At 38.6% G+C, this 481,930-nt stretch overlaps 6 protein-coding genes across 7 annotated transcripts; 2 read left to right on the top strand and 4 right to left on the bottom strand.

Moving 5' to 3' along the window:
- Window positions 1-11,004: 11,004 nt before the first annotated feature.
- On the bottom strand, window positions 11,005-20,962 carry MSANTD3 (Myb/SANT DNA binding domain containing 3; the record flags this gene model as incomplete). The annotated part of the gene is made up of 2 exons (XM_079706892.1): window positions 11,005-11,666; window positions 20,545-20,962. 2 exons carry the CDS (start codon window positions 20,960-20,962, stop codon window positions 11,257-11,259), a joined length of 828 nt encoding a protein of 275 aa, XP_079563018.1. The 3' UTR covers window positions 11,005-11,256.
- Window positions 20,963-88,575: 67,613 nt separating this feature from the next.
- TEX10 (testis expressed 10) lies at window positions 88,576-146,208 on the top strand. Its single transcript, XM_079707125.1, has 15 exons — window positions 88,576-88,695; window positions 92,028-92,216; window positions 93,664-94,376; window positions 94,769-95,012; window positions 101,898-102,010; window positions 110,764-111,002; window positions 111,736-111,871; window positions 113,379-113,554; window positions 115,218-115,395; window positions 119,685-119,773; window positions 121,311-121,444; window positions 136,964-137,044; window positions 138,685-138,866; window positions 143,745-143,955; window positions 145,222-146,208. The coding sequence occupies exons 2-15, from the start codon at window positions 92,037-92,039 to the stop codon at window positions 145,333-145,335; spliced, it is 2,790 nt and encodes a 929-aa protein (XP_079563251.1). The 5' UTR covers window positions 88,576-88,695; window positions 92,028-92,036; the 3' UTR covers window positions 145,336-146,208.
- Window positions 99,016-99,647, bottom strand: LOC307054482 (ADP-ribosylation factor 1-like; the record flags this gene model as incomplete). Its single annotated transcript, XM_079706208.1, has 1 exon — window positions 99,016-99,647. Exon 1 carries the CDS (start codon window positions 99,559-99,561, stop codon window positions 99,016-99,018), a length of 546 nt encoding a protein of 181 aa, XP_079562334.1. The 5' UTR covers window positions 99,562-99,647.
- Window positions 146,209-146,274: 66 nt separating the features above from the next.
- Window positions 146,275-289,955, bottom strand: INVS (inversin; the record flags this gene model as incomplete). The annotated part of the gene is given in 17 exon segments (XM_079707124.1): window positions 146,275-147,049; window positions 147,052-147,132; window positions 150,119-150,190; window positions 150,959-151,188; window positions 163,776-164,493; window positions 177,363-177,649; window positions 189,230-189,442; window positions 197,846-197,952; window positions 201,769-201,998; window positions 202,770-202,925; window positions 207,930-208,101; window positions 211,438-211,547; window positions 213,848-214,028; window positions 217,753-217,920; window positions 221,753-221,926; window positions 275,515-275,681; window positions 289,850-289,955. Coding segments are annotated over 17 exon segments (3,318 nt in total). The 3' UTR covers window positions 146,275-146,903.
- A 3,541-nt stretch (window positions 289,956-293,496) lies between these two features.
- ERP44 (endoplasmic reticulum protein 44) lies at window positions 293,497-381,423 on the top strand. 2 transcript variants are annotated; one of them, XM_079705719.1, is made up of 12 exons: window positions 293,530-293,601; window positions 325,864-325,936; window positions 327,723-327,762; window positions 332,618-332,733; window positions 352,543-352,727; window positions 353,457-353,572; window positions 356,398-356,455; window positions 358,840-358,956; window positions 362,654-362,765; window positions 363,815-363,956; window positions 379,180-379,282; window positions 381,188-381,423. In XM_079705719.1, exons 1-12 carry the CDS (start codon window positions 293,545-293,547, stop codon window positions 381,287-381,289), a joined length of 1,221 nt encoding a protein of 406 aa, XP_079561845.1. In that variant the 5' UTR covers window positions 293,530-293,544; the 3' UTR covers window positions 381,290-381,423. The 2 variants fall into 2 exon arrangements, with proteins under 2 accessions (XP_079561844.1, XP_079561845.1); XM_079705718.1 differs by lacking the exons at window positions 325,864-325,936; window positions 327,723-327,762; window positions 332,618-332,733 and having other exon boundaries at window positions 293,497-293,601.
- Window positions 381,424-395,174: 13,751 nt separating this feature from the next.
- STX17 (syntaxin 17) lies at window positions 395,175-477,075 on the bottom strand (the record flags this gene model as incomplete). Its single annotated transcript, XM_079705720.1, has 8 exons — window positions 476,977-477,075; window positions 468,380-468,562; window positions 455,986-456,051; window positions 421,743-421,968; window positions 413,848-413,963; window positions 413,720-413,770; window positions 396,150-396,236; window positions 395,175-395,414 (listed from the first exon to the last, which is right to left on the bottom strand). The coding sequence occupies exons 2-8, from the start codon at window positions 468,500-468,502 to the stop codon at window positions 395,175-395,177; spliced, it is 909 nt and encodes a 302-aa protein (XP_079561846.1). The 5' UTR covers window positions 468,503-468,562; window positions 476,977-477,075.
- Between the last annotated feature and the right edge of the window lie 4,855 nt (window positions 477,076-481,930).

The raw sequence follows: 481,930 nt of genomic DNA, 5'->3' as shown, positions 1-481,930 counted from the left end.
CTTTCTCCGTAGAGCAAGGGGGGCAGGGTGGAGTGGGGATAGTGGGTGGGGGAGTGGCTGCATCAAAAGGTAGCTGAAGGCAGCTTTGGCCCCCTGTAATCTCCATCAACTCCCTCTTAGCCTTTCCACCCCAATCTTCATTACCATCTTTGCTGTGAGCAGTTGCAGTCTCTCAACCTTATGTAAAAAGTTACTTTCTCTTTAAACTGACTTCTGACATGCAATATATACAACAGATACCACTTCAGATCAAGTACCCTGACCCCTCCCTTTCAGGTGGGTTACTGCCCCAAGTCCCTACTACACAGCAATTTGGGGTCAGATTTGAGAAGGAAGGGAATATTGCGAAGTGGTCATTGATGATAAAGGAAGAGAAAGCACATGATTTTCCCCAGTAGCGCTCAGGAGAGATCGACAGCACCAGAGGCAGACATGAGAGAGACCCTGGAGTAGGCGTGCTTAGAAGGAAATCAGGAGCCTTTCCTTTCAGGTGGGCATTTATTAGCACTGGAAAAAGAAAACAACACCTCCTACTACTGACCTCTGGCTCGGGAGTTCTAAGGGAGATGGCCTCTTATGAAAGTTGGAGCAAAATGGACCCTATGCTTTGTGAGTAGCCAGGCGTGACTTAAGGTGACCTAAATTCAGATTTTCTCCAATCTGGCATACCTTCTTTCTGTATAAATGCTGGCAAATGGTCAAGATTGGTTTAATCACCATTGAAATCCCCATGAAATAATTGATTTGAGTAATGATCATTGATGGATGCTAAAACCATGGGGTGAAAGGTGGCTGGGGACAGGATATTCAGAGAGACTTAAACTATCACCCCACATATAACTAATTAACTATGAATGAAAGGAAGTAACTTTATAATGGAGAGATCTAGCAGATGCTGCCTTCTCCAGGTGATCAAATTTAGCCTCACCAATGGTGGGGCAGCTTTTGACCATGTGGCTCCTGAAACTATGTAAACAGAGGTACATGAAGTTATCTATAAGATAGCCTTGCCAAAGAAGTTTAACCTGAATCTAATCACGAGGAAGTAATCAAATGAAACCAGAATGTGGGGCACATTGACGAGGCCTGGACTTTAAAAGAAATTTAATGTCATGAAAAACAACAAAGGAGAGAGATTTCTTCTAGATTAAATTAGACTAAAGACACAAAACAACCAAACGCAATAAACCTTGATCGGATCTGAGAAAATAAACAGCAATAAAAGACATTCTTAAGACAACTGGATAAATTTGAATGTAGACTACATATAGAAGATATTACTGAGTTAATATTGATTTCCTCCAGTGTGATAATGGGATTGTGGATGTAGGAAAATGTTCTTATTCTTAGTATATGCATGCTGAAGAATTTAGGGGTGAAGTGTCAAAGTCTGCAACTTTCAAGTGGTTCAAAGAGAGAGAAAAGCAAACTGTTAACAATTGGTGAATCTAGGTGAGGGGTAAAAAAAGGATTTTTTAAAAATTCCATGCAAACTATTTCATTACTTCAAACATTTTTTTTGCCATGACCTTGGATAGCTTCATGCTTCTAAGCATAAACTGTGCTTCTTAATATGCTAAATTAGATTGAAATCTTTAAAAGCATCATAGAAAGAAAATTGCTCTGCAAAGCTTTTTAGACATAAAAGAACTTCTAATTTGTGTAGGACTATAAGTGAAGATATGGTAAAGTGGGAGAGAGAGCCATGAAATAATAAAAAGAAAACTTTCTGGGAGTTGAAGACCTTTGGGTCTAGCACTTAACCACTGGAGGTGTCCGTTTCCTCATCAGCAAAGTGGGGCTAATTGTATCGCCTTCATTATCCTGCTGTACAGGCACAGGAGAAACAGGATATAAAAAGACTTCATAAACTGGAAATGGGAATGGAAATAAAGTGATTTTTGTTATCATACTATGGTGATGTCCTATTAGCAGTGGTTCTTCAACTTTATTACACCTAACAAGCAACAGGGAAGCTTGTTAGAAGTTTAGATTCCCAGTCTTGCCCTCAGAGATTCTGATTTCAGTAGGTCTGGGCAGGGGTGCAGAACTTGCTTTGGGAAAGCACCCCAGATTCTCTGACGCAAGGGATCTGAAACACTTAGAGAGCTGCCCTGGAAGTTCCTGTGATGTAAAATCCTTGCTACTCAATGTTTGGTCCATGGATCATCAATATCACTGGTACCTGGAAGCTTGTTAGGAATGTAAAATTTGGCCCTAGCCCAGACTTACTGAATCAGAATCTGCATTTTTAACAAGATGCCCAGGTGATTCTTTTTTTTTTTTTTTTTTTTTTGCGGTACACGGGCCTCTCACTGTTGTGGCCTCTCCCGTTACAGAGCACAGGCTCCAGACGCACAGGCCCAGCGGCCATGGCTCACTGGCCCAGCCACTCCGCAGCATGTGGGATCTTCCCGGACCAGGGCACGAACCCGTGTCCCCTGCGTCGGCAGGCGGACTCTCAACCACTGCACCACCAGGGAAGCCCGGCCCAGGTGATTCTTATCCACGTTAACGTTTGAGAAGCACTAAATGGCAAGACTGATGGGTGACCTCTCTTTTTTGCCTTGGTCACTGATTCTCAGCTTGCTGTCAGACAGAATTGGGTACCACCTTTGCCATTGCTGATACCTTTAACCTCACTTAGCTCTTCTCTCTGCTTCTCTTTGTTTCTGGCTCATCAGTCCTAGCAGATGTTGATAATCATAACCAGCCATAAGCAGACTAATCAAAGCATACTAACTTGGGATCTAAATCTAGTTAAGCTAGGTATGTGATTTTTTTCTTACTGTGGTGAAACAACATAAAATTTACCCTTCTGTTTTTAAGTGTAAAGTTCAGTGACATTAAGTTTATCCACATTGTTGTACAACCATCTCCAAAACTTTGGGTATGTGATTTAACATCTCCAAGCTTCATTTCATTATCTTTAAAATATGGATAATATTACCTACTCCTACAGAGTATTTTAAGAATAAAATGAAATAATATATGAATGTTCTTAGCACCCATAGAAAATATTCAGTAAATGCTAACTTCCTTCCATTTGAAGTAGGTTTTCAGGCAGCCCTGGATGTTTACAACAGATACCATCTACTGAAATCAACAGATAAAGTTTTAAAAACAAATACAAAAATCTACATATTCTGGGCACATTATTGCCTTAGAACAGGGCAATCTGTAAAATAGAAGTATTCTATAATCTATAGAAATGGGCAATTTAAAAGAGCTAAAGTAAATAGCAGCCAGTTACAACTTGTTGGGAAAATTACATTTTGGGAAGCAACAACCTTTCTGTGCCCATTATATAGAAATTCTTGTGTTGCCTATATTTAGATTGTTTTAGAAACAGTTTAAGTAAAATCATTATGCTAATATCAATAACTTTCACAAATAGCACTTTCAACCTTGGGGCTGATCCACTTGGATGCATGATTAGAATTCCGTTTATGTACACATTATCTTTTAAGGAGAATGCTACATTGAAAACTTGTGTTACATGCAGTAAATTGAAAATATTAGTTTAACTTCAGAATTAGACTAATTAGAACAGGGGAAGGAAATGTAGACATCCTCTCCTCCAACACCCTTAATTTACAAACAAGGAAATTATATTAATCCAGAGAGTGATGAGTTACCAGCAAAGCTGGGACCAGAGCTCAGGTTACAGGAGTGTGTCCTGGTGTCACTTGACCTTGAAGGGTGGGTGACACTTCAGCAGCACAGGTGATGGGAAGGGGTTGTAGAGAGGCTGAGAGCACTCCAGTTAGAGGGATCAACAGAAGTAATTTCACAGAGCCTGGTTCTGAAACCAAGATGATAAGGGAGTTCAGGGATTGTCACAGAGTGGGGAGGCTGGAGGAAGAGATTAAGGTGAAGTTTTGTAATGGGAGAAGAGCGTCTTGGACTGTCCTGTAACACAAAATATCAGAAGAAAGGTTTAGGGATTTGGGGGGGGCGTTGATTTTATAGTTTATGTGGCCCTTTCATATGTATATTCTCATGTAATCATTATAGCAATCTTGGAAAGTATTTTACAGATGATGATCTAATATTCAGGAGGCCACATTCTTTGCAAAGCAAAGATGTGAACTCAAGCTCCGAATAGAAACACTGTGCATTCTGATTCTTAAAAGCACGAGCTCCAGAGCCAGGCCACTTGGGTTCAAATATCCCCGGCCCATTTAGAAGCCATATGACCTTAAGAGAAAAAAATAATGGCTAAAACTTACAGTGTTTGTGTGCCAGGCTCTGTTCTAAATACGTATAACTAAATACATATTGCTCATTTAATCCCTATGACATATATTCTATTATTATCACTATTTTAAAGCCTCCCCCTCCAAAAAACGAAAGAGAGGAAGGAACAGGGATGCAGTTCCCCCCTAGATTCTCTGTTCCTCAATGAATAATATAATCTCAACTCCTTGGTGTTCCACTCGTTGCCTCCCCACTCGTGACACTGTGGTAAATGAGATTATTGTTCAAATGTTTCACACCCTCCCCTCACCCTCGTAAGAGGAGTCTACTTCCCTCCCCTTGACCTTTGGCTCAGCCACATGACTTGCCTTGGCCAAGGAGATATTAGCAGATATGACACTGAAACTTGAAATGTGCTTCCACAGGTGGGCTTGCCCTCTTGTACTTCTGCCGTCACCATGAGAAGGGGTTCCCCTGGGCAACTCCTGCCCCTGCAGCCTTGGGCTCAGAGTGACCACATGAGAGCAGATGGGCCCCAGCAGCCCCCCAGATTTCCCAAAGGCCGAGTGACTAGAGTGACCACCTTCCATTCCTGCAGAAAGTGTAACACCAGCCCATCCAAAAACCCTTTGAGACTCAAGGATAAAAATGTAGAACCACATGCACCTCACGAGCGGAGCACCAGTGTGAGTTTCCTTCTTGGTTATTCTGGAAGCTAAACCAGATGATGAGACAAAAAGGAACCGGGGGCTTCCCTGGTGGCGCAGTGGTTGAGAGTCCGCCTGCCGATGCAGGGGAAACGGCTTCGTGCCCAGGTCCGGGAAGATCCCGCATGCCGCGGAGCGGCTGGGCCCGTGAGCCATGCCGCGTACCGCAAAAAAAAAAAAAAAAAAAAAAGGAACCGGAACCTTAACTTCTGCTACTGTTTACAGTAGTTCCACTGTAACAGGTGTCCTTTTCATTAAGAATAACCAATTTCTTAAATAACAGAGTTTGGGATTTTTCCCCCCAACAAACCCACAAAAGAGAAAATTCAGACCAGAACCTAATTAAATCTCTTAGCAGTTATCGGGAGTTAAGAAAGGGAGCCCAAGTTTATGGCTAGAGAACCCCCTACTCTGATGAACACACATGGTGAGTCTTTTCCCCCCACACTAGAGGTGCTGTGAGAATATTTTGCAAGTGGAACTGGAGCTGCGATCCCCTCACTCAGAAGTAGCAGGATCCCCATTCTGTCCACTCTAATCAGTGTCAACAGTGAAAAAACCTTCACGCACAATCTGGGCATCTGGGTAATGTAGAAATGGAAGTTTTCCACCTAATGTTGACAAACTGCACTGTTAGGTTAATAATCAGCTTGCAAACCCTATTATACTGGGTAATAGAAGTTCAATAGATATGTTCTTTAAAAATCTTACATAAATCACTCTTCTATAATCAAATCTCATTCTAAATGAACCAAAGGGCTGTTTAAGGAAATACTATGTTGAAAACTTTCACACACACCAAGAAATCACTCTTGTATCTGGTATGGAAATTTTCTGTACTGGGTGTTCCTAAACCATGGTATCCGTGGGGCACTTCCCCTACAGAACAGCATCTCTACAGGGGGGCATCCATATCACAATGACAACAATAATATTAAAATGCTTTACATCACTCTTTATTTCAAAAGTGCTTTACTAACATAGACTAATCTTTACAACATTCAAGGGAGGTAGATAAGTATTACACCACTTTCACAGATGGAAAAACTGAGGCAGAGATTAATAAGTTGTATTGAAGGGCATAATATACGGCACAATTAGAAAAGAATTTGTTGCAGACATGGATCACTGGTGACCTTTTCCATGACTTCTGAGTCCCACCAACACAAAAGTAGCAGATGCAGCAAGGAAGCAGATGGTCAATATTTTGTCTAGTCCAAGGCTACACTTCACCTTGTTGATACCACATGTTGAATATGCTGGTTTTGGGCAAGTATCTCCCTTACACACATTCTCACATGACTCCAACTGTAAAAGGGGGGACAGTGGAAACTGCTGTGGGTGCACAAGGAGGGGTTGGAGAAACAGGGCTGGGAAGGCAGAAGATAGAAAAGGGCAAGGAAGAACAAAAGGACCAGCTGGGAAGCAGCCCAACAGAAATGAAAGCCACAGCAGAAAAGAAGTGTCATTCCATTTGAACAGCTCAGACATCCAGAGATACTATTAAAAGGGTAATTCTTAGCAATGACATTATAGAGCCACTCTTCTTGGCTTTGCCAAATATAATTATCAGGTCCTTCTGACATTCCCAGGAGGCAGAACCATTCCTTTCCCCTGGTCCAGACCAAGTGTTGATGTAATTGACCTGACACTGCAGAAGCTGTTGACAACTCAAATGCACTGCCCCACCATACCTCTCTTCTTCTGTTCTCTTTCTACTTAAAAAAAAAAAAAAAAAGCCAATGCATTTTAAGATTCTCCCTGAAAAGTTCCTAAAATATTTGCTAATTTTTAATGCATAATAAGGTAAGATTCTATGTTTGATTTTTAGAAACAGGCTGTAATAGGGATACATGGGAATTAACATCCCCTCTCAGCCAGTGTACCTTTACACAACATGGGACACTTAAAAAAATACCCTGAAATTTGTGGATGCCAGCTAGAAAAGAATTGAAGCTCAAGATAAAGAAATCCAGTTGAGGGACTTTCCTGGTGGTCCACTGGGTAAGATTCCACGCTCCCAATGCAGGGGGCCTGGGTTCGATCCCTGGTCGGGGAACTAGACCCCACATGCATGCTGCAACTAAGAAGCCCACGTGCCACAAGTAAAAACAAATAAAAATAAAAAATAAGATCCCTCATGTTGCAATTTGCAATTAAGACCTGGCACAGCACAGCCAAAATAAATTAAATAAATAAATATTTTAAAAAATAAAAAAAGAAATCCAGTTGACCCTTGAACAACATTGGTTTCAACTGTGCTGGTCCACCTATACTCAGATTTTTTTTTTCAATAAATGGGTACTACAGCACACCATCCGCAGTTGATTGAATCCCCAGATGCAGAACTGCAGATACAGAGGGCTGACTGTAAAGTTATAAGCGGATTTTCCACAGCTGGGGGTGGTGGGCACCCCTAGCCCCCCGGTTGTTAAGCGTCAACTATAGTCTTTCCTGCTTTTTCAAGTGTGAAGCCATTATAAGAGATGGTGACTGATGCACCACCAGCTGCAATGGAGGTACTGATGGCAGAGGGAGCACCAAATTGAGTCGGGGGACAAGGACCCAGCAGGGAGGGGTTAAAACGTCAGATGAACAGGTGCAAGAGGCAGCACAGGAGGCTGAAGAGGCAGAAGTCAGAGCAAAGAGGTGACAGCCGAAGAGGAGATGGGAGGAGGTGCTGGTGTTTGAGGCTGAGCGGGTGGGAGCAACTGCACTAGTTCATGTCTAGGCCTCTCCTAGGACACGTCAGCGAGAAATGCATCCGTTCTTTATTTCAATCAGCATCATTCTTTCCGGCATCTAGCTTTAAAACTTTACCCATCCCCTCCAACAAAAGCAATGTGCTGCCAAGCCTGACTGATTCCACTTCGGCAACGCCCTTCACGTTGGTCTCCCTCGTTTTTTACTAGGTGCTCCTATCATCTCATCCTAACCAAACCCTCCTACCTCATCTCCTGGACTCCAGTCTTCTCTAAACTCAATTCCATCTTCTAATCTTCCTCCTGGAGCACAGTTTTGATCATGTTACTGCCAAATTTGGAAATTCCCCCATGTCCTCCCAATTATGTGTCTCACCATCTTGAATCTTCAACAGGACCTTGCATCTAGTGAAGTTCCTCTCCTTTCTGAATCTGCACCTACCAAAATACCAACTCTAAAGATTTAGCTCAAATGCCACCTCCTCCAGGCTTTCCTTCAAGCTTCTTCACTCTCTGCTGAGCTTCAAATTCTCTAGAAGACGTGCCTGATCAAGTACGTGATAGCTGTATATAAGCCTTACGTCCCCTCCTGGGCTGTGTCCATGATTTGGCAGGTCAGGGGATGGTAAACTGTGTCTTAGTATGTATCGGTCAATTCTCTACAGCACCTACCAAGAAATGATTATTGCATTTCCACCTCAGGTAAGGAACTACTCAAAAGTGGAATGAATTGGGATGTACCTGTTCATGAGTGGAGGCATTACAAGTATCCTGTATATGTGATCTGGCTCTCGGGAGAAAGCAAATCCACGATATAGCTTTGAGGGATGGGGTGGGGGAAGGCAGGTGGGCCTATTTGTTTTCGAGTCGAGAGGCCTAGGACTGAGGTTCTGCTTTGCTGTTCACTAGCTTTCAGCCTGGTGCAGGTGGTTCTTCTCTGAGCAACATTTCCTCACTTCTGCAGGACTTCACAGGACTAAGGACCAAATGAGACACATTTGTGAACTCTACACCAGTGGTTCTCAATCCCAATTGGGCATCATCACCCCCTGTAAAGCTTCCAAAAAATACAGAGGACCAGGCCTCAACCCAGGTAAACTGAATGAGAATACCCTGGGAGTGGGACCCAGCGGGACTAATTTTTTATAAAATACTGTTTTTAATGCATACTCAAGGTTGAAAACTGTTATAAACTCATAAATACCATTAACAGTAGAACAAGGTGCTTTAGCCTGCTGGTTTAATTATCCTTTATTTGTTCAGTTAGGAATTAGTTTGATGCTTTTTTTTTGTGCTGTTCTACATTGTTATTTGTGTGATTAGGTGGTAAATTCTGAGAGAGGAATAATATCTGGCACAATGCTGTACACAAAAATGTACCTAGGGCTTCCCTGGTGGCACAGTGGTTGAGAGTCCGCCTGCCGATGCAGGGGACGTGGGTTCGTGCCCCGGTCCAGGAGGATCCCACATGTCGCGGAGCGGCTGGGCCTGTGAGCCATGGCCGCTGAGCCTGCACATCTGGAGCCTGTGCTCCGCAACAGGAGAGGCCACAGCAGTGAGAGGCCCGTGTACCACAAAAAAAAAAAAAATGTACCTAACACAATGGGTTTTTTTTTTTTTTTGAGAATAGGTAAAAGCTTCACAGGGTCCTCTAAAACCTTGCCACACACAATTGTGGTGACCAGACAAGCAGAACTGGCATAACCTGGGAGCTTGTGAGAAATGCACAATCTCAGGCCCCCCCCACCAGAATCTGCATATTAAGGAGATTTCCAGATGGCTCAATAGGTGAAGCAAAGGCAAACTTTTCTCAGTCCACATCATCTGTGTTGAGGACTTGCCACTCTCTGCCCTAATGTCTCCCATAAATCGGTTAAGCTTGGGACTTTTTCCAGATGCTGCTTCTCTTAAGGGTCCATTTGGTAAAAACTAAATTAAGAACACAAATCCTTACAAAAGCATCCTTCCTTTGAAAGAAGACTGGTCTTCACAGGGTTCCTTCAAATAACCAGTTCCTCTAAGATATTTAAAATATGATCAGTGTATAAAATAAATGGATATCCGCTTAAGTTTTATGCAGTGCATATATTAGTATATTAGTATATACAGACCCCACGACCCAAATTCCAAAATTATGAAAGGAAGGAAGCTTAGCCACTGCAGTAAACTCTCCCTGTGGACCCACATCCTCTGGACAATTATGATGTTAGCTGTACTCATCCAAGACTGTGCAGATCACGTCACAGGCAAGGAGCTGTAGCAGATTCTAACCATCATCTAGACCAACTCTCCTGTTCTATAGACAGGAAACACCAGGGCCAAAGACTAAATGGAGTAACTTAAGGTCACACAGCACTTGAGACAGAGCCGAGCTCAGAATTCAAGCCCTGACTCCTCGTCCTACACTCCCTATATAGCCTCTGTCGCACACACTCCTCCTTCCCCACCCCATGGCCTTGAACTTTCATTCTCAGAAACTGCTGACCTGCCTTGGCACTTAACTGTCACTTTGCTTCTTCCAGCTACTGTTATGCCCAACTCCCAAGGCTGTTTTTCACACTAGGCTACAGGAGAAGTTACCTCACAGCTCAGTCAAAATATCCATTTATCAATCCACATTTCCAAATATATTGGTAATGGATTCTGAAAAAGCTCAATACTAACTGCATACTATGCAGACTATGTAGCATCACTATTAGCTAGCACCAGGAGCATGGCGAGGGAAGGGCCTTGCCTTAGGTGGCTAAAGATTAAAAACAAGGGCAACCATTTACTCAGTAGTACAAAGTCGGGAGGAAACTACAGCAGGAAGGCAAAAACTGTAGCACAGTGGGGGCGGGCAGCACCTTTAAAAAACATACACAGTGTGACTATAAAATCACAAGTCTTGTCTTTTAATAAAACAAGCATGACAGAATGCAGAGCTCTAAACGAACGTTTCTCCCTCAAAGTAGTCACATCCTTCGTTCCAACAAAGCTACACCTGCTGGAGACATTATCTGGAACTCCTCTTTGGGGAAAGGAAGGCCTTAAAAAAGGCAGCCTATGAGCCACATTAGAAAACAGCCTTGCATTATGTTAGGCTGTTTAAAAACAGAAAATCCACACTCCAAAGATGACACTGAAAAAATGAAAAGTGTGCTGGAGCTCTTGTGGAGGCTCCGAAAGACCTCTAGCAAATTCTGAGCAACAGCATCACCACTGGAGAAACGTGTGTCCTCCCAGGACAGCCACTTTCAATGGGAGGGCATTCATTTGGATAGACAAGGTCTGACGTCTATTTAAAAAAAAAAAAAAAAAAACCCCACAAAACCCAGCCACACTCCTTTATAGTCACACTTGCATCTGATTAAAAAAATACAACAACAACACTCACACATGGTTCTTGTATGAATTCTAATTAAGAGACATTACATTCAGAATGATAGCACTCATAGTGATAATTTTCAGAAGACTCGAAGAGCTTCTTTGCCACTTCAGGGGTACATAGGGTGCAGCTGTTTACCTGAATGTATTCTTAAATAAGTGACTACTACCACTCTCATCTTCCTAGTTGTAGCCCTGTGACAGGCTACCGACCGCAAGTTCGTGTTCCAGACCTTCTTTGCCAACACAGATTAATTACAAGGGAGCCACACCCCACCGTCTTAGGGTGAATTGGGAAAGGGCCGGTTAAATGAGGAAACAGGCCATTCCTTGGTAAAAGTTTGCAGTTTTCTTTCCCAATACATCTTCTTTTTATTGAGAACTTCCATTTTTATCCTGTGTTCCTCCTCTGCCATCTCACACTCTCGCTCTAGCTGCTGGATTTTGGCCACATGCACCTCATTCATCTGTATCAGCTGCAGTTGTAAGATGGACATTTGTTGATGGTGTTCTTCCTCATGCATCTTTTTTAAAGCACCTTCCTGAGAGGTTTTGCTCCTGTAGTTTTTATTGGCTGTTATTCTGACAGCTGAACACGAGGGTTCAGGTTGAGAGGTCCCCTCACATACTGGGAAATGTATGAACTCTTTCTCATCATCGCACAGTTCTCTATTTGAAACAGCAAATGATTCTGAAAAACAGTAGCAGAAAACATGTTCAAAGATTTTACAGGCAGAGAGTAAATCAATCCTATTTCAAATGACAGGGTCCCCCACGACAGGATGATCTGAAGTAGCATCTGCTCTGGTCTGCATGTTCACAGGTACCCCTGCCCCACCTGACTTCTCAAAAACCCATAAATCGAGAGCAATTTTCCCTGAAGAAGTAATGATAAAGGGTTTCATTATGTCATTTCTGGCACTTCGAACTACGGGAACAGTGGTCAGAGACTGTGCTTATCAAGAACTGGAGACCTGGTTATGTGGATATAAATCCTGACATGACATGTGCACGACTCCCAGTGAGCAGAAGACCACAGTATGAGGCCAGCAGTGGGTTTTCAGATTACGTTCTCCCTCAGTCTATCTCCCTCTCCGATTCTCATTCAGCCACGAACACTGAAGTTCAGTCTCCATAAGGGCACCTTTGCTGTGGGTCCTGGTCACAGGTCTTAACCCTTACCCAGGATAGCCATCTTAACAAAGGTGCTTCCTTGAAAGATGAGCCTACACTCCCTGGCTTAACTTCCTCAGACTTCTCTTCAGTCTCCTACATCTGGCTGTTGCCTCTAGCACTGCCATCTGGGGGTCAATATTCAGATCCCAAAGACACTTTCCAACGTCCCTCGCATGTAACTTCTCCCTAGCACTTGACAATCCTTCTTGACATTTCTTTCCTCTATTAGTTTCTGAACCATTGCTCTCTCCTAAGTTTTCTACAGGCTCCTCTCTGATTGCTCTTTAAGTCTCCTGTCAGGACTCACACTTAAATGCTCCCCTGGGGTTCCTATCTTTGGCTCTGTTTTCAATCCACCCTAAGTAACCCTCATAACCTGGTTCCGACTTCCTTTATCTTCCTTGCCTTACTCTTCAAAATACCGTGTACCCTCCAATCCTACCACAATCTTTATTTTTTCCCATAATTCTGTCTCACTGCTCCTTCAGCTAAAGTTGGGCTCACTATTTGTCCCCACTCCCTTACTCAAACACACACTCTTACTCCAGTTTCCCCTTTCAACCTCCCTCCTAACCCCTACTTCATTCAGGATCAATGCCACTTGCTGTGAAACCTCAGCCCTCTCCTTTCTCTGTACATACTCTTCTGTTACAGCACTTAACACATTCTAGTATTATTTGGGGACCATGCCTTAATCATTTCTTTTATCCTTGGGCACCAATTATTTTGCTTGGTACCTAGTGGATGCCTAGTGAATATTTATGGGCTGAAGCTTTGAACAAAAGGGGAAAAGAGCTTATGGATATAAAAGGATGCCACATTTGGTGGTGCCATGTTTGCACTAGTATTTTTATTGGGCAATGATACAAGTATCAATTAGGAAGTTTCAATAAGGAAACCACTAACCCCACTAACCCATGGAGTCTTCTAGCTGTGACTCCAATGCCTTCTTGGGAAGCTTTATATTTCCAATAATGAGAATCCTCTCCTTGAAGAAAAATAATATCAATTTATTAACAGAGTTGATTACATTATTACATCCACTCCATTATTCCAGAAGATGGGATGCTGGGAATGTTAATGGCTACTGGGGGAAACCTAACTCATAATGGTCTGTTAATAAAAGGGAAATGGCTACTGTTTATTTAGATTATTTCACTCCAAGGGGTTAGGTAACAACCATAACTAGTCCCTAATTAAGATAAAAGAAAAGGTAAAAACCTTACTTTTGAAAGAGAAGGTTAAAAGGACTTCTCTGTCATCCAGAGATAATGAAAATGTCTCCCTAGGAATCCTTCCCAAATCCAGCGGCTACAGCCTCAATTAGATGTCCTTCCTTCACGCTCCCACTGGTTCCTAAGCCTACCTCTGGCAGAGCACTTGTTAAAACTGGCGGCTTAACTAACTCCCCTTCAGGTCTCTGATTACTTTGAAGACAGAGACTGCCTCTAGTTCATCCTCCTGGAGGACCCAGAACAGGGCCTGACACACTGCTAGGCATATAAGAAACGTGCGCAGGATGAATTGGCTGCAGTAGGTCACATCCCTCTCAACACAGCACAACTGTGTAGAAAGAACAGTGTTCTCAGTGGAGAGCTGAGGCACAGGACAAAGGAACAGGAAAGGCTTGGCACGGAGAACAGGATTCCTCAGATGGGATCAGATGCAAAGAGGATTACCTCATCCGTTTCCTTTCTAGTCTCAGATCTGAAACTTCTTCAAAGAAGACTGGACACATTAGACGTTTTTTGGTACCTTTAGCCTCTTTTCTCTCTCTCTCTTTTTTTTTTTTTTTTTTTTGCATTACGCGGGCCTCTCACTGTTGTGGCCTCTCCCGTTGTGGAGCACAGGCTCCGGACGCGCAGGCTCAGCGGCCATGGCTCATGGGCCCAGCCGCTCCGCGGCATGTGGGATCTTCCCAGACCGGGGCACGAACCCGTGTCCCCTGCATCGGCAGGTGGACTCTCAACCACTGCGCCACCAGGGAAGCCCCTCTTTTCTCTTTGATTTCATTCCAGAGGATAGTTCTGAATACTCCTCTGAGCCTTTAAAGTTCATGCCCTGATAATGCTACTCATCTCTCCCAATTTCCAAATGCTCATTTTTATCTCAGTAATTCTTGGCTTTAGGAGCCTTTTTTTTTTTTTTTTTTTGTGGTACGCGGGCCTCTCACTGTTGTGGCCTCTCCCGTTGCGGAGCACAGGCTCCGGATGCGCAGGCTCAGCAGCCATGGCTCACGGGCCCAGCCGCTCCGCGGCATATGGGATCCTCCCAGACCGGGGCACGAACCCGTATCCCCTGCATCGGCAGGCGGACTCTCAACCACTGCGCCACCAGGGAGGCCCTTTAGGAGCCTTTTGATGATGGTGATGGTGATGACGATGAAGACAGCAGCTACCATTTTCTGAGTAGCTAACCAGGCATTAGGCTAGTGCTTTGCAGCATTACCTCATTTAATCCTTACAGTAACCCTCTGAGGGAGGTATTAGTATAGAAAACCAAACACAACATCTAAAGTCATTTGGCTAGTTCAAAGAACCAGGACTCCAGTCCAGGTCTGCACAACTCCAAAATCCAAGCTCAGCTACTACAACACCTGGCCTCTCACTGTGTCACTTGCTCAGCTGATCACTTGTGTGTCTTAAAAGGCAATCTCCAAGTTGTATCAACTACAAAGCCATCTATTATTAAGAATATGGGTGTATATCCTAAATTCTGATCTCCAAATTTCTCTCTAGAGTTGTGAAAATGAAGACAGCATGTTTATGTCCAGGAGCAGAGAAATGACTCTACTTTAAAACTAATTTTTTTAGTTTAAATGTGTGCTAACAAACGCATTTTAAATTTAAAAAGCCAGGCCTCTTAAGGCTCTGGCAGAAGGTGGGGCTTAAAACTAGAGAAGTTCAATGGAGTAATTAACTTTCACACAAATATTAGCTCCAATGAATGGAAGCTAGTGTTCAGATGGGGAGAATCTCCTCTTAATTAGAGAAAGATTATCCTGGGCATGGCAACCTACTGCAAACACATACCATGTAATATCTCTCCCAGGTAAAACAAAGCCACCTGAAGTAGAAAACAATTCAATCTTGTGCAAAATGGACAGGAAGGCCTGAAAGCTTTCCTGGGAGCAGAGAACACAGTCAAGGGGGTATTCTTCCACTTGGGCAATTTGAGTACGTTTAAGCTCATAGGGAAAACCTACTAAGGCAGTAACAGGATGGGAAGGAAACTGTGTACAGGCCAAAGCTCAGCTCTTCTTAGCAGAACAAAGGAAACAGGACGGACTGGGAACACGGATAAATAAGATGTGGGGGATGCATACTACGGAATATTATCCATCAACTAAAAGAAACAAATTAGACTTACACACTGCAATGGGAATAGATATTTAAAACATTCTAAGTGAAAAGCAGCAAAAGGAAAAGGAAGGTATCTACTGCACAATTTTTAATCCATGTAAATTTAAAATATAGGCACACACAACACCAACGCATGCTTTCAAGAACACGTGAGAGAATACACAAGCACCTTAGAATGATTAAGGTGCAGAAGAAAAGAATGAAAGTGGTGAATGGGGATAAAAAAGTAATAAATGTGTAAGTAACACACAAAAAAAGGGCTTTTCCAGACCAATGATGCTAGTGTGCCGTGACTGGAAATATAAGTCAGTCCCCTCTACTGGAGTTCCCACCCCAAAAGAATAGGATTGGTCTAAACAGTGATAATAATGGAAATTATTAAGAAATGTTTGCATTATTTAATATAGCTTTGCATACCTATGTCTGTGTTACTGGATTATAGCTTTATAATAGAGAAATAATAGCATATGAATTAAGTGTAAGTTCTCTCAAGATATTTGAGTACTACTGAAAGCTTAGTTTTCCTAAGTGTATTTGACATTTGGCCATCCTTCCCTCCCGACCACCCCTAGCAAATTTTGTTGGCTACCTTAGTTTGTTCTGCAAACCTCTTCCCCAAAGATAATGGAAGATAAGTGTCAAAGGCAAATTATCACAGATCATAAATCTACAGGGTATAAATTGTTTTAATATATTTAAAGGGAAAAACACTGGTTTTTTACAAATACATTCCTAAGTGTTAAATTTTAAGACTACTGGGCTTCCCTGGTGGCGCAGTGGTTGAGAGTCCGCCTGCCGATGCAGGGGACACGGGTTCGTGCCCCGGTCCGGGAGGATCCCACGTGCCGCGGAGCGGCTGGGCCCGTGAGCCATGGCCGCTGGGCCTGAGCGTCCGGAGCCTGTGCTCCGTGACGGGAGAAGCCGCAACAGTGAGAGGCCCGCGTACAGAAAAAAAAAAAAAAAAAAAATTTTAAGACTACTGTGTTCAACTACAGATGTACATTTCAAGCAAGTCATTGACAAAGCTAAGCATATGCATGCAGGGGATGGTGATCAAGATGACACAGCTGTTTTTGATAATTGGAATTTTGTATTTAGAGGTTACATTTTGTCAGCTTATGAATGGGCAGCTCCTGGAGAGGTCACAGGGTCCCCTTCTGGCCTGTGAGTTTAGTACCACTGGCCTCAGGAGTCCCTGTTTGTCGTTAGCTTGCTTTTGAATTACTTTGGCCACAAGTTCGGAGAAAATGCTGTATAAAACAGGAAGGGGCCATCCTGAAGGGTGTTATTTGTGAAAAGAACTTGCTGAGTGCCATCACCAGAGGCAGTAGAGTCTGCAGTTGAACCACAATAAATGGGGATAATTTTGCATGACACAGACACTACGGTAGTTGTCTTTATGATAGGAACTGATTCCTTGAATGTATAATTGAACTCTAAAATAAACTATGCCTCTATGCAGGTTTAATGAAATTTCTGAGGTTGCTGAAATTTGTATATTTGTTTTCCTTTTCCAATGCAAGATCTGCTGGTGAGGGGAAATATCTGACTGGTTTTATTATGGTTTATACACGAATAAATGGGTTATTTAGTTCTGTACATAAATCTACAGTGAGTACATACACTGGAATGAGAGAATCATATTAGACCAAATCATCAGATCAAAAGACAAAGTCATACTTTTGAGGCTTGAAAGTTCAAAGCTGACATTGACCTCTCGAAGGCCAGTTTTCCAGCCATTTGCTGCCCTGGCTCAACCCTCCACCCCACTCTCACATCCACATTTGCAGCCGGGTTCCCCTCACTTCCTCACTGCTGGGGATTGTGACAGCAAATCTAGTTCACTCATCCGTGGTATGGTCTGCAAAACTAACTCAAACCCAACTCCTTCGTTTTACAGAAGGGGAAACTGAGGCTCAGAGGGCATTTTAAAATAGTGTTTGTTCACTATCTTGAGACTCAGTGTGGAATTTTTAAGCACCTTATTTTAAGTCATTCATTACTGGGAAAATCAAACCCCTGTTACAAACGAGAGACGCCAAATAGGTTCAAATGAGGAAGCACTTGGAATGTCTGGATTTTACTGTGTATTTGGCATACATCATGCAACAGGCCCTCTGTTATCACTGGGACATAACCAGACCCGGACACCTTAAGGTCTAATAGCCTTAAGGGCATAGAACAGTAGATTATTGAAGAATCTGAATTTAAAAAAAAAAAGATGACACAGCTGAAGCCATCTCACACAAGAAACAGTTGGAGGGAGGCCTCTAGTGGAATCTGCGAGGCTCCTTCCTGTTTAACAAGTTCCGACAAATCTTTCAGCACCTAATTCTGTCACAGGCACTCTGTGAGGTGTTTGGACAGAGCTGGCCGATAGAAATATAATATGAGATACATATGTAATTAAAAATTTTTCTCATAGGCACATTAAGGAAGTAAAAAGCGGTAAAATTAATTTTAGTAATATATTTTTGATCCAATATATCTAAAGTATTATCATTTCAACATTTAATCAACATAAACGTTATTACTAAGATATTTTATTGATACATTCTTTTTTGGTACTAAATCTTTGAGATATAGTGTGTACATTTATAGCACATCTCAATTCAGTCTCCCCACATTTCAAGTGCTTACCAGCCCCATGTGGCTTGTGGTTACTGTACTGGACAGCACAGTAGAGACAGAGAGATAGTAGAGACAAAGTTAGTAGAGATAATAACTGAACACACACACACACACACACACACACACACACACAGAGTCCATGTGTCAAAATACACACAGTGGAATGTGAGCCATAACCCTACATATAGCAGGTTTTCAACCTCTTCCCCAGAAAGACCCAGAAGAGATGATTAACAATTCCAGCTTTCTTTTTCTTTCTTAAAACTAAGTTGAAATGCAAAATGAGTGAGGTAACCTCAAAGCTGTTTAAATGTATGGAAAGCGTTCCAGTACTTTAACTACTAGAGTTTACAGATACTTTGGACACATTTCCCAACTGACAAAGCAGCATGTTCTCCACCGCCCTCCAGATTTGACCTGGAAACAGGAACCAGGCAGCATATGGCTGTACTTTAATAATCACCAACAAAGAGAAGTCTCATGTGTCATATATATGTACAAACATCCAATTTAAAATAAATCTCTTTTACAAGTGAGTCTCTAGCAGATGTCACTACAGGAAGGACACTGAGAATCCATATTTATTGCTTTCTTGCTGGAAATTTAGAAATTGTTTTTATGAGTAAATGAACTACATTCTTTCCTCCTAAAAGCAAGAGAAAAAAATCTGTGGAATGGACTTTCTAGATCCTACCCTAGAACTTGAAAATGGGGAAATAAGACTGTACCGTTAAAATAAGTTTATGAAATCAATATACAATCATCCAGATCACAGATTTGCGAAGTAAACTGCATGCAGTCCACACCAGCATCTTCCTCGGCAACATCTCCCAGGGAATATGAGCAATTTGAAAAGCAGCCCTGCTGATTCACCTCCCTCCCTCCCCCAGCACCATTCCTTTCACTGCCTCACAGACACACAATCGCTCCAAGGCCAGCATAATGGAGAGGAACAGGCTGAATCTATAAACATCTCCAAAGCAAGGACACGCAATTAGCAGCGGGCCCCCTCCACCACAGAAGCAGCAACAAGGAGAGAGAGCTGGCAGTGTCCATATCAACACTCTCTTCTGGGAGCTGCCCTGGCTGGGGAGCTCAAGAATCAAAACTCAGACACAGGGTTCCTACCCTGAGAAACAATACATGAGTTTCTTGACATTCACCACTATGGTTGCCCAACTGGCTCCCTAGACTTAACCTTGGCCAAATGATCAGAAGACAAACATTTGATCATAATTTAGCTTCCCAGGATGATCTGCCGACGGGAAAAAAAAAAAGTGCTAATCAAAACCATGTATTCTGTTCACTTGGTTATTATCTTTTCCACTCTATATGGATAACATTCTTGGTTTTAGACAATTTCTTGTGACTTTTACTTAACCAGTCCCTCAGAGCTCAATTTACTCTGGGGATGCTAATAAGTGAATTTCTCATCCTGCAAGCCAAGAATCGGATTTTCCTAGGCAAATGCTTGCTTCCTGGGTCCTTGGAGCACCTTATGAACAGCCCTCTGGCCTTCCCAGAAATCTACCTCTGCTTCAAGTATATTTTCTGCAAACTGCAATCAATCTTTATATAAACTTGTCATTCCTATCTTAAAAGAGGCAGGAATTATTGGCAATTTATCTATATGCATCCTCACCCTGCCTTTGCCTGGAGACATTTCAATAAGCCCCTTAATTCCAACTTTTTAAAGCCATGACACACTATCGCTACAGCCTTGATTATATGACATTCTTTTCCCTCCCCAAGAATTATGTATGACATTTTTCTCTTTTCAGTGGAAGTATATTAAAACTAAAATGATTTTTTTCCATTATTTCTCAAGTTTCCTAGAGTGCACAAACCAAAACTATAGATCACAATATTATAATGGGTAGAAATGCTGGTTTTTAATCTGGGTGACTGCTAAATGGGTGTTTGCTATATTAGTCTCTGTACTTTTCCTAAGTGTGAAATAGTTCACTTTCTTAATGTGGCATTTTGAGTAACTTAATGCAGAGCTTTGCACATAATAGGTCCTCAAAAACTATTTTTTGAAAAAAAATACGATAGTGTGAATGAATATAAATCCTCCAGTTCTCTTTAATATATTTGAGATAGATTGAGATAAGCAACTAAGATACTTCATTAATAACTATATTAATGTAGCCCCTTATTTTTCCTTCTTAAGTAATAACAGAGATAAGTGAGATCTCTCTAAGAGAGACACGAGATAAGAGCCTCTGTTTTTATGTACGACTCGACTGTCCTATCTAATTGGGAAATTTTGTATTGAGAAAGTCAAGTTTGATATGAAAGTTTCTTTTTTCTAAATTCCCTCAAAATGAAGGACTTGAAAATCGCAACGTCAAACAGGTACCCAAGGACAACATGCAAGCGGGTGTCAGGCACCGATACCTTGGGTGGCGGCATCAGCATGGTACTCGGGCTCCTCCTCGGGAGGGCTCTGCAGGAAGTACAGCTGCTCGGGCAGCATGTTGGCGATCTTCTCCTTCCCCAGGACGTGGGTGCTCAGAAGGGGGCTGACGCTCCGTTTCACTTTCTCTCTCCTTTCATGGGCCATAATCTTTTTGGTCCGAGCCTTGATGTTCTCCCAGCACTTCTTCAGCTGTTTGAAATCCCGCAGTGACACGCTGGGCTGCGAGTTGTATTCATGGGCGAGCGCCTGCCAGGTACGCTGCTTGAGGGCAATAGTTCGCGCGTCGCTTTTCTTACACTCCAGCACATACTTGTACTTTTCTACTAAAGCCAGCAGGATGCTCTTTTCCAATTCTGAGAAGTATTTGGCAGGTTTTATGATTTCGTTGTTTTGCATTTTCCACTACGTTTCTCCTGGCTGTTAGCTATCCTGGAACAGGAAGTTTGAAACAATCAGTACCAACTCCAGCAATAAACAAGTCAGCGAATCACTCAAGCTCTATCCCTGACTTGATTCCCTGGTCTGAAATACGGTACTTTCTTTTCCACTCATGTTGAATTGTGGTATTCTCAAGAAAACATTCAGAAGATTACAAGGAATGGGGTTTTTACTTAAAAGTAGATTTTCAGGTAGGACCTTTGCTGTAGGTCTTGACCATTTTGTGATTATCTGGTACAGAACAGCAAAAAAAAAAAAGTTGAACATCTATGTGGAACTCTAATGTGTTCATTTATTTCCGCTTAATATTAAGGAACAGATAATTCCCCAAATTCATAATGTTAGGCAGCTTTTAAACTAAACAGGTCTCTCAAAGTTTTGTCACAGCTGAAGACAAGAGAAGCCACTGTGTGATCTAATACAACAGATAATGTAAATACTACCAAGATTTCAGAATCATCCAGAAATCACCCCAGAAGATCTGACATTTCCATCACTATGTCTGTGACCTTCGTTAGGTCCATGCTTAGAAGAACCTCAGTTTCTTTATCTTTAAAATGAGGGCTTGGAGTCTGTGATCCTTAAGGTCTAAGGGCCACTTTTATTTTATTTTATTTATTTTTCTGTTTTTTAAACATCTTTATTGGAGTATAATTGCTTTACAATGGCGGGCCACTTTTAAAAGTGTACAGTTCTGTGTAAATAATTAATATAATTTCAGAAGTGTAAGGGCCTGGACACTTTAGAGCTTGAGTCCAGTGCCTCTCTTTTCTTTCTTTTTTTTTTTTCCTGGACATTTCATATAAATGGAATAATTCAATATGAGGTCTTTTGTGACTTGTTTCTTTCACTTAGCATGATGTTTTCATTCCTTGTTATTACCAATGGTATTCCATTTTATAGATGTAGCACAGTCTATATCCATTTACCAATTAATGGATTTTAAAAATTGAGATATATCGACATATAACATTACATTAGTTTCAGGTATACAACATAACGATTTTATTTATTTATATATATATACACACATATGGAAATGATCACCACAATAAATCTAGTTAACATCCATCACCACACAGTTACAATTTTTTTCTTTTAAGATCTATTCTCTTAGCAACTTTCAAATATACAATATAATACTATTAACTATAGTCGCCATGCTGTATATTACATCCCAGGACTTACTTACATTATAACTGGAAATTTGTACCTTTTAACCACCTTCACCCAATTTGCCCCCCCAACTCCCCATCTCTTGCAACTACCAATCTGCTCTATATCTATGAGTTCTTTTTCTTTTTCCTCCTTTTTTTTAGATTCCACATACATGTGAGATCATACAGTATTTGTCTTTCTCTGTCTGATTATTTCACTTAGCATAACAGTCCATCCCTGCTGTCATATATAGCAGGCTATCCTTTTTTTGTGTGGTTTAATAATATTCTTTTGTGTACCTATATACCACATTTTCCTTATCCCTCTTTTCAACTGAGGGAACTAAACTAAGGGCCAGTAAGGTGAAATGGATTGTACAAGATCACAAAGATGGTGACTTCAGAAGTCAAGAACCTGGACTGCCCTGATAGTTTGGTAATCTTTTTTTTAAACACACCAAATAATAGCCATTTTTTAATGCATATTCGTTTAAAGTCTTTGTTCACATATTATAGTAAAAGTTACCAATTTTATATTATTTTAAAAATTTGAAATGACATTACATTTTCCCCCTTATCATTATTACAGTCTACATACCTTTTTATATTTTTAATAAAAATTGCATATATTTAACATACATAGTGAAATGATTACTACAAATAAGCTAAATAACATATCTCCTCACATAGTTACCTTTTATATGCGTGACGAGAGCGCCTAAAATCTAGTCTCATCATATTTCCAATATTCAATACAATATTATTAGCTACAGTCATCACTCCTGTACACTAGATCTCTAGACTTATTCATCCTACATAACTGCACTTTGTACCGTTTGACCAACATCTCCCCGTTTCCCTCACCTCCCCATCTCCAGCCCCCAGTAAGCACTGTTCTACTCTCTGCTTCTGTGAGTTTGAATAGCCTGGTATTCTTAGTATCATTTCACAACTATCTCTTGAGCTCTCACCTTGGGTGACTCCAAATTACTCAACCATGACTCCCTAGGTCATCTTGCCATCCTCCCCAGTGCTGAGCCAGCATCCTTCACACAATAAATGCTTAATAAATGTCTTATTCCACTGAACCTATGTGTGTTTTATGACTGCACAGTTTTCCACATCTTTTAATCACAGGAAACTTCCTACAAAATTAATCTCTCAGTTACATTATGGCAAGAATGTTGCTAAGCAACAGAGAATGCAGCAATAAAGCAAGTGTTGCGTGTCCCCTTTGTGGAAAGGGCCGGCAACAGAGAATGCAGCAATAAAGCAAGCGTTGCATGTCCCCTTTGTGGAAAGGACCGACACACCCAGTCCTCCTTACATTCTCTAAGCCTCTGATTTTTCAGAATAACAAGCAAGCATCAAGACTGCTTCCAACGGGGCTTTCCTGGTGGCGCAGTGGTTGGGAATCCGCCTGCCAATGCAGGGGACACAGGTTCGAGCCCTGGTCCGGGAGGATCCCACATACTGCGGAGCAACTGGGCCCATGCGTCACAACTGCTGGGCCCGCACTCTAGAGCCCGCGAGCCACAACTACTGAGCCCCATGTGCCTGGAGCCCGTGCCCTGCAGCGGGAGAAGCCACTGTACCGCAACGAAGAGTAGCCCCCGCTTACCGCAACTGGAGAAGGCCCACACACAGCAACGAAGACCCAACACAGCCAAAAATAAATTAATTAATTAATTAAAACAAAAAAAACCTGACCAACCTGTATTGAAAGAATTAGAAACTAACTTGAAAGAAGTCCCACTGGACATTTGAACAAGGGTGATGGGTATACAAAGATTCATTAAATTATTCTCTTGATCTTTGTGCACGTTTGAAAAGTTCCACAATACAAAGCTGGGGGGTGGGGGGAGGCTGTGACTTTTAAGTTTATGGTATACTGATTTAAAATCACACCATTAGGGCCTCCCTGGTGGCGCAGTGGTTGAGAGTCCGCCTGCCGATGCAGGGGATACGGGTTCGTGCCCCGGTCTGGGAGGATCCCATATGCCGCGGAGCGGCTGGGCCCGTGAGCCATGGCTGCTGAGCCTGCGCATCCGGAGCCTGTGCTCCGCAACGGGAGAGGCCACAACAGTGAGAGGCCCGCGTACCACAAAAAATAAAAAAATAAAAAAAAAAAATAAAATAAAATAAAATAAAATAAAATCACACCATTACAACTCAGCTCTTCACCTACTATGCCCGGGGAGGGGTTACTATAGTTGTAAATAACTGAAATCTGTTAGATCTGAGGCCTGAGGGGACCCAGCCAGATCAGAGAGCCTTGAAATAGAGGCCAAGGAATGTAGGCTTTACACGGGGGCAACAGAGTCTAGTCAGGGTCGCCCACTATGTACCACTTCCTCCCAAAAGTTAAACTTAGTGTGATCAGTGTCTCCAGATACAAGGTACCTCACATTCATCATGGACACATCAGTATCAGAAATCGAGAGATTTAGACAAGTCAAAGGTGGTTTGGCCCTCAGGTCTTGGGCAAAGGGAAATGAGGGGGAATTTATCTTTGGAGATGTGTCCCTGTACCCCTAAATTATCAGGCCTACGCTTCAGTCACGTTGCTGTAATGTTCCTACAATGATCCAATCCAGGCCCCTTCTTCCCCAAAGGTCCAAAGTTAATTTTTGCCTTCATCAATACTCCTATTTCGTATAAATCAGTGTTCACAAACTGAAATTTATTAACACACCCTCCCTATAATATATCTCTTCTATATGATCTCTATCTGCCAAGATGACTATGTTCATCTTTATGTTCTATAGTTTTTATTATGAAATCAATAGGTATACGGAATGTTCTTAAACTACACAGCCCCCAGAGCAGATTCTGATCTGAAGCCCATCCCAATTCTTCTGCCCCCAGAAGATGTCTACCCACTCTTTTTAAGAATCACTGGTGGGGCTTGGGGCTTCCCTCGTGGCGCAGTGGTTGAGAGCCCGCCTACCGATGCAGGGGACACGGGTTCGTGCCCCGGTCTGGGAAGATCCCACATGCCGCGGAGCAGCTAGGCCCGTGAGCCATGGCCGCTGAGCCTGCGTGTCCGAAGCCTGTGCTCCGCAACGGGAGAAGCCACAACAGTGAGAGGCCCGCGTACCGCAAAAAAAAAAAAAAAAAAGAAAAGGTAATGCTATTTTATACATTATATATTAATGCTATTTTATACATTATATATTTTTTTCTTTTTAAATAAATATTTTTTTCTATCCTTGATTATTTCAAGGTAAATTCCCAGAAGAGGAATGGTTGCCACAAAATATAAAAACACTCGAGACTTTTGTTCCATCACCATCTGCCCTCCAGAAATGGGGTACTAATTGACATGCCCACTTCATTGACTTCTGCTGTTAAGATTTTTTAAATCTATGCCAACTGTGGAGGTGAAAAAAATGTCCCTTCATTGTTTAGTGATATATGAATTGCAGCTCTCGGCAAATAAGCCATACTCTGTCTGAACAAAGTCCCTTTGATACTTAGTGGAAATGAAACTACATGGAATTAGTTCCAAGCAATTTAATAATTCTTCCTCACAATATGTGCAGTACCACTAACTGCCACCAGGTGGTGGTGGGCTGGGGGGGAGTCTAAATTCATAAGGATCTTAACCTAAGTGTGGCCAGTTGAGTCTCTAATAAGAGCAATAATTACAATTGCAGATAATTTTTATTGAGCCTCTACTGTGAGTTTGACACAATACTAACTGCTTAATATGCACTATATCATTTAATCTTCCCAAAAATAGCCCCTGAGAGCATCATTCGTTACACTGTTAAAAAAAACAAAAAACAAAAAAAACCCCACGAAACTTTATGAAAGTATCAGAAATACCAGAAGAAATTATACAACTGCTCTCAAAAGCAAATACTCAGAATTACTAACACCTGGGGACCATTAATAGCCTACTAATTAAACTATTACTTAATCACTAGCTAAGTAAATCCAAGTTACCAATTTACTTTGCTTAATTTTGTAGAACAGCAGGCCTCCCTAGGCCATGTGGCTGCATCCTGCCGGGCTATAAAGGGATTCTGGTGTGAGACAGTGTACCCCAAAGGTCCCCTATGGATCCCCAACAGCCTCCTGAAGCAGGCTGTTTATCCCCACTAAACCAATTATTATTCCTATTTCCTGGATAAGAAAAGTGAGGCTCAGTAACTTTCCGGTGATCACACAAATAGTAGCAGCACTAGGATTCAAACCCAGGTCTGACTCCAAGCCCAGGCTGCTCTCTGATCTGCTTAGCCCTCTTCTTTCAGACCTAGTGACAGCATCTAGTGCCCAAGCTCAAATTACATATCAATTAGCAATCTGATTGCCAGCAGGGACAACCTAGGAAGAGCTGTGCCTGCTTCCATCATCTCCATTTGTTGGCTCCTCCCCTCCCATCCCCACTCCCATCACCTCCCCCCTTCTAGGTCTCAAACCTAGGGTCCACAGCTCCCCACCCCAACCCAGGTGCACCCCTCTCACCCTAACTAGGGTTCAGAAATAATTTCCACTGTTGATCTGCTAAGAATGTATGTTTGAAAAGTAACTGTAGCAATAATATGGAGCTTTAAAATGGTCCACACTTCAGGGGAACTGGATGCTGACACTCTGCTTGAGCACCTGACTGACAGTCCTAAGTAAACAAACACTTCCCAGATATAGGAACATATGTATAACTGATTCACTTTGTTATAAAGCAGAAACTAACACACCATTGTAAAGCAATTATACTCCAATAAAGATGTAAAACAAACAAACAAACAAACACTTCCCAAAGAAAGAGATCTCCAAGAGAAGCTTATTAATAGAAACTTCGAGGCTAGAAAGCAGATTAAAACTGCTTAGGAACGTCCATAACTGGTTATAGATGACAACACAACAAGCCTTCTCTGCTACATTAGCCTTTATTAGAAACTGCCCTTCCCTTGTAGGGAACTCCAACTTCCCTCTGTACGGATCATCTTTTTTGTCTGCTGTTCTGCTAGACAGAGTGCTACCCCGCGTGGTCGTAGAACAACAAGCAGCCCAGAGACCCCACAGTGGGGCCTCAGCAAGATTTAATGAATGAATGTATCTTGATATAGTCATAAAACTGTCTACCATGCACAGAATGAGTATCATACATGGTAAAACAATCAGTACACCAAAAAGCTGCATTAAAGTAAAAATGGTCAAATAAAATAGCAAAATCCAAACGCAATGGAAGTTCCTCTTGGGCTAAGCAAAGACCCATATACAAGACTAAATAAAATAGCAGGATTCCAATACCATAAAAAAGAAAGAGGAAATAATCAGCACAATTCCCAAAACACTAACATTGACTAAACCACCAGAAGATTGTAATAAGTACATTTAATATGCACCTTAAAAATCCATCTGTTAGGGGACTGAATGTTTGTATCCTCCCCCCCAAAAAAATTCATTTGCTGCAACCCTAACTCCCAGGGTGACTGTATTTGGAGATTAGGCTTTTAAGGAAGGAAGACTAAATGTGGCCCTAAGGATGGGGCCCTGGTTCAAGAGGATTAGTGCCCTTAGAAGAAAGGACAACAGAGAGCTTGCCCCTACCCCCACTAATCCCAGGGCTTACAAAGAGGCCATGTGAGCACACAGAGAGATGGCAGCCACCTACCAGCCAAGAGAAGAGCCCTCAGAATGAAACCTACCTTGCTGGCACCTTGATCTGGACTTCCTAGCTTCCAGAACTGTGAGAAATAAATTTCTGTTGTTTAAGCCTCCCAGTCTGTGGTCTTTTATTATGGCAGGCCAAGCTGACTAACACACCATCTAATGATATTTTAAGTCCACCAAGGGTCAAACTAAGTCCTAAAATTTGAGCAAAGACCAGAGAAAGTTGGCCAGATTTTACTTCTACTGCTATTTGTAGAAAAGGGAGTTCTTTGAAGTCAATACTCAGGATGGGAACCATGACTAAAAATCTGTGACACTGAGACCTCAGACAGATATTAGGATATTAATGCACTACTGCTCTTAAAGTGAAGTGTAATAACCAAGACAGTGGATGCAGAGAACCTGGGCTCAAATCCCGAATTCAGCACTCACCTAGCTGTGTGACTTTGGGCAAGTCAATTAACCTCTAATGCTTCCTCTGTAAAACAGAGTTAATACTCCCTACTCTGCTTTATTCTCTCTACACAACTGTTCTGCAATGGGAGTAAAGAAGCACAGACTAGATCTTCAATAAATGTTAGTTCTTTGCACCCCTCTCACTCATACTTAACTGCTTCCAAAAGTAGAATAGTGGTCTAAATACAGTATATACTCAAATACTTATTGGCTCTTTTATTCATAGACACACAATTCAACAAATATGTAATGGACTCCTGCCGAAGGCTCAGTACTGTCCTAGAGTATGTGGGAGATACAAAGACAAGCTGAAGGAGCACTGGCAGAAACTGACAACCAAAAGGAGAGGTACAATGAATGGACACACAACAGAGGACAAAGCACCCTGGGTGCTCAGAGGAGAGAAGAGGTTAATTTGCACTCTTCATGAACAAGAGGACATTTGAGCTAGATCTTTAAGAATGTATAGGATATGAACAGAGAGAGCTGAAGGAGATCATTCAGATAAATAATTGATAAGAAAGGACCTGGATTCTGAGTGGTGGTGATGTTAATGGAAAGGAGGCGGTGCATGCCAGGGACTGTTTCAAAGTGAGAAATGACCAGGACGTGTGTGTGTCCGCACTACGGTGGGGGATCAAGAGAAAGTAGAGGCAAAGAGGATACAGGAGGATTAAACAAGCACCTAGAGCACCTACATGCGCAGGTACTGGAGGGAGGGGTATTCCTTAAGATCCAGGAGACCACAGTCTAGTGAAGACATATCACAACACAGTGTACTGTGGATGGGCTGGTGACAAGGCAGTGTGATAAGCACAGTCACAGAGATGTGCCCAGGGATGTTACTCCAGGATTGGGTGGGATTTAGAATAAGGACCTTAATTCCTATCAGAATAGACTGGAAATAGAATTAGCATTAGAACAAAGCAGGGCCACTTTGGAAAGACTGAAAGAAGGAACAAATACAGAATTGGTGAGTAAGCTGCAGGAAATGTGGCAGCCAATCCCTGAAGGGAGGCCTGGCCACAGGCTATGGGTGATCAGTTTGCTCTAAAGAGATGAGAGCCTATTTCCAACAGTCAGGTCTGTTGACTCTGTCTCCTGACTCCACATCCCCCAAACAACTTTTTTTGGAAACAACATAGATCCTAACATGTTATAACTGAAAAAGGACTTCAGTCCAATCCTCTCATTTTACAGATGAGGAAACTTAGGCTTAGAGCAAACTACAGGGGTTCCTGGGGTCCCAGTAACAGAGGAGGGCCTAAAAGCGAAGCTCCATTATTTGTTTTCAACCCCTCCCTCCACATCTCTTCTCTGGAACCCTCCCGTCATCAAGATGCCCTTTTGCTAGGTACCCTCAAGCCTTCCCCACTCTCCCAATGGAAAACTCGAGGGCACTGCTCTCAACTCTGACACTCCCTCTGTGACATCAGGCAAGTCCCCTTTCCTCCCTGACTGTTGATTCCTCATCTCTAAAAAATAAAGCTGCAATGGGTGTTCTCTAAAGCCCCATCCGGTGCTGGCAGTCCATACTAGCACTGCTGCTACAATGGTTTTTCTGCAACCTAATTTCCACAGTTCTCTGCCAAAGACGCATAGATGGTATTTTCTGATTATTTATGAGGCTAGTGTAGCTACTAGCCAAAGAAAGAGAACATTGCCACGGAATAAAGTGATCTCAGCACTTCAGAGGATTTAAGGCCCACGCCCAGGTTTAACTCTAAAGGTTAAGTAGTTCCAAGTGAAACATCTAAAGCAGGTGATGGGATCTCTCTTTCACTACTGTAGCCCCAGCTCCTTGAAGACCACCTGGTACACAGAAGGTATTCCATAAACATTTGTGGAATATATGTTGAAACTAACCTGCTCACCATTCGCATTTTTTACTAATTATATCTAGATGTTCTACTATCTTAAATTTCTTCTTCTATAAAGGATGTCTCATAACACAAGTCATTTCCTGGCTTCTTCTTGTAAATACTGTTGTATGCCAAAATTTTTACAACATGATACAACAAATTTCTACAGCTATGATGCCTTCATGATTTCATTTGACGCAGAGGTAGGAACAGTCAGACATTACTGTCCCCGTGCACACCTGGCCGTGTACCTGCTCTCACGTGTTCAGACCTGTCTACTCAGGATGGCCACTCACCTGTGCCCTCTCCGTCTTCTTTCTTTCCTTTAGGGGAGCTTCCAGTCTAAACCTAGCACTAAATTTGCTTCCTCCAGTGCTCTCCCTCCCCTTTCCCTTCGCCACCCACTCCAGTCAGCCAAGTAACTGGGAAGTGTTTATTTTTACCATCTGTGTCTGAGGGTGACTGTGAGCAGGACCAGCCTTGTGTTTAAGGCAAGAGCTCCCCCCTCCCGTCCCCCCTCCCTCACAGTTCCCTCCGTGAACCAGAGGCAGGTTCCTAAAGGTCCTGACCCCTTCCTTCCCCTCCCCCACCGCTCCTTCCTAAACGATCTCCCCACCCCCATCCCAGTCTCCCTGAATTCCCTTGGAGTCATTATTAAAGTACCCTCCACAGAAAGTGCTTTTACAATACAGAAAGTCCCCTTACGTAGGTGTTCCTGCTCCAGCCTGCTTCTTGTCTGTGAGGACTCGCTCCTCTAGGCCCACCACTTCAGCATCAACGGCTCTCAAATCTCTGGGCCTGGACTTCCCTGGTGGCGCAGTGGTTAAGAATCCTACTGCCAATGCAGGGGACACAAGTTCGAGCCCTGGTCCAGGAAGATCCCACATGCCGCGGAGCAACTAAGCCCGGGAGCCACAACTACTGAGCCCGCACGCCACAAATAAAAAGTAATTTATTAAAAAAAAAAAAAATCTCTGGGCCCAGGGTCTCAAGTATTTACCTCTTCGTGCAGCCCTCAGAATTACTCTGTACTGCAATCTATCCATACCCTCGAGGGGCTCCTGAGGCACGGAACTACATTTTACTTGTATCTTGAGCACACAGTTGACTCTCGGTGTCTGTTCAAAAGAAAGTAGGGGCGTCAGGGAGAACCTCTCTCCAGCCCCATCGTCTCTCCTCAGCACCACACACATTTCCAATTGTCTCCTAGCCACCTCTATCTAGCTGTCCATTATGGGTACCTCAGAAATCTCCAAAAGCAAACGAATTATTCCTCTACCCCCAGACCTCCTGATTTCTGATAATTTCAGCCACATTAACTTGGCTCAAAGCAGAAGCCTCAGCGTGCTCTTCAATCACAGGGAACCACTCATCACATTTACCACTACTACACATTTTACCTCAATATCTCTCCTCTCTGCTCCCATCCTCATTGCCTACGTCCAAGGTCAGCCCTAGTCTCCCAAAATGATCTCCCAAACTTCCAGCTCCTCTTCCACACAGCCACCAGAGGGATCTTCCTTAAACACAGTGATGATGCCACAGTCCTGCGTGTAAACCTCTGACATCTCGCCCACTGTCTAAGCAATAAAGTCCAAACTGCTCACAAGGCATTCAAGGCCTTTCCAGATTTGGCCCCAATTACAGTGCCCCCTCCACCCCATCCCAAACCACCCTTTCCATGTATGTTTCAACCCGGCCAGACCAAACTCACCTTCATGCCCTTGAACCTACTGTGTTCTCATGCCTCTAGACATGGGGCCTCCTCTGGCTGGAATTCTTTACCCCAAGATCCACCAAGGGCTCATCTTTAACCCTCAAGGTCCCACTCTCATGAAATTTTTGTGAAGTCTTCCTCAACTAATACCCAGGCTATTATGTTTATTTTATTTGTAACAGCTTCCTCCTAACATGAGTTTGAGGCAGCTTACAAAGTACGTACACACTGCAACTAGATTTTTTTTTAAGAGAGAGGATATCAGGGCAAAGACAAGACAGAGGTAAAAAAGCAGAAGTTAGGAATTTGTGTAGCATTCAAAACCTCTATGATAACGTCTCATATTGTTAAATCTTGTTAAAGAGGTAGATTAGCCCTGAGTATTCTATCCAGAATGAATGGGTTACTCTTCTCTGAGCTCACTGCCAGTTGTATATGATTGTACTTCCCATATTTTCTGTGATTTGCTCGTTGTGTCCATCTCCCTCACTAGGCTGGGAAATTCCTAAGGGAAACACATAATTTCTGACTCATCTCTCTCCCAGGGATGAAGCACATGACTCAGCATAAGACTGGTGCTCAGCAGACAAGAATTAAACAACTGTCACCATGGACAGGGAAAAAGTTCCTAGTGCTTGTTGAGCTCCCTACCAGGCATTTGAAAAAACATTCTTTAATCCTCACCAAAAAATTACATGGAGGAGAAATAGCAGACCTAGGATTCGAACCTCCCACTGTCTGTCTCTCCAAAGCAACTGCTCTTTTTTACTAGGCACACGGCTCCCTACTTTCACCATCACTATGTGCCCAAACACCCCCTCCTTCAAGTCCTGGTTTTAAAGCAACCCTTCTCTAAGAAGCCTTTCCTGCTCACTCAGGAGAAGAGTCAGCCCGAGTTCAGCCCCAACCTTAAACAACACTCAGGTAAGACACGGTCACAGTCGGGAGAGGAAGGGGTGCCTTCTGGGTAGCCGAGCACCAGCGGGCCGGGTGGGTGTTCTTCAGATGGTGTTGTGGGTCCTCAGCTCTCCTTCTACCCCCTGCCCCTGGGTGCAATGCCTGGCCCTTCCTGCCTTTCTCTTCCTTCTTCAGGGTCCAAAGCCTTCCAGTTCTCCCCATTTCAAACTGAACCCCAAAATAATCTCCTCAGGCCCATTGCTTCTCTAACCAAGGGAACTGTATTCAAACACACTCCTTCATTACATCAGTTCAGTCTTTGTACTGATATTTTAAGCATCTTACCAATCTTCAGGGTTGTTGAGCATCCTAATCGCCTCAAACATAGTAAAAGAATTTCAAGAATCATGAGAAGCGACCATGACATTTAAGGAGGCCCCGTCACCTGGCTCTCAACCCATCTGAACACCTTTGGGGTGTCCTGGGAATAAGAAGAGACAATTCACTGATCTCACCCCAGGATCCCTCCCCCTCTCTCCTCCCAGACAGGATGCCTGGTCTCTAAGGGCAGGATGGAATCCTGGTCCAGAAAACTGCTGGGGTGGTAGACGCTGGTCCCTTCCTCCATATCCTCTTCCAGAGCTTCAGAATCCTCCCTTCTCCTCCCCGTCCACCCCTTGTCTCTCTGGCCCCAAACTCCCCTAGCAGTCCTCAGTCCTAACTCAGGAACTATGTTTTTGAATTAACATTCAACAATTTCCTTGGTAACACAATTGACTTATCTGACATACTAAAATGCACACCCCTGGCCCCGATATTATCCTACCTCCCGGTTTTCAATGTGTAACAAATATATCCTATAAGCACTCTCCTGACACTGCAGGAACATCTGTGATCTTAAATGTTACCATACCTAAGAGTCACCCAATCTCCTGAATCAGAATAGGGAGACTAAATTCTTCTCTATTTCCTACTCCTAAATAAAAATTACTCGTGCAATTTACAGTAGCTACATCACAGCGCCAGTGCGATGACTTAATTAGATAACTCATGCCAACTGTTTGGTACCTAGGGCCTGGTATATAGAAAGTGCTCAATATTTAGCTATGATCATTTACGTACATTATCTCTCACAATAGCACCTGGGGGTAGGCATTTAACCACGCACTCCCCTGCCACCATCCCTCCCCCCATCTCACCCCCATTTACTTCTGTAAAGCCAAGGCTCGGAGCAAAGGAGATTTCCCAAGGTCAGTAGGGCACCGATGTGATGTTCGGCCCTCAGCCTCTGGGTGAGAGACCCCTCCCATTACACCCCTGTAAGGGACACAAGGGGTCTTAAAGGAGACGAGTATGGAAAAGCGCGAGCACAGTGCCCGGCATACAGTGGGGACCCCGGGATGGGGAAACCCCGGCACTGCGAGTCATCTGGATTCCTCCCAAGCGGCTCCTCCACTCCCGGAATCGAGAGTCCCCCGACCCCCGGTGCGACGCTGAATCTCCCCGAGGTCCGCGCCGTGGGGCTTTGTACGCCGCAGGCCGGCCCCACTCACCGAGTCCCATCGCGGCGCGCGGAGGTGGCAGCCGGGCCTGCGGGGCAGGGGTCGTGGCGCCTGGGCCGGAAGCCCGCCCTGCCGGCCGCGCGGCCCCCGCACGTCTGGCCCGAGCCTCCCGCCAGACCCTCGCCCGCGCCCCCGCGTCGCTGAGGCCCGCCCGGCGGGCCAGCCTCCTACCTGCAGCGGCGGCGCAGCGGCCACGGCGATCGGGGGAGGGGCCGGCGGGATGCGAGCACGGGCGGCCTCGGCTCCTCTGGCAGGCTGGGCGGCCGGGAGGGCCGCAGGCTCCGGAGCGCCGGGCGGCGGCGGCGCGCCCCCGGCCGGTCAGGCCCCACCGCGCGCGCAGCGGCCACAAAGCCCGGGAGCCGCCGCCCCCTCGCGGGCCGCCCGCCGCCTGCGGGTCCGCAGGCGCCGAGGAGGGCGGGAGCGCGGCCCCGCGCAGTCCCCACCTCCCCCAGCCCTGGTCGCCAGCCTCCCCCGAGGTTCGGGGCGGGGCGCAGGGGGTCCTCCGCCTACCCACCCCTCTCCCTCCTGGCTGACATTCTTGTGCTGATTGAGTTCCCTCTTCCCACCTTTGCGGACGAGCTCCTGAAGGACTTGAAACAACTGTTTCATTTCCATGAACAACAAAAGAATGTATTTGTCGCAAGGTATTTGGCGGCCATGGACGCGAATTAGCCCAGTCCAAACCCCCTGTCTGAGAAAGGCCCCTTTTCCCTCGGGACACCCTGCTACTTGAGTAGACAACCCTCCTTGGCTGGGTTCATCACGGAGTTGTGTTTTGTTTTGTTTTTTAATTTGCGGGATGTCTCCCCCTAGGCTGCGCACCTCGAGGGCAGAGACTGTACCCTCTGCACCCCAGGGCCTGGTTCAGACACTGTGCGCTGAGTAAGTGGGAATTTGTGCGGGGATGAATGAATGCACGACAGATGCAACTCTAGGGCAAGGCACCTTTTATAGTGCCTCCACAAGGATGGGGGCTAGGTGTTTCTTTTGCCCTGTATCCATTGGGAAGATTCCAAGCTCAGAAGGGCACAGAGGGCTCCTGAAATTTCTCTTGTTCTAATCGAAGTGAAATTCACATAACATAAAAATAACCACTTTAAAGTCAACAACCCAGTGGCGTTTATTACATTCACAGTGTTAAGCAACCACACCATCTCTATCTAGTTCTGAAACATTTGTCACCCCAAAAGGAAACCCCCTACCCATTAAGCAGTCACTCTCTATCCCCCACTCTCCCCAACCAGGGGTAACCACTAATTTATTTTCTGTCTCTCTGGATTTGGCTGTTCTAGACATTTCATATCAATGGAATCATACAATATGTAGTCTTTTGTGTCTGGCTTCTTTCACTTAGCATGGTGTTTTCAAGGTTCATCCAGATAGTAGCATGTATCAGTACCTCATTCCTTTTCATGGCTAAATAATTGTATGTACACCACAGTGCGTTTGTACATGTATCCATTGATGGATATTTGTGTTATTTCCACCCTTTGACTACTGTGAATAGTGCTGCTCTGAACATGCCTGTAAACGTATTTGTCTGTATATCTGTTTTCAGTTCTTTGGGGTATATACCTAGGAGAGGGCTTGCTGGGTCATATGGTAATTCTATGTTTAACTTTTTGAGGAACTGCCAAAAAGATTTTCTATAGTGGCTAAATGAATGATTTTACATTCCCACCAGCAATGTATGAGGGTTCCAAATTCTCCACCACCTCACCAACACTCGCTATTTTTTCATTTTGTAAAAATGTCTTGACTATATGTGAGGCTACTGCCACCCTCCCAGCTCCCATGACTCACAGACCCACTTGGCTCAGAGGCTGAGAGGCTGAGCCAGGTCTTTTGACTACAAAGAAACACCCAAACACTTCTAGGGGTCAGAAGCACCAATAAAAATAAAGACCCTTACTATAACTTAGAGTTATACTGCTCCTTGTTCATTATTTTAACAATAATTTGTCTGGTGTCCAAGAAGCTTTGAAATTGTCCAGAGAACTTGGAAACTAAGACCATCCCAAGAGAGTTACTATTGGCAAACAAACTTTATGACACTCACCTCACTGGAACCCAAGGCAGTACACCATTTCCACTTCAAGTTTTCCACCCTAGTGCCATGTTAGATGTCTATGAAGATTTCCTTCTAAAATGAGGATACAGCCAAGGGAAAACTACTGGGGTGTGAAAATAGTCAATTCAGATTGGAAATTTGATTGACAGGTGGTACAGTAAGGGAAAAGAAAGCAATGAATTTAACAGACAGACAGGAGCCTGAATCCTGACTTTACTGCTTATACTTTGTGAACTAAGTTAACCACTTAGAATCTCAGGTTTTTCATTTCTAAGGTGAGAATAATGATACTTACCTGGCAGGGTGATGAAAGCTTCTAGTCTTGACTTTAATACATGATCAGTATCATTATTATTACTGCATGTTGTCAGTATTGTTATTATTGTTTAAAATAATAATATTTAAAATAATGATGATTGACATGAGCCACATGCAGAAATGCTGCTAAGGAAATAGAAACTCCTATCTAATCATGTGTCTCCTCCTCAAATCAAGAGAGTAAACTAGTGAGAGGCCCGCACACTGTGATGAAGAGTGGCCCCCGCTTGCCGCAACTAGAGAAAGCCCTCGCACAGAAACGAAGACCCAACACAGCCAAAATAAATAAATAAATAAATAAATAAATAAATAAATAAATAAATAAATGAGAGTAAACTATCTCCAAAACTAATGTGACAAGGGCATCTCGTAATGTGTGTAATATGGTCGCTGCCCTCCCAGCTCTCTCCTTGTTCCCTTATTTCCCTCCTTGTTCCCTGCCCTTGGACAAGCTTCTTAACCCTCCTGAGTCTTATCTGTAAAGTGATGTAACAATACCTACTTAACAGGGTTGTTTGAGGATTCAGTAAGGTATTTATAAAAGGCTTAGTACAGTGCAAGTTACATAGAAAACACTCCATAAATGTTATCTATTATTTATTATTAATAATAAAGTTGCGGGCTTCCCTGGTGGCGCAGTGGTTGAGAGTCTGCCTGCCGATGCAGGGGACACGGGTTCGTGCCCCAGTCCGGGAAGACCCCACATGCCGCGGAGCGGCTGGGCCTGTGAGCCATGGCCGCTGAGCCTGTGCGGCCGGAGCCTGTGCTCCGCAACGGGAGAGGCCACAACAGTGAGAGGCCCGTGTACCGCAAATAATAATAATAATAATAATAATAATAATAAAGTTGCTATAACTTCTCTGTAGAAAGAGTCAATAGAAGGGTGGAACCTACACAGAGTCTAATAAAAGGAAGCCTTTCAAGAGAACCCATCTGTGTGACTTGTCCCTTCCTCAAGAGCAGGAGGGCCATTCCAGTGATGAAGGTGAGTGATGCATTGCACTCTGATAGCTTGTTGAGAATAACTCTGAAAACAGTTTCTCCTTTGCCCAGATCCAGTCTCACCAAGCAGACTTGATATAGGAGTTGGTTTCTACATAAGTTTTCTTAAGGGAGGGAAAATGCACTGATCATCCAACCTGAATACTCCACAATTTTGAGAAAGTACAGTTCTCTTAATACATTGAGGTTTAGTTTATCCAACCATTTTTTTTTAATTTATTTATTTTATTTATTTTTGCTGTGTTGGGTCTTCGTTTCTGTGGGAGGGCTTTCTCTAGTTGTGGCAAGCGGGGGCCACTCTTCATCACGGTGTGCGGGCCTCTCACTATCGCGGCCTCTCATTGCGGAGCACACAGGCTCCAGACGCGCAGGCTCAGTAGTTGTGGCTCACGGGCCTAGTTGCTCCGCGGCATGTGGGATCCTCCCAGACCAGGGCTCGAACCCGTGTCCCCTGCATTAGCAGGCAGACTCTCAACCACTGCGCCACCAGGGAGGCCCTATCCAACCATTTTGACTGCTCAGATCCAGTATCCCTAAAATTGAATTAAGTATGGACATTAGAGACAACTTTCATCAGGCTTTCTTAGTGGCAAGGAAGAGATCCATTCAAACTCGCTAAAGGGAAAGGTGTTTACTGAATTTTAGGTGAATTTGAAATACAGGAACAACCCAAGTTATGTAGGACCTCACAGAAACCTAAGAGCCACTAGCAACCAATTTTTCTCTCTCTCATTTGAGGTCAGTGTGTCTTTCTATGTCGCTGCCTCTGAACTTCTTTGTCTGTCTCCCTCTTTGTCCTGTTACACCTTTGTCTCTCTCTGGAAATATGCTCCTTCTTCCCTGCCTCTCAGCGTGCTCCCTCTGCTTACTCACCTGCACTTGGCCATCATGGACTCCCCAGCCTAGGGTAGAAACCTCCTGCTCGCCTCTTGGTTCATATTTACCCACACAAAAAAATGTGATTGGCCCAGCTCATCACTTCAAGATAGGATGCAGGCTGGCAGCCTATGAATTGATTGCTTTTGGACTAGAAGTCCGCTTTAACTCAATCAGCTGTTATGAGATGGAAGGGAGGTATCATCTGGTACAAAAATAACCACCCCACACAGCAGAGACTGGGAGTAGGGGTATTCACCAGAAGCTGGCATGGGTGGGTAGATGCACTGAAATCATTCTATTAATATGACCATACTTCCTGAACCAAATGTCAGAATAAATAGTATAAAAAGTATTTGCAGGGACTTCCCTGGCGGTCCAGTGGTTAAGATTCCACTCTTCCACTACAGCTGGCGTGGGTTCCATCCCTGGTCCAGGAACTAAGATCCCTCATGCCGCGTGTTGTAGCCAAAAAAAAAAAAAGTATTTGCAATCCACTCTCTAATGGTAGAGACAGTCTGAGGTATAGTTCAAATACTGAAATCTCAGAACTTCTGAAGCATTTTGATAGCTAATGACAACAGACCAAGACTTTTGAAATTGAGACTTTCCTGAAAAATCTTAGTCACCGTAAGATGGTGAGTGATCTTATAAAGCAGAATACCTACATCACAGAATTGTTGAGAGGATTAAATGAGTTACATATATAAATCACTTTAGTAGTTCCTATATAAATGTTATTATCACATAATAGAAGACTGGATAGCCCTTAATCTATGGTGACTCCACCAAGATACAGCTATCCTGTTAGGCAATCTCTGGCTGCTAGACAATCTGTCTCTTTGCACATTTCTCTTCAAACATAACATCAAACACCAGACAAGTAGGAGGATAGTTTTTAGGAAGCTTCAGAGGCTGGCAGTGTTGCTTACCACTAAGTACATAGAGTTGATTTTTTATCTGAACATCTCCTTCCCTAAATTGGAGAAGGACAGACTATTCTTCAGATGGCTAGATAGATCCAAATATCTTTTGTAAGACATGGGCATGGAGAAAAACAAAAATGTCTCAATTTACAGGATCCAGCTGTCCAGGGAAGGAATGAGGGGTGAGGACCTGGGAGTGCTGAACAAGAGCGTACAGGTGGAGTCATTAGGAGACCAAAAGCTACTGCTGAGGGAGCAACCTAGAAGAGTGCCAGGTCAGAAAGTGATGGGCTATCAGGGCCAGAATGAAATCCAGGCTGCATGAAAATTCCAGAACTCATGGATTTCAAATGCCTATACTCTACCTTTCCATGGTACCCACCCTGTCTATTTTAAAGTGGCTGGATTTGCAAGCTACTGGCCACTGGTACTGCTGGTGCCACAGCAATTTGATGTTGAGGCGGTTTTGGTGAACACGCTATCAGTATCTAGGTTTATTAGTTACTCGCTGTGGTGTAACCAGTTACCAGAATTGAGAGGCTTAAACCAATGAACATGTATTATCTCACAGTTTCTGTGGGTCAGGAAGCAGCTTATCTAAACAGTTCTGCCTTGGGGTCTCTTACAGGGTCACAGTCACAATGTCAGCTGGGGCAAGAGGCAGGTTCCAGTTTGTCCTCGAGGGTCCCAGTGTTCTCCCAGTGGGCCCAAATTTTCCCTGGAAGGTTCTAGTTTGTCCTTGATCTTGTCCACATCCAGCTTTCCTTCCCAACTGCCAATCTGGCTGACCTACAGCAACTTCAGGCTCAACACTAAACTTGAGGCAACAGCAGCCTACATAGACTGTTCCACCAGCTGCCACAGTTGCATGAGGTCTAACACCTTTTAAATGTCTGAAGACACTGCTACAAGCCTGTGTTACTTTTCATAGAGCTGCTTGAAACTGTTCTACATTTCCTTTTTTTTCCCCAAGATTTATTTATTATTTATTTTTTGGCTGTGTTGGGTCTTAGTTGTGCCATGCGGGCTCTTTTGTGGCAGCGCGCAGGCTTCTCTCTAGTTGTGGCGGGTGGGTTTTCTCTTCTCTAGCTGTGGCGCGCAAGCTCCAGGGTGAGTGAGCTCTGTAGTTGCAGCACGTGGGTTCCAGAGCATGTGGGCTCTGTAGTTTGCGGCATGCAGGCTCTCTAGTTGAGGCACATGGGCTCAGTAGTTGTGGCACACGGGCTTAGTTGCCCCGTAGCATGTGGGATCTTAATTCCCTGACCAGGGATCGAACTTGTGTCCCCTGCATTGAAAGGCGTATTCTTTACCACTGGTCCACGAGGGAAGTCCCTGTTCTATATTTCTAGACCTACTTTGCTACTAATAGGCTGTGAAATCTTGGGGAAGAGGTTTAGTGTCTGAAAAATGAAGAGTTTGGTTTAGATCCCTAATTGTAGCTTCAATATTAGTTGCTACTACTCTCTTTTTTTCACTATCAAATTTCTAACTCCGCAATTCCACTTCTAGGTCCTCTCCTAGAAAAACATTTGCCTGTGATTACAAAGAGGCATGTTCATTGCAGCTTTGATAATGGAAAATAAAGGAAGGTATAGAGAGGAGACGAAGGAAGAGAGATGGAGAGGAAGAGGGAGAGGGAGAGGGAGAGGGGGAGAGAAAGAAAGAAAGAAAGAAGAAAGGAGGGAGGGAGGGGAGGAAGGGAGGGAGGGAGGGAGGGAGGGGAGGAAGGGAGGGAGGGAGGGAGGGGAGGAAGGGAGGGAGGGAGGGGAGGAAGGGAGGGAGGGAGGGAGGGGAGGAAGGGAGGGAGGGAGGGGAGGAAGGGAGGGAGGGAGGGAGGGGAGGAAGGGAGGGAGGGAGGGAGGGGAGGAAGGGAGGGAGGGAGGGAGGGGACTTCCCCAGTGGTCCAGTGGTTAAGACTGTGCTTCCACTGCAGGGCATTGGGGTTCAGGGAACTATGATCCCACATGCCCCACAGTGCGGCCAAAAATCAAAAAAAAAAAAAAAAAAAAGAGGAGGGGCAGGGAGAGAAGGGAAAAATCACTGGAAGCAACCTAAAAGACCATCAATAGGGAATGTTTCAATAAACTATGGTACTTCATAGGACTGACAAAGCAGTGTATGATGTGTTTGTTTGCTTATTTTTCTTTTGTTTTATTTTACGCAGCCATTTTGACTCCACAGTTTTAGACCTGGTCAACATTTTAGTCCTGGGTATATTCTCACCAAGGACATTTTGATCCAACAAAGAGTTAGCTTGCTCTTAACTCTATTGTAAGTATGAGTAGTTAGTATTACTATGGGCAAAGCTAAAAAAGCAATAGGTCAATGAAAGATGACAAGGAAACATTATTCTTCTGGAGTATCTGAAAGGATTTGCTTACAACATTCTCATAAATTAATCAGTAATTAAGTGTAAGATGTCAGTATTTTATCCAATTCATAATAAATATTTCTGGCAGAAATAATTAATACAAAATAAAATTGACAAAGGCTAAAACTGCACGTGGCAAATATCAGATCTGCTAACCTTGACTTGGGAAAACAGGACTTGCTAGAAACACCGTTCACAAACTAGCACTCAAAATGGCAGAAAATCTAATCAATGAAATTTAAAATAGAAAATTTTCATAGAAAAGAATTGACCCTATTAATTCTATTAATTATAATTTCAGTAAAATAGAAATGTAAAAATTTGGAAATCATTTAACTGTGCTCACTGGCCAAGGAATTAAATGAGTGTAATAGAATTGACTCCAGAAAGTATATTCTCAACAAAAATTTGTGAATGATTGTATAATTCCGACTGATATTCTTATGTTCTTAAACTTGTGTTCAAAATGTCCTTGAGTCAAAAATAGCGGAGTCAAAATCCTGGTGTTAAAAAAGTCCTGTTTCTCTCTACAGGCTCTATGCGCTCACATTTCTTCTTAGTTCTTAAAGTTAATTCTTACAGCCAGTGGTTTGAGAACCACTTCTGTAGCCAGATAAGAAAGGAGGGTCCAGTGCATACCAATTAAAATCCCCAAAGCATTTTTCATGGAATTTGACAAGTTGATTCTAAAATTCATCTGCAAGAGAAAATGTTCAAGAATAGTGAAGAAAGTTTTATTTTACTTTTTTGATCAGAGATGGGACTTGTCTTACCAGATAACAAAATATTCTATAAACTCATATAAATTAAACCTGCATGTTGCTATACAGGAATAGGTAACTAAATCCAAGGACTAAAATAAAGCCCAAACATATTCTTGGACATGTGGGAATATCATATGTATAAACTATATGGAAAGGATTGATTAGTCCACAAATGGGGTTGAGATACTTAGCTATCCATTTACAAAGAAATAACATTTCTACTCTACATCATATTTTTAAAATTCCAGATGAATTTTAAAGCTACATGTAAAAGAAAATTGTACAAGTATTAAAATAATATACAGAGGGCTTCCCTGGTGGCGCAGTGGTTAAGAATCTGCCTGCCAATGCAGGGGACACGGGTTCAAGCCCTGGTCCTGGAAGATCCCACATGCCGCGGAACAACTAAGCCTGTGCACAACTACTGAGCCTGTGCTCTAGAGCCCGCATGCTAAGAGCCCATGCTTGGCAACAAGAGAAGCCACTGCAATAAGAAGCCCGCACACCGCAATGAAGAGTAGCCCCCGCTCACTGCAACTAGAGAAAGCCTGCATGCAGCAATGAAGATCCAACGCAGCCAAAAATAAATTTTAAAAAATAATAATATACAGATCTTGTTCATTTTATCAAAAAAGATAATACTTTCCTATATAAGATACAAAAAGCAAAGCTATACAAGGCACGACTGATACATTTAACTAGGTAAAAATTGAATTCTACACTCAGAGTGCCCAGATCTTAGATTCTAATACCATTCTCCAATAAAAGGAACCAGGGTTCCTTGGAGAAATGGTTGGTTCTATTAATAGGGTAGGAAATATACAAGATGAGTCTGGAGAATTTTGTAGTGCTAGAAGATAAAGAAGAGCTAAACTACATACACATACACACACACACACACACACACATTCACACACAGTTATGGGGATGTGTCAAAGAGACATAGGAGCCAATTGAAAAAGCACCATTGGCCATAGTTGTAACAATTTTAGCAATAATATAAATAAAGTAGTATTGAATTAGAACCCAAAGTATAAAATAAATATCATAAGTCCATACATATATGATTGAATAAATAAGTAAATGAGGGAGAATAGATAAATCTGCCATGCCAAAGAATTCCAGCATAACTCCCCATTCCTTAAGTGTGGGCTGTGCATAGTGACTCTTCCAATGAGTACAGTATGTAAAGGGAGAAAAGGAAGAGTAACTTTATAGTGGATAAACCAAACAAACACTACCTCAGCCAGCTGATCAAGATTAATATCAATAGTGATAAGTCATGTTGATAGGCTTGAAATGAGGTGATAAGAAGGGCACTTTACCTCTGTGGTTTTCCTCCCCCAAACCCAAAACTCCAGTCTAATGATGAGAAAAACACCAGGTAAATCCCAACTGGGGGACAGAATACCTAACTAGTACTCCTTAAAATGACAAGGACATCAAAAACAGGGAAAGTCTGGAAACCTTTACAGCCAAGAGGATCATAAGGGGACATGATGAGTAAATATAATAATGTGCTATTGTGGATGGGACCCTGCAATAGAAAAAGGACATTAGGCAAAAACTAAAGAAATTTGAATACAGTATAAGCTTTAGTTAATAATAATATATCAGTATTGGTTCATTAATTGTGACAAAGTTTCCATACTTAAGTGAGATGTTAACAATATGAGAAACAGAGTGTGGAGGTATATAGCAACGCTGTACTATCTTTAGTTCACTGTGACCTTGACAATTTTTTAAAATAAATTTATTTATTTATTTGGCTGTGTTGGGTCTTCATTGCTGCACACGGGCTTTCTCTAGTTGCAGCAAGCAGGGGCTACTCTTCGTTGTGGTGCGCTGGCTTCTCACTACAGTGTCTTCTCTTGTTGCGGAGCACAGGCTCTAGGTGCGTGAGCTTCAGTAGTTGTGGCTCACGGGCTCTAGAGCAGAGGCTCAGTGGTTGTGGTGCACGGGCTTAGCTGTTCCATGGCATGTGGGATCTTCCCGGACCAGGGATCAAACCTGTGTCCCCTGCATTGGCAGGCGGATTCTCAACCACTGCGCCACCAGGGAAGTCCCGACCTTGACAATTTTGAGGAGTATCAGTCAGGTATCTTATAGGATGTTCCTCAGTTTTTCCCAGTATTAGACTGGAGTTATGGATTTGGGGGAGGACAGTAGCTATTAGAATTTTTAAATATGAAATTCTAGGAATTTTGAGAAATACTATTTGCACATATGGAAAAAAGGCATGAAAAGGGGTTTACTGAAGCATTATTGGGGGAAAAAAAGTGAAAACTTAACACCTATTGATAAGAAAATGATTAAACTACAGAATAGCCATAGTGTAGTACATCATATTTCATTGACTTCAGGATGTCATAATTATAGACATCATTATTTTATGTATCATTGAAAAAGAAAAATGCTCCTAATAAAACTATGACACAGGGACTTCCCTGGTGGCACAGTGGTTAAGAATCCACCTGCCAATGCAGGGGACACAGGTTCAAGCCCTGGTCCTGGAAGATCCCACAGGCCGCATAGCAACTAAGCTCATGCGCCACAACTACTGAGCCTGCGCTCTAGAGCCTGCGAGACACAACTACTGAACCCAAATGCCACAACTACTGAAGACCGCACGCCTAGAGCCCGTGCTCCGCAGCAGAGTAGCCACCGTAATGAGAAGCCCGCGCACTGTGATGAAGAGTAGCTCCCGTTCGCTGCAACTAGAGAAAGCCCGCGCGCAGCAACAAAGACCCAATGCAGCCAAAAATAAATTAATTAAATAAATTTAAAAAAAACAAATAAAGCTTTCTTATCATTTATAATTTTTATTTTATACTTATTCAGAGGCCATATGAAACTTAAGACATGGATTTTTAACTCCATATCATCCTCATGCATACATTAAAATGAAAGTATTAATCAAATAAATTGATTAAAGCATATATAAATCTTCTTCTCAGAGTCTGAACCATCTGAACCATGTTTAGACTCAGGATCATCAATATTCCAGGCTGCTAACATCCATTCTGCAAGTTTTGAAGCATCTCCAGCAGGTTATGACAACTATATCACTACTGCTGCCTAGCTGATAGCAATTGTAAGATGCATACTAATTTTAGAGATAATAACATGTGAATGAAAAAGTGTGCCTTAGAATAATGAAACAAGGGTATTATGCAGCAGCTAAAGCAACCAAGGAAGTTTCACACAGACCACCATGGAAAGTTCTAATTCATTCATATCGCCAAGGAAAACTAGCAAGTTGCAAAAAATATATAGTGTGAGTTCATTTATGGAAACTCTATATTTCTGTGGCAGACACTGAAAATTCGGTCACCCAAAAGATATTCACAACTCCCTTTTACTGTGCCATTCTATAGTTTAGATACTTGAAAAGTAAATTACTTCCCTAGACTCCCTTGTTGATAGAGGGGTCATGTGATACAGTATGGCCAGTGACTTGTAGGCAGACGTTCTGGTAGGCTTCCTTTCTTGAATTAAAATATAAAACTTCACAAGATGGTTTTTGTCCTTTCCTGCTAATATGTGGACTCACCTTTAGAGAAGAAGCAATCACCTTGTGACCATGAGGACAAACCTGTGGATGGTGAAACCAAGACAGAAAGAGCCTGCTGGCTCTGCGCTCCTACCCCTGGGCTTCCTTTCGAATGAGACTAATAAACTGCTTCCTTTTGTTGGGTATTCAGTTGGCAGAATAAAGCCCTAACTGCTACAAGTCAGGGTAGGGCTAGATTTTTAAGTATCTGAACAAAATGCACAGTAAACTGATGAGTGGAGTTGGGAATAGAATTGGGGGGGGGGGATGTTGGGGGAATTTCCCTTCATTTTTAGTTTTTTACAACGTAAAGGTATTCACATATTACCTATATAGCTAAAATAATTATTTTTTGTAAGACTTATGTCAGAAATGGAAAGAGACTCGCTGACAAGAAAGGCGCTTACAATGGGGTAGCATCTCAGGCTGAGACCTTTGTTCAAATGACTTAGGTCCAGAAAAGACAAAAAGTTTTTCCACTGAGTTATCAGTTTACTATCCATTCAAAAAGGTTAAGCTGGCTTGCTTTATTTGTTCTTAGAGAGTTTAGACTGCTTCATAGTGCATACTAGTTCCTTTTCTAAAGGCTCTCAAACTACCTTTTTTTGTTTGTTTTTGGCCGCGTGTCTTGCGGGGATCTTATTTCCCCAACCAGGAATCGAACCTGCATCCTCTGCAGTGAAAGCACGGCGCCCTAAGCACTGGACCGCCAGGGAATTCCCCTCATAAACTACCTTTGATATGATCCATCCTGGGTTTGACTGGTGCTCAGTAAAAGTCAAGATTACCAGAGTCCACTTTTCAAGATCTACTTTTTTCTCATTTCTAAAATCAGCACATTTTCCAGTCTTTAATTTCCTGATACTGCTCATGTTCTCTGCCAGCATAACAGTTGCATACAAAAGATCCTGGCACACACAAAAAAATACATTATGATGATTCTTATGCTATTAACGTTCGTGATAGTAATGGCACTTACCACTTATTGGGCATTTCCTTTGTGCCAGGCACTGTGCTAAGCACTTTACACACACTGTCTAATGTCATCTTCACAAAAGTCCCGTGAGTTCCATTTCACAGAGATAGACCCTGAAGCTGGGCGGTAACTTGCCCAAAGCCACACAGAGGCACGCGGTGTCAGAACAGACTGCGACCTGCAAAGCACCAGCTCTTGACCACCAAGCTTAACTGAAAAAAAGGCAAAATCAGTAAAAGTGTAAACTCAGGTCAGTCCCCAACAGGTTCTCTTTGCGTACCCTTCAAACACTCACTAAGCTGCCCCACTTAGCCAGAGTTGACTACCATTCCGATCCTTTCCGTGTTTTCCTTATCACCGCCGCCTGAGCTCCGCCCCTCCACTAGCCCGTAGCACCTTCTGCGCAAGCGCACTGTGGCCCGGAACTTGACTAAGGCCCCGCGTGTCCCCGAGTGCTATGGAGCCGAGCCGAGCCGAGCCGAGGGAGCGCGCCGAGCGGGGCCGCGCCCGGAGGTGGGTGGGGCCTCCGTGGAATGGGCAGAGTGACGCGAGCCTTGGATTTGCGAATGATGGCGGGGATTATACGAGTTATACTTCTCGCCGGGGAGGAGCCACAAGAAGTTTCCATTGCACAAGTATTTCATCTATCCATCCATTTATCCCAGAAATATGTGTGAGTGCGGGTGCCCACTTGGCATGAAGACTGTCCCCCCGGGGCTCCCCCACTTGATAGATACTAGAGAAAGTGCGAGAGCGGGGTTCCTTGAACCTCACCCCCACACTCCAACATCCACACAGGAGAATTCCTAATACTGTAGGAGGAAAAGCCGGCCCAGATCAGGGTTCAGGTCTGCACCTACCTGGGAAATGGCCCCCAGGTTGTCTCTAGGCTTGTCATTCCATGCTCGTCTGTTCTCCCAGACACTTGTACTTACCCCACCCGCCCTTATGTCAAGGTTCTGTCAGCCCTGCTTACACTGTAGCGGGGTTAGAACACTCCACCATAATATAAGATGAGGAAAGGGGGTACTCAAAAGAGGAGCAAGTAGCTAGGGATGGGTCTGTAGAAGGCAGACGATTAATCCTCATGCTCACCCTTAGGATTATCACTGTGGTTCAAAGGAACTAGGTAATGATAGACCCAGTGTTCATAATACTTGGGAAAGTGTGGGCCCTCCCTTAGGAAGCTCACAATGTTTAAAGAAAGAAAAAGTATATGGGGGGGGCGGGGCGGAGCGGAGAGTGGAATAAAAATAAAGATCCCTCCCTCCCAGGTCTTCCTTTCTATGCCTTCCACTTTCCTCTAATAATTAACATGTGATTAATTATTATTAATCATTTTGTAATTTCCCAGTTCCAAAAACGCTTTTCTTCCATTCAGTCTTACAAGTAATCTAGTACATTCCTTGTCACGGCCATCACCTCTACACTGTTATATCCCATATATATGTCTTTTCAGTTTCATGACCCTAAAATTTCTCAAACTTTTCTCTGTCTCACCATGTCCACCCACTACCTTAGTTCAAGCTTTCATATGAATTACTGGTATACCCACCTCCCTTTCATTTTTCCCTTCCTGCTAATCCATTCTCCCCAGAGTAGAGTGATTTGCTTGAGACACAAAATCTAATCTGTCATTGGATTCTGAGCACTGGCTTACCTTTGTTTTAAGGATAAAAACCAAAATCTTGGGCTTCCCTGGTGGTGCAGTGGTTGAGAGTCCGCCTGCCGATGCAGGGGACATGGGTTCGTGCCCCGGTCCGGGAAGATCCCACATGCCGCGGAGTGGCTAGGCCCGTGAGCCATGGCCACTGAGCCTGAGCATCTGGAGCCTGTGCTCCGCAATGAGAGAGGCCACAACAGTAAGAGGCCCGCGTACCGCAAAAAACAAAACAAAACAAAACAAAAACCAAAATCTTTAGTGCGACCTACAATGTGACCCTGTCGAAATCTTTACTCTCTTTGACTCTGTTCTCTCCTTTGTCTTTCTGTTACACCCACTGGCCTTCTTTTAGTTCCTTGAATATGCTTTCACCTCAGGGACTTTGCACATGCTATTCCCTCTGCTTAGAGTGTTCTTTTCCTTACTTATAACATTATTTTTTAGTTAAAAATTTTTCCCAGTATTATCGAGGAATAATTGCCAAATATATTTGTATATACTTACAGTGTACAATGAGGTGATTTGATACATTGTATCAAATGATTGGAATGATTACCAAGATCAAGATAATTAACACATCCATCACCTCACACAATTAACTCTTTTTTTTCTGGTAAGAATGCTTAAGGCGTACTCTCTCAGCAATTTTCGAGTATATAATACCATATTATTAACTATAGTCAACATGCTCCACATTACATTCTCAGAACTTAATCTTCTTATAACCAAAAGTTTGTGCTCTTTGATCTATATCTCCTCATTTCCCCCTCACCCCAACCCCTGGCAACCACCATTCTATTCTCTGTTTCTATGAAATTGGCTTTTTTTTTTTAAAGACTCTACATATAAATGATACCATACAGTATTTGTCTTTCTCTGGCTTATTTCATTTAGCATAATGACCTCCAGGTTCATCCATGTTGTCACAAATGACAAAATTTTCTTCTGTTTCAAAGCTGAATATTATTTCATTGTCTACATAGACCACATTTTCTTTACCCATTCATCCATCAATGACACTCAGGTTGTTTCCATATCTTGGCTCTTGTGAATGACACTGCAATGAACATGGGTATACATATATCTTTCTGAGATACCGATTTTGTTTCCTTCAGATATATACCAAAGGAGTGGGATTGCTGGATCATATGGTACTTCTATTTTTAACTTTTTGAGGAAATTCCATACTGTTTTCCATAATGGCTATACCAGTTTACATTCCCATCAACAGCTTATATTACCTCCACATCCACACCAACATTTGTTATCTCTTGTCTTTTTGATTATAGCCATCCTAACATGTGTGAGGTGATATCTCATTGTGGTTTTGATTTTCATTTTCCTGATGATTAGTGATGTTGAGCACCTTTTCAGATACCTATTAGCCATTTGAATGTCTTCTTTGAACTCATCATATTCTAAACACCTGCACATCCTTTAGATCTCAGATTCAACATCACTTCTCAAGAGAAAATTTCTCTGATTCCCAGACCAGGTCACTACAAGGATAAATTCTGGCAAGTAAGCATGATTAAATCAAGAAAGTGCATGTGTTTGGAATTCCATTTCCTCTTCCAGATGCACTCTTCACTTTTCTTTACCATGCGTTATACCCAAGGGGGCCAACCTGTGTGGGCCACACCAAAGTCTCCCTTGTCCTATGGCTTCTGACTGGGGAGAGCAGTCTGAGTGGGGCGCATAGGCATGAGCTCAGAGCCAGGGGGTGTCTTGGCTTTTATCCCCCTGCCTCCTCCTTTGGGGTCCCTGCAGACTGGCTGCTCCCTCGACCGTGTACTTACTAAGCTTCTGTCAGGCAGGGGTTTCCTCTGAGCTTTCTTGGTTTCTAGATTCCCTTAACTGCCCCTCCTCCCTCCTCTTGCCACTTCAGGCCAATGGGTGCCATCAGCAGTGTGGTCACATACTACATTATTACTTGTGGCTTCTTTAATCCCTGCCCACTCTTTTGTAAACAGATCTTGTGTTAAGCACTCCTCAAATTACTCTCTCAAAGTGTGCCATCTGTTTCCCCCAGGGATCCTGTTAGAGACATTGCCCCTGGGGATTTTTCAAGTAACTAAAATTTACATTATTGGTGTCAAAACTTTTCCTCTGGTCAACAGTAAGGGATTATCTAATCTATTATAGTTACAAAATGGAATGCTATTGGTTATTGAAAAATCATGTTTTAAAAATAGAAGAAAATAGAAGCACGATGCCAAGCATATATTGAATTTGATCTCAGTTTTATAAAACCAAAGAAAACAAACTAAAACAAATGTGTGTGTATAAAAGATTCAACAGATATGTTCCAAAATGGTAATAGTTGCTTTTCAGAGTGACAGGATTTTTTCTTTATGATTTTCTATTTTTTCCCATTGTCTGTAATAATGCTACATTATTATGATGATGAAATATATATATGTTATTTTAAAACATTTTACTTGATCCAATACAAATTATAAAATTACTAATTAATTAAAATGAAAGTTAAATAAGACAGAAAGTATATTGCCTAGGATACGTGCCTATTACTTGGCACAGAGTAGGTATTCAATATGTCAATTATAACTTATTATTACAAATCATGTTTTACGTATTTCTCTGCCTTATGAAACTAAATACAGAGAATAGAAATTAGCCTTTTCTGAATGACTCAGAAATATTAATCATCATATTGTTCTTTAATAGCATGATGCTCTGAGCTCAGTTAGTTCAATTTTATCATTTAGCATATAAGAAAATGTATAAAATGGAATCATCCCCAGAGAGATTAAGTGACTTCCCTGAGGTCATATACAGCTAATTAGTGCTCTCAGCTCACCCTCTCTCTAAAGACTTCCTCCGAGACATCCTCCCTTCCCTCTGGAGAAATACTTCTTTTCCTGTATTTGTCACTACTCACAACTTAGTTAATTCTATTACAGGCTTTGTGTTAAGTAATTAAGTCTACTTCTATCTTTATCATAGTACATCATGTACAATTTTTTCTTCTCTCTCCTTGTCTCAGTTCTATTTTTGTTCTGGAAGTGGAACTAATCGGGTGAAATGAGTCCTAGTGCTAGAACACAGTAAAAGGAAATCAAAAAGTTTCAGAGTAAAATTAAATTTAAAAAAGAATGAATGCTATCAACTTTTAGAGCCCATTAACATGTCTTGTACTCCCCTTCAGAAATCACACAAACATCCATTGTCACCTTTCTCCAACTCTTTATCCTAACAGTGCTTTGGTGAAACATACTTTATATATGAAAAAATGAACAGGTTTAAGTGTAAAGTTTAATGAATTTTGACAAGCATATATACTTGTGCAACTATTGTCTAGATCAAGATAAAGAAATGTCCTATAAACAAAGAAAGACAGCCTTGCTTAGTACCCAGTTCTGCAAAGATTAACCCGCTGCAGTCCCGACAGTGCACTCTGTGCTTCAGACAGAGGAAATTAAAATGATAACAGGATGCTTTATGCTCTGGACAAACAGGCCCTTAGATAGTTAGATGTATCTCAGAAAGAATTTTAGTGAATGAGTCTTCTTGCATCTTCCCATACATAGAAAAGCACCAAAATCATTAACTCGATATATATCTGTTCTGGGTGACTAGCAGTAATCTGTTACCAAGATGTAGAGTAGACTGCATGCATTCCCCAGCCAAAAATCATATATAAAATGACCTGCCAGCTATCTCTTCAGAGCAGTTTTTCAGAGCTACTGAAAGACTGTCTCCCAGGCTAGTGTTTTCAGTAAGAACCTAAATGAAACTTGGCTCACAACTCTTACGTAGTACAATTTTTTTTTTTTGCGGTACGCAGTCCTCTCACTGTTGTGGTCTCTCCCGTTGTGGAGCACAGGCTCCGGACGCGCAGGCTCAGCGGCCATGGCTCACGGGCCCAGCCGCTCCGCGGCATGTGGGATCTTCCCGGACCAGGGCACAAACCCGTGTCCCCTGCACCGGCAGGCGGACTCTCAACCACTGCGCCACCAGGGAAGCCCGCATTGTACAATTTTCTTTCAGTCAATAGCCCTTTACCTCAGATAATTCCCTCATGAGCCTTCCTGTCTTTCTATGCCCTGCAACCTCCCTCCCCTGATCCCCTGCCATGGCACAACACAACCACTCTTCTGATTTCATAGCTTGGTTTTGTCTGTTCTTGAATTTCCCGTAAACGGAATCATATAGTTTGTACTGTTATGTATATCCATTTTTCATTCCTTTATATTGCTGTGTAGTATTCTACTGTATGAATATACCACAATTTCTTTGTCCATTCCTCTGTTGATAGACAGTTGGGTTGTTTCCAGTTTGAGATATTATGAATAAAACTGTTATGAACATTCCTGTACAAGTCCTTTTTTGCACTCATTTCTTTCAGGGATATGCCTAGCAGAGGAAATGCTTTATCATAGGAATTTCTCTATTATGCTGCACATTTCACATTGTAGGAAACTACCAAGCAATTTTTCAAAGTGGTTGTTATATTTTAGGCTCTCTTCCACTACCCCACGTCCTCACAAATACTTAGAATTACCACTCAAATTTTAGCCATTTTGGTGTGTATGGGGTGTTATCTCATTATGATCTCAACTTGTTGAGCATGTTTTTATAAGTTTAGTAGTCATTCAGATACCTTATTTTGTAAAGTCTCTATTCAAATCTTTTGCCCATTTAAAAAATTGTGTTGCATTTTTATAACTGATTTGTGAAAGTTCTTTATGTATTCTACTAACCTGTCCTTTGATGTATTTATTGTGAACATATTCTTCTGGTCTGTAGCTTGCTGTTTCACTTCTTTAAAGTACCATTTAGCATGAAGAAGTTTTTAATTTTTATGAAGTCCAAGTCATCAATTATTTCTTGTCCAGTTAGTTAATTGCATTGTAAGAAATATTTATTTGCCTACCCCAGGGTCATGAAGAGGCATTTCCCTATGTTTTCTCTTAGAAACGTTATAGGCTTATTTTCACATTTATACCCCTATTAAACTTGCCTTTCCTAGAATTCTGTACATGTAATCATAATCTTCAGATAGTATTTAAAGCCTTGGGAATGGATAAAATCACGCAGAGAGAGTGTAGAGAGATAAGAGAGGAGGGATCAATATACACCAGTTGAATTTCCAACAGCATTTTACATGGAATTTGACTAGCTGATTCTAATGTTTGTCTGAAAGGAGACTCACTCGAGAATAGTCCAGAGGCTTTTTGCAAAGAACAGATTGGTGGAGTTTGCTCTACAAGATGTTAAAGATATGTAATTTAAAATGTACATTTCTGTGAAGAAGTGGACAATTTTAACAAAGGAACAAAATAGAGTTCAAGCATAAATAGAAATATTAAGGACCGGGGGAAAGGCTTTTCAAGTCCATAAATGGTATTGAAACAGCTATCTATCCATTTAGAATAGAAATAAAATTCTACCATACACGAAGACAAAAATGAATTCTGTATGGATTATAGAGCTTAACAATAAGGATTTATACAATTACTAAAAGCAAATATAAGAAATTTGTTTATAATCTTGATTTATACTTTATGCAAATGCAAAAGACTGACAATTAACTATGTAAAAATTGTCTTCTGCATGAGATGATAAGCAAAGTTAAAGGACAAACAAATTAAAACAATGAGATACCACTTTTCAGGACCAGATTAGCAAAAATGTATTAATCAAAAACACCCATCGTGTGACAAAATGGATACCTCAGTACATTGTTAGTGCACGTTTATATTGATATAACCTTTTTGGAGACCAGTACCTAAGAGTTAGAATTTTAACTATGCAATCCTTTCAATCTAGAAGTTCCACTCCTATGTATCTATTCTAGAGTAATACTTACACATGTGCACCAAAAGGCACATATGAGGGAATTACTGGAACATTCATGTTGATAAATGGTGTTTAAAAAGCTATAAAGTAACCATACTAAGTAATAATGTATTACATTAAATCTACTGTAACATCAATTGTAAGACCCGGGGGAGAATTCACATGTTTATGATAGTGAGTCTACTAATCCGTGAATATGACATATCTCTCCATTTATTTACATCTTTGGTTTCTTTTATCACATTTTGTAGTTTCAGCATACAGATCCTATATAAGTTTTGTTAGATTTATAGCTAAGTATTTATTTTCTTGGAGCTGTTATAAATGGTATTGTCCTTCTAAAAAAAATTTTTAAGACCATCTTTTTTTAAAATTTATTTTATTGAAGTATACTTGACTTACAATACTGTGTTAATTTCTGCTGTACAGCAGCAACATGATTGAGTTATACATATATATATACATATTCTTTTTCATATTCTTTTCCATTATGGTTTATCATAGGATATTGAATATAGTTCCTTGTTCTATACAGTAGGTCCTTGTCGGTTATCTATTTTACACATAGTAGTGTGTATCAGTTAATCCTGAACTCCTAATTTACCCTTCCCTCCTTTCACCTTTGGTAATCATAAGTTTGTTTTCTAAGTGTATGAGTCTATTTCTGTTTCGTTAATAAGTTCATTAGTATCATTTTTTTAGATTCCACATATAAGTGATATATGATATTTATCTTTCTCAGTCTGACTTACTTCACTTAGTATGATCATCTCTAGGTCCACCCATGTTGCTGCAAATGGCAATATTTCATTTTTTATGGCTGAGTAGTATTCCTTTGTGTGTATATCTATATCCCACATCTTCTTTATCCATTCATCTGTTTATGGACACTTAGTTTGCTTATATCTTGTCTATTATAAATAGTGCTACTATGAACATTGGGATGCACGTATCTTTTCAAATTAGAGTTTTCGACGTTTCCAGATATATGCCCAGGAGTGGGATTGCTGGATCATATGGTAACCCTATTTTTAGTTTTTTAAGAAACTTCCAGACTGTTTTCCATAGTGGCTGCACCAATTTACATTCCCACAAATAATGTAGGAGAGTTCCCTTTTCTCCACACCCTCTCCAGCATTTATTAAATGTAGACTTTTTGACATTGGCCATTCTGACCAATGTGAGGTAATAGCTCATTGTAGTTTTGGTCAGCATTTCTTTAAAAAGTGTTCCTCTAGGGCTTCCCTGGTGGTGCAGTGCTTGAGGGTCCGCCTGCCGATGCAGGGGACACGGGTTCATGCCCCGGTCCGCGAGGATCCCACATGCTGCGGAGCGGCTAGTCCCGTGAGCCATGGCCGCTGAACCTGCGCGTCCAGAGCCTGTGCTCCGCAACGGGAGAGGCCACAACAGGGAAAGGCCCGCGTACCGAAAAAAAAAAAAAAAAAAGATTTGAAAGGTGTGCCCAGGCTGGAGTGCTTGGTTAAAAGTTAGTTGCAGGGCTTCCCTGGTGGTGCAGTGGTTGAGAGTCCGCCTGCTGATGCAGGGGACACGGGTTCGTGCCCCGGTCCAGGAGGATCCCACATGCCACGGAGCGGCTGGGCCTGTGAGCCATGGCCGCTAGGCCTGCGCGTCCGGAGCCTGTGCTCCGCAACGGGAGAGGCCACAACAGTGAGAGGCCCGCGTACCACAAAAAAAAAAAAAAAAAGTTAGTTACAGAACCATTTTTTTTTTAGATTCCATATATACATGTTAGCATACGTTATTTGTTTTTCTCTTTCTGATGAACCTAGGGCCAGGACAGGAATAAAGCCACAGACGTTGAGAATGGACTTGAGGACACGGGGAGGGGGAAGGGTAAGCTGGGACGAAGTGAGAGAGTAGCACTGACATATATACACTACCAAATGTAAAATAGATAGTGGGAAGCAGCTGCATGGCACAGGGAGATTGGCTCAGTGCTTTGCGGCCACCTAGAGAGGTGGGATAAGGAGGGTGGGAGGGAGCCGCAAGAGGGAGGGGATATGGGGATATACGAATGCAAATAGCTGATTCACTTTGCTATACAGCAGAAACTAACACAACACTGTAAAGCAATTATACTTCAATAAAGGTGTTAAAAAAAATTAGCTACAATATAGCTTTGCTAAAGTGGCAAGGAAAGGGGCTATCTGCTGAGAGCTGTTTCCTGCAAAGAGCTGCTTACAGAATGGCATGGTGTAGGTCAGGGTCCAAATATGCACACTTTGGGGAAATGACATTCAGGTCAGCCTCTAAGCTGCCTGTAGTAAACCAGTGATATATTATTGAAGAGGGAAAACATAATAAAAAATAAAAATAAAGAAAAAATAAAGAAATGTCACTACACAGGTGAATGAAATAAAGTTTTATCATATATGTTGGGTTGAAGAAAATTGATTAAAATAATCATTAAAAGAGAAAATAACTTGGAAAAAAGGAATCAATGTAAAATAAGAAAAAAAGGGAATTTAAAATTAAGATTTCTAAAAACAGGGAAGAAAAAGAAAAATTTATGGACTTAAAAAACACGGGCCTCTAAGCCTGTGCTCTGCAACAAGAGAAGCCCCCGCTCACAACTAGAGAAAGCCTGCATGCAGCAAAGAAGACCCAGTGCAGCCAAAAAAAAAGACATTCCAAATATATATTTAATAGTGGGTGAATGATTATGTGTTATGGGAATTATATCTCAGTAAAGCTGCCTAAAAATAAATTCTAAAATAGATATAGATCTAGACAAATAGGCGTTCCAGAAGAGAATAGAAGGGATAGTAGTGAAGTGTTACTGAAGAGACAGCAGCTGATAATTTTCTAGAACTGAATAAAATCTTAAGTTCTCAGAGAGAAAGCCCTAGATACACTCTAGTGAATCTGTAAAATTATAAGGAATAAGAAAAGCTTAAGGGCTTCCCTGGTGGCGCAGTGGTTGGGAGTCCGCCTGCGGATGCAGGGGACAGGGGTTCGTGACCCGGTCCGGGAAGATCCCACATGCCGCGGAGCCGCTGGGCCTGTGAGCCATGGTCACTGAGCCTGCGCGTCCGGAGCCTGCGCTCCGCAACAGGAGAGGCCACAACAGTGAGAGGCCCGCATACCACAAAAAAAAAAAAAGAAAAGAAAAGCTTAAGACTATAGTATGGAAGTATAAAGTGTATGCAGTTGAAGTCCTCCTTCATCTATCCCCTCAATATCACTTCCCTCTCCTCCACCAGTCAGCCCTCTTAACTGCTTGGTGTATGGGTGTACACCTGTATCCATAGCTGTATCAATAGCAATACATCTATATCTATAGCTATCTATCCATATTTGTACAAGTATATTATATAGTTCCGTGTGTGCTGGTTTTTAATTAATAAACGGGATCTTATAATACATTTGCTGTACAACTTTCTCTTTTCATGTAACAATAAACCATAGGGATCAGATTCAGCTTTTTTACTATAAAGCTCTTCTTCTTTTAAATGTTATTTAAAAATAATGTTTGTTATTTTTTTCAAATTCAGAGAAAAATAAAGAGGTGCTCATAATCTCACTGCCCATGTATTGATATTTTTAAAATAATAAAAGTAATAATCATTCATGGCTAGAAAATAGAAACAGCTCAGAAAAGAACAACATGATAGCATGTGACTCTTCCTGGAAAAAATTATATTTATTAACATACATTATCTATGCAAATTTTTCTTTTGTTTAAAAAGTTAACATGGGGGCTTCCCTGGTGGCTCAGTGGTTAAGAATCCACCTGCCAATGCAGAGGACACAGGTTCCAGCCCTGGTCTGGGAAGATCGCACATGCCGCAGAACAACTAACCCCATGCGCCACAACTACTGAGCCTGTGCTCTAGAGCCCGCGAGCCACAACTACTGAGCCTGTGAAGCACAACTACTGAAGCTCGCATGCCTAGAGCCCATGCTCCGTAACAAGAGAAGCCACCGCAATGAGAAGCCCGCACACCGCAACGAAGAGTAGCCCCCACTCACCGCAACTAGAGAAAGCCCATGCTAAGCAACGAAGTTCCAATGCAGCCAAAAATAAATAAAAATAAAATAAATAAATTAAAAGTTAACAGAAAAGGAGTCATTATAACATTGTTCCACACATTGATTTTTTACTTAATAGTATATACCTTGGAGATCTTTACATATTAGTATATGTAAAGCTATAGTATTCTTTTCTTTTTAAAAAAAAAAATATATATATATATTTATTTATTTATTTGGCTGTGCCAGGTCTTAGCTGCGGCGTGCGGGATCTTTTTTTTCAGTTGCGGCATGCAGGCTCTTAGTTGCAGCACACGGGATCTAGCTTCCTGACGAGGGGTCGAACCTGGGCCCCCTGCATTGGGAGCATGGAGTCTTAACTGCTCGACTACCAGGGAAGTCCCAGTATTCTTTTCTTTAATGGATTCATAATATTCCATAAAACGTAATGTATTGTACATAATAAGTACAACCATTTACTCTACATGGAATACCTTGTATATAAAATCACTTACGTCCTCTAACGTTCCATTAATATTCTTCTAATGACAGCTTTTAGGTGGTTTCCAGTGTTTTGCTTCTACAAGCTTTGCCCACACTAAACATCCTTGTTCATATATCTTTGTGCATATGTGCAAATACTTTTCTTGGATAGATTTCTAGATTTTGAATTGAGTTAAGGTATATAGGCACTTAAAATTTTGATGACCACTGTCCAATCTCCCTCCCAAAAAGCTGCACCAATTTACACTTCCTTTAACAAAGAATCTGAGTGCTTTTTTTCTTCACTTCCCATAAATACTGGGTATTATCAATGAAAAAAAAAAAAACTTCACCTGCATGGATAACTAAAAATGAGATCTCATTATTTTAAATGGCATTTTCCTAATTACTAGTAAGAAGGACAATATTTCATAGCTTAATGATCATTTCAGTTTCTTTTTCAAGACTATTTTTTGGTTAGTTTGTGTGTGTGTGTGTATGTGTGTGTGTATAATCTGATAATTGTCTTTTTTTAATCTGTCATGATATCTTTTCACTACACCAAAGCTTGAAATTTTTATAAAATCTAATGATCAATCTTTTTATTATGGATTTAGGGTTTAGTGATTTTCTTAAACATTACATGGCCAAGAAAATATTGTTTTATATTTTCTTTCTAAGGTGTTTTTTAAAAAAATTTAGATGTTAGGTTGGGATATAAATAAAATTTTGATTTTCAAATCCATAGCCAATGATCCCAACATTATGTATTGAATCATCTTTTCCTTCATTGACTTGAAATGTCACATTCATCGTGTACTAAATTCTGATATATACACACACATATTTGTGTATATATACATATATGTGTGTATATATATCTGTGTGTGTGTGTGTGAGTGTAGAGATCTTAGATCTCTTACTGCAGGAGAGTAATTACCAGCAGCTCTGAGGTAGAAGATAGGCCCCAGACTGAGCAGCTACAGCTGGTCTCCTGCTGATGCTTCCAGATGGGATACCAGTGGGAGCATTGGGCCCTGATTGGGTGCATTCTTGTGGGTTTCCAGTCCAACACATGTGCAGAGAAGGCCCTAGGTCTAGGGGAAGGACAAAAGGAGGGAGAAGATGCCAGCTGGAATCCATCTTGGCTGAGAGATGCCCAGTACCAAATATGGAGAAAATTGGCCAGAAAAAAACCTGGAAAACTGCCCCTATATAAGCAACTTAAGCTGCTCCTATTGCAGGCAACTCTGAGCTCATCTGTGTGCTCTTCCACACATACTTTTCTTCTTCTACAAGTATTTTGCTTCTAATAAACACTTTTGCTTTTTTCAGAATCTTAGTCTCTCTGCTGAATTCTTTCTTCAAAAAAGACAAGAACCGAGGTCCTTCTTCCAGCTTCTTACAGCTAGAATCAGCTCCACCTCTTACAATCTGAAATCCATCATCTTTTTTGCTCTGAGGCCTCACTTCCCATGGGTTGCTCCTAGTGACTGAGTATCTACTAAGGTAGGTCTATTTCTGGGAGACAAGATGCCTCTGACAAATCACTTTGGCTGGAAGACTTCTTGTCGGCCCGTCAAAACTTTTTCTTTTTCTTCAGCTTTATAGAGGTATAACTGACAAATAAAATTGTAATATGTTTAAAGTGTACAATAAGATTATTATATAAATAATAATAATTTTATATAAATTATTAATTTATATACTAATTAATAAATAAAATAATTTATGTAATAAATATCTTGTGCATATACTTCCAGCTGAACTTGTTTCATAAAAAATATGTATCATATATATGTATATATGGAAAGAATTCCCACCATTGAGTTAACACATTCATCACCTTACATATTTACTTTTTTTTTTTTTTTGACTGGAACACTTAAGTTCTACTCTTTTAGCAAATTTCAGTTATACAGTACAGTATAATCAACTATAGATACCATTTTCTACATTAGATCCTCAGACCTTATTCATCTTATAACTGAAAGTTTATACTCTTTTATCAACTTCTCCCTATTTCCCCCACCCCAGCAGCCCCTGGTAATCCACAATTCCACTCTCTGAATCTTTCTTAGAACTGCATTGCAGGCTAAGACCTTCCTCCCTTCCTTCTCTCTTTCCCAGGGTGGGGGGATGGGGGTGGTCTGCATTTTTGTCTGACTGCATTCCCAGTCCTCTTCCCTCACTCTTAATTTTTCCTCACAGATATTTCCCACAGTAGATGGGAGACAGCTCATATTTTGGTTTTCAGAGGATCTGGACTAACACAGTATACATGGGTCTCTTTGTTTCATTGATCTATTTGTCTATTCTAGGTCTGTTATCACAGTTTTTTAAAAAAATTTATTATTTATTTTATTTTATTTATTTTTGGCTGCTTTGGGTCTTCGTTGCTGCATGCAGGCTTTCTCTAGTTGCGACAAGGGGGGGCTACTCTTCGTTGCGGTGCGCGGGCTTCTCATTGTGGTGGCTTCTCGTTGCGGAGCAGGGTCTCTAGGCGCGCGGGCTTCAGTAGTTGTGGCACGTGAGCTCAGTAGTTGTGGCTCGCGGGCTCTAGAGCGCAGGCTCAGTAGTTGTGGTGCACGGGCTTAGTTGCTTCGTGGCATGTGGGATCTTCCCAGACCAGGGGTCAAACCCGTGTCCCCTGCATCGGCAGGCAGATTCTTAACCATTGTGCCACCAGGGAAGTCCCTCACAGAGTTTTAATTACAAATATACCGTAAAGCTGTAATTACCATAATTACAGCTTTATGGTATATTTTGAAATTCAGTTGAATAAATCCCCTACATTGTCTTCTTTGTCAGAATATTTTTGTCTATTCTTGTGCATATACTTCCAACTGAACTTGTTTCACAAAGATTATTTTCTTTTTTTTTTGCGGTACACGGGCCTCTCACTGTTGTGGCCTCTCCCATTGCCGAGCACAGGCTCCAGACGCGCAGGCTCAATGGCCATGGCTCACGGGCCCAGCCGCTCCGTGGCATGTGGGATCTTCCTGGACCGGGGCACGAACCCGTGTCCCCTGCATCGGCAGGCGGACTCCCAACCACTGCGCCACCAGGGAAGCCCAAGATTATTTTCTTTTTAATTAAAGCATGCACATGATGACAAAAGGCTATGTAAAAAGTAAGTTTCCCCTCCCATCTCTGACCCTCACTTCCAGAAATTCCCTTCTTAGAGGAAACTACCTTTACTAGATTCTTCTATATCATTCCAGAAACAGCCTAGATATACACAAGCATGTGTGTGTATATGTGTGTGTGTGTGTGTGTATATACATATACATAGGTATCAATTCCTACACACATCCCTTCCTTCTTGGTCCATATTGTAGCATAGTATGCACTCTGTTCTGTACTTTGCATTTTTCATTTAACAATAGATCTTGGAAAGCTTTCAATGTCAATATTTATAGTTCTGCCTCATTCTTTTTAATAACTACTTAGCATTCTATTGTTCCCTCCCAATGCACATTTAAGTAGTTCCCAGTCCCTTGCTATAATGAACAATGCTACAGTGAATCAAAGGAACATTATTTTATTTTATAATAATAATTATTATTATTATTTTGGCTACATTGGGTCTTCATTGCTGCATCTGGGCTTTCTCTAGTTGTGGCGAGCAAGGGCTACTCTTCATTTTAGTTCACGGGCTTCTCATTGCAGTGGCTTCTCTTGTTGTGGAGCATGGGCTCTAGGCACGCAGGCTTCAGTAGTTGCAGCATGTGGGCTCAGTAGTTGCGGCACACGGGCCCTAGAGCACAAGCTCAGTAGTTGTGGCGCATGGGCTTAGTTGGTCTGCGGCATGTGGGATCTTCCCAGACCAGGGGTCGAACCTGTGTCCCCTGCATTGGCAGGTGGATTCTTTTTTTTTTTTTTTTTTAAGAGTTTTTAGAATTTGGCTTTTCTTCTTTTCTTTTAAATTTATTTATTTATTTTTGCTGTGTTGGGTCTTCGTTTCTGTGCGAGGGCTTTCTCTCGTTGTGGCAAGTGGGGGCCACTCTTCATCGCAGTGCGCGGGCCTTTCACTATCGCGGCCTCTCTTGTTGCAGAGCACAGGCTCCAGACGCGCAGGCTCAGTAGCTGTGGCTCACGGGCCCAGTCGCTCCGCGGCATGTGGGACCCTCCCAGACCAGGGCTCGAACCCGTGTCCCCTGCATTAGCAGGCAGACTCTCAACCACTGCACCACCAGGGAAGCCCCGGCAGGTGGATTCTTAACTACTGCGCCACAAAGGAAGTCCCTCAAAGGTACTTTAGAATCATCTTATCAAGTTCTATTTTGTAAAAATCCAACCAGGATTTTAAGGAGAGTTGCCTTGAAATTTATAGATTTAATTTGGGCAAAAGAAACATCACTATATTTGCGTCTTCCAAAGAAGGTCATGTAGAATGTCTTTCTCTCCATTTAGTTAGAAGGAAAAAAATTTACATCCTTTGGCCAACTTTTATAGTTTTTGTAAATATAGGTTCTTGCCCTTTTGTTTAGATTTCTTCCTGAGTTTTTGTTTTGTTTGCTTGTTTTTCTTAATGATTACCACAGTAATTTTAGTGAACATCCATCATATCATACAGATACAAAATAAAAGAAAAAAATGTATTTTCCTTGTGATGAGGACTCTTAGGATTTACTCTTCTTAAAAAAATTTTTTTTCTAAGTTTTTAAATTTTTATTGAGGTACAGTTGATTTACAATATTTTATTAGTTTCAGATGTATACCATAGTGGTTCAAATTTTTTATAGATTATACTCCATTTAAAGTTATAAAATGTTGGCTATATTCCCTGTGCTGTACAATATATTCTTGTAGCTTATTTATTTTATACATAGTAGCTTATAGCTCTTAATACCCTACCCCTAATTTGCCCCTCCCCCTTCCTCCTCCCCGTTGGTAACCACTAGTTTGTTCTCTATATCTGTGAGTCTGTTTTTGTTTTGTTATATTCATTTGTTTGTTTTATTTTTTAGATTCCACAAATAAGTGATAACATACAGTATTTGTCTTTCTCTATTTGACTAGGATTTACTCTTTTAACAACTTTCATGTGTAACACACCTTAGTGTTAATTATATTAACCATGTTGTACATTACCCCCCTGGTATTTGTTTACCTTGTAACTGGAAGTTTGTACCTTTTGACCACCTTTATCCAATTCCCCCTCCCCCTCCCCCTCCCCCTCCCCCTCCCCCTCCCCCTCCCCCTTGCCTCTGGTAACCACAAATCCGATCTCCTTTTCTGTGGATTTGTTTGCTTACTTTTTTTTTTTTTTTTTTTTTTTGCGGTACGCGGGCCTCTCACTGTTGTGGCCTCTCCCGTGGCGGAACACAGGCTCCGGACATGCAGGCTCAGCGGCCATGGCTCACGGGCCCAGCCCCTCCGCAGCATGTGGGATCTTCCCGGACCAGGGCACGAACCCATGTCCCCTGCATCGGCAGGCGGACCCTCAACCACTGCGCCACCAGGGAAGCCCTGTTTGCTTACTTTTTGAAGTATAATTGACCTGCAACACCATGTTATTTCCTGGTGCACAATATAGTGATTTGATATGTCTATACATTTCAAAGTGATCACCCCAATAAGTCTAGTTACCATCTGTCATCATACAAAGATATTACATAATTATTGACTATAATCCCCGTATTGTACATTTCATACCTGTGACTCATATATTTTGTAATTGGAAGTTTGTACCTCTTAATTTCCCTCACTTATTTCACTCATCCCCTCACCTTTCCCCTCTTGCAACCACCTGTCTGTTCTCTGTATCTATGACTCTGTTTCTGTTTTCTTATGTTTGTTCATTTGTTTTGCTCTTTTAGATCCCACATATAAGTGAAATCATACAGTATTTATCTTTCTCTCTCTTACTTATTTCACTTAGCATAATAACCTCAAGGTCCATCCATGTTGTCACAACTTGCAAAATTTCATTCTTTTTTTATGGCTGAGTAAAATTCCATTAAAAAAAAAAATATATATATATATCTCACATCTTCTTTGTCCATTCACCTATCCAATGAGTACTTAGCTGGATTCTGTATCTTGCCTATTGTGAATAATGCTGCAAGGAACATAGGGGTGTATATATCTTTTCTATTAGTGTTTTTGTTTTCTTAGAATAAATACCCAGGATTGGCAATCCTGGATCATATGGTAGTTTTATTTTTAATTTTTTGAGGAACCTCCGTGCTGTTTCCCATAGTGGCTGTACCAATTTACATTCCCATCCACAGTTCATGAGGGTTCCCTTTTCTCCACATCCTTGCCAACACTTGTTATTTGTGTTCTTCTTGATAATAGCCATGCTGGTGAGGTGATATTTCATTATGTTTTTTATTTGCATTTCCCTGATGATTAGTGATATTGAGCATTTCTCATGTGCCCGTTGGCCATTTGTATGTCTTCTTTGGTAAAATGTCTATTCAGATCTGTAAGGTCGGATCTTAACAAACGGCATCGCGAAACAGAGGAAAGCTTCAAGTGAGCTTTATTAGGGGGCGCTCCCGGGTGAGGTTCACTGGTCCGAGAGAAAGGGGCCAGAGAAGTCGCACCCGGGTGAGGGTTGGGCAAGATTTTATAGGGGAAGAAGGGAAAGGGGTGTGGTGAATCTGGGAGGACGCAGGGTATTCCTTATTTGGTGGTCTCTTTGGGTATCGAGGCAATATCTGGTGCCGGTTGCATCAGTCTTGGGGCCGTTAGTCCCACCCCTCGAAAGGCGGGAAGGCTGAGCCGGGTGGAACGTCCCCAGGTCAGTTCCTGGAACTGGGTGGTCCGGAAAGTCTCCAGGTCAGTGTCTGGAACTGGGTGGTCCGGAGAGTTTCGGTCTGATGCAACCTGTGAATCTGATTGCGTTCCCCTGCCTCGGGCCAGTTGGCCTTACAAGATCCTCTGCCCATTTGCATGAGTTCTTTGTATATTTTGGATATTAACCCCTTATCAGATATATCATTTACAAATATCTTCTCCCATTCAGTAGGCAGCCTTTTCATTTTGTTGATCATTTTCTCTGCTGTGCAAAAGCTTTTTAGTTTGATGTAGTTCCATTTGTTTGTTTTGCTTTTGTTTCCCTTGCCTGAGGAGATAGATCCAAAACAATATTGCTGTGACTTATGTCAAAGAGTGTACTGCCTGTGTTTTCTTCTAGGAGTTTTATGGTGTCAGGTCTTATATTTAGGTCTTTAATCATTTTGAGTTTGTTTTTGTATATGGTGTGAGAAAGTAGTCCAGTTTGTTTCTTTTGTATGTAGCTGTCCAGTTTTCCCAACACCATTTACTGAAGAGGCTATCTTTTCCCCCTTGTATATTCTTGCCTCCTTTGTCATAGATGAATTGACCATATAAGTGTGGGTTCATTTCTGGGCTCTCTATTCTATTCCATTGATCTATGTGTCAGTACCAACCCCACCCACCCCTATGTTATACACCTGAAACTTATAAAATATTTGCCTGTTGTTGGGTGGGGTTGGGTCACAAGGCAGCCGGCTGCAAAGCCCTGGGGGGGGGTCCCTGGGCTATTGCTGGTCCACTGGTGGTCAGAGCCAGGTCCCAGGATGGCTGGCTGCAAGATAGGGTGTTTCAGAGCTAGTGTCAGCCTGCTGGTGGGCGAGGCCATGGCCCACAGGTGTCCTGGGGCTGGTGTCGGCCTGCTGGTAGGTGGGGGTGGTTCCTGACACAGCTGGCTGTGGACTCTGAGGTGTCCCCAAACTGGTGTCAGCCCGCTGGTAGGTGGGGCCAGACCCTGAAGCAGTTGGCTGAGGGGCTGAAGGTGTCCTGAGGCTGGCGTTGGCCTGCTGGTGGGTGAGCCTGGTCTTGAGATGGCTGGCTGAGGGGTTGGGATAGTCCCAGGACTGGTGTTTCCCCAGTGGTTGGTGGAACCGGGTCCTGGGGTCTCTTGCTGCAGGGTTCTGGGGTTCCTGGAGTTGGTGTTGGCCCGCTGGTGGGCGGGGCTTCTTCCCTGGGTGGCTGGGGGCTCAGTGGCAGCTTGTCTGCTGGTAGGTGAGGCTATATCCCTGCCTGGCTAGCTGCTTGGCCTGGGGTGTCCCAGGACTGCTGCTAACTGCCCAATGGGCAAGGCCAGGCCGGCACTAATAAACTAGAGGGAGGATTCCAAAATGGCTCTTAATGGCATCAGTATCCTCATGGTGGAACAAGCCCCCAGAATAGCTGCCTCCAGAGTCTATGTGGCCAGGGGAGTCCCAGTTGCCTCTCTCATCTCTGGGAGGCTCTCCAAGAACAGCAGATGGCCCCTTTCAAATTAATGTTTCCGCTCTGGGTATAAGAGTGTGTGAAATTTTGTCCATGTGCATATTAACCTATTTGAACCATCATGTGTTCTATATATTAGCAGCAAACAATCGGAAAAGCCATATAACTATGGCATCTAGCTCCTCTGTATCAAGATGTTAGAAGGAGAAAGGGTATGGAGAATCACTTGTGGAACATTTTTGTGGGCCAGGCCTGAAAGGAGGTGTACATTACTTCTGCTTACGTAAGGGTAAATACAAATCTAACACCTGTGTTGGGTTATCTGTTGCTGAGAGGAGACTAGATCTTCAACAGGGACTATGCACCAAGTTACTCTGTTCCTGAATGCCGTGACTGGATGGAACTTTAGGATTTCTTCATTGGATAAGGGTTGAGAGTGTCCTGTGTTGGGGAACATGTGAATCTCATCTTCAGCAGATGCAGAAGCTAGCTAGTTGTTTATCAAACTAGAGGAATTAACAGCTCACCAAAGTGGTATGAAAATGGTCTGAAAATTATTTTAAACTGGAAACATCTGAACAATCAGCGGCCACAGAAAGAAATATTATCTGAACTTAAGCAGAACCTCTAGAAAATACAGCTGCCATTGACCCTCCTCTGAGAAAGTTTCCTTCTTGGAAAAAGACTGACCCTTAGCATGAGGAAGCATAAACTCAGCTGTCATTAATATCAAAAAATCCAATAGAACCTTCCTGTTAGTGGGAAACATACTTTCTCACTGAAGCCCTAAAACAGCCTCTTTTTTTTTTTTTTTTTTTTTCCCTGTACGCGGGCCTCTCACTGCTGTGGCCTCTCCCATTGCGGAGCACAGGCTCCGGACGTGCAGGCTCAATGGCCATGGCTCATGGGCCCAGCCGCTCCGCGGCATGTGGGATCTTCCCGGACCGGGGCACGAACCCGTGTCCCTTGCATCTGCAGGCGGACTCTCAACCACTGCGCCACCAGGGAAGCCCCAGCCTCCTTTTTAAAGCTGGTATGTAAACCTTTATCTCTGACTATTCAGGGAATTACTCACTGCGGAGTACTCTTGAGGCAAAATAAACTTTTCTTTGTTAATCTGTCTATTGTTAGTTAATTTAATTTGAAGTCCCACCCCAACCAGTAACCAGTCAGACCTAAACTGGTAGAGAAGTTTTCCTCCCCCACAAAACCCAGGCCCTTATTTACCTGGGCAATTTAGCTATATTTAGATTCCTCCTGTAGCTGTGGCCCTGTGACTGTGTACTAGCCAATGGAACATGAGTGTTGAGGAAATAATTAAAATTAATTTTACTGTCAATCCAGGAAACATCTCACAAAGGTACTTCAGGAAGAAAAAAGTTTTATTATTGAATAAGCATTAAACCATGCTTGTCACAGTAAATGGCCAAATTGCAAAATCAAAAAGAATTCTTGCCTTTTTACATATACATGTTAATTATCCTTATCAAAGGGGAAAATAAAACTTCTCAAATCTTTTCAACAAGTGGGAAGTCACATCTTGTAGCCAAGCAGCTGGGCTAGAACAGGCAGCTAGGAAATCATGCTCTTTGAGGTTCACATTTCAAAAAGTTGGCTCCAAGAAAGAGGTTCCTGAGATGCAAAACTGTCAAGAAGCTTATTTAGCTTTTAAAAAGATTTACATACATCTCTAGGAGACAGAGAAAGCATTGACAGCTTCAAGTTTTCTAAAGGAAATTCTAAAATGAAGGAAGATGGGGAAATTTCTTTTTCCTTTTTGGCACCAGCGAAAATTTTAAATTAAATCAATTTTAAAAAATTTTAAGTTTGTATTAACCCTTAGGTTTTCAGAAGTAATGTGTACTTCCTGCAGGCCTGGCCCATAACTATGCTCCACGAGAGATTCTCTACAATATCTAGTCATCAAAAAATATTTTTTAAATGCTTAATATCAGGGACTTCCCTGATGGTCCTGCGGATAAGACTCCATGTTCCCAATGCAGGGGACCTGGGTTTGACCCCTGGTCAAGGAGCTAGATCCTGCGTGCCGCAACCAAGACCCAGTGCAGCCAAATAAATAAATATTTTTTTAAAATGCTTAATATCAGGTATTAGTAAATATACCACATACGATTGCTTTGTAAAAGTCAAAAGCTTAAGATTTAAGATAGATATACTCTGTTCATTTTGTGAGTGTTTGTACAATGTGCAAGGGAGTTGAAATGGGACAACGTAAAAATCCTATAATATAGTTGGGTTAATGGGATTTCTAAGTGAAAAATGCAACTGTGTGATTCCCAAGAGGGCCAAAAAGAACTTGGGAGGCTGCTGTTTTAGACATTCTAATGTGGCCATTATCAGTCTGAGGAGGGAGGTACTAGAAAATTATTGCACAAATAGTTTACATTTAGGAGTTTTTGTTTTCAAGCTACATTTTAAATTCCATTATGGTGAATATTTAATTGTAACAAAAAAATAGGTTGTATTTGCATTAGCATACCCCAGATAACACCTAATTGTCACATAAATTTCATTGATAGGCAATATTCCTACTTCATTATCATACTTGCTACAAGAATTCTGTGATGAAATAATTAAACAAATTTCAAATAAGGGTTAGTAGATGAGTTTATTGTGCTGGGGAGTGTTGTGGGTTCAGCAAACAGTCACAGAAGTCTAGTTCTATAATGTGTTTTAAAGTATTCCTCTTAGGGCTTCCCTTGTGGCACAGTGGTAAAGAGTCCCCCTGCCAATGCAGAGGACACAGTTTCGAGCCCTGGTCTGGGAATATCCTACATGCTGCGGAGGCACTAAGCCCATGTGCCACAACTGCTGACTGCACTTTAGAGCCCACGAGCCACAACTATTTTTTTTTTTTTTTTTTTTTTTGCGGTACGCGGGCCTCTCACTGTCGTGGCCTCTCCCGTTGCGGAGCACAGGATCCAGACGCGCAGGCTCAGCGGCCATGGCTCACGGGCCCAGCCGCTCCACGAGCCACAACTATTGAGCCATGTGCCACAACTACTGAGCCTGCATGCCTAGAGCCCGTGCTCTGCAACAAGAGAAGCGCGCGCACCACAACGAAGAGTAGCCCCCACTCCCTGCAGCTAGAGAAAGCCCACATGCTGCAATGAAGACCCAACACAGCCAAAAATAAACAAAAAATAAATAAATTTAAAAAGAAGAAAAAATATTTCTCTTATAATCATCATTTATTTTTACGTGCACCATCATTTTTTTTTTTTAATTTATTTGGTTACACCGGGTCTTAGTTGAAGGAGGCGGGCTCCTTAGTTGTGGCATGTGAACTCTTAGTTGCAGCATGCATGTGGGATCTAGTTACTTGACCAGGGATCGAACCCTGGGCCCCCCACAATGGGAGTGCAGAGTCCTATACACTGTGCCACCAGGGAAGTCCCTACGTGCACCATAATTGATTTTAAAAGAAATATGGTGCTTTCCTCCTCATAGTCTTTTTTTTTTTTTTTTTTTTTTTTCTTTTTGCGGTACGCGGGCTTCTCACTGCTGTGGCCTCTCCCGTTGCGGAGCACAGGCTCCGGACGCGCAGGCTCAGCGGCCATGGCTCACGGGCCTAGCCGCTCCGCGGCATGTGGGATCTTCCCAGACCGGTGCACGAACCCGTGTCCCCTGCATCGGCAGGTGTACTCTCAACCACTGCGCCACCAGGGAAGCCCCCTCATAGTCTTTTATATTGATTGTGTTAATTATAACCAGGGTCTGTAAAGTCATAGTAGCTAGTTAAATATTTCAAGATTTATGAATAAATTTGTTTGATTTCCCTTAATACATTTAGAATGAATAGAGAAAATTTTCTACACCAAACGAGGAAACAAACATTCTAATCTTAAAGTTAAGAGTTACATGACAATAACTCCATATTAAGGTAGACTCTCAGGATTTTCCTGGTGGTCCAGTGGCTAAGACTCTGCGCTCCCAACGCAGGGGGCTCAGGTTCAATCCCTGGTCAGGGAACAGATCCCACACGCATACCACAACTAAGAGTTCGCATGCCGCAACTAAAGATCCCGCACGTGGCAACGAAGATCCCATGTGCCGCAACTAAGACCCTGCACAGCCAAATAAATAAATAAATATTTAAAAAATAAAGCAGACTCTCATATGGAATTTGGCACAAAGTACACTCTTGGCAAATGTCAATTTCCTTCCTTCCTTCTTCTCTCCTCTATATTATATTGATTTTTTCTTATTATATATGGTATTTTTTGGTTTATTTAAAGAAGTAAAATTTCAGTGAGCATTAAGCACACATATGATTATCACCCAGTCATCCAACCCTCCTGGATGACCCAAGTTGAAAGGAACACAATTTGATGCCTGAGAAAGGAGGGGAAGTGAACTGTAGAGTAAGAGGTGCAGACACTCATTTCAGTCAAGCCTCAGGCAAGTTGCAGGCAAAAGACAAGGGATTTAAACCCTTTCTCCAGATCCATCTTAATGTAATTTCATTATTCACACTAGTTGATTGTGTGAGGGAGAGCTAAGATTTTGTTTGTGAATTATATCTTTTGTGTTGTTTACCATGATCCTGAATAACGGCTGAGAAGACCTTAAAAGAATGCCTTGGGCTAGATAATGTAAATATCTAGAACTTGAGTCAGTGCATCCATTAGTTTTTATTTTTTTAATCATTCTTACTAGTAATTCACAATGAAAACTGAATTTCCAAAATCTGTGTAGTTCTAAAATATACTTAAACATTTATTATTTACGGAGAAGAGAAGAAAAAAGAATGTCTATTCAGAAAGGGCTTATAATCTAAATTTATGCAAAAAAAATGACAAAAATCAGTTACAGTTTGAAGTGACTGCCGACTATTTCCTTATATGAATTTACTATACTCGATTTAGCCAAATCCCTATTGTTGAGCCTTTAGGTTGTTTTTAAATTGGGGACATTATTAATAACCAATAGTTATCGTCTACTAAAGGGGGGGTGGGAAATGATCTTTACAAATATTAACAAATGTCTACTGTCCCCCCCTCAAAAAAAAGGAAGAGCCTTCCACATCTTTCTCCACTTCAAATCATTATATAGACTTTGCATTCTTTTGTCTTTTATCACATCGTGTCAACAATTGAGTCTGTTCTTTGACACTAATGTCTCTCATTTGTTTGAATATTATATTTTCCAAATGCTTCTAGATTTGGATTTTCTACTCTTTTTTTCCTTGCTTAGAAGTTGAATGTGTGTGGTTGTGTCTAATAATTTTTTTTTTTTTTTTTTTTTTTGCGGTATGCGGGTCTCTCACTGTTGTGGCCTCTCCCATTGCCGAGCACAGGCTCCGGACGCACAGGCTCAGCGGCCATGGCTCACGGGCCTAGCCACTCCGCGGCATGTGGGATCTTCCCAGACCAGGGCACGAACCCGTGTCTCCTGCATTGGCAGGCGGACTCTCAACCACTGCGCCACCAGGGAAGCCCTGTGTCTAATAATTTTTGAAAGAAAAGTTTTAGTTAACTGATGGACAAAAAAGTCTCCTTGCAGGAAACCCAGTAGTGAGCTAAGGAAGTGTTGGCATTTTAAGAAATTTGAAATGAAAGCAATCATGTTGAGTGTATTTATATAAATAGCTCCGTATCTTTTCTTCACCTACTCCCCTATCCTATCACAGGTATTCATCATCTCTTACTCGGGTTATTAAAATAGCCATGTTCCCAGTGTTACTCTCTACCTCCTACCCTGTATTAATAAGGATAGCTATGTTGATAGAAAATCAAGACTTACAGAATTTAGTGGCTTAAAGAGCAATAAGTTAATTTCTCATCTCATTCCAGAGTAGGTTTCCAAGTCAGCAGGTGACTCTCCTCCATAAAGTGATTCAGTCCAAACTCTTTCTGTCTTAGGTCTCTGCCACCGGCTAGGACATTTTCCTCATTTGCAAAATTAAGTCTGGGTTCTGATTTTTTACCAGCAAGAGAAAGTAGAAAAAGTCTTAATCTGGTCTGAAGATGCTGGGATGGAAGTAAGTGCACACACTTCCATAACTTCCGTCTCACATTCCTTTGGATAGAACATATTCACATGGCCATACCGAACTCAACAGAGGCTGGGAAATGTAGTCTGGTTGTATGCTCAGGAAGAAAAGGAGACTGGACTTGGACAGACAGCTCTCAGTCTCTGCCACACCCCCTCAGCTTTGCTCAGCCTCCACACTGCTACCAATGTTAGCTAACTGAATCCCAAATCTGATCCTGTCATTTCCACTGCATAAAAGAAATATGCAGTGGTTTTCTATCATTGAACAACAAATATTTTTATTGAGCACCTATTAGGGGTGGAATATTATAGATACAGTGATAAGGAAAACAAAGATTATTTGTCCTCCTGGAGCTTACAGAGGAGCTAAAATCCTGGGAATCGTGCAGTTCTTTCTTCTCCGTCACCCCTACACCCAATCCATAATGAAGACCCATGAATTCTACTTCCATCCAAAGTACTATTCTGCACCCCACTTCCCCATTTTCCCACCAGTGTCACCGCTGTAGATATTTGTTTAAATCCTAAATTACATAGCTCCTACATAACCAGGCTTTATCAAATGAGCCAGGAATGTGCAGAGTGTGCATGGAAATGAAGCATTTAATTTTAACTAATTTGTTGACAGTGACCTATTTTTGTGTTCATCCTGACTCTGCTCTGGCTTGAAGGTGTGAGGGGAACCTTTTCAAGGAATACTATTGGAACCCTTTTCCTTTGCGGAATGACTGGGTTCATTAGCTGTGCTGGTGGTCCATGAGATTTCCTCTCATATTCTTACAACAAACTCCCTTTAATTTGAGTAGTTTGACTAGCTTCCTGCTCCTAGCCACCAAAAGATCCTTCAGTAAAACATTTTTTTTTTATTTTTTGAAAAGTGTACTTAACATCTAATGTGGATATTGCATGGTACTAGATGTTTGAGTGTTAGCATTTCATCATGCTTGGAAAGGGCTTTGGCAGTGGCTGATGCCCAGTCTAAAGAAGAGCAAGACATCTGTATTATTTTTCTATTGCTGCTGTAACAAATCACCGCAAACACACATAGTGGCTTATAAACAATACGCATTTATTATCTCACAGTTCTGTAGGTCAGAAGTCTGCAATTACGTCAAAATTAAAAAAGGAATATTGGGCTTCCCTGGTGGCGCAGTGGTTGAGAGTCCGCCTGCCGATGCAGGGGAACGGGTTCGTGCCCCGGTCCGGGAAGATGCCACATGGCGCGGAGCGGCTGGGCCCGTGGGACATGGCTGCTGAGCCTGCGCGTCCGGAGTCTGTGCTCCGCAGCGGGAGGGGCCACAGCGGTGAGAGGCCCGGGTACCGCAAAAAAAAAAAAACAAAAAAAAAAACACCAGAAAGGAATATTTCCCCAGGTTTCATTGAGAAATAATTGACATACATCACTGTATATGTTTAAGGCATACAGAATGCTGGTTTGATTTACATATGTTGTGCAATGATTACCATGATAGGTTCAGCTGACCTCCATTTTCTCATCCAGATACAATAAAAAAGAAAAGAATAAAGAAAAAGAATTCTTAGGATCTACCATCTTAAGAACTTTCCTACATATCATACAGCAGGGTTAGCTATAGTCATCCTGTTGTATATTACATCCCTAGTACTTATTTATCTTATAATTGGAAGTTTGTACACTTTGACCACCTTCCTCCAATTCCTTCCCCCTCGAACCTCCACCTCTGCTAACCACAAGTCAGATGTCTTTTTCTATGAGTTTGGGGGTTTTTTGTTTTTGTTTTTATTTCTTTTAGATCCCACATATAAGTGAAATCATATAGTATTTGTCTTTATCTGATTTATTTCACTTAGCATAATGTCTTCAAGTTCCATCCATGTTGTCACAAATAGTAGGATTTCCTCATTTTTTATGGCTGAATAATATTCCATTATATATATATAGATATATACCACAACTTCTTTATCCATTCATCCACCAATGGACACTTCGGTTATTTCCATGTCTCAACTATTGTTAAAACAATAATTTTTTCAAATACAGTGAACTAGAGTTAACATGATTTGTTCTAGTTATGGGATTACATCATAAACTCAATCTGAAGTAAGGAGGACAGAATAGCATTGAAAGCAATAAGACTTCTAACTCCAGCAATATCTCTTACTAGTTGTGTGAGCTTGGTTAAGTTATTTAACTTGTTAATAAACAATATATTGCTGTAATAAGTTATGTTTATTATTTTGTTTATTTCTATTATTATTTTATTTATATTATATACTGCTATATAATAGTGATAATAATAATACCTAAACCATAATTATAAATTATATGAGAGTGCTTGTAACAAAGTGTATGTAAGAACTGTTTAGCATAAAGTAAATGATCAATAAATGTTAAATAAATAAATAAATATTTTTTAAAAAACTAGAGGAGGTGAAGTATCTGCTTATTCCATAAAGATATAATTCTTCTTAGCTTTTAAAACAGTGACATGCACACATCTTAAGAATATAGTTTGATGAGCTTTGACAAATGTATGCCTCTGTGTAACCCACATCCCAATCGAAGTATAGACCTTTTCTGTCATCCCAGAAGTTCCCTTGTGTACCTTTCAAGTCATTCCTTCCTACCCTATGAGAGATAACCACTGCTCAGTCTCTAAAAATTAGTTTACAAATCATTGTAGTTTTGTCCATTGTTGAAATCATTGAAATAGAATTTTTCAATATGTACTCTGTAGTATCTAGCTTCTTTCAATCAAAATAATGTCTGTGAGATTTATCTATGTCATTGTGTGTTTCAGCTGTTCCTTCCTTTTTATTGCTGAGTAGTATGAACATATCACAATTTATTTATTCATTCTCCTGTTGACAGACATTTGGGTTACTTCCAGTTATGAATAAAGCTGCTATGAGCATTCTTGAACAAAATTTTTTATGAAGGTAAGTTTTCATTTCTCTTGTGTAAATGCCTAGGAGTGGAATTACTGCATCATACAGTAAGTATACATTAAACTTGATAAAAAACTGAAGAATGGTTTTCAAAAGTGGGCATACCATTTTATAGACCTCCCAGCAAAATATGAGAATTCCTGTTACTCTACTTCCTTGCTACCATTTGATATTGTCATATTACATAACAGTGAAGGAAACCAGAATATGTCACCCCAAAATATGTTGCTTTGGCATGTTGATTAAAGACACTTAGGAAACAGCAGATATAAGAAGGATGCTCTGATCCTCATTTTTCTTTCTGAAAGTAGGAGATAAAACTCCCATGTGAAAGGTTTCCTCCCTGTACCAGGAGGAGAGAAGACATTCTTATCAGCCCAGAGGAAACTGCAAATAAATCTTACTCCATTCGTTTCCTCCCATACCTACTTTCCCACAGTTGGCTGACCTTGGAAGCCTAAACTTCTTTCCTTCATCCTGTCATTTCTCTACAAATTTATTGTTCTTTGTTGAAGATGCTCTGTAAGCAGGAATTCTAAGCTGTCATTTTGTGTCACTTTTTGTTTAGATTTTTACCCCATGATGTGTTATGTGTACTGCAGGTGTTAATAAACTGGTTTTCTCTTGCTAATCTGTCTTTTTGCTAAAGAGTCCCAGTTGAAAACCTAAGATGGGTTAAGTTTTGCCTCTTTACAACAGGGATTATGTCCAATTCTCCTTCTCTCTCTGTCTCTATATACCCGTTCGTCCTCACAATGACCGATAAAATAGGTACTAACATTACCGACATTTTGTAGATGAGGAAACTAAAGTACATAAATATAAAATCACTTGCTTAAGGTCATACAACTTTCAAAATGTGGTGCAGGGAATTTTATCGGGTAGCCTGCTTCCAGTACTGCTCTCACTCACTACATACTGCCTTCTCCACATATAGCTTAAAGAGAGAGAGCTATAATAGATATTGTTACCATATATTATATTTTACACATGTATAATTTATATAATCCAGTTACTTCACTCTCTTTTTTTTGCTGCCACGCACGGGCTTTCTCTAGTTGCGGCGAGTGGGGGCTGCTCTTCACTGCAGTGCGTGGGCTTCTCATTGCAGTGGCTTCTCTTGTTGCGGAGCACGGGATCTAGGCATGCGGGCTTCAGTAGCTGAGGCATGCGGGCTCAGTAGTTGTGGCGCAAGGGCTTAGTTGCTCTGTGGCATGTGGGATCTTCCCGGCCCAGGGCTCGAAGCCGTGTCCCCTGCATTGGCAGGCGGATTCTTAACCACTGCGCCACCAGGGAAGTCCCTACTTCACTCTTATGTACAAATGAAAAGAATAAACCTGAATAGAATTTGGCACTTGTGCCCTTTGCTCTTCCTAAACTTCCTGGTTATTTTTCAAAGTTTTAGATGCTTAGGTATATTTTTCCATCCTGGGTCATGAAAATGATTCCAAAGAAGGAAGGAGGACTGAAGCATAGCTGTTGTGTTAGGACTGAGTGACAATACTCTTAGGTCTTTTCTAACTCCAAACATCTGATTTACTGCTTCACAAAGAAACTAACTCCTGTGTAAATAGGAAATATTTGTGAACTGTTTGCTAATGTGGGAGAAAAATTAAAATGGAGTTGGTATTGCTGAGAGAGCTCACTAAAATGGAGGCAGGAGGCCATTGAGGAAGCATAACTTATGCAAGTCTCAGCCTGGATGGAATTTAACCTTTGACCACTTATTGTCCTAACCAAGTCTTCCAGAACATCTGCCAGCATCTCAAGATACTTATGGAGCCCTTATCCTAAAATAAGTCATGACAGCTTATCTACTTATCTGACCTTTACCCTAAAATGACTGGTGACAGCCACCCCTTAAGGACAAATATTTCATTTTTCATGTCAGAGTACAGCCTCATGCCATTTGCCTTTATAAGCCCCTGACTCTCTTCCCCAGAACACTCTTTTGGTTTTACCTGAATCTCTGTCTCCCAAATTGCAATTCTTAAGACCCCAAATAAACTCTCTGCAGGCTTCTGCATTTTGTTTTGGTTTGGTTTGGTTGATACTAAAGACAAGTTAGCTTTCTTATTTTGTAATTATTAGTCCCTGTAATCACATTTCATACAAAAAGACTAAGTCGTGCAGAAAAGGAAAAACATTAATTTGAAATATTTTTCTGGTTTTATGTTGAAACTGATATAAATGTGCATATATTTGTGAGTATATGAATGTGGGTATGTATTTATTTTCTTAACCTAAAAATCGATATTTTGCTTCAAGATGTTCTTGGTACTTTCCTGTGCTCCGTAAAGACGAATAAGAGCATTTGTGTTTTCTATTATCTGAGTTCCACACTGAAAACAGAATCAAATTTTAGAATTTAGATTTAGTGACAGTAAAATGAAAAATCTATTAAGATTCATAAATTATAAAGATGATATTCTTCCAAGGTCTCAGCATTTATGAGCATATCTTATATCTCACAATAAAATAAATTTGTTTTGCCTGAGTATTCAAAAGGAAACTTCTAAGTTCCTGATTCTGGTTTTGTACAACTGTATAATTAATGGTGATGATCACATTATAAGGGCAGACTTACATGTGTGTGGGAGGTGGTGATAGGGAGGCCCAAATAGAAATTACAAATAAAGGAAATAACATTCCATTTTTTAAAGTACAAAAACCATCTACTGGTTTTGAGTTAGGGATGTGTCACTTAAAAAGAAAGACAGGCTTCTGCATTGCAAGACTGAAGCTAAATTGAATTTATTTTTATAGTTAAAGAAAGAATGTGTCAGTCAGGAGAGGAATTGATGGGTCTTTTATTTTATTTTATTTTTTTGTGGTATGTGGGCCTCTCACTGTTGTGGCCTGTCCCGTTGCGGAGCACAGGCTCCGGATGCTCAAGCTCAGCGGCCAGGCTCACGGGCCCAGCCGCTCCGCGGCATGTGGGATCTTCCCGGACCGGGGCATGAACCCTCGTCCCATGCATTGGCAGGCGGACTCTCAACCACTGTGCCACCAGGGAAGCCCGATGGGTCTTTTAAACAAAAGAAAAAGAAAAGGGAAATTCCTAAAGAAAATTTTGGCTGTACTCATTTAACACGGCTCAGGGGAAGCAACTTATTGGAAAATTTCAGAAACCACTTTCCCAGTGGCAAATCTAACCCAATTTTGAAAGTGGCTATATTAGGTCTCTTACTAGTAATCATTCAAGTTAACTTATTCCTTTTGTTCCATTTCCATGTCCACTATTCAGACCTGTGGTCATAATTTTTCTTTTGTCCCATGGAAGTGTGCCTATTGGAGGCAAATGTGCTAGGCTTATTTCCCTGAGTGTTCTGGTCTCTGTAGCAGGTATATTTTTATTATAAATTCAAACATTGACACTCAGCCTTTGGGCACTAGCTCCTTTGAGCTTGGTTAATGTAAGCTTACTCTAAGCCTGCCTAAGCTAACCTTTAAGCCTTCAGGGGGTAAGAGTCAGACCCTGTAGACACGTTAGTAAAGTTACCAAAGTACTGGCACAAATTACCAGTATTTTTCCCTCCAAAGACCTCTGAATCACAGTTTCCTTTCAAAACATCAATGCAGTTGTTGCTCATCTCATGAATCCATTGAAGTAAAGTGAAATAATATTTATAGAGAGCTTTTCTCTCCTAGAAAAGAAAAAAGGTTGCCAGTTGTAACTTCACAGAATCAAAATAATAGGAATTCAAATAATTTTCTCCTGCTTTTTTAAAATATCTTTCTATCCTGCAGCTGGAATGGCCTCTGATGATGAAAAGAGAAACCATATCTCTAAAATGGTTTTAAAAATTAGCTGAAGATAAAATTGATGAAATATTCAAACTCTTGAAAACTATGAAAAACCCTACAGAGAAATCAATGATTTGAGAGGCAAGTTTTTGAAAATCATTTAAATGTTTTGAAATGAAAAGATGAGAAATAGCAAAATTTATTTTACAATCATTATATAGAAATTTTATTTTAAAAATATATATTATATGTGTATATCCCAAAGGATAATATTAAAATCTGAATCTTTTATAATAAATCATACTCTGTGTAAGAATCATCAGTTTGTTCATTGGAGAAAAATAAATTTGTCAGAAGCTACTTGGAAGTGTAATGGTAATTTTAGGTAAAATGAAAAATGTAATAATAGTGTGAATTAACATTTAAAATTAATGCCCCATTTCTTTTTTGTCTCAGAAATTTGGTCTTTCAAACAGTATTCATTTACACCAAGGACCTGGAGAGGTTAAGTTACCCAGAGTCATAATGCCAAAAAGTTGTGGACTGGGATTCCCACCCAGAGAGCTTAACTCTAGAGCTTGATCTTTCCATTTACTGCGGTATGTCCCAGAGAATTGATGCTTAACATTAACATGCAGATGTTTGAACCTATGTTTCATTCGCTAAGAATTGTTAAGAGAATTCTAGGTAAAGAATTGTTGACTGAGGGACTTCCCTGGTGGTTCAGTGGGTAAGACTCCGAGCTCCCAATGCAGGGGGCCTGGGTTCCATCCCTGGTTGGGGAATGAGATCCCACATGCATGCCACAACTAAGAAGTCCACATTCCATAAATAAGACCCAGTGCAGCCATAATAAATACATAAATATTAAAAAAAGAATTGCTGGGCTTCCCTGGTGGCGCAGTGGTTGAGAGTCCGTCTGCTAATGCAGGGGACACGGGTTCATGCCCTGGTCCGGGAAGATCCCACACGCTGCGGAGCGGCTAGGCCCGTGAGCCATGGCCGCTGAGCCTGCACTTCCGGAGCCTGTGCTCTGCAATGGGAGAGGCCACAACAGTGAGAGGCCTGCGTACTGCAAAAAAAAAAAGAAAAAAAAAAAAAGAATTGCTGACTGAGCTGTCAAATGCAGCTAAAATTTCAAATAGGAACTTGAATACCTTCTGACAATCCTTGATGACTGTTGGTAAATCCATTCAAATTCTTTACATTTAATGGTACAAATAAATATGGTTAAAGTAAGTTTGAAGTCAGAAATGCCAAACTGATTTGCCTACTTATCCTAAAGTTCCCCTTCACAGCTAAGATTTTCACCAGAGCACTTGGAAATTCTGTTCTAAATATGTATTCCATAAAATATTATTCTCATGAAATGTTAAAATCTTTAATCAAATAAGTTTGGGAAATGCTGGACTAAATGAAAATAAAATATATTTCTTTATCCACAATTTCTCAGAGCCTTTAAATTGGTAATATACACTCCCAAGAGGGAAATGAGCTATGCAACATTTCCTAGGTTTATTTAATCATGCAAGTCTTCTTTCTTCAAATGAGCCTCTTGGGGTTTAGTGTTCCCCCAAACACCCTACTAAGAGCTGCCCTAAGCCAATTTTTCAGGCACAGTTATAAGGTCCTTTTTGGTAGATTAGTGAAGTATCTATTAGTTAGAGTGGATGAAGATTAACTATGCCTCCTTAACCTCACTACTAGGTTATAGGAAAGCAAGTCTGGGACATAATTATGGGACATTTACTAAACAGAAATTCATTATTAATAAAGCATAAGACAATACTATCTCAGTAAAATTCAGGTCTCTGTCCTTTTTTTTTTTTTTTTGGCTGTGTTGGGTCTTCGCTGCTGCACACAGGCTTTCTCTAGATGCATCGAGCGGGGGCTGCTCTTCGTTGTGGTGTGCGGGCTTCTCAGTGCAGTGGCTTCTCTTGTTGCGAAGCATGGGCTCTAGGCATGCGGGCTTTAGTATTTGTGGCACGTGCGCTCAGTAGTTGTGGCTCGCAAGCTCTAGAGTGCAGGCTCAGTAGTTGTGGCGCATGGGCTCAGTTGCTCTGCGGCATCTGGGATCTTCCTGGACCGGGGCTCGAGCCCGTGTCCCCTGCATTGGCAGGAGGATTCTCAACCACTGCGCCACCATGAAAACCCCAAAATGCTGTTTTAAAAATAGTATTTTAGGGCTTCCCTGGTGGCACAGTGGTTGGGAGTCCGCCTGCCGATGCAGGGGACGCGGGTTCGTGCCCCGGTCCAGGAGGATCCTGCATGCCGCGGAGCGGCTGGGCCCGTGAGCCGTGGCCGCTGAGCCTGCGCGTCCGGAGCCTGCGCGTCCGGAGCCTGTGCTCCGCAACGGGAGAGGCCACAACAGTGAGAGGCCCAATTAGCTAAAAAAAAAAAAAAAAGATAGTATTTTAGAAATAATGCCCCAGGCTCTGCAATGGCCATTTTCTAATTTTAAAGTTTTCTTTAGTTGGCTATAATAGGAAGACTGTCTTACTTCTTTCCCTGTAAACGTAAGGGTTTTGATATCTGGTTTCAGAGTTTATAGTTTCCTAGACATGTGCCTCCTTGCACCTTAGTTTCCTGAGGGCTGGTGTCCAGCTGGGAGGCACTAAGATGGCTGTGTTGGTATTTTAAAGCTGGCCTCTGTGCTGATTGTTTGGTGCTGAGCTGTATCATTTGTTAAAACTTTTGAGCGATGATTCTATCATCCTTGGGAATAAGGATATCAGCCTGGTAGTTATACATTCTGACTCTCATAGTGGGATCAAGGATGCCTATCTGAATCCCTACAGAGCCCTTTATTCACTCTCTAGCTGTGGAAATTGTCAGTCTTCCTGTTTAGCAGAATTGATGAGAGGGGCAAAGCGACATTGAGATGTGGGAAAATATTTACAGAGACTATGAATATGTGTAGGATCTGCAAGGTGGCAATTTAACCTCTGCGATGATCACATGACTTTTTTTTTTAATCTTTATTGGAGTATAATTGCTTTACAATGGTGTGTTAGTTTCTGCTTTATAACAAAGTGGATCAGTTATACGTATACATATGTTCCCATATCTCTTCCCTCTTGCATCTCCCTCCCTTCCACTCTCCCTATCCCACCCCTCCAGGCGGTCACAAAGCACCGAGCTGATCTCCCTGTGCTATGCGGCTGTTTCCCACTGGCTATCTACCTTACGTTTGGTAGTGTATATATGTCCATGCCTCTCTCTCGCTTTGTCACAGCTTACCCTTCCCCCTCCCCATATCCTCAAGTCCATTCTCTAGTAGGTCTGTGTCTTTATTCCTGTTTTACCCCTAGGTTCTTCATGACATTTTCTTTTTTTCTTAAATTCCATATATATGTGTTAGCATACGGTATTTGTCTTTCTCTTTCTGACTTACTTCACTCTGAATGACAGACTCTAGGTCTATCCACCTCATTACAAATAGCTCAATTTCGTTTCTTTTTATGTCTGAGTAATATTCCATTGTATATATGTGCCACATCTTCTTTATCCATTCATCTGATGATGGACCTTAGGTTGTTTCCATCTCCGGGCTGTTGTAAATAGAGCTGCAATGAACATTTTGGTACCTGACTCTTTTTGAATTATGGTTTTCTCAGGGTATATGCCCAGTAGTGGGATTGCTGGGTCATATGGTAGTTCTATTTGTAGTTTTTTAAGGAACCTCCATACTGTTCTCCATAGAGGCTGTATCAGTTTACATTCCCACCAACAGTGCAGGAGAGTTCCCTTTTCTCCACACCCTCTCCAGCATTTATTGTTTCTAGATTTTTTGATGATGCCCATTCTGACTGGTGTGAGGTGATACCTCATTGTGGTTTTGATTTGCATTTCTCTAATGATTAGTGACGTTGAGCACCTTTTCATGTATTTGTTGGCCATCTGTATGTCTTCTTTGGCGAAATGTCTATTTAGGTCTTCTGCCCATTTTTGGATTGGGTTGTTTGTTTTTGTGATATTGAGCTGCATGAGCTGCTTGTATATTTTGGAGATTACTCCTTTGTCGGTTGCTTCATTTGCAAATATTTTCTCCCATTCTGTGGGTCGTCTTTTCATCTTGTTTATGGTATCCTTTGCTGTGCAAAAGCTTTTAAGTTTCATTAGGTCTTGTTTGTTTATTTTTGTTTTTATTTCCCTTATTCTAGGAGGTGGGTCAAAAAGGATCTTGCTGTGATTTATGTCATAGAGTGTTCTGCCTATGTTTTCCTCTAAAAGAGTTTTATAGTGTCAGCCTTACATTTAGGTCTTTAATCCATTTTGAGTTTATTTTTGTGTATGGTGTTAGGGTTTGTTCTAATTTCATTCTTTTACATGTAGTTGTCCAGTTTTCCCAGCACCACTTATTGAAGAGGATGTCTTTTCTCCATTGTATATTCTTGCCCCCTTCGTCAAAGATAAGGTGACCATATGTGCATGGATTTATCTCTGGGCTTTCTATCCTGTTTCATTGATCTATATTTCTGTTTTTGTGCCAGTTCTATACTGTCTTGATTACTGTAGCTTTGTAGTATAGTCTGAAGTCAGGGAGCCTGATTCCTCCACCTCCATTTTTCTTTCTCAAGATTGCTTTAGCTATTTGGGGTCTTTTGTTTCCATACAAATTATGAAATTTTTTGTTCTAATTCTGTGAATAATGCCATTGGTAATTTGACAGGGATTGCACTGAACCTGTAGATTGCTTTGGGTAGTATAGTCATTTTCACAATATTGATTCTTCCAATCCAGGAGCATGGTATATCTCTTCATCTGTTTCTGTTATCTTTGATTTCTTTCATCAGTGTTTTATAGTTTTCTGAGTACAGGTCTTTTTCCTCCTTAGGTAGGTTTATTCCTAGGGATTTTATTCTTTTTGTTGAGATGGTAAATGGGATTGTTTCCTTAATTTCTCTTCCTGATCTTTCTTTGTTAGTATATAGGAAGAATGCAAGAGATTTCTGAAGAATGCACTTTGAATTCTTGTCCCTGGTTAAAGTACCAAATTTGAACTCATCTTTTTACCTTTCTTCAAAGAGTCTCTGCTTTCCGTGTCAGTAGTAGCTCTGAAATGTAAAAGCCAGTTTAATATGTTTATGCTTTTATTATTTGTCTTGACATTATAAAATCAAGTTTATTAGATTAACAGAGGTTTCAATTTTTTTTTTTTTTTTTAGTAGTGGTATCCTATTTCCAAAGCAAATATTAACTGGAAGCCCAGTATAAAGAACAGAGAAGCTGCAAAGTTTAGGTAGATGGTGTGGTAATAAGTTACTTAAGTTAGAATTTTGTGATGCTTCTCAGCATAGACAAAAAAAGAGAGGATGTTCAAATGGTGAAGTATGGACATTTCAAGACACAAATCTGTTTTTGTTTTGGCCGCCCCACACAGCTTGTGGAATCTTAGTTCCCGGACCAGGGATCAAACCTGTGCCCCCTGCAGTGGAAGTGCAGAATACTAACCACTGGACCACCAGGGAATTCCCGGGACATAGATCTTGGTGACTGTTTGGGTTGAATTGTGTCCTTCTGAAAAGATATGTTGAAGTCCTAACCACTAGTACCTCAGAAGGTGACCTTATTTGGAAATAGGGTCTTTACAGAGGTAGTCAAGTTAAAATGAGATCATTTGGGGGGGCCCTAAATGACTGGTGTCCTTATAAAAAGAGGAAATTTGGACACAGACACACACAAAAGGCAGACAGTGTGAAGACAGAGAGAATGCCATCTACAAGCCAAGGAACATCTAAGGCTACCAGAAGCTTGGACCAGATTTTTCCTCAGAGCTCCCAGAAGGAATCAACCCTGCCAACACCTTGATTTCAGACTTCTGGTCTCCAAAACAGAGAGCCAATAAATTTCTTTTGTTTAAGTCACCTAGTTTGTGATACTTTGTTATAGTAGCCCGAGGAAACTGATAGAGAGGTTTAAGTGGCCAACTGGACAGAGTTTTGGAGGTGGAATATCCTACAGATTCTGGAATGCATGTTTACTGTACATGTTTTTCTGGCATGGGTCAAGGACCCTTGATTAGTTATATGCTTGTTATTTATCAAAGGTCTATCCTGGCTCAGCTAAGCAGACAATACTTGTAATTATTGTGTTCACCCCTTGGAGTTGGAAATCTCTTTTTAGTACATACTGTTCATGATTTAAACCAGAGGTTGTAAACTGGCAACCTGCTTGTAAGTATTTCGTTTGGCCCACCCAGTGTTTTAAAACAAGAAAAAGATGTACTTGCTTACCAGTATTTAAAGATCAGATTTCTTATAAACACTTCTGGATTTCTGATTTTTTCTTGAAAATGAGATATGCATTCCCTCATGGCAACAGTTGGCTATTGCTGAAGACCTGCTTCCTTTAGCCAGGCCACATTTCTGTCAGCTGCATTATCACCAGGCCCAATTTGCCACAGGCAAAGAAGCAAGAGTGGTTGGAGCAGAGCAAAAAAGTAGAGAGTGGTAGGAGGAATGCCCAGAGGTTAAGAGGATGTGTCAGAACATGGCACAGTTTGAGGCCATCAGTGACTCTGGTTTTTACTCCAAAAGAAATGGGGAGCTGTCGGGAGGTTTTGAGAAAAAGATCTGACTTAGATTTTTAAATAATCACACAACTGCCCTGCTAGGATTAGACTGTAGGGGGAAGACACTAGACTGCAGTGGTGGAAGCAGGGAGACCAGTTCAGAGGCTTTTTACAGTGATCACGGGACGGCTTCTAATATCATGGTAGCAAGGGAGGTGTGTTAAGTGGTGAAAGTCAGGATGTGTTTGAAGATAGAGTCAACAGACTCTCCTGATGGCTTAGATGTGAGATGTGAAGGAAGGAAAGAAGCCAGGCCCAAACTCCAAAGGTCTTGGCTTCAGTAACTGGAAGGATGGAGTTGCCATTTGAGATGAAGCTGTAGGAAGATTAGATTTCAGGGGGAAAATCAGGAATTCCATTTTGGACACATTGACCTTGAGATGTAGAGCAGATGTCCAAAGAAAATGTTGAGAAAGCTGTCAGATACGAGTCTGGAGTTCAGAGGACATGTCTGGCTGGCAATAAATCTTCCCTCTTCTGATTTGGTCTCATAACTTTTAATAACATATAATGCCACATAATGCTGATGACTACCAAATACATATGTTCATGCTGGAATCAAGCAGATTGTGGGGCCTTCCCTGATGGCGCAGTGCTTAAGAATCTGCCTGCCAATGCAGGGGTCACAGGTTCGATCCCTGGTCTGGGAACACAGGTTCGATCCCTGGTCTGGGAAGATCCCGCATGCCGCGGAGCAACAAAGCCCGTGCGTCACGACTGATCCTGCGCTCTAGAGCCTGTGCTCCAGAAGAGAAGCCACTGCAACAGAGTAGCCCCCGCAACTAGAGAAAGCCCTCGCGCAGCAACAAAGACCCAACACAGCCAAGTAAATAAATAAATTTAATTAAAAAACAGGCAGGGCTTCCCTGGTGGCGCAGTGGTTGAGAGTCCGCCTGCCGATGCAGGGGACATGGGTTCGTGCCCCGGTCCGGGAAGATCCCACATGCCGCGGAGCGGCTGGGCCCGTGAGCCATGGCCGCTGAGTCTGCGCGTCCGGAGCCTGTGCTCCGCAATGGGAGAGGCCACAACAGTGAGAGGCCCACATACCGCAAAAAACAAACAAAAAACACAAAAAACAGGCAGATTGTGGTAGTATGGCTGTATTGCCAGGGTGTCTGGGACTGGCTCTCTCTGTTCATAGAACATGCATGATCTTAGTCCCAGTGCTTGGGTCTCTCCCCACCTCAGACATCACTGCTCTGAATCCCTACCCAGCAAACTGAGGCTCATTCCTTGTCAGCTTTACTCAGTCTTATAATCTGGTAAACTACAGAAACAAATTTGAATCAAGTTCTAAAATCCATACCAGGGGCTCTTCCCTCCATGCCACCTGCCAGTCTTTGACAAGGCTATCTTCCAGAGACGCATTCTCTTTGCTTTCTCATTCCCTTTCTAGGCATTTAAATTTCTCTCTAGCTTCCCTGGGCCCACTTGATTTCAGTAGCAGGAACCTCAGTGCTGAGAAACTGAAATATTAGGGAAAATCCTCACCTAAGACTTTCTGGCTCCAGCTACTAGGTGTATTTTGCCCTCTGTCGTCAACTAATTCTTAATTGCTCCATCCAGGTTAAAGTTCCCAGGAATTCTAAGGTCCTTGCAGTCCTAAACTTTTCTCTTTCTCAATTCAGTTCAATTTATACTCTTCTTTGAATGTCTCCAGGTCTGAATAACAGTTGTCTAGCGAGGAGAGAAAAGGCATGCTCCCAACTAGCTGTAACCAGGGCGACACCCCCCAGAAACGGATGCCGCCCGGGAAGCTCAGAGCTGGACCTAGATCCAAGCTTTGTCCTTGGACCGGGCGCTCTCCTCTCCTGGCTTCCCGGAGCGCGGGGGGCTTCCGGCGCCAGCCCCCTCCTCCGGGGGCCGGGCCTACCGCTCCCGCTCCCGCCTCCCCGGCTGCGCGCGGCTGCGGGCCGCGGTCACGTGAGCGCGGCGCGGCGGGGGAGGGGCCGTGGTTTCCGGGCGGCGGAAGGAGACGCGGCCGCGTGAAGACGAGGAGATTTGAAAACACGCTCCGGGACCGAGAGCCTGAGGCCGGTGGCGCACGCCGTCGCCCCGTGGGCTCCTCCTCGGACGCTCTCTCCACCTGCCTCCGTGTCCCGGTCCCGGCCGGGCCCTCAGGTGAGCTGCCGCCGCCGGTCTGGCCGGGCCCTCTCCGGGGCACGGGACGGCGAGCGGAACGGCTCGTGGGGCCGTCGCCCCCCGGTCCGCGGCCCAGGCGGGCAGGGCCGGCTGGGGCCAGTCTGCGCCCCTGAAGAGCCGGGCCTCGGTGCGGAGAGGGGCTGTGCGGGTGCGGGGCGCCCCGCGGGCTTTTGAAGCGCCTCAAGTGACTGGGCGGGGCGGGTTCGCGCGGTTTCGGGTCTAGGAGACTTTTAGGCCTGGGTACGTTGATTGGGCCCCGCTTCCCCGACTGTGGCCCTGACCGCCGTCTCCGGAAGGAGCAGGAAAGATAGTTTCTTAAAACCGTGGGGTGTTCACTTCTGGGTTGCGGAACCAAAGTCTGGGGATGGGCATGCGCAGCCGTCTCCTAATCGGCCCTCTCGCCGTCCAGGTGTGGACGGTTAAGCGATCTGTATGAAGCCGGTTCCGTCCGTCGGTCCTCTCGAGTCGCCCCAGCCTGTGGTATTTGTTTTTTGGGAAGTCTGGTGCCTCCGATTGGCCCCCTAGGTAGAGTTTGGAGGAACTCGGTGGGCGTAAAGGGTTGGAGAGGAAATTACCAAAGACAGAGTACAGTGTGCTTTCTTGATTCTTTTTTTGGCAGGGGAAAGAAGTTGGAAATCAGGGGAAGGTAATGAGGTGGCAGACAAACTAGCTGGGATTCGGTTCGGTCGAAATCCTGATAGGCTAGAATCTCCCTTTTGTTGAAATTAGAAGGCCTGCAGCTGGAGTTTATGAGATTCAGGTTTAAAGCTTTTGAGGCACACCTGGTCCAGTGATGTGAGAGCTCAGCCTCTGAGGCTGGACCTCCTAACTTCTTATTCGATACCAGCTACTATAAAAGTGGCTTAGTCGGACTGTTTGATTTGCTGTACTATGAAAAATCTTTATTTTAAGCGAAAAAAACATAAGTTGCTGTAGAACTTTTAGTTCCTAGTATAAAGATGTTCCCTGTGTACCATGAAAATAATCTTACTAGCTTGAAAAGTCACGAAGGGGCGATAAGCCCACTTTTCCTAACGGAGAACGGTAGAGTGATTAATACAAAGTGGTGGGTAATATGGCATAAGCTTGACAGTAGACTGTATGTTGGACACTGATCAGATAGTTAGTGGCTAAAGATAGCACAGAGAATTGGGCGGGGGAGGGTTAATTCATCGATTTTTCTGAATGTCTTGTTCCATTTATTTTCATCTCTGGTACTAGCTAGTAATAAAATTGTAGGGAAAACTCACAAAACGTGCTTGCTTAATAGACACCAGGTGAGTATTAGGGCCTTAGTTTTCACTTACTCATTTTTTAGACTAAAATAACTAGAGGTGTGGGTGGGATGAAAATTTAGCATTGGGATAAATAAGGCAAGCCATTTTGCCACTTTTTTCCAATCCTCACCTGAGTTCCGGTATATATAACATAAAGCTGGTTTTGCAGAGTTCAGTCTTGTTTATGAATCCCTCTTCAACTCCTTAATAAGGGACTGACAAACCTTTCTGAGCTATGTCTTTAAAATGGTTTTAGTACCACCTTCTTCACATGGTCTTGTGAGAATTGAAAGCGATTGGTGCATGTAATATTATGCTTGGTATTTACCGGTCCTGAGACCAAGAAAATATACATGTTTGTGCTTATAGCATATCTGTAAGTGTGCCAGGCACAGTTCGGAGTGTTTTACAGATATGAGCTCATTTGCTCCTCATTCATCCTACCTCATAACAACTGTATGAGGTAAGCATTATTATTATTATTATTATTATTATTTTATTATAGATAAAAACTGAGGCACGGTGGTTAACTATGGCTAGAAGGTGGGAGAGTCTGGATAAGAACCTAGTCACTCTGAGTCTTGAATCTGCTCTTAACCTGTGTAGCCAAACCCTAGATCACGGGGCTCTAATGTAGTAAAACCTTGCAATCATGTGAATTTGGATATAATGTCATAGGTGATTGGCTTCTGGATTCCTAGAATTAGAGCTGTCTGGTCTTGCACCAGCCATTTTATTAATCTCACAATAATGCAAGCCTTCATTTTAGTCAAATTTTTTGGACTCCCATGTGTAGCATTGTAACTTAAAAAAATAGCTAGGGATAGGATAATTATGACAGATCAGGAGAAATTTTATTTATTCCAGAGATACCTACTGCAGTGGGTGTACAGTGCAAGGCAGAATTCAGTATTTTTGTAGTGTGTGGAAAAGGCTTCAAGAAGCGCTGAGCTGGTTCCAGGTATAGGAGGCTCTTTTTTAGATAGAGGTTAGTTTGTGGAAAAATAATGCTGGAGAGGAAGTTAGGAAGGACCGAATATGTCAAGACAAGGTGTGTTTACTGTAAGCGAGTAAAAGGAGCAGCTGAAAGCTCCTGAGCTTTGGTCAGATCTGTGTTTAGAAAGAGCCCCCTGGTGATTCTCTACCAAATGGACCATGGGGTAGACACTAGAGACAAGACAAGAATTCTGGTGGGGGAACTGTTAACAGTCTTGGGTAGAGATAAAGGACTTAAGAAGGCGCCTGGGAATGGGTAGGAGGCACAGATCAAAGATTTTGTGTGTAATTGGGATGATTAGGATGTAAGTTGAAAGAATGTGGTGAAGAGGGGAAAGTGCAGGATGACAGGGTTACACCTGAGTTATTTATTGTAATAGTGGCCTAGCTGGTCTTTGTTCCTCTGTTACACTATATTTCCTTTTATACTGGTTTTTCTCCTGCATTTTTGTTTACTGTTTGTATCTAGTCTGAACTTTTCCTGGTGTTCACAGTGTTGGTACTTTCATTTTTGCCTGTACCAGGCTTATCCCTACTCCTGATCCATACTCTGTTTTCCTTGATCATGAAATGCTCATTAACTGTCCTTGATGCATATCTGAATCTTACCCATTTTCAAGCACCCAGCTTAGGTTCATGAAACTTTTCCTAACTATTACAGGCTGCGTTAAATAATAACATTGGTTTTCAGACTTTGTTTTGCTAGGGTTTCTTGGGGGCTTCTGGGGGCCAGGAGCTTCCCCGCACGTGCAAGGTGTATCTATAGCAACTCTGTGCTGCCTCCCCCTCATCCTATGGGCACAAAAAAATTTTCAGAAGTTTTCTTTTTTTTAAAATTGAAGTATATATATTAATTGAAGTATACAAAAGTTTTCTATTTAGCACATTGCCCAACCAAAGGTCCTGTTTAGAACATTGCTTGACAAAAGGTTCCATGGCCAAAATATCTCTTGACTAAACTGATTTTTTTTTTTACTTCGTAAAGGTAATTTATCTTTGTCTTTACTGATTGTTTTTAAATTAATTATTTTATCATAGCACTCAAGAATGACTAAAAAAAGAAAACGCCAAGATGATTTTCAAAAAGTAAAACTAAAAGTTGGAAAAAAGAAGCCCAGGTTAGAAAATGCTACTGTTACAAACTTTAAAACGAAGACTATACATCTGCCTGACCAACTCAAAGAGGATGGAACACTTCCAACAAACAACAGAAAACTTAACATTAAGGTAAATCGTAAATATTATTTTGATAAAGTAGGATTTTCCTTGAAATCATCTAGAATGTTATATTTTTGTGAAAAGTTGTTTTAACTCAGGGTTTATTAATGGCTAAAGGTTGGAGTTTATCTGTTACCCAGATCTGATGTTGCCACTGCAGCTTTCCCACTTCCTCCAGAAAGACTTGCTCGGCTAAAGTCAAAGTGATTTCTCCCTTGTATATTTATTTGATGATTTAATATGTCATCTGGAAATAATTTCTGTATTTCACTTTTTGATGCATCAAGTTTTTGATGTGACAGTCTTTTAGCTGTTTTTATACCACATTAACATAGGATTAATGTTTTTGAACCCTTATAGTATGTCGTTTATTCCAGATTCATAGTGAATGTGTGAAGTTAATTGAAATTTGAGCAGTGGTTTTGCTTAAAAATTTAACAGTTTTATTGAAATGTAATTTACACATAATAAAATTTATCATTTTAGAGTGGACAGTTCAGTGGTTTTTAATGTATTTACATTGTTATGCTTCTATCACAATAATCTAATTTCAGAACATTTTTGTCACTTCAGAAAGAAACCTTATACCTATTAGAAGTCACTCTCCATTCCTTCCCCCCACTAGACAGACACTGATCTATCTGTAAAGATTTGCTTATTCTAGACAATTCATATAAGTGGAATCATACGAAATGTGGTCTGTTATTACTGGTCTTTCACTTAGCATGTTTTTGAGGTTCATCCATGTTGTAGCATGTATCAGAACAGTACTTCATTCCTTTGTATTGTCAAATAGTATTCCACTGCAGGGCTATGTCATATTTTGTCACTCATCAGTTGATGGGCATTTGGTTGTTCCCACTTTTTGACTCTTACGAATAATGCTGTTATGAACATTTGTGGACAGATCTTTGTGAAGAGACACATTTTCTAGTTTTGCTTTTTAATCTCTGAAGGTTAAATAACGTCAAAAGGTATTTGAAGTTATTGTTTCTTTACAGATTATGTAAATTATTCCACAAATAAAATTGCCAAGTGTTGTACTCTGAATAAAATACACAGACACTCTGAAAGACCACTTAAAATAGGTAGAATATAGGTATAAATACATATTTGGTACATAGTAGGTCTTTAAGTGGTGGTAATGATTGCTGTCATTTTAAATGATAGCGTGCCTAACCCTGCGTAGTTTCAAAAAGAAAATTCTGACTGAAAGTTATGTTATGCTTTTATTCGGTTAAAGCTATGCTAAAGATAAAACTTTCTGATCTTAACAAAAGCTTCATTTTTCTAAAAGTAACATTTAGAAATACTTAACCAAAGCAGTCTCCAATCCCCCACCCCCACTGGAGTGTCAGTTTATTAGCATAGTTTTAGTTAGCATGCTTATTTGAAAATGATACAATATGTATGTATATGTATATACCTAAAGCTTGTGTTTTATTTTTATTTATAGGATTTGCTGTCACAGATGCATCACTACAATTCTGGGGTTAAACAAAGTGCTCTTCTTGGACTTAAAGACCTTTTGTCTCAATACCCATTTATAATTGATGCACACCTTTCAAACATATTAAGTGAAGTGACTGCTGTGTTTACAGATAAAGATGCTAATGTACGATTAGCAGCAGTTCAACTTCTTCAATTCCTGGCCCCCAAAATACGAGCTGAACAAATTTCTCCATTTTTTCCTTTGGTAAGTGCCCATCTCTCTAGTGCCATGACTCACATTACTGAAGGAATTCAGGAGGACTCTTTAAAAGTTTTGGACATTCTGCTGGAACAGTACCCAGCTCTAATTACTGGCCGTAGCAGTATATTGCTTAAGAATTTTGTAGAACTTATTTCTCATCAGCAGCTGTCCAAAGGACTGGTAAATAGAGACAGATCCCAGTCCTGGATACTTTCTGTAAATCCTAATCGGAGACTCACTTCTCAGCAGTGGAGGCTGAAAGTCTTAGTGAGACTCAGTAAATTCCTTCAGGCCTTGGCAGATGGATCCAGTAGGGTGAGAGAAAGTGAAGGACTTCAGGAACAAAAAGAAAATCCCCATGCCACTAGCAACTCCATTTTTATCAACTGGAAGGAACATGCCAACGACCAGCAACACATCCAGGTTTATGAAAATGGGGGTTCACAGCCAAATGTCAGTTCACAGTTCAGGCTACGGTAAGAAGGATTTCAGTTATGTCCACACTCAGTTTTCCTATATTGAATTATAACTGCTGACCGTTGATGGCTAATGGTGGGAAGACATGCAGTTGTCTTCTGTAGTTTCATATAGTTACTCATAATTTGATTTTATTTACTGATGGGAGGAGTCTTTTCAAAGTATATTAATTTACTCATTTGTAGCAAAGCCTACTGAAAAGTAAAAAATTATAGTCTTTTGGCTTTGTCATCTTAGAATTCTATTTTTCTTCCTAGTGTTGATCAATGTAATTATCAATTCATGGTGCTTCATTTTGCTGGTACTTTATATTTTAAGGTTTAAATTAAGCAAGGAATAATATTTTTTAATTAAATTAAAAAAATTTTTTATTCTTACCTTTCCTTGTTAGGTACCTGGTTGGAGGACTAGGCAGTGTGGATGAAGGCCTGTCATCTACTGAAAACCTGAAAGGATTTATTGAGATAATAATTCCATTGCTAATTGAGTGCTGGATTGAAGCTGTGCCTCCACAACTAGCTGCTTCTGTTGGAAATGGTATAGAACGAGAATCTCTGCAGATTATGCAGCAAGTTCTTAACATTATTTCCCTTCTGTGGAAACTCTCTAAACAACAAGATGAGACCCATAAATTGGTGAGAACTAATAGGTTCTTTATTTTCTGAGTAATGCCTTTTATCATGACAAATTAGAAATCAGCATATTACTACTAATTGGTTATGCATTTTCCAAAAAATTTCCAGGGTTTAACTGTAAACTTATTTCTTACATTTGCTCAAAACTACAAATTAAAACAGTTTTGCGAGTTTATTATCTGTATGTTTAAATTTTTAAGCGAAATGCATAACAGTGTGCTTGATTTCATTTGTTTTTATTAGCTATAATTCACAATAGAGTTACAATGTATTGTTTATGGCAGATTAATTATGTAGGAACATTCTAGTTTCTGGAGACCTCTTATAGGATTTAAAAAGTGGCTTATTAAGTAGTCTCTTCCATTTTGTGCCATGTTACCAAGTTTATGGCAAGAAATGGACCAAACTGAAGATCTCATAATCAACCCAGAGAAGTTTTTAAACTACTACATTTTAGGGAAGAAGCTACACACAGATTTGCTTAGTGTATGCTTTTTTGTTTTTTCTTGATAAAGGATGTAAGATCTGAAAACATTTCTTAAAGTTACCTTTACTGTAGGTAAGCTGTAGTTGTAGGTATGGTGTGAGTGAAGTTAACCTAAGTAATTCCAAGTCATAGGACAGTTTCTTGCTAGAAAGCTGATAGCAAAGACATATTTCTTGAGTAAATTTACCTCCTATTTGGGGAGAATTGAGTGTTGGTGGCTTTTTTAAAGTGTTATGTTGTAGTGAATATAATATATAGTGCATGGAGCAAGTAAGGAAGAACAAGCTCTTAAGATTAATTGGTGCTGGATTAATGTGGTTAATCTTAAAAAGGGTAGCTGCAGGAACAATACTAAAGCTTGAAGCATCTGTGGTTTTTTTTTGTTTTTTTTTTTGCGGTTCACGGGCCTCTCACTGCTGTGGCCTCTCCCGTTGCGGAGCACAGGCTCCGGACGCGCAGGCTCAGCAGCCATGGCTCACGGGCCCAGCCGCTCCGCGGCGTGTGGGATCTTCATGGACCGGGGCACGAACCCATGTCCCCTGCATCGGCAGGCAGACTCCCAACCACTGTGCCACCAGGGAAGCCCCGAAGCATCTGTTTTATAGAAGAATTTCTGCAAGGACTTGACAAGGGAGGTGTGAATCCTTGAAGTTGCCTACATACGTCCAAAACTGGCAAGGCAGTTTTTTAGTTTTATTTCGCTCTTTTTATTTCATTCAAGCTCACGAATTAGTAAGACACATAAAATATGACTGGGGTAAATTATAATAGTATTTCATAATCTTGAAAAGCGTTACAGAATCGTACTAAGGTGTGTGTTTCTTTTAATAGCTTACTGTATTGCTATTAACCCATTACCCATCATTCTGTAGGGATGTTTTATGAATTACTTTCTCAAATAGGATGGCATTTTGTTGATTACAATTTTGAGCCTGTTTTATGATTTATTGCATAAATTGGCAAGAAAGTGATCATGGTTAGGGGTATTATATATGATTTTATGAAAGTGAAGCTTGTTCTCCTTTATGGCAATTAATCTGTGATTGTAGGCTAGTCACAGTAATAATGCATGCAGCTTCTTAGAAAATATATATATTATTTGGAGTCTTGAATGGCTATATTTTCATCTGAAAGGCTAAGATAAGAAGTAAAAGTAATGATATTCAGTGTGATCTTAAGTACTAGGCTTTTTTTCATTTTCAGAAAGCTGAAAAATAAAATTCCAGGCATTTTGGTGTTTGTTTTTTCCTGGGCACTGGTTAGTGTTTATTATTGCTTTAGTAATAGTATTTGTAATTAGAATGGTAGGACTAAATGCAAATTCATTAATTGTGCTAGTTTTGGATCATCTACTGTCATTCAGATGATACTGACAAAGGATCTAAACATTGCCTTAATTTTATGGATATTTAAAGTGCTATATTCAGAGCTGTTCTGTGGTATTATGACTGTATTTATTAGCAGTCCATTAACATAGGATACTAAGTTCAGAAGACTGGTTTGCCTAGACTGTTGAAGGTTATATAGAATACTGAATTGGGATACTGTATAAAATTGAAATAAACCGAGGTGGTTAATTCAAATAGGAATAGTATTTAAAAGCATCCACTGGTAGAATTCGCTAATCTACCCTGGCAAATTTGTTATTTTCGAACTATAATAACTAGATAAGGTAAGATCTATTATCTTAGAGACAAAGTATGTATGTTAGTTATATCAGGTGACATTAAAATGCACATTAGTTTATTTTTTGTTACCATTCCCACTGTTAGTTCCTCTCTCTCACTCACCTTCAGTTATAGTTTAGTAGTTAAGGTATTGGGTGACCTGTAACAGCTCAAACTTTAGGAGGAATGAAATGGCATTCCTCAGTCTTAAATTCTAATTATGTACCACAGGCTGAATTGTAGCTCTTTTCTCTCAGAAAATGTGTAGGTTTTCTATTGATAAATTGGCATCTGTATTAGGGTCACTGACCACTTACTTTTAGGTTTTGCTAAATGCATGTAGTGTGTTCGTATTTTGCTGCAAAGTTGAGAAATTTCATTTTTATCCAAGTACTGTTCTTTTAAACCTTTTTAGGAATCTGAAATCTTTCATCTTTGCTTTGAAAACAAATCTCAAGTTACGTTAAATCTTATTTGCAGCGGTTGAGTAATCAGATCCTTACTGAGGTTGCTTATTTCTGATATACTGTGTGTATCCTTAATATATAGCTAGTTTTAAAAATGAAATACAATTTAACATTAACTTTTTAATTAACTTTGGTTTTTGGAGTCCTGTATTAATAGCTTCAGGTCAGTATTATAATTTTACACTAGAAATTTTGTTGTGTCTTAGCTTTGTATTTTTTTTTTAATAGTTAAGAGATTTTATTCTAATAGCTGTAATTACAGTGCTTGTTTGTCATAATGAAAACTGAAAACAAGTATACAAAACAGTTGATTACTAATTGTGTATTGAAAGCAGTAAGAGGTTCCACGACACCAAATAAACCAGTTCTGAGGTTTTCCCCAAGATAAAGTTTAACAGCTCGAGCTTCTTCAGTGTTTATCAAAATACAAAAGAAAAAAGTAGAGGTTATCATTTTTCGATGGCAAATCTGACCCTTGCAGGCTGAGGGAGTGAAAGTACACGTAGACAGGGGCTCCGAGGGGCTGGGGCTCAAGGATGACCACCTGCGCTCCTGCTGGTGAGACCCCAGAGAGCCCGGAGCAGGCAAGCAAGGGGACTGCAGGGCTCCCACTCAGACCAGAGTGTTCCAGCCAAAGTGCCCATGCTGACCCAAGAAAAGGCTGGGGTTCCTCCAAGGGGTCTGAGAGCGGTGGATGCAGCCTCCAGCCCATCTCCTGGGCAGCCATGTAAGCACAGATACAAGCACAAACGCTATGGGGTGTGGGATGACCCAAGACAGAGCAAATCACAGGGACCCTATTGTGACCATGCAGAATGGATCATAGCTGGTTCTGCCCCGTTTCACGTTCCCAACGGGAAACAGACCACTGGTGGACTGGACTCAGGCCATTACTGCAGAACCTACACTAGGCATATTTCTCCCTTCTGTGTGTTCAAGTGTTCTCCTTATCTTGTATTTGTAACTATTTTAAAAAATCACTGAGTTTGGGTTAAAAACCAACCACCAAAATGGATCTCAACACAGATGTAAAGCCCAGAAGAGGAACATCGGGCTTTTCTGACACAGTGACTCCTGGATGACCTGTGTGCCTAAAATCCCTTCTCAGTACTAAACAGTGGGTTGATTTTCTTTTTACAATAAAAAAAGCTGAGTAATATTGCATAGGAGTACCAGAAACTGCCTCATTGGAAACAGAAACTATTTACATTAAATAAAAACCCAGTTGCAGGCTGCGTCTGCACATTTACAGCATGGTGAAGCACACTGTGACCGACCATGGAGACAGCTTCTGGCACTCACACCACAGGGGCACGTTTGCCACATGAGAGTAAAGCGAGGGCAGAAGGAGGGAGTGTGAGGGGAGGAGAGGGGAGTTCAGCTCACTTCTGGTTCCAGAGCTGATTGGACAGCCAGTCCAGTCCCTCATAGAGCCCGTCCCCGCTGGTGGCACAGGTGGCCTGAATGTACCAGTTCCTGTGGCGCAGAGAGTGCAGACCCAGCTTGTCCGTGATCTCAGCTGCATTCGTGGCATTGGGGAGGTCCTGTTTGTTAGCAAACACGAGCAGAACGGCGTCCCTGAGCTCGTCTTCTGCCAGCATCCTCATAAGCTCCTCTCGGGCCTCATTCACACGCTCTCTGTCATTGCTGTCAACCACGAAGATGAGACCTTGTGTGTTCTGGAAGTAGTGGCGCCACAGAGGCCGGATCTTGTCCTGGCCACCCACATCCCACACAGTGAAGCTGATGTTCTTGTATTCCACGGTTTCCACGTTGAAGCCTATAGTGGGAATGGTGGTCACGATTTCACCCAGCTTCAGTTTGTACAGGATGGTGGTCTTTCCCGTAGCATCTAGGCCCACCATGAGAATGTGCATTTCTTTTTTGCCAAAAAGGCCCTTGAAGAGGTTTGCAAAGATATTCCCCATGCTGTAGACTGGTGGGAGCAACACTGGCCAGAGAAACCCTCGGCGACCGTGGCGCAGCTGCTGCTCGGAGGCAGGCGTTGGTTTCGCTCCCACAAGATGGCGGCTCTGACGGATTAGCTTTGTATTTTAATGCTTACTACTTTTTGTCCAAATGTTTCGTTATTGTTGTCTTTTTACCATGAAGATTAGAATTTGTGAAGAAAAGTTAGATGCAATCATGTGTCAAAGATTTATTGAGCATGTATAAATGTGGGTCTTTAAGTTAATTAAAATTCAGTTCCTCAGTAAACACTAGCCACATTTCAGGTGCTCAATAGCTTCAGGTGGCAGTGGCTACTGTACTGGACAGCATAGATATATAACAGCTCCATCATTGCAGAAAGGTCTTTTGAATAGCACTGCTCTGCAGTGTGCCAGGTTCTGTTCTAGGCTCTGGGAATACAGAGATGAACATGACTGACAAGCTGAGTACTTAGCTCTTGGTGGGGTTGATGGATGGTAAACAAATAGATGATGTTGTTATTAGGAATAAAGATGAAAGAAAAGTGGGGTAAAGGGAGAACATATGATGGAACAGTGGGGGGAAGCTATTTTAAATAGGAGATCAGGAAATGCTTTCTTGATATTTAAATGTCACTGAATGAAGTGAAGGACCAAGTCTTGTGAAGACCTGTGGGAAGGACCTTCTAGGCACAGGGAACAGCAAGTGAAAATCCCTGAAGTGAGAACAAATTTGACATATTTGAGGAATGGCAGGAAGTCCTGTGCAAGTGAGGTACTAGGAAAATGGTAGATGATGAGGGAAAAAAAGTGACAGTAGCCAGATCATATGGTACCTTGTGGTAAAGAGTTGGGATTTTAACCTGAGTATGGTGAAAAGACATTGGAGGGTTTGAGCAGAGGAGTGGCATGATCTAAATTATGTTTATTTGTAAATTTGACATATTAAAGTTAAATAAAACACTAATGAACTTCCACGTGCTCACTATCCAGCTCTAGCAAAACTGGAGGCCAAACTCAGACCATTGATCCCATGGATGACTAGTCCTGCCCTACATACACACCTATTTCCTGTATCCTTTCCTATATTATTTTGAAGTGTGATTTTTTTCTTTTATTTATTTATTTTATTATTTTTTTTGCGGTACGCGGGCCTCTCACTGTTGTGGCCTCTCCCGTTGCGGAGCACAGGCTCCGGACGCACAGGCTCAGCAGCCATGGCTCATGGGCCCAGCTGCTCCGTGGCATGTGGGATCTTCCCGGACTGGGGCACGAACCCGTGTCCCCTGCGTCGGCAGAGGGACTCTCAACCACTGCGCCACCAGGGAAGCCCTGAAGTGTGATTTATGTTTTAAAAGATCACCCTGGCTGCTATGTAGATTACTGTGTTTAGGGGGAGCAAGACGAAAAGCAAGGAGACCATTGGGAGGCTGTTACAGTAATCTAGGTAAGAGGTAATGGTGGCTTGGAGTAGAATGGTAGCTAGTGGTTGAAGTGATGAGAAACAGCTGGATTCTGATAAAGCCAACAGGACAGATGGGTGTGCATAGTGAAGAAAAGAGGAGCAAGGGTGATCCCTATGTTATGGTTCAAATGACAGTGTGACTACCTGTGAGGAGAGTTCAGTTTATTCATTTTAAATTTAAGATGCCTGTTAGAAGTCCAAGACAAGTTGTCAAGTACACATTTTTAGGTTCGGGAGAAGAGAAGAATCCAGTGAAGGTAACTAAGGAGATGTAGGGTGACTACCTATTTTAGCACCTCAAATCCCACAAGCCAAGCAGCCCCTCAGTCCCTGGCAAAATGGAATGATTGGTTCTGTGGCTAGCAGGAAATAAGAGTGTTGTAATCTGAAATTAAGACAGTGTTTCAAGTAGGAGAAAATGATACACTAATGAATACTGCTGAGCAATTTTAGAGAAGTGCATTGCTTTGTGAAAGTGTTAAATACGTTTAATGGGCAACAGAATTGCTAGGGAATGGAGTTACAGTTAAGTGGAACACTAGGTTGAAGACTTTCTTGTATGTTTTGTAAATATTGTATTCAGATTCAGAATTTTCTTAAATCTTATTTACTTTCTCCCTTTTTTCTCCTTTTTAAACATAAAATGCAAGTAAAAATAATTAAATAAAAGCACCAAAAAGATGAAAATTGGGTGGCCTAACAGTTTATTCTGACTTTAAGATTTATTTACATATTGTATCATTAGCAGGTGTATTATAATGGTAAATTTATAGTTGAATATTGACAAGTTGTTAGATTTCTGCTTAAAGTCTTATTTGTCATTTTAAGTTATTGTTTCTTATAGATTTCTAATCTTTGCTTATTTTACTAGGAGTCATGGCTTCGAAAGAATTATCTTATTGATTTCAAACACCATTTCATGAGTAATTTCCCATATGCCTTAAAAGAAATAACCAAGCACAGAAGGAAAGAGACAAACAAAAGGTACTGCCATTCTTTTCCACTGGTTAACCTAAAATTATCAGAAAATTTAGCCTTAAACTGGAACTTTCTATACTGTGAGGTTTTTTTATCTAGATTTTGTCAAATAGAGATAAAAGCAGTAGTATGGCTGATCTTGAACAAGTCACTTTAAACCCTGGGACTTCCAATTTTACTCACTTTTATTTTTTTAATCTTTAAAGTGAATGGTTTATGCTAAATGAGTGTCAGGTATCAGATTATGCAGATATGAATTTAATAAAATTTACTGAGGTGGGTGGTTTATTTGTGAGAGGCACTGTGTAATTATTGAATCTTTAGGTGAGAGAGTATCTTAAAGGTCATTAGTTCATTTGTACATGAGGAAACTGGTAATGAAACTAATATCAGTATCCCGAAGGAAGAGGGATAATTGGAGAAGAATAGTTCTCTTTTCTAAAAAAAATTTATGGATTAGAAGATGGAGTTTAAAAAAAAAAAGTAAGCCTGGAAGTTATTTAAAATGTTTACCTCAAGTGAGAGCAGATAAATGTAAAAACAAATTGTCTAATAAAATTTGACAAGCAGGGCTTCCCTGGTGGCGCAGTGGTTAAGAATCTGCATGCCAATGCAGGGGACACGGGTTTGAGCCCTGGTCTGGGAAGGTCCCACATGGCGCAGAGCAACTAAGCCCATGAGCCACAACTACTGAGCCTGTGCTCTAGAGCCTGTGAGCCGCAACTACTGAAGTGCGCGCACCTAGAGCCCATGCTCCACAACTAGAGAAGCCACCGTAATAAAAAGCCCGCGCACCACAATGAAGAGTAGCTCCTGCTCGCTGCATCTAGAGAAAGTCTGCGCACAGCAACGAAGAGCCGACACAGACAAAAATAAATAAGATAAAGAAATTTAAAAAAAAGTCTACAGGTTTCTTAAAAAAAAAAAAATTGACAAACAGATACAAGCTAGAACACGAAAGGTGCAGTTCCCCACCATGAGCAAACACTTGAAGGGATCTTGAAGTCTGTCAGAAGGTTCTTAAATTTATCAAAAGAAAGAAACTATGTGGAGAATCAGGCTCATGGAGCAGAGTTTAGAGGATATGCTCAGAAGTGATAAGTCTAGAGATAAGTCTATTGTAGGCAGATGAACTTTTCATTCATTCACTAATTATTTTGGTTGCAAAGTATTATGACAGATAATTAGATGTCTTAAGGTATACTCCTTGTTCTCTTAAGTGATTTCATAAATTGCTAAAATCAGTACAAAGTCTTAAAATTGATAAAAGAGTGTGTCATGGTCTAGTCAGAAGATGGAAGTCACACCAGTGATTTTAACAGAGAATTTAATACAAACAGTTTTTAACTAGGTATTAAAGAAGTGGAAAGACAAAAGGGAACAGTAAGGTATTGTGGAGGTAGCACCTACAGGAAGCGGCTACTACCTCTAGATTGGGAGAACAAAGAGAAGAGGGGAAGAAGTTTGGAGGAAAGCCTGTCTGGAGCCAAAGCTCAGCCCTCTAGGAAGGGGTTGGTGCTCAGCTGGTGCTAATGTCTTTGAGATCACAAGAGCGGCCCTGTGGGGCAGGGGTCCAGGATTTGGCAACAGGGGTTCTGGCTGGCTGGTGCTGGTGTTTCTAGGGACATGATGATGCTGGTTCTGTGTCAGAAAAACCACAAAGTGGAACCAAATGTGGCTACTAGAATGAACTGCTCCTGGCTTCTAGAAGAGTTGTTGGGTTGCACTGGTGGCAAAGGGAAGCAAAAGTAGGACTAGGAAGCAAACAGAAAGGAAAGTGTCCCATTTTCCTCTATAGCTTTCCAGTGTCTAGTACTCCCTTATTGGCAGAGCCGAACAAGAAGCCAGCTGTAAAGGAAAAAATGTGGCTCAGTTCCAGGATCACAAAGCAGAGTGTAGAAGGGTGGTTTTGAAGCTGAGAAACAATAGCTCAATAACTTGCAGGAGAAAAAGTGAATTTACATATTTAACACAAGACGTATTTAAGTGTCATTAGAACTTTACAATTAAGAAGTGCTGTAGGAATTCATAGGAAGAGACATCCTTGTTAGGATTAACAGACAAAGCTGTGTTAGAGGGTAGTATTTGAGCATGGATATGATTTTAGCAGGCAGAAGTGAAGCAAGGTAGGAGAGATTACACTAACTGGAGGAGATAGCATATGAGAAAGCTGTAGGGTTAGGTAATGGAGAACTTGGGACTGATCTGGGTCAAATCTGGTTTCTGCTGTTGACTAGCCTTGATGCTGAAAGTCATTTCTTGTCTCTGAACTTCCTTTATCTTTCATCCTTGATCCTTTTGGCATTGAAGACTATTGGTTGGATCAAAACCATGTTTTAGGAATATTAGTTTAGAGTTTCTGGAGTTGGAGGGGACAGAGAATCAAATAGGGAGATACTTTCTTGAGCAAGTAGGTTGTTAGAGTTTGTTTCCTCCAGATACAATTTTCTTACTAAAGCAAAAGTTTTTAATCAGGTGTGTGGATAAGCTTTAGAATATCCTTGAACTCTTGAATAGAACTGTGTGTGTGTATATTTTGTCCAGTAAGAGGATTCAGATATAATTTTCATCAAAATGAGATTAAATAATGGTTAGGATGTTTGGAATTTGGTAGACCATTAAATGTAAGTAAATTATTCAAGAGTATATGGGTATACTGTCATTATTCACTTTACTGGACACTTAATATGTTTAAGGCAGTTACTATACCAGGTGCTGAGCATTTAGTGGAAAAGGAGATAGGCCAGTTCTCATGGAGTACAGTCTAGTGAGGGAGACTTTATTTCTATGACTCTTTTCAGTGACTAACTGTGATAAGATCAGTGAAAAAGAATGTAGGGTAATATAAGAGTATATGGTAAGAAGCTGGTCCTGCTCTTTCTTGGGGGGGGTAGAGTCCGAGGGAACGCTGCCCTGATGAAGTGGTTTGTGCCAAGATATAAAAGGTGAAAAAAGGATATGAAGAGGCTGAGGTGGTGAAATTGTGGAATTTTTAACAAAAGTGAATTGGCAGTATAATTTATTCTTCATAAATTTCCCCAGTGATTTGTTTTTAGGGACCACAGGCTGCTATTGTATTGAGTTGGCCAAAATACTTCCATAAGGAAGTGCATTGAATATTTAGCAGATAGCCTGTGGAGGGCAACACGGGTTAAAGTTAGGGGAGCGAACAATGGTCTAGGCCAGTGGTCTTCATACTTACTCACGTACTCCCAGTTAATATTTGACCTGATGTCTAAATTTTTTAAATCTTAGGTTGAAATGCAGAGTTACAAAGGATGTTGTTTATTATTATTGTGGTAAAATATATATAACGTAAAATTTAGCATTTTAACCATTTTTAATTGTATAGTTGAGTGGCATTAAATACATTCCCATTGTTGTGCAGCCATCACCACCATCCATCTCTAGAACTTTTTCACGTTCCCAAACTTTGAAACTCAGTACACGTTAAGCAGTAACTCCCCATGCTCCCCTTCCCCCAGCTCCTGGGAACCACTCTTCTACTTTTTTGCTTCTATTAATTTGACTTTTTTAGGTGCCTCATATCAGTAGAAGCAAACAATATTGTCTTGTGTCTGACTTAATTTCTCTTACCATGGTATCTCAAGGTTTATTCATGTTGTAGCACTACTAGCATTTCATTCCTTGTTTTTTTTTTAAATGGAGTTTATTTTTTAGAGCAGTTTTAGATTCATAGTAAAATTGAACAGAAAGAATAAAGTTCTCATACACTGTACTCCTGCCCCCACAGATGCATAGCCTCCCTCATTGTTGGCGTCCCACCCCACAGTTACATATGTGTTGTAATCTATGAACCTATGTTGACACATCATTAACACTCAAAGTCCATAGTTTATGTTAGGGTTCACTCTTGGTATTGTGCATGCTGTGAGCTTTGACAAATGTGTAATGATATGTACCCACCATTATAGTATCATACATGACATTTTCACTGTCCTAAAGATCCTCTGTGCTTTGCCTATTCATCCTACCTTCCCCCATGTTTTTTTCATGGTTTGATAGCTCATTTCTTTTTAGTGCTAAATAATATTCCATTATATGGATGTGTTTATCCATTCACCTACTGAAGAACCTCTTGGTTGCTTCCATGTTTTCATTACTTTTTAAGGCTAAATTATCTTCCATTGTATGTATATATCATATTTTATCTATTCATCTGTCAGTGGACACGTGGGTGGTTTCTACCTTTTGGCTATTGTGAATTATGCTGCTATGAATATTGGTCTCCACATAGCTGTTCCAATCCCTGCTTTCAATTCTTTTGTGTGTATCAAAGGTTATAACTTTGGCATTACTGAAAATAGTGACATTTTTAAAATTCAGTGTAGTTGAGTGGTCTTTAAGAAAGCTTTCTTCTTGTACTCATCCTTTATTAGTTTATACGGTGATTATTCTAATGAGGTAATTCTAATAAGTGCTGGGAACAGATAACAGCTAAGTCTTGCCTTTGGCTTACAAATGAGCTTGTGAGAGGGTAAAGTTCACTGCTGACTAGAGTAGCCTAATAGTTGGGAAGATTTTCCAGTGTGCTGGGAAAATAAGTTTATTTTTTCAGAGGGATTGGAGAGCTTTGATTGATTTAGCAAGTTGAGGTTAACTAAGTGGTGGTTGGGTGGTTGGGATCTATTGCAAAGTGTATTGGGAGAGGCTGATTTTCTCTTTATGGTAGTGATAGAAAGTTTCTTTTAGAAATACTTGTTTTTTATTATTATTATTATTTTTTAAATAATTAATTTTTGGCTGTGTTGGGTCTTTGTTTCTGTGCGAGGGCTTTCTCTAGTTGCGGCGAGCGGGGGCCATTCTTCATCGCGGTGCGCGGCCTCTCTTGTTGCGGAGCCCAGGCTCCAGACGCGCAGGCTCAGTAGTTGTGGCTCACAGGCCTAGTTGCTCTGCGGCATGTGGGATCTTCCCAGACCAGGGCTCGAACCCGTGTCCCCTGCATTGGCAGGCAGATCCTCAACCACTGCGCCACCAGGGAAGCCCGAAATACTTGTTTTTAAAAAGTGAGCTATATTAAAGAAACATAGCGGGTAAATAATAGTTCAGACAGTATGTGAATGATTACATTTTAGAAAAATGTACTAACAAATAGATTCTTTGTGGGAACCCAAGGATAGAATAAGCCCCAGAGTAAGACAGTGCAGTAGGAATTGAGTACAGTCGACCCTTGAACAGCTCTGGGGTTGGGGTGCTGACCCCTCTGTGCAGTGGAAAATCCACAGAGAACTTTACAGTCAGCCCTTCATATCCTTGGTTCCACATCCTCATATTCAACCAACTGGGGATTGTGTAGTACTGTAGTTCGTATTTATTGAAAAAAATCTGTGTATAGGTGGTCCCACGCAGTTCAGATCCATGTTGTTCAAGGGTTAACTGTACTTAAGCAGAAATCAAAAGGAAATTGACTTGCAGTTTCATCTATAGAAGAAATCTGGGCTTCCTGTAATTGAACAGAAATGTTTTAAGGCTAAAAGGAAAGATCATCTGGGACAGTATAGAAGGTTACTTAGTAAAAAGAAATTTGTTGCATGTATTGTACAAGCCTACCTCGTTTTATTTTGTTTTGCTTCTTTGCCCTTGGCAGATAGTGCATAATTTTTTATAAATTGAAGGTTTGCGGCAACCCTGCATTGAGCAAGTCTGTTGGCGTCATTTTTCTAACAGTATTTGCTCACTTCATTCATGTCTCTCTGTCACATTTTGGTAATTCTTGGAATATTTCGAACTTTTTCATTATTATTATATTTGTTATAGTGATCTGTGATCACTGATCTTTGATGTTACTACTGTGACTCACTGAAGGCTCAGATGGTGGTTAGCATTTTTTACCAATAAAGTATTTTTTAATTAAGTTATGTGCATTTTTTTTAAAGCGTGATGCTATTGCACATTTAATAGACCACAGGTGAGAAATTGCTGTAGTGCCATTTTTCTCCTTTCCTTTAAAGACTCTAATTGAATGTATGTTAGACCTGCTTGCTGAATCTTCTACCTCTTTCTCTTGTCTTTATCTCATATCTTCCAGGTTTTAATTTTTTAGTTTTGTTCAGTTGTATTCAAACATGTATATTTGTTGAATTTGTTTTCTGTTTTTATTTTTCAGTTTTAGACTTTCTGTGCAGTTATTCCAGCATCATTTGTTGAAAAGACTATCCTTTCTCCATTGGGTTGCTTCTGCTCCTTTGTCTAAGATCATCAGTTGACTATACTTTGTAGGCCTATTTTAGAGCTCTTCCATTAACCTATATGTTTATCTGTTCTTTCACCAAAACCATGCTGTCTTGATTACTGTAGTTGTATAGTAAGTCTTGAAATTGAGTAGTATGAGTCCTCCAACTTTGTTGTGCTTCAGTCTTGGGTAGTCTAGGTTTTTGCCTTTCTGTATAAACTTTAGACTCAATTAGTTGATAACTACAAAATAACTTGCTGGGATTTTGATTGGAATTGCATTGACTCTATAGATATAATTGGGAAAAATTGTTACGTTGGTTGCTGAGATGATGCAAAACTGGGATTAAGTTTTATGTAAGAGCTGTTTTTACTTCCAGTTCACCTTTACCCTGGAAGGGAGGCCCTTAAGGGTCCAGCTTGAAGTAGGGATAATATATGAAAGTCCCCATGTTTGGCAGGCCCTGGGCTTTGTTTGACTTTTCCCTGTGAAGCCTCTAAAATGTTACTTTGTTTTTCCAGCCTTTTCTTTGGAATTGGCAGTTGCCCTCATGTCTTGCTTTATTTTAGATTTGGGTACCCAGTAAATGTTCATTATCTTGTTAGCTCTTGAATGCTTTTGAGTTGTTAAAAACTATTTCATCCAGCTTTTAAAAGTTATTTTCAGGAAGGAGATTAGTTCGAATTACCTGCTGTGTCATTGAAAATGAGAGTTTCCCCAGTGGCCTGCCTCCCTTATAGAACTGGTGGTCGGCTTATTTAGACTTCAGAATTTTGTATAAATTATTGGAGGAGCAGGATGAATTCTCCCAAGTTTGCGGTGTCGACTGAGACCTTCCAGACAGTAATAGATTATGTTGCTTGAGGTAAACTTAGGTAGATCTTGGAAAGCTCTACCTTTGTTGAAGAAATGTTGCAATTGAGTTTTTGTGTGGTCTAGTTAGTGTAAAATGTGCCTTGGTTTTGGGTGCTGAGCAGTTTGGCAAAGAGAACCTACTAGTAATTTTGGGTTTGTGGTATAGATTGCTAGTTGTCTGTCTCAGCTTTCATTCATTCATTCTCCCCTCTCTTAGTGATGGAATTTCCAGGTTTTAGCTGGGCATATGACTACACAAAATAAAAACTAGATTTCCTAACTTCTTTTGTAGTTAGGAGTGGTCATGTGGGTAATTTCTATTTAAATAGCTCAGACTCCTCCCTCCAGTGTCAGACTTATACATTGAGTTGTTTGATGGCCATCTCTGCCTGGATTTATACCAGAGACACTTTAAGCTCAGTATGTTAAAAGTAGAATTTATCTTCTGGATATTTGTTTCTCTCTGCTACTTCATCTCCATTTCCCAGTCAGCAGTGCTAGAACCCTCGATTCTTCCAATCCTCATCATCCCAGAACTCACATACATGTATACATTTAAGCAGACTTCAAATCCAGCTAATTTTTATTCTTCCTAAATGTCCCCCTTTCTCCCAGTCTGTACCAACATTGGTTCTTGCACTTGTCGTGTCTTGCCTGAATTGCTCAAATAGACATACAACTGCTTCTTTGTTTAGAGTCTTGTAACTCTGATTTTTTCTTTTCCATCTGCAGAATTATACATCTGAAACAACTTTTCAACCATGTTACTCCTGTGCCTGCAGAGTTGATTTCAGTGTCCTTAGCCTTCAACTCTTTGTTATCTGGTCCCATTTTACTTTTTTAGGCTCACTTGTCATTCCTAGCCCTACATTTGATCCCCTGATAGCACCAAATTTTAAAAATTTTCCTTCCCATGTATTTGTGCTTCCTTACTACTATGTCCTTGCATGCCTAATCCAGGATTAACTTTTTCTTTTAAAATAAGTTAGTTTGAGGTTTTTAAAAATTTTAATCAACTGTAAATATTTCTGAACATGAAAATAGACCCTGCTGTTGAATACATTGTAGCCTGAAATAAGTATTTATATCATAAGTTGCAAATTTTGTTTTTGTTAAGATATTCTATTTAAAGTGTTTTTTTTTTTTGAAATTTCTTTGAAGCTTTGAAAGAAATGTGTTTTATTTGGCTAGAAAAAAGTGATTTTAGTATGTGAGTCATAAAATTAAGTAATTTCAGAATAGTGCTTATCTGGACCAGTCTCCTATTTCACACATAAGGAAATTGTGGCCGGGAGAAATTAGTGTTTCTGTTAAGTCAAACTGAGTTAGAAGCAAAATCAAGGTCTACTGTGACCTCCATCCTAATATAAGTATCTGCTTAAAGAAAATCTTCCAGGTGTGTTGAGGTTTTCAAGTTTTCTTACCTCCAAGTTACATCTAGGATTACCAGGCAATGTTAAAAGAGCCTGTACTTTTTGTGTGAATAGCAACTTGGGTAATGAACTGAACAATATGCATTCTTTATGCCTTAACAAACCTGATTTCATAATGAATGGTTTATTTACAAAACAGTGGCTTTATATTCCCGCCTTCTTGGCAGTTTATCCTAGGAGGAATATTTTTTGACCCACTGATTATTTTAAGTATTCTAAGTTAAGGAGGCATGGTAGATACAACACTTAGAGATGTGTGTGTCTCTGTTTGTTTTTAGCATCAAGCATTGCACGATTCTCTCCAATAATGTAGATCATCTCTTACTGAATTTAACACTGTCTGATATCATGGTCTCCCTGGCAAATGCCTCAACTTTGCAGAAGGATTCCAATTGGATAGAAATGATAAGGAAATTTGTAACAGAGACCCTTGAAGATGGCTTTAGGCTAAATAGTAAGCAGCTGAACAGATTGCTTGGGGTCTCGTGGAGGTTAATGCAGATACAACCAAACAGAGGTAGGTGTTACTGCTTTGTCCTTATTTAAGAGGAGCTCTTATGCATGCTATTTAGAGTCTAGCTTTGAGTTGATGACTTTCAAACATTTCACGTAGTCAAGTTACTTACATTCAAGCCATGAAAGGCAGCTAGCATAATTATAAAGGAATATCTACTTGAACACTGAAATCTTTTATGGCTCAGAGCATCCCTTTCTCAGTGGGTAGGTCCACTCTGAAGTTAATTGGTAGGATTTCTACTAGATTACAGAGTTGGAGTGAAAGGAGGTAGCTGTTATTAAGATGAAATGACAGTGAATCTAATGATGAAGAAATACCCTCTTCTGATGTAATTTGACTAGAAATTGATGAATCCTGCTTATCTTTTTACCTTTCTTGTAGCTTGAATTTATGTCGCATTAAGTCAGTTTTTAGTATGACTTACTAATTCTTTTCATTCAGAAACAGAGCTTTCCTGTTTGGTTTCCAGCTTATCTACCTTTCTAGTCTGGTTTTTGTCTTCCCTGCCTAGGTTTGTTGTCTCTTAGGAAAATTTACTCTGCAGTCTCTGGTTGGCTTGACTTTTGTATTAGTCAGGCTATTACTGTAGGATTTTGACAGTAGTCATCAGTTTGTGTCTAAGGTCTGCTTTGTCATAGGAGCAAAGTAAAGTACTTCCGTGCTTTTTAGAATTAGGGGGCTGCTGAAGAAACATTTTGAATCATATGCAGTTTTTTTCTTTTTTTTTTTTTAGAGGCTACGGAGTCACTTATTAAGGCAGTTTATACATTGTATCAGCAGAGAGGCCTTCTCCTTCCAGTTCGGACTCTGTTGCTGAAGTTTTTCAGTAAAATCTATCAAAAAGAAGAACTGAGATCTTACAGAGTCAGGTAAAGTTTCCTTTGTTATTTTGCCTTTCTTTTTCTCACCAAGTTATTTTGTAGTCTTTTTAAATAATAGACTAGATGGGGTGATTAAATCTTTGGAGAAATTCACTCTTTATATCCTGTTTGGTTGCATTTAAGAAAAGAGAAGAAATTTAATTTTATAAAGAAGCATACGTAATAGTGCCAGTAATCTTTATATGCATAAATGAGCAGATAAAAGTCTCTTTGAGCATATATTTCCACTTGTCCACTTAACAGCTAAAGGGCATTTGGAACAACCTGTAGCAGCCTCAGCCTTTTCTTTTGCCTCCCATAAAAATTATGGAGGTTTAACAGCTGGTCCTTAGTGACATATTTGAGACATATGGTATAAGAATGAGGGCAGTAGAAGAGGAGGTGTGAAATGGGTGAAGGGGATTAAGAGGTACAAACTTAGTTATAAAGTAAATAAGCCACGGGGATGTAATATATAGCATAAGGAATAATAATAATACTGTAATAACTTTGTATGGGGACAAATGGTGACTTATCATGGTGATCATTTGTAATGTATGCATATGTCAAATTATTATGTAGTATATACCTGAAACTAACATATAATACTGTATGTTAAAAATATTTCAGTAGATTTTTTAAAAATGAGGGCAGTAAAAGATGAGAAGGTTTCTGGCTTAGTTTGGTGCTACCAGATGAAATAGACAACACAAAGAATAGAACTAAGGAATCAGGTTTTTGATATGGTGGGTTTGAGGTTTATTTGGGATAGTCGGGAAGAGATGTTTGGGTGGAACATAGAGATTTGGGATACGTAGGTGGTGGTTAGAACGTATTTGAGTCTTTACTGTAAGTCAGGTGCTTTTCTTAATCTCGATACTCATACTTTGAAGTGTAGGTACTATTGGCTTCTGTCTTAACAGAAGGAAATGGATTCTTAGGTTAAATAATCTGGTGAGTGTCACGCAACTAAGGGCAGTGGAACTGAGACTTAAGTTCAGGTCTGTCTGACTACAAAGGTCATGCTTAAGTCACTAAGGGGGACAGCAAAAGTGATTGCTGTTACCTGAGTAAGGAGACATTAGAACATTAGCAAGTATATAAAAGAACTGAAATATGAAATAACACAAGTTTGAAGTCATTTAATGTGGCGGCACCCTACACTGAATGCATCAATGACTTAAAATAGTGTAATAATTAACGCTAATTAGTATAAATAGTTCACGAAGAGTTAAGTAGTGTCTCTGTCCTTTAAGATAAAAATACAGTTTACATACTGCCTGCTGCAAATCACATGAACTTTTAATATAGTGGGTAAAACTTTAGAAACTGCTATAGCTAAATAAATGATGCCGGCCATCTTGTAGGCTCTCACATGTTTAAATAAGTAAATGTGGTGTTATTGGTAGATGATTTGTCACTTTGTGTGGTGTTTTAAGTTTAAAATATTCTGTGTTTAAATTTATTCCCCTTGTCTTTGAAAATTACGCTTTATTTCGTTCTTCCTTGGCCTTAGGTATCGTAGTAAAGTGTTATCCCGTTGGTTGGCTGGTTTACCATTGCAACTTGCTCATCTTGGCTCCCGAAACCCTGAGCTCTCAACACAGCTTATTGACATTATTCATACTGCTGCAGCACGAGCAAATAAAGAATTACTAAAAAGTTTACAAGTTAGTGCTCTCCGAATCTATGGTAAGAGTTTTGTTTAACTATGTAAGTAATAATTGGTCTACCCCAATTTAGGAAAGACGTTTCAAAGGGGAGCTCTTTAGGTTTGCTTTTCCTTTAAATTAATTATACCATGGGAAAATTAACAAAACATCAAACAGTAAATTCATTTTCACTAGTATTATCTATTAGAATAGTTCTAGAAATTAATGGTTATAGATGCTTCTTGCATTCTTTTTTTTAAATGTATGTATTTTTGTCTGCTTTGGGTCTATGTTGCTGTGTGCGGGCTTTCTCTAGTTGCAGCGAGCGGGGGTTACTCTTCGTTGTGGTGCGCAGGCTTCTCATTGTGGTGGCTTCTCGTTGCAGAGCGTGGGCTGTAGGCACGCAGGCTTTAGTAGTTGTGGCACTCGGGTTCAGTAGTTGTGGCTCGTGGGCTCTAGAGCGCAGGCTCAGTAGTTGTGGCGCACGGGCTTAGTTGCTCTGCAGCATGTGGGATGTTCCCAGACCAGGGATTGAACCCGTGTCCCCTGCATTGGCAGGTGGATTCTTAACCACTGTGCCACCAGGGAAGCCGGCTTCTTGCATTCTTAAATTGTCTTTTAAGCCACATGTTATTCACAAATTCAAAACTGATCAGGTATTTTTATAAAATTCCTTTGAGGCTTTGGTGGCAAATTTTACTTACTTAACCATAATGGGTATCTTGTATGACTTTCATCTATTAATAACTTTTTTATTCATCACTGAAACTTTCATTTTTTAAGCAAAAATATCAATAAAGCATACTGGGATATATACACGTATATAATTTATATTTATTATTGGGACGTAATTCATATACCATAAAATTTGCCATTTTACAATGTACAATTCTTTGATTTTTTAACATAGTCCCACGACTGTGCAATAGTGTTCATTATCTAATTCCAGAATATTTTTATCACCCTAAAAAGAAACTGTACCATTAGTAAGTCCCTCCCTACTTTATCCTTCCCCACCTCCTGGCAACCACTAATCTTCTTTTCTGTCTCTGTGTATTTGTCTATTCTGGACATTTTTTATAGATGGAATTATACAATATGGGTCTTTTGAGTCTGGCTTCTTTCACTTAATATACTATTTTTAGGATTCATCTATGTTGTAGCATATATCAGTACTTTATTTCTTTTTAATGTTGAGTAGTATTCCATTGTGTGGATATACCACTTATATTTATCCATTCATTAGGTGATAGACATTGGTTTGTTTCCACCTTTTGTGGGTAATATTTTAAAATCTGTATTTTTCGGTATTGCTCATATGTGGGGTGGTGTGTGTGTACACAGATAGGTCTTTGGCTTTAAGTCGATATTATAATTGTCACCGTTTGGCAAAAGTGCTTGTTTTTTACCGTTTCGCTTTGTGTCCAATCCCGTTAAACCCCATCATAGTTTTTATTTCAAATAACACATTTGAGTGTTATGAAATTAATAGAGTGTTAAACATATCTTTAAATAATGATTGTATTCAGTGTTTTATTCTAGACAATACCTTAAGCCATACATACATGCTTTGTGAAAAAACTTCTCCATGTAATTGATGTATTAGAATTCAACATAACACAGTGAAAATAATCACTTAATCTGCTTTATTAACTCTGGTTTGTATATCTTTTTTAGTTTAACTTATTTTCTTACCCCACTAGATCCACAAGAAGGCACTGTGGTGGTTCTCCCAGCAGAGTCTCAACAGCTTTTGGTCCAGCTTGTATATTTTCTACCCAGTCTGCCTGCTGATTTGCTTTCTCGGTTAAGTCGTTGCTGTATTATGGGAAGACTCAGTTCAAGTTTGGCTGCCATGCTTATCAGGATACTGCACATGAGGTAGCATGCTCAAGTGAGCTGTATTTTAAGCGTATAATCTTCCCCCCACCCTCTGTCCTTTTACTGGCAATTCATGAACTATAGAGGCTTTTAAAAATACTGCTCCTCCCTTCATTTGCTCTTAATGCAACAGTTAAAACTGTGGATACTGTTATTAGATAGAGGAAGTTCACTAGAGTAAGACTGTTTCACATTATTTGTTTAGTGACTTGTGTAGGTGGATTGGAATAAGGGTTAAAATTATCAAAAGTATGCATTAAGGGTTCAGTGGCAGGTGAGAGTACTGTGCTTAAAACCTTTGGTGTTACAAAATGGCAGTACAGATCCTTTCTGGAAGGGAGCTCAGAATTTAATGTAGCTGACGAAATAAATAAGTTTGTATACTCAGACAAGGAATCACTTGAAATATCTTTGTGTGTGTGTGTGTGTGTGTGTGTGTGTGTGGCAAAATATACATAACATAAAACTTACCATTTTAACCAGTTTTAGGTATACAGTTAAAACTGTTCAGTGGCATTAAGTACATTCATATTGTTGTGCAACCAGCACCACTATTCATCTCCAGAACTTTTCATCATCCCAAACTGAAACTCTGTACTAATCATTTCCCCTTCCCCCAGCCCCCATTTACCACTATTTTATCTTCATGATTTTGATTATTCTAGGTAACCTCATATAAATTGAATCATACAATATTTTCCTTTTGTGTTTTGCTTATTTCACTCAGTGTAACTTTTCAGGGTTCATCCATATTGTAGCATGTTTCACGGTTTCCTTTTTTAAGTCTGAATATTCGATATTCCATTGTATTCCATTATACCACATTTTGTTTATTCATCTGTTGATGGACTCTTCGTTGTTTCTACCCTTTGGCTATGGTGAATAATGCTGCTGTGAACACTGGTGTACAGATACCTGTTTGAATCCTTTTAATTCTTTTGGCTATATACCCAGAAGTGGAATTGCCAGATCATTTTAATTTTTCAAGGAACTGCCATACTGTTTTCCATAGTGACTGTACCATTTTACTCAGAAAGGTTTTATAACTAATAGTGTTTCGTATTGCGAGTGTTTAAAATATTCTTAAAAATTTCATGTCTGTATCAGGTATGGTACTTTAGTATTCAGCAATATTTGTTACTGATTGTGGCCTATGGACAGGGTCTGATACGGTTTTAGGCAGAACTGAAAATTTAAAGACTAGCTTCCTTGTGGCTTCTTGTACAGATCCCCTATCCCAGTTCAATAGGAGTAGCTCACATTATTAGTAGATTTTCTTTAGCTTTGTTTGCCAGTCTCTTCATACCAGTATGGGACATACGTTTGAATGTTGTCACCCAGAGTGTGCTTCGTAACTGATGATAACATTTGCTTTTAGCAAAAGAGAGCTGTTTGCAATGTGTTGTTTGTATGTGAAAATTCAAGGTTTATTTCTGTGTTCATGTGCATTAAAGAAAGACTTGGTCTTAATTTGAAGTACTCTAAACATTTATTAGTTTCCCATGTTTTCCTTTCTTAGAAATTAAAAAACAAAACAAAACAAAAAAACCAAAGCCCTGCTCTTTGTCTAGTGCAGCACTTAATGCTAGGCCTTTAAAGAAATATTATTTATTTTCTTATAACTTAAGTGGTTTCAAGTTAATAAAACTTCCAGTGGAGGGCACTGTTCCTTTGATATAACTACTGGAGGTTCTGTTTTAACATTCATTTAAAAGCACCTTTTGAACACTTCTTGAAATTGATTCTCTTTGGAAGCTATATTTAATATCTTTATCAGTTATGATTGACTTACGCTTAATAACTTTTGTCAAGGATTTTTTCAAAAGTTTTTTTTACTTTTTTCTTTTTGTGGATTTGTGGTGAGTATTGAGAAAATCTGTTAATTTACAAATAATGGTCATAGGGGTTTATAATTATTAAGAGCAGAATGTCATTGTAGTTAAAAGTCCACTGAGTTAAATTTTGCTTTTTAGTATTTGCACAGAGTCTGTTACTAGACTTCTCTTTCTGTAGATGTATTGTTCCTATTCAAATTAATCTCTCTTAAAAAATAAAACAAAATTGGGACTTTTCAACTTTCTCAGGCCAGTGGCGTTATTATTGTATGACTTTTCCTAGATTTAGAATTTAAGAATATTTCCTTAGAAATAACCTGGGTTATTTCATATGTTTAGTTTTCTCTTCAAAATATCCCTTTCTGTCCCTGATCATGACTATAAACTAACCAGCTTTTTCATTATCTCCCACCTGTACTATTACAGCAAGTAGTCTTGCTTCTTAGTCCCATCTATTTTGTGCACTGTTGCCAGATTAATTTTCCTGAAATGTTCCTTTAATCATTTCTGATTTTCATCTGTTACATTAATTGGACTGTGAGATCTAGTTCACTTCAGGTACTGTAGTTCTGATATTCTGCTGTCTCTATCTGAGAGACTTGAAGAGCAGGTTACCAGCAAAGAATATCAGTGTGTTCCATGTGTGAAAAACTCATCAGCTAAAATACCGTTGGTGTTCATTTTATCTTTTAAAAAGTGTACTTAGAATTCCTGCTCCTACCTTTTTTACCATCTACTTAGAGCTTTTTTGAGTTTGATTTTTTCCCCCCATCTGTGTTGTTCTACTGGCCTTTACTCATTCCTTATCCTCTCTGCTCCTAGTTTATTTACAGCTGGGTTGGGGAACATAAGACGTAAATGTGGAAAGGTAATCTACACTGTGAGATAAAAATAGCAGAGAAGGGAGAAGTTCTTGGACTAAGAAATTTGGCTTGGTTTTTTTTTTGTGTGTGTGTGTGTGTGTGTTCATGCATGTGGTACGTGGGCCTCTCACTGTTGTGGCCTCTCCCATTGCGGAGCACAGGCTCTGGACGCGCAGGCGGCCATGGCTCACGGGCCCAGCCACTCCGTGGCATGTGGGATCTTCCCAGACCGGGGCACGAACCCGTGTCCCCTGCATCGGCAGGCAGACTCTCAACCACTGCGCCACCAGGGAAGCCCCTGGCTTGGTTTTTAAGTAGAGTGAATATGTGAGCTGGACTGCCAGGAACGGTTCTGGTTTACTTCTTTTGTCCCAGCACGTTTAGTAATAGCATCCCCTTTTACTCTCAGAAGTGTTCTGGCTTGCACAGTATATATATTCATCATCATTTTAAGGACAGTGTGATGTATTGCTTGTCTTTTGTCCAAACTAGACTCTTAAATGGATTTCCTACCCCCTTTAGCCACTGGATGGCACAGTTTTCACTGGGTTCGAGAGGATATTAGTTTGTTTTCTAATCATCATTTTGTACTCCTTTCCATTGAGCATCTCTGATGTTTTATAGACCCCTAGCTTGTGATATTGCCTCCATAGTCCTTTGCTTATTGTGGGAATGATAATCAGAAGAGTGTTTCCATTATTTTGAACTCCCCAACTTTTAAGAATGTTAATGATAAATACAATTATTTCATAGGTAAAAAAATTTTAGTGCTTCTAGTTGAATTAGAAATCCCTAATTTTGTGTGACATTTATTCAGATTTCTGTGATAAAAATTTGTAGTCTCAGCTTGTTGGATCTGATCATTCTCAGCTTTTTTTTTTTTTTTTTGGCTATATCCATGGTTGACATTTGCTCTCTTCCTTCTTAGACTTACCTTGAAGAGAGTTTTTAAAGGAGTCACTAGAAACTGATCTTATAGCAGCAACCAGATAATCCTCATTTAATGAGAAGCTGCTGTACATTCAGCTATTCCCTGGAGTCCCCTACCAGTACTTCAGCCACAATATTGTGAAGTAGACCTAGTTACAACTTTGAAAAGAATAGGAACACATAGTTATCTTAGAGTGGCTTTAAATTGAAGTATTCTTTGCCTAATTAATACACTGTTGCTTAGGTAGGAAGCAGGAACTTGTTTAAACTTAACTCATTTATGTAAGCAAGGTAAGACTTTATAAAAATCAAGCAGTAAATACATAGCAGCTGAACGTACTACTGAAAAGCAAAACTTTATCTTGGCTCCTTGAGTCTGATTTTCAAGTGGTGTGGAAAATTTTTTAAGTTTGTAAGATATTTGTGGACCAATTACGCTTTTCAGTGAAACTTTACATAAATATAAGTAAGTTAGAAGTTACATTTTCCATATTGTGGTACTTGAATCCTTATATATAAAGTTAACACATACTGTGGATTTTGTTTAAGCTATTAAATTAGACTTGTTTTCAGTAAAGAAAAATGGTTATATATACTGTGCTTTATTCTTGAGTCTTCAAGTGGTCACTTCTCGTAATAGTTCTCCCATTGTTCATTATAGATCATCATTTTCTGGATGGAAGTCTTCAGTTAAAGACTGGTTGATGAGTGATGTGGACTATTTCAGCTTCTTATTTTCAACACTCACAGGTAACCACATTGATCTGCCAAGTTAAGGAAAGGAAAAAAGCCTAGTATGAAGATTCTCCTGAGATTTACTCTCATACCTGTTTGGCTCTAAGTTTTGAACCCCATTGCATACTTCAAAAAGTTGATGCACAGAATATCCATTTTAAACATGTTTGAAATGTTTAACATGATAGGAAGAATATCAGATTTCAATTAGCCATTTTTTGCATTCCATTGACCTCAAAGCAAAATTAGTAAAATGAGTCTAGAAATGTTATAAGTTTGATTTCTAAGTATTATTACTATTGTTTTAAATGATGTACTGTCTCAGTATTTTTGTTTTGTACTTGGATGATGAAGATGAGAATCTTTGAAATTTTCTGAAGACTTGAAATTTGGAGAATTAATTAATATGTTAAGTCAGAATCCAAAAAAACTTGACAGGTTCTGATAAGGAGCTGAATCTAGCAAGATAAATATTATATAAACGATAAAAGTAGACTCCTACACGTTTATTTGATCGTTTTGGATGTACACATTTGAGTTGGAGGTGAAGGCTTTATGTTTTAATAGTAGTACTAGTCAAAAAGTTTAGTGGTTTTAGGAAACTCATTAGGAATCAGTAGTGGGGTGTGGCTTCCAAACTAGATGATGACTCTCTAGGGCGTGTTCACGGAAATATAGTGATCTGAAACCATCAAAGCAGGTAGCTAGGGTCAGACCACATTGCAAGTATTCTGATCATTCCAAGAGCTATCTTTCAGGAGGGACTTCGGCAAGTTGTCTGTATAGGTCAGGCCAAGTGTAATAGAGGTGGTAAGAGAATCAGAAATTTTATTATGTAAGGTATGGTTGAAGGAACTGCATTATCGAAAAAAAAGACTTAGGAGGGATGGAGTAGTTTTAAAACATTCGAAGGGCTATTATGTAAGAGAATAATAGAGTTTGGTATATGTATGAATGAGTATATTATTTTACTTGTTCAATAGCTTTATTAAACCTACCATTAATTAGAACGATTATGCCTTTCACAGTTATTTAAGTAAAGGTGGTAATGCCCCCAATATTAGGGGTAAAACCTGTTTCTTGCTGTATTACAGGTTGAGTCAGGTTACATCCTTTGTGAACATAATTATATGAATTTTACTACATTACATTGCTAACATTTCATTTTTAAAAATACTACACATGAAATACAGAAATTCAGAGGATACAGGTAACTTAAAGAAGAATTTAACTTGAAGATACATGTCACCTGTTTTTAAAAAATTAATAAAGAATGTCACGGGCTTCCCTGGTGGCGCAGCGGTTGAGAGTCCACCTGCCGATGCAGGGGACACGGGTTCGTGCCCCGGTCCTGGCAGATCCTACATGCCACGGAGTGGCTGGGCCCTTGAGCCATGGCCGCTGAGCCTGTGCTCCGCGATGGGAGAGGCCACAACAGTGAGAGGCCCACGTACCGCAAAAAAAAAAAAAAAAAAAAAAAAAAGAATGTCACTTGCCTTGTGCTTTATTTATTTATTTATTTATTTATTGGCTTTCTTTATACCCAAATTAGGATTTTCAAAAGAGGAGCTGACTTGGCTTCAGAGCCTTCGAGGAGTTCCTCATGTCATCCAGACGCAGCTTTCCCCTGTGCTGCTTTACCTTACTGACTTGGATCAATTTTTACACCATTGGGACGTAACAGAGGTAATTGTCCATTTTAAAAGAAACTCATAATTATTGGAATTCAGTTAATCAACCACCAACAGTTGCTGTATGTTAGGGTTGCTTTGTGTAAGATGCTTTCAGAGATTCAGAGTAGTATAAAACCCAATCCATGTTCTGAAAGTGCTTGTGATCCTTGCATAGGAGATGTATGTTTCTAAAAGAGTATTTTCATTATAAGTTATACCAATACAATAGAATAAATTAGCAGTTTGAACTATAGAGACAAATTTATTTTATTTTGTCTAGCATAGGGAAGAAAGGATGGATCCATCTATGGAAAAGAGGAAAGGCTTCATAGAAAAGGAAGAATTTGACTTAGGTATTGAAGGATGAATAAGAGTTAGGGTAGGATTTGGTATCCTGAAGGTGGGTTTTTCTAATCAGAAAAGATTATTTAGAATTTCCTTTGGTTTTAAGAATTAGTATGTAGTTTATCAGAGTTAAATTTTAAACCCTAATTTCTCCTTGAATTTTTAAGTTCAACTTACAAATCTTATTTTTTAGATAAATATAGTAAATTTAAGCAATCATTTTAAAGGGAGACTTTGATTATATTTTATTCCTTTTACAAACTATTTAAAACTTTAAAACTGTTTAAATAACTTAATATATTCACTATTAGTCAAGTACAGTTTTTTGACAAATCTTCACAAATGTTACAGTAAATCTTAAATATCTAATAAATTTATATAAGTATGATAAATCTTAATATCTTTAAGTTTCGGTACTGTTTGTAGTGAAATTCAAATTAAAACCACAAGTCTAAATTAATTATTGATATGTTTTAAATTGGAATTACAGGGCTGATCTTTTACCCTAATAGTCAAAATTGTCTTCTGTGTTACAAATATGTAAACTTAAATACGTAAAAACATCCTAACTGTTAATACTAAGGATTTGAGTCTCTAAAAACATGTATCTATTAGTTAATTTCTGTTGTTTATTTCTTCAGTTTCTTTCCTTGCATTGGAAAGGTACTTGCCCGGTAGGAATGCCATTGTGTCATCCCAAATAATTTTGGTTTGAACCTTGCAAGTTCTGAGGTTATGTTCTCTGCTGGCCAGTTTTTTTTTAATGATTCAGAAGGTTTCTGGTTAGGACACTGACTATTCTTTTCTTGTAACTCCTAATTGCTAGGCCATAAGCCTTTTTTATTTTTAAAACCGCTTTGTCAGTGTTCTCAACAAGGTAGTCTCTAGAACCTACATCTGTTTTGTTGCTATACCAATTGATTTTATTAAAATCAACTGATCTATTTACTACTTCTTTCATTCTGTTCCTGAATACTCTTCATGTTCTTCCTGTCCCTTAGGGCTATACCTTTTGTAGATGTTCAACACATTTCTCTCATGGTTTTGTTTGACTCTGATCACAATACTTAAGTCATGCCAATGACACTTTGTTCTTTTTATTACCCTGGTGCCTATATATATGAACATATATAGGCTCTCAAAAAATAGTGGATTTAAAAAAGTGAAAAATAATGAATTGGGTAACCAACCTAATTATTTAATATCTGAAATTTTATATTAATCCATAGTAAGTGAAGAGAGCTAAGAAAGACTGAGATTGAGGCCTTGAATACTAGATTGGGAAGTTTAGGTTTGCCAACAGTAGTATTGGTAGTTGTTTTGTAGGACAGACTGTTTCTAATGTTTTTAAACTGTATCATGCTGTATTGGAAAAACCATTGTATGGGGATAAGTGGGCCCCAGATTCCTGGCATAGATTTGTTAGTGTCTAGTTTGGTAACTTGGACAACTCCATTAATCTTTCTCTGACAATTACATTATCTGTGTAAAGCCAAGACACAGTTGTCATGAAAATGTGATCAGTTGTATTTCTGAGTGTACATTTGGCAAGAACATGTATTAAACTTCAAGGTTGCTGTCTTTGAAATGTTAAGACATATATTAGGAAAAATCTGAAAGTTTTGGGTTTAGTTTTTGAAGTTCTTAAGTGAAGATTTCAGTTTTATTTTGGATAAAATTTGCCATATTTAAGTTGGCCTCTTCATGTGAAATTATTTGAAATATATAGTTTTTGACAGCCTTAGTATAAAAATTTATTTTTCAAATTTTTTGTTTTTGGAGTAGGTATTATCACAAAGTACAATTTAGAAGAATAGAAGGATAATAGTAAAAAGTGTTCCTCCATTCCCTATCTCCCAGCCATCCGTTTTCCCTCCCTAGTTTCTAAATGTAGTCTTTTTTAAAAAAATTTTTATTGGAGTATAGTTGCTTTACAGTGTTGTGTTAGTTTCTGCTGTACAGTAAAGTGAATCAGTTATACGTATACATATAACCCCTCTTTTTTAGATTTCCTTCCCATTTAGGTCACCACAGAGCATTGAGTAGAGTTCCCTGTGCTATACAGTAGGTTCTCATTAGTTATCTAGTTTATACACAGTAGTGTATATATGTCAATCCCAATCTCCCAGTTCATCCCACCCTCCCTCCCCACCTTGATATCCCTAAGTTTGTTCTCTACATCCGTGTCTCTGTTTCTGCTTTGCCAATAAGTTCATCTGTACCATTTTTCTAGATTCCACATAAAGCAATATTATATATTTGTTTTTCTGACTTAGTTCACTCTGTATGACAGTCTCTCGGTCTATCCATGTCTCTGTAAATTTCATTCCTTTTTATGGTTAAGTAATATTCCATTGTATACATGTACCACATCTTCTTTATCCATTCCTCTGTTGATGGACATTTAGGTTGCTTCTGTGTCTTGGCTGTTGTAAATAGTGCTGCAGTGAACATTGGGGTGCATGTATCTTTTTGAATTATGGCTTTCTCCAGCTATGTGCCCAGGAGTGGTATTGCTGGGTCATATGGTAGTTTTGTTTTTAGTTTTTTGAGGAACCCCCATATTGTTCTCCATAGTGGCTGTACCAATTTACGTTCCCACCAACAATGTGTAAGGGTTTCCTTCACATCCTCTCCAGCATTTATCATTTCTAGGTTTTTTGATGATGGCCATTCTGACTGGTGTTAGGTGATACCTCATCTAAATGTATTCTTTTAGGTAACTTCTGTGTCATCACAAATGATTACATGTATTCTTTTAGTTTTCTCCTTTTATAGAAATAACATACTCTGTACACTGATTTGGATCTTGCAGTTTTCACTTAGTATATATATATATTTTTAAAATTTCTTAATATTTAATTAATTAATTTATTTATTTACTTATTTTTGGCTGCATCGGGTCTTTGTTGCTGTGTGTGGGCTTTCTCTAGTTGTGGCGAGCGGGGGCTACTCTTTGCTGCGGTGCACAGGCTTCTCACTGCAGTGGCTTCTCTTGTTGCGGAGCACGGGCTCTAGGCACATGGGCTTCAGTAGTTGTGGCGCATGGGCTTAGTTGCTCCGTGGCATGTGGGATCTTCCTGGACTAGGGCTCGAACCCCTGTCCCCTGCATTGGCAGGCGGATTCTTAACCACCATGCCACCAGGGAAGTTCCACACTTAGTATATTTGCGATCATTTCTTCTGAAAGAATTGTATGACCTTGCCGTTAGTGATGGAAATAGTAATTAACAGGGAAAGATCACAAAGGGAAAAGGAATCTCTAGACAGAGATACTGTTTCCAAATGGAGATATCTATTCCAGAGCCAATGAAAGGTTTTAAGGTTAATTTTATTTGTGATTTATAAAATTTTGAATGGTTTTATAAGTTATTTTTTAACTAAGTTCTGAAGGATAATAATAAAACATTAATCTAGTTTAAGAAATAGAATATTTTTCATTATTTTTGAAACCCCTATGTGCTTTTCCCCTCTCCCTTTAGAGTAACACTGTCTTAAATTTTATCATACTCTTGCTCCTTTATAGTTTTACCGTATTAGCATGTAACTCCAAACCATATTGTTTAGTTTTACATGTTATTGAACTTTTTAAAAGTGAAATATTTTTTAGTAATTTCCTTTTTTTTCATTCAGTATACTAAGATACCCATGTTAATGTGTAAGGAGTTGTTCATTCTTTTTCATTGCTGTGTAGCATTCCATTGTAATCAGATATCGATTGATTGTTTTTCATAGTTTCAGTATTTTTTTCATAGTTTCAGTATTTTTATCATTCCATTTTTATCTCTTTTGTCACGTTAGCTTTGCCTCTTATGTTTTTAACCATTTGATCTTCAAGTTAATACAACCTACCTTCTATACTGTACCGCTTCATGCCATAATGTAGTGTGTAATGATGTGTGAGGTTTTTCTTATTTTTGTTTCTCTGTATGTAATGTGTTTTTTTCTCTGCATGCTTTTTTTTTACAAGTTTTAAAGATTTTTCCTTTTATCACATTTTTTCCAGCAGTTTGATTATATTAATACCTTTTTTTTCAGTGCTTTGAAATGTCAAATAAGTAATTTTGTTCTCTTTTATTTTTAAACTATTTGCAGAGACAACACAAAATTATATAATGTTACATTTATTTTAACCTACACTTCTTCCTTCATAAGGTTACTTGTCTAAACATTTCAGTAACATTGTGCAATTTTAAACTGAGAAAAAGAACAAAGTTACAAGTGTGACAATTTATCAGGAATAGATTAAGTGACAGCTGTAACTAGAATCAGAATTAGATTATTTTAATAATTCCAGGAAGAGTATAATTTACAAAATACATTTGAATGATGTTAGGAAGATAGCAGGAGGAATTATTTGCTTAGTCAAATATTTTTTTTCACTTAGTAATATTTATTTAAGGTTCCTCCATGTGTTTTCATGACTTCATAGCTCATTTCCTTTTAGCACTGAATTATATTCCATTGTCTGGTTATATCAGTTTATCCATTTACCTACTGAAGGACATCTTGATTACTTTCAAATTTTGGCAGTTGTGAATAAAGCTGCTATAAATATCTGTGTGTAGGTTTTTGTGTAGACATAAGGTTTCAACTCCTTTGGTTAAATACTAAGGAGAGCAGTTGCTGGATCATATGGTAAGAGTGTATTTAATATTGTAAAAAACCACCAAACATATTTCCAAAGTGCTGTACCATTTTGTATTTTCACCAAGCAGTAAATGAGAGTTTCTGTTGCCCCACATCCTTGCTAGTATTTGGTATTGTCAGTGTTCCAGATTTTGGTCGTTCTGATAGGTGTGTAGTGGTATCTCATAATTGTTTTAATTTGCATTCCCCTGATAACATATGATGTGGAATGTTTTTTCATATGCTTATTTGCCATGTGTCTTCTTTGGTGAGGTGTTTGTTATGGTCTTTGGCTGATTTTAAAATTAGGTTATTTTCTTATTGTTGGATTTTAAGAGTTCTTTGAATATTTTGGATTTTTTCCTAATCTGTGGTTTATCCTTTCAGACTCTTGACATTGTCTTTCACAAAACAAAAGTTTAAAATTTTAATGACATCCAACTTATTAGTTATTTCATTCATGCATTGTGCCTTTAGTGTTGTATCTAAAAAGTCATCATACTCAGGGTCATCTACATTTTTCCTCCTTTGTTATCTTCTAAGAGTTTTATAGTTTTGTGTTTTACATTTAGGTCTGTTGGGATCCATTTTGAGTTAATTTTTGTGAAGGGTTGAAGGTCTGTGTCTAGATTCATTTTTTTTTTCATATGGATGTCCAGTTACTACAGCACCATTTGTTGAAAAGACAATCTTTGCTCCATTGTCAGAGATCAGTTGACTGTGTGGGTCTCTTTCTGTTCCATGTATTTATTTATCCTTTTGCCAGTAGCACACTGTTTTGATTACTGTAGCTTTATAGTAATTTTTGAAATTGGTTAGTGTCAGTCCTTCAAATTGTTCTTCTCCTTCAATATATATTGGCTATTCTGGGTCTTTTGCCTCTTTGTATAAACTTTAGAATCAGTTCATGGATCTCCACAAGATGACTTGGTAAGATTTTGGTTGGATTTATGTTGAATGTATAGATCATGTTGGGAAGAACTGACATCTTGACAATATTGAGTCTTCCTATCCATGAACTTGGAATATCCTCCATTTATTTAGTTCTTTGATTTTGTTCATCAGAGTTTTTTAGTTTTCTTCATATAGACCATATATATATTTTATTAGATTTATACCTAAATATTTCATTTTTGGGGGTGCTAATGTAAATCATATTATGTTTTTAATTTCAAATTCCGTTTGTTCATTGCTGATATTTAGGGAAGCGGTTTGACTTTTATATATTAATGCTGTATCCTGCAACCTTGCTATAATTGCTTATTAGTTCCAGGATTTTTTTCTGTTGATTGTTTCAGATCTTCTACAAAGATGACCATGTGATCTGTGAACAAAGACTGCCCAATGAATTTTAAATTTTAGATAATGGGTTTTTTTTATTTTAACATATTTATTGAAGTATAATTGCTTTACAATGGTGTGTTAGTTTCTGCTTTATAACAAAGTGAATCAGTTATACATATACATATATCCCCATATCTCTTCCCTCTTGCATCTCCCTCCCTCCCATCCTCCCTACCCCACCCCTCTAGGTGGTCACAGAGCCCCCAGCTGATCTCCCTGTGCTATGCGGCTGCTTCCCACTAGCTATCTGTTTTACATTTGGTAGTGTATATATGTCCATGCTACTCTCTCATTTTGTCCCAACTTACCCTTCCCCCTCTCCATATCCTCAAGTCCATTCTCTAGTAGGTCTGTGTCTGATAATGGGTTTTTTAATCTCAACTTTTTTGGTTCATCTTCTGTTTCTCTTACATTCATTTTTCTTTAACTACTTGAATATATTTGTAATAGTTGTTTTAAAGTTCTTGCCTGCTAATTCCGTCATCTCTTTTGATTGCTTGGTTATGGTTTGATTCCCCTGGTTATGTGGCACATTTTCATGTTTTTACCATGTCTGGTAGTTTTTGAGTATATATTGGACAATGGAAATTTTATATGGTGGATTTTGTTGTTTTTTAAAGAGTGTTTTGCTTTGTTCTGGCAGGTAGTCAAGTTACTTGAGTTATCACCTTTATCCTTTAGTGTCTTGTTTTTAAATTTTGTTGGGGTGGTTTATCAGAGCAAGTAACCTTTACTAAGGCAAGGATCAGCAAACTACAGCCTGTAGGCCAAATCTTGGTGGCCCTATTTTTGTGCCATCCTTGAGCTAAGAGCAGGGTTTACTTTAAATTATTTATTTATTTATTTATTTATTTATTTATTTAGGCTGTGCCGGGTCTTAGTTGTGGCATGCAGGATCTTTTTTAGTTGTGGCAGGCGAACTCTTAGTTGTGGCATGCATGCAGGATCTACTTCCCTGACCAGGGATTGAACCCAGGCCTCTTGCATTAGGAGTGTGGAGTCTTACCCACTGGACCACCAGGGAAGTCCCTGTTTACATTTTTTTGACAGTTGTTAAAACAGAAAAGAAACCAAGAATATGTGGCAGAATCTGTATGTGACCTGCAAAGCCTAAAATATTTATTTACTCTTCAGCCTTTTATAGAAAAAGTTTGCTAACTGCTGCCCTAGTGCTAATTTAGCCCTACTATTAATAGGTTCTCTTTCTGAGTATCATCTGAATGACCTGGTTGTTCTATGGAGCACTCCATGCTGGCTGGTTAGAACTCAAACATCTCTCTTCCCTGTTTGAGCTTTGGGAATTCTTTTGCTCACAACTCTGCTGCTTCTTTGGCCATGTGGAATTTCATCACCTTGTGCATGTACAGCTTTTATTCATCAACATATCTGAGGAGACTGGAGCTGTCTCTCAGGCAAAGAGGATAAGAATTTGGCTTTGTCAAATGGCCTCTCTTGGAGGACAGAGAATCCATTCAACCTTTTGACCATCTTGCTGAGCTGAATTGAGAAAATAGGAGACTCAAGAGGCCTCTGAGGGGCCTGATCCCCTCCAGCATTTCCCAGATTCTTAAGCTGCAAAAGCAGAGGGGCTTAAAAGCTAAGCCAGTAACCTCTGTGACTCATGGTCCTAAGGAAACAATGATTAGTTTAAGTTGCTGGCCTGGAAGTGGGTTGGGTCTTCAGTGTACACATAAGCTCTCATTGCAGACTCTTTTTTTTCTTTTTATTTATTTATTTGTTTTTGGCTGCATTGGGTCTTTGTTGCTGTGTGTGGGCTTTCTCTAGTTGTAGCGAGCGGGGGCTACTCTTTGTTGTGGTGCACGGGCTTCTCATTGCGGTGGCTTCTCTTGTTGTGGAGCACAGGCTCTAGGCACTCGGGCTTCAGTAGTTGTGGCTCTAGAGAGTAGACTAAGTAGTCGTGGCACACGGGCTTAGTTGCTCTGCGGCATATGGGATCTTCCCGGACCAGGGATTGAACCCTTGTCCCCTGCATTGGCAGGCGGATTCTTAACCAGTGTGCCACCAGGGGATCCCCTCATTGCAGGCTCTTAAAGGCTGTACCTTAGTAATGGGGACACACACATACATAACATGAATATAGATTAAAGGAGAATTTCACGAAACAATTGCTGAGGACCTCTGAAAACATTGAAAACCATAAAACATTACTGAGAGATATTAAAGATGACCTAAATACATGCAGGGATATATAATGTTCATGGATTGGGAGACTCCAATATTGTACAAATAATAGCTCTCTCTAAATTAATGTATAATACAGATTCAGTGTAATCCAGATCAAAATCAGAGCAAATGTTTTTGTGGAAATTGAAAAGGTGATCCTAAAATTTATATTGAAATACAGAGGAACAAGAATAACAAGAAAGTGTTGAATAAAAATAAAGCCAGAGGGCTTGTACTATCAAATATCTATTACAAAGCCATGGTAATTAAGCAGTTAGGATAATAGGAAAAAGCAAGTGGGGCACAAAAGGACTCTGAACACAAACATGCTTCCAATACTAGGGAACTCTTGGGTGGTCTTTAGAGGCAGCTTGGTTGAAGTGAGTTTGTTCCCCCCACAAAGCATGTACGTAAAGAAATACTGGGGTAAGGAAAGAGCCCCAGAATAATGGCAGGTTGTCTATCTCTTTCTTACCGTTTTTATTATTCATTGATAATAGTTGAGACATGGCCAACAGGGGAAAGGTAAAATGTAATCTGCCAAAGGTAAATTTGACGCTTTCTTAGAACAGTTGAGCCCTGTTTTGTAGTGTGAGTATATGGAAATTTTCATTCTGTAAATATATTCTGTGATGTAATTTTATTGGGAAGTGAAAGAATCTCTAAATCTGAATTTTAGTATTTTAATAATTATAATTTCTTTCTTTTACTTGCTCTTTTCAACATTTTAATATAGCAATAAAATGATTTTATAGAAAGTGTTAGGTGCATGACATTTCTGTTTATTTCCTGATAAAATTAGGTAGAAAATACTTCAGTGTAGAAATTAAATGTACAGAACCTTCTCAAGAAAAATGAAGTTTTATATTTTTAAAAAACCCTTAATTTCCACATTATACTAAATTAGCATGCCTGTTCTGGAATTATGCAATGTGAGGTCAGGGTTCTGAAGTATGCAAGTTTTTGTTAACACTGTAATTGCAGAAGTGAGGATTGCCTGTATTTGTGTATGTTTATGTGTGTGTATACATCTATGTGTTTATATTTTTACTTACTTTTACTTTGAAACATTTTCAAACTTAGAGAAAAATTATAACTACAGGACAAAGAACTTCTGTTTTCTTAGACTATTTGACAGAATGCCTGTACCTCATACTTCAGCATACAGGCATACTTTGTTTTAAAGCACTTTGCAGATACTCTGTTTTTTACAAACTGAAGATTTGTGGCAACCCTGCATCGAGGATGTCTGTTGGTGTTCATTTTTCCAGCAGCATTTGTACACTTCATGTCTCTGTGTCACATTTTGGTAATTTTTGTAATATTTCAAACTTTTTCATTGTTACTATATTTCTTATGGTGATCTGTGATCAGTGATCTTTGACATTACTATTGTAATTGTTTTGGGGCATCACGAACCATGCCCACATGAGACGGTGAACTTAATAAATGTGTGTGTTCTGACTGTTCCACCAACCAGCCGTCCCTCATCTCTCTCCCTGTTCCCTGAAACACAATACTGCCATTAGGCCAATTAATAACCCTACAGTGGCCTATAGGTGTGTTCGAGTGAAAGGAAGAGTTGCACAACTCTTACTCTAAATCAAAAGCTAGAAATGATTATAAGCTTAGTGAGGAAGGCATGTTTAAAGCCAAGATAGGCTGAAAACTAGACCTCTCTGCCAGTTAGCCAAGTTGTGAATGCAAAAGAAAAGTTCCTGAAATTAAAAGTGCTATTTCAGTGAACACAGGAATGATAAGAAAGTGAAACAGCCTTATTGATGACATGGAGAAAGTTTGAGTGGTCTGGATAGAATATCAGACCACCTACAACATTCCCTTAAGCCAAATCTAGAGCAAAGCCCTAACTCTCTTTGATTCTATGAAGGCTGAGAGAGGTGAGGAAGCTGCAGAAGAAAAGTTTGAAGGTAGCTGAGGTTGGTTCATGAGGTTTAAGGAAAAGAGCTGTCTGCATAACATTAAAAGTGTAAGATGAAGCAGCTGATGGAGAAGTTGCAGCAAATTATCCAGAAGATCTAGCTAAGATATTATTGAAGGTGGCTACACTAAACAAAGGTTTTCAGTGTAGACAAAACAGCTTTATATTGGAAGGAGTTGCCATCTAGGACTTTAATAGATAGAGAGAAGTCAGTGCCTGGTTTCGAAGCTTCAAAGGTCATGCTGACTTGTTAGGGGCTAATGCAGCTGGTAACTTTAAGTTGAAGCCAACACTCATTTACTGTTCTGAAAGTCCTAGCGCCCTTAAGAATTATGGACTTCTCTGGTGGTGCAGTGGTTAAGAATCCGCCTGCCAATGCAGGGGACATGGGTTCGAGCCCTGGTCCGGGAAGATCCCGCATTGCCGCGGAGCAACCAAGCCCATATACCACAACTACTGAGCCTGCGCTCTAGAGCCTGTGCTCTGCCACAAGAGATGCCACCACAATGAGAAGCCCGCACACTGCAGTGAAGAGTAGCCCCTGTTCGCTGCAATTAGAGAAAGCCTGTGCGCAGCAGCGAAGACCCAATGCAGCCAAAAATAAAATATAAATAAATAAATATTTAAAAAAAAGAGAAGTGAGCAGAAAAAAAAAAACAGTTAAAAAAAAGGAATTATGCTAAATCTTCTCTGCTTGTGTTCTGTAAATGAAACAACAAAGCCTGGATGACAGCACTTCTGTTTACAACATGGTTTACTGATTATTTTAAGCCCACTGTTGATATCTTCTGCACAGAAAAAAAGATTACTTTCAAAATATTAACTACTGGGCTTCCCTGGTGGCGCAGTGGTTGGGAGTCCGCCTGCCGATGCAGGGGACACGGGTTCGTGCCCCGGTCCGGGAGGATCCCGCGTGCCGCGGAGCGGCTGGGCCCGTGAGCCATGGCCGCTGGGCCTGCGCGTCCGGAGCCTGTCCTCCGCAACGGGGGAAGCCGCAACAGTGAGAGGCCTGCGTACCGCAAAAAAAAAAAAAAAAAAAAAAATATTAACTACTCATTGACAGTGCACCTGGTCACCCTAGAACTTTCATGGAGATGTACAATGAGATTATTGTTTTTTTCATGCCTGCTCACACACATCCTTTCTGCAGTCCATGGATCAAGGAGTCATTTAGACCTTCAAGTCATATTATATAAGAAACACATTTCGTAAAGCTATAGCTGCCATAGATAGTGATTCCTCTGATGTATCTGAGCGAAGTAAATTGGAAACTTTCTGGAAAGGATTCATCATTCTAGATGCCATTAAGATCATTCGTGATTCATGGCAAGAGGTCAAAATATCAGCATTAAGAGGAGTTTGGAAGAAGTTGATCCCAACCCTCATGATTTTGAGGCGTATTCAAGACTTCAGTGGAGGAAATAACTGCAGATGTGGTGGAAATAGCAAGAGAACTAGAATTAGAAGTAGAACCTGAAGATGTGACTTTTATTGTAGATATGTCATGATAAAACTTTTAATGGATGAGGAGTTGCTTCCAATGGATAAGCAGAGAAAGTAGTTTCTTGAGATGGAATCTACTCCTGGTGAAGATGTGAAGATTGTTGAAATGACAGCAAAGGATTTAGAATATTACATAAACTTAGTTGATAAAGCAGTGACAGGGTTTGAGAAGATTGACTCCAATTTTGAAAGAAGTTCCATTTTGGGTAAAGTGCTGTTGGAAGGAAGAGTCAATCTATGTGGCAACTTTTATTGTTGTCTTATTTTAAAAGAAGTGTCCACAGCCACCTCAGCCTTCAATAGTCACCACCCTGATCAGTCAGCAGCCATCACCATCAAGGCAGGACCCTGCACTATCACAAAGATTATGACTCACTGAAGGCTCAGATGATGGTTAGCATTTTTTAGCAATGGAATATTTTAAAATTAAGATATGTACATTGTTTTTATAGACAATGCTCTTGTACATGAAATGGACTACAGTATAGTATAAACATCTTTTATATGCACTGGGAAACCTAAAAAATTTGTGTGACTTGCTTTATTGTGATATTTGCTTTATTGCTATATTTATGTTATCGCAGTGGTCTGGAACTGAACCCACAATATCTGGGGTATGCCTGTATTTGTCTTAAACAAGACCATTCCATTACGTAAACACAATATAGTCATCAGAATCAGGAAATTAACATTGGTATATTACTGTCATTTAATCCTCAGACTTTACTCATGTTTTGCTAGTTGTCCCAATAATGTACTTTAAAGGATCCATCTGAAATGATTCATTGCATTTAGTTGTAATGTCTGTTTAGTCTTTTTCAAAATCTGGAATAGTTCCTCAGTCTTTCCTTGTCTTTCGTTGACGTTGACACTTTTGAAGAACACAGGATGGTTATTTTGTAAAATTGCTCTCAATTCAGGTTTAATTTATTTTCTCATGGTTAGATCAGGTTATACAAATTTGGCAGGAATATGACATGAGTGATGCTGTGGTTTTCTGATTGCATCCTGTCAGGTGGTGCATGGTTTTGATTTGTCCCATTAGATGTTCACTTTGATCACTTAAGTGGTATCTGTCCACGTTCCCCACTCTTTATTTCTTCCCCTTTGTTATTAATAATATTTTATGAGGAGATACTTTGAAACAATGTAAATATCCCATTCCTTTTTGGTCTTCGAATTCATTCATTTATTTATTTTTGTTAGTATGGTTTCCTGTATCTTCCAGTGGGTTAAAATTCCTTACTATCCTTATTAATTTTGATACTCTCATGTTTGCCATGGTTACCTCCTGAAAGCTGGCTTCTTTGTTCTTTTGATACATCCTCATTTTTCTCTGAGTACAGTTGACCCTTGAACAACATAGGTTTGAACTCTGCAGGCCCACTTATTTGGAGATTTATTTCAGTAGTAAATACTACAGTACTACATGACGCATGGTTGGTTGAATCTGCAGATACGAGGAACCTCAGATATGGAGGGCCGACTATGAAGTGATACACGCAGATTTTCGATTGCATGGAGTGTCGGCACCCCTACCCACTCCCCCCTACATTGTTCAAGGGTCAGCTTACTTCCTTACTTTCTTGTACCACAAATTGTTACAGATTCCTGTTGTATTTTCCCTGTCCCAGCCCTGCAATCAGGTATTTCTTTAAGAAGCCCAGTTTTCCTTTAAGTGGAGAATGGATTTTAGAAACCAACTTCTGGACTCTTAGGTGTGGTCATTGCTATTAGCTGTTGCTGTTCCCATGCCCTATCAGTGAACAGAAATCAGGAATGCAACACCCCTGGGTTCATTCTAGCTGTCTCCTTTTCCTCTTGTACCTGCCTTTTCTGATGGTGAGAAACCTGACTTCCATTTTGCTTAATATATTTACCTACTTCATCAGTTACTTTGCCTGTAATCAGTCTCCTTTTGGCGCCACCCCTTTCCCATGCAGGCATCTTCCTTATCGCATTTGAACTCCAACTATTGGGGACAATGTGCCTCCATTTGTTAATGGGTAGCCTGCTCTGGGCCACTGAAGCTCTCCCACTCTAGTGGTGATGTCTAGCTTCGCCTCATGCAGTGTCTTTAGAACTGAATTGTTCAGGAAGGGGAGGAGAGGCAGAAAGGAAGGGATTGAGTGATCATTTGTTATTGAATGGGCCTTTCAAATATGATTTATCATTTATGAGTGAAAATATTCATTACACTCATTTTGAAGTAGAAAGATGGCATTGGAAGTATGTTGTTTCCGTTGTTACCTATAGGTTTAAAAGATAAGACAATTGTGGGCTCCCCTGGTGGCGCAGTGGTTGAGAGTCCGCCTGCCGGTGCAGGGGACACGGGTTCGTGACCCGGTCCGGGAGGATCCCACATGCCGCGGAGCGGCTGGGCCCGTGAGCCATGGCTGCTGAGCCTGCGCGTCCGGAGCCTGTGCTCCACAACGGGAGAGGCCACAACAGTGAGAGGCCCGCGTACCGCAAAAAAAAAAAAAAAAAAAAAAAAAAGATAAGACAATTGCCATGTGAAAACTCTGGGTGGTCACTCTACAAGAGGTTTTTTTGTTTGTTGTTTTTTTTTGTTTGCGGTATGCGGGCCTCTCACTGTCGCGGCCTCTCCCGTTGTGGAGCACAGGCTCCGGGTGCGCAGGCTCAGCGGCCACGGCTCACGGGCCCAGCCACCCCGCGGCACATGGGATCCTCCCGGACCGGGGCACGAACCCGTATCCCCTGCATCGGCAGGCGGACTCTCAACCACTGCGCCACCAGGGAGGCCCTACAAGAGGTTTTATAGAGACATAATGCATAGAGCTGTTGATTTTTTGAGGACTGACAGTCCTCTTGAATTTATCTTGACTATTCATTCTCTTCCTAGAGTGCTATTCTTTCCACCAGTCTTACCTTTGTCCTTCCATGGGATTTTTCTGCATACTTGATTTTTGGTACTGAATTCCATCAGCTTCTGGAGTTGTGTTGTGATTCTTTGAAGGACTTGATGCTGTCCTTCCCTCTTCTTTTTTTCTTGAGAACTTAGAAAATGAAAAATACTAGAGATTTGATTCCCACCTCATTCATACTTTTCTTCTTTTCCTATAGACTATTTTCCTTTTACCTTTAGGGAATAAGAGGCAGCATTATAATTAATTTGAACGTGGTATTGGTATTTTCTGAATTATAAGTTTTTTTCAGTGTTATATTTTTCCACCAAATGGGAGAAAGGCTTTTGTCTGCCCTTTGTTCATGTCACTGAGATCTCCAATTGTAGCACTTACTTAATAGAAATGTAGTCTCTGCCTTGGTAGATTGTAAGCTCCTTGAGGGCTGTGAGACAAGAGTTTCTCTTTCTTTCATTCCTATGCATAGCACCTAATAGGCCTAGCTCAGTGCTCAATAAATGTTTAATGAACATGTTTAATGAATTATTTGGAAAACTGGACCATTTATATGAGGCTTGATTGTTTGACATTTGCATCTTTAAAGTCACTTTTTGTTAAGTTTCCTTTTAGTATATAGAGCAAGTAGATTTTTTAAAAAAACTATTGAACTTGTTTCTGACTTAAAATGTTCTGATTTGGTATTGGTTTTCTCCTTTTCTGACAGACAGTTTGTCACAATTTATTGGTTATCCCTGCCCGAAGCCAAAGCTTTGACATCCTGCAAAGTGGCATCAGTAAGCATTTGGTAAATATACTTAAAAATTTTTTCTGTTACACAAAAGCATAGAGATTTGGTTAAGATTGAGTTTGCCATAACCAAGGAGAGAGTGAGTGTCCAGAGGTCTAAGCTTAATAATTTCATGATGCTGTGGTGAGAACTGAGAAATCTTGGTGTTTTTCCTGGCTGTTACTAATTAATTCTGTGACCTTGGGAAAATCTCCTCTTTTGCCAGGACCTTACTTTTTACATCTGAGCAATGAAAGACCTCTTATACCTCAGGTCCTTCTGACTTAAAATGCTTTAATTAACATGTGCCAGGTGTCATTGTGTTGGGAATCCAGCATCCATACTGGGGTTCAGTTTCCACCCAGAAGGTTTGGGGTGTAAAGTAGGGATGTCACCTCACAGGCTCAAGGCCTGGTCACTGGAAGCAGTGAGCTTAGCCATGAAACTGACTTGTCTTTTGGCCAGTGGGTGTCTCTCGTTCCCATTGGCATTAAATTCTCATTAGGTATGCCTGGGTTTTGCTTTTAACTTCCTCCAACATTTACACTTTGCCCTTTGGCTTTTTAGTATAATGATGTGTTACAGTGCAAGGGGAGACTCCAAAACTTTATCTTCCAGGGACTCTCACTTGTTTGGATAATTTTATAGGCATATCTACAACACCTTTTCTTTACTTCCCTCGAGTTGGAAGACTACTGCTTTGAATCCTCAGTACTCTCTTTTCTCCCTGCTATCAAACTTCTAATCCTTATACACTGTGTCTCCAAAGATCCCCATCTTTTTTCTTTTTTTTTTTTTTTTTTTACTTCCACTCCAGAAATTTATGCCCTTTGACTACATTCACTATTCTAGTAAAAGATAAACATTCCAGTGTTGATCTGGCCACTCTTTTCAGACAGCCTGGGTAAAGGTTAAGACCTCAGAACCTGCAGAGTTTATGATAACTCAGCAGTAGTTTGCAGGAGATTTAAACCATGTATACATGCAGTTACAAGTTAGAGTCCACCTTAATGACAACTATAGAGTTGTAGAGTAGAGTCCAGGTGAGTTAGCATACCATGATGTCCCTTATATGGGTTTTGGGACAGTGAAGCAGTCAAGTGTAAGTATAGTATTATCTTACTCCAGTATAGGTATTTTCCTTAGTTATGTCTGAGTGACTGGTTAAATCAAAGGGCAGGGGAAGGATAATTGTAAAAGGAACTGGTTTGTACATTTAATTACCTGGGGTGGGGGTGGTGCCAGATATTAGAGTTTTCCAGTCTGAATAATCTGAAGATCATGTAAATGTGATTGCTGGTATCAAGATCTTCTTTGGATGTATGAAATAATCCTTTTAAATAATAGTGTTTCTGTCCATCAGTAGAAATTGTAACATCTAGAAAATTTTAGGAGACTTTGTCATGAAGGGGAGGCAGTGGATTGGGTTAATAGTATTTCTTGAGTTTGCGTATTTTCAAAGTCATTTAACGTAGCAACTAAATTCTCAAAGTAAAACAGGATCTTAAGGTGTGGTTGGTGGCATGGCATGTATTATGTATATACAAGTTTCCACCAGTAGTGATGGAAGGTTAACTCTCCAGATAATGGTGTTTGATTTTATTCTGGGGAGAGGGGCTGTTGTGAAGAGGTCATTAATCTCATTTTTCTCTGCCTAGGTTGGGTTGACTGTAATTCCTGACAGCACGGTGGGCTGTGTTTTGGGTGTTATCTGTAAGCTCCTGGATCATACGTGTGTACTTAGTGAGACGCTGCTGCCATTTCTGGCTTCTTGTTGCTACAGTCTTCTTTATTTTCTGCTCACTTTAGAGAAGGGAGAAGCAGAACATCTAAGAAAGAGGTAACAGTTTTTGTATTCTTAAACTTTAATTTTTTTCCTACTTGTTCACCTCCCCTCAATCAGTCAGGCAGTCGGTCAGTCATTCAATCTGTAAGAGATATTTCCAAAATCTAATTCTCTTTTAGAGTTTGTATAAACCTAGCTAGCTTTTTCTTTGTTCTTTTATGAATCCCCTTTGTGATGGTGAGCAGTCTTAGTTTTTTTTTTTTTTCCTTTAAGCTACAAATTTGAAAAGTTAGATGGCATTAGAAAGTTTCCTGAGAGCTTTCCTTATTAACTTTGCTATAGATCTGGCAAGAAAAAAAATTCTGCTTTTAGAAGGATGGGTTTACTATTAATACAAGCCTTTGTATTTTGTTTTGGGCTTCATTAGAACTAGCCAGCATGGATTTTTAAATTCTTGGGTTTAAGGAAATTGTTCTAAGATGCTAGTGTTTTTAATTAGTACTTTTGCTCCTATATAATTTTTAGACTAAAGCTTCTAGGATAGTATAGAAGATTTCACTTTAATTTTCAAAGAGTGTTCTCATGCTTATGTTCTCATTGGTATGCTGTTAACAATTCATTGCAGAAGGTTTTTTAAAAATCAAACAGATGAGCAAATATAAGAAAATAAAAATCATTCTATCACATTTTGACATTTGCCTTTCTTTTTTGAGCTTTTAAATGTCACCAAAATATACATATGATTGTATAAAACATTTAAATAGTTTAAAGAGTACAAACTGAACACCTGTTTAACCAACCTCCTGGTTCAGAAATAGAACATCGTCAGCACACTTTCTCCATGTACCCTCCACAGTTACATTTCTCTTCTACATCCCCAGAGATCACTTCTGTGTTAGTCACTTCCTTACCTTTTTATTTAAAAATTTTATGTGCCTTTATAAGCAGTTTCATTTTTGTTTTGCATATTTTAAGAATTTGATATAAAAGGAATCATACTATATGTATTTTTTGTGACTTGATTTTCATCATCATTTGTGAGAGTACTCATGTTGAAGATGTATTTCATTCATTTTTGTTTCTCTATACCAGGAGTCAGCAAACTTCTTTCTGTAAGGAGTCAGTGAATATTTTAGGTTTTTCAAACCATAAAGTCTCTTGTCAGAACTACTCAGCACTGCCCTGGTCATGTGAAAGCAGCATTAGATGATACATAAATGAATGGGTGTAGCTGTGTTCCAATAAAATTCTGTTTACAAATACAGGCTGTGAGCTGGATTGGCTGTGGTCTAGTACCCCTGCTCTGTAATATTCTGTTATATGAATGTACTATAACTTATCCATTTTACTGTCAACAGACATTTGGATTTTTTCCATTGAGTGTGTGTATTTAAAACTTTGTACATTTCACTGTTGATATCCTGTAAAATTTACACATAAACAAGCATAGATTTGATGGTACTTTTCTTACCATCATCAAACTTTTGGGCCTGATAGTTCAAGAAAAGGCTTCGTAAATAGCAAGAAACTTCTCAGGGTTCTAAAAATTTTATAATGAGCATCCCTATTTATGAAATATGTATATTGCTGTTTGTCATTTCCTGTCACTTGAAATATAGCCCATTTGTGATATACTCTGATAAGAAGTTTCAAAGATCTTTTTTAGTTTCTTATAGAAAAACATCCTGCTTTGATTTTATATGGTTGGACTGAACAAAATTCACTGTACTTAATACATTTTGCCTCTGTAAAATTCTGTTTTTAAAAGTATTTTATACTGTGTATTGAGTTTGATATGCATCTCTCAGGATGACATTAGTCACAAAGAAGTGTTGGCAGTCAGAGTCTTAGGTACTTAAGTTTCCCTTTTGGGCTGCTCCTACCCTCCTAGAGAAGGTGTTTGTGAGATTACAAATAATGAGAGTGCCAGTCAAACTACTGGGAGCTTTTGATTTCACAAGTGCTGACCAAAAAATCGGGCTTGACCAATTTGAGGTATTCAGACTGTGGCCACTGTACTTTGAAGAAACTATTCTGTTGTCTTCTGGATTCATTGTTAGTAATGAAAGATCTGCTGTTCAACTGAGCCCTTTTGGTTTGTAGGTAGCAATCTATTCTTTTTTTTTTGACATCTTTATTGGAGTATAATTGCTTTACAATGGTGTGTTAGTTTCTGCTTTATAACAAAGTGAATCAGCTATATGTGTACATATATCCCCATGTCTCTTACCTCTTGCGTCTCCCTCCCTCCCACCTTCCCTATCCCACCCCTCTAGGTGGTCACAAAGCACCGAGCTGATCTCCCTGTGCTATGATCTCCCTGCGCTATGATCTCCCTGTGCTATGCGGCGGCTTCCCACTAGCTATCGATTTTACATTTGGTAGTGTATGTATGTCCATGCCACTCTCTCACTTTGTCACAGCTTACCCTTCCCCTCCCCGTGTCCTCAAGTCCATTCTCTAGTAGGTCTGCGTCTTTATTTCCGTCCTGCCCCTAGGTTAGTAATCTATTCTTTTCTGTGGTTTCACTGTTTTCTCTTTGTTGCATTGCAAATCAGGGTGTATCCTAGTGTAGGTTTGTTGTTATTTATCCTGCTTGAGACTTAGTGTACTCCTTTAATCTGAAGACTTAGTGTTTTTTCTTCAGCTGTGTTTTTGTTATCTTCCCCACTGTTTCTGTTCTCTCCTAAAAACCCCTTTTAAACATAGGGAGTTCCTCATTCTGGCCTCTCTTAACATCTTCCGCTTTGCTAATTCTTTTGTTTAATCCTTCTGTTGAGTTTTTATTGTATCAGCTATTGTTTTCTCTTTCATCTGTTTTGAGTTTTTACTTGGCTCTTTGTCATTCTTGCTTTATTGGTGTTAAAGGTCTTGTCCGTTTGTTCTGTTTGCTCTGTTTCTCTCTGGTGTGGGAATTCTCTTATTTTGGGGAGCAGGTGGGGCTCTGGAGGTTGTCGCTAGTGGGGTTGAACAAACAAGCTCATGTTTTGGATTGTATAACTTTCTCTGAATGCATCTTTTGTGTCTGTGGAGGTTGTGGAGACCTCCCTATGGGGCAGGTTCACATTTGCATCTTCCTGGCTTCCAGCTCTATGCAGGGAGCCCAGTTCTAGCTCCCTGCTTTCCATACCTGAGGCTGAAGCCTCAGCTTCCAACATTGTTTGCTGGCTGTTGAATACCCAGCCCCCAAATCCCATATCCAGGTCTGTGCTCCTGTGTATCTTCATGAGTTCTGTCATAGTTTCTGGCACCTAGAGATATCACCCATTCTGGCTTTTGAGCTTGGCTGTATTTTTGTTTTGTTTTTTAAAGTATATTATCTGTATTTTCCTGTGTTTGGGGAGTGTGGGGGGGTGTTGGTTGGTATTATCTGACCAGAATACATCAGAAGTTTGCAGAGTTAGTGGAACTCCTGAAAATTATCTGTGAAATATTGGACTTTCATCAGTTCCTTTAGAGTGGTTTAGAACTATTGCTTTATGTTGACCTAAAATCTCAACTTATAACGATTTATATGGAGTTGGTACCGTTATTTCTGTGCATGACAACTCTTAGAAAACCCTGAGAATGGCTCCTCAAATGGTATTGCTTACATCGTTCCTGGTACCCAGGTCTCTCTTCTTTTTGGCCTGACAGTTTTCTTCAATTGTGGTGTGTGAAGGTGGAATTCTGAACTTTACTCATCCATTCAGTATACTTGTACTTGGTATAATGTAGAATCCATAAGCTCTTTTAGCAGTTTTGGTCCACAGTTATTTGAAATCCACTGAAGTTTAAGTAGAGAGTGAATATATTGGATCAGTACAGTAGTAACTTATTAAAAAGGAATTGTGGAGGTAGGAATTTGAAACCCAGCAGGAACCAAAGCAGCTTCCTCTATTCTTTTCTTTTTCTTCTAAATTTTGTAGTCTTTAATCTCTGTGCCTTTGCCTCATCATTAGCTGTGTCTACAGTCTGGCTTTCTCTTTTCTCCTTGCACATGGCTGTCCTAACCTGGCTGTGCGTGAGTCCACAGGCTGAATAAAGTCTCTTCAAATAAGAGGATCTGTTTGGCTTAATGGATTTGGTATCTTCCTTTGATGCGATTGCTGTATGTGGAGTTGGGCGGGGGGTCAAATGGTGAAAGGTCTGGAGGTGGGCTTTCTTAGGAAGACTTGGGACTGGCAGGATTATGCACTCTTGGTAGAGAAATTGTAACAGGCTAAGGTCAGAGCCTTTAGCAGCCAGTGAACTTTTTCTCCAAAAGGATATTGCTCCATTTAATTGACACACTTCTAGAATGTGGTTAGGCCACTTACCTCTATCATAAAACATTCTGTTCCTGTTCTGTAAAGATACCAAAAGAAAGACGCTCACTGAAATTTGTATTTATTTACCATCTCTGGCCTGTAATAGTTCCCTTACTGGCTGTTTTCTCAAATCCCTTTGGTTCCTTGTGAGCACATCTTTCTCTGGAAAGCTGCCCTGTTCTAACACATAGAAGAGACTCATAATCCAGGTCAGAGGCTTAGAGTTTCATGGAGTTCTTTTCTTCCCTTTTCGCCATTGGGACATTCTTACTCTTTTGACATTTGGTGTTGTGTAATAGACAGTTGAATAATGTCCACTGGTAGAGAATAGTACGCATGTATAGATCATTCTTTGGTGAATTCTGTGTTAAATATGATCACTAGGGCTTCAAGAATGTCTTGTTAAACCCAGGGAAACGCTGGTTGCTAGGCTTCCTGAAACCTGTAAAATAGGGGAAAGCAGCTGATTCTTCACTGCATTTGCTTTTTTAGCTCTGATGAAACCCAGTTCTTATTAGTTTTGGTTTCTGGGGTTTTATCAGAAAACACCGTGTTTCTTAAAAGGTCATTTTCAGTCTTGGGAAGTATGGAAAGGGCACTTTTCCTGTATGCGTTGGTTCACTGACTAATTTTTGTTTTGTAGGGACAAGCTGTGGGGCGTCTGTGTCTCCATCCTGGCACTCCTGCCTCGAGTGCTCAGGTTGATGCTGCAGAGCCTGCGGGTGAGCAGAGCTGGACCTGAGGAGCTGCCTGTTGTGGGCCAGCTGCTTCGCCTGCTGCTGCAGCACGCACCCCTCAGGACTCACATGTTGACCAATGCCATCTTGGTGCAGCAGATCATCAAGAATATCACAGTAAGAAGCATGGAACAAGGGCTTTGTACTGTTCATACTAGATTCATGGGCATGGAGGTGCTCTTGGGAGGCCAGGGTTTCTGTGCGTTGACGGACTCCTGGAATTAAGCCCAGTGTGGTGATTTCTTAGGGCTTCCCCTGCCGTCTAGTAACTGTCACTTAACCAGGGGGGTGACTTTGACTGCAGAATCAGTACTAAAAACCTTAAAATATTCAAACTGAATTAAGGTGGCAGGCAGCTTAGTTGGAAAAAGTACAGGCATAAGAGTCACTGCTACCTGTTTTGTGATACAGATTCTATTGCTTAACTGTGATAATTTGGCAAGTTGTGTGTGTGTTTTTTTTTTTTAAACCTATCTGAGCTTTGTTTTCCTAGCTGTAGAAATGGGAATAATAGCAACATTGTTGGGTTTTGTTGACCATTAAATGAGATCATCCAAGTAAGGTTTATACTGTAACTGATAGTTACTAAGCACCCAACAAATGTTAGCTGTCATTAAGGAAACTTAGCAGGAATAAACTAAGGCCCATTTCTAGTCACTTAGTTCACTGGAGAGGTGGAAGAAGTTGGAAGTTGCAGGCTTCAGCTTTGTCTAATGGTTGGTTCTGTGTGTTCACCTGGGGCGGGCAGTTCTGTTTATTAAGGATTCCTTTGGTGTTTTTGGTTTGGGAGAGTTAAAGTGAGGTTTTTTGTATAGGCCTTTGATTGGAGGGGGTTATTAATTGGTATATGTAATAATACTTCAGAGTAATAGAGCTTATACCTACATACAACACAAGATGTATTCTGGATTTTCTCAGTAATGGAAGAGGATGCAGAATTCAGAAACAGAAGGGAAGAAAAGTTAAGAACTTGGATTATTCCGAGGTTGGAGAATCAGCCAATCTCTACAAGAATGACAAACTGAGACCTGTTGAATCATTATTCTCAGTTAATGTTATGAGATCCTACAATGCGAAGGGGCAGAAGTACAGTGTAGGGGTGGGTAATGGGGAAACTTCATGAGTCCCTAGCAAATGTGGGAGGGAAGGGGCCCAACAGGAAACTGGTAGCACTTAATACTTGAGGATGAAACTAGGAATTTTAACTACCTGTGGTAATAATACCTGATTGATAGGTTCCTTTTTTCAGTGAGATTTCATGTGATAATTTATAGATGAGGATACTATCGCAAGGACTGTTTGAGATCTTGTTTGGGTGTGGGAAAAAAACATCAGGAAGCAGTTTTAGTACAGCTCTCACATTACTCTTGTTTTTCTCTGCAGACATTGAAGAGTGGAGGTGTTCAGGAGCAGTGGCTCACAGACTTACATTATTGCTTCAATGTGTACATTACTGGGCATCCCCAGGGACCCAGCATGTTGAGCACAGTGTATTGAAAAGGCACTGTGGCACCTCTGTTTGAAATTGTTTATTCACATCTAATTTTGAAGAGACTGATGTAACAAATGTTTGTCATTAAAGCTGAACTTTTAAAGAAGTTGTTTATGAACCTTCCTTTGCACTGAAATAGGAAAATAATGCTTGGGAGTTCCCACTGATGCACAGGCTGGCTTCCTGGACTAGCATGTGATATGTGGTTACAGGTATTCTGTATTTCATAGCTAAGTATATATAAAATACAGAGCAATAATATGGTACCTTCTATTGTATAGTAAGAAATAAGCTGAGTCTTTGTGGTCCCATCTAGGCAAACTTCATTCTTTTTGTTCTCAGCTCCAGTTCATTCAGACAGCAACAAACTAAACTAGTTTTTGGTTTGGTTTTGTTTGGGAGTGGTTGCTTCTCACTCTGGAGCTGTGTTTCCAGAGGATTTCTAGCAAGATTTCAGAACAGTGCTCCCATCTGTTGTGGATTTTCCTGTACCTAAATGGTCCTTGGTCTGAGCTGGGTAACTCTTACAAAATGGTTTTCTACTAGTGATCCATTATAAGAGTTCTTAATTTATGTTATAATCATTTTCATAAAAATGAAGTAATTTCGTTAGCCAACTGTAAACAATCCAGGTAATTAAATAACACTTCATTGCTTCCAGTCTCTTACTGTCAGGACAGGGGTGGCAGTAATCTTAAAATGCAAAAAGCAGTTCTAGAAATATCTGTGAGCCTAATATGCCATTGTTTCTGCCTGTCTACATTCCTAGTAGCTTCGCCCTTAAAAAATGTGAAAAAGCCCACAATCACTGGATTTTATTTAAACCATGTGTTCTTAGAAAGCTAGAATGCATAGTTAGCAGTTTCCCATGCCAAAGGAACAGCATTTTGACAAGGTTGCTCACCTCTGCAGGTCAAGCAGAAAATACAAGTGGAAGGTTAAGGCCTGAATTGGCACCCCGTGCATGAATGTCTGGTCTGTAGACCTTCCCGACCGAGGCCTTGGTGCTGTGATACTTCCCTCAGCAGAAGGAACGCCATTCACAGGATGTGGCAGCAGCCTATGGCCTTCAGAGGCTGACACGGGAACTGTAAAATGTAAGCAATCAACAGTATACCTATTACAGTCTTACAGTGTCTAACAGCAAAACACTGGGTCCTGACTCTGGTCTAAAAATTAAAACTGATGATGTTGGAATAACAGGATGTGGTGTCTGTAATGAAGTCCGTTGCATTAGATTTCAGAAAAGTAGTGAACTGAAGGCATCTGCTGTGGGACAGGCTCTTCCCCATCTCATTTAGGTTCTTCACTGGAGCCAACAAACCAGGCTTGCACCAGTTGAGGAGAAATCCCAACCCAGCAGCGTCTTTAGTGCTCACTTCCTTAGTTTTACTTAGACTTAACTGTTATTAGAAATACTCTTTTCCAGTCGTCCTCATGGACGTGTAGGCACACGGGCAGTTTTGCACAGGTATAGTCTACCCTGGTCCTTTCAGCACTGGCTAAGAATTTACAAAACAGTGCTGTGTAAGAGGAGAAAGAAAACACATTTCTTTCGGTTGTTACCACATTTTCAGGCTAATAAGCCTTCAGGCATGGATATTAAAGTTTTCCCAAAGTGTAAAAGCCAATCAGAGAATTCTGCACTAGCTGTTAGAACCGGCCCCTCCGGGCACAGTCTTCCTCCATAGGCAGTCGAAGCTTTGTTTTGTTTCTTGATGGGTTAGCTGATTGCAGGTTATAAGAAAAATTCTTTGATCTTCCACTGTTCTCAAGGAGGTGTATACACTGCAAGTTGCTCACTGTTAAAAACAAATACCAGATATTCAGATTATTATTATTGCTACTATTATTATTATTTTTGGCTGTGCCGTGCAGCATGCAGGATTTAGTTCCCCGACCAGGGATCGAACCTGCGCCCCCTGCATTGGGAGTGTGGAGTCTTAACCACTGGACCGCCAGGGAAGTCCCCGATATTCAGATTATTAATTTTAATGCTGAAGGGCAGAGTTGATTGGTGGGAAGAAGGGTTTAGGTTTGGATTATCCATGGGGCTGAATAAGGTGATGGCTAGTTTATTGTAGAGACAGGAGGACGTCAGCCCTCCATTTTCCATCCTCTCAAAGATACCTGACATCTCTTTAAGGAATAACCTTGACTATGAGGGGGCAGCTGCTTGAGGAGGTAGGACTGGAACTTAGGTCTTCAGTCTGCCTGGAATAACTGGTATGATACTGCTTTCTCTGTGCATCTCTGTAACATAACACAAACATATATCTATCATTTAACTTTCCCCTGTGCCACATACTTGGCTATAGTCCATTCTAGAAAATAGGTTCCTTTGAAAACTATTCAGGTGATAGAATAATAGGCATATCAAACGAAGTGGATTTTTTTTTTTAGGCCTTTTTATGACTTTAAAATCACAGAGTTACAGGATGCTACAGTTGGAAAACTTTAGTGGTGTGCTCAACCCTCTCACTTAACAAATGAGGTTACTGAGCCCCCGACCAGTTAAGAGAACTTGCTGAGGCCGTACTGCTGGATGTTGCTCCTAAGTGGAGCAAAGAAGCAAACGTGAAAGGTGAGTAGTTTTTAAAAAGTTACAAAAATATGTCTTTCTCTCATCTGGTTTTATTACTGTTACTTCAATAAAGTTAAAGTGAACTGTTTCAGAACTCTGGTGTGTTTGTGGCTGCCTTTGTTGTATCAAGTCTTGAGTTGTCATCTGCATACCCCTCTGTAGGTGGGCAGGAATATTCTGCGCTCATACAGGGGGTACCGTTTTTAGTAATCACTTAAGCCATGGTTATTCCATTCGTTGGAATGGAATTTTTTTTAGAGGAAATTCTTTTATTTTTAACAAGAGGGCCCCCAGATTTAGGACACTGATATATATATATGCTCTCTGATCATGAATGACTGTGCTGCTGTTCTCTGTGGGTGTGGGTGGTTTGCAGGTGGGTATAGAAGACTGAGGAGAATGTGATTGTTTGCCTCCTGGATGCAGGTAGAGAAACAGTCCAAGGAGTTTGTTACTTTGCTCTAACCAGCTCACTTTCTGCTCCTTGTTTTAAGAGGTAAAGGCACTGCTAAAGTCTCTCCCTGAATTGAAGGGGTTAGGAGCCACAATCTTCACTCAAATATTTGAGCACCTACAATGTGCCAAACAATGTACTAAAGCTAAGTAGAACAGTGAGCAAAATCCAAAGATCCTTAACCTCATGGAATTCTCAAAGCAAAAATTTCTATTCAAGGTAAAGACTAAAATGAATGGTTTGTCCTTCTTGGTTCCATTTGCCATCTGTGATTCTACATTGCAGAAACTTACTTATGTGTATGTCCAAGTCATGCCCATTTCATGGAAATTTATAGACTGTATTCTGTATAAAACACAGGCTGCAGCTAACTAGCTAGGAGCTCTGGTGACTGTCATCAGCCTTATTCACAGGTTAATGGTTAATGTGGGTAGGTGGGCCTCATAAAACCTTTGTCCCCCAAGCTTAGGTTTAGGAAAAGATTCTCTTTGGTCCTCATCTGTTTTCAAGCCAGTGTAGGACAAACAAGCTGATAGTTTATATGACATCCTAAGAAACCATTATTTCTTTTATTTATTCTGTCCTTTAACTGTGAGTCCTTTAACTAAAAACCTTTATGCCACTAATCACCTTCATTTTTAAAGATTTGATAGTCCTGGACTTTTGAGACAAAGTAAAAAATGCTCTGATTATCTCATTTTAATATCTGATTATCTAAATGCTACTTCTTAGGTAGTTTTATCTGACAGTGTGTTTTTGAAACTATTCTCTAATTCACTGAAGTGTAACTAGAGGTTTTTTTGTTTTGTTTTGTTTTAAACCTAGAACAATGGGCCTGATTCCTTTGAAAGTCTCTAATTGCCCCTGATCAGCCTGTCTGTATTACATGAGTTGCCCAACTCTTATTAAAGCTTTGGCAGTAATTACTGTCCCCCCACCTCTTGGTTTTCCCCCCATCAAAAATAAATGAATGTTAAAGTTCACGCTGACAGTCATTGTTCACCTTCCCAGCTGTGCTCTATGTTCCTGCAGGATGACTGTGGATCAGGGACTGGGGGGGGTGTGTTGCCATAGCCACCCATGAGAAACACTGGACCTGGCATTAACTGCTGACAGCACTGAACTTATCACCCAAATTTAATTCTGGCATGAATGAAGGGGCCCTGAGTAAAACAGTCTTGTCTTGTGGCTAAAAAGAAAGTTCCCTGAGCTGCTCCTGTATGAGTGGAAGTGTGCACAGTTGAGCCTGAGCTAGACATGCTATTAAATATTAAAATAGTAAATGCCACCTTAGGGGGCCCTAAAAGGCAAAAGTCAGAATCTGTGGTCAAGGGACTTCTTTCCATCTTTGGGAAGGAGATGGAGGATCTTAATGTGAAACCAAAACGGAGCAAGAACTCCCAAGGTATTACTTTGAAGAATGACAGTATTTGTGTTTCCCCCTACTGTATGTGAACAAGTATGTAAAAGTGATCAATAATAGGTGCCATTTATTGTTTCTGCTGGAGGTAATGTTATTAAGCTTTTGGTTGCAAAAATAACTTGCCTCTTCTGGAGAAGAGATGTTTATTATAGTGGTAATTCCATGAAAGGGGGATGAAGAGCACATGTAATCCTGAAATCAAATGACTATTGGAACCCCTGGCAGTCTGTTCTAATGTCTTCCACCTTTGAGGATGAAACAAAAAAAGGGAACTGTTTCCCCACATGGTCTCCCCAGTCTGCTTTGCCCATGCAGTGGCTGCCTTACCTGAGTTGAGACCCAGCACAGAATGGGCTTTTGAAGATCTTGTGGGCTGATGTACTTTTCCTTCTTGAGAACCTGAAATCAACCAACAATGATCATCTATTTCTGACCAGTGACAACTGTGGCCTGACCAAGTTCTGAATTCTTTATTGAGGTGAAGGCTTGAGCTTGCAGGTGTCTGCCAAGATAGATTAGGTATGGTGTGGAAAAACTACATAGGCCTGCCCAGGTCAAGTCTGCAGATTTTGCTGCCAGGGCCACAGATCTGTTTGTAAGGGTGCCCTGACAACTTTTTTTCCACTGGGGAGCTAGCCAGTCCTGTTCTCTGAGTTTATTTGGGTGGGCACTTTGCAGAGCTGAAAGTGTTTCAGTATGCAACAGTTCATCTGCTAAACAAGTATGTACTTGTAGGGCTTGGATCTGGGGTATTCCCACAGATAGGCAACTCTGTACTATCTAAGCATAGGGAAGGTCAGTGTGAGGCAGGCCGGGTCTGCCTGGGCCTAGAGTCCTCTAAATGGAGAATTTTAGGGAAAACAGGCAGCAGCCTAGAGCGGTTGCTGTGGTGAGGCTTTCAGTCGTGAAGCCCAGCAGACAATCTCTTGGCTGTAAGGCTTTCTCGGTTGAGATACCAGAATACCTCATGAAACCAATTCTGACCCAGAATTGCTGGAAGGGAGGCACTAATTATGATGAGAATTCTGTTGGTGCCTGTAAGTTTAATAAAGTTCCTTCCTGAATGGAGGTTTGCCCAATGTAATTAAATCCTGTTTTCAAATTCTGATGTGACACACTCTTGGGGGTGCTTGTTGTAAACTACAAAGTACCCAGAAGGACAGTTACCGTAGATCTGCCTGAGCACTGAGTGCCTGGTGGGCTTGGTGCCTGAGCTGCCCTTGGGTGGACTCTTGGTGGTCCTGCTTACTGCCATGGTCTTTGGGGGTTTCAGTTCCAGTTCCTTCCTCCAAACCTGGAGGATCAAAGCCATGTACTCTCGGTTCCATCTGTCCATATCTCTGGTTCCAAGCTGCTTTATGTGCAGAAGGTGGGACAGGTGCTTCCTGAGCTGGTAGCTGGTGGGGTCAGAGGAGGGGAGAGACTTTAAGATCATAATACTGAGAAAACCAATGTTCCTTAAAGTTCCTAGAAGCTATAGGAATAGTAGTTGATGAACTCTTAGGAGATTCAGTCAAGCTCCCATTCCTAATTTCAGTGGCAGTATGTTGAATATTGAATTCTGTCTTTGTCCATCAGTACTTCCTGAACTAGGAATCAGTCAGATGGGTCCTTGCCCTCAAAGTGGGACAGGCCAATGTGTAAACAAATGCAGTATGAGAAGTACTATGTGAGAGCAAAAGCTAGATGGCTGATATTTGTGCTGGGTTTTAAGGGACGAGTAGGAGCTTGCTAGGCAGGGAAGGGCATTTTAAGTAGCAGAACTGGCACGAGCAGAGGTAGATGCATTTGTGCAGGAATGTTAAAGTGAGATGTGTGTGAAGCATTATATATTTGGTAAGGGAAGGATGATGGGAGGCTGGGCTACATTGTGGAAGCTGTGTCAGGGGAGTTGAGTCATAGCCCAGCCCATGGCTGAGTGTAGCTCCTGGCCCCTACCTGATCAGGAAGGCTGGCCAGACCACCTGGAAGCTGCGTAGCCCAGCAGTGCTCAAAAAGGGTGTACAGTAGGCAGAGCCGATCATCCACAGAACAAAGCCAATAGCATTGTTCAGCCAGGGAACTTGGGGAGCAGGCCAGTTTGAATCAAGACCACAAACAAAGAGGCTCGCCACCTTTGGAACCGGTTTCCTCCACTCTGCCTGGGCGGGGAAAGTAATTCATAGCCCCAGCCATTGCTGAATACAGCCTTCAGCCTGTCCAACCAGGGAAGCTCACCAGAACACACAAGAAGCTTTGTAGCCCGTCCATCAACCTTTCTTACCGTAGCACTTGAAGAGAGCACAGCCCGTGGCTCCCCCAGCCCACCTCAGAATAGAGCTAGTGGCTGTGTCTGGCCAGGGAATTCAGTGCACAGTCTTTTACCCAATTTGGGTCCCTGAACAATGAGCTATGCAGGCCCTGGGCCTGTCCTACTGTCCCACCAGAGCAAGGAAACTAAATCATACCCCTGCCCACTGCTGAGTGTAGTGCCCAGTCCCGGCTGTCTAAGTAAGCCTGATCAGAGAGCCTGGGCAACTGCGGAGCCCATCCTGTAGCCTCACTTGAGCAGGGAACCAAACCAACAGTCCTGTCCAACTGTTCGCAGTCAGCAGTGGCAGCACCCTCCTCCTCCCACTCCCTGCTCCACAACCTCAGAGCTTGGGCAGTGGCCCTGCCCCCAGAGAGACAGCAAGCCCCACCTGCCCAAATACATCACCAGCAGACACATCCAGAAACCCAAACTGAGCTGACTGTTGAAGAGTTCAGTATGCTGTCTGCCAAAGCAAACCTGGAAGAGGAGCCTGCTTATTCAAATGCACAGATGCCAACATAAGGAATCAAGGATACAAAAAAATGAAAAAAAACAGGTAAACATGACACCAAAGGAAACTTTAAAAAGCTCTGAAAACTGACCTTACAGAAATGGAGATCTGTGAACTGTCAGACAAAGAATTCAGAATTCTCTTAAGTTTAGTTGTCTGTGTGATCTTATAGTTCACTAAACAAAATTAGGCAAACAATGCATGAACAAAATGAGAAAAAGTTCTAAGAAATAGAAACTATCAAAAAAAAAAAAAGCCAAATCCTAGAGCTGAAAAATACTATGACTGAATTGAAGAAATCAATAGCTTCAAAGGCACACTTAACCATGCAGAAGAAAAATCAGTGACCTAGAAGACAGGACATTTGAAATTACCCAGTCAGAGAAGGGAAAAAGAAAAAAGGAAGTGAAAAAAGCCTATGGGAGATGTATGGGACACAAAAGAAACAGTATCTGCATTATGGGAATTCCAGAAGGAGAAGAGAAAGGGACAGAAAGTATATTTAAAGCAGTAATGGCTGCAAACTTCCCAAACCTGAGAAGAGAAATAGACATCCAGACCCATGAGGCTCAAAGGATGTCAAATAGGTTGAACCAGAGTAGGGCTACACTGAGACACATTATAATTATTAAAAGTCAAAGACAAAAATAATTTTGCAAACAGTAAGAAAAAAGAGAAGTTACATATAAGTAAACTCCCATAAGACTATAAACAGATTTCTTGTCAGGAACTTTTCAGGAAAGAATGGGATGACAGGATCAAAACATTGAAAGAGGGCTTCCCTGGTGGTGCAGTGGTTGAGAGTCCGCCTGCCGATGCAGGGGATGTGGGTTCATACCCCCGTCTGGGAAGATCCCACATGCCACGGAGCAGCTGGGCCCGTGAGCCATGGCCGCTGAGCCTGCGTGTCCGGAGCCTGTGCTCCACAACAGTGAGAGGCCCGCGTACCACAAAAAAAAAAATCCAAAAAAAAAAAAACATTGAAAGAAAAAGACTATTAACCAAGAATACTATACCCGACAAAGTTATCTTTCAGAAGTTAAGGAGAGAGAAATACTTTCCCAAATAAGAGCTGAGGGGGTTCATCACCACCACACCTGCCTTGCAAAAAATGCTAAAGGGAGTAAAGTAACAGGACATTAATCATCTTAAGGCAGTGTAAAACTCACAGGTAATGGTAAACATATAGTCAAAGTTAGATTCTGTAATATGGTAATGATGGTGCATAATTAACATACAACTCTAGTTTAAAAGTTAAAAAAAGTAGTAAACATAACCATAACTACAGTAAGCTTTACTGGATGTGCAATATAAGAAATATTTATGGCAGAGCACAGGGAGATCAGCTCGGTGCTTTGTGACCGCCTGGAGGGGTGGGATGGGGAGGGTGGGAGGGAGGGAGATGCATGAGGGAAGGGATGTGGGAACAGATGTATATGTATAACTGATTCACTTTGTTATAAAGCAGAAACTAGTAATAAAAAAAAAATGGAGTAAAAAGAGAAAAAAAATAAAAAAAAATTAAATAAAAAAAAAGAAATATTTATGTAAACTGTAACATAAATAACCTAAAATGTGAAGAGGGAGAAGTGTAATATTTAGCAGTGCTATTGAAGATAAGTTAACAGTTTAAAATAGGGTGTTATTTTAAGATATTTTATCATATTTTAAGATACTTTATGTAAGCTTCATGGTAACCACAGGGAAAAACCTGTACTAATTACACCAAAGAACATGATAAAGAAGTCAAAGCAGACTGATGCCAAAAGGCATCAAAACACACAGGAAAGATAGCAGGATAAGAAATGAGGAACAATGGATCAACAGAACAGCCAGAAAACAATTAACAAATTGCAATAGTAAGTCCTTACCTACCAATAATTACTTTAAATATAAATAGATTAATTCCTCCAATCAATACAGAATGGCTGAATGGATTAAAAAAAAACAAAAAACAAGATCCAGTGATACATTATCTTCAAGAGACTCATTTTAGCTTTAAACACCCACACACACAGTGAAGAAATGAGGATATTTCAAGCAAATTGTAACCAAAAAACATACCCCAAAACAAAAAAAGAAAGCAGGGGTAACTATAATTATATCAGACAAAACAGACTTTAAAAATGTTCTAAAGAAACAAAGAAGGTCATTACATAATGATAAAGGGGTCAATCCATCCGGAAGATATAACAATTGTAGATATTTATGCACCCAACATCAGAGCACCTAAATATACAAAGCAAAACTACCAGAGCTAACAGAAGAAATAAACAGCAATACAGTAATAGCTAGGGACTTTAATACCCTACACTCAGCAATGGATAAATCACTCAAAGAGTCAAAGAGGAAACAGTGGATTTGAACACTATAGACCAAATGGACATAACAGACATATAGAGAATAGTTATCCAACAATCAGAAAAAACATTCTTCAAGTGCACATGGAACATTTTCTAGGATAAATCATGTGTTAGGCCACAAAATAAGTCTTAGCAAATTCAAGAAGATTGAAATCATACCAAATATCTTCTCTGATTGTAATGGTATGAAATAAGAAATCAATAATAGGAGGGATATTGGAAGACTCATAAATACATGAAATAAGAAATCAATAATAGGAGGGATATTGGAAGACTCATAAATACATGGAAATTAAACTCTCCTGAACAACCAATGGATCAAAGAAGAAACTGAAAGGGAAACTTAAAAGGTATCTTGAGACAAATTGCAAATAGAAACTCTACATACTAAAACTTATGAGATGCAGCAAATGTAATTTTAAGAGGGAAGTTCATGGCAATAAATGCCTACATTAAGAAATAACAAAGATCTCAAATAAACAATCTAACGGTATGCCTTAAGGAACTAGAACAAGAACAAACTGAGCCCAGAGTTAGAAGGAAGGAAATAATAAAGATTAGAGCAGAAATAAATGACATAGAGAACAGGAAAACAATAGAAAGGATTTAAAAAGCTAAGTTGGTTCTTTTTTTTTTTTTGCGGTATGCAGGCCTCTCACTGTGTGGCCTCTCCCGTTGCGGAGCACAGGCTCTGGACGTGCAGGCTCAGCGGCCATGGCTCACGGGCCCAGCCGCTCTGCGGCATGTGGGATCCTCCCAGACCGGGGCATGAACCTGTGTCCCCTGCATCGGCAGGTGGACTCTCAACCACTGCGCCACCAGGGAAGCCCTAAGTTGGTTCTTTGAAAAGGTAAACCAAATTGGTGATTAGCTATACAAAGCAAGAAGGGAAAAAAAGGATTCAAAGCAACAAAATCATAAATGGAAAAGGAAACACTGCAACTGATACCACAGAAATACAAAGGATCATAAGAGGCTACTGTAGACAACTATATACCAACAAACTAGACAACCTAAAAGAAATGGAGAAATTCTTAGAAACAACCAACCTACCATGACTGAATCAGGAAGAAATAAAAAATCTGACAGACTATTATAAAGAGTAAGAAGATTGAATTTGTAATAAAAAATCTCCTAATGAAGAAAAGTCCAGGACCAGATGGCTTCACTGATGAATTTTACTAAACATTTAAAGAAGAATTCCAATCCTTCAAATTCTTCAAAACATTTGAAAAGGAGGGAACACTCCCAAACTCACTTCATGAGCCCACATTACCCTGACACAAAAGCTAGAAAAAAATTCCACTACAAGAAAAGTATAGGCCAATATCCCTGATGAATACAGATGCAAAATTTCTCAATAAAATACTAGCAAACCAAATTCAGCAGCACATTGAAAGGATCATTCCCCATGGTCAAGCAGGATTTATTCCTGGAATGCAAGGATGGTTCAACATATGCACATAAATCGATGTGATACATCATATTAATAGAATGAAAGAAATCATATGATCATCTCAAAAGACACAGAAAAAGCATTTGACAAAATCCAACATCTGTTCATGATAAAAACCCTTAACAAATTCAGTATAGAAGGAACATACCTCAACATAATAAAAGTCATATATGACAAGCCCACAGCTAACATCATACTCAATGGGGTAAGGTTGAAAGTGTTTCCTCTAAGATCAGGAATAAGGCAAGGGTGCCTACACTCACCACTCCTTTTCAACAAAATACTACAAGTCTTAGCCAGAGCAATCAAGAAAGAAAAAAAAGGAATCAGAATGGGAAATGAAGAATTAAAATTGTCTTCATTTGCAGATGACATGATTTTATATATAGAAAATCCTAAAGACTTCACAAAACTGTTAGATTTAATCAACAACTTCAGTACAGGTGCAGGATACAAAATTAATATACAAAATCAGTAGTGTTTCTATACATTGAGAGTGATGTGAAAAATAAATAAATAAAAGAATTCCATTTACAGTAGCATCAAAAACAATAAAATACTTAGGAGTAAGTTTAACCAGGGAGGTGAAAAAATCTCTACCCTGAAAACTACAAGACATTGATGAAAGATACTGAAGAAAATACAAATAAATGGAAGGGTATTCCATGTTCACGGATTGGAAGAATTAATATTGTTAAAATATCTATGCTACCCAAAGCCATTTATAGATTCAATCCCTATCAAGATTCCAATGGCTTTAAAAAAAAAAAAACAGAATTAGAGGGACTTCCCTGGTGTTCCAGTGCTTAAGACTCCACGCTCCTAATGCAGGGGGGCCCGGGTTTGATCCCTGATCAGGGAACTAGATCCTACATGCCGCAACTAAGAGTTTGCATTCCGCAACTAAAAGATACTGCATGCCGCAACTAAAGATCCTGCATGCTGCAACTAAATATCCTGCATGCCGCAACCAAGACCCGGCACAGCCAAATAAATAAATAATAAATATGGAAAAAAAAAACAAGTAGAACAAACAATACCAAAATTTATATAGAAACACAAAAGACCTTGAATAGCCAAAGCAATCCTGAGAAAGAAGGATAAAGCATCACACTTCCTGATTTCAAGCTACACTATAAAACTATAGTAATCAAAACAGTATAAATGGAATAAAAATAGACACATAGACCAACAGAACAGAATTTAGAGCCCAGAAATAAACCCATATATAAATAGTCAACTAATATTTGACAAGGGAACCAAGAATACTCAATGGAGAAAAGACAGTCTCTTCAGTAAATGGTGCTGGGAAAATTAAATATTCACACGTGAAAGAATGAAAGTAGAACCCTATATTACACCACTCACAGAAATTAACTCAAAGTGGATCAAAGACTTAAATAAAAGACCAGAAACTACAAAACTCCTCGAAGAAAACATAGGAAAAAGTTCCTTAATGTGGGTCTTTGCAGTGATTTCCTAGATACAACAGTTAAAGCATAAGCAACAAAATAAAAAATAAGTGGGACTACATCAAACTAAAAAACTTCTGCACAGCAAAAGAAATGATCAACAGAATAAAAAAGGCAACCTACAAATGGAAAAGAAAATATTTGCAAACCATGTATATGATAAGAGGTTAATATCCAAAGAATATAAAGAAGTCATACAACTAGAAAGCAAATAATAATAATCCAATGTGCAAGGAGCCTGAATAGAAATTTCCCCAAGATACACAGATGGCCAACAGGTACATAAAAAGGTGTTCAACATCACTTATCATCAAGGAAATGAAAATCAAAATCACAGTGAGAGGGACTTCCCTGGTGGTGCAGTGGTTAAGAATCTGCTTGCCAATGCAGGGGACACAGGTTTGATCCCTGGTCCAGGAAGATCCCACATGCTGTGGAGCACCTAAGCCCGTGTGCCACAACTGCTGAGCCCACACGCCACAGCTTCTGAAGCCCGTGTGCCTAGAGCCCGGGCTCCACAAGAGAAGCCACAGCACTGAGAAGCCTGCGTACCACAACGAAGAGTAGCCCCTGCTCACTGCAACTAGAGAAAGCCCACGCGTAGCAATGAAGACCCAACGCAGCCAAAAATAAAAATAAATCTATAAAAAAAACCCCACAGGGCTTCCCTGGTGGCGCAGTGGTTGAGAGTCCGCCTGCCGATGCAGGGGACGCTGGTTCGTGCCCTGGTCCGGGAGGATCCCGCATGCCGCGGAGCAGCTGGGCCTGTGAGCCATGGCCGCCGAGCCTGTGCTCCCCAGCGGGAGAGACCACAACAGTGAGAGGCCCGTGTACCGCAAAAACAGAAACAAAAAAACCACAATGAGATATCACCTCACATCCGTTAGAACAGTTGTCATCAAAAAGACAAGAGAAAAGTGCTGGTGAGAATGTGGAGAAAACGGTACCCTCCTGCACTGTTAGTGAGAATGTAAATTAGTGCAGCCACTATGGAGGTTCCTCAAAAAAGTAAAAATAGAACTACCATATGATCCAGCAATCCCACTACAGGGTATATATCTGAAGGAAATGAAGAGACATCTGCACCCCTATGTTCACAGTAGTATTATTTACAATAGCCAGAACATGGAAACAACCTAAGTGTCCACTGATGGATGAATAAAGAAGTTGTGGAATATATATATATATACACACACACACATTAGATTATTATATATATTATATATACACACAGTAGAATATTATTCAGCCTAAAATAAGAAGGAAATCCTGCCATTTGCAACAACATGGATGGACCTTGAGGGCATTATGCTAAGTGAAATAAGAGAAAGAAAACTACTGTATTATTTCACTTACATGTGAAATCTTCAAAAACAAAAACCAAAAAACAAACTCATAGAAAAAGAAATCAGATTTGTGGTTATTAGAGGAGGGTAATTGGATGAAAGTGATCAAAAGGTGCAAATTTCCAGTTGTAAGACAAATAAGTACTGGGGATGTAATGTACAACATGATGACTGTAACTAACACTGCTTTATGGTATATATGAAAGCTGTTAAAGAGTAAATCTTAAGAGTTCTCATCACAAGGAAGAAAACCTTTTTATCTGTGTGAGATGACGGATGTTAACTAAACTTATTGTGGTAATCATTTAACAATATATGTAAATCAAATCATTATGCTGTACACCTTAGATTTATACAGTGCCATATGTCAATTATATCACAGTAAAAATCAGGGGGAAAAGGCAAACAGCTAGAGCTAGGAGAGGCCAACATTCAAAATCAGTGCTGTCTGGTCCAACAGCCAAATACTGCTAAGGACTTGGTGGGGATGATCAGGGGTTTTTAAGAGTAGTGGCATGCACTGCTGGTGGGAATGTGAATTGGTACTGCCACTATGGAGAACAGTATGGAGGTTCCTCAAAAAACTACAAATAGAACTACCATATGACCCAGCAATCCCACTACTGGGCATATATCCTGAGAAAACCATAATTCAAAAAGAGTCATGTACCAAAATGTTCATTGCAGCTCTATTTACAATAGCCCGGAGATGGAAACAACCTAAGTGTCCATCATCCGATGAATGGATAAAGAAGATGTGGCACATATACACAATGGAATATTACTCAGCCATAAAAAGAAACGAAATTGAGCTATTTGTAATGAGCTGGATAGACCTAGAGTCTGTCATACAGAGTGAAGTAAGTCAGAAAGAGAAAGACAAATACTGTATGCTAACACATATATATGGAATTTAAGAAAAAAAATGTCATGAAGAACCTAGGGGTAAAACAGGAATAAAGACACAGACCTACTTGAGAATGGACTTGAGGATATGGGGAGGGGGAAGGGTAAGCTGTGACAAAGCGAGAGAGCGGCATGGACATATATACACTACCAAACGTAAGGTAGATAGATAGTGGGAAGCAGCCGCATAGCACAGGGAGATCAGCTCGGTGCTTTGTGACCGCCTGGAGGGGTGGGATAGGAAGGGAGGGAGGGAGACGCAAGAGGGAGGAGATATGGGGACATATGTGTATGTATAACTGATTCACTTTGTTATAAAGCAGAAACTAACACACCATTGTGAAGCAAGTACACTCCAATAAAGTTGTAAAAAAAAAAAGAATAGTGGCAAATGTAAGAGCTGAATTTTACTAAGATCAATGTGTTGGAGGGCAGAGCCTGGGGCGGGAGAGAGGGGAGGGGCACCAGGATGATGGCTATATTCACCTCTAGTGCTTTTCTGACGGTGTTTATCCCATGTGCACTCCCAAACCTCTTATTGAGCACAGATGTTTCGGAGCCTCCTAAGGAAAGCTGCACCAGTGTTCATGATCCATGGCTGATTGACTACTGGTGAGCCCACAGGGTGCAGAGAGCAGCAGGCCCTGTGCCTGATCTTACGATACACCAACCGGGACATAACCTTCCCAAATGCTCGAAGCTCCTTGCAGTGCTTGGGGCAGCCCCTCCCTCCTGCTCTAAAGGCTGATTTCAGTCGAACTACATAATTCTTCCTTTCCTTTCCTGGAGCGTGACAAACCATGGCACCCCTTTACTAGAACATGTACCACATTTCCAAAAAGCCAAGTGTAGAGAGAAGCGAGAGTTAACAGGACAATACTGCTCTGCAGTCAGTTCTTCCACACCCCCGCTCTGTGGGCAGAGGACTTGTCGGGAAGCCTGGGTGTTGGCTGAAGCTCTAACAGCTCCGGCTTTCGGGGGGCACAGCTGCCACCTCATCGACTCTGGTATGGAGACCGAGGCTGTGTCTCATGGTCCTAGTGGTCAGTCACAGCCTCTGTTCTCCCCTTCTCAGGGAGAACGTGCACACCTGGTTTGCTGAGAATCTGAGCACACCCAATCATCCCTTTCAGCCCGGGGTGCAGGGTGCTTGTTATGGTCTAGCCTAACCTTGTTTATTCACCTCAGAACATGCTGGAGAGGACCCGATGGGAATTGCCTTACACAGCAACTCCTCTTCACCACAGCAACTTTCCAGCCGAGCCTAGCTTGTCCAGTATCCAGTTTCAACCTTTAAAATAGTCAAGTCTTGACTGGTAATAAAACTCAGACGCTTAGACAAAGCTTCATTTTCTCTGGGCCCCAGGTTCAATCTGCTCACCGCATCCTGTGCGTTTTCCAGTCAGCCTGCCTCCCCGCCGCCCCCGGGCACGTCTCCTATGACGGCGGCCTGCATTTATGGGAGGTCGTGTGCCAAGCCCCGTCCCCTACCCCAGCCCTTGGTGCCCCTGAGGTCTGTCGGACACCACACACTGTCCCCGGACAGCACTTAGGGCTCCTGTGCTTCAAATGGAAGACATATGGCCATAGTGGAATCAATAAAAGGATTTTTACTGTCACCAGACACAGGACTTGCCACGGTGTGCAGCTTCCCAGAAGCCCTTTGGGAGTCGACGTCCCGGGACTCGGAATTGCAGTGGTGCAGCCAGAGGGGGCCTGTGTAATTGCCTCCCCAGATATGAGTCCACTGTTCTTGGGGGGAATGACTGAAGGCTCATTTGCTGCTATGGACACTTACTGACAGGACCTGTCAGCTGCTGACTCTTCAAAGGAGTCAAAGGACAGTGTGATGGGGAGGTGCTGCAGCTGGGGAGCAGCTGTGGGGCCTGACGTGGCAAACCTCGTGGGCTTGTTTGGACCCCAGGTGTCAGCTGAAATACTTCACAAAAAGTTCCTCTGGGATGGTAGCCAGTGCACGTCCTGGCAGAACGCCCCAAGGAGGGGGAGCAGGGACCCTTCCCATCCGTGGCTTCAGAGGCCGACGGTCTCAGCTGCAGGCCAGCACTGGCACGCACTGGCTCTGTAGCCTGAGGTTGATGAACCTATCTGTGCTTCAGTTTCCTCACTCGTGGAATGGGGAGAAGAACAGTAATCCCAGTATCCCTCACAGGGTGACTGAGGATTTAAATGAGTTAATACACGTAAAACTGCTTAGAACAGTGTCCGGCCCAAGTGCCTGATGAACGCAACTACCAGTATTAGTAACAGTGCTAACAACAATGTCCCCCATAACAACATTACCTTGATGCATGAGAGACCATCCAGGCAGCCTGTCCTCCAGCCTGTCCTGAGGTGCAGAGTGCGAGGTCGGCCTCCGCCTCCATTATTTTGACCACGGCAGACACTACCTTTACCGAGAATGTAAGGGAAAGGCCCCTGGACTCAAGTCAGAAAGAACTTCGAGTGCTGGGTCTGACCATCAGGACAGGTCTTTTTTCCTGAGACCACTGCTTGTCTGAAAAACAGGGACGCTAATCCCTATCGTGACGGCTTCCTGGCAATGGTTGGGAGAGCAAAGGAGTCAGGCATGAGACGACTTTGTAAACAGCCACGAGCCTGAACAGATGTGAGGGCGCACTATAGCAAAGGCTGTGCAGGTCGCCGGGCTCTGGGTTAGGAGACTTTGGCATGACAGTCCCTGAGGCCTCTCCTTGGACCTCACAAGCCGCTCAGCTCTCCCTCTGCCAACAGCAGGGTTTCTTCGGCCCTTTTATCTCCTGACGGGGGCACACCTGCGCTCGCAGTGATCTGCTTGCTTTGTTCCCCTGTAAAACTCCCTCTCTCCGGAGATGGAGACCATATGACCCCCACCTGGGGCCGACGGTCCGGCCCTCCCCTGGGCGTGGTCATCACTGAAAGGCCTAACCTGGATGGAGGCCCTCGTGGGGCCTGCAGTGTGAAGGAGATTGTGAGATATGTGAAAACTTGCAGCAAAGCACTCTTCCAGTCCTCCCAGAATTACCCCCTGGTTGTGTTCACCTCAGTGTTTCGGTAAGCCTCCTCCACCACTCCCAGCTCCTACCCCACATCTGAGCTTGGTTGAGGCTCACACAGGTTTTTGTGATAAATTTCAGTCACTTAATCCACTGTATCTAATTCCTGTGTAGTAAAGAAGGAAAATAAAATATCTTAAATGTGTAGTGCTTTAGAATTTACAAAGCACACGTTATCTCATTCTAGCAACCTGTCACATGAACAGGACAGGTGCAGCAATTGTTAAATCCCATTTTACAGAGGAGGAAACTGAGGGTCAGGGAGGCTGAGTGATTTGCTCAAGGTCAGATAACCTCTTAGAGCTTCCCCTGAAACTTAGGCTTCATGGTTTTTCATTTACACCAGGCTATCCTGGGTACTTTCCTATCTTTCTGGGTAAAAACACCTTCCAAATAGCTTACCCAATATAAATTACTAAGATCTACACGTGTGTGACTCTCATGGGTAGGCTCAATTAAATTGGCCTTGTCATGCCAGCATATTGAATTCACTAGAAAGTATCACAGAGCACAGGGGGTATCACATCAGGGGGATTAGGACAGCCACAGAGCCAAAAAGATGCTGTGGCATCCCATCTTCCTACCTTCTCCAGGCCCGCTGGATGACCGCTGCTGCCTTGTTCTTTTTGCGAAACAGCTCTTTCCTGCTTCTTTCTCTCTGGATTATCTGCAGCCGCAGCTCTACGGGGAGAAGGTCAATATTCACACTCTGCCCAGAGAGGGGACCAGGTGCTGGATCAGTCTCCTTAGATAGCTGAGTGTCCTCCAACAGGGCGGATGTACCCAACTTCCTGACTCCTGACCTCAACACCTCTTTGCTCGATGGCAAATCTGAGTAGGTCCCTCCTGCGAGCTTGTCCTGCGTCACTGTGTTTCTTGGCGTCCGGTGGTGGAGAGGACTCTGCCCAGCATGGACGGCCTCCCCCTTGGCACTGCCAGGCCGGCTGGACCCAGCCGGGGAGCGCCTCCCTCCTCTGAGCTCCTGGCTGCGCCTTTTCTGGGAGGCACATTTGGCCTTGGGTGCTGCATCCTGCCGCCGGCTGGGCTTCCAGTGGCCGTCCTGCTGTGGAAGGCTTGCAGCTGCCCAACTGGGGTCCTCTCCTTCCTCAGCAGGCCCAGACGCCCTGACACAGGAGGGCTGCTTCAAGGAGCCTTTCCCCTTGTCACACTGCTGCTCGCCAACTGTCTCACCTCTGGACTTCTCGACAGAGGAGGCTCCTGGACGCCTGTTTCCATCACTGCCTTCGCTGGGGCTGAAGTGGACACAGGCAGATCGGCCTTTAGAATGTTCTCTGGATGTTTCTTGGGGAGACAAGGAAGAAGGGGAAGAATCTTTATTGTCCAAAACTTGCATAGTAGGGCAGTTCTGCTCACTGTTCACAAAAAAAAAAAAAAAAAAAAAAAAAAATTCAGACTTGTCCTCTTGTATCACCATGACAGTGCTGATTATGATTAGGAAAAAATTGTTTAACTTCTATTTCTAGCAACAGTAGGTTAGATAACCTGAAAGCCTTCCCCTACAAATACCTAGAAATGGGACTTCCCTGGTGGTCCAGTGGTTAAGACCCTGCGTTCCCAATGCAGGGGGCCCGAGTTCAATCCGTGGTCAGGGAACTAGATCCCACATGCTGCAACTAAAAGATCCCACATGCCGCCACTAAGACCCGGTTCAGCCAAAAAAAAAAAAAAAAAAAAAAAAGACCTATTACCTGGTGGTGGCGCAGCAGTTTAGAATCCACCTGCCAATGCAGGAGACACAGGTTCGATCCCTGGTCCAGGAAGATCCCACATGCCACAGAGCAACTAAGCCCATGTGCCACAACTACTGAGCCTGTGCTCTAGAGCCCGTGCACCACAACTACTGAGTCTTCACGCCTAGAGCCCATGCTCTGCAACGAGAGAAGCCACTGCAATGAGAAGCCCAAGCATTGCAAGTAAGAGTAGCCCCTGCTTGCTGCAACTAGAGAAAGCCCGCACGCAGCAAGGAAGACCCAATGCAGCCAAAAATAAAATAAAATTAAAAAATATATATTATAAAAAATACCTAGAAATGCTGACTAAAATATTTATAATAAACGTTACTTTAAAAGCACCATAGTGCCTTCAAGAAAATAAAGGAAATTCCTGGGGGCCAAAAACAAAGGGAAAACTGAGAACCCAAGTGATAAGCTTGTGAGCTGATCCAGCGACTGTCGGGCAAGTGGTAGCGGTGAAGTGGGGCAACGGCTGGTCTTATTAAATAACTGGCTGTTTTAACATCCAGATAAGAACAGAAAATGAGCCTTGCAGGCAGAAAGTTAACTGGAAACAGGACCCTGCATGAAGCCAGGACTCTTGAGGTGGTAGACCCTTGGGAAATGATGGTCCAGATAAAATATCTTCCCAGCACTGGAAGATGACAAGGAAATTTGTCTCAGCTTGGGTTCGGGATGGGGTAAAGAGTCATGCATGAGAATTTGAAACCAAAGTGCTGTGCCTCACATGGGTTTGGTATTCATTTATTCTCAACCTATAGGAAAAATTAATATAAAAACTAGTCTCAGGATGGTGGTATCACAGGGTGCCTCTTAGAAGCAAACACAATATTGCTTTAGGGTGGCATGACCTCAACTCAGCCTGCACAGAGGGGACCTCCTGAAAATAACTTCACAATCCCAAATTACAAAATACACAAGGAAACAATCTACCATGAGGAATAGTTAATAGAGAAAATAGGAAGATTAGATCAACAAGAATTTTAGCTAATAGAACAGTGTGTATGCACACTCACACATACGCACTCATTAAACACATAAAAGAAATTTAGAATTTGAGAAAAGAATATATATATATATATTTTCAATAACTAAATACAACATATAAAATAAAAATTTTAGTCTCAATGTGAAAAACAGTGAAGAAACTTCTGCTTCCATAATGGCAGAATTGAAGCATACTCACCAAAAAGGACAATAGAAAAGTTAAACAAAATATTACAAACTACCTGTTTGAAGGCATCAAAGAGCTAACAAGGCAGAAAAAAAATATGGGGCCAAGATCCAAGAGAATCAGGCAACCAGGAGATGAGCAAGGCATTTGGGGCCACATATCCCTAGGGAAATGAGGCTCCTTGAGGTTTGGAGGACAAAACTTGGAGTCCAGATCCTGCCAAGAAGCATTGTTTTGGACTGGGACTCTGGAAGGCTATGTCTTAGGAAAAAAGGTCCACTGGCCGTGGAAGCCCAGCTCTGTATCATCTCAGTTTTGGAAACTGGATTAAGGTGACCTTGGATTGTTCTTGCTCCTGAATGCCTGAGAGAAGCCAATGTAAATCCTCCCTGGAGGAATTAATATCATGCTAGGCTTCTAGTTATTTCTCTAATTTTTTTATATTCAGTGATCCAGTCCTTAGTGAAAAATATACAGGGAGATGAGACAAGACAAAATTGAGAGAGGGAGGGAGGGAGAGAGAATAGACAATAAAACAGACACACATTATCTGCTTATCCAGATAATGTGTTTTCAGAAACAGACTTTAAAATAACTATTCTTAAGTGCAAAAGAGTATATAAACTATACTACTCTTCATGTAAGAAACAAGAGGATATAAGAAAATATACTTGTATCTGGGACTTCCCTGGTGGCGCAGTGGTTAAGGCTCTGCGCTCCCAATGCAGGGGGCCTGGGTTCCATCCCTGGTCCAGGAACTATATCCCACATGCATGCCACAACTAAGAAGCCCACATGCCACAACTAAGGAGCCCGCCGGCTGCAACTAAGACCTGACTCAACCAAAAAAAAAAAAAAAAAAAAAATCAAACAAACAAAAAAAACTGGTATGGTTTTAAAAAAAAGAAAGAATATATTTGTATCTGCTCATTTGTACAAAAGAAATATAGAAAGGATAATCTAGCAACTGAAGAGATTGGATCCCTATAGGGATGGAGTGGGAAAGGGATAGAAAGAAGAGGGAAATGGAAACTGAGTAGTAGGATGAGGAGGGAGCAACACTTCTCTGAGTAAACCTTTCTGTATAGCTCTGACTCTTATAATAACCATTATAATGTTTCACACACACCAAAACAAAATAAAAAACCAATTAATTAAAACAACAAGATACCACTACACATCTACTAGAATGGTGAAAATAAAAAACACTGACAACACCAAATGCTGATGTGGGTGACAAGCAACAGGAACCCTCATTCATTGCTGGTGGAATGCAAAATGGTGCAGCCACTTTGGAAGACTGTTTGGCAGTGTCTTATGAAACTGAGCATGTTCTTACCATACAATCCAGCAATCTTGCTCTTTGGTATTTCCCCAAATGAATTAAAACCTTACGTCCACCCAACATCCTGCATATGGATGTTTATACTAGCTTTATTCATAATTGTCCAAACTTGGAGCAACCAAGATGTCCTTCAGTAGGTGAACAGATAAATAAATTGTGGTACATCCAGACAATGGAATTTTATTTTTTTTTGGCTGCATTGTATGGCATGTGGGATCTTAGTTCCCCCACCAAGGATTGAACCCCAGCCCCCTGCAGTGGAAGCACGGAGTCTTAACCACTAGACCACCAGGGAAGTCCCCAGACAATGGAATATTATTCAGCAATAAAAAGAAATAAACTAAAAGAAAATGAGCTATAAGTGAAATGTGTACCAAAAAGAAATAAGCTACCAAGCCATGCAGAATATTATTAAGTGAAATATTACTTTACTTGCATGAATATTACTAATACATATTATTAAGTGAAGGAGGCCACTCTGAAAAGGCCATATACTATATAATTCCAACTATATCACCTTCTGGAAAAAGGCAAAACTATGGAGATCCTAAATGGCTCAGTGGTTACCAGGGGTTTGGGGAGGAGAGTGATGCATAGGCAGAGCACAGCGGATTTTTAGGGCAGTGTGATGGTTAATTTTATGTGTCAACTTGACTAGTATAAGGGATGACCATATAGCTGATAAAACATTATTTCTGGGTGTGTCTGTGAGGGTGTCTCTGGAAGAGATTAGCATTTGAGTTGGCAGTCTGAGTAAAGAGGATCACCCTCACTAAGGCAGGTGGGCACTGTCCAGTCTGTTCAGGGCCTAAATAGAACAAAACCGTGGAGGAAGGGTGATTTTGTGCTCTTTGCTTGAGCTGGGACATCCATTTTCGCCTGCCCTTGGACACAGGTGTTCCTGTTTATCAGGCTTTTAGACTTGGACCAGGATTTATACCCTCAGCCCCTCAATTTCCAAACCTTTGAACTCAGACTCACAGCATCTGCTCTCCTGTTCTTAAGCCTTTGGACTCACTGAATCACACTACCAACTTTCCTGGGTCTCCAGCTTACAGATGGCAGACTGTGGGTCTTCTCAGCCTCCATAATCAAGTGAGCAAATTTCTATACCAAATCTCCCATTATGTCTGTCTGTCTGTCTGTCTGTCTATCTATCTATCTATCTATCTGACTGGTTCTGTTTCTCTGGAGACCCCTAATACGGGCAGTGAAACTATTCTGTATGACACAATGCAGGATACAAGTCATTATACATTTGTGAAAACCCACAGAATGTACAACACCAGATGTGAATCCTGATGTAAATTGGACTTGGGTGATAATGATGTGTCAGTGTAGGTCATCAATTGTAGCAAACGTGCTACGCTGGTATAGGGTGTTGATGTTGGGGAGTATGTACATGTGTGGGAGGAGGAGTATGTGGGAACTCTCTGTACTTTCTGCTCAGTTTTACTGTGAACTTAAAACTGCTCTAAAAAGTAAACTCTATTAAAAAGAAGAGAAAAAAGAAAAATAATAAAGAGACGGCTAGATATCATTAGATACTAATACCTAGTAATGATAAAGATAATGTGATTTAGGTATTAGTAGAGATAGATCAGTGAGAAAGAATAGAATGCTAAAAATATTCCTATATATGAAAATAAACAATAAAGATAGCATTTTGAATTTGTGGACCCAGGAGATGAGGTGCTCACAGGCCCTGGGTATGACCCCAGAGAGTGATGCTATACTCCTTCAGAAGCCATTATTCACAAGCCTACTGCCAGCGCTGCAGCTCCGGATTATTCCATGTTTATGGCTAGAACAACTGTTTATTCTCTAAAAAGAAATCATTCAATTCCAATCTCACTATATAGCGAAATATAGATAGTAAAAATTAGAAAATATATGTGTTTATTAGATCTTAAAGTGGGAAAAACCTTTTCTTGGCATAAAACCACAAAGAAAAAAATCTCAGAAGAAAAAAATGAAACAGAATTAAAAGGTAAACAAAAAAAGTTCATTATATATGACAGAGAAAGGTTACTATCCTTATTATATAAAGAGCTTTTAGAAATACTAAGAAAATGAAAAACCAATATAAAAATTGACAGCGGACATCAGTGAATAATCCAGAAAATAGATACACAAAGCCAATAAAAATATGACAAAATTCCATCTTACTAACTAGGGTTTAGTAAAACCATTATTTGCCTAAGTGTTTGGAGAGAGTTTTCTGGGTTTTGCTTTTGAAAGGGTGAAACAAACGTCTGCAACCTTCCTGGAAAGAAATCTGGCAGCATGTTTCTTTTTGGGTTTTTGTTTTTAAATTTTCTTTTATTTATTTTCTATCTATCTTTTATTTATTGTCTAAATTTTCTATTTATTTATTTATTTGGCTGCTTTGCATCTTCGTTGCTGCACGTGGGCTTTCTCTAGTCGTGGCGACAAGGGGCTACTCTTCATTACGGTGTGCGGGTTTCTCATTGCGGTGGCTTCTCTTGTGGAGCATGGGCTTTAGGCGCGTGGGCTTCAGTAGTTGTGGCACATGGGCTCAGTAGTTGTGGCTCGCAGGCTGTAGAGCGCAGGCTCAGTAGTTGCGGTGCATGGGCTTAGTTGCTCCACGGCATGGGGGATCTTCCTGGACCAGGGCTTGAACCCGTGTCCCCTGCATTGGCAGGCAGATTCTTAACAACAGTGCCACCAGGGAAGTCCCTGGCAGCATGTTTAAAGAGCCATAAAAATTAGAGGTATATACAAAAACTTATATGAAAGGCTGTTTAGTTTATATGTCCAACACAGGCATGATTAAACAAAGCATGCTGTTTTCATAATCTGATATAATGCTAAGCAGCTACTAACATTTTTGTTGAAAACAAAGAAATTATGTAAGAACATCTCAAAACAGGATGCCCACAATTTTCTGAATTAAAAAAAAGTTCTAGGGCTTCCCTGGTGGCGCAGTGGTTGAGAGTCCGCCTGCCGATGCAGGGGACACGAGTTTGTGCCCCGGTCCGGGAGGATCCCACATGCTGCGGAGTGGCTGGGTCTGTGAGCCATGGCCGCTGAGCCTGCGCATCCGGAGCCTGTGCTCCGCAACAGGAGAGGCCACAGCAATGAGAGGCCCGTGTACCGCAAAAAAAAAAAAAAGTTCTAGTAGAAGAGTTTGTATAGTTGTTTATTTTAAGATTAAGGAGGATTTTAATTTTTTCTTCTTTGTTCTTTTCTCTGATTTTAATTTTTTGGTAATGTACATTAAGTAATTTTATAATTAAGAGAAAATGTCATTTTCTGTTTAAATAAAAAGTACCCAACTATCAAAAAAAAAAAAAAAAAAAAAGAACAGCAATTAGAATCAGCTAGGATGTGGGAAAGAAACCAAAATGGAATAAAAACAATAACAAATAAACCTAACAGTATTACAAAATTAGATCAGGTAACCACACTAAAAAGGTGGAGAAGAAGGGAACTCACCCAAGTAACTTTATAAAATCATATTTTGGCTGAGTACTGTAAGACTAAGGACAAAAAGAAATGTATGTAAATACTATGCTCTAGTTAGTAAATTTATTTCTCAAAGGGGTATGGGTTGGCAATTCTGAATCTACTTTACGTGTATATGAGGATTGAACAAATAAGCACATATATCATAGATAATGGGAGCCAGGTCTTTCACTATTGGAGAAAAAAATTTCAAATAAAAAGATAAAAGCTAGAATAACCCTGTGGTGTTGAATGGAATTGGAGGTAACAGTGTGAAATCAGTGTGTGTGTGTGTAATATACATGTACACTTGATAGGTGCACAAATAGATATAAATATTTCTCAGTTCTCTCTGCTGAAAGGGCTTAGGAGCAATGACAGTCCAAGAGTAGTATACACACCTAGCACTCAGATCTTGGATTCTAATACCATCTCCAACAAAAGGAACCAGGTTCCTTGGAGAAGTGGTTGATTCCAGGGCCTTGGGTAGGGGAGGAATATGATGAGATTTCATACTGAAGGGACCGATATGCTCACAGAGAGGAAAATGGATTAGGGGAGTCAGAGTAGATAAGTAAGACCAGTTAGGAAGCTACTGCAACAGTCCAAGTTAGAGATGAAGGTAAGCAAATGTTAGGTAGACTATGTGGTGGTGGTGGATGAGATACAAAGAATGATTTGAAAGCTATTTAGGAAGTAAAGGTGACAAGACCCGGTGACAGATTGGATTTTGAGCGGTAAAGGAAAAGAAGATAATGATCAGATTTTTACTCCTGGGATGGACATACAGATGGATAAGTATTGGATATTAGCCAATATCAGGAGTAGTTTTACATGAAATCATATTAGTTCTGTCTTGGACAGGATGAGTTTGAGATGCCTTTGGGACACCTAAATAAGGACATAGTAAATAGCTGAATATACATAACTGGGGTAAGGAAAAGAGGTCAAGGAGTCTCTGGTATCTAGATGGTAATAGAGTTTGCTGCCTTAGCCACTGCACATGTGCCAAATGTAAGGGCCCCCTGATACTCCCACCAATCATACCCACTAGCCCTGGCAGCCCATATGGTGAGAATAAGAAAACATCAGGGATGGCCTTTAAAACAGTGAGTTTCTCCTCCACTAGACTCTCCTGAAAACCACACTGACTCAAAGACAGCTTTATTCCACCACCTCCCACAAGCAGTCTGCTGCCAAGTCATTGCAATTCTACCTCTCAAGTCCATCCACTTCTCATCACCCTGCTGCTACTGTGCCTTAGTATAGGCCCTATGTGGCCCTCCAAATCCATCCTCCACCCAGTCACAGCGGTCTTTCTAAATAGTGTCTCCTTCCCCTCTTTCCTTCCCCCCTTTGAAATAGTAATGAGGTTAATTATAGTAACAGCTCATACTTATAGAGTAATTTAGGCACTGTGTTTAAATCTTTACATGGGTTATCTCATTAATGGTCGCAATTTTCTAAGACAGGCATTATTATCTCACACTCTTTTTTTTTTTTTTTTTTTAATAAATAAAGAAAAAGAGGCCTGGAGAGGCTACATAACCTGCTCAAGATTGTATAGCTAGTAAGTGGTAGGGTCTAAAGCTTACACACTTAGCCATTATGCTCTATACACATTGTAAACAACAAAAAGGGAAGAATAAGGAAGAAGAAAGCAATCACCTGTTAAGAGACCTTAGGCAAGCCCCTCCCTCAGGGCCTCAGGGTGCTGACCTGTTTTGAGGAGGATGAACTAGATGCTCTCTAACAACCCTCAGGCTCTAATTTATGAAATAGGATAATGGAGAAGAAGAAGGGGTCAACGTTTCCCCTCTCTGGCTTCCTGCTAGGATGCCCATGCTGCAAAGGCTATACTGCCTGATCACTGATCAGCTGAGGCAGCTGTGACCCTTCTTTATGTGGCCAAACATAATGTGGCTTGGGGTGTCCTTTGCCCAATTATGTTGGGTTTCCTGGGAACACTATACTGGAGAAGCCCTGGTCAATGTCCAGTCTTGATTCTTAGAAGTACCTCCCTATTTTCCTTTGTACTCTGGCCTCTTGGGCAGGTCAGCAAGGGCAAAGGCTGCCCGTGAAACTGGAGCTGCCTCTCCTTACACCTGAATCAGGCTCACGGGCCTCCCTTCCTCCAACTCTCCCCAAAGTCTGGATGCTGGGCTTCTCTGAGCCTGTTTGCATATCTGAATCTGGCTTTTCCCAGAGGTCCCTTATTCAGGACACCACTTCCTGCCCTCAAACAAATGAGAGCTCTCCTGCCTCTCAACTGTTCTAGAACAGTAATTTTCAAAAATTTTTGACAATAACCCATACCAAGAAATAAATCTTAAATTGTGGCCCAGTATACTCATCTGCATGTATACACACACACACACACACACACACACACACACACACACACACACACACACCCCTATGTACATAGACATATAACTGCAACAGAACTTACTACCTTTATAATGTGCAATGAACTTTGATAGGTTCTATTGAAGTCTGTTCCATGAAAATTATCCTAGTCCAATCCACTGAATTCATTTCATGAGCCCTACATGGCTTGAAAATCATTATAAAACCATGCACTAGTTCACCTTTAAACCAATAGTGAGGACAGGAAGTCTAACTATCAGTAGTATCAGTAAATTAAGGACAAAAGGATTGGTTATGAAAAAACCAATCTTCATGGACTTCTCAGGATGTGAGGTAACTACCTGAATGTGACCAGGTCCACAGTAGATGTGACTAGCTTTGCAGCATAACTGTCTCAAGGTATTTTATAGTAAGGTGAATACAAGCCACAATTACCCTGTGTAGTCGTAAGTAGTCTGAAATAACTGTGCTCCCCCTTCTCTCTGCTCTGTAGAGCACTGGATTGGGGGAAAACCATTGTCTATTTGAAGTTGCAGGAATTAAGTATAATCCTTGGGGTACAGAGTAAACCCAAAACCAATCAAACTTTCAACAGGTGCTTTCTAAGAGAGGAGTCAGGTCAAGAAATATTTACCTATGTAACTAATACTGTGCTCACTGCTGTAAGAAAATGCTGATGGTATGGTCCTTAGTCTTATTTATAATTCAGTATGGCTGGCACATAGTATGGGCTCAAAAACATATCTGTTGAATAAATGCATGCATAAGTTGATTTGGTGAACTAAGTAGAAGCAAAGCTTTGCCATAAAAATGGGACTCTGTTACAGAAAATGTGTTTACCCAATGAATACTTTTTGTGTCATGTTTAACAATCTCCAAATCTCAAGCACTTAGCTAGTATACATTCAACAAATGTTTATTATATCTCTTATGTGCCAGACACCCTGCTGGGATAAAGAAGTAAGAGACATATTGCTCCTTCTGAGAGATTGTTTAAAGGTCAAAGAGTCTTCCTACCCTAGGATCCACTCACCTTTCAAATGTGATTTTGCAATATGTCTACGTCTCCACTCTCTTGAGCTGGGCTGGCCTTGCGAATTGCTCTGATCAACAGAATCTGGTATAAGTGATGTGACAGTTCTGGAGCCCAGGCCTCAAGAGGACCTGTAGCTTCTACCTTCTCTCCCTGAGAGCACTGCCCTGAGAAAAACATGCAAGGAAGATGGTCTGATTTGCTGGACGATGAAAGGTCATACAGAAGAGAACTGAGACACCTTGGCCAACAGCCAGCACCAATTACCAGACATGTGAAGGAAGCCATTTGGACTTTCTCGCCTGGCCAAACTTCTAGCAGCCACAGGAGTAAGCCCAGCTGATCCAGTAGAGGAGCTGCCTAACCAACCCATAGAATAATGGGTGAAAAATAATAATGTGAAAAAAATAATGTGAAAAATAATAAACCATTGTTTTAAGCCACTTAGTCTGGGGGGTAGTGTGTTATGCCGCTAGAGATAACACAGAAACTGATACCTAAAAAAGAGACATGCTGGCCTAACAAAAAATCAGAGCGTTGACTTTGGAACTGGCTGGTGAGCAGAAGCTAGAAAGGCAATGAAGAAACTATTAGTGAGGTCTGGAGGAGCAGAGAAGAAATTGCTATTGGAGTCTGGAGAAAAGTGAACTGTGTAATTCGGTGGCAGGATAATTGGCAAAATTGTCATCTGCAGTAACTTGGAAGATAGAAAATACACCTAATGAACTTATAGATATGGCTTAGGAGCTTTCTAGGTGGAATGTTGAAGAAAATATCAACTGGTTTTTTAAATTTTTTTTTTTTTTTTGCGGTACGCGGGCCTCTCACTGTTGTGGCCTCTCCCGTTGCGGAGCACAGGCTCTGGATGTGCAGGCTCAGTGGCCATGGCTCACAGGCCTAGCCGCTCCGTGGCATGTGGGATCTTCCCGGACTGGGGCATGAACCCGTGTCCCCTGCATTAGCAGGCGGACTCTCAACCACTGCACCACCAGGGAAGCCCTCAACTGGCTTTTTTTAGCTGCATATGATAAGGTATGGGGAGAAAGAAACAAAGAACTACTCAGCTTGCAAGCAGAATTTAGAGTAAATATAAAGAGCACAGAGTGTGCTGGGTTAGAAAATTGTTTTAAATTTTCATTTTTTCTTGCCAACAGAAGAGTCTCATATAGTAAGATATGACCTAGAGATAAAGATCAAATCAAGAGTATGGCTGTGCAACCCTTTATTAACACCTCAAAAATATTAAAGATGGTACATTGTAGGCCTCTCAGCTAGACAAAAGAACCTCTAAGAATCTCAAAGGCATTTTTCCACAGCAGCCTGAGCCACCCAAAGTAGAGAGAGGCCTATTTGAAAAATAATTATGGATGTGGTTTTGGAACATGGAGTGAACCCAGTCAGATTCATAGAAGACCCATGAAGTGTTTGAGATAATTGTATCACTGAGACTGCCACCAGCTTGAACTACTGAGGTGGTCCCAAATGAAAAGGAGCCTCTGGGGCCCCAATTTCCTATATGCAGGAAACAGGCTAAGAAGTCTACTCAGCTGCAAACATGGGCTGTGTCTCAAGGAAAAGGAAGACTTCTCAGAGAGCAGAACCAAGAACCCAGGTGGCAGAGCCCAGAGCCAAGGAGAACAATGGAGTAGAAAACACACATAGGAGTAAAACCAGACCCTAATCAAGGCACATTTCATACCTCAGAGTAGGGGCCCTGCTAATGTATAACCAGCTGGCTTTCAGAATTGCTATGGACTAGTGACTGCTATGTACCTCCTATTTCTCTCCTTTTGGAAAAGGAATGTCTCCTGTGGTTATTCTGTTCCTGTCTCCCCACTGCTTGCTGGATGTGTGTGTGTGGTTGATGTGTGTTTTGTCCATTGGTCTCTGAATCAGAAAGATTCACACCTGGGGAACCTCAACAACATCTGGACACGACACCGGTCTCAAGATCCCAGACTTCAAACTTGATGTGATAATTGGCATGAGATTTTGGGGTCCTAAGATAAGGGTGAGAATATTTTGCATGTGGGAGAAATGTGAATAACCTGTGACCAGAAGGAACTGTGATAGATTGTTTAATAGCCCCAAATCACTCCCATCCTAGTACGCATAAGGATGGAATCTATTTCTCCATATTATTTAGTTTGGGATGGTCACATAACTTGGCTTTGATCAATAGAATGTAGCGTGCACATTCTAGAGCCTATTCCTCAAGGGTCCTATAGCTTTTCCTGTGCTTTCTTAGAATGATGTCCTGAGACCACTGTGTAAGAAAGCCAGTTTAGCCTATGGGAGGATGAAAGGCCAGGTAAAACAGAGTCGAGGAATCCCAGCTGATAGCCAGCATCAACTGCCAGACATTCAAGTCAGTCCATCTTAGACCATCCAATTCAACTGACCTTGAAGTGAATGTAGCCACATGAGTGAGAGCAGGAGAAGCCTGCAGAGGAACTGCCCAACCAACCCATAAAATCATAAGAAATAATAAACTGTTATTGTAAGCCACTTAGTTTTAGTGTAGTTTGTTACACAGCAGTAGATAACTGAAGCAACCCTGATCTTACAGATCTTATAGTCTAGTGGAAAAAATAGACAAGTAAGCCAGTAATAACAGTGAAAGGTGATGATCCTTATAATAGGGAAGTCCAAGAAAGCTATGGGAGCATACAGCAGGAAAACAAAGCCTTGTTTAGTGGGAAGGCATGGCTGTACAGAGGAAGGAGCATTCACTCTGAGAGCTGAAAAATAAAAGGTACTTTTTGTCCATATAGATAAAAGGATTGTTATATGCAAAGGTCCCAAGCTAAGAAAGAACTTGAGGAAATACAACAGGGCTGTCACATCATGAGAGTCTGGTTAATGAAGGGAAGAAAAGAGAAACAGAGGAAATAAAGAGCAAATAAATAATAAAATGGCCGACTTAAGTGCTGACATAATTACCTTAAATGTAAATGGTCTAAATACATGAATCAAAAGAGCCCACAGTCCATAGGTTAGCACTGAATAACAAGGCAATACACCTACCATTTGGTTTTCTGGGATCTGTTCTCTGCAAGTCTGGGGAGAGATGCTGCTCCTTCTGGGGGGCTCTGCTTGGAGACCCTCTGCCTGGAGACCGTCTACAGGCTTTCCGCTCAGGGCCCTGGGCCTTGTCGCTGCAGGGAGGCTGTTTGCTGGGCGCCCAGTTCTGCCTGCGGGGCTCAGCCTGGGTGCTGGGCAGACAGGGAGGAGCTTGGGGTCTGCAGGAATCTGGGCTCAGCCTTCCCTTCTGCTGTTCTGCCTCTCTTCGCCTATTTTCTTCTTCTCGCTTCCTGGGAGCAAAGCCAAAGGGGAACAGGAAAAAATTAAGAGCGTTCGTTACCTGTTCAAGTGTTCCTGAGTGAGATTTGAACTTTAAAAGGAGCTACCACAACACAGGGGGGATTTGGAAATTCAGGATTTTCACAATTTCACAATTTCCTGTCCTCTATCCAGGTCTTATAGCTCAAAGGATGATGGAGGCAGGAAGAATCTTATAGATCAACCTGTGCGCAGTTGAGACACACATGATATGGAACTTTTTGGTGAGACATAAGAGGATCCCAAGGTGTATGTGCCCCAAGTGTGTGTGATCCCTGGAACTACCTGTAACTACACCCCTTTTCTCCTATTCCAGAAAGCACATCAGAATGCAACTGAGAATGAGGGTCAGAGGGATAACCCTTAATCTTCTCTATTCGTTAAAAAGACCACTGGTAAACCTTAACGATTACATGAAAAAATTACAAAGCACCTCACAACTGATTGTAACACACCTGTGAGGTGTGTTATAATCTCGTAACACTGCCATCGAGAGCTCTTAGCTCATGCGTCAAACCCACTCAACTTACAGATGAGGTCCAGAAGGTACGGTGATTTTCAAGAAATCATACACAAGTAGCTGGTGGCTAAGCTGCAACCTTTGGGTAGCAACAGAATAGAGAGGGGAGGCCAAGACTAGAAATGAGTGGCCGGGTGAGGCAGATGGGCCGAGGTAGCGCAGGTCCAGAAAGGGGCCAGGTGCCTAAGGACGAAGTGGCTGAGTTAAGGACAGGATTTGTTTGACTGATGTCATTAATTTGTAGGGATATCCAAGGGAAAAAAAAGAGGATGAAAACGAACATTTTCTGCGCCTCTCCTGTGCTGGGCACTGATGATACAGTGATGAGGACCACGGAGTTCGGCCCTCCCTTGAAGAACCTTCTACCCAGAGCGGAACAGCTAGGACAACAAAGGCTTAACATATGATGGAAGAAATGTTATAATAACGTGCTTGCACAGAGGAAGTAGTGATTAATTTTGTGGAGGAACCTGGAAGAAGGTCCCAACTGTTGATTCTCAAAGATGTGTAAGAGTTTGCCAGGCAGATAGGTGGGAATGAGGATGTTAGTCTGAGGGAGCTGTCTGGGCAAAGGAGAGGGTATGGAAAAACTGGGTCTGTTTTGCTTCTTCTGACATACATATATTCATTCATTCATTTATTTTTATTTATTTATTTTTTTGTGGTACACAGGCCTCTCACTGTTGTGGCCTCTCCCGTTGCGGAGCACAGGCTCCGGACGCGCAGACCTAGCGGCCGTGGCTCACGGGCCCAGCCGCTCCGCGGCATGTGGGATCTTCCAGGACCGGGGCACGAACCCGTGTCCCCTGCATCGGCAGGCAGACTCTCAACCACTGCGCCACCAGGGAAGCCCTCTTCTGAGCTTTAAACAATGCTTGCTATAAACAGCAGGCACCCAATACATATTTGCTGCTCAGGAAGAGAATTTGGTTGCCATTTAAAGGTGCAGTTTAAAGTAGAATAATTAGAGGTATAGTGAAGAGAACACTGTACTGGGAAGTCTAAGAATTCTTCTGGTCCTGCCTCTGCCAGTAACCACAAAAAGACCTTGGATAAGTCACTTTCCTGCCGAAGACTCAGTTTCCCCAGGTCTAACACTTACATGATGGCTAATAATCCTGAATTGATTTAAGGGTCTGTTTGGAATGTCTTTATAAAATCGGGGCTGTGTTATGTAATGAGATGGAAATATTTCTTTTATCGGAGTAGCTGGTATCAGGGTCTCTCTTAGTGGGGGACCTTGTTTAGACAAATACCTCAGTAAGCTTGGGGACAGGGTTGAGGGCTGGTAGAAGGTGAGACCCTCAGGGCCTAGGTGGTGACTGGCTTTGAGGCTCTAGAAAAGAGGCCTGCTCTGTCAGGACACAAAGAATTTGTTTGTAGCTCCTGACAGAGAGGGAAGAGATGAAAGAACAGGAGAGAAGGGAGGGGGAAGAAAGAGAAGGCGAAAGATTGGGTGCTGCGTGGAGCAAGGGCAGGGCAGAGAATCGTCCAGGGTGAGGGGACAGAAAAGGACTTCAGATCTGTGATCCACACACATTAATGAATGGAATCTCCTGAGATCTTACTAAAACCTAGATTCTGATTTACTGGGGCTGGGGTGGGGCTCAAGAGTCTGCATTTCTTCCAAGCACCCAGGTCCTACAGGTACTTCTGGTCCTCTGGCCACACCCTGAGTAGCAAAGCTTAAGAGAATAGGAAAGTCTCGTGTGGCCTGTTAACTATGCCATTAGAGGATATGCAGTGTGAGTCTCCTCAATGGCACCAGCTTTTCGGAAGGCCTCCCACGCTCATACATGCTTTTTTATAGGCAACCTGACAAGTTGTAGGGCTACGGTCCCAGGAATGGAACCAAGAGCTGAGGCAGAGACCCCAAGCCCCCAAGAAGTCATAGAATTCAGATTTCCACAGACTGTGCAATCTGAAGCAAAGCTTATTTATATCTCAAGGGAGAGGAAAGTCCCAGATGACAGATATCCGAGTCACACTTTAATATAAAGCCTTGTCAACTTAACTCCCCACCACCTTTTTAAAAAAATATATTTATTTATGTATTTATTTTGGCTGTGCCGGGTCTCAGTCGTGGCACACGGGATCTTCACTGCAGCATGTGGGCTTCTTAGTTGTGGCAATGCGGACTTCTCAGCTGCAGCATGCGGGCTCTGAGTTGCGGCGTGCATGCGGGATCTAGTTCCCCAACTAGGGATCGAACCCTGGCCCCCTGCATTGGGAGTACAGAGTCTTAACCACTGGACCACCAGGGAAGTCCCTTAACTCCCCTTCTGAAGGTCTTTCATCCTGTGTGGTGAAGCCCCTGATCTGGGGTCCAAGCTTGCCTCTCTGATAGGTTCCCACTGACTGCAATCCAGAGAAAGTGGTCAGATGGCCCGTGCTGACTCCTGTACAGCTCGAATGTTCTCATTTGACTCTGGCCTTGTTACAGGCTTTGCCAAATGCTGACACTTGTGTGCACTGCATTGCAGTCGACAGGCGAGCTGGACAGCCTGTCATCATCAGTGCCTGGGATTCATATGGATGCTAGCAAGTGCCATTTCAGTGTGATCTGTCTGTGGGAAGGCTGCTTTTCAGAAGAAGGTGGAAGCATCTGGGTGGCTGAGGTGCTGCTAATTGATCTAATAGCCATGCTCCTGGCAGGCAGAGGGAGAGCTGCTCTTTTTACTGGCACTGATGAACAGAAGTGATTTAAGAGAATATATTGGTCCTTCAGACAGACAGGCGTGTGGGGTTGCCTGGCTTGGCATTTGCATGGATATCATTGCCATCAAAAGAAGCTTTGAGGTGATAACCTAGACTTTGTTATTTGAGCAGTCATTTCTCCTGCTTTTAGGACACCAAACCCCTTTCCTTTTCAGTTCCAAGAAGCCACTGTGCAATCAGCCCCTGGGCAAACCTTGTCACTGAAGACCTTTCTGGGCCTCCCACAAAGGCAGTCACAGGACAAACAGGGGATCTAGCCTTTTAGAGTGATCAAGATGGCCAGCAGGTAAGGGAGCTCTGCCTTCTGAAGACTTTTCTGGAGGGGGGAGGTTTGCAGGGGGTTATTTTTTCATTCTCGTGGAACTCAGTAAGCAGATTCGGGAGAAAGAATGTAATCATGAGAATATATAATTACACACTCAGCTGATGAATAGAAGTAAATTAATGTTTTTTAAAAATGGATGCATTTTGCATTAAAAAAATCTTCCAGGTGGCACACAGCCCACAAATGTGCAGATCTCCAGAGCTGTGGTTCTTGAATGTAAAAGTAGTGATCACCGAGGAAAAGGGATTAGAACTGGGAATTATACATAAGCTGCATCCTATTTTATCTGTACTGCTGCCTTGAAACAAAAAGCAACCCCCCCCACACACACACATGATACAGCTCCTCAGAATAGAATATGATCCCGTGTGTGTTTGTGTGTTTCCCTGGGGGAAAAGGACCAGAACCACTGCTCATAATCTAAGAACTTGAAGGAATCTCACTTTAATGAGGGCAATGCACTTATTTGGTAGATAAGGAAACTGAGGCAGAGAGCTTAGTGACTTATCCAATGTTACGTGCTAACAGCTTTCTAAACACAGAGCTGAGCTGGAATTCAGCAGCTTTACTTCTTCCTGTAAAATTCATCTCACAAATCATTTTTAAAAATTTTACTCAGTCTTCTTCCATCATTTAAAAAAGTGAATTGGGTCATATGAAAAAAGTGGTAAGACTACATTAAAGTAACCATTAACAGCATTTCAAGCTAGCTTCTAGCATAGTTTTTAGTCCTGAACCCTTAGACTCAATAACTGTCCTAAAATTTAAGTGTTTTTTCTCCAACTAATTTATTACAGAATGTCAAAGATCTTTAACCTTTATGGTAGGCCATGCTATACACTTGACCTATTTTTGTAAAGTTTAGGAAACAAATACAAGAAAAAGAACCAATGTTATTCTACTTTACATGAAAATTTAAAGAGAAAAAAAATCCTGTCCATGACACAGCAAGTAATATTTTAGCAGGAAATTTATTAAGATAGCAGAATCTTAATGTATAAACTAGTCCCACATTCCCCCCACCACTTTTTTTTTCTATTATCTTAAGGGAAATCAGCCAGACAACAGCTTTTGATGGGCTACCAATTAGTCTGGCTTGTACTGTCCCTTCTAGAGCAATTTTTGCAGCTCCCCAGAGGCTCACAGTATAAAAATGTAAGAAAGCCAACTGGGGATCAGATCTTTGACAACCTCTGCTTTGGGTCCTATGCACCACAGGGTAAAGAGGGTCTCCAAAGGAAGGGCTGGAGGAACGGGGCTGTTTCACCCAGGGAAGAAAAGACCCAAGGCATACATTGCTGGTGCAAATCTCTGAAGGGCTGTTGTGGGTCAGAGATATACCCTGGAGCCCTCCCAAGCCAGATCTAAGACCCAAGAATGGGGACTTCTGCAAATGAGAAGCCTAGATAACCACTGCAAAAAAAAAAAAAAAAAGGCCAGTAAGAAACCAAGTGATCAAAAGATTGCTTGATGTGCAGAGAACCAGATCAAGGGCAGTAACTTCAAAGACTTGAATGTTCCATGGCTTCAGCATCTCAGCACTGAATGCATCTGTTTGCGCAATACGGCACAGACCTGCCTCTGGGCCTGGAAAGTTTAAGTCCTGGCAGTTGAGGGATTTTTTCCCTACCCCACTATGTGGCTTCCACAGAGAGTTTTAGTTGTCAATTTTTAACAAGAAGAAATTAGTTCTGTCAGACACTGCAGAAATAAAGCAGGCTCATTGTCATTCATGAGTATTCAAGTTGCCATTGCCATGAGTACAGGACTGAGAGAGGTTTGAGAGATGTGATTAAAATGGTTTCCACAGAAAAAGGAGGTTAAGTTAGCGTGTCCTGCTGTTGTACCGATTTAACCCAGCTTTGCCCTAGTGCCATTCTTGTTCATCGTCCTGGTGTAGGCTTGGGGCCAACTAATTTTCTTAACTTTCTCAAGGATTTAGAAGGATACTGGTATGCTCTGCTATGTTTAGCTTGGAGAATAACAGGAAGATTTTTACTGAACTATGTTGCAGAACTGATGCTGGTGGCTTGGTACCACTCTCTTAACAATCACTGGAAATGACACGGCACAATGGAAAAAGCACTGAGTTAGGACAAAAGCTGACTTGGGGGCCTGGTGACTTTTGCCACCAACAATTACATGTTGCATATAAGTCAGGAAAAAGAAGCAAGGTTGTTCCATGCTGGCCTATCAGATGGTGCTGGCATCTGGAGAGAGCCTCTTAGCATAAGCATGGCTGGAGGGCTGATTCCCCTGAACCAAGCAATGGTAGGAGCCCTGGCTTTGGGTAAGACTGAGATTCATATGCCAACTCTCCCTTACTAGCTGTGTGATTTCAGGCAAGTTAATCTCTCTGTGTTATTTTCCCCTGCATGAAATGGGTTTAAGGATAGTTGCCCTGTCTACTTCATTGGGTTTTGTACAAATTTAATGTACAAGAATTCTGTAAGCTATAAAGCACTATATTAATATAAGTAATCATTATTACTTTTATTAACAGGTAAAGCTGTTAAGCTGCAACTGCATCTGGTTAGAAGTGAAGAAACCTGGGTGTGGCACGAGTGCCTCGCCATCTAAGAGTTACAGGGCTGGGCCTATCGATATTTTCAGAAAATGCTCATTGTTGAAACCACACAAATCCTTTTTCTGTAGAAGCTATTTTAACCACATCTCTCAAGCCTCTCTTAGGTCTTGTATTCATGGCAAATAGCAACTTGAATGCTCATGGAATGGGAAAGAGCCTGCTTATTACTACAATGTCTGATAGAATTAATTTCTTGGCAAAACTGGGCAAATACACCTCTCTGGGGAAGCCACATAGTGGGTTCTAATGTTCAAGTATATGCAGTGATAAACCTTAGTGCTCTTAGGTTTCTTTTTAAAATCATAAACCTGTCAAATGGTAATTTGCTCATGATAAATATGGAGGGAGCTGGAAAACCAAATGCACAAATACAAGTGCCAGTGCGTGTTATGAGGATAAATGGTACATAAATGTGTTTGCTGCCTGAGTAAGGCAAACAAGTTACAGTGATTGGTCCACTTACAGAGATTGAAGGAGACCTCAGAGAGGACCTGGTCCAACCCTTCCATTTGACAGAGGGGGAAACTAAGGCCCAGAATGACGAACGACTTAGGTAAGGTCTTAGACCCACTGTAGGAGCAGTTACTGAACACATATTATTAAATGCTTGCTATATATCAAGGGCTCTAAGGCACTAGAAGTATGGAGGTACATAATACAATCCCTGCTTTCCAGGAATTGACAATCTAGCAGGGAATCAGACCCATACCTCCTGCAGATAGTGAGTTCTAGATGTGATGCATGCTGAAATAGAGATATCTACCCAGAGCTAAGGGACGATGTGGGAGACTAATTAAACTAGGAGAGGAAAAAAGGCTACATGGAGATAATGTCAAAATGAGAAAGGAGGGAGGTGAGGAAAGGTTATTTCAGGCGAATGGGAGGGCACAGCTCTCATAGAATCTTTGACTCTGAAGAGATCTGAGAGACCAGCTCTTCACATACGTTTTAAAATTCCTTATATATTATCCTGGAGAGATGACAATTCAGTTTCTGCTGGAACATTTCCAGTGAGAGGAAACTGACTACCTCACCAGACAGAAAAGGTTTAGCTCTAACCTTTTCAGGTGGTATTGCATTGTATGTGGGGGTCTGTCAGATTCTATCTCTTCATTGTCGCTGAATAACAGGCTTAGTAATATTTGGTCTTTGACTTCCTCTCGGGGGAATGAGAAAATGTCATGCATTTTAGGACCTTTGACTTACAGAATGTCAGAGCTGGGAGGAACCTCAGATATCATTTAGTGCGATTTAAAAAAAAAATTCTTTCTATGATTCACGAACCCTCTTAGAGAATGTAATAAAAATCCAAAGATCCTCTCCCCCCCCACCAAATGCACATATGCTCATGACACACAAAATACTGCCTACAGTCTCAGGGCACTCATGGAGCCCCAAAGCTTGTCCTGGACTAAGAAATCTTTTCATTTTACTGATGAGAAACTGAGGCTCAGAGAAGTGGAATGGTATGGAGTAGAATCATGGAAGTGATTCCTCATGGATCAGACCACTGGATAAGCAGAAGATTCAGACCTATGGGTCAACCCTGAAGAAAGGCATTGACAAACTGAACATGTCTGGGGAGCTGGCTGCAAGTGGCTCTATTACAAAGTGAGAAGGAGAGCTGGGGTACGCGTGTGAGTATCATGAGCACCTTCTTTAATTATCTGGAAGTTGGTTTATAGAAAAGGATTTAGACTTTTCTCTTTTGCTTCAAGGGGTAGCTCAAGATCCAAAGGTAGAAAAGAACTTCTGCCAGACAGAACTGCCCACTAATGAAATGTGCTGCTTGAGAGGCACAGAACTTGTCACTTGACTTTTTGAGGACACAGCGCAACTTCCCATGCAAGGGACTTTGGCATTACAAGAGTTTGAAGTGGGTGACCCAAACTGGACTCGATTATGTAACTCTAAGAGTCATACTCAGTCTCATACACTAGCCAGAAGGAAGCTCAGGTCTCCCTAGAGCGTGGTGGTAAGTGAGGAAGTGGCGAAAGTTCAGGATGGCTGAGGCCTCGAGTGTGAGGGGTGGGAGGGTGGAACTAATGGAGAGAAATGAGACTTGGAGATATAAGCGGAAGTCAAATGTTGAAGGGTCTGATGTAGTATCACGGATGGTATTCAAGCATGATGGCCTCTATAGAGCAGTGGGACAGAAGAACCGAAGCAAAGACATTTGAGAAAGAGGAATTAGCAGAATCAGTGGCAGCAGCACTAGTAGGGAAATCAGGAGGCCAGGGGAGACAGGTTGTGGTGATGAGTTGTAGGTTTCACCCAGTGAGCCTGAAGTGACAGTGACAACAGGACATGCAAATGGAAATGTCCAAGGATCTGACCTACTGGCAAGTAACAAGTGGAAATGCCCGGTAGGCAACGGATGATTTGGGATTAGAGTTCCAGGAGCTCAAGGTGTGAGAGAGATGAAGGGGTTACCTACAGAGATGAAGTAATTTAAGTTTTCAGAGTAGATATATTTTCAATGAAAAGAGTACAGCATGAATAGAAGTCTGAGGAGTTAGCCTGCAGTGCTGACCTCAGTGTGGAAATGGTATAATTAAGAAGATGTGAGAAGGGGGAGTTCAGGGACTTAGAGGAGATCTGAGACTAGAGAGTGAAATAAAAACCTGGGAAAAAGGAAGCTTCAAGGAATAAGAGTGATCAACATAAACACAGTCTTATTTTCATGTGCATTCAACTCTGTGCTTTGGCAGGTAAACTACAGTAATGTGCATTTTGGCAACCTCATAGGAGGTGCAGTATGAGTTGTTAAGTGCTTTTAAATGGATTATAGGTATTTCCTAAATAGTATTTTCTAAAAAAAAATGACTTAGAAAATATGACTAAAACTTCTCTCTCTCCCAATTTCTCTACCAGTAAAATAGTAATCCCTTTAAGTTTAATCAGTTTCTTCGACATCCTTACTTTAAGGAAGGTGATTTCTGCCATCGTAACGTGAGAAACAGGGAAGGGTACATTGAGGCAACATGATGTGCCTGAGCCAGTGAGGCGGCAGCAGCAAAGACTGAATTTAACATTCTGATTTCTGTTTCTTAAAACCAAAATTAAACACTGACTCAGATTTTCAGAAATAACTTTTGAGAAATAAAATTAATACAACTTAAATCAGTTACTTCTCCATTTAAGTATTTCTCTTGGAGATCTATGCTACAATGTCTGTAGGAGGTGATGGTTAGGAAGTGTAAGAAACTTGTTCACTCCCAATAATGAGGACCAATAAAGGAAAGACTGTGACTGAGAAAAAGTACAGGAGATTTTCAGTTTTGGTAATTTCAATGATTATCACAGTAAGCACAGCTACCATTTAAAAGTGTTTTTAAAAATCAATTTCAGAAACGAAGAATTAAGAACGAAGAGGGCCTATCTTTCACAACACTGAAACTAATCAGGATAACAACTAAAAGGGTAGAAGGTGGGGCTTAGACTACAGAGATGTCTCCTAAATCTATCTCCTTGTCGGTTCAAACCCTCTGGGCCTGGAGTTACAAAAGGCCATGTTAGGGAAAAAATACTACAAACCAGTACTCTTTTTAAGCATGGCATTATTTGAAACCCCTTCCTCCGTACAGCTCTCCTGATAAATGTATTTTCAGTTCCCAGCGTACACTGGCTTGGAACTCTTGGCCCCAGGCATACAGCCTCTGGGCAGCATCACTGGCAAAAGAGAGGAAGAGGAGGATGAGGTCACTAACAATGAAGACAGGGGTTTCCACTGAGCTGGAGGGTGCCTAAAATCAGCTAGTCTAATTTGTCATGTTTTACAGATAGAGAAACTGAGGCCCAGAGAGAGAAATGCTGTGTTCAGTTCATCTTAAGTAAATATCAGATGCTGGATTTGAACCCTGGTCTCCTTTTCACTCAACCACAATCCTTCTATTCCCCTGGAAATGGAGTTTGGGGGGTGGGGAGGAGAACTCTGGGGCCCCTCTCTGCAGTAACAAAGTGGAATGTGTTTGAATCAATACACTCCTTTTTGGGAACATAGAAAGTCAGCTATGGTGGCTTTATAGAGCCCCACCTCATATTCAGGTAGATATGACTTCAAATTCGGAAAGTGGATTCTCACACATTAAACTTGAGTTTATAGAAACATCGGTAGTCGGAAATACAATATTCCTTCCCTTGCAGAGAATGTTTACTTGCAACTCAGGATAATTTGTCACAAGTATTACCCACTTACAGCTGTCACTCACATGCAGAGAACTTTTATGAGAAGGCTGCAAAAGAGGCACGTAGAGGCTTTAGGTTAATACCGGATTCTTTGGTAAAAGTGAAAAGAGCCTTGTTATGAGAAGAGTGCAAAATAATACTTCCCAAGATATCAACTATTTCAGTAGCTTCAGTGTCGCAGAAAATGATGTGTTTCTGTCAATCTTGTCTTGAAGACTGACAAGATGGTTAGCATTCCAGCTCATAGTGGTATTCAACTTCTTACTAACATAGTTTATCTTGCCTTTTATTATTATTTTTAACTGTTATTTATTACACTTATGCTTCCTCCTTGTGGGCAAGATATGGTAGGATTCAAGAATTGGAAGGACTCCAGATTTGGAAACATTCAAGATACAGCCAGGAAGTTATCCCTCAAGAATCTGCCTGTCATCCGTATCTTTCTCATCAGAGGTTTCGGTATTATACCTGCTAACGCAATACTCTCTTGCTATTTAAAATACCCAAAACAAGTATCAAAGAAAAGGCAAACCAAGGCATAATCTAGAATCAATTACTTATGGCAAAATAATCACAATGTATGCGGCAAAAATGACTATTTTGCGTATTATATATCATTATCCAAAAAAGTGTGAGGTCCTCGAAGCAAGTACTATTTTCTCCTTAAGCTCAAGCCAAGAGTTATGTATGTGTAGTAAGAATTCAATCAATATTTCTTGAATAAATTACATTACCTAGTACAGGTTTGTTAAGGAATAGGTGGGGGAAAGCAAGTTATTTATGCAAGTTGGTTGCTTCAATCAAATCAAAACTAGACTTAGTCTAGCGAAAGTAGGCTAGATATTGGCATAAGTTTCTTGTGGAAAGGTAGGAAAGGTGAGAGGACAGTTGTCCCTTCGTAGCTTACTGCAGGTAGCACCCGCATCCTCCAACTCCTTGCCATGGATGGGTGTGATGGTGATTTGTTCCGGAGTTAGAAGGTCAAGGACTAACCTAGAGGAACAGCCACCAAGTAGAGATTAGGCTGTTATCCTTCCTGTTAGCCTCAGTCCTCTGAAGGGCTGGTGAGCAGAAGAGGGAAGGTGACATGGGTACAAGGATCACAGTGATTTCAGATTCCCTCCTGATTCTCTCTCCTGGCCACTCCCACCACCGTGCCCCATTCCACGTTGACTCTGAGTTGTGAGAACACAGTCGCTAGATCTCATACTTACTTGGCAGCAGCATCTTTTCTCAACTGTTCATGCTTCATGAGGAGATTTTTCCGGTCTCGGAAAGCTTTTCTGACCTTGTACCCTTTGTAGACAGCCTGGATTTTGAAGGCAGCGATGTCCTGTATGGCTGCGATGGACAGGGCGCCGTGCTCCAACATGAACTGGATCACTTCATGGCGTTCACCAAGCAAAGCATAATCGAGGGGAGTGTACCTGAAGCAGGGAGATTTTTTTTTTAAGTGTCAGAATGTAGTTCAGGGCACAGTTAAACTGGCAATATTACGCAGCAGAAGGAAAACTCATTCTAAGATGTGGAAATGTTCCTCAGGCAAAGCTATCTTCTGTACTCCAGGACTGTTCCTTACTTCTCTGATGCACACAAAACAAGGGTCAGGTGCTTTGTGCTGCTGACCATGTCTATTCCTCAGTTTTGCTAACTTGCTCACAAATCAGAACACATGATCACTTTTCTTCTTCCCCATGTTCCAAGTAATTCCTTGCTCCTATCTAAAAAAAGCACTGCAAATAATATTCTGTGAGATTCATAAGTTTGAGCCCATGATTACTGATAGTTAATGCTTATGAAATGAAAAATATACCTCCAAATGGAGAGATTTAGTCTATGATAAAGATGGCCCTTTAAATCACCACAGTAAGGATAGATTATTAAATAGAGTTGGGACAACTGGGCAACCATCTGGAAAAAAAAAAGATTCTTACATCACATTTCATTCCAAAATGGATGAAGCAAAGATCTAAATATTAAAAAAAAAAAAGAAACCATGAAAGTACTAGAAGAAATCATGGAATATTTTTTAAAATATTGGAGTGGGGCTTCCCTGGTGGCGCAGTGGTTGAGAGTCCGCCTGCCTATGCAGGGGATGTGGGTTTGTGCCCCGGTCCAGGAAGATCCCACATGCCACGGAGCAGCTGGGCCCGTGAGCCATGGCCGCTGAGCCTGCACATCTGGAGCCTGTGCTCCACAACGGGAGAGGCCACAACAGTGAGAGGCCCGCGTACCGCAAAAATAAATAAAATAAAATAAAATAAAATAAAATATTGGAGTGAAAAGTTTTTTCCAAAAAAAGATACAAAAATTCAGAAACCTTAAGATTCATAAATCCAACTACATAAAAATCACAAATATTTATAAGGCAAAAATACCAAACAAAGATAAAAGTTCTTCAAACAGGAAATACTAGTGGCTCCTAACATATAAAAATATGTTCAACTTCACTCATTTAAGAGAAATACAATTTAAGACTAATATGAGTGAGCACTTGAATCTAATGATCAGCTTAGCAAAGATCAGAAAGTTTAATAACACACTCTGCTGGCGAGGGTGGAGGGAGACAGGCTCTCCGTATGCTACCTAAATCTTTGGGGAGACACTTTGGCACGATATACAGGAATTATTCATGATCTGCCCTTGACATAGCCATTTCACTTACAGGCATTTATCCTATAGATATGCTCCCCTGTGTGAAATGCTGTATGTACGAGGATATTCATAGAAGCACAGAAACAACCTCAATTCCATCAACAGAGGACTGGTTAAATAAAGTACAGGCCATCCATGTAATAAAGTCATCTGCATAATGTGGCCATTATTGTGGTATATGCATATATAAGGAACAATTTCCAGGATGACTTGTTCAATGAAGGAAAAGAGAAAAAAGTAAGAAACAGAGCAGTATTATGGTGTGCTCCACTGATATAAAAAGAACACATCCCTGTGTGCTCATCTATGTAAAATATATCTCTAGAAGTTTCCCAAGAAACTGGTGACAGTGATGCCTCTGGGGAGGAAGCTAGTTGCCTCAGAGATGGGGATAAGTGGGACACTTAGTTTTACTAAATGCCCTTAAATTTTGTACAGTGTGCATACCTTTTTTTTTGCATACCTTTTTGATAAATATATTATTTAGAAAAGATGGGTATTAGTGTCATATAGTTATATATTTGAATCTCAACTGACTACTTTCTAGATGTGTGAGTTTAGGCAGATTCCTTTAAAAAATATATCTTCTCTTGGGACTTCTCTGGTGGTGCAGTGGTTAAGAATCTGCCTGTCAACACAGGGGACATGGATTCGAGTCCTGGTCTGGGAAGGCCCCACATGCTGCGGAGCAACTAAGTCCATGCGCCACAACTACTAAACCTGTGCTCTAGAGCCCACAAGTCACAACTACTGAGCCCGCGTGCCACAACTACTGAAGCCCACGCACCTAGAGCCCATGCTTCGCAACAAGAGAAGCCACTGCAATGAGAAGCCCACTTACTGCAACAAAGAGTAGCCCCTGCTCACTGCAACTAGAGAAAGCCCGCGTGCAGCAATGAAGACCCAATGCATCAAAAAAAGAAAAAAAAAATATCTTCTCTACTTTTGGAAATATAAAACAAATTGGATAAATACACAGAATAAAATAAGTCATCTATACTCCCACACTCAGAATTAACCACTGTTAAATCTTTGCAAGTATGCTTTCCTTTTTTAAAGAAAAATGATTACTTTGTAAAAATGACACATAGTTTAAGAATTCAAACAATGCAGAAAGTACAAAAATTTGAAGTAAACACCCCAAATTCTACCATCCAACAATGGTAATGATGGTTGTCACTTCCTAACCAACTTACTTGGTGCTTCTAAGCCCCGCTTTTCCTAATCACAGACTTGGCATGAAGAGAGAATGAAATAATCAATGTGAGGAAGATAGCAGTGTGCCTGGCAAGAAGGAAGCAGTTCATGAAAGTCAGCTGTGATTGTTGATATTACAGGACATACACTGCAGCACAGTTGGTGATAGCACAGTCACTTATCACGAATATTATTTGCATAGGACTGAAACCAGAACTTATGACTACTGAAAAACCACCTGATTGGATCCCTCTGGGTGACTGTTGCTGAGTTAGTGGGTCAGAGGTGCTGGGAGGAAATAATCAGTTGATTGACGAGGTGGAAAAATGATGATTATGTGGATGCATGATTAGACACAGAAAATCATCCAATGATTATAGAAAAGAAACTTGCTCTTCAAAACTCACCTAACAGTCACAGTAAGATATAAAAGGAAGAGGTTTTCAGTAAAAGCAAAGGGTGATTTGATCAGTTTAGTAAGGAAACTATAAATTCAGAAGGAAGTCCTAAATGCTAAAATTAAGGAACCCCCATTTTAGGACAGCTTGATCTGCCACTACTGTTCAGAAACCAGAAGGCCATAAAGTAGAGGTGCCTATATAAACTTTAAAACATTATTTATACGTAAATAGCATTTTGTAAATTCAGAAGAACTTTTACAAATTTCACTATATATTCTATCAATAAAATACCTTTCAGGGGTTTCCCTGGTGGCGGCGGTGGATAAGAATCTGCCTGCCGATGCAGGGGACACAAGTTCGATCCCTGGTCTGGGAAGATCCCACATGCTGCAGAGCAACTAAGCCTGTGCGCCACAACTAGTGAGCCTGCGCACCACAACTACTGAAGCCCGCGTACCTAGAGCCCATGCTCCGCAACAAGAGAAGCCACCGCAGTGAGAAGCCCACTCACCATAATGAAGAGTAGCCCCCGCTCGCTGCAACTAGAGAAAGCCCGTGTGCGGCAACAAAGACCCAACACAGCCAAAAAAAAAAAAAAAAAAAAAAGCCTTTCATGACTGTACTTTCCCCAATAGGAAAAATCATCAGAGTCATAAAACCACACAAGAGTAGAGCTGAATTGAATTTCAGAGGTTTAGTTTAACACCTTCATTTCATAAATGAATAAACAGACTCAGAAAGATTAAGCAACTTACTGAAGGTCAAGTTACTAGTTACCTGCAAAATCTAGATGAGGACTAAAATCACATGACTCCCTGTCCAGTAATCCTTCCATAATTCATCTATCAATTATTGAATATATATGTCTCCTATAGAATGAAACTGCTTCTAAATCAACATGCAAATAACATATGTATTTTTAGTAAGCTTGATCATTTTTTCTATAATTACTAATATAGTGTCTTTCACATAGTATAGAAACAGTATTATCAAAATATGGCTTACGAAAATGAGGCCCAAATTATGTGTTTACTTACAAATATGACAAAAAGAAATGACATGGGCATAATATACCCTAAAGAATGCTGAACTGGAAGTCAGCAGACCTGTGTGACCCTGGGCATTCTCTTCACTTCCTGAGCCTCTATTTCCTCATCTGTAAAAGGTGAAAGGAAGGGGAGAAGAAGAACTAGATCTCTCAGGCTGCTTGTGAATAGAAAGTTGCATTTCAAATATGTTAAGTATTTTTATTACAAAAAAATTGTATTTCTATTATGAGAAAATTCAAGCATAAACAAGAGAATAGCATAATAATGCTTTATATTCTCATTACCCAAATTTAATAATTAGCAAAACTTTTGCCATATTTGCTTCATCTATCCCCTTCTTTTTTATTTTTGCTCAAGTATTTTAAAGCAAATTCCAGGGGAATTCCCTGGCAGACATGGCGGTTTCACTGCCAGATCCTGCAAGCCGAGCAGCGGCGCGGCAAATAAAAAAATAAACAAACAAACAAATAAATAAAGCAAATCCCAGAGCTCCTATCATTTAATCTCTCTGCATTTTAGATTCATCTATAAATAATGTGAACATAACCACACGTCCTTGTATTAACAAAATTAACAGGAATTCCTTAGTAAGATCTAATGCCCACTCTAAATACATGTTCTCCTGATTTTCTCAAAAAAAATTTTTTTTTTTAACAATTGCTTTATTCAAATTACAATTCTCAGTCAATTTTTGATTCAGGGAGACACAATCCAAATATCTAGCAAGGTTTAAGATTGACATCTATACCTAGTGTTTAAGCAACTGACCATATTGTGATTATTACTATTGAATTTTTCTTCATCCCAAACTCAATTTAGAAACATTCTAGTGCTGTGAATACTCCCATCTATGTCAGAGTATGGCTGCCAGATAGTTATTGACTGAAAATCAGCAGTAGTTGGCAAAAATTATGTCTATACAGTGCACACCAAGTGGTTTGTGTCAATGCACGTGAAGTAAAAATTAGCACTACATTGATGGTAACCAGTCAAGAAACAATGTAGATAAAGACAAGCGACAAGATTCAACTGGACTTGCCATGTGGGAATGGTCTGATGGAATAAGCAGAATGCCTAAACTGGAATGTCAATAAACGTAAAAGGCAGTGCCAAGTCCTGACATTTGTACATCAAGGTGCATGGCTGATGAAACATTAAAGGAGCCTGGGATATTGCCACTGTCTCTTTTTATCTGTAGACTGGCAAGTACCCTTAGGAGGCTCCTTCCTTTGGTCTTTTGGTCTGTAATTAACGTATGTTTACTCCAGCAGGCAGTAAGCACCTTAATTCACATGCTTACTTAGGTCTGAAATTCAAGGGTTAGCATATAAATGGAAATTGAATTACAAAATATTACTTTTTTTATTGTTTCCTAAAAAAATAGCAGTCAGGCAGTAAACACTGTTATAGAATACATTCTTATCTTTCCCTTTTGTTTTTTCAGGGTTTCAAAGGGAGAAACCTTCAGCACCCTCAAATATCTGTTTTAATGTCAAAATCTCAGCCTTGAGGACTTCACTTGGCTTTCCAGTTTCCTTAAATGTTCAAATACCTAAATCTTCAAGTCTTTTTCTGTTTTGCAATTGTCATTTGACTATAATAGAGACAGTGAGTTCTTTATATAATTGTTACCAAGTCCAAGCTTGCTCTGCTCACTGCACGACAGGCCAATGAATCAGAGACGAGGTGTTGAGGCGAGGAATACTTTATTTGGAAAGCCGGCAGACCGAGAAGATGGCAGACTAGTGTCTCTGAAAAACCATCTTATCTGGGCCTGGATGCCAGTTTCTTTTATAGAATCAGAGAGGAAGAGGCAGTGAGGAAGTAAAATAAAAGGGCAACCAGTCTTGCAAAACATCTCCTGGAATGGCCAGCCTCGGTGAGGGGATGTGTTGGTTTCTTTTTTCTTGCAGCCATTCACAGGTGGGCAGCGTTCCCTGAGGCAGGCCATTATGTATGATTATAGTAACAAAAGGAACGAAAAGCAAAGGTTAAAGTCAAAGAAACAGATCCAATGTGGAGTCCGATTTAGCTCTTCCCTGTTATTTATCACTCCCAAAGTGAGGCACACTAATCTGCTTTATCTAAGTCTGCACATGGTCTAAGAATTCCACATAAGTTTCTAAGGCTGGTATGAAGCAGAGTGATGCTACTAGGAGCCTGAAAACACTGATTTGACAACTCAACAGTTATTTACTGAGCACCTACTTCATGAAAGGCACTGTGAGCAATACAGAGATGACCATGATCTTCAGGAGTTCTCCATTAATAGGGAAGACGGATTACATAAAATCATAATATAATGTGAAATGTGCCAAGTGCTGTAAAGATTCACAGTGTAGGGAGAACACAGTTTGGGACACATGACTGTGGGACAGAACAATCTTCTTAGACGAGACTGCATTTGAACAGGGGAATGACATGGTTAACAATTATATTAGCGATATGATTTAGAAAGGCTACTTTGGAAGGTGACGAATTGAAGGAGGGAAAGAGCAAAGGAAGGAAAACAAGTAAGGCATTGTGATAATCCCAGGAAGAGTCAAAGAGGGCAAGATCTAGACAATGGTGCTGGTAATGGAGTGGAGATGACAGTGTGAATCAAGGAGGGGTGTTGAGTCTGAAATAGAGATTGAGGACTCACCAGCACCCAAGTGAGTGTGGAAGCCTCGGTGGTTGGTCAGGTCCCCAAAGGAGATAGGCTGAGAGAAGAGATCCAGTCCTTGAAGACTGTTTATATTTAAAAAATAAAAAATGGAACAGAAGCCAAAGAAATGGAGAAGGCGCATGATTAGAAGAGAACTGGGGGACTTCCCTGGTCGTGCAGTGGTTAAGAATCCACCTGCCAATGCAGGGGATACAGGTTCAAGCCCTGGTCTGGGAAGATCCCACATGTTGTGGAGCAACTAAGCCTGTGTGCCACAACTACTGAGCCTGTGCTCTAGAGCCTGAGAGCCACAACTACTGAGCCCGTGTGCCACAACTACTGAAGCCCCTGTGCTCTGGGGCCCACGTGCCGCAACTACTGAAGCCCACGCGCCTAGAGCCCGTGCTCTGCAACAAGAGAAGCCACCGCAATGAGAAGCCCGTGCACCGCAACGAAGAGTAGCCCCCATTTGCCACAACTAGAGAAAAGCCCGTGCGCAGTAACGAAGACCCAAAGCAGCCAAAATAAATAAATAAATTAATAATAATAATAATAAAAGAAGAGAATTAGGGAAATTCCCGAGCGTTCCAGTGATTAGGACTCTGTGCTTTTACTGCAGGGTTTGATCCCTGGTCGGGGATCCCGCAAACTGCGAGGCACGGCCAAAATAAATAAATAAATAAAATAAAATAGAAGAAAATATACTGTCACAGAAGCTTAGAGAAGACATAGGCTCAATAAGGTAAAGAAGAGGAGGCAATAGAAAGGAGATAAAGGAAGGCCAATGAGGGTGGGCAGAGAAGACATCATGAAGACATCATGTGATTTATCAACTAGGAATTTGTCAGTGACCATTCAGACACAGGTTTCAGTCTAAATGTGATGATAAAGAAATGGAGGCAGGGAAGACAGTGTGAGAGAAGGCAAAGAAGACAAACTTCAGAAGAAAGAGAACTGGAGAATAACAGATGGAGGTATAACTAATGGGGAAAGGTTCTGAAAGAAGTGGGAAAGATGAAGGCCCCATGTTTCCTCCAAGACAGCAGGCCTGGAGAAAGCCTCTTTCCTACAGAGTTTCCCATCTCCTGACAGAAGGAGCTGGTGGTGACCAAGAGTGTGGGGATGGTGTCACTGCAGGGCCATTTTAGTGACAGCATCCATGAACAATGAAAACTAAAGCACAGACCTGGGCTGGGGGGACTCAGGTATGGAAATCTGATTACCATCTTATTCGTTACCTACAAGTTACTAGAATCTTCCTAGATCCAAGACCATCAAGAATCTCTCTTGCTTAGACTTCACACCATGTCTAGTCCTTTTTATTGGACCTGGGTTCTTGGACAACAACTCCAGCCTAAATCTGTGGATCTCGTATTATTCAAGAAATCTGTATTTAAATTAAAATCCCAAACTTTCATCTTAGTTTCTCCTTATTTTTTCATGCTGCATGGTGGCACCTCTGTCCACTAACTGATAATATCCTCTTCATCAAGAGAAACTTCTTGAATATATAACACATTCCACTGGCCTAACTGAATTCGTAGTCCTGGTCAGTCAGGACTCCCCTGACTTGATGCTACTAGCCAAAAGCCAGAGGCCCTAATTTCTTCATCTGGAAAATGTGAGCTTGCCCTAGGTAATATCTAAAGTTCTGAGTAGCTTTAAAATCCCATGATTCTAAATCAACACTGCATAGAACTTTTGTTCTTTTCTTCTGGTTCAGGATTTCTTAGTGTAGTGTTTCCTTATGAATATACTTATTTCTGATTTCTGAATATATATTTCATTATTTCTGAACCAATATCTAAACTTGAGATTTTTAAAATATGGCAGAAAGGATGTGAGATGAACAACAATACATTCCTTTTATCAATGGCTTACCTCTCTTCGTTGTTTTCCATCTGATTAGGGAAAGCAGCAAAGTCTAGTAGTAATTTAATGGCATCAAGGTATCCATTGTTACAGGACCAGTGCAAAGCTGTCCTTCCCTACAAGCATAAAGAAAAATCAAGTACATCTGGTGTCGGTATTTTTGGACACATAGTTATTTATGATGACTCAAATATATAAACACTTCTCTCAAATTGCTTAATTACAAAAAGAGAAAATATTAAGTATACAGTGGAGAAAATGGACTGTATCTTAACCAAATGATCAAAATTAATACTATGTTAAGAGGCATCATATGTCTCCAGAAGTGATACCCTGAGAATTCAATATCACTTATGCAATATTCCAACCCAAAACGTAAAACTTGCATCTAATTATGATGAATCATTAGGCAAACTCAAATTGAGTGAAACTCTATAAAATAAATGGCCTGTATTCTTAAAACATTTCAATGTCATGAAAGATAAAAAAGGCTTGAAGCATTGCTAGAGATAAAAAGGAATACTTCATAGTGTTAAAGGCGTCAAAGAGGAAGCTATCACAATCCTAAATCTGTATGCACATAATAGCATAGCTTCTAAATATACAGGATTAAAATTGACAAAATTGAAAGGGGAGATAGTCATATCCATAATCACAGTGGGAGATTTTTAACCCATCTTTACAATAGTTAATAGAACAAATAGATAAAAAAGCAGTAAAGATATAGAAGGCGTGAACAATACAATGTAAAATTTGAACTAAGTGATATGTATATAAACCATTGCATCAAACAATGACAAAATTAGTACCCTTTTCAAGTATACACAGAACATGTACCAAAATCAACCATGTGTGGGGACGTGAAGCCTCAAAAGCTTTTGAAAGATTAAAATAGTTCAGAGTATGTTATTTAACTACAGTAAAATTTAAGCTACAAATCAGTGCGGTAGGTAGAATAAGGAACTCCCTTGCAAAGATGTCTACATCCTAATCTCTGGAATCTGTAACTATGTCATATTAAATGGAAAGGGGGAATTAAGGTTGTAGATGGAATTAAGGTTACTAATCAGCTCACTCTGAGTTGGGGAGATTATCCTGGATTATCCAGGTGGGCCCAATATAACCACAAGGGTCCTTATAAGTAAGTGACAGAGAGAGGCAGAAGGTGAATATCAGAGTGATGTAGCATGAGCGAAACTCAGCCAGTCACTGCTAGCTGTGAGGAATGCAGCCACAAGCCACAGAATGTGGGCAGCATCTAGAAGTTGGAAAAGTCAAGGAAGAGATTCTCTCCTAGAGCCTCCAAAGAGAATGAAGTCCTGCCAACACCTTGATTTTTAGGACATTTTGGACTTCTGACTTCCAGAACAGTAAGATAATAAATCTGTGTTGTTCTAAGACACTAAGTTTCTGGTAATTTGTTATAGCAGCAATAGGAAACCAATATAATCAATAACAAAAAGATCATGAGAAAATGTCCAACTGCCTGTAAATTAAACAACATACTTCTAAATAATCTATGGGTCAAATAGTAAATCAAAATGGAAATCAGACAGTGTTTGAGTTGAATGATAGTGATCGTACAATTTATCCAAATTTGTAAGATGCAGCTAAAGCATGCTCTAGAATAAGAAACATGCTTAAATACATATATTGAAAAAAATATTGAAAAAAATCAATGACTTAAACTTTCATCAAAAGAATCTTTTAAAAAATATTAAATCAAATCTGATGGAAGCAGATGGCAGGAAATAATAAAGATAAGAGTAAATACCAATGAAATAGTGAAAAACTTAAAATATAGAAAATAAAAAAAGACTGGAGTCCTTTGAAGAGATGAATAAGCAAGACTGAAATTTTTTTAAAAAAGGAAAAGAGACAACATGTATTACCAATGTATGGAATGAATAAGAGGAAATCATTACAGGTCTTACAGACATAAAATAGAAAAGAGAATGTATGATGAACTTTATATGAATACATTTGACATTTTTAATAAAATGGATAAATTTCTCAAAAAAGTGCAACTTACCAAAGCTGAACGGAAAATGATTAGAAAATCTGAATTGTCTTTTAATTATTAATGAAGCTGAATCAGTTATTAACAACCTTTGCACAAAGAAAACCCCTAGACCAGATGACTTCAGCAGGGAATTCTTCCAAACATTTAAAGAAGAATTTAACACAATCTTACACAAATTCTTTAGGAGAATGAGAAAAGAGGGACTACTCCCTAACTCTTTTTATAAGGTCAATGTAACCTTGCTACCAAAACCTGACAATACAAGAAAGGAAAATTATAGGTCAATCTCTCTCATGAACATAAATGCAAAAATCTCATAATATTAGCAAACAAGAATCCATCAATACATATATTTCAAAAATATATCATAAGTAGGCCAATGTAATCAATGTAATTCACCACATTAATAGCAAAGAGTAGAAAAAATAACAATCATGTTGATAGATGCAGATACAGTATCGGATGAAAATTAAACAGCTAATTGTGATTTAGAAGAACTCTTAGCAACCAAAAATATAAGAGAACCTAGAGCAAACATCATACTCAATGGTGAAATATTTAAAGTTTTCCCCTGAGAAGCCAGAATGACTTAAGGATGTCAGCTATCACTAGTTCTATTCAACATTGCATTGGCAGTCCTAGCTAGTTCAATAAGGCAAGATAAAGAAATGAAAGTCATAAGAATTGGAAAGAAAGAAATAAAAATGTTATTGTTCACAGACAGCATGATTGTTTATTTGGATAGTCCAAAACAATACACATGAAAACTAACAGAAGTGGGAAGTAGCTTACATAAGTAATATACTACTTATGTATGAACTTGTAAAAAAAATGTAAAAGGTACAACAAAGTATAAAAGATGCATTTCTAATAACATTGGTATAGGGACCATATGTTACACATTTTTCATTATGCTACTTTCACAGATAGTAACAATCTTGATAAATACTTATTCAATGAATTAATAGGGAATATATTTTCTGACTTGGAAAACATAATATGCTAGTATTTTTAAAGAGTTAAAGTAAGTAAATTAGCAAATTATGTCAATATTGGCTAAATTGAGAGAAATCAATACACTGCTACATAGCTGCGGGAAGCATAGATTAACCTGCGTGTTTTAATAATTGGTGTGACAGTATATATCAGAGCCTAGTCACATTCATATACCATTCATTACTTTGATTCAAAAATCTCATTTACATGAAATTATTCTAAGAGAATAACCCAAAAGGAAAAAGTTAAATGCACAAAGATGATTAATGCAACATGTTCTATAAATAATGAAAAAGTATCCAGCAATAGGAAGTTACTGATTTAATTCTAAAGTCTAGGTTACAGGCATAGCTTGGACCTGGCTCCGCCCCCAATACTCCCACCACTGTTGTCACCTTAGGGTAATTATTTAAGCTCCATGAGCTTCAATTTCCTCCTCTGTAAAACAGGGATGATAATAGTAACTACTTTATAGACTTGCTGTGAGGAGTGAATGAGTTATTTTACAGAAAGCTCTTAGAACTTTGGAATATTAAGCATCCATGATTATGAAAAAAATTATATACCAACTGAAAAAGTACTGGTGATAATTCTGAGAGAGCAAAACAAAATGTGGTTTGTAAAATCATATGATATATATATTTATATACCTATAATCATATGCCATGTATATGTATTTTATAAAAGTTATCAAACCATTCCCGTTCTATATGATGACTTTGTTAAACTATATACGGATATATAGGCAAGGACTAGAAGAGAACATGGACAAATACAAATCACTTTTAATTAACAGATTTGTGAGTGATCTCTTCACTTGGTAAATTGTTGTCTTCCTTAATTTTAGTTAACAAAGAAGCAATGCTCCAAACACTTTGGAGCAGACAATATAAAAAAGACGTAGAATTTCTACCTCTTTGTCTTGAATGTTAGGGTCTGCGTTATTTTCCATGAGCACGGCCATGCAGTTGATATATCCCCCATATGCAGCGCACTGCAGTGGGGTTCTTCCTGCATAATCCTGCACATTTGGGTTGATCTTATTTTCTATCAATATCTGGCAGACATCAGCATTTCCTCCCAGCGCTGCCCAGTGTAGAAGAGAATGTCCATCTTGGTCGACTAGATCTACCCTTGCTCCACCTGAAAAAGCAAAAATATAATGAAAATGTCTAATACAGAGAGCATTTATCAAAAAGAAGTTTAAAAATATAACAACAGTCCTTTAAACGCTTTACTCTTAGCAAAAAGCTTTCATGTATATCATCTACTTCAGATTCTTACAATAAGCCTGTGAGCTGGTCAGTGTAGGACTCCTTCCCCTTATACATAAAGTGAAACTGAGGATCAGGCAGGTGCAGTGACTTTTCGCAAATCGAACAGCTACTAACACGTGGAGCTAGCAGTGAACCTTGAGTTTCCCGATGCCAGGCTCTTCCCTCCATCCTTCTACCCAGGCAGCTCTCTGCCATGTAAAGCTATATTTCAAAAGGCAAATGCAGGGGCTTCCCTGGTGGCACAGCAGTTGAGAGTCCGCCTGCCAATGTAGGGGACTTGGGTTCGAGCCCTGGTCTGGGAAGATCCCACATGCCGTGGAGCAACTAAGCCCGTGCGCCACAACTACTGAGACTGTGCTCTAGAGCCCGTGAGCCACAACTACTGAAGCCCGTGCACCTAGAGCCTGTGCTCCGCAACAAGAGAAGCCACCGCAATGAGAAGCCCGCACACCGCAACGAAGAGTAGCCCTCATTCGCCGCAACTAGAGAAAGCCCGCACGCAGCAATGAAGACCCAACGCAGCCAAAAATTTTAAAAAAATAATAAATGAATAAATAAATAAATAAATCTATTAAAAAAAGGTGAATAAGAAATCCTACCTTTTGAGAGTGACTTGTTAGGAGCACTCTTAACTAACCTTTGATGAGTGTCTGAATCACATCTTTGTGTCCCATCTCACAGGCTCGGAAAAGTGGAGTATGTTTCATGACATCAGTGGCATCTACTTGAGCATTATTTTCCAATAATAACTTCACGGTGCTGACATGGCCAGAAAGGGCAGCAGCATGTAAAGCTAAAAAGGGAGCGAAAGAAAGTGAAGAACTTCCAAATAACAGCTTTACCTTTTTATTATCCTAACTATGTGTCTTCTTCACTTTTGATTTTCTCATCATTTTGGCTACATGCAATTTAATCTTCAGGATTCTCTATTTTTTAACTTTTATAGATTTCTATCTTCCTTTCTATTCATATGTATTACTCACACTTTTCCCCTTTCCTTCTACCTTTCTCATCTCACTGTTTTCTTCCTTTCCATCCTGTTCTGAAATGGTCTCCTCTTCTCAGTTACTAGTTTATTATCTTTTCCTCTTTCTAAGAGAGTAAGAGAACAAAAAAATGACAAAGAAATGATTTAAATGATGCAGGCAATTCTGCCCACAAACCCACTCAATTAGTATATGTCCCTGAGGGGTTGTGTGACGGGACCGTCAATCTACTGTTCCTTCAGTTGGTTACCTGTGCTATTCCTGCAGTTGGTCTGTGTACCCACATGGTACTGAGAGTATGTGTATCTTACTGCACTGAGTGCATTTTCATACAACATGACTCCAAATGCAAGCCAGCTATTTCCTCAGGGCCCAATTTCAAAAACAGCAATTCATTTCAAGATTGGAGAAAAAAGTGAGATGGAATGTAGTCTCTCTGGTAAGGGGTTTGAAAGAGTAATTTTGACTATGTGTGAGTTTCATGTTACGCTGATCCCCGCCTACATTATTCCACTCTAGTGCTTATGTCATCACTCTTTAGATTACTCTGGAAATTCTATTTAATTCATCACTCTCTAAATTCTGAATTTTTCAGGATAACTGTCTAGAGGCCTGGGCCAATTCTTTCTAAGGATTATGGCTCTATACTGTCTAGGATGATGTTTCTTTCATAAAGTGTGATCCATGGACCAAACTTGGGATGCCTATGAAATGCAGATTCCTGGGGATTTGTTGAGAAGCTATTGCGGACTGGGTACTAATATAATGCTGGGAATTCAGCAGGGAACAAGATAGCTAAGGTTATATTCTCATAGAGGAAGCAAAACAAAACAAGACAAAAACACTGAAGTAATAACATTTAAGTATTAGATGGTGATGGATGGTATAATTAAAGAAGTAAAAAGTATTTTGATATATAGAGTGACTGGGGGATTACTTTTGATTGGTGGTTGGGGAAAGCCTTGCTAAGGCGCTGACATTTAAGTTGAGAGTAAATCATAAAAAAGAGACAGCAGAGATCTCAAGGGAGAGTAGTCTGGGCAAAGAGAACAATGAGTACAGGGATAGGAATGAATCTATGTGTTTAAGGAAGGCAAAGAAGTTGCAGCACAATGAGTGAGAATGAGGTAAGTCAGAAAGGTAGAAAAGGCCAGATCATAAATGGCCATACAGGTCAGAGTGATGGAAGACACTGAAGGGCTTTACATAGGTGAGTGATATTTGATTTATGCTTTCAACAGATCACTCTAGCTGTTTTGAGAATGCATTACAGTAAATTAGAGTGTAAGCAGGGAGACCAGTTAACACTAGCGCAGTTGACTGGGTGAAAACTGGTGGCTTAAACTAGGGTGACAGGAATGGAGATGGAGAGAAGCAGAAAGATTTAGATTATATTTTGGAGGTGGAGTCAACAGGACTTGTTGACAGGATTTGATGTAGGATCTCTATATAGTCTGGGAACACCCCTAGTAATTCTCATGCATACTTGAGTTTGAAAAGCCTGACCTAAATGGCTGAATGTTAGTTTGGCCTAGACAAGATTCAGATGGGTGTGAGAGACTTCAAAAATCTTAAGTGTGTCATATGGAAGACAACGCAGAGTGGAACATTCAGTTTGACAAATTTTGGCTCAGTATAAGGAAGCGCACCCTAATAGAGTGAGATTAAGATGGAAGTAATGGGTTCTCTATATTGGAGCTGTTCAACCAGAGGCTGAAAGACACTGGGGAGATGTCGTTGGTGAAAAACACTGGTGAGAATGTTATAAGGCAAGTTAAGGCATGATATATCTGTGAGAGTTCTGTGATTTTCACATTTAAGAGCATAAGAATGCTTTTTTTTTTCTCCCAGATGAAATTTTATACAACATCCAACATATAAAATAGTAGAGAGTTGAGTGGTTCTGGCTAAAGTAGGGGTAGAGGGTTACTCACTTAAGCATTTACCCCTCAGCAACATTTCAGGTACCTCTATAGGAATGTGTTGTTCCGAAGAACATGGTTTGGAAAACCGTGGACTAGATTTAATTTTAAGGTACCTTTTAATTCTGAAATTCTACAATTATGTAATGTGGCTTCAAGTATGCAACAGATACTCTTCAGACAAATATCAATGTCAAATTTTTTAAAAAAACAGACAAAATTTCAATTAAGCATAAGATAGAATTAATGATATTAAAGGAAGTTCCCCATTTCTGACTATTTTCATTTATTTTAAAACATAATCTTAGACTACTATTGCTGCTCCCTCTTTGAAAAAGTACAAGTTTACCTAGGAGCTTTAAAAATTATTTTCAATAACTTTCTGTTATGGAAAATTTCAAACATATTCAAAAGTAAAGGCAATAATAGCCCAGTGAACTCAATATTGTCATCACCCAGATTCAACAATTATGTGTTGGCTAATCTTGTTCCATCTAACTGCTATCCATTCCCCCACTTCTGATTTTTTGAAGAGAATTCTAGAGTCATATGCTTCCATTTGTGAATATTTTAGTATGTCTGAAAGACAAGGATTCTTTTTTTAAACACAACCACTGTATCAGTCAGAGTATCTCTCATATAACTCTAACAGATAGAATTCAATATGAAGAATTGCTACCTTTGTACTGAAGAACTGAAAAAGCAAAAAGGGAACACTAAGGTATCACAGAGGCAGTAAATGCAGAAAATGGCTAGCAATTCTAAGACTGAGGAAACAAAAAGAAGAGGATGGAATTATTACAACTTTAAACGCTCAGAAGAGGCACCCAGCAGAGCTGAAACTCAGACCTCAGAGGAGGGGCTTTGCTTGGCTGTTGCTGGTATCTCTGAGGAGGGTGCTCTTTGGCTGCTACCGTGGGTGCTGGAAAAACTGCAAAGCGAAATTAACTGTTGCCACTGGAACAAGCTCTCAGTGCTCTGTTGTGTGAGACTTACTAGGGTAATGCTGACAGGAACGGGAAACAAAAACAAGAATAGGAAGCAAACAGGAAGATGCACTCCCATGCTCCTCTTCCAGCTTTCCAGTCTCCCTGTACTGCCCCCTATGGACTGACTCCCCGGCTGGCAAAGAGGGAATGTGGTTTGCAGAACCCCAGCCCTAGCCATGCCAAGAAAAGAGAGGCCCATTTTCATACCTAAAACATATTAACAAAAGTTTTGTAATATCAAATATCCAGATAGTGTTCACATTTTCCTGAGAGCTTTATAATTTTTTTGTAATGGATTTATTTGAATCAAGATCCAAATAATACCCATATATTGCTATTGATAAGAACTCATTTTTAATTAAGGCAAAACAACTCTGTAGAGGGATGATGGAAATGAACTCACCTGCATAGAAGAGAAATGTCAGGAAGGTATCTCTGACATATAATAAAATCTCCTTAGGATAAAGAGCCCAGGGGATGAATGAATTTGAGAGAAATTTATGTCTCAACCCCAACCATGATGCACATCAGAAAGGCAACTTTGGTCGATAGAATGCAAGTATCCTAGCCCATACTTTATTAAAATACATGAAAAGTTAAACAAAGAGTGATGCTAGTGATAAAGACTGCATACTAATACAAGTCTGACAAAAAAATTAAATATTCAGATCATTTATAAACTCAATGTCCTATGTGTCTATACAATACTCCTTAAGAAGCTTAAGGTCTACTATGAAGCTTTGGTATAGAAATATTCAATACTTTCAAAAGTTAAAGCCTTTATCAAAATTGATATTACCTAAAAACTCTTTTTAAAAAATTAGAAGGTGCGATGGTCTAGGTATAGGGAGGGAGATACGAGGTGTAGAAACTCCATTCCCCTCTGTCCCCCAAGTGCTATATCAATAGTGTCGGTGGTCAAGAAAGATCTTATCCAGGATAACAGGTAGGTGCAAACAGCTCTAGTATGTTTCTACAAATAAAAAAACATAACATTGAGAAGCTCAGAGCTGAGGTTTTGTTCTGTTCAGTGTTATTGTGCTGTTGTGTGATTTTTCTTTCTCTTTCTGACTTTCAATTTGGATATACAGGTGTCCCTCGATATCTGTGGGGGATTGGTTCCAGGAGCCTCTATAGATACCAAAATCTGAAGATGCTCAAGACCCTTATATAAGATGGTATAGTACAGTGAATACAAGTCAGGCTTCCATATCCGCAGATGCAAAACCCTCAGATACGGAGGGCTGACTGCAGTATATAAGGAAGAGACCTCTAAGGTGACAATGAGTGTTAAAAAACTTATACTTCTCTTACTAATCAACACATGGTTAGAGGGCTCTCTTATTAGGAAAAGAGATTAAAGGAAGCACCTAGTAAGAGCTTTTGAAGCTTTGAAGCTTCTAGAGACATGGGAGGTTAACTCTGAAATGGGAGATTCAGGATGCAGCAATGTTGTTCAAAACTGAGAAAAGAGCATATTAAATGAGACTGGTGAGAACATACTTAGATGTTTGCATTCTCTAAAATGTAATTCTAAATGTTTGAAAATATAGCTAATTATTGCTAGGTATGTATAGTTTTAAAATGCAGGTTCATTCTTTTTTTACACAAAGATATATGATCAGAAGAGTTCCCGCAATCATGTCTAAGGAGCAACAAGGCTTGTAAATCAAATGCCAAGATTCACTTGGTAGAAAGACAGGCTAATTTTAGCCATAATACTTGGAAGAAATAAAGCCGTTGGAGTGATGTCCTGGCAACCTAAACTTAAAAAGTTAAGATGAAAGTCAAACAATATTAGATTAGGAACGATGGTTTCAACTTACAATTTTGCAAAGTAGCACCATCTACACTTTGAAGCCTGAATGAAAGCAAACTGAATATGTCTGCCAGTTCTTACCTGTACCTCCATATTTGTCTGCCATGTTAATGTCAATGTCAGATTTTAAACTCAGCATAGTCCTAAGGACGTCATCACTGCCTTTCCCAGCAGCCCACATAAAGGATGTTCTTCCTTCAAGGTCTGAATCATCTTTTACTGAAGGATGTTTTAGAAACACTTTAACTGTTTCCTGTAAGAAAACTTCATTTAAAAATTTGAGACAAGAGAGTGGCATTTTCTTTGGTAAGAAAGCCAATGTTATATGTGACTTCCACTAAGAAGCAAAGTATTTTTTCCTCTATTTTTTTTTTTTTTTTTTTTTTGCGGTTCGCGGGCCTCTCACTGTTGTGGCCTCTCCCGTTGCGGAGCACAGGCTCCGGACGCACAGGCCCAGCGGCCATGGCTCACAGGCCTAGCCGCTCTGCAGCATGTGGGATCTTCCCGGACCGGGGCACGAACCCGTGTCCCCTGCATCGGCAGGCAGACTCTCAACCACTGTGCCACCAGGGAAGCCCTCCTCTACTTTTGAATCAAATGAAATTATCTTTTTATGAATAATGAAATTACAATTTCCATTGAAAGTAACAATCTCCTGTCCTTATACATTGGTTTTAGTTTTCATAGCACTTCAAAAATGTAACCTAACTCCCTCATTCAACATTCTAATAATTGAGAATGATCATCCTCAATTAATTTAAAAAACTCAACTGCAGAGAAGACTAATACATTCTCTCACTGTATGTTTTGTTGCTATTTTTAAAAATAGTGCATTTATCAAATAATTATGGGTGGTTACTGAGAAATGCAGTGTTCAATTCATCTAAACAAATATTTATTCAGCATTTCCTACATTCAAGGTCCTTCCTCTATAGAATCATACAAAAATTAGGACCCTTAGTAATTCTAAGAGTGTTTAACAATTTTAATGGGGGTTAATATTCATAGCATTTAAAATTGCATCTTTCCTCAAAACTCAGATGCTTACAAGCTTTTAGGAAGATCATAGAAACTTTTGCTTGAATGGAAATAAAATAGTTTCAGAAAAAAACAATTTCTGGAGGCTGTGAGTTGGCCAAAAATGTACAAAATATTGATGATCAATATTTCAGAGCAAGAAAAAATTTTAGGGCTCATCTCGTCCAGCTCCTCATTTTGCAGATGATATTTAGACTCAAGGTCATATAAGCATTGGTAGCAGTTAATAGGAGTAGAATGCAGGGTTAAATCACTGCACTCTTTCCACTGTAACACACACTGCTTTCTAGTCTTAAAACTAGATGTTAAGCTACTGAGGTATTACATCTTAGTGCTCCTTAGGATCTAGTGTATGTCCTTATTAAGTAGATTTGAATAAAGAAATATAATTTTGGGACTTCCCTGTTGGTTAAGAATCCAGTGCAGGGGACACGGGTTCAATCCCTGGTCCAGGAAGATCGCACATGCTGTGGAGCAACTAAGCCCATGTGCCACAACTACTGAGCCTGCACTCTAGAGCTTGCGAGCCAGAACTACTGAGCCCACGTGCCACAACTACTGAAGCCCACGCACTAGAGCCCGTGTCCGCAACAAGCCACCCTGCAATGAGAAGCCCATGCACTGAAACGAAGAGTAGCCCCCGCTCGCCACAACTAGAGAAAGCCCATGTGCAGCAATGAAGACCTGATGCAGCCAAAAATAAATAAATAAATAAATTTATTAAAAAAAAGAAATCAAAATTTAAAATGTTGGTGATTTGGGGGGTTTCTTTTAATAATTTGTAAACATTTCTTTGTTGAGTATGTTTTCTTAATGATGAATGTTTGCAAGGGTTTTATGGGACTGTTGTTGTTGTTGATGATGTTTTTCAAAAAGAGAATTTCAACCTCTTGTGAATTAATAGAGTCCCAGGAGATCAAGGGACTTGAAACTGAGCCTATAAAATTTGCATAATTATTAAAAAACTATTTCTGTCATTGGCAGATTGTCTAAAGCAAGTGTTTCTTTGAATAAACATCTATAATGTTCTAGCATTCTTTCTTACTTGCATTAGCCCAGTTACTTAATTACTGGTTTCTGTACATAGGTTAAATTTGGAGTCTAAGACTTGGGTTCAAGATCTTGAGCAAATCATTTAATCTCTTGGAACCTTGGTTTCTTCATCTGTAAGTAGGGATAACATGTCCTTTCATAGGCCTATGTTGAAATATGGATTGAATTCTGATTTCCATAGGTTGACTAGACTGGGCCAATTGGATTTCTTACCTATGTGTAATCAGAATGAACTCCTCCTCAAAAACTCTGTATTTTTCTGAGATCTTGGGAGATAATAGAAGATAATGGTTTACCAAAACTTTAGGTGATACATAGAATAGATTTTTAGGAATGCCAAGAAGGGGGATGATTGTTATAGTTGCTCTGGGTATCAGAGAGAAAGAAAAGTGGGAAAATAAGAGGTTTTCTCAATCCAAGAATTCAATAGTGCATTTGGGGAGGTCAGGAAGATAGAATTATACTATGCTGATGATAACATTCTCATAATTTAATGAAACCAGGTGTTTCACTATGCACTCTCATGTAGAAGGCAGCAAAATCCACTGTGACTGCATTAATGTGTGCCTCTTTGGATGTGTCTCTAGTTCTTAGTGGCCACTCATACTCAGGAGGCTGAAGCAGCCTAGACATTATCATGTTGCTGGCTGGACTGAGTGACATAATGGATGAGAAAGTACTTTGTAAATTGTAAAGGGTGGCAGGAAGGAACTATTAATAATAGTTAATATCTTTGGATATATCAATAATTCATATTTTTGCTTTCTCAGATGTACAATATACAAAATTATTAGCACAAATAATAATAACAATGAATGCTATTTCTATGCCAGGTATTACACTAGGCACTGGTCATAAACTTTCTCTAATCCTTACAATAATCCTAAAAGAAAAGGTATAATTATTCTCATTTTACATATGAAGAAACTAAGATTCAGAGAGGTTAAGAACTTATGCAAGGTCATACAGCTAGCAAATAGCACAGTCAAGATTCTAGCCTAGGTCTATCTAGTTCTAAAGCCTTGCCCACTGCCTTCAGGACAATTACAGATTGCCAAACACTAGATTGTCTTTAGTGCCTTACAATTAACAAAAAAGATTAAGTACACTTACAGTAAAGCAAAATGTTACACTGAATAGTTAAAATAAAAATTCTTTAAAACTTCCCATGTGACTAACAGCTTTATGAAAATTCAGACTATCACCTGAATCAGAGAGTGAACAGTATGAGCAATTGTTAAAAAATAATTGCTACACAAACACACAAATGAGTACATGTAACAGTGTGAAATCTGAATAAGGTCAGCGTATTATATCAATATCAATTTCCAGTTTATGACATTATATTATACTTTTGCAAGATGTTACCACTGGAGTGAACTGAATGAAGGGTACATGGGATCTTGCTGTTTTATCTCTTACAACTGCATGTGAATTTACAATTATATCAAAATAAAAATTTAATTAAAAAAAAAGAAAATTGTCATGGTTTACTTACAGCAAAGTTACTCTGAGCTGCATAGTGCAAGGGTGTTGCTCCTTGGCTGTCAGATGGGATGGTTCCAGACTTATTTCTTTCTAAAAGGAGATGGACAATCTGTGCGTGGCCTGAAAGCAGACACAAGGTAGTTATCACATAAAAGGACTGATTCATTTATAATCTATTTAAAGGAAAGGGGTAAGAAAAATCATTAGCACATAAACCAGCATTCACAATGCCCAGTGCAGCCTCTTCTAACTTCTCACGAAAATACATGATTATGTAGCACAAAGGCAAAAACTTACAACACTAAAAACTTAATGCTTCAACCAGGAAGGAAATGACTAATTATAATAGCCAGATTGAGAAAAAACTGTATTAAGTATAAGCTCACTGCATCCCCTGGCTTCACCTTATAAAACTGCCCATAAAAACAGAAGAAGGCGTGTTAGAAGCCAGCCCCTCTCAGCCACTAGTGTCCCTCGTCTCCAGGTTCCATTGCACCATCAATCAGAACTGCACGGTTGTTCTCTTCTGCTATTCAGGAGGACAACCTATAATACAAACTCCTGTAACCTCTGAGGCCTTCTATCCATCCCCTCTAACCTCCCTCCCCCAATTTTTTAACATCTAGGCAGTGATTTCAAATCCCAGAAAACAAGTGGGCAGGAATGATGAGGTGGTAGTAGAGAAACATGCTCTGCAGTACACTTTGGAGGATGTGGATGTGGTCTCCACAAGTGAAGAACTGTAGAAAGGATCAAAGAATAAATAAACCTGGTAATAGTATATTTAGGAAACCTGAATTTCATACATGCCATTGCTTCAGTGTATAGGGAATGAGGCAATGAAGAAGATGCCACATTAGCAGAGCAAGAATACACTGCATGAAAGCCAGGCAGCAAAAAAGGAATTGGAGTGGGAGTTGTGCTCGTCTACCTGCTCTCCAGCTATGGTTTGAGATGGAGTTCTCCATAACATGAATGGGCAAAAACAGGATCAAAGGCAATCTATGCACATAGTCAATCTAAATATCTCTCGTTTGAAAGATAAAGAGAAAAATTCAGAAAAGGCTATATGAAAACATACTCTAGGACAGGGAGAAAGGAACACCATCAGAAAGAAGAAGAGCATACCTCAGAAAATGGTCTAGAGAAGGATCCAGAGGAAAATTTCAGGCAACTGTTTGGCATCCTTGACTTTTGCAAAGAGATGGCCTCTATGAAATGAAACAGAATATCCTAAGAAGAAAATAATCTAAAATGAAAAGGTAATGGAAGGAGATAAAAAGGAAAAAAGCTGAGATAAAAAGAAATATGGATGAGAGAAGGAAATCAAAATATAACCTAAAATACAATCTATAAGAGGCAGAAAGAAAGCTGAACTTGTGAAACACAAGTCAATTTAGTGTTGTGGAGACAAATTTGCAAAGTCCTCCTAGGATGCAGAGGAAAAGGGATGAAACTGCACCTTGAAATGAAGTGTAAATAATAATTATAAATCTGACTATAAAACTGAATGCAATCATTTAAAAAAGAGATAATGTGTAATTTAAAAACTAAGTCCATAATAATAATGGTTTATTATAATTATTAATATTAATTAATAATTACTATCAGATTATATTTACAAATACCCAAAGAATGATAAGTGAAAGTGTGCTAAATTCCTCATTTTAAATAGATAGGAATCAGTAGACACAGTTTTGCTCTGGACTCTGACTTAGGCTTAAAAGTTTAAAAGTAACTACTAGTAGAACCTAAAAATCCTCCTAAAACATTAGGCAATTCAAAACCAAACAACAACGAATGTAATCCACACACCACAAGGCAGAAAACAAAGGAATCAGGAAAAAACCCAAAACACTAATAATACTCAAAGAGCAGAATAACAGAAAAAAGATCAAATTATACAATTTATAAAAATGATTATCAGTGGGTAAAACTCCTTCACTAAAAGAGAAAGACTCTCAAATTGTCAAAAATTAGACACATACACATATATACTCTCTCATCTAAAAAAGTGATCCCCAAAAAGGTTAAGTCAAAGGCATATCAAGAAATATGAAAAGGAAATCAAATATCATAGTATTAGCTCACACATAAAATTAAAGCCCTTCTCCAAAAAAGCAAAGGCATTGAATGTGATGATTATTTTATATTTACATTTGTCAACAAATGTGCATTACTTTTATAATAAAAATGAAAAGACACGATGTTGAAATTAATATATAACAGAGAATACATTTTATATTGCTAAAATTTAGGCATACAACAGAGGGATTTAGGTATAAAGTGCCACATATCAATTAAAAACTAAAACAATTAAATAGGAGGTGGGAGCTGACAGGGGGAGAGAAGCCATGGAAAATTTCCTATACTCATGCAGTTCCTCCTGCTGTTGATCCTTGGTTTCACATTCAACTCACCTAGTAAAGCTGCCCAGTGAAGAGGCGTTCGAAATAAGTTATCGTAAGATGTTATATTGCAGCTTTCATATGAGGTCAGGACATCAACCACTGTCACGTTCCCATCAGCAACTGCAAAGTGAAGAGGTGTTCGACCCTCATAGTCTTGCCAGTTCAGTAAAGACTCTGTTGGAGCAGCATCCTATTTTTAAGGAACCAGAGACCTCAGACATACATGGAATCCTTACTAAATCACATTTGACACAGTATTAACTGAGCAATTTTTGAAACCTACATATTCTCTCTCAGCAGAAGTGATAAATTCAGAAAAAAGTATACAGTCTAAATCTTTAAAATTAATTTTCATATTTAACTATAAAAAGTACAGAAAAGATACAATAAACAACATGTACCATCTATCAATAGATTAAATAGGGATCAACATTTTGCCTAACGTGCTTCTTTTTATCTCTTACAGATTCAGCTAGAGGCATATGTTTTGGATTTTTGCTTCATATATATACATCCATAAACAACAGTTGAATTTTGTATGTGTGTTTTCAATATTTATACTTATGTATTATACCATACATATCCCTGAATTTTTTCTTTCAAAATTATACTTTTGAATTTTTAATTTCAACACATTTGGGTATCTATGATGATACTAGTCCATTTGTTAAACCACAATTTAGTTAACCATTCTCCTATTGAGGGATATTTAGGTTATTTACATTTTTTCCCACTATTAACAATAATGCTGCAATGAACACACTTCCTTTACATGTCCCTTTGTGGCACATGTGATTTTTTTCTAGCCCAGACACCTAAATGGGAAATTGCTGGGTTGAAGGATATTTGTATCTTCAGCTAGTATTGTCAAACTGCTCTCTAAATGGTTGTACTAATTAACACATCTATGACAATGTGTAAAAGCTTTTATTTCCCCACATGCTGGTACATATTAACCACTTAACCACAGACTTACAACATTTTTCCCCTTATAGGTATGAAAAGCATTTCACTGATGTTTTAATTTGTATTTCTTTTATGAATGAGGTTGAGTTTTTTTTTTATCATATGTTTATTGGATATTCGGTTTAAATTGACAGTTCACAACATTTATTCATTTTTCTACTGGATCTTTGTAGCAGATATGATGCATTGCTTAGGTCCCCCTTCAAGACTAAAGGACCTACTTCCCCAGATGCTGCAAGTGCTGCCAGCAAATTACTTTCTACTGTCATCCTTTTGGAATTGCTTCAGCTAAAGCAATGACCTGACCTCACCCATGGTCAGGTCCCTTCTCAGATTACATTACATCCAAAGCCAAGCTCTCTTGTCTAAATTTAAGAACTCTCTGAAGGGCCATCCCAGATTTAGAGCTGTCTATACAGTCAGGCTATTTTACAAAAAAGAGTATTAAAGGTATTATAAACACCTCAAAAAAAGAAGTAGAATATTACCACAATGGTATTCTAGGCCCTTGAGTCTCCCAAGGACTTAGATTCATTTATAAGGGAGAAAAAAAAAAGCCAAATCTGTGAGGAAATAAGATATTATGAGTGAGAATCATCCTCCAAAGACTTCAGATCTTGGAATTAACACATAAAGAATATAAAATAACTATCTATGAAACATGTAAGAAAATAAAAAATGAAATAAAAGGTGAGCAAGGAACAAAAACTCTCAAAATGATCAGGCAGATCTGAAAAAGAACCAAGTAGAACTTTTAGAAGTGAAAATATAATCACTAAGATTGAAGACTAAATGAATAGGGTAAACAAGAGATTGGATGCAGCTGAAGAAAGACTTGGCAAACTGGAAGGCAGATCTGATGTAATTACCCAGAATGTAGCAGAAAGAGACAAGATGATAGAAACATAAAAGAGAAGTTAAGAGACATGGAAAGTAAAATGGAAAGGTCTAAAATATGTATTACTGGAGACCCCAAAGGCAGGAGTAGAGAGAATAAAAGAGACACAATATTTAAAGAGATAATGGTTATATATTTTCCAGAAATGAGATGCAATAATCAGAATGTATACCAAACAGGAAAAAAAAAAAAAAAAAAAGGCACACCTAGACAAACCGTAGTAAAACTGTAGTATGCCATATAGAAAAAATTTTAAAAAGCAGCCTGAGAGAAAAGATATCTATAAAGGGATGACATAGACCAATAATAGGCTCTTCAAGAGGAATTAATGAAAGGCAGAAAGCAGCAAAATGACAGCTGAAAGAGTTGAGAAAAGTAACTACTTAGGACTGTGTATACAGGAAAACTATATATTCAAGAGTACAGTAGAAATGTAGACATTCTTAACAAATAAAATCAGGGAGGGCTTCCCTGGTGGTGCAGTGGTTAAGAATCCACCTGCCAATGCAGGGGACACACGTTCAATCCCTGGCCTGGGAAGATCCTACATGCCATGGAGCAACAAAGCCCGTGCACAACTACCGAGCCTGAGCTCTAGAGCCCACATGCCACAACTACTGAAGTCTGTGCGCCTAGAGCCTGTGCTCCACAACAAAAGAAGCCCACACACTGCAATGAAGAGTAGCCCCTACTCACTGCAACTAGAGAAAGCCCATGCACAGCAACAAAGACCCAACACAGCCAAAAAAACAAAACAAAAAACAAACAAATAAATAAATTTATTAAAAAAATCAGGGAGTTTACCACCATAGATTTACACTAAAGGAAGTTCTAAGAATTATACTTCAGGAAGTAAGATAATAATAACTCTAGAAGGAAAATTTGAGACTCAAGAAGAAATGCAGAGAAAAGAAATTAGTTAACACAGAAGTAGAAATAAATTTTCATTGTACAAATAAAACAATAATATCTTTTGCAGTCTAGTTTGTGTGTTATAAGCAAATAGGACTAAATATTAGACTACCATAGCCTGTAAGTTGGAATTTGGGAAGGAGTGATTAGAAAACCTCAAAGAATATACTGATAAATATTCAAAATTAATAAGAAAGTATAGCAAGTTGGTTAAATATATAATTAATGGCCCAAACTATCAATAGCATTTCTATACACCTGCAACAACCAGTTAAATACATACCCTAGATACCCTAGATATGCTTTTAAAAAAGGTTCAGAGCAGCACTGTTGTAAATAGCAACAAACTGGAAACAGTTCCAAATGTCAGTCAATAACAGACTGAATAATGTGTCATTTAATCTTCATAAAATGGAATACTATACAGCAGTAAAAAGTAATATATTACAGCTACACACAGCAACATAGATAAAATCACCAGCTTAACCCTGAGCAAGAGGAAAGTATGTTGCGGAAGAATACATACAGTACGATTCTATGAATATAAAATTAAAAAATGTTAAAAACTAAACAATGTATTTTTTAGGGATACAAACATGTGTCAAAACTGTAATGAAAACCAGTGGAATGATAAGCACAAAACTGAGGATAGTGGCTGACTCTGAGAAAGGAGAGAAAAGAACGGTACTGGGAGGTATCCAGGGAACTTCAATGGTAATGTACTTGGCTCCTCAACTCAGTGATGAGTACATGAGTATTTGTTGTTTCCTTATATATCTTAAATGTATTATATAAATATTCACTTACATCTATTTACTATTTAATAAGAACAAGTATAAAACAAAGACAGGGATGATAAATATAAACTCAGAAAAATAGTTGATGGGGGACAGGAATGAGCATGGCACAGGGAGAGAGAATGTATTTGGAAACTGGCACATAGGAAAGTTCTGTGTGGTCTTAAATAACAGTATTAAAATGTTTTATTTCTTGGTGATGAGCTCACATGTTTGTTATACTCTTTTGCTTCATAACTTGGTTGTGTGTCATATAAATGCTTTTGCATATATTGGATATTTCATTATATATATATATAGTGTGTATATATATATTTGGAAAGGCCATCCCTTATACCCACCAGAATGCACCGCACTGTATGAACAGCACTCGGATCTTTGTGGTTGGCTGCCCAGTGAAGTGGGATCTTGCCTTCGACATCAGGAATTCCAATGTTGGAATCATGCTTGATGAGCAGCTTCACATGCTCAGGGTTATTGTAGTAGGCACTCCAATGCAGAGCTGTTTGCTGCAAAATTGAGAGATTCTCAAAATAACAATAACTACAGTAACAGTGAAAACACAACAAACTCTTCCCAAACTTTCAGTGTGTGACAGGCACTGTCGTAAGAGTTTTATATATTTTATCTCATGTAGTCTATATCATGACAACTCTTGGAAATGAGAACTCTTGAATTTGCATGCGACTGATGAGGAAAGTTAAGTACGAAGAGGGTAAGTAATCTGCTCAAAGGTGTGAAGGTAGCAAGTGACTGAATAGAGGTTTTAAACCCAGGCAGTCTGACTCCAGAATCTGACATCTTAACCATGGCAGGGATTTAGGTCATCAAGTACTAATAACTGATAATACTGAGAAAGAAAAACACAGCGAAATATTTTATGAATAATTATCAACAAAGTAAGTGATCATCTTGATATTGCACTAAGCACCTTAAGAATTTGATAGAAGGTTTTATATTTTAATATCTATCAGAAAAGATCCATGCATAGGAAATCATGGATCTAGGATCCATTTTTTATATCAAAGGATAAATTTAAATTTAACTATAATTTTACAGGATAAATTGTTAAGATATATTTTGAAAATACAGCAACACTTGCTTTATTTTTAGATAAAGTTAAAAATGAACATGCTGAATTTGCCAATGTTGCTTTAAAAATCTCTTCTGCCACTCTCATCAACATACTGGTTTCTCTATTAGGAGAACTATTAATGAAACCACAGAGAAACTGTTTAGATATACTTTATGCCTTGAGAGTAGCATTGTCATGAATCCAATCTAGAATGAGATCATTTAACAGCAGGAACCAAGCTCATTTGTCACATTAAAAACTTTAAATGTTGGCATATGTGGTATTCATTCAAAGTGAACCTACAGGCGTCTAACATGTAGAGTTATTAACTCATTACTTTTTGTTTAGTGATAACTGCAGAACAAAAAAGTCACAAATATCAAAGCAGTTAATCGCCTAAAACCACATTTTCAGTAAACAACATGTACAGTTTCTGTAGTTCTTTTCTTTTCCTATATTTGTTCTTTTTTAAAGAATTAATTAATTAATTTTTGGCTGCGTTGGGTCTTCACTGCTGTGCGTGGGCTTTCTCTAGTTGCGGCGAGCCAGGGTTACTCTTCGTTGTGGTGCGTGGGCTTCTCATTGTGGTGGCTTCTCTTGTTGTGGGGCACGGGCTTTAGACATGTGGGCTTCAGTAGTTGCAGCACGCGGGCTCAGTAGTTGTGGCACACGGGCTTAGTTGCTCCACAGCATGTGGGATCTTTCTGGACCAGGAATTGAACCCGTGTGCCCTGCATTGGCAGGCAGATTCTTAACCACTGCACCACCAGGGAAGTCCCTGTTCTGAATATATTTACTGAAATATATTATGCTGTTGAACCTAACAGTAAAAAGTCTGGGGTTGCATTTTTTTACATCTTTGTTTTTTATTTTTCTAGTAATTTTTTCTTTTTTTTGACTGTGGTAAAATGTACATAAAATAAAATTTACCATTTTAACTGTTTCTAAGTGTCACGTTCAGTGGTATTAAGTACGTTCACATTGTTGTGTAACCATCAGTACTATTTATCTCCAGAATTTTTCATCTTCCCAAACTGAAACTCCAAACCCATTTAACAGTAACTCCCAATTCCCACCTCCTCCCCGTCACCTGGCAACCACCATTCTACTTTCTGTCTCTATGAATACCTCGTAAGTGGAATCTTACAATACTTGTCTTTTTGTGTCTGACTTGTCACTTGGCATAATGTCCTCAAAGTTCATCCACATTGTAGCATGTGTCAGACTTCCATTCCTCTTTAAGGCTGAATAATATTCCACTGTAGGTATATACTGCATTTTTTTAATCCAGCTGTCCATCAAAAGACATTTGGGAGGTTTGTGAGTAACATCTTTGGGCTATTTTGAGTAACGCTGCTATGAACATGGATGTACAAATATCTGTTCGCATTCCTGATTTCAATTCTTTTGGGTATATAACCAGAAGTAGATTTACTGGATCATACAGTAGTTCTATGTTTAATTTTTTGAGGAACTGCCATATTGTTTTCCACAGTGGCTGTACCATTTTACATTCCCACCAACAGTGCACAAGGGTTCAAATCTCTCCACATCCTCACCAACACTTGTTATTTTTGTTTTTTTGTGATAATCGCTATCCTAAAGGGTGTGAAGTGCTATCTCACTGCGGTTTTTGATTTGTGTTTCTTTTGTGATTAGTTATATTAAGCATCTTTTCATGTGCTTATTGGTCATTTGTATATCTTCTTTGGAGAAATGTCTATTCAAGTCCTTTGCCAGTTTTTAAATTGAGTGGTTTGGTTTTTTGTTGCTCATTTTTAATGTATTTTATAATATGATTGGTTTGTGACAGATTAGAAATTTTAAAAAAACCCATCCTTCACCTCAGATGGTTTGAGACTCAGTGCTCTGTGCTTTTGTCCTTCTTTCTTCTCTGTGGCTGCCTGGACTATGCAGATCCATTTTCCATCTCTCTGACTGAATAACCTCCCACCCCTGTTCAATAATAGAAGAACATACAGGGACTGGAAGACAGCAGGAAGTTCACAGAATATATTGGGGAAGACAAGAAGCCCAAAGACAGTTGTAGCTTCTCAAGTGATTCATGGGTCTTGTGCTTTTTTCAGTGAAATATTTATTTATTTATTTATTTAGCCACACCACGTGGCTCGTGGAATCCTAGTTCCCTGACCAGGGATTGAACCCAGGCCCTCAGCAGTGAAAAGACAGAGTTCCAACCACTGGACCACCAGGGAATTCTCAGTGAAATATTAGTACTATAAATGCTGTGACTTAGGAATAATATTAATTTACAAGTTGTAAAATAAAGTTAAAGTTGATTTCAGAACTCTGGGTTATGTGAATGACTACTAAACAAAATCTAAAAATCACATAAAGAACACTATGGGAGTGAAAAGATTATTGAATATAAACCCAGTGAATGACTTATAAGAGTTTTAATTACATGAGAGTGCTGGAGTTAGCAAGACTCTATGATTAAGTGCCTGATGAAAAGGAAGAGGATGATTGCATTTGTCTAAAGACCACATTTTGTTCCTGTAAGGAATGATCAGAGTGTTGATCAAAACAATGACCAATGTGTACACTATGTTAAAACTCAAGGGCAGGGAAAATAATGGATCCTAGTAAGAATGCCAGAGAAGATGTTAGAATCAAAATGAACTAATAATAATAATTTTAAGCTAATATTTATTGAGAGAATACTATGCACTGGGCATTGCGCTAAACACTTCACATATATCATCTCATTTTATCTTCAACAACCCTTTATCCCCTTTTTGCATATGAGAAAATTGAGGAATAGAGGAGTTAAGTAATTCGATGGACATAGAACAAGCGGTGGCTTCTACACTGAAACCCAAGAAGAATGATGCCAAAGCCCAGGCCATTAAAGCACTATGCACTTAGTACATTACCCAGGGCATTTGGCCACCACAAATCTAACTACCTTTAGCAACTATCTTGACTGGCAGTCAAATACTGAGTTGGAGTTAGACAGGCCTGGTTTGAATTCTAGTACTGCCAATTGGATCTTGGGCAGAATTTTAATCTTCTTGAGCTTCAGTTTTCCCATATGTAAAAAGATGATACTACCCACCACACCTGGTTGCTGGGAGGATAAAATGACAGAATTTAAGTGAAATACTTTACTGGGGTGTGTGGAGACTTGGAATTGTTCTACCATGCATGAGTGGTAATTTAGGCCTTCTTCCTTGAGATTTCACATCATAAAATAAAGCATTTGCTTTCTGCTCTATTTGTCTTCGATTTTGACAGTCCATTACCTTGTTTTTATCCTGTGTATCCACTTCTCCTGGTGCCATAAACTTCAGCAGAAGCGCCAAACACTTAGGGCTCTTGTGCCGGGTAGTCAAGTGTAAAGGAGTCATTTCTTCTAGATCTTTCTGCATCCAGTTTGCTCTGCGTGTAAGTAAGAGTTTCATGAAACGATAATTTCCCTAAATAAAAAATAAGAGACAGTAAGAAAAAATTTAGTTTGGAGCCAAAATTTTTTTTAAATTTTAAAATGTTTTAAGCATTTTAATTATTCTGCTAGAATAATAACATTCAGATAAATTAATAAAAGGAAAGTACTTATAATTCTACTACTCTAGCAATTGTTTTATTTTTTCATGTTTCTTTCCAACTGCTTTCTATATGCATTTAGTTTACTCAGTGGCTGGTCAATATTCCATTGTGTTAAGGCAAGACATTTTATTTAATCATTCTATTATTGCATATAATTTTTTAATAGAAAATGCTACAATGTACATGATTTTTCACATATTTTTTTTCCATAGAATAAATGATCAGGAACCAAATAACTGGGTCAAAGGAGTTTGTGCATTTTATGGTTTTTGGTGTATTTTCCAAATGGCTATCTAGTAGCAACAATGTGTGAATGTATTAGTTTCAGCACAATCTAACCAGCACAGCACATATTATTTATATTCAGAGTATAATAACTTTGTGAAATAAGTAGAGATTTTAAACCCCAATTTACAGGTGAGGGAATTGAGATTCAAAGGGGTTAAATATTTTGTTCACAGTCATTTGGTTAATAAGGAAAAGGTGGTTAGCTTTCTTGAAGAGAGTTATTTACAGGTACAACTAAGGTAGAAGCAGCTTCCTCAAAGTTCAGGTCCCAGACTCATCTGGTCACACAAACACCAACCCAGAAATCACTGTAGGCCACCCAGTTGCAGTCAGTGCTCTCCACACCAGTTAAACCCTCCAATCTGGCAGAACCAACCCATCTGATAAAGAAGTTTAGCTATAAGGGTTCGAGTAATACACTGGTGGGGACTCAGGTCGACCATTTTATAGTATGTCTGTGTGAGCTTTGAAATCCTTGAAAAATATTCAGTAGTTCTTTTAAGCTCTTTCCTGAGATCTAGTTCCATATTTCCAATTCTGATTGGAGCCTTCAATATGCTTGGCATCACAGATATTTCCAAGTCAACATGAACAAACTGCATTGCATGATCAAGTTCTCTGCCTACTTCATGTGTATTTTTCTCTTTCCCTATTCAAAGCGTAGTGGCAGGCAGGGCTACCTGTCTTTTTCATCTTCTGAGACCCTCTACATCCTAAACATTGTTGGAAATGTGACCTTTAAGTATTATAATTACAATGCATTAATGTTCTACTATCAGGAGCTATCGGTATTAGTAAGGAAGACATTTATTGATTGAGCAGGTTCCCCACTGTGATGAATGTGAGGCTCTAAGTAAGGCAAAGGGAACTAGCTAGAGCAACAGTGAGGTGCAGAAGGAAGAATGAGACTTGCCTGCTTGCCTACGGGGGCAAAGACAGGGTTCAACTCAGCTCCAGGGCTGGGGCAGAGATAAGGGAGAACAAGGCTAGGAAAAGGGTCATAAGGCTGTCTATACTAGATGGGCAAAATTGGAATGGACTGAAAAACAAATGAATGCAGCTCATTTATTTCCTTTCAGAGAGGCTTTCCTTGACTACCCTAAGCAGAACTTATTTTGTTCTTCTTTATTGCAGTACCCTTTCATTTCCTTCATAGTACTTTCCCCAGTTTGTAGTTACATATGTTTTTATTTCCCTTCACTGAGATTTCCCTCATAAGCAGTAAGCATCATGAAGGCAGAGACTATGTTTTGTTGACTACTGTGCTCGGCATGGTTCCTGGCACATAATAGGTGCTTAACAAATATTACTTGAAGGACTGAGTGAATAAGAGGAAATGAAATATCTTCTAGAGGTTTTTGTTTTTATTTAAAAATTCTTATTTAAAGTTGCTAAATTAGATCATAACAGTTAAGAATATTAACTCTCGGGGCTTTCCTGGTGGCGCAGTGGTTGACAGTCTGCCTGCTGATGCAGGGGACATGGGTTCGAGTCCTGGTCTGGGGGGATCCCGCGTGCCACGGAGCGGCTGGGCCCATGAGCCACAGCTGCTGAGCCACAGCTGCTGAGCCCGCGCGTCTGGAGCCTGTGTTCCGCAACGGGAGAGGCCGCGATAGTGAGAGGCCCGTGCACCGTGAAGAAGGGTGGCCCCCGCTTGACTGGAGAAGGCCCTTGCACAGAAACGAAGACCCAACACAGCAAAAATAAATAAAATAAATTTAAAAACTCCTACCCCCAATATATATATAAAAAAGAATATTAACTGTCAAATATCTGGAATTTTGTTACTATTACTTTTTAATGTTTTATTTATCTGAGCTTCATTCATAGTGGACATCATTTATCTGGATTTCCTGATTTCACCCAATGCCAGTTTTTGAGAAGGTGCTAAAATTTCCTCAAGAGGGCACCCTGCTCTAAATCTCTTGCCATCTTTTCTTTCAAAAAAAGAGAAAAATGCCCAGGAAAAACAAACATATGTGGTACTTCATATCAAAAAAATAAGGTTTGACCTTTCTCAGCATAACATTTCAAATATTACAGAATAATTCATCATGACCTTTTAAAGATATTCAATCAGACAATCATTGTGATTTTGAAATTTAAAGGAAATGGGAAGGAGAAGGAGGAAACTAGAATATGTTAGGGGGTGGTTACTGACTAATAGACATAGTGCTTGGTATATTTACATTTCACATTATTCTGCGGATTCTACCTACACAAAACATCGTACACCTCAGTAATAATCACTCATTCATTCAATAAACATCCATTGAACCTTGTTACAAAGCAGCCAGGAGTAAAATGTTTGTACTTTACTTATTATAAAGCTCTTTGACATAGATTTCATCTTTGCTCCTCACAGAAGTATCATGGAAAATTTTTACATATCAATTAAAGTATCTTCCTGTGACTCTAATTTCCTCATCTGTAAAACAGGAATAATAATAGTACCTGAGATTATCATGCATATGAAATGATAAAGGTAATATCTGTACTTAGAACAGTACACAAAGCAAATGCTCAGTAATGTTTGCTAACTTCATTATGGACAGTTTTCCAATGTGGAGGAGGCAATAAAACATAAATGGTCAAGTGGAACCAAGAATGGCCCATGACAGAGGGCATGTAGATAGAAAGATCTGACTGAACATGGTATACGTAGTTCAGCTACTGATTAAGGAGAGAATCAAGGTTAGGAACAGGTAAAAGTAAAAATAGTTGGAATGTTATAAATAATGGCTTTTCTGATTTTTTTTTTACATTGAGAAAGATGTCTATACTCTACCTATGGATAAAGGTGATATAGTACCAACAAGTACATACCCAATAGGAATTTAGCTGGTACCCTGGGGAGGGGTCAGCTATATGATCAGGCCAGCTTCTTCTATTCCAAAGGACAGAGACACAGCAGATATTACTGACGAATGCTGGGACTAGAAACTATATAATCCATTTGGACCAAGGTCAACCTCCTTGGTCTCATGAACAAGCATTTATTAAATGCCCAGTGTATGCAAACTCAATTCTGAGACTGAACAGAGGGGACAGACAACCTTTGAGCTAAAATCAGGAGAGTATTTGTAATATAAGTGGAAAAGAGGAAAACACTAGCTTGAGGAAGCAAGCTATTTTGATAACCCCCTGAAGACTGTATGACCCTGGGGATACATGTTATAGGCTACTTTGTTTCCTGTTAAGCCTCCTCAATACAAAAGCAAACAAACAAAATGTCTAAACATTTCCTCACTATTGCTTGAAATTAGGACTTCTTAAGTTTTCAGGTTTATTATAACACAAATACTTTGGGGATGATTTGGAAGTTAACAATTTAGTATCATATCTTAGGGCCACACAGAACATGACCCTGAGGCGAAGACTGTTTTGGAATTTGCTTTTATAATTTCTGACTGGGTAGGAAATAGTATAAGAGCAAAAGAGACAATAGATCAAAAGAGTGTATATTCTTAAGAAAATTCCGGTGGTAAGTGAGCAGAAATGAGAGTTAAAGTTACAAAAAAGTCCTGATTTCATCACTAAAAGGACATTAACTCTGATATGATGAGGTCTATTATGCCACTGAAATGTGAAAATATTTCCTAATGTCTCTGAAACATTGAATAAGATGTCATTTCTCAGTTTCTGTTTTTTTGTCGTTGCTGTTGTTGTTAGGTACTAATAATCCTCATCTTAATCTTCCTGTAATTATTAACACCATGAGCTTCTTTTGTCTGTAATGTAAGTGATTATGACATTTGGATTTTCCCCAAATACATGAAAAGGAGTATAATATCTGAAAGGGTAAAAGAGAATGAAAAAGCTCTCTGACCTGGAGAACAGCTCTTGAAATGAATCTAGGAACAAATCAACTCAAAATGCCACTTAAGCTCATATTTTTGTCTGTCCAATTTGCTAAGATGAACTCCTTTTTTTAGGAAAAGTCATTTAATCTTAATAACAATGATATGGAAGTTTTGAGTGAAATACTTTGATATTTTGTTTTAGATTTTTCATTTTTAAGAAATAAAACATAACATATATGGTTAATACTCCCTTTGTGTCCTTCTCCAATTCTATTACCTTTTCTCTCTTTGGAGAACTTGGTGGTTATCATTCCAGTGAATGTTTTTTTTTTTTTTTTTCCAGTGAATGTTTTGATACATTTTATTTCTTACAAATAAATGTATTCATAAACTACATAGCATTATTTTACATGTTTTCAATCTTTATATAAGTAGCCCTACATGAATCACTTGCCACCTTTAATTCAAAGCAGTATTTTTGAGATGTATCCAAATTGCTTTGGTTCATACCTTTTCACTGAAGAAAGCTTTCTGTCATATGAAAATAATGTTATATTTATTTATTCTCTAAGGGAATATTTAGCATGTTTCTCATTTTTCACTATTACAAACAATACTGTAATGAATTTTCTCATACATAGCTCCTGGTACATGTGCCAGAATTTCTGAAGCTGCTGGGCTGAAATTGTTCTCTCAAGTAGTTACTCCAATTTACACTTCCACCAGTAATGTTTGAGAATGCTTGTTTCGCCACATCCTCTCCACACTTAGTTTTGTCAGACTTGCTAACTTTTGCCAATATGATGGGTATACAATTGTATTTTACCATGGATTTAATTTTCATTTCCCTTCTTGAAGTGGAACGTCTTTGTTAGCTATTTGTTTCTTCTTCTGTGAAGAGCTTTTTTGCATTGTTTACTCATTTTGCAACTGAGCTATTTGTCTTTTTCTTACTGATCTATAGAAGTTACTTACATATTCTGGATACTAATTCTTGGCTTGTTTTGCAAATATCTTCTCTCTTGTGTGGCTTTTCTTTTTGCTTTGTTTATGTTCTTCCGCTAGGAATGAATTCATGGTCTGAATGATGATATTGGTAGCTTTCTTAGCATTAGATTTCTTCATATATTTTGTTTGCGGGCTCATTTCAAAGAGAAGATTGCTTGCTGTTATTTTTTGGGTTTTTTTGTTTTTTTGTTTTTTTCTCTTTGCTCACCCTTATAGCTGCTAACATCCAGCTCCTGGTCCATTATAAGAATCTGTACTTATAATGATGCTTCGCAGCCCCATGTCTAAGTGATACTAGGGGTATCACAGTTACTGTCACTGAGCTAGTGGGTAGCTTCCTGGTCCTGAGGCTTATCTTTGTCCTGCTCCTGCCACTTCTCTAAAACAGCTTCCTCTAAAGCTATAGCCTCATATCAAGGCAAAGAATACTCCCAAATTCTAAGTATTTTCTTGGCTTTAGTGTGAATATAGGACTGCCTGTAGCAGTCCTTTTCCCCACTGGGACACTGAAGAGACTAGATATTTTCTCAAAACCTACATGTTTCCTGATGAATCTCTTTGCATTCTTGTTCTGTGTCCTCAGCACTTAATTTACTCTCACAGTAGCTGGGGAGAAAACAATTGTCCACCAAATGTTCATTTATTTTTTTGTTCATTTATAGGTTTGTGTATAATTTTGTCCTGGAAATATTATAATTATATGTATAATAGCACAAATAAATGTAAGGTAGGCATTCTGTCATACTTTATTCTAAATGCTAATCATACTATATACCAAAAGATACATGATTTAAAACTGAAATGGAAATAATAGAAACATGATCTGTTACTATAAAGTCTAATGATATCTATGTAATTATATATTTATAAACTCTCAAGGCATTTACCATGTTAATTTTTAAAAAGAATCACTATCCCTAGGAAGTACATAGGTCACAAATATCAATAACCTCTTTATCTCAATCTTTCCTGTAATGGTTGCAGACACAAATGAGTCTTAGAAATACCGCATGGTGTTGGGAGAGGCAATCTGCCGTGGGCCCTGAGCGTCCCTGCATGTTCTTACTAAGTATGCCAAGAATGCAAAGCCTTGACTCCTCTACCTGGGCCATTTCTCTGAGTTGGGTTTGTATCAAGCAGTCTTAAGGGACATTAATGTCTCCCAGGACATTAGATAAAGAGTCTTGCTTACTACTTACTAAAGTAAGTAGTAAAGTCTGGAGCTACCCCAAATTCAGCATTCCTCAGATGCCATGTGAACCCACTGTGTGCTCAGTGTCCATCTGGGGCCTCTGCATTGCCTCCTGGTTCTTGGGGGTAAGGGATGCAAAAATGCAAGTGCTCCTGCTTTTGCCATCAGTAATAAAGTTTTTTTTTTGTCTCTGATGGTAGTCTTGTGGCTTCTGCCAGTACTCAGAACCAATTTATTACCTTGTAATAAGTTGGCACAAACAAAGAAAAAAGTAGGGTAAATTAAATCCAACACCTGACAGTACAGGAAATGAGGAGGGGATACTGACGGAGACATAGTTTTCTTGAAGAGTAAGGACCAGGGCCCTGCAGGTCAGGTTCAGGGATGAGAAGATTCCATGTGATAATATCCAAGTGGTGGGCAAGGTTGGGGAGATAAAGGAACCCACTGTCCTGTTAATGACTCAATGAGGAAGAGCAGGATTAAAACAAGCCACCCAAATGATGCCTTGGTCTTGGCTCACCTTCCCCTGGGCAAGCAGAGGAAGGGATGAAAGCATGACAATGGGGCAGCAAGCTGAAAGGCAATGTAGTTGTGGCCTCTGAGTCAAGGAATCTCCAAAGTGGAAATCAATGGAGAAAGCAATGAGACCCTGCTACTTGATACAGAATTTTGGGTGGACTGAAAACAGCAGAGGTTCCCTTGGCTGAGACATGAGTGGGCAGCTGCTCAAAAGTGAAAGTGAATGCAAAGCCTTGCCTGATAACACAGAGGCAACTGCGCCACGTACCTGATCCCTGCTATAGTCTGCTTTGTCTGGCAATGCGGACAAAGAACTGGACAGAGACATGGCCACTGTCTGAAGCAAACTGCTGGTTTAATGGTGCCCTTGATGCTCAGAGGTTCCCCTGAATGCCTTGTCCTGGTTTACTCATGATTTGGCTAAGTTAAAACCTGATGGCAACCACTGGGAAGCAGTCCAACGTCCATGACAACTCTGGAAGACCGACTGTGTACAGGGCAGGTCAGCCCTTTACATTCTATGGGCATTCTGCACCCCATGCTGTCCTCAGGAATCTGAAATTATCAAGGGCAGGCATGGCCTCCTTGAAAATAAACTCAGAAAGATTTCTGATTCCACCTCAGTTACCTCTTCCTGATCCACACACCTGAGAGAGGTAGGGTAGTTTGGTTACTGTATGTGGCCACCCACAGAAAGAGTTCATCTCCTCATGGCAGCCTCCTGGGAAGTAATCAGGACAAAAGGAATGGGGGATCATATACACCTATGTTGAAAATTGAGGGTTCCGCCCTGTCCATCCCTGGTTATGATGCTTCTTTCTTTCTTTCCCCTAAGAGTAATCCCAGGCTGGCCTCATTGGTACACCCTCTGGGTGGCAGCCCAACCAAAAGGGAGCTTAGAGATTCAAACTTAACTCTGGTTCAGCCACCTGAATTTGTTTGTTGATTGACACGGTCCTACATCATACACATCCATAATGACCACTTGCTTGAGTACACTACTCACAAAGTCCTCCTAAATGCCCACGTGGGCTAAAGTGAGGGACATAATGGATCTCTGTAAATTTGTCCTATATGCATCTACCCTTCTAGATGAAAGGTATGGGTGCAAGTAGGAGATGATGAGAGAAAAGGTGAGGAGTTCTAGCTATTAGGGTGGGACACACTGATTTTGTGGTTGAGGAGGGAATGCAACAACTTCAGCACCTCGGAAGGGGACACCTTGGGAGGTACATGGAGGGAGAGAACAACTGATGCTCTCTTTGTCCTCTGGATCCAGTATTGTATCCCAGAAAAAAAACAAAATTACTTTTCACTACCTCAATCAAATAGCAGCTGAGACTAGCAATCTGGTCTGCTTTTGTGTTTGTCATCCCCATCCGTGTGCTATGAAACAGAAAAATTCATGTGGACATGGATGGACCTGAACTCTTCTGCCACGCTTGATGCCATCAATGGCAGCATGAGAAGCCTTGGGTTATGCCATGTATGACAATCAAAGCTGTAACTACTTGGTGATACTGCCCATGTGGCTTAGCCAAACAATGAAATGGTGATCCACGTTTAACAACAAATCCTGAACTAAAGTGACTTGTGCCTCTTCAGGTTATATGTTTGTATCTGGGGGAGAGAGGGCCATTAAATAGTTCTCCATTGGGCTTAGGGGTTGCTTTTCAGCCCCTAGTGCCTCATGTAATTATTGGCAATAACACCAAAGATCAGCAGGTCACTCAAACTCCCTTGCATGGGTCATAATAGATAACAGAATAGCCTTAGAGTGTATCTTCACTGTATAAAGTAAGACCTACTGTTTCCCCTGGTACTTATTCACAGTGGACTTAATCCAGGACACTGAAGTCAATTCTGCAGGTTGTTCTCATCCTGCAGCTTGGAGTTTTATTATTTAAATGCTGTATGAGACATAAACAGATTTGTTCCCAGCCTCTGTTGGTCAGATTAATCAGAGTAGCTGATGGAATAGCATGCTCATGTCAAGAACATGTAGGGCTAAGTGATGGGTTGCTGGGAGAAGCAATTTACCATGGGCCCTAATCATCACTGCATGTTCTTATGCCAAAAATGCAGAGACTTGACCACTCTTGGCCTAGGCAACTTCTCTGGGTTGTGTTTGCTGCAATCAATCTGAGGGATGAGGTCATCTCTTCTTCTGGGTTTACTAGCTGCTCACTACAAAAGCGTAGATTCCTGAAGTTCAGTGTTCCTCTGTGCTATGATGGAAACCTGCTATGTGTACAGCATCCGTCTGGGCCTTGTGTGACTCCCCCATGGTTCTTGGGGGAAAGGGAAATCAATACAAACATATAGGTGCTGATGCTTTTTGCTATGCTGTGAATAATAAACTTCTTTGTCCCTGACCCTGGAGGCGTGTGTCTATTGTCAACATCCATGAAGCAGTAACAGACTAACTTCTTATCTTGCAATATATGGTGAGACAAAATCTCAAGCCTTGAAATAGTTCTATACTATTGTAATATGAAATGAAGCATTGAATATAAGAAGCGAAAATTGATTAGAGAGGTGAGTAGGGGCTAGAAAATGGAGAGTCTAATACAGTATGACGAAGAGTCTAAAATTTATCATATAGGTAATGGGGTGCCAGTGAAGAGTTGAAGAAGGAAATGACATGAGTGGATTTATGTGTTTAAGAAATATCCTGGAGGCTGTGTGAAGTACTGATTTGAGGGAAACAAATCTTTGGTAGTGAGACTGGTGAGGGGGTTACTACAGCAATCCAGAATAGAAATGTTGGGAGCTAAGTGGAAATAAGAGGACAGACTGTGAAATATGTAAGAGGCCTCCTGAATGGGTACAAAATGGAGAGTGGTGTCAACAACTGAAAAGACAGAAGGAGAAATAGGATTAAGGATAAAGATTTTGAGTTCTGTTTTCCTAACATGTGGAGTTTGGGGTGTCTGAGGGAAATCTATATAGAGATAGCTAGCAAAAAAAAAAAAAAAAAGAAAGAAAAGAATCTATATGGATCTGAAGATTGGAAGAGACAGCTAGATTCAAGATATAGGGTTATGAATCATCTATATTAATAGCTGTTTCAACTGTTTTATCTAAAGACATAATTTCTGGCATAAATTAAAGTACATGAAACTGGAAAAATGAATCTATACATCTTAGCTGAAATATAAACATGATTTAAATATCCACATAAATAGCTCAGTACAGTGCAATCCATACTGTTCTTTTACCTAGACCATGAGATACTACTACCATATCAAATATAGAGTATAAGTGGATTGGAAAAAGGATGGGCCTTTCCTCATTATTCTTGTCTGCTTGGATCATTCTTTGATCCTGGTTGATTTAGGTGTCTCATTGTACTCTGGTTTCCTGCTTTTTTTTTTTCTTCTTCTTCTTTTTTTAAAATTTAATGTGAATCTTTACAGGAAACAGTTACAAAAACCGTTTTTGAATGACATGAATTACTGAGCTATAGAAATGAAATCAAATCTGTATTGCTTTTCCCAATCACAGACATTCTCTTTCTTTCCTTAAATTTCTGATTTCAAGCCTAAGTACTGTGTTTTACAGCTAAAATTTCTAATTACTCAACAATTATGATGGTAACCACATCACTAACCTGCCATCTTATGCAAATCTGAAAAAAATGTTTTTAAAAAGCTATTTGACAATTCTCTAAGCAAAGGTTAAGAATGGCACTTCAAAGGCAGAATGGAGCTCTATTTGTTGCTTTTCAAGTTTAAGATGTTCATCCATCTGGCAGAGCAGCTAGACAATACATCAGCCAAGAACATCTCTCTGGCTTGAAACAGATTCTGGCTCTCAGAGAGGATTTGACTGAAGGAAAGGCAACATCTTTATTTGCTCTGTGGCTGAACTCTTCTAATATTTCTCCTCAATGCCTCCTCCAAGGCTTGGCTCCATCTACTAACTTGGTTTCCATAGGAATAGACAGAACTATCAAGTGGCACATAGTCAAACAGCACAACAGAACGAGAAAATGTTACTGTCAAAAAAAAGTAGACAGACTTTTCTCTAAGAAAAGAAACTATGAAAATATATCCTTGACTCTGAGGCTTCCTTACCCAGTGCTGGATTTTTCATGTGCTTTTCCTGCCTGACATAGACTAGTTTTTTTAAGATTATGATGAAAATTAGTCCCTTCAGTGGAGAGGATTTCATACAAAAAAATATTAAAAGGTATAAAACGCTGTGATGCTTATTTCCACAAGTACAATTCTCTTGTGCTTGTGAGCTACCCTCATTTATTCAGAGTGGTGCTTTGAGTTGGCAAAACCTTTTGGGCTGATTATAAAATGTATTTTGTTTCTCATAGTTTGACATTTTATTTATAGGAAAACATTTATTTCATCTTAAATCAGTAGTTCTCAAACTCTAGCATGCATCAGGATCTCTGGAGAGCTGGAAAACACAGTCTGCTGAGGACTTCCCTCAGAGTTTTTCATTCACTAACTCTGGTGTGGGGTCCCAGAATCTACATTTCAAACAAGTTTCTGGGAGACACTGGTGCTGCTAGGTCCAGGAGTTCACACTTTGAGAATCATTGTTTAAACAAAGAATCTAATAACAGAGTTCTCAACCCTGAAGAACTTAAAAAAAACTAACAACAAAAACCACCAAAAAAAGAATGCCTGTTTCATCTTAGATCAATGAAGTCAGAATTTCTGAGGCTTTGGCACCAGAAAACTACTAGAGCTAATCAATGAATCTGGTTAAGTTGCAGGATACAAAATTAATGCAGAGAAATCTCTTGTATTCCTATATACTAACAATGAAAGATCAGAAAAAGAAATTAAGGAAACAATCCTATTCACCATTGCAACAAAAAGAATAAAATACCTAGGGATAAACCTACCTAAGGAGGTAAAAGACCTGTACTCAGAAACTATAAGACACTGATGAAAGAAATCAAAGATGATACAAACAGATGGAGACATATACCATCTTCTTGGATTGGAAGAATCAATATTGTGAAAATGACTATACTATCCAAAGCAATCTACAGATTCAATGCAATCCCTGTCAAACTACCAATGGCATTTTTCACAGAACTAGAACAAAAAAATTCACAACTTGTATGGAAACAGAAAAGACCCTGAATAGCCAAAGCAGCCTTGAGGGAAAAAAATGGAGCTGCAGAAGTCAGACTCCCTGACTTCAGACTATACTACAAAGCTACAGTAATCAAGACAATATGGTACTGGCACAAAAACAGAAATATAGATCAATGGAACAGGAGAGAAAGCCCAGAGATAAACCCTTGCACCTATGGTCAACTAATCTATGACAAAGGAGGCAAGGATATACAATGGAGAAAAGACAGCCTCTTCAATAAGTGGTGCTGGGAAAACTGGACAGCTACATGTAAAAAAATGAAATTAGAACACTCCCTAACACCATACACAAAAATAAACTCAAAATGGATTAAAGATCTAAATGTAAGGCCAGACACTATAAAGCTCTTAGAGGAAAACATAGGAAAAACACTATTTGACATAAATTGCAGCAAGATCTTTTTGACTCACCTCCCAGAGTAATGGAAATAAAAACAAAAATAAACAAATGGGGCCTAATGAGACTTAAAATCTTTTGCACAGCAAAGGAAACCATAAACAAGACAAAAAGACAACCCTCAGAATGGGAGAAAATATTTGCAAATGAGGCAACTGACAAAGGATTAATCTCCAAAATATGTAAACAGCTCATGCAGCTCAATATTAAAAAACACAACCCAATCAAAAAATGGGCAGAAGACTTAAATAGATATTTCTCCAAAGAAGACATACAGATGGCCAAGAGGCACATGAAAAGCTGCTCAACATCACTAATTATTAGAGAAATGCAAATCAAAACTACAATGAGGTATCAACTCACAGCAGTTAGAATGGGCATCATCAGAAAATCTATGAACAACAAATGCTGGAGAGGGTGTGGAGAAAAGGGAACCCTCTTGCACTGTTGGTGGGAATGTAACTTGATACAGCCACTAAGGAGAACAGTATGAAGCTTCCTTAAAAAACTAAAAATAGAATTACCATATGACCCAGCAATCCCACTACTGGGCATATATCCAGAGAAAACCATAATTCAAAAAGACACATGCACTCCATTGTTCACTGCAGCACTATTTACAATAGCCAGGTCATGGAAGCAACCTAAATGCCCACTGACAGACAAATGGATAAAGAAGATGTGGTGTGTATATAGATACAATGGAATATTACTAAGCCATAAAAAGGAACGAAATTGAGTCATTGGCATAGACGTGGATGGACCCAGAGACTGTCATACAGAGTGAAGTAAGTCAGAAGGAGAAAAACAAATATCATATATTAACGCATATATGTGGAATCTAGAAAAATGGTACAGATGAACCAGTTTGCAAGGCAGCAATAGAGACACAGATGTAGAGAACAAATGTAAGGACACCAAGGGGGGAAAGCGGGGGTGGGGGGTGGTGCTGGTGGTGGTGTGATGAATTGGGAGATTGGGATTGACATATATACACTAATATGTATAAAACAGATAACTAACGAGAACCTGCTGCATTAAAAAAATAATAATTTGAAAAAAGAAGAATTTCTGAGGATTTGGAATTAATATTTCCTAAATGCTCTGCAGGTGATTTGAAAATGGTATTAAGATTGAGATGCGCTGACCTAATTCAATAATTCATTCCACATTCAACAGTTACTTACTATGTAATTACTCTGAATCAGACACTATGCTAAGGGTTTTGGAAGCTTTAAAAATAATTAAAATAGAGATGTACACTCATTATACACTATGATGTAGTACAAGCAAGGAGGGGCAAGTGCATAAAAAATACAAAATAGACCAGGCAGGTTGGATGAGGATGTACTTTCAGCCCTTTATGGGGAGGGAAATGTTAGATCAGGAAAGACCCCATGAAGGACATGGCAGTTGAGCTGGATCTTGATTTGGGATCACCAATACTTTAGCATCTCTCCATGTCTCCATATTTTCTCCCCTCCCCATTTCTTTGATAGGGACAATAGATATTTTCCGAATTTTATGCAAAGTGCTATACAAAGATAGCTTTGAGTCTTATTCCCACCCCTTCCAATCAATTTGTCCCCATAAGCTCCTCCTATGGAGAAATTCTGAAGCCAACATTAGTTAAGTTGTATATAGCAAGTCTCTCATATTCACTTATTACATGGTGCAGTTAATCCCACACTATCACTCACTTTGGCTGTAACAGATGGTGAAGCCATTTGCAAGTGTTGCTCACTATTGTAATACAATGAATGAGATCAGCCCTATGTAAGGACAGTGGTAAGAACTCTAAAGAGGGGTACCTCACCCAGCCTGAGGGTTCAGTAAAGGCTTCTTGAAGAAAACAGTGCCTGAGCTGTATTTAAAGCCAGCTTAAGTGGGAAGTGAGTGTGCAAGGGCACTGTGCATGGAGAATGAGGGTGAGGAAGAGGTGATTAGAATAAAAGCTTTAAATAGAGTAGAAAGGGAGACACAGGAAGCTGAAGCCAAAAAGGTAAGCAAGGACTAGAGGAGGAAATGTGCCAGACTAAGGAGTTTGCACTTTTTCTTTAGGGTTTCTGAAGCAGTACTGAAGAATTTAAGTAAGGCAGTGACATGAGAGGATCTCAGCCAGCTCAACCTCACATACAAAGGCAAATTACTGATTTTCTCCCAGCCTCAGTTTCTTCCCACATGAAAAAATAAGGAGGTTGGATTATGATCTAAAGGCTTACCCAGCTTAATGTTCTTTGACTTTATGATTCTAAGAAGCAGATGACCCAGTCTTTATAGCTACTTCAAAACTAAATGTTTTTTATTCTAGCTGCCTCAACAATAACCTAAATTTCTAATAATTTTCATTTTTCCTAAGCACAGTGTAATAGTTTTTGAGCCTATTTCCTTTTTTCAGATACAAAAATTCCTTTTCCTAGCATAATGAAGTTCAAGCTTTAGCGGAACCAGAAATGCTACCCATGGGGAGGCAGCATGGTATAATTAAATGAGAATGTATTTTGGAACCAGTCAGATCTGGGTACTTCATTGGCTGTATTAACTGTGAGCATGTTATTTCTCAAAGCCCCAGGTTTCCCACTGGTAAAAAAGAAAAAAAAAAAAAAAAAAACACCCAAAAACCCATAGTGACCAGTTCACAGCAAGGGCTTAATAAATATTGGTTTCTTTCTCTGATACCATTATGGTTCTCCTCTCATCATAAAAGTAGTCCTTGTAAACAAAACATTTTTTATTTGACCATATTTGTTGTTTCAGATACAAAAAAAAAAAGAAAAAGAAAGAAAGAAAGAAAGAAAAGAAAGTATTTGCTCCTAGTGTTCTCATTGTACTTTAAAAAATCATGTTTTAACATTAAGTTCAGAAGCTAAATCCAAACAAATCTTGTTTAACACCCGGTTCCTTTGAAGCACCCCAAGTCTTGCAGTAGGCTTCATCTTTAGTTTTTCAACAATGTACCTTAGTTTTATTGATCCTAACATGCAGTTTAAAAAAAATCAATTCAGCTACTTGGCTTAGATATGTGCCTTTGGGGAAGCTGTTGCAAACAACTGATTGAATCCATCTGTTGCCTTCTCTACTTCAGTTCCACGCTATGGATAGGATTTCTTAGATAGTGAAAAAGACAAATGACAGATAAATGTGTAAATAAATTCAATTAAACTCAGAAATCCTTAGTGAACCTCATTCAGGGTATGCATTAAAGGTTTTCATTAAATGCTGAGCACTAAGTAGTAATCTGACTTGGTAACTGTTACCCATTTTCAAAACGGTAGCCAAAGTCCTCACAATGGATAGTGATGCTTGAATTCAAACATGTATCTTCTAGTCTCAAATCTAGCCATCTTCAAAAAATCATATCACAAACCACCTCCATCTACAAATCCATCCCTGAACTCTGTACTGTTCCTCACCTTTCCTTCACTGTTCTGGGACCCTTTGTCTTTGAAACTAAGAAAGAGGCAACTGAGTCAGTAAAAAATAATGCTAGTAGTGGTTAGAGTGGGGAAGAAAGATTTGCAGATCAAAGGTTATTTTAGTTGTGCCATTTGGTAACTTATCCCAGGGTAGGTAGGTGTCCTGTTTGCCACAGCTATGTTTTAATTCTAGTTTAACAGTTCTTCTAAGTTCAAGCACATCACAACTCTTAAATCAACATTTTAGTGTCTCCCTCAAGCTCTTTGTGGACCAATTAGATATAAACAAACATACATTTTAGAAAGGGATTCAAAAATTATGAATTATATATTTCATATGTATTGAAAAATTTGGAAAATTATTGAAAATTGGGAAAATAAGAAAAAAGATCACCTATAATTCCATTATCCTAAGTCTAACACAAGCTTTTGGTAGCCTTTTGGTACAATCTCTTCCATTCTTTTTTAGCTTTTTTATTTAATGTGAGAGATGATTTTTACAATTTCCATCAGACCATTCATCTAATTTCATATCTAGAATAAGCAGTGATTGATTAAAAATAACTTTTACCATTGGCAGCCATCATAATATTAACTGACTCAGGTGGAGTGGCCGGAGGATGCTAATACTTGTGAGTGAAAGTTTGAGGAATAATAGGAATATTTACATAGTTTCAAATTAGCTCTCCACAAAATAGTTATTAATCACAAAGGAAAAAAAGTAAGGTTGCAGTGGAGCAACCTGGTAGATACCACTTTATCCAAATGATCAAAGTTAACATCACCAATCATGGGACAAATAACATCATGTGCTTTCTGATATGATGCACTAAGAAGAACACAACATCATTCCTGTGGTATTTGTACCAAAAATGCATAACCTAGATTATGAGGAAACATCAGACAAATCCAAAATGAGAGACAATATAATTGGTCTGTACACTTAGAATGTAATGTCATATGTGCACACACACACACACATGCACAAGACTGAGGAACTGTTGCAGATTAATGAAAACTAAAAAGACATAATAATTGAATAAAATGCCTGATCCTGGATTTTCTTTTATGTAGATGACATTATTGGGACAATTGGCAAAATCTAAATAAGATTTGTGGATTAGATAATAGTATTTATGTTAATTGCCTGATTTTGGTAATTGAACTGTGGTTATTTAAGAGAATGTCCTTGTTTATGGGAAATATGCACTAAAGATTTGACAGCAAAGGGGTATCATGTCTACAGCTTACTCCAGATGGTTCAGAAGACAATGTCACACTCACATACACTGAGAGAGAAGGATAAAGCATATCTGGTTAAATGTGCACATCTGGGGAATTTGGGTGAAGGGTATATGAGAATTCTTTGCAGTATTCTCACAACTTTTCTGTAAATCTGAAATTATGCCAAAATATAAAGTCAGAGGAAAAAAATTTTATTATAAAAGTAATAAGATATTCATTAAAGAAATTTCAAGAATAAAGAAAAATATAAAGAAGAAAACAATGAGCAGCCTGCATCTCACAAACCTGAGGAAACCATGGTTTACATTATGATATACTCTCTGTCTCTTATTTATGGGGAATGTTTCTTACCCTCAGATGGGCATTTAAATTTTGAAATGTTCCATAATCATGCCTTCATTAATATTCACAATATCCCTGTTGTGAAAGCCAGAATTATTGTCACTTCATAGATTAAGAAACACAGATTCAAAAAGATTCAATTATGGGTTGACTTTAGAAAGATGATCACTTTATATCATCTAACAGAAAAACAAAATAATGCCACTAAATAGTTGGTTGACCATGATTCACAAACTGGCCGCGATTTAGTTTCCTGAAAAATGACAAGTTTGGAGATGATTCTTGGGATTCCTTCTAACACTAAAATGTTACAATTCTAACCTCTTCTATTATCACCAACATTTTTTTTTGTATGCAGAATCTGCAGTGCCTAGCCTAGTGCCTTATATGTAGTAGGTACTAGATAAATATTTTTGAATGAATAACAAATGCATCACAAATTATAAAGTGGGTATTATGTTATAGAGGTTATGAAGATAAGATCATGTATATAAAAGTGCTTTGTAAAGTATAACGTAATTATAAGTGATTATTATTATTATTGATTTGGAATAGAAAACAATATAGAACAAATTGCTCATTCTGAAATAGAGATTAAAGTTAAGATATGCCACCTCTTAAAATAAAGAGATGTCACCTTTTTGTAGGAATCTAAGAAATTTACTATGAAGTTTATTTCTATATTACTCTTGTTTCAAGTATAATTCACCTTATTCTCATCAATAACCAATTTAACTCACTGTTTACAGACAGATGGAGAGACAAATGACAAATTAGTACTCCCCAGGTTTGTGGCATGGACATAAAAAGTGAATTTATTTTTCAAATACCTTTTATAGTCATAGCCTTGCAAGTAGAAGACATCTTATCTGGTTTACTATTGATCCAAATGACAAGGCTGAGCATCAGATTAAGGATATGTCAGAAACCTGAAAGAAGGCTACCAACGGATGTGGCAGGATGGTAGCTTCTTTCAAAATGATCTATTAAGGCTATGGTGTTTACAAAGGCAGTTGAGAAAACACAGTACAATATACAGGTCTGCATCAAATAACTAGCAGAGCGCCCATAAAAACTTCTGATACTAATGTGAACCCCCATACCATTCATCATACCTATTTATTTCCAGCAATAAAAGCTATTCACAGATTTTTTGATGCTAAAACGAATGATACAGGCGTTTTTCTTCACCCCACATCCCTTTCCTATTGTTACAGTTTCTTTCTCCACAAATGGTAGCATTCCTAAGAGATAATCTGTTTTAAGATGATGGGAGATACTATCTAATTTAAACTGACTGCCAATCAGTAAGGAAGTGCAATTCAAGAATTTAATTCTAAGATATCTTCTTTGGTGATAGTGAGATATGACTTTGCTAAGTATGGTAATGACCAAAAAATATTATGCCAAAATGGAGTCCTGAAAAATAAAAATTCCAAGAGTGTTTCTTATATATTGTACAATATTTTATGAAAAAAGAAACATCTTGGGGATAAACTATCAAGCATGCTAAAAATATACAGCAAAATAAAAGAAGAAACCTGATCAGAGGTGGGAAAATCTATCTTTTGTGATCACCATGGGATTAGCACTTTTTTTAAAAGTTCATTTATTTTTTATACAGCAGGCTCTTATTATCTATTTTATACATATTAGTGTATACATGTCAATCTCAATCTCCCAGTTCATCCCACCGCCACCCCCCACCCCCGCTTTCCCCACTTAGTGTCCGTACGTTTGTTCTCTACATCTGTGTCTCTATTTCTGCTTTGCAAACTGGTTCATCTGTACCATTTATCTAGATTCCACATATATGGGATTAGCACTTCTTTAAGGGAAGATCTACTACTTTCTAGACTAGAATGAATTGGAGAATTTTGTGAGAATCATGGGGATAGAAAATGCTTCAGAAAATTCCCCTTTCAGATGCCTTTAGACAGACTCGAACTGTTTTTTCAAAACCCAGAGTGTTCTAACCAATTTCAAGGGACCAACATTTGACATTGTTATAGACTAAAGAGACAGGAAAACTATTTAAAACATCAGTAAACTACTTCACTCTTTAGTTTGCCTTCTTAGCTAGCATGTCACATTTTACAGCAATGTAAAATCTTTTTTATTTATCATCAGCTTAAATAGTAGCAAATGTAAGTTTAAATGCATTATCATTATTAAATGCTATGAGATATAAGTCAGGACATCTGGGTTTTGGTCCTGGCTCTAACTAGTTACCTAAACATGAGCATATCATTATTTATTATCTACTTTGTGGATGTAAGGCATTGTTTTTAGATGTGATGGGTAAGACAATTTTCTGGGCCCCAGTTTCTTCAACTGTGAAATAAAGATATTCGATTAAGTTATAAACTAGTATTTACCAAAGTGTTTGACCAGTTCCTTAAGATGCTATTAGTTTATGCTTTAAAAAAAAGTGCTGAAATCAAAAGATTATGAAAAAATCCTGGATTAAAAAAAATACACAGGTTTCTTTACTGTATGACTTTTCAGAGCCTTTAAGATGCTAATGTGCATTGTGAATTTCCAAGAAAGAGCATGCAGTATTTCCCAAACTTATTTGACCATGGGGCCCATTTTTCACACAACATTTCATGAGACTACTGTCCTAAGGAAGAAGCTTTGTGAAATGCTGTAGATAATGATTTTCAAGGTCCTTTTAAACTTTTATAATTTTTATTGTTTTTTAAAATAAGAAACATACAGCAGCTTAATAACTACCCTCATTTTTCTTGGATAGAATAAACTTGGGAAATATGCTTGGAGGAAAAAAAACTCTCACAAAGCCAAGGAGAAAGTTACTTGAGACTATAGTTATCAACAATAAAAATTAAGCTGCTGGGTAATGGGTAATATAAAACATTGAGAATAAATGCCAGGAATGTGGCAGGAAACAAAATTCAAAAAAATCACCCCCCAACCCCCAAAATACTTGAAGCAGAGATCATTCCCAATTAAGTCTCCTTTCAACCTACTTTATCAGAAGTAAGGAATATGTCCTTTACAATGGCTCACCAAATGCTACAGATGCTAAACATCAAGTGTATATTGGACTTTATGTTTTTACCTTAGGAGATAGAATTTGCCTAGAGCTATGGTGAAATACCTATCTTATTACCTCCAGCACAACTTGCATTCACCCTCTTCAAGCCCATCACATTACTTTCATGCTCAAACTCCCAATCACATCCTTAACTCTACTCTGCCAATAGCTAAGAGATATTGCTTTGGTTAGAAGAGATGGCAGTAAACAGGGCTGTAAAGCTCAGAGCTTCCAAGGGCAGTCATGCACATCTGAAGAGGATTTCTGGTAGCCCATAATAAATCTAGTTAGTCCAAGGAGACTAAATTTATTAATAAGTCTGCTCAGTAATACAGCCAAGCTCAAGAATGACTCTGCTGACCTAACAGTGGAATATTCAATGGAAAGGACAAACTTTGGACATGCAGCAACTTTAATTCTGAAGGCCACCAAAATAAGTAAGCAATGGCTGTGGACGCTACTGTATGGAACTGAAAAGTTTACGCTATAGACAAGTAAAACAGGGAAGGAAAAGATGGGGAAAAAAGAAAGAAAGTGGAATAGGAAAAGAGAAAGAAAAGAATTAGGATTAGACAGGACAGAAAGAAATTTGTATAATAGAAAACTAATTCATCTCTCATTTTCTTCTACATCCAACTTCCTCAATGTTACCAAAAAAAAAAAAATGCTATGGCCATTTCTGTGGTTCAATCTTTGCTCACTCTATTCCCTCTACCTGAAATTCTATCCCCCGTTCCCAATCCTGGTCTAAGTTTAACCATTTCATTAAGGCCCACCTGAAATTTCAATCCCTTCATGTATTAGGGATATTCAGTACAGGAAACAGCTATTTTTGCCATTTTACGCAGGAAGAATTTTTAATACGGGGATTTTACATGCTTATAAAATAATCAGAAGGATTCTAACTAGGCTTCAAGGACTGACTCCTTGAACAATGCAAAGCTACCATTGTGACTACAGTATTAAGTTCAATGCAAGTCTGTAGCTGCATCAGGAAGTCAGGGGAAAAAAGCTGCTGTAATAACTGCCTCTCAGTACCTAGGAGGAAGAATACCAGAAACCGGAATGCTGAAGAAAAGCTTCCCACCTGAGAAGTCCTTACAGGCTGACTTTCTTATGCGGGACACTTGGTATACTGACATTGTCTTGTAAAAAAAATACCCTCTTCAAGTATAAGCCCATTCTCCTTATCTTGGGTATAAGGCCCTGTAGCTAGAATCATGACATATATCTCTAATTTCTTCCTTCTCCAATCAAAACTAACCCAATTCCTTTGGATAGTTGTTCAAAGTAGTAATAAGTTGCTAATTGTAAACATACTGCCTTTGCAGACCACACCTTTCCAATTTAGTGTAAAAGAGTATAAGTACAAAACGTCCAAGATAATTCTAATTTTCAGCCTTATATCTTGTTGTGGGGTAAAAGATTTAAAATCTATTGTGGAAACTTAAGCCTATAATTAGCATGTGGTTGAGATTTCTTTTTTCCTTTGCAGATGGAAAGGAGAAGGATAAAAGGGCTTAGGGGAACAGACAGACACATTTCTGTTATCTCTGAAATCACTCTCAAAGCTCATCCTAAGGTAAGTTTGGTTTGTTCTTGGTTGGGCAGGTGTGCTCATATTCCTGAGGTAAGACTTCTAAGCTCAAGTCTCCTCAAATGTGACACAGTCCCACTGCCTGTGCAGCATCTACCTGGACTTCCTTCTGCATTACCACTATAGGACTTGAGGGCAAGGAGAATCAATGCTGCCTGCTGTATCATGAATAACAAACTACCTAAATAAATTTGGTCTTATGGTCTCTTCACCTGATGAATCTATGTGGCAAGCCAACCTAACAGCTGCAATAGGGTGACTGCTTAACTATATTGTCTTTTTTTTTTTTTTTTTTTTGCAGTACGCAGGCCTCTCACTGTTGTGGCCCCTCCCATTGCGGAGCACAGGCTCTGGACACGCAGGCTCACAGCGGCCATGGCTCACGGGCCTAGCTGCTCTGCTGCATGTGGGATCTTCCCGGACTGGGGCACGAACCCGTGTCCCCTGCATCGGCAGGCGGACTCTCAACCACTGCGCCACCAGGGAAGCCCTATATTGTCTTTTGAGTGTGTATTCATCAACTATTTGACAAATGAGTAAATGAATGAATAAAAGCTGTCTGCAGCATGGAGAATGGTTTGAAGAGGAAGAATTGAATCAGGAATACTGATAGGCTACTTTAGGTTTTTTAGACATTAAATTATGGTGGACTGGATTAGAATGATGGAATAACAGAGATGGAAAAGAGCCAAAGAGGGGAAACCTCAGATATACATATGGACTCTCTGAAAATCCTTGGCTGACCCCTGAATTGCAAATGCATGTAGAAACTCCAAGAAGTCTGCAGAAACTAAGAAACTAAAGGTTGAAAAAGTTGATCAGAGATTTCAGCTACTATTCAACAGAGAGCAGACAGAATTTGGAGTTTTAGTCTCTCCTAGTTAGAGAGCTTGGTACACATCTCAGGCTTTTCACTGAAATCTCAGAAGAGCCATGCCTTAAAAGCATAGATTATATACCAGGACTATGGGTCAGGTCTAAGAGATTCAACTAAAGACTATGAGAAAAAAGTAAAACACTCAATAAGCTCAGTGTAATTAGCCAGTTTTAACTACCTGATAAAATAAAAAATCCACACTCTTAAGTGGAAGACAACAGAATGAAGAGTCCCCATACTGTACCAACTGAAATTCTGAGTATATGATAAAAAATGACTACAGATGCAAAGAAACAGAAAAAGAGGGGGGGGAAAAAACCAAATATAAATAGGCCTCAAGGTGACCAAGATGTTGGAATTAACACACAAGGACTTTAGAGCAGCTATTGTACAAAACAGTGTGGTAATGGCACAAAAACAGACGTGGATCAATGGAACAGAATAGAGAGCCCAGAAATAAACCCACACACCTACGGTCAATTAATCTTCACAAAGGAGGCAAGAATACACAATGGGAAAAAGACAGTCTCTTCAGCAAGCGGTGTTGGGAAAGTTGGATAGCCGCATGTCAATCAATGAAGTTAGAATACACCCTCTCACCATACACAAAGATAAACTCAAAATGGCTTAAGGACTTGAACATAAGACATGACACCATAAACCTCCTAGAAGAGATCATAGGCAAAACATTCTCTGACATAAACCGTACCAATGTTTTCTTAGATCAGTCTCCCAAGGCAATAGAAATAAAAACAAAAATAAACAAATGGGACCTAATCAAACTTACAAGCATTTGCACAGCAAAGAAAAGCATAAACAAAACAAAAAGACAACCTACAGAATGGGAGAAAATATTTGCAAATGACACGACCAACGAGGGCTTAATTTCCAAAACATACAAACAGCTCATACAACTCCACAACAAAAAACAAACAACTCAATCGAAAAAGACCTAAATAGACATCTCTATTTAGGCAGAAGACCTAAATAGACATTTCTCTAAAGAAGAAATACAAATGGGCAATAGGCACATGAAAAGGTGCTCAACATTTCTAATTATTAGAGAAATGCAAATCAAAACTACAGTGAGGTACACCTCACACTGGTCAGAATGGCCATCTTTAAAAACTACAAATAACAAATGCTGGAGAGGATCTGAAGAAAAGGGAACCCTGTTACACTGTTGGTGGGAATGTAAGTTGGTACAGCCACTATGGAGAACAGTATGGAGGTTCCTCAGAAAACTAAAAATAGAATTACCATATGACCCAGCAGTCCTACTACTGGGCATATACCCAGACAAAACTCTAATTCAAAAAGATACATGCACCCTTATGTTCATAGCAGCACTATTCACAATAGCCAAGACATGGAAACAACGTAAATGTCCATCAGCAGATGAATGGATAAAGAGGATGTGGTAAATATATACAATGGAATACTATTCAGCCATAAAAAAGAACTAAATAATGCCATTTACAGCAACATGGATACAACTAGAGATTATCATACTAAGTGAAGTAAGTCAGAAAGAGAAAGGCAAATACCATATGATATCACTCATATGTGGAATCTAAAATATCACACAAACCTATCTACAAAATAGAAACAGACTCACGGACATAGAGAACAGACTTGTGGTTGCCAAGGGGGAGAGTGTTGGGGGAGAGATGGAGTGGGAGGTTATGGTTAGCAGATGTAAGCTAGTATATACAGAATGGATAAACAAGGTCTTACTGGATAGCACAGAGAACTATGCTCAATATCCTATGATAAACCATAATGGAAAAGAATATAAAAAAACAATGTATATGTATGTAAAACTGAATCACTTTGCTATACAGCAGAAATTAATACAACATTGTAAATCAAATATATATTTCAATAAAAAAATAAGAGAGGCTATTGTAACAGCTTACCAGAAAAAAATGGTCATAATGAACAAAAATATGAGGGAAAGGCATTTGATAATATTCAACACTCACTCTTGGTATACATTCTCAGCAAACTAGAATCAAAATAAATTTCCTCAATCAGTGTAGCAGTTATCAATTATCTGCCTTACAACTCCAAATCAACTCCTTTACCTTGTTTTATGATACTGGAACCAGACCTTATAACCATTTTCTCCTGTGCCAGCTGCCACAAAATTTGGCTTTAACAGTAGATGGTACAGCAGGAATACTGTAAGTTTCCATCTGGTGTCATTTCCTTTCAGCCTGAAGAACCTCCTTTAGTATTTCTTATAATGCAGGTTTGTTTGAGATAAATTCTCTTATTTTTTGTTTGTCCTTATTTTAATTTTAATATGGAAAGACAGTTTTACTACATAAGAATTCTAGGTTGATAGTTTTCTTTCCCCAAGCATTTTAAGGCTATCATTCTACTGTCTTCTTGTGTCTATTGTTTCTGGGAAATATGCTGTCATTGGTATTCATGGTTTACCATATTGGGTTGTGTCTTTTTCTCTGGCTGCTTTCAAGATTTTCTCTTTATCTTTGGTTTTCAGTAGTTTGACTATGGTATTTCTAGGTAAGGTTTTCTGTGTATTTATCTTTTTGGGGTTCACTTGCCTCTTGAATCTTTAAATATATGTTTTTCACCAAGTTTGGGCAAGTTTTGGTCACCGTTTTCTCAATTATTTTTCTGCCCCATTTCTTCTCTCCTCACCTTCTGATAATCTCATTACAAGTATGTTAGATCTTTCAATATTGTCCCACAAGGCAGTGAGACACCATTTTTTTTTTCTTAATACATTCCTCTCATGTTTATGGTTGCACAATTTATATAGATCTATCTTCAAACCCACTGACTCTTGTTATCTCCTATCTACTGATAAGTTCTTCCAATAAAAGATTTATATATGACATTTTTCACTTCTAGAATTTCCATTTAGTTATTTTTTTACAGCTTCTACTTTCTGTGAGGCTTTCTATGTGTTTATTCATTATAAGCCTATTTTTCTTTGCATCCTTGAGCAGAGTTAAAATAGCTGCTTTAAAATCCTCGTCTGCTAATTACAACATCTCGATCATCTTGGGTTGTTTTCCAAAATTTCCTTTTCTCTTGATTATGGCTCACAGTTCCTCATTTGTCCACATATCTAGTAATTTTGGATAATATTTTCAACATTGTAAATGAGACTTTGGATTCTGTATGTTACATTAAAGATTATAGACATAACTCATTTTATTGTGCTTCACTTTATTGTGCTTGGCAGATGTTGCATTTTTTAAAAAATTGAAGGTTTGTGGCAATCCTGTGTTGTCAGATGATGGTTAGCATTTTTCAGCACTAAATTATTTTTTAATTAAGGTATGTACATTTTAAAGATATAATGCTATTGCAAACTTAGACTATGGTATAGTGTAAACATAACTTTTATATGCACTGGAAAACCAAATAATTCATGTGACTTGCTTTATTATGATATTCACTTTATTGCAGTGGTCTGATATTGAACCTGCATTATCTTCAAGGTATGTCTGTACTGATTTTTTTTTTTTTCTTTTTAAGTAGGCAGTTAACTTGACTGAACTCAAACTCCAAACTGTTTCTCCTGCATAGGCAGGCAGCAGCTAAAATCTCTGATGAGTTATTTTAGCCTTAGCTTGGGTGCCTGAAGTTTTCCCCATGTATGTTTTGGTAAGGGGTCAGCCAGAGATTTCGGCAGTTTATATGTAGAACTTGGGGTATTTTTATTCTGTAATATCTTTCTTGACTTGGAGCCATTGCCCCAAATGTTATCCTCTGATTCCTCACAAGTAACAGTGCAGACTTCTATTCAATTTTCCTTCTCCTTGAAGAACTGACTAGGCCCTGTGATAAAAGTGGAAACCCATGCAATGCTATCCTTATCTTCTCTTATTCCAAGAATTTATTCCTCTCCAATTTCTGCCTGCATCTGTTCACTCTTCAGTTGCTCCAGGTAGTTGTTTTTAAATTTTGCCCATAGTTTTAAAATAAAATTTGTGGGAGGGATGATCCAAAATGAGCTACACCATCATTAACAGAAGGTGTTGTAATTTTTCATTTCTTTCAAAAAAATTTTTATTGAAGTATAATTGATTTACAATGTGTTAATTTCTGCTGTATAGTAAAGTGATTCAGTTATACATACATATTCTTTTTCATATTCTTTTCCATTATGGTTTATCACAGGGTATTGAATATAGTTCCTTGTGCTATACAGTAGGACCTTGTTGTTTATCCATCCTATACATAATAGTTTACATCTGCTAATCCCAAACTCCCACTCCATCCCTCCCCCACTCCACCTCCCCCTTGGCAACCACAGGTCTGTTCTCTATATCTGTGAGTCTGTTTCTGTTTTGTAGATATGTTCACTTGTGTCGTATTATAGATTCCATATATAAGTGACATCATATGGTATTTGTCTTTCTCTTTCTGACTTACTTTGCTTAGTAAGATAATCTCTAGGTCCATCATGTTGCTGCAAATGGTAAAGGCATTGTTATGTTTAAAAATCTCACAATAACCTGATGATAGAAGTATTTAGGTACTCAACCATCCTCATAAGTATCACTTAACTATTTTATTTTGGATCTCGTGCTGACAACAGCAATACTTGATTAAAGATAAACTATACTCTTTACACAATTCAACATCCCCTCCTGCTGAACCCCTACAACAAGCTGGGTAACACAACTTCTCTCAGATTTGTCCTTGTCCAAGCAGGTGAGGTCCGTATCACACTTCTGTCCTTTCTCACTATAAGTCAAATGCTATATTTTGTTTAGTATATGTGCTGCCAAAGTGAGCATGCTATATTTTGTTAATAAATCCCAAACTTTGGATAATAATAGAGTAAATGCTATTTTTAACATCTCTACAAAACTGAAAATGAAAGAACAAATAGATTCAAGGATGTTGGATATGAAACTGTATCCAGAATGAATTCTGACAATACTAGCACAATAATTCATTGTTTCATTCCTCCCAACACACAGATATTTATTTAACACCTATTTTGTGCAATGAATTGCAAGGGGATACAAAGATAAATTTGATAGGACTCTGTACTTCATGGGCTTACAGAACACTAGGAGTGGATTTGTTCATGAATAATCATAATACAGGATAAAAAGTGCTAAGGTCCATAAGAGAAGATCTAATAAAATATTCTCAGAACTGTTACTTGATTATCTTTGTTGTTGCTTCTTAATTTTAGCTTCAAAGTGACTCATTTAATCTGCCTGAATACACTTTTTTCCTTACTCAACAGGCTTATCATTTTGGGATCCAAGTCAGGGCTCTTCAGACTATATGTCCCTTAACAGAAACAAAGGGTCCTTTCAAATCCAGGAATTTATTTAACCCCCATTAGAACCTTTTGAGATCAGTATTATCACAAATTTAAAGAACATGAAACAGAAGCCCAGAACATTTATGCTTAAAACTTGTCCCAAATCACTTAGTTAGAAAGAAGCAGAACCTAAGTCATGAATCTAGGTCTCCTGACTTCCAAGTCTAGTTCAATATTTTTGCCACTGTTACCGGTAATATACCTCAGGGAAAAGAAAGAAATTCATGGAGAGGGTTATAAGGAAGGTTAAATGTACCAACGAAGCCAAGGACAACTAGGACTTAGGAAAGGTCTTTGAATTTGGTGATCAGAAAGGTATTGGTGAGTTAGCTACAAATCCCTTTCCTTCAGCCCAATATAATCAATTTTCAAGTTTTAAATATAACCCTTCAATAAAATTTCAAATCCTTTCACTGTTCTCCATGTAGGACCCTTCAAGGTTTGACCCCATTTTACTTGCCCAATATCATCTCTCCATATTGTATACCTCATATTCAATGATCCATACATATTAAACTACATATTCTTTCTCTCCTTGAGGGTACTACAAGAACACTCCAAGGTATTCTTGGAGTGGCCTTCCCACCTCTTTTCCCTCTCCACTTGGCATAGATGCTATTTGTTTAAGGAAGTCATTCCAGACTACAGCACCCCAGGGTGGTTTAGGCGCCCCTCCTACTTTTCTCCATGATATCCCTAAGCTTACTCCTTTTCTAGGATTTAACACAAGAATACTATAGTCTAATTACCATTTGCCTTGTCTGTTTTCCCCATTAAACTATGAAGTCATTGAGGGCAGGATTACGCCCTGTTCATGGTTGTATTTCTGAAATTTAGCATAGTGGCTTTTGCATAAACATTTGTTAAATGTATGAATGAAGAAGATTATGAGGAGCTACAAAGCAACAAAATATTCTAATGTGACTTCAAGAGCAAAGACTCTACTTATAGGTCACAGACAGTATGTTCTGATCAAACACCCTAATGTGAATCTAGCTACCTAAACGTCGAAATTCTTTTGCAAGGACATCAAGTTTGCCTCTACCATTTCCTGTGAGCAATTCTGCTTAAGAAAATGTGGTCACAATTATACTTTCACAGATGTAATTGTAGAAGAAATTATACTTTCACAGATGTAATGGTAGAAGAATTGCATAAAATCTGAGAGATTTCTGCAACCTTGAAGAGTTGTTTTGAAACTTAAATTTTCCTACCTTAGATCAAGCAAAACAAGTACTTTAGATAATAATTCTAATAAATGCTTAGTCAGCAGTATTGAGAATTTTCCTAATCTTCATTATGGACTATAAAGAATAGAATCTTTATGGACTATAATAGAATCTTCAAGCTAGCACTTACATAGAAAGAACTTAATGAAATACTTGTAATGATAATGAATCTCAGAGTTTCAAGGGCCCAATGAGGTCACTGGGTTCATCCATCCAGTGTTTAGTTTGTATATCATTCAGTTCTTTTGGCATTCTTTTCTGAGTCATTTCAAATTAGTTAGCAAAGCTTTGAATGGCTATCGAAAAGAGACCAAGGGGTTATAGAGATTGGCTGAATACATAATCCATAACCTAGGAATGCTTATTCACACACTCTTGACACTACTGTCAATTCACCTTTATTCAAGGCTTTCATCAAGATATACTGCATAAATGATGCTTACAGTACCTAGTGTATTGTAAAAGTATTTAAAACATTATGTATGCTTTTGGATGACAAAAATGCATTGAATTTAATTTGTACATGGAGAGTGTATATATAAGGAAACATAAATTTTGTTTACACATTGTGTTTAGCATTTATCATTAAGTTTGTTCCATAGAATTTACTGAAATTTAAAATCATTCACTTGGTCTTGAAGAGGCAGTATTAAGATTTCTGTACATTAGAGAATAAGTCAACTCATTTTTTCCAAACAACTTCTCCATTCATATTATAAATCCATGATAGCATAAGGATACAGGAGTATAGAGGACTAGCATAAGTATGTAGGGATATAGAAGAGAAGAGATTTTGAGCCTGAATTTATATGATAGCATTGGTATCATTTAAATCCAATCCTGTCACTTGTTCTAATTCTTTAAGAAATAAAGAATTGTGCATCCTTTTGAAGAAACAATTTAGCCAATGCATAATTCTTCATTCTTTGGGTTAGTTCATGTTGGGGTAAAAGAAAGATTTTGTTTTATAAGGAACCCCATTTCTAAATGAGTATGGGAGAAAAATACTGTCAAATATCCATACTTCATTATTAACTCATCTATTCTTTTCATTTAATGTCTCAGTTATTTTCTTTTAATAATAGTTAAAAATGATTATCACTTGTTAGTTCTGACAATGAGATGACAATTCATGCAATTTCTCCCCTATAGTTTCATTCTTAATCTCCATTTAAGTGGTTTACCTTGTAGCATGACCAAAGACAAAAAGAACGAATCTAGATTTGTATTGTGTGTACGTGTGTGTGTTCTGCACATCTAGGCTTGAAGGTATCATTTAAAGTTACATAGATTTATTATCCTAAGGGATGTCTAATTAAATAAAAAAGGGAGCATACAGTTAGCTGAGTCGACTTCAGGATCTGTTCCTTTGTATAAAGGGCTTTAACATGCCTTCCTCCTCAATTCTGAAAGCACACGGTTCCTATTCCCTTCACCATGAATAAGGCCGACATTTGACAGCTTCACAAGGCTGACAGGGTTACCCAACAGCCCACCCTCCCTATTCTCAATCCAATTAGACCTCTAATCCTCCAGATGAAAGGCCCAACTGCTCACGTTCCTCATGACAATGACAGCTATTGATTATTTGTCACTGCAGCTAACACCTTCCCTGTTGAGGCTGCTCTGACAGAGGCAAACCTACCAAATTAGACAGCACTGTATCTGCCCTGGAGGCCAAATGGCACAACAAGTAAAGGCTAATAAATGGTATAAAAATGAACAAATCATAACATTATGACAGGCTGATCGTTGCCAGAGCCTCCCAGCTCAAGCTTGATGTTCTGTTAGGCTTGCTCCTTCTCTTTCCCCTCTGCTCTAGCTCCAACTTTGACTGAATTAAAGGCCAGAACAATTAAGGCATTTGACCAGCAAAGATAAGCCAATTGAAGTATCACCAAGGGACATAAATGCCAATAACTGACTGCCATTTGTCAATACAAACATTCTGGAGATGCAAATGCTCAGGCCTCTGCTCTCCACTAGGCTGCACTGACTCACTTTCCAACGAGAGTCAGCTCAAATAGACAGTCTGTGGCTATTTAACCAGAAGAAAAAAAAAAAGAAAAGAAAAAGAAATATACAGTCCCAAGAGAGGAAGTATTCTGTGAAGAACAAGCAGGAAGCATTGGGGTGGGGGTAAAGGGTTGTATGAGAAAAAGAGAGATAGCTATTCTTCCTTTAAAAAAGTACTCTAATATAAGACAACCAGAATGGCATCATACGTTTTTAGTTGAGAATACATGCACAATGTAGGAAATGCTGGGCCATGTGGGAAAGTTAATGAAGCTGTAACTTTAGAAGTATACTCATTCATTTAACGAACATTTTCTGAGCACGAACCATGTACCAGGCACTGTTCTAGGCAATAGGGAGAAAACAGTGAATAAAACAGACCCAAAAAATCCCTGACTTTATGGAGTTTACATTCCAGTGGAGTATAAGACAATGAACAAGGTAAACAAGTAAAACATACAGTATTTTAGATGGTGTTAAGTGCTAAGGAAAAAAAGAAAGCAAAGTAGGTGGAATAAAATGTGTGAAGTGAGGAGGTATTAGATAGGAGAGCCAGGGGAGGCTTTACTGAAACAGTGATATTTGAGTAAAGAACTGATGAAAGTGAGAGAGTTGAACACAGAGACACTTATTGGGATATCACTCCTAGCAGAGGAATGAGCAAATGCGAAAAACCTGAGGCAAGAGCATTCTTTGCTTCTTAGAGGAACAGCGCTGAAGCCAGAGTGGCTTATGCAGAGAAAACAGAGGAAGATTAAAAATGAGGTCATATAGGTAACAGGGGATTCAAAACATATAAGGATTTATAATCCATAGGAAGTATTTGGGCTTTTACTCTGAAGTGGAAGACGCTTGGAGGGTCTGGAGCAGAAGAGTGACATGATTTTTTCTTGTTTTTTGGCTGTGCTGCATGGCATGTGGGATCTCAGTTCCCCGACCAGGGATCGAACACGCGCCCCCTGCAGTGGAAATGCAGAGTCTTAACCACTGGACCACCAGGGAAGTCCCTGACTTAGGTTTTAAAGGGTCATTCTGGCTGATGTGATGACCATAGACTGTAGGGGCAAGAGCACAAGCCAGGAGGCCAGTTAGGAGGCTGCTACAATAATCCAAGCAAGGCTACTACATCATTAATCCAATCCAAGATGCTGGTGGTTACTATCAGGGTGGCAGCACATGGGGTGTTGAAAAGTGGTTGAATTCTGGAAACATTTTGGAGTGTAGAGTTGACAAGATTTGCTGACTGACACTAGTCTTACACAAGAGAACAGGACTCTGCACGGTAATGGGTGCTCAATACATGTTAGTTGAATTAAATTCTATACCTGGAAGTTCTATTAAAAATGCTCTTCTAGGGCTTCCCTGGTGGCGCAGTGGTTGAGAGTCCGCCTGCCGATGCAGGGGACACGGGTTCGTGCCCCGGTCCGGGAAGATCCCACATGCCGCGGAGCGGCTGGGCCCGCGAGCCATGGCCGCTGAGCCTGCGCGTCTGGAGCCTGTGCTCCGCAACGGGAGAGGCCACAACAGTGAGAGGCCCGCGTACTGCAAAAAAAAAAAAAAAAAAAAAAAAAAATGCTCTTCTAGCGAGACAGTGTAAATGTCTCTACCAAATGTAAAACAGATAGCTAGTGGGAAGCAGCCGCATAGCACAGGGAGATCAGCTCGATGCTTTGTGTCCACCTAGAGGGGTGGGATAGGGAGGGTGGGAGGGAGACGCAAGAGGGAGGAGATATAGGGATATATGTATACATATAGCTGATTCACTCTGTTATAAAGCAGAAACTAACACACCATTGTAAAGCAATTATACTCCAGTAAAGATGTTAAAAAAAAAAAAAGGTCTTCTTTGAAGCAAGGGAAGAGTGTCAAGTCAAATTTTTTTTTTTTTTTTTTTTTTTGCGGTACGCGGGCTTCTCACTGCTGTGGCCTCTCCCGTTGCGGAGCACAGGCTCCGGACGCGCAGGCTCAGCGGCCATGGCTCACGGGCCCAGCCGCTCCGCGGCATGTGGGATCTTCCCAGACCGGGGCACGAACCCGCGTCCCCTGCATCAGCAGGCGGACTCGCAACCACTGCACCACCAGGGAAGCCCCAAGTCAAATTTTTTAAAAGAAGAATTTAAGCAAAGACTGTGGAGTCACATAGATCTATGTTTGAATCCTGGCTCTGCCACTTAGTGAAAAATTACTCAAGCTCTTTGAGTCTCAGTTTCTTCATCTATGCCATGTGATACTCTATCATTCTCAGCCAAGTGAGAAAAAGGAGTAGAGATGTAAGATAAAAGAGGGTGAGTCTAAAAAAGCAAAAAACAACCACAACAGAAAAACAATCTTAGTCCTGAATTAGGATAGGAAGTGATAAAACTGTATTTTTATTAAAAAATATTTCCAAAAAAAAAAAATTTCCAAGCAGTGTCCACTGTAAAGGCTTAGAAACAATCACCAACCCAGTAACAATGGGTTGTTAAGCACCTCTAGACTTTAGATTATAGTCTCCAAATACTTTTTCCTGCTATAAGGAACCGCAGTTCCTTGGAGAAATGGCTGATTCCAGATCTGGAGCAAAAAATATTTGGAAAATTTGGTCGTAGCAGATAGCAAGGGAGCTATCAAATCATAGGATCATGCCAAAAGGGTCTAGGAACCAACATGAAGGACCTCTCTCAACCAAAGATGGAGTAATTCGAATATCAGTTAAGGATAATAACGTCACTGGATTGATATAGCAAATACGTTAAAATGATACTAAAGGGACTTCCCTAGCGGTCCAGTGGTTAAGACTCTGCACTTCTACTGCAGGGGGCGCGGGTTCGATCCCTGGTCGGGGAACTAAGATCCCACATGCCTCGTTGTGAAGCCAAAAAAAATTTTTAATTTAAAAAATAAATAAATAAAATGGAATCAGGAAGGCCTGAAGGAGCGCTCTCATGCCTGTACCAGTGTTACAGCCTGCATAACCAGCAGGAATAAGGAAGATAAAAATTATATTTAAAAAATGATACTATCGAATCCTATGCCTTGTTCATAATGATATTAAAAAGGAAAAAAGAAAAAGATTAATTGGTCATCATGGGGAGACTCAGGAAACCAACTCATTTTGAAAACTAGTAAACAGAAAGAATTAAGGATTTATTCTTCCTTTTCTATATGAACTATATATACCATTGAGTAACTATTAATAGCAGATATGGGTTAGTTTCTCTTTGATGAATTATTCCAGCTAACAACTGCAGAAGGGACGGTAGAATTAGAATATCACCATTTTGCAACACCTAATAAACAACTGGCTTTGGGCACTGAACATCAGTAACTGCTAACATCACAAAAATAGAGACAACGAAACATCATGTGTCTCCTTGATGAGAAATGTTATCATAACCATGAAGTGGTTTAGCCAAAAAAATTGAACCTGAATCAGATGAAGCCTATAGATAAAATAACTAATTTATAGGGAATACAGAAGACAGAGGAACAAGTTAACTATACCCAGGGAGAGAATCAACATAATCTAGACTGAGAGAATCAGTCCTGACCAAGATATCAAGTTAGGGTGGGAGTTAAACCACAATTACAACAAACTGTAAGAAAAAAAAGAAAGAAAGATGGAGGGAGAATCTATAGATTAAAAAAGACTTTAAAAACATAAACAAATCACAGTATATTGCCCTTTTTGGATCTTAATTCAAACAAATGTAAATCAACAAACAAAAACATTTATTAGACAATTCATAATTTGAATATCAATGGGCTATTTTATGATACTATGCTACATAATTCTTGCTAAATTTTAATAAGTATCACAATGATTATATTAAAAATCATTGTTATATAAATAAATATTGAATATAATGATATAATTCCTGGGATTTGCTTCAACATCGGAAGGGGAGAAGTTCTCCCTAATAAAACATTTAAAAAGATATGAGGCTTAAAAAAACCTTAGTGTCTAATTCATTGACTTCTCATCTCATATCTGTAATCCATCAGTAAATTAAAAAAATATTTAAAATTGAACCACTTCTAAAACGGGAATAAAGACACAGACCTACTTGAGAATGGACTTGAGGATATGGGGAAGGGGAAGGGTAAGCTGTGACAAAGGGAAAGAGAGGCATGGACATATATACACTACCAAACGTAAGGTAGATAGATAGTGGGAAGCAGCCGCAGAGCACAGGGAGATCAGCTCGGTGCTTTGTGACCGCCTGGAGGGGTGGGATGGGGAGGGTGGGAGGGAGGGAGATGCATGAGGGAGGGGATGTGGGAACAGATGTATATGTATGACTGATTCACTTTGTTATAAAGCAGAAACTAATAAAAAAAAAAAAAAAAGAAATGAAGACCCAACACAGCCAAAAGTAAATAAATAAATAAATTAATTTAAAAGTAAAAAAAAAAAAAAAAAAAATTGAACCACTTCTTACCATTTTCACCACTTCCACTCTGGTCCAAATCAACATCATCTCTCAGCTTCCTATTAGTTTCCCTTTTTCCGCCCTCATCCTTTTGACAATCTATCCTCAGCACAGCAGTTAGAATGAGAGTTTCAACATACAACCTAGATTATATTTTCTGTGCTCATACCCTTCAATAACCTTCCTCTCTCGTGCAGAGGAAAAGCAGAATTCTTAAATATCCTACTGGCCCTACCTGACCTCTGACCTCCTCCTCACATCACTAGCGCCCACAGTGGCCTTCTTGCTGATGGATCCTGGTAAATACCAAGCATGCTCCCATCTCAGGATCTTTGCACATGGCATTCTCTCTCCCTGAAAGGTTTATTCTCTCATTGCCTTTAGGTCACTTAAATGTCAAACGTTTGCTTAATGTTACTTTTTAAAGTGAGGTTTATCCCCATCGCTCTCTTTATATTTGCAACCCCTAGGCTCCCTATCTCCTTCACCTGCCTTATTTTTTTCCCACAGCATGTATCCCCATCTGACATAACTTATTTTATAATATTTATTAATTTGTCTTCCACCAACAAAATATAAGCCCCTTGAATGCAGGGGTTTTGTTTGGTTTTGTTCACTGCTGTAGCCCAAACATATAAAAGAGTACCTTATGATTAGTAGATGCTTAATAAATATCTGTTCACTAAATGAATCCTTTGATTTTCAGACCAGTGCTCTTTACAACTATACTTCTCAATTAAGCTTGTGGGGTGAAGGGTGGGCTAACACGATAGGTGGTGCCTATATTTGTTACTGACAAAGCTAAGTGATCTGACTATTCCCTTATATGGGAGCATTTGGGAGGAGATATCCATATTTGCTAAAAAACAGGAAGGACATCAAGGTAGGCTAAGTGTTAAACTCAAAATGGATCGAAGACCTAAATGTAAGGCTGGACACCATAAAATTCTTAGAGGAAAACATAGGCAGAACACTCTTTCACATAAATCGCAGCAATATCTTTTTGGATCCACCTCCTAGAATAATGAAAATAAAAACAAAAATAAACAAATGTGACCTAATTAAACTTAAAAGCTTTTGCACAGCAAAGGAAACCATAAACAAAACAAAAAGACAACCCACAGAGTGGGAGAAAATATTTGCAAATGAAGTGACCGACAAGGGATTAATCTCTAAGATATACAAACAGCTCATGTAGCTCTAAGTCAAAAAAAACAAACAACCCAATAAAAAATGGGCAGAAGATCTAAATAGACATTTCTCCAAAGAAGACATACAGATGGTCAAAAAGCACATGAAAAGATGTTCAACATCACTAATTATCCAAGAAATGCAAATCAAAACTACAATGAGGTATCACCTCACACCAGTCAGAATGGGCATCATCAAAAAGTCTACAAACAATAAATGCTGGAGAGGGTGTGGAGAAAAGGGAACCCTCCTACACTGTTGGTGGGAATGTAAATTGGTACAACCATTATGGAGAACAGTATGGAAGTTCCTTAAAAAAACTAAAAATAGAACTACCTTATGATCCAGCAATATGATCCACTCCTGGGCATATATCCAGAGAAAACCATACTTTGAAAAGATACATGCACCCCAACTGTTCATTGCAGCACTATTTACAATAGCCAAGACATGGAAACAACCTCAATGTCCATCGACAGACGAATGGATAAAGAAGATGTGGTACAAATATAAATATACACAATGGAATATTTCTCACCAATAAAAAAGAATAAAATAATGCTTTTGCAGCAACATGGATGGACCTAGAGATTATCATACTAAGTGAAGTAAGTCAGACAGAGAAAGACAAATATCATATGATATCACTCATATGTGGAACATAATTTAAAAAAAGATACAAATGAAGTTATTTATAAAACAGAAACAGACCCACAGACTTCAAAAACAAATTTATGTTTACCAAAGGGGAAATGTAGCAGGGAGGGATAAATTAGGATTTTGGGATTAACATATACACACTACTATATATAAAATAGATAACCAACAAGGACCTACTGTATAGCACAGGGAACTCTACTCAATATTCTGTAATAACCTAAATGGGTAAAGAATCTGAAAAAGAATGAATATATGTATATGTGTAACTGAATCACTTTTCTGTATACCTGAAACTAACACAACATTGTAAATCAACTATACTCCAATAAAATAAAATAAAATAAAAAGATATTCTTTATCATAAAAAAAAGAAAAAAGTAGGGTAAGTGTTAAGCCACTCCTGTCATAAGCAGAATACAACCTAAAGCTGGAGGGCGGTGCCATGGGTTGGAATTCCACAAAGGTGGACTACAGTCATTGCTTTACATAGGAGTTATAGGTCCGCAAAGCTCTGTTAAGTGTCCAAACAACATTGTGGCCAACACTGTAGAGTGCCTGCCTAACATCTACACCCATCTTCTTCCAGGCTAACAGAACCCTGATTTTTGTTGATCCTCCTTTAAGTGGTTTTGTCCTTCAGAGGAGGCTGGGCCCTTACCAAATCCAGACAATGGCTTTGATTGATTTAAACAATCATGGCAATTTTATTCTCCTTGCCTAGAGAGTCAAAGAGATAGAAGGAAAGTCTGCCACAGGGCTTCTGGGAAGGTTTTTCTTGATGTTGAAAAGGTGAAAAAGACAAGAATGTTCAATTTTTCTGATTCTAGATATTGTGGTCCGTGTGTTATCCTTCCCCCAGGAAAAATTTAAGCTTAGCTCATTGGTGAGATCAGTGAGAGTCAAGTCAGCCTGGATGCCTTCATGTTGTGATCCATATAGCATAACTCAGTTTTCTGTCTTGTTGCTGTGATCTAGTCCCATCTGGTACCTCAAGGTCTAGCAAAGGGATACCTATCTATCCATCCATCCATCTATCCACTCAACAGTATTATGGTCTTAGGTATTGGGGCTCTAGTTATGTTCTTTATATACTAACTTACAAACTTGCCTAGTATCCATATTTCTTCAAGCCTTGTCCTTTGTGAGTTCTCCCAGGGGATGGTGTACTATCATGCCTCACCCCCTCTTCCAATTTTGTGGCTGAGGTGTCGCTGACAAATTACCCACTTTCTTGTCTCCACATCTCAGTGTGTTTTTGTACTCTAGGATACCACCCATAATTTCTGGCTAGACTTTCTGTCATTTTCTGCCCATCCCAGTGATGTCCTCAGTCCCAGGTACTCCAAGTCTAGTTTGTCCACTGTCAATTGAATTACAAGTTCCACTTCTGATAGACCACACATAACATTTCACATTTTTTTAACTCCAGGAGATCATTTAAAAATATTATATAAAAATACTTCTCATTATCTGTTACAGCTACATAACATTCCATTGTGTGGACACACATTTGTTCATTCAATCAGTCCTTTAAAAGGACATTTCCCTTCATGCTTTTTCTATTACAAATACTGCTTCAATTGAATAGTCTTGCGCATACACCATTTCTTACTTTTACCAGTGTATGTTTGGGATAGATTTCTAGGAGTGGAAATGCTGGGTCAAAGGTAAATGCATATTCTTGTTAATTTTGCTGGATATTGTTTAGTTTTCCTCCATAGGGATTGTACTTTTTTTCATTCCCTCTAGCAACAGTTTTGCCATCAGAGTATACTGTCAAGCTTTTTGACTTTTGCCACGGTGACATACGAAAAACATGTTATTGTAATTTTAACATGCATTTGTCTTTTGATAAACAATGTTGAGCGCATTTTCCCATATTTAAGGGTCACTTGCATTTCCTTTCCTGTGAACTATCTATTCATATCTCTTGTTCATTTTTTATAGAATCATTGGTCTTTTTCTTCTCCATTTTATACATTAGGGATATTAACCTATTGTTTTTTCTGTTTTTAATTTTATTTATTTATGGCTGCGTTGGGTCTTCGTTGCTGCACGCAGGCTTTCTCTAGTTGCGGCGAGCGGGGGCTACCCTTCGTTGTGGTGCGCGGGCTTCTTATTGCGGTGGTTTCTCTTGTTGCGGAGCATGGACTCTAGGCACACGGGCTTCAGTAGTTGTGGCACACGGGCTCAGCAGTTGTGGCTCACAGGCTGTAGAGTGCAGGCTCAGTAGTTGTGGTGCACGGGCTTAGTTGTGCCATGGCATGTGGGATCTTCCTGGACCAGGGCTCGAACCTGTGTTCCCTGTATTGGCAGGCGGATTCTTAACCACTGTGCCACCAGGGAAGTCCGGGATATTAACCTACTGTTAATGACATAGCTTGCAAATATTATTTCTCAGTTTGTCTTTTTCTTTGCTTATGATGTTTTCTAGAGGGAAAAGTCTTTCTTACTTCTATGTAGTCATATTTATTAATCTTTTTCCTATCACTTCTTTATTTTGATTCAGAGATAGGTTTCCCCTATTCCCAGATTATGCACTGTAAACCTTCATGGTATTGTTAACGTTTTATAATATGTAGACAGATTACCATTCAATTAAGTAACAATTTAAAGCATACATCTGGTGCAAATATTTGCATACTCACAAACACACACAGATTTTACTAGTTTACAATCAGTACAGCATTGAAATGACCAGTTACATACATGGTTAGAAATTTATAGTCATTACTTCAAAGTGTAGTCTGATATTTTAGCCCAAATTCCTAACAAATTGTTTGCAAAGAGTCAGTCGGATGAATGACAAAGAGATAGAAAGGATTTGAATAAAAAATTGAAAGAATACAAACTATATCTTCTGATATCCAAAATTGTTTGAGATAAACTGAGTATACTCAGTAAATTTCCTTAAAATGAGTAGTTTTATTTTAGCTCTATGACGTTAACTTTATGATGATTCAGAATCTGAAATACTTTAAATATTTAGACAGAGGTTGAATTTAAATACTTCAAGATATGTAGCGCAATGCCTCAAACATATTAAATAACAAAAATTTATTTGTTGAACAAAATGAATGAATTATATACTCATCAGAATTGGAATGGCAAACAAGTACACTCTGATAGACTATATAAAAATTTTCAAGAAGCCTGGTTACCACTGATGACATAGTTTAGACAAGTATAAGGAAAGAATAAAATAATCTTTTAAATTGGTGAAGTTAATTTTAGTAGTAGTGTTTCAATGATTAAGCTTTTCTGCAGGCAGGTTCTATTTTGATATTAAAGATTAGGATGAGAATCTGGTGACTCATGTGTGGGAGAGATGACAACTATACTGGATGAGAGACTCAAGAACCAAGAGGACCTTGACAGGTTGCACGATGAACCCAATTCAATTCACCAAGCATTAACTGAGTATATGTTAAGTACTAGGCACTGGAAATAAAAAAGATGACTATGGCCCTCTTCCTGATAGTAAGGTGCTTACTGTCCATGGGGAAATCAAATGGGTAAACAAATAAATATCTTTTGGTGCGATAGGTGATATAACGGTAGTTGAGTACACAGGTACTGGAGGAACAAAGGAGGGAATGGTAAACTCTACCTAAGTCAGTCTGGGAAGTTCAAAGAAATGATTAAATATAGGTATGATAAAATGCTATACTTGAGTCCAAAACCACAACAATATGAATACAGGATGAATTTAAGCAGTAGGAAGTATAAAGTAGACTTTAGAGGTTTTGTTTGAAAACCTTTCACCACGAATCAGCTATATTTGGTTGCCAAAATGCCAAAGATGAACATCATGCTATACTCTGTGCTCATCAAACTGGCACTGTATTCCATTCTAGGTGTCTTATTTTAAGGGGAATTTAGGCAACTGTGTACATATACAGTGAAAGGGATCAGGATGGAACAGAAACTTGAAAACATATTATATGAAGAAGGAATGAAGGAATAGATAATAGTAAAACTGGAGAAAATTTTCTTTACTTGGCCAAAATGATTATTTTTTTTATTAAGACATGTCAGATCATGTCATTCCTTTCCTCAAAAACCCTCCAATGCCTCCTTTATCATTAAGAGTAAAAACATATTCCTGACAATGGCCAAAAGGCCCTACTGAGTCTGGCCCCCATTTCTTCCTTGTCCTCATCACCTGCTGCTCTCCCCTTGCTCACTTATTATAACCACACTAGCCTCCTTGTTACTCCTCAAACATTCCAGGCATGCTCCCACTTGAAGGCCTTTGCTCTGACTGTTCCTCCAGCCTGGAATGAAACAAGGTTCTTCCCTCAGCCATTCACATGGCTAACTTCCTCACCTTCTGCAAGTCTTGCTTCAAATGTCACCATCTCAATGAAGACTATCTTGATTACCTTATTTAAAATTCTAACTTGCCCTCCCCAGGTGCCTTCTCCCTGGCTTTCTTGATCACCCTTACTTTGGCATTTTTGTTGTATTTCTGTTATTATATTAGTAAGTGATCATCTGGGCTTTGTAAAATCTTAACGGTCAAAAGAGGTAGAAAGAGTCCTATGATTGGTCACAGGGAAAATATTGTGCCCAGGGGCTGACAATATTCATCCTATAGGAATAATAAGCCCCTTGATTTCCTCTCATTCAATTCTGAATAGTAAAATATAGGTAGGAAAAAGACAAGAAGAGGAAATTATATGAACAAATACAGTTCTATGACATAAGAAGGTAATTAGCAAATTAATGCTCAAATTTTCTTTGGAATTGATGTTATATACAAAATTAATTTTTAGACGTTTAAATGAAAGTAAATGGATCTGAAGTTCCCTTTTATCAGCTGTAAAAATATTCACTGGTCCTGTGCCCAGAGTTTAAAAGAAATCAGCATGAGTCTAATGAAAAACAAGCTGTAGGTCTCAGGGAAATTCAATATATACTTTTTCTTTTCCTTTTAGTTTTTGATTGGTTTCCATGGGAATCTAGGCTTGTGGGGATCTCTTATCTGTTCATGGAAAGCAGATGCTTGAATTTTCATGACAGTAAAAGTGGGGGTCAGTGTAGAGATAAAGATGATTAGAAAATGAATGTGGTTGTAGGAAACATGATCATGTTCAAAACAAAATGCTGCAAGCCACGTAGATTTAAAAACAATCTGCAAGGCAGTTCTACTGTGTTTGAGAGGTATTATATCATAAAGAAAGAAAACACTGGACTTAAAGGCATTAGCTCTGGGTTCAAATTCTGAATCTGGCCCAGAAGGAAGAAGCCCTTAGGAGAGCAGTTCTCCTGAGTTCCCTTACCCTGCTGCTCTCTGCTTGAGCGCCCCTTTCCAAAAAAGTCTTTTGCTTTGTCAAGAAAGGAGAGGAAGGAAGGAAGGGAGGGAGGGAGAGAGAAAGAAGGAAAGAAAGGAAGGAAGGAAGGAAGGGAGGAAGGGAGGGAGGGAGAGAGGGAGGGAGGGAGGGAGGGAGGGAGGGAGGGAGAAAGGAAAAGAAAGAAAACTTTAGGTATTTTTTTGGGGAGCTGACAGGGAAACTGACTGGATCTGAGAATTACTCTAAGACAGAAGAACCAGAGGCCTGAGAAGGTAAGCTGCAGAAGAGTAACTTCTCTTTCAGTGGAGCATTATCAGGAGCACTGAGCGGGGAATCAAAAAAAAACGAGATAATTCCTGACTCTGCAAATGACGAAGTGGCCTTGAAGAACTCAAACTAGACCTCAGTTTACTTCTATAGAAAATAGTTAATATTCAACTATTCTAACTGCTAAGAAGCTACTATGAAATTAAATAATTTTTTTCTTACTAGAACTATGTTACAACTCAAAGTAGTGATTTCAGTGAAGATTTGCTGACATGCTGTTTCTTGTGACTATAAATTTCATCTATGCAGGTGGAAGTACATTAACTATAATCAAAGTATTAAAGAATGGACAGGTTTTTATTTCAAGTCTCAGATTTGTTTAAAAATAGACCAATCTGGGTTTTGGTTGGAACACTCATTTGAATGTAAGACCCTAATTATTTGAAACCAGGTTCTAAACTGGAAAGCCAGAGGTCAGGTTTAGATATAGTTTCTACTCAGAAGAGGACAAAACTGATGCTAGTTTGGAAACCTCAGAAGTTAGAATGTAATGAAGCAAAGATTCTTCAGACTAAGACTCTGTCTGCCTGGAAAAGGTAGCTTAGCTGAGGTTGAAGTCAAATGGGGTAAACTGCAAGGGTTGTCTAACATAGCCCCTCTCAGTCCAGAGATGTCTTGAGAGATCATTAAAATTCCAGAATATAAGGGTTTCATATGCTCAGACTTTCCTACATTTCTAGGTAATGTGGGCATTGCAAACGTCTTTTGGTGCGTTCTTTTAGAAGCACACCAACATCTAAAACCCCACTTGCTTACTCTTCACATATCCTCTGGCAACACAGTTTGTGGCAGAGTGAGCAGCTATTAAATTGGTTTTAAATAGACTGAGTGAATACAGCCACAGAGAAGCCTGGAAGTGCCCACTAAATACCCCAGGCCATCTTGCTGCTTGCTCAAGTTTAAGAACCACTGGATTAGAGCACAGATACAAGGCTTCCAGATAGCTCCTGAGGTGAAGGCTGGGGAAATGTGACCTGAGTGCTTAAAAGCCTAAGCCAGAAACAAACAACCCAATCAAAAATGGGCAGAACACCTAAATAGACATTTCTCCAAAGAAGACATACAGATGGCCAAGAGGCACATGAAAACATGCTCAACACTGCTAATTACTGGAGAAATGCAAATCAAAACTACAATGAGATATCACCTCATACCAGTCAGAATGGCCATCATAAAAAAGTCTAAAGGGGCTTTGCTTGTGGCACAGTGGTTAAGAATCCGCCTGCCAATGCAGGAGACAAGGGATCGAGCCCTGGTCTGGGAAGATCCCACATGCCATGGAGCAACTAAGCCCGTGTGCCACAACTACTGAGCCGGTGCTCTAGAGCCTGAAAACCACAACTACTGAGCCTGTGTGCCAAAACTACTGAAGCCCGTGTGTCTAGAGCTCGTGCTCTGCAATGAGAAGCCACCTCAGTGAGAAGCCCGCACACCGCAATGAAGAGTAGCCCCTGTTCACCGCAACTAGAGAAAAGCCTGCACGCAGCAACGAAGACCCAATGCAGCCATAAATAAATAAATAAATAAATAAATAAAAAGTCTACAAACAATAAATGCTGGAGAGGATGTGGAGAAAAGGGAACCCTCCTACACTGTTGGTGGGAATGTCAATTGGTACAGCCACTATGGAGAACAGTATGGAGGTTCCTTAAGAAATGAAAAATAGAACTACCATATAATCCAGCAATGTCACTCCTGGGCATATATCCAGAGAAGAACATGGTTGGAAAGGATCCAGGCACTGCAGTGTTCATTGCAGCACTATTTACAATAGCCAAGACATGGAAGCAACCTAAATGTCCATTGACAGGTGGATGGATAAAGAAGATGTGGTACATATATACAATGGAATATTACTCAGCCATTAAAAAGAATGAAATAATGCCATTTGTAGCAACATGGATGGACCTAGAGATTATTCTACTAAGTGAAGTGAGTCAGACAAAGAAAGACAAATATCATATGATATCACTTATATGCAGAATCTAAAAAAAATGATACAAATGAACTTATTTACAAAACAGAAACAGACTCACAGACTTAGAGAACAAACTTATGGTTACTGGAGGGAAGGGTGAGGAGGAGGGATAGATTGGGAGTTTGGGATTGACATGGACACACTGCTATATTTAAAACAGATAACCAACAAGGACCTACTATATAGCACAGGGAACTCTTCTCAGTACACTGTAATAACCTAAATGGGAAAAGAATTTGAAAAAGAACAGGTACATGTATATGTATAAGTGAGTCACTTTGCTGTACACCTGAAACTAACACAACACTGTTAATCAGCTATACTCCAATATAAAATAAAATTGTTTTTAAAGTATAATAATGAATAACAACAACAACAACAACAACAAAAAGGCCTAGGCCAGTAACTATTCTTGCTTCCATTCTCCTTTTGCCTACCTACAAATAATGGTCACCAAGTTCTGGACATTTTATCCTTTTTTATAATAGGCTTTTATTGAGGCATAACCTATATATAATAAACTGCATAAGTCTCAAGTAAACAGTTTGATAAATTTTTATGTAAGTAACACACAGATCAAGACATAGAACATTTCCAGCATCCCTGAAAGATTCCTCATGCCACTCTTCAGTCACTACCTATCTCTTGGGTAACCATAAATCTGATTTGGGTCACCATATCGTTTTGCCTGTTTTTAAAATTCATATAAATAGCATATATATCTGACTTCTCTCATTCGACACGATGTCTATGAAGTTCATTCATGTGGTTGAATGTATCAGTAGTTTGTTATTTTTCATTGTGTGGTATTCCATTGCAGGAATACACCACAATTAATTTACTCATTTGTCTGTTGATAGGCATTTGGGTTGTTTGCGTTATAAGAACATTTGCATGCATGAGGGAAGGGATGTGGGAACAGATGTATATGTATGACTGATTCACTTTGTTATAAAGCAGAAACTAATTAAAAAAAAAAAAAGAACATTTGCTATTTCAAACAAAGCTGTCATGTATGTTCTCATACATGTCTTTTGGTGGAAAAAAGCACTTATCTCTCTTAGATATGACTGGCGTTGGGGTGTGAATTGCAGTGATCATGTGTGTGTGCATGTGTGCACATATATATATATATATATATATGTATATATATATATATATATATATATATATTTTTTTTTTTTTGGCGGTACGCGGGCCTCTCACTGCTGTGGCCTCTCGCATTGCGGAGCACAGGCTCCGGACGTGCAGGCCCAGCAGCCATGGCTCAGGGGCCCAGCCGCTCCGCGGCATGTGGGATCCTCCCAGAATGGGGCATGAACCCACGTCCCCTGCATCGGCAGGCGGACTCTCAACCACTGCGCCACCAGGGAAGCCCCTGCACATATATTTTTAACTTTAGTAGATATATCTGGTTTTTCAGAGTGGATGTTACCAATTTACATTCTTACCAAAAATATTTGAGAGTTCCATTTGTTCCATACCCTCACCATCAGTAGGTACTGTCAGACTTTTTCATTTTAGACATTCAAATGGTTGTGTGGCGGTATCTCATTGTGGCTTTAATTTGCATTTCCCTAATTAATAATGATGTTGAGCACCTTTTCATTTGTCTTTTGGGCATTTGGCTATACCCTTTGTAAACTAGGGTTACATGTTTCAACATGAATAAATCTCACAAACATAATGTTAAGTCAAAAAAAAAGCAAGTTGGAGAGTAACACACAGTATAATACTATTTACATAAAGATTTTAAACGTGCAAAATAATATTATTGTTTCTGGGCATATAAATATATATAAAGTAAAAGTAGAAAAATACACATGGGAATTGAAACCACAAAAATTAAGATAGACTAAAGTGGCAGAAAAAGAGGGGAATGGGATTTAGAAGATAAAAAACTTCAAGTTTTATTTCATTTAAAAAAATCAGAAGTAAAAACTTTAAAAAATTCAGGTTCATCTCTTCTGGATATTAGGTACCTGAGTGTTTTTATATTATTTTCTATTCTTACCTATACGTTTAAAATAATTAATTTAAAAATAAGACAGAGGGCTTCCCTGGTGGCATAGTGGTTGAGAGTCTGCCTGCCAATGCAGGGGACATGGGTTCGTGCCCCGGTCCGGGAGGATCCCACATGCCATGGAGCGGCTAGGCCCGTAAGCCATGGCCGCTGAGCCTGAGCGTCCAGAGCCTGTGCTCCGCAACGGGAGAGGCCACAACAGTGAGAGGCTTGTGTACCACAAAAAAAAAAAAAAAAAAAGACAGAGAACATTAAGGCATATACAAGGTAAAGTGAATGATGAATAAGTTATTAAGAGACGAGAACTGAAAGGGGAATTGACTCCATTTCCTCATCCAATGGCTAACTGGACTAGAAGATCCTAAAGGATCTTTCTGTTTCTGATGTCTACTGATTCCTAAAGACTAATTTGATGTTTACATGTGTATTGCAGCATGACTAACAGCAATAACATTGATAACTTACACTTCTAGAGGGTATATTTCTCCACCAAGCAGAATGCTTTATATCTAAGAACTCATCATTCCTATATGGTGGACAGGGAGAGGTGCTGTCCCATTTTATAATAAAGAAGTTGAGGCATACAAAAATTACATTTGTTGAGAAATTAAGCTCACAGAGTGTTGTAAAATCCTACTTACAAAATTATGTGTTGGGGTGGATAATGAACAGGAATAAATAATATATAATTTAAACTCCAACAGTTTTGAAGACTATACCATTCATGATAAATTTATCTGATGTTCACATTGATTGATTGATTGACTCCTTCATTTATGTATTCATTAAACAAACATTAACTGAGTCTTTATTAAATGGCAGGAACTGTGTTAAGACTGGAACTATAAAATCAAATAAGGGACTTCCCTGGTGGCACAGTGGTTAAGAATCCTCCTGCCAATGCAGGGGACAGGGGTTCAAGCCCTGGTCTGGGAAGATCCCACATGCCACGGAGCAACTAAGCCCATGTGCCACAACTACTGAGCCTGTGTGCCACAACTACTGAAGCCTGTGCACCTAGAGCCCATGCTCCACAACAAGAGAAGCCACCGCAATGAGAAGCCCACGTACCACAATGAAGAGTTGCCCACGCTTACTGCACCTAGAGAAAGCCTGCGCACAGCAATGAAGATGCAATGCAGCCCAAAATAAAAATAAATAAATAAGTTAGTTTAAAAAAAATCAAGTAAGACATGACCTCTGCCTTCAAACAGCATTAGAGGGGATGAAATATAGATAAGTGAAATCCGTAGTTAATTGTTAGGTATACGTACTGAGGAGGAATAATGGAATACAGAGTTGAAGGGGACCGGGTAGGGGTTGTTTGGTGTTTAAGTGTTGAGTACGTGTAAGATAAGGAAACCAAATACTGTTAGGTGGTATTAAGTTTTCCAGAAAAGTTTCGGAGGTATTCTACTCTTCTCCTTTACTTTTTATAAGTCATTAACATGGAAACAACATATTTTTAAAACTGAAAATTAATATTTAATTTTCATAGATGAATGAGAATTCTCTTTGTAAACCAAAATGAAAAAACAACCCAACCACAACCTGAAGCTTCTTTAATTTTTGTGTTTAACATGATATAATTTTTCAAAGTGGGTAGTCAATCTTCTTGAAGCCAAATCAATAACTTTCTGGAAGATTAAAAATGCATAACTATTAAAATTTAGTGTGATTGCTAAAGTTTTTTTTTATCCTTATCAACAAATAAATGTATCTGTGGAAGTCAGAGAAATAGTAGCTTCCCAGGAGCAAAACATTTCTAACAATTAGATATCTTTTGTGAGAAACCCAGAAAAGGTATGACCGATTGCTTTCTTGGATTAAACTGAGGGTACTAAATGAAAAACAAATTAGGTACAGATGTTCAGTATATTGAGATTAATTTGATTCTCATGGGTATCATTTCCTTAGCTGCTTGGACTAACAGCAATTTGTTCCCAGAAAAGTGAATATGTGTCAAAATAACTAAGTCAATCAACACAGTTCAGTAAGTTTCTCCTATATATGTATTTTGAAACTGGATAAATGTTTCTAATAAACAAAATGTCTAGCATTTGTATTCATAATGACTTTCTATATAAGTAACATAAAATGTATTCATTTGTTCAACGAAGACATATCAGACACTGTGTTAGATTCTGGGGGATTCAAAAATAAATAAAACAAGTCTCCTCCTGGAGCTCCAATGTAGTGGGAAAGAGGCAAGTACATACAAGATAGTGGGGCTCTAATAGAAACACAAACAAAATGCTACGCGAACATGAGTTTTTCTTACTAATCAATCTAAGATGCCATAATATAGTTCCCTATCACAAAAAACACAAAACCATAATAAATAGTATATGAGAATGGTTGATCTTTGGGTCATTAATAATAACAGTGCTATTTACATGTTATGGCTGTTGATATTTTATAAAACACTTAGGTATATTAATATCACACATAGGTATACATACCTTACAGTAGATAGGCCAACTTTAATTATCACTTAATATCTTTATCTATGGTCTTTGTAAGCAACTTAAGAGTAGGAATCACGTCTTTCATCTTTGCATTCCAAGACCTAGCACAGTGCCTGTTGCACAGTAACAGTTTTAACATATGTTGAATGAATGCATGCATGCACGTATATATGAATATTGATGTTACATAAATAGCACACTTCTGAGTTCACAGACAACAGAATTAAGTGCGCTAGACAATACTTGACAAGAATATTTGATATCCAAAATATCAGAGAGGTTCACTAAACAAAGGGATGTGAAGTTTAATAGGGATCGGTACTGACAGTACTTATTTATAGCAGACATGTGATTCATTTTTAAATATTCTCTCTAGATGTATAATCATGATACACAATAGACACTTGGCAACTACTTATCGAATGAACAGTTCTACCTCCACAATGTATCTATTGGATCCAACTGTTCCTTTCCATTGGCCTGAACTGTAATAGATTTCTATGTACCTCCATTCTTGTCCTCTTCCAAAGTAGCTTTAGTTGCCATATTTGTCCCCCTAAAATAATTTGATCATGTAACTTCCGTTCTCAAATTTCCTAAGCAGCTCCCTAGAATTCAGGACCCTTCATTTAAAAAATGTAATTAAAAAAAAAAAAAGGCATAGGAAGTGCATAGCACAAAAGTCTGGCACTGGCACACAGCAGATACTAAACAGCTAAACATTAATGAGCTAGGTTGTCCTGGGAAAATTAGTTATTCATATGTTTTAAAATGAGAATGGATCCCTACACAAAAATCAATTTGTTATGTATTAAAAGATTTAAGTAGAAAAGAAAATATAGGATAACGTAAAAACAATCTCTGCTTAGCTCTGTTTAGTCTACCAGCTGTTGTTTACTGCTAGGTTTCTTAGAGCCTCACCCTATACAAGCAGAGTTTAGGCAACTGCTAATGACTTGCGAGGAATTTGTACTCAGGTTTTCGGGTTCCTTCTCTGTGGTCCCCTTCTCTTCAGGAGTTTGCCCTTCAAGTTCCAGCTACTGCTAACACCAAACTACACCTGGGTTTCCCCAGCTGACTAAGAATCCTGCTTCCTGCTAGGGTTGTTATTCTTTTGCTTTCCAATTTGGAAAATGCCTTGAAGGAAAAAGCCAGGATAAATGCGGAGCTAATTTCATGTGCTTCCCTTCTCTGAACCATCCTGCCTATGCTGACTGCTCCCAGTGCCTTCAAACAATCTGTTTTGTTCAGTTTTCAGATGTGTTTGGCAGATGAGCTGTTCTAAAATAGGTGGTCATGGTGAGAACTTATGCCTAGTCATGAAAGTCTCGGGTTGGTTGCTCCTTTTTGTGATTTCTTCTTTTATATCTTTAAATGTTCCATCGATGGTTAATTTATATTGTGTTTCTAATGGTGCCAATATCTGATGTTTTTGATAGAAATCTGTTTATTGTTTCAGCTGACTCTCCTTCACGGTAGATTGATTGCTCATGTGTTTGGTGATCTTTCACTGTGAGATCATGTTTGGTCTGTTTTAATATGGGGGAATCCTGGAAGTTAAAGGTGAAGATATTTTTTCTAAAAGAATTTGTGTTTGTGTCTGCTTAGAGGCAGGGTGGGCTACAGAGCTGGGACATATCATCTCCAACTATTTTTGAAAATTATTTCTAGATCGTCCACCATCTTATCCCTGCCTGAAGTATACTACCTCTGATTTCTTAATCATGGTGCTTTTGCATGAAGCACAAAACCAAACACAATACCCAGGTTTGATCTGGACAGAGCGGAGTATTAAAGAATGATTATCACCCTTGTTCTAGAAATTCTACTGCTAGTATAGCTTAAAGGTATATTACGGCTTTTGGCAAACATGCAAATACAAACAGGAACACAGAGATGGGGAAACGCATAATTATCAGATAGGTGAAAGAACATGAAACTTGTTACTTATGAAATCAGCTATGTAAACTGTGACATGTAAATCATAGTTCTATTTATTTTTTGACACTAAAGAAATATCTGCTTAAAAAAATAAAGGAGAAACAAAAAGCAAACAGAAACAATGCACTGCATCTCACAGAGAGACTTAGCAGCTCACATGTCTGGTTGTGCTCTCCCCTTCTCTCAACCTTTTTCACATACCTCTACAAAAATGTCATACTGTTGGATCATCAACTTAAATTCTTTTTCTTTCCTCACATGATCCACTTGATGTGCAGTTAGTTTCCCCCAACTTACATTTTTAAAGTTGAGTTTTAAACCTAAGTGAATCACAATGAAAAAATCTAAAGTGTGTCAAATTCTTAGTAGTGGGGCTATTCCCAATCTGAAATGTTTACTTTTTTATGATAACAAGTTAAATAGAGTTACACTTCCTTAGTAAATAATTTTAACAGCTGACAAGCCTAGGTGAAAGGTTATAAATACCTGAGCAGTAGTTAAAACTGAGATTGAAAATGAGAGATTTTTTTTAAAAATTACTGTAATGAAAAGCAAATTCAAGAGCAATAACTTTGGAAATAACCTGACAGACCTAACTGATAAGAGCATATAACTAGCATATTCAGAAGTATATCTTAATGTCAGTCTCTTTTTATGCTTTCAACTAATGAAAAGGTATTTTTCTAACCCCTCAATTAATCAGCTATATCTGGTTCACATTTTTTAATGGGAAATAACTCTAATAGTTTCTGCTGGATCTAACTAATTTTCATTGCTTTTTATTCCCAAAATACATAAGTCTAAAATAACAAAGAGAAAAATATCAGGCACTGGAAATATATTTTATAGACCAAAATTTTATGGTGAGAAAAATCATTTTCAGATAAATAAGTCTTCAAATAAATTTAGAAGCTTCCCATTTTATTTTTTTTGATATGTATAATCCTAAAAAACTGAGCTCTTAACAAGCCTTTAAAAACTTGAAATCATTTATACTAGCAATATAGATTTAGATTTTTAAAAATTTGAAAATACATATCAGAAAATAAATTTCTTTTATGCTCCCTAATGCCACATACTTTATGGGCAACTACAACTTTTTATTGTAAAAGTAACACGCGTTAAGGAAAACATTTTAAACAATGAAAAGTACCAAAATTCATATATATTCCCAATATTTAAACTCAACCACTATTGAGATATATATACAGTTCATATATATATATATATATATTGGCCGTACCGCACAGCTTGCAGGACCTTAGTTCCCCAACCAGGGATCAAACCCATGCCCCCTGCAATGGAAGCGTGGAGCCCTAGCCACTGGATGGCCAGCGAATTCCCAAATCCAACCACTATTGACAATTTAGTGTATGGTGGTTTTCTTTTTTTCTTTGCCTTTTCTCATGCATAAATTGATTTGTAATATAGTTTAATCATATTAATACATATAATTTTATTTCCTTTTTCCCAACTTAACTTTAGATCAGAAAATAAATTCCATCACTGGAGGAACTTGGATAAGTGAAAGCAGCCACTGACGGTTATCTGTGCTTACTCTCTGCAGTTTAAAGATTACAGTTTTTAGAGAAAACATATGAAACTAAGAGTTATATACTTGTGATTTCTTTACCATGTGTCCATCTCACAGTTCCACTAATCAATTAACAAATACCACAGAAAAGGTTTACTCTTCACGGTAGTTTTACTTCTCACCTTTTGAGCTGCAAGATGGAGGGCTGTTCTCTGGCTATGGTCGGTTTTATTAACATCTGCTCCTGCCTTCAGGAGAGTATCTGCACAATCCAGTCTGTCAGCCAACACACAATACATAAGTGGTGTTCTCCCAAATTGATCTTCTTTGTCTTTAACGGCAGAATTTCCTATGAGGATAAGAAACAGATAGTGATATTTGATAATTATTGTTTTTATTACTAATATAACTATGAACTATATTTACTAGCTGTTTCTTATCAAGTACTGTGGTAAATGCATTAAATATATTATCTCATTCTTACCCTATGAGATAGATATTACTGTCCCTATAGTATAGGAAACTGAGACTTAGAGAAGTTAGGTAACTTGTACACATTACAATGACAGTAGGTGGTGAAGCTAAAATTCAAACTGATAGTTGACTTTAAAGGGTATGTTCTTAACAACTCTGTCATACTAAATTAACATTTTGAGATGTGAGGTTATTTTTTTCCTCCCTTACTCCTTTTGTGAAAAAATACTTAGTGTAGATCATACACTAGGCATTGTGGCATGTTTTTGAGATCTACAAAAATGAATCATGGTTGGCTTCCTGTTTTAGACAATATGGAGAAAACGCATACTATCATGATCCTCCTGCTACTTAAAACTAAACACCCCAGGCAAAATAAATGAAAGGTGGTGAAAAGAAGGCAAATTGGTTAGGGAACTATGAAACTTCAGGAACAACCTGGTATTGAGTTCCCTGATTTTTTTTTTTTTTTTTTTTTGCCTCCTATATAAAGCCAGCTTGGGTGCTAAAGTAGCTCATCAGAAATACCAGTGGGCACATACACAAAATTCCCCAAGAAGCCTGCTCTCTCCAGTTAAAATATTGGGAAGGGAGTAGCTCTGCAGGAGTGAACTCTTTTGACTATACTTCTGCTACTCAAAGCACATACAACAAAATAGATTGTACCTCTTTTTCTCTCCAATGGATACTGCAGAGACTGTGGGGAGGAGCCCTATGAAGCATTGTGCCCTGAATTAGGCAAAGGATAGCAACAAGGTGGTATCTTACCCCTTCCCAGCTAGAGAGTGGGGAAAGGTTATGGAGAGGAGGAAGCTAGAGAAAGCAATTCTTTAAATCAGTGCATGATGCCATGGATAACTGAGCAGCCCATATGTGAAACTGACCAGAGTCAAAATAGCAAAAGCTTTGAGAATGGAACTCTTGGTAGGATACTTCCTAGGTTCTAAATTGGCCTGGGTAGCACAAAAATAGGGCAGACCAGAAAATAACTCGCAAGAGCTCTCAAAACTAACTTGACATTTGAACCACAGTCTACAAAATTGGAACAAAATGTTCATTCTAAACCTAAACAGATTTTCAGTGTACTAAAATAGGAGATTTAAAGTAGGATCCAGAGTCTCATAACATAATACACAAAATGTCCAAGATATAATCCAAAATTACCAGACAAACCAAACACCAGGAAAATATTAAACAAGAAAACACAATCAGCAGGCACCAAAACTGTGATGATACAGATATTAGAATTATCTGACAAGGATTTTAAAGCAACGGGCATAAAAATGCTCTGACAAGTAACTATGAATGCTCTTGAAACAAATGGAAAAATCCAAAGTCCCAGCAAAGAGAGAAAATATAAAGATAAACCCAGTGAAAAATTTAGAATAATACATGTTTAAAAATAAGTAAAAAACCAGACTTCCCTGGTAGCACAGTGGCTAAGAATCTGCCTGCCAATGCAGGGGACACGGGTTCAAGCCCTGGTCTGGGAAGATCCCACATGACGCGGAGCAACTAAGCCCGTGTGCCACAACTACTGAGTCTGCGCTATAGAGCCCATGAGCCACAACTATGGAGCCTGCACACCGCAACTACTGAGCCTATGCGCCACAACTACTGAAACCCATATGCCCAGAGCCCGTGCTCCACAACAAGAGAAGCCACTGCAATGAGAAGCCCATGCACTGCAATGAAGAGTAGCCCCCACTCGCTGTAATTAAGCCTGCATACAGCAAAAGACTCAATGCAGCCAAAAAAAAAGTAAAAAAAACAAATAAAATAACCAAAATAAAAATCTCACCTAATAGGCACAATAGCATAATGGAAATGACAGAGGAAAGAATCACTGAACTTGATGACAGACCAATAGAAATTATTCAGTCTGAACAACTGATAGAAAAGATTGAAACAAATAGAACCAACAGAGTCTCAGGGCTCTGTGGGATAATAACAAAGTTTCTACCATTTATATCATCAGAGTCCCAGAAAGAGAGGAAAAAGAATGAAGGGCTGAAAACATATTTGAAGGAATAATGGTTAGAAATGTCCCAAATTTGGTGAAAGACACAAACCTACAAATTTAAGAAGTTGAACAAAGCTCAAACAAAATAAGCCCAAAGAAATCCATACTGAGTCAATCAAAATCAAATTTCTGAAAACTAAATTCAAATTACAGTGTATTTCTCATAAGAAACTATGGAGGCCATAAGGCAATAGCACAACATTTTTCAAGTGTTGGGGGAGGGGGAAGAACTGTCAACCCAGAATTTTATATCTAGTGCTTGCATAGGGCCAGGGGTAGGGAGAAAAGAGGAGTGTTTGAGGGGTCATAGCTAAAGGGTACAGGGTTTTTTTGGGGGGTAATGAAATAAAATCAATTATGGTGATGTTTGTACAACACAACTCCGTGAATATACAAAAACTACTAAACTGCACACTTTAAATTGGCGAATTGTATGGTATGTTGGTATGGTGGATCTCAACAAAGCTGTTACAAAACACTCCGCTACATACACATTAAAATGGACTATTAAAAACAGTTAAGAAATGCAGATGAAGACAGGAATGGGGGATTGAAAAACAGAGGAAACAATACGTAATACGTTGGAAATCTTAAATTCTAACATTAATGATTCCATTATTGGCAAATGGTATAAGCACGCCAATAAAAAGATTAAAAAAAAAAAAGGAGGACCCAACTATATGTTGTTTATAAGAAACTCACTTGAAATATAATGGCATAAATAGGTTAAAAGTAAAAGAATGGGCACAAATATACCATGTGAACACTAATCAAAAAAGCTGGAGCGGGCTTCCCTGGTGGCACAGTGGTTGGGAGTCCGCCTGCCGATGCAGGGGACACGGGCTCGTGCCCCGGTCTGGGAAGATCTCACATGCCGCGGAGCAGCTGGGCCCGTGAGCCATGGCTGCTGAGCCTGCGCTTCCGGAGCCTGTGCACCGCAGCGGGAGAGGCCACAACAGTGAGAGGCCCGCGTACCACAAAAAAAAAAAAAAAAAAAAAAGCTGGAGTGTCTATATTAATATCTGATAAAGTAGACTTCAGAGCACAGGCAATTACCAGAGACAAACAGAAATATTATACAATGATAAAAGGTTCAATTCATCAAGAATACATGACAATCCTAAATGTGTATGTACCAAACCACAGAGCTTCAAAATACAAATAGCAAAAACTGGGAGAATTGAAAAAACACTTGAAAAATTCACAATTAGAGCTGGTAACTTCAACACCCCTCCCTTAATAATTGCTTGAATCACTAGAATGAAAATCGCAAGGATAAAGAAGAAGCGAATATTATCATAAAGCAGCAGGTATACTGGTATTTATTGAACATATTATCCATTGACAGCCAGATACACAGTCTTTTAAAACAACCATGGGACATTTACCAAAAGAGACCACAGATTGGTCATAAATGTTAACAGATTAGAAGAAGCGAATTCATATGAAGTATGTCCTCTGACCATAATGTAATTAAACTAGAAATCAATAACAGAAAGATAATTGGAAATCACTGAATATTTGGGAATTTTTCAGTGATTAATTAATTAACTATGATTAATTAACTATGTGTGCAACAAATAGACAGTCCATTGGTTAAAGAGAAAATCTCAAGGGAAATTAAAAAATACAGTTAAATGAATGAAAATAAAAATACTATTGTAAGATTCCTACCCTACACATGAGGGGAGCTTAGAAGGAAATATACAGCATTGAATACTTGTATTAGAATAGAAGAATAGTTTCAAATCAGTGATCTATGCTTCTACTTAGGATCCCCTCCCCCCCCAAAAAAAGAAAAAGAAAAAAAAAAAGAGCAAACTTAACCCAAAACAAGCAGAGGAAGTACATAATAAAGATTAAAAGTAGAGATCAATGAAATTAAAGTCTGAAAAACACTAGAGAAAAATCAGTGAAGCTAAAAGTTGGTTCTTGGAAAACATCAATAAAATTGATAACTCTTCAATCAGATTGATCATTAAAGACAGAGCAGACAAAAATTTCCAATATCAGGAATTGAAGTAGGGATATCACTACAGAGCCCGTAGACATTAAAAGGAAAATAAGGGGATATTATAAATAATAAACAATTTTATGCCCATAAACTCACGATTTAAATAACAAAAAAAATAGACATATAGATCAATAGGATAGAGGTGAAAGTACAGAAATAGACTTATATGTATGATCAATTGATTTTTTTGGAATAACAAGTATTCTTTTATTTATTATAAAATTTTATTGAAATATAGTTTATTTACAATATTGTGTCAGTTTTAGGTTTCGAGCAAAGTGATTCAGTTGTACATACATACATACATACATATATATATATATTTTACATTCTCTTCCATTATAGGTTATTATAAGATACTGAGTATAGTTCCCTGTGCTATATAGTAGGCCCTTGTGGGTTATCTATTTTATATTTAGTAGTATGTATAGTTTAATCCCAAACTCCTAATTTAATCCTTCCCTGATCAATTGATTTTTGACAAAGGTGCAAAGGCAAACCAATAAACAGTTTTTTAAACAAATGGTAAAAATATTGGACATCCATATGCAAAAAGAAAAAACAAACCAAAACCTCTCAACCTATACTTTTCATCATATACAAAAATTATCTCAAAATCAATAATAAATTTTAATGTAAAGTCTCTATAACTACATAAAACTTTTAGAAGCAAACAAAGATGAAAGAAAATCTCCGTGACCTTGAGTTAGGCAAAAATTTCTTAGATATGATACCAAAGAACAATCCATTAAAATATTGATAAATTGAATTTCATCCAAATTTAAAACTCTGTTTGAAAGACACTGTTATGAAAATGAAAACACAAGCCGCAAAAATTAGGAGAAAATATTTGCAAAACACATATCTGATTAAGCCTTCTATCCAGAATAAAGAAAGAACTCTTACAAGTGAATAATAAAAAGACTGATAATGGATTTCCCTGGTGGCGCAGTGGTTAAGAATCTGCCTGCCAATGCAGGGGACACAGGTTTGATCCCTGGCCCAGGAAGATCCCACATGCTGTGGAGCTATTAAGCCCATGCGCCACAACTACTGAGCCTGCGCCCTAGAGCCTGCGAGCCACAACTACTGAGTCCGTGTGCTACAACTACTGAAGCCCCTGTGCTCTGGGGTCCACGTGTTGCAACTACTGAAGCCTGCGTGCCTAGAGCCCATGCTCCACAACAAGAGAAGCCACTGCAATGAGAAGCCCACGCACCGCAACGAAGAGTAGTCCCCGCTCGGCACAACTAGAGAAAGCCCACATGCAGCAACGAAGACGCAACGCAGCCAAAAAATAAAAATAAAAAAAGACTGATAATGACATTGGAAGATGGCCAAAAGGTTTGAATAGACATTTCGCCAATAAAGCATATGAAAAGATGCTCAACATCATTAATACACAGGGAAATACAAATCTAAACCACAACGTGAGGCCAATATGCATCTATTAGAATGGTTAAACCAAAACCAAAATAAACCTGTCAATACCAAATGCTTGGTGAGGATGTAGAACAACTAGAACTCTCAAACTTTGCTGGTAGGATTGGTATCATAGGTGGTACAGCCACTATGGAAAACTGTTCGCCATTCATAGCAAGCTAAATATACACTTACTACATGGCCCAATAATCTCTTCTAGGTGTTTATTACTCAGGAAAAATAAAAGCATGAAGGCTTATGTTCACATAAAAACCTGCATGTGGATGTTTATGAAAGCTTCATTTATTATTGCTAAAAACTAGAAACATCTCATTGTCATTCAACTGGAGAATGACAAAAGAAACTGTAGTACATCCATACAATAGAATACTGCTCAGCAATAAAAAGGAATGAAGTAATGATCTACTCAATAACATGGAAAAATCTCAAATGCATTATGCTAAGTGAAAGAACTCAGTCTCAAAGGGTACATATTGTTATGATTCATTTACATGGCATTCTGGAAAAGGTAAAACCACGGGACAGAAAACAGTGGTATCTAGGGGCTGAGATGTGTGGAGGGATTGATGATAAAGGGACATGGGGGAATTTTGGGGTGTGATGGACCCGTTGTACATCTTGACTGTGGTGGTAATTACATGATCATATGTTTGTTAAAATTAAATAACTGTACACTGCAAAAGCGTAAAAAGCTCCATAAACTTTACTTAAAAACAACACCAAAAAAAAAGATATCATGGCTCCTGCCATGTACTTTAAGTGAAAAAATTTTGTTACTTTCATCACAAACAATGACCAGGTATTTACACACTGGCTAAGGGTAATGATATATGAGTTGAGCATGAGGGAAGCCAGTTACTTTTAAGGTATTTTGGCATGAACTGATAATGGTGGAAGAAAACTGAGCAAATGAAATACTTGCTTTGGCGAAATACAAATGCTAGATGAAGAAAGAGAATGTGCCACACTTCTGTCTGAGTTGTTTTGTGCCTGAAACTAAGCTGTTTTAGCTCTAAATATTTCAATATATATTTAAATCTTGTATATATTGGGACCCAGAAGTACTTCATAGCTTCTCAGATAACTCACTTTGCTAATCCATGTTTCCCTGTATGCTGGTAATAAATCAAGAAAGGTCACTGCTCCTGAAATTTGAAAGAGCTTTACAAAATACTCAGGTTGTGTATAGTAACTCCTGGGAGAGGCATAGTTTTTGTTTTGTTTTGTTTTGTGTTTTTCAGAATCTTGGTTTTGAAGATGAGGCAAGTTTTGCATTTGACTCAACATATCTGATAACAGAAGCTCTTATGCACAAGTCTTCTGAGTGGTCACGCAGAGCTAGGTATTTATTTGTTTATTTTTGAAACATATTTATTGGAGTATAATTGCCTTACAATGGTGTGTTAGTTTCTGCTTTATAACAAAGTGAATCAGCTATACATATACATATATCCCTGTATCTCCTCCCTCTGCATCTCCCTCCCACCCTCCCTATCCCACCCCTCTAGGTGGTCACAAAGCACAGAGCTGATCTCCTTGTGCTATGAGGCTGCTTCCCACTAGCTATCTATTTTATGTTTGGTAGTGTATATAGGTCCATGCCACTCTCTCACTTCGTCCCAGCTTACCCTTCCCCCTCCCCGTGTCCTCAAGTCCATTAGGTACTATTCTCTATACAAAGACCTCCAATATCTAATCCAGAAGATTCCGGAGATTCTATCACTGCATTTATAGATAAGGAATCATTTAAACCCAAACTCATTAACAGAACTAAAATGTATTACAGGTAGAGCATGTTCCTTTTATCACTTGAGCCCTTCTGGAGTGAAAATGATACAGAGAATATGCTGTAGTAAAAGCTAGTCTCCAGTTGTCTTTCATGATTAACAGCTACTCTCTACCAGCATCTTATTTGTTAGCGTTAAGCAAAGACAGTAGTACTTAGTATTAGCAAGATGACAGTAATTCATATTATAATCACCGCCCCCCTCCCCGCCCAGTGAGATTCTTCCTTGGAAGCTTGAGTAAAGGAGAGGATTTAGGACCTGTGGTCACAAGAACAAATGTGATAAATGAAGGCAATCATCACACATTGGGACAATCCTAACTGATCAGGTTTCTCAGGGCCAAAGTGGAGTCAGAACCACAGGGGTAATAGGTCACTCTACCTCCCAGGACACCAGTTGCTCCACTCTTACCAAGTCGGCTGTAAGACACAGGGAAACTTCAAGCCTTCTCTTCAATCCCTGACATACTTTGCTTTTGTGTAACAGGTATTTATACTTCCCAACAGAAGATTTAATTGGGTTATGTCACCACCATCTAATATGTTGTGCCTATAAGGAAAATTTCTGCACCTGAGGTAGCTGAAAGCACGTATCCCCTAGTCATAATTAGAAAAAGCAGCACTTAGTCTCACCTGGGTCCTGTTTTGAGTTGCTTTTAGGGGGATAGTGGTTCTATGGCTAGTTTCTGAGTGGTGAGTGTCCCATTAAGTTCTGAGCTTCCTGAACGAGAGTAACTGAGAAAGGCCTGTTTCTTTATCTAGCTACCCTACTCCCTTCCTTCGTTTCCTCAGTTACAACATTCAGCCAATACCTGTCCAGTCTCTACCATAGCTTATTTTGATGAATGAATTAAATGATTTATCGTTTGTGTCTGGTAACTGCAACATGTTACACAAATGTGGGGCTTATGACGTAAACTAATATTCACTGGATGGCAGTGCATTTAAACTTGCATTCCTATCAGGAACAGCTAATATAGGATGCAGCTGGCTAGTGTGCTGTGTTGTTTTAATTATTCTGGCAACTGTGGAGGTAGCCTCTAATCCATGACCAACAGGGGCCAGCATTCTGCTTGTGCTCAGTCTGAACATAGATCAGAAAGCTGATGTGGAACCATGATTGCTCTACTGCATTCGGTTATTTTAAGGCTAGTTGAAGCAGAAGAGTCTCTGTATGTATGTGTAGAAACCAGAGCTCCAGCTCTAGCAGTTAGAGGAAATGACTGTCACTTGTAGTGACAGTTGTGCCACTCTACACAATAGCTATGGTGCCATACTGTCCAACACAAGTAAATCCAGCATTCTCTACTGATATCTTATGTTTGTTCTAAAATGTTACCTTTGTGTGGCATCAAAGATGCATTTATCTGTTTTCACCTACTTCTTCACACCTTTCATATTGTCACCATCATCTGTGGTCATTTAAAAATATCTGCTTATTGTAATAGAGGCAACATGTGAACAATGGAAAGAAGATAGCATTCATAATCCAATGACTTGGTTTGGGTTTCAACCTTGCAGTTATTAACTATGCAACTAAACTGCTTAACTTCTGAGTCTCAGTGTCCTAATTTAAAATGAGAATAATAATAATAACATGGGACATATTATACTTTGAGGGTACTTGAGATTTTAGAAAATATTTTTACACATCTCATTATCATTGTTGAGGTATCTTAAATATCATTTACACTCATTGCTACTTTGAAATTATCATAGTTGTTAGATCTGCCACTAGATCTTGCTATTTGCTGTGTTTAAAAAAATGACTGCAAGTATATTGCTACATAATAATTTGAAAATACTTTGATAACTGTATTTCAGTACAGCTGATTTTCTTTGGATTCTTATTACATTATATTTAAGCTCTTAAAATATATATTTCTGAGAAGGGGTCCATGAAGTTCACCAGATTGCCAAAAGGGCTCATAGCACAAAAAAAATTCAGAAAAGTTCCAACTAGATAACCATGAATTTCATCTGTCAAGGTTTAGACCTAATCATCTTTCTTGTCTTTCTCATTCTCTATGTACTCATACATACGAATGTGCATGTATATGTAGACATATCCACCCACACATGGAGGCCCCACATGTTAGTAGTTAAAAGCATGGGCTTTACAATGAGTCTTGCAGGCCTCAATCTCAGTTCTGTTACTTATTAGACAAGTTACTTAATCTGTCTGCATCTCAGTTTCCTGACCTATGAAATGAGGGAAATGAGAGTACCCCAAACCCTTTGTGGTGTCTTGCTATTAAATGAGCTCATAAGTTACAAAATGCTTAACACAGTGCTTATATAACATAACTTTATGAATGTTGGCTCATTTTATTGCTATTATTAGTATGGATGCATATGCATGTAAGTATATTTGTAAATACATGTATATAAGCAAGCATTTATAAAACATTCAATGACCCTAACCCTCAGTGACAGGGTTGAAGTAAAGGAAGAAGGAACCTGAAATACTGTCACTGCTCTACCACTTATGAGGCTCCTTGCCACACCCAGCTATTGTGTTGGGAGATGTTATAAACAAAGAGAGACAATGATTCAGAGAGATTTATATTAGTGTAGAACAAGGACAGGCCAACAAAAGTTGTAGTAGAATCAGAAATGGTGCTGCTTGGTCACTTCACCACTGCAAATGCCCCAAACACTGTTAGCAGCAATGCCAGGAACCATCATTACACAGCGAATATTTATAGATTATTTTGTTTGGTTTTCACAAAGAAAGCAGCATCTTTTTTTTCTTAGCATTTAGAGCTTTTTCATTTTGAGACATTTCTGAAACTATGTAAGATTGGATTATTTTACAGGAAATCCAACCTGATATAATAATAGTAATAAGGTTCTATTTATTGTCTACAATGTGTCAGGTGCGATGCTAGATGTTTTACAGTCATTATCTAATTTAACTGTCCCACAGGCAAAGTATTATAATCTATAGTTTACAGATGAGGAAACTGAGGGCTCAAAAAGATTAAGTGGTTCAAGCCAAGGTAATATAACTGATAAATGACAAAGCCAGAATTCAAGACTCAGGTTTACCTGACTCTAAATCTATAACCTTTCTACTACATTACACTGTATAGTATTAAAATGAATCTACTAGAATATATTATCAACGATGTCTCTGGTATTCAATTAAATTACTTGAGATGGATATTACAAGAAAAATCTACTTATGTATAAATGATAGTCATAGCATGTAAGGATTTTACTATGTATGTTTATGTTTTTAGGGCCCAGGACTGAGCCCTAATTCATCTGAATCTAGGATGTAATGAGTTATGTTAAAACATTAATCCATTGTATTACAGTAAACACTAAGAATTGCTACTAAAATGATGTCTCATTCAGGGAAAGCCTCTTCACTCCTCCTCCTAGACAATGGGCAGCACAGAAAGTGTTCGATTTAATTAGTTGTGTATGTAGAAAGAGATGCTCATCTGTTTCCATGGAGTCAAACACATCACGACATACTTCTCCATGGAAACGGAGAAGGGAAAACAGAAAATGCCAAAGTGAATGAATTCACTGAGCAATTGGTGAGCAAAGACTGAAGAAAAAATATAACTCATTTGTAGTACTATGTGACTAGTTTAGAAAAGAGAAATAGCATATATTTAGAGATAGTCACTCTCGTGCTATATAAAAGAAGGTACAAGATGCACTGAAATTTAAGATGTATCTTAATACTAAAAAAAAAAACACATTATTTGATAGGAATATACAAATGTTAGGAAATACCACAGAGCAAAGGTATTATTGTCTTTGCACGGAAGACAAAAATGGCGGAATTCTTAAAAGGTGAACAGTGTTACAGCTCAAAGTCAGTAATGAATAAGGGGTTCCTTAGACAAGATGACGGAAAACATAGGGGACCAATTTATAAATACATTTATCAGCTCTGTACTCGTTTCACATCATGATTGCTTCTTTGTTTCTAAGGAATTTTTTCTTTGGGGATATAGAATTATAGGAATATTTCAAGTTTTATCATGTAACACATTAATTTATATGATTGAGCCTGTATAAGTGTTTTGAATTTACAACATACTGCACACTTTGTTCCCTTTGAAGATTATATTTCATGTTAAAATAATAAAAGATTTATTTTATAAGATATGTTTTCTTGAGGAATTCTGACTTAAATAATTTTTTTTTCCAATGGAATTTAGTCCTAACTTGTCTCTCAATTCAATTCAACTAAATTCAGATTTAATCTCAGCCCTCTAGATGATTACAGACTTCTTGGGAGGAAAGATACTTAAAGAATGATTATAATATTTATTTACTCCTTCAACAAATATTTCTCATATGGCTACTATGTGCCAAGCACTGTGCTGGATTTTGTGTATATAATGATGAACTAAACAGACCTAGTCTATACTTGTGGAGGCTCTTAGCTTACAGAGGAGAGTCATTAAAATAGTCATACATATACACACAGAATTACAATCTGAGATAAATTCTGTGAAGGAAAACTGCAGAGTTCCAAGACAGGACACGATGAACAGAATTCTCTGAGAATGGATGGGCAGAGCAGGCCTCTTTGAATAAGTGACCTTAATGCTGAGATATGAAGAATGAGTAAGGGTCAGTCAGACAGAGAATGGGGAGAATAGTATTTCAGGCAAAAGCCCTGAGACGGAAAAGGGTTTACAGATTTGGGAAATGAAAATAAAGCAGGCTTTTCTAGGAAGAGAGTGGTGAAACGTGAGGTTGGAGAGGGAAAGAGGTACAGGTACACTTTCAAATTTTATTCCAGGTACAATGGGAAGCAATTAAAGAGTTTTGAGCATGAAAGTGACATAACTGAGTACACAATTTTTAGTACAAGTAAACATGGAACATTTAGCCAAAAAAGTCCAGAAAAGGCAAAGCTAAACTATAGTGTTTAAGATATATAACTAGGTGGTAAAACTACAATATAATTATTACCGTAAACGTCAAGACAGCAAATTAGTCCAAGGGGGAGGGAAGGATGCAGTGGGGTTTCTGGGGGAACAATGTTCTGTTCTTTGACCTAGTGATGATTACATCGATGTTTGCTTTATATTTATTTGTTACACTGAACATTTATGTTCTATGGACTACACTATATGTATATTTCAAAATAAGAAAGCATGTTTTATTATTTTCTTTCAGAAAAATATGGATTGAGATAAAGAAGTGGGGATAATGAGTGCAGGTGGCTCAAGAAGCTTGATTTTGGTGACAGGGTGATAATTGTCCCCTTATCCATTCTCTCATTCTTCTTTTTGGGAACTGAACACCCTGAGTTTTAGCTGGGCATGATGCCATCCAGGGAGAGAGATTTTTTTTAAGCCTCTTTTGTCCTAGGTGTGGCTCTAAGTCCACGCATTTCCAGAATGACAAATTGCTATTCTGCACTCTCTCCTTCCCCCTTCCTGTTGGCTGGGCTGTGACTACAGTGGAAGAATCTGCCTGTGACCCAGAGGTGGAAGCCACATGTTGAGAATGGCAAAGCTAAGCCCTAGCAGCATCCCTGGATGATTTTATGAAGCAGAGATGTTTATCCACCCTAGCTGCCCACTTACCTTTGTACTGTTATGAGAATGAAACATATCTCTATCTTATTTAAGTCACTGTTATAGCAGTTTAGCCCATGTACTGATACACTTACACGAAGGAAAGTTGAGAGATATGGTAATACCTAGAGCAGGATGAAGGAACAGAGAAGGGATTTTTTTTTTTTTCCTTTGGTGCAGTGACTCGGATGGGATTTTTAAATAATGGAGACAATAGAGCATGTTTAAATGTTGATAAAAGAATATAGAATAGAAGAAAAGGTTGATATAGTAATCAGAGGTTTAAAAAAAATGGAACAAGATCCCTGAGAAGATAGGAAGGAATATAATACACAGTATGTGTGGAAAAACTGATCTTTGACAGAAAGGGATATTTGCTCTGTTTTAGCAGGGAGAGAGAAGAAGATGGTGTAGCTGTAGGTTGATTTGTAGTTATCGGGCTGAAAGATGAGGGAGTTCCTATTTAGTGTTTTCATTTTTGGTAAGAAGCATAAAGCATTAGCAGAGAAGGGAGGGAGGGAGAAGTGGAAATTTTTATTTTATTTATTTTCTTTGGGACTAATGACTTGTAAACATGTGGATTTGTGGTTTTTACAATTCTGGAATATTCTTACCCACTGTCTTTCTCCTATTCACTTTACTCTCTAGAACTTCTCTAGAAAGTTCTTCTAGAACCTCCATATTGGACCTTTCTCTCACTATAAGATAGGGTGAACACAATCAATTTCAATTAGTTGAATCAATGATAATGAGAACACGGAATCAATTTTAAATCATTAGCAGAAACTAACACACCATTGTAAAGCAATTATACTCCAATAAAGATGTTAAAAAATTTTTTTAATCATTAAAATTTAAACTATTTGTAAACATTAGTACTTTGGGTATATATTAAATGTTATAGCTCACTATCCAATATCTCATTCCAGATCTCTGCTGTTACAAAGATGAATTCTCTTAGCACCTTAAAGTACATATCCAGGTTCAATGCCAAACACACAGATATTTCTCAAGTACTTTTCATCTAATCTTAACCTGTATTTTTAAGTTTCAGGACTTAATTTCTTTCTTGTCCAAGTCCTGAAACCAAATATAAACAATAATGTGTTTCCATTAAAATGTGTAAGTAAATTGCAAATTAAGACTAAGATTAACAAACTTCCTTAGGACAAAGAGTTATTTTTAAAGTTTCTGTACTTAAGGGGAGCTTGGAGCTTACCTATGATAAGCTTGTGAAGAGCACCCTTATCTCCATTAATAGCAGCAGCATGAACTTGGGATGCTAATGAGGAACCAGGAAAGAACAAGTTCTCTGACCTGTTCATAGTCTTCTCAACAACTGGAACAACCTGAAATGATGATGCAACCAATAAGTATCTGTAGGAAATCCATCTCATCAGTTCTAAATGGGTACATTATAAACATGGTTTACATTCATAGTCTTCTCAACAACTGGAACAACCTGAAATGATGATGCAACCAATAAGTATCTGTAGGAAATCCATCTCATCAGTTCTAAATGGGTATGTTATAAAAATGGTTTACTAGAAATATTTCACCAGGATTCAAAAAGTCTACAGTCCTAGTCTTAGAATTGCCATAATGGAGTAAGTTAGGTGACCCTTTGTACAAGATGCTCATCTGTAAAATGAAAGGATTAGATGCTTCAAGACCCTTCTCAGGGGCTGAGAAAAAAAAAAAAAAGGCTGAATATTTAACATTAGATACAGGGTCCAAAAGTCACAGTGACTTGCTAAGTTAATACAGGTGATTTGATTCCACATAATACTAAATACTAGAATTGATATTGGGAATAAAGGTGATGACCAAGATACAAAATAGGTATGATGTGAACTTAATTGTCAGGTTAGAATTACCTGGATTTAAGCACTAAATTAGAAGGTACCTCATTCTTCCTCTCATGCCCACAAAAGGAGGAATTTATATTTGTTCTCCCTTTGTGTCCACCAGGGAAATATACCTAGTTAGAGATCTTGACCTTAGGAACTTAACTTGGAAATCACATCATTAGGATAAACCATGTTTCATTAAGGAAAAATTTTGCTCTGGTAGTCTCATATGGTTTGATAGAACCTTCTAGAAATGTATTAGCTGCATAGGAAAATAGTGAATTCCTTATCATAAGAGTGTTTAAGCAGAGGCTGGATTATGTCAGAAATGCAGCAGGAAGAATTCAAGCATCTGATGGGAAGGAAAGAGGGGTAGTTTCATCAATGATCTTAAACTTCCATCCTAAAGCGAAGATGCTATATCAAAGTTCCAAAGTTGAATGCCTACAAGGATCAGGGAGGTAACAAGGGCAAGAAACACGGGGAGTCATGGAGAACATGGCAAACTGGAGCATACATACCTATCTAAAGGGAGCAGCTGTTAATTAGCTACAGTTAGTATCTGCAATAAGGGTAAGCAAGCCCTCTTCTGATTTTACCAGAAACTGACACTCCAATCTCTGTGACTACCAAGGATCTGAGAGCTTTGTAAAATAAATTTATCACAACTCATGAGCTAGTACTTGGCTGTCATTGATGAAGAGTTTTGGTTCAAGTTCTGCCTTAGAGTGAAAGCATTTTCTTAATTTTGGTAAAGTCAGCTCTTCATGGCTTTATTTTGCTGAGAATTTGAGTTAACGTGTTGGCAGAAATTATGGGCGTTTTGAGAGACTCTGTCATGTCTGAGCATGTCTGTCATGTCAGAAAAACCAGTCATATGCAGGATTATATTAAAGTGACTTGAAAGAAGCTACAAAACAGGGGTGGAGGTGGAAACACGGTAGAGGAGTAACTGCACTTGGGATCAAGATCCAGTTCGTTAATAATATGGAGTGAACACTTAGGCTGCCTCAGCTCTGCTTTTCTGTAAAATATGAAACATGAAATTGGTAGACCAAGTTGATCATTCAACAAGTTGAGTGCTAACTATGTGCTGGGCACTGTACTGAACTCTAATGCCTATCACTTTAGACTCTAGGTAATCAGAGTTTTAGGCACATCAGAATCACAAAAAACTTTTGAAAATAAACTAAAAATTGTCATGTTATATATTGGGTTGGCCAAAAAGTTCGTTCGCTTTTAAGTAAAAATAAAAGACATTTTTCATTTTCACGAAGAACTTTATTGAAAAACGTATTCACTAACCAAATGAAATTTTTGGCCAGTCCAATATATTTATATATACTTCATCTCATAATTCTTAGCATTTAGCACAGTAACAGGTGCTAGTGTTCATTGAATGTTTGTTGAATGAAAAGTCATAGGCTGAGTGCTAAGTCCAGAGGGTGAGCAGGGTCAAAGTTTAGTTTCTTGGAGTAATGAGTTCATACTCATGAGTCTCTGCTCTTTTTTAATTCCTCATTTCTATCTCTCTGTCAGAGAGGTCGCTGAGTGGTATAGAGATAAGAACACTGGACTAGGAGAGAGGAGACTTAAATAAAAATCTTGGCTCCATCACTGTTTAATTTTGTCAGCCTGAGAAATCCATTCTTTAAGGTCCCCCCCTTTTTTTAAGCTCAAACGGATACGTATCTTTTTTTAGCGCTAATGCTATTTGTAAGTTTTTTACAGATGAAAATCAAAACCACTGTTAATTATGAAATGCTATACAATGCAAGGTATAATCATCATTAACTAATTATAGAACAAGCCAGTGTAATAAATGCTCTAATAATTAAAACCATAGAAAACTAGTGGTGCTGTAGTCATAAGCAAAGGAAGAGAAATTTTGATTAGGACCAAATGGTTGGTTGTTTGGTACGTTCTCAGAGATGGCGACATTTGAGATGGCTATCCAGGTAGAGAAGGGGTTAGGGCCATTCCAGGCAGCAGGGAAGCTGAAGCAAAGGCAAGGAGTAGGGAGAACCACAGAAGAGTCAAATGCCTCACGGCTACTCAGTTGTGATTTGTGTGGCTACAATTGGGGGCACGTGGACCTGGCTGGGTGTTGCTAGATGAGGCTGGAGAGCTAACGGGGGCAGCCAGGTTGTTCCTCAACTGCTTGGCTAACGAATTTTTAAATTATCCTGCAGGTGTGATCAACGCATCAGTAGCAATCACTCTCGCGCTGAGCTTTTCAGTTTACAACGTGCTTTCCCAGTCCATCCCACATCTATTCCTTACAGTAGCCCAAAGAGACACTTAGGGGTAAGTCATTGACACATTCCACTGAAACCCAGAGGGGTGGCTCGGGCTTTATAATGCAAGAATTAGAGCAGAGAGAAGAGGCAGCAGGCGAGGAGGCCAGTGATGGGAGGTTCAGGCCACAGCCCAGGACAGGAGGGTCGTGAGTTTGAGGCAAGGGCCAAGCAGTGCAGATCGATAGGAGCCTCCCCAGCCAGGCCCCCTCTTACTCACCCTCGCCTCCTCCAGGACTCACGTCCTGGGGGCGGCTCCAGGAGGCACGAACCCCGCTGGGCCGCCCCTCCTGCCAGGTCCGGCCACTACATCCGGCTGGGACAGAGCCCACCACGCTGAAACTGGCGGAACCCCTCGGAAGGCCGCCCGAGACTCTCGACCGCACAGCCTTCTGGGAATTGTAGTTCCCGCCCTCCGCCCTTTCTATCCCACAGGGCCCCGCGCGCGGCGGGCTCGGTGGACCAGGGCCGAGAGCCTGATGGGAAAAGAGTTCTTGGTGCCCAATGACGTGCTCTTTGAGAATGGGGCAGGACTACATATTCCGATGTGCTCCGAGGTAGGCAGGACCCGGAAGTGAGGGTGTGTAAGGCCTCTCTGGAAGTTGTCCCGGGTGTTCGCCGCTGGAGCTCCGGGTCGAGAGGACGAGGTGCAGCTGCCGGGAGAATCCTGCCGCCGGCTCCCGGAGCCCAGCCCTTTCCTAACCCAACCCAACCCTGTCCAGTCCCAGCCGCCAACGCCAGTCCCTGCCGCGGACCCCGGCGTTACCATGAGTCCTGCCGTCTTCCTATCCTTACCCGACCTCAGATGCTCCCTGCTGCTCCTGGTGAGTGAGTGAAGGAATGACAGACCCTTCGACAGACATTCGGATGGCCTGCTGCCCTCGCCGAGGGGGACACAGTTGCCGCTATCCCTGCTTTCCTGTCTTTTCCCCTGGTGGCGAGGACTGCACCCTCCCCCGCTGCCTTCATTCTCGGCATCTGTCCGTCAGCTTCCCAGGCCCGGGGTTCCCGAGGCCTGAGAAACCGCGGTCGGAGGTGGGACCTATAAACCGGAGATTAGCCCTGGGAGAAGGATCTGTCGGAGGGTCATGGCGAGCAGCGCCCCTTCCCCTGGAGTTCGGAGGTTGTTTCATTCCAGAGGGCTCATGGACTTGGTGGTAACCTAAGTACAGAAGGTCGGGGCATAGACCTACTGTTCCCTCCCACCCCCTCTTTTTGGGAAGAACGTGAGGCCGACAGGTGCTGGGGTCTTGTGCATCTCGCTCTGGAGCCCAGAAACGGTGCCCGGGTCGGTGGAGCCCTCTGTTGTGGCTTGATACGATTGGCTGGGAACCCGGAACTGGAAATTGGTTTGGTGTCCACTGGGGGAGTAAAGGTTTGAAGGGTGGAGGCTGTGATTACCAGAAAGCCTCAGCTCGGAGCCTCCCTCAAATCTGGTTATACCTCCCGAAATTTAAGCAGAGTTGTTCTTCAGTGCTCCTGAGTTGTGAATGACCAGGTTTTCTGCATGCATGTGCACTTATTCCTTAACTTCCTCACCGGCTCAGCACCATCCCATCTTGTAAAGGAATCTTCCTCCAGTCCCTCTTCCTCCAAATACATCTTGAGGGTGCAGCCTAAGTAATCCAGGCTGCAGGTCAAATTGAGACAAAAGTGAAGGACTAACTCCAGGTGGTAAAATGATGTACCTTTAATTGAGCTAGTGTTATAATACGATATTTGAAGTACTGTAATTGTAGTAGGTTTTAAAAAAGCTAAATTTAAGGTGAACACTAAGTCAAAATCACTCTTGACAATGTAAAAAAAATAATTAAATGACTCAGAGGAAGGCGTATAGCTGGTTGCCGGCAGAACTGGGATTTGAAGCACATCTCTTGACTCGCAGTGCTTATTCTGCCATATCACGTTACATTTTTAATATTTGTGTTTGAAATAGTTTCTCTCTCCCTCTCCCTTTTCCCTCTCTCCCCATTTTCCCATCTCTCCCCTCTCCTTCCTCTCTCCCCTCTCTTTTCTTTGTGATTTTCAAGTCATATTCAAAGGCCATACACAGTATTTGGACCTTTTCGGAGGATAAGTGCTATAAAAACTAAGGGCAATGCCAAAGTACTTTTGAGAACTAAAAGTTGCATATAAACATGGTGGTGTTAAATGATGAAGTGTCTTATTGGGACTTCTTATAATTATGTGGTAATGAATGGCTTCTGTATAGAGGAAAATACTCTCTGTAGAGAGCTGTTTCTTGGTAATTGCATTATACTCTGCGGCTCTCTTCCTTCTAGCAGTACTGGAATAATACTCATTGTTATCAGAGACCACTTCTTCTTTAAGGATAATAGATACTAATATTTCCATATCCATAAACATGGCCTGAATTATGAGTTGTTTGCCAGAAATTACTTTTAGGTTACAAAAAATATGAAGGGCAAAAAATCTTAAGAGATTGGAAAAAAAGTTGAAATACTGAATAGGAAAACTACATCAGATGCACTGTTTGGTTGTAGAGCTAAGTTTAAGAAGGAGAAAAGAACTTATTTTGAAATAACTCATGCTTTTTATAGAAAACCTACAAACCGTGTTAAGCACAAAAAAGAGTTTTTTCTAATACTTTTAAAATCTAGTTAACATTTTGTATACTTATCTCTCTGAGTAAATGTAGAGGAATAGAAGACATTTTAGAGAATACCTGTAAAGGTTAGTAGGCTGGAAAATAAAGCCCAAGAAAAGGTTTAGTAAGCCAGAGTTACAAGTCGAGCTAGATTCAGTTTGAACACAGTATTTACCAAAGTAGTTTTAATAGTCATATACCAGTTAGCAAATATTTATAGAACATCTGTCTGATCACAGTTTGAATTACTTATCTAACTGGCAGTTCTGTTCTAGTGATGCAAACTGCTTACTCAGTATCCCACCTGTCTAAAAATATACCCTTTATCTTCTCCAATGGGCTTTCTTCCTCCTCCCTCCAACTTCCCCTCTCAGACTTCAAGTTTATTCCCTCCCACATACAGCCATTGAATATCCAAGTTTCCCCCTAGCTGAGGTCATTTTTTTCCTTAAATGGCCTGCTATGAAAAGCCATATATTCTCTTACCACAATAATTTTTTTTCAGGTAAACTCTACCTCAGCCCTAAAGAACTAGATCTATTGAGATTTAGTGGTGTTCATAAGATAACAGCAGAAACATAAAATCCTAAACTTCTGCAGGCAGGTAGTTTTTTTTTTCCCCCTGATCTCAAAAGCATGTTGGGACATATCATTCTATGCCTAAAAAGCCTTTCTGGGATGGGTAACTAAACACAACTTCAGTGTGATAACTTTTTTCCCCGTGAGCTTTTATGTATAGATATCTTTAAAGTCAGGGTCTTAGAGAATGAGTTCTTTTATTTCAGACTTGCTTTTTGAAACACCCCCATTGCCTTTAAATTATTTTTAAACTCCACTGAATTTGCAGCATGTCTTGGACAAAGTGCGGTAGTATAGGGTGCACTGATTTTGGATAAATCAGAAGAAAAATTTGAGTCACCTGGCAAATGCAAAGAGGCATAATTCTCCTGATACCTTTTCAGTACCTCACGAATATTTATTGTTTCTGTAACGGTTTGAATTGATCCATTAGGTATGTGATTACAACTTTAGTCTCTGAACTGTATAATCTCTGCCTCCATAACTGTTCATCATATTTTGTGGATGATTGGAATACTGGAGACAGCAATGTTTCTCTGCTAAAACCCCATGTATATAATGTCTGGATTGGGAAATTCCTTCCCAGTTGTGTGCTCTTTTAAGGAGAGCTGCCTGAATCAGAGGAAAGCACCTGGCCTGGCCAGATCGGCATTATCTTTTCATTTTGCTTTGTGCCAGTCATTACGTGGCAGCTTATAGGATAATTTAAAGGGACATTTCATTTATCACTAACCAAAGGATTAGTTACTTATTTTTTTTTATTTTTATTTTTTTTGCGGTATGTGGGCCTACTCACTGTTGTGGCCTCTCCCGTTGCGGAGCACAGGCTCCGGGTGCGCAGGCTCAACGGCCATGGCTCACGGGCCCAGCCGCTCCGCGGCATGTGGGATCTTCCCGGACCGGGGCACGAACCCGTGTCCCCTGCATCGGCAGGCGGACTCCCAACCACTGCGCCACCAGGGGAGCCCTGGATCAGTTACTTATTAATTAGCCCTTTTCTGCTTATCTTTCTACCTGAGATGGGTTTATTCAGGATTAAAAGTGATCATTTTCCCCTTAATTATTTCTTAGCAGTTGTTCTTCCTGCATTGGTTGTGTACAAAAGTTTTGAAAAGGTGAGATAAGAGAAATAAGACTAAATTGGAATGAAGTTGTCTGATATAGCCTAAATAACCTTCTGTGGTTCAGAGGTTTGTAACCTGCTCCAGTTGCTTTATTGAGAATGCTTTCTTGTTAATCTCTTAGTGGTTTATGTTTATAGATCATAAGTTGTTACTAGCTCTAATTGCCTTGTGCCTGGACATTAAGGCTTTTACCATTATTGCTCCTGGTTTGTTCAATATGTATAAGAAGCCAAGAAAAGTTTGCTTAGGAAACTAAGTAAATCAGAGAGCTAAGTAAACATTTATTTAACTTTATAAGTACCTTAAAAATAAGTACAGTAGAATTCAAAGATGTCAGTTTTAGCCATTAGTGCCAATGATAAATACTGATTCCTACCTTCAAGAAGAGTACTTTTGGAGACATGTAGTTCCATTCATAACTCAGTGAGTTATTTATCCTATTGATATGACTTGCCCCAGATCAGTGGTTTACAAAACTTGGTGACTCATTAGAACCACCTGGGGCAGTTTTAATACAATGATGTGTAGGCCCTATATCAGGCTAGTTGTATCTGTGGGATCCAAACATTGTTCTTTGTTTGTTTGTTTTTAATTCCCAGGTCATTTGTTTTTTCTTTAGTAAGTCTCTCTAAAAGATAAGAATTAAACAACAAAGCAAAAACCAGAATACCATTATCACATCTAGAAAAAGTAACTGAAATTTCTTTATGTCATCAAATATCTAGTCAATGTTCAGATTTTCATGACTGTTTCAAAGAAAAAAAAATTTTTTTAAACAAATTGAACGTTCAAAGCAGGAGCTATATAAGGTTCATACATCCCAATAGGCTTATATGTCTCTTATAAAACTTTACAAATCTATAGGCTCACTCTCCATCTCATTTGTTTTCCTTGTAATTTATTGTTGGGGAAACTGGGTCCTCTGTCCTGTAGAATTTGCCACATTCTGAATATTGCTGATTGGATCCTCATAGTGTAGTTTCATGTTTCTCTGTTCCTTTTGTTCCCTATAAATTTGTAATTAAATTTACGTGGGCTTAACCATCAACTCAATATATGGTTAGGTTCATTTGTTTCATTTAGCTTTCAATTTTCAGGTTTTAAAAAATATCTTCTAATATATAATTATGTAAAATTGACTGTTTCCAAAGCAAATCTTTAAAGCAAGTTATATTTACAGCAGGCTAACTTCTATCACTGTCTATTCTACTGTCTTAACTTCCTCCTAATATAAGAAACCTTTAAAATTAAAAAATTTTTTTTTAATTCTTCCTTTTAAAAAGAAAATGTAAGCAATCTACTTGTACTTATATATTTGTGTATATTTGTTTCTCCCTTCCCTTGATAAACTCTAGCATATTATTCATACTTTCTCTCCCCACCTCTTTCTCTCCCCTTTTAAACTCTATGAAGTGTATCCTAGAGATCAGGATAGAAATATTCCCTATTTCTTTTAAACTGCTTATTGCTCCTCTGGGTAGATGTGCTACTATTGTTTCCGTCCTTTTGCTTTAACAAATGTGTTAAACTACTTTGCAAAACTACTTTTGCTAGTGTATCTTTGAGATAGATTCCTGTAATTGACGTTACTCAGGCAAATGGTAAATGTATTTGTAACTTTGTAGATGTTGCTAGATAGTGCAAACTCCTCTCCACCTGGAGTTTTGCCGTTTTGAGTTCTCACCAACAGTGTAACAGGCCTTTCTCATATCCTTGCTAATAAGGTTGATGTCAAATGATTGGGTGTTTGTCAATCTGATAGGTGAGAAATGGTATCTCAGTGCATTTTTTTTTTTCCTTAGATGTTGGGGGTAGGAGTTTATTTATTTATTTTTGCTGTGTTGGGTCTTCGTTTCTGTGTGAGGGCTTTCTCTAGTTGTAGCAAGTGGGGCCACTCTTCATTGCGGTGCGCGGGCCTCTCACTATGGCGGCTTCTTTTGTTGCGGAGCACAGGCTCCAGACACACAGGCTCAGTAGTTGTGGCTCACGGGCCTAGTTGCTCCGCGGCATGTGGGATCCTCCCAGATCAGGGCTCGAACCCATGTCCCCTGCATTAGCAGGCAGGTTCTCAACCACTGCGCCACCAGGGAAGCCCTGTCTCAGTGCATTTTAACTTGATTCTCTTTTCATATGAGCTTTTTTATGTGTAAAGGCCATTTGCATTCTTTGACACGGAGTTCTTAACCCTTTATCTCCTTAGTTGATCCAAGGATGCAGCCAGATTGAGAAGCACTGGAATATATTACTCTATTCAGTAATATTTCTGATGGGTTAAAACTTGTAAAAGCCTTGGAAAAGATGTCTGATTGTCAGTTATTGAAAACATTTTCCACACTATAGTAGCTCAACTTTTAGATGCACTATATTTTACTCCATCGTATGTTAAAATACTATTATTTTAATATAAATTATGGTATTTTTAATATAAAATATGGTTATTGGTCATCTCCAGCTTTTCACAATTGTAAAAAAAAATGTACAAATGATACATATACAATGATGTTCACTGCAGATCTCCAGATACATCCTCAGGTTAATTTTCCAGAATTGTATTTCATAGATCCTATGGTATATCTTTTATTTAGGATTTCTGATACATTGTACAAATTTGCCCTACTGAAAAGTTGTACAGACATTTATTTCTGTCAACAATGTATGAGTGGCAGGGCAGGAATACAGACATAGACATAGAGAATGGACTTGAGGACATGGTGGGGAGGGGGAAGCTGGGGCGAAGTGAGAGTAGCATCGACATATATACACACCAAATGTAAAATGGATGGCTAGTGGGAAGCAGCAGCATAACACAGGGAGATCAGCTCCGTGCTTTGTGACCACCTAGAGGGGTGGGATAGGGAGGATGGGAGGGAGGCTCCAGAGGGAGGGGATATGGGGACATGTGTATGCATATGGCTGATTCGCTTTGTTGTGCAACAGAAACTAACACGGTATTGTGAAGCAATTATACTCCAATAAAGATGTATTTTTTTTAAAACGGGAGAAACACTTTGGTATTATGCAAACAAAGCAATTTTTCTGGAAAAAAAACCCCAAAACAAAACAGTGTATGAGTATGCCCACTTCCTTACACTCTAGTTACAGTGGGTGTTTTTGTAGTCTGTGCCAATTTAGTAGACCAAAAATATTATCTGATTTAAATTTACATTTCTGTGATTACAACCAAAGTTGATTTTTTTCATATTTATTAACCATTTATATTCCTGCTTGAGTATGTATTTATGTTAGTTGCCCCCTTTTCAAAAAATTGTTCACTCATTCTTCTTCCAGTAATTCAGAATAGATGTACTCACAAGATACAGTTTAAGAATGATGGAAAGCGTTATTTCTTCATGTAGTGTCCATTCATGAGGTAGCATAGGGCAAGGAATACTGGACTAGCTGTCAGGGCATCTCTGTACAAGTTCCACCTCTTCCATATACTTGTATCCTTGGATAAATCACCTAGCTAAATTTTTTAGTCTATAAGTTAAACATACTGGATTTGATGATTCAGTGATTCTTTGTGTAGTCTATTATGTTTTTTAAAAAGGATATTCCTCTAACTCCTCTAATTAATAAATTTATTATTTGATTGGGTATTTCCTCAAAAAATCTGCTAGCTTTGCAGGTCTGTGCCCCATCGCTCTGCTATCCAGTATAAGGAATAGCATGCTTTGGTCACAGCTTTTCTGATATTACTGCACTCTATTTCATTTAACCAAGTAAATGAAAAACAGTTTGACTTTTCACAGAATTCAGTGCTCTTTAACCTACCTTTGATTCCATAGAGAGGAACTACCTTTGGCCCAGGCTGCAGGAACTTTATTTCTTTGGTATTATCCTTTCCTTTACTCCTGGCGTTTGAATGCCTGTTTGCTGTCCGCTGTGGAAAAGAAAAAGATAATTGAGATTCATATCATGCTTCCAAGGAATTTATAATTCAGTGGGGGAGACAAGATGTATATGTAAATAATTAGAATTCCAAAATGAAAGTGATAGGTGCCTTAAGGTATTTGTAGAAGTGGGCTGTAGATCTTGCTATACAGAAATGTGGTGGTGAGCCTGGGCATCACCTGGGATCTTCTTCCAGTGTCCTCACCCCAGGCCTACTGATTCAGAATCTGCACTTTAACAGTGTACCCAGCTGATTCCTGTATGCCCATTAAAGTATGAGAAGTACAGCTGTAGATGTTTGAAAGGAAGCTAATTTATTCTCATTGGCAGAATCAGAGAAATCTTCTTGAAGGAAGATGAGAGTAGAGCCTTGAAAGGTTAAATTGATGGGTTAATTTTCAGGCTTGGGTGGAATGAATAAGAAGGCTTGTACCCTGCAATAACAGTAAATCGTTAACGTGAATTGGATACCTGCTTTTTTGGTTTCATTTTTTTTTAAGGAGTCTTGCTGTGTGGCTTACTGACATGGCCAGATGTCAGACTTGGCCCTAAAGAAGCTGGCAAACCCTTTGGCCAGTTTCCATTAGAACAGCTCATTATTATCTTAGCCAAAATAAAAATCATGGTCTTTAGTGGATTCTCACCAGCTTTCCGATTACTCCACTCAAGAGGAGAGGGACAAAAAAGGGACTTTGGAGAAGTTTCTTATGTAATGCCATGGATCTTAGGTCTTAGTTCTATTCTTGTAAAGATTGCAGTCAAATTCTAACTGCTTTGATTCCCACGGTAATATTGTGGTCAAGATCTCTGATTCCTCTAGCTCTGTAATTTTCTCATTATGTAGAACCTTGAACATTATATATATATATATATATTTTTTTTTTATTTAAAAAAATGTTTTTTGCGGTACGCGGGCCTCTCACTGTTGTGGCCTCTCCCGTTGCGGAGCACAGGCTCTGGACGCGCAGGCTCAGCGGCCATGGCTCATGGGCCTAGCCACTCCGCGGCATGTGGGATCCTCCCGGACTGGGGCACGAACCCGTGTCCCCTGCATTGGCAGGTGGACTACTCTCAACCACTGCGCCACCAGGGAAGCCCCAACATTATATTTTAATGTATCTAATTTTTAGTCACCTGAGTTTGTAGACATGAACATTACTAAAATAATAGAGAAAAACAATGAAAATGAAGGAAGAAATCATCTCAGAAAAACATTCTAGTATTGGAGCTAAAGAAAACTGCAGGGTGAATAGTAGAGTGCCAATACTTTACCCATTTCTTCCTCAAGATTATAAGGGTCTAGTGGTGGAAGCTTTGGTAACTGGATTTAAGAGATTTTAGAAAAAGGTCTTTAGGAATCAGAAGAATTTTTGACCCTGGAAAAAAGGAATTGGAGGCCTTTTTATTTCTGTGGGACTCTATCGTTAGTGTTTTGCTCAGTTCAGTAGGTGGGAAGGGATATAAGAACCATGACTGGGTCACAGGCAGTATAATGACTGAAGTTATAGTTATCTAGAGTTGTACTGTAAACTTAACTTCATTAAAATGGAATAAAATAAAAAATTCCGTTCCTCAATCACAGTAGCCATATTTCAAGGGCACAGTAGTCACATGCAACTAGTGGCTACTGTATTGAACAATGCAGGTGCTGAAACATTTCCATTGTTGCAGAAAGTGCCATTGGATAGGGCTGGTCTAGAGCTTTGCTCTCGCTGTCTGTCTCAGAAACCAAGACAAAGGTGAGGTAAAGAATGAGGAAAATGCCTCAAATAGTCTTTCATGGCTTGTGAGGAACACATATTTTACCTGTCCAAGGAATAGCAATAACCTGGAAAAAATGTCAATAATCTTATTAGCACAGATTTGGCTTTTGGTTGTTGCCTAATGGCAGATTTAGGGAGGCACCAGAGAATACTAGTTAAAACTTGAAAATAAGAGTTGGAGTGTTAGTATTTTTCTTTTACTAGTTCACAAGGTCATTTAGGGCAAATCTCTTTCCTTCTTGAGGCCTTAGTTTTTCAACTGAAAATTGAGTAGGATTGCATAGACTGTTTGGAGGAGTCTAGCAGACCTTCCAGTGGAATGTGACTGGGATGTTGGGACTTGATGGCCTACGGTTTGTCTCTGTGATAAAGTCCCTTTTGAAGTCTTCATTTTTAGAAATGATATAGAGAAAATTTTATTAAGTACATATCTACATTTTTAAATAGTAAAATTACCTGTAAAAAGATGGCCTGTTGATACATTTTGTTTGCCTCAGGTATCAGAAGGGTACCTTTGCCAGGAACTTAATCTTCTAATTTGATAAACTCAAATTACTGTGCATCTCTCTTCCTGCATACTGTAAAACGGCCAGAAGTTGTATGAGCTCATGAAGACAGGCTAATATTTAATACATATAGCAGTTTTCTAAATTTGAGCCCACTCCAAAATGTGAAGAAAGTATGATTTAGTGATGGAGTAGAGATCATGAATAAGTTTATAAGGTAAAATATTAAATGGAGTTAAAATTTCTTGGCCCTTTGGACAAGATACTCATATTTACATGCCTGCTGTTTAGGTGTTTTGTTGTATTTGAAGTTTTGTAAAATGTAGGGGGAAATGCCAACTCTTAAAATATTACTGACACAACATTAAAGTCTATCTGTGAGTAAAGAACAGTTTCAGTTGTGAATGTGATCTGAGAGAGAAATTTGGATATTTCTCAATTCCTTTCATTTTATTACTATGGTTCTGGCCCAACTGCAGTAGAATCCCAGCTAGCTGGTAAAAGCTCACGTTTCTGTAATGACTTCACATTCTGAAAGAGCTACATTTTTTTTTTTTGTAGTCAAAATAATTCTTTGAAAACAGCTACTCAAATTGACTCATTCCACAGTTTCTAGCACCAGTTTTTACTATAAGAATGGATACTGGGCTTCCCTGGTGGTGCAGTGGCTAAGAATCCTCCTGCCGGAGCTTCCCTGGTGGCGCAGTGGTTGAGAGTCCGCCTGCCTATGCAGGGGACACGGGTTCGTGCCCCGATCCGGGAAGATCCCACATGCCGCGGAGCGGCTGGGGGCCCGTGAGCCATGGCTGCTGAGCCTGCGCGTCCGGAGCCTGTGCTCCGCAACGGGAGAGGCCCCAACAGTGAGAGGCCCGCATACCGCAAAAAAAAAAAAAAAAGAATCCTCCTGCCAGTGCATGGAACACGGGTTTGAGCCCTGGTCTGGGAAGATCCCACATGCCACGGAGCAACTAAGCCCGTGCGCCACAACTACTGAGCCTGCGCTCCTGAGCCCGCGAGCCACAACTCCTGAAGCCCGGGCGCCTGGAGCCTGTGCTCTGCAACAAGAGAAGCCACAGCAACGAGAAACCCATGCACCACAATGAAGAGTAGCCCCCGCTCACCACAACTAGAGAAAGCCCACGCACAGCAACAAAGACCCAACGCAGCCCCCAAAAATTAATTAAATAAATAAATTTAAACAAAAGGTATTTAAAAAAAAGAATGGATACTGATTCTCATAGGAAGTCTTGTGATCTGTTCACAATTAACACAAGTACCAGTGTTGCAAAATACTTGGTTCTTTATTTAATCTTTGAATGAACAGTTTCACATACCCTAATTTTGCTTTAGAACTATAAAAACTGTGCTACATTTTAAAGCATGTTCTACTTATTTGTTTTAGAAATTGTCCAGTTTGTTTATTATTTAATTGTGCCTGTACTCTGGTCTTATAGAGTATCTTCCAGAGGTAAAGTGAAGTATTGGCTGGGCCAAAAAGTGCCTTGGGGTTTTTAAGTAAAAATAAAAGACACATTTTTTCATTTTCACCAAGAACTTTATAGAACAACATGTTCACCCTTTTGTTCCACTACCTTCTGCCATTTTTCAGGCAACTTCATAATTCCATCTTCCCAAAACTTTTTATCTTTTTGAGCAAAGAACTGTTACAGGTGCCTTTTACAGTCTTCCAGGGAATTGAAATTTTTCCCATTAATAGAATTTTGTAAAGACTGAAATAAATGGAAATCTGAAGGTGCAATGTCTGGTGAATACAGTGGATGAATCAGAACTTCCCAGCCAAGTCATAACCGTTTTTGCCTGGTTATCAAAGAAACGTGGTCTTGCTTTATCCTGATGGAAGATTATGTGTTTTCTGTTGAGTCATCCTGGATGCTTTTCGTCGAGTGCTGCGTTCAGTTGGTTTGATTGGGAGCACTACTTGTTAGAATTAATCGTTTGGCTTTCCGGAAGGAGCTCATGATAGAGGACTCCCTTCCAATCCCACCATATACACAACATCACCTTATTTGAGAGAAGACCAGCCTTTGGTGTGGTTGGTGGTGGTTCATTTCATCTGCCCCAAGATCTCTTCCATTCCACATTGTTGTACGATATCCACTTTTCATCACCCGTCACAATTTGTTTTAAAAACGGAACATTTACATGATGTTTCAGTAGAGAATCACATGTGGAAATACAGTCAAGAAGGTTTTTTTCCGCTTAACTTACGTGGAACCCAAACATCAAAGCGCTGAACGTAACCAAGCTGGTGTAAATGATTTTTAACGCTTGATTTGGATATTTTGAGTATGTCGGCTATCTCTTGTGTGGTATAAGAAGATTGTTATCAATTATTGTTTCGATTTGATCGCTATCAACTTCAACTGGTCTACCCAACCATGGAGCATCGTCCAGTGAGAAATCTCCAGCACAAAACTTCGCAAACCACTTTTGACACGTTCAATCAGTCACAGCACCTTCTCCATACATTACACAAATGTTTTTGTGCATTTCAGTTGCGTTTTTACCTTTCTTGAAATAATAAAGCATAATATGCCAAAAATGTTGCTTTTTTTCTTGCATCTTCAATATTAAAAAGGCTACACAAAAACTTACCAATTTTGATGTCTTTTTTAAAATGCACGCTGATATGATAGCTGTCACAATACAATCTAACAAAATTGTTTTGAATGAAGTTGAAGACAACTAAGTGCTACTAGAGCCATCTTATGGAAAAAACCAAATGAACCTTTTGGCCCACCCAATATTTTCCATTAATAATAACTTGAAAATATATCAACTAAAGAGAAGACTTTTAGGAGAATATTTAATTTAGGAGTCAGAGATGTGGGCTCAAATCTTGGATCTGCTGCTTTTCACCTTTGTTATCTTGCCTGTTAACCTCTGAGGAATAATACAGGTTTTGTGTCTGACTTATAGGAGGTGTTGTTTGCATGCTTCTATGATTTTGTGGAACAAAAAGCGTTAAAAAGGTATCACGCGTTCTTATTCTTAGATCTTAGTTTCTAGTACAATACCTTACACGGGTTAAGTGCTTAATAATAATTTATTGCGCGTATGGAAAAAAGAAAAGGTACAGCTAGGGTAAGGAGGATCAGGAATGCCCAGGGGAGTGGGAGTTTGTAAGCATCACCAAGAAGGTGAGCCTTGAACTAGGTGAGGAAGTTAGTCATTTGGATTTCTTGGGGGGAAGAACCTTCCAGGCAAGGGCATTAGCCAGTGCAAAGTTCCTCAGTGTCACAGGCATATTCAAGGAGCAGCAAGGAGGGCAGTATAGCTGTCATGCTGTGAAGAAGGTGCAGCGTATTAGAAGATTAAGTTGAGAATTCCCCGGCGGTCCAGTGGTTAGGACTTCGCACTTCTACTAAGATCCTGCATGCCACGTGGCTGGGCCAAAAAAGACCATGTAGCTAAAACACAATTTCCAAAACTGTACTTACTATGTATGTTGTTTGCTGATGTTTTCTTTTTTCTTGTTTTCTAAAATCGCTGATGTGACCCAGTAAGGTAGAACTCCATAACAGGGTTGCTGGTAATATTGATCTCCTCAGCCCTGGCCCAGTTGGCTCTGCTGGGAGTTGCCTTGGCTGCTTACCCCAGTGTTCCCCCAGTTTGCTATTTTCAAAATATTCCCTATGTGTGACAGGATGGGTCACAACCTGCAGTTGTAATAACTTAAACTGTGAAAACAAAAGATTTCCTGACATATTTTTTGATTCCTGAAAGCAGTATACTTTCATGGTACAGAAAAGCATAATGAAGAAAAAAAGTACATATCCCTACCACTGATAACATTTTAATGAATATCCTTCCAGTTCTTTTGTGTGCATATTGAAAGGACTTTTAACAGTAAAACGTACGTTTTGAACAATGTAGGGTTGGGCTCTCACTCTTGTTTGGTCGTGGTGTAGAGTGGTAGACTGCCAGCTACGTGGGAACAGAAGATGATGCCTGTGTGTATACCTGTGCTTGTACTCATAGAACTTGGAAATGGCACTGAGCTTGACCACTTAACTTTAGAAAGTTATTTAACCCTTCTGAGCTTCCTTTTTCTCACCTTTCAAATGAGGATACAGCCCTCTTTTGAAGAATTCTGGGAAGACAAAATGAGACTGTTTATGAACGTGTCCATGGTACGTTGTAGGCACTTAAACTTTTCCGACTTCTGTCCATCATAGGTGTTCAATAAATGTTGTTTAGATGAAGGAATCAGTGAGTGAATGAATGATTGAATACATTTGCTGTTTTGGGTAACCTTCAAATTGTCCACCCTGTGGTATTAAAATTGTGTGCACTGAAATAATGAGCTGGCGTGACTAGCTTCCAGCCCCCTGTGGTCTTCTGGTGATAATTGCACTGTCAGTATTATACTAACAAAAACAGCTTAAAAATGTGACCATGAAGTGAATAAATTATCTGTCTAGTTCTGTTTATAACTTTACTTAGTTTTGTACTTAAATTCAGTATATAATGATGAAAATAGTTTATGGAAACAGTTGTATTTTGTTGTACAGACCACTGGTTTTAGAATTAAGAGAGACCTGGGTTTGAACCCTGTTCTGCCACTAGTTTGCACAAGTCACTTAGCCTATTTGAGTCTTAATCCTTTAGCAAATATTTGCATATACTATATGTCACATACTGCATACTTTCATTTTCCTCATTTATAAAATAGGGATAATATAATTCCTACTTCAGCTTCAAGAGTTGATGTGATGATGTAAAAGAGATATGTGTTTGTAAATAGTAAATATATATGTTGTTACACTGAAATATTCTTGTGTGCTTCAAACGTATGTTTGTTACTCAGATTTTTTTTTTCCCCCAGAAGCCTAGATATGCAATGTAGTTCATCCCTTTCAGGGAGAGTTGATGCATTATGGAAATAGTTCTAGGGTCTGAATTTCCGGGATAACTGACAATAGTAGAAGTAGAGTGACTTTGAAGCTGGAAAGACCTAGTTCATTCTTGGTTCTACCTCTTTGTAGCTGTGTGATATTAAGCAAATTTCTTTATCTTTCTGACCCTCCAATTTCCTATTTTGCAAGTGGGGATAATTATTTTGCAAGGTTGTAAGATTAAGATATAATATATATTAAGTACTTTGCATCATGTCTGGCGTATAGAAGAGATTTTTGTTTTGTAAGGTAATGAATAGAGAAGGAAAGGTTGCCAAGTGGATAGAGTCGTCATTATAAAATGGAAGAAGTGCCTTGGAGGAGGATTGCGCTTGTTCTGACAATCTCTCTCTGCTTCTAGTGCCTTTTTGACCTTCTGAAATGAGTAAATGGATGAGGCTTTTTATTTTAAAAGTCTGATTCTAAATATTAGTGGTTTCTTAAAGTGCTTATCAACTTGTCTCTTTCCCCTGGTAAGTTATAGCATAGTCTTATCAAAATAGTGACAAATGTAACTGTGATTGATAAAAATAAAAATCTAACTTGATATGCATTTCTACCTTTAATACAAAAGCAAATAAATTCCTGTAAGTGGTATAAATGAAAGTAGGAAACATGCGTTATGCTTTGCTATTTGAAAGGTATCATTTGCTCCACATAGAAAGGCATCATTTCTTTTACTTTGTACATTCAAAAAATACATCCCTGACTGTTGTAGTTGACTAGATATTTGGAAAATGATGACGGTTCTTTAGAAATATATAATCTTTCTCTAGTAGAATTTAGTTAGGGAAGAGAAGATGATTATAGCATATTTTGGTCACTGAAAAGATGCAAACGTAAAAATCCTATTTGTGTAAGTGTGGAAGATTTCAAATTGCTGGTTATATAGTTTCATATGTTCCTATAAGCTTAACTTACATATACCATAGTTATCCCTTAAATATTGCTTCCAGTGAGGTGTGAAGTTATTTACACATAAGCATGTATGATATCTACTACTTTTAGTAAGTTTTGGCCGTTAATCTAAATCTGCTTATAGATTTGATGAAAACTGAGGATATAACAGATCTTCTTGAATTTAGATACTGTGATGAAGGTATTTGGTAAGAACCTATTGGCATATAAGGTAGTTTATAATGAGAATTTCAGCTTGGATCAAGAAAAGCTCATTGTACGGTTTTCCTTTTCTAATCTCATGAATACATCTACAAACCCCTTCCATTGGGAAGATGGGTACTTGGTTAGCTTTTAATTCTGAGAAGTATCCAATATTCTGTAGCAAAATAATCAGATTTTCAGTCTTCTTTTTCTCATTTGGCCCATGAGGCAAGAGAAACCATCACTGAAGTAGTTAATTGTACTCAAAGTATAGTGTTTGATGCCTTAATGTAAGTCTTTCTTAGCTTACACTATTTGGGGAATACTTACATGTACAGTGGTACTAACTTCCCTTGATCATCTTTAGCTGTTATTTCTAATGCAAAATAGATTGTGATATATGAGGAAATTAGCAGAGAGTTTGTCTATATTCCTACATGAGTTGATTTTCCAAGAGTATACTATTTTGGAATATTACTTTGAAGTACTAAGTTAATAAATATCCCTGAATAGTCTAAAGATGGGATAGAAAATATTTTCTTAATGGCTTAAAATGCACTTTTATTCAGGTTGTTTAAATGGTTTTTAGTTTAAGGAACAAGGGTGTCTTCTGGGCACATTTTCTTCTAAGAGAAATACAGGACACTTGTATTACTATCAAAGTTTATTATCCCATTGTTAGGACTGGGGTAATTCCTATCAGTAAGTTGTTTTAGGTAATTAAAGTCAGTATCATTCACACAAGCCAAATAAATGTGAATGTGTCCCTTTTTTTTTTTTTTTGCTGGAAATCATTAAAAAGTATAAAGAAAGATTTCTCTTTCTGCTTAGCTTCTGAAATGATGTTTGTTATACCTAGTTCATAAGTCCAGAGTGACACATCATACAAGGAATGGCTAATTTCATCTGTTGGTGGCAGGCAGGGCCTATGTGATTTTGTTTGATTTGCATCTTGTGAAAACAAATTTTAAATTTGTAGATTGAAAGTGTTTTAAGTAGAGGAGCGGGTGTCTGCCTTACTGGTGGCTACCAGACATGATTTAACTGTTTAAAAATGATGATTGTGATGTGTTCCCTAGGTCAGAGTAGCCTCCTAATTGTGAATTAGACTACCCTTTGGTAAGTCTCTCACTTACACCCTTACAACATTTCACTCTAAGTACCCTGTTTCTTCTTGAAATAGTGTTCCGCCTGCTTCTCTTATGCTCCAGTGGTTCACTCTGTTTCTCTCTTTCTCTGTTCCTCTTTCTGTCCCCCCTCCCCCTCACTGGCTGGAGAAAGGGAAATGGCCTACATTTAAGTGACAGAAGGACAGTAAGGAGGTAAATGTACTAAGAGCTTCTTTTCTCCCTTCCCATCACATCTTGTCATCCAGTCCTTTTAACTCACAGCTTTACCTATTGCCTCCAAAGACTGGAGTAGCTTGGGAGTCTTTTAGTGTTTTGTTAGTGCCTTGGGCGCAGTTGCTTTCTTGGTGTTTTAGTCCTTGGTGTGAAAAGTAGTCAAATACAGTTTCCAGACTCTTTCTGCTAGTTGGTAGAAGGCAATTCATCTTCTGTCAGCTGTCTTCTCATTGACTGGGCAAGGCATATAACTAATGAAATTGAAGTAGATCAATAACTGCATAGTAATTCTTTCTCTAAAATAGTCTTACTCTCCTTTCAGTTCCTCTAGTCACCTAGGTTTATAGCTTTGGCTCATTGACTTTTGCAGCCCTTTAGTTTGTCACCATGACCCATTTGTCTTTCTTTTGAAAGTTTCTCCAAATCTCCCCACCTCAGTCCAGGCCCTTGTTTCCCTTCCTTCCTTGTATTACCATTTCACTCTCTTAGCTGTATAGTCTTACTTCTCCCCAGTAAAGGGAGAAGCACAGTAATTTCAAGACTTAAAGATTAGTGCTCCCCCCTTACTGAGAAGTCTCCCATGGCTTCTTACTTTCTGCTACAGCAGATATCAGTTCTTCTATCTGGCTTTCAAGGGTATTATACTTACTCTGCTAACACCTTGGTTTTTTCCTTAACATTCTGGCCCCAACCTAACCTTCCAGCTTCATCTCCCACTACTGCACTACACGAACTTCCTTAGCCAGGCTTTCTCTTCACTTACTTCATCTATAGAAACTACTCTGCTCATTTAACCGATGCAGCATTCTCTGCCTTTTTTCGGCCCTCTCTCTAAATTTTTCTGTAAGCCTTACAGTACTTGCGTCATACATCTGGTAGGCTAACTTTTCATGCATGGTCATGAATTTCTTGAAGGACAGAATGTGCCTTTTATTCCCTGCAGGTCCTACCTGGTTCAGTGCTTCCATCCCCATAGGCTCTCATCGAAGGACTTCGGTGAGCTTGTGGGAGAGCAGGTGGATATATTCCTGGTGAGCTGTACATGATAGAATTGTGATGAATGTGTAGAAGGTAAAGGTGAACAGATGTTCAGCCCAGTAGGGTAAAACTTCCACTTTAAAGTGTATTGGTTCATCCTGTGAGTTCTCTATAATAGCTAGTGTTCAATTGAAGGCTAAATGGTCATTCTGCCAAGGATGCTGTCAAGGAGAGTCCTGCACGAGGTAGGAGGGGAGGGTATTATTCAATCAGATAAACTAGTGCCCCCTTCACTTTGTAATTCTAAATAAGTACTATTTTGACCTAATAAAATAGAGGCCAGAGAGGCTGATAGGAATTGAGGAATTGACAAAGGTAATGATAAGAAGTTAAAAAATAATACTTATAATTTATAGCTGAGTAATCTTTGTAGTTTATAGACCTGTTTTTCAGTGCTCTCTTTACATCTCGTGATGTTGAAAACAAAATTCAAAATTACGAAATATATTTTTGTGGCCTTCACATTTGGTTATTTCTTTGACTACTGAGAGAGTTCCATTTAGAAGACTATCTAGCCTACATAGATGCTTTATCTGAAAACTTTATTGTTTTGAATTACTGAAAACAAAATGTTCATCGGAACTGCTGCGTTCATTTTACTTATGATAAATAGGAAAATTATACTCCTTCTTGCAAGGATAGAGAATGTGAACTTTGGTTGACTGAAACTTGCCTTTTTCTCTCTTTTTAAATGAATCCAATGGTGACTCATTCTCTTAATTTGATTGTGAATTGATTTGTCACTTTTTTACTTGCTAGTTTGTCCTAAGGCAGGCCAAGTGTTCTTCTCAAGTCTTTTTCGGGGTGGAAGCTCTCTAGAATTATTGCTGTTTGATGAATTATATGTTTTTTCTATTTAAAAGTGATCCTTTTCACTGTCATAATTTGAGTTCTAGTCCCCAAGCAAAGATTTCAGAAAATGCCTTCTAACAGCAAAGTAAATGTCATTCATGTCCTCTCCCAGCTTTAAGTAGTTGGGCTTCTCTTGAGGTCTCAAAGAATTGTAGAATGTCTAAACATGGAAGAATTTTAAAGTTACTTGGTTAATCCCTTTGTTCATTAAACATTGTGCAGTCTCTACCAAGTAAATGAGTAAAACAGTATAAAAACTACACTTCATTGGCAAAATAAAATTTACTTAAAAATAGTAAAGTAGGGGCTTCCCTGGTGGCACAGTGGTTGAAAGTCCGCCTGCCGATGCAGGGGACACGGGTTCGTGCCCCGGTCCGGGAGGATCCCACATGCCGCGGAGCGGCTGGGCCCGTGAGCCATGGCCGCTGAGCCTGCGCGTCTGGAGCCTGTGCTCAGCAACGGGAGAGGCCACAGCAGTGAGAGGCCCGCGCACCGCAAAAAAAAAAAAAAAAAAAAAAAAAAAAGTAAAGTAAAATAAAATTTTTGCAGAGCAGAAAATTTTAATTTTAATGATGTCCAGCTTATCAATTCATTCCTTCATGGATCATGCCTTTGTTGTTGTATCTAAAAAGTCATCTCCAAACCTAAGGTCATCTAGATTTTCTCCTATGTTATCTTCTAGGAGTTTTATAGTTTTGTGTTTTACATTTAGGTTAGTGATCTATTTTGAGTTATTTTTTGTGAAAGGTGTATGGTCTGTGTCTACATTCATTTTTTTGCATGTCCAGTTTGTTACAGCACCATTGTTGAAAAGGCTGTCTTTTCTCCATTGTATTGCCTTTGTTCCTTCATCAAAGACCAGTTGGTTCTATTTATCTGGCTCTGTCTCTGGGCTGTCTATTCTTTTCCATTGATCTATTTGTGTATTTCCATTGATCTTTTGCCAATACCACACTGTCTAGATTACTGTGGCATTATAGTTAGTCTTGAATCTGTGGTGTTAGTCCTCCGATTTTGTTCTTGTCCTTCAATGTTATGTTGGCTATTCTGGATCTTTTGCCTTTGTCTATAAACTTTAGAATTATTTTCTCAATATCCATAAAATAACTTGCCGGGAACTTGATTGGGTTTGCATTAACTCTGTAGGTCAAGTTGGGAAGAATTGACCTCTCGACAATTTTGAGTTTTCCTGTACATGAACATGGAATAACTGTCCATGTATTTGGTTCTTCCTTGATTTTGTTCATCAGAATTTTGAAATTTTCCTCATATAGATCTTGTACATATTTTGTTAGATTTATACTAAGTGTTTCATTATGGGGGGCACGTGCCAATGTGATGCTGTGTCTTGAATTTCATATTTATCTTGTTTATTGATTTAGGAAAGCAACTAACTTTTGTATATCAACATTGTATTCTGCAGCCTTGCTATAATCGTTTATTTGTTCCAGCAGTTTTTTTGTCATTTGTTTTGAATTTCTACATAGATTATCATGTCATCTGCAAACAAAGACAGTTTTATTTTTTCCTTCCCAGTCTGCATGTTTTATTTCCCTTTCTTATCTTATCACATTAGGTAGGATATCCAGTATGATCTTGAAAAACAATGGTGTGAGGAGACATCCTTGCCTTATAACTGATCTCAGTGGGAATGCTTCAAGGTTTTCACCATTAAGTATGATGTTAGCTGTAAGCTTTTTGTATGTTCATTAACAAGTTGTAGAAGTTCCCCTCTATTCCTAGTTTACTGAGAGTTTTTATCATGAGTAGGTATTGGATTTTGTCAAATGCATTTTCTGCATGTATTGATATGATCATATGACTTTTCTTCTTTAGCTCATTGATGTGGTAGATTACATTAAATGATTTTCAAATGTTGAACTGGCCTTGCATACCTGGGGTAAATCCCACTTGGTCATGGTGTATAATTCTTTCTATTCACTGTTAGATTCGATTTACTGATATCTTTTGGAGGATTTTTGCATCTATGCTCATGAGAGATATTGGTTTGTAGTTTTATTTTCTTGCAATGTTTTTGTCTGGTTTTGGTATTAAGGTAATACTGGCTTCATAGAATGTGTTAGGAAATATTCCCTCTGCTTCTGTCTTCTGAAAGAGATTGTAGAGAACAGGTATAATTTCTTCCTTAAATGTTTGGTAAAATTCACCAGTGAACCCATCTGTGCCTGGTGCTTTCTGTTTTGGAAGGTTATTAATTATTGATTCAATTTCTTTAATAGGTATAGATCTATTTAGATAGTCTGTTTCTTCTTGTGTGAGTTTTGGTAGGTTGTGTCATTTGAGGAATTGGTCCATTTCATCTAGGTTATCATATTTGTGGGCATAGAGTTGTTGTTAATATTCCTTGATTATCCTTTTAATGTCCATGAGATCTGTAGTGATGTCCCCTCATTCATTTCTAATGTTTGTAATTCCTAATTATGCCAATGCTTTTTCCTTCTTTCTTTACCTCTATCTCATGGCAGTTAAGAAAAGGGAGACAAAAATGCACAAAGGAGATAGATTCCTAAATTCAGATTTCCTTTTAGCAAACCACGGTCATTTCCTGATTAATATTTTGGTAGACACATACTACATGGTAGTGATGGAGGTCATGAGATAATGACCCTTAATATATATGAAAGCTTTGAGATCATCTCTCGGGGGGGTTTAGACCAAATGAGGGAAAGACAAACCCATTTGCTTTACAAAGTTAATTAAAACAGTATGTGGCATATGAGGCAGCATTAAAGAGTCTCTCTTCTAATGATTATTTAATTAGTTTAGATGTCTCAGCAAGTATATGCCCTTTCAGGGCTTCCCTGGTGGCGCAGTGGTTAAGAATCTGCCTGCCAATGCAGGGGACATGGGTTCAATTCCCTGGTCCAGGAAGATCCCACATGCCATGGAGCAACTAAGCCCGTGCGCCACAACTACTGAGCCTGCACTCTAGAGCCCTCGAGCCCAAACTACCGAGCCCGCGTGCCATGACTACTGAAGCCTGCACGCCTAGAGCCCATGCTCCACAACAAGAGAAGTCACCGCAATGAGAAGACCGCACACTGCAACAAAGAGTAGCCCCCCGCTCGATGCAACTAGAGGAAGCCTGCGCACAGCAATGAAGACCCAATGCAACCAAAAATAAATTAATTAAAAAATTAAAAAAAAAGTATATGGCCTTTCGAGGACTACTTCTGATTGACATTTAGAATTGGTTTGGTTAGAAGTAACAGGACAGTTATTAAGATAACATGTTTTTAAAGTAAGCAGTGGATTAATACATTAGGCCTATATAATAATGGAATCATCCTTGGATTTGGTAATAAAAATATTTTTACCCTAGAACATAGTACTGAAGAATAAGAAACTAGAAAGCCCGAGTTCATTCTAGAACCAAATGAATATAGAAAGTAGGAAACCAGAGGTTTCACTGAAGAACAGTTTTTCACTGAAGACTGTTGACTCACCAAAAAAAAGTCAAGTTCACATGTTTAATAGTGAAATAAAAGCATTCTTTGACATATGTAGGAGATATTTCCTTCATATTCATTTTCTGCATTGTAGAAATGCATATGCTACCAGCAGAATCTGGTAAATAAGAGAGTTAAAGAATTTAAATTACATAAGTGAAAACACTGGTATTTATTTCACTATATTATATTATATATTCGCTGTCTTTCCCATCCTACTTCCTCATTTTTCTATGGGTCCTTCCTTTTTCTCCCAAATAAACTGCTTGTACTTTACCACTTGTCTCAGGGATCCACTTCTGGCGGGAGCCCAAATGAAGATAGGCTGTCATTTTTCCTATAAAATTCCCTTTATTTTGACATAGCTTCTTGCATCCTCATGGTGTCATTTTACATGTTCCTCTGTATTCATTGTTTCCTATACACTAGTTCTTGGGCTTGATTAGATTGTGGTCAGGTTCAGTTTTGGGGGGTTAAGATTACTTAATAAGTGGTACTTTTTATTTCCTATTGCATCCTATCAAGAAGCATTAATATATAATTAACACTGCTGAATGCTATATGAAAGTTGTAATGAAAGTAAATCCTAATCATTCTCATCACAGGAAAATATATTTTTTTCTTTTTCTTTTATTTTGTTTCTACATGAGATGATGGATATTTACTAAACTTACTGTGGTAATAATTTCATGAGTGTATACATCCAATGATTATGCTGTACGCCTAACACTTACACAGTGCTGTATGTCAATCATATCCCAAGAAAACAGGAAGAAAGAAAAAAGAAGTGATAATATGTGGTTGTCCCACTTTCAGAGATGTTAAGATTGTTCAGTGACAGTGTTGATGCAGTTGTTCCACATTAAGATTAACTCAAGGCTTCTTGAAACCTACGCAAAAAGGGAGTATGACATACTGTGTAATTCTCATTGTTCAGTGCCCAGCAGTTATCTTTTGGGAATAGATCATGACTTTGCAGGAATTATGGTGGCTCTTAAATTAAAATACTTGAGAGAGAATCTTCTCTTTCTCTTTTTTAATATGAAAGTGAAATTGTTAAGTTTGATGATATTGCCAGGTGTAATATAAATATCTATATAATGTTATTCACACCCCTTTCCCCAGTGCCTAGGACAGTGCCTAGCATGTAATAGATGACTCAGTGAAAGATTTGTGGAATGACCTAACAAAAGAATGCATGTACCAACATGTTTTTAGACTCTCTTAAGGGAACTTACTTTCATCAGGCACCCTGGGGAAGAATTACAGTGTAGCACAAGGCGGGCAGTCATAATTTTCTCTTGGCATATATGTATGAATGTTTGTTCTGGACTATTACTCAGAAGATCCAGTGCTGGGTACTAATCGGGAGACAGTGATGAATGGAACATTGTCTCACACATCCCCCCCCGACCCCCCCCGCCCCGTAGCCCTGGGTCCCAGAGGGTGTTCAGAAAAAGAAGAAAACAATTCTCATCTTGAATTTTCTCCCAGTTCCTGTGCTTTGTTAGTACTTTCATTGCTAGGTCTGAGTTTTAGTGAGATGGTCGTTTTAACAGAAAAATCCTTTCCACACACTGAGAAGCTCATTCCCAGTTGTGAAGAACTTTTTGTAATAAGAGCATCCTTTCCTGAAGGTTGGAGAAGTGCACTGTCTATTCCAGGTAAATTAATTCATCCCATTTTTAGGATACAGTGAAGAACAAAACACAGACAACATCAATTTTTAATGGAAATCCGTGCATGATTAGTAACTAATATACAAGAAAATGAATTGCAACAATTTTTTTCTTTGTATTTTCTATGGTTGTTTTTACTGGCAGAATTTGATTTTAGGGGTTATATTATTCATTTTTGAATTATTTGTTTTTGCATAGAATTTGTTTTCCCAAACATGTCTGTGCCCACCATATTTTGAGTTATTTAATGAAGAAGGTTGTGACTGTTTTAATGTTTCTTTATAAAAGCAGATTGGTTCTGACTTGTCCAAAATGGGTTGCCCTGATATTATAGGAAGGTTGTATCACTGAGCAATTTAAGGGTTAAAGTGGCTTTCCAGTGCTATTCTATACTTAGTCCTATTTTTCCCCTCTCTTTGAACTTCTGGTTCATTATAATGCTTCTGGGAATACTAACAGTGAGATGTGCCTTGATTGATACTCAGCTTCAATACAGTGCCTGTCAGCCTTTCTCTGGGGACCTTTCATATCTCTTAGCTCCTTGCAGCTAACTGCAGACCTCTGTGCTTCTGCTGCCTGCCAGCTTAATGCAAAACTGAGAGTGAGAGTAGTGGCCCCAGGGAGGAGAAGCTGCCTGGGTCCCATGGCATTGGGACTTCAGGTGGGAGGCTGATTTGTCAATCTGGATTAGAAATAGAAGGGAGCTGTTGCCTGGTACATTACTTATTTCTTGCTATAGAAGAGACATAGTTTGTAAAGGGCTTTGAGAATCTCCCAGCAGAAAGGCAGGTAAATGATAGATTTAGCAAAAATACACTAAGCTGTTACTGCAGAGCTCCTAGCAGATGTAATGGCAGTTGAGAACAGTAATGCCGTAGGGAAGGAAACATCCTCTATTGAAGCTTCTATTTTTTGCCAATAATTTTAGTGTAGAAATATCTATTCAAGCAGAAGGCAGTATACTTTGAAAAATTAACATCAATGTAGATTTCTAATGAGATTTTAGATTCCACGTTTTTCTAAAATCACAGTATTACGCATCTCAATACAGAATTCTCACGAATGAGTATTACTGTATTCATATTTGAGGACCAAAAACATTGTACAAAGTTTAAAATGAATTTACATGCTTGTAGAGTCAAGAGTTTTGTTCTCTAAGGCAGTGGTACTTAATATGCATAGGAATCACTTGGGGATCTTATAAAAATGGAGATTCTGTTTCAGTAGGTCTGGGGTGGGGCCTGCATTTCTCACAGACGCCTAGGTGATGCCAGTGCTGCTGGTTCAGGGACCACCATTTGAATACAAGGTTTTAAGTATTGAGTTTTAAAACAAACAAACTCACCGGAAATACTTTCTGTTTTCTAAACTCATTTATACTAAGATATTCTAATAAAACACTTAAAGTAAGGCCTAGCAAATGCTTTTGTGACTGTAAATCTTGCTATCAGAAATCATATTTAATAACCTCTTCTTCCTGGTACTTTATTAGCTTCTGGTCCTGAAAGTCTGAAATCATTTATTTTCATGACTGAATTAACAACCTTACAGTGGAACAATACAAGACGTATTGGATTTTATCCACTAACGTAGCATGGCTATTTTTAAGTGAGGGTATTCTATGTGCTGAAATGTCTGGAAGTCATGCCAAGGAATAGCTGGGGGGACTGGAAGAAGGTATTGCTGGGAATTCGTGACGGCTCTTAGACAGCAATGTAGAGGGGTTTCTGCAGTGGGTGGGAAGATCACTTCTGAGATTCCCTCTAAATCTGAGTCTATGAATCATCACCTAGTATTGTGCTTTTCATCATTACATTATTAAAAACAAATTTTAATACAGACTTCATTCCTATTGATAATCTTATTTTCCTCAAACATGTAAAAAATATTTATTGACTATTCCCATTTCTGAACCCCTTTCCCCTATTTCTTACTTCTAACACCCTCCCTCTAAATTCTTAGTTTATTACCATAATCCACCCATTCATTCACTTAGTACATATTTGAGTGCTCATTGTGTACTGGTAGGGTACTGTAGTAGGTGATATGTGGGGTACAAAATTGAATAAGGAACAGTCTCTACTTTCAAGGTACTCAGAGTCTCCTAGAGGAGGTAAGATGGCACAAATAATCTGTGTGAAAAATAATATGTTAACACCCTAAGAAAGTGCTCTGGAGGTTCAGAGAGAGAAGTTAATCACTCTTGTCTGGGACCATCAGGAAAGGCTTCATAGAAAAGATAGCATTTGAATTGGGTCTTGAAAACTAGATAAGTTTTCCTAGCTGTTTCAAGCAGAGGAAACTACATGAGCCAAGTATGGAGGCAAGAGACTAAGATGACACATTCTAGGAATTGCAAGTACTAAGACCCCTTGCATTCTTGGATTTGTAACTTAGAGGATTTGGACCATTTGTGAGTGACCCTTGAAGGGTCATGTAGTAATTTTTCTGAGTTACTGATTTTATTCCCTTCCTAAGAGCCTAATGTTTTAAGTCAATGACTGAGGCTAGTGATTGGTGTAGCTTAGCATTCATATCTTGGTCCATCTTTATTTTTCTCTATTCATTCTCATTCCATTCGCATTTTACCACATGTTATATGGGAGGACACTATATGCTTATTAATAATTTAGAATTTGTGAAGAGATTGTTATGGTTCCTCTCAGTTGCCAAGAGTCTACTGCAAATAGGGTGACCATATATATAATTTATTGCCCAAACTGGGACCCTTTTGAAAGAGAGTGGTGCTATTAATAATATTCCAGGGCAACAGGCATATCCTGGGTTTGTCTCAAGCAAGCTAGAGTATATGGCCAACTAGAAAGTATGGTTACTCTAACTATAGTTCTTGTTAGTTGGAGTATAGAATATGGACGGGGAGCAGTACCATGTGATTTAGGAAGGCAAGTGTGGGCTAGTTTGTGAGTGGTCCTACATGCAGGCTAAGGAGTTAGGCTTTTATACTGTAGACAGCGAAAAACGCTTGGAGTTTTTTTAGCGGCAGAGGAATCAATATATGCAAAGCAGCATTGGAAAAGACTAGTCTGGACTCTGTGGGCAGGTTGGATTGAAGGGAGATATCGATTCAGAGAGTGTCATAGTACTCCCCTTTAAGGGTCTATTCAAATGGTAACTACTCGAATGGTCTTAATGTACCAGGAAAATGTATTTATTTATCTTAAAAATTATGCTGAGAGCTTTAATAACTCGCTTCCAATATGTGTTATTATTGATGTTAGTTCGTACTTCTAAAGATCCTGTTAGGTTGGTGTCTTGTTCAACTAATGTTTTTTTCAAAAGAGGAATAGCACTGGGGCCTAGCAGTGAATGCCAGAGCATTTTATATGTGTTCGTATTATAGCATGTTTATGTGTTAATATTGTAACAATTAAAGTTTGACCTAACATTGAGAGAGAGTGCATAGTAAAAAATCTTCCCAAGATTTATTTCTAAAATACTTTTTTTAAAAATCATGTGACCAACTTTTCATTGTATCTTGTTTCAAACTGATGTCTAATTTAGAGAGAATTTTGATTTTGCAGTAACTCCCACTTCCCTAACCTACATTTATCCTTTTTCTATCCTCATGGAGTAGGTTGGCTTTTGGGAAAGAAAAGGCATTTTCTACCAGGAAAACCAGATAAGGCATCATGGAAGAGGGAATCAATCCTTGAAGGATTGATTATGCAGTAGTGGAGAAGAGGACATTCCGCAAAGAGGAGACCATGTATGCAAAGAGAAGGAAGCAGAAAAATTGTGGGGCATATTTTGGGAAAAGCAGCTGGCTACTGGGTGGCTTAAAAAATGCTGTGGAAATACAGCTAGTGCACTGGCATCACCAGCCAGTTAGGTGGTCATGAAGGATACAGGGAAATTAAAGGAAAGGAAAGCTTTTTTAGTTCCCAAAGATATCTCAATGTTTAAAAACCATCTAATGGAAGAAAATATACTTTACTTGCTAAAGAAGCTCCTATTTATTTATTAAATTTAAAAAAATTTATACAATTTTAAAGGTTACTTTCCATTTACAGCTACTACAAAATACTGGGTATATTCCCTGTGTTGTACAGTACATCCTTGAGCCTATCTTACACCCAATAGCTTGTACCTCTCACTCCCCCACCCCTATATTGCCCTGCCTACCCCCCAGGCCCCCCACTGGTAACCACTAGTTTGTTCTCTATATCTGCTGAGTCTGAAGAAGCTCCTATTTAAAGCTAGCCTTTCACTTTATTTATTTGTTTTTTAATGAATTTGGGTGCAGTGTTTACTATTTACTGTGTGCCTTTTATATAAGATCATATCAGTAGACATATCTCAGACTGAAATGTTTAACATTTTGTACAATAAATGCATGTGGAAGGAATTATCTAATGAATTATAGAAGATTATTGGAGATGCTTCTCGGTTTTCTTGGCAAGAAAATGAGCTAATGAACTGAAGAGAGTGACCAGTTTGTAAAATATTTCATAAGTTTATGTCTGTATATTTACATATGTTGTAATATTCCATCATTAGAGGCTAAATTCTCCATGACTATTAAGATCTACAGAAAATTTCTGTGTAGGTTTTTGTTGTTTCTTTAAAAAAAAATTAAAAGTTTACTTCAAGTCTAAATTTAAAAATTAAATGATTTCCCTCCTCCTTTCCTGGTTTAGAGCTACTTGTCTTTATTTTACTTAAGCACTATAGCATTTGACACATAAAGGTGTTTCCCCAGGAGAATATTGTTTCTGCCCGGGGCTGACATGAAAAGAAACGATTTGTCAGACTAGTGGAGCTTGCTAACAATTCAAATAAACAACTTGTCTTTCCTTTCATACTGCATATTAATAGAAATGTTAATGATAAATTGCCTCTTTTACACCCTACAGGGAGGAGAAATTATTGGGTCAGAGACAGTTTTCTTGCTTTGGGCCCTCTTAAACACAGCTGTTAACAGAATTCTTCTTACCAGTTGCATGCTTATTAGCACAATGTTTCTTACGTAATGGTTATGTTTAATACAGCCAAATTGATTGTGCCTCATTTTTGTCATTATCTAACATGTAAAAAGCAATTACATTTAGAATATACTTCCCTGGAAACGTGTATTTTGATAGGCAGTAAGTAACTCTTCAAAAATGGGCTTCCTTAGATTATACAGCTGAAGGCCACGATCATATCTGTATTTACCACTTTTTTCTCCCCTCCTTACCACCACCACTAGTTTGAGCTCCTTGAGATAGAGCATGAATGCTATGCCTTGTGCATTTGTGCCCTCAGTACGTAGCAGACATTGTAAATGACTGTCAAGTTATTTAATGACTTGAGTTTGATAATGGCCAACTTTGTTGCTTTATTTTTATGTGGTCTTCTTGAATTTTTCTTCAGCGTACAATCCACTCTAAAATCTTCCTTTATCAATATAATTGTTAGAAACAAGACAACAGGCCCCAAATGGAGTTGCTTATGCTAAGCCCCACATCACCAAACTGAGGCTTAAGTTACAGTTTAGGCTCTTCCAGAAATGGAATCTAAAGCAGTCAATCAGGAGTCTCCTGATCAGCACATGTTAGGTAATCTGCCAGATAGACCCCTGCCATCTTCTAAAGGAAATTAACTTTGCAATAACCAATCCAATTTTTTTGCCTAGTATAACGTCCTTGTTCCTGCTCCCCTCTGCCTATAAAAGTCTGATATTTTGTACAGCTCCTTAGAGCTCCTTTCTATCTGCTAGATTGGATGCTGTGTGCTTCAAATTGATTTCTGCTCATATAAACCCTTAAACATCTTAATACGCTTCAGTTTATCTTCTGACAGTTTATACAGTTGTCTAGAGCTGGTCATACACTGATGTGGGAAGGATCTGTTAATTGAGGTATGGGTAGTAAGTAATGACTAGTGAGGGAAGTCTGATCTTTCCAGTTGATTTTTGAGGTATTGAAAATAATGAAATTAGTTATAGAAGTAAAATATTCAGGGATTTTAAGTTATCTAGCTTACTTCTAGGAGAGTATAATTTACTGGTTGCTAACAGAAATAATGTCAGCTATTGGCTACACTATTATGGTAACTTGAAAATAAGACTGGTATTATTCTTAGGTTTTTTTCTAAGAAAAGAATGAATTTATAGCAATATTTCAAATAATTAGATGGGCTTATTTACCTACCAGCATCAACATGTCTCTTTATACTATTCAGAAATTGAATTGTTGGTGAATTATAAAATTTTGAGTTGTAACTGTTGTGAGTACCAAAAGTGTCCATGAAATGAGTGGGCAGAGGAGTGTCTTCAGTACCTTGATTGGGGCCTAATGTTAATTGTCACTTGATAAAGAGCAGTGGTTCAGCGAATGGATTTCCATACATAAACGGGATTGAGCAAAAAACTGTCCAGGCATCAAATGGGCGCAACCTAAATGTCCATCAACAGAGGAATGAATAAAGAAGATGTGGTACATACATACAATGGAATATTACTCAGCCATAAAAAAAGAACAAAATAATGCCATTTGCGGCAACATGGATGGACCTAGAGATTGTCACACTCAGTATAGTAAGTCAGACAGAGAAAGACAAATATCATATGATATTGCTTATATGTGGAACAAAAAAAATGGTACAAATGAACTTATTTACAAAACAGAAAAAGAGTCACAGATGTAGAAAACAAACTTAAGGTTACCGGGTAGTGGGGGATAAATTGAGAGATTGGGATTGACATATACACACTACTATATACAAAATAGAAACCTAGGGAATTTCCTGGCGGTTCAGTGGTTAGGATGCCACGCTTCCACTGCAGGGGGCATGGGTTCTATCCCTGGTGGGGGAACTAAGATCCTGCGTGCTCTGAGGTATGGCCAAAAAAAAAGAGAGAGAAACGAAAAAATAGATAACTAATAAGGACCTACTGCATAACTCTACTCAGTACTCTGAAATGACCTATATGGAAAAAGAATCTAAAAAAGAGTGAATATATGTATATGTATAACTGATTCACTTTGCTGTACACCTGAAACTAACACAACATTGTAAATCAACTATAGTCCAATAAAAATTTTAAAAAACAAAAAACAAATAGCAACATCAACATGGGTAATCCTGTTTATACTTTTGGGCCAAATGTAAGTTTCAAACCTTTCCTTATAGCTTGCTGCCAAAGCAGATGTGTGTCTCTTTTTGAAATTAAATACTTGCGCTTCTACCTTTATCCTCTATGCTGATTTTGTATGTATTCATTCCTTGCTTGATTTTATTTTTCATGGCCTTGTTCACCAGTCCCACCAAATATGATGCTGAAACATCTCTCTTTCACTCATTATATTAGATATTATCAAACTACTTACTGCATTAGAGACAATACACGATTTATTTGATTTTGTTGTTGTAACTTAATGCTTGTTTCTCCATTAGACAATAAACTTTCTGAGTGCAGAAAAAACAAAAACCCACAAAAAAACACATAATGTATTAAAGATGGAACCTAAAAATAAAATACACTAAATATTACTTTTTAAAATAAGTAAGCAGTTGTTAGTTTAGTTTAAAATCGTGCCTTTTCTTTGTTTTGCAGATGGCAAGCTGAGATTTTCTTTGAACACTAAGAAACACTAAGGTTTTGATAAAATTGAACTTAGCGTTTTAGACACGTTAAAGTGGATGCACTTTATTGCTCTTAACTCTCTTTTTAATAACCTCTCACCTAACACATCGTAACCACCTGTAAGTGAAGACCAGACAAGAAGGGCTTTTGGTTAACAATTTGAAAAGTCATTCTTGAATTGTTCTTTTTATTATTTTGTTCTGTCTTAGAGACATGGTGGGATAGAATCAGCAGACTTAGCTTTTGGTTTTATATTCTTTCAAAACTGTTAATAATCTGGCAAAATTTTTCTTGTGGCACCAGAGATAAATTTGTTGAGAATATTAATTTAAAACAGTGAGTACATTTTTAATTTTGAAAATTGTTTGGAAACAATCTCTTTTATGTATTTAGAAGTATAGGAAATCTATTGAACCAGTTTCTAGGCTTGAGAAATTGTACTTCTACTTCACTGATCTTGTGAAGGGTTAGAATAGATAATAAAGATTAAAACCAACTGATGGATAATTTTTTAAATAGTGGAACCAACTTAATTCATAAATTTTCTTTTTCTTTTTAGACTTTCAGCATTATTTGCCTTTTGTGGAAACATTTATTAATTTCACATTTTTTAAATTTCCAGGTAACTTGGGTTCTTACCCCTGTAACAACTGAAATAACAAGTCTTGATACAGAGAATATAGATGACATTTTAAGTAAGTACCTTGATATTTTTAAAGTATACTTTCTTCTCTCTAAAGAGTTAGTTTATATACAAAAACAAAATAAAATCTCAGTTATCTAGAACAATTGAGGAGCCAGCATTCTGATTAATTCCATGGTATAGGGAATTAACTAAGCATTTTTGGTTTTAGTTTTTAGTAAAGTTTCTTAAAATGCGTAAGTCTACTTTCCTGTGTTACAAGTAAGCTTTTAGTCTTGTTTTGTTTCTTTGCCTTGTCATGAATACCACTCTTAACAATTCAGAGTATTTTGTTGCTTAGAGGCCAGCAGTTTCCACTGTGCAGTATTACATGTTAATGACCTTAGGACACAGCCTACAATTTTTTTTTGTCTTTTTTTTTTAGCTTTTAACTAAATCACCTACTCTGATCTCTTTTATTGTCATTGGTCCAATTAAGTTCAATAAGTGTTTTGCTTGTTTGCTGACAATGTGATTGTAGATACAGTTAACTTGGGGGAAAACATTTCTTGTTTTTAAAAGTAGTAGAGGGAAGGTGAAGACGTGGTTGATAGAAAAATCACAACTTAGGAGTTTTAAGAAAATGTAGTGTCTTTAAGACAGTGTTTTAAGAAAATAATGTCTTTTTTTTTTTTTAAGCATTCCATTTCACCCACTGGTTTGAGCAAAACTAAAAATAGTAAGAGTTAAAAGGAGTTATTCATTGACCATCATATATTGTTTTGTGTTCTTGGAACTGGTTTTAAATGCTAGAAAGTCTATTCCCATATTATGGGATCTCTTTAGAGAAATGGTGCTATAAACTTTAGCCTGTATCAGTGTCACCTGGAGGACTTATTGTCAGTATTGCTAGGCCTGCCCCCAGTTTCTGATAGGAATTGCTAGACCCCGCCTAAGAATTTGCATTTCTACAAGTTCCAGCATGATGCTGGTGCTTCTGGTCCCAGGGATCACAGTTTGTGAACACTGCTTTAAAGTAAATGGCAAGTAGATAAAAAGTGCTTTGAAGGTAAACAAAGGAAAAAGAGAATTGAAACTTGCAAATCATCTTCACTCCTTTTATCTTTCAAATTCTAGAATATCTTTGTGGGTATGGTTTCTGTGTGTGTGTGTGTGTGTGTGTGTGTGTGTGTGTGTGTGTGTGTGAGTACTGAGTACTTGAGTTTATTTAAGTTTCTCTTTGTTAGGTTTAGGCAAAAGGAACAGATATATCTTTCTCATGTCTTCACATCTGGATATGCAAATAATACTGTTATATTTTACAACAGAGAATAACTGTTAAATGGGTAGGAACCAGAAAAGGTACATCTTATGCAACACTGTTATTTGTAGATTACTTGTTGCAACTAGGTGGCATCTGAGTTTTAGAAATAGATTAGTTATACAAGTCTATTCTCTGAAATAGGATTTTATTTGCAAAACTTGGTTATTCATGAATATGAAAGGTCAAAAAATGGATTATTAAAATCCAAATCACTCCACTTCACTTTTTATGAGAGTAGGCTATTTAGTAGCTTACTTGCCTGATCTGGGTTTGATTCTCTGTTTATTTTATATTCATTCAGTGGAGGTATTAAGATGGAGGACGATACAGAGAAAAGGAACAGGGACTCCCACAAATTATATAAGCTGTCCATGACTCTCTGTATGGGTTTCTGAGTGAGAGATAAGTTACTGTGTATTTTTAGTGAGCCTTTAAGAATGGAAAAAAGACCATGATGAAAACCATATCTTTAATTATGTCATAATTATGTAGGCATGAGTAACTTAGGTTATTTGGTTTTGTTTTTCAATTTCAGACAATGCTGATGTTGCTTTAGTAAATTTTTATGCTGATTGGTAAGTAATATTTTATTTTTTTGGCGGGGGGGGGAGTGCATCATTAAGTTTTTTTTAAACTTTCTAGAGGTGATTTTTCTTTGCTAGAAAGGAGTAAGTGGGGAAGCCTCTTTTTTTTGTGAGACAATATTCCATATACAAAAATCAATTAAGGTTCATTCAAAGATGAAACAGCTCAATTTGGTGAGCATTTGTCTTGAGAGAAAATATACCTGATTCCATTATCCCACATTTTAAAATAAAAGCAGGTAACATAAAAACTCAGATCTCTCTGTCTCTCTCTCTCTCTGTCTCTCTGTCTCTCTGTCTCTCTCTCTCTCACACACACACACACACACACACACACACACACACACACAATTACGTATTGCAATTCTCTATTTTTCCTGACTGAGGAGTAAGGCAGTGTTTGGAGGTGAGGATGTGGGTGTGGCAAGTTTAGAAGGAAAAATAATCTTGACATTTTATAACATATACCATCTACTACTACCTACTACTTCTAGGAAGCCTTTACTCCTTTCCCTGTCTGAATTGGATTCTGTCTTATGTGTTCATATAGTTCCCTATGTACCACATTCTTTTCTTGCTACATTGGTTTTTTTTTTAACATCTTTATTGGAGTATAATTGCTTTACAATGGTGTGTTAGTTGCTGCTGTATAACAAAGTGAATCAGCTATACATATACATATATCCCCATATCTCCTCCCTCGTCTCCCTCCCACCCTCCCTATCCCACTCCTCTAGGTGGTCACAAAGCACCAAGCTGATCTCCCTGTGCTATGTGGCTGCTTCCCACTAGCTAACTATTTTACATTTGGTAGTGTATATATGTCCATGCTACTCCCTCACTTTGTCACAGCTTACCCTTCCCCCTCCCCGTGTCCTCAAGTCCATTCTCTATGTCTGGGTCTTTATTCCTGTCCTTGCCCCTAGGTTCATTGGAACCATTTTATTTGTTTGTTTTGTTTTGTCTTTCATCTTTGTGCTCTAGCAAACAGAGTTTGAGAGCAGAGATGTCTTACTTAGTATTCCCAGCATCTACAAGGGCATAATATATAGCAGACGTTAAAGAATGTGGCATGGGGATAGGAAGAAGGGAGCTTCAGCTGGAGAGAAGTTTGAAACACTCACATGATCCTTATTCCTAGACAATCTGTATCTTATATGACCCTTTTAGGCTTACTACCTAGTAGATGCCACTACCCTACTTCAGGCCACAGTACTGCAATTTACCTAGATTCCTGTGACAGTCTCCTAGTTTATTTCCTGTGTTTCTAGTCCTATGTGTCTCCATTCTGTTCACTACAAAGTAAGCCGGAGTATGTTTCCTAAACTGCAAATTGAATTAGTTTACACCTCATCTTAAAACCCTTAAATGTTTTCTATTACCTTTGCCTAGGAGGCCCCTGATGACCTGGTCCCTTCCTTCCTCTGTAGCTGTATCTCTTGCCTCTCTCCACTCCCACATTCTGTTCTGTTATACTGAATGTCTTTCAGTTTATGTAATATTCTGTATTCTTTCATCATTGGACCTTTAGTCATGGTATTTTCTCTGTCTGAATGGATCTCTCTTCTCTTACCCACTTCTTTACTTCCTTAAGTCTGAATCATCTTTCAAGTCTTGGATTAGATGCCACTTTCTCCAGGTCACCTTCCTATATCAGTACCCCTACCCCTACTCTTAAGTCAGGTTAGGAACCCTTTTTATATCTTCTCATAACACTACATACTTACCCAGTCATAACACTTGTATGCTGTGGTTTAGTTGGTACTTCCCTACTGTATTAGTAGCTTTGTGAAAAGTTACTGTATCTCTTTTTTCAACATGAATCCCCAAGCACTTTGCATAATACTTGGCAGATAGGTATTAACATAATAAATAAATATTTATTTTTATTTATTATATTATTTATTTATATCATTATTATATTATATTATTAATTTATTTATTATATTTATTAACAAATAAATATTTACTGGATGAATGATGTATAGTATCTGTATTTGAAGAACTTCAGTAAAATGTTGAAGATATACAGAGAAAATACCATTTATAAAATGTACAACAAAAGGAAGCATTTTCCAAGGTAAATTAGGATTATCCAGATGTAACATTAGCCACAACATTTGGTAGAAGATTATTTAATTCAGTCCACTTTAAAGATAAAACTGAGATCCAGAGGAGTAAAGTATTTCCCCACAGTCACCTGACTAGATTATGGCAGAGTTAAAAAACTAGAATGCAGTTATTTTGATGGAGGGATTTTGTGTGTTATAAGAAAAAGAAATAGAACATGCCACTGACCTTCTTGCAAAAAGTGAATTGGAAATGTGGAATAACTGCAGTTATTTGAGAAACATATTACCAAAGAATACCTGGAATTGTTCATAAATTAATACTCTTTTATTCAACTGAAAAAACTTGGGTAACTGGCCATAGGACATAGACTTACACTGTGTGGCCTCAAAGGCTGGATTCTGAGTTCCCTCTGGAAGTTATGGATGTGGCACAGTTTAAGGAAGAATTCTCTAATAGACCTGCCTAAAAATATACCTGAGAGGACAATAAACCATAATAGGAACTTAATAATGCTGTTATGTGCCAGACTCTTTACATATATTGCTTTTAATGCTCAGAACTACCCTGCAGGTAGGTATTATAATTTCCATTTTAGGTTGAGGAAATTGAGGCTCAGAAAGGTCAGACGGCTAGTAAGTGGTGGAACTGGGATTTAAACTCAGGTATGTCTGACTCCAAAGCTTATTTTTTTCCCCACTAGGTTATACTATTAGCAGGTGCCCCTAAATTGTCCCTGCAGAGACTTTTACCCATTTGGTTGATTTGTAAAGGGTCGATTCAAGTACTAGATTGGAGATTGGATTCTGATGACCCTTAAGGCCCTGTTAATAGATCTATTTTCTTTGGTTGTGTTACTTTTATAAATGTAACTTTCCATATGTATGAAGGTACAGTAATATTGCAATTGAATTTTTATTTCATCTTCCCCTTTCACATTTTGGTATTAAAACCGATCCTATTTTAAACATTAATCTGTGCTTAAGTGCTTACTGGGCAGCAAACTGGACAATCCAGAAAGGAGCTGTTAATATCTGTCTTTACCTTGCCCATAAGCCAGGAGCCTGTCCACTGAGTCTTTACTAGGCCATATCCTAACTCTTCCAGAAACCATCAATCAGTCCTTACCCCTTGCCTCCCTGGCCCTCTAGAACGCTATCTTCAGCAAACTGTAAGAACCCACAAACCTGTGGTCCTAGCCTCTCCAGTTCCTCCAGTCTATCAGTTTATTCATTTAACAGACATCTACTGAAATGCTTATTAGAATATGTAGTCAAATAAGACACGGTCCCTGATATCCACAGACCCCACCCACCTATCCCAGATGGGAGAGATTTAAGAATGCTAAAAGAGGAAAGAGCCACTTGAAAGCGAGAGATTGAAGATACAGATTGTGTCTCCTTGGTATATTCTAGGACATCTCCTTAGGAAGTCAGGTGAGTGGGCTAGAAGAGTTACATACAGAAAGAAATAGGGAAGAAGTATAAAGTTTGTTTTCCTTTCACAGGCTTTAATAATATTTTTGTTGAATTATAGTTAATATGTATGACCTAATCACATGTGGATTAAAGAGCTCACAGGCTTCATTTAAGAAAATTTCTTGATGGCAAAGGGCTCAGGAAGCAATAGTAGCAATTATAGTTTTGTTGTTGTTGTTGTTAACAAATACTGCATACCTTTTTCATACGAGAATAACCATTCTAGCGCAGCTGCTTGTGTGCTGATTCTTATTCTTCTCTTTCTTATCAGGTCCCTTTAATGACCCATAGAATATATTTGTGAAGTGGTTGGCCTGATTAAGGGGCAGTCAGAATTAGAGGTATCAAGTTTCTGGAATATTATGGGGTTTGTGCCCCCTTTTAAAAGTAAAAGCAAAACAAAAACAGACAAAGGAAACATGGACAGGAAAGTCTCATTTGGGGATTAAAAAATTTTGCTCCTGAACTTAGTATATTTAATAGTTTATAGATACAAAAGCCCATTTTGACCAGAGGTAAATTTTGAGGGGGAAATTCACTCTATACCATATATCTTTTTTTTTTTTTTTTTTTTTTGCGGTACGCGGGCCTCTCACTGTTGTGGCCTCTCCCGTTGTGGAGCACAGGCTCCGGACGCGCAGGCTCAGCGGCCATGGCTCACGGGCCCAGCCGCTCCGCGGCATGTGGGATCCTCCTGGACCGGGGCACGAACCTGTGTCCCCCGCATCGGCAGGCGGACTCGCAACCACTGTGCCACCAGGGAAGCCCCCATGTATCATTTTTATAAAACTTATTTATTTAGTATGCTAACTTGCCTATGAGATTTGACTGAACTTGTCAGGTGAATCAGTCTAATATTTGCAATAAACTTACGATTTTAAAGATTTTGTAGTCTAAAAATATGTTCATTATTTGGAGAAAACTAATTTCCTTCATAAATGCCTGAGTCTTAGTAGTTACAAGTCCAAGTAGATACATCTTAGAGGGCTTATTTCAGACTTGTTTCATTGCCACTGTGAGAGGTCCTTAGCTTTGTGCTCCATAATATTGGCCATTTTCTTCCAGTGAAAAAAACCAGAATCTTTAAATTATTTGTCCAGTCTTTGAAATGGAATAGTCTTTGAATTCAAAATTGTTTTCCTCTCCAATGAATGACATCAGGATTCCTGAATTAACAGTGTGATTGTTAATTCTGTTTATTATTATATGCTAAATATGAATGGATAACAACAGAAATATCAATAGAATTTTATTGCTTCTGATTTTCAGTTTTAATTGGTATCCTCCTCTGTGCATAGGTGTCGTTTCAGCCAGATGTTGCACCCAATTTTTGAGGAAGCTTCCAATGTCATTAAGGAAGAATATCCAAATGAAAATCAAGTAGTGTTTGCCAGAGTTGATTGTGATCAGCACTGTAAGTACCTTATAGGAAGTCTGGAAGAAACTGTCCTGTCCCCACCTCTCCTACACACACACACACACACTTTTTTTTTTTTTCTAATGCTCTGTTTTAAGTAGAGAACAAGCCAAAATGTTCTAGTGACCTTGGTTAAAATGTTAATATTTCATCTTTATGTATTTACAACACTACTTTCCATTTTGCCTGTGTGAGGGATTCAAAAAATTTTTTTTCATTAAAATATAGTAGGGCAAGCATATAGGTAGTAAATCATTTTGGTTTTCTACCAAAGCAAATACCAAAATCAATAAATAAAATTGAAATACAGTTTTAGGAAAGAAAAGGATTTCTGTTAGTTTTAGAATCATGCAAAAATACTATTTGTAGTCATTTCAGATAAAACAATCTCAGATTTTGGGGTGGTTTCTTTTGTTTAAAAGATTATACTAAGATTGTCTTAGACTGTCTTTGAGGTAAAATTTGCTGTAGTTACTGATTAAAAATTTGTTGCAATGAGTTATTGGTAAGTTGCCCTGAATTACAGAACACTCCCATTGTGCAAATTTCCTATCCTTTATGTATCACCTGACAAGTAGAATTTCTGTGTGTGTGTGTGTGTGTGTGTGTGTGTGACATACAGATGGCCAAGAGGCACATGAAAAGATGTTCAACATCACTAATTATTAGAGAAATGCAAGTCAAAACTACAATGAGGTATTACCTCACACCAGTCAGAATGGCCATCATCAAAAAATCTACAAACAATAAATGCTGGGGAGGGTGTGGAGAAAAGGGAACCCTTTTGCACTGTTGGTGGGAATGTAAATTGATACAGCCACTGTGGAGAACAGTATGGAAGTTCCTTAAAAAACTAAAAATAGAACTACCATTTGACCCAGTAATCCCACTACTGAGCATATACCCTGAGAAAACCATAATTCAAAAGGACACATGTACTCCAGTGTTCATTGCAGCACTATTTACGATAGCCAGGACATGGAAACAACCTAAATGTCAAACGATAGATGAATGGATAAAGAAGATGTGGTAACATATATACAATGGAATATTACTCAGCCATAAAAAGGAACAAAATTGGGGCATTTATAGAGATGTGGATGGACCTAGAGTCTGTCACACAGAGTGAAGTAAGCCAGAAAGAGAAAAACAAATATCATATATTAATGCATATATGTGGAATCTAGGAAAATGGTACAGATGAACCTATTTGTAGGGCAGGAATAGAGACATAGATGTAGAGAACTGACATGTGGACACAGGGTGGGAAGGGGAGGGTGGAACAAATTGGGAGATTAGGTTTTACATAAATACACTACCATGTGTAAAATAGATAGCTAGTGGGAACCCACTGTATAGCACAGGGAGCTCAGCTTGGTGCTCTGTGACGACCTAGATGGGTGGGATGGAGGGCAGTGGGAGGGAGGTCCAAGAGGGAGGGGATATAGGTATACATATAGCTGATTCACTTCACTGTACAGTAGAAACCGACACAACATTGTAAAGCAATTTTACTCCAATTAAAAAAAATAAAAAAATGAAAGCTTGTTGCATTGAGTTATTGATAAGTTGTCCTGAATTATGGAACACTCCCATTGTGCAAATTTCCTATCCTTTACATTTCACCTGACAAGTAGAATTTCTCTGTGTGTGTGTGTGTGTGTGTGTGTGTGTGTGTATACACTAACTTTTCACTTTGCTGATGAGGAAATGGAAATAAAGTGGCTTAACCAATGTCATACAGCCTACTATCTAGTCATGGCAGGCTTAGAATCCAGAATCCTCCTGACCAAATGCCTTCCTAGACCTATTTGCTTCTTTTCTATTCAATTCAACAAACGTTTTGGGGATTTTCTGGTAAAAAAATCCCAGAAACGGCTAACAGCAGAGCATTTCAAAATCTTATAAGCCATACCCCACATTTCTGTCGGCCGTGGTTCATAACTAGATACGATGAAGGGAGCAATAAAAGGTTGTCAGTACAAGCGTGGCCTGCATTTGCACACTGCTTTCTGGATCTTTCCTCCCACCTTTCACTGACAGAGAACATGATGTTTTTGGTGTGGACTCTCATTTCAGATTTTTCTATTCTTTATGTATTTAATTAGACATTACAGTACAGACAATAGTGCCTACTTTCACTGAATTTGGAGTATAAGATCTGAAATTATGCTCTCAAGCTTACAGTTATCAGAAAGAAAAATTAACTATTGTTGAACAATACATATCATTTATTCTTCTAAACATATTAACATATGAGATAAATCTGACATCATTGCTAGTAATTAAGTTCTCTTTTTATGGGAGTAAATAACCATAGTTAAGATGTTTTTTTGATCCACCAGAGATATCTACAAAATTAGTTTTTTACTAATGAAAGTTATATCTGAGACATTGTGTATTTTCTCTAAATATTTTTTCCCTTCTGTGTAATTCTTCACTTTTTAAAGTGACATTATGAAATCCTTATTGATGTTTTGTTCATGTTTTCCACTCTTTCTTTGAGATTGTATGACAGACTGTATTTTGGGTAACCCCTCATGTGCCAGTTGAATTATAGAGGTTTTGAACTGGAAAGACCATAAGAGCCCTGTGGTCTGGAGAGAAATGCCTGTTAGGCACATTGTTCTTTGGTAGGATTTGCTTTTTTAAAGAAAAAAATGATTTATTGAAATATAATTGACATATAATAAACCATACAAGCTTAAATTATACAATTTAATGTTTTGACACATGTATGCAGCTGTGCAACCATGATCACAGTCAAGATGTCAACATATCTGTCATCCCCCAAATTTTACTTGTGCTCCTTTGTGGTCCCTCTCTTCCCCTGTCAATCCTCAGGGGACCATGGAACTTCTTTCTGTTACTATAGATTAGTTTGTATTTTCTAGGATTTTATATAAGTGAAATCATACATCATGTGTTCTGTGTGTGTGTGTGTGTGTGTGTGTGTGTGTGTGTGTGTTCTTGTTGTTGTTGTTCTTGACTCAGCATGGTTATTTTGAGATGGTTACATGTATTATTCATTTTTATTATTGAGTGGCATGCCATTGTATGGCTATATACTATAATTTGTTTAACTATTCACCTGTTGACAGACATTTGGGTTGTTTCCATTTTTGGGCTATTATAAATAAAGCTGCTATGACCATTCAGGTACGACTCTTTGTACACATGCTTTCATTTATCCTGGGCGAATACCTAGGTGTGAAATATATGGGTCTTATGGTAGGTGTATATTTAACTTTTTAAGAAACTGCCAAACTGTTTTCCAAAGTACTTGTATTATTTTACACATCTACTAGCAGTGTATGAGTGTTCAAGTTGTTCCATATTCTTGCCAACATTTGGTATGGTCAGTCTTTTTAATTTAGCATATCTGTTAAATTATTAACAGGTGTAATAATTTCTTATAATAAATTCTTACTGGGTTTTGAGAACTCTTTATACAAGTTCTCTTTTACACATGTAATTTGCAGATCTTTTTCTCCCATTTTACTCTCTTAAGAGTGTCTTTAATTGTGCTAAAATACACAGAGCATAAAATTTACCATCTTTACCATTTTTAATTGTACAGTTCAGTAACATTAAGTATATTCACACTGCTGTACAACCAGTCCCCAGAACTTCATCTTGTGAAACTTAAATGCTATACTCATTAAACAACTCCCTATTTCCCCCTCCCCCTAGTTCCTGGTAACCACCATTCCTCTTTATTTTTCTATGAGTTTGACTATTCTAGATACCTGGTAAAAAGTGGAATCATACAGCATTTGTCTTTTTGTGGCAGGCTTATTTCACTTAGCATAATGTCCTGAAGGTACTTCCATGTTGTCGCGTGTGTTAGAATTTCCTTCCATGTGATGGCTGAATGATATTCTGTTGTATGGCTATCCTACAACTTCTTTATCCATTTATCCATCGATGGACACTTAGGTTGTTTCCATGTCCTAGCTATTGTAAATAATGCTGCTGTGAACATAGGGGTGCAGATATCTCTTCAACATACTGTTTTCATTTCCTTCAGATATATACCCAGAAGTGGAATTGCTGGACCATATGATAGTTCTATTTTTTAATTTTTGAGGAATCACAATACTGCTTTCCAAAGCAGCTGTACCAATTTTTATATTCCTGCCAGCAGTGCACAAGGGTTCTGATTTCTCCACATCCTTGCCAACACTTATTTTCTGTTTTTGAGATAATGGCCATCCTAAAGGGTGTGAAGTGATATTTCATCCTGGTTTTGATTTGCATTTCCCTAGTGATTAGTAGTGTTGAGCATCTTTTCATGTGCTTCTTGGCCATTTGTATACCTTCTTTGGTGAAAAATCTGTTTGAATCCTTTGCTCATTTTTTAATCCGTTTATTTTTTGTTGTTGAGCTGTAGGTGTTCTTTGTATATTCTAGACATTAACCCTTTATCAGATAATAGGATTTATAAATATTTTCTTCCATTCCATAGGGTGCCTTTTCACTCTGTTGATTATGTCCTTTGCACAGAAGTTTTAAATTGTGACGTCCAGTTAATCTGGTTTTACATTTGTTGCCTTTGCTTTTGGTGTCATATCCACGAAATTATTACGAATCCAATGTCATGAATCTTTTCTCCCCTATTTTCTTTTTAGAGTATTAATCATTTAGGTGGTATGTTTAGGTCTTTACTCATTTCAAATTAATTTTCGTATATGGTGCAAGGTAAGGATCCAATTTCGTTCTTTTGCATGTGGACATTCAGCTTTTCTAACACCATTTGTTGATGGACTATCCTTTCCCTATTGAATGACTTGACATCCTTGTCAAAATTCATTTGACCATATACGTGAGGGTTTATTTCTGGGCTCTCTGTTGTGTTCCATTGGTCAATATGTCTATCTTTATGCCATTACCACACTGTTTTTATTACTGTAGCTTTGTAATAAGTTTTGAAATCAGGAAGTGTGAGATCTCCAGTTTTGTTTGAGAGTATCTTCTGAAGGGCATATACTCTTAATTTTGATGGAGTACAATTTATCCTTTTACAAAATGGATTATATTTTTAAATTCTGTATCTCAGAAATCTTTGCCTCACCCAAGATCACAAAGATTTTCTGCTATGTTTTCTTTCATACATTTTATAGTGTGAAGTTTTACATTTAGGTCTATTATGCATTTGGAGTTAGTTTGTACATGTGGCACAATGTATGGATTGGAATGCATTTTTTGCAAATAGTTATCAAGTTGTTCTGACATAATTTATTGAAAAGACTATCCTTTCTTCAGTAACTAACTTTGCATCTTTGTTAAAATCAACTGACCATATATATATATGGATCTTATTTCTAGTCTCTATTCTGTACTGGATATATTTGTCTGTGATTTATTTGTTTATTTGTCTATGTTTACACCAATACCACACTTTCTAGATTACTTTAGCTTTATAAATAAGTCTTGAAGTCATTAGTGTAAATCTTCCAACTTTGCAGTTTTTTTCAAAGTGGTTTGGTTACCCTAGTTGCTTTGGATTTCTGTATGACTTTTAGAATCAGCTTGTTAATTTTTAGCCAAAGGCGGTGCTGAGGGGGAAGACTGCTGGGATTTTAATTGGGATTACTTTGAATCCTTAGACCACTTTGTGGAGAACTGTCATTTTGACACTATTGAATCTTCTATTCATGAACATTGTATATCTCCCCATTTATTTAGGTCTTTTCAATTCCTCTTAGCAATGTTTTGCAGTTTTCAGCAATGTTTTAGTCTACATGTCTTTCACATCTTTGTCAGATTTATCACTATTTATTTTTTGATGCTGTTGTAAATGATATTTTTAAAATAAACTTTTTATTTTTGGAACAAATGTAGAGATACAGAGAAGTTGCAAAGATAATACAGTGAGTTCCCTTATACTCCTTACCCAGTTTACCCTAATGTTGACATTTTACATTACCATGGTACATTTGTCAAAACTAAAATTTTTATTTCTGTTGTTTGTTGCTAGTATATAGAAATACAATTGATTTTTGTATAATGATCTTGTACACTGGTACTTATTAGTTCTAATAAGTTTTATGTAGATCCCATAGGATTTTCTACTTAGGCAATTATACTGTTTGCAAATAAAAAGTTTTACTACTTACGGTCTTTATTTCCTTACAGTATTCTTTCCAGCCAAGTGTACCTACTTGCTGCTTCAGGATTAGTTTCTGTCAGGCAGAAGTTCTCTATGAAGCTTCCTAGCAGAACCAGAAGGTGATCTCAGAATCAAGATATCATCCTGCTCACATATGTGTTCTTATTAATCACCTGTCTGGCATTGTGGCAACCCACTCTGTCCTGCCTTCTGATACTTAAGTCTGTCTCTCTTGCTTCCGGCTCAGTGTGTCACCCAGAACTTCCATTCATAGTAATAGTGTTATTTCTTGGAAAAGGTCCTGTAAAAGGTTTCTAGTCAAATTGCTGGGAAAAACTATTGTTGACGTAGTGCTTACTTGGAGTTAGGCATGCTTTTTGAATGTATTATTTCAGTTATCTTCACCACTGAGATAGTGTTATGCATTTATTCCACAACATTTTTTTAAATATGCCTGCCCTTTAGAATGCAATGTGGGAGGTTCTAGAGATATAGCAGTGAGCCAAACACACCCAGAAAGGCAAGAGCAATAAATACACAATTGCTTATTGGGATAACTGTTTTGAAGGGAAGGTTTTGGGTGCTATGAGATAATAAGTCTGACTTAGTCTAGGGGCATAGAAAGGTGCTCTCTTGAGGCAATGATACAAGACCTGAAGGAAGAGTAGGAGTTTTTAAGGGAAAAAAGGGAAGAAGAGTGTTTCAGACAAATGGAGGAGTAGGTGTGAAGTTTCTGAGGTGGTAATGAACATTGGACTTGCAGAGAGCTGGAGTATATTATCATCTTATAGATGAAGACACTGAAAGACTTAGAGAGGCTGAGTGATTTACCAAGGTTACATAGTAAATGGGGGGAGCCAGCCTTGTCGCCAGCAGTATACAGCTTTTATCAGGTAACTGTACTATTTTGAAGGTCAAAGTAAAGTAATTTAAATTGAGGTTTCTCATAGAAACTGAGAACTCACGCGGTTCCTGCATAAAAGTGACTCAAGGGGACTTCCCTGGTAGTCCAGTGGTTAAGACTCTGCGCTTCCACTGCAGGGGGCGCTGGTTCAATCCCTGTTCGGGGAACTGAGATGCAGAATGCTGTGCTGCATGGCCAAAAAAAAAAAAGACAAAATGTTTGTTATGAATAATGTAATAGTCTGTTTAAATTATCCCTACTGGGTCAGTATATAAACAAAAATGTAATTACTTATATGTGGTATTATTGTTTCTATACTGTGTGGCCCAACCCTCTACTAAGGTAGAATCCTTTGTTCTGGTACCAGAGGCCTACTACTTACTAAGTCATATACAGTTGGGCAAGTTATCTAAAAAAACAAAAAAATCGCTAAACTTGATTTAGGACTCACCATAAAAAGTGTGTGTGTGTGTGTGTGTGTGTGTGTGTGTGTGTGTGTGTGTGTGGTGTGAGAAAGAGGGATATGGTAACCAAATGTGGTAAAATGTTAAATCCAGGTGAGGGCATACAGGTGCTCATTATATTACTTTTTCATCTTTTTTTAAGTTTGAAAATTTTCAACATAGAAAGCTGTTATAAAAATTCACAACCTGTAATTTGTCTGGTTTGGAAAAGAGGGAGGAGCACCTTGTTGCTTTAGAGTTTTTGAGAGAATATGTGTGAAAGAAGCTTGAAATCTGCACTGTACAGGTGTACTGTGATACTGTTAATTGTAATTTCTGTTACTTTCACTATGATAAGTAACCTTCAACATGATTATTGAATTTAAAGAGAATTTCCTTGGATAGACTTTTACTGGCATTTTGAGGAATACTTAGAGCCACTTGATGGCTTTTGGAAACTGAGCCCTGGTTCTCTCTGTGGCTGTCTCGATTTCTTAGTGAAAACCTCCTGTGTGCAGGGATGGCAGTTGAAGGCATTTTCTTGGTCATGAACTGCCTTCTCTCATAAGTTGCCATCTCCTGGACAGTAGCATGTCTGCATTACCACTGGGTGCTATGGAAGGTAGATGTGCCTTTTGTGAATATTCTCCCATTACCAAGTAGAATGCCAGTAACACAAAGATGGCTTAATGTTAGGAAATAGAATAAATCCCATCAGTATCTAAAATGGGGAAAACCAGCTTATCCTATCAATAAATGCTGAAAGACTTGATAAAACCCAACAAGGTTCTTGGAAGAAATTAATGTGGCAAAATGAATGAGCCATCCTTTGCTTGCATTGAATTTTTAAAGTCTTTAATGACTATGTATTGCTTCTTAACATTTTGCAAGCTCAAATTGAGGTGTGACACATGTCTGAATTTAGTTGTGAGTCTGTCTGTCTTAGCCACAAATCTGGTATATTGTCTTGCATTTGGGAATTTCTGCCAGTGCGGTGTTATAGTTTTTTACTTTATCAGCACTGCTTAAGAATTGAGGAAGAGGTGAGACCATAAAGTGAAGAAACAACATAATTATATAACAATATAAAAATGTAATGGCACTAATTTTCATAAAACATGCCGAGTATTTTCAAAGCAGCCCCTGTGGGAGGCAATGCATGTACTCATCCCTTAGAACCTGCTGGGCCTCCTTTTGGAGTTGTCCTCTACGCCAGTTTACTAGTTGATCAGGAAAAGCCATCTCAGTACATAATTCTAGGTTTGCTGCCCGCATTTCTTTCTATCTCTGTCTCTTTCACGTAGGAGCATCCCATGGAGTGCTGTCTGCCCTACCTTTATCTCACTTCGTTATATGCCCTTCCTAGGACTTTCTTTGTTGAAAGGTTCAGGTAAATAGGCTGAGAACTTGCAACTGGAGGAGAGAAGGCAAGAGTGGATGTAACAGGCTTATTTCACTCAGTCAGCCCTTTTGTTTCTGTGTATGAGCTGCTTGCAGCAGCTTTGATTTCCCTTCCCCACTCTACCGCCTTCCCCAAAAAAGGTTGGAAACTGTAAGAGAATTTTAAACTTAGACTGTTGCTGGAATGACATCAGGAAGCTTCCAACTATTTAAGCTTAGCTATATATTTTTTGAAATCCCAGTGTAAATCTTGTAGCTTGAAAAACCCTCATCTAGTGGTAAAATTTAGTTCACCTCCTAAGCCCCTAACTTCTCCATCTATTGTATTTAAGGTAGGGAACAGACAAAGTAGAAGAGAAGTAGAGGAAGAGAAAAAGGAAAAGGAAGTCAGGGCAATTAAAGAGACAGACTCAAGGTACACATAAAGGAGCAGCTCCCTCCTACAGCCCAGAGAGCATTTGCCGCTGTATCCCCACTTATCCTGCAGAGGACGGGTACTGTGTTTCATATTTGTCACAGATCTGACAATTGCCCTTTTAGTTTCTCCCAGCTGGGGGTCCCATAAAAGGAATCTCTACATCTCTGGTGAAGACATATTTATTATGGACTTATTAGGGGATTTCTTTTATACTGATCTTAGGGAATCCAAACTGGTATATCTTTTTGTTACATGCATTATACATTAAGAGTTTTAAGAATTTCATTTAAGATTCTAGTCTGTGGAAACAATTAGAAGTAGTAGCAGCAGCAGTAGTAATATTAATGATAATAATAATAATGATAAAATGTAAGCTCTATAAGAGCAAGAACCTTATCTTTTTACCCCTCTATCCCTAGCACTGGATTGGGGTGTCTAGCACATAATAGGTGTTTATTTATAGTTATTGAATAGATGGATGGATAAATAGTAGCCAGCATTTATGAACTATTAGTTTTATAGGTGCTTTGTTAAATACTTTAAATAGGTTATATCATTATCTCTCAACATACGGTAAAGTATTTTTTGCAGTATTTTGTCAAGTTTACTTGTCACTGATTATAAGGCACACTTTTATCTGTAACTGAAAAAAAACCAGAAAAATTGAACTATAGCACGTTTTCTTTCTTTCTTTCTTTTTTTTTTTTAAAGAAGATGTCGGGGGTAAGAGTTTATTAATTAATTTATTTATTTTTGCTGTGTTGCGTCTTCGTTTCTGTGCAAGGGCTTTCTCTAGTTGTGGCGAGTGGGGGCCACTCTTCATCGCGGTGCGTGGGCCTCTCACTATGGCAGCCTCTCTTGTTGCGGAGCGCAGGCTCAGTAATTGTGGCTCAGGGGCCTCGTTGCTCCGCGGCATGTGGGATCCTCCCAGACCAGGGCTCGAACCCGTGTCCCCTGCATTGGCAGGCAGATTCTCAACCACTGTGCCACCAGGGAAGCCCTAGCACAATGTTTTCTTATCATTTAGGATTTTTATGTCTATCATAAGAACTATTTTAGAATTACTTAGATAACAGATTTTTTGTCATATCATTCATTTGTATACCTAAAAAGGGTAGTAATTTATTCAAGTAATCCTGAAACAGTTTCACTTTCAGAATCTGACTTTTGTGCAATCACTTACCAATTCTGAGTCATTGATTTTTGTGGTTTTCCACACAATATTTATTGATTTCTGTGCCATTAAGAGTGTTGGTAACACTCTTGATTAAAGAATGTTACTCTACTTTTTCTAGGATTTTCTTCCAGGCTGCTCATACCCATTCTGCAAGTATTGATGCTGAGACTTTACTGTTTGACTAACCGTAGAGTTCATTTTTTCTCAATTGAAACATGTCAACTGCTAGTTAAGCAGTTTTTATTCAAAGTCAGCAAGATATAACCAAAATGTTAATAATAGTGGTTTTCCCCAGTGATAGTTGGATTACAAATGGTTGTTTCCTTTTTTTGTAGTTGTCTTTGTTTTCCAAAATTTCTACACACACACACACACACACAATTAAAACTTGCCTTTTCTTCAACTATGGATCATGATATCACTTTATCTAATCTTATGCAGCCTCTTTTGGAGAGTTTGAGAGTAGAATTCATCACTCTCTCTGGTGGTCATGCTGCCTTAGATGTAGAAAGTCCCATCCATCTGCCCCTGCTGGGACCAGGTTCTGTGCTGCCCTCCAGTGGCTATAGGCTGTATAGCACTGAGCAAGAGATGTTCTTATATTATTTGCTGGCCAGTGCAGAACATTGACTCCCACTAACATTTTTAGGAATGTACTTTGTAATTGTCCTTGAATTAGGCAGCACTTGCTCCCAAATACCAGAGTTACTCACACTTGTCTGCCTTCCAATGCAACTTGAACCTTCCACATTAGAAACTGAGAAGTTTTTATAAGAGCTATACACAAATGAGACATTAAGAATAGGAAAATAATTATAGACAACAATATTGTATTAACATCAAACTTACTAAGAGACTGGCTCTTAATTATTCCCACCACAAAAAAAATCATAATTATGTAAAGTGATAGGAGTGCTAGCTAACACTACAATGAGGATCATATTGTAATATTGCAATATAGAAATGTAGCAAATCAACATGTTGTACACCTTAAATTTATATACAATGTTATATGTCAACTGTATTTCAGTAAAAAAAAAAAAAAAAGAGAAAATATACAGTGAAGAATTCATGTGCATAAAATAGAACTTGGATGAACAGGTTTAGTCTGAATCCTGAATAAGCTTATAGGCTTTGTTTGTAATTTTTCTGTTTAGGGTTTTATTTTGCTGTTGTGTTTTTGTTTTGTTTTTTGTTTTGTTTTTTTTACCACATTGTGGGAGGGCATGGTTTGGGAATGGAAAAAGTACATAGGTGGCAGTGGTCTTTATCCTGGAACCAGAACAGTAAGACCTTCCTGTTGAAATCATCTGCCTCTTTTACTATCTGACATGGATAATCATGGCAGGGAGGGACATTGCTGAGACAAGAGGAGAAGCATTTTCCCATTTGGAACCCTGCTGGGCATTAGGCAGGCAGGCTGGCAGGCAGAACCCATCAAGGCAAAGTAAGTGGCCATTGAAGCAAAAGTACGTGCTAATTTTCCAGTCAGCGAGATGTTAACCTTCTTAAATTTATAATTCCTTTGACATCCATTTTAACATTTGATCCATCCAGTTAATAATAATAAAAAAACCCTCCATTTATTATACCCCTTAAGTCATTCTTTGTTATATTGTCAAAATGTCACATTGTAATTATCTTAAAATCACTTTTGACCAAAGCTTGTAAAAAGTCACCTTTATGTCTGAGATTATTGATCAATGTAATTTTAAGGTTTTTGCTTTTTCTAAAAATTTTTTATTTATTTTTGGCTGCGTTGGGTCTTCGTTGCTATGCGCAGGCTTTCTCTAGTTGCAGCGAGCTGGGGCTACTCTTCATTGTGGCGCATGGGCTTCTCATTGCGGTGGCTTCTCTTGTTGCAGAGCATGGGCTCTAGGCGTGCGGGCTTCAGCAGTTGTGGCTCGCAGGCTCTAGAGCGCAGGCTCAGTAGTTGTGGCACATGGGCTCAGTTGCTCCACGGCTTGTGGGATCTTCCTGGACCAGGGCTTGAACCCATGTCCCCCTGCATTGGCAGGCAGACTCTTAACCACTGTGCCACCTGGGAAGTCCCAGGTTTTTGCTTCTTAATAATTAAAAGCCACTTCATTATGCAGTATTCTTGTTGTCATGATGTTGTTTGAGAATTAAGCAAGCAAGTATCTATTCCTCTAATAGTCTTTAAGTGTTAAATCTTTTTCTATCCATAACTAGAATTTTAAGGCAACCTAAAGGTTGTACTTTTAAGTTGGTAAATAGACTTATTTCTCCAGGGCTATTATAGTGGCTTCCTTACTAGTCTCCCTGGTTCTCTACCACTGTTAGGTGAATATTTTTAAAGCCCAGCTTTGCTGCTCAGTGACCTTTTATCACATGTAGGATAAAATTCAAATACCATTAATTTAGCACTTAAGACTCTCTGGAGTCCATCTGTAGCCTTATTTATTTCACTTCTAGTTTATGCATATTTGCTATTAGCACAGTTTTCCGATTATGCCCACTAATTCACCAAGTTAAGGAAGTTGAAAGCATTATATTGTCTCTAGCAGTGCCTCTTGCTGTCCAATTTCATACTGATCCTTAGGCCACAAATAGAAAATGGATGTTTCGTATTACACTAGTTCATTTCTTTCTGGGTCTATTGCATATTTTTTTCTGCCAAATCCTTTGGGGATTAAATCCCTTGGCAAATCAGGCACCAGCTAGTCTAGTTTAGCTTTTTTTCTTTTTATTGGCTGTGTTGGGTCTTTGTTGCTGCACGCAGGCTTTCTCTAGTTGCGGCGAGCAGGGGCTACTCTTTGTTGCTGTGCACGGGCTTCTCATTGCGGTGGCTTCTCTTGTTCTGGAGCATGGGCTCTAGATGTGCGGTCTTCAGTAGTTGCAGCATGCGGCCTCAGTAGTTGTGGCACACAGGCCCTAGAGTGCACTGGCTTCAGTATTTGTGGCACGTGGGCTTCAGTAGTTGTGGTGCATGGGCTCAGTATTTGTGACTCGCAGGCTCAGTAGTTGTGGCGCATGGGCTTAGTTGCTTCGCAGCATGTGGGATCTTCCCGAACCAGGGATCAAACCTGTGTCCCCTGCATTAGCAGGTGGATTCTTAACCACTGTGCCAACAGGGAAGTCCCTAGTTTAGCTTTATTAACATTGAATGTGCACCTAAATTGGACCTAGTAGGATATATTTTCCCTTCATAGGGCTTGATAATATTGATTTTAAAAATTCTTTAAAAGTTATTGTTATTTTGCTGATAAGATGGGCCAAATGTGTTCTCTGGTAGCTTTAATTTGTTGCTTCTTAATTACAACTGAGCATGTTTTTACATGTTTATTGGCCATTTGTGTTTCTTTCATAAATTGACTGATAATCTTAGCCCATTTATCTTTTTGATGGTCCTTTTGTAACTGTTCTTTATATATTCTGAATATTAATAATTTGTCTCATATATGTCACCAATATCTTTCTTCCTGTTTGTCTTAAAAATTCATGGTGTTTTCAACATCTAGATGCTTCCTTGCCTAGGCAGCTTCAAAATCTGGCAAATGTCTTGGTTGTATGTTTGATGCTGATGCAGGCCTTTATACAATTAGACAGTATCTCCTAAGCACTACAAGGCCATGGGAGATTTTACTGTCTTTTTAGCTCAGTCCCCAGCTTCCTATGCCACCCCTGTACTCAGTAAATATCCTCTGGGGAAAACTTCCTGTGTGTTTCAGGGTCCCTTTCAGTCCACCATTCCAGCCCAGGTACTATGAATAGCTTCACTGATTTCTCTTTCTCTCTGCCTATGCAGGTGTAATCCTTGGCCCTAAATCTGCACAAGTTGCAGATTTAATTCCTAAAAAGAATATTGCATAGGAAACCTAGAGAAAAAAAAATGCCAGTGAGTGAGCTTTTGCTTACTTAGGAATGGTCCTTTCCTTTCTGGAATTTCAATTCACTTAGTCTTCATTGGTTTCATGGTCTCTGGTATCTTTAAAAATGTGATTTTAAAAAAAAGTCGGTTTTTTTCCTAGTCATCACAGCAGAAGCAGTAGATTTCTGCTACCTACTATATCCTGCTTGGAAGTGGAAATCCTTTCGTAGATCCTCTTTTGGGTTTTCTGTGAACTCAGTAAGATTGTCTGCAAATAATGACATTTTAATTCTTTACCAGTGTGTGTGTGTATTTATTTCTTTTTCTTATCTTATCACACTAAGAACTCCAGTACAGTGTTATGTAGAAGTGATGGCAAGCATTTTTATTTCTTTCTTGATATCAGCAGGATAGCTTTTAGTGTTTTACTGTCAAGTTGTTTGGTATTTGTTTATTTAGATACCCTTTATAAATTAAGGAAGTTCCCTTCTATTCCTAGTTTGATAAAATTTTTAAGTGTGAGTAGATGTTGATTTTACCAAATGTTTTTCTGTTTCTTTTGAGAAGTAGTAGAACCTTTCTCTTTCATTCTGTTAATGTCATGAATTACATTGATTGATTTTCAAGCATTAAACTGAAGTGCTAGGCTACATCCAGCTTGTGATGTATTATCTTTTGTACACAGTGCTAAATTCACTTTAATACTTTCTTTTCAAGTTTTGCATCTTATGTTCTTGATTGAGACTAACATGTATTTTTCTTTTCTCATCATTTCCTTGTCAGATTTGGCAGAAAGTTTATGTTGACCTCATATTTGGGAAATGTCCCCTCTTTTTGTTTTCTCTGAATGGTTGTATAAGTAGCATTATTGGCTCCTTAAATGTTTGGTAGAATTTGCTGGTAAAGTTTTCTAGGAATGGAGTTTTCTTTGTGAGAAGACTTTGGATTATGGGTTCAGTTTCCTTAATTGTAGGACCAGTTATATTTTCTAGTGTTGGTTTGGTGAGTTGTGGTTTTGTGAGAATTTTTGCATTTTATCGAAATCTCCATACTTACTGTCATTAAGTTATTGATAATATTCTCTTATTATCTGAGTTGCAGACTCCCGCTATATTCCTGAAATTGTGTTTTTTCTCTTTTTTTTTTTTCTGGGTTAGTCTCTCCAGGGCTTTATGGATTTTATTATATTAGCCTTTGTAAAGAGCCAGATTTTGGCTTTTTTGGTTTTTTATATTGTATATTTATTTTCCACTTCATTAATTTCCACTTTTATCTTTTTCATTCACTTCTTTCTTCTTTGTTTTTGTTGTTCTTTTATGATTTTTTTTAGATTAATACTTTTTTGTTTTTTAGCCTTTTCCCCCTAACATATACATTTTAATGTTACAAATTTCATTCTAAGCATTGCTTTGGCTGTAGGCTGCAAGTTCTGATATGTATTTTTCATTATCATTCAGTTCAAAATATTTTATGGTTTCCCTTTGTAATTTCATCTTTGATCCATGGCATGTAGAAGTTACTTTATTCTCATTATGAGTTGAATCGTTTGAAAGTTGTTGAGACTTCTTTTCTGATTCATCATATGTTTGTTTTTTATATGATATATATACCTGCAAAAATGTGTATGTTGCAGCTTTGGGATAGTGAATAATATATCTATCAAGTAATTCTAGTTTCTTAGTTGTATTGTTCAAATTCTCTATATTTTATTGATTTTATTTGTTATATCAGTTGCTATAAGAGGTGTGATAATAATCTCCCACCATGATTATAGATATTCCTTGTAGTTCTGTCATTTTTTACTTTATGTATTTTTAGGTTTTTATTTGACACATAGAAATTCAGAATAGTTACATCTGCCTGGGGAATTAAACTTTTTATTAGTATGAAGGGACCTTCTTGATCTGTAGTAATGCTTTTTGCCTTAATGTGTACATATTTACTATTAATATAGCTGTACGAGATTTTGTTTGATTCGTTTTATATAGAATATTTTCCCCATCCTTTTAATTTTAAAGTTTTTGCATCCTTATGTTTAGATGTATATTTTATAAGTAGTATATAGTTAGATTTTACTTTTGCACCTTTGTCAAAAATCACTTCTACATGTGTATGTGGGTCTGTTTCTGGACTCTCTTCCATTGATCTATTTGTCTGTCGTCTGTCTTTATGCCAGTATCACACTGTCTAGATTCCTGTAGGTTTACAATAAGTGTTGAAGTCCACTAGTGTAGGTCCTCTAATTTTGTTTATTGGGTATATTGGTCTGTAATTTTTTTATAATGTCTTTGTCTGGTTTTGGTATAAGGGTAATGCTGGCCTCACAGAATGAGTTGGGAAGTAATCCCTTCTCTTCAATTTTCAAGAAAAGTTTGTGTGGAAGTGGAATTATTTCTTCCTTAAATATTTGGTAGAATTAGCCAGTGAAGCTCTCAGTGGAAAGAGCTTAGAAATATGTATTTTTGAAAGAGAAAAACACATCATGAATTTTTGCTAGTAGTTTCAATTCAAACTAAATATTACAGGGTTTTTACTTAATTCCCTCAATTTTATATTTGTATCTTTTTTCCTTATGCTGAAAATCTTGATTCTTAATAGCATTAGCGTGATTACTCGTGTGCTTTATTTATAATTTGTGCATGTTTAGTTCAAAATAACAATTACAGTATTAGAATTTTTTTAATCTAATTTTGTTTTACTATTAAACATTTCCTTGGTCCCAAGTCAAAACTGTAACAAGGTATAGTCAGGGAGATATGAATTCCATTCCTGACTTCTCCTTCCATTGATGTTGTTTTTTGGAGGAGGTAGCGCCGCAAAGACACACACACACACACACACACACACACACACACACACACACACACACACACACACACACACACACACACACACACACACACACACACACACACACACACACACACACACACACACACACACACACACACACACACACACACACACACACACACACACACACACACACACACACATATTCCTACTTATTTTCCAGGTTTCTTCTCCATATTTCTTTTACCTTCTCTGCACCTGGCTTTTTTCACTTAACACAGTGTATCTGGAGATTGCTCCTTAGCAGCACAAAGAGATCTTTTTCATTCCTTTATATAACAGCCTAGTACTTCATTGTATGGGTGTACCATACTTCATTTAACCAGTCTCCTACTGATGGATATTTGGGGGAAATAGGAACTTTTAAAAACACATTTTCCACATTCCAGACCATAGCATTGTAGCATTGGCTAGTATTATAGAACTATTTAACCTAATTTTAACAGCATTTTTATTAAAAACTTTTTCATTTATATATCACTGCAAAAATTCAGTATGCTAGGTTTCAGTGTGTAGTGTTCTGGTGACTGAATGAGTTTTTTAGTTAGGAAGGTAAGGTTCCGTACTTTTTATTATTTCTTTGGGCTCATTTTCTACTAAGTAGGTTAAGCCTAAGCCTTTGTGGCCTTTGCCTTATAACAGGTGCCTCTGTTTATCTTAAAAGACTTCTACTTGCTTATACAACCACTCCTACCCCTGAATTTGTAGTACCAGTTTAATCTAATTAATTCCTTGATAAGGTAATAGAATCACCATTTTTACAACTCAAAGACACGTTTTCTCATTAATTTATCAGGTTGCAAAAGGGCTTATGGCTGATATATCCACTAGTGTTCTGCTTCAAAAAGTATTAACTCCTAAACCAAACAGATTAATGTCTATTTAAATACTTGTATATTAAGGTATCTTAATATTATTTCAGATTTCTGTGATTTGGTGAATAAAATATTCTCCTCGATCTCATGTATGACCAGTGATTCTGTCTGTTTGCTCATATCTGTCTTCTGTTTAAAGAATTTTAATAGTCAAGTATATTTCCCCTTTATAAATCCTCCATGGAGTTTAACAAAGTGTTATGTGATCTTAATTACATAGTCTTTTCTCCAAACCCCCTTCTGAGAACCCATATTCCATCCTTAACTTCTAATACACCGTTTTAGTATTCTTTGATTTCTTATCTTAGGAAAAAATGCAACCTTGACTTATCGAAATAGTATAAGTACTTTTAGCTCTTCCTAGGCAGTGTAAAGACCTTAGAATACTTAGAATCATTAACCTTCTGCTTACATTCCCTCCCCCAGTTTATATGTTGTTGTTGTTATTATATATTTTAATTTGTGTCAAACTCCATAAGGCATAATTATTGTTGTTTTGTATAGTCAGTATTCATTTAGATTTTTTAAAATCTTTTTTGAGGTATAGCTAACCTAGAATTAACTGTAAAATGTACAAATTAAGTTTGACCTATGTATGCACCTGTGAAACTGAGAGCACACATATATGTATATACCTTCTGGTACAGTTGTTTCTACCATCTAATCTCCTAGAAAATTAAGATGGTTAAGAGAGTTTATTGCAGTTCTGTTTGTTTTGTAACTACTAAGAATGGAGGTGGGGCTAGAGAATTTTCATGTGTTTTTTTTTTTTTTTTTTAGCCACCATTTTAGAATTCTGCCCTCATTTTAAAACTCAGTTAAAAAATTTCTTTTTTTCATCTGTTTTAAGCTACTTGTGCTCTCTCAGGTCCCCTTCACTCTAAAAAAGTAGTGTATCTTTTATCATTCTCATACATGTGACTAGCATGACATTTGAGCTTTACCAATGTCTAGAAACCATTGATTTCTCCTATTTGCTACCTCTTGGAAATAACAGCAGAAAAGTTTAAAGGCTATCCATTCTGATTGAGTCAGTATCTTAGTAATTGTGATTCCTAAAAGTGAGATCAGCATACATTTTTACTTAGTTTCTTATTTTGAGGCTATAAATCCTAATTTTAATGATTTGTGTGAGAGTATACCCATAGGTCATAATAAAGGGATTTTTCTTTTAGTGTATACTGCTGAGTTTTGCTCTTAATTGTATTAGCTTACACAAAATTTGCATATGTGGGATTATAAATTCTTCTACTAGCAAAGAATCTAATATTAGTTTTTAGCCTTTAAGAGTGATCTTAATTTACATTTAATTCCCTTTTATTAAATACTGTAAGAGATCCTCACAATATAAAGTGATTTGAATGACTGTTTTCAAAATTGGAATTTTGTACATTCCAATTTTTTTCTAGACTGTATCTATAATAATACTGACATTTATTTAGAGTTTACTCTGTCATGCATTTGTATTGTCTCATTTAGTCCTTAAAACAACTCTATGTAGTAGAAATTATTATCCCTACAGATGAGAGACTAAGGCATGGAGAGTTGATGCACCTTACAAGTTCACACATACAGTAAATAGCTTTGGGATTTAAACCAGGTAATATATGTCTAGAGCCTGGCCTCTTAACCAGTATAAACTCTTTTTTTCTCTAATACTGGAAAATAATTATATGAACCAAAATGTTCTCCCTAAATAATTGTAAGATTTTTCACTGTTGGGCTAATGGGCCCACTCAGACTAAGTTTGAGGATGACGTTACTTTTTTTTTTTTTTTTTCATTCTTTTAGCTGATATAGCCCAGAGATATAGGATAAGCAAATACCCAACCCTCAAATTGTTTCGTAATGGGATGATGATGAAGAGAGAATACAGGGGTCAGCGATCAGTGAAAGCACTTGCAGATTACATCAGGCAACAAAAAAGTGACCCCATTCAAGAAATTCATGACTTAGCAGAAATCACCACTCTTGACGTAAGTCATTAACTCTTGCTGGATCAAATGAAGCCTGCCTGATTAATGTAAACGAATTCTTATGCAATCAAAGAATCTGGCATTTTCTTATAGTTCATTGCAGTGGATTATATATATATATACACACACACACACACACACACACACACACACCCTTAACAAGTTGAATTTTTCTTGAATTCTCAAGGGAAATGCTAATATTTTACTGAACCTTTGGATAAAATGTATATAGCAATACAGTAAAGTTGTACTAATTTGAATTAATTGAGGGCAAAGGGTAGCCTGAATTATGAAGAAATAGATGTTAATGTCAGGCATACACAAACAAAGTTTCCATAGTTTGCTTAGTGGAGACCCTTATGTAGAAGCGTGAGAGACCCACGGTGGAGTCTCTACCAACAGTCACACATTACGAATTGATGTATTATTTTAACACATCTTAGAATTAGTCATCTTATTTAGGAAGGACTGTCACTGATTAAACAGTTATGTATTTCTTGAAATTTTAAAATAAAATGTTGGAAGGAAATTATTATATTAGATGATAATTAAGACTGTTTTCAACCTAATGTAATCTTTAATAGTTTTGGACTAGGTGTTAAAAGCCAATTATGCATTTATAGTCATACTTCATTTGGAGATAATTGAACAGCAGCTGGGTAAATGCAATAACATTATTCTTAAAGAACTATATATATTTATAAAGTAATTACATACTTTATTTTACAGCGCAGCAAAAGAAATATCATTGGATATTTTGAGCAGAAGGATTCAGAAAACTATAGAGTTTTTGAAAGAGTAGCAAATATTTTGCATGATGATTGTGCCTTTCTAGCTGCATTTGGGTAAGTAGCCTGAGAGTGTGTTAGTGGGTCGGGTCTGCTCAGCTGTCGTGTTAAATTCTTGTTGTGTGTGGTCGTTTTCTGAAGATGACCTCTCCAAAGATTATCTCAGTCCTCTTAAAGTCACCAACAAATTTTTACACCTATCTCTGACCTCCTTCTAAGAGTTTAAGTCTGTTAATTATTCTTTCTGTACTATATCCTATTTCAAAATGTGGGTAAGAGGAAAAGGTTGGACAGGTTAACTCTCATACTTTTGTTCAGCTCATTTACTAACACTATCCTGTGCCACAAAAAATGCTTATTAACCTGTGGGGTTTCCAAACTGAAACAACACAGTGTTTCTCATTAATGACCATGAGCTTCATCATCTTTACTCATCTCTGGCTCTCCACCACCTTTTCTTCTGCCTTCCCTGTCTCAGAGGAACAATGCTCCTTTCCCCGGCTAACCTCTTTACTTGTTTCCTTGTAATTGTCCCTTCAAAATCCTCTGGGGCTTTGATCCATCAGTTGTCCTTGCTTTCTCATGTTTTCAACCTGACGCTTTTCATGAACTCCTTTCCTTTTCCAAAAAAACATGATTCTCTTTCCTGATCTGTCCCTTCTATCTCTTGAGCTATAATCTCATCTCTTTCTTTTCATTCTCAATTTCTTTTCAGAGATTAGTTTTGCTTGGCTACCTTGAATTTCTCATACTTTAACCAGTTAAAATACCTTAACCTCCTGGAAGCTAACTTTTACCTCCATTACCCTAAAGGAACTTCTCTCTACACAGTCACGAAGTGACTTCTTAATTAACAAATCCAGTGGCCTTTTTTCAATCTTAATCCTCTTCAATTTCTCTGAAGGATGTGACCCTCAACTACCCTGTCCTTCTTCTGCTGTGTCTACATTTTATGTTGAACTCCCTGGTTTGATCCTTACCTTTCTGACTTCTCTGGCTTTATCTTGTTTTTTTTTTTTCTTTCTCTTTCAAAATGGAATCATTCTTATGGTTCTGTCTTTGACTCTTTCTTCTCATTGGAGGTTATCTTCCCCCATGCTTTGATGTTATACAATATTATTTTTCTCTTTTCTTTGGCCTATAGCTGGTAGACTCTATTGTGGTACCTGTCTTGAGTAGAGCCCAGATTTCTGGCATAGTATGTCCTCTTCATTTTGTGACCTCTTTCCTTGTTTTAAATGCTTCTATAGGTTTTCTATGTGTGTTTTATTGTAAACATTATCAGTGTTTTTTGAAGATCGTTGTAGAGAGTAAATAACGAAAGAACTTCTCCCCCATGCTTTTTGTAATACTGTTTCCAGCCATGCAGGCCCCTTGCTATTCCTCAAACACTGCAAGCACGCTTCTGCAGCAGAGCCTTTGCCCTTACTGTCTCTATCCAGAGTGCTTTGTCCAGATATCATCTCATCAGAAAGATCTTTCCTGATAGCTGTATATAAAATAGCACTATCATCATCCAACTTGTCATTCTTTATCCACTTATTTTTCTTCATAGCACTTTTTGTTTGTTTTTAACCACCCAAGATAAAAATATCTAGTTGTTTGTTTTTCCCCACAAAAATGGAAGCTCCATGAGAGGATGTTGTCAGTTTTGTTCACTCCTGTGTACCAAGTGCCAAGAACATAGCTGGTACAGAGGAAGCACATAGTAAATAGTGAATGAATGAATGGAGCATGTTCTTCCTTTCTGTTCCAGTGTCATCAATCTAGCTTAGTACTGCTTGCCCCTGTCTCCTGACTACTGCAGTCAGAACCTGGAGATAAATCAGGGTTCAATTAATCCAAATATAATTTAGAGAGAGAAAAAGTTACCCATTTTGACTTAGAATTTGTTGTAGAATTCACTCACCCAATATTTATTCACCTATTATGTGCCTGTACCAGGCATGGGAAATAGTAAACAAATAAACAAAAAATTAGTTATTTATGGAACTATATTCTAATGATGTGTAGGTTATTTCATTTCATCTATTTTTTTTAGAAGTTTTGGTTTTAAAAATAAAAAAGAGAATTCATGGTTGAGTCTGACTTAACAAGCAGATAATATGTTTGTGTGACTGGTTTATGTGACTACATCAATGACCTTGATCCTCAGTTACTAGAAACAATCTGGGGTCAAAAACAGCTATTTAGTGCCAAAACTGCCAATCCACAGATAAAATACTGAGTCACAAAAACAGCTAACTAAAATTTCCCTTTAAAAAAATCTGCCTCGTATTAAATTTTTCCTTTAAATGTATGCTTTTGTTGGTATTGCATAATCTTATTTATTTATTTGTTTGTTTGTTTATTTATTTATTTATTTATGGCTGTGTTGGGTCTTCGTTGTAGTGTGTGGACTTTCTGTAGTTGCGGTGAGTGGGGGCTACTCTTCGTTGTGGCATGCAGGCTTCTCATTGCGGTGGCTTCTCATTGCGGTGGCTTCTCATTGCGGTGGCTTCTTTTGTGGAGCACAGGCTCTAGGCGTGCGGGCTTCAGTAGTTGTGGCGCGTGGGCTCAGTAGTTGTGGCTCGCGGGCTCTAGAGTGCAGGCTCAGTAGTTGTGGCGTACAGGCTTAGTTGCTCCGTGGCATGTGGGATCTTCCTGGACCAGGGCTCGAACCCGTGTCTCCTGCATTGGCCAGTGGATTCTTAACCATTGCGCCACCAGGGAAGCCCGGTATTGCATAATCTTATAAGTAGAAAAGAGGATGGACAAGTATATATTTCAAGTTGTTATAGTTCATATGTTGCAAAACAGCTAGGGAATTCTTCTTCATTCAGTTATATTGCTGCTATTAGTTTTCTTAAAAAATATTATTACTGCTTCTCTCTTTCCATTAGAGCTGTTTCAAAACCAGAAAGATACAGTGGAGACAACATAATCTACAAACCACCAGGGGTAAGTTGCCATTTCTTAGTGTATAATTTTTAATATAATTTAAATACATATATAGTATAATCTGTAGTTTTGTACATTGTTAATGTTCACAGAACCATAAAGTTTTAATATAGGAAGGAACCTTAAGGCATCATTTTGTGCTAATCCAAACCTTTCAAAGTAAAGATGAGGACACAAGCCTAAAGTCACTCAGGCATTTAGTGGCAGAGCTGGGACTAGAGATCCCCTGATCCCCAGGCCTTTTTCACCTCTCTGTTTTGCCTTTGGCCTGGGACTCAAATTTTAAAAAAGGCTTCAGTGGTCTGTGATCATCACTCCAACTTGAGTGAGACTAGCCACGCTCCCAAATCTCTTGGGGTATAAGTTCACCTGGTACTTGCCAGATACTAAGGAGTGCTAAGTTGTTTTTAACCCTTGGCTAAGAAGTTAGGTGTGTCTAAACTTAGAAGTAGCTGTTTAGGCCCAGGTGATGGTAGCCACAAAAAAGACCGAAATCATAGTATTGTCACCCCAAATTGATGTAACTGTCTGTCATTGCAATTTTCACACACACACAAATAGAAATCTATGGATTTTTTTTAATTCATAGTTTTCATTTTAATGGGTTTTTTTTGTGGTGTTTTGACACACTGAAGTTTTTAACTTTTCTGTAGTCATATGAATGAATTTTTTGCTTAGAAAGCTCATTTCCTATTTTGAATTCATATAGGTATTTGCCTGTATTCTCTGCAATTGTATTTCTTTAATAATAGCTTACATAGTGTGACCATCTCTGGATTATCAGAATCTATGTGTCTCTCAGTGTAGTTTTCTTGTTAAGAGCACAGGCTCTGGAATGAGACTGTTTTAATGTCAAATCTGCTGCCTTCCTTACCACCTCACGCTGGTCAGAATAGCCATCGTTAAAAAGTCTATAAGTAACAAATGCTGGAGAGGGTGTGGAGAAAAGAGAACCCTCCTACACTGTTGGTGGGAATGTAAATTGGTGCAGCCACTATGGAAAACAATATGGAGGTTCCTTAAAAAACAAAATATAGAGTTGCTGTATGATCCAGCACTCCCACTCCTGGGCATATACCCAGACAAAACCATAATTCAAGAAGATACACACACCCCTATGTTCATAGCAGCACTATTTACAATAGCCAAGATATGGGAACAACCTAAATATCCATCGACAGATGAATGGATAAAGATGTGGTACATATATACAATGGAATATTACTCAGCCATAAAAAGAATAAAATAATGGCATTTGTAGCAACATGGATGGACCTAGAGATTATCATACTAAGGGAAGTTAAGTCAGAAAGAGAAGGACAAATACCATATCACTTATATGTGGAATCTAAAATACAGTACAAATCAACATATCTACGAACAGACTCACAGACATAGAGAACAGACTTGTGGTTGCCAAGGGGGAGAGTGGGTAGGGGAGGGAAGGAATGGGAGTTTTGGATTAGCAGAGGCAAACTATTACTGTATATAGGATGGATAAACAAGGTCTTACTGTATAGCACAGGGAACTATATTCAATATTCATAATGGAAAAGAATATGAAAAAGAATATATATATATATTCTTATACATATATATGTATAACTGAGTCACTTTGCTCTATAGAAAAAATTAACACAACATTGTAAATCAATTATACTTCAATAAAATAAAAAAAAGAATCTGCTACCTTCCTAGGTGTATAACTCTGGGAAAGTTTATTAGCTTCTCTGTGCTTTAGTTTGTTCATCAGTAAAAACATCCATGAAAATAGTGGTACCTGCTTTATGGGGATGTTTCAAGGATTAATTGAGTCAACACCTACAAGGTGTTTACAGTGGTAAAACAGTGCTTGGTCACAGTAAGTTGGCTTAGGTAACGTTAGCTATTTACCATCATTTTAGGCACTTCATAGATACGATTTTGAGTGAATATGGAAACAGATACTGCAGTTAATTAATTTTAGAGATAAACCATACCTTAGATTTATATAGTATCATGTATTTTTCAAGGCTTTTTCACTGGAAGTCTCCAAATTTTCTTCTAACATTTTTGAAGGGAGAGATAGCTAAATTAAATCATTAGGATAATTCTTTTCACAATGTCTGCCTGCTATTGATGAAGATACTGGTAAACATTTAATTGACGCAATCTAAGGGAAAGCAGAAGGCTTACACATCACAGGTTGGATAATCAGGTCCCCGATAATCACAGAGTTATCAGCTTATTACCATCTATAGCTAGCCCTCTTTCTTAGAAGTTCCATGTTTTTTGTTTCTTTTGTATCCTGTGTAGATTTTCTGGGCTTGTAGATGGCTTTAAGAATGCATTTTTGCTAGCACAGGTTAGATTTGTTTAATTTTTTTTCTTTGTTTTTATAACAGCATTCTGCTCCAGATATGGTGTACTTGGGATCTATGACAAATTTTGATGGGACTTACAATTGGATTCAAGATAAATGTGTTCCTCTTGTCCGAGAAATAACATTTGAAAATGGAGAGGTACGGACTTTCTAATGTGTGTTGTTATTTTTAATTAAGATTTCCGAAAGAGCAAGCTTCCTCCACCCATCTTACTATTTTACCACAGAATTTATCAGTTACAAAAATCATGCAGTGAACATAAGTACATATAGCTATTTCCATAATACAGGCCAATGGTTCTCCACCTCTGCTATACCAGAACCCCACTGTTGTATTTCCTGCAATAGCAGTGGTTCATGACAGCCTTGAAAATGAGTTTGAAAGTGCCTCTCAGGTGATTCTGATCCCACTCTTGGTTGAAGATCCTTGTTTAAGGGGATTGCTTTAGAAGCAATGCTCTGCAGATTTTAGTTACAATTAATTACATACAGTGAATAATCCTTTGGTATAAAAAGGTTTTTCTGATTCCTGTCTATCCTAAAAGAATGAAACTGTGTTCTCTTTCCATCATAAATAATGAAGGCAATTATCAGTTATCATGTAACTGTCCTCAGTCATCCCATGCGCCTGAAATAAAGCCCATCCCAAACTCTGAACAACTCCCACAAAACCAAAACACAAAAACCTAAGAAGTTGGAGGAGCAAGAACAAAGAGCTGTGTCTGTGAGGTGCATCTCTCTGTTCTTTACTGTATTTGAAACATATCTTTCATTTCATTTTACTCCTTCATTTTCAAAACCCTCAGTCTAAGAATGTAATTTTTAAAAAACATTTTAAAAAAGTTAAAAAAAACCTTTCTATACGCATACTTCAAAGAATTATAAGTGCATAGCTCAGGTATTGAATGCACAACTCAAGAAATTATCACAGAGTAAAAACACACCCATATAATCCCCACCAAGTCAGAGGTTGGCAATTCTGTAAGAAGTCAGATAGTAAATATTTCAGGCTTTGCAGTTCATATAGTCTCTGTTGCAACTACTCAACTTGGCAGTTGTGGCACAAAAGCGCCCTAGATAGTACATAAATAAGTATGGTTGTGTTCCATTAAAGCTTGCTTGCTTGCTTATTGTCTTAGTTTTTATCAAATGAACATCCCTTCTACTTTTCTCAGTTCTCAGGGCTTCAGGTATGTTTAGCTGAATTAACTTACATTTTTATTGTATCATTTAGTCCTTAGAGGCTCAGAAAGATCTAGTAACCTGTCACGATTATTCACCTGCTTTGACAGTTCTTACAGGGGTACTTTCAAAACAGAATTTAAAGTTATGGAGCTGGAAAATCTTAAACAATTAAACAGGGTTCTGTCCGTCCTCCCCCAGCCCTGCCTCCCGCCCTACGGTAGTTGGCACATTTAATAATTCTTTAGATTTATTACATGTTGTAACCAACTACCCATAAATCCTTTAAACTATAGGGAAAGATTTGTTAACCTCTGAATCTGGTTGTCTTGCTATCCCTCTCCTGAATCCTTTAATACCTGCTGGGTAAAGAATATGTTGGTATGGATGTGGACATGGGTACACTTGGAAGCTCTAGCAGCATAAACTACCAGCTACTATGTTAACGTACGTACTGATAAATTAGTTTAGCAAACTAATTCACATAGTTTCGAACTATTAATCTGTTTATTACTTGCTTCTTAACAGCTGTTATCTAATCCATATTTGTGTTTTTTGTTTAAACAAAAAATTTTTTGTTTACTTACAAAATTAGTACTTTTGTTTATTACTAACAAAGTAATATATTTGTTTCTACTTTTAACTTCTTAGTTCTTAAATTTTCCAAAAGGTAACTGCTGTCTTCTTTCCCAATTAGTATTTATTCAGCAACATTTGTGTCTTCATTTATTCAGTCATAGGTTGATTATATATTGTGTACAAAAATCTGTGAGCAAAGGAGAAGTGAAATAAGATTCTCTGTCTTTAAGGGGTTTTCAATCCAGTAGTTCACAAGTACAGACAATATGAAGACATGCCCCATGCCACATGATGGGCACTGAGAAAATGTTCTGAGAGTTTAGAGGAGAGAACTCAGTTCTACCTTTGGCAGAAATGGGATAGAATCAGGAATGGCTCTCTAAAAGAGGCATTTCAGTCCTGAAACAAAAGGGATAAAAGAGAAAGAGAAGTACTAATGGAAATAGGGAATTAAGAGGAGGGGACAGTGCATTTATGTTGAGCATTGAAGGTACTGGAACTGGACTTGGAGATATAAATAAGGGACCAATTTGAGTTGGTGACTGAGATTGTTGACCTAGTTGAAGTTGCCAGGCTAGAGCAGAGAGAAGTCCAAAGACAGAACCATGGAGGAGTAGTTGCAATTAATATGTTGGGAAAGAAAAAATGTGAGCACAAGAGATAAAAAGTGAGGAAGAAGAAATTCTAAATCAGTTTGCTAAAACATCATTGTGATGCCAGGAGCTGGGGGGAGGAGAGATGGGAAGTGACTGCTAATGACTGTGGATTTCTTTTAGGAGTGATGAAATGTTCTGGAATTAGATAGTGTTGATGCTTGCAACCTTGTGAATATAATAAAACCCACCAAATTGTACACTTTAAAATGCTGCATTTTATGGTATTTGAATTACAGTCATCTCTTGCTTTCTACTGGGAATTGATTCCCAGGCCCCCACGGATATCAAAATCCTCGGATGCTCAAGTCCCTTACAGTTGGCCCTCCAGTATTTGTGGGTTCCACATCTATGGATTCAACCAGTCGTGGATCCTGTGGATATGGAAGGCCGACTATATATCTCAATTAACAAAAAAAGGTGAACTTGATGAAAAGCTTAATCATTTATCCTGTGTATGAGTGGAACAGGCTTAAACATGGAGACAGGAACCAGAAAAAAACTCTTATCCTATAAAATAGGTTCCAGTTTCAGTTTTTTTAGGGTAAGGACATGTGTGCTTTCTGCTGAGGCAGTTCCTAAATTATAGAGAGATAGGCAAAAGAATTGTTAATGGAAATGATTTTATTATGAGGCCCTTTCTGGACTTTTTTTATGAGTCAGAACTTAGCATTTGTCAGAGAGAATAAATGATCAAAATATGCTGTCTACTTATCACATTTCTCTTGTATTCTCCAATAACAATAATAAATTTTTTTTAAGTAACAAAAATTTCAAGATGTTTTTGTGTATGTATACATACAAGATATATAAACATACACATATATAGTGGCAAGTATTTGTTAATAATGTTGATAAATTGTGTATTGGTTGAAAACTGGCTATGTTATGGGGTTTTTGTCTTTTGTTCTGAATCACACTTTTCAGCTTTTGGTAGGTCTCATGTAAGTGGAGTGGTTTTTGCAATAAACCTTAGAATAAGCATAAGTTTGCAAATCAGTTAGATTTATTTATTGCTGGTACACTCAGTTTTTCAGTGTTATCTGCGAAGACTGTTTATCCCCTCGTAAAATCAACATCTTGAAAAAGAATCAGCATGGTTCCTCCTTTGGTCAACTCACGTTTTAAATGTCATGGCTTCATCCAATACTAGCTAACAGGTCAGCCCAGTGGTTACTTTAAGGCAGGCCAGCATCTACAGTACAGTAGGACATGTGAGTCCTCTGAGTGCTTGGATACTTCAGGTGGAGGGCATGCGTTCCTTTTGCATTAAGGCATTTATTTACACCATTGGATCTCTTTCCTGGGATGTTGCAGCTGTTGCATGTTATGTGGGCTGGGTTTAAAATTGTTCCTACCTAGAAAATAGCTAGAGCTGAATGGAGAGGCCTGATAATTCTCACTGAATACTTCTCTATACAGGAATTGACAGAAGAAGGACTGCCTTTTCTCATACTCTTCCACATGAAAGAAGATACAGAGAGTTTAGAAATATTCCAGAATGAAGTAGCCCGACAATTAATAAGTGAAAAAGGTAGACAGATTAAGGTGTTTGTTTATATCCTTCCTTTCTCTATTTTTTTACCTTCTCCCTTTTCCATTACATTAATACTCACATAAACATATTTGGGTTAAAAACATAACAAATTATTTTAACTCTGCTCAACTCCTGAATTTACATGAAAACATGGGGATGGGAGGCATTAGTAGAGATAATATGAAGCAATAGCTTTTTAAAAAAAACAAAAAACAAAAAAAACCCTGACTCTTTTAGCTCTCTAAAATCAAACAGCATGAAAAGTGGGGTCATGGGTGGACAGTGTAAGTTTTAGGCACTTTCTTGCAGCACCTTGATACTTCTCTGGTCCTTTTCTAATAGTCCCAGAAATACTGCTGAGAGAACTTATACAGTCAGATTAACATTTACTATATTTCCAAGTGAAAGAAAGTTGAGTAGTTCTCTGCAGACTTCTCCAAAGCATCAAAAATGAATTTGAGGTATCACCAGCTTTCCCTCTGTAGTTAGAGAAGAAAGTCAAACAAAATAAACTGAAGGCTTTGTATAGAGCCATGCCCATATTAGTCACTGTAAATATTTTTGGGGTTGAATTGGATTAAAAATCAACCAATAGGGACTGGAGGGGCATCCTTGATGAAATGAAGATGCTCCCATGAGAACAGATCATATATCAGTTTCTGGAACTTGTTCCCAAGACCTGGGTAATCTGCAGAGCAAATGATTACCCACTTAAAGAAAATTTAAAAATTCACTATAGCATTTGAATTTGGGTTGAGTTCCTATAATTTTTAAGGAAATTATACTCTCTGCCCTAAGAATTAAGATCCTACCTTTTTAAAGTATAATATTTAGGTTTTAGTTTTTGTGGTCTACATTACTCTAGAGCATGTTGGGTTTTTTTAGTATGTCACTTTTTATGAACTTGCAAACTTACGAGAATACTCTGTGTGAGCGCTGACTGTTATGCTAGACAGAAATGTCTTAGCTGATTGCATGTCCTCTTCCTCTTTTGACCCTCAAAAGCATATTCTAATCTACCTCTCCAAATTCTATTTCTTTTAAAGGTACAATAAACTTTTTACATGCTGACTGTGACAAATTTAGACATCCTCTTCTGCATATACAGAAAACTCCAGCAGATTGCCCTGTAATAGCTATTGACAGCTTTAGGCATATGTATGTGTTTGGAGACTTCAGGGATGTATTGTAAGTATTCATTTTGGTTTTTTTAAATTACTGATATATGTCTCAAAAATGAACTTAAATTAATTGTCTGAATATTTTACATAATGCTATGTTGAAATACTTTGTTATTCAGAAGGAAGAGGTTTTTTTTTTCACTCCAGAGTATAGTATAATTGACTGTGGGGAGTTCCCTGATGGTCCAGCGGTTAGGACTTGGCGCTTTCACTGGTCGGGGAACTAAGATCCTGCAAGCTGAGCAATGTGGTAAAAAAAAAAAAAAGAAAAGAAAATGTTAATTGACTCTGAGAATTATGATATATCCCTATAGAAATGCCAGCATTAGATGATCCTAAATGCTTGGGAATTAATCTCTGAAAGAAAATTTTTGACCTATGAGAAATTCGTTTAGAATTGAGTTTGGTCTTTGTCAGCACATCAAGGAAAGTAGGTTAATCCTAGGTAGGTTAAAGGAAATGGGTAATATTGCTGCTCATTTGTGACTGTGTCTACCAAGAACATTAGTGGTATTGAAGACCCAGAAGATGGCTATGACAAGGCATTTATAAGGGCATACAGCTAGAAACCTTTCCAAGAACAGATATGCTTTCTGACTCTATTCTCACCTTTCCATAGTATTAACATATAAACCTTGTAACTACCACAGATATTAAATTTTTATCAGCCTTCTGAGATGTTAAATACAGTGATTAAAAATGGAAATGTTTCTTCATATATGAAAAATTTAAGCAATACAGGTATTAATTCAAACTAGACCTTTTCTTTTTAAAATTCATTTAAATAACCCCCTTTTTTAATGTCCAAAGATTAAACTTCACAGTTAGAGGGTGATTTGAAGTCCTATTGCAGGATGAATTACCTCACTCATTTCTAAATATTTTAATAGAGATGTGGTTGTTTGATAGAAGATTCTCAGTCCTCATATAGAGGAGGCCTACATTTGAGTCCTACCTCGGTCAAGTCACTTAACTTCTCTGTTCTTGTTTCTTTACACTTAAAATATGGTTGGTGGTACAGCCTCCCTAATGGGATTGTTACAGAAATTAATGAGAGATGATGGCTGTGTTATGAACCTTAAAGTACTTACAGATACTGTTTTTATTTTACCTGTACTCAAAAGAATACCACTTAGCATATTAACTCATTGAAAATTTATTCGGGTCTTCTATACGACAGTTGTATAACATAAACCAAGTCATATAAAAACCAAGGGTTTAAAGTTTACTAAGACTGTATCCCTGCCCTCAAAGAACTCACAACCAGGTAGAAAAAGGAGACAAGCTGGATAACAGGCAGTTGTTTTATAATGTGATAAGTGCTCTGACAGAGTTCAGTAGAAGGGGCACCTGATTCAAGATTTCTGGAGATGTTAATGCCTAAGGTAGGACCTAAAGTTCTCTAGAAGTTGTTCATGGAAGTGAGAAGGAGACAGGGCTTGGAGAAAGGTGATGTTGGCAGAAACAAGTACAGAGTCTCTTGGCTGAATATGAGTGGACAGCAGGGGTATCGCTGAGGGATGAGGTCAAGAGAAGTAAATAGGAGCTTGTTCATGAAAGCCCCTACATGCTGTGTTAAGGAAGTTTGATCCTGAAAACTATGAAGAGCCAATGAAGGATTTTAATCAGGGGATTGTTTTTTTAAAGATCACTCTGAATGCAAACTGGAGAATAGATTAGAGGGAGTCAAAATAGGATCTAGGAGGCTGTTCAGTAATCCAGGCAAGAGTTGATGATAGATACTTAAATGAATGAATTTCCAAAACTCTGGCAGTAGCACTAAGTAAAGCTAGAGAGAAGCAGGACTCTTGCGACTTTTTTTTAGGTGGAATAGGAGGACTTGGTATTTCAGAAAGTAGGCGAGGGGCCAGGCTAGCCCTGATGGCCAGGACTCTGACTTGGACAACTAACTGGGCTGTGATGCCACTAACTGAGCTGGGAACTTAGTGGAGAAGCAGCCTTGTGGTAAAGACGACGAGTTCCCTTTCTTGGCATATTGAATTTGAGGTGCTTGTGGGCTACAAAGAAGAAGAGTGTCCAGAACAGAGTTTACATGGCTCTGGGATTCAACAGAGAGATAAGGGCTGGGTCTTGAACACATGGGGATGTAGTTGAAGTTACTGAAACAGATGAGATGACCTAGAACAGGGTTGAAAATGGAACCCTGATGAATACCAACATTTAAGGAGATGATAGAAGGAACATGTGCAGAAGACTGAAGAGGAGGAGGAATCAAAGAAGTGAAAGAAAAAACAGAGAAGAGTAATATGGTAATTGCGGGAGGAGCACTTGTTGCAGGAAGGAATGCTCAACCAGAAGGTAAGGATGGAGCATCTGTTAGATCTGACCCTCAAAAGGCTGTATTGCAATGAATTGAAGAGTGTTTGGTAAGGAAATGAAGATTTGACATGAAGATTCTTGCAAGAAGCTAGCCTCTAAAGGGAAAGAAAAATAGGGAGATAGCTCCAGAGAGACATAGGGTGAAGTAAAGTTTTAGCTTTTCTTCCCCCCACCCCCCTTAGGGTAACAAGAAACTAAACATGATTAAATGCTTGTGGGACAGACTCAAATGGATTTATTGAAGAGATAGGGAAAAGAGGGGCTCACTGATAAACCAAAGCCGTAAGGAGCACAGAGGGAATGAGGGGCAAAGGAGAGGAAATAACCTACCCTTCCTAGTGAGAAAGAGAAGGAAGGGTGCAGCATTTCTTTGGGTTTTTTGGGGATTATGGTGTTAGTGACAGCAGCAGAAGACTGCTGAGGATCCTGTCTGATTCTTGTTTTTAACTATGGCTAAGGACGCAAGATCATTTGCTGAGTGAGGAGCTGGGGGATACTTGAGAGGGCAGGACTGTGCTGGATTTAAAAAGGATTTAAAAAGTAGTTGTTCCCAGAAATCCACCATAAAGATCCAGATCTCCCTAACAATCCAGCATTTATTTGGATAAAAATTGGAACTCATACAGTCCGCTTAGCAACTGTGTGAGCGTTGACTGTTGTGCTAGACAGAAAGAAATGTCTTAGCTGATTGCACGTCCTTTTCCTCTTACTTCATTGGCTTGCCTCCAGAGGCTGCAAGCTCAAGATAAAAGAACAAACTTTTTAGGAGAGGGGGCAGCTGTTCTAGTGGTTGAGCTCGCTGCAAGAGCGTCCAGGCAGTGACTGTGCTTGGCATTAAAATGTTGCCCTATTCATGGGTCATTTGCATGAAGTCTTATCAGGCCATTTCCCTACCTTTGGTAGTGGATAACTCTTGGGTTGATTATTTACTTCTTCCTTTCACTGGAAATTTACAGCCCTAATTATGAAGTCTCAAATTAGCGGAAGTCAATAGGATGTTGACTCAGGTTAGGTTTACCAATCAGCAACCAAACTATGCCCAACTTTGGCTTTTATTCCTAGGAATGTTGTTACACATGAAGGGAAACGTGACGAATTCCGTCTTGGCTAACTTAAGTTTTTTCCTCCAGTTCTGAAGTCGGGTTTAAAACACTCTAGCACTAACAATCCCATCTTGGTGTCTGTTTCTTAAGAGTATCCAAACTAAGATAAATGGTCATATTCTTTATCACATGACCCAGTCCCCCTATCCTCCAACCATAGTTCACTGGACCAAGAGATGGGCACTTGACCAAGAAAAGCTAATTTATCAGCTGGCAGCATTGTGCTTGTGCCCTGGTGCCAAAAGACACTGAGTCAATAAGATTCCCCAAAGAAATACGGAAATGGGAAATTATCCTCTCCCATCCTGAAAGTGGTTAGTCCTGTGAGCAGGGACGGAGATAAGAGAAGTGACTGTATTTGAAGCTCTGAAACAAATTACTTCTTTAATTTCTCCCTTAGGTGCCTGATTTCCCCTCCTAGGCACTATTTCCTCTAATATTTTTTTAATTGTAAGGAGGCACATGCTGTGTGAGCTACAAACTGAGCCTATGTGAATAGATAAGTGTTAAAAATCAAAACATGCAGCAAAGTGAATCAGACACATTTAATGGCTTGTGTAATTGTTATTGTTCTGCATGGTAATTAAGGCTTAAATGATCAACAGTTTCCATAAATTAGTGTAATTACTATTACTTTTGCTTAGTAGCACGGCATTTCCGGGTTTAAGTGGGGGACGTATGGTTGTGGTAATGACAGACAATGCAGATTTATGCTGCAGTTTCCTCCCAAGCTAGAGGCAGGCACTGCAGCATAGTGGGGGCAGGGCGAGGTGCTAACCAGTGTTGTATTCATCTCTTCCTTCTTGCAGAGAAAATGAGGGTTAGGGAGGTAAGGTAACCAGCAAGGCCACACAACTAATTAGTGGCAGGGCTAGGAGTCATGTCAGAGTATACTGAACCCCCAAATCCCAAGCTCATAACACTTGATACCAAAGCAGTTACATTTTCAGTATATATAAAAGCAGTGTAAGTGTGAATGTGAAAGATGTTTGAAGAGACAATATTGCTAGTACCGGAAACTAAGTCACAGATCTCTAAATCCTTAGTTTTTTTTCTATAGTTTGACCAGATTGGTTTCTTGCCAAACGTAAAGGAAAAACTTTTATATGGAGATGGGAATGGGGGGAAGTTTTGAAGCCCAAGAGCACATAAGGGTAGGTCTAGGAAATGTTCTCCAGTCCGGAGAGAAGAGAATAAATGATGGGGTCTGGTATAAGACTGTGGAAGGGCTTTCTAGAGAATCTTACCTTCTAAAAAACTGTGGCCTGCAAATACCCTACTATCTGTTCCTTTGCTTAAGGGTTCTTATGTAAGCTGCCACTGGAGCCCCAGTGATGGGAAAAAGCAGCAGGACAGACTTCAGGTCACTCCTAGGAAAATTAACAGGCTACTCTAATGCTAATGAGTTCCCCAACTCTGGGCTCTAGGTCATTTCTTCCAAATCACTAAATCACTGAGAATTATGATCGTAATTCCTTGAAGTACTCAGGTGAGGGTGGTTGTGGTGAGGAGCTGAGACGACACTGAAACTACAGGGGTGGGGTATCTCCCTAATTCAGCAATTTGCTTGTCTGACACGATGAACTAGCCTGTCTGGTTGAACTTAGAGGGAACCAACCAGGAACTGAATGAAATGGTAAAGAACTTGGAGGGACAGGTAAGAGAAATGTTTAAAATCAGGTCACCATTAAGTTCCCCTTTAACCCTGAGAATCTGGTTTTGTTCTTCATTGTCTAGGGGGTTCTTTTTTTTACCCAAATTAGGCTTTTCTTTTTTTTTTTTTTTTTTTTTTTTTGCGTTACACAGGCCTCTCACTGTTGTGGCCTCCCCCGTTGCGGAGCGCAGGCTCCGGACGCGCAGGCTCAGCGGCCATGGCTCACGGGCCCAGCCGCTCTGCGGCATGTGGGATCTTCCCGGACCGGGGCACGAACCCGTGTCCCCTGCATCGGCAGGCGGACTCTCAACCACTGCGCCACCTGGAAAGCCCCGGCTTTTCTTGATTGAAAAAAAAAAAATGGTGCCGAGAAATCTTTTTTTTATTATTTTTTTTAAATTTTAAATTTTATTTATTTTTTATACAGCAGGTTCTTATTAGTCATCAATTTTATACACATCAGTGTATACATGTCAATCCCAATTGCCCAATTCATCACACCACCACCACCACCCCCGCCGCTTTCCCCCCTTGGTGTCCATACGTTTGTTCTCTACATCTGTGTCTCAACTTGTGCCCTGCAAACCAATTCATGAGAAATCTTTCTAAAAGGCAAACCTTATTTAGTTATTATCTCTTGCTATAATAACTGCGTTGTAACGGCATTAGTAGATGTTCATCCAGTGCTTTGCTTTTAGTTTCATCTGCTTATTACAAGATTAAGAGTTTGACTACTTTGAATGTATATATCTGGAATATATCCTAATATTTATCAACTACCCATCTGCCCTATTCCCCACCTCTCCTATTCATCTGTATACTTTTGATTCTCTGAATTTGTCTCTCCTGTCAACCACTGGGCAATATACACAGTGGTCCAGGTCCCTAAACACCATTTTTATTTTCATATAACGTACTTATCGTACAACTGATATTGATACGTAGTATATTTATAAGTACTTTTTATTTTACAAATCATTCCAGTATATTTTACCTTATTTGGTCCTGCCAGCAAAATGGACATCAAACACTGACAGAGCCAGGCACTGTACCAGCCTTACTTTATACATTTGTATGTGTTTTCAGTTAATCTATAACAAGCTTAGAAGATAGGTATTATTTCCACTTTTACAATAAAGAAGTTAAGCTCTGAGAGATTTATAAACTTTACTGAAATGGAGTCACCATAGAGGTGATATAGCATAGTGGTTAGATGCACAAGACTCTAGATCCAGACTGCTTAGACTTAAATCCCAATCTGTTACCTATTAGTTATATCACCCTGGGCAATTTCTTACCACCTCTATGCCTCTGTTTCTTCATCGGTAAAATAGGAATAATAATAGCATCTACTTAATAGGGTTGTTGTGAGCATTAAATGAATGTATATATCTATAGCTCTTAGAACAGTGTCTGATACATGGCCAGTGCTATTAGAAGGCTAGCTATGATTATTATAGGCAATAATATATTTGGATTCAAATCCAAGTCTGTTAGACTATAAAAACAATACAGTTAATTAAAGCAGTTGTTCTCATTTTACATATCAGAAAGCTGAAGACGTCAAAGACGTTAAGTAACTTAAATGGCAAGATACAGTGATTTTACACTGTAATACACTGAATGAGTTCCAACTACATTGTATAAGTTGAGTCAAAAAGTAGAAAACAATATTAGGAAATTGAATCCAGCAATGTATGAAAGAAGAATAATATATCACAACCAAGTGGGCTTTATCCCAAGTGTGCAAGGCTCATTCAACCTTCAAAGATCAATGAGAGTAATTCAGCATATACTGATTATATCAACATATGCAAGAAGCATTTGACAAAATTCAATATCCATCATGACAAAAATGCTTAACAAACTAGGAATATATGGAAACTTCCTCAATCTGATAAAGGACATTTACAAAGAACCTACTGCTAATACCATATTTAATGGTGAAAGACTGAATACCTTCCCCTTAAGATCAGGAACCAGGCAAGGATGTCTACTCTCTTTGTATGTGTGTGTTAAGTATATCATTTGTTCCTTATTTCTGATTATAAAAATTTTATCTTCTTTGTGGATAATTCTTAAAATTGATAAAATGCCAAAGAATAAATTAAAAATCACCCATAAATCCACAAGAGCTCTATACATATATATGTTATAAAATTAGAGCTATGCTATTTTATGAATTTTCTTTTTATCCACACATTATAAACATCTTCCATGTCATTAATATTTTTCTGTTATTTCTAATGATCAGATAGCTTGCCTTTGAATGGATTGTTTCATGATTTGTCTAAATAACCCCTGTTGTTTGAAATCCAGGTTTTTCCCATGAAAAAATAAATAACACTGCTAGTAATGGGACTTTACCTGATTCATCTTCATGAACATTCTTGTAGTTTTGGGTGTGTGGAACACTTTGAGTTCTGTGACACCATCATGATTTTCCCTTGTTTTCCCCCCCTTTTTTTGGTGCTTTCATTGTCTTTTACTGATTGTGCTTCTTGTCTTTCACCCTTTGTAATAATGATCATAGTGCTGTGCTAATATGATAGTTACTAGCCCTATATGAATACTTAAGTTTACATTAATTAAAATGATATAAATTAAAAGTCAGTTTCTCGGGCACTCTAAATCCATTTCAGGTGCTCAATGGCCACATGTGGGTAGTGGTTCCTGTATTTGACAGCATAGGTATACAATATTTTTCCATCTTCACACAAGTGCTCCATCCTTCTCTCTGGATAGCAGCTTCTTCTGCTGCTGTGCTGTAACTTCTGCATGGATGTGGTTCTTTTTTTTTTTTAATTAATTAATTAATTAATTTTTGGCTGCATTGGGTCTTCGTTGCTGTGCGTGGGCTTTCTTTTTAGTTGCAGTGAGCGGGCCTCTCATCGCGGTGGCCTCTCTCGTCTTGGAGCACTAGCTCTAGGCGTGCGGGCTCTAGAGCGCAGGCTCAGTAGTTGTGGCGCATGGGCCTAGTTGCTCTGCAGCATGTGGGATCTTCCTGAACCAGGGCTCGAACCCATTTCCCCTGCATTGGCAGGCGGATTCCTAACCACTGCACCAACCAGGGAAGCCCCACGGATGTGGTTCTGATTTATCATGACAGGACTTAGCGTGAACTCTATATTTTATAACTCTTTGACTTTGTAACTCTAATCAAATCATCTGTGTTCCTTATATCTCTTAGTTCACATCCTCTAGGATCTGATTGGCTCAACACATAGATTGGTTCCCTCTCCACTCCAAATTATATGTCCTCTCTTTTTTTTCCAGCTTTATTGAGGTATAACTGACAAAATTGAATATATTTAAGGTATATTTTGATATATGTATACATTGTGAAATAATTACCACAGTCAAGCTCATTAACCTATTACCTCCCATAGTTATGTTTTTTTTTCTTTTTCTGGTGAGAACAATTAAGGTGTATTCTCTTAGCAAATTTCAAATATACAATACTAATATACAATATTAGTACTATAGTCACCATGCTGTACATTAGATCTCCAGAACTTACTCATCTTGCATAACTGAAACTTTGTATCCTTTGACCAACACTTTCCCATGTCTCCCACCCACTCAGTCCTTGGTGCCCACCAGTCTGTCCTCTGCTTCTGTGAGTTCTGTTTTTTCATATTTCACTTAGCATAATGTCATTCAGGTTCATCCACGTTGTCGAAAATGACAGGATTTCCTTCTTTGTTAAAGCTGAATAACATTGCATTGTGTGTGTGTATATAAACCTTACCCATATTTTCCTTATCCATTCATTGATTGATGGTCACTAGGTTATTTCTCTCTTGGATATTGTGAATAATGCTGAAATGAACATGAGAGTGCAGATATCTCAAGATACTGATTTCATTTCCTTTGGGTATACACACAGAAGTGGGATTGTTGGGTCATATGGTAGTTATATTTTTAATTTTTTGAGGAACCTCCATACTGTTTGCCATAATGGCCTTACCAGTTTACATTACCATGAACAGCATACAAGGGCTCTCTCTTCTCCATATTCTTGCCAACACTTATTATCTTTTGTCTTTTTGATAATAACCATTCTAACAGGTGTGAATTTTGTAAAATCATTGTGCATTTTGCAAATCATTGTGGTTTTTGATTTGCATTTCCCTGATGCCTAGTGATGTTGAATACCTTTTCATGTACCCATTAGCCCTTCATATATTGTCTTTTGAGAAATGTCTATTCATGTCCTCTGCCCATTTTTAAATTAGGCTTTTGTTTTCTTGCTATTGAGTTGTGTTAGTTCCTTCTGTTTTTGGATATTAAACCCTTACCATGTATATGATTTGCATATATTTTCTCTCATTCTGTAGGTTGTCTGTTCACTCTGTTGTTTCCTTTGCTGTGCAGAAGCTTTTTTGCTTGATACAATTGCATTGTCTATCTTTGCTTTTTTTTTTTTTTTTTTTGGCGGTACGTGGGCCTCTCACTGTTGTGGCCTTTCCCATTGCGGAGCACAGGCTCTGGACGCGCAGGCTCAGCGGCCATGGCTTACGGGCCCAGCTGCTCCGTGGCATGTGGGATCTTCCGGGACCGGGGCACGAACCCGTGTCCCCTGCATTGGCAGGCGGACTCTCAACCACTGTGCCACCAGGGAAGCCCTGTCTTTGCTTTTATTGCCTGTGCTTTTTGGGGTCATATCCATAAAGTCATTGCCCAGACTGATGTCAAGAAACTTTATGCCTATGTTTTCTTCTAGGAGCTTTACAGTTTCAGGTCTCACATTTAAGTCCTTAATCCATTTTGAATTGATTTTGTATATGGTGTGAGAGAGATATACAAAATAAAATTGGGTAGGGGTCCAGTTTTATTCCTCTTCATGTGATTCCCAGCACCATTTATTTAAAAAACTACTCTTTCTTGGGCTTCCCTGATGGCACAGTGGTTAAGAATCCACCTGCCGGGCTTCCCTGGTGGCGCAGCGGTTGAGAGTCCACCTGCCGATGCAGGGGACACGGGTTTGTGCCCCGGTCTGGGAGGATCCCACGTGCCACAGAGCAGCTGGGCCCGTGCGTCCGGAGCCTGTGCTCCGCAACGGGAGAGGCCACAGCAGTGAGAGGCCCGTGTACCGCAAAAAAAAAAAAAAAAGAATCCACCTGCCAAGCAGGGCACACGTGTTCAAGCCCTGGTCCAGGAAGATCCCACATGCCTTGGAGCAACTAAGCCCGTGTACCACAACTACGGAGTCTGTGCTCTAGAGCCCATAAGCCACAACTACTGAAGCCTGTGCGCCTAGAGCCTATGCTCCACAACAAGAGAAGCCACCGCAATGAGAAGCCTGCGCAACTCAACAAAGAGTAGCCCCCACTCGCCACAACCAGAGTAAAGCCTGTGCGCAGCAACGAAGACCCAACACAGCCAAATAAAATAAATAAATTAAAACTAGCCTTTCCTCATTGTGTATTCTTGGTACCTTTGTGGAAGATCAGTTGACTATGAATGTCTGGATTTACTTCTGGGCTCTCTATTCTGTTCCATTCATCTATATGTCTTTATAACAGTACCATATTGTCTTGATTACTACAGCTTTGTAGTATATGTTGAAATCAGGTAGTGTGATGTTTCCATCTTTGTTGTTCTTGCTCAAGATTGATTTGGCTATTCAGGGTCTTTTGTGGTTACATATGAATTTCAGGATTGTTTTTTCTATTTCTGTGAAAAATACCATTGGGATTTGATAGGGATTGTGTTGAATCTCTAGATTGCTTTAGGTAGTATGGACATTTTAACAATATTAATTCTTCCAGTTCATCAACACAGGGTATCTTTCCATTTATTTATGTCATTTTTCATCAGTGTTTTATAGTTTTCAGTGTACAGATATTTTACCTCCTTGGCTAAATTTCTTCCTAAGTATTTTCTTGTTTTTGATAAATATGCCCACTCCCACTAGTTCTATTTAATGTCATAGTGGAAGTCCTAGCAAGCACAGTAAGACAAGAAAATAAATAAAAGGTGTTCAGACTGGAAAGAAACTATCTTTCTTTGTAGATGACATGATTGTGTATGTAAAAACTCCCAATGAATTCACAAAACAGCTCCTAGAACTGATAAGTGCTTTTAGCAGAATACAAGGTCAACTTTTTAAAAATCACTTTTATCTCTATATACTAACAGAGAACAGTTGGAAACCATTAAACTTTTGAAGTACCATTTATAATAGCTCCAAAGGAAAAAATTTTTAAAGGACTATTTAGGTATAAGTCTAACACAATATGTACAGGATCTATATGCTGAAAACTACAAAATGCTGATGAAAGAAATCAAAGATGACGAAAAGAAATGAAGAAACATACTGTGTGCATGGATTGGAAGACTCAGTACTGTTAAGATACCAATTCTCCCCAAACTGACCTAGAGATTTAATGCAGTCTCAATCAAAATCTCAGCTAGATTTATTGTAGATACAGACAAGCTGATTCTAAAATTTATATGGCAAGGTAAAACTGGAATAACAAAAGCACTATTGAAAAAGTTGGAAGACTCATACCACCCAATTTTAAGATATACTGTAAGCTAAAATTATCAGGGCAGTGTAATATCAGTGAAAAAGTAGGTACATAGAGCTGTGGGACAGAAAAGAGAATCTAGAAATAGACACACAAATATAGTAACTGATTTTTTTTAAAGGTGCAAAGACAATTCAGTGGAGAAGGATAATCTTTTCAATAAATGGTGCTGGACCACCTGAACATGTTCATACCAAAAAAGAAATTAAGTCAGAACTGATCACAGACCAAAATTGAAAGGTAAAACTCTTACAAGTAAATGTAGGAGAAACTCTTCATGACCTGGTGTTAGACAAAGAGTTCTTAGATAGAGCACCGTCCATAAAAGAAAACAATTGATAAACTGGCCTTCATGGTGTTAAGAACTTTTGTTCCACAAAATATACTGTTAGAATATAAAGAAGATATATGAATGACAAATAAGCACATGAAAAAATGCTCCATTATTATTCATTATAGAAATGCAAATTAAAACCAGAATGAGATCCCATTATATATTTCAGAATGGCTAAATTAAAATACTGATAATACCAGGTGTTCATGAGGATATGGAGCAAATGGAACTCCCATACATTGCTGGTGGGACTGCAAAATGATACAGCCAGTCTGGAAGACAATTTGTCAGTTTCTTTAAAAGTCAAACATACACCACCCATGTAATCCAGTATTTTTCCTATAGAAATAAACTTACGTTCACACAAAAACCTGTGCACAAATGTTTGTGGTAGCATTGTTCACAATCACCAAAACCTAAAAAGAACCCAAAGTCCTTCAGTGGGTGAATGGATAAACTAGTTGTGGTATATCCACTCAGTGGAATTCTATTCAATAAATAAAAGAACAAACATTTTTATGCATGCAGCAAAATGGATAAATCTCAAATGTAGTATGCTAAGTAAAAGAAGCCAGTCTCGTGATGATATGCTGTATGATTCCATGTCCATGACATTCTGGAAAAGGCAAATTATGGGAACAGAGAACAGATCAGCAGGAGTTAAGGGGAAGAGGAAGATACGAGTTTAAAAAAAAAAGGGTGTTGGTTCTGTATCCTATTTGTGGAGGTGGTAACAAGATGCCATAAGCCTATGTTAAAACTCATACAACTTAAGCCCCCAAAATGAATTCTACTCTATGTAAATTTTTAAAAATAATAAAAATACTTCTTACCTTGTATGCATTTGTCAAAGCTCGTTTAAATGATACACTTAACATGTTTTGTGCATTTCACTGTATACATTTTGCATCACCTAAAAATAAATACTGTAAACAAAAAAGTAAGTGGAGGATGGGAGAGAAACACTTAGGTGTTCTGATTAGAAAAAGTATACCTTAAAGTGTGAAAATATAATTGAATTTATTACGGCAAGGGTCCATTTATTCTCCTTTTTTAGCAGATAACCATGTTGTCTGTTTTCTTGACAATATATTGTTGATTCACTGATTGTTACCTAATAATGATGGATAATTTCTAGCCACAAGCTAGGTAAGAGTTCTTTTGTAATCTGTTTTCTACCACATCAATTCCGATTCATCCTATCTCTCATCTTTGCTTTTTGCTCACAATTCTCTCATATGTTGACAAGGGGAAAAAACTCAAGCTGGGGAAAAATCTGTTTTGAGTGTACTCTATGAATTTGTTACACTTAAGATCTAATTATAAATTATTGCTCGACTAGCAGAAGCAATTCACACTGTATTGGTTGTGATCATCTTTGAACGTTGTAAAATAACAAATTAGCAGGGGCTTTATCTTAAACATTATAGATTCTTTGCAGTTCTTTGAATTGAATGGATATATTTTAGCACTTTGCTATGGGTGACAGTAGATGATGTCAGATTAAATTTAAATTGACATCCTCTCAATGTTTATCTCTAGTGCATATGCAATTTCTTCTGTACCAGAGAACCTTTCAGAGGCATTCTGTCAATACAGCTACCTGACAGTCATTTGTATTTGTAAACTGTGCATTTGGCACCTGCTGGCCTCTGTTGCACTGGAGCTAGTGGGGAGCCAAAATGGGTGTACAATGAAGTTATTGGCGTTACATCTCAGTGGGAGTTATTGAAGAGAAGAAACAGCACTTGCAGGACCTCAGGAGAGGATAAAAAGAAAAAGAAACTGGTAATATTAACACAAGCCAGGTATGCTACCAAAAAAGCAGTGATTTAAAAAGTCAGTTCTATTGAAGGAATTAAAGTGTTTGTGGACCTGCATTTTAATTCTTGTAATGGATATGAAAAACAAAGTGTTTCTATTTAAAAATATAATGAATTTTAATTGATCTCGGTAGAGGACAGACAATTCATATGAGCAGAAATATAAATTAAAACAATGGAAAAAATGCTTAATTTCTGAAGAAATGGAAATTAAAATGCTGTTGTCTTTTACTTATCAAATTAGTGAAACAAATTTTAATAAACAAAGACAAATGTGCTGGCAAGACTTCAGAGAACAAACAGGTAGGCAAGTAGCAGTAAATATTGATGTTTTGTGCCTATAATTTGCCCACACTTTGTTTAAAGTTCTTATTCTTTAACTTATTACTCCTACTTTACCAGATACAACTCAAGGAAATAATTATGAAGAAAAAACGGCTGCTATATAAATCTGCTTAGCTTTATATTGGTCTGTTTTGCTACAGTGCATGTTTCTGTACTGCAGATTTGCTCATTACAATGATTGGGAATTATGGGAATGATGTCAAGTGTATAGTGAGTTGTGTTGGTTCATGTTTTATATTCCTCAGAATAGTATGAAGCCACCAAAGAAAGCTTTTTCACCATAAAAGACAATGCCTTAGTGGTATACGAAGACATTAAAAAAAAAAAAAAAGCCACTTTCATGGCTTTGAGAAGTGCTTTGCTTTTCACAGTGTTAAGCTGTGAACACTGTGAAGCCGCCTGTGTGGTTGAAAAAGTTGTGAAGAAATTTCCTCCTCTGTTTAAGAAAAATATGCAAAGCTACACCCTGGTTTAGATTATTTTAATAAAACTGGTTGTGCTGGCAGTGAATGCCCTCAAGGACCTACATACATCTCAAAAGAGGACTAAGCTCCAGGTTAAGGTTACGTAGGGTCACCTGGCTGACACAGGGCTCAAATGCTGGAGGAGGCTGAAGGGTGCTAACATTTTTGCTCTAGGCTCTTAGTAGTACTCTGGTTACAAAGCTACATAGTTTTAAGTGGTTAGTCCCTAACACTATTTTTCCCTTGAGCCCCTATTATTTTTAGTGTAATTTTGCAGAACATAAAGTTCTGCAGTTATATATATTAAGGAAAATATATTAATGCCCAACAGTAAGGGAGTAAGTCTTAGGACAGCATCTTGATAGACTCTGATGCATCTGTTACAATAAGCATAGAAAAATGTCTATAAAACAAATGCAAGCATTAGAACACAAAATTGAGTATCTACATACCATGATTACAATTGTGTCAAAATGTTTGACATGTACCTAGCCTGTTAATAGTTACGGTAGGATGGTGGGATTGTAGGTAAGTTTTTTCAAAAATTGTTTTTAATGTTGTGAAGTTGGTAAAATAGATATAAGGCCATTTAAATAGTTTAAGCTAAATTTTTATTTTACTTTGGTTTTAGAATTCCTGGAAAACTCAAGCAGTTTGTATTTGACTTACATTCTGGAAAACTACACAGAGAATTCCATCATGGTCCTGACCCAACTGATACAGCCCCAGGACAGGTAGGACTCTTGTTTTTCAGTGGGAACTCTTTTTCTTTTTCAGTTAGTCTTGAGGAGACTCTGAAGCTCTTGCATAGGCTTGAGTTTCTGCCCCAAATGTCTTTGTAAAGAAATTCTGAACAAACTCTAGATAATATACAAATTATTTTCCTTTAAAAATTTTAAACCTTCAGAGAAGTTGCAAGAATATTATAGTTTCTTGATCATATAAATGAAGGTTGTCTGAGTAAGTCCTTTGTGGAAAATGGCTATGAAGGGGTTAAATACAGTTGGCTTCATACAGAAGTAGGAGGTAGGGATTAGAAGCAGGTAATTAGTGAAGAAATCAGTGGATTCCATTAATTGTTCAAGCCTTCCTCTGTGGCTGAGAGATTGACCACACTATAAAGAAAATAATGATTTGATATCCTAAGAGCCCTCATCACTACAGTATTCATAATGCTCAAAACTTAGTTTTATGCAGCTTTTCCATTTGAGATTTAGAATGCTTGACAACTATCAACACAACTTTATATTTGCTTGATATATAGATATATATTTTTTAACCTGAGAATTTTCTTCTGTTACAAGTAACCTTCTAAACTTCTGTATAAGTTCCACTTAAATATTCCTAAATTTGCCTTTTGATGCATTATTGATTTATATCATGTCTATTACCATTATACTGAGAGGGAAGATGATATATACCAAAACCCTTATTGCCTATGCCCAGAACTTCAATCCACTATTTTGTCCAAAGAACCGCATGTAAAAGAAAAATAAAAACTAAGTGAATTTTTCTTTAAGAGTCAAATTAAGTTCAGCGTTAAGAGTTCCTTTTAGGAATCTGATGACATGCTTTTTCCTTGAAATCTGAGGTCAGATTTTCTTTGATAATTAAGCAACTACAGATGCAGGAAAACTTTGTTGGCAGTAACCCAAAGTAGGCCTGCTTAGTATTTTATCAGATTACGAAAAGATGTAGCTTGCTATTATTATATTATCCTGATTTGTTTCAGCTTCTCCATTAGACACTGAACTCGTTGTATTTATTCATCTTTGCATACTAATACATAGTTGGCACCAAATACATGTTCGTTTCATAGTAATATAGCTTCAGCTTAAACAAAACATCTCAGCAAAAAAATAAAAAATATATTGGGGAAGGGGAACATGACTAATAAGGGAAGTTTGTGGACACACTGCTTCCGATTATAATGGGAATGTGCTTTATATATATATATATATATATATATATATATATATATATATATAATGTACTATGTGCCTATGTAAACTACAGGAAATATTAAAACAATGATAATCATGTTTGTTCTTGAGGAGCTCATGGTGTAGAGATAGGCTACACTGTCTTTTTTCTAAAATTATTGGAAGTCACTCTTATATTTCCACTGTATATTTTTATGTACTGTTGGTGTACAAGTAAAATACTACAGAAATTAACTTCTTGCAGTATTGAAGTGTTTTTCTTCCTTACGTCAACTGAGTTTTGATAATTGCTGGCATCCAGGTCTCTATCTTCAGAGTAGGTGTCTTTAATAATCTTAGCAGTCATTTGTAAGAGGGAAGGGTTCTGGCTAACTTAGGGTTATGCTGCCTCTACAGAATATTCTAGGAAAGCATCCAGGTGTCAGGTATTTTGTTTCTCCACCACACCTCAGAACTGTCATCAGGTTCATGGTTAATGGCTCTGTGGCAGCCTTGCCTTGGAGAATCTGAGTTAAGGGCATCTGAAATGGGGAAAGCAAGATTTCAAACTTAACTCTTGTCTTTGGTACATAATAGCTCTATTTTATTGATTATTAAGCAAATAATTAAAGGGCAATTACCATTCATCTAATATTCTTAAAATATTATAACTATAAAATATACTGATGTAAAAATGTTTTATTCTTTCCCTTATAGGAAGTCCAAGATGTAGCAAGCAGTCCACCTGAGAGCTCCTTCCAGAAACTAGCACCCAGTGAATATAGGTATACTTTATTGAGGGATCGAGATGAGCTTTAAAAACTTGGAAAAACAATTTGCAAGCCTTTCAAACAGCAGCATCAACTTACATGGTGGAAATAGTAAACCTATATTTTCATAATTCTATGTGTATTTTTATTTTGAATAAACTGAAAGAAGTTTTGGGCTTTTAATTTTTTTTTCTCCCTGACTCAAAATGTATTGTCATTTAATACAGCCTCTTTTAAAAAATCTGCTAGGGTTAAAAAATAAATGAAAATCAGAGGCCTATCTTTACTTTAAATCTGACGTCTATCTTTGCTTTAAATCTGTCTTGTAAAATTTTTATAAATCAAGTGAAAGGTGACATTGCCAGAAATATACCATTAACTTGCACTACTAGGTTAGGGAGGACTTAGGGATGTTTCTTGTGTAGTATGTGCTTTTCTTTCTTTTCTTTATATATGATCACCTCTGTTGGTTATTTTAGTTATCACATTTCTCAAAGCTAAGGGGGTACGTATTCTGGATACTTGGGGGGGGGAATAAATTAAAATTTTCACACCTGTGTACTGTGTTTTACTGATTGGTTGGATATTGCTTATGAAAATTCCATAGTGGGTTTTTTTTTATTCTTAATGTGTAACTTAAACATACTATGAAGAGGAGGAGAGCCATAAGCCAGAACATTTGGCAGGAATTGTCCTTATGAATTAAGAAAAAGAAAATGAAAAGTGTTATTAAATTTCTATGTGTTTGTCTAACAAAGTGTCATATGGATGGCATTTAAAACTTTGAATAATACCTAAATCTGGGAAAAGGAGATACTAGTGGAACAGATTACCAATATTGAACTAGATGACTTTTAAGGCTCCTCCTATCACGATACTTAAATTTCCAAAGAGAAAAACCAGCAGAGAAAATGTATTTCAGTAATTCTAACCTTCTTCTATCTTGTAGTCTTGTTCTAGTTGTATAGATCAAAAATGAAGACAATAAGGCACATAGGTTGTTTTGTTTTGTCCATTGTAAAATTGTTAGAGGACGCTGCACCCTATGGATTCCCTGATCTCCTAGGCCTGCGGTGTAGTCAAATGGGTCCCTGTGCCAGGCCTCAATACTGCCAGGGAACAAAACCAGAGGGAGAGGACCCTCAAGTGTCATATCAGGAAGCCCAATGCCAGAGGACAGGTTCAAAATTGGCTTTCCTCTGGGCCTGGGTTGGTGCTATAGGCCAAGAGTCATTTTATACTTAGAGTCTAAGTCAATCCCAGTTTGGGGAAAGATTATTTTTAAGCTTAAAAGGCTGACATGTGCCATTATATGTAGTATGTAATATATGTAACATCTTCCAATTCTTTTAAAATAAATATTTATAATAAATATTTAATTGTTATTTTTAAAAATCAGCCTAAAATTCTTAGTTATGCATGACTTACCCATCATTTCATTTAGAATAATAAATGTTGTTAACCAGGTAGTAAGGGGCATGTTTAGTAGAAGATGCTAGAAAAGCAGGACAGAGCTTCCTAAAGGTTGGGCCTTAGTTCTGTTCTCTTCATTGCTTTTAATCATTAACGCTGAAATCAGAGCTACAGTCTTCAGGTCAGAAGATGGACCAAATGTGAGGTGGTCAGAATGAAAATTTACAAACATTAAACTAGCACACAAAACCAAAAGCAGCACCTGCAGTTGACTGGAATAAATTTGTAATCCTGTAATTGGCTTTTAAAAAATAGTAAACAAAAGATAACACTTAAGAATTGTGTTGCACAGCATTGGTTTTAGAGTAGTTATTATGATAAAAGCCTCAAGGAGCACATGTTCAATGTGATCTAAGGTAACTGAGTGGCTGTTAAAAAAGTGAGTGGATCTGAGACTTTATTTAGCATTCATGCATATGGGGACTTAAGCTCTAGCCCTGCCACTATCACTGTCTTCTCTAGAGTGTGAAGCCACTGAGGACAAGGATACTGAATTGTATGCCTATATCTCCAGTGTCTAGCATTTCTGGACACTTAGTAGTCATCATCATATGTTTATTGAGTGAATGAGATATGCAGTGACCTTGGGTAATTTTGTATCCCTGAAAGGCTCAGCACTCACGAGGACCTGGTGCCCAATTTTATAAAAAGTTAACAAGCTCAAGTGCAAAACAGCAAAATGCATTAGATAAAATAAGTTCTTGCCACAGGGCTAGTGCAGGGTCAGGGTGGGGAGAAGGCCTGTGGCTAGAGCAGTGAGAAAGAAAGTTGGAGCTGATTGTGCAGGGCCTTGTATGCCAAGCTAAGGAAGGGGTTTTTACTGTATCTTATAGCCAGTACAGATCCAGCAACAAATTTAAGCAGGCAAGTACGTTCATATTTAAGTTTGAGAAAGAACACTGTAGCAGCAAGTCCAGGTTATGATTAAATTGAGTCCAGTAGAGGAGAGATAATGGCCAGAACTAAGACAGTGAGAGCAGAGGTGGAGAGGAACAAATACAAGAGATTCCATAGGGATTTGTCATCAGCTGGATGTAAAGAGAGAACTTCCAGGAATCTAGAACTCACAATTTAGACTTCTTCCCCTCTGAACCATGCACGAATCAGAGAATATTACAGGTGGAAGTCTTCTAATATTATCCAATCTACTCCAGGCCTCAGGCTCCTTAGCTGTGAAGAGAAGGGATGCTAGACTAGACTGAAAAACATAGTCGAGTTGCAAAACCAAAATTAGACTGCTCGTCAGCCCACTACCTTTTCCAGTTTTTCAAAAAGTGTTACAGTAGTGAGGGGGACCATAAAAGGATGAAAACTTACTTTAGACGAAATTCTGAACCTTTTTTTTTTTTAAGTTAAATGGACCTAGAGAGGAAGACAGAGAATGGGCATCTAAAGCATCTCATGGAGAGCTCTTTGATGAAGTCAGTTTGTCAAGATCACATATAAAAGAAGGAAAAACTGGCATGATAAAGCCCAAAAAGAGCAAAGTGAAATATAAAAAACAGTGTTTGAAATGTTAAAGCTCAGAATGAGCTTAAATTTGCAGAAAATGCTAAAGTTGCCAAGAAAGAATTAAAAACCTGAATCAGCAAAAAGAATAGAAAAGGAGTATACTGGATTAACAATCTGGAAACACAGAACAATTCAATGTTTTTTTTTTTCTCTGACAAGGAGGTCTAGTCTGCCTGGACAAAAATAAAATGACATAAGCAAAACTGCAAAAATGAGCAGTAAAAATCTTGTCACCTTGAATAGTTTTAGGATTCTTAGGCCCAAAATTCAGTATTGCAGAGAGCTGCTGGGTGTTGCAAATGCTCTGTTGGGAACTTCTGAGACACCATGGAGATTATAAAGTAACAGAAGACTAGAAATGGACAAACAGTATTCCAGTTTTCAAAATCAGTAGTTAAAGGGCTCTTGCTATTTTCTAAATAAAATATGAACCAAACTGAAATGTTAGTAGTCTATATTTGGGGGAATGATTTAAATAACTGTAAAGAATAATCAGTTTTTAAGCCCAATATTTAAAGACCCTGAAGACAGTAAGTTGTTTTAGGACTTAAATTGTTTTATGCTGATTATAACTTTTATGTGTTCATTAAAACAGGTTGGATAGGACTGCTGCTTGGCAACTGTTTTTTAGCTGTGTTTGAATTTTTGTATGTATTTCCAAGTAATAAAACTATATTTATAAAATATTTCTATATTCGAGACTTTTTACTAATTCGTCATAAATATGAACATTTTATTCAGAATCCAGATGACCAAAGTCGCAAGATTTTCCAGTTTTAAAGTTATTTTTTAGATTATTTAATAGTACATGACTCAGAATGGGAAGCTATATGAATCCATGTGCAGATAACTCAAACCTAGCCTTTAGCTGAAGCATCAAAGGTCCCTCTTGCACAGCACACTGGGGAAGGGCTGGCCTGCCCTTAGAGAATAGGTTTTGGAGTCACTGGAAGAGGAGAAGTGCAGCTTACAAATTGCTTCTCTAAAATGCTCCCTTTATTTCCACTCCCCACCTTGCCTAGTAAATTCCTTCTGTCCATCCTTCAATGCCCAGGATGAATTATCACCACTTGTGGTCCCACAGCCCTTTATTTATGTTTTAGAATACCCAGTCTAATAGAAAATTGGAAGTATATGTATCCCTTTTCCTTATCACCATGTGAATGCTCTGGAAGCAGGAACTGCTCCATCTTTGTATTTCCAGCAACCTAGAGCACTGTGATTAATAAGTCTCTGATGGAAAAAAAAAGCCAAATTACATAATAAATGAACAAATGAATGAATAAGGGACAAGAAAGCATCACCATAACTGGAATGGACTCGGTCATCTGTGAATCCCAATTATCTGATATCTAGTCACATTTAATCCTATACCCTAAATTGATTATGGGGTCTTAAGAGTTTTAGTCTAGAATAGATTAAAATTTTACACCAACCCAGAGATGCATAACTTTCAGAATGACACTGGAGTGCTCTTTTGGGCAGTGCAGAGTCCTGCAGAAGTGCTGGAAACTTTCCCATGAACACTACACATTTTCTGTGCAGTAGATTTGACCCCTAGCTTAGTCACTCAGCCTTGTGGAAGGACAGACTACAGTGAGTTGACAGAATGCCACATGTGGTTTACAAAACACCATACATTTACCGTTCGGCAAGCATTAATCTACTGTTGCCAGGCTAAGGATACAACAGTGAACAAGACTGCCCCTACTGTCAGCTCTAAGTTGAGCGAAGGAGCAAAATAGACGGGTAAAAAGATGATTATAAAAGAATGTTGTAGGTGCCGTGCTGTGAGTTAACCACAGGCGCCTGGAGGTGTGTGTGCAGCTGGGGGGTCAAGGGAGCCTTCCCACAAGAACTGGTTTTCTTGCCTAGGAATAGAAAGAGCTATACTTTCCTAAATTTCTCCCCTCCAGGAGAATTACAGTAATAGAGGCTGTTTTTATTCTCTATTAGTATCTTACTTTAATAGCAAAGTACTGCTAGGCCTTGCTGTCCTGTTGTTTCTTTCCTAACTCGGCCACTCAGCTGAAAGATCACATACTTGCCTATCTGCTGTCTCTCATGTGTTTTACTTACTGGGATGAATGCCAGGGAGGAAGCTGTATGCCCACTCTCATGATGCCATGTGTAAACTTGCCTAGGGAAGACCAGATCAGTCTTGGAAGCCTGATACTATGATTGTTTTCTTGCCCTAACCATTGCCCAAGCAGAGGAATAGAGCAGGGCATCCCTGGCTATGCACACGGGGATAAAAACAAGGCCTCTCTTCTGACTTATCAGTTCTTCATAATTCTTCATGTCTTCATAATGAGCATGGCTTTCTGATTTAAAATATTGTTGAATAGTCCACTTAAAAATTTTCTAGGATTAGAAGGTAAAGTCCCTGCTCTCTGGCTTCTGGAATACAACTTCATCCCTTAAATTTTAGACTTTTGCCCAAGCTCAGTGTTCTGGCACCTTCTCTGTTTCCTGGTTCCTCGAAGATTGCTGGTAGTACTTCAGGATCACATCTACACGTTCCCACGAACCTTAGGATGTTTTTTTTTCTCTGAGCCTAGAAACTATAAATTCTTTTAAAACACAGATGCTTTTTTTTTTTTCTGGTAACCCCACACTTATTTCCACTGCCTGTGTAACTAGGGTGACCATGTAATTTTTTTCATCCAAACCAGGACATCTGAGAGTGAAAGGGAGCATTAAGTAATAATTTGACCAGGACAAGAGATGTAAATCAAGACTGTCCCAGACAAGATGGGATGTATCATCACCCTGTTCCTAACCAGATCTTATACATTTTTATGTTTGGGTAGCATTCTTAATAGAGATAAAAAAGATTTACTTTCCACCAAGCATCTGTCACCATTATATCACCATCTTAATAACTAAGCCTATTAAAAAATTTAAGAATACTTGCTATTTTTTTAATCAAGTCTCCACTCATTTTAGGTGCCTCCCTAACACTATTCTTGTAGGTACATAATTTCTCATTAATGTGCCTTTTGTTTAAACTTTGGGGAAAAATAATAGTAATAGTTACAACAGTAAGAGTAGCAACTAACATTTGTACAGTTACTATGAGCCAGGCTCCATTTAGGCACTTAACATGTATAACTTTTTAAATCTTCATGAGTATCCTGTAAGATGGGTAAGGTACCAATGGGGAGGGGGATGCAAGGAGGGGAACACTAAGGAAGCCCTGAGTTGTTGGCCCCCATCCTCACCCAGATAAGAGGCAGCAATCTGTTATGAAAAATAAAACCTAGAGAGGAAAGAAAGGGAACTAACACCTATGGACTAATTCTATGGAGAATTAGTAAGTGACGAGCACTTTATTCCTTTTCATTCCTATTAACTCACTGAGAGGCAGTTTGGTGGAATAAGTACATGAATCTGAGTATTTGAAAACTTGGTTCAAATCCTGTCAAATGCCTACCTCTTAACTTGAACCTTGCCCTTGCTTAATTCCAATCTCTGTTTGCCTGAGAAACCATTTAAATTCCTGCCACTATTCTGTTTCAATACTAGACCATCGGATTATAGCCTTCTTGGGTCCCTAATATTCTGAGCCCACTAATCTTATGGTAAGACAGAAAATAACACAATTTTCCCACATCATTTCTTCAGTGATTCATATCCTCCCTCTTCCAAGTCATGACTTTTAATTGGAAAAAGAGATTGAAATATCTTTACCTCCAAATTCTGAAATTTTCAATTCATGACTTCCAAGTCTTAGAGATGTTATCCAGATTTGTTCTTTTGCTTCATTCATTCCTATGTTAATATACAAAAGTGAGGACTGAGCAAAGGTTTGATACGTCTTAGAAAGCTTTTTAACATTTCAGTACGTATCCCTGAAAACAGCAGAACACACATGCCATGACCTTATCACTCACCATCAGGGAGTCACTAATAGGGGTGTAGTTTCTTTTCCCCTTCTCATCACTGTACTTTGTGTTATAAAATACTCTTAAGAAGCAGATGATAGGTCCCTGCCCTGTAAGAAGCTTACATTCTAGTTATAGAGGTCACACTAGCACAAATGAAAGAATTTTATACCTATGAAGTTGTAAAACATTGCAGAATTAGCCCCAAGTGAAAATGGAAGCCACTGAATTGCAGTTGTCAAGAAATATTCATAGAGAGATGGAAAACTGGACCATGAAGGTCTTGGACACTAAAAGGCAAAAGTAAATTTCATGACTATTTTCTCAGTGGGTTTTCAATAAATATTTATGGAATGAATAACAGGATAGGAAGAAAGCAGGCATTCAATGTCAAGCAGGGGATCTTACAGCAGAGGCAAGAAAGCACAAATCATTTCTTACATGTGGGAAAGAAAAGCAAATATGCCAAATATACCAAGAGTCCAGGCAAATGTGAGGTTTATTACTAACTTCTCTGCCAACGAAGGCAAAACGAAGAACTCGGAGGCTTATAAAAGACTCACTTGACACAAAGCAATACATTAATCCCTTTAAACAAAGAATTATTAAGTATATACAAAAATATATACATAATACATATACACATACACGTATGAAAACTACCATAGCCTGTATTTTCATCTCACCAGCTTCATCACTCACATTCAATTCCTGTTTTCTCTAAGCGCACTAAAACATGAATATTTGTTCATGTTTTGAACCCTTTGTATGAGCAATTCCTCTGCCACTTGAAAGCTCACAAACCTGGTCTTCAGTCAGGCAGATTCTTCTTTATAGAGTACTGTTCAAATACCACCTGTTCCACAAAGCCTTCCCCTTCGTTTCCAGGCAGAAAGAGTCACTTCATTCTCTGTGTCCTCATATTACTTTGCTCTCCTCTTTTAGGGTACTTAACCATGTTTTACTGTGATTTACTTGCTTTGAGTATCTGAATTCATTAGCCTGAATGGTTTACATGGGTAGATCCTACAGGCCTAATATTTTTCTACGTATGGCACTGACACTCAACACACAACAGGCATTCAGTTAAATGTTTGTTGAATGAATTTATTGCGTATTTCCTTATATAAGCACCACTCAGCAACATAATAAGCGAATTCAGTAAGCTTTACAGAATTTGTAGAAATTCTCACCATTGGGCCATTTTTTTGTGCTGAACCTTGCTAACACCAAGGGTTTTAACAATAAAGTGGAAAACATCTTTAGGGGGTTAATTAAAGTAACCTTGGTAAACATCTTTTTTAGTGATTAACCTTAATAAAAGACAATCTCAAGTACTTGAGAAATGTATGGATAACATGTATGTACTCGAGTAATTTCCTCAAATATTTATTAGTCAAGTTTCTCACAGGAGCTGGACAATGGTCCATTCAAGTCTGGAGTATCTATGCTGCTAAATTAAAATCTTCATGCTTTGGCTATCCAATGTACAGGTGACAAGACTGACATTGTTTTGGAGGTTAAGAAATTGAATGTAATTTCCTCTGAGGGGACAAAAGATTTCTTCTCCTTAGGAAACAACTTCTAGACTTGTTCAAGAGCTTAAACAAAACTCAGTTGACTAGTTTTGTAAAACGTAGTATTACAAAAATTGCTTTAGTCTGGAAAAAACGTAAACATAGTTTACTACCAGTTTGTACCTTCACCATAGAAAAACCTTAAAATCATTCTTATGGAATGTCTGATTTTCAGTGGCATTGTCAGATGGTTGAGTAGTGAGTCTGAAGAGACAAAGCTGGGGCCAGTATGTGGAAGGCTGAACTTTATCAGGTATTCAACAGGATCTGCTGAAAATATTTCAGCAGAAAAATGAAAGACAGTTCTTGTGGCAATGATGTGAGGAATGGCCTAAAGTTGGGGAAGATGAGGTAGGGGATGTGAAGTAATAAAGTCTTTTACTAGAGTGATGGTTATGAATATATTTAAGAAATGAACGCAACTAATATTCAAACAATTAACAAGACCCAGTAAGAGGCTAGATATAAAGAATGGAGAATCCCTGGCTAGAATGGGCGAAAGCAGCCACGCCTGAGTAAAAGCTTACTATAAGAGACAAAGCCACAAGTAAAACTCTGATCTCCTGATTCCCCATCCAGTTCTCTTTCCACTATAGCTGTTGACTGATTTGGAATGTTAAAGCTGGTCTGAAAGACCACAAGCTTCAGCGGGCAACCTGATATGGTGTAACAAACTCAGTTAAATTACTTTGTGGATTTTTTTTTTCTTAAACCATGGTTATAATTCTAGGTTTTGGGCTAACTAGCTTTAATCTTGGGCAATTCATTTGCCTTTGACACCTTTTACATTTTTATATGAATTTCTTTCTTTTGTTAATATTGCACAGACGTTTTTCTTGTCTCCCACAATAAATAATTTCTTTGAGGGCAGTAATATGGACTATATGTGGATCTTTTACCATTGATTGTTTACAATACCCAAGAAGTGTCTCTGTAAAATGGTGTCAAATTAATGAATATAAATAGTTGAGAACATCTTGTTAGAAACAACGTGAAATGTTAATAAAAACACAAACAGAACCTGAACTGTTCACATTAATTTAGGCTAGGGGGAAGCCTCCCTACCGTTTAATAGGCCTCTGACTACTTAAAAGGGGTTTCTAGCGTTCGTAAGTACCTGATAGCCACCGCCATGTTATACTTTATTATGAGAAGACAATGTTCCATTCCCCAGGAGAACCATTTGCCCATGCTTTTCTTCATCCTTCCTCCCGAAGATTTCATGTGGCAGCAACAAAGGGCAAGGGGGACCCTGCACATGACTCTTCCGTTTTGCAGTGACACAAAGAATGGCTTGGTTTGGCTTCTGTGGCTTTCACTGGAGAAAACTGTTGTACATTTCATGTACAGCTTCCCGTGATTGATAGAGAACGCCAGTATTCAGTCCTCACTCCTGTGCAAACTACTTTAGGGCACTTACAGGCAGGCAGGCAACCCACAGAGGAAGGAGTTTGGACTCGCAGAACTCTCCCTATACAGCACTCGGCTTCATTATAACCTGAAAGTTCTTGCTCCAGGAACTCTGGCCAGCACACCCCTTTTCTGGGGCTTCTTAGGTTATTGGCTCCAGCTTAGGTGGGTAGGAGAGCTAAACCAGCAGAAGAAAAGCAAAACTGAGGAAGGAAGAGAGAAGAGGTCATAAGGACAAGGGAGCATAGGCTGTGACTGATAAACACTGAGATGGCTTTTTTAATGTGATTTGTAAAATGTCTTTAAAGGCAATTCCAAAAGAAGAGTTTCAAAAATATTCTAAGTAATACTAGCATCACTACAGTAAGTGCATGGCCTCCCAAGGGTACCATTTTAAAGGATAATCATTTGATTCTATGAGTTACGATTGTTTTAAAAAATATTAAAGTTTATTTTAAAATTCAATATAAAAAGCACTGTTTAAGTGATGGCTATGACTCACAAATATAAGGAAATCTGTAGGATGTGTGGGTGGGATGGAAACACTATTAATTTTATAGTCTAAGGACCAAATTCAGCACTACATACTTCTGCATTGGCCACCATTAAAAACTTCGAGGCTGCTGGCCATTTGGTGAGGACACAGAAGATTTTAAGAAAAGTGCAAATGAATGGTATGTGTAATTTCAAAGCAGGCCTGCCTTACAGAATATATGGGTGTTTGGGTGAAGCAGAGTGAATAGCCCATCTCAATTTTAATATACAGAAGCAACACAGTATGAGAGTAACAGAAGTTTTTGTAGTTCAACAGACCTAGTTTACATCCTGGCTTCACCCTTTTGTAGTTGAATAACCCTCTGCAAATTATTTACCTTCTCTGAGACCCAGTTTCCTTACCTGTAAAATGCCTAGTGAAGTGCCTAGCAAACAGAAAATACTCCATAAATATCAGTTCCTCTATAAGGGTGTTGTTTTTTTTTTCAAACTAAGGGTCAAAAAACCCTTTGGTAGATTATGAAATCAATTTAGTAGGTTACAACTAGAATATTTTAAAAACTGAAACAATAAAAAACATCAGAGTACACTGCACATAATGGCAAGCATTGTTCCATAATGCACATGCTGAGTTTTGATATAAATGCAGTTTTTACTGTGGATTACAACCAAAAAGTTTCAAAGTCTCTGCTCTACAGAGAAATTCTCAGATTATTATATTAAAAAGGCTTTAGGAGTGCTGCCTTTATCCAAATGAGACCCTGTAAATTTTAAGAACTTAAAGTGTTCCTTACCTTCTAACTCGTTGCAATAAAAACAAGACATGAATCATAGAGAAGATAAATTTAATCTGATACTGTAGGGCATTAAATTCAATTTTAAGATTGGTTTCTGTGTTATACTAATTTATACTTCTAAACACTTTATAGTTTATAGGTATATCATTTATAGTTGATTAAGCACATCTAGAATTTCTACAAAAAGTTGGCTATTAGGTTCTATTATGGGGAAATTAGATACAATTTCTAAATAATTTTAAATTATAAGACTTCTTAAAAGGATTGTAACTTGCCTAAGCATGAAGACTGTTAGAGTAATATTCAAATCCTGATGAGTAGTAAAAATCAAAGGTCTATATGAGCACATACAGTGATGTCCCACACTGGCTCAGTAAAAAGGAGAGCTCCCAAAACAAACTGTGAGGGTCAATAACAGGCCTCTTTTCTCCTTCATGTCTTGAGGTAAAACCAGCCTGACAGTATAATGAGTCCCTAGTGCTGTTAAGATGGTGAGCTAGCCAATTTTAGGTTGGCAGAATAGGAATTTTAGGTTGGCTGAAGGGTAGAATACTAGAAATTACAGAATTCAACGATACAGCTGAATCTTGATATAACTGTATCTTAAATTTATAATTTTAGCTGACCAGGCCAGATTGGCTATTATTAGAACCCATGGGACTGAAGTTTAGGAATCTTGTTTTAAATTAGCGCCCTGGGCAATTCTGATCCTCATTCTGGTTTGAACACCCTGTGTTAAAGGGACAGCAAGGATCAGAAAATATAAAAAGAAGGAGTCCAAAAGTATTTATCCCAACCTTACAGGTTGGGATAAATATCACATACCAAATACTTGATCAGAATCTGACACTTACTCAAAGTACTTGCCTTCTTGGTATTATATTAAAGATATGAGTCAGCAGGTAGCAATACTTGATGTTTTCCAGTTATTTAACAATGAGAAATGGTGTGTTGCCTCAATGGAATTCACTGGTGAGAAGCAAAAAGTATGAAAGAGAAAGGTCTCTTTAGATTAGATATAGAAGTAAAAGGTAGCAATCAATAAAAGTTATTAAGAGTAAACTCAGCAAGAGAGAAGTGATAAACCATTCAACTACTTGATGAATCCATTTGGCTCCTGAGCAGAGTTCACACCTTCTGTGGTGTAGGTGCCCTTTCCTCTGTCCTCAGAAAATAAAGAATAAGGCAAAAGGTGGTTCCTTCCTATTTCAAATCAGTTGAGGGTACAGGATGAGGCTGCCTATATAATCTTAAGTTCTTTTTTTCTAAATCTAAAACTTTTCTGCTATTTGAGACAGACAGTGGGTTGGGCTGAGCCACGCTTGCTGTCCATGTCAAGTGTTGAGATTAGCACCACAAATCCTCCACCAGGACTGAGTCTTGGCATCAGGCTTTGTCCATCATCAACCTTGAATGTGAGAAAAGGCAAGCATGAATGCCATTCTTGGGAAGAAACAGCAGCTGTGCAAAGTGAAGGAATCACAGGAGATAGCAAAGCCTGGGGAAAAGGATGGTAGCAACAGAAGTGAGGTAGAAAGCTAGTTCTTAGCTCCTCCAAGTGCCAGCTTAAGAGACTTAGGGTCAAACACTCCCTTGCACAGCAAGTACATGAGCCCCCTGAAATTGTAAGATGCCCCAAGAAATGATCTGGTGTTCCCTCCTTGCTTATTTTTTAGCTCAAAGTCTAACAGCGTTGGAAGTATTTGGAAATCGACACCTCTCTTTCTCTCACTTTCTTTTTTACCTAGAGGTTACAGGAGAGGATGAACAAAGATGGCAGCCAATACCAAAAAAAAAAAAAAAAACAAAAACCAAAAACAACAACAAAAAAACCAAACATTTGTTATAAAGCAGAAACTGACACATCACTGTAAAGCAATTATACTCTAATAAAGATGTTACAAAAAAAAAAACATTATGAGAGAAGTCTGCATTACACATGGGTAGAATTCACCCCATAAGTCAAAGAACTTTTCAAAATTACAAGAGAGGGAAGGCAGAGAGGACTAGATATTTGAGGTGTTAAAGAGACAGGCTGACAGAGCAAGCTTAGTGACTGGCTTTATAAGTCTACCACTTGAGACTCTGTGTTCTTTATTTACAGAGAGGCAGAAAAAAGAGTTCAGAGAAGAAGCCAGGGTCATAAATTAAGATATCTGAAAGAGAAGTTGGGCCTCTCTTTCCATTTTCTTACACTATTTGTTTCCTTCACTTGAAAATACTGTTAGACCAAATTGCAATAGGGCTCACCAAATGGACTCTGTTATGCAGTTTACTCATGCACCTTGCTAGATCCTGATTTCCCTATTTGATATGAAAAGCTGCTGAACTTCCATTCTTTTCTCTGCTAAAATGCCTTAAAAATCTATATTTAGGAGATAAAGAAGCATATTTACAATATGCTTAGCCTTGGAGTCTCCAAGTCAGGGTTATGGAAGAAACTATTCTGAAAACTATCCTTCCATAACACAACATGTTCACACATCACAAGTCCTTATCAAAGTTATGGTTGGGTTTTCACATTTCCAGGTAAAAAATCTGCTCCCTGGCAGTCCTTAAACTTTACCTGACAAACACTGTACACCCTCAGTCCAGGCTCCTCAATCTCTAACATCCCCATTAACACCCCAGCAAACAATAAAATATATCCACTTATCACAGTTCAATCCCACTTGAGCATCTATAGCCACTATTTTGATATAATCATGTTCCAAAAGCTGACTGAGTGTCCAACAGCAGCAAAGGACAGACATGTTGGCGCCAGTAATACTGAAGTTTGGTTTTTAACTGCATTTTTTGTCAGTTTGGCTGGGAAGATTTGGACAGCTGGAAGTGAGCTTCTCCATCATTTTCTGTTTCTTTCTTTGTAACAATTTTCCACCTGTGAAGCCCAACACCCCACCACCAAGTGCAGCTGCAATTCCTGCCACTTTGAAGCCTGCAAGGAGGCCAATCGGACCCCCCACCACTCCTCCGATGAGTGCACCTGCCACAGGCAGAGCTGCCAGCTTGTATTTTGCAGCCTGTAAAAAAAAAAAAAAATTCAATTTAGAAACTGAGTTGAGAATATCTCCCTGTGGTGATGTGCATTTTCCTCTCATTACTCCTGGCAATGCCTCTTTAACTCGTGGTACATAATTAACCTTAGAGATCGTTCTGGGGTCAGGGGAGGGGAGAAAATATTCCACAGGTACTACAATTGCTCCAGATCTCAGAACTTAAGAGAAATGAGCTACAAAGAGTAGACTGTAATAAATTGATTTTACTTGCAAAACAATCAATCCACTAACTATCTAGCTGGCTTAAACAGTTTCAGCAGCCACAGATACTCCCAAAGCTTTTAAATTGCAGAGATTATTTCGTGCGAATACCTGGGGTTAAAAGCAACATTCTATGGGAAACAAATGGACCCACTCCATGTGTGCTGTCACGTCCTTACAATTTTGCCCCTATTGGATTCTGGAAAGCCTCTCTATGCCTCTCCCTGAACTCCGGCAAATATCCCCTTGTAACACCAAATACCTTAAAGTAGGGCTTCAGTTTATTCTCTTTGAAAAAATTTCTCTCCCAACAGAATGAATCTTAGAGCAGAATATTACAAGAGCCATTGATTTCTTGCACTACCCATGTGTCATTTCTTCCTTATTTTCTTAATTGCTGGTTCCCTCAACATTAAAGAGAGCAGATCAATTGGGTTAATACTAGGGATTCCTGAGAGCCAGAGTACCATTGATTTGTCAGCAGGAGCAGAATCTTACCTTCCCCAAGTTTTTGGTTCCCTCTTCAACGTTCACAGCAGCACTGTTGACATGGTCTTCAACGCTGTCAATCTTCTCCTGCTGAGACTAGATGCAAAGGAATTATGAGTGAGCGTTCCTGCTGGGGAGCAGCAGTCAGCCAATACACACTACTTTAATTCCTGTAATCAGAGCCCTGGGTACTGCAGCCTTGCAGTCTTAATAGCATCTGATAAACGATGTCGAAAGTACAAATTCACTCATATGAAAAAAAGAGGGTGACTTAATTATTAGATAAGAAGAGGGTGGCACCTTTATAGAAAAAGGCATCTCACACTAAAATTCAATCAAACATACAAACATATTATTCTCCAAATGAATTTACTTTCCAGGAGGAAAAATATCTAAATAAGCATTTACATGTCATGTTGGGTTTTACAGAAAAAAAACAAAATCAAACCAAAAAGCCTTTCTAACTTACTTTCTTTGAAGATTCAGTTTAAAACAGGCAAATTTCCTTAGGAGTTAAATGCCCTTGATCCAATAAACACACATTATTATATTTTAGGAATAAGAATATGGCTTGATCTGCCATGCAACTGTTCCACCTGTGATATGCACTAGGGAGTAGTAAATGAATTTACTGTCCCATGTTAGACACCTGTACACTTTAACACATTTTAAAATCGTGACAAGTTAAAATGTTTCAGATCCAACATATTAATAAAGCATTCTACATAAAAAGGCAACACCTGTGCTGACACAACAGCAAACTCATGGAATCTCTGGGTAGAAGGAATGTTTACGTCACTGAGTGCAATTTTCCCCTCAGCTGTGTGAAGCCTCACTACACTTCCGACAAGTGGCTACTGAATCTCTGCTCAAACACCTCCAGTGACAGGAACTCACTACTTGACACAGGAACACACTTTTATCTATTTAAAAAATTTTTTATTTTATTTTATTTATTTATTTTTGGCTGTGTTGGGTCTTTGCTGCTGCGTGCAGGCTTTCTCTAGTTGCGGTGAGGGGGGGCTACTCTTTGTTGCGGTGCAAGGGCTTCTCATCACAGTGGCTTTTCTTGTTGTGGAGCATGGGCTCTAGGCATGCGGGCTTCAGTAGCTGTGGCACACGGGCTCAATAGTTGTGGCTCACGGGCTCTAGAGCACAGGCTCAGTAGCTGTGGTGCACGGGCTTAGTTGCTCCGTGGCATGTGGAATCTTCCTGGACCAGGGCTCGAACCTGTGTCCCCTGAATTGGCAGGTGGATTCTTAACCACTACGCCACAGGGAAGTCCCACACTCCCATTTTTAAATCAACTTATTTATATGGAATTTACATATGATAATACGCACCCAATTTTTAGGGCACATACTTTGATTAGTTCTTACAATGTATAAACCCACGTAACCACAATCACATCAATATATACACTATTTAGTTTTTGTTTTTTTTAATTCACAGAAAAAAGAAGAGAATCCCTCTTTGATCCCAGCTAAATTTCAACTTCTACAATGACTGTTAAATAATTCAACTTTAATCCTGAAGTATTTGATTGCCCTTATATAACTGACCTCTTCATTTATACTGAAGCGATTATAACTAACACACTGTTCTAATTCCAATCATTTCATTTGAGAACATGAAACGCAAACAACACATCTAATTTTTCTCCACAGTTGCTTCCTATCAGTATCAATGACATTCTTTCCCTTCTCATATCCTTTTCACTACTGGAGCTTTACATGGTATACCTTCATTCCCATATTCTCCACTACTATCTTGACATCTCTAACACAATCCCTAAAAAAGTTCTTTATCAGTTTTCCTTCCAACATCTCTGTCCGAGCAAATACAACAGTGGTTCTCATGCATGAGTGTGCACCAGAATCACCTGGAGGACTTCTCAAAACACAGGTTGCTGGGCCCCATCCCCAGAGTTTCTGATTTAGCAGGCTTGGGATGAGGCCTGAGAATTTGCATTTCTAATGAGTTCCCAGGTGATGCTGATGGTGCAACTCCATGATTCTCATACTTTAAAAACCACTAGTATCTATACACCATAGGATTAAGGGCACAACCATTGGTCAGATGTCCTGTGTTCAAATCCCAGCACTATCACTGTGCGCCCTTGGACAAATTACTCAAGCTCTCTAGCTGTCAATATTCTTATCTGCCAACTGAGGATAATGATACTTACACCTCACAGAGCTGAACTGAGGATAAAATGAGACAGTGTCTGTACAGTATGAGGGTAAAAATTTGAAAAGTCATTGTCTTCCCAAGAAAGCTTAACTCCCATCTTTTCTATCAAAAAATATATCAAAGTTTTTCCTGTGATGCTTGAAAATTTCTGGGGCACTAAAACATTAAATCTCTCCTAGCATTCACTCATTCATTCATTCAATTTTTATTTTCCTCAGACAATAAAACTTCTTTTATGTTAGCTTTCTTTTTCCAACCCAAAGAGGCATCAAGTGCCAGTGCTTATAATATTCAGCTTGTCTTGATTTCTGTCATTATTTCTATTGGGACACCCCCAACACTTTCAGTTCTTGCCGGAAAGTCTATGATAGCAGATAAATCACAGGTATAAAACATCAACCTTCATATCTTGACTAGTTGAGGAGTAGAGGGAAAAGCCAACATGTCTCCTTTCTCTCAGCCCCAAAATAATTCTGCCACGATGGTACAGGCTGCCAGGATTATTGCCATTTCTATACTCCAAGAGTGATTTCAAGACCTCAAGAAAAAAAATTTTTAATGCTTTTTTCTAAAACGGTTGGATACTGAAGCTCTATGACCTTTTTTCAATAAAGTGAAATTCAAAAAAGTTTTTAATATTTTTTTCCAAGGGCATGGAGTCAAGATGGCAGCATGGGAGGATGCGGAGTTCGCATCTTCCCACAACTAGGGCACCTGCTGGATGCTGGTGGGGGACCTTGAAGCCCAAGGAGATGGGAGGAACCCCCAAGCGACTGGGTAGGATGTGGGGGGGAGTGAGGGGGGAGGAGAAGTGGAGGCTGGACAGGACCGGTGCCCCTGAGGGGTGGCTGGGTGAGGGGAGGGACCCTCAGGGGCTTGGAAGACCAGGGGAGGCGCGGTGGGCATTTCCCCTACCCACTTGGGCCCCGGGAAGCCTGCTGGGTTCCTGAGCCTGGTCCTCTGCCTTCTGGGGCCCCCTCCGGCCGCATGGGTCCTAGGGGTGTGGTAGGGAGGGAGGGGGGGAGAAGAGGAGGAGAGGTGGACAGTGGACAGGGAACCCTCTGGGACCAGAGGATCAGGGGAAGCGCTGCAGGCATTTCCCCTGCCCACTCGGCCCTGGGAAGCCTGCTGAGCTTCCACGTCTGGTCCCCTGCCTTCTGGGGCCACCCTCTGGCCACATGGGTCCTAGGGGCATAGGAGTGGAGGGGAAGAAGAGAGGCTAACAGGGAGGGACACTCTGGGATCAGAGGATGGGGGAACACGCCTAGCGTATCCCCGACCCACTCGGGCCCAGGGATCCTGCTGGGGTCCCAGACCTGGTCCCCTGCCCTCCAAGGCTAGAGGCACTCCTGGGCCCCTCCTTTTCCAGCCCTGTGGGCCCTAAACATAGGTCCCGCCCACCACCTAAACCCCGCCCCTGCCTAAGCCCCATGCCCCACAGCCAAGGCCTTTTCTGGCTTTTTTTTTTTTCTCCTCTTTTTTGCTATTGTGGTTGTTTTACCTTCTGGTTGTTGTTTCATCTATATATATATTTTTGATAAATTTATTTATTTTATTATTTTTGGCTGCGTTGGGTCTTTGTTGCTGCACGTGGGCTTTCTCTAGCTGTGGCGAGCAGGGGCTACTCTTTGTTGCAGTGCGCGTGGTTCTCATTGTGGTGGCTTTTCTTGTTGTGGAGCAGGGGCTCTAGGCACACTGGCTTCAGTAGTTGTGGTGCATGGGCTCAGCAGTTGTGCCTCGTAGGATCTAGAGCACAGGCTCAGTAGTTGTGGCACATGGGCTTAGTTGCTCCGTGGCATGTGGGATCTTCCTGGGCCAGGGCTTGAACCTGTGTCCCCTGCACTGGCAGGTAGATTCCTAACCACTGCACCACCAGGGAAGTCCCTCATCTATATTTTTATATTTTTATTTTTTCTAACATATCTGTTAGTTTTCTAATTTATTTTATTTTTTACTCTTTGTTATTGTTCTGCTCCTTTTTTTTTTTTGCCACCCTGCACGTCTTGCGGGATCGAGGTTCACAAGCCGGGGGTCAGGCCTGAGCTCCTGTGGTGGGACCTCTGAGTCCGAACCAGTGGACTAACAGAGAACCTCAGACCCCGGGGAATATTCAACAGAGTGAGGTATCCCAGAGGTCCTCATCTTGGCACCAAGACCCAGCTCTACCCAACAGCCTACAAACTCCAGTGCTAGAAGCCTCAGGCCAAACAACCAGTAAGACAGGAACACAATCCCACCTGTCAAAAAAAAAAGGGATGACAAAATATATGTCACAGATGAAGGAACAAGGAAAAACCTACAAGACCAAATAAATGAAGAGGAAATAGGCAACCTACCTGAAAAAGGATTCAGAGTAATGATAGTAAAGATGATCCAGAATCTCTGAAATAGAATGGAGGCATGGATCGAGAAAATACAAGAAATGTTTAACAAAGATCTAGAAGAACTAAAGAACAAACAAACAGAGATGAACAACACAATAACTGAAATGAAAAATACACTAGAAGGAATCAAAAACAGAATAACTGCGGCAGAAGAACGAATAAGTGAGCTGGAAGACAGATTGGTAGAAATAACTGCTGAGGAGCAGAATAAAGAAAAAAGAATGAAAAGAATTGAAGACAATCTCAGAGACCTCTGGGACAGCACTAAACACACCAACATTTGAATTATAGGGGAGCCAGAAGAAGAAGAGAAAAAGAAAGGGTCTAAGAAAATATTCAAAGAGATTATAGTGGAAAACTTCCCTAACATGGGAAAGGAAATAGCCACCCAAGTCCAGGAACTGCAGAGAGTCCCATACAGGATAAACCCTAGGAGAAACACACCAAGACACATATTAAACAAACAAACAAAAATTAAATTCAAAGAAAAAATATTAAAAGCAACAAGGGAAAAGCAAAATATAACATACAAAGGAATCCCCCTAAGGTTACCAGCTGATTTTTCAGCAGAAACTCTGCAGGCCAGAACGGAGTGGCAGGATATACTTAAAGTGATGAAATAGAAAAACATACAACCAAGATTACTCTACCCAGCAAGGATCTCATTCAGATTTGACGGAGAAATCAAAAGCTTTACAGAGAAGCAAAAGCTAAGCGAATTCAGCACCACAAAACCAGCTTTACAAATGCTAAAGGAAGTTCTCTAGGCAGGAAATACAAGAGAAGAAAAAGACCCACAAAAATAACACCAAAACAATTAAGAAAGTGGTAATAGGAACATACATTCAATAATAACCTTGAATGTAAATGGACTAAATGCTCCAACCAAAAGACACAGACTGGCTGAATGGATACAAAAATAAGACCCATATATATGCTGTCTACAAGAGACCTGCTTCACACCTAGGGACACATACAGAATGAAAGTGAAGGCATGGAAAAATATATTCTATGCAAATGGAAATCAAAAGAAAGCAGGAGGAGCAATACTTGTATCAGATAAAATAGACTTTAAAATAAAGACTGTTACAAGAGAGAAGGAAGGACACTACATAATGATCAAGGGATCAATCCAAGAAGAAGATATAACAATTACAAATATTTATGCACCCAACACAGGAGCACCTCAATACATGAGGCAAACACTAACAACCATAAAAGGGGAAATTCACAGTAACACAATAAGAGTAGGGGACTTCAACACTCCACTTACACCAAGGGACAGAGCATCCAGACAGAAAATAAATAAGGAAACACAAGCTTTAAATGACACAATACACCAGATAGATTTAATAGATATTTATAGGACATTCCACCTGAAAGTGGCAGAATACACTTTCTTCTCAAGTGCACATGGAACATTCTCCAGGACAGACCACATCTTGGGCCACAAATCAAGCCTTGGAAAATTTAAGAAAACTGAAATCGTATCAAGCATCTTTTCTGACCACAATACTATGGATTAGAAATTAGTTACAGGAAAAAAACTGTAAAAACCACAAATACATGGAGGCTAAACAGTGCACTACTGAATAACCAAGAGATCACTGAAGAAATCAAAGAGGAAATTTAAAAAATACATAGAAACAAATGACAATGAAAACACAACAACCCAAAACCTATGGGACTCAACAAAAGCAGTTCTAAGAAGGAAGTTTACAGCAATTCAATCTCACCTCAAGAAACAAGAAAAATCTCAAATAAACAATGTAAACTTACACCTAAAGCAACTAGAGAAAAAAGAACAAAGAAAACCCAACGTCAGTAGAAGGAAAGAAATCATAAAGGTCAGAGCAGAAATAAATGAAATAGAAACAAAGAGAACAACAGCAAAGATCAATAAAACTAAAAGTTGGTTCTTCGAGAAGATCAACAAAATTGAAAAACCTTTAGCCAGACTCATCAAGAAAAAAAGGGAGAGGACGCAAATCAATAAAATTATAAATGAAAAAGGAGAAATCACAGACACTGCAGAAATACAAAGGATTATAAGAGACTACTACAAACAACTATATGCCAATAAAATGGACAACCTGGAAGAAATGGACAAATTCTTGAAAAGGTACAATTTTCTAACACTGAACCAGGAAGAATTAGAAAATATAAACAGACCAATCACAAGTAATGAAATTAAAACTGTTATTAAATCTTCCAACAAACAAAGTCCAGGACCAGATGGCGTCACAGGTGAATTCTATCAAACATTTAGAGAAGAGCTAACACCCATCCTTCTCAAACTCTTCCAAAACATTGCAGAGCGAGGAACACTCCCAAATTCGTTCTATGAGGCCACCATCACCCTCATACCAAAACCAGACAAAGATATCACAAAAAAAGAAAATTACAGACCACTATCACTGATGAACATAGATGCAAAAATCCTCAACAAAATACTAGCAAACAGAATACAACAACACATTAAAAGAATCATACACCATGATCAAGTGGGGTTTATCCCAGGAACGCAAGGATTTTTCAATATATGCAAATCAATCAATGTGCTACACCATATTAACAAATTAAGGAATAAAAAAACATGTGATCATCTCAATACATGCAGAAAAAAGCTTTTGACAAAACTCAACACTGATTTATGTTAAAAACTCTCCACAAAATGGGCATAGAGGTAACCTACCTCAACATAATATAGGCCATGTATGACAAACACACAGCAAACATCATTCTCAATCGTGAAAAATTGAATGCATTTCCACTAAGCTCAGGAACAAGACAAGGATGTCACACTCGCCACTCTTATTCAACATAGTTTTCGAAGTCCTAGCCAAGGCACTCAGAAAAGAAGAAGAAATAAAAGGAATACCAATTGGAAAAGAAGAAGTAAAACTGTCACTGTTTGCAGATGACATGATACTATACATAGAAAATCCTAAAGATGCCACCAGAAAACTACCAGAACTAATCAATGAATTTGGTAAGGTTGCAGGATACAAAATTAATGCACAGAAATCTCTTGCATTCCTATACACCAACAATGAAAAATCAGAGAGAAATTAAGGAAACAATCCAATTTACCATCGCAATAAAAAAATAAAATACCTAGGAACAAACCTACCTAAGGAGGCAAAAGACCTGTACTCAGAAAACTATAAAACACTGATGAGGGGCTTCTCTGGTGGCGTAGTGGTTGAGAGTCTGCCTGCCGATGCAGGGGACACGGGTTTGTGCCCTGGTCCGGGAAGATCCCACATGCCGCGGAGCGGCTGGGCCCGTGAGCCATGGCTGCTGAGCCTGTGCATCCGGAGCCTGTGCTCCACAACGGGAGAGGCCACAACAGTGAGAGGCCCACGTACCACAAAAAAAAAAAAAAGAAATGAAATCAAAGATGACATAAACAGATGAAGAAATATACCATGTTCTTGTATTGGAAGAATCAATATCATGAAAATGACTATACTACCCAAAGCAATCTACAGACTCAATGCAATCCCTATCAAATGACCAATGGCTGGGCTTCCCTGGTGGCGCAGTGGTTGAGAGTCCGCCTGCTGATGCAGGGGACACGGGTTCATGCCCCGGTCCGGGAAGATCCCACATGCCGCAGAGCGGCTGGGCCTGTGAGCCATGGCTGCTGAGCCTGTGCATCCGGAGCCTGTGCTCCGCAAAGGGAGAGGCCACAACAGTGAGAGGCCCGCATACCACAAAAACAACAACAACAAATTACCAGTGGCATTCTTGAGAATGCCAAATAGCCAAAGCAATCTTGAGAAAGAAAAACGGAGCTGGAGGAATCAGGCTCCCTGACTTCAAACTATACTATGAAGTAGCAATAATCAAGACAGTATGGTACTGGCACAAAAACAAAAATATAGATCAATGGTACAGGATAGAAAGCCCAGAGATAAACCTACACACATACTGGCACCTAATTTATGACAAAGGAGACAAGAACATAAAATGGAGAAAAGACAGCCTCTTCCATAAGTGGTGCTGGGAAAACTGGACAGATACATGCAAAAGAATGAAATTAGAACACTACCTACCTAATACCATACACAAAAATAAACTCAAAATGGATTAAAGACCTAAATATAAGACCGGACACTATAAAACTCTTAGAAGAGGGCTTCCCTGGTGGCGCAAGTGGTTGAGAGTCCGCCTGCCGATGCAGGGGACACGGGTTCGTGCCCCGGTCTGGGAGGATCCCACATGCCGCGGAGCGGCTGCGCCTGTGAGCCATGGCCGCTGAGCCTGCGCGTCCGGAGCCTGTGCGCCGCAATGGGAGAGGCCACAACAGTGAGAAGCCCGCGTACCGCAAAAAAAAAAAAAAAAAAAACTCTTAGAAGAAAACATAGGAAACACTCTTTGACAAAAACCACAACAAGATCTTTTTTGACCCACTTCTTAGAGTAATGAAAATAAAAACAAAAATAAACAAATGGGACCTAATGAAACTTAAAAGCTTTTGCACAGCAAAGGAAACCATAAACAAGACAAAAAGACAACCCTCAGAATGGGAGAAAACATTTGCAAATGAAGCAACTGACAAAGAATTAATCTCCAAAATATACAAACAGCTCATGGAGCTCAATAAGAAAAAAACAAAAACAACCCAATTAAAAAATGGGCAGAAGACCTAAACAGACTTTTCACCAAAGAAGACATACAGATGCTCAACATCACTAATTATTAGAGAAATGCAAATCAAAACTATAATGAGGTATCACCTCACACCAGTCAGAATGGCCATCATCAAAAGATCTACAGGGCTTCCCTGGTGGCGCAGTGGTTGAGAGTCCGCCTGCCGATGCAGGGGACGCGGGTTCGTGCCCCGGTTTGGGAGGATCCCACGTGCCGCGGAGCGGCTGTGTCCGTGCGCCATGGCCGCTGAGCCTGCGTCCGGAGCCTGTGCTCCGCGATGGGAGAGGCCACAGCAGTGAGAAGCCTGCGTACCACAAAAAAAAAAAAAAGATCTACAAACAATAAATGGAGAACAGTATGGAGGTTCCTTAAAAAACTAAAAATAGAACTACCATATGACCCAGCAATCCCACTACTGGGCATATACCCTAAGAGAACCATAATTCAAAAGGACACACGTGCCCCAGTGTTCATTGTAGCACTATTTACAATAGCCAGGACATGGAAACAACCTAAATGTCCAATGACAGACAAATGGATAAAGAAGATATGATACATATATACAATGGAATATTACTCAGCCATAAAAATGAACAAAATTGGGTCATTTGTAGAGATGTGAATGGACCTAGAGTCTGTCATACAGAGTGAAGTAAGCCAGAAAAACAAACATCGTATATTAACGCATGTATGTGAAAGCTAGAAAACTGGTACAGATGAACCTATATGCAGGGCAGGAATAGAGGTGCAGACATAGAGAATGGACATGTGGACACAGGCGGGAAGGAGAGGGTGGGATGGGAGATTAGGATTGACATATATACACTACTATGCATAAAATAGATAGCTAATGGGAACATGCTATAATGCACAGGAAGCTCAGCTTGGTGCTCTGTGATAACCTAGACGTGTGGGATGGCGGGGGGTGAGGGTGGGTTGGAGGGAGGTCCAAGAGGGAGGGGATATAGGTATACATATAGCTGATTCACTTCACTGTACAGCAGAAACTAACACAACATTGTAAAGCAATTATACTCCAATAAAAAAAATTTTTTTTCCACAAAAATCCTTTGGAATAATTGGAGAAAGGACCACAAAACAAAATGAAGCCTGAGATCACTGATTATTTGAACTGTAATATTCCCCATCACCGCAATCACCAGTACTTGATAAAGTCTATCTCACCCTGGACAGTAGTCCACACCTGTAAGGACATATTTACTGATATCAGGAAGCTTGCTTAAATAATGGCATGGAGGTAAAGCAAAGCACAGACCAGCCCCTCTCCCGGGATCAACAAACAGCTGGCCCTCTTTCTTTTTATACCTTCTTCTTCCCCTATTTTGCTTGATTTGAATCTCAAATTTTGCCCATATCTTCAAATTCTATTCCTTGAGTAAGCAGGACTCAGGGATATAGTTAGACAATTATAGTTAGGCAGCAAATTGGTGTCAGAGTTGTCTATCACTGTCCATAGAATGCCAAACTAGACTCCATTCAGAGCTGAATCTGGTCACCACTTGTCCACTATGACCTTGGCTCTTTATGCTGGGCCAAACCATACATACATAACTTTATCCTGGTACAGCACACCAAGCTCCTAACAACACTGGCAGCTCAGAAGCCTACACATCACTATCTACGAGCCTTCCCTTTTTGCTTCTGATTTGCTTATGTTTGCTTTCATCTCCTAGGCCTCCCAAATCTGACAACAATTAAACTTCCTTTTTAACATTTGGCACCTCATATATGCTCTCAACATCCCTTTAACAATGAGTTAAAACCATTTATGAGGGACACTGTAGTTTTCTCAAACTAGAGTAATATACAGACTTTTCCCTTTTTAAAGGAAAACAATTCTCGAAATACTCTAAGAATATGTCCATGGATTTTAAGAAACACTGAATTAGGTTTCCTTGTCTGCCTGAAAAAAATAACAGAATCTTAATAAGCAGTTATAGGAGCACCTAAGAGACTGAAAAAAATGTGATGTATTAATATTTGTCAAGTAGAATGCAATTTAGGCATTTGAAGTCAAAACTAATGAAGAATTGTTTTTCCCTTGCTGGTAGTTGTGCAGTTTAATCAATGTGCTTGGAAAGCTACAGGTTTAAGATGCTAATGCCAAAATTCCAGGTATGTTCCTTTATTCTTCACTCTCTAAATTCCAGCCAGCTTTCAAGGCCAGCTTTAGTCTTAGATCCCAACCAATTGAGCTATCTTGGTTCTGAACTCCAAAGATACATAATCTATATGCCTTAATTAACATGCAATCATATACAGAGAAAAGCCCAGAAACAAACACACAAACACTATGATATACAGGCAGAGTATACTGTCCTACGGTAGGCAATAAACAGAGTAGGTAAGTATGGTGTTGACATTAGGAGATTTTAGTAATAGGAAAGGGACTATAGGAACCATAGTACTAAAATGTCTAAAAATATTGGTGGTGGCAAAGCAGAATACCAAGCAAAGAGGGAATCTAATAAGGGAGGGACAAAAGAAAGAATGCAGTGGGTCAGTGTGGTAGGGAATGGAGTGGGAAATAACAGAAAATATCTCATGGAGTCTTCCCACCAACTTACAAAGCTAGTGTTGTTAACATCCTCAAGGTCGCATTGGTAATAAATGGAGGAATCTGATCTAATCTATTACAACCCAGTTTTTATGCATTGGGACTAAAACTTGATTATAAAAGCCATAAGGAATAAGACAAAAGGTAGAGACAAAACTGGACTAGTAGCAGTGGTGATGTGCTGTTGAGCGAATGGCCCAGAGTTCTTCTAATTCCCCTTGACTAGAAATAGGGCTGGTTCCACAGATACAGGAATAGAAGAGGGCACTTGAGCAATAAGGTTGAAGAAAAAAAGCAGGGTGCCTAGTAGATATTAATTTATTGACATTTATTGGACCACATGTGGATCTCTCAATGGCTTTGCAAGTACTTTTTTATTGTGGTAAAATATATATATAAAATTAACAATTTTTAAGTGTACAATTCAGTGGCATTAAGTACATTCACAATGTTGTGTAACTATCTTGACTAAACCATAGGTTCTTTTTTTATACTATTCTCTATTCTTCATTGAGTTTGGCACAGTGTTATGCACATAGAAAGCACTCCATAAATACATGGTTAATTAGCGTAGATACTATCATGACCATGTGACGATAATGAGAGGATGTGGTCACTCTTGTTACATTCCCAAATCATATGGTGTCTAAATGGAGTTTCTGTTGAGTGCTTGACAATGTGGTCATGAGAACTCACTCACCCTGGGAACAGTAATCAGGGGTTCTCCCTTGAGCTTTTGCCTAATAGCATTCTGTCTCATGTCCTTACACAGACTATTATAAATAGGACATTTGTATACAGCCATGGCTATACCCAAAGTTTTCCTGCACAAATCTTCCTCAGATTAGGGGTTAGGAGCTGCTTACATAATGTAATCAGAAATACAACTTGTTAAATGGCCACAAACCCTTAATTTCCCTTTCACATGCCTATTCCATTGGAAGAGAAATGTATTCCTTTTGAATGAGAAGAACTTTGTACATGTTTAGATTGTTTTTTATATCAACTTTGAGGTATAATTTACATACACTGTAACTTATCCATTTTATCGTGTACATATCTATGACTTTTGGCAAATGTAAATATTTGTGTAACCATACAGATTTTACAAACTATGTACAGATTTTACAAACTGCATTAGATCAGATTATGAGTTACAATAATTGAATAAATCTTGATTGTAAAAACAACATATTTTGGGATTTATATTGTACTATTCCCTTTTATATGCAAATATATTAACACACTATATAGATATCTAATTTAGAAATTTCAAACATTTTGCTGCTTCTGATTTAGAAGCATTAAAAAAAGGAAAACGCTTTTAACAATTTACTGTACTCAATTTTAGGCATTACATTTCAAGAAAAAAATCCACAAACCAGAAAACAAGCAGAGTGAGTCGCTAGTACTGAAAAGCTGAGAAATCATATTCTAGAAAGAACACATTAGAGAATCAAGGGTTCTTAAGAGAAGAAAATATGCTGAGGTGTGGTAGGGTTAGGAAGGATAATGTTGATCTCAAAGAAGTGAAAAACTTTTTGGTTTTTTTCCCATCTCCTTTATGGTTTATTACAGGATATTGAATATAGTTCCCTGTGCTATACAGGGAACTATATTCAATAGGACCTTGTTGTTTATCCATTCTATATATAATAATTTGCATCTGCTAATTCCAAATTCCCAATCCATCCCTCCCTAGCCCCACTTCTGCCTTGGCAATCACAAGTCTGTTCTCTATGTCTGTGAGTCTGTTTCTGTTTCGTAAATAAGTTCATTTGTGTCATATTTTAGATTCCACATATAAGTGATATCATATGGTATCTTTCTCTTTCTGACTTACTTCACTTAGTATGATAATCTCTAGGTTCATTCATGTTGCTGCAAATGGCATTATTTCATTCTTTTTTATGGCTGAGTAGTATAGAAAAAATCCTAATGACTCCATAAAAAAACTACTAGAAATGATAAATGAATTCACCAAGGTAGCAGGATACAAGATTAGCATACAGAAATCTGTTGCATTTCTTTACAATAACAATGAAATATCAGAAAGTAAAAAAACAATCCCTTTTAAAATCACATCAAAAAAACACAAAACCTTAGGAATAAACCTGACCAAGGAGGTGAAAGAATTGTATGCTGAGAACTATAAAACACTGATAAAGGAAACTGAAGATGATGCAAAGAAATGTAAAGATATCCCGTGTTCTTCAATTGGAGAAATTAATATTGTTAAAATGGCCATATACCCAAGGTAATCTACAGATTTAATACTATCCTTATCAAATTACCCATGACATTTTTCACAGACCTACAACAAATAATCCTGAAATTTATATGGAATCATAAAAGACCCAGAATTGTCAAAGCAATCCTGAAGAAAAAGAACAAAGCAGGAGGCATAACCTTCCCAGACTTCAGACAATACTACAAAGCTACAGTAATCAAAACAGTGTGGTACTGGCACCAAAAAAAGACATATGGATCAATGCAACAGAAAAGAGAGCCCCGAAATAAACCCACACACCTACAGTCAATCTTCGACAAAGGAGGCAAGAATATACGATGGGAAAAAGACAGTTTCTTCAGCGAGTGGTGCTGGGAAAGTTGGGCAGCTGCATGTGAATCAATGAAGTTAGAACACATCCTCTCACCATACACAAAAATAAACTCAAAATGGCTTAAAGACTTAAATACAAGACTAACCCCCGAAAACTCCTAGAAGAGAACACAGACAAAATATTCTCTGACATAAATTGTGGCAAAGTTTTCTTTCTAGGTCAGTATCCTAAGGCAATTGAAATAAAAGCAAAAATAAACAAACAAGACCTAATCAAACTTATAAACTTTTGCACAGCAAAGGAAACCATAAATAAAAATGAAAAAACAACCTATGGATTGGGAGAAAATATTTGCAAACAATGCAACCAACAAGGGATTAATTTCCAAAATATAAAACAGCTCATACAACTCAATAACAAAAAAACAAACAATCCAATCCAAAAATGGGCAGACGACCTAAACACATTTCTCCAAAGAAGACATGCAGATGGCCAATAGGCACACGAAAAGATGCTCAATATCGCTAATTATTAGAGAAATGCAAATCAAAACTACAATGGAGTACCACCTCACACCAGTCAGAATGGCCATCATTAAAAGGTCTACAAATAACAAATACTGTAGAGGGTGTAGAAAAGGGAACCCTCCTATACTGCTGGTGGGAATGTAAATTGGTACAGCCACTCTAGAAAACAGTATGGAAGTTCCTCAAAACACTGAAAACAGAGTTGCCAGATGATCCAGCAATCCCACACCTCTGCATATATCTGAAGAAAACTGTAATTTGAAAAGACACATTCACCCCAATGTTCATAGCAGCACTATTTACAATAGCCAAGACATGGAAGCAACCTAAATGCCCATCGACATAACATCATGTCACCTGCATACACTCACAATTTTACCTCTTCTCTTCCAATTTGGATATGTTTTATTTCTTTGTCTTGTCTGATTCCTGTGGCTGGGCCTTCCAATGCTATGTTGATTAGAAGTGGTGAGAGTGGGCATCCTTGTCTTATTCCAGATTTTAGTGGGAAGGCTTTCAGCTTTTCACGGCTGAGTATTATGTTGGCTGTGGTGAAAAACTTATATGGTAAAAAGACCAAACTTTTTCAGGATATGGCTCCAGACGGCAAAAGTACTAGAGGGAAGTTATTAAGGGTAGAGTTTACTTTACATAAGAAAAAACTTCTAAGAGTTAAGAGCCTCCAAATGGAATGGTTGTATCCCTGCACTGTTATTGTTCAAAAAGAAGCAAAAGACCATCTATTTGAGAAGTTGGTGCAAGAGTAGAAGGATTAGATTAGTAGGCCTCCTAAGTCCTTTCCAATTCCAATTCTGAGATTGTGTGATCTAGGAACTTCTTCTAATTTAAAGCCAGATGTCAGGGAAACCATAACTCAAAGATGTACAACCCGTAAATCATGGTTTGATCAGGAACAATGAACTAAAACCCAGACAGAAGCATACGCAGAAACAGACTTGCACCTGTATATACATACGTGTACACACACACACACACACACACACACACACACACACACACACACACACACCCCTTCCCACAATTCCTGGGAAGGAAAAATAAGAATAACTTATAAAAATAATGACAAAATCTGTTCCATCTTTCCCACCAAATCTACGTTCCCTAGTCTATGTTAGTAGTATCACTGGCTACCCGATTATGCAGAATAAAGCCTTAATGTTTATCTTCTTTGACTCTTCCATCTTCCTCCAATTCCTACTAAGTCTACCCCAGAAATACCTCTCAGCTGTCTTTTATCTTTATACTTGTATTGCCATGCTCTCAGTTAAACACCTGCAATTGATTCCTAAGGTCCTTCCACCTATAATCTCCTCCTCCCTAGGGCTATTATTCACACTGCTAACAGTGATCTTTCTGAAGCACAGGCTATCACATCACTCTAATCTGCTCAAAAATCTGCTGGCTCCTTGATAGCTACAAAGTAAAGTTCAAATTCTTTGGTATGGCCTTCAACGGCATCTCAATCTCCTTGCTTAGTTTGCCCATGGTATCTTATGCTTTGGTTACACTGTAGTTCTTGTCATTCCTGAAAGGCTATACCCTTCTCTACTCCATGTTTTTGTTTAGATGTCTTCAAATGCACCCCCTCATTCCCTCCTGTGGAAATTTTACTCATTTTCCAAGGCTCAAGCAAATGCTACCTATCTTGTGACACTATCCTTAATGCTTCTATGTCACAACCCCTGGCTCCCTCTATTGGAATTAAACAATTCTCCTTGGAGCCAATAATACTTCTTTTCACACTTTATTTATTTTTTCTTTTCCGTACACGGGCCTCTCACTGCTGTGGCCTCTCCCGTTGTGGAGCACAGGCTCCGGACGCGCAGGCCCAGCGGCCATGGCTCACGGGCCCAGCCACTCCGCGGCACGTGGGACCCGCCCGGACCGGGGCACGAACCCGCGTCCCCTGCATCGGCAGGCGGACTCCCAACCACTGCGCCACCAGGGACGCCCTTCACACCTTATTTTTGCATTTAACAATAATGCTTGAAATTTCAGTTTTGGGTGGGTCCCAGCTTATGGCGACCCACTGTAAATCCTTAAAGGCAGACAGCGGGCTTCATTTCTATATCCAACCTTGTCAGAACCCCAATACCAAGTACCTTTTTTATAAAAAGTGCTTAATAAATGTTTTTTTTAATTGAACTGGGATTTGAGGACAGTTAAGACTTCTGTCCATGGCTCAATACCCGTCTTAAAAATTGTAAATTCGGGACTTCCCTGGTGGCGCAGTGGTTAAGAATCTGCCAATGCAGGGGACACGGGTTCGAGCCCTGGTCTGGGAAGATCCCACATGCTGCAGAGCAACTAAGCCCATGCACCACAACTACTGAGCCCACGTGCCACAACTGCCGAAGCCCACGTGCCTAGAGCCCGTGGTCTGCAACAAGAGAAGCCACTGCAATGAGAAGCCTGCGCACCGCAATGAAGAGTAGCCCCCGGTCGTCGCAACTAGAGAAAGCCCGCGCGCAGCAACGAAGACCCAACACAGCCAAAAATAAAAAATTAATTAATTTTAAAAAAAGAATAAGGAGGCTTAATTTTTAAAAAATCGTAAATTCTATTAAAATTCTAATCAGAAGCCTAGTGATTGATAAAAGTCTCTTATCCTATTAATCTAACATCTCTGAGCCAAAAACAGTTATATACTTACATTCACTAGGAGAGAGAAATCAGTGACCAGTTGGCTAAGTTCAATTAAGTCCTTAAAAAGAAAGAGAAAGAGGAAGTTACTTACTTTCATACCTCACAGCTACCAAAGGAAAATCATTTTTAACATACCGCTTCTAAGGTTTCCCATGATTCTGCAGCATTTTGATCTCGAGGAATTTCAGGCAACACATATATCTGAGTCATACTCTGAGGATCAGCTTCATCTTCAGTAGTGTGAAATGTTCCTGGATGAACACAGCCTCATGTTTAGAGTTTATCTGCTTTGTTAGAAAGACGGTAGAATGAATCAATTCCATAAAACAACTACCATGTGAAAGGCTTACTAACAGAATTCAGGCTAAAAGTAAATTGATGATATATCTATGGGCAAGTTGGTTAACAAATATTTTTCCTTAATTATTTTACAAAGTCATCTTAAAAAATTGCTACAAATACAACTTACCCAATCTGAATAACTAGGGCTAGATGTGGAAGTAGCACAAAGTAGAACTATTCTATTTGGCCAATGTTCTATGAAGAGATACCCAGTAGATATGTTTAACACTTTTCATTGCTAAATCATTAACATTTCTTTGGCTATTTTAGTAATAAACATCAGATTCACAAGATTTTAAAAGTAGGGAACTGATGTATTTTTAGCAATGAAAATCAGTCATTTTTGGTAACAATAAATTTGTCATCAAACTAACATCTCTTACCATATGTATCTTTTTATACATATTGCCATCCTTCTTCTCCTCAGAGTAATTTTTCTGGCCCATGCCTCCATTGCTTCTATGTCATTTCTGGATTTTAAAAAGTCATCAACCCATTAAGGCTTTCCTCATTAAACACTGCTATAAAGATGAATTAATTTATACTCCAAACTCCACCTCCAAGTCTTTCTTATTTCCTTCTATTGGTTTTACCAATCCATTCATTAAACTGATATTTATAAAATGCCTACTATATGCCAATCAGTGTGCTAAGGTAAATCACAAGACATTTCCAAGTCATAGTGGTTAGGGGTATGGGCCTAGTCAGAAAGACCTGGGTTAGAATCCTAGTTTGGCTATTTACTAGCTCTTTGACTTGGGAAGGTATTTCACCTCTTTGACTTATTTTCCTCATTTGTAAAATGAGGTGGTATTTATTTTGCACTGTGGCTGGCTTATCTATTAAGAACAAGTGGTTAATAGTTACTATTAGGGCTTCCCTGGTGGCGCAGTGGTTGGGAGTCCGCCTGCCAATGCAGGGGACGCGGGTTCGTGCCCCGGTCTGGGGGGATCCCACGTGCCGCGGAGCGGCTGGGCCCGTGAGCCATGGCTGCTGAGCCTGTGCGTCCGGAGCCTGTGCTCCACAACAGGAGAGGCCACAACAGTGAGAGGCCCGCATATCGCAAAAAAAAAAAAAAAAAAAAAAAAAAAAAAAAAAAAAAAAAAATAGTTACTATTACTGTCACTGCTACTGCTGCTATTGTTAATGGAACTTACTGTATAATGTGTGATATAGACATGTTAACAGGCAAGTTCAGTATAGTCTGATAAGAACTATGATATGGGTAAGCATGGAATGCTATGTGAGCACCAAAGAAAGGTATTTAACCTAGACTTGTGGAGGAAGAGTGGTCTGAGAAGGTTCTGAAGCTGAAGCCTGAGGATGAACAGAAATTATATAGCTGAACTGGGGCAAGGGTAGAGGAGGAAGGAGAAAGTATTCAGGCCAGGGAGAACAATATTTGCATAAGTTTGGGAACTGAAAGGAGTCAGTATAACTGAAGCATAGACTATGACAAGAGAAAGCAAAGGCTGAGGCTGGAAATCTAAGATGACATCATTTATGGCACTGTAAACTATATTAAAGAGTTTTGTCTTTCTCTTAAGATGAATATGGAACTTTTAAAAGGAGTGGGAGACTACTGGGAAGCTGAGGGTGCCATATCAGATTTCAGATTTAGAAAGGTAACCACAGCTGTAGTGTGAACAACAGATTAAGGATGGAGTTGAAAGGTGAAAACTTAAAGAGTGAAAAACCAGTTGGGAGGCTTTTCAATGTGTCTGGTGCAAAATGATGATGGTGTGCTCTAGGATAGTGGCAGTGGAAATGGATAGAAGAGATCTGAAGGTCTACTTCCCTTTGTCTTCCTTACTGCAAGCTCAAAACACCTTCCACTTTAATATTTTCTGAGCACCCATTATGTATTGTGTTGAGTACCAGGGATAAAAAAGTGAATACAAAGTAGCTGCTCTCAAGGAACTTATATTCTAGCAGAGAAGACATACAAAGAGACAATCCTAAAACAATAAGAGAGTGCACTGATATCTAGATAAATATAGATACATATAGTATTTATGGCATCTGACCTAGTTTGGTGTGGTGTGCACCTAACTAAAAAGGGTGATCTTTTCTACTAGCCTAAGAAGATAGGAATAGAAATTCTAGGTGGAGAGACCAGCATGAAAAAGGTCCTCTAAAAAAAAAAACCAAAAAAAAAACCCAATATAGCTTAATATGAAATCAGCAGTCTGGTCTTGCCAAAGCATAAAGTAAAAGACATACAATATAAAAGTGGTATTTTATAAAACTGCATTACTATTTTATGTTCAAAATTTGAGAATGTTTTACCTCTTGAGGAAAAAAACCCATTTGAATTGTTTAGGAAGGGCACAGTCAGTTGATTAAAAGTTAATTTGTAGGCTTATTAGAACTGACAGTGTTCTTTTAATTTTGAATCTTCACTGAAATGAGTACATTTCCCTACCTTAAAGAAAGAGCAAAAACATCAAAAACAAAATATGTTTTACATTACAACATATAGCAAATATCCAACATTTTAAAAGCTCTGATTTTTACAAATGCTTAAAAGAGTTATTTACCCTATGTCTTAAGTTATCACATAAAAATACTTCTCACTTCAAAGTAATTAATTACTCTAAGATCTTTCTTCTACTTAATATTGCTTTTGTAATAAGAGCTCCCAACTTCTTTAATAGGATGATGAATAATGATAACTGTTATCATTAACAGATCAAATGTAAAGCAGAACTTTATAAACATAACACCACTCAAAAGATTTTTTTAAGCCATAATCTTCATTCTGTTAGAGAAGATTCCAATGAAATATGCCAGGATATATAACAAAATAATTATTATTATCTTGATTACATAAATTCTTGATCTAAAAAATGAAGGGATGGGAAATGTTTGACATTTGAAGCAAACACAAAAGATTTCCCTCAGTGAAAAAATAAAAAATGTTTAAGTCATTTATGTTTCACTTGAAACCAAACTGCGTATGCATCTTAGTTCAAATGGAGTCTTAGAACAAAGAAATCTGTTCTCTTCCATGGAAAATCCTGCTGTAAACTTACAACTCGGAACATCACTAATCAATTCGAGGCGTGACTAACAATTGAGAAAGGAATCTTTTAATTTCTACAACTTCCGTAATTCATTTATTCCAGCTTGTATTAAAAATCACTATATCTCAGTGATCATCCATTGACTTTGAACTTTTACAAGTTGCTACAGACATGATGAGGCAAAACACAGAGATAGATTATAGCTGCAGGAAAGATGGCTGAAGAGTTCTTATCCTGCCCACAGAAGTCAAAATTGCTATTGTTTTACAGGACCTAACAATCTCAGTTCCATCCACTTGCAAACAACTGCAAGTGTAAAGGGCACGTGGACTATACGTACCACTCACCAGTGTTTTTCAAATTCTGTTTATAAAACATTATTGACTATAAACTCAAATAAACATTAAGATATTTTTAGTTCATGTGAAAAATAAGCTTAATAACATGGACATAAGACTTCTCCCTTCTCTCTAGGTGTCTAAACATATTCTCTCTCTGCCCCCCCACCTTTCTCCATACATCACGAAGGGCAATGATTCTAGTAAGAATTACAACACATATTTAAGGAATTTCTACTAAATTTTACTATATTAGAAAAAGTTCCATTATAAATCTAAGTTAATTCAAAAGCATTTCTTAAATTCTTTCATGTTCTAACAGCTTTAACATAGTGACATTATTTTACTGCTCATCTACATAAACCTACCCATCGAAATAAGATGACTTCTAAGTCATGGCTTAACTAAGCTGCAGAGGAGAATTTTTAAGAATATTAAAACCAATACAAAATACACCTTCTGAATAATATACAAAAGCATCTACATGATTTACAAAACTGTTCAATACAAGTGTATATATATACCTGTAATAAAATCTAATATTTCATTAAATTCAATATGCTGGTCTGAAGTTCCCAGCAGTTTAAAAGGTTGGATTCTTTCCTTTTGTGAATATTTGTTTAAAATGTAATAAGATTCTGTTTCTAATGCACTGATGAAGTGTGTGTGCTGGATGGGGAGTAAGAAAGAAAGATAGAGAGAAGCACTGGTTTGCTCTGTATGCCTTGATACACCTTTCTAAATACAAAACAAATGTGTAGGCTCATCACTTCTCTTGGTGGGAGGCAATATGCTAAAAATGAACTAGACACACAGGAGAGAAAGAAGGCAGTTTCTCAGATCAAGCAAGATCGGCAGAGAAGATTTGCTTTAGGAACTCTCAGAATCTGGACAAAAGAAACAGCAAAATCATCACAGCTTCCCCCTAAACTTAATAAGCTTCTTTCATTCTCCAGAGAACATAAAACATTCTATTCTACTTGTTATTTCTATCTGTAAATGGAAAACTATTTTTGTATTTTGATCTCAGTCATGGAAATGTGGCAACATTGCTCCTGAATCTCGATGTCTCCAACCAATTTATTTATAATCAGATTGAATTTTTAAAGGAAAAAGTATTTTAAGGCACTTAATTTCTGTGCAAATCAAACACATATTTTCTGTATAGGCTGTCATTACTATTATGAGTGCCTAAAGCAAAAATAAGAAAAAAAGAGAGCACAGGATAAAAACATGTAGAATGACAGAAAAGAGTCTACAGCTAGAAGACCACACATGGAGCAAACCCAGTTCTTACCCCACTATTAAAGTCTTACGTATTAGTTGCTCTCTTTTCGTTATTCTTCTTCTTTCCCACCCTCTCAATTACTTGTTAATAATATTTATGGATTTAACGCAACCTAGTAGAAACTTCACATTTGGTGAAATACTCAGGCATTGGGTGAGACAGTTAATTTTAACTGCTTAATGTTGGCAATGGATTCAAAGTCAAAGCACAATCTGACCAGCAGACAGTTCAGAATTTGAAACTATACACACTGTTTTAGGTATAATTTAGGTATCTGATTTTATAAATAGAATGACTGTTTTAATTAAATCAGCACTAGATGCAGAGATTTAATTTTGTAGTTTCTCTCAGTGGCAAGTGATTAGCTCTTTAGCTAATTTGGTATTCCATGAATTGAGAAGTTTGAGAACCAACAGAGTTGGAAAACAAATTTTACCTATTTCTTCTCCCTCATCCTCTGGCTCTGCCCTGATCTTCTTCACTTCCTCCGTACACATGCTTCCTCAAATTTTGCCAACATTTCTTTTTTAACACCAGTCAGCTCCCTACAGAGAAAGTTAATTGCCAGCAAACTGGGTAAACTACCTTTTTCTAATAATCACCCAATTCCTCTGATGACATATAAACCCAAATTTGTTGAGCCCAAACAATCCTACTGGTAGAAACACAAACAATGCAATACTAAAATGCAAATTAAAGCTAGAATACTTAAACAGAACTCAAAATTTTTGTTTTCTAGGGAATTGCTGGTGATAGCAATTCAAAACTAAATAGCAGGGCTTCCCTGGTGGTGCAGTGGTTGAGAGTCCACCTGCCGATGCAGGGGATGCGGGTTCGTGCCTCGGTCTGGGAAGATCCCACATGCCGCGGAGGGGCTAGGCCCGTGAGCCATGGCTGCTGAGCCTGCGCGTCCGGAGCCTGTGCTCCGCAACGGGAGAGGCCACAACAGTGAGAGGCCCGCATACCGCAAAAAAAACAAAAAAACAAACAAAACAAACTAAATAGCAGAAGAGACTGATGCCAGTGACTCTTTCCAGAAAATCCAACATTATCAGTGTTATTACTGTCATCACAACTGTCACAATGTCTGGTAGACAAGATGACTCCTTAATCTCATGGAACTTATAAGGCCCAGTTTCTCTATACACAAACATAAAGTATAGGTTTGCACTACATGGTAAGAACAGCATTCAGCTGCATCATTATGGAGGTGATAATTACATATGAACAAGATGATGCAAACAGTAACTACAAACTATCAAAAAGCATTCGTCCCAAACACTCTTCGACCAAGGTTGAGTGCTAACATTTCCTTCTCCCCAGAACAACACTTAAGGCAGTGTTGCTAGGTAGTGGTTATCGACAGAGTGAAGTGATTAGAGCACATCTGAAATTATAAAATTGTCTCTAAAAAGACGTTTATTCATTCATATTTCTAAAACATTTATTAATGGTCCACTATGTGCCAAGTACTATGTATTATGTGCTTAGGTACTAAGGAGGCAATAAAAGCAAGATTACCCAGAAACTCTGCATGATGGCCTAAATGTTTCTTCTATATTTTACAAAAATTTCCCTGTAAAACTGGATCATTAGCACTGAAAATACAGCGTTAAAAATAATCTGGTTTTGGGGCTTCCCTGGTGGCGCAGTGGTTGAGAGTCCGCCTGCCGATGCAGGGGACGCGGGTTCGTGCCCCGGTCTGGGAGGATCCCACATGCCGCGGAGCGGCTAGGCCCGTGAGCCATGGCTACTGGGCCTGCGCGTCCAGAGCCTGTGCTCCGCAACGGGAGAGGCCACAGCAGTGAGAAGCCCACGTAATGCAAAAAAAAAAAAAAAAAAAAAAAAAAAAAAAAAAATAATCTGGTTTTGGAGACAGGGAGTGATACAGGAGCCTCCTAACTCCTAGGTAAATAAAAAGAGGAAAACAGGTCAGCTGTAACATCTCTCAGATTGTATTCTAATTTGTAATTTATTTATACTGCATCTTTTCCATAAAGTTTTAAGGTGGCTTAGAACACATATAAACTGTAACAAGATGGCATAAATTAAAAAGAGAAACTCTAAAACAAAAACGGAAATACAAGGACAGCAATTATAAAACAAAGCCAAGAAAGTTCAAAATTTGGGCTTTTGCAAATTAAAAAATTTAGATTTAAGTATTCCAGTAAACAATTCAAGTAGAGAAATCTTATTAGTTATGCCATTCAATACCCAGAAGAATAAAAAAGATTAATTGGGGCTTCCCTGGTGGTGCAGTGGTTGGGAGTCCGCCTGCCGATGCAGGGGACACGGGTTCGTGCCCCAGTCCGGGAAGATCCCACATGCCGCAGAGCAGCTGGGCCTGTGAGCCATGGCTGCTGAGCCTGCGCGTCTGGAGCCTGTGCTCCACAATGCGAGAGGCCACAACAGTGAGAGGCCCGCGTACCGCAAAAAAAAAAAAAGATTAATTGCTTTGAAGTACTACTACCTATTAAACCAAGAATTGTTTTCAGGGTTCCTTACACTGACATTATACAATGCAATCAACAATTATCAATTACATCCTTAGAAGAGTTATCATGACAAGTTTCATTGGCCTCTTTTTTAGAGTATCAGTTCATAAAAGTTAATGGCATGACCCCAATGCAGACTTTTCTGGGAGACAGATCTAACATGCCCTCTGAAAACCAGAATGCCTAAGAAAGAAGCATGCCTACCTAGGCCACCCCTGCACCTGGAGATGAGGGAGGAGTACTCTGCAGACAAGGATGACATTCTCCTTAGGAAACATTTTACAATTTATTTTTAATATATGCACAAATAGGTACTTGAAGCCTTTAAATTCCTCACTATACAGCATAGCCTCAATTTTTTTACCCTGTAAAACTTTTAGGATATGCATTTCCAAGCACACTCAGGGTCCAAGAATTCAGCATACTGGACTAGGAGGTGATCCCTGGAGATTTATATATAATCTGCAATATCAATACAATGAGGTAAACTTAATTAACTGCATTACTATACTATGATCAAGAATAAGACTTAGTACATTACCACCAACAGTCATGGATCTGGTCAAAGAAGGCTGTAATAAAGTTTCTTCATCATTAAATTGTTTCTTAAGTTCTTCTACAGATTCCAGATGGAGTTGAAGAAATTCTGCTGTTGCTGCTGATGCTTCTTCTTTAACAGGATCTATCATTCTCTTCAGAAGTCCAAGGTCATCCTTTTGGACTTTCAAACAAAGTTTCTCCATTTCTCGGATATTGGAGCGGAGTTGCTGTAAAAGAAAAAAAAATCATTAAAGCCACCATCTCTTAATATAAAATATCTTTATTTTCAGAGGTAATTTGTGATAATGGCTTTCAATGGAAATCAGAAGTATTCTCTACAACATACAGTATGTATTAATACTTTTCTGTTTTTTCATGTCTCTGGCCAAATCCAGCTTCTTTAGAGCTCACATCCTCATACTCTGAATTTATTTAGCATTTTTTCCTTCATTAAATGTGATTATTACAAAGGTAACAAATGCTCTTCACAATAAATGAAACACTGCAGAAACACATCAAGAAAAACTTAATGACTTTTTATTTTATATTGGAGTATAGCTGATTAACAATGTTGTGTTAGTTTTCCCCACTTCACCAATCCTACCAATTCTCTTAACTCAGTCCTTTCACATACTTATTGCTCATACAAACATTAGCATATACAGCTTTTCTTTTTATAAAAAACGAATTACATTATGCACAATAATCTACAATGGACAAACTTCCAGTCCCCAACTTAACAATATCATAATGGATATCCCTCCTGGTCAATGACTGTACCATATTCCATAGTACTGATGTAGTATAATTTATTCGATCACTCCTCCAGTGATTAAAATCATTCATGTTGTTTCCAGTTTTTAGTTATTACAAACTATGAAACAAATGTACTAGACTATAAACCCTAATATATGGTAACAGTATATATTAGTGTTCTAGCATATACTATTATACTACCTTTTGTAGGAATGATTCCCCAAAGTTAGAGTACTCACTCAAATGATAATATGTATTTTTATTTCAATAGCTATTATCAGTTCTTCCTCAAAAGGCTTAACAACTCACACTACCACTAAAGTCTGAGTTTCCATTTCCCCATATACTGCCAGTACTACATGTTATCTCACTGTTGTTTTACTTTGAATTGCTCTCTGAAGTTGCTAGATTTTTATGAAATGACTTTCTCTGCTGTTAAAAATCACCTGTTGGCATAATTTATAAATTTTTCTCGAATGTATTGATATAATAAATTATGGGCAAATTTCATGGTATAGGGCCATTTTAATATTTCTGAGATAGACCCTCCTTGGTCAATATATACAAATTTTTAATACACTGTGGGATTCAATTTGCTAATATTTTATTTGGAATTTTAGTACATCTGTGTGAGTATATGAATGTGTGTGTGTGTGCATGGATGCATACATGAACAGTGTGTGTGTCTATACTATCTTCACTAGGTTTAAACGTATTCTAACAGGTTTAAGTTTGTGCTAGCTTCATAAAATAAACTGGGGAGCTTTTCATCTTTTTCAATGGTCTAGACTTTGAAAAACATAAAAACCAATTCTTCTTTCACAATTAAACAGAGCTTGTAAGAATGATCTATATATGATGCTTATTTTAAAATTACAGATCTCTAGTCATATAATATTTTAAATTCTTTTCCCCTAATGTACTTTCACAGACACTAATGCAAATCCTGTACAGTAGACAGAAAAGTATTGATTTCTTCAATTTTTCAAGTGCCTACTTTGAGTGAAATGATATAGTCCATATTATTACATTCCACATTATTACACATAGAGAAATAAAAACAAATTTGTTCAGGGGCTTCCCTGGTGGCGCAGTGGTTGGGAGTCCACCTGCCAATGCAGGGGACACTGGTTCGTGCCCCAGTCTGGGAAGATCCCACATGCCGTGGAGCGGCTGGGCCCGTGAGCCATGGCCGCTGAGCCTGCGTGTCCAGAGCCTGTGCTCCGCAACGGGAGAGGCCACAACAGTGAGAGGCCCGCGTACCACACACACAAAAAATTTGTTCAGGATTTACTTAATTATCTAGCAGCAAAGCTCAGGTTAAAACCCAGGTATTCTTACAAGTCCAGAAACCTTTCTATTAAACTATAACCATGATTCCTAGCTATACGGTACCTTAATACAATCTAAAGTATCTATTGTATTCTTAAAATTAAAGCTAATTCTGAAAAAAAAAGTTTAGCTACCACCTAAAGCATCTTGTAAGATTCTGTGGGTGAATCAAAAAGTTATACCTCTATCCTATCATGACTCTATACTTCATTTAACTTTATGTCCACTCTTATCATCCCCATGTGAGCTGGGAAACCTAAAGATAATTGGACTGTGGATTAAAAATATGTGATACATAAGCATTTTAGATGTAAAATTCACGGAACCCTAAGGGGCTTATGTGATCATTCAATTCAACTTCACAATTTTACAATATGGAAACTAGAGTCCAGCTGAACACAGTGGCAGAATTAGGACTAGAGTCTAGTTTTCAAGTCCTGGAAAAATATTGTCTCCTACACACCACCTCTTGGCTGTGTGATTCCTTTCTGGACTACAGTTAAAACTTGGTTATGTACTTGCTACATAGTTCATAGAGGTATTTTAGGCGATGTTACTTTGGAGAAGCATTAAGAAGTTTCTGCAGCTAATGAGCATTTGCCTCTGACATATTCTTCCCCTCTTACAGATGTTACATCCCCAGTCAAATTATGGTGTCTAGCTTTAAGAACTCTTTATTACTATGGGTGAAGGGAAAAATGTTAAAGGAGAGAAAGAAAATACCCATTTAACTATAAAATCTGATACTGTAATAACAAAAACACAAATAATGGCTAAATTTGTATCAACACTACTGTAAGTTGTCCATTATGCTAAGTGCTTTACCTTCTTTATCTTGTTTTACCTTCACAATTTATTTTTGAAATAGATATTACTGTTATTCTCATTCTACAGAAGAGAAAATTAAAAGCAAATTAAGAAAATATCCCAGGATTACATTTCTAGTAAAAAGTAAAGCCAGGAATCAAATTCAGGCTATAGAGCATGTGTTCTCAACAACTTTACTATATAGCTATACTATCCAAAAGAAATATAATACAAACCATAAATGCAAGCCATACACTATGTAATTTTAAATTTTCTAATAGTCACATTAAAAAAGTAAAAAGGAAGAGATGAATCAGTTTTAATATATTTTATTTAACCCAATGCATCCAAAACATTATCATTTCAACATGTAATTAATATAAAAATTATTAATGCAATATTTTACATGATTTTATTTGTAGTCAGTCTTAGAAATTTGGCATATATATTATATTCACAGCACATCTCAATTCAAACTAGCCACATTTTAAGTGCTCAACAATTATATGTGGCTAAGGGCTACTATATTGGACAGCTACTATATAGCTATAGAGTCTCTCTAAAGTTAATATGTGAAGAATATAAAGTAGGTGTTTCTGCTTCTGGCTATAGCAGGCTGGATAATTCAAAATAACCCTCCCATCAGTGACTACTTAAAAAGCTGAAACCAACATAAATCACAAAACAAACCAAAAGAAAAATAAATTCAAAAGCATCAAAAAGCAAACAAGATAGCGAGAAATTTGTAGGCCAAGAATTGGGCAAAGATGGAAATCCAGAGACGTGAGTCTTGAATTTAGGTCACATTTGCTTGAGGGTATCTGCTTACCAGAGTGCTTGACGGCCTCACAAATCTCAGGGTAAAATATCCAATGCCAGGACCTGCTAAGGATAAGCACTATGGTGCCTTGGGCTGGAATCTTAAAAGAACTGCACCCTAGGAGCACAGGTGATCCTGAAATAAATCAGCCCTTGCATGGACTGCAGTTTGGCTTCCTGTCTTTTGTGCAGCTAATATAAATCTTTATCTCTGAAATAGTATAAAGATAATCTTGGAAGTTAGTATCCCAGAGGCTTAGAAGAAGCAAATGAACATCCTCTCTGGAGGAAAATCATTCCTAGCTATCAATAACTTCCATAAATTATGTTTCAAATATAATGTCCACCAATCAAAGACAATCAAGCACATGAGGACATACACAACATAATGAAGAAACAGCAGAAACAACAGACAATTGAAACATCCAAAAGGACATCTAATAGGGGAATTAGCAAATGTGACTTATAAAACTATGGTTATTTTGTTCCAAGATATAAGTATCAAGCTTGAAAATTCAGGAGATAACCGGAAACTATAAAAAGCAAAATACAGATTTTAGAAAAGAATGAATATCATTTAAAAATAGAGTATACAATCCTTGTACACTGTTGGTGGGAATGTAATTTGGTACAGCCACTGTGAAAAACAGTATAGAGGTTTCTTAAAAAAATAAAAATAGAACTACCATATGACCCAGCAATTCCACTCCTGGATATATATCCAAAAAAAACCCAAAAACATTAATTTGAAAAGATACATGCACCCCACCCAGTATTCATAGCGACGTTATTTACAACTGCCAAGATATGGACCCAAAGTAAGTGTCCATCAACAGATGAATGAATAAAGAAGGTGTGGTATATATACTTAATGCAATACCAATCAGCCATGAAAAAGACCGAAATTTTTCCATTTGCAGCAACATGGATGGACTTGGAGGGCATTATGCTAAGTGAAATAAGTCAGACAGAGAAATACAAATATTGTATAACATCACTTACATGTGGAATCTAAAAAATGAAACAGACAAGTGAATATAACAAAAAAGAAGCAGACTCACAGATATAGAGAACAAACTAGTGATTACCATGGTAGGGGAGGGATGCGGGAACAGGAGGCACAAACTACTGGCTGTAAGATAGGCTCAAGGATGTACTGTGCAAAACAGGGTATATAGCCAATATTTTGTAATAACTGTAAATGGAAAGTAATCTTTAAAAATTGTATAAAAAAATAATGTTTTTAAAAATTAAAAAAAGACTATGCAAAAGAAAAATAATAAATGAGTTCAGCTGCATATTAGACCCAACTCAAGAACGACAGTAAATTGGAAAGTAGATAGGAAGAAACTATGTAAAACTATACAAAAAAGAAACAAACAAAGTAAAAAAAAAAATACAGAAGAGAAGGTAAGAGACATAGAGGATACAGTTAGAGAAGGGTACAGTATACATATATTTAGAATCCTAGAAGAAATGGACAGAAAATAAATTTGGATAGATAGTGACTGAGTTTCCAAAACTAAGAAAAGACATCAATCCACGTTTCAAGAAGGTCAACAAATCCTAAGAAAAGTATAGACAAAGAAAAATACACTTAGCCAAAAAAGAAAAAAAGAAGAGGTGGAGAACTGATGTCTCAAAAGGAGCTCAAAAGGAGTTAAAGACAATACAATCTCTTGAAAAATAGATCCACCACCTCAGAGGAACCACAGCTAATGTTACACATGCTGTAGTTGCCCTTCAAACAAGATGCATGTTTGCCGTGTTATGTAACATCTGGTTCTCTCACCCAACATGCCTGATCCAACTTTTTTCCTTCCAATCAATTACACCCTGTGATTTAATGTATAAATCCAAATTACATGTATCATTCATAAATATTCTAAAGGGTCTTACTTTGTTTACTATACATATCAGAATACTATACACTGCATTATAGAGTAAAAAGAAAAATTTACTTATAAAAAATGCAACCAAAATCCAAGTGTCATACCAACAAAAACACCAAATAAAACTTGAACAAAGGGGGAAAAAAGGCATTGTCACCCCCAGAAGACCAGAATAAAGACCAAAGAAACAGTAAGATTATAATTTAACTTCTTAAAGTAATAATGAAAGCCAGAAGACAGAACAATGATATATTCAAAGTATGAAAAGAAAATTCTATTAAAAGACTATATAATTCCAAAACTAACAGTGGAAAAAATGGATCAATAAAAAATACGAGATCAATCCAAAAGAAAGTGAGAGGACCGTCAAGATGGCGGAGGAGTAAGACGTGGAGATCAACTTCCTCCCCACAAATACATCAAAAATACATCTACATGTTGAACAGTTCCTACAGAACACCTACTGAATGCTGGCAGAAGACCTCAGACTTCCCAAAAGGCAAGAAACTCCCCAGGTACCTGGCCGTGTGGCTGACAGGGTCTTGGTGCTCTGGCCGGGTGTCAGGCCTAAGCCTCTGACATGGGAGAGCAGAGTTGAGGACACTGGACCACCAGAGACCTCCCAACCCCATGTAATATCAGTGAGAGCACTCCCAGAGATCTCTGTCTCAACGCTAAGACCCAGCTCCACTCAATGACCCGCAAGCTCCAGTGCTGGACACCCCATGCCAAACAACTAGCAAGACAGGAACACAACCCCACCCATTAGCAGAGAGGCTGCCTAAAATCATAATAAGCTCACAGACACACCAAAACACACCACTGGACGTGGTCCTGCCCAGCAGAAAGACAAGATCCAGCCTCATCCACCTGAACACAGGCACCAGGCCCCTCCACCAGGAACCCTACACAACCCACTGAACCAAGCTTACGCACTGGGTACAGACACAAAAAACAATGGGAACTACGAACGTGCAGCCTGCGAAAAGGAGACTCCAAACACAGTAAGTTAAGCAAAATGAGAAGACAGAGAAATACACAGCAGATGAAGGAGCAAGGTAAAAACCCACCAGACCAAACAACTGAAGAGCAAATAGGCAGTCTACCTGAAAAAGAATTCAGAGTAATGAGAATAAAGATGATCCAAAATCTTGGAAATAGAATAGAGAAAATACAAGAAATGTTTAAAAAGGAACTAGAAGAACTAAACAGCAAACAATGATGAACAACACAATAAATGAAATTTAAAATTCTCTAGAAGGAATCAATAGCAGAATAACTGAAGCAGAAGAACGGATAAGTGACCTGGAAGATAAAATAGTGGAATAAACTGCCACAGAACAGAATAAAGAAAAAAGAATGAAAAGAATTGAGGACAGTCTGAGAGACCTCTGGGACAACTTTAAACACACCAACATTCGAATTATAGGGCCCAGAAGAAGAAGAGAAAAAGAAAGGGACTGAGAAATATTTGAAGAGATTATACTTGAAAACCGCCCTAATATGGGAAAGGGAATAGTCAGTCAAGTCCAGGAAGTGCAGAGAGTCCCATACAAGATAAATCCAAGGAGAAACATGCCAAGACACATATTAATCAAACTATCAAAAATTAAATACAAAGAAAAAACATTAAAAGCAGCAAGGAAAAGCAACAAATATCATACAAGGGAATCACCATAAGGTTAACAGCTGATCTTTTAGCAGAAATTGCAAGACAGAAGGGTGTGGCAGGACATATTTAGAGTGATGAAAGGGAAAAATGTACAACCAAGATGACTCTACCCAGCAAGGATCTCATTCAGATTCGACAGAGATATTAAAACCTTTACAGACAGGCAAAAGCTAAGAGAATTCAGCACCACCAAACCAGCTTTACAACAAATGCTAAAGGAACTTCTCTAGGCAGGAAACACAAGAGAAGGAAAACACCTACAATAACAAACCCAAAACAATTAAGAAAGTGGTAACAGGAACACACATATTGATAATTACCTTAAACATAAATGGATTAAATGCTCCAACCAAAAGACAGAGACTGGCTGAATGGATACAAAAACAAGACCCATATATATGCTGTCTACAAAAGACCCACTTCAGACATAGGGACACATACCGACTGAAATAGAGGGGATGGAAAAAGATATTCCATATGGAAATCAAAACAAAGCTGGAGTAGCAATTCTCATATCAAACAAAATAGACACTATTACAAGAGACAAAGAAGGACACTACATAATGATCAAGGGATCAATCCAAGAAGATACAACAATGGTAAATATTTATGCACCCAACATAGAAGCACCTCAATACATAAGGCAAATGCTAACAGCCATAAAAGGGGAAATGACAGTAACACAATCATAGTAGGGGATATTAACACCCCACTTTCACCAATGGACAGATCATCCAAAATGAAAGTAAATAAGGGAACACAAGCTTTAAATGACACATTAAACAAGATGGACTTAATTGATATTTATAGGACATTCCATCCAAAAACAACAGAATACACTTTCTTCTCAAGTGCTCATGGAACATTCGCCAGGACAGATATCTTGAGTCACAAATCAAGCCTTCGTAAATTTAAGAAAATTGAAATCATATCAAGGATCTTTTCTGACCACAAAGCTATGAGACTAGATATCAATTACAGGAAAAAAAACTGTAAAAAGTACAAACACATGGAGGCTAAACAGTACACTACTAAATAACCAAGAGATCACTGAAGAAATCAAAGAGGAAATCCAAAAATACCTAGAAACAAATGACAATGAAAACACGACGACCCAAAACCTATAGTATGCAGAAAAAGCAGTTCTAAAAGTGAAGTTTACAGCAATACAATCCTACCTCAAGAAACAAGAAACATCTCAAATAAACAACATAACCTTACACCTAACGCAATTAGACAAATAAGAACAAAAAAACCCCAAAGTTAGCAGAAGGAAAGAAATCATAAAGATCAGATGAGAAATAAATGAAAAAGAAATGAAGGAAACGATAGCAAAGATAAATAAAAATAAAAGCTGGTTCTCTGAGAAGATAAACAAAATTGATAAACCATTATTCAGACTCATCAAGAAAAAAAAGGTAAAAGACTCAAATCAGTAGAATTGGAAATGAAAAAGGAGAAGTAACAACTGACACTGCAGAAATACAAAAGATCATGAGAGATTACTACAAGCAACTCTATGCCAATAAAATGGACAACCTGGAAGAAATGGACAAATTCTTAGAAAACCACAACCATCTGAGACTGAACCAGGAACAAATAGAAAATATAAACAGACTAATCACAAGCAATGAAATTGAGACTGTGAATAAAAATCTTCCAACAGGGGCTTCCCTGGTGACGCAGTGGTTGAGAGTCCGCCTGCCGATGCAGGGGACACAGGTTCATGCCCCGGTCCGAGAAGATCCCACATGCCGCGGAGTGGCTGGGCCCGTGAGCCATGGCCGCTGAGCTTGCGCATCCGGAGCCTGTGCTTTGCAACGGGAGAGGCCACCAACAGTGAGAAGCCCGCGTACCGCAAAAAAAAAAAAAAAAAAAAATCTTCCAACAAACAAAAGCCCAGGACCAGATGGATTCACGGGAGAATTCTATCAAACATTTAGAGAAGAGCTAACACCCATCCTTCTCAAACTCTTCCAAAATATATCAGAGGGAGGAACACTCCCAAACTCATTCTACGAGGCCACCATCACCCTGATACCAAAACTAGACAAGGATGTCACACACAAAAAAAACTACAGGGCAATATCACTGATAAACATACATGCAAAAATCCTCAGCAAAATATTAGCAAACAGAATCCAACAGCACATTAAAAGGATCATACAACATGATCAAGTGGGGTTTATCCCAGGAATGCAAGGATTCTTCAATATACGCAAATCAATCAATGTGATATACCATATTAACAAACTGAAGGAGAAAAACCATATGATCATTTCAATAGATGTAGAAAAAGCTTTCAATAAAATTCAACACCCATTTATGACAAAAACCCTCCAGAAAGTAGGCATAGAGGGAACTTTCCTCAACATATTAAAGGTCATATATGACAAACCTACAGCCAACATCGTTCTCAATGGTGAAAAACTGAAACCATTTCCACCAAAATCAGGAACAAGACAAGGTTGCCCACTCTCACCACTATTATTTAACATAGTTTTGGAAGTATCGGCCACAGCAATTAGAGAAGAAAAAGAAATAAAAGGAATCCAAATTGGAAAAGAAGAAGTAAAACTGTCACTGTCTGCAGATGACAAGATACTATACATAGAGAATCCTAAAGATAGTACCAGAAAACTACTAGAGCTAATCAGTGAATTTGGTAAAGTAGCAGGATACGAAATTAAGGCACAGAAATCTCTTGCATTCCTATACACTAATGATGAGAAATCTGAAAGATAAATTAAGGAAACACTCCCATTTACCACTGTAACAAAAAGAATAAAATACCTAGGAATAAACCTACCTAAGGAGACAAAAGACCTGTATGCAGAAAACTGTAAGACACTGATGAAGGAAATTAAAGATGATACAAACAGATGGAGAGATATACCATGTTCTTGGATTGGAAGAATCAACATTGTGAAAATGACTATACTACCCAAAGCAATCTACAGATTCAATGCAATCCCTATCAAACTACCAATGGCATTTTTCACTGAACTAGAACAAAAAAATTCACAACTTGTACAGAAACACAAAAGACCCTGAATAGACAAAGCAATCTTGAGAAAGAATGCAGCTGGAGGAATCAGGCTCCCTGATTTCAGAGTATACTACAAAGCTACAGTAATCAAGACTGTATGGTACTGGCACAAAAACAGAAATATAGATCAATGGAAGGGATGTGGGAACAGATGTATATGTATGACTGATTCACTTTGTTATAAAGCAGAAACTAATAATTTAAAAAAAAGAAAGAAAGCCCAGAGGTAAACCCACACACATATGGTCACCTTATCTTTGATAAAGGAGGCAAGAATACACAATGGAGAAAAGACAGCCTCTTCAATAAGTGGTGCTGGGGAAACTGGACAGCTACATGTAAAAGAATGAAATTAGAACACTCTGTAACACCATACACAAAAATAAACTCAAAATGGATTAAAGACCTAAATGTAAGGCCAGACACTATAAAACACTTAGAGGAAAAGATAGGCAGAACACTCTATGACATAAATCACAGCAAGATCCTTTTTGACCCACCTCCTAGAGAAATAGAAATAAAAACAAAGATAAACAAATGGGACCTAATGAAACTTAGAAGCTTTTGCACAGAAAAGGAAACCATAAAAAAGATGAAAAGACAACCCTCAGAATGGGAGAAAATATTTGTAAATGAAGCAACAGACAAAGGATTAATCTCCAAAATAAACAAACAGCTCATGAAGCTCAATATCAAAAAAAACAAACAACCCAATCCAAAAAACCCAATCCAAAGCTCAATATCAAAAAAAACAAACAACCCAATCCAAAAATGGGCAGAAGACCTAAATAGACATTTCTCCAAAGAAGATATACAGACTGCCAACAAACACATGAAGGGATGCTCAACATCACTAATCGTTAGAGCAATGCAAATCAAAACTATAATGAGGTATCATCCCACACCGGTCAGAATGGTCATCATCAAAAAGTCTACAAACAATAAATGCTGGAGAGGGTGTGGAGAAAAGGCAATGTTGGTGGAAATGTAAATTGATACAGCCACTATGGAGAACAGTATGGAGTTTCCTTAAAAAACTACAAATAGAACTACCATATGACCCAGCAATCCCACTACTGGGCATATACCCTGAGAAAACCATAATTCAAAAAGAGTCATGTACCAAAATGTTCATAGCAGCCCTATTTACAATAGCCTGCAGATGGAAACAACCTAAGTGTCCATCATCGGATGAATGGATAAAGAAGATTTGGCACAAATATACAATGGAATATTACTCAGCCATAAAAAGAAACGAAATTGAGCTATTTGTAATGAGGTGGATGGACCTAGAGTCTGTCATACAGAGTGAAGTAAGTCAGAAAGAGACAAATACCGTATGCTAACACATATATATGGAATTTAAGGGAAAAAAATGTCATGACGAACCTAGGGGTAAGACAGGAATAAAGAAATAGACCTACTGGAGAATGGACTTGAGGATATGGGGAGGGGGAAAGGTAAGCTGTGACAAAGCGAGAGAGTGGCATAGACATATATACACTAACAAACGTAAAATAGATAGCTAGTGGGAAGCAGCCACATAGCACAGGGAGATCAGCTCAGTGCTTTGTGACCACCTAGAGGGGTGGGATAGGGAGGGTGGGAGGGAGGGAGACACAAGAGGGAAGAGATATGGGAACATATGTATATGTATAACTGACTCACTTTGTTATAAAGCAGAAACACACCACTGTAAAGCAATTATACTCCAATAAAGATGTAAAAAAAATGCCATAGTAATTAAGACAGTGTGGTAATGGTGCAAGAACAGACAAATACACCAATGAAACCACCCAGTAACAACCCAAACACATGTGCACTGAATTTATGACAAGGGTGGCAGTGCTAGGAAAAACGATCTTTCCAAAACATGGTGCTTGATTATTCAGGTATCCACATGGAAAAAAATAAAACTGGATACACCACCTCACACCATACACAATAATCAACTAGATGGATTATAGACCTAAATGTGAAAGGCAAAACAATAGAAGAATATCTTCACAATGCTGGGGTAGGAAAGACCTCTTAAATGTGGCACAAAAAGCATCAACCATAAAAGACTGATAACCTTAACTATATTAAGTGAACTTCTAGTCATCAAGGGATACAGCCCAGATAGTGAAAAGGTTAACCACTGAGTGTTAGAAGGCAATTGCAACACACATACTGATAGAGAGCCCTTACAAATCAGTAAGAAAAAGATGAACAACCTGTAGAAATGTGGGCAAGTACCCTAAATGGGCACATCTCATAAGTAATATTGTTACTTGATCTCACTAATAATCAGGTAAATGTACATTAAACCATAATTAGTTACCCACCAGAACAGCTAAAATTAAAATCCGACTTCACTAAATATTGGTGAGGATATGGCACCCACGGGAACTCATGTTTACTGCTGGAAGGGGTGTAAAACTAGTACAGTTATTTTGGAAAATACTGATAGTTTGGCATTATCCACTATAGTTGAAAATAGGATGCCCAATGAACCAGCAGTTCCAGTTCTAGGAATATACTCAACAGAAATATATGTTCATGTGTACCAGTAAACATACAGAAGAATGTTAATAGCATTTGTAACAGAAACTGAAAACAACCCAAACATTAATCAACTGTCGATGGATATTCCAATGTATTTCATACAATGGAATACATACAACAATGAAAATGAATGAACTAGTGTTATAGGCAATAATGTAGGTAAATTTCAAGCCAAATATAAAGATATATTGTTTAGTTCAATTTGTATGATGTTCAAACCCAGACTAAATTAAACTATAGTCTTAATGACGTATTTTGGTGGTAAAACCATACAGAAGAACCAAGTAGCAGTTACCATACAAATCAAGACGGTGATTACTTTTGCAGGGAGACGTGTTTATAAGTGGGAAGAGGCTATAAGGGGATTCTAGGATGCTGGTAATTGTCTATTTCTTGATCTGAGTAGTGGTTACATGAGTATTCACAGTACAATAACTTGTTCAGGTTTATATTTATGCTTAATGAATTTTTATAGCATGTATATTATATTTCATAATAGAAAGTTACAATAATAGTTTTAGAAATTTTTATTATAATATTTTCCACAAAGTAGCAAAGTGGTGGTCCAACAACAGGGATCTCCAACTATCAAGAAACCAGCTAGAACTTGCCGAGGAAAGCATAATATAAGTCACTAGCATATGAAACATTTCATCTTCCATTAGTTGGAAGAAATAATGAAAGGAACTACTTTTTGGGAATTAATTCTGACACAGAAGCATAAAATAGTAAAGTGGAAATGAAAACCATGAGAAAGCAACCTTGCCATCTTGGAGTTCATAAGAGTTACAAAAAGGAATACTGGAAACAGTGATACTTTAGGGAAGTGAGTCAAGTTTAGAGAAAATACTTGTATGATGCCATAGCAGAGATTATATTGTAATAGGAAAACATTTTGTAAAAGAGAGTTTCTAAAAAGTAAAAATTCTGACACTATAAAAAAAAGTTAAAAGTTAATCAGATAATGAAGAAAAGTGACATCTTAAAAAAATCCAATATGATTGGGTAAGGTGTGCTATAAGTTCAGAATTTTAAGATACTTCTTTAAAAAAAAAAAAGGAATGAAAAGAAAGGCATGTAAACAAGGATGAATACAAAAGAGTGATGTGAAACGAGGAGAACCATGTAAGTAAGAGCCCAAAATGAGCAGAGGCTGGCGAAAAATGTTAAGAACAATAAAAAAGATTTTTAAAAATGCATGTAGGGCAAGAGGAACAAGAAAGAAGGTACAGGCCTACTGCTTGGGGCAGATGGTATAATGTTAGCAGACAATACAGAGAAAGCAGAACTACTTAACTCCTATTTTGCTTTTGATTTTCCATTAAGAAGAAATATTCAAAATTGAAAGGGGCATAAGAAACATGCTCAAAGGACACTTGAAACATCTTACTGTAAGGATCTACACGGACTTCATGAAGGAGGTGAGATTTGAGCCACTCCTGATGAATAATACTGAAAAAACAGAACTTACTAAACAGAAAGAATAAATCAGGAAAAGATAGAGGTGGAGTAGAAAGGTAGAAGACTTCTAAATACTGTATTTCATCAATCTGAGGACACAACATCTTTCCCACATTTTGACATCTCTGAAATTGGAATGTATCTTAAAATAGATGGTTAAAAAAAAGCACTGTGCTATACTTAACTGGCAGCACTTTTCTCTCTTAGAGGTACACAAAATACTGGTGTATCTTACAAGTGATGGTAACTTAGATTCAATTTCCTCCCTGAGGTTCTATAGTTCCAATCAGAGTAAAGGCATAGATACTATAGGTATACTCTGCCAATCAGAGTAGAGGCATAGGTACTATACCTATTTAAAAAGGGCGGGGGGGCGGGATCCTAAATCCTGATTAATCGGCTCACAGATATTTCAAGGCAAAATTTAAGTTTAAATTCCTCTAAAGTCATAATAACCTAAAACAATTTACCTCCTAACAGCATTCACTTTGGAATCTACTCTTCTATCTTCTCTTCTGTTCTCTACCTGGCCTTGCTCCTGTCTAATCTTTTCTTCTTTTTTCCTAACTTTTGTCTACTATCCTCACTTCTCCCTCTCTCCTCCTTGTTCCCTCTCTTTTCTATTGCTTCTCCCTTTAAAATTTTCTTTTAAAAAATTTAAAAGTAGCTCAAGAATTCTATATTTCTCCTAGTAAAATCATGAAAGTCACATTCTACTTCTACCAGTTCCATGTCTGACTTTCTTTGTATTTACACTACCTATGGAACTAGGATAGACTCTGTAGAGCAGTATCTTTCCAAATGTGGTCTGACATCTACTGAATCAGAATCTTTAAGGCAAGTCCCAGAAATCTGTGTTCTCAGCAAGTTCTGCATCACCACTGCTACAGAGACTAGGCTGACCAAGTTTCTATAAAAGCCAAGTTAATGTTCTTCATTGAATTATTACAGTAGTTACAATTTCAACTTTTTCACTGTTTCAAAAGTTGATCACAAAATCTTTCTTATTCCTAATGATTTCTTATCTCAGAGAATAAAACTGTTAAACCTATTCTACTTGTAGTTTCAAAATGTAATAATAGATAGACTTCTGCTTCTGCAGAGTGTGTAGAACAGAGTACTGGAGAGGAGAGAGCTGTACAGAAAGAGAATGCTGGAGATACGCAGAAGGGTAACTCTCAAGTATTTGGCAAAGAACTGATCAGAACATGTATGTGAGGAAACTACTCAAGGCTGGAGAAAAAAATCATCCCAAAGGATTAGAGGGAACAGTGCCCATCACTCATTCAAAGCTGGAAAGAGTGTCTGTTCCCTCCAGCTAAACTGGAAAAACTCTTAATTCATAGGGCATTAGACAGAGCACTCAGAAAGGTTTTTACTTCAGTAGTGGGGAAATAATTAGCCCTAGACAAGCATTGCTCCAATCAAGCTTAGTAAGCCATAAAAGCAAGGCCCAAAAGGATCAAACTGTTTCCAAGTAACTTAACTATATTCCAGAACAAAGCTCAAGAAGATTTATAGGAATATGAAAATATCTAGCATCCAGCCATGGAAAGGTAACCCAAGCAAAGACCACCAGACATACAAAGAGAGAGGAAAATATGGCTTATAATGAAGACAATAATCAATCAATTGAAACTGACCCAGAATTGACATTGACGTTAGAATTAGCAGAGCATATTAAAACTATTATAATTGTATTCCATATGTTCAAAAAGTAGAGACATGGAAGATATTAAAATAAACCCAAATCAAAATTCTAGAGTTGAAAATTACAATATGAGATAAAAAATACACTGAATGGAATAACAGATTAGACATGGCTGCTGCTAAGACTAGTGAACATGAAGGCATAGAAAAAGAAACTATACAAAATGAAACACACAGAGGAAACAGAATCCAAAAGAATTTAAAAGAGCATCAGTGAGCTGTGAGATAACTTCAAGTAGCATAGCATATGTGTAATTAGAGTCCCTGAAGGAGAATAGAGATTGGAGGGGACAGAAAAATATTGAAGAAATAATGGCCAAAAATTTTCCTAATTTGATGCAAACTATAAAAGAAGAGATCCAAGAAGCTCAATAAATTCGAAGCACAACAAACATGAAGAAAACTCCACCAAGGCCCATAATAATCAAAGTGCTCAAAACCAGTTATAAAGGGAAAATGTAGAAGTACGCAGAGGAAAAAGACATATTACATACGGAGGAATAAAAATAAGAATAAAACAGATTTCTCATTGGAAATAGTGCAACTGAAAAGACAGTTGAACATCTGTAAAGTACTGAAAGAAAAAATTCAATATGGAATTCTATATACAGAAAAATTCCTTTTGAAAACAGAGGCCAGATGAAGCCTTTTTAGATAGATACACAAAGGAATTTATCAACAGCAGAACTGCACTCTAAGAAATGTTAAAGGAAGTCTTTCAGGCAAAAGGAAAATTACACCACAGGGAAATATGGGCTTACACAAAGGCATTAAGCACACCAAAAATGGAAATGACAGAAGTAAACAGGTAAGATTTTCCCCCTTTAATATCTAAATCACTTGAAAAAGACAACTGTTTAAACATTATTAAGTATATAACACATGTATAAGTAAAAGATATGACAACAATGGCATAAAGACTGGGAGGGGAGAAGAAGTATATTGTAAATTTCTTAAACATGTGAAATAGTAGAATCTCACTTGAAGATAAACTATAATAAGAGGTATACTATAAACCCTAAAATAACCACTAAAAAAACAAAGAGTTAAAGCCAGCAAAACAAGAAAGAAGACAAAATGGAATAAAAAATACTGAATTAATTCAATATGAAACAGAAACATCATTACTCAAATGAAAATTAAAACAACAATGAGATACCACTACAGACCTATTAGAATGGCTATAATTAAAAAGGCTAACCATATTAAGTGTTGGCAAGGATATGAAGGAACTGGTGGGAATATAAAATGGTACAATTATTTTGGAAAACAGCTTGGCAGTTCTTAGAAAGGTGAAGAATATGACCCAGTCATTCCATTCATAAGTATTTATCCAAGAGAAATGAGATCCTTTTTCCATACAAAGTCTTGTATTCAAATGTTCATAGTAGCGTTATTTGTAGTAGCCAAAAACTGGAAATACCCAAATGTTCATCAACAGACGAATGGATAAACAAACTGTGGTATATCCATACAACAGAGTATCTACTCAACAATAAAAAGCCATGAAATACTGATACACATTACAACATGGATGAACCTCAAAATATACACGCAGAGTGAAAGAAACCAGACAAAAAAGAAGTACATATTGTATGATTCTATTTATATAAAATTCTAGAAAATTCAAACTAATGTATAGTGACAGAAAGCAGGTCAATGGTTGCTTGAGTAGTGAGGGTGTATGTGCATGTGGGAGGATGTGGGAGGGAGAAGACAGAAGGAAGGTTACAAACGGGTATAAGGAAACTTTTGGGGGCAATGGATATATTCATTATCTTGACTGTGGTGATGGGTTCACATTATCTTGATTGTGGTGATGGTGTCATGGTGTATACATATGTCAAAACTTATCGAATTGTATAGTTTATTATATGTCAATTACACCTCAAGAAAGCTGTTTGGAAAAAAGCAGAAAGAAAACTGCAAAACAATATCATATATTATTTATATATAGTTATGTGCACAAAAATGATAAATACTTAAAACAGGGGAAAAGATTTCCTTCAGATGCAGACAGGAACAAAGTAAATGGAATCAAGGAAGGGTACACAAGGGACTTGCAGTGGTATTTTTAAAGTTTTCTTCCAAAAAAGGGGATGAAACTGCGGCAAAAAATGTTAAGAGTTGACAAAGTTGGGTGATGAGTGTTATATTATTTTTATTATTTCCTACATTTTTGTACATTTGAAGTGTGTGTGTGTGTGTAATTTTTGAAAAAGGTACTTCAATGTTAAGGTTGTTGTCAGGGTAGTTCCTTATTCCTCTCTCAAGCGTTTAAGTTCAGAACCATTTCCTAGGGCTACAGAGAGTAGGTAAAAATATAACATACTAGACCCCTGATATTCTACACAAAATTGTCTGTACATGGGTGTTTCTGCATTTTTCTAAAAAGTAGACCCATAGTATCCTGATTATTATATTAGCCACCTACCTGGTATTCTTGCTTCAATCCTTGCTCCCTTAGAATCTATCCTTTTCAAAACAGTCAAGTTCATCTTTTAAATCATATCAGGTTATCATCTGCTCAGGACCTTCCAAAGGTTTTCTATCCAACTTTGTTAGATATTCTGTTAGATATCTAACTTTGTTAGATATCCTTCCGTAATCAGGCCCAGCTGATCTCTCTGACCTCCTCTCCTGTGCTCACAATCAGCCACACTGACCTCCTTATTACTCCCTGAATATGCCACGTATCCTCTCACCTCAGAGTCTTCACACTTGATTTCCCTTCTACCTGGAGAAGTCTATTCCCAATGGTTTATGCCTCCACTTCCTTCAGGTCTTTGCTCAAATGTCATCAGAAACCTTCCATAACCACCCTATATAAAAGAACACTCATCACCTTCTGTGACTCTCTATTCTTTTTAACCTGCTTTTGCTTTTATTTCAAGGTACTTATAGCCATCTAAATATTACATATTTATTTATTTAAAATATATCTGTTTTCTTCACTCCTACCCCCAGAATATAAGTTCAATGAGAAAAGAATTTTCTTCTGTTTTGCTCACAGCTATATTTCCAGTGTCTAGAATGTGTCTAGGATGTAGTAAATATTCAAATGTTTCTGTTCTTCTAATAATCAGGTCAGAAAGGAAGATATTATGTCAAGTTCTGAAAATCTGCAAAAATATCAAGTTTGATAAATGGCACTATAACCAAGGAAGTTTAGGGAAAAAAAGAAAGTATACCAACTCAGTAATTAAAAAGCTTTGCAGTATGCAAGCAGTAAACAGCAAACTATGGCCAAACTTTCAGTAAAGGTGACATCTCTCTCTTTTTAGTTTTGAAACTAAATTTAATAACTAGTTATGGCTTTTTCCCTTCTTCCAGAAATATCCTGAAATTTCTGTCTAAAGATTAAAAGATATGTTTAAATGTATATTTATCCATACTGATAATTGTAAAAAGTAATTATTCTGAGTTAATTAAAATTCTGAAAAATGTTCAATTATGTATTTAGTGATTAAAAGAAGAGAGGCTATGCATATATTTGCCTTTGTTAAATATTGATTTAAGGATTTCTAATATGTTTTTACAACATGTAATTTTAAGAGCAAATGTACACAGCAGAAAACATTTGGTATCATAATAATTAATCTAATTTCTTTACAAACACAGAGCACAAGTCCACTGGTAAACATTTAAACAACTTAGAGTAAACACATTCTAGATGTCATATAATTTATCATTAAGGACTCCAGAGTCATAACTATTTAATTAAAATAAATCTGGACTTCTCCTTGCTTGTATTACCTAACTACTACACTAAGGTATTAATAGTAATGACTTCACACTTACTTCAAAATCAGAAGGCACCAAAAAGAATACATATAGCTTAAAAAATATTAAATGAACCACCAAAAGGAATGAAAACCAAAGGAGAAAAGGGCCTCCATTCATTTACTCAACAAATATCTAATGAAGACCTACAATATAGGTATTAAGCACAGTATTCCTGAGAATATTCCTGGATTGTCTATCCATCTGAGTTAATAGTAAAAATAATTCCAGATTGGATCCCTGCCCTTCCACTTATGAAGGCCTTGTGCTTTAGACAAACACCGAACTTTCTCTGTTCTTCAGCCTTCTTTCATCTGAAAAATAAGGATAACACTGCCCTTATCTAGTATCCAGATAGCTGGCACTCTTTCACTTACTGGTCTCTATAAAATATTTGACAATTAGTCATATACTGACTTATATTAACATTTTACTAAAGCTTTAAATTATTATTTAAATATTTAACATTTCATGAATTCTCATCTAGGTAAGTTTCTTCAAAGCAGAAACCATGACACATTTTTCAGAATCCTCTATTATCAACTAGTATTATTACCATATATTAACTGTTTGGGGAGAGGGATAGGGAGAGCTGAGTTTTAAAGAATATGTTTTGTACTTTTCTATGACAAGCCAAAAAAATGGTAAAAAGTGATGCAATTATAATGTGTTTTAAATTAAACTAACAAAAAGCCAAGAATCTTTTTAGCTTGATCTAGCAGTTAAAAATGTGAGTATCAAATCAAACTTACTCCAATTCCCCTGAGAGGAGCTGTGTAAGCACTTTGCACACATGGTCAACAATCCTTACAATGGTCAACAATCCTTACAACCATCCTGTCATACAGAATGAAATTTTACTTTCAGAAAAAAAATATATAAATAGCATTAAGAATTTTTTTGCAGAGGGAGCTGCTGTCATTTATAAGGTCTTTTTTAAAAGATAAATTTGGGGCTTTCCTGGTGCCGCAGTGGTTAAGAATCCGCCTGCCAATGCAGAGGACATGGGTTCGAGCCCTGGTCTGGGAAGATTCCACATGCCACGGAGCAACTAAGCCTGTATGCCCAACTACTGAGCCTGTGCTCTAGCACCCATGAGCCACAACTACTAAGCCCACACACCACAACTACTGAAGCCCACACGCCTATAGCCCATGATCCACAACAAGAGAAGCCACCACAATGAGAAGCCCGCGCACCTCAACGAAGAGTAGCCCTCGCTCGCTACAACTAGAGAAAGCTGGAGCACAGCAATGAAGACCCAACGCAGCCAAAAAAAAAAAAAAAACTCCTTAGAAGATAAATTTGAACAAGTTGCTTTATTAACTGTTTCTTTCAATAACCAGTGAGCCAGATTGAAAAAAAAACCATAAAGAATTGAAACAAGAAAGGAAAAATGGGTGATATTGTAAGACAAGAAAAATATCACCCTCCCCCCAAAAACCCTATTAATAGAAGGTGCAAAAGGGATTTAGACCAATTATTAGAAATAATAAGTTTAAAGATAATTGGCCATAAGATCTATATATGAAAACTAACTATATTTCTATATACACCACCAAAAGTTAGAAAACATAATTTAAAAGAAGGCCATATTTAACACCTCCCCCAAACACACACACACACACAAACCCTAAAACAATAAAGTACTTAAGAACAGATTAATGAAATAGACTGAAATAGAGAAACAAAGTTAAGTGTAAGCCCTGTATTCGTCATCTGTTGCTGCATAACAAATTCCTCCAAAACTTAAAGGCCTAAAACCGCCACTTAATTCTGCTAATGATTTTGCAGATCAGACATTTAGGAAGTCAGCTGAGGAGTTCTCACTTGGGGTCTCTCATGTGGTTGAGTCAGATGTTGGCTGAAGCTACAGTCATCTGAAGGCTCAACTGCACTGATGTCCAAGATGGCTCACTCATGTGCTGGCACCTGAGGCTGGAAATTTCTGAGCTCAGCTGTGGCTGTGGCTATCTCCCATGTGGGAGTCTTCAGATATTTGGACATTTCACATGATGGCTAAGTTCCCCCAGTGCAAGCATCCTCAGAGAACCAGTGGGATCTATCTGGCCTTTTCTGATCTAGCCTCAGAAGTCTGGTGGCATTACTTCTGCCTCAGCTCAGACACACTTATGCATATATGGAATTGTGATATGTAAATAACACTGCAGAAATCAGTTAATAATGAGAGACAACTGGTTTTCCAAAAGAAATAAAACAAAATTTTATTTATATCTATCTCATACCGTCAATACCAGATGGATTAACAACTTAACTGTTAAAAGCAAAACACTTAAAACATTCAACAGAAAATATAGGGAAATTATCTTCTTGTTCTTAGGATACAGAACATTCTTTGAACAAGATACCAACAGCATGAACCACAAGAGAAAACACTGATAAATTAGGTAAAGACTGACACATTTAAATTAAGAACCCCTTTTCAACAAAGACGCTATACCAAAAGTAAAAAGATACTCCTTACTATACAAATAATGATAAATCTAGAAAATTTATAGTAACTGTTCATGAAATTGTCTAAAAATAAGTTTTACACAAACTAGCAAAGAACAAGCCTATACAAAAAATTCAAGGCAGATATGAATAAAACTAAGCAAATACCTACATCTAACAACAGTTTCGATCTCATTATTTTAATGGCACACATGAAGCTTTTATGCCAGATGGAGATCAATAATGTAAATATATATATTTTTTTAAATCAGTAAACAAACACTTTGACCATACCACCGTCTCAAGAAAATCATAAGGGATTTTTAATGACATGTTAAACAGTGAAGATGGTAAGAAATGAAAGTCATAATAATCTCATTGACATTAACATGTACAGTACCATTCAATAAACTCTGCATCTTGCTGAGCACCTGGTACCATGACATACACAATTAGTGGAGACATAGTCCCTGATCTTTAGGGCTATCATCTAGGTAGCAAGAAATAAAACACATATAGAGAGGCAAGTCAAATTTCCACCTAAGTCTCAAATCAATCTTTTTTTCCTCTATCTTCACCATCTCTGTAACCACTCCTAAATGATCTTTTGCATTCATTTCATTCTATCCCAGTCTATTCACTATACTGCAGCTATAATAACCTTTTGAAATGTAAGAGGACCAGAGATGCATTTTTCGGTGAAAAAGACTATAGACTCACAAACACAAGAGAGGACCTTCAAGATGGCAGAGAGGAGTAAGACGTGGATATCACCTTCCTCCCACAAATACATCAAAAATACAACTACATATGGAACAACTCCTACAGAACACCTACTGAACACTGGCAGAAGACCTCAGATTTCCCAAAAGACAAGAAACTCCCCAGGTACCTGGCCATGTGGCTGACAGGGTCTTGGTGCTCTGTCCGGATGTCAGGCCTCAGGCTCTGAGGTGGGAGAGCCGAGTTCAGGACATTGGATCACCAGAGACCTCCGAGCCCCATGTAATATCAAACAGCAAGAGCTCTCCCAGAGATCTCCATCTTAACGCTAAGACCCAGCTCCACTCAACGACCCGCAAGCTCCAGTGCTGAACATCCCATGCCAAACAATTATCAAGGCAGGAACACAACCCCACCCATTAGCAGAGAGGCTGCCTAAAATCATAATAAGTTCACAGACACACCAAAATACACCACCAGACATGGTCCTGCCCACCAGAAAGGCAAGATCCAGCCTCATCTACCAGAACACAGGCAGCAGGCCCCTCCACCAGGAAGCCTACACAACCCACTGAACCAACCTTACCCACTGGAGGCAGACACCAAAAACAACAGGAACTGTGAACCTGCAGCCTGAGAAAAGGAGACCCCAAACACAGCAAGTAAACCAAAATGAGAAGACAGAGAAATACACAGCAGATGAAGAAGCAAAGTAAAAACCCACCAGACCAAATAAATGAAGAGCAAATAGGTAGTCTACCTGAAAAAGATTTCAGAGTAATGAGAGTAAAGATGATCCAAAATCTTGGAAATAGAATAGAGAAAATACAAGAAATGTTTAAAAGGACCTAGAAGAACTAAACAGCAAACAATGATGAACAACACAATAAATGAAATTTAAAATTCTCTAGAAGGAATCAATAGCAGAATAACTGAGGCAGAAGAACGGATAAGTGACCTGGAAGATAAAATAGTGGAATAAACTGCCACAGAACAGAATAAAGAAAAAAGAATGAAAAAAATTGAGGACAGTCTGAGAGACATCTGGGACAACATTAAACACACCAACATTCGAATTATAGGGGTCCCAGAAGAAGAAGAGAAAAAGAAAGGGACTGAGAAATATTTGAAGAAATTATACTTGAAAACCACCCTAATATGGGAAAGGGAATAGTCAATCAAGTCCAGGAAGTGCAGAGAGTCCCATACAAGATAAATCCAAGGAGAAACACACCAAGACACATATTAATCAAACTATCAAAAATTAAATACAAAGAAAACATATTAAAAGCAGCAAGGAAAAGCAACAAATAACATACAAGGGCATCCCCATAAGGTTAATAGTTGATCTTTCAGCAGAAACTCTGCAAGCCTGAAGGGACTGGCAAGACATATTTAAAGTGATGAAAGGGAAAAAGCTACAACCAAGATGACTCTACCCAGCAAGGATCTCATTCAGATTTGATGGAGAAATTAAAACGTTAACAGACAGGCAAAAGCTAAGAGAATTCAGCAGCACCAGACCAACTCTACAGCAAATGCTAAAGGAACTTCTCTAGGCAGGAAACACAAGGGAAGGAAAACACCTACAATAACAAACCCAAAACAATTAAGAAAATGGTAATAGGAACATACATATCAATTATTACCTTAAATGTAAACGGATTAAATGCTCCAACCAAAAGACACACACTGGCTGAATGGATACAAAAACAGGACCCGTATATATGCTGTCTACAAGAGACCCACTTCAGACCTAGGGACATATACAGACTGAAAGTGAGGTGATGGAAAAGATATTCCATGCAAATGGAAATCAAAACAAAGCTGGAGTAGCAATTCTCGTATCAGACAAAATAGACTTTAAAATAAAGACTATTACAAGAGACAAAGAAGGACACTACAGAATGATCAAGGGATCAATCCAAGAAGATACAACAATGGTAAATATTTATGCACCCAACATAGGAGCACCTCAATACATAAGGCGAATACTAACAGCCATAAAAGGGGAAATCGACAGTAACACAATAATAATAGGGGACTTTAACATCCCTCTTTCACCAATGGACAGATCATCCAAAATGAAAATAATAAGGAAACACAGGCTTTAAATGATACATTAAACACGATGGACTTAATTGATATTTATAGGACATTCTCAAGTGCTCATGGAACACTCCCCAGGATAGATCATATCTTGGGTCACAAATCAAGCCTTGGTAAATTTATGAAAATTGAAATCGTATCAAGTATCTTTTCTGCCCACAACGCTATGAGACTAGATAGCAATTACAGGAAAAAAAAACTGTAAAAAGTACAAACACATGGAGGCTAAACAATACACTACTAAATAACCAAGAGATCACTGAAGAAATCAAAAAATACCTAGGGGGCTTCCCTGGTGGCACAGTGGTTAAGAATCCACCTGCCATTGCAGGGGACACGGGTTCGAGCCCTGCTCCGGGAAGATTCCCACATGATGCGGAGCAACTAAGCCCATGCGCCACAACTACTGAGCCTGCGCTCTAGAGCTCATAAGGCACGACTACTGAAGCCCCTGCACCTAGAGCCTGTGCTCTGCAACAAGAGAAGCCACCGCAATGAGAAGCCTGCACACTGCAACGAAGAGTAGCCCCCGCTCACCGCAACTTGAGAAAGCCTGCGCGCAGCAACAAAGACCCAACACAGCCAAAAAAAAAAAAAAAAAAAAAAAAAAACACCTAGAAACAAATGACAATGAAAACACAACAACCCAAAACCTATGCGATGCAGCAAAAGCAGTTCTAAGACAGAAGTTTAGAGCAATACAATCTTACCTCAAGAAACAAGAAACATCCAAATAAACAAACTAACCTTACACCTAAAGCAATTAGAGAAAGAAGAATTTAAAAAAACCCAAAGTCAGCAGAAGGAAAGAAATCATAAAGATCAGAGCAGAAATAAATGAAAAAGAAATGAAGGAAACAATAGCAAAGATCAATAAAACTAAAAGCTGGTTCTTTGAGAAGATAAACAAAACTGATAAACCATTGTCCAGACTCATCAAGAAAAAAAAGGGAGAAGACAAATCAACAGAATTAGAAGGGAAAAACAAAAAGTAACAACTGACACTGCAGAAATACAAAGGATCATGAGAGATTACTACAAGCAACTATATGCCAGACAACCTGGAAGAAATAGACAAATTCTTAGAAAAGCACAACCTTCTGAGACTGAACCAGGAACAAATAGAAAATATAAACAGACCAATCACAAGCACTGAAGTTGAAACTGTGATTTAAAATCTTCCAACAAACAAAAGCCCAGGACCAGATGGATTCACAGGCGAATTCTATCAAACATTTATAGAGAAGAGCTAACACCTATCCTTCTCAAACTCTTCCAAAATATATCAGAGGGAAGAACACTCCCAAACTCATTCTATGAGGGCACCATCACCCTGCTACCAAAACCAGACAAAGATGTCACAAAAAAAGAAAACTACAGGCCAATATCACTGATGAATATACATGCAAAAATCCTCAACAAAATACTAGCAAACAGAATCCAACAGCACAGTAAAAGGATCATACACCATGATCAAGTGGGGTTTATCCCAGGAATGCAAGGATTCTTCAATATACACAAATCAATCAGTGTGATACACCACGTTAACAAAACTGAATGATAAAAACCATATGATCGGGCTTCCCTGGTGGCGCAGTGGTTGAGAGTCCACCTGCCGATGCAGGGGACGCGGGTTCGTGCCCCGGTCCGGGAAGATCTCACGTGCCGTGGAGCGGCTGGGCCCGTGAGCCATGGCCGCTGGGCCTGCGCGTCCGGAGCCTGTGCTCCACAACGGGAGAGGCCACAACAGTGAGAGGCCCGCGTACCGCAAAAAAAAAAAAAAAAAAAAAAAAAAAAACATACGATCATCTCAATAGACGCAGGAGAAGCTTTCAATAAAATTCAACACCCATTTGTGATTAAAAACCCTCCAGAAAGTAGGCATAGAGGGAACTTATCTCAACATAATAAAGGGTGTATATGACAAACCCACAGCCAACATCATTCTCAGTGGTGAAAAACTGAAACCATTTCCACCAAAATCAGGAAAAGGACAAGGCTGCCCACTCTCACCACTATTATTCAACATAGTTTTGGAAGTTTTAGCCACAGCAATCAGAGAAGAAAAAGAAATAAAAGGAATCCAAATTGGAAAAGAAGAAGTAAAACTGTCACTGTTTGCTGATGACGTGATACTACACATAGAGAATCCTAAAGATACTACCAGAAAACTACTATAACTAATAGGTGAATTTGGTAAAGTAGCAGGATACAAAATTAATGCACAGAAATCTCTTGTATTCCTATACACTAATGATGAGAAATCTGAAAGAGAAATTAAGGAAACACTCCCATTTACCACTGTAACAAAAAGAATAAAATACCTAGGAATAAACCTACCTAAGGAGACAAAAGACCTGTATACAGAAAACTATAAGACACTGATGAAAGAAATTAAAGATGATACAAACAGATGGAGAGATATACCATGTTTTTGGATTGGAGGAATCAACATTATGAAAATGAATATACTACCCAAAGCAATCTACAGATTCAATGCAATCCCTATCAAACTACCACTGGCATTTTTCACAGAACTAGAGCAAAAAATTTCACAATTTGTATGGAAACACTAAAGACCCCAAATAGGCAAAGCAATCTTGAGAAAGAAAAACGGAGCTGGAGGAATCAGGGTCCCTGACTTCAGACTATACTACAAAGCTACAGTAATCAAGACAGTATGGTACTGGCACAAAAACAGAAATATAGATCAATGGAACAGGATAGAAAGCCCAGAGGTAAACCCACGTACATATGGTCATCTTATCTTGGATAAACGAGGCAAGAATATACAATGGAGAAAAGACAGCCTCTTCAATAAGTGGTGCTGGGGAAACTGGACAGCTACATGTAAAAGAATGAAATTAGAACACTCTGTTACACCATACACAAAAATAAACTCCAAATGGATTAAAGACCTAAATGTAAGGCCAGACACTATAAAACTCTTAGAGGAAAACATAGGCAGAACACTCTATGACATAAATCACAGCAAGATCCTTTTTGACCCACCTCCTAGAGAAATGGAAATACAAACAAAAATAAACAAATGGGACCTAATGAAACTTCAAAGCTTTTGTACAGCCAAGGAAACGATAAACAAGATGAAAAGACAACCCTCAGAATGGGAGAAAATATTTGCAAATAAAGCAACTGACAAAGGATTAATCTCCAAAATATTCAAGCAGGTCATGCAGCTGAATATCAGAAAAACAAACTACCCAATCCAAAAATGGGCAGAAGACCTAAATAGACATTTCTCCAAAGAAGATATACAGATTGCCAAGAAACACATGAAAGGATGCTCAACATCACTAATCATTAGAGAAATGCAAATCAAAACTACAATGAGGGGCTTCCCTGGTGGCGCAGTGGTTGAGAGTCTGCCTGCCGATGCAGGGGACACGGGTTCGTGCCCTGGTCCGGGAGGGTCCCACGTGCCGCAGGGCAGCTGGGCCCGTGAGCCATGGCCGCTGGGCCTGCACGTCCGGAGCCTGGGCTCTGCAACGGGAGAGGCCACAACAGTGAGAGGCCCGCATATTGCAAAAAAAAAAAAAAAAAAAAAAAAACTACAATGAGGTATATTTATACAATCCAGTTGTAATTCTCACAGCAGTCAGAATGGCCATCATCAAAAAATCTACAAACAATAAATGCTGGAGAGGGTGTGGAGAAAAGGGAACCCTCTTGCACTGTTGGTGGGAATGTAAAGTAATACACTCACTATGGAGAATAGTATGGAGGTTCCTTAAAAAACTAAACACAGAACTACCATACAACCCAGCAATCTCACTACTGGGCATATACCCTGAGAAAACCATAATTCAAAAACAGTCATGTACTACAGTGTTCATTGCAGCTCTATTTACAATAGCCAGGTCATGGAAGCAACCTAAGTGTCCATCAACAGATGAATGGAAAAAGAAGATGCGGCACATATATACAATAGAGTATTACTCAGCCATAAAAAGAAATGAAATTGAGTTATTTGTAGTGAGGTGGACGGACCTAGAGTCTGTCATACAGAGTGAAGTAAGTCAGAAGGAGAAAAACAAATGCCGTATGCTAGCACATATATATGGAATCTAACACATATATGCTAACACATATAAATGGTTCTGAAGAACCTAGGGGCAGGACAGGAATAAAGACACAGACTTAGAGAATGGACTTGCAGACATGGAGAGGGAAGGGTAAGCTTGGCCGAAGTGAGAGAGTGGCATTGACATGTATACAGTACCAAATGTAAAAGAGATAGCTAGTGGGAAGCAGCCACATAGCACAGGGAGATCAGCTCCATGCTTTGTGGAGCACAGGGAGGGTGGGAGGGAGATGCAAGAGGGAGGGGATTTGGGGATATATGTATACATATAGCTGATTCACTTTGTTATACAGCAGAAACTAACACAACATTGTAAAGCAACTATACTCCAATAAAGATGTATTAAAAAAAAAAAGAAACACCAGGCACAGGACTGAAAAATGGAATTCATATGAAAGACTGTACTAAACAATGAAAGCACAGGAGCCTTCATCTAAGCTGCTTCTATAATTAGGAAATAAGTGCCTACTTACCCTGGGGGAAAATGAGGATTCTTCTTTGGAAAACTAAACCAGAACAACCTCTAGATACTGACACTTGGAGGTTGCTCCAAGGAAATTGACAGCCTACCAAAGCACCTTTGGTGAAGTCCACCAGGAGACAAGCAATCAGCTTTTTAGTGTCTCAGAAAAGCAGGAAATATTTTTATGTCCAAAGATAAAGTGCTACGAAAAATAAGAAGAAAAGAAAAAGCTCTTGGAAAATAAATATTGTAATAGAAATAAAGAATTCAGTAGAAAGAATTGAAAATAAAGCTGAGGAAATCTCTCAGAAAATAGAACAGAAAATTAGACTAGCAATCCAAGAGTCTTCCATCCAACAGAATAGGGATCAGCAAACTTTTTCTTCAAAGGGCCAGACAGTAGATAGTTTAGGCTTTGCAGACCATATGGTCTCTTGTTGCAAACAAACAACTCTGCTGTTGTACTATGAAAGCAGCCAAAGACAGTACATAAACAAATGGGGCAGACAGCAGGCAAGATCTGGCCTGTGAGCTATAGTTTGCTGACCCTTGCAATAAAAGAATTTAAAAAAGAGAGAGAGAGAATAACAAAAAACAAAGAGGAATAAATCATCAAATAAATTATTTAAGAAAATTCCCAGAACTAAAACCATGAGTTTTTAGATTGAAAGGGTCCAACACAAAGCACATAATATTATCAAACTTCAGAACACCACAATAAACAGATCACAAAAGTTCCCAAAGAGAAAAAAAAATTGGTCTTATACAAAGATAAGGAAACTAGATGATATCTGCTTTTTTAAGAGCAACACTAAACTAGAAAGCCTAGAAAGCCTTCAATATTGAAAGAGAATTCTATACCTACTCAAAGTAGCAATCACATGTGAGGGGAGAATAAAGGTGTTTATCAGACACATAATAAATTAAAAATTTACCTCTAAGGTACCCTTACTTGAAAGCTATTGAAAGATGTATTCCAACAAAATAACAGAGTAAGCCCAAAATAAAGAAGACATGATAGCCAGGAAAAACAGGAACCCCACACAGGAGGAGCTGAGGGAAGTCCTAGAACAACAGCTGTGCAACAAGCCTAGAAAGTGAGTCCAGATTGGAATTGGAGGAAGAAGGGCTTCAGGGAGGAGTCTTTAGGATAAAGAATGGAAGTGATGTATTTGAACACATGAAAAATATTGACAGCATGTGGCAGAAATGTGGAGCACTTAAAAAAAATTAACTAAAAATACATAAAAACCCCGGCAATATAAAAAAGTGAGAAAAGTATTAACTCCAAAGAAGCAAAAGGACAGCTAACATCATAGTTAACAGTAAAAAGAGGAAACCATTTCCTCTAAGGTTAGGAACAAGACAAGGATGTCCACTCTTAGCACTTTTATTCAACATAGTATTGGAAGTCCTAGCCACAGCAATCAGACAAGAAAAAGAAATAAAAGGAAACCAAACTGAAAAGGAAAAAGTAAAACTGTCACTATTTGCAGGTGACATGATACTACACACAGAAAATCCTAAACACGCCACCAGCAAATTACCAGAGCTCAATGAATTTGGTAAAGTTGCAGGATGCAAAATTAGTATATAGAAATCTGTTGCATTTCTATATACTAACAACAAACTATCAGAAAGAGAAATTAAGGAAACAATTCCACTCACCACTGCAGCGAAAAGAATAAAACACCTAGGGATAAACCTACCTAAGGTGGTAAAAGATCTGTACTCAGAAAACTATAAGATACTAATGAAAGAAACTGAAGATGATACAAACAGATGGAAAGATATACCACGTACATGGACTGGAAGAGTTAATATTGTTAAAATGACCATACTAGCCAAGGCAATCTACAGATTCAGTGCAATCCCTATCAAGATACCAAGGGCATTTTTTGCAGTACTAGAACAAATAATTTTAAAATTTGTATGCAAACACAAAAGGCTCCAAAAAGCCAAAACAATCCTGAGAAAGAACAGAGCTGGAGGAATCATGCTTCCTGACTTCAGGCTATACTCCAAAGCTACAGTAATCAAAACAGTACGGTACTGGCACAAAAACAGACATTTAGATCAATGGAACAGAGAGCCCAGAAATAAACCCACACACTCGTGGTCAATGAATCCACAACAATGGAGGCAAGAATATACAGTGGAGAAAAACAGCCTCTTCAATAAATGGTGCTGGGAAAACTGGACAACTACATGTAAAAGAATGACATCAAAACATTCTCTAACACCATATACAAAAATAAACTCAAAATGGATTAAAGACCTAAATGTAAGACCAGAAACCATAAGACTTCTAGAAGAAAAACATAGGCAGAACACTCTGACATAAATCATAGCAATATTTTTTTGGATCTGTCTCCTAAAGAAAAGGAAATAAAAGCAAAAATTAAAAAATGGGACCTAATTAAACTTAAAAGCTTTTGCACAGCAAAAGAAACCATTGGCAAAATGAAAAGACAACCTACTTAATGGGAGAAAATATTTGCTAATGATATGACCAATAAGGAGTTTATATCCAAAATGTGATAAACAGCTCATACAACTCAACATCAAAAAACCCCCAAACACCTCAATTAAGAAATGGGCGGAAGACCTAAATAGACATTTTTCCAAAGAAGACATACAGATGGCCAACAGGCACATGAAAAGATGCTAAACACTGTTAATCATCAGAGAAATGCAAATTAAAACTACAATGAGATATCATCTCACACCTGCCAGATGGCTATCATCAAAAAGACCACAAATAAATGCTGGTAAGGATGTGGGGAAAAGGGAACCCTCATACACTGTTAGTGGGAATGTAAACTAGCATGGTCACTGTGGAAACTGTACAGCAGTTTCTCAAAAATCTAAAAATAAAACTACCATATTACCCAGCAATTCCACTCCTGGGTATATGTCCAAAAAAATCCAAAAACACTAATTCAGAAAGATACATGCACCCCAATGTTCATATCAGCATTATTTACAATAGCCAAGATATGGAAGCAACCTAAGTGTCCATCAACTGATGAATGGATAAAGAAGATGTGGTATACACACACACACACACACACACACACACAAAAACACACACTGGAATACTACTCGGCCATAAAAAAGAATGAAATTTTGCCATTTGCAACAACATGGATAGACTTAGAGGGTATAAGTGAAACAAGTCAAAAGACAGAGAAAGACAAATACTGTATGATATCACTTATATGTAGAATCTAAAAAATAAAACAAACTAGTGAATATAACAATAAGGAAACAGACTCACAGATATAGAGAACAAGCTGATGGTTACCAGTGGGGAGAGGGAAAGGTGGTGGAGCAAGATAGGGGTAGGGGACTAAGAGGTACAAACTGTTATGTATAAAATAAATAAGCTACAAGGATAAATATATCCTTGTACAACACGAAATATAGCCAATATTTTATAATAACTATAAATGGAGTATAACCTTTAAAAATTGTGAATCACTATGTTGTACACCTATAACTCATATAATATTGTACATCAACTATATCTCAATTAAAAACAAAAAACACTAAACACGTTTAAAAAGTCATTAGAGTGAAAGTGACACTTTAAGGGAAAAAAAGCAAAAGGCTGTAGTGTATGTCACTATTTGGCTTAGCAAGAAACAATACCTTTATAATCAAAATAATGAGATATTGATCACTAATTTAACCAGAAATTATAATATATGTAATTATAGGGGGGAAAGGAATTAGGAGAGTAGGGTGGAAAGCTAGATCTGCATCTCCTATAGCAAGAAGTGAAGAGACTATGCCTAAACCTGATTAATGAAGAAATACCAGTCTACACATGGTATTTAGGAATAAAGAGCTAAATACCAGGGAAAATGGCCAAAGGGATTTAAAGTAGTCTCCTAAAAGTAGGACTTGGAGATGGAGAAGGGTAGGGTTCTATAAGGCTTTTAATTTTACTTGGCTGTTAACTATGTAAATATACAACTTTCAAAAATTAATTTAAAATAATTAAAATTTATTACAAAGCCAAAAGCTAGCAAAAAAATATTTGCAACACTACATTATTGCAACAATCTTATAAACAGAAGACCAATATCTTAAAATTATAAGGAACTCTGACAAAAGACAACAACATAATATAATATATGCAAGGGACATGAACAGGCAATTCACACATAAAACATTACTATCCAAGGTGCATATAAAAAACTTTCACCCTTCAAAGCAATAAAAGAAAAAATCCAGATTAAAACAACAAAGCAGTGTTATTTTAACCTACTAATTAGCAAAAATCTGAGGAATGAGTAATACTAGTGTTGTAAAATGCATTCATTGTGAAAGTGTAAGTTGATGTATCATTTCTGGAGAAAATTTTGGTGATATGAATCAAAATCTTAAAAATATGTATGACATCTGATTCAATAATTCCTGCTAAAAATGCATCCTTAAGGAAATAGTTACAAATACATATAAAAGGATTCAGCTACAAGGGTATATATATTTTAGCAAAATTTCCTTAAGACTGTCTTTTTCATACTGATTTACCTGAAACAATAAAATAGCCTTACCTGAACTGTACGTCCTGCATTGATATGCTCTTCATGCAACTTGTCCCAGATTCTGCACCTCTGATACTATACGAAAGAAAGGGGAAAGGTACTGAATTTTTTTTTATCACTAAGTGATTATTCTCAATTTACCTCAAAAATCCCCACTCACCCACCCAAACGTAAACATAACAGCTAAAAAAGTTACTGACTTAGTAGTGGAAATTAACTGTCCCAAGTCCATACAATAGGAAGTTTTCAAAAACATTACACACAAAATTCTGGTAAATGGTAAAAACAAACAAAAATCACTAAATACTCTTTATTTTACTGAAAAAGATTATGTATTTTGTCTATAATGCACACTCTTTGGAGGTGAAAAAAGTGAGAATGTAAAAGAGTGTGAAAAATGAAAAGATTAAAAGCATTCATCAGATATTCCTACTATACATGAAGACTTTGAAACGTTTGTTAATGATAGAGTCAAGTATTGAAAACTAAAATCTGATTTGAGAAAAAGTAACATGGATACTACAGACTAGAAAGTATATAAAAATGAGAATGAACATTTAATATATATGTCTTCATTTTTACCAAAGTAATGTTTAGTTTTCAGAGTTCATCCAAGAAACTTAATGAGCATGATAATGGAAAATTTGACAGGAAAATGTGATAACATTATGACGGAATACTTGTATAAAATATAAACACCACCAAATGTCACACATTATTTTTGGTTGAAATAAAAAACCCAAATAATTAAGACGTTAGCAGATGTGAATAATGACATTAAACACATTTTTGGTATAACCCACACACACACACTACTTTGAAAGCACAGAAACATGAAAATGCCCCATATGCACATGGAAGGAACGTAGAGCTCTAAAATTTTTTCTAGGGTATTTTTATATTCCCTATTCTGCATATTCTTTAAATTTGGTAGTGAATAATGCAGCGAAAAACTCTTGATACTCCTGAATTTTTGTTTTTTATATCATCTAAGAACTAAACAATAGCCATTAAGCTTAAAAATAACTAGACTATGGAGAACAATATGGAGGTTCCTTAAAAAACTAAAAATAGAACTACCATATGACCGAGCAATCCCACTACTGGGCATATACCCTGAGAAAACCATAATTCAAAAAGACACATGCACCTCAATGTTCACTGCAGCACTATTTACAATAGCCAGGACATGGAAGCAACCTAAATGCCATCAACAGATGAATGGATAAAGAAGACATGGTACATATATACAATGGAATATTACTCAGCCATAAAAAGAAATGAAATTGAGCTATTTGTAGAGATGTAGATGGACCTAGAGACTACATCTACAGAGTGAAATAAGTCAGAAAGAGAAAAACAAACATTGTGTATTAATGCATATATGTGGAATCTAGAAAAATGGTATAGATGATCTTATTTGCAAAGCAGAAACAGAGACACAGATGTACAGAACAAACATATGGACACCAAGGGGGAAGGAGGGTGGGATGAATTGGGAGATTGGGATTGACATATATATGCTATTGAAACTATGTATAAAACAGATAACTAGTGAAAACCTACTGTACAGCACAACTCTACTCAGTGCTCTGTGTGGTGACCTAAATGGGAAGGAAATCAAAAAAGAGCAGATATATGTGTACGTATAGCTGAGTCACTTTGCTGTACAGTAGAAACTGACACAACATTGTAAAGCAACCATACTCCAATAAAAATAAATAGACTACATTGAGAATATATTTACCAAACATAAACTTAAAACCACTATGCAATCAAATAAATTTAAAACCACTATCAAACTATTTTTGCTTCCAAGAAAAATTTAATTGATGCCTTCAGACCCAGTATAAATGCTCCTTTAGTGTTATATTAACAAAAAGAATGTAAGCCAAAGATACATGTCTGAAAATAAGTGACTTTAAAATTTATTACTTAATACTAATCTGTCACGACATTTTAAGAAAAATTAATGTTAAGGAAACAGTTGAAAGTCCAGAGAGGTCAGGGTTGCAAGAATCGTGGAGCAGAGTACCAGAGAGGAAAAAGCTGCATGTGAGGAGATAACTGAAAATGAGAGGACTATACTGAGACAGAGCTCCAGAGATCTGCAGCGTTTTCCTTTTGAGGCTTCAGCTGAGTACAGATCAGCACATGCACATGAGCAAACCACCTGAAGTCAGAAAAAGAACCACTGGAAAAGACCAGGTAAACTAATCCCCCAAAATCACACAAGGCCAGAAACAGTTCATGTGACCACAAGTCAGACTGGAAAAATCTCTCAACACACTAGACATCAGGTGGAGTACTCCAAAGCACTGTCCTACGTGGGGAAAAATTGGGCCTGGAATAAAGGCTATTCTGATCCTATGCAAGCTTAAAAGAGCCTCAAAAGGATCAAACTGTTCCCAAGTAACTTAAATGTGTCTCAGAATAAATAAAGCTCAAAAGTACTCAAAGTAATTTAAAAATATTCAGTATCCAACAAGTTCAGAACGTCTGGCATCCAATAAACAATTACCATGCATGCAAAAAAGCAGGAAAATATGATCTGCAATGAGAAAAACCAATCACTAGAAACAGATTCAGATATGATAGATAATGGAATTAATAGACAAGGATATTAAAAATTATTATGATATATTCCATGTTGTTAAGAACGAAGAAAACATGAGCATATTGAGACATGGAAGATATTTTTTAAAATTCAATTCCTAAAATTAAAAAAGGTATCTGAAATGAAAAATGCAATGGATGGGTTTAATTGAAGGTAAGACAATGCAAAGAAAAGACTAGTAAATTTAAAGATATAAAGTAGAATCAATCCAAAATGAAACACAGAGAGAGAAAAAAAGATGGACAATAAATGAATAGAGTATCAATGAGTCGCAGGCCAACTGAAAGCAACATTTTATGTATGCAATTGGGCTCCTTAAAGGAGAGAAAAAAATTTTGAAAAACTAATGAGACAGTGACTGAGATGGTGGAGGAGGAAGACCCTGAGCTCACCTCTTCCCATAGGTGCACCGAAATTACAACTAATTTCAGAGCAATTATGGATGAGAATGACTTAAAGGCTAGAAGAGATTTTCCACAACTAAAGATATAAAGGAACCCTACAGTTTATGGTCAAAAGGTACAAACTTCCAGTCATAAGATAAATAAGTACTACGGATGTAATGTATGCCATGATTAATATATATAATTAACACTGCTGTATGTTATATATGAAAGTTGTTAAGAAAGTAAATCCTAATTTAAATCTCATGACAAGAGAAAAAATGCTTTTCTTTTATTTTGTATCTATATGAGATGATGGACCTTCACTACTTTATTGTGATAATCATTTCATGATGTATGTAAGTCAAATCATTATATTGTACACCTTAAACTTACACAGTGCTGTATGTCAGTTATATCCCAGTAAGGAAGAAAAAAAAGAAAAATGAGTGGCCAAAGCTTTTCCAAATCTGGTAAAAATTATAAACCCACAGATCCAAGAAACTCAAGGAATACCATAAATAAGAAAAATGAACAAAACTAAACTAATGCACATCATAATAAAATTACTTACAATAAGTGATAGAAAAATCTTAAAAACAGCAAGAGGAAAAAAAGATATGTGTAATCCTTGTAACCTTTGCATCTAGAGTTCAAAGAGAGAGATGGCTGTTAAAAGACCGAAGAATAAAATTAATGCCTTTCCCTTGGGGGGGAAAAAAAAAAAAAAGATATGTGAAGCACAGAACAACACAGATAAGAATGACAGAAGACTTCTTGTGAGAAACAATGCAAGCCAGAAAACACCAGAGCAACATCTTTAAAGTACTGAAACAATCTAAAACTCAACCTAGAATTCTATACACAGGGAAAATATTTTTTTAAAGTGAAGGCAAAATAAACATTTTTTTTCAAACACAGAAAAGCAAGCAGAATTCATTACCAGCAAACCTGTACTATAAGAAATGTTAAAGGAAGTCCTTCAGGTTAATGGGAAAATGATACCAGACAGAAACCTGGTTCTACAAAAAAGTGACAGCACTGAAAATTGGCAAATATATAGATAAATATAAAATATATTTTTATTATTTTAAAAATCTCTTTGAAAGATAACACTGTTTAAAACAAAAATAACAATATTACATAGAAGTAAAATAAATTACAATAATACTACAAAGACCCTGAGAGAGGAAATCGAAGTGTACTGTTATAAGGCTATTTATTTATTTATGACTGCGTTAGGTCTTTGTTGCTGCACGCGGGCTTTCTCTAGTTGAGGTGAGTGGGGGCTACTCTTCTTTGCAGTGCGCAGGCTTCTCATTGCAGTGGCTTCTCTTGTTGCAGAGCACGGGCTCCAGGCGTGTGGGCTTCAGTAGTTGTGGCACATGGGCTCAGAAGTTGTGGTTCATGGGCTCTAGAGCATAGGCTCAGTAGTTGTGGCACATGGGCTTAGTTGCTCCGCGGCATGTGGGATCTTCCCAGACCAGGGCTTGAACCCGTGTCCCCTGCACTGGCAGGCGGATTCTTAACCACTGCGCCACCAGGGAAGTCCAAGGTTCTTATAATATACGTGAAGTGATATATATATATATATATATATGTATGTATGTATATATGGAAACACATTACTTGAAAGTAGACTGTCATAAGTTAAAGATAAATACTCTGAACTGTAAAGCAACCATTAAAAATAAAAATACAGAGGTATAATTAATAAGCCAACAAAAGAAAAAATGGAATCTTAAAAAATATGCAATTAATCCAAAAGGGAGTAAAAGATGAAAAAAGGGGACAAAGAATAGATGGGACAAACAGACAAAAAGAGCAAGATGGTAGATTTAAAGACAACCATTTGATAAACATCTGTTCATTATAAAAATTCTCAGCAAACTTAAAAAAGAAGTTAACATTAGAGGCATCTACAAAAACCCTACAGTCAACATCATGCTTAGTGGTGAAAGACCATTCCCTAATATTGGGAACAAGGTAAGGATGTCTGATCTTGCCATTCCTATTCAATGTTGCACTGGAAGCCCTAGTCAGCACAATAAGGTAAGAAAGGAAGTGAGGGAAGAAAGGGAAGGAGGGAAGGAAAGGAGGGAGGAGGGGAAGGGAAAGAGAGGAAAGAGAGGAAAGAGAAGAAAGAGGGAAAGAAAGAAAGAAGGAGAGGAAGGAAGGAAGGAAGTGGGCAGACAGGCCAAGACTGGAAAGGAAGAAATAAAACAGTGTGTCTTCACATGATTGTCTACAAAGAAAATATCAAAGACTAGATTCAAAGAGACTGAAGAGCAATGACGGGAGATTATCTGTCAAGAGATTGGGTAAAACAGCTTGTCTTTGCCAAGGGCTTCTCCTTCGGGCTTTTCTCTACCGGGTTTTTAAAGGTAATGGCAGCTTTGCAAGGAAATATTTTCTAGATGATGTTGGATTTATACTTTTATCTTCACAGAGTGGGCAGAAGGATTTGTCTCAGCACTACTTGCTCTTGAGTGGCTTCCAGGCCATTAAGCTCTGCCCCAACATTTCAAGGTAGGTGGAACTCAGAATGACATGCCCAAAGTGCATTGGATTCTGCTCTTTCCTCCACTGGATACTGAAACTTCTGATAAATACCTCTAATTGCTATGAATAAACAGGATCAAGAAAGAGGAAAAACAACTACAGAAAAAATTCATAGATACTGTTTTTCAGTCATTTCAGAAAGATGTATTTTCTCACTACATGCATTCATGTTGTTCTTCATTGACATGTTATGGCCCCATGGTCTACCAGTGGCGCCATGGTTCTCCTCTGGCACAGGCATAAGCAGAGAATCCAACATTCACAGAAACAGCCTTTCCCCTAGACTTTCCCATGAGACGAAAGCACATTCTTATCCTGGTGAGACAAAAGCCGTGTTCACCATTCTCATCCTGGTGAATACATTGTCTCCTTTTACCCACTCTTCTATTTTATCTTTTTGGATAACCCTTATTATAAACCCACACCATGGTGTGATGAACACCTCTGCACAGGTGTTTTCAGGCTTCCAACATTCATCCCTTTGTGCTCTTTGGCAGTGACACCCAGGTCTCAGTTTTGCTTTGCCTGCTGGGCAAAGAGAACAAATATTTTAAGAGTGGTTCCTGGACTAAAAGTTCTCTCTAGAACACCCCACCATTTATTTAATCAAGTTTATATATTTGTAGCCTCACATTTTATGTCATTTCATCTTCCAGAATATTTTGATTCAAAATTGAATAACAATAATAAATCTGCTTCATATTGCTTAGAGTATAAAAACATGAAAGCTACTCATAATTATTAAAAATAATTTTCTAAAATTATATAATGTTATTCACTAGAGGTTCAGGGAATTTGATGATGATATAACATAGAGAATATTCAGAATTTAGGAGTTTAAGGTATAAAAGCACTTTAATTTAAACTTTATGCTGACACTTAAAAGATTTATTTGAATTTACAAAGCATAGTAGGAAAAAAAGACGTTTCAATTGGAGAGAAAAAGACCTGGGGATACTCTGAGGTGTAAAGTCATGTGGAATCCAAAGGACTGAAGTAAGATCAATGTGTTTGTGGTATAATGTAAGATGGGAAGAGTGATGAGAAAAGAAGCAGAAAAAGTAGATGAAGGCTTCTTTTGCCAGGTATCAGAAGATATCTCAGTGATCAGAATGAACAGAACTTTTCGTAGGGAAGATGATGGTTTTGTGGGGGATTAATTAGGTGGGATAATAATCAGTATTGTAGATGATAAAAAGTGTAAGTATTCAATTCAAATAAATTTACTTTATTAAACTCAACAAAAGAGAAAATATCAAAGACTCTAAAAGTAAAGCTACATAATATTAATAGATGGCCCAATGATTATAAGCCATAAACTTAGGATTACTCATGTAATGAAGATAAATAATAATATCTACCTTATAGTGTAGCTAATGTAAGGCACCTTACTGTGCCTACCATGTATAAAAAATATAAAACCCAAAACAAACACAAAGGGTCTCAGGAATGCTGTGAATCTCCTAATGATTACAAACAATTAACTGATAGCACCAATGTTGACTGCCCGGGAACGATAACTTACTTATAAGTAACTCATTTCCAAGTATCAACCTTGCATTCAAGGGTTCTTCACATAATATCTCAATCCTCAGAATAACTCTATGAGAAAGATTTTAATGTTACCTTTACAACTCTCTAAAGATCAATCATGGGGTAGTGAACCTTAAGGTCTACTGCAGAGTGCTGTGTGAGGATGGTGCATTTATATCTGACCCAGGATGGAATCAACCAGGGCATGTTCCACAGAACATTACTAAGTTGGGATCTGAACAAAAAAACAAAGTTTGAAAGGTGAACAAATGGAGTGGATGTTGCTAATAGATGGAGGAAAGCCAAAGTATTCAACTCTATTTTTTTTTTTACATCTTCCTTCTTCATTGAGGAAAATGATCATAAAATAGAACTGTCCGCAATAAACATGACTAAGAGGAAAATGAAAACCAAGAAAGAGTAAGAACAAACTTAGAACACACTATGTTTCAAGCACAACATTAGAAGATTAATATATTTAGCAGCATAGTGATCTCAAGAAAGTAATTTAACCACTCCAAGTCTGCTTCCCCACCTAAAAAAGGAAGACAAAAATAAGGGTAACCTATAGGGATGTTGTGAGGATTAAATGATATGATATATATAAAAACCTTACACAGCACTCAACAAATAAACACAACAGCGACTATCTTTACAATTATTATTATTTGCTCACTTGTCAAGTAAGTTGTAGAAGAGATTAGTGTCTTGGATGAAGACTGAATAGATGATCTTATGTCTTATAATAATAAAATTCTAAGAAAAATAAGGAATAAAACAGGTCAGACTTTCTATGTTTGCTAAACAATGTTAAACCTAAATTAGGTTACATTATTAAAGGCTATTATTCCAAACACTTGGAGAGGAGTTCACCACCTGTGCTGAGGCTTTCCTATCCTGTAACACAGGAGAAAGCAAACTGAATCAGGAGTCTATCAGAAAAAAAGAATGAGGGGGAAAATGTGATTGTAAGATTGAAATAAACATTCTCAGACTAAAAAGAGAAATGGGAAAGGTTTCTGTTGTAACCACAAGAAAACAAATAAATGAAACCAAATCAATAAAATAACAAATCAATAAGACTGCTTATATCTGATTTTGTACCACATAGTTCAGGCTTCATGCTGCCTGAACAGTCCTGAACACTCATTTTCACACCTAATTATATGTTGCCCCATCATATCCTATCTTATTTCCTTAACTGGACTGTAAACTTCTTGCAGGTTAGAAAGCTAATTTTTTACATAATTTTCAATGTTAACAATATAAGAAACAGCAAACACCAACACTTATGAAAAGCTAACATGTATTTATATCCTGTAATAATTTCCCTTCTCATTAAACCTGGCAGACTGAACAGTCATCTCTGCTCTCTTCCAAAACTCAACTAAAATGACAGTAAAGAACTTTAAAAGGTATAAATTCACAAGAATAATGAGAATACAACAGAAGATATCAATGAACAAGAAATTTTAACAAAATTTTGGAAGCTGGAAAGACTATGGACATGTTACAGCTGAACTTAGCAGATCAGAGAAAGCTGAAACCTAGGGCTGCAGAAGGGGTGGATGGTGGGGGAGAAAGGCAGTGATAAGCAAACCAATGCATAGCACTACTCCAGAAAGACTCAGTAACCAGAGGTACCAGCTACCAGGTAACCAGGAGGATGTGTACGGTGGGGCTAAAAACAGAAGGATTAGTTGAAAGTTTATGTAAGGAATAGGTAGTCTATCAGATGTCCTCTCCATAGGCCCAAGCAACTGGACTGCCTCTATCATCACAGAAGACAACACTCCAGGAGAGTATCTGGTGGTTCCCCATCAAAACAGATCCTCCTCTGTTCACCTCTCCAGGTAATAAGGCCCCTACTACTGCCCTGCTACCCATTCTCTCTCTCTCTCTCTCTCTCTCTCTCTCTGCTACCCATTCTCTCTCTCTCTCTCTCTCTCTCTCACACACACACACACACACACACACACACACACACACACACCCCTTCCAATTAGCACTCTTAAATATCGACAGCTGGACAAGGAAAGCCTAAAATACTGTAGACTGACACAAAGAAAGGAAGGAAGGAGAAGAGGAAGAAAGGGAGGGAGGAGGGAGGAAGAAAAGGAGAGAGGGAAAGAGAGAGAATATATTTAAGAAATGAAAAGGGAAAAAGAGAGAAGAGAAGGAAGGAGGAAAGAAGGGGAAAGAAGGAAGGAAGAGAGAGGGAGGGAGGAAGGGAGGGGGAAGGGAGGGAGGGAGGAAGGAAGGAAGGGGGAAGGAAGGAAGGGGGGGGAAAGGAAGGCAGGAGGAAGGAAGGAAGGAAACACAGAAGGGGAAGCAGAAGAAAACTTTAAAAAATATAATAATAATACCACCATAGAGAGACTATATGATACTGCATCCATAAAACAAGAACAGGAGGATTCTCTTTAAAAGAAAAAAAAGAGAGAATTGAGAGAAAAAAGAACATATTCAGAAAAAATAGGATTCTGGTTCTTTCATCTTAGTTGGAATGTGGATGTGATAGCTAGAGCTGGAGCTGCTGTTTTACATGTAAGACAGAAACAAGTTGAGGATTGGAAAGCAAGATAAAAACAGCCTAAGTCTTTAATGACTGTTGAGCTGCCACTGGAGCCCTAGACCACCTCCAAAACTATGAGAGATTAAAAATAAAAGCAAAACCAAAAAACCTCTATCTCATCTAATAAGCTATTTTTAGGTTTTCTGCCACTTGCATTTTAACCATATACTAATACAGTACATGTTACACAGTAAGTTTTCCCCCAAACCCCTATAAAATGAAACAAAGAAAATTATGTTCCAAGCTTATGATATTGTTCCTATTAACTATGCTTAAGTCTATTTTACATTAGCCAAGAAAGCTGAATGCTAACACTTCAAATTTCAGGATTACATTCTAATCAAGTCTATCATGTGTAATAAAACATAATGCTGAAGGACCTATGGAATATAGTCCCAGGTGTCCACAGCACACTACTCTCATTGTTTTCAGATGTTGCAGAATCACTCCACTAAGGCTTACTTTCAATTTCCCTTCAGCCTGACTTTCTTCTTTTAAATTCATATTGGATGACTGATGGCTAACATAATAAATATTTTATCTTTCTACACCCTTCCCCCAGGAAAAACATGCCTTTTTGAAAATGAGGCACTGTTAGACACCTGGAGTCTAAATTTAGTTCTTAACTCTTTTGTCCACAGTGAACACTGTGGCTTTTAAATGTTTTTACTTTGCCATAAACTATCTATTAAAATATGTTATTCAATCTTACATAGATAAAAAAATTACTTTCATAACTAAACTAGAAAACCTAGAGACAGAATGATCAAGATTATGGAATAAAACATAGCTCAGTATGAGTTTAACTGCTTAGCTTCAGACAGCATCACCTATATTGTAAATTATAATTATTCTGATATTGTCTAAAAATTTCTTAGTAAGTAAAAATTTCAGAAAATGGTAAAGGAAAAATGTTCCAGCAGAAAAAGATCTATATAACTCTGGAATAATTTTCTTCTGAATTCTGACACAGCTAATTAAATCAGTAATAGACCTGTTTCTATCCCCACAGCTTTCTCCCAGGGTTTGGGCCTTTCCATTGACGACTTGGTGGTACATGTGGCTAGGATCTGAGGGTAATGACAGCAAGCACATTTGTATAGAATAAATACAAGGAAAGGGAAATTTGAAAAGGGAAAATGCCAAAGGTAAAATAGGACAATAAAAGAAATAGTCTTAATAGACCACAGTCCACCTATTTATTCCTTTCAGAATCAATTCACTTGCCAAATTCTTACCATCTTTGTAACTGAGCACTTCAACATAAGCTCAGGACTTTGACACACACATTATCAAACACAGATATGATTAATCAGAAGTAAACAACTCCATTTCTATATTGTTACAGTGCTAAAAGAACAAGCCCTCCTTATTAATCAAAGCATGGAACACTTTGTTTCTGCTCATGACAAGAATAATCAGTTTAGCAGACAACTTCTCCATCCTTAAAAGTCATCGCACTTATTGCTTATGGATAAAGAAGAAAGAAGTTAAGAGATGACTAAATATTAATCTTTAATTCTATTCATATTTGCATTGAAATTTTCATCTTATTTTTCTTGGCACTTATTTTCTATACTTTTACAAAAGACTTAAGTACTAGGAAGACAGCTGGTATCTATGAGAGAAAAAGTTGACACTCTTCTTACTTGTATAAGGTATGCAGTTGAGGGTGATAATTATTATTTATACTGAAAGGCTTAATGACCACTTCCACCCTCCCCCTGCCCCCCCAAAAAAATTAATGGAGGGCCACACAGCTTAAAATTTATACTGGGGGAGGTTCTTCTGAAGGATCAAATACCACTGACCTGTCCCACAGCAAATAAAACAAGGTAACCTGCCAAATCAATGCTCAGTATTTAGTAAACTTGACGTTCCCATAAATGCCACAACCACTCCATCAGACCCTAGCCAGAGCAGGTTCTATGAAACCACCACAGTCCCTGAGACTGGTTCTTCCTTCTACCTATCTCTTAAACTGACCTCTAGCTAATATTTCTCAACTTTGGGCTTTCCTCAAAGGGAAGCAGTGAAGTTGGGAAATTCCCTCCTATCAAACAGTGATTTTACCTCTTTAATCTACAGGCACCTGAAAAGGACAGGAACACACACTCACAGTTCAGAAAACTTGCCATGGGGTGAATGAAATTAAGGGAAGCCCTTTAACCAAAGTCCACTACCTTCACATTATAGTCAGCTATCAAACAGTTTGTATTTTAATTATTAACTGCTCAATTCATCACTGTGTATAACTAAAAAGGCATTGATTCTATTCTTTTTTTTTTTTTATCGGTACACGTGCCTCTCACTGTTGTGGCCTCTCCCGCTGCGGAGCACAGGCTCTGGACACGCAGGCTCAGGGGCCATGGCTCACGGGCCCAGCCGCTCCACGGCACGTGGGATCCTCCCAGACCGGGGCACGAACCTGTGTCCCCGGCATCAGCAGGTGGACTCTCAACCACCACGCCACCAGGGAAGCCCCTGATTCTGTTCTTATATCCCTTCCTAAAAAAGGAATAATGTGAGAGGAGTATTTGTAGAACAGAAAAACCAGATGAAAAAATGAATAATGTCATTAAATCAACAGGAGCTAGATGTTTTAGCAAAGACTCTTATCTAATATTCTCAATGTAGGTGAAATGCACAACAAATATAAATCAGAATATGTAACTGTTTCTTGTGGTAAAAAAAGAAAAAAATGGAAAAAAAGAAAGAAATAAAACAACTCACCTTCTCAATATTTATCTGGTGCTTTCTTAACCTCTCCAGGTCCGTTGGGATTACTATCTTAGTAAATTTCTGAATAGCTGGTTCAAGACGGCGTAATTTCACTTTTTCTTCATCTTCAGACATCCTAAAAAAATGTTGTATCTCTTCTACTTGCACTCTCCTTCTCCACTCATGTAGAAAAACCTAAAAGGGAAATATTTATTTAAGAATTTTAAAAATCAATTTCTATTATTTTTAAAAGCCAACAATTAGGTAATTTTACAATATATTCTAAATACATACTCAACTTAATGCTGAACTTCAGTGACTGTTTTTTTAACAAAACTTTTATTTTAAAATCTTTTTCTCTCTACAAAGGTAATGTATATTTACTTTAGAATGATTAGAAAATAGGAAAAAGAGAATAAAATAAAATCAACAATCATCTCCTCACCTATAGTTAACTACTCTTCCCATTTTTCCCCCTCCCACCCCCCTACTTCCATTTTGATGTATGTCTTTCCAGGGCTTTTTAATATAAGGATATATATATGTATGCATATATTTAAATAACTTTTTTCAAAAAACCAGAAATATACTGTTCAAGTCTTTATCTCCCAATGTATCCTGGACAGTGAATAATGTTTTCTAAAAAAGCGTCAAATGGCAAAATTGGAAGAAAAAATTTCATTCTTAACATTTCTGCTGTAAAAACTCCATTTCTAATATAACATATGTAATTATATACTTCAAATATATTATAAAATGCAACTCTTCTCATTGATGTCCTTTAAATTGCATCTTCCCTTTCTTACAAAGTGATTAGCATTGCCTACAATCAGTACACGTAACCAGTGACAGAGCTGGAGTAAGAACCCAGTATTCCTGAGAGTGCAATCAAATGCTCTTTCTAATTCACCAGTTTTTTGAGCAGTGTTCCAGAGAGTCCAGGGTTATGTCTTTGGGGTCAGGGTAGGTGATGGTAAAGGTTATCAAGTGGACAGGCTCCAGGACCCCACACCTGCTTCAGTTGGAGAAAATTTACTTATATCTATTTCATAAATTTGAACTTATTAGATTTTCTGTAAATAAAGGGCTCCACTGCTTAAGCAAGCTTGAAAACCACTGTTGTACATCATGTTTTCATGCCATCTAATTAGCCATAACCTCTCCCATATTAAAAATAAATAAGTTGACTATGTTAATTCCATTGGGTTATGGTATCTTAGACTTGGGTCCATAGAGATAGGGGTGTGGGACTTGAGAGTTCCTGAATGTTTGTTTACAAAAAATTATGAATATATTTTTGAATTATTTCAGAAGACAGAGTCCATTGCTTTCAGGAAATTATCAAAAAGCTCTACCACTCCAGAATCATTAAGAACTATTATTCTAAATAATGTTGTTTCTCTCTTTCACAGTTGAAAATCTTGAAGTGTTGGTTATACACTCATTGGTATATCTCATCTACCAGTAACTTGGTCTTTACAGTTAATCTAAGCGTGAAAGCAAAAAAGGAAAATCTCCAGACACCAAAAATAAAGAGTCTAACAGCTACAGTAGTTAGTGGGAATTAGAGATGATGGGGAAGTTCACCGTCAAAAGATTGGTCCACAGACCCAACAAAATGGGAAAATTTACAGCTAAGGGACTAGAGATAATAAAGTAACCTAAAAATAAAATTAAAATAGGTACATTTTAAAATAAAGATATAAAGAAAGAAACAGAATCTTTAAAAAAATAGATAATATTATGAAACAGTAACAGGTCAATCTGAAAATAAACCAAGTAAAAATTCTACAAATAAAAACCTCCAAAGACGGGTTAAACAGTAAATTTTGTAGCTGAAAAGGCAATTATTGATTGGAAGCTATCAGCATGAACACAGAGGAATAAGGACACATAAAAAGAAGATAAGCAACATTAAGGATAAAATGACAAGCTCAATAACAAGTAGGAGTCCCATAAGGAAAGAATAAATAAAGTGGCAAAAAGGCACTATTCAAAGAGAATATGCTGAAAATTAAGATGTAACGCCTCAAACTGAAAATGCACATAAACACTAAGTAGCATAAATAAAAAAACAAATTTACCTAAACACATGGAAGGGAAATTTCAGAACATTAAGGACAAAGAAAAAATATCTTAAAAAGCAAACCGGAGATAAAAGACAGATAAACTAAAACAACAAAAGCAGTAAACTTTTCATTAAAGCAACATATCAAAAGATAGGAATATCTTCAAAGTGCTGAGTTGGTGTATACCCAGGTTAATTATTATTCAGAAGTGAAGGTAAAATAATCATTTTCAGACATACAAAGACTGAGTTTATTACCAAGCCCTTCATTAAAAGAACTAGTAAAAAGGCATGCTTTAACAATAAAGAAAATAAACCCAAAAGAAAGGAATGTCAAGGAGCAAAAAAGTATAATAAAGTATACTGTTACTGGGTGAATAAAGGAAGCAATGAAGAACAAATAAAAGATTTATTTTGAATAACCTGATCAAATATAATAAAAATGTTTCCATGTAAATTACTATTTTTCTATAATGTATTTTTTATAGCAGCATGGTATCACATTGTACAGATGTTTGATAATTTAATCATCTAATGTTGGCCACTCAGGATGTTTCCAATTTTCCACTATTATAAACTAAACCACAGTGTAATTACTCTTCTTTCACACAAATCCATACTACCATCTATGATTATTTCTTTAAAATAAATACCTGGAAATAGAATTAATAGGTACACACATTTTTCAAGGCTCCTGATTCTAAATGTCCCAAAAAAGGCTGTGCCTATTTACATTCCCACTAGCAACATATCAAAATGTCCATTTATCTGGATTAAAGACTTAAATGGGAGATCCAAAGCCATAAAACTCCTAGAAGAAAACATAGGCAGTATACTCTTTGACACTGGTCTTAGCAATATGTTTTTGGATCTGTCTCCTCAGGCAAGGGCAACAAAAGCAAAGAAACAGGACTACATCAAAATAAAAAGCTTTCTCAGTGAAGGAACCCATCAACAAAACAAAAAGGTAACCTATTAAATGAGAAAAGATATTTGGAAATGATATATCTGATAAGGCATTAATATCCAAAATATACAAAGAATTCACACAACTCAATATCAAAAAAATAAACAATCCAATCAAAAACTGGGTAGAGGATCCGAACAGATATTTTTCCAGGAAAGACATACAGATGGGAAACAGACACATGAAAAGATGATCAACATCTCTAATCATCAGGAAAATGCAAATCAAAACCACAATGAGCTATCACCTCACACCTGTCAGAATGGCTATCATCAAAAAGACAAGAAATTTCAAGTGTTGGTTGTTGGCAAGGATGTGGAGAAAAGGGAACCCACATGCATGTGGTGGGAATGTAAACTGGTGCAACCACTATGAAAAACAGTATGGAGGTTCCTCAAAAAATTAAAAACAGAACTATCATATGATCCACCAATTATAATTCTGGTATTTGTCTGAAGAAAATGAAAACACTAACTGAAAAGATATATACACCCCTATGTTCATAGAGCATTATTCACATTAGCAAGATATGGAAGCAACCTTTAAGTGCTCAAAGATAGATGAATGGCTAAAGAAGGTGCGATACATATACACATACATACACACACACACACACACACACACACACACACACACACAATGGACTATTACTCAGTCATAAAAAAGAATGAAATCTTGTCATTTGCAACAACATGGATGGACCTAGAGGGTATTATGCTAAGTGAAATAAGCCAAAGACAAATGCTGTATGATTTAATGTACACGTGGAATTTAAAAAACAAAACAGAACGGAAACAGATCCACAGATACAGAGAATAATCTGGTGGTCACCAGAACAGAGGCAGCGTGGTGAGTGAAATGCGTGAAGGGGAGTAAGGGGTGCAAATTTCCAGTTATAAAATAAACAAGTCACAGGGATGTAAGGTACAGCGTACGGAATATAGTCGATAATATTGTAATGACTTTGTAGGATGATAGATGGTTACTAGACATCATGGTGATAAATTCATAATGGATAAAAATGTCAAATCATTATGCTGTATACTGGAAATACAGTATTGTATGCCAATTATACTTCAATTTAAAAAACTTTAAAATGTCCATTTATCCATACTCCAACCAATACCTGACATTATCATTCTTCTTAAGACATTCAACTGGTGACAAAAATGGTATCTCATTATTGTTTTATTTTGCATTCTTTAAATTACTAATGAGATTTATTCTCTATTTGCATTTCTTCTTTCATCAATTGCCTGCTCGTGCTACAGGGACTGTCTTTTTCTTATTATATTAACATATAATAGTCTCATAAATTATCAATATTTCCCTAACACTAATGTTCCCAGTTTATCACATTGCCTCTTGTGTTTTCTTCCATTATGCAGATTATATAAGAAGCTATCTTTATATCTATTACTATTCCTATCAAAATGTTTTTTAACATACCTGGTATTCAACAGATGCTAATGGAACTAAAACATTTCTTCACGTCTCTTCTACACTATATCTAATCCTATCACTCTAGTCAAACAGCACAATATGCATAGCACGTTACAAGTGTCTTATTTGGCCTGCGTTTAGACTCTCCCCTCTCCAATTTTTCCCCATAGATTATCACCAATGAATATATCTAAAACACCAAAGGCAACATGCTCCTCCTCTGAATAAAAACTTCTAAGAGTTCCCTATTATCTGAACAAGAAAATAAAATGTTCATAAGTAATCCACCCAATCTCTACTTTTGGCTTTGCAAGGTGTTCTCTCTGTCTAGATGCTCTTTTATATCCCATCTGCCTCTCAACTTTGTGTATCATTTGAGATACAACTCAAATGATTCTGCCTTCTCTTCCACTAATCAGTTTACGGTGTACTTGACAAACCCCAATTATTGACTATTTGGCTTGTTTTCACTGCTCCCCTATGCTATGATGATAGCTCTCTTTTCTGAATTCAAAAAGTAATATTTCCAGGTCAGAGTGCATGACTCTGCCCCTCAGCTTTTTGTGCTCAAGGAATAACCTGCTGCCTCACAAGGGCCATCTCTAGGGGAAGACATTCTGGCCCAAGACCCTCCCAAGAGACTTTCCCAACTCTTGGTCTCCTTCTAGAGTATTTTTTTTCTCTCCACCATTTCCATTTCTATAAAATTATAATAAAATACCCATATAAAACTAAGAAGGGAACACAGCATTCAAATAGTTGTATAAAGTACGATGTTACTGAAACAAAGTCATCCAACAGTGCCTCTGATCATAAAATAACATTTATAAGCTATAAGGGAAGGTCATAATTCAATATAGAAATTGTGGTTTAAAAGTGTGATTAAATAATGAGTTGAAAATGTATTTCAGCATTTCTTGATTTTTAAGTCAGAAAACTGGGAAATATTTCTGATATAAGTCAAACATAGGATTAAAAAATACATTTACATTAACATCACAGGTATTTAAAATATGCCCATGAAAAAACAAGAGAAAACACACAAAAATGCCTAATTTCTCAAACTTCTGTAAAGTTGTTGTATTACTTTTAACTTTATTTTTCAAGTGTAATGGAATATTTGGGGCGACAGAATTGTTTGTATCATGACAATGGTGGTGGATAAACAATTATATGCATTTATCAAAATTCACAGAACTGTACACCACAAAAGGTGAATTTTTGTATATTAAAAAACAAAAACAACGAGATGTGGGGGAACCCAAAATGAAATACAAACTATAAAAAATAAAATTAATTGTATTACAAATGAACAATATAACCATAATGAAAGAAGCAGGGGAAGAAAATAACTAATCTAGGTAACTTTGGAAAACAGATGCTGCATACTCGATACTAGTGTCTAGATATGGGATCCTAGATACTAAACTGGACACTACAAGGCTAAAGACAAAAAGAATTACACACAACTATACTGTACTCTAGTTAGTAAATTTGTTTCTCATAGGACTATGGGTTAGAAATCTTGAAATTACTTTATGTGTATACTAGGACTGAACAAATAAGGAAATATTTTGTAGAACACAAAAGCCAGATTTCTCACTGTTGAAGAAAGAAGTTACAAGTAAGAGCAAGACTAGAATGAACCCTGTGGTACTGTATTAGAAACAAAAGTATCAGGATAAACTTTAGTTTAGAAAAAAAAATCTTTATATAGATATATACAGACATATATCTAAAATACATGCGTGTGTATACATATATACAGATAAACACAAAAATAAATATAAATCTTTGCAGATGCATGAATATACACATATGTGTGCCTGTATCTCCATGAAATATATGGATTTACAGTTGACCCTTGAACAATATGGATTTGAACTGCGAGGGTCCACTTACAGTGAATTTTTTTCAATAAATACTATTTTTTCAATAAATACTACATGATCCACAGTTGAATCCATGGATATGGAACCGCAGATACAAAGGGCCAACTATGGGACCTAAGTGGCTTCGGGTTTTGCTATCCACTGCAGGTCCTAGAACCATTCTCTGTGGATACCAAGGGACGACTGTATATACAGCTAGAAATATATACATACGCTCACACATGCTTCTAAGATGTCTTCTGCCAGGCACTGGAAGTAATGATAACCCAGTAGCAATGAGCACACCTAGCGCCCAGATCCTTGGTGTTTAAATACTACCCTCCAAACAAAGAAAGCAAGGGTCTTTGGAGAAATGGCAGGGAAAACGCAAGAGAAGCTTGGAGCATCCAAAAAGCAAGGAAGTTCTCAAAAAAGGATGAGAGCCTATAAAAAGGGCACAGGAAGCAACCTGAAAAAACTTGAAATGGACGAAGCTGGAACAATTTGAGACATAAAACAAATAACGAAAGTGTAGGAAAATAACCAATAGAAAAATGAGTCCATACAGATAAAAAAAAATTAACAATAAATAAATGGGATGAAGATGCAGCTCTTCCTTACAGAAAAACTCCAATTAATAAATTATGAAGGAATGAGGGAAACAGAAAACCACCATTAGAACATTACAGTAATAATTACTGAAGGCAAGATCATCAATGGATGCTAAAATCAACAAATTAAAGTTTGAGGAGAAACAGGATATTTGCATTGTTTAAAAGTAGTTCTCCCCCCAAGATACTGATTAATTACAAAGGGAAAAATAGTTACTTTACATTAGATAATTCCAACAGATACCACCTTAACCAAGTGATCAAGAGCAATATCAAATGCAGTGTGTCATATCATGTACCCCTCATATGATGAACTACTGAGAAGGGCATATACACTTCTGTGGTATCAACAAAAGTACACAACCTTAATCTAATCTTGAGAAAACATCAGACAAAACCCAATTGAAGGACACTCTACAAAATAACTAACCAGGACTCTTCCAAAGTGTAACGATCATGAAAGACAAGAAAAGACTTAGAAGTTGTCACAGATTGGAGAAGACTAAGGAGCCATGCCAACTAAATGCAACGTGGGATCTTAGAATGGATCGTGGAACAGCAAAAGGACTTTAGTACAAAAAATGATGAAATCTGAAGAAAGTTGGTGATTTAGTTAACAGCGTTGTACTGAAGTTAATTTCTTACTTTTGATAATTGCATTATAGTTATGTAAGATGTTAACATTAAAGGAAATTGTAGAGAACTCTGTATTACTTTTGTAACTTTTCTGTAATTGTAAAATATTTCAAAATAAAAAGTCTCTTAAAATAATGTGTAGACTGATGTTTCCCATAAGACAGGTCAAATATTTTGAGGTCAAAGAATTGCAATCATATTCACTGCACTAACACTTGGGGTGGGCGGGGCGGGTGCCAGGTGCTTTACAAACTACCTTTAGTGCTTACAACTATTACCAGCTGAGTACCATACTACTCAGGTTTCCAATAAGGAAAAAGTACTGGGAGGTTAACCAAATTACTTAAGGTTATTTATAAGTGAAAAGCCCCATTTCTCAGGAAAAGTCCAATATCGCTGGCAACACCCCCTTCCAAAAAAGTTATGAACACCTTCCCACACTTCCCCACACCTGGGGCACCGAATTCCCTCAGGCACGTCGCCCCGTGTTTCTCACTGGGGGAAGGGGTACTGAATTTGGAAAGAAAATCAAGGCCCTCGGACCTACCTACCGTACGGTCTGCTCTCGGAGCCTCCCCGAATTGTAAAAAGGGGAGACAGACGTGGGGCCTTCTGCGAACCACTCTCCCCGGTATGGCTGACAGGAGGCTCCCCCCTCGCGCCCCAGGACTTCCCCTCAAAACCCTCGAGCCTCGCGTCATCCCTCGCAGCGTCACCCACCGCGCACCTGGGCCACATAAACCAAACGCCACCTCCCCCCACCCCCGCCCCCGCCCCCGAACGGGTGCGCGGGCCCCTCTCCGGACCGAGACGCGGGCGACCCTGATGACCTAAGACCCACAGTGCGTCACACGCAGGGCAGACGAAGTAAACTTTTCCACCCCGAGACCCCGGGAGGCCGTCAAGCTCGCCCGGTCGGCCGCCTCCCTATACCCGCTTCGAAAGCACCTCCAAAACCGAAACCACCACTTCTTCAAGCCGAGAGGAGCTCCCACAGCGTTCGCACTTCCAACCTGATGCCCTGCTTCCTGCGGGGCGCCCCTCCCGCGCGCGGGGCTGGCGCCCGGCCCACGACGCCTGCCAGGGCCTTACGCTCCCGAGGGGGCCTATCGCGATCCCCTTACCTCCCGCCGGGACGTTCGAGGCCGGTGGGTACGCACGGCTCAGGCGCAGGCGCGGGCGCGACGGGACTGGGCGTCGCGATAGGCGGGCTGGGCTGCGCCACTCCCCCTCCCGCCCAGTCCCGGCTTCGAGGGGTGTGGCTGGCGCCCCTGTGTGTACAGACGCGGTCGCCGCTCTGGACCGTCTTACTACGTGGTCTTGATTTATGTTGTGGGGTTGTAACAAGGGAGCCAAGAGGAAGGAGACGCACAAATGTTCTTTAAGTCTGTCTGTTCGTTGTGTTTTAAGTGTGAGACAATTCACATCTGTATAGCCCACTACATTTTGCAACTTTTTTGTCCATTTTCCTCTGTTCTTCTAGGAATTTTATTGGTGGGCTGTCCGGGCGTTCTTACCTCTTTACACTTGTAGAAACTGAAGCTCACAGAGGTTGTGCCTTCTCCATCTACACCCCCCTCTGAGGTAGATGGCACAAGTCTTAACTGTAACAGGCACAGAAACTGAAACTCAGACAAGTTGTGCTTTTTCCCCAAAACGGGTTGAACCAGTGTCAACCCAGTGCCAGTAACCTTATTCCAATTTTATAGATAATGACGCTAAGGCTCAAAAAAGAGTTCTAGTGACTCACTAGCAGTTCAGCCATGTAGTGACACAGTTGGAACTTCAACTGGGTTTCCTAATTCCCTTTTCAAGTTCTTCCAGTTATACCAGCTGATACCAATGAACGGCTTTGAAGCCCTGTTCACGTCACAAGTCCTCCTCCCTGGATGGCCTGACTTCCAGATCCAGCCTTTTTTTTTTTTTTTTTGCGGTACGCGGGCCTCTCACTGTTGTGGCCTCTCCCGTTGCGGAGCACAGGCTCCGGATGCGCAGGCTCAGCGGCCATGGCTCACGGGCCCAGCCGCTCCGCGGCATATGGGATCCTCCCAGACCGGGGCACGAACCCGTATCCCCTGCATCGGCAGGCGGACTCTCAACCACTGCACCACCAGGGAGGCCCAGATCCAGCCTTTTTAATATGCGTTTGTGAGTATTCAGATGACTTGCTCAGAACGTATCCACTGATGGTACTATCCTTAGAAGTCATAAGGATATTCAAGCCATAGCTAAGGAAACTCAGCTCTTAGGGTCTTCCAGTGGAGTGGGAGTAGGGGTAGAAATTGTGGACCAATGAATATTAGGGGTCTGTAAGAATTGCCTTGAAAGGTAATTTCTAAAATAAAGCATAAAATCTGCTAAGCGTTTTGGATTTTCTTTGTGAGTATAATGAATGCTGATTTCTTTTACTCTAGGAATGAGGTGTTTATAAGATTTTAATTCTAAGGAGAAAAATTAAAGTATTAGCCAATACCATGGGAAAAAATTTTTTATGCAAGACAAGAGCTTTTGAAGTAAAGGTCATTCAAGTTAAGCTCTGAAAAATCTACCTCAAGTACACTAGGGAGATGTGACACTCAAGGATTCTAAACTTGAACCTAGCCTTCTAGGTTATTATACGTATGTTTGCTATAAGTTAGGTGTGTCAAGGTAGCTAAATAGAACGTTTTAATCTAACAGTTTGTTAGCTTGATTTATAATCTTTAAATATTTAGATATATGGTGTGTGGACCTCTTTTTGTACTCTTGCCTGGGCACTGAAATTGTTAGGAGCAGGCCTGCTGCTACTAGCCAACATTTTCCTGAGGTCCTAACTGAACCAGGAAGGCCAAACAAAACAAACAGTAATAAATAAATAAATGGAGAAAAAGAAAAATTTTCTTTTTAGGTATTATGATTGCTTACTTAGAAAACCCAAGGAATGAATTGAAACACGTTCAGTAAAATGGCTAGAGCAATAGCTTTCCTAAACAGCAATCACCTATTTAAAATTGTAATGGGAGAAAAGATCACTTTCAAATAGCAGAATCTAATTTGTGTCTGTAAGGAATTGTGGGAGCTATTTGAAGAATTAAGAATAATAGCTAAATGGAGTAGGGGTGAAGGGAGGGATTTCCAAGAGGCACGAGGAAACTCTGGGGATAATGGATATGTTCATTATCTTGCTTGTGGTACTGGTTGCATGGGTGTATATATATGTTAAAACTTACCAAATTATACACTTTAAATATGAATATTGTTTATGGTATGTCAGTTATACATGAATAAGGCTGTTTCTTGAGGAAAGGTGTATATTATCATTTGCTTAGAAAGTAGCACATTCTTGGAACAGGCTAAGAAAACAATATATATTCACTCTATGAATTAAGACATAATTTTTCCAGTATTGTAGAGCAAGTATATGGAGAATCAAATTCAGATTTGGCACAATAATATAGACCTCCTAGGTTATCTTCCTAGTCCATTCCTCTTCTGGGAACTGCTTCTCCCCACCAGATCTGCAGGCTATCAGTTATGAGCCTCTGGCAGCCATTTTATACAGGCATGAACCCATGCTCCTGACCATAGTGAATTGGTCCAGAAGCAGACCCCTAACCCAAGCTGGAACAATAATATACCTGTTCCAGGAATCTGAGATTGGGACTAGGATTCTAGCTTTAATATGGCTTGTTTCTTGAATGGAGAAGATGCTCACAGCAGAGCTCCTGGTGGCTGTGTTTTTGACTCCATAGACTGGTGAATCAGAGGAAGCCATGCTGCCCATGATCCCGCTTAAAATTGTGGAGAGATGATTGTATGTATATCCTAGGCCATGTTGTTAAAAAATGTGGGGGGGGGTTGTTTTTTTTTTTACTGTAGGTCATGTTCAAAAAATATGTAAAGCCATTACCTTCACTAAGTTCTTTCTCTAGCATATGAACTATTGAAATATCTACTGCAGTTCTGAATGCATTCTATCTTTGTGCATTCTAACATTCCAACAATCTTGTGAACTGAGATGAAGAAAGGTTAAAAATAAAGTGATAATAGTGGTTACCTTTAATGTGGGATTAACTGGGAGAGAGCATAAGTAGCTTTCTGGGGTGCTGGAAAGTTTCTGTGTATTGAACCGTTGTGATTACATATGTGAAAATTCATCAAGCTGTACACTTACGATTTGTGTATATACTTTGTGTGAGTTACACCATAATAAAAAAGGAAAATAAGGAGCTAGTAATTCTTGATTTAGAACAAATAAAACCTCTTAGTAGACAAGGAATATATACTTCCTTAATAGCATTTCTCTTTACTACCTGTCTCTGAAATAGTGGTGAAATAGCAGCAGTAATCCCTACCCTTGTTAGAAACCTTCAACCTTTAGAATATAAAATGAAAAGCCATGAAAGAGACAGAAAGCGAGGTAGGTGAGAGTGACTAGATGCACAAAAAAGAAACAGAGTTTGCAGCACATTCAAATTCCTGGTTCCAGCTCATTCCTGAGGCTTAGCTTAACCCCAGAGTGGCTTAGCATTAACCACTTAGGTCTGGTTAAACCCCAAAGCCTCCTAATCCCCCACCCTACCCCAGCTCTCACCCAGCATTTTCTTTAATTGCTTAAACTAGCTCAAGTGAACTTCTACTTTCAATCAAGAGAGTTCTGTTATCAACACAAAATTCCATTTGTTTCTATTATCTTATGATATCATTTTAAACTTACACATAGTGTTCCCTGGCTTTAGTACTTAAACCTTTCCACTTTCTGCTTTAGTGGCTCCTGCCACCACACACATACACCATTACCAAACAATCTGTCCATATATATTAAGATTATAGAGACCTTACGTCAAACCAAAAGGAGTGAACTCTGCAGGCAAACAATAACACTAGAATTCTCTGCTTATCAACCTTTCACTACTTAGGAATTTGATAACCATTTAACATGTAGAATAGCTTAAATGCCCAGACACCTCTCTAAAGACTCCTTCCCCACCTTTTTGTTCTTTTAATTATCTTAATAATTCTCAGAACTTAGTGCTCCCAACAATTATTGCACAAGGTAGTATTTATAAAACCATGCTTAAAAGACCTTATGGGCGGGCTTCCCTGGTGGCACAGTGGTTGGGAGTCCGCCTGCCGATGCAGGGGACATGGGTTCGTTCCCCGGTCCCACATGCCGCAGAGCCGCTAGGCCTGTGAGCCATGGCCGCTGAGCCTGTGCTCCGCAACGGGAGAGACCACAACAATGAGAGGCCCGCGTACCGCAAAAAAAAAAAAAGAAAAAAAAAAAGACCTTATGGGCAATTTAAGCAATTTTCAAGAGTAGTTTTAACATGGTAATTTTGGCTTTATCAATGACTTTAATTCATACCCACACCTCTTACCATCCAACTCACCTTCAAAAGATGCAACTTTATACTATGCTTGCAACTAAGGCACAGTAAACTTACTTAGCATTAGAATCTTACTAAATATTGTTTAAACTTTGGCAATTTACAAGGCACCTTGAATTTTGTAGTACCTTAGTTATTGTCATGAATATAATTAATATCACATGATAAATATACAAATGTGCAAGTTGATAGATATGCCACATGCACCCAACCTTTCTTTCTGACTTTAGCTCCCATTATTCCTCTTCACTCATCCTCTGCTCTAACCAAATTGAACTCAGTATTCTTCATCCCAATCCTTTTCCCAATCCTACCTGTGCCTTACACCTGGAATATTCTCCATCGATTGCCCCTCCCTCTTTGCACATTCAAATCCTACTCATCTTCCCATGTTCACTCCAAATGTGACCTCTCGTAATTTTTCTAGAATTTCTAGATTTAAGGCCTCCCTCCTCTAAACACCCACCTTAATAATCCGATCTTTTTTTGACACATCACTGTCTGCATTTTATTATAGTAATTTGGTGTGTGTTTTGTTGCCACATCCAGTGTTTTTCACCCTTTTCCCTGTCATGACACAAATAGAAAATGATATTTA

Source organism: Hyperoodon ampullatus (genome assembly GCF_949752795.1).
Source record: "Hyperoodon ampullatus genome assembly, chromosome: 6".
In the NCBI taxonomy this organism is placed as follows: Eukaryota; Metazoa; Chordata; class Mammalia; order Artiodactyla; family Ziphiidae; genus Hyperoodon; species Hyperoodon ampullatus.
The sequence above is the reverse complement of the archived record's forward strand: the minus strand, read 5'-3'. Positions and strand labels throughout refer to the sequence as shown.

Bases quoted from the DNA above. Each gene is read 5' to 3' on its own strand.
- TEX10 (XM_079707125.1), top strand. From the start codon at position 92,037: ATGACTAAAAAAAGAAAACGCCAAGATGATTTTCAAAAAGTAAAACTA. The intron at 95,013-101,897 runs GTGAGAACTAAT...TTATTTTACTAG, and splicing joins AAGATGAGACCCATAAATTG to GAGTCATGGCTTCGAAAGAA. The intron at 115,396-119,684 runs GTAGCATGCTCA...TGTTCATTATAG, and splicing joins ATCAGGATACTGCACATGAG to ATCATCATTTTCTGGATGGA.
- ERP44 (XM_079705719.1), top strand. From the start codon at position 293,545: ATGAGTCCTGCCGTCTTCCTATCCTTACCCGACCTCAGATGCTCCCTG. The intron at 293,602-325,863 runs GTGAGTGAGTGA...TTAAATTTCCAG, and splicing joins GATGCTCCCTGCTGCTCCTG to GTAACTTGGGTTCTTACCCC. The intron at 362,766-363,814 runs GTAGACAGATTA...TTTCTTTTAAAG, and splicing joins ACAATTAATAAGTGAAAAAG to GTACAATAAACTTTTTACAT.